Here is a 576,716-nt window from a genome sequence, read left to right on the forward strand (position 1 = left end):
GCTGTGCAGCCCGGCTCCTAACAGGACGTGGACTGGTACCAGTCCACGGGCAGGGGGTTGCGGACCCCCTGCTCTAGCCTGTATGTGAGCTTTGGGCCAAAGGCTCTGTGGTCACTGTTCTAACACCAGCACAGACATAGTAAAAATCAGGCTCCTCTCTGTACAATAATCCAATGCCTGAATACAGTTAAAACTTCATTTTATACATTGTGTAATCAAATAACTACTATGCAGACTGATGATTTTACACCAAGCCACCTTCAATAATTAGATGCTAAAGTGTTATCCTTGTCAGTGCCCTTTCTCATTGATCACCCGTTTCTCTTCATAATGACCCTTTGTGATGTGGAGGGTGATTACTGGTTTCCCTCATAGTCTGTTGGGGAGAGGGAGCCATTAGCGACCTACAGGTGAGCACATGTTTCTTTTAGTTAATACTATGTACTGTTGCCGTGGTCTGTAAGTTAAAGAATCAAAGGAAAATTTCACTGGCATAATGTATTTTAATCAAACAGTCTCCAACTAAACTCCTGTCAAGGATATGGGGCCCTGGGTTAAAAGTAGAAGGAATTGTGTTGGGATCACCCCCTACCCCTACCTCTACCTCCACCACAGAGAAAATTAATGGCACTGCCCTAGATACATTTGAGAAAACCACTTAACTAACTGCTGACTCTGCTATTTCTAGGTATTTACTCCCCTGTTCAATAGAAGTTGAAAAATCACTTGTATTATTAATTTGTGTGATATCTTCCAGTTTCAGAATGTGACTCGAAAGCTGTTTTTACAAAGCAACATTGGAATTCTCAGCTTTTTGCTTTCAAATGACTATAGTCATTCGTCAGTGGTTCTCATAAACGTCAAGCTTACATTTTTTACCTTTCATTTTCTAGATGAGATAAACATGTATAGGTTTACTGAATTTCTCTAACTCTCTCACTGCACAGTCATACACAGAAGTACCAAAACAGCTCTTAATCCCTTTCCTATTTTCAGACAATTACCTCTCCCTTTAGGGAAATCCCCATTCATATTAAATATTTATTATCCACTCTCTTTTCTGTCCATCAAGAAGCATTTTATTCAACTTCTGCTATAAGTTTAGCACTGTAATGAGTAGTGGGTGGCATGGACATATATGCACTACCAAACGTAAAATAGATAGCTAGTGGGAAGCAGCCGCATAGCACAGGGAGATCAACTCAGTGCTTTGTGACCACCTAGAGGGGTGGGATAGGGAGGGTGGGAGGGAGGGAGATGCAAGAGGGAAGAGATATGGGAACATATGTATATGTATAACTGATTCACTTTGTTATAAAGCAGAAACTGACACACCATTGTAAAGCAATTATACTCCAATAAAGATGTTAAAAGCAAGAAAAAGTATTTGGCAGTGGATAATTCTAGAAACAGAAAGTGACTCTTTCATCTGCTGCCAGTGGGGGAACCCAGGAAGAACAAAAGAACACAAAAGGACATTTGGGGTATAATAGGGAGGGGAAAAACATTGATTCAAAGCATTGTAAATGTGGAAGCCATCCTGCAGTTTGTTCGGGATTTCCTTCAGGGATTCTTGACTCCCCAGGATAGCATCCTTTCTCTCCTAAGGCAGCAAGACAAAGACACATACCTTACAACCCCATCTAGGTCACTATTCTTTTCAATGGGGGCCCAGGGCTGGGGGGAGGTGTGCCATGGACTGTAATTTGAAAATAAAAGGTGCCCTTCCTCATGGAAGATGTACACTTCCTGAGTTAGACACTGGACCTCTGGGTTTAAAAAAACCATTCCCCTTGAGGACAACCCACCCTGTTTCAAAAACCACCATTCTAGCCAGCCTCTCCTATAACCTCAGGAGGTGGGCTAGAGACTGGGAGAGGCTTGCTCTGGGATCCTTTCAGTGCCTGGCTACAGTCTCTGCTGCCCACCTCCCCTGACCCCACTGCAGTGTCCGTAAAGAATTTCAGCTCCATGTGGGGCCTCACCAGGACTGAGGTAGGGGCACAGGTAGAAAAGCTTCTGTCTCATCACCTGCTCTGGCATATACATGCTATAGTTTAAACCAAATCCAGGGTCTGTTTTGGATGGATCTTAAAAATGGTTACGTTTTGGGTGGGAAGAGATGGTTATAAGCCCTACTGTCCCTGTCAATCAAATATACCATGTCCGTGGGAGTTGTGGCCTAGGGAAGTACCTGCCCAAAAGACAACCCACCAAGTGTGATGGGTTCTAAGGAGAGCTATCCTTAGTTGGGTTGGGGACTCCACTAAGGGTGGGGGAGGGAGGATGCAATGCAGCAGAAATGGAAGAAAGTTTCCATTCTTTCGTGTTTACAACAAGGAGGATTCTCCCTCCCCTGAGGACACTATTTCACACTTGCTTTTTCTTAGCCATTATTGTCATTAAAGGAAGATAGATGGTAGATAGATAGATAGATAGATAGATGGTTAAAAAATAAAATTAACCCAAATCAGCTTTTTCGGAAGGTGAGTGAATTAGCAGCGATGTAAGAGGCCAGATCTGAAACCATGTCGATCTCTGTTCTGATCCTGGCTGTGCCACTGAGTTTGCCCAGACTGTTTAACCTTTCAGTTACTCAGTTTCCTCATCTGTGAAATGGGAGTACTAACAGTGCCTTCCTCATTTAACCCTAACCCTAATAGTGTTAGGGTTAAATGTGATAAATCATTCCAAAAGCTTAGCAGAGGTGGAGCCAAAACTCCTGATGGGCATCATGGGGAGGTGTCCCAGGTAAATCTATAGGGAGGGTCTGGGCAGGATCCCAAAGGAAGTCTCTGGGTGCATGGCTCCCTGGCTTTTCAGTCATCTCCTGGGGCAGCAGGCATCCTTTTTCCGGGCTGAGATCTGAGTCTTAAACCATGTTTTCTCTTTGTCCCATTTATGATTTTGTGATTACAGACAGTGAGACAGGCAGGCAAGCAGTCCCACTCCCTGCTGAGGAACTTCGTCCTGGTTCAAGCCAGATGTCAAGTGGGCAATTACAGAGAAACAAGGCCATCAGCATCCTGGCAGTGGAAATAGGAAGATGTCAGATTCTGAAGACAGAAGTAAGAAGACAATGGGACTTGGCAATTGAGGATGAGGGCTTTAAATATGACCACAGGCTTGGTGATAACGGGGATGCCGTAGTGAAGAGACCTTGAAGCCAGAAATGGGAAGTGTCTATACTGGGGAGGAAAAACAAGTTCTATAAAATTTGGATAAGAAAGGGTTTAATGAAAGATGGTAGGACAGATGAATGTAAATTTCTAGTGGACAAATAAGAGATACAGTGTGTATATGTATACACACACATCTATACGTTATGAGGATACAGGTGATATTTAAGGCAAGAGAATGGAGGCACTCTTTGAAAGACAGCACTTAGCAACACAGGGAGTGAAAGTTTAAAGCAAAGGGGTTGATGCACACAGTTACATAAATGGAAGATGGATTGATAAAATGGCAGAGTTGAAGGGACCTTTGCAAAAATGTAGCTCAAGTAAATCACTTTAAGGATAAAGAAACTGAGGTTCAGAGAGCATCAGTGATTCATCAAGTGGTCCACAACATCCAGAAAAATGGGAGATCAGGGGCCTGAGACTAAGTTCTCAGACCCCTAGTTTTTGTCCTTTCCCACAGTTCTAGGCAGGAGACCGGGAAATGGCTGTGTGCAAGGTGAATGTTTATTAATACTGACCACCAAAATGAAATTGGCAAGCATGAGCTTCTAAATTGGGGTAAAATAGACTTATGAGTCAAGGAATTAAGAATGTTAAAAAAGTGAATGCCCTTTGTCCTTTAACATAGATCAATGAGAAACAACAACAACAAAAAAGCAAACCCAGAAAAATACCTTAAAATGAAATGGAATCCTTAACTGAGGGCTGATTAATGATTTCAAGGGCTGGAGAATCATTCCCCTACTTTTTTCAGGATAAGGAAGTGGCAGAAAAAATTGGATTCAAATGATTTCATTTCTGCTTGAATTCATCCTGCTTCTTTTCAGCCCAGAGTCGTGCATGAAGTTGACCAGAAGAAAAACTTGATTGCACTGCCAAACTTCTAGGTCATAAGTTGTACTTTCATAATTTGAAATATCTCCATCAACAAACAACTGAATCTGAAGAGCTAGAAATCCATGTTGCATGAAGGATTTCTGATTATAGCACCCACTTTCAGGCTCAGAAAACAAACACTTCTCTGAATGATCCAAACCCCTTCTGAACCGATCATCTCTACTGGTGGCTCAGCTGGTATTTGAACCAAAAATGTCACTTAAACCTACTTCTGTAGTTCACTATACTGACAGCACAAGATGGGAGAGCTAATTATCCACCTCGCATTGTATTTCTCTACCAAATGCAGGAAGATGGCACTTGATGGTGAGTGACTGATGTTATTGAGTTTCTTCATTCTCATTCTACCGTGGGCTCAAAAGAAGAGTAAGATGCACTCACGCTGTGAACTTTCGTGCTTATTTGGTACCCTTCAGTGCGTTCTACAAGATGGAACTGGGACCTGCTTTTCTATCAGATGGATATGCCTCAGGTAATCTTTTTGAAGCAAGAAGGAGGATAGCCAGGTTGCAGAGTAAATGTTTCTCTTGGAGCAGCAGGGGTTCCAGCTCCCTCATTTAGGGAAACTGCTCCCTTGGGGTCCCACTGTGCTGTTCTTAAGATGCATCACAGAGGAACCGATGCTGTTGCAAAGTAGGCATATGGGCTATGGGACAGCAGGAGAGTCCCTAACCGTACCCCAGACTTCTCAAATCTTCAAAAATAGATGAGCTTGTTTCTTCATGAAGTATCTTTAAACCAGTCATGTAACAATGTTAATATGTATCAAAAATTTAAATTTTCCATTTAAACTTCTTCTGCATATGTGAAATAATTATTTCATTGTTCTGAGTGCTAATATTGTGAACTGGAATCTGACTGTTCAGACACTATTTGTGGGGCCTTGGATAAGACACTTAAACTCTGTTCCTCAGTTTCCTCATAATGTAAAAGGAGGATACCAATAGTTCCTACCTCGTAAGGTAGAGCTAATATACATAAAGCACTAAGCCCAGTGCCTAGGATAAGTGCTCAGTAAATGTAAGCTATTATTAGACTCCTTTATTACTCCATTAAGCTAACAAGTAGTATAGCTATGTAATGTTTTCTTCAAAAAACCACCTTTTTGATTTATTGTTTTTGTTTTTGAATTAATTTGTTTCACTTTATCATTTTCTTTCTTGTGCTTTCCTTATGCTTTATTTAAAAATTTATGGCAATGAATATTTAATTCATTTATTTCCATTCTATCTCGTCTAGTACTATGTTTAAAAATATGAATTTTTATCTGAATGTGGTTTTAGCCTTCTTATATGTAGTAATTTGATTCTAGTATAGATATTCTGAAATTTCAATTTTGGTTTCAATTTAGAAAGGAATTTCAAAATTTCCAAGGGCCTGGCTTTTTTCTTTTCTATTTCGGTTATGAAACTAGGGTTTTTGTTTGTTTGTTTGTTTGGTTGGTTTTTTCCCTTTTGCTTTACATAAAAGAATGCAGTCATTGCTATTTCTAATTTTGAACTGCTTGGAGGCTATCTTTGGCAACCCAAATTTGGTCAACTTCAAAATGTTTTAGGGGAACTAGAAGGTGTAATCTCAGTTGTTTGGATATGGAATTAAATATTTATGTATTAGTGATTATACTATTCTCATGCTATCATTATTTGTCTGTAGATTTAATTTGTCTACGTTTTTGTTTCTCCTTGCATTTTCAGACACTTGCTTTATGTATCTTGATACTTACACTGGTTAAACAATTCTTTGTGTTACATTCTTTCTGTCCAAATAACTGGGATAGTTTCTATCTCTGGACAGAACACTGGCTCAGTAGTCAACAACGGCTGTTGTAGTAAGCAGAGTGTGTTGGGGAGGTGGGGACGGGCAGAGACTGCTGCACAGTTAGAAAGAGATTGAAGCAGTTTGGCTGCCACATTCGCTGTAGTCATTGTCATCCCAGCCCACAGGAATGGGGAAGGAGCACGGAGGGGCAAGCAGGGAGGTTTATGGGTCAGGCCTATAAATGGCACTCATTAGTTTTGCTCACATCCCATTGGAGAACATTCCCGTGAAGTCACAAGGCCACACTCAACTGTGAGAGAGAATAGACTGTATGGCAAATCTGAGCAGCCATATGCCAAGCTATAATTGTTACTATGCAAGTGAAGAATAGATTTTGATGGACAGCTAGCAACTTCTACCATGATGCTGTGTTCTGTTTTGTACATTGAATTAGGCCACTCTATTCTAGTTATGGATTTAATGCTTTTGTAAAATTTTAATTCAATGCTGTCTGATAGTAAAGAAGATAGTTGCAGTTATAGTGGATCTATCATTATTCTTTTGTTTTCTATCTTGTGCTATATGGTCAATTTTCTAAACACCACCCCCCCACCTTCTGGTAATTTAAAATTACTTTTGTATTTCAAATGGTAAACTTTAAAAACTTTATTTCTTGATTTATTAACTTTAAAAAAATGAAGTGAATATTGACACCTTACTGTGAAAGACAAGGGAATTAGCTCACTCATACTTCCTTCTCAGCCCCCACTGAGTTTTGTCAGCAAGCTCTAGGATTTTTGTCCCAGTCCATTAGTTATATTATTTTAAATTGTGAAGTTTTTCTTTCAAGTCATCTTTACATTCTCCTCTGTAAATACAAATTGCATTGTTAATTTTATATTTTAATGGATTAATTCTTATGTTTTTAATGTATCAAGTTTTCTCCATTACTATACTCTTCACATTGATCCCCTTGATTGACTGGATTTAGTCAAATATTATTTTCAAGAAAGGTTCATGGTTGTTACGATTCCTGAGTTATTGCCTATTTAAGAATTCTTCATTTGCCTTTATAATTGGCTGGGAAAAAACTTATGTCACACTTTTTGTGTGACATTGAACTGGTGTGGAGAAATTCAGCCCTACCTGATGGGATTTTTTTGATCTGAACTTCTCCAAGATGTTTCAGTGTTGCTCATTCTGTATCAATTTTTTTCTGAAACAAGATGTGTCCTCTTTATCTTTTAGTTATTCCTTATTTAGGGAAAACTTTATCATATCTTTGAATTTTTTTTTTCCTGTGCCAATCATAGCCTTCTCTACCTACAGATACTAATTCTAGGTTGGATCAATCTTGTCTGTTTCTTTGCTTTTCCATTTGCATTCACTGTGGTTATCTCTCTGATTTGCCAATCTCTCAGATGAAAAAATCAAAATGCCCACTCCTAGTAGCTATTCCCTTCCTTGGGGAGCATGACTGTGGCAGTCATGTGGTTTGCACACTGCACAAAGGTGCCCAGTTGAGAGCGTAACAGGGGGCTGAAATCCAGTTTATGCTAGGCTCTCTGAGCTATGTATCCTACGCTAGTATGGGTCTGTATCTACTCAGAGAAAGGATCTTTTTCTTTGCACAAAGGTACTAAACCTTGTGCCCACAGGGCCGAGTGTGCTCAGAAAGGGTGCCTTCTTCTAATTCACACAGCTGTCAAGTGGGCTGGCAATAGTCCTGCTGGAGAATAATGTGGGACAGTGTTATGTGTGGTGGGGGAAGAACTTCCATCCTGGAAGGACATTTTCTGTTTCTTTTCCCGTAGATGCTGATTCAACTCACATCTGATTCCCTCCAAACGCATTAGGTTTTTCATAATTTATCTACTGACCTTGTCTTCACCCTGTACAGCTTCTGGGAGGCCAGAGGATAGGAGCCAGATACAAATTCCTATGGGTCTTTTGTCTTCCTGCTGCTATTCAGAGTTTACGGTATGAGGTTGTACTGCTTCCCTAGTTTGAATGCTGCTGACGTTGTTTTGCCGATCTTTTCTCCCTCGTTTTCCATTCATGTTTTTAGTTTCCGAGATATAGTGCTTTTATGAATCCGGCTGCATACTACCATACTTCCAGACTCCCCTTGATTTAAGGGGAGTCTCTCTGTGCTGTTATAACTATGTTTTCACATTGTGTAGATTCTTCTACTTTTACATACCATGTATTTAATATGCATGCTCATGAAGTACTTTTATCTGAACCTTTATCTTTAGAGTTCTGGTGAAAAGTTAAATTTATTCAGGTATTCTATAAATGTTGTTTGGTATCCGTAAGGCACTGCAAGCTTATCACATATTGGAGATGACATAAAGATGATCCCACACTCTGATTTTTTAAAACTGAAATATGACTTTTTCAGACTTAAATAAAATTGAAGGAAATCTGGAAAACACCATGCTTCTTAAAATGATGTTCTGGAAATGTAGCTGAATTGGACATTCAGTGCGGAGTTTCCTAGACATTGCTTGTACAATAAACTTACACAGTGAATCTGCTGTTGTGATAGAGGAAGCTTTAAATTAGATTTAAGTCTTGTCATGCCTGGATAAATGTGCTAATATTTTCAGTCAGTCTCTAGTACAGCTGTTAAAACATTTTGGCTCTGTAGGCCAAATGAGGCTTCTAAAATTCATGAGTTCTGTGTTCTAATTCTTCTTATTTTTTTCTTTCCTAATTAGAAAACAGACATTGGCTTCTGTAGAGGGAATATCAAGATTTGTTGATCCCAAAATATCTTTCAGAACAACAAATTTTGAATTTCATCAAAACACAAACTCGATACATACGTCACAGATTCTGAATGCCTTCAGTAGTGGAAAACTTCAGAATTCTGCATATGTAACATTTAAGCAGGAAGCTAAAACTCATATATGCATTTGCAAATGATGTTTGATTTCAGCTAAGACAGTGGCCGATTCCTGGCAACTCTGCTCAGCTAATCGGACTTTTTAATTCTTAAAAATATAACATAGTTCCTTTTCCTCCATATTTCAGCAAATATTAAATATTTCAAGTTTTTTTTTTTCTTTATTTCCAGTTCCTAGCTATGAACTGTCAGTCCTCAATTCTCTCCATGGGTCTCATGTTTAAGTTTTTTTCATGCTTGTTTTATAAACTAGCTGCTTCATTATCTTTTCATAAACTCTCTTAATATATCAAGTCAAGTATTATCTCCTTTGTCATCCCTCTCCTTAAGATGTTCTTGACCATCAACAAAATGAAAAGACAACTTACTGAATGGGAGAAAAGTATTTTCAAATCATATATCTGATAAGGGACTAATACCCAAAATATATAAAAACTCATACAAAACAAAATTCAATTAAAAAATGGGCAGAAGATCTGAATAGATATTTTCCCAAGGAAGACATAAAGATGACCAACAGGTACATGAAAAGATGCTGAACATCACCAATCATCAGGAAAATGCAAATCAAAACCACTATGAGAAATTATCTCACACTTGTCAGAATGACTATTATATAAAAAAAGAAATAACAAGTATTGGTGAGTGTGTGGAGAAAAAGGGACCCTAATGCACTGTTGGTGGGAATGTAAATTGGTGCAGCCACTGTGGAAAACAGAATGGAAGTTTCTCAAAAAATTAAAAATAGAACCATCATACAATTCAACAATTCCACTTCCGTGTACTTACCCAAAGAAAATGAAAATACTAACTTGAAAAAATATCTGCACCCTCATATTCACTGCAGCATTATTTTCAGTAGCCAAGATATGCAAACAACTTAAGTGTCTATTGATGGATGAATGGATAAAGAAATATTCCACTATATATTAGCCAGAAAAGAATGAAATCTTGCCATTTGCAACAACATGGATGGAACTCGAGGGCATTATGTTAAGTGAAAAAAGTCGGACAGAGAAAGAAAAAGACAAATACCGTATGACCTCTCTTACAGGTGGAATCTAAAAATAAGCAAGATCATAAATACAGAGAACAGATTGATGGTTGCCAGAGGTAAGGGGCTGGGGGTGAGAGAAATGGGTGAAAGGGGTCAAAAGGTAAAAAGAAAAAAATAAACAAATATGATGCATTACTGAGCAACAACAACAACAAAAACAAAAAAAGAAGAGAAAGCAGCATTTGTTTTTTTTCTGGACACACAAACCTAAAAGCAGGATGGAAGTAACCAAATTATCAATTTCAATTCAAGTTACTTTCCTCTTTAACCATAATATTACAAGAAAACTTACACTGAAATATAAGCCATATTTTAAGTAATGTCCATGCTCATATTTTACCTGTTCTCTGAATTTGCATATGGGGGTGGGGAGAAAAGAAAAGAATACAGTGAAAAAACCATCTATATTACTCTAAGCCATTTTGTGCATAGTGAAATTGTTTTTTCTTCCCAAGAAAATGTAAAGTCATTTCTTTTTCTTAACACACATTCCAGATATTTTAAATGGATATTTCCTCAAAGAGCTGCAAAATTCACAAAGGAGTTCCTTGAAGTATTTTCACTATTGTAAATAAGCAAACAAAGAAAGGCAAATCTATATATGTATGTGTGTGTTTTTGAAGAAAAAATTAAATATATGTATAAATACAAATTCAACATACATACACATATAAATAGGAATTGAATCTATGTAAATACATTTAATATATGCACGTTATGTGCATATTAATTTTCCCCACTGAAATATTATTTATTATTGCTGTTTTTTTAAGGAGTTCAGATTATTTCATGCAAATCTAATTAATCTTCAGTACTTTTTCAAGGTGAATAATAAAGCACCATTAGCTGCATTTTTTTTATGTTAAGGATAAAGAGAATTAAATATAACAACAGAACAAGCTCTTTTTCTGTCACTCAAAAAAGATGCATTTTTATATAGCAAACATACAGAGTTCACAAATAATACAATGTGATAGATACATTTGTTGCGTGTGTGTGTACGTGTAATTGGCTCTCTGTATTCATGGGTTCTGCATCCACAATTTCAACCAATCATGGATCGAAAATATTCAGAGAAATAAATTTCAGAGAGTTCCAAAAAGCAAAGCTTGAATTTGCAGCGCATTGTCAACAATTTACACAGCGTTTACATTGTATTAGGAATTGTAAGTAATCTAGAGATGATTTAACGTGTACAGGAGGATGTATGTAGGTCATGTAAATACTATGCCATTTTATATAAAGACCTTGAGCATCCATGGATTTTGATATCCATGGGGAGTCCCAGAACCAATTTCCTGTGGGCACTGAGAAAAGACTGTACAGTTTGACTGACTTTAGTACTCAAATGCATCCACATTGCCAAATATAAATTGTTCTAGCTCTTTCAAATTATTGATCATTAGAGACAAAGAAATTACTTCAGTGATACCACTTTTATTTCCTATTATTTATGTTACTACTGGAATTTTCTTCAGAGCCAGATTCATGCTCTGAGTCAAAGGGAAAACTCAAATTGACTGACTAGTGAGGAATTCTCAGTGGGCAATGAGCGCTTACAGCATTTATCTGAAGGCTTGCAAAAGTGGTTTGTAATCCAGTAAGATCATGGTTCTGGACAGAAACCAGTGATTGGTTTGGAATCAAAGATAGTGCAATCAGATAAGATAGCATTAGGCCAGAACTCCTGAAGAAGCAAGGAGAACTCCTAAACTAAATCATCCACCATAGCCTGAATCAACTGTTACTGGCTTCTCCCCAGTGGGTTTTACCAGGAAATGTGGCAATCTGAGACTACAATCACATTAGAGGGAAGAAAAATCAGTCTGGGGTAGACTAGTGAGAAGTACACAGATTCTGTAATGACATACAGAAATCTGAATTCTTTTCATATTACAAGTGGAGGAATTCATTACATAATCTGGACCATAGTATTCTTACCTGTAAAACTGGGATAACAATTTCTATTTCATATGATCAGTATGCAAATTTGATATTATAATTCATGTGAAACACTTAATACATAACAGGTTCTGAATAGATGTTATTTTTCTCCTTGATTTCCGAAAAAAAAAAAAAGTTCTATTTGGTCAGATTTTTACCTCATTTTTCTCAGTTTTGCCAACTGCACACATATGATTTCTTATGCAGGATCTAGGCAGTGTACCTCAAAGTTATGAGGAATGTGCCTGACTCTTCAGATTTTTTCATGTGCTCCTGCATCCATTTATTTGATATCAGTTTGACTTGTCACTGAAGCTACTTTGTCCTTTCTTTCTTAGATCCTTTCAAGACTCTACAAATGGGCTGCATTTTCTGTGACAAGTTTGACTTCTCAGGTGAAACTCAATAATAAGACTGGTCAGAAAAATGACTCTCTTTGGGGCCAAGGCTCAAATTAATGGGCTTCACTGTAATATTCAGTAAGGAAATAAATTCATAAAATTTAAATGTTTAATCTACTTTATATTTTTATTAATATTTGCTTAAGTAAATTTGGTAACAAAATATGTGTAATTGTAGGTACCATAGATTCTCTTCCATTTCATCTCCTTATCAATTAAATGAAAATATTCAGGAGTAATAAACTTGATACTGTGAGTAATGGGAACAAAGAATGTGTCCAGATATATTCATTAACTCAGAAATAAAATTTAATGATTTTTAATTTTTTTTTTATGAGTACAAACTAGGTTAACAGTCCACACTTCTGAATAATCTTACTTAAATTCTGTTTTTAGTAAGAGCACAAAGAAAATATTTAATCAGGCATAGATTTATTATTTTAGTTCAACCACTACAGTTAGCACAAATACAAAACCACAATCATGTTTACAAGGCAAAAATTGTATAATAGCTCTGTATACTAAAATATTATCAATAATGCAGTTTGAGAATCAAAATATCAGCTGGCTGATTTTGCTTTTATGATGCATACTGGTATCCTTTTCTAGCATTATAATGCCACTTAAAAAAATTTACCATTCTTTCAATATATTTTCATTCCTAGTACACATAATTAGTTCGAAAATTCATTTAATTGGCAGTAAGGTGGGAATTTAGTCCAAAGTGCAAAGACTCATTTTGATGAGCTGTGTAATCATAAAACATGCAGTGAACTTTCAATTCATAAACAATTACTATTGTTCAGTAAAGATTATTATTGTAGTGGGCATAATCATGGAACTTATTTTCACTTGATTATAAGCAGTTCTTACCATCAGATTGCTTATGGCATGCAAGAGGTCCAATAACTCTGCCAAGGGTGTGGCAACCACTCATCAGCACGATCAGCCCACACATTCATGGTTGCCTTGATTAAGCTTCAACAAAAACTTAACACACTTCTGGAAAACCTGCCTCAACAGAGTCTCTAACACCTTCCTCACTAGCTAACCCGACATGGGTCATCATTGCTTGGCTTGACTTCTCCTTCCAGCAGCAAATTCATCACGACCTTTGTCAAATAGCTGCATGTTCCTCTTTTTCCCAGGGGGGGAGTATTGTAAAAGGAAGTCATGTCATCCTACAAAGGAAAACAATAAGCAAGTTGTTTGATTTTTTTGTTGGTAAAGAGTTGACAGGCAAAGTCAGTGTCAGCCTAGAGGGAAAAATAAATTCACAGAAATATTTCCTCATGGAAAAGATGAGCTTCTTGAGTTTTTCTTTTATTTTCCTGAGGTGTCTTCTCAGCATATAAAACAAAGACAGACATTTTTAGTATTCTCCTCTTTGCTGATAATTTTTATTTACTTAGGGAGCCCTTTTACTGACAAGCATAAAATATTAAACAGAGAGCCTGTAAGGGACTATATTAGGTAGTACACAGCACCAGTGTAGCCTATTACTCATTCCCATCCTCCCCAGAATTTAATTTTATAGCCTTCTGGAACCTATGGCTCTTTTCTGGTAAAACACATTTTAACTGCTAACTATAAAAAGGAAAATTGATCTCTTCTTAGATTTCTTTTTAGTTAGAACTTCATAGCTGAATTGACTAGTAATTAACTAAAAAGTAACACTAATTCCTTAAATAAATCAGACCTCCCTCTGCCTCTCAAGTACTCTATTTAGTACTCCGTAAATCTGTTTCATAAGTTAAGTGATAAGAGATTAGGGATATTTTGAAGAATTGAGACAAAAAAGCAATTCTACAAAAAGCTATTTTGTCTACTTACTTGTTTTTCAACTTCTTTTAGTCGACTCTCATCTTTTTGAAATTCATGAAATGCTTCTTTCACCAGTTTGTCTAGATCTACTTTGTCTTGAAATTCTAGCTCAGGGTTTCTTTCCAGTACAATGGATACAACCATTAGTAACTAGAAAAGACAGACACATTGAAAGCCAATGATATGAACCATAAAAGCAACACAGTCTGGATATGTTTTCATTCTTTACTCAGACTGACGTACGGTCCTCATATTCCACAGTGTGTTCTGTACAATGATAGGCTTTAGGATCATCCAGGATGGAATCTTCCTAATCTTGCAAATTAGTAGCATGAGTTCTGTTTGGAAACCTCACTTTTTTTTTCATTTTATGTATCTCTGTAGCTGTATGGAAATGTTTTTTAGCTACTTAAATAAAACTAATAACTTAGAAAAATGACTTTTCTAATCCTGTCAACAGTACATGGTGCCCTATTCACCCAAAGTGTCTGAACTCTTTCTGATCTTCAGGCCTTAATCCTTGGTGGCAAGACACCAAAACAGTGTCCAGTAGAGCACAGGCTGCCTCGGAAGAGGTGGTAGACAACAAAGCCAGAGAACGCAGTTCAGTGGAGATTCTGGATCTAGGCTCAGGATCAAATGACTTGGGAGTCTAGCACCCCAAAATGAGTATAATTCTGTGACATCATAGTATTTTTCAGGGGACAGTTATGTTTTAAACAATATACTTTGACTCTTTATGACATGAGTATTATTTGGTTTGTATAAGCTATCTTAGTTTAAGGCATCATCCTATTGTTTGGCTACCCTATACATTTATCTAAGTAGTAATGTTCATTTTATATGACAAACTGTAATATGCAAAGATTGTATCTGAGTATACAATGCTTGGTAAAGACTTTCTCATGATGATTATGGCTCCTAAGTTGGACATGGAACAGGAAAAAGACCTCATAATTCCCAACTTGGGAATCTTTCTGAATGTATTTTATTGAAATGCTTCCCAAACAGAACCAGAAAGAACCAAAGGAAACAGAAAAATCCAGGGGTCACAATGTGGGAGACCTTGGGGCAGGGCTTTAGTCAAAAGAATTCGAAGTTTTGCTCAAGTACTAAATGTAGATTTCTTCTGCAAAGAGAATGACTTTATTTAAAGACAACTATGGGCTCAAGATACCAAAAGGTTAACAGCACAAGGAAGGCATTCACCCTTCTAAAAACCCCATCTTTTCTTGACCCAGTCTCTGCCTCACTCCCACATGCTATGACGCTGACTGGCTGATATTCTTTCCCAAATCCTGGCACATCAGAGATAAGGTTGAATCTCACTTAGCTGACCGTAGCTCCAGATATGCTGGATTTTAGGAGGTGCCACATCCAGTTCAGCACTCACTGAGAGCTTCTGTATCAATAAGACATATTACCCACCCTCAAGAAACACAAAGTCTGATGGAGACATTCCCAGAGAAACAGACAAAGTGAGGATGAGCTATACATTATATCATTCATTTGAGGGATTCTCTATGTATTTTTTTCCCTTTTTCTTTACTTATTTATTTATTCTCTATGTATTTGATATAATGTTTTAAAATGGCAAAAAAGCATGTGTACACATGCGCATGCACGTGTGTACATTAGCATTTAACTTTATATGGAGCAATAATGATACACAAAATTACATGACTTCTCTGTTCATGGAGAGATGTCTAAAAAGGTGTCCCTCAAAATAATAGTGGCAATCTATTGTTAGTGGATACAGAGACATTTTTGGCTTTCTTTTCTATAATTTTCTGAACTATTGAAATTTTCTACAATAGTCATGAGTTATTTCTGTAAACAGGAAAAAAAAAAAGACAAATAGAAAAAGGTCACACTTCCTCTCTTTCATGGTATTGTTGATGCACTTACTGTGGGGGTGAGTGTATAGCTGAGAAAGTTGGGCAGTTAGCCTTTCCACCCTGATGGATTTAAGATGTTTGAATTGTTCATGTGCTTCAACTTGGGTCAAGGATGGCCATCTTCTCCAGGACTCAACTGGAGATTTGGGTTAGGTGAGGAGTGGAATTCCTGGTCTCTTGGGCAGTTTCCTTATACTAGTTTTCAGGGAACAGATAGAAAGTACTTCTTCAGCAATCTACATTTTAAAATACAAACCTCCACAACTATCTGTCTGTATTTTGGCTGGTCAATATTTCCCAACATGTCTTCAACAAGGAGAGAGAAATTCATCTCATACATGGTCATATCTGACAGGGTTGGTTGCTGAAAGAAATAACTCAATATTAATATGCTGCATTGTTATATCCTGATTCCCACTTAATAGGAAAATTTCATTTTCTAGTCAATAATCTTTTTCAACTTCTACAAAACCTTAGAGAGCATTTTCAGCTATATGACTGGATTTTATATATGTCAAATTACTGAAGCCAACCAGCTGACTATTGTGATAAATTAAACCTCCTGTTTTTAGTAGTTATCTTCACTATATTAATGTTCTTAGGGAAAAGGGACTATATTAGAAAACCACTTCAATACACAAACGGAACAGCCAAAAATTGAGACAACAAATAAGAGTACATATTGTTTTCAGAATTAACACAAGAAGTTATGCTTGCTGTCAGACTTCAGCATGTAAGTCACCTGCTATTAAATTAATATCATTTCTGTGGCAGGTCCTTTCTGAGCTGGCAGCATGCAAATGCATAAAAATAAGTGAAACAATATTATGTGCAGAGAAAAGCAAAACAAAAAAAATTGTTCTCTACTCTACTCTTTCTATTTCATTTAAGACAAGAGTATTGCAAAATCTTCCATTCACATTCCACAAACCAAATGAAAGCAGAAAATAAACTCAAATCTGAACCATATCTGGACATGGTAGATAATCTTCAAAGGATGGAAGGAAAGGCTCTAAATGTTAGGCTTATATGGTGGAAAGCAGATGGAGTCCCCAGAATTATTACCAGAGATGCAGAGATGATGAGTCATACTTATTTGCTTTTACCTCAGTGATGATTTACAGTGAACTTAATCACAGCCTCAGAACAATGTCTACCTACGTACTACTCAAAATGGGACCCAACAGAAATGTTTCCTTTCAATCAAATGACAGCAGTGTTATCCTGCTTGGTATAATAATGCCTCAGTCCTATATTCAGTATGGCCCATCTATTGTATTCTATATTCAATACAATCCAACATAATGTTAATGTTTACAGGTAGTACCTAATTTGGGGAAAATGAAGCTGGTTGTTCAACAGGGTACAGGCGTACCTTGTTTTATCGTGCTTCACTTTACTGCACTTTGCAGATTTTTTTTTTTTTACAAATTGAAGGTTTGTGGCAACCCTGTGTTGTTATATGACGGTTACCAATTTTTAGCAATAAAGTACTTTTTTTTTTTTTTTGTGGTACGTGGGCCTCTCACTATTGTGTCCTGTACCCCTGCGGGGCACAGGCTCCGGACGCGCAGGCTCAGTGGCCATGGCTCACGGGCCCAGCTGCTCCGCGGCACGTGGGATCTTCCCGGAGCGGGGCACGAACCCGTGTCCCCTGCATCAGCAGGCGGACTCTCAACCATTGCGCCACCAGGGAAGCCCAATAAAGTACTTTTTAATTAAGGTACATACATTGTTTTTTTAGACATAATGCTATTGCACACTTAGTAGACTACAGTATAGTGTAAACATAATTTTTATATGCACTGGAAAACCAGAAAATTTTATATAATTTGCTTTATTGCAATCGTCTGGAACCAAACCTGCAATATTTGAGATATGCCTGTAATTATAACTGTTTAGATGTCTAGCAATGAGACTAATGGGGTTACAGAAGAAAAGGAAGAACTTTTCATGGGTTCACATCAATTTCCTTTTAATATATCTCATTTGAAAAGTCAACCTAGCTAGTATGCAATACAATAGTTAAACCTAGAGAAGAGACATCAAGGCTGCCTTATTTTCCAATCTCTGAAAGAAGTGGCAACTGTAGCAGAGAAGTTAAGAGAAAAGGCTCAGAAGTCAAATTGCCGGGGAAGGGGGTTGCACTCTGGGTCAGCTACTTCCTAGATGTGTGACCTTGGAAAAACCACTTAGCTGTGCTTTAGTTTCCTCATCTGTCAAACAGTAACAATAAAGTACCTACCTCAAAAGCCTGTTGTGAGGATTAAAGGAGCACTTAGAAAAGTGTCTGGCATATAAAAATCCTTAACATGTAGTTGTTGTTAGCAAGGAGAAAGTACTAAATGTAAGTGGCCCAGGGAATTAGACAATTAAAAGAATATCTGGTAGGTATTAGCGGGCATTGGGAAAGAAGCTAACGAAACATTGCCAGAGTCCACTGTACACGGACACAAGGCCTAGCAGAAGAAGCAGGACACGAACAGTAGAGGCCAGTTCCCCACCCAAAGGAGACAGAGCTGCTCCATACAATGGTCACAGAGCATCTGGGAAAGGGCTGGAGCACCTATACTGGCAGCCGACAAGAACCACTCAACAGTTTGTTAATAGCATAAAGAATCCTTTTAAAAAGTTCTTATTCATTTTTGAAAATAAATAATAGATTCACAAAGTTCAAATTCTGAAAGGTTAAAAAGGGTTTTCAGTGAAAAGCTGCTCTGTCCCCCCAGACCACAGTTCCTTTTCCCAAAGGCAAAGACTAGAACGCTACCAATTTCTTGTGGATCCTTTCAGAAGTACCCTATGTACATATAAACAAAATGAATATGGGTGTGTGTATTTAAGAATATTTTATTCTCACAGATATAGAGATCAAACTAGTAGTTGCCAGTGGGGTGAGGGAAGAGGAGAGGGGCAAGATAGGGGTAAGGGACTACGAGGTACAAACTATGTATAAAATAAATAAGCTACAAGTATATACTATATAGCAGTGGTCCCCAACCTTTTTGGCACCAGGGACCGGTTTCATGGAAGACAATTTTTCTACGGAGCGGGGTGGGGGTGGGAGGGGATGGTTTCGGGATGATGCAAGCGCATTACATTTATTGTGAACTTTATTGCTATTATTATTCCATTGTAATATATAATGAAATAATTACACAACTCACCATAATGCAGAATCAGTGGGAGCCCTGAGCTCGTTTTCACTTGCCACTCCCTGTAGGGTTTTGATATGAGTCTGCAAGCAACTGATTTATTATGGTCTCTGTGCAGTCAAACCTCTCCGCTAATGATAATCTGTATTTAGAGCCACTCCCCAGCGCTAGCATCACTGCCTCAGCTCCACCTCAGATCATCAGGCATTAGATTCTCATAGGGGGCACACAACCTAGATCCCTCGCATGCGCAGTTCGCAGCAGGGTTCGCGCTCCTATGAGAATCTAATGCTGCCGCTGATCTGACAAGAGGTGCAGCTCAGGACGTAATGTGAGCGATGGGGAGCGGCTGTAAATACAGATGAAACTTCACTTGCTCACTCGTCCACCGCTCACCTCCTGCTGTGCAGCCCACTTCCTAACAGGCCATGGACCAGTACTGGTCTGTGGCCCAGGGGTTCGAGACCCCTGCTATACAGCACAGGGAATACAGCTAATATTTTATAATAACTTTAAATAGAGTATAATTTATAAAAATATTGAATTACCATGTTGTACACCTGAAACTAATATTGTAAATCAAGTATACTTCAATAAAAAAAGAATACTTTGTATAAAGACCTTCATCAAGAATAATTTGTTTGATGTTTCAACACTATAAACAGATACAGTACTCCATTTCTTGAAGGCCTAATTATTCCCTGACACCTAAATTGTTGTGCATAAGCACAACGATTTAAGTGTCAGGATTAAATAAAATAATTAAATCAAAGAGGCAGGCCAGTTTATATAACTTGGGGAACCATCTAAAGGAGGGAACACTAATTCATTCGGACCAACAGTAAGTTACATCTCAATTAAATGATTGTCTAATGACCTAAAAAGTTACTGTAGTTTTCACATTCAGTGCAGTTCTTAACTAGTAATTTCCTTATCCACAGCATTACTAAGTCACCTTGTTTCTTAAGACTGATTTGGTTCTGTCTTTTGAATGTATGTTTTCCTGTTTGTGAGGTCCCCCAACACTGGCCCATTACAGTTGGTGGTGAAGGAATACCACCACTTAATGTCAATATAAGAAACCCTAAATTCACTAATAAGCAAACAAAGGAAGGACAGATTGCTTGGCAAAAGGTTTGACCATATGGTGTCTTTAAACTGAGAACTTCCTTGAAACATCTGAAATATGATAAAACAAAATTTTTTTTTTATTGAATACAACTTTCAAGCAAAATATCCATTTGTAAAACAAGGCTTTTTTTTTTTTTTTTTTTTTAATAGAGGAACACTAAAATTGAAAAATAAAAGGAACTCAGACTGGGAAAAAATATTTCCAATCCAATTGACCAGACTTATTTTCTCCCGTCAGGTATCTGGATAACCCTACTTTAAATACTCTTAGAAAATGGAATAAGTAGAAAAGTTATTTTCAATGCAGAGAAGGAAAGAACTCTCTGCTCCTTGAGGTCCCTTTAGAAGTCCCTTTACTGACACAAACACAGTGGGGCTGTACCTGGGGCAAATGCCTTCCGGCTACAATGATTCCATTGGGTGTGCGCTCCAGGATCTGCCACACTCGGTCATAGAACTCAGGGGGAGTTCTATTCAAAGACCCATCGATCTGACGCCTGTTCAGCCAACATCTGTAGACCAAAAGAAAATGCCTCAGTGTTGAAAAACAAGCTTGTTCTGGCAGAAAGCAGGGCTTTTATATGGATTAATTGTTCCAATAGAGTGAGCAATAAAAGCCAAATTCCATCAATGATGCTTATCTACCATGTGTTACAGAGGTTACTAAATATTTCAAAGTGAAAACAGAGCTTGCCGGAAAGGAGAAAACCCCCAAGATTTAAAGAAATTTAACAAGCAAAATGTTATTCTCTAGTAAGTTACTTACAACACACTATGTGATTAAATGACTTTCTAACATGTAAAGCAGCTCAATGTAAAAACACAGCAGCAGTCATTTTCAAAATTAGTTCACATGGTCCTCACATACAATAAAATGTAAGCTCCATGAAGGCATGGGCATTGTATTGATATACATAGCGTGATCATTCCTATACACTTCTCCAAGAAAGGTGCTTAATAAACACCTGATAAGTGGGGAAATGCTCAAAAGGGCATGATGTATCTAATGAAATTACCTTATTTTAAACCTTATGTGTCAATTTAAACCTTATATTTAGCTTTAAACCTTAATTTAAATATGGTCAAAGTACCAGTGCTGAAGAATCAGTTACCAAATTTTACATGTCATAATAATCGACATGTAAGAGTCAAAATTCTAGATCTATTATTTTCATGGATTAAGTATTAAATCTTAAAGATATAATAGTTACTTCAATCACAAACTGCTAAAGATGCAGAATTTGCATAATCTGAAAAGAACACACAAATGACATAGTATATTCTTACAGAAGCTGAAGATAGTAACAAATATAAACTTTTTATACTTGGTATTAAAACAGGCTGGAGAGTAAAATGTGTCATCAACCACAAGGTGGGAATGTAATGACCAACAGTATTTCTAGGTGTGAAAATAGCTATGCATGATACAGTAAACAGAAAAAGACATTTTTGTTCTGGTAAAAGAGGACCAATGAAATTACATCACTACATAAGTGAGGAGGCACTTTTTTGGACATACAGCTTCTTTTGGTAGACCCACACTTGTGTGGCTGGGTTCAGTGCTATATTAAAGAGAAAAAGCCAAAGGAGTTCCTTCATGATGTTTTATTTTGGATAATGGGTGTGCAAACTGAATATCCTATAGTCTGCATTTGATTTTTTTCCCCCTATTTCCTTTGTTTGGCAACAACAAAAGAGATGTTTTCCGAGTTCTATGAAGTCATGGTTAATACTATAAAAAGGAGATGTTTGCTTAGAACAACATAAAAGGTAGAAATGTGTGAATACTCACAGAGGAGGAATTATTTTAGAAGAATTCTCTTATTTTTACTTTTTTGGCTTTTTATTTTGAAAAAAATTAGGCTTAGAGAAAAGTAAAAAAAAAAAGATTAATGAAGTTCCTCTTTACTCAGCTTCCTCTACTTCTGTCATCTTACATAACCAATAGCACAACTATTCGAAACCAGGAAATAAACTACTAATCTATGGACCTTATTAAAATTTTGCCAATTTCACCACCAATGTCCTTGTTTGGGTCCTGGATCCCAGCCCGGACCCCACACTACGTTTAGTTTCCGGGTCTCCTTAGGCTCCTCTACTCTGTGACAGTTCCTCAATCTTCATCTTTCACGACTTTGACATTTGAGAAATGTCAGTTATTTTGTAGAATGTACCTCAATTTAGGTTCGTCTGACGTTTTCTCATGATTAGACTTAGGTTATGCATTTTCACAGGAGTACCCAGAAATGGCTGTAACCTTCTCAGCACATCATATCAGGGGGTATGTGATGTTGATGTATCTTATTACTGGTGAGGTTAACCTGGATCATTTGGTTAAGGTGGAGTCTGCTGGGTTTCTGCACTGTCAAGTTACAATTTTTCCTTTTACAATTAAAAAGTATCTTGAATGGAAATACTTTGAAATTATGCCAATTTTCCATTTCTCATCATACTTCTACCCACTAAATTTAGTGGTTCTTGCCTGCAATCGTTATTACTCCTGTATTTGCCTAATGGTGATTTTTTTATTTCTATCATTCCATCTATACTTATCAATTGGAATTCCATTGTAATACAAATCCCTTCTCTCCCATTTATCTATTTATATCAGTATGGACTCATGGATATTTATTCTACCAGATGTAATCCAATAGTACCATTATTTATTTTCTTGCTCAAATTGTTCCAGCTTTGGCCATTGAGCCTTCTTCATGTTGTCTCCAGCATCCTTCTAACATACCTCTATAATTTTTTGGAGCATTTTCTTACTTTCTGGTACCACAAGATGCTCCACGTTCGTCTTGTATTTTTCTTGCCCCAGCCCTGGAATCAACCATTTCTCCAAGGAACTCTGGTTCCTTTATTAGAAAGTGGTATTTGGAAATCAGTATCTGGGCAATAGATTTGCTCATTGCTATTGGGGTTTCATTGCTTCTAGGTTCTCTCAGTGGACAATTAGGAAAGATATGGATGTATGTTTGCATATACACATCCACATTTATTGCCGTATCTATTTCTGTATCTATACATCTGTGTAAAAATCATGAATTCATACTGATACTCCCAATTCCAGCCCAAAACCACAGGATATATTCTAGACACTCCTCTTTCCTTATTTGTAACTACATTTTCCAAAAGTGAAAAAAAATCTGGCTCAAATTAGCCACATTTACTTATTTATTTAGTATCAGTGTGTGTATGTATACACACCATATATATAACACTATGTGTGTAAGTATGTGTGCATATCCATATCTATATCTATATATAAATTCCAGAATTGCTAATTCCTACCTCTGTGAGAAAAAAATTTATTATACAGAGTACAGGATTTGTGTGCAGTTCTTTTTTGTTCAGCTTTACAGTGTCTAGTCAATATTTTCCAAAGGTACTTTGGTTAATTCTTGTCGTCCCCTCCCCCTTCAGTGTGGTAATATTATTCATTTGTAATATGGTTAGGGTCAGTTGTTACTGTTTGTATTCTATTTTGGGTACCTTGCACACATGGATTAATTTTAATTAATTATTTATATTTGGGGAATATAAAACATTACCATAGTTTAAGAGTCAGAGCTATTCAAATGGTATACTCAAATGGAAGGTATATTCAAATGGAAGTATTGCTCAACCCTCAACCCTAATGCACTGTACCTATTTTTTTCATTCTTCCCACCCTGTTCCTCCCCACTCCCTGAAGGTAACCAATTTCATTAGTTTCTGATTTATCCTTCCTGTATTTCTTCTGTAAAAATGAGCAGATATCCCCTTCTTTCTTACATGAAGAGTAGCGTACAATACATACTCGTTTGTACTTTGCTGTTTTTTCTTTAAATTTTTATTTTATTTATTTTACTTATTTATTTTGGTTGCTCCTGGTCTTAGTTGTGGCAGGCGGGTTCCTCAGTTGCAGCTCACAGCCTCCTTAGTTGCGGTTCAGCAGCTCCTTAGCTGCAGCACGTATGCTCCTTAGTTGTGGCACATGTGCTCCTTAGTTGCGGCTGGCGGGCTCCCTAGTTGCAGTTCACGGGCTCCTTGGTTGTGGCATGTGAACTCCCAGCCACAGCATGCATGCGGGATCCAGTTCCCTGACCAGGGATCGAACCTGCATTTCCCCACACTGGAAGGCAGATTCTCAACCACTGTGCCACCAGGGAAGTTCTCTGGTTTCTCTTCAGAGTGTATAAATCTTTTGCCTTTTATGCTGTTTTTATGTAACAATATAGCCTAGAAATTATTCCATATCAGTTCATAGAGACCACACTCATTCTTTTTTCACAACTTCATAGTACTCCACTGTGTAGACATACCACAGTTTATTCAAATAATCCCTCATGCATGGGGACTAAGGTCATAGGCATTCCAAAATTTGCAATTATAAACAGTGATGCAATGAACAACCTTGTGCATACATATAATATCTATTCATGTTGTTGGAGGCAACCTCCAGGGTGGGTCCCTAAAAGTAAGACTGCTGGGTCAAAGGGTAAGTGCAAACGTAGACTTTTTTTTAGATGTTGTCCAATTCCCATATAGAAGAGTTGTAGTCACCAGCTATATATGGGAGTGTCTGTTTCTCCACAGCCTCAGCAAATGTTTGCCATACTGTTTAATTTTGCTAGTCTGATAGATGAGAAATGGTATCTCAATGTGTTTTAATTTACATTTCTCTAATTATGAGTTAGTTTGAACATCTTTCCAAATATTTAAGGTCCATTTTTAAATTTTTTAAATGAACTGATCAATCATATTTTCCCCCATTTTTCTCTTAGGTTTTTGGTTCTTTGTCCTTTAATTTTTAAGATTCTTGGATATTGGCTCTTTGTAACAAATGTTTTGTTCCAGCTTCTCAGTTGTCTTTTGGCATTATCTATTTTTTCACCATGCAAAATGTTGCTTTTAATTTTTATATAGTCTTAATAATCTTTTATTGCCCCTGAGTTTGAAGCATAGTTAGAAAGTCTTTCCCATACCAAGGTTACAAAGGAATTTACCCATGTCTTCTTTTTTTTTAAATTTATTTTTTTATATTTATTCTATCTTATTTTTTTTGGCTGCGTTGGGTCTTTGTTGCTATGCATGGGCTCTCTTATTGCAGTGGCTTCTCTTGTTGCGGAGCACAGGCTCTAGGCATGTGGGCTTCAGTAGTTGCGGCACACATGCTCAGTAGTTGTGGCTTGAAGGCTCTAGAGTGCAGGCTCAGTAGCTGTGGCACACGGGCTTAGTTGCTCCACGGCATGAGGGATCTTCCCGGACCAGGGCTTGAACCTGTGTCTCCTGCATTGGGAGACAGATTTTTAACCACTGTGCCACCAGGGAAGTCCCAACTCATGTCTTCTTTTTTAGCACTAGTATGGTTTCTTTTTCTTTTTTTTTTTTAACGTTTAGATCACTAATCTGTTTGGAGTTTATTCTCAAGTACAGTATAAAGTATGAATTTTATTTTATCTTTTCCAAATGGCTATCCAGTTGTCCTATCACTATTTATTTAAAAAGTCCATCCTTGACCCAATGATTTTGAGATGTCATACATGAAATTATCATACATGAAATTTCCATATGTTCTTGGGGGGTCTATTTCTGGACTTTTTATTCTGTTCAACTGTTCTATTTTTCTGTTCATGTACCAGAATCACGTTATTTTAATTATAAAGGCTTTTAAGTATTTTTACTGTCTCTCTTAGGGCAAGTCTTTGTTTTATGTTTTTCTGGTTAGTCTTGCATGTTTGTTTTTCCACAGGAAGTTTAGTATTAACTGGTCTAACTCCATAAAACAGCTTGTTGACATTTTATTGGAATTTCATTAAATTGTAACAGACATCTTTAAAATGTTGAGTTTTCCTGTCTAAGAACAAGGATGCTCTTCCATTTGTTCAAATATACTTTTGCAGAAGACTTCTTTTCTAGGTATTTCTAGGCATACCTTGGAAAGTACCAGGCACACAGATAGTGCTCAATAAATGCTTGCTTAAATAATTTTATTAAAGCACTTTCTGTAATAAAAATAACTCTTTAATTCAATGCAATCCAAAGTATTTGTTTTGCTTTTATTCTAAGGTTAGCACAAGTTAAGTCTAAGACAAGTTTTACCTGAATAAGTTTACAGTCTACTTAGAGAAACAGAGTTACAGGCAAGATATTTAAGTAACATTACCAAATCCAAACTTTTATGCCAAAATGTTGGGAGGAATGGACCAAAGTGGAATCAAGTGTTACATTCTGCATAGAATAATGAAGATTAAGAAACATTTACAATCTATACCTGAAAAAAATATAAAATTCAAATCAATATAAAATCACAACTGAGGACAATTTTAATTAGTATCTCTAGGTATGCTGCCCATCTATTGGTCTTTGATAAAGGACCCTCATTACCTTCCATTCCGTTGAGGCTGCAGAATATCCAACAGAAGCTGTTTCACTTCACTAGGTGACAACTGATATAAGTCTCTGGCTGGCTTGTTTCCGCCACGGATGTGTAGTTCATACTCCATAGCATGGATGATCCACCTGAAACAAAACAGGGAAAGCATGAATCAATAACTCTTGAAATAAAATCACCCTGTGCTTCTTTTGGCAATGCCCTTAACAGCACTGACCCATCCAAAGAGGAATGAAGAAAAGGCCATTTGAATTTCCTGAGCTGCTGATATAATTACTTCCATCAAGATTATGTGACATGATCAGACTCTTAAAAATGAGCCCTGCTCGTGCATATGTGGTTAGGTAGTAAAACATGAAAATAGACAGGTACTTAGGTTCTTACCAAATGAGACTGATAAGTAGTGGCTGCCTCACTATTTTCTTAATACTAGATATATGAAAAAAACAAATAGGATAAAAATAAATCATTTTAAGAAATGGGCTGAGATATGCTATTATCTAAACATTCCTTTCCCAGGAAGGACAAGTATTTTTTACCTACTTCATTTATTTTGTAGTCATTAATTGGAAGGGACAGAGGAGAAATACCTGCCTTTGAAATACAGGCACACAGTTAGTTATAACTTAATTATACTAGTACATCAGAGAACAGACTTTAATCAGTAGATTTCAGAAGAATCTATTCTTTAATAGATATTTAAATGCTGTTCATAAAACACATTTGTATTACAGAAAGAGCTTTAACGTGATTATTTAGAAAAGCATTTATTGAGCACTATTTGTATGCCTGGTAGTTATGTGCCTAGAAATGCCTAAAATACTTCATTATTTTATGTGTAAATAATTTTATCATTTAACTTGAGAAGCTTTTAGTAAGTATTTTTACAGTTTCATCTCATTTCATTTATTGTATTCTGAGGAAAGAACTCGGATAAATTAGTTATGCAAACCAAAGAAAACTCAGGAAATAATACTATGCCTTAGGGAACCAGAACTCTACAGACAATTAGGAAAAGCTAGGGAATTAGTTTTACACAGCAGATTCCTGTGCTTTATCCTTAAGTCCTTTGGTGAACACTGAATAACAAACAGAGACAGAGAACTGCAAAGAACGTGTCTTCATTCACCCAGGCTTTGTCTCCCAAAGGGGGTACTGTGTAGCCAGCCCACGGGTAGAAACGTCTAGTTACAGCAACAAAGATTTAAAGTGGCGAAGTTACTGTGCCCAAATATTTCAATATCTTTCTCTTATACACTTCTTTGAAAGATTGCCTACAGGTTATTGCAGGTACAGAGATGAAAAAGTTGGGTGGAAATAATCAAAAGATTCAAGTCCTTCTTTCTGCCAAGGTTGGTTTGCAAAACAACAGTGATGCATCCTCATGGAATGACTTTACTGTCTCTCAATGGAAAAAATGGTAAGAAAAATGGTAATCGTTTCCAGTTAAGCAGGAAGTAATATCAACCAAGCATATCACCTTGACCACTGGGCCAGGCCATAAGCCACAAGGCAGTGTGTCTCCTGTGACTGCTCCAATCCCTCTGGATAAGGCAACTCTCAGCTCTTTTTCCTATCCTCTTCACTATTCTTTTTTGTTGCCATTTCTGGAAGTTAGGGATTTAACTAGTCTGCCAGTCAAATGCAGACTATGTTGCATGACACTGAGATAGATTATAAAGGCATGAGAGATACGCAAGGATAGAACATAATAATTTTAAAAATATTTAACATTACTATTACCACTGATAGTACATGACAAATATTTAATACTTGCTCTTTGGTAAGAACACTAAAGATGACAAGGTGTCTACAAACAACAAAATACATGTTTGTGAGTTTTCTGGTATGTGCAACAACACAATATGTAACGGAGTTAAGATGTACAATTTGCACTTCTCTAATCAGCTGAAAAGCAAAACTGGACTAAACCTGTATTATTGCCAAAGACTAGAATTTATTTACTTGTTCATCTTCATTATTATGAACTACATTTAATCAAAATGTTACACAAGTATAAAAGTCACAAGGATATAGTTACTTGTTACTTTGGATGTTTTGATGTTAAAGCTGCTTATGAAATTAGTCCTTTTAAAAATTTGTTTTATTGGAGTATAATTGCTTTACAATGTTGTTTTCATTTCTCCTGTACAATGATACGTGAATCAGCTATATGTGTACCTATATCTCCTCCCTCTCGGGCCTCCCTCCCCCACCCCATCCCACCCATCTAGGTTGTCACAGAGCACTGAGCTGAGCTCCCTGTGCTATACAGCAGGTTCCCACTAGATATCTATTTTACACATGGTAGTGTATTTATGTCAAATCTAATTAGTTGTTACAGCAACATTTCAGTTACAAAAAACTGCTCCATGGACTCTCTTTAAAACATAAAAATTCTACTTTTAATGTTACAGGTTGGACAAAATTGTTTTCTATTTATTATTTTATTTCTTTATTTAACATTTAAAATTTACATTTGAGGCAGCTTAGTATAATATATAGTATAATAGTATACTATATATTATACTACTTAGTATACTACTATACTAAGTATACTACTTAGTATAATAGAAGGAACATCAAATTGAAAATCTAAAGACCAGCCTTTTGGTGTCCCCAAACAACTTAATGTCATGAAAAGAAAAATGGGGTAAGGGGTACTGTTCTAGATTAAAAGTGACTTAAGAGATGTAGCAACTAATGCCATGTGTGGGCCTTCTTTGGGACCCTGGTATTTTTAAAACAAAGTCATTTTGGGGACAACTAGAGAAATATGAATAAAAACAGTGTACCAGGTAATATTAAGGAATTACTGCTAATTTTGTTGGGTTTGATAATGGTACTGTGGTTATTAAGAAAATGTCCTTTTTCTTACTTTAGATATATACTTACTAAAATATTGAGGGGTAAACATCAAAATGTCATTTGGCTGTAAATTTCCTTTATAATTTATAGCCAAAAAAAAAATAAAGTATAGTAAATATAAATTACTAACAATTGCTTATACCCATTTAAATAATGGGTATATAGGAATTTACAAAACTATTCTGTTATTACACATTTAAATATTTTCATAATGAAAAGAAAAAACAATGAAGACAGACTTGAATACCAATTCTGTCAATTACCAACTGGACCCCATTTCCAAGTTATTTTTCAAATGGGAATACTGTATTACTATTACTTGTTCAGCTCATTTTGTGAAATTATTTTGAGGAATAAGTAAGACAATGTTATGTTAAAACTGTTAAAATGATTTTGAAATTATAGAGTTCAATTTTTATGTTTAATTGTTATGTTCAAATTATGTTAGCAAACTCCTTTTATTTGACTTCTCAAACTCAGGTTGGAAGAAGTGCCTCATTGATTTCACTTCAGGAGGTATCCGCTTCTAAAATAAGTAACTAAATTTTTTAAAACACTTACTTTTTAAGGTCCTCCCAAAACTTGAGTTATTAAAACTAAACATTATCTATCACATTTACATTTTAAAACCTTCAGTATCATAAACAAAGATAGCTGGAGATCTAAAAATTTCCCCTCAGGCTTCTATTTACAAAATCTCAGCAGTTCTGTGAGCAAATTATAGAAAACATTGTACTCAGCAGCCACCAAAGAAAGATGACTTTTTAAAAAAAATAAATTTATTTATTTATTTATGGCTGTGTTGGGTCTTCGTTGCTGCATGTGGGCTTTCTCTGGTTGAGGCGAGTGGGGGCTACTCTTTGTTGCAGAGCATGGGCTCTAGGCGCATAGGCTTCAGTAGTTGTGGCACATGGGCTCAGCAGTTGTGGCTGGCGGGCTAGAGTGCAGGCTCAGCAGTTGTGGCGCATGGGCTTAGTTGCTTCGCGGCATGTGGGATCTTCCCGGACCAGGGATCGAACCTGTGTCCCCTGCACTGGCAGGAGGATTCTTAACCACAGAGCCACCAAGGAAGTCCCAGAAGGTTCATTTGAGCACAAATGAATCTAACTTATTTGCCAGATTGTTAAAAATACATTATTCGTTCAAAAATATTGGCCAAGTTAATCTGTTTAGCTTGGAATTCTTCAAAAGACTAAAATAAAAACAGCCAAAGAGCCTTATATATGAACAGAAACTTAGAGAAAGTAAATAACCAAGTGAGTCACACAGTTTAGAAAATCAAAGACATTTTAATCCATTTTTAGAACTACTAATACAAAACAGCATTAATTCCTTTGCATGGGAAAATCTGGCTTCTTACCCTCATTCCTGCTGACAAAGTCACCAAACCTGATTTGACAATTCCAATGTAAAAGCACTTAATGCAAAATGGGGAAAGCAAGCAAGCAAGCAACTGTGGAAGGTCAAAAGAATGAAGGTTATTCTTGGACCAGATCCTTATAAATTCAGTCTGTCTAAAGAACCAGGGACATGCTCTATTTGACAATAAGCAAATGAGAGAGAGGCAGATGCACACTACTGACCAGATGAACCTTCAAATGAAGCATGGTCTGACTTGACAATGAATTCCTCCACAATGCTGGAAAAATGTGAAGAGGAGGCCTAGTATTCCTGCAGTCCTGGGAATAAGTTTATCCTTCTAAAAACTCTTTTAGTGTGAGGTTGGTTAGCATGTTGTGTATGTATTGGCATTTTCCTTTCCAACCTGCCCCAATTAAGGAGTGAAATATAAAATAAGGTACATGGAAATCTGACATCACTGGTAAATCAGAACAGCTGACGTTTTCTGAAAAAAATGTTATAAAGAATAGCACTGATCCATAGTAAGAAACAATTTTTAAAATAATCATTGTGAGGTAATTCCAAGATACTAAGAAGTATTTGCCAAGTTTACTGTTAAACAAGTGAACAAATAACTGTCTGTGCAAACATTTTACTAAGCTATATGACAGGAGATGAAAAGTTGCAAGAAGGGACTGTTCTGCTTGATTCCTATTAATACAAAGAGGGTGACAATTTGATGAGGCAAAGTGAGCTTCCTGTTTGGTAACTGGAGAACAATCACTCACCCACTCTACCTCTGATCTAATCATAACAGAATAGAGGTAGAACTCCATCATCTCACTTCTTTACCTCGTATCAAATGTCAAAAGCAAAGTACTATGAATGAGTATCAGACCATGCTAATGAACTCAGAGCTGCAATTATCTCCTTTTTCCTTTACTGCACAAGCAATGTTATAGTCTGGTACCTATGACACCAAAGGACTTCTCTTAAGCACTGGATGTGTGATCCACAGATGCAGCTGTGGGCATTAGAAGACAAGACATGCATGGATCATAATGGCTTAGAGAGGATGTCCTGGCAGTATGAAAAGCAGGGATGAAAAAGACTTGATAACATATATCCTCAGGGGTTGTCTCCTGAATGACAGACCTAGAGCAGAAAGCAGTTGATTGGAGGTCTTTACAGTAATGGGCCTGTCAGGAACTTGATCTATTTCAACATGAAAGCTGGAGCACAAATCAATAATGAGACAGCAAATCAAATCATTATCACACTAGAATACCATTCCTGTGAGCAGGTTAATTTTGTTCACAGGAGTGCCTGATAGCAGTAATGTTGAAGAAATTGCATTGGCAGGATTAACCTTGGGAAAAAGAGAAAAGAAACATGGTGGTATTGGCTTAAAGCAATTGAGGCAGTGGGTGATGTAAATAAATAAAATTTAAAAATCCAAAAACCTCAGAGGGAGAGTTTAAAACAGAGAGATACAAGCATACATAGTGCAGGAGAATTATGTGTAAGATGTACCATGACTAAGACAAATGTTCTTATTTTTTATGTCCATTCAGCCTCATGAATGTTAGCATTTCAGGAGAAATATGGTGTTAAAAGATGGCTAAACTATCAATCTCTTAAATCATAATCAACATTTAAAAGACAGAAACAACAGTAAAAAGTCAGATATGAATGAGTCTGAAATGCTGTAATTAACCTATAAGGAAATTTAAAAAAAGAATGTTTTCTATAAATCCCTTCCCTTCTTTCTTTTAAAATCATGCTACAGACACAAACGGGTGACTTAGAAGAGCAAGAAATTCAACAATTTATAAGAAATTTGACACTCAAGGACTCTATAAATGAATTATTTGTTCTTAAGCAAGGTTTTAAGCAAAACCTTCCAGGGACTAATTCAAGGTAAATTTTGTAAAGAAACATATAAATAGAGTATGTGTTTGTGTTTGCTGCTAGCAGTAAATGCTGTTCATTTAAGGAGCCGAGGTCTGAGTAAAATTTATTTAGAATAAAGTGCAATAAAAATATATTAAAAAGATACAAAAATATCTTTTTTCTTTTCAGAAGGGCACTATCACAAGCCTCACAGACAGGATAACTGCAATTCTCTGAGGTTGTTAGATATCCCTTGAGTAGAGACAGGGTTCCAAAACCTTTCTGTTAATATGGTGGAGGAGCACCGTTGCAGGCACAGAAGAATTTTTAAAAATTTTTTTAATTTAATTAATTAATTTATTTGGCCATGTTGGGTCTTTGTTGCTGCACGTGGGCTTTCTCTAGTAGCAGTGAGTGGGCACTACTCTTCGTTGTGGTGCGCAGCCTTCTCATTGTGGTGGCTTCTCTTGTGGAGCATAGGCTCTAGGTGCACAGGCTCAGTAATTGTGGCTTGCAGGCTCTAGAGCACAGGCTCAGTAGTTGTGGCACACGGGCTCAGTTGCTCTGTGGCATGTGCGATCCTCCCAGACCAGGGCTCAAACCTGTGTCCCCTGCATTGGCAGGTGGATTCTTAACCACTGCGCCACCAGAGAAGTCCCCACGGGAGAATTTTTCAGTGTCTGCCATGCTTCATGAGGTCTCACCAGATGATGGTGGGGTAAGACCATGTCAGATGGCAGCAGAGGATCCAAAAGGGATTTTGAGTTAAGGTTTCTTTATGAAATGCTTGGGATCATTCCACTGGGCCTTGAAGGAGAATCAAATATGGTGGAAAGGGATACCTCTAGGGTGAACATCTCTTGTGGGAGCAGAGGGTCTTTGCAAACCTAGGACTGGAAGACAAGGGTGAGCATGTGTGTGTTTGCTGGAGGGGGTGGGTGGGGCATGGGATCCTCCTCCTTGGGATTTGTAGTCTGCAGAAAGAAATCCCCAGAGGTACTTGCTCTCCAAATGCCACAAGATAGAGGACCTCAAATTACCAAATGTCACAGCAATACTGTTTAAGTTTTATCCTCTGCAAAAGACCTTCACATTCCTTACCCAGAACCGCCACAAACCAATGAAGAAGCCAAAGCAGGGACAGCCTCCCTATTTTATATACATGAGAGCTGGAAGAGGGATGGGGAAGCATGAACTCTGGAGTCATTCACCCTAGGTCCAAATCATGGTTCTCAGTCTTGTGACCAAGTGCAAGTTACTTAACTTCACTGAATTTTCATACTATCTTAATATATCTCTTGCACTGTACAAGGGGCTAACCTAGAATCAGTTCCAAATCATCCCTATTTTCTTGGTCTCATGATGAATAAAGGGGGCAAGATCTTATTTTTTATGTTTGTTAATTTGTAACTGTTCAGCCTTCTTGGTGTGTCTTGTACTGTACAATGATAAATAGTACTGATCCTAGATTGGAGGACTGACAAACTAGACAAAAACCGTCAGGAGGCAATGCACATCATAACTGCTACATGAATACTTGAATGTAAAATGGGTCATAGGTTGAAATCATGTAGAAGGGACCATAAAGGCCATAAGGTTTTAGAAACAAACAGTAAGGCCTGTTTCCCTTAAAAGAGAGCAACACTATACATAAGTGAAAACATGCACAAAGTATTTAAGATTGAAGAACAAGAACTTTGGCAGTCCTGGGTATAAATCCCAGTTCTTTCACTTACTGATTTAAGTCATCTAAGCTCTCTGAATCTCAGGTTGTTTACTTTAAAATGGGGGTCCTAGTGACTACCTCAAAGTTGTATGGATTAAATCAGATAATATATTTGAAGTATTTTTAGCATATTGTCTAGCATATGATAGGTGTGCAATAAATAACATGTGGTTATGGAGATGGGGGAGGAAAGGAGGATGAAACCGTTCACCAGAGTAAACCTTTGAGTGCAGGAACAACATGTTACTCACATATGTATCCCCTTAGATCCTTACAGGGAATGCTGCTTAGAGAAGTACCATTATCAGGTAATTTGTACCCTACTCTGATATGATTAACTGCACCATTCCATTAATAAGTGGAGAAAGTTCTACATCCTTCTATTCTCTATATGTATGACTAGATTTTCATATAAACAAGGCCCTGTTTAACTTTGTCATTGCCTGAAGGACATGACTTGTACAAACCAAGTGCACTTATCAAAATTAAAAGAGTCCTTTATGTCTCTGAGTAGAGAGCCATGCTTTTGTTTTTCCTAAATTCCCCATCACTAGCTCAAGGCAAACTACCTGAATCTACTTATAACCTATATAATAAACAATCTGCCAAATTTTATTGAACATCTCTTGTGGGCTAGACCACAACACAGATAGGAGGAGAAGATCTGGTTTCTATCCTTGGCAGAAGTAAATTTCTTAAATAAATTACTTCTTATTAAAAAAAAAAAAAAAAAGAAGAAGACTCCGGGACTTCCCCAGCGGCACAGTGGTTAAGAATCCGCCTGCCAATGCAGGGGACATGGGTTTGATCCTGGTCTGGGAAGATCCCACATGCCGCAGAGCAACTAAGCCCACGCGCCACAAATACTGAGCCTGCACTCTAGAGCCCGCAAGTCAAGCTACGGAAGTCCGTGCGCCCAAAGCCCGCACACTGCAACGAAGAGTAGCCCCCGCTCGCCACAAGTAGAGAAAGCCTGCGCACAGCAACAAAGACCCAACGCAGCCAAAAATAAATTTAAAAAATATAAATAAATTTTCAAAATATAAATAAATTAAAAAAAATTAGACTCCTTCCCAACTGACAATGTCCCACTGTTTAGAGCTGACCCTGTGAGTCCAGCATATGGGGGAAATACACATAATAAGTTGGGCAGGGACACTGTTAATACCCAGAATGGGAATATAATGCCTCGATTAATTCCAGGATGAGTTTCAGGACAGTGAATAAAGTTTCCCGGAAAATTTCTTCAGGAGGCTTTTTTCTATCATTAGATTTTTTCTATCATTAGATACTAAGTCAGATGCTCTGTCCTGACATTTTTATTTCGGGTGACAGTTTGAGAAAAAAAGAGTATTTTACTTCTCACGGAAGGCACTGAACATATAGAATAGCAGATACAGAAACAGGAAGAAAACTATTTTTAGAATAAACTAAACATACTTCATTCCCATGCAGAGAAAGAAGCTTCAGGTCAGATGGATTCAAGGAAGAAAATTACATTGGATTTTTGAGAGAACATAAATTAGCCTAAAATGCTGAATAAGCAGTAAAGGAAAAACTACTTAGAGGCTGAAAAACACAGCATTGTAAAATCCTGGGGAACAGTTAACTTTTACTTTAAGCCTTTGCTTAAGTCACGGTAAGGATGACTATCACTTAAAGAGTCCCCTGAATAGAACGTTTACTACAAATAATGTGCTTTGGAAGAGTTATAACCTATACTTCTCAGTCAGCCTCAGAGAAATGCCTGAATCTGTGACAACAGAGTACTTTTAATACCTGTATGGATACGAAGAATCACACCTCTTTTCATTTAGAGACAACTCACATGAAAGACCCATTTCTGCATCCTCATATATAGTCAAGAATTAGAGCTGAAAATTTTAGAGCTAACAGAGACCGAAAAATCAGGATATGATTCAAAGTTCTTATAATTGATTTAGAATACATCCTAATATTTGAAAGGAACTATTTTAAGGGATAAAAATGAAGGTCAAGTTCTATGCAGAGTGAGTTCATTTCTCAATCAAAAGAAAGAGGAGATAAAGAATGGGAAGTGCACCTGAAATATACTCTAACTAAAATCAGGTAAACAGTTTAAAAACTAATAACCTCAACTAAAAAAATTTAAATAAAACTGAAAAACATAACTTACAAAGTAGAAATCTCCCAGAGAAAATAATTGACACCGATTTTATGTATATTTTTCTACGTATACATTATACATATATATATATACAGTATTATTGTTCTTTTATAAAAAATAGAACAATATATTTGCAACTTTTTTTTTCACTTAATTTATCTTGGACATTTATAAATGTCAGTATATTGACTTTATCTTGTTACTTGTAATGGCTGCACAGCATTTTATTGTATGGCTCACTATTTCAAACAAGCATGAAATGAAGACTGCTGTTAAAGTATGTCTAAATTCCTAGAATGAGAATTGTTGAAATGAGAGGCATGCAGATACTTCCAATAAGCAACTAGTTTTTAATGTAATTTTTTGAAGGAAAAAATGGGTAATCATTTTACATAAAGTGCTTCATACTCAAATGCAAAATTAAAACTAAGAAATGAAAGGGAAAATAAAATCAATCCAGCGACAGAAGAAGAAGAAAAAAAAAAAAGAAACAATAAGAAAGCATGGTAACTAGAAAACAAAATATAATGGTAGAAATTAGTCAAAATATAAATGAAATGGCACAAATATCACATATATTTCTATTAAAAGATAATCAGACTGGATTAAAAGTAAATATGGCATGAATGTTAAATATAAAAGGAAAAAAGAACATTGAAGGTAAAGGAATGGAAGACAGTATACCAAGCTAATAAAAACAAAAAAAGAAAGCAGGCATGGCAGTAATATTAGACACAAAGAATTCATTTGTTATATTTCATGCATTGTAATGGGATCATGGTTATGCTTTTAAAAAGTCCTTATGTCTTAGAGATACACACTGAAGTATTTACAGATTAAATGATATGATGGATTTGCTTTAAATCTATACGGGAGTGTGGGTGAGGCAGGTAGTGGGGGGGGTATGAGTGAAATAAGATTGGCCATATGATGATATTGTTGAAGCTGAGTAATACTATGGACTTTATTATACTATTTTCTATACTTCTGTAGATGTTTGAAATTAAAATAATTTTTTAAAAATAATTCAATTACAAAATAAATGACACAAGATACATTGTTAAAACATGGCAACATGGACAAAAACAAAGTTTTAAAATATATAAAGCAAAACGGGTAAAAATGCAAGGAGAAATGGACAAATTCATAATCAGGAGAACGTTTTACAATTTATCAGCAATCGAAAGTCAAGCAGGACAGAAATAGTAAAGATATTGATGATCTAATTATACAACTAGCAAGCTAAACACTTATTCACACTCACACACATTCGCAGGTATTTGCGCCTGACAGGCTACATAGTCTTTTCAAACACTTGAACATCCCCCAAATTGGCCACATATTAGGTGACTCTATATGCTCAAGTATTGTTTTCTGTTGACTTTTTTACAATTAGAACATATTCACATGATACCTGCATTCAATACAATCAAAAATATGTTTAAAAAATGAAAAGAAGCATTTGTACTTTACTTGGTTGTGGCAGGCCTTTTAAACATATTATTTTGTTTCATCTCACACAAAACAATGAGGCTGGTATGAAAGCAGGAGGGAGGTTCAGCCACTGGCCTCAGGCCACTGAGATGATGAGTGGCGGTCTGGACTTGCACTCAGTTCCGCTGGATGCCAGAGCCTGGTCACGTGCTTACTGCACTGCCTCACACAGTGTTTGACTAAGAAGATTCAAGATCACCAGAGCCTTACTTTCAACTTCTCCAAACAGAACACTTACGATTTTAATGACTAAAATTTGGATTTTGGTAGAAAATTCTATAATAGAAGAATATTCTTATAGATAGAATATTCTTAAAAGGACCAAGTTTTTATTTGAGTGTGTCCTCCTGACACCTAATTTTACTAAAAAAAACCCACTTTCTCTTAAGTCTTATCCACTTATTTATAGGATTTTTTACAAGTATTGTGCATAATGGGGTTTTTGTTTGTTTTGTTTTTTAACATGATACACCTGTTTAAACCCCTGGAGTTTGATTTTACCAGAGAACAGTTATTCCCCTACATCTCACGTTGGGAGTTAAATATGTTTACCAGGAGGGTTTTTTTCAGGCCACTAGTATTTATTTCTTCATACCACCAGATGTTGTCTCTATGACTTAGGGCAAGATGCACTTTCCTAAATACCCACCAGATCTGGGGCAGCACTTCACTCAGAGAGGCCGAGGACCACTTGAACAATTCTCTTTATGCAAATGCAAAGTACTTTACTCACCCAATTCGTATTTTCAGCATGCCACGGAATAACTCCGGGTTATTGGAGATGATCCAGCCAATATGAATGACCAGTTCTTGCTGAATGACCGCCTCCCTCTCATCATGGGTATTACACTTGTAATAGATGATGTTCTTAATCACTCTTGGAGACAAAGGATTAGAGATAACCTCTTCTTCATGTCCAAAGGCACCCAGAGTTACCTATAGGTGGCAGAATTTTATTGTAAAAATTTCCTAGCTACTAACAGATAAAAGAAAAAAATTCAAGGCTCAGGATGACTGGCAGGATGAAATTACTCTATGCAAGCTAGGGAATTAGGTAGAATAACTGTTCCTGCTATTTATTAAAATGGCTTTCAAAGGATGACTCCCACTGGAGTTCATGATGGTTCAGTCTGGTCTGAAATACAAGGGCAGGTGAGGGTCCTGGTTAGGACAGTGGAGGTGAGTGGATAAAATCAGGGAAGGAATATAAATAACTAATGAGATAAAATTATTCTGAATGACTTTAGTACTAGAAACTCCCCAGAGAAACCAGAATACACTGACTAGTTTTATTTTAGTGCACAGTCTATGTTTGAGAGTATATCCTTCACCTCTTTTACAGTTTCTCATGTGGACGTGTTTACGCTTTAACAACACTGTAATCTTTTCAAAGGCAGGTGTAAGGACATAAGAGTTGTAGTGTAGCCCCACTTTTCCTGGTGTAGTTCTAGGCACCCAGTGAGTGCTGAAATACTTGTTGATGTATCTCTGGCCTGTGGAGGGGAATAAACAAGACTGCCCACAAGCCCGCGAAATGAGAAAGCACAGAGGGAAATGGCAATGAGAATTCAAAGCCAAGAGTGCTGTTGAGCCTGGGCAAGAGAAATAAATACTCTGCTGCCCCTTTCTCCTCTCGCCTTAGCATTCCGCCTCCCAGAAAAGTCTGCAGCCCCTCCTTCCTCCTCATTACCTCTCTCCCACTCTCTTCCTTGTACAGTGCACGATTATAAGATGCAGGAAAAAAGAAGAGGACATCAAAGGGCCCTTTGTTTTCTGAGATGAGGGGAGAAAGCAGAACAGGGGTCTTCCGCCCCAACTTTGTGATGGAGTGAAAACTGAGAACTGCTAGTTTATTGTAACACAAGTGGTACCAACCAGTTAGTCCACGTGCGATTACTTTTATTAAAATGTCATCTTGTAAAGAAGAAAGCAAACAGAAGGCACATCATTGCCTCTGGAAGCAATGATGACTAAATCACTATGTCATTCCAGGGAGCTTGAGGTGATCTGAAAGTGCTCTGTAGAAACAATATTACTTCAGTTCTCAGGGTGGAATTTCATAAATAAGCAATTGCAAACGTGGAATGCTCCATTCTCATTTCTTTTTTGTAAAAGTATAAGATGCAGTGAATGAATGGACTTCATACATCTGAAGCAGAGCTGTCAGCCTCCCAGGTACCCAGCTCTGTAAGTGACTATTTCCCTGGGAGATGTGCTGGTCTGGTGGGCAATGGTCCAGCCACAGGCTCAGGACAGGCTCCAAGGCCTCCAGGATTCTGCTCTGTGAAGAGAATCTCAGAATCACAGGCTGTAATCCCCCTCTAGATAGTGTATAGAATGGACATGACCAACCCTAACCTACCCTTCCTCCTCTCCAACTGTCAGGTGCCAGTGACCTCAGAGATCGCCAAAACCTTCTCATACATCGTAGAATTAACTATATTTTCAGATATACTACAGGGGCCTAAAATCCAAGGAAAAATAGCTTCCCAAAGCCTGTTTACTTTCTTTAAGGGGTGGCTCAGTCCAAGGCAACAATACAGGACTCTGTGGCTGGATTTGAGGATTACAGTGAGGAAAGGAACCCCATAAATTACTACCTGTGTCTTGGTCTATTTAGCTGACGAATGAGGATGAAAATTCTACCTCTTAATAATTTGGAGAAAATAGAAAATAACGTATGTGAAAAGTGATTTAAATTTTTCTCAGGAGTTTTTTATTAGTACAATACTTTTTTTATTGTTATTAAATATTACAAAATAAAATATTCTTTCAACTTTTCAAAAGCTAGATGTCAAGATGAAATAATTTCAGTTTTAGTGAGTTAAGAGCCCTGAGATATGAACAATGGGTTGATTGCATCAAAGAAGGTTAAAGTTTTTTGTATTATTATATCCCTAGGTTAACTATCAGGAAGACATGACAAAGCACACATACTCCCAAAGAAGAGATAGAAAGCAAACAGGTTTTCATTCCAATCAAATGATTATTCAGCCAGGTAATTAGAGATTATAGAAAATAAAACAAAAAATGAGCAGCCATATTCCACTCCACATAACCACGTGCACAGGCTCAATTCAACCCACATTCACCAAGTGCCTCTCCAAGGCCATGCTGGGCACACTGGGACAGGTGCTGGACAAGACATGGACCATGACCTCTGGGGGTTCACGGCCTACCCTGGGGTGAGAGACACACATTCAAATGAACTGGGATCCAGGGCAGGTTGTGAGGAGTGTCACAGGCCTATTGTGAGAACCCAGAGAAAGGGACTGCTAACTGGAGATGGCTCTGTGAGGAGAAGATGACAAGAGCTGGTCTTGGTGGGAGGGGAGGAGCTGGAAGGAGAGGTGGCCCAGAGGGTTAAGGATCTGGGGAGTCAATGCATTTCTAAGGGGGAGAAGAATCTTAAGTGGAGTAGAAGGGAAAATGCGCCCTTCACTGCTCCCTGTCTTTGTTCTACCTATCCTAAGCCTGTCTGGAGTGCTTTAGTAGGTGTCATACCATTTTCTTTGTCAGTATCTTAACTGATCTCAAGTTAACACAGAAGTTGAAAATCAAAGCTCTGAGGTGCAGCACAAATACTTAGTATCTGTGCATCTTTAAGACTAGATTTTGCTTGGGGAAGGAGCCTTTTGTAGAAATGCCTGAGTCGTGGTTGTGAGAGACCTATGACACTGAGGCTTGCCAGATTTAAAAGCCAGGGTCCTGCCCAGAAACCTTTGTGACTGTGATGAAGAGTCTGAAAATCAGATACTTACCTGTTTGCCCTGCACTAAAACATTAGTAATGGATGGGGCCAGGCTGTCCACTAGTTTACTTAAAAGACTTGCTGTATGGCGCACCACCGACCTGGGGGCGAAGAAGAGAGCAGGCCAGAGGTTGACAAATCTAAATGATGAATGAGTGGGAGTCTGAACAGGGAGACTTAAAAATATGCACAATTAGGCCCTCATGTAATAATGTGGAGGAAACACTGACCCCAAGACACTGGACCTAACAGCTGAAATCTCCCAGATTGTAAGACCAACCAGAATTAGGGAGGGATAACCTCATCCTCACCTCTGCCACCAGCATTATTTGTGCCATTAACAATTTAAAAAGAAAGAAAAGGGAGCCTAACTATCCCTTTGGCAGGGAGTGGCATAGGAGGAAGAATTGATTATTCTGATTTTGCATTAAAAAATTCATTATTAAGACTGTCACTGGTACATGCCCTCTATTCCTATAACCGCTTTAAATCAAGTTTCTTTCGGTGCCTAGATAACCAAATCCCTGGATCAGGGGACTCACTTAGTACTCAATTTTAGGAAGTGATACAATGAAATACCAGCATTTTTTTTCTTGCCAGAATGTTGGAGGAAGGAATTCACACTGCTATTTTTACATTTCTGAAAAAGTCTTAGACTGTAAGGAGAACAGATTTTTAAGCACAGCACCTGCAATACATAAGACATTTTTGACCCCTCAAAAGTAAAAATTCACGTGGGACTTTTAGATGGAGAAAATAAAATAAAAATGTAGGTTTAAAACTGTTTTCTTGTATTTCAGGATATCTATGGGAGCTGACCTATAAAAAACATTGCTTTATCTCAACATAGATGAACTAGTAGAAAATTAAGTCATATCTGATAAAGTTAGTGAAACAAACACTTCCTACTTTTGGAGAAGCTTTCACTCACACATTGTAAGACCAAAAGACATATTTAACCCTCAGAACACAAATAAGCCCACACATTTCAAGCAGCTTGAGTTTCCACATTCTGTGCATGTTACCTGTTTCCCATGTACCAGAAAAGTAGTAATGTGTGGGGCTATAGAGGAAGAAAATTTCTGGGTAAATGCAGCCCCGTAGCGTACCGCCAACCTGGGTATGTCAGTAGAAAGCCATAAAAGGGAAAATACAGTAAATAAAACTTCCAGGAGTTTGTTCTTTTAAACATAACAGTCAGGACTCTAAATGTTTGCTAATGATTTATCTAAAATATTAAAGTATTAAAGTATTAAAATATTAAGTATTAAACATAAAGCAAATACTGGTTTGCTTAACTGAAGATAAGATTATAGACCACATTTGAAATTTACTGACTAAAAAGCAACATCTATTGGTTTGCATGCCTTACTGTGCCGAGAATTTACAGCGAAAATCTGAGACTTAACCACAGGATTATTACATGATTTCTTCTGGGTCGGAATGGTATATTTATTATAAATCATAGAGTTAAAATACTGCTAAGAGACTCTTTTGTCTAATCCCCTTATTTTAGAGATTAGAAAACTGAGGCTCATTAAGGTTAAGGGAGTTTCTTATGACACTGCTTGAAACTTTTTTTTCAAAATTAGATAATAATGGGTTATTTAAAAAAATATATATATATATATTTATATACTCTTAATTTCAAAATGTTAGATTTTGTTAGTAAAACTGTTAGAATTGCTTCAAAAATGTAAATGGCATGCATTTAGACATACCTACCCCATTGTGAAATTAAACAATCTTATCTCAACTTACCTAATTTTTCTTCAGTCTCTGGGAAGAGACTACCTCTGCAGAACGTATCAGTTACTTGTTATGAAGCAACTACAATCACTGGGATTCATTCAACTTAAGTCATGAGAGAACTATTTCCTAAGTATATTATTTTTTGCTTGTGATTAAATGAAACACTGGTCTCTTCATGACCTTCTATAACAGAACAAGTTTCCCAAATACAAATTAGAACCTAAAGCATCTTGCTGGGACAGAGGAGGTACAGGGTAGGAAAGAGTCATTGGAACATCATTCCAGTGCATCCTCTCCAGGTTCTATTCCTATGGGTGTCTTTACTCCCAGACATGTTTTTAATAACTTGGGAGAGCCATGATAAAATGCAATGTAGGCAGATCCTTAGAAAGTAGGCTGAGTCACAGTGCTGTAACCTTGGAGTTTAAAAGTAAAAATTAGGATGAATAACCACCTTAAAGACTGGTCCATTATCTTTAGGATACTGAATATGAAAACATAAAAATAAAACATAATGACAAGGACGCTAATACGAACCAACATTTTTTGCTGCCAGCTCTTCTATAGACTCTCTCAATGTGATCAGAAACGGTACCTAGACATCAGATAATAGGGTCTTTGTTGAAAAATGCTTTTAATTAAATGCATAACATTTATTCTCCTTAAAAAAAAAACTCTTGAATTTTCATTTTGTTCCATTAGAGTCAATACATCCATCCATTAATGTTCTGAACTACCTGACATATTTAAATATGTAACCCAAATATATAGTGTGAATGTCTCCAGCCCTTGTTACTACTTAGTTTGAGTATATGATTTGGAATAAGTACTTTATTTCTTGAAATTCATTGTTTTCTTAATACACAATCTATGTTTTTGATAAATAAAAATAAGTTATTTTAATTTACTATAGAAAATAAAAAACAGAATATAGCAAATTGAACAAATACTATTAGACTGACTATACATAATTCTTCATTTATTTGTTCAAAAAAACTTTATGGTGATTCTGTTATATGCATGATCATATACCAGTGCTCAAAAAAATACCACTGGGTTTCATTCTTTGGGAGCAATTTACATGCGGTCTGGCCTCATGACTGGTTTGTCAGTAAATTAACCATGTGACAGGACAGAGCACAAAAAAGGGTAAACAAGGGTAAAGAACAAGATCTTTATCATTTTACCCTGAACTTATTTTTATAGCTTTATAACAAATTGGATAAAATTATATTCAGATTCTGTAGATGCGTATGATTTTCAATATATAAGGTTTCTCAGATTTAAAACATTTAAAGTCTTTTAAATATCTAAGAAACAGATGAATATTATTCCCAAGTTTATAAAAATGGTTTAAAAAATAATTCTCTCAACACTTTCATTATAAACTATTTTATATAAATTTTGTTTCATTTTAAAGCACTATTAAAATAACCATTCTGAATTCTAGGTTCCTAATGAAATGTCTGCTTTTTAATTATCCTATTGTTTTAAAGTATAAATTATGATAAATGTCCTCAATATAACTAGGATCCTGTTTACACTTTGAGTTTCAAGATTAATTAGAAACATGAAGGATTCTGTTTGAAATTTGCTTAGAGTTCTTCTGCCTTAATAATATTAAGTTAAAAAATTAAGACTATTCAATTCACTGTATAATACTCAAGACAGTTATCTCTTAGCTACAATAATGCAAAAACTAAGTAGACCTTATTTGAATAAACAATTATGTTTAGTTCACTACCAGAACTATAAGTTTTATTAATTACTTTGCTGTTTAGAATATCAACTCAATTTCTAATTCTAACCAAACAATATGCATCTCTGGACAGAGAACTTCCAGATGAGCTAAAAATTTTGAGTAGCTAGACATTAAATACTTGAAATGTATCCTACATTATTCTGTATTATAAAATGCCAGGAGTAGACCATGATGTAGAATTCAAAGATTCCTTAGAGTAGTGACTCAACATACAAGTGCAGATTTCAGGGATAATTGGGTTTCATCCTTAATGCAGAGTGGACATGAACACTATTAGAATGATTTATTTTTGTAAACAGTCTTGAGAGTACAATTCTACTAAATGCCACGTTCCATTTCAAATGGCTGCTGCAGACCATCAAGGAGCTAATTTTTATAGCTATAATGATTGAATATTGTTCTTGAAAACATACAGAAAATAAAACTGGAAACAGAAACTGTCAATAAACAACTATGGAGTTATCAGAGGTTAACAGTCACAGGCAGAATCCAGGTTCCAACAGCATTCAGACAATCAGAGAAGGGGGTATGAATTTTCCTTTCAAAAGTTTTTTTTAAAAAAAGGTTTAATAGAGGAGAAAATAACTTGTAACATTTTAGTGGATATTCATTATGCATATTTGATATAAGTTCAAAAATAGAGAGGTCTTTTTATTTAAAAATGTTCTCTTAGACATGTACTCTTACCTTCCTTTGTGATGAAGTTGGGCCCTTCTCTTTTGAGCAGTATACCCAGCAGGATGGCTTGGCTAGCCAGACAACTACAGTCCTGAAAATATAAATCACTATGAGTAACTGTAATGAAATGGGTACAAGAATTACCACAGTAGGTAACTAATCATGAAACCACATGATGCAAAGAGGAAATATTCTGTTATTCAATTGAGAAAAGATAAAATGTCATTGATATACTACCAAACGTAAAATGACATTATACAACTATTTATTTTAGCTATCTTGGAAACAGTGGGTAGGCAAGCTAGCTTCCTGGAGTAGTAGGATTTAATAATCAAATTTTCCAGGAAACAAGATAAGTAATGAATAGAAAATATGTTGTCGACAAGCATTAATACTGACTCTGCCACTCTCTGAGAGATTTGGCCAAGTCATTTAACCACTCCCTTTTTGACTTTACTTGTTCATAAATGGGAGACCACGTTGCTGTCAACCCACTGTGGAGAGAAGGATGAAAGGAGGGGATGTATGTAGACCACTTATTATATGCATTATGTTTTATGCCTAATATATCATATTCATGCTTATGTCGATCTATAGATAGTATCGGTCAATCACAAGAACTGGTGTCTGACAGGTTATATATTTAGCCTACATGCTCAGATTTGTATGGTCTAATAAAATGTCACTGTGTTTATAGCTCTACCATTAGAATTTCATTTCCTTTGATAGGTACTATACCTTATACCCCCACCCCTCCTCCTTTAAAATGAAAATAACCTCAAGGAAGGTATAATACTAGGTTGCTAACATAATATTCATATGGATGTAGTTATAGGATTCCTTTCCTCGGTAACTGGAGAGACTCAAAGCATTAGACCTAAAAACTGAGACAGGAGAAAAGACCTGGGTTGGGAAAAGGCAACAAAGGGCACTGAAAGAGAAATCTGGAGATCCCAAAGGCAACTATACTTCTTTAATGGGTTACTCAAGACAACACACTCCTTAAGCATCTTTAAGACAGCCACACTAATATCAGACCATGAGAACTACCTCTCATTACTGCCTCAGGTACAGACAGGCATCTACCTCCAGGTTAACTACAACCTTCTCTGGGAGGACAAGAAGAAATATGGTTTGCCCCTGGGAGTTCCTGCTCTGCCAACCTCACTCAGGGCCATGTGGGAATTGCATCTTCCTCACATTCAGTTTTTGAAGAATTTCATGGGTGGGTTTGTTTTTCCATTCAGTAATGGAGACATCTGGCTGCTGTTCTTGTTCAGGAGCATTGGAGGTGCTGCTTTGTCGTTTGACTTTTGAATGTTTGGGAACTTCTAGTTCCTCAAAACTCTTAAATTCTGGAAGCCTAGAATTTAAAAGAAAAAGTTTCAGATTCCCTGCATTCCTAATGTAATCTCAAGAAACACAATAATAACCTAAAAGAACTTACTCTTCTATGCCACTGATTCGTAAGAAGTCAAGTTGTTCTACCACAGCTCCAGATATTAGTGTCTGAAACGTGATTGAGAAAAGGGTCACAGCTCTTAAATTCAGCAAGCTGCAACCTTATGATCTACGTACATACTTTTCTGTAAATACGTAATACTTTTTTAAAAGTTTACTGAAAAAATATACATGATTTTTAAGTAACTTCTTAAATGAGCATTCTACAATCAGACAGATTTTCACAGACAACAAAACCCCCTGAAATAGAACATACACATCAAGCTACAAGTTCATGAGTCATAATAAATAGCAGAATCAACATGAGATGAATTGTTTTTTCTTTCCATCCTCTTATTTATTTTTAAGCTCAATTAAAATTCAGTATTTATTAAAATGTTAGAAAATAAAATTTTGAAATAAAAAAACTCATGAAATACCAATGTTGTCTTCAGAAAAGATAATTATGCTTTGGATTTTGCTACAGTAATGTATTTCAGGGCTATCCAATGATGAGACACTGCCAACCCTCCATTTTTCATGAAGGTGTTGATTATTTACATTCTGGAAACCAATATTTGGTCATTTTATATTCCCTTAGTTCCTGATTATAGCTTGAGCAAACTAAATGAGGCCAAAGTTGAACACAGTTGTTTTCTGTCAGTGGTTCATGGTGAATGTATAAATGAATGATAACCCACAATGATTTTTAGCACTATGTGTCACTTCTAATTATCTGATGAACTGTCAAATAAAAGTGAGAAATGTACTGCCCAGAAAATAAGCCATAAATTATTATTTTAAAAATAAGTTAATTTTTCAGTCTTAAATATATTTCTTTCTCTATTTTCTCACTGTTCATTTCAAATGTGAAGCAACAGGATATAGGGAATGTTGCTCTTGTTGGCTAACCACCCAGAGTTGTGCTGCCTTCTCTTCTAGTGGAAACTCATAAAGTAGCTCATCAACAAATAGCCACTACAAATCGCAGGATGGACATGTTACCAGCAATCATACTAAAGCCTCCATGCAGAGTTTGAGTGAGAAAGGCCAAACATGCAACTGATATGCACATTTTTATGTGGCCCAGCCACAGTCAGGGTCTAAGAGCAGTCTGTGCCTGGGCAGAGAGCAGTGCCAAGCACAATGGAAGACTATAGAGTGATATTTCCTAGGCTGCAGGCTTACACCTACACATACTGCTCTCTAATTAACTAATCTGTTAGACGAATATTTACTGGACACCGATATATGCCAAGCACTACGCTAGGTATTGAGGATATAGCATGAACAAAATTAAGTAGACAATAAACAAACAAAAACCTAAGTATGTAGAAAATATGAACAGACCAATCACAAGCACTGATATTGAAACTGCAATTAAAAATCTTCCAACAGGGCTTCCCTGGTGGCGCAGTGGTTGAGAGCAGCCTGCCGATGCAGGGGACGCGGGTTCGTGCCCCGGTCCAGGAGGATCCCACACACCGCAGAGTGGCTGGGTCCATGAGCCATGGCCGCTGGGCCCGTGCGTGCAGAGCCTGTGCTCCACGATGGGAGAGGCCACAACAGTGAGAGGCCCGCGTACCACAAAAAAAAAAAAAAAAAAAAAAAAACTTCCAACAAACAAAAGCCCAGGACCAGATGGTTCCATAAGCAAATTCTATCAAACATTTAGAGAAGAGCTAACACCTACCCCTCTCAAACTCTTCCAAAATATAGCAGAGGGAGGAATACTCCCAAACTCATTCTATGAGGCCACCATCACCCTGATACCAAAACCAGACAAAGATGTCACAAAGAAAGAAAACAACAGGCCAATATCACTGATGAACATAGATGCAAAAATCCTCAACAAAATACTAGCAAACAGAATCCCAAAGCACATTAAAAGGAGCATACATCATAATCAAGTGGGTTTTATCCCAGGAATGCAAGGATTATTCAATATAGGCAAATCAATCAATGGGATACACCTTATTAAAAAATTGAAGGAGAAAAACCATATGATCATCTCAATAGATGCAGAGAAAGCTTTTGACAAAATTCAATACCCATTTATGACAAAAACCCTACAGAAAGTAGGCACAGAGGGAACTTTCCTCAACATAATAAAGGCCATATATGACAAACCCACAACCAACATCATCCTCAATGGTGAAAAACTGAAACCATTTCCTCTAAGATCAGGAACAAGACAAGGTTGCCCACTCTCACCACTCTTATTCAACACAGTTTTGGAAGTTTTAGCCACAGCAATCAGAGAAGAAAAAGAAATAAAGGGAATCCAAATTGGAAAAGAAGAAGTAAAGTTGTCACTCTTTGCAGATGACATGATACTATACATAGAGAATCCTAAAGATGCTACCAGAAAACTACTAGAGCCAATCAAAAAATTTGGTAAAGTACCAGGATACAAAACTAATGCACAGAAATCTCTTGCATTCCTATACACTAATGATGAAAAATCTGAAAGTGAAATTAAGAAAACACTCCCATTTACCACTGCAACAAAAAGAATAAATTATCTAGGAATAAACCTACTTAAGGAGACAAAAGACCTGTATAAAGAAAATTATAAGACACTGATGAAAGAAATTAAAGATGATACAAATAGATGGAGAGGTATACCATGTTCTTGGATTGGAAGAATCAACATTGTGAAAATGACTCCACTACCCAAAGCAATCTACAGATTCAATGCAATCCTTATCAAACTACCACTGGCATTTTTCACAGAACTAGAACAAAAAATTTCACAATTTGTATGGAAACACCAAAGACCCCGAATAGCCAAAGCAATCTTGGGAAAGAAAAACGGAGCTGGAGGAATCAGGCTCCCTGACTTCAGACTATACTACAAAGCTACAGTAATCAAGACAGTATGGTACTGGCACAAAAACAGAAATATAGATCAATGGAACAGGATAGAAAGCCCAGAGATAAACCCACGCACATATGATCACCTTATCTTTGATAAAGGAGGCAAGAATATACAGTGGAGAAAAGACAGCCTCTTCAATAAGTGGTTCTGGGAAAACTGGACAGCTACATGTAAAAGTATGAGATTAGAACACTCCCTAACACCATACACAAAAATAAACTCAAAATGGATTAAAGACCTAAATGTAAGGCCAGACACTATCAAACTTTTAGAGGAAAACATAGGCAGAACACTCTATGACATAAATCACAGCAAGATCCTTTTGACCCACCTCCTAGAGAAATGGAAAGAAAAAGAAAAATAAACAGATGGGACCTAATGAAATTTCAAAGCTTTTGCACAGCAAAGGAAACCAAAAACAAGATGAAAAAAAAAAAAAAGGGCCTTTGCCACCAGACTACTTTACAAGTAAATTCATCATGACAACGATCCTTGTTCCCAAACACACAGCTTCCAATGAACTTTTATTCTTTCACTCTTAAAAATGAAAGGATAGCTAAAGATTACCAGACATCTGACAAATGTCTCCAACATGAAAGACTGAGCCCCCCAAAACAGAGAAAAAAAACCTGAAAGAGATAATGTAGTAAGGAAAAATTTCCAAAGCTCTCTAGTTAATGTTCTCAGAAGGATAAGACAAAATATAATACCCAGGAAAAAAAGGACAAGATACTATGACAGGGAAAATTAAAAACTTGATAGCCAAAACACAAAACTCAACAGAGGAGCTACATGATAAATAACAAAGAAATTGCCCCACGAAGCATTACAAAAAGACAAAACAATAAAAAATAAGGGGAAAAGATAAAAACTTAGGTAAAAATCAATCAAGTATGCAAAATATTAGGTTGGCCAAAAAGTTCGTTTCTGTAATATCTTATGGAAAAACCCGAATGAACTTTTTGGCCAAGCCAATACAAGCACCAGTGAATGATTATGTAAACATGCCATTTACCACATTACATACACAGGTCCCTCTTTATAAATTTTCCTCTTTCTTACTCAATATTGAGTATCTACTACATAAAAGACTATGGAATGATCACAACTTTTTAAAGGAAATAAGTCGATAATGGACTACAATTTGAATAGTTTATGTTAAAGGTCATAAAGGGATATTAAAAAAGAAAAGTATCATTTCTGGTCTGAGTGATTCTGCAGAACTGGTCTTTAAAGTTTGGTAAGACTTCAAAGCCCAGTGATGTTGAAAGAAGGGAAGCTACTCCAGGCAGAGGAAATGGAGTGAGCAGAAAGAGGCAGAACCTCACAAGGTTGAGAACACAGTAAGTCATCTGTATTGGCTGAAGCAGAAAGAATGTTTAGTAGGAGATAACTGTGGACAGAGAGGCTGCTATGGTTATAGGGAACCACAAAGGGCTTCTGTTATTTAGGCGCTATGAAAATAATGCTGTAAACTTCTGAACGGAACAAGGATTATCTCCAGGTTGGACGTCACTGTGTGGTAGGGAACAGAGCACTGGACCAGGGAGTCAAAGAACCTGAGGTCATACAGCAGGTCACTTCGCCACTCTGGACCCCAGCTTCCTCAGATGCAAAACTGAGGTCAGAGATGATCTCTGAAAGTCTGAAATTCTGGTGGGAAACCACTGCAATCGCTCAAGCGTCAGATTGGAGGGATCAGATAAATGGGGTGATGACAATAGGAACGGGAAGGTAGACAGGGAATAAAACCTTCAGACAGGGCTTCCCTGGTGGCGCAGTGGTTGAGAGTCTGCCTGCCGATGCAGGGGACGCGGGTTCGTGCCCCGGTCCGGGAGGATCCCGCATGCCGCGGAGCGGCTGGGCCCGTGAGCCACGGCCGCTGAGCCAGCGCGTCCGGAGCCTGTGCTCCGCAACGGGAGGGGCCACAACAGTGAGAGGCCCGCGTACCGCAAACAAACAAACAAACAAACAGAAAAAACCTTCAGACAAAAACCTTCCACAGAATATAACTAAGAAACATAGCTGTATCTGTGGATTAATTGTGCTGGAAACAGAAACACTGAAATTCAGAAGACTACCTGTAGACGATCAACATGAACTTTGACTCCTCCAACCACTCCGTTCTTAAAAGCTGCCAGCATATCTAATATGGGATTGAATCGGCTACCTCTGAAAAATATAAACAGATAAACAAAATGTGCATATGAACAACAGAATGAGAAATTAATAATCTAGTACTAAGTACCCTTTACATACGCAAAACACTCTGTCACACGCTGAGATGGATATAAAAATACAAGGAGGCCCTGCTTCCAAAGGATTCACAGTGTTAATGGTGATGAGATGCATGCACCTCAACTCTTTCATCCACCTACCTTATATTGTCTTCCCGGATGAGAACAAGGAAAAGTGGATGTCCATGCATTTTCCAGTATTGCTTAATAAACTGTAGTGCATTCTATTAAAACATAAGAATGAGGCAGGATGTAATGGCACAGTATCTGAGCTGATCAGGATGCTTAACCATTAGTGGCAAAGAACCAACAAAACTCTTCTATATCAAGATAATTCACAATCAAACCCTGGATAAGATAGACTACTTAGGGGTAGAAATGTTCTAATACATACAAGTTAAGCTAGAAACCATTTTGATTTTAAATTTCGTTCTTAAAAATAGTCAGATCACACATGTTTTAAGGCTGCACCCCCCCTTTTTTTGAGGCCTAATAAATACAGTTCGAGAATGGTCCCAGGAAAGGAAAATCAACCCAGAAAATTAATTCTCACTCCACGTTACTGTAGATTTATATTACAGCCGGTAGAAGAGATTGGGGTGAATCTATACAGACCATTGGAAACATGAAGAGTTCTTTATTTGACTCAATTTCTATTATCATTATCATCGTCATCATCACCATCATCCCATCAAAGACATACATAACACTTCACTACGTGCCAGGCACTATGCTGAGGGCTTTGCATATATGAACTCCTAATCCTCAGGACAGCCCTATTCAGTTATAGAGATGAGAAAACAGGGACACAGAGAAGTTAACTAAGTTGCCCAAGATCACAGAGCTGGTAAACAGTAGAGTCAAGATTTTAACAAATGAAATCTGGCTCCAGACTTCATGCTCTGGGCCATGACCCTAAGCTTTTCTACTCTGCAAATGAAAAAGGGAGTGGAGGAGATTTTAATTGAGTGGGTATAATGAGTTAGGTGAGGTTTTACTTGAAATTCTTCATAAATAAAATCATTTTGGTAACTCAACTTTTGTTCAAAAAGGGATAAACTTACTGTTGTATGAACATGGTTTCCAAAACAGTTCCCCCTCTGCTTTTACAACTACAGTATATATCCTTTCGTTCCATTTGTAGAAGGTAGACAAGTCATACAACTTTATACAAAACAGAATACATCTATTATTCTAATGCTACAAGTAATTTAACTCCCCAAAGCTATGCAGATGTTGTTTTACTTTCATATCTGATACTGTATTAACCCAGTATCATAGACCCAGGAGCACTTAATTTAACAACATATGATAGAAATCACTAGAAACAAAGTCATCCTGTTTCAATTAAAAGGTGTTCTGAAGTTACCTTTATGTCATCTATCAGCAGTAAAACATCTTGAGACATGTAGAAATCACTTAGGTCAAAGATGATAGGGTAACAAACCACAGTCTTTCCTAGAATGCGATAAATCTGTAAGGGATAAATTTTTTAAAAAAAGAGAAAAAAAATAAATAAAACAGACCAAAGGCAAAGGTACAGTACTACAAGTCCTAATAAAAATTAAAACTGATGTTTAATTCTGAATAAGCAAACAAAATAATCTTATAAAATCTACATAATATTAAGAAGGTACAGCTTCTTGATTGACTCAGTATGCTAATAAAGTAGTCCACCTCTACTATAAGGGAAAAAGCCTCCGTTTGAGTAAATACTACTATAATCAGGTATCTTACAAGGCTCAGAAACAATAGAGCAGTGAGATGCTTATCTATTTTTAGAAGAGTTAGTGGTATCACACAAAACTAATTATTATTGTTACTATTATTATATATATATATTTTTTGTGGTACGCGGGCCTCTCACTGTTGTGGCCTCTCCCGTTGCGGAGCACAGGCTCAGAGGCCATGGCTCACGGGCCTAGCTGCTCCGCGGCATGTGGGATCTTCCCAGACTGGGACACGAACCCATGTCCCCTGCAGTGGCAGGCGGACTCTCAACCACTGCGCCACCAGGGAAGCCCCAAAACTAATTATTGATATTTACTTGTGGAAAATAATAATTCAGATAATTAGCCCAAGTATATGATGAAATGTGAGAATGGATGCATAGCAGGTCAAACATCATTCCCGTCTGTGGTATTACAATCTGAACACTGCTCTACAAGGAAATTTCATGAGTACCTTTGATGTACCGAGGCAGCCAATGGGCCTATCTGGTCTTCCGCAGAGTCCTAATTTTTCATTGATTCCCAGATGGAAATAAGCCTGTAAGACACAAATGTGTAAATCAGAGCCAGACAAAAATTCATGCTTTTCCTTTTTTGCCCCCTTTTCCCCCCTCGACTAATGCCCTGCTAATTTCTGATTTCTCCAGAGAAAAAGAGGCCAGGGAAACTTTATTCAATGGACTTGTAGGAAAACAAGCCAGCTAATGACATCAACTTAGATTTTGGGGCACTGGGAGATTTGAGAGCAAAAGTTTTGCAGATCCATTTAGCAACATTCTAAAATTTGACATTGTTCTTACACTGTCATGTCATGAATTTATAACTTGCATGGTTCTATCCAATTCATACAAGCACACAGAGAAACAAATGCTTCCTCTGTGATAAAAATTTTGGCTCTTTAAAGTTTTAAAAAACAGGGCCACATAACTTCTACCAGATTCCCACCTTCAAGTATTTCCCAACAACATGGAAATGTCTTTACTGATTTTTCCGATTATATGAATTTTATGAAAAATTTAATACATATGCTACAAGTGAGTGGTCCTGTTACTCTCGTAACCCCTCAGGCAACAACTATTTCACTTTGGTATGTGTTAAAAGGAGTGTAATTTATTGTGTGATCCCTAAGAAACACCAGAAGCATAAGATAGGGTTATAGATTTTTAACAGTGCATAGATAAATACCCATATCACATACATACATATATGTATATATATTTACATAAATGGGTTCATATACTATATAATCTGGTGTTCCATTTTTTTAAATTTAATATTGTTTTTCTACAAAGTAAAAACAGATAAACTTGGAATGAAGTAGGGGTTAATCAGTGCTAGAGCCAAGCACTTAATCCAATCAAGAAGTCTCCTTACCCTATTTAACATGGATCCCCTGATGAAGGTAGCTCCCAATTTTTTGTTATTTCAAAACTAATTCTGTAACCAACTTTGGACAGTATACTATTACTTCTGCAGGATAATTTCTTAGACTTGATGGATCAAAGAGAATATACATTTTCTTTCAAACATACTGCCAGGTTGGTCACCCTCCAGAAATAATGGACCAATTACTTCGACATTAAATGTGCATAGGCCATTTTTGTCATTCTCTTGAGTCACAATGACATTTCATTTTAGTTTTAAACAACTGTATTCAAATATTTTGTGGTGGACCACTTTCCCATATATTTAATAGCTATTTGTATGTTCTATGCACTTTTTCCTTTTTTCCCCTGTCTACTGGGCATTTGTCATTCTTTTTCATTTGTAAAAGATCTTGGTACGTTAAGAATATTGCCGTTTTATCAAATATTTTACTCAATTTACTCATCTTCAATGTTGTTATGAAATGTGAGAATGACTGCATAGCAGTTCAAACATCACTTCAGCATTTGGTATTTCAATCTAAACATTTTTCTGCTAGGAAATTTCACAAGCACCTTTGATGTGCCAGGTTGTTTATGCTACCTTCAATTATATTTAGTTAAATCTGTCAATCACTTTCTTTTTTTTTTTTTTTTGCGGTACGCAGGCCTCTCACTGTTGTGGCCTCTCCCCCTTGCGGAGCACAGGCTCCGGACGCGCAGGCTCAGCGGCCATGGCTCACGAGCCCAGCCGCTCCGCAGCACGTGGGATCTTCCTGGACCGGGGCACGAACCCGTGTCCCCTGCATCGGCAGGCAGACTCTCAACCACTGCGCCACCAGGGAAGCCCATGTCAATCACTTTCTTTATCTCTTTTTGCCACTAGTGTTACTCTAAGAATGGACTTCTCCTCACAACAGTTGTAAACTGTTCTCCTGGGTTTTTTTTAGTGATTTTATATCTAAATCATTAAAAAGATATTTAAATCTTTAACCTGCCTGGAATTTATTTTTGTATCTGATGAGAGGTAGAAATCTAACCTAATGGAAAATCAAACCAACTGTCTCTACACAATCTACTGATTAGCATTTGAACTGATTTCAAATATCAGCCTCAACGTATACAAAATTAATGTCATCACCAGAGCTCTCTGTTCATTCTGCCATGGTGCACACATGTATGTCAGAGTTAGCTCTGTCTCCTTCTCCTTCTGCATTGAATGTTCCTAGAAAATAGCGCCCCCTGAGTTGGCACTGTGCCTGGCATACAGCTGGTGCTCAGGAAATACTTGATGGATGAATGAGGGAGCAAGTGAATGTCCTCCTGAGCCACATGTGCTGTGCATATTAATTCTGGAAGAGCAGTGGTTTTAGACAAAGTCCACTGGCTAGAAAAAGTACTCTGTAAGCATTACATAGCATTGTATAGCTACACTGAAACTACAGTGCACAGCAGTAGATGGAGACCACTTTCCCTTAAATTAATATTTATGTCTAAACTACTTTAGATTTCTTCTTTTAGGCAAATGATTATATTAATCAACCATGCACAAGTTAAAATGTACTGATCTAGGTAGATTTAAAGGAAATCTTTAAATACTACTCTATTACAGTAAAAGCATTTTCCTTAACTTTCTGAACCATGGTAGAGAAGGTCTATGATAATTAAGTAATCAGATACAGAATGCTCCCTGAATTCTAGGGTACAGATAATACTGTCCCTACATTGTACACATTCACACCATTTAACGCACTGAAACACATAGCAGGGACCAAACCACGTGGAAGTACAGAAATACTTCATTCTAGATCTGCACTGTAGTCAGATCTCCCATGAGGCAAATCAAACCACAGTTACCACATTATGAAACATTAACCACACACAGTGAAAGCCTTACCCTCAGCTGTCTGCCCTCACACCCTCTTCAGTGGGCTGAAGGAGGGTGCAACTTCTCAGAAGAGAATAAGCAGCCATTGGCATAAGAATATGTGTATTAACTAAGATTTGAGGGAACATTTTCACTTTTAAAAGGTAGACTATAAGAAGCAATGTAGTCGGCAGTATATCTTAGAGGGTGAATCCCAAAATGCAGCTAGCTTGAAACACAGAGGCTGTAGCCACAGAGAATTTTCCATCCTGACACGTGCACAGAGAAGCTGGGCTCCTGGTCACAAATCTGTCTTTTTAGCCACAACACACACCCAAATTGTAAATCATGCGTTAATGCCATCTTTAAAACAACAAAGTATAAAATAAGTCAGGACCTGTTATAAGTCTTCACTTTGTAACAGAATGCTTCCTATCACCTCTGTGACTCCTCAGCACCTTGTACTAACATCTGTCATAGCATCGATCAAAGTGGATTGTCATTAACTATTTTTTCTGTCATCCCAACAGACCCAGAGGTCACCGACTGAGAACAGGGACAGAGTCATTTTATCTGTGTGCCCCACACAGTACTCTGCACAGAACAGGTGTTACTGATAAATGAATGAATAAAATGCCACAATCAAGTTATTTGGAGCCATGTTGGTCTCTTAAATCTTGATTGCATGTTGTCTGGTAGAGTACAGATGCTACCAGAAAGAGGTGCTAATATACATTAGGCCTGAAGAAACAGATTCAGGTTAATTTGTTTTGAGAGCATATTTATCAAAGAATAATAACATTCGTCACCATTCTCTGGAGCTTTCAGTGAGAGGCCATAGAAGTGTATCAGCAAATATGGCCTGCACCTGAATAAGTGCACAGTGTTACAACCTTAGATTTTCTGCCCTTCCATATAGCCTCCTCTCCTTGCCTTGTGGATCCTTACTTCCCTCTTGGCCTCATTTAGCCTCTTCTACAATGAAACCTAGCTTTCCATCGTTTACTTCTTAATGTGATTTTAAAGTGTTACCTACTCCAGGGTGCCTTGCATTTTTAGCCATGTCTCTTTAATCGAGGAGGAGAAAAGAGCTCTAATTTGTTAAGGACTTTTGAAGAGCTGGTGCTCTGGGTGACCTAACACCCAGGTTCTGGTTTTGTTGCCAATGCATAAAGTCCAGTCTGATTAGCAACAACTCTGGGGCCTTGCATTTTCACTGCAATGTGCACCTCACTTCTCTGAGCTTTTATTCTTTGTTGTAACATCAAGGTTTTAATCAAAAACATTTTTACCAACTTAACTGACTTAATCTTGATCACTTGAGAGAGACTATTCTAAACATTTCCACCAAACACTGCAGACTTTGTTCCTGTACTGTTTTTTGTTTTTTTGTTTTTTTTTTGGCCAGGCGGCATACGGGATCTTAGTTCCCGGACCAGGGATCAAACCTGCGGCCCCTGCATTGGAAGTGCAGAGTCCCAACCACTGGACCACCAGGGAAGTCCCGTTCCTGTACTGTTTTTAATGATTACCAAATAAAAACAGTGGTTTAAAAATAATTAGTGGAGATCAACAATTTCCCATCCCTAATGAGCAGTAATATTCCTAAACTCAGGCATATGCTGCAGGGCAGTGCATACAAAAGGCCTCAGAAGTCATCTTTTAATCCAATCCAATATGTATGTAACTGCATCAAAGATAAATTCAGATGTCACTTTATAATCATTTTGAGACCCAGCAAACCAAAGAGGGTAGGAATTACTTCAGACTCCAAATAGTAAGGCAAGAGAAAAAGGGAAGTAGTTATTACCAATAATATTTAGGTGAGAAGATTTCTTTAATAGTTAATAAAAGGGAAAATAAATCAAATGTAAAGGTTAATTTATACACCACTACTAAAATTAAGGCTGATTTGTTATTTAAGTGGTCAGTCCAGGTTTGTAATAGACTTTCGCAAGGAGCAGAAAGCAACAAGACCTATGAATATAATGCACACACACAATGCAGTTGTGTTTCAGTAACAGTGTCTGATAAAGTGGGTCTCTCAGCTTAATCAGAAAGACTTTGGATCAATAACCCTATCTCAGAATTGGATTTTTAAATATGCTTCTTGACTATAAACTAAGTCTAATCATCATGCTCTAGTACCTACACAAAGGAGACAGTAAAGAAGCAGAATCACTTACTTTCACAAGCTCCTGCTGGGCCCAGATCTGAATGGGTTCTACCTGTTGAGGAGTTTGAGTCTGAATACCATATGTGTTGAGGAAAACTTGAAGGCTAAAAAACACAGGGAAAAAAAGAGACATTTTTCAGTAATGCATTTCTATGGACAATGGTGAAGGAGGAGGAGAAAAGGGGAAAGACTATGCTAGTTTGGAGCACATTATTCATTTGTTAATGTCAGCAATATGTCATCTGCACTGGAATCCAGAGCCCTCTTGGGTTCTTCACAAAGCATCAGCTGTGAGCTTTGGGGGCTGGCAGAGAGGTAAGCACTAACTTGGGGGAGCCCCATAATCTATTTGCATTAATTTCTCAAAACTACACACCAGGCAACACTGGCACTGGTCATAGACTTTAATTAATATTAACACCAACTAAAACAAAATTATTTTTAAACATGAAAAGGATATTATTCTGACACTTAAAGTGACATTAGTGACATCCTTGAAACCCTGTGAAGGGGTCTATGAAGTTAATTTCTACCACCACACTCGATATTATAAGCCTAAAGCAATCAATCCACTTCCCTCCCCCTCAAAAGAACACGCCACCCATCTGGATTTCATACCGTTGGCTTTCTGCTACGAGCGCTACATAAACAACCAAATCATTTTCCAGTGGGCCCTGTAATACAGAATAAGGGAGGGGGGAAACATTTTAAAAGATCTGGTCATCATCAACTATAATGAGAATCAAGGACAATATTAACCATCTCTAAGCAGTTCATTAAGATGACGGACACCAGCTGGCTCTAAGCCGTTGCCTCTCTTTCCTTGCTCTCCACTGCCTACTAATCAATTTGATGGTGTAGACAGAGTAATGGAACACCAAGGAATGGAAAGCCATAAATCTCACCACTACTGGAGGGGCTAGCCTGTCAGGGCTATTTTGAACGATGCATAAGAGTAGTTTGGGGACCGAGAGTCATTTTCCGTCATTTAACTATGAAGGGAAGATTGGAACTAAAAATAAAAACCTAACTTACGTATTCTCTAAAAAAATGACTGTGAGTTAAAACTGTTCATTTGACATCTTCACCACATAAAGCTATTCCCTTTCTTGTTAGCCAGTTTTCCTTTGGCACCTGATACATCAAAATAGCTTTATTCTAATATATAGCTTCTATGGTAGAGAATGAACTACCCAGTTGACTATATAATTACCACCGTGTTAGTTAAATACAAGCTGTTGGGCTTAATAGTTCTAATCAAACATAGTGTTGGATATTTGCTACTTTTTGTGTGTGTGGAAAAGATTCACTATAGCATATATTGTGCATAGCTAAAATGAATCCAATTTTGAGCTTCTATATAACTAACACAGAACATTAAGAAGCACCAATAAATTACAGTATTAGGAAGCTCTGAAAATTGTGATCAAATATAATTTCTTCATAGTAATGAATCCAACATTCCCAATAGTATGCTGTAAAACATTTGATTTACTATCAGTCAGTTCCCCTCTATGGTATTCAATATGTCAGTAGAATTTATGTATGATAGAAGGCAAGAAATACCAGAATACATATATCAGCAGTAAATAACATACAAAGGATGGTTCCCAGAATTATCGTGAAAATGCCATTTCAGGCAGTCTTCAATGTGATTTAAATGAATATATAAGGAAAAATATGATGGAACAACCTCACAGAAATAAACAGACATTAAAAATGCTATAAATTCTATTTTTATTTGATAAAGACTTTAAAAGTTGATGTTACTCAAAAGGATGAGAAAAAGTAATTATTCAGAATCTTGTCGAGATTTCTAAACATTAAGCTTTATTTTTCTTGGATGAAATCTCCCATTCATCAGAAGAAGTAACCTTAGAGTGGACCATTATCTATAATCTTCAGGGCAATTAGAGTTTTTAAATAAAAAGCAAGTGAATACCTATATTAGAATGCAGATGTTATTCCACTAACAATAAATCAGGCAGCTTACAGATCCTAATTGGTAAACTGGTTTCTTCTTTTTGAATCACAGTCCTGTTTAAGACAATGTTGTTTCTATTTGTATGACAGAGCGCTCAGATCTAAAATGCCCACTACACATGCTGAATCATAGTGAGCATCTGATTAGGGGACTATTCAATGGTTGAGGAACTCTTTCATTTGAAAAGTCAGCATTTAGGAAAGTTCCAGTTCACAAACTATCTACCATAATGAGCTCAGGCCTTTAACCCCAGCCCAAGCGGGACGCTTCACCCCATTTCCACCCACAGAAAGAATTGTGCGTGGCCAGTCCCACCCCAACAATTTTCTTCCTTTCACAGACAAAGTTGGAACTATCTTTTCTCTATTTTCATAATTTTCTTCAAATCACCAAAATTACTGTCTAAACCAATGAAGTCTCTCTGAAAACTGCCTAATAATAATGAATACCTTCTATTTCTGAATGGTATTTTCCTTAATAATATTATAATATTTTCTGCTTTTAGGTTCACAAAGTACACACGTGCGCACGCGCGCGCGCACACACACACACACACATATTCAAGCCCAGTGTGGTACTAGTGCTCTCCATTTTATAAGCATGTATGCACTTATTCATTTGATCAATAGTTAAGACATACAAGAATCCACGCTAGACCCTGATATTACAAGATGAATACAACCCAGTGCCCATCCTTGAGTTTAGTCTATTGCAATAGATAGATAAGTTTTCAAATGTGTTTATTATCACAGAAAAGTATCCCACTGATATCTGCCTTTGCCAGTATAGATCTACCTAGCTTAAAAAAAATGGCTGAAAGACATTACATTATATGGATGTGCTATAATTTATTCAAGCCATGTTTATTTTGATAACATTTAGGTGGTTTCCAATATTTCAGAGAATCCTGAGGATTCAGAGAGAACAAAGTGCCAAGTACAGTATTTGAAACATAGTAACAATAAAGGGCACTAATATTTCCTGCAGCTGTACTTACAGTTTTCACAACTATCCTAGGGCAGCTGCTTTCTCTTCCTTGTTGAGATTTGCTGTAACATCTGTGTTGCCCTAGAATGGCTTCCACCATTCTAAGACATTAGGACCATCCATTATCCCATTTTTATGACTAGTTCTTCTCCAAATAATTCCAAACATCTTTTCAAAGAAATCCTCAGATGACTTACCACCTTCCCAGTTTTCCCTCCCTTTATTTCTCAAACATAGACTACCACTATTTCCTTACCTTCCTTGTCTCTGTTAGCTCTGTACTCTGTCATCTATCCTGCTTTGCCTTTGAGATGGAAATCCTTACCCTTTAAGTCCTTGTTCTTGTATTCATCCCACTTCTTTCTCTTTCTCTCTCACCAAACTCATTCACTCTGGTATCTTTCATTATCACTTCTAAGCAGATGATTCCATATCTATATTTCTAGTCTTGAACTTTCTCTTGAGTTCTATCTAGTTCCCACATTTTTAACTGCTTTCTGGACATTTTCTTTTGGCTATTTGCAAAGTTAATAGGTCTAAAACTCAACTCCTTATCAACCCTACCTCTACCTCAAATAGACTCACTCTAGCTCAGAACCTCTGAACCATCTTTGACTCCTCTCTTTTACCCTCAATATCCAATTTGTCACCAAAATCCTGTTAATCCTTCCTTCATAAAATACCTTGCTTGAATCTTCTTCTTATTTCATTTCTACAGCAACATTCAGGATTGAAAAGTAACAAGAGCAACAATCACTTTACAGAGCATCGTACATTCTGTGTGTGAGGAGGCACTGATCTAAGTGCTTTAACAAACCATCATCCCCATTTTACAGGTAACAAAAATGAGGCACAGAAAGTTTAAGTAACTAACCCAAGGTCATAAAGCTAGTAAATAGCAGAGCTAGAATTCAGATCCAGGCAGTCTGACTGCAGAGTCTGTGCTCATAATCACTCACTTACTCTGCCTCTCAAAGAGTGGAAAGAGGGCAAGTTTTAGAAGTGAAATACCCACAAAACAAGTTCCATTCTTGTCACTTCCTCTCCCATGATCCTGGTTATCTAATAGGAGCCTTAAACTTATCATGGACAAAACTGAACTACTGATTTCCATCCTTAAATTCACTCACCCTTAAAGTATGTCTTATCTCTCTTTTTAAAATTTTCTTTCTTTTTTTTTTTTTTTTTTTTTTTGCGGTACGCCGGCCTGTCACTGTTGTGGCCTCTCCCGTTGCAGACCACAGGCTCCGGACGCGCAGGCTCAGCGGCCATGGCTCACGGGCCCAGCCGCTCCACGGCATGTGGGATCCTCCCAGACTGAGGCACAAACCTGTGTCCCCTGCATCGGCAGGCGGACTCTCAACCACTGCGCCACCAGGGAAGCCCTAAATTTTATTTTTTAATCGAAGTATAGTTGATTTACGATATTGTGTTAGTTTCAGGTGTACCACAAAGTGATTCGGTTATACATATATATATATTTTTTGATTATTTTCCATTATAGGTCTTTACAAGATATTGAATATAGTTCCCTGTGCTATACAGTAAATCTTTTTGCTTATCTATTTTATGTATAGTAGTTTGTATCTGTTAATCCCATACTCCTAATTTATCGCTCCACTCCCTCTTCCCCCTTTGGTAACCGTAAGTTTGTTTTCTGTCTGTGAGTCTACTTCTGTTTTGTATATAGAGTCATTTGTATAATTTTTTAGATTCCACATATAAGTGATATCATATAATATTTCTCTTTCTCTGTCTGACGTATGTCACTTAGTATAATATTCTCTAGGTCTATCCATGTTGCTGCAAATTGCAATATTTCAATCTTTTTATGGCTGAGTAATATTCCATTGTATATATGTACCACATCTTCTTTATCCATTTATCTGTCAGTGGACATTTAGGTTGCATCCATGTCTTGGCTACTGTAAATAGTGCTGCAGTGAACACTGGGGCACATGCATCTTTTCTAATTATAATTCTTGTCTTTTCCAAAATATATACCCAGGAATGGGACTGGCTGGATCATATGGTAACTCTATTTTTAGTGTTTTAACGAACCTCCATAGTGTTCTCCATAGTGGCTGTATCAGTTTACATTCCCACCAAGAGCGTAGGAGGGTTCCCTTTTCTCCACACCCTCTCCAGCATTTATTATCTGTAGACTTTTTGATGATGGTTATTCTCTAATAATTAGCAAAGTTGAGCATATTTTCATGTGCCTGTTGGCCACCTGTATATCTCCTTTGGAGAAATGTCTATTTAGTCTTTTGCCCATTTTTTGGTTGGGCTGTTTGTATTTTTTTGTTATTGAGTTGTATCAGCTGTTTATATATTTTGGAAATTAGCCCCTTGTTGGTTGCATTGTTTGCAAATATTTTCTTGCATTCCATAGGTTGTCTTTTTGTTTTGTTTGTGCTTTCCTTTGCTGTGCAAAAGCTTTCAAGTTTGATTAGGTCCCATTTCTTTATTTTTGCTTTTATTTCTTTTGTTTTGTGAGACTGATTTAAGAAAATATTGCTATGATTTATGTCAGAGAATGTTTTGCCTATGTTCTCTTCCAGGAGTTTTATGGTGTAATGTTTTATATTTATGTCTTTAAAACATTTTGAGTTTATTTTTTGTATTTGGTGTGAGGGAGTGTTCTAATTTCATTGATTTACATGAGGCTGTCCAGCTTTCCCAACACCACTATTTCTTATCTCTTTAAGACGCCATACTGTGCACTCATTTGATCTGGCCAAAAATGTGTAAGTTATCCTTGATTCCTCTTTCTCCTTCAAACCTCATAACCAGTAACAGCTAAAACAAACAAAAAAGACAACACTTATTAAACACTGTGTAGCCATATTATTTACTGATCAAAACACCCCTATTAGGTAGGTTACTACAATTATCCTCATTTACTAAGGAGAAAACTGAGGTGCAGAGTGGTTAAAAAACTTATCTAAACATCATATAGCTAGTAGTGGCAAAGTAGGGATCCAAATCTGGGCAATCTCATCTATCTCTTAAACATTACAGTGTACTGTCTGCCTCTCTAATGCACTGTTAGCTCACCAATAAGTCCTACTGGCTCTACCTCCAAAGCACATCTCAAACACACCACTTTTCTCCAACTCCACTGCTACTACCACCCTACTCAAAGTCACCATGATCTTTCACTTGGTCAACTAACTGTTCTACCTACCTCAGTCTTACCTCACCATTCACACAGTCTATCCTGCATACAGCAACAAAGATGGTTTTTTAAAAAAGTGTAAATCAGACCATGTCACCCCCCCCCAACATGCATACACACAAACACCCTGTTTAAAACTCTCCACTGTCTTCCTATTGCCCACAGAATAAGAACCAAACTGTTTACCACAGCCTGCAAGTCCCTACATAATCAAGCTCCAGCCTACCTCTTCTTTTTCTCATTCTCCCTCCTCTCCTTCACCATGTTTTAGCCACACTGGGTTCTCTCCACTGAAAATGACAACTGTGTTTCTATCTCAGGGCCTCTGTACTTACTGCACTCTTGCTTGGAATGTTTTCCCTTCAGATTGTTGCATGAGGCCCTCTTGTTATACAGGTCTCAACCATCATCACTTCCTTAGAAAGGCCTTCATTTTCTACCATGGCCAGCCCCCCTCTATTACTTTACCTTATTTTGTCTACTTCACAGTACTTGTCATCTCCAGAAATTATTTGGTATTATTTACTTATATATTCACTGTTATTCATCCCCACCAGAAAACAATTCCCTGAGGACAAGCACTTGCTCTATCTTGTCTATTGCCTAGAAGAATGCCTGGCACACACTATGTGCTACTGTCTGATGAATGACTGCCTAGGCAAGTTTCTCTATGTTCTTCTGTGCTTATCTATAAAATGAGAATAATGCTATTTAGGAGGCCTAACACATAGGCAGAGGATCAAACAAAAGAGGGCCTATAAAAATATTTACAAACTTTGATCTGCTAAACAAATGATATTTATACTATTCTTTGTTGTGTGACTATATTAATTAACCTCTCTAAGCCTCAGTTTCTTCATTGGTAAATTGGGATAATAAAAGTATCTACTTTATAGGGTTATGAGGATAATACATAACATATATAAGCATTTAACAGTGTCTGGCATATACTCTTTTTTTTCAATGTAATATACATGCTTTTTTATTGAAGTATAGTTGATGTATAATATTATATAAATTACAGGTGTACAATATAGTGTTTCACAATTTTTAACGGTTATACTCCATTTAGAGTATAAAATGATAAAATATCTGGCAAATACTCTTAAGTGTTTAAAAACGTTAGCCCTTTTATCAATCCAGTAACATGACTACAATCCTGGATCACTGTTACAGGCTTTCTGGACTTTCTGCTTCACACTTGCCTTTGCTCATCTTCTGTACTTTATGGTTAGGGAAATTTTCTTGTATCAGTGATTTTTCACAAAGGAGGTGGTGAAAAAATATTTGTTGAATGAATGAAGAAGTGGGAGGAAGGTGGGCAGGTGAGTAACAGGCATATTTCTGTCATGTTTAGGACATCACTTTTATACTCCAAAACCAGTGTTTCCCAAATAAAGCCCCAACTTCCTGAGGACCTTTACAACTTCACTTCTACCTGCAGTTCCCTGTTTGTCTTAGAACATTCCACTAAAAAAAAAAAAAAAGCAGTTCATCATGTCCATCTCAAGTTTCTGTCCTCTGTCCTACACTTGGACTGTTCCTTCTGTTTCTTTCTGCTTATCCAGTTCCTGGCCCACTCTTTCAACCTAGTCTCCTCCATAAAGTCCCCCAAATATCAGGATGCCAAGACGTCTCTGTCTCCTTCAGCAAGAGCAGGTGCTGTCTGCATGAGTCACTTGCCATCTCTTTGCCAGGGCTTTTTTCATGCTTATGAGTGGTCTGTATAATTACAGAGTGCACCCTTGACGGATGCCTCATGCTCTTTTCTCACTTAGCACGTACACAGCACATTATACCAAAAAAAGGCAGTTGGCACTCATTCAGTGGTCTGGAAGAAAAATATTTTTTTGAAGTATTGTTACATTTTTATTAGCAATATACAAATCTTCCCTTGAGCATAAAGGACAAATATTTGCAAATATAAACAAGATATTTTTAACAAAGGGAAAGAATCATAACTAAATGTATACATATTTTTATAAGCTATTAAGGATTGTACAAGTCATTTTAACTACATGATTCAGAACCAACAACGTGTAGTTGAAAATATTCCGATTTAAAACTTTCATTTCTATAAATGAATAAAGTCAGATTGGGTTTTTTAACAGTTTTTAAAATTGAAATAAAAAACCACATAACATAAAACTTACTATTTTAATCATTTTTAAGTGAACAGTGGAAGAGAAACTTTTATTGCGTAACTTGCTGGTGAGCTGGGCACTACCTGTATTAATATTGCAACCCATCTTGCTCAAAATTTAAAACTGTGGTAATTAAAACACTGCATGTACATCTGTCTAGATTCTAGTTTTCAAATTACCCAAATCAGGTCAAAGTAACAAGGCTAGGAGATTTTCAGCTGGGAGCTATAAATAAAACAGTATAGTACAACTTTCAAAGGGTATACAGAGAAATTTAAATGTGAATGTACCCTAGTGGTTTTCCTTCCCCTTGTTCTTTTTTCAATTTAATTTTAATAGACAATTAATTCATAGGGTTCAAAAATTTTTAAATTATGAAAAAGTTTTCAGTGAAGTTTCTCTCCTACCTGTGGCCCATGCATCCACCCCACCACCTACCAACCAGGCAATTACTATGATTACTTATGCCCCTTTCCAGAGTTTCCTTTTGCCTATAAAAGCAAACAAGAATCTATAATCTTACTTTCTCGTATTTTAGACAAAAGGTAGCATACTATCAGCACTTTTTCCCACTTAATCATATATTAGTACACAGAACATGCCCTCATATTTTGTTTTAACTGCTTAGTATACCCTTATTTTGTATATGTACCATAATTATTAATGTCATCTTTTCACATCTTTTATCATTTAAGGCTAGTCAACCTTTTGCAACTGAAATCTCTGAACATGGTTATAGTTAAATCGTGGAACCATTAAACATCAGGTTTTAATTTTGTTTGTAAGAGTAGAACAACCACTCAACCGAAAACACTCAGAGGCATTACTACCACTGGCTTATGTGGGGGCACTAGAAGACTGTTATCAGAAAAGATCAGTAAGATGGGATTTTGGGAGGGGGCAGTGGGAAGCATGTGAGTCTTTTCTAGGAGAATGGCGCACAGAAAGATGTATAGATTCTGTTCATTTATAACTTATTCATAGAAATAACATGACAGCCTAGTAATAAGATTTATATTATTATTTTATTGATTACATTGGTTTTGTTGTCCAGTTTAGAATGTCAGGGAATTAATGTATCTCAAGGGTCTGCCATATGTACTGTCACAAAAACTCCCATTTTTAAAGATCAGGAAACTGAAGTGAAGAGTGGTGAAATAATTTGTCAAAGGTCAGTGGTAGAACTTAAACCTGACTGCAGATATGCCTAAGTCTAAAGTCAATATGGTGCCTGTCATGGTATATATTGCATGAATTATGTGCTGCTTGCTGCTGTGGCTTGTATTAGTTCAGGTTCTCCAGAGAAACAGAGCCAACAGGGTGTGTGTGTGTGTGTGTGTGTGTGTGAGCTTGTGTGTGTCCACACATGCATGCGCACACATATGTGTTTGTGAATGTATAAAGGGAAGAAAGAGATTTACTATAAAGAACTGACTCAGGCAATTACGAAGTCTGGCAAGTCCCACAATCAGCAGGGTGAGCAGGCAAGCTGGAGACCCAGGAGAGCTGATGGTGTAGTTCTAGTCCAAAGGCCAGGAGGCTCAAGACCCAGTTCTAGTCCAAAGGCAGGAAAAAAGCCAATATCCCAGTTTGAAGGCCATCAGGCAGGGAGAATCCTCTCTTACTTGGGGGAGGGTCAGCCTCTTTGTTCTACTCAGGCCTCCTGGGATGAGGCCCACCCACATTAGGGAGGGCAATCTGACCTGCTCACTCTACTGATCTGAATGTTAATGTCATCCAGAAACATCTTAACCCTCATCCAGAATAATGTTTGACCACATATTTGGGCACTCCATGTCCCAGCCAGGTTGACACATAAAATTAACCAACACACAGTTGTAGGGATGTGTTACAGTCACAGGGAGCAGAGTGGTGAGCAAAAGCCTTTGTGTTCTACCAACAGTCACTCTTCATTCACTTGACATCAGGTCTGAAGAAAACTCAACTCCAAGTGGTGTCTACAAAACACCTATTTTCTTATCTCCTTTTTGATAGAATATATTTCTTAAATTCTTGGCAATTAAATTTAAAAATTACCTCTTCTATTAAATAATGAATACAGTATGTAAAACTCATAATTCTTATTTTTGCAATATTGTATTAAGCTCTGGTCTAAGTAGCTTTATTTTTAATATGCCCTATGCTGCATAAAATAATCTACTGTGGCTGGCTTGATAGGTCTTTTACTTAAAGAAGGACATAGGAGGAGGGAGAGAAGGAAAGAAAAAAAGAAGCCAACAAATAAACGGGTCACACCCCACCCAAGGCTGGTCTTGCCTCAAGGGCAATGCATTGAAACATTCTCTGCCTCTGCTTCTGGGGCCTTATAGAAACTCATTTATGCTCATTAGCCTTCATCAGTAGGTCCTGCCAACATCCAGCATTTTTTCATTACACTCTTTTTTCAGCAAAACCTCATTAGCTGAAGAAACCAGGCAGATGCTTTATACATCTCAATTCCAACTGGAGACACCATACCCACAGTATTTTTCCTGCAAGAGCCAAGTAACAGGCTACAGCAGTTTGAACACAGGCACATCCTGACTGGAACACACTGGCATCTTATTCTGACATTTCCAACCAAGCCAAATCAGCTACTTGGAGAAAATGAATAGGGATGCAGAGGAAAGGTAAGTGGAAATACCAACAACAGCATGGTTAAAAAGCTAAACTTGGCTTAAGAGTAGAGAAGGCTAGGGAGAAAATGGCCCTTTAGGATCCCTGTATTTATACATTGCATTAGTGATTATACAAGCTTTCTCTTTAAGAGGAAAACAAATGAATTTTAAAAAGTATTCCCAGACCTCAGACACACAGTTTCAAATGCCTGAATGAATAAATCGGGCAATGGTTTTTGAGAGCAGTCCTTTCAATGACTGCAATTATCTTGGAAGAGAATACTAATCATCCTTTTGTCACAGCAAATTGATTTGTTAAACTGTTTTTACTCCTGTCTAAGCACATGCTGTAACTGAATGTTTCCATATTTTTATCTTAAAGAAATGACTGTGCTAAAGGTCTTGTTTATTTCCTGGAAACAATGCTAAAATGACTATATGGGCCCAGGTGGAGAAACCCTGACTCATGGTGTTCACACAGATTTAATCATAACCAGCAGGAAGAACAAATGATGAGAAACTTATAAAAACACAACAGGGTGGTCAACATAGAGAAAGACTGGTAAAATGAGGGTGAGATAGGGGAGGTAGAGGCAGAAGAAGGGGAGTATAGGTTCCAAAAATCTAGCCATTTCCCTCTCAGGGTTTCCATGTCATTTCAAAGGACCTCAGGTGTTGGGTTACCACCAATGAAAGGTCTCCAGTGGTAGACAAATGGAAACCAGCTATTTAGAATCATGGGGGAAAAGGAAGCAAGTTATAGCAAGACAACTTGTTTTTGGTTTTTCTCCTTTGGATGCCTGCACTGACTAGATCATTTCTCTGGTGTCTGAGTTGAAATGCCAGATGTAGAAGGAGCCATTTTTATCATCTGGGAGTAGGTAATAAAAAAAGGTGTGAGGGAGTCCATGAGAGGACTCCACTTCAGCCAGAGCAGCACAACTTTTAAACTATTTTTTATGCTGAAATTCTGCCTAAGATTTTGTCTGAAAAATGTGTTTCCTTGATAAAAATCAGTAACCCACTTGATGGATGAGGAGACTGAGGTACAGGCAAGGGAAATGGTCCAGGTCATGAGCAAGTTAGTGGCAGACCCAGAAACAGAATCCAGGTCTCTGGACTAACTTGGTCTAGTGTTCTCTCTAGCAAATCAGACTGCCTCATCTTACCAGCTAGACAGTAAACTTTTCAGTACACTAGAGAATTGCCAAGTGCACGACTCCATGTATGAGTGGAAATGAATGGACAGGCCACATGTACAGTTATTACAATGTGAAAGCCACCTAAGAAGAGAGGCTTTGAAGGGGGAAAAGTATAAAAACCTGTGCTACTTTCTCTTTCAGCACTAGATGCTCTTCTCAAGAATAAAAAGACTGGGCTAATGAAAGGGAGAACCTGTGGTAAGATTTATAGCTGCTGGGTTAGAGACCGAACAGTTACAGAGGAACCCAGCAAGCTCTAGAATCCAACGAGCTTTTAACTATATAGAGCCATGTTCACTGGTTGAGGCCAAACTGTTTCTAGTGTAGATTCTCACTGGGGACCTGACTGCGGAGGACACACGCTAGCATCGCTCTTAGCAGAGTAAACCTAAATGTCTTCCATATTGATGAGATCACAATTCAACAAATCTGTGTACCAGAAATGCTCAGGGTTTGTTCACCTGTTCATTCATCCAAACATCATGGTAGGCACCAGGGATGGCAGAAAGATGGATGAAATGTTATTCCTATTCTTCAGGAACTCACCATAGAACAGAGAAGACAAACTATATATGGAGTTGAGTAGGATAGTAAATACAATGCTATTAACCGGTGGGTGCTTTGAGGGCAAGGGAGGGAGCATCTAATTTAGTCTCAGAGAATTGAGGAGGACTTTAAAGAAAAAGGTATATGAGCTGTAAGAATAAAAGGGATAAACGTAAAGGATGATATAATAGAGTAACTAGAGATAGGGCTACTTTAGATTAATGGTCAGAAAATAATTCTCCTGGGGGGTGTCATTAAATCTGAGACTGAATTCAATATCAAGAAGGAACAAGATCTGGTAGCAAACACTCAGGCAGAAGGAATAGCAAAGGCCCTGAGAAGAAAAGGCTTGAAGGGTTTGAGGAACTAAGAGGAGACCAGTGTATGTGAAGTGTAACCGGAAAGCAAAAGCATAAGAGGTGAGGGTGGAGTTAAGGCCCAAAAGTGCCTTCTAAGGTAACAAGGCATTTGGCTTTCATCTAAGTGGAACAAAAAGCTACTTTTTAAAAGGGTTTCAAACAAGGAAAGACTCAATGTAATTTACATTTTTAGAACAATAGTAATAAATACATATATAGTACTTACTATAGGCCAGGTTCTGCCCAGGCATTTTATATATATTAACTTGTAATGGCTGCTATATAGACATGGTTTGCAGAAGGCAGAGTGGACACAAGGAGATTCATTGAGTGCTGCAGTTGAGAGATGATAGTGGCTGGAATGAAGAAGGAGCAAGTGAAAAGATCTCAGGAATATTTAGGAAATAGAATTGACATGACTGGATTGGGAAGGGGAGAAGTAGTGACATATGGAGGAATCAAAGATTACTTCTATGCTTTTACAAAGCTTAAAGGAGAAGGGAGTATTCAATGGTGCTGAATATCTTTGAGAACAAACAGACTAAAATCAGAAAAAAGATCAATGGATTTATCAATTAGGAGGTCAGGAGTAACCTTTTGCATGTGTTTTATAGGTTGGTGGTATAAGCAGTCAGACTGCATAGGGTAAAGAGTGACTGGAAGCTGAAGAAATGAAGATGGTGCAAGTATTTTTCTAAGATGTTTGAAAGGGAAGGAAAGAAGGGAACGTGACAGAGGGGCACACTTGAGGAATTTTTTTCTTACTTTTTTTTTTTAAGGTCAGGGACAATTAAACATCTCTATAGATTGAGGAGAAGAAGTATGTAGAGGGAAAGAGGTTGACATATAGAAGAAAGAATGTACATCAAAATAGAACAGGATAAAGGTGGAGGGAAAAAAGTTGGGTGAGTTAATGCCTGGGATTCAAAAGAAAAGATCCATTCGTTATTAGAGGTATCTCAGCATGTACTAGAATACATTAGTCTAGTTTTTTCTTATTCAAGTATAGCTGATTTACAATATTATATTAGTTTCAGGTTTATAACACAGTGATTCAAAATTTTAATAGATTATACTGCATTTAAAGTTATTATAAAATATTGGCTATATTCCCTGTGCTATACAACATATCCTTATAACTTATTTATTTTATACATAGTAGTTTGTACCTCTTAATCCCCTAACCTCCATTAGCCTAGTTTTAACCTTTATTTTTACGGACACTTCTGAGAACTTAAAACTCTATCTCCCACTTTCAACAATTTGACCCAGTGCAAGGAAGGGCTCATGCTCTGCTACATAAGATTAATTATTATTCACTGCCACCTTTAACTTGTATTCTTGGGCTAACTTTATTAGTTTCTTCAGTCTCTGATTAATGATAGAAGAGTCTTCCTCAACGTAATAAAGGCCATATATGACAAACCCACAGCCAACATCATCCTCAATGGTGAAAAACTGAAACCATTTCCACTAAGATCAGGAACAAGACAAGGCTGCCCACTCTCACCACTCTTATTCAACTTAGTTTTGGAAGTTTTAGCCACAGCAATCAGAGAAGAAAAGGAAACAAAAGGAATCCAAATTGGAAAAGAAGAAGTAAAGCTGTCACTCTTTGCAGATGACATGATACTATACATAGAGAACCCTAAAGATGCTACCAGAAAACTACTAGAGCTAATCAATGAATTTGGTAAAGTAGCAGGATACAAAATTAATGCACAGAAATCTCTGGCATTCCTGTACACTAATAATGAAAAATCTGAAAATGAAATCAAGAAAACACTCCCATTTACCATTGCAACAAAAAGAATAAAATATCTAGGAATAAACCTACCTAAGGAGACAAAAGACCTGTATGCAGAAAATTATAAGACACTGATGAAAGAAATTAAAGATAATACAAATAGATGGAGAGATATACCATGCTCCTGGATTGGAAGAATCAATATTGTGAAAATGACTCTACTACCCAAAGCAATCTACAGAGTCAATGCAATCCCTATCAAACTACCACTGGCATTTTTCACAGAACTAGAACAAAAAATTTCAAAATTTGTTTGGAAAAACAAAAGACCCCGAATAGCCAAAGCAATCTTGAGAACGAAAAACAGAGCTGGAGGAATCAGGCTCCCTGACTTCAGACTATACTACAAAGCTACAGTAATCAAGATAGTGTGGTACTGGCACAAAAACAGAAATATAGATCAATGGAACAGGATAGAAAGCCCAGAGATAAACCCATGCACATATGGTCACCTTATCTTTGATAAAGGAGGCAGGAATATACAGTGGAGAAAGGACAGCCTCTTCAATAAGTGGTGCTGGGAAAACTGGACAGGGACATGTAAAAGTATGAGATTAGATCATTCCCTAACACCATACACAAAAATAAGCTCAAAATGGATTAAAGACCTAAATGTAAGGCCAGACACTATCAAACTCTTAGAGGAAAACATAGGCAGAACACTCTGTGACATAAATCACAGCAAGATTCTTTTTGACCCACCTCCTAGAGAAATGGAAATAAAAACAAAGATAAACAAATGGGACCTAATGAAACTTCAAAGCTTTTGCACAGCAAAGGAAACCATAAACAAGACCAAAAGACAACCCTCAGAATGGGAGAAAATATTTGCAAATGAAGCAACTGACAAAGGATTAATCTCCAAAATTTATAAGCAGCTCATGCAGCTCAATAGCAAAAAAACAAACAACCCAATCCAAAAATGGGCAGAAGACTTAAATAGGCATTTCTCCAAAGAAGATATACAGACTGCCAACAAACACATGAAAGAATGCTCAACATCATTAATCATTAGAGAAATGCAAATCAAAACTACAATGAGATATCATCTCACACCAGTCAGAATGGCCATCATCAAGAAATCTAGAAACAATAAATGATGGATTGGGTGTGGAGAAAAGGGAACCCTCTTGCACTGCTGGTGGGAATGTGAGTTGGTACAGCCGCTATGGAGAACAGTATGGAGGTTCCTTAAAAAACTACAAATAGAACTACCATATGACCCAGCAATCCCACTACTAGGCATATACCCCGAGAAAACCATAATTCAAAAAGAGACATGTACCAAAATGTTCATTGCAGCTCTATTCACAATAGCCTGGAGCTGGAAACAACCTAAGTGTCCATCATCGGATGAATGGATAAAGAAGATGTGGCACATATATACAATGGAATATTACTCAGCCATAAAAAGAAACGAAACTGAGCTATTTGTAATGAGGTGGATAGACCTAGAGTCTGTCATACAGAGTGAAGTAAGTCAGAAAGAAAGACAAATACCGTATGCTAACACATATATATGGAATTAAAAAAATGTCATGAAGAACCTAGGGGTGAAACAGGAATAAAGACACAGACCTACTTGAGAATGGACTTGAGGATATGGGGAGGGGGAAGGGTAAGTTGTGACAAAGCGAAAGAGAGGCATGGACATATATACAGTACCAAAGGTAAGGTAGATAGCTAGTGGGAAGCAGCCGCATAGCACAGGGAGATCAGCTCGGTGCTTTGTGACCGCCTGGAGGGGTGGGATAGGGAGGGTGGGAGGGAGGGAGACGCAGGAGGGAAGGGATGTGGGAACGGATGTATATGTACGACTGATTCACTTTGTTATAAAGCAGAAACTAATAAAAAAAAAACAATGAAAAAAAATGATAGAAGAGTCATAATTGGTGTTCAGTTATCTGACCATGCCACAGTGTCCCTTTTGCTCTCCAAACCACACACTCCCACAACGGAAGACGTGTTAAATAAGACTGAGGAAATAATAAGGTGCTCACAAAAATAATTAAGAATAAAATATGAAGATTTCCTCATGAAAATTCATAAAATTTATGAAATTATATAAAACTGTATGCATTATATGAATATGGCCTTCTCCTAAGCCACTGAAAGTGATTTTCAAAAGAAATATTTCTTAGGCATTATATTCTGACATTTCTAATTTAAATATTCTTAAGAAGTATGGGATACAACAGGATAATGTAATCTGAGAAAATGCAACAGACAGTTAAGTTGTATCTATGCCAAATCAAAACTATCAATACAGGGCTAATTTTTAAAGTGCAACTATTGATATCTTCCAAATTAAAAAAAAAACACTTGTCCAAATTAAAACAGTGGCTTGCATGTGTATAGGGACAGTCTTAATCAGAGACATACAAAGAGATAAGAGAAATTTAACAGGTCAAATACTCAAAATTTAATTTTTTCTAAATTGAATATAATCTAAAAAATATATTCAAATGGCTCCTTACTTAATGAGGCTAATCCTTGCTTTACATTCTTTCCAATTCTTCAAAATTCAAATCTTAACTTACCTTCTGCAAAACAGCCCAACTATAATGTTTAATCAATAGACATTATAAAAGTTTACACAAATATTTTAATATATAATGATTATTAATAAGGTCAAACTCTCTGAGTACTAAAAAAACAAAAATAAATGAAAAACTTTCCAATGTAGGAGAAAACAAAGGAATGACAGATACTAAATAGTGGTTTCACATTCCTACTGGTAAGTGACTGGTTGATAAATGATTATTTGTTGGCCTAGCTATAGAAGCACTATGCTAGTTGCTGTGTGGAAGCTGCAATAATGAAAGATATGCTGCTTAAGACTATCTACCTTAGTCATAATTAAGGGACAATGAGGACACAGGAAAATGACATTAATATTATAAGCCCCACTGGCAATGATTCTTCACTTAAGCAAACTTTAGTCAGGCTCCTGAACCTCCTTGTAGGCTCATCTGTGTGCTTCCTTGTAAAATTCAGTTTTAGCAAGAATCCTGCTTAGTCAGTTTAACCAGAACCCTTACCATCAATATCTATTTGTTCAGCCTCTGTATCTGCTCAGATTCCTCATCCTCTACCATCCTCCAAGTGATATCTGATCACCCTGGCCTGTCTTAAGCAAAGAATCCTTTTGGTTGGTTTAGCCAGAATCCCCCTTACCTGTGATATTTCCTCTTAGTAATTTTTCATCCACTGACCACCACCCTGCTCCTTGGCTATAAATCCCTTCTTGCCCATGCTATATTTGGAGTTGAGTCCAATCTCTCTTCCCCACTGTAAAATCCCACTGCAGTGGTCTGTATACCTATTGTGATGGTCCTGAATAGTCTGCCTTATCATTTTTAATAAGTGTCACTGAATAGTATTTTCTTTAATACCATGGAGTAAATGTGCATTTTCACCATGGTGTATATGGCTCACCAGGCCACACTTCAGGACACCTGGGTTCCAGCATTGGATATGTACCTGTGTGACCTTGGACATGTCACTTCTCTTTGAATCTCAGTCTCCTGCTCTATAAAATGAGGGAATTAAACAAGATGCTCTTGATAATCTTAATAGTCTCTTAATATACTTTTAATATTCTACCATGTATGTGAGGTACAGGTAATAAACATAATGGCATGGCAAATAATTTTGAACTTTATTGATGAAACAAGAAGGAATCAACTCCTCTCTACAGAGCTATGGGTAGTTTTATGGTTTATATAGACACATTTGATTAAAAAATAAAACATTCCCAAATCTAGGCTAAGGTCTATAACAATACATTTGGATCAAGTGTGTCTTAGGGAAGGAAAGTTTCTAGAAAGTGATTTTCATTTTTATGTAAGTGTGAAAAATTGTTTTATCTTATCTCTTGCCTTATTTTCTTTGGCTAATGAACACTATGGAATATAAAATATTTCATTTAGGAACAGATAAGTAAATAGAGACCTTTTAACGAAAAGCTATTTAGCCACAACAGCAGTCTTAAAAACACTATAATGCAGTATACATTAAATCTTAATTGGCTCTTATTATGATAAACTTCTAGAATAGAAATTATTACATTAAAGGGTATTACATTATATGGCACAGGAAACTCGATATAGCCATATATTACATTATATGATACAGGAAACTTGTCATAGCCAAATAAAGAAACATCATATAGACATTTAAAACAACATTTTATAGAAATAATATGAAAAATAACTATGATAGTATAAATAAGTGTTAGCAAGTACAAAACTGAATATCCAGTAAGACTGCATAATAAGAAAGCCTATGCATAGTAATAGCCAAAATGTTGAAAATATAATGTTTTTCTCCAGACTGTTTAGGATTTTTCTCATTCTCATTAATGAGAAAGTAGTATTATTTATAAAATAAGTTATGTGGAATAAAATAAAAATAGCAATAATATTTATTTAGGTCTTATAATGTCAGACATTTTGTTAAGAGCTTTACATACAGTATTACCACTTAATTACATACAACCACAATGAGTTATGAAGTATTACCCCTATTTAATAGATGAAGAAGGTGAGGCATAAAGAGATTAATTAAACTGTCCAAGGTCACTGAGTTAGTAAGTAGAAAAAATGGGTTTTATATAAGCTAGGCCTGTATGATGGAAAGCCACCTTCTTAAAAATAAAAATTACATATATATCTCATATTCTTTAATCCTCAGGAAAATAATTTGTACAAAATTTTATGCAACTGTATTTTCAGAAAACAAAGTATGAAACCCCCTTTTCTTCATTAATTTGAAAAATGAGAGACCAACAAGTGTATATGTTTTTAGCTCAGATCTGTATAAAGATGTACATGATTTAGTAAATACGTACTGACTTTCATCCTAAATTTAGAATCTTTGCAGCTTGGAAAATAAGCTTTTATGACTAAAAAGCATTCCTTTCATATTGACCTTTTCTCCAAAGACTGTCAAAGTAGATCAATCCATTTTAATTGGCATATTAAATGTGCTAGTCTACTTCTCAGATTCAAAGCTTGGGTATCACTGAAAATGATAAATGTGAAACTGAATTCTCTCAAGGGTGCTTCAACACACATGATCTGCTCTATCATGATGATTATGTCATAAACGTAAAATATTGCTTCAAGTAGCTGACCAAAAATCCTCATATTTTATTAGTACAATAGCAAAAACACCTGGAACTCTCTAAGGACCTTGTGAGAGAACACTGCTCCTTGCGGTCAGGGAGTAGAGCTCCCAAAGCCCAGTCCTCTGGTTGACAGCGCCTCATAATATGGATCATTAAATAAGAGAGGGTTAGAATAGAAATAAAGGGTAGGTTTCTCTTCAAAGATCAATAGACCTTTAAAAACTTTTCGTAGATTCAAAAATAAGAAAAAAAAGTGAAATAAGGAAGTCCCAGGTAAATTCATAATTTATGTTTATGAATAAACAGGATTCTGTTCTTAGAGTAAAATGCCAGGAATATAAGTGGGCTCAGTGTGTTGAATCAGAACAGGGGCACAAATTGAGACTTGCAGTAGATTCATTAAAACAATACTAGATCATAATATTCCTTGTACATCTTTATTTTGGACAATAAACCTTGTTTTCTTGCTTCGGTCTATTTTTCCTCTTTTACATTTCAGCCATGAATATAAGAAGTCTTCATCTTGTAGATGAAATATTTCATTATATCTCATGCCTATTATTGGAATTTTAATTTTAGCAAGTTCAGTGGGTTAATCAGCATGACATGTCTCTGGTGGCACAGTGGTCAGGAATCCGCCTGCCAATGCAGGGGACACGGGTTCGATCCCTGGTCTGGGAAGATCCCACATGCTGCGGAGCAACTAAGCCCGCGAGCCACAACTACTGAGCCTGTGCTCTCGAGCCCGTGAGCCACAGCTACTGAAGCCCGTGCATTTAGAGCCCGTGCTCTGCAACAAGAGAAGCCACTGCAATGAGAAGTCCACGCACCGCAATGAAGAGTAGCCCCTGCTCACTGCTCGCGCGCAGCCAACGAAGACCCAATGCAGCCAAAAATTAAAAAAAAAAAAGAATGATGCTATTATATTTGTTTAAGCTCATTTTTTCTTTTTACTTCAAATTTAACTTTTCTAAGTTCTGGATGTTTTTGACCAAGTATTTAATTTTCATTGGCTCTGGTATAAATACTAGTTGATAGGAGACTTTCATTTCCCTTAAAGACTGCAGACAGTATTCCTGAAGAGAACCTTTGTGTACTGTGGCATAGGCAGGCTAGACTTTCAGAAGCATTTCTGATGCCTTGACTATTTTATTCTGTTTCATTATGATAATCATAAGAACTTCTGTTCAGCACTCAAATTCATTCCCATGCTTGTAGATAAATTTGGCTTTTTGGTCCCACACAAGCACTTTCTTTCTTTGTCAAGCTAATGAAGTAGAGTTTTTTTAATCCTTTAAGTAGGAATTATGTCTCAAACTGGTTATACTATTTCAGAGCATTAGAATGAACAAATAAAACTGAGCTTCATGCAAAGTTTCCCTAAATCACCTAAGGCTAAACCTTTAAAAACTGTGAACAGATCTGAAACAAGAATATAAAAACGGGAAGCAGGTATAAATCCATATTCTAGGAGTGCTATATAACAAATCTACTAAATTAGGAGAGGTTTATAACCTGTCTTGGACTGCAGCAAACTCACTTCCTGAACAGATGGTCTCCCACCATTTAATCACTCTTTAACTCCCTACAATCTGGCTTTTGGGCACACTATGTACTAAAATCACTCAAAGGTTACCCGTAACCCAGATCATAGAAGCCAGCAACAAAAGTGCTAGAAGGAGATTCACGAATCAAACCCAGCCAAATAATTTTATAGATTAGAAAACTACGGTCCATAAATGTTAGGAGATCTTCCCCAGATTACACGAGGGGTGAACAATGCAAGATAAAAACACCAGCACTTGAGTTTCTGCCAATGCTGTGCTGTTCTCCCCTGACAATTAGGTAGTCAGCTTTCTTGAACGGCTGTCTCACAGTTAACATTTTTCACACTTTCAATCCAATGACACTGTTTTACCTTCTTGCTGGATTCTTCTGTCATGCCCTTCCTTGAACACCCCTTTACTCCACCATCTGCATTACCTGTACCCTTACAAAGAACTAAGCCTTAAGCCTAGCTTTCCAAAATTGTCTGCTCTCATAGTTTCAATTCCCATCATGAGCCATGTACAACAGCAACACGACTTTGTAACTTTTCTTTTCATTAACTTCTGGGTAACTCAATTAACTACCATGTCTGCATTGAAACTATCAAAATGCAAATAATAATAGCTAACATTTATTGAGTGCTTAACTATAAACTAGGGGCTGCTCTAAGCTCTTTACCTATATTAACTCATTTAAATCTTTAACAAATCAATGAGGTATTATTCTGATTTCACATGTGAGGAAACTAAGGCACAGAGAGTTTAATCAACTTGCCCAAACTTGGATTCAAACCCATACAATGTGCCTCCAGAGGCTGTGCTCTTAATTGTTTTGCTAGGCAGAATGTCTATATAAAATCTCTACTATTTATATTCTTGAATGCTAAAATAGCATTTTCATATCAGAGTGTTTTTACCTGTGACTTTTCCGTTGATATTAGAATGGCTTATTTATGTAAAAATTCTGTTGCATTCAATATCTGTTTCAAGAAACAAGTTCAATTTTTTGCATGTTGATTTAAAAATCAAGAAAAGAAATCCAATTCCTGGCTGGTCTTATTCTATTGCCTGTTAAATGTGTTAGTTTCAGATAGAATCCTGAAACATTTAAAAAGATATTAAGTTTGTTCTCCTATTAAACCAGGAATCTTCTGTACATTGATTAGTATAACACACATTTCAAAATAAAGTCCATTTGTTACAGAACTCCAAAAAGCCCCCAGTTGCTACAAAAGGAGGTCCTTTTTAGGGTCAACTTATCCCCAGTGGAAAACCATAATGCAGAACACAATGAATCTGTGAAATGGACATAGTAAGCTGCTTACAGGTTCTTCCAAATATGAATGGTAGCAAAGGCTCAAAACAAACAGTCTCCAAGTGACCTATCTCACATTAACATGGCAGAGGCTCTGCAGTGTGAACAGTCTAAGTCTCATCCACAGATAACCAGCAGGTAGTCAGCACCAGAATTACCTAGGTGACAGAAAATGATGGACCCCCTAACAGGAACAAGTTAGGGTGAAAGAAGAAGGGGAGTAAACACTCAAATAAAGAATCTTGCTAGCCTCTGGAAAGTATCTTCCTTTGGATAAGGAAGAAGGAACTCCCTAATAAAATTACTAACTGTTAGACTTGTGGACTTGGTCTCATCCCAGTGCTAACAGGGAAGAAGAAAATAACAATTAGATCCTTTTAACATTACAAATGTTATATATAATGTATCCCAGCATACATTTTGCACTGATGTAACATCTTTCCACTTAATTTTTCAGATCATTTCCACAGGCCCCTCAGTCTCCTAAGGCACAGGTGAAACTATTTTTCTGTGATGCGATATTGAGCCAGGCTGTCCAGGAAGCAAAATATTTCCTCTGTTAACTCCTTCATACCATTATGAAAATCATTGCTTCCATGCTTGACATCCCTTCCTTTTCTTCTTCAGTTAACACCTTCATATTGGTTCTGCCACTTGACAACTGTGTGACCTTGGAAAAATTATCAAACCTCTCTGAGACTTGCATTATCTATCTGTAAAGTGGGTATAATAATATTTATTTCAGAAAAGTGTTAAAATCAGACATAATACATATAAAATAGTTCGTACAATGCCTATAATCATCAGAAGCACAATCAATAGTGGTTTTCTATTTTTTTCTCACTTCCTTTCTCTAGTCCTGTCAAATACAAACTAGACTGATAGAAGGCAAAAAAGAATAAGACACATTCCCTACTCTGAGTACCCCTGCCAGAGAGGCAGGCATGTAAACCAACAACTACAATAGCATGACAAGTGTTATAACATGGTGTATGCAAAGGGTTATAGGAAAGCAGCCTTCTAAACCCATAAGACTTGTTTTCAGGGAGTAATTTATAGGATGATTAGATAATATGATCTTTTGTATAATTTATCTTTTCCAAATCAAACGTGACATAGGAAAGTAGGGGTAAGCGGAGCAGGCATTATTACCCTATCTACAAGACTAAAGAACAGATTAAATAACAGTTTGGTATAAATTATTCTCCTTCACATGTTTCTTTACCAATTTTAATAATTCTGGCATTTAATTTACTTGGTTTGCATCTACTTGGAGCTATCACAACTGTTCAGTGAACATCTACCCTGCTCAAATCCCAGTGTTAGGTTCATCAACCAAGATCTGAAAAAGCACAGAGTGTGGCTGGAGAACAAGATATTGTCTGGAGAACAAGATATTTAACAGAAACAATGAGAGAAGACTCAAGCATGGTAAGTGAGGCCTGGGCTTCTAGTTCTAGAGAGTGGCGTTAGCACATACACTCAATTCTCATTCCTCTCCAGACCCCACAGAAATGATGATATAGATGCTAAAAATAAACAAAAAAGACTAAAGCCATAACAAAAAAGAGAAAAAGAAAAAAGGGGCATCAAATCAGATATTTCAGCACATTTCTAGTGTAAAAGATGGCAAATAGAAGTGCATTAATGAAGAAAGCAGAGCAGAGGAAGCCTATATAACCAAACTATACCACTTAAGAGCGTTACCATAATGCTGCCACAGCTATGGGAGTTGATCCACCAAATAGAGGGGCCCCAGAAGGGTACTTGGTTTGCAGAAACACTGGACAGGAGAAGTGGGACGTGACACAGAACTGATAAAGGCCACAGTGGCTGGCCTGAGGCCCCACACAAGGAGCCACAGTCAGCAATAAAACAATAAAACGGGGTTTTTCTCTTAACATACTGAACAAACTGGCTGGGGTGAGTTAATGCTTTTAGTGTTGGCAATAACTTCCTCAAAGTAAAGCCCTTCACATCCTGGCATTTGGCAAGGGTAATGAGGGTCTTGTTTGTTCCCCACTGGATCCTGAAGAGACCAAACTCCCAATCACATCTTCCTCACTCCCTGTTGGGGCTGGGGACAGGGCGGGGGACAGGGGGAGGGGACCACTTAATACACTGAAAATAATCAGACCATCATCTATCACCTAATACACAATTGAACAAATGGGGATCACCAGGTATGTGAAAAATAACCAACAGGAAGAAAGAGAAACACCACATTAGTAAAACACAAAAATTACCTTGGGTATTACGCTTAGTGAAATAAGCCAGACATAGAAAGGCAAATATTGCATGATTCCACTTATATGAGGTACCCTGAATAGACAAATTCATAAAGACAGAAAGTAGAATAGAGGTTACCAGGAGCTGGAGGGAGGGGAGTAGAGGGAGTCACTGTTTAATGGGTACAGAGTTTTTGTTGGGGATGATGAAAACATTTTGGGTATAGATAGCAGTGATGGTTATGCAACATGGCAAATGTATTTAATGCCACTGAATTGTGCACTTATGAATGGTTAAAATGATAAATATCATGTAATGCATATATTACCACAATAATAAAAAAGAAAAAGATCACTCAGGAAATTCAACAAATGGTGCTCTGACAACTGGATATCTGCATACAAAGAATGGAGCTGAATGCCTACCACATACCATGTACAAAAATTAACTCAAAATGGATCAGAGGCCTAAATGTAAGAGCTAAACCTATAAAATTATTAGAAGAAAACACAGGCAGAAATCTTTGTGACCCTGGATTCGACAATGGTTTCTTAGATATGATACCAAAAGCACAGCAAAAAAAATAAATAAATAAAGATAAATCAGACTTCATCAAAATGCAAATTGTCTGTGCTTCAAATGACACCATCAAGAAATTGGAATAATAGTTCACCAAATGGGAGGAAATATTTCAAAATAATAGAAGGAATTCATATGTAGAACACATAAAGAACAATTACAACACAATAATAAAAAAGACAAAGAACCCAATTTTAAAATGACCACAATATCTTAAAAGACATTTGCCCAAAGAGATACATATACATATCCCCCAAAAATACATGAATAGATGCTCAATGACTTTAGTAACTGGAGTAACTAGGGCAATGCAAGTCAAAACCACAATGATATATCACTTCTTATACATTAAAAGGCTATAATCAAAAAGACAGATAAGGGCTTTCCTGGTGGCGCAGTGGTTGGGAGTCCGCCTGCCGATGCAGGGGACACGGGTTCATGTCCCGGTCCAGGAAGATCCCACGTGCCGCGGAGTGGCTGGGCCCGTGAGCCATGGCTGCTGGGCCTGCGCATCCGGAGCCTGTGCTCCGCAACGGGAGAGGCCACAACAGTGAGAGGCCCACATACCGAAAAAAAAAAAAAAGACAGATAATAACAAGTGTTGACAAGAATGTAGAGAAATTGGAACCCTCATACATTGCTGGTAGGGGTTCAAAATGGTGCAATTGCTTTGAAAAACAGCCTGCAGTCCTTCAAAATATTAAACATAAAATTAGCATATGACTCAGCAATTCCATTATATCCAAGAAAAATGAAAACATGTCACACAAAAACTTGTACACAAAACTTCATGGCAGCACTAGACATGATAGCCAAAAAGTGGAAATAACCCAAATGTCCATCACCAGATGGATGGATAAATAAAGTGGTATACACACACAATGAAATGTTATTTCGCCATAAAAGGACTGAAATACGGATACATACTACAACACTGATGAACTTTGAAAACATTATGTGGTGTGAAAAAAATCTAGTCACAAAATACCACACATTATATGATATACCCAGAATAGGAAAATCCATATAGACAGAAAGTAGATTAGTAGTTGCCTAGGGCTGGGGTAGGGAGAGAGAGAAAGGTTGAAGAAAGTGGAGAGTGACTGGGGTCATGAAAATATTCTAAAATTTATTGTGATGAATATACTAAAAACCACTGAATTGTACACTTTAAATTAGTGAATTGTATCGGATGTAAATTATATTTCAATAAAGCTTTTATTAAAAAATAAATGTTCAATAAATTATAGCAAGTATTATTTTTTTTAATTACAGAAAAAAAGACTATTCAAGGAACAGAAGAGATCTTAACTCTTAATTTTTATTCATAGAAAGACTTATGAAGATAAATTATCCATTAAAAAAAGGGGCAAGAAAGAACAAGATAGCCCGGACTCAGTTTTCCCTCCTGCTCTAAATACAATTATTTACCCTGGAAATAATTCAGTGGATAATGAGTCAAGGGCTCTGAGAACTGGAAAGAAGGCAGTAGACTTGGCTGGCTAAGAACCAACCCCAGGACTTGAAGAATGGCAATGTGGTGAGATTCCTAAGATCCCATATACACTGGGCTGAGCACTGTAGAGGCCTGCAGCCTGAAACAACCATTAGGCGTAGACAAAAAAATAAACACAAAAGCAATAATAGTCTGTTCTCTCTGGCCAAAGGACTGGGAAACAAGAACCACAACAGCGACCAAGTGGGGAGATCCGACCCTAGTTCCTCTACTTGAGGTACTAGTTGGCCAATCTGCCTTCAGCAGCACCTTCAAAGCCCTAGTGGGCCCACCCAACCTCTGTTTTACAACAAGGGCACTTGATGGGCCAACACGACTGTAGCATCATCAAAGAAGCCCCAGTGAGCTGTCTTGACCCCTGCTCCACAAATCAGGCTTTAGTGGGTGGTCCAATTCATCTAGGATAGCAGCAGTAAAGCTCCAAGGGCCATCCCAACCCCCACTCCACAACCAGTGCACCAGCATGGAATTCTGAGCAGCCTACAGCAGCAGCTTCTCAGCAGTGCCAAGACTACCCAACCCTTGGGAAACCAGCAAGCGGGCCGATACACCTGCATCAGCTGAGTTTGTTATCTCCTGGCTGTCCACCCAGTGGCATAAGGAGACTCAGGCCAAGAGAAATGGCATATTACCTATAGAAGAACACAAATTTGAATTGGCAAGGGATTTCTCATCTGAAACTATGGAGGCCAGAAGTACACAATCATTCTTAGTGCTGAAAGAAAACAACTGTCAATCAGGAATCCTGCATCTAACGAAAGTAGCCTTCAGGAATGAAAAGGAAATAGACATTATTAGACAAAGGAAAACTAAGAAATTTGTTGCTAGAACACCTACTCATAAATAATGTCTAAAGAAAGCTATGCGAACAGAAAGAAAATGACAACAGAAGAAGGCAGGGACATTCAGAAAGGAAAGAATGATGAAATGGTAGAAGTTGGGATAAACACAATAGACTTTTTTTTTTTTTTTTTTTTACTATACTGCTTGGCATTTTATATTTGAATATTTTGCAATAATTTTAAATGGTCTATTAAAAAAGTAGTAATGCAAACCAGTATATGACAAATCAACAGCATGCACAAAAGATACAAGTGTATATTATATGAATAAAAGTTCAAAAAGTCAGTCTTTATGATCACCTCCTCCCTTTCCCAGAACTAGCCAGTTTTGTATGATAAAACATGTACTCATAAATAGCCTACTTTATACTATATGATTATTCTTAACCCACCATTCTGTGATCTACCCTTTACTTTATGTTTACTGAGCATTTATTATAATCCACTTCTTGTGTCATTTCATGTCAATTTACCACATTCTTTTTAATCCCTGCATAGATTTATAATAATTTATTAGATCTGTCTCCCACTTCTTGATATTAATATTGTTTTTAATATTTAAAGGAGTTTTAAGCACAATTGACTTTTACCTCATGACTTTCTTTAAGGGTTATATTTACATTATTCAAAAATTTAGAAGACAGATCTGGTTTAAAAAAAAAAGAAAGGCTTTTCTGGAAATGGGGAAATTACATAGTTAATACTACCAAATGTAACAATGTAATTGCATTGTAATCTCCTCTATATTATTTCACTTTTTACAAAATGCATCTATGTAACTTTTATATGTAGTTAAAGGAAGAGGAACTGTATAGGTTTTTAAAGGATCCTGTCTGAAAAAGAGGCCAGGGTTTCAGGATGAGGGTTGTACTAAGAGTGGAGGCCTGGGAGTGGGTGAGGGTGAGTTGTGATATTAGATCAGCAAATTGGCTGAGATCATAGCACAGGGATGGTTGGGAGAAATTTAGAGAAATTGCAAGATATAAGTGAAAAACACAGAAATGAGGTGACTGTATGAGGATATGGAATTTAGACTCTACCCTGTAGGCAGTATAGAGTGTCATGGAAGGTTTTCAGGAAACAACATAAATGAATCCATACTTTATAAGATCATGTGTTCTCAAGCACAGAGAATAAACAGGAGGAGAGACTGAAGACAGAGAGAGATTATTAAAACCATGCCATTGAGTAGTAATGAAGTCTGAGTGGTACATGGCAGTGGGGATAAATATGAAGAGACAAATGTAGATGCTACTTTGAAGGTAGAACCCATATGATAACCACCTGAATGTAAGAGTTACTGGCATGAGAAAGGAGTATTGAAGATGGTCTTTATCCAAGGTAGGGACTATGGAGAAAAGAGCTACTTTGAAGCGAGAAGATAAATTTGGCATTAGAAATGTTGGGTTTCATTAAAAAAAATTTTTAAACCACTTTATTGAGATATAATTTACATATAAAAAGCTGTACATATATAATGTATACAACTCAATGAGACAGAGTTACATATACATCCAGAAATGTTGGGTTTTAAAGACTAGATTTGTGGAGAGACGATCACTAGGTAGTTGGAAATTCAAGTTTAAATATTAGGAAAGAGGTCAGAATTAGAGAAATAGATTTAGAGATATTTGCATAAGTCCACGATTTTCCATGACATACCTTCTTCCCACATATACCATCAAGCACACTCAAACATTCAAGTTAAACCCTGAGAACCTCCTATATGACAGGTGTTACAGTACTATGACAGATACTGAAGCTACAAAAGTGAATAAAACATGGTCTCTGGTCTCTAGGAACATACATTCTAAGGTCTGCAAAAGTTTTCTTGTTTTCTTTTGGTCAAAATCTCACAATACTATAAAGTATATCTGCTACTGCTAATAATGCATTTCTTTCTACTCCTCTAAACTTTATTTATAAAAGGGAATTTTATTCTCCAAGTAACATCAAGAGAAAACAGCAGCTCCTGACTAGTGAGAGAGTATTGAGGAGGGTCATCCCAGCTGATACCCTTTTCCAACACCAGCCTTAACCCCGGATACAAAAGTACTTCCCTTTTACAAAAATAAATTTGCTAAGGGTAATGTTAAGAAAATCAACAGCTGCCAATTCAGTCCTCAATGTTTTGGATTTGCAATGTGCCAATAGCCCCATGCACACTTGAAGGAGTGGACCTTCCTACAGTTCTGGCACACTCACAGCTCTCTGGATTCTGGAAGACTTCCTTCTGCCATAACCCTTCTGTGAAGGAATAAGCTGGCCCAACAGGCCTGGGTTGTTTAAATCTTGAAAATTCCCAAGAAAGGCATGCTTTCAGGATGGGCTTTCCGGCTTCTTGGAATGTTCTGTCAGATAGGAGTGTTTTTGCATGCCTAAGGCGCTGGGCCATACTGTTCCAGTTTGTCTAGATGGTTTATGCTAACAATGTGATTTATGGTGAACATCTGCTTTTTCTCTGGGGGCGGTTAGAGCTTCAGTAACTGCAGTCAATCATGCAGGTGCTACACGCTTACACAACTGACCCCCAATAAAAACCCTTGATGCTCAAGCCTGAGCAAGCTTCCCTAGCTGGCAGCACTTTGCATATGTAGTCACACATCATTCCTGAATAACTGTGTCTCACATGACTCCACTGGGTGAGAATATTTGGAAGCTTGTGACTGGTTTCCTCAGGACTTGACCCATGTGCCTTCACTAATTTTATCCTCTCTCCTTTTTTTGTAATAAACTGTAAGTGTTGAGTATAACAGCTTCTGAGTCCTGTGAGTCCTGGGGACCTCGGACACAACTTCCTTCGAAGACAGGGATTTCTCTTGTTTCCAGGAAATGTCTGAACTTTACTATTCTACTTACTTTTTCTGACATTTGACAGGGTCAATCCCCACAGATCAGTTAATTTCAAGATCTGACCTGGTCAATCATGATTGAGAGGGCACTGACACCAGCATTTCAGGCAGAGGGCCCTGTCTGACTTCCGTATTTCACCAAGCCAAGCCATCTAGCCCCAACAATGGATACGGGCATGCCAGGTCTTAGCTACTGCTTAAATGGCTGAGAAAGTGGAAAAGGCACCTCACCATTTTATATACCACCACAACCAAGCTGCCAGTAGGGTGGGGCAATAACACCTCCCGGCAATTTTCTGCTGCCAATCTTTCCTATCATTTCCTTCTCAGAAACTATATACAATGCATGGATGTAATCCCAACATGGCTGCAGGAGAGAAGCCCCTGTCCTAAACCTAGAACAAGGCTCTTAGATAGGATATGACTCTACCTGGGAGGTACATCACATAATTTAGTAGCAACATTAGAAAACAATTTCAATATAAAAAATATACCTAGAGTAAATTCTCTATAAAATTCACTCTCAGTCACTTGTACTCTGCCTTCTTGAGTGGGAGAGAAGGAGTTGCAAGAATACTGTATTTCAAAAATTACATATAACCCACAGCCCTCCTTATATGGGTCAAGCAAGAAGTGTTTAAATGGTTGATTTTGTTAGCTGTGTTCTTTGATGTTCTCTGGTTCCTGCCCCCACACCTCAAACCTGCGACAAATAGGTCACTTTACATTCTAAGAAAAGGCTTTGAGATTTCATCACCCTGGAAGTGCATCACACATGCTATGTAAGTGATACACACTAGTCTTAAAATAGCTCAGACTCACAGCACTAGGTAACATGAAGTTAAATATATTCCACTTTACCGACTGGTAAATATATTCCACTGAGATGAGTGGTAAATAAAGATAAAGGCCAAATCCCTGCCTTATATGGGAACTAATAGGCCGGTGTAAAATTTCTATCACATATTAACATAGACATCTTATGTTCTTGAGAAAATCTTAACATTTATTTACAAATCTCCCAAAAGCTTCTCATCTATGAACCACTCAGAGTAACTAGATGTTTTGTTTGAGGACCAGCAAAAGAAGCAGAGAAACAGTGTGAGAGAACCTATTGATACTAATGATACTAATGAGGCTGGTTGGCTCTCACTTTCCCTCATTAAAAAAAGCATTTATGTGTGTGTTTGTGTGTGTGTGTGTATGTGTTATATTTTTAAAGTAAAAGGAGCATTTCAATTTCGTAAGCATATTTTCTGTAAGTGCTGATGCTATTCTTATTAAATAAATTTAATAAGTGTGTGCTTGGAATCCCAGGCACACACTCAGGTTCATTCCCTTTCTCCTCAGGCAATTTCAACAATCCACACTACATTTTAACAATACTCATTATTGGTATCATTTAATACATGAGGGTTTGCTCAAGTCAACATCAATCTTGCTGATCTTGCAAACACTTATTTTGTTGACACAACACAGTCTGAATCCATAGCTACTAAATGTAAAAAAAATTTTTTTAACTATTTATTCACCTGACATGTTACCAAGTACTAAGAACAACTCTGTCTGTCACTCAGTCCTGTCACAGAGACATAGCACTGGAGAGATATCAAGCGAGGGGCCTTTCATGGAACCCCACTCCCTTCAGTAATAGAGCCATCTCATCTGTCCCCATGCCACCCATACATACTGCATCTTCTCAAAGACATTTGACACCTTAAACGCAACCACTGTGAAGGTGAAAATGTTTACCTGTGAGACATCTCGTGGGACACATCTGACTCATACTTCCTCATTAACAAATAGCCCTTTACCACAGGTAAATCTTAAGTAACCAGAATACAGAAAAGCTTTGCCCTCAGAAGGAACAATAAAAACCCATTCAGAATAAAATTTCTTCTTCAATTAAGTGTTAAATGTCTGGATGAGTCTAAGTTATGAAATAAAATATCTTTATATATCTCTTTACCTGATTGGAAAACCTCATGCTCACATTACGTTGATTCTGTAGTGGGACATAACGCTGAACAGGATCAATGTCTTTAGGACTAATTAATTCATCAGCTGAAAAAAAAAAAAAGGGAAATGACATGATCAAAAATGTATCTATAAACATTGTAAACCAATTAGACCTAATAGATGTTTATAGAACACTCCATCCAACAAGAGCAGAATATACATCCTTCTCAATGCACATGTAATATCTTTCATATGCTAGGCCATAAAATAAGCATCAGTAAATTTAAAAGGATTTAAATCATACAAAGTATATACTTCAACCACAGTAGAATGAAATACCAGAATTTCAAACAGAATTCTATTCAAATAGAATCAATTGAAATTGATTTCAACCACAATAGAAATCAATTAACAGAGAGAAGTTTTAGAAATTCACAAACATACTAAAATTAACAACACACTCCTAAATAACCAATGGGTCAGAAAATAAATGAAAAGGGAAATTAGAAAATACTTTCTAATGAGATGATTGGAAAAGTAGACACAACATACCAAAACTTAGGGGATTTAGGTAAAGCAATGCTCAGAGGGAAACTGACAACTGTAATTGCTTATATTAAAACAGAAAATTCTTGGGACTTCCCTGGTGGCGCAGTGGTTAAGAATCTGCCTGACAATGCAGGGGACATGGGTTTGATCCCCAGTCCAAGAAGATACTACATGACACTGAGCAACTAAGCTCATGCACCACAACTACTGAGCCTGTGCTCTAGAGCCCAGGAACCACAACTACTGAGCCCATGTGCCATAACTACTGAAGCCTGAGCGCCTAGAGCCCACGCTCTGCAACAAGAGAAGCCACTGCAGTGAGAAGCCCGCACACTGCAACGAAGACCCAACGAAGCCATAAATAAATAAATAAATAAATAAATTTAAAAATAAATAAAACAGAAAATTCTCAAGTCTATAATCTATATTCTACATTAAAAGAGCAGATGAAAAAGAGCTAACTAAATCAAAAGAAGCAAGAGGAAGGAAATTAAGAGTGGAAATTTATGAAATAGAGTATAGAAAAACAATACAGAATATAAATGAAACCAAGTAGATTCTTGAAAAACTCAGAAGTTGACAAACTTTTAGCTAGCCTGACCAAGAAATAAAGAAAGAAGGCTCAAATTACTAAATCAGGAATGAAACTAGGAATATTACTACCAACCTTAAGGATTAAAAGAGAATACTCTGAAAAAATGTATGCCAACAATTTAGATAACCTAGATGATATGGGCAAATTCCTAGAAATACATACATTACCAAAACTGACTCAAAAAGGAATAGAAAATATGAACAGATGTGTAACAAGTAGTGACTGAAACTTTCCACACAAAAAATGTTCAGGACCATGGGACTTCATTGATGAATTCTACCAAATGGTTAAAGAAGAATTAAAACCAATCTTTCACAAAATTTTCCAAAAAATAATAGAGGTACACTTCTCAACTCACTTCTAACAGGCCAGTATTACCTTAATACCAAAATCAAAGACACCACAAGGGAAGAAAATCACAAATCAAAATCTTTTCTGAATATAGACACAAAACTACTCAACAAAAATACTAGCAAACCAAATCCAGTAACATATAAAAATGATTACATACCATGACCAAATGGGACTTGCCCCACAAATGCAAGAATGGCTTAACCTCCCCAAATCAGTTACTGTAATACACCATATCAATTGGACAAAGGACATAAAAACTACGTGACCATCTCAGTAGACACAGAAAACACTTGACAAAATTCAGCATCCTTTCATGATAAAAGGCAGTCAACAAATTAGGGATAGACAGGAACTTCCTCATCCTGAAAAAGGGCACCTATGAAAAACCCATGGCTAATGTCACACTCAATGGTAAAAGATGGAATGCTTTGCTCCAAAGATCAGGAGTCAAGACAATGATGTCTACTCTTGCCACTTCTATTCAACATTGTACTGGAGGTTCCAGTCAGAGAAATTTGGCAAGAAAAAGTAATAAAAGGCATCCAGATTGAAAGGAAGAAGCTACAGTAATTAAGACAACGTGGTGCTGGCATAAAGACAGAGATCAGTGGAACAGACTGATCCACTGATCAGTCCAGAAATAAACTGTTACATTATGGTCAACTGATTTTTGACAAGGGTGCCAAAACAATTCAACAGGGAAAAGAATAGTTTCTGAGATAAGTGAATATACAAAGGCAAAAGAATGAAGCTGGACCTCTTCTTCACACCACCTACAAAAATAAATGCAAAATAGATTTAAAAAGTTAAATGTAATAGTTAAAAATATAAAACTGTTAGAAGAAAATATAAGAGTAAATCTTTGTGACTTTGTATTAGACGAAATTACATCAAAACATAAGTAACAAAAGAAAAAATGAGATAAATTGGACTTTGCAAAAGCGATAAGCTTTTGTGTCTTAAAGGACACCATCAAGAAAGCAAAATGACAGCCCACAGAATGGGAGAAAATATTTGCAAATCACATATCTTGTAGGGGACCTGTATCTTGAATATATTAAGAACTCTTGCAACTTTACAACAAAAAGACCCAATAAAAATAACCCAATTTAAAAATGGCCACAGGGCTTCCCTGGTGGCGCAGTGGTTGAGAGTTCGCCTGCAGATACAGGGGACACGGGTTTGTGCCCTGGTCTGGGAAGATGCCACATGCCGCGGAGTGGCTTGGCCCGTGAGCCATGGCTGCTGAGCCTGCACGTCCGGAGCCTGTGCTCGGCAACGGGAGAGGCCACAACAGTGAGAGGTCTGCTTACCGCAAAAAAAAAAAAAAAAAAAAAAAAGGCCACAGTATCTGAATAGACATTTCTCCAAAGAAGATATACCAATAAGCACATGAAAAGATGCTCAACAACATTAGTCATTTGGGCAATGCTTATCAAAACCACAATGAGATAACACCTCATACCCATTAGGATGGTTAATATCAAAAAAGACAAGAATAAGGGTTGGAGAGAATGTAGAGAAATTAGAACCCTCATACACTCCTGGTTGGAAGGTAAAATGGCACAGCTACTTTGGAAAATAGTCTAGAAGCGCTCCAAATGTTAAACACAGAGTTACCATATGACTCAGCAATTTCACCCCTAGGTATATACCCAAGGGAAATGAAAACATATGTCAAACGATAACTTGTTCATGAAAGTTTAGAGCAGCATTATTCATAACAGCCAAAAAGTGGAAACAACCCAAATGTCCATCACATTTGGATAAATCAAAAGTGGTATATCCATACAATGGAATGTTATTTTGCCATAAAAAGGAACGAAGTGAAGGAATTCCCCGGCTGCTCAGTGGTTAGGACTCCACGCTTCCACTGCAGGGGGCACAGGTTCGATCCTGGTAGGGGAACTAAGACTCCACATGCTGCGCGGTGCAGACAAAAAAAAAAAGGGAACAAAGTGCTAATACTTGGATGAAACTTGAAGACAGGCTAAGTGAAAAAAGTGAGTCATAAAGGCCATACATTATATGATTTGAGGTATATAAAATGTCCAGAATAGGTAAATCTATAGAAATAGAAAGTATATTAATGATTGTCTAGTGCTAGGGGGAAGGATGAAGTGACTAGGGGTACGTGGGGAGTGACTGCTAAAGAGTATAGGGTTTTTTTCTGGGGGGGGATTGATGACAATATTCTAAAATTGATTGTGGTTATAGTTGCACAACTCTGTGAATATGCTAAAAAATATTGAACTGTAAACTTTAAGTAGGTGAAATGTATGTAATTTTACCTCAATAAAGTTGTTCTACAATAAAAATAATGTATTTGCAGTTTCAAGGAAGAAAGCTAGTTCAGTGAGGGAAGACAGTGTTTCCTAACACTAAATTCTAAAAGAGATTTCTGAGATGGAGCATTTTTTATGGGGCACTGACCAGAATGAGGGCAATGTCTTCAACTGCTGTTGTACTATAAGCAAGGAAGCCCTTTTCACGTGGTAGTTCCTTGTTTATGATTTATTTACATATTTTATAGCAAACACTGATTTTCTAAAAGTCTAAATTTTCTAAAGAAAAAACATTACTGTAATAATTAACTATTTTCTAAGAACACAATGGGTAGTTCAGGCCTTGGGCCAGAAAACAGCATATTGAGTCTTTTTGCTCTAACATAAAAGTCACATAGTTTTGTTGTGTAATTATTAACTAAGGCATACATAGAGCAAAATATTATTAAATTTCACCAATTAAAAACTGGACTGAATTAGTGAAAGCCATATATTACAGAATTTTTTAAAGATTTACTGTTCTATTATGCTCATGTAATTCCAATTAACTGCCCACAAAATGTTGTTAAGCAGATATCCAACTGAGGCTCCTTTAATGAATAAATAAGACTTTGTTAGTAAACGTCGTGTGTGGAATCTTAATAACATCCATAGAAGTTTGATGGTTCTTGGGGTGGGGGGGACAGTTATACAATAGTCAAGAGCAACTAAATGATTCAATCTTCTGAGACCTTATTCATTTTAACCAGTGAGTCGTTAACCAGATGACACACAGCTAGGTCACAGTGCTAATTAATATGCAGCATTTCTTTTTCTAGCAGGAGATAAGTATGTGGTTTCGTAGTCTGCAATACACCTACTCATGTCCTCTACTGCCTTTTTAGAACTGCAGCAGGCAAAAGAGAAACTGTTTCTTTGAAGGCTCTTTCTTATTCAAAATGGTCATAAAACAGAGATGAAGGCATGACCTGGATTATTTCTGTTCACTCTGGTCTTAACATAAGAAAATGCTATCTACACTCAAAATTTGTCTACATTCAATACATTTATTTTGGAGTAAGGAAGGTCCAATGTTTTGTTACTGACTGATATTGTTTTCAATCTTTGTGTTTTAAAGCTCAATCTGCTTATATAGAATATGGTCAATTCTGCATTCCCAATTCATTAGCCTTGATTTTATCCAGAGGCTTTATTCAAATAGCAATCTTTCTAGCTGTATCAACCCCAAGCTGGATATACAGCAAAAAGCAAGATGAAGAAGGTTTAGATCTCAAATCCCATATCCCAGGTACCAGTTTTCAGTCTCAGACTCACAGAAAAATTTCATCATGCTCATTTGTTTCCAAGTGTAGTATACAGAAACGTAAGATTCTGATGTTAAAATTCTTGTCCTTAGATAGGTTAACCACTCCTCTGCCAAAATATGTTTTATTTAGCTGGTTATCAACAAGGCTTCTTTGTATTCATGCTAATAAGATGGAAATAAAATTCTAACCAGAGATAATCTTACCAACTTGGCTTGATTCTAAGAAAACTACCTTATGTATGTTCTTTTTTTCTTTTGGAAAATCTTAAAGCAAAACCTGCATAAATAATATCAACTCCTTATCAAAGAGCTGTCCCTTTAAAGAAGAAAATTTTCTACAGGTTCTTAAATTAGCATTAAGTATATATGGAGATGCAGAAAATATAGTCAGGAAATGAGCAAACTGAAGACAGCATTAACTTAATTTTCTCTTCTTTGAATAGCTTCTGTCTGCTCTTATATATCATTTGTGTAAAGCTTGAATTGGAAATCTGGACTTTGAAATATTCTTCCTTAATGGAATGTAAAAAGGAACCAAAGATGATTATTCTTACAGCACAAACAAATTTAGCTTTTATGCAGTAATACTAAGAACAACAAAGACAATAACAGTATTTCACACAGTAAGCAGTTCTTTTAGTGCAGGTACAGTATTTACAGTCAGCTTGTTTCATAATCTGTTTGTCATAAAAGAATTCTGACTATTATGATAACCTTTTTGATGGAAATGCTAATAATATTAAACATTTTAGCAAGGAATGGTACAGCAAGATGCATAATGCTTTTTTGTGTGCATTAAATTAATCTTCATTTCAATGTATCCAAAGATACTTCAGCTGAAGTTTTAGGAGAAGCTGAAAAACAATTCTTCAAAGAATTATGAATAATGGCTCCATTATGCCTCCACCGCACTGAGTAAACTGCCAACATGTATTTATTGGAAAGAAGAGAACTTTGAGACACCTGATTCCTTTTGGCAAGTGGTTTACTACAGGTATGACCAAGCATGACTGTTATACTAAATCACAACTGTATTCCATTTATAAAAGAGACTCAAAGTTTCCATAGCCTTCTGCTAGCACCCTATCTACTAAGCTGAATGCAGCCCAAAATGATCATAGTGGTACCCACACCTATTTGACTTTCTTCCCAGAAACATCCATCATCGTTCAGTGCAATAGACATATTAATGTACTTTTCCATGCTAAGAAACTCCCCCAAGACCTCTTAACAGCATGAAACACCACCCAAATCCAAAAAGAATGTCAATGTCAACAAAGACATACTTATTTCTAAAGACTTGATAATAAGAAAAAAAACTGTTCCCGATCTTCTTCACTTACCCAGGAGTTTTGCAATGACATAAAGGGCTTGTCCCCAAAGAAACAGTTTTCCATCACGGCCACAGTTGCTAGGAAATCGCTTCTGGCTGCCAGGTTTTCTTTTTTCATCTTCTACAAAATCAGCTGGCACAGAGTAGTACTTTGGTATGACAGGATAACCTATGGAGTTTAAAAATAAATATTTAAAATATAACAAATCAGTATCCTCCTCAAATTTCCCCTTCAAAAACTACAATGATTACAAAGCAGAAAGAGAAAGTTGCCCAACAGGATAGGAAAATTTGACTCTTTTCAGAAATTCCCAGTGAAAAATGTGGGAAAAGCTTCTTTACTTTAAAACTAATTTGACAGGATACGTTATACGTTAGCCAACAATGTGTACATAATCTCTTTTAACAACATTTAACACCTTTAAATGAATCAATAAATATACAGTATGCAAATATGTAGAGCCATAGAAGAAGCTATTTTTAATAGGATTAGTCTGTGGAAGCTTTACAAATGAGATACTGTGTAATCTTAAATCAAGAATTATAACCCTGAGCAATTGCTTACAGCAAAGAAATCCCCATTTTAAACATTAAGCCCATTATCTACTATTCAATATCACTGAAGAGAAAAAAAAATCCATCTTCTCCCTGTGACCAACTCATTTAAAAATATTTCTTGGTAGAAACTAAAAATTATTTTAAGACTATAATATTTGTGGATGATGTAAAGGAAGAAAAACCAACATTCTAATACAGTGCTACAGAAGACTTCTTGTAATATCATCCCACACTGAACTTAATTTTTCTAATAATACTACACAGATTTCCCTAAAATTTGCTTCTTTCTTCACGCATCAATAAATAGTGATATTTGTGTCTAAAACCAGTGAAAAGGTCTATGATACATAGAGAATAGTCTGAACATCACTCTTTCAACATAACGAAGCCTAAAGTGTGATACACAGACTACCACCTCAATGCATCAATGATCTACCACTGAATACTAAAAGATCTGATTGAAGGGATTTTAAATATATTCATTACAACATTCATTACATTGTTTCTTACATTGGACAAGTGGTTATTTGGAGCATAAAGACAAAAAACTGGTTTTAAACATTAATATTTATTTGAAATTCAATGTTTATCCATAAACATTTTGCTACTTTAACATTACACGGATTTTAAAGGGTGAGCATATAGTATAAAGTATTTACTCTAAGATACTGTGGAAAACCCTAAAGAATATCATAAACTTCGTGTGAGACAGGAATAGGGCCCACTGCTGTGATTGCCAGTTTGTGCATCACGCCTGTAAGACCATCCTTTTTTTCTTTTTTTTTAAATCAACACACCATAATTTTTAACTTTCAGCTAAATAGGTTGTCAAAGCTGTTCACTCATGAGAATATTTTGTTATTTCACTAATACTTCCAAACACCAAAGATATCTGAAACTTCTCCTCTGGAATTCTTTCAAGAATTAGTTTTCTAGTCATACGAAAAAACTCAGTTATGTTCCTTTATGGCCCTTGCTGGCGTTTAACTGAAACCAATATATTATTTATAAGTCTGGACCTTTTGACCATTTCTAAAATTCTAAATCCATCCTCAAAGGATGACATTTTAGAACCATGGCAGACATTCAAATTAATGTGCAAAAAGCCCTGAAAACATCTCCAAAGAGGAGGTCAAAATATTCTTGGCAATGGTAGTACCCTTAGGCTAGGGCAGAGCCTCCCTAAGTGGCCCTCTGAAGGGGGCAGCTGAACAAAGCACCTGAACAAAGCATTTCTGGTGACATGGATAAAAATTAGTCAATTTATATTATTGTCACATTACATCCAGTGAAGGAGTATTACAGTAGGTAATAGATGAAGAACCTCTGCCCACCTGGCAAACTACTGTGTAGTTAACTATAGCCATGACCACTTAAAATTCGTCTCCCTCTCTATCACCTTGCCTAATGAACTCCTTTCATAAAAACAAGTTTATTATAACAAATTAAGAGATCATTCTTTCTAATTCGTTTGCAGTCCCATTCATTTTTTCATTTCAATATAAATTGTTCTGTTTAGAAAGGAATTATTTATATATTTCAAAGGAACATTAAGGGAATACTGGTAGAAAGAATTTCTTGAAAAAGCATTCCTGGGGGTGCTTCAAGATGGCGCAGGACTAAGATATGGAGATCACCTTCCTCCCCACAAATACATCAAAAATACATCTACATGTGGAACAACCCCTACAGAACACCTACTGAACGCTGGCAGAAGACCTCAGACCTCCCAAAAGGCAAGAAACTCCCCACGTACCTGGGTAGGGCAAAAGAAAAAACAGAGACAAAAGAATAGGGATGGAACCTGCACCTCAGGGAGGGAGCTGTGAAGGAGGAAGTTTCCATACACTAGGAAGCCCCTTCACTGGTGGAGACAGAGGTGGTGGGGGTGGGGAAGCTTCGGAGCCACGGAGGAGAGTGCAGCAACAGGGGCACAGAGGGCAAAGCAGAGAGATTCCCGCACAGAGGATCGGTGCCGACCAGCACTCACCAACCTGAGAGGCTTGTCTGCTCACCCCCCAGGGATGGTGGGGGTTGGGAGCTGAGGCTCGGGCTTCAGAGGTCAGATCCCCAGGTAAAGGACTGGGGTTGGCTGCGTGAACACAGCCTGAGGGGGCTAGTGCACTGCAGCTAGACGAGAAGGAGTCTGGGAAAAAGTCTGGAACTGCCTAAGAGTGCATGAGGAGAGGGGATTCAGAGCACCACCTAAACAAGCTTCAGAGATGGGTGAGAGCCATGACTATCAGCGCAGACACCAGAGATGGGCCTGAAACGCTAACACTGCTACTGCAGCCACCAAGAAGCCTGTGTGCAAGCACAGGTCACTATCCACACCTCCCCCCACCGGGAGCCTGTGCAGCCTGCCACAGCCAGGGTCCCATGATCCAGGGACAACTTCCCTGGGAGAACACATGGTACACCCCAGGCTGCTGCAGCATCCCGCTGGCCTCTGCCACCGCAGGCTCACCCCGCACTCCGTACCCCTCCCTCTCCTCAGCCTAAGTGAGCCATGGCCCCCTAATCAGCTGCTACTTTAACCCCCTCCTGTCTGGGAGGGGAAAAGATGCCCTCAGGCAACCTACATGCAGAGGTGGGACCAAAACCAAAGTTGAACCCCAGGAGCTGTGCGAACAAAGAAGAAAAAGGGAAATTTCTCCCTGCAGCCTCAGGAGCAATGGATTAAATGCCTACAGTCAACTTGATGAACCCTGCATCTGTGGAATACCTGAACAGACAACGAATCATCCCAAAATTCAGGTGGTGCACTTTGGGAGCAACTGTACAATTAGGGTTTGCTGTCTGCAACTGACTTGTTTCTGATTTTTATGTTTACCTCAGTATAGTTTTTAGTGCTTCATATCATGGGTGGATTTGTTTACTGGTTTGGTTGCTCTCTTCCTTTTTCTTTTAAATTACTTAAAAATGTTTTTTATTTTAATATTTTAAAATTTTTATTTATTTATTTATTTATTTTAATTTTCTTTCTTTTTTTTCCTCTCTTCTTCTGAGCCGTGAGGCTGACAGGATGTTGGTGCTCCGGCCTGGTGTCAGGCCTGAGCCTCTGAGGTGGGAGAACTGAGTTTAGGACATTGGACCAGCAGAGACCGCCTGACTCCACATAATATCAATAAGCGAGAGCTCTCCCAGAGATCTCCATCTCAAATGCTAAGACTCAGCTCCACTAACAGCCAGAAAGCTCCAGTGCTGGACACCCCATGCCAAACTAGCAAGACAGGAACACAACCCCACCCACTAGCAGAGAGGCTGCCTAAAACCATACTAAGTTCACAGACACCCCAAAACACACCACCAAATGTGGCCCTGCCCACCAGAAACACAAGATCCAGCACCACCCACCAGAACACAGGAACCAGTCCCCTTCACCAGGAAGCCTACACAAGCCCCTGAACCAACCTTACCCACTGGGGGCAGACACCAAAAACAAAGGGAACTAAAAACCTGCAGCCTGCAAAAAGGAGACCCCAAACACAGTAAGTTAAACAAAATGAGAAGACAGAAATATGCAGCAGACGAAGGAGCAAGGCAAAAACCCACCAGACCAAACAAATGAAGAAGAAATACACAGTCTAACTGAAAAAGAATTCAGAGTAATGATAGTAAAGATGATCCCAAATCTTGGAAATAGAATGGAGAAAATACAAGAAACGTTTAACAAGGACCTACAAGAAGTAAAGAGCAAACAAACAACAATGAACAACACAATAAATGAAATTAAAAATTCTCTAGAAGGAATCCATAGCAGAAAAACTGAGGGAGAAGAATGGATAAGAGACCTGGGAAGATAAAATAGTGGAAATAACTACTAGATAAGAATAAAGAAAAAGCAATGAAAAGAATTGAGGACAGTCTCAGAGACCTCTGGGACAACATGAAACGCACCAACATTCAAATTATAGGGGTCCCAGAAGAAGAAGAGAAAAAGAAAGGGACTGAGAAAATATTTGAAGAGATTATAGTTGAAAACTTCCCTAATATGGGAAAGGAAATAGTCAATCAAGTCCAGGAAGCGCAGAGTCCCAAACAGGATAAATCCAAGGAGAAACATGCCAAGACATATTAATCAAACTATCAAAAATTAAATACAAAGAAAAAATATTAAAAGCAACAAATAACATACAAGGGAATCCACATAAGGTTAACAGCTGATCTTTCAGCAGAACCTCTGCAAGCCAGAAAGGAGTAGCAGGACATACTTAAAGTGATGAAAGGGAAAAACCTACAACCAAGATTACTCTACCCAACAAGGATCTCATTCAGATTCGATGGAGAAATTAAAACCTTTACAGACAAGCAAAAGCTAAGAGAATTCAGCACCACCTAACCAGCTTTACAACAAAGGCTAAAGGAACTTCTCTAGGCAGGAAACGAAAGAGAAGGAAAAGACCTACAGTAACACACCCAAAACAATTAAGAAAATGGGAATAGGAACATACATATCGATAACTACCTTAAATGTAAATGGATTAAATGCTCCCACCAAAAGACACAGACTGGCTAAATGGATACAAAAACAAGACCCATATATATGCTGTCTACAAGAGACCCACTTCAGACCTAGAGACACATACAGACTGAAAGTGAGGGATGGAAAAAGATATTCCATGCAAATGGAAATCAAAAGAAAGCTGGAGTAGCAATTCTCATATAGGACAAAATAGACTTTAAAATAAAGACTACTAGAAGAGACAAAGAAGGACACTACATAATGATCAAGGGATCAATCTAAGAAGAAGATATAACAATTGTAAATATTTAGGCAACCAACATAGGAGCACCTCAATACATAAGGCAAATGCTAACAGCCATAAAAGGGGAAATCGACAGTAACACAATCATAGTAGGGGACTTTAACACCCCACTTTCACCAATGGACAGATCATCCAAAATGCAAATAAATAAGGAAACACAAGCCTTAAATGATACATTAAGCAAGATGGACTTAATAGATATTTATAGGACATTCCATCCAAAAACAACAGAATACACTTTCTTCTCAAGTGTTCATGGAACACTCTCCAGGATACATCATATCTTGGGTCACAAATCAAGCCTTGGTAGATGTTAAAAAATTGAAATCATATCAGCAATCTTTTCCGACCACAACGTTATGAGACTAGATATCAATTAAGGGAAAAAAATTGTAAAAAATACAAACACATGGAGGCTAAACAATATGCTAGTAAATAACCATGAGATCAGTGAAGAAATCAAAGAGGAAATCGAAAAATACCTGTAAACAAATGACAATGAAAACACTATGAACCAAAACACATGGGATGCAGCAAAAGCAGTTCTAAGAGGGAAGTTTATAGAAATACAATACTACCTCAAGAAACAAGAAATATCTCAAATAAACAACCTAACCTTACACCAAAGCAATTACAGAAAGAAGAACAAAAAACCCCAAAGTTAGCAGAAAGAAAGAAATCATGAAGATCAGATCAGAAATAAATGCAAAACAAATGAAGGAACGATAGCAAAGATCAATAAAACTAAAAGCTGGTTCTTTTTGACGATAAACAAAACTGATAAACCATTAGCTAGACTCAACAAGAAAAAAAAGGGAGAAGACTCAAATCAACAGAATTAGAAATGAAAAAGGAGAAGTAACAACAGACACTGCAGAAAAACAAAGGATCATGAGAGATTACTACACCCAACTATATGCCAATAAAATGGACAACTTGGAAGAAATGGACAAATTCTTAGAAAAGCACAACCTTCCAAGACTGAACCAGGAAGAAATAGAAAATATAAACAGACCAATCACAAGCACTGAAAGTGAGACTGTGATTAAAAATCTTCCAACAGGGCTTCCCTGGTGGCGCAGTGGTTGAGAGTCCGCCTCCCGATGCAGGGGACATGGGTTCGTTTCCCGGTCCGGTAGGATCCCACATGCCATGGAGAGGCTGGGCCCGTGAGCCATGGCCACTGAGCCTGCATGCCTGGAGCCTGTGATCTGCAACAGGAGAGGCCACAACAGCGAGAGGCCCACATACCGCAAAAAAAAAAAAAAAAAAAAAAAAATCTTCCAACAAACAAAAGCCCAGGACCAGATGGCTTCACAGGCGAATTCTATCAAATATTTAGAAAAGAGCTAACACCTTTCCTTCTCAAACTCTTCCAAAATATAGCAGAGGGAGGACACTCTGAAACTCATTCTACAAGGCCACCATCACCCTGATACCAAAGTGAGACAAAGCTGTCACAAAAAAAGAAAACTACAGGCCAATATCACTGATGAACATAGACAGAAAAATCCTCAACAAAATACTAGCAAACAGAATCCAACAGCACATTAAAAGATCATATACCATGATCAAGTGGGGTTTATCCCAGGAATGCAAGGATTCTTCAATATATGCAAATCAATCAATGTGATACACCATATTAACAAACTGAAGGAGAAAAACCATATGATCATCTCAATAGATGCAGAAAAAGCTTTTGACAAAATTCAACACCCATTTACAAGAAAAACCCTCCAGAAAGTGGGCACAGAGGGAACCTACCTCAACATAATAAAGGCCATATATGACAAACATACAGCCTGCATCGTTCTCAGTGGTGAAAAACTGAAACCATTGCCTCTAAGATCAGGAACAAGACAAGGTTGCCCACTCTCACCACTATTATTCAAAATAGTTTTGGAAGTTTTAGCCACAGCACAACTTCCAGAGAAGAAAAAGAAAAAAAGGAATCCAAATCAGAAAAGAAGAAGTAAAGCTGTCACTGTCTGCAGATGACACGATACTATACAGAGAGAATCCTAAAGACGCTACCAGAAGGCTACTAGAGCTAATCAATGAATTTGGTAAAGTAGCAGGATACAAAATTAATGCACAGAAATCTCTTGCATTCCTATACACTAGTGATGAATAATCTGAAAGAGAAATTAAGGAAACATTCCCATTTACCACTGCAACTAAAAGAATAAAATACCTAGGAATAAACCTACCTAAGGAGACAAAACACCTGTATGCAGAAAACTAGAAGACACTGATTATAGAAATTAAAGATGATACAAATAGATGGAGAGATATACCAGGTTCTTGGATTGGAAGAATCAACATTGTGAAAATGACTATACTACCCAAAGCAATCTACAGATTCAATGCAATCCCTATCAAACTACCAGTGGCATTTTTCACAGAACTAGAACAAAAAATTTCACAATTTGTATGGAAACACAAAAGACCCCAAATAGCCAGAGCAATCCTGAGAAAGAAAAACCGAGCTGGAGGAATCAGGCTCCTTGACTTCAGACTATACTACAAAGCTACAGTAATCAAGACAGTATGGTACTGGCACAAAAACAGAAACATAGATCAATGGAACAGAAAAGAAAGCCCAGAGATAAACCCACGCACATATGGTCACCTTATCTTTGATAAAGGAGGCAAGAATATACAATGGAGAAAAGATAGCCTCTTCAATGAGTGGTGCTGGGGAAACAGGACAGCTACATGTAAAAGAATGAAATTAGAACACTCCCTAACACCATACACAAAAATAAGCTCAAAATGGATCAAAGATCTAAATGTAAGGCCAGACACTTAGAGGAAAACTCTTAGAGGAAAACGTAGGCAGAACACTCTGACATAAAGCACAGCAAGATCCTTTTTGACCCACCTCCTAGAAAATGGAAATATAAACAAAAATAAACAAATGGGACCTAATGAAACTTAAAATCTTTGGCACAGCAAAGGAAACCATAAACAAGACAAAAAGAGAACCCTCAGAATGGGAGAAAATATTTGCAAACTAAGCAACTGACAAAGGATTAATCTCCAAAATATACAAGTAGCTCACGCAGCTTACTATCAAAAAAACAACCTAAATCAAAAATGGGCTGAAGACTAAATAGACATTTCCCCAAAGAAGATATACAGGTTGCCAACAAACACATGAATGTTCAGCATCAGCAGTCATTAGAGAAATGCAAATCAAAACCACAATGAGTTACTACCTCACATCAGTCAGAATGGCCATCATCAAAAAATCTACAAATAATAAATGCTGGAGAGGATGTGGAGAAACAGGAATTTTCTTGCACTGTTGGTGGGAGTATAAATTGATACAGTCACTACGGAAAACAGTATGGAGGTTCCTTAAAAAAACTAAAAACAGAACTGCCCTATGAACGAGCAATCCCACTACTGGGCATATACCCTGAGAAAACTATAGTTCAAAAAGAATCATGTACCACAATTTTCACTGAAGCATTGTTTACAATAGCCAGGACATGGAAGCAACCTAAGTGTCCATCGACAGATGAATGGATAAAGAAGATGTGGCACGTATATACAATGGAATATTACTCAGCCACAAAAAGAAACGAAATTGAGTTATTTGTAGTGAGGTGGAAGGACCTAGAGTCTGTCATACAGAGTGAAGTAAGTGAGAAAAAGATAAACAAATACGGTATGCTAACACATATATATGGAGTGTAAAAAAAAAAAGGTTCTTATGAACCTAGGCGCAGGACAGGAATAAAGATGCAGATGTAGAGAATGGACTTGAGGACATGGGGAGGGGGAATGGTAAGATGGGACGAAGTGAGAGACTTGCATTTACATACATACACTACCAAATGTAAAATAGATAGCTAGTGGGAAGCAGCTGCATAGCACAGGGAGATCAGCTCTGTGCTTTGTGACCACCTAGAGGGGTGGGATAGGGAGGGTGGGAGGGAGATGCAAGAGGGAGGGGATATGGGGATATATGTATGCGTATAGCTGATTCAGTTTGTTATATAGCAGAAATTAACACAACGTTGTAAAGCAATTACATTCCAATAAAGATGCAAAAAAAAAAAAAAAAGAAAGGAAAAGCATTCCAACTACACCTTCTGTTGTGTGATGAAGTACTGGAGTCAGAAGATCCTGATATTCTTTTACTTGCTTGGGATTGCCTCTAAAAACACCTACAATGTAAAATATAAAATCCAATAGCATTTGAGCTCAAAAAGCACCATGGAAATTTTACCTTAGAAAAAAAATTTACCCAATTGTAATTATTCTTGCATTTTTCTATGTAAATAATAAACATAAAATGGAAAAAGGTTATGCAAATAAATGCATATGATAGTTTTCCAGGAAACTGATTTGAGAAATGTTAGCATTTAGAATTGAAAACTGAACTTTAATTGAAATTTCTCTATGCTTAAGTATAAATATTATAGACATTCACAATGTCACAAATTACAGTATTCATAAAAATTCTTCTTTGTAAATATGAAAATATATTTGTATCCTTTTAAAAATACTTCAAAGTATTTTTAAAATTCTTTAAATGATGTAACATTAACTCAGAAAGCAGAAAAGTAGCACATAAAAATACAGAGTAGTTAACATCAATAAGTGCAGTCTATTTTGCTAGCTGAAAAGAGTCATATTTTATTTCTTTTCTTCTTTAAACTAGTTATATCCTACAGTTTAAATTTCAGGAGAAAAGTTCACTCACCATCAATCATCATGTAAATGAAAAATATAGGAAATTCACATTCAATGCCATCAAATAGCTAAAACAGAAAATAAAATATTAAAAATTTCACCAACAATAATTTAGAACATGTATATTAATTATATTAATTAGAACACATATCATTAGAATATACATACATAAAAATTTATTTATTGTAATAACAAAACTGGACTGATTTTAAGTAGTTTCGTTGTTCTTTAAAAAAAATTTTCTCAGCATTCTTATTATTCAAAAGCTCATTCATTTAATCCATCACAGAGTAGTCATTCATTCAATAAATATTTCCTAAGTATTTAGTAATGCCTGGCATCAGCTAGACAGAGGGCTATGAAGACAAAAAGATAGAAAACCTGCTGTAGTGGGGAGACAGGCATGTAAATAAACAACTGCAGTATGTTACAAAATGTCTATACTTTGTATATATATCAAGAACCAAGGGCATGAAGCATCTGAGCCTGCCCAGGGAGTCAGGAAAGGGTTTATAGGAAAGGAGATGCTTCAACTAATGCTTGATGGATTTCTCTGGAGAGATAAGCTAAGGGAACTCCATACAGAGAAGACAACAGTACAAACTAGAAATGCATTAATGAACGAAGTATGTTAAAGAAACTCACAGCAATTCAGTATTCCTGGCACAAGCAAGGAAGAAGCAGTGAAAGGTGAAGTCTAACAGGTGGGTCAGGACAGCCAGATCAGGGAGGGCCTGAGAAGTCAGGCTGACAGACAAAAACTTTGATCTGAAAGTGACAGGGTACCACTGAAGAGGATCAAATTTACTTGCTAGATGAACAGCTGGCAGTACTGAAGAGGGTTTTAGGATAAGAAATAAGGAGACCAACTGGAAGGCTGCTGGGAACAATCCAAAGAGAAAGGATGTTAGCCTAAATCGATGTTTCTCAACTTCAGCACTATTGACATCTTGGGCCAAATAGTTCTTTGTTGTGGGAGTTGTCCTGTGCACTGTGGGACAGTTAGTAGCATCCCTGGATTCTACCTTCCAGATGCCAGTAGCACCCACCGAGGTGTAACAACAAAAAATTTCTTCAAATATTGTCAAATGTCCCCTGGGGAGCAAAATCATTCCCGGCTGTGGATCACTCGCCTAAACGAAGCAGTTAATAGAGACGAAGGGACAGTTTTTAAGATTTAAAGGTAGTTAAATTTGCCAGACTTGGTGAGTGACAAAGAAGGCTGAGTGAGAGGGAAGAGCCTAGGATGAATCTCAGGTTTGGGGCTTGGGCAGAAGGGTGGAAGGTGATCATAGGCAGACTGCAGCGCATTCTAGTGAGGATGTCCAACAGGCAGCTGGATACGTGGTAGGGCACTCAGGGGTGGAAGTATGAGTTAGGGATAGAGACGTGGGATTAACAGTGATTGCTAGAGCTATGACTGCATGAATAGCATGAAAAGAGAATAGGACTGAAGATGGATTCCAGGAGACAAGCAAAGGATAAAGGGAGGCAGAAGAAGAGGAATCTGCAAAGGAGACTAAGAAAGATAGTGAGAGAACTAAGCAGAGACTTAGGAAGAGAATGAAGTCAGAGAAAATGGAGGAGAACCTCCCGAGAGAGGACTTACTTAAGACACTCAAATGCCAATGGCAGGTTCAGTGAAATAAAGTTAGGATGGCATCCACAATGATGCAGTGACATAAACTGACTGAAGCCAACACAGCTACTGGGAAGTGTTGGGGACAGGAGCCAGATTATAAGGTAAAGGAGTAAGTAGGAGGCAAACAAGGAGCCACAACTAGAACACACCATGCTCTTCAGAAGTGTGACAACAAAGAGAGAGGCAATGGGAGGCAGATAGGGAGGGGTTTGGGGTTTTTTAAAATAATTTTCAACCTATCCCATTGAAGCAAAGTCTTCAGCAATGTGGATGGATGCTTACTTTTTTGGGGGGTGTTACAGTTTTCTGGGCAGCTTAGAAACAGCTAGAATAAACCTAGATATAGGATATGTATGTATATTTGAAATATAAAATCTTTAAAACCAAATATTTAGAGGAGTATATTTCAGAGGGAAGTGTCTAAGTGAAACAGAAAAAAGAGCATTTGCTTAAAGATTGAAAATTCAATCACAAATAGATATTTTCTATTATATTACACAAATAGTATATAGTAGGCAGGCAAAATACTGAAAGTGCAATAGAAAAATTAGTCACCCAATGACTCAACATGGCCCAATGTGAGCAAATAGGCCTCAACAGCTAACACTTACCGAGTGCTTACTATGTGCCAAGCACCGTTCTAAGCACTTTTATATATATTAACTGATTTAATTCTCAAAAAAACCTCACTAATAGTAGGTACTAACATTATTTTATCAATGAAGAATATTAAACACAGAGAGCTTAATTAACTTGCCCAAGGTCTGACAGCTAATAAGTGGCAGAGCCAGAATTCAAACCCAAGAAGTCTGCCTCCTGAATCAGTACTTTTGAACATTCTATTATGCTATCTGACATGGGATATTTTTTGATACCTTAATTTCAGCTGGTCTGTAGTAGCGTCTTTTAGGATCTTCCAATGATGTTCTATACCCATCTCTCAAGAAACGCTTAAATCCATATTTTCCTTTTAATTTTCTAACCACTTTATCAAGTGTCTGGCTAAACAGAACTTCATCATCCAAGGCAAATGCAGGATAACTGATGCAGGGGAGCAGGGCAGCATCTGTGTTCTGGGGGCAATAAGAAAAAGAAGGGAAAGTAAGTGTCTGTAATCATATGATCAACACAGCCCAAAGAGAATCACAGAGATGAAAAGCCACTAAGGTTATTTAACTGACAGTGACACTGCTGTGCTCCAAGGGACAGACAGATGTTTATATGGCATGGTTTAGTGAACCTTACAGAGGAGATAAAACTTCATTCAATGATAAGGAGTATTTTCAAGGTTCAACACTGGACTCAAACTTTAGTACATTATTTCAGTCATTGTGTAAAAATTTGACACCACTAATTAGTCATTACAACGAATCTGTCATAACAATTTGTTTATAATAGTGAAAACCAGAAAACAACCTAAAGGTCCAACAATTAGCTGAGTAAATCAGCAGCCATTAAAATTTATATTATAGAAATGTTTACTAATATGGAAACATGTCCATTCAAAGAAACAGGTTATCAAGCATTATGAACAATATTCCTCCAGTTTTGTAAAATAAAAATGTTATATGTGTACATAAAATGCATGGAAACATACAAACCCAAATGATGTCACCCTAAGATTATAACTGAATGGTGGAATAATGAGTGGATATGTTTTTATTATTTGCTTATTTGTGGATTCTGTTTGTCTTTTATCATAATCTTGTATTACTTCTATAAAATAGTTATTTTAAAATAATTAAATTGTTCCATTTGGGGTGTTTTCTAAGAATAGAGCCACAAATAACCCCTAGAAAAATCTGCAATCAGGTATTACATAGTCATTTAAGAGATTATCAGACAAAAGAAAAAGGTGAATCAAATGAGAGAAAAGAAATAAGGAAAGCAGTTTTATTCAAAAGAAATTTAAATTATGAAAAATATTCTTCTACATTTCTAATACAGTAAGTCCCCTACATATGAACGAATTCTGTTCTGTGAGCACGTTTGTTAAGTCCAATTTGTCTGTAAGTCCAACAAAGTTAGCCTAGGTACCTAACTAACACAATCCGCTATATAGTACTGTACTGTAATAGGTTGATAATACTTTTCACACAAATAATACATAAAAAACAAATGAACACGAAAAATAAAGAAAACATTTTTAATCTTACAGTATAGTACCTTGAAAAGTAAAATAGTACAGTACAACAACTGGCATACAGGGGCTGGCATCAAGTGAACAAGCAAGAAGAGTTACTGACTAGAGGAGGGAGAGGAGGTGGGAGATGGTAGAGCTAACGGATCCTCAGCAATAGGAGACAGAGGGCAAGCTGCAATTGCACTCACAGGTTCTGGTTCTTTGCTGGATTAAATTCTATCTACCCTCTTGAAAAAATGGTCCAGTGATATCTGGGTAGTAGCTCTTTTTTTCTTGTCATAGATGACACGGTAGCAAGGGACTGCATTCTGAAAGGCTGCTGCAACCTTTGTGAACCATTCTACATTTGGGTCCTGTGCCTCAAAAACTAACAGTGCCTCCTCAAACAAAGAAAATCCCCCTGCCATTTCCTGTGTCATGAATCTCTTTGGTTCTTCAGTTACTTCTTCTTCCTCTTGTCACTCCACCCTCTCAGTTATTTTCACTTTTGTTTCCATCATTATCGCCTGGTGCTTTTTAGCAGTACCAACTACATCATTGCTGCTTTTAAGCTTGCTTCCAGACATCCTGGGCTTGAAATAAAGATACTGTACTACTGTACTCTATACAGTACTGTACAGTAAAGTACACAAAAGCACAACCACTTGTAGAGGATGCATGCACGTGACAATGTACGCCAGACACGTGAACTAAATTATGTGATTGGACCTGGGAACGCACATTCACATCTTTGAAAGTTCGCAACTTGAAGGTTCGTGTGTAGGGGACTTACTGTATATAATATTCCATGACCAAAAAAAATTAATTTTGGCATAATGTTGCTACTCCCCCAAAGAGAAAAAAATATATCTAGTTCTCTACTGCTCTATGAAAACTCAAAGGACAAAGCAGCTTTCTCCACAGCTCTGCTCACTTCCTAAACATTGACCTCCCCAGGCCAGAGGAGTAAGCGGCAACATTCTCTCTTCTTATCTCTTCTGCCAACTTTTAACACTTTAGAGTACTTTCTTGGAAAAAGAAACAAAACTATGTAACAATCATAAACAACAGTTCATATTAATTTATTATAAAAATATCTCACATGAGATCTTGATTCTCTGGGTAACAGTGAGCACAAAGTTTGCCGGTTGCGATTGTGGGCATCGAGATCCACAAATATAACTGACCAAGAACAGCCCTGGAATGAGAGAGAAAGAAAAATTTCCTAGATTAACATAAAAGAACTTGTAGAATATTGGGCAATTTGACTGAAATAAATTTCACATTATAAATCAGTTACCTCAATTTACAAAAATAATAAAATTTAAAAAAAGACAAGCAAAAAAAATTTCACAAAAATATTAACATTGGTTGCATTTGAGAGTGGCATTACAGAAGATTTCAATTTTTAAAATATTTTCAGTATTTCTCAAATTTCTTGCAATAAACATATTAATTTTATAATCATAAAAAATAAATGTTATTTTTCAATTTTTCCAATTTCTCCTTAGTTTTCTTAAAAATCAAAATGTATAGATTACAAGATAACTAATAAAGGATATTTTAATAAAAGTAAAAAATCATTTAGCTAATACTTCTGACAAGGAAATAACTAATTTGGATCCACAAAATCTGAATTGTACAGTCCTAATAAAGAACAATGAAATTAAATGAATTTAGATATCTAGAATTACAGATATAAAAACTACTTGATTAAAATATGAAGACAGGAGAATCTCAAATAATAGTAATGTACATAAATACTTGCTAATATTCATTATGTGTCAGGCACTGTTTTATGCTTCACATGGATTATCTCATTTAATCCCCTTATGTAGATATTATTATACCCATTTTACAGAAAAGGATGCTAAATCTTAGTATAACAGAGGCAAGGGTTCAAAATCAAGTCCGACACAGAAGACCACACCTTGAACACTATATTATGCAATTTCCCACACTAAAAATTATCTTTCAAGTAAGAACCAAAAACTTGAATAAAAAAAAAGTGTTAACAAAAAATAATTGGTCTGCTAACCAAGTTAAAAAAATTTATCAATACTATTTAGCCATTAGTGCTTTCCATTTTCAATAGCATACTTTTTAAATAAACATGGCTTTGTTCTTTTATTGGGGAGCTAGATATTTTGAAAACACAGAGTATGAAATTGGAATATGACTGCTTCCATTACAAGAGAATACTCAGAAAAACGCATGGGGAAAGGAAGAACACCATCACAAATTTCATGTTGCTTCATTACCTTCTAAATCTCATACCAATTCTCACCAACTTCAAAGATGCATTTGCCCTGAAGATAAAATACATTGACTGAAACTCAAAAGCTAGTAGTACTAGGCCCTAGATCCAAACATCATACTCACTCTGTATATTTTTCCTGTTAACCCATGTTCCTACATGAATATTAGCTCGTAAAATAGAACTTCTCATTCATAATATTATTTCTTAAATTTCTTTTAACTCTGACAATAAGTGAACAAGGAATGAGTGAGGCGGTCTCTCAACCACATCAATTCTAAACAGTCTTTCTATTATTTGAAAGTCCCTACTTCTCATCTGTACTCACAAAATTGAGCCCAACAAACCTTCACGCAGTAGCTGCCAATGTCAGGGTAATGCGCCCTCTGCTTTGAGTAAAACAAGACAGAACAAGACCTCTCCTCTCAAGGAGCTGACCCAGGTGATATACAGTCCTAAATCAGATAAATATTAAACAAAACAAAAAGACTGCACGTGGCAATACAGGACTATGTACCAGGTGAGTGGTTTAGATGAAAGAATAATAATAAGCCTCTAAAGTTAACAGGAGGAAAACAAAATAGGGACCTTGCGGTACTTCATGGAGAAGATGAGGACCAGAACTAGGATCTGAATTTTGGGGGAAGGGGGAGCAAGTAGAGTGGTTGGAACAAGAGAGCAAAGAAATGAATGTGTATGCGATGTTGGGAGCCAATGAATACACAAAATAACAGGACTTATAATTTACCCTTAGGCTGAAAATTAATAAAGTTAATTACATGTCAAATCAGTCTGCCTTGAATTTAATTTTTTAAAAGATACAACAATCTAAGTAGGATAATTTATAAATAATGAAGTGAAATGGCAAATTTGGTAATTCTTGCCATTATTTGATTCATATAAACAGCCAACTTCTATTTTCTACCCACAAATAAATCGTTTATCTAGATTCACCTAAGCATTTGTTGAGGTCCCCTCCTCTGTCAGCCTCTAAGAAATAGGCACAAAAGGAAAAATTAATCTCATAATGCTATCATATTTTAACACTAAGATCAAAGGCTAATAAACTATATTGTCTGACTGTCATCTTAAAAAAATACACCATGCTTTAGGTATATGGCCCGGACTTACAGAAGAATAAAATTCACCCAAGGCCATGGGCAGCTATTCCTATTCAGAAGCAAATTTTTTAAAACGTCATCAAGGAGACCTACATATGGAATTAATTATCACCTGCTTTAAATTATCAGACACGTTAATTTTAGGCCTGCAAATTTCAAAGGAAGCTAGACATGTCTGCATCGCTTTGAACACTGCATAATATGAGAAATCTTTCTAGTCATCACCTTTTAGATTCTGGCCTCAGCTCATTTGTCAGTATCTTGATTTCTCCAATTAAAGGCAGGAATATGGAAAGAAGTTTTATATGTATATGTCACTCCAGAGTATCTTATTAACTTTGGATATTTTATTTTCATCTTTCACTTCCTGAAATTATCATAACTCTGCCATAATATCCTGACTCCATCTAAAGAGCATAGGTAAGACTGACAGTTCAAACTTTACTCCCAAACTGAGTCTCTGTAATTGTTTTCTAGTATACACATTACAAGATGATTCAAACTGACTTGAGTTCCAATGAAGGGAAAGAGCTGCACTGAACCATCTACCCAGGCCTCCATGACCACCATAACAAACACTTTTGAGATGGTATCTATGGCCAAGGGTAACATCTATGACTCAGACAGGCTGGCACCTGGGACCTGGGACCCTTAGCTGCAGTGCTTGCACCTGGACAAATGTCTCCTCCAGCAATAAAATACAAAGAAACTATAAAGGACTAAAAATAACTGTGTGCATGGGCAGCTGGGCAAATTATGGACAAGATATAAAGAGACCAAAAACCCAACAGCCACTTCTGAAGAGCCGGAAGCAAAAGCAAGGTACTGCGCATGCCCCCTGCACACACCACCACCTAAGGGGTGGGCAAACCACCTAAGGCACCTCTCCAGCCTGACCCCCGGACGCACCCCTACCCTCACCCCATATGAAGAACCAGTTCGCCCCCCACCCAGCAAGCAAGCGAGTGAGCAAGGGAACCTGTTACTTGTTCTCTCTCCCCCCTGCTGCAGCAGGGGCCCCAGTAAAACCTTGCCTGAATTTCTTGTCTGGCCTCTGATCAATTCCTATTGATTAAGTTGGCCAAGAACTCTGGTAGGTAACATGACGGTAAGACGATCTCTTTAGTCTCAATTCAAAGTGAAATGATTTGAAGGATTGCCCAGGCCTTTCTTTTCCTCTTTAGACTTTTCTCTGAACCTGAGCTAATGGGTTTACTACCTTCATCTAGCATCAAAGAATAAAACAAGATGAAACTGATCAGTGTATCTATTGTGTCAGTACTATACATGACCTTTTCTGTTCTTCTGGAAACAAAAAAACAGCACCATGATCAGGACACTTTCTTACCTAGTCCAGCATTAGGCTGTCCTATAGCTCTGTGAGCAAGCCTAGAGACGTATTCTGCAGAAATGATACTTGCTAGTGGGAATTACCCCTCTACGCCACGGCTGTAGTGGTGGTGGCCTGTAAATAGCCAACTTTTACTTACTGACCCAACAGCACCTTCCAGTAGCCCTCCCTAGAGGAAATCCTACTCACATATTGTTAAAGGGGTTTCAAACTACAGAGAGAGATGAACCTGAGTGTTAATTCTCAGGGTTTTAGAAGAATAGAGCTGAGACTCAGACCCAGGAATCACAAAACTGTTGCTGATGTCTGTGACATGTACTAACTATAAATTATGATTTAAGTATTATCAAATATTTATATATCACTATATATATTTATGAATCACTACATATATTGTCGAGTATTGCCATACACACACACACACACACACACACACACACAGAGATATATATATATATACACACACACAGAGAAAATATTTGAAACCATGATGAAATAAGTGATTCGCATATTAAGGATTATATGAGTATGTTTCTAAATGCTCCAAATTAGCCTTTATTATAAATTTATTTAAAAAATTAAGCCACTTGATCAAATTTTCTTCTTAGATATTTTCTCCCAAACAAAAATATGTTTTGAAAATAGTTTCGGAGTGAAGATTTAAATCACGAGTCCTTTTCTTTAATAATAAGGCAAGTCTAACAATTTAAAAAAATAAGAAAGGAAGTGCAGGAACACATAATAGCCAAAGCTAAAGGCTTATTCCACCCAACAATTTCCCATAAAAATAAAGATTAACTTTTGTCTTATACACCAAAGCACAAAAAGGGCAAAAGTTCAACAAGTGGAAACCTCTTTCAGAAAGATCAATAATTAAGAAGAAAATGGTGTGGTCAAAAGGTACAAACTTCCAGTAAGTCCCAGGGATGTAATGTATAGCATACTTTTGAAAAGTTGCTAAGAGAGTAGGTCTTAAGAAAAAAAAGTTGTAACTATGTGTGGTAATAGATGTTAACTAGACTTACTGTACTGATCACTTCATAATATATACAAATATCAAATCATTATGTTGTATACCTAAAACTAATACAATGTTGTTTCTTTTAAGTAAAAATAACAAAAACATGTCTATAAATTTTAGCCTTAATATGAATGGATCACTCAAACTAAGACACATTTTTAACTTGTGATATTCACTGAAGAGAATTATATACAATGTTTCTTTTTTAAAACAGAACAGATCAATTCACCCATTTCTCCTACCTCCCACATCCTGCCTCAGGCAACCACCAATCTGTTCCCTGTATCTGAGGTTTTGATTTTTTTTTAAAGATTCCACATACAAGAGAGATAGTACAGTATTTGTCTTTCTCTGTCTGTCTTATTTCACTTAGCATATTTTACTTAGCACCTAGCATAATGCCCTTAAGGTCCACCTGTTGTCATAAATGGTAAGATTTCACTCCTTTTTATGACTGAATAATATTCCATTGTATGTATGCATATACCACAATTTCTTTATCCATTCCTCCATTAATGGGTACTTAGGTTTTTTCCATATTGTGGCTATTATAAATAATGCAGCAATGAATCTGTATATTTTTTTCGGTATTATGGACATTTCAACAACATTAATTCTTCCAACTCATGAGCATGAAACATTTTTCCATTTATTTGTGTCTTCAATTTCTCTCATCAGTTTCTTTTAGTTTTTAGTGTGCAGGGCTTTCACCTCTTTGATTAAATTTATTCCTAGGTATCTTGTTCTTTTTGATGTAATTGTAAATGGGATTGTATTCTTAATTTCTCTTTGATAGGTCATTATTAGTGTACAGAAATGCAACAGATTTTTGTGTATTGATTTGTGTCCTGCAACTTTACTGAATTTGCTTATTAGTTCTTTAACAGTTTTCTGATGGAGTCTTTAGGGTTTTCTATATATAATACGTATATTCATGACATATGCAAATCATGACAGTTTTACTTCTTCCTTTCTAATTTTGGATGCCTTTTGTTTCTTTTTCTTACCTAATTTATCTGGCTAAGACTTCCTATCTGGCTAAGACTGGCTAATACTATGTTAAATAAAAGTGGCAAGGGCTTCCCTGGTGGCGCAGTGGTTGAGAGTCCGCCTGCCGATGCAGGGGACACGGGTTCGTGCCCTGGTCTGGGAAGATCCCACATGTGGCGGAGCGGCTGGGCCCGTGAGCCATGGCCGCTGAGCCTGCGCGTCCGGAGCCTGTGCTCCACCAACAGGAGAGGTCACAACAGTGAGAGGCCCGTGTACCGCAAAAAAAAAAAAAAAAAAAAAGTGGCAAGAGTGGGCATTATATTAGTGAAACTAATATAATGTTATATGTCAACGACATCTCAATAAAAAATTAAACTAAATTAAATTTAATTAAAAAAAGAAGAAAATGGCTTAAGAGTTTTCAAAGATAATACACAGCTTTTACCACTAAAGGTAGAAAGCATTTAAGATCCAAGATTTCCTGTACTAATATCTTATATTCCAGATTCATTATCAAGTGCCTTTGGCTTAATTCCTGGTTCTGCCTCTCTGTTATGTGACCTATGGGAATCCACCTCAACTCTATTCATTTCGAGAGAAGGGCCCTTCCAGCCCTAAAGATCTATGACTCTCTGAGTTGCCACCAACCAGGGATGCACTTTTTTTCGAAGCTCTAAATTAATTAAGTTAAAGATACATGATCAGGTCTTCCAAAACACTGTATCAATACTCTTCAGAAATAATTGAGAATACTCATTAGACCTGAAATCCCTTAAGTCTTGAGGATGTTTCTTTAGGTTTTCACTTGAAAAAAAAAACCTTTCTTTATCTCAGTTCTTTTTCCAGCCACTGACTTTTTATTCTTTTTTTTTTGTGGCTGTGCTGGCTCTTCGTTGCTGCGCTCAGGCTTTCTCTAGTTGCGGTGAGCGGGGGCTACTCTTCGTTGCGGTGCACGGGCTTCTCATTGTGGTGGCTTCTCTTGTTGTGGAGCACGGGCTCTAGTGTGCTGGCTTCAGTAGTTGTGGCTCACAAGCTCTAGAGCGCAGGCTCAGTAGTTGTGGCGTTTGGGCTTAGTTGCTCCGCGGCATGTGGGATCTTCCCAGACCAGGGCTCGAAACCGTGTCCCCTGCATTGGCAGGCGGATTCTTAACCACTGCGCCACCAGGAAGTCCCCGGCCACTGACTTTTAATTAGACCACAGATCTTTTAAGTACACGGAGTGATATTATAAAATGATTAAACACTAAAAACATCACATGCACTTTTAAATGTGCTATCGTTTAGCAAGTACATTTGTAAGTTAACTGCTGTAGAGGTGGGAATTTTAACATTTTCAAAGTCAGGTTTCTGTAATTCTCCACATCAGAAACAAAGATAAAAGGGAATTTGTAAAACTAGGATACTCTGATATCAAAAAAATTGGAAGATGGAGAGGCCCTACTTGCCAAATGTGACATCTGTGTGGCTAAAGGAATAAGACCTTATTTGTCTATATTTCTACCTGAAATAATCAAGAAATAGTCAAGTCAGCAAACATTTGGTGCACAGCTCTGCTGGAAACAGACATGAACTAAACAAGGTCAAATGTTAACTCTGTTGAGAGCAGTTGTTCTCATCCTTGGCTGCACATTAGAATTCCCAGGCAGTTTAGAAAAATCTCAACACCACAGCCTCCCTCTGGACAATTAAGTCACAATCTCTAGGGGTAGAGCCCAGGCATCAGTACTGTTTTTTAAATTCTCAAATCTACCGTGCAGCCAAGATTGAGAATTTATGGCTGGGGAACAATACCAGCAGTATATTTACAACTCAGAATCAGAATGCATAGTAAAGCAATTCAGTACTTTTAGAATTATGGCTAACAAATCTACAGAAGCTTCCTGGGAAAAGTAGGCTGAAGGCAGAACCCTGAAATATAGGTAGTTAAGAAAGGTACCATATGTTTGTGGGTATATATGTAGGTAGAGAGGATGCATGCTAGATATATAAACAGTATACACTAAGACTCAGGTACATCAAAGGAGATGGCATGATCGCAAAAAAAAAAAAAGAGCTGACCACTTTATAGTAGCTGACCTAGACATGCAATGCCATTCAACTCACTACTTGGTTACCATGGAAGGCAGAAGAGCAAGACCTGCATCTTTCCACACTGCTGTTGTAACACTACTAGTTTAGTCTGTGACTCTTCTCAGTCTCCTTCATATACCCCCGAGAAGTTTTGGAGTCCAATGGCTTCATTACCCTTCTTTAGTATTACCAGCACTTCACTAGTAATAACATGAGGTATCACTTATTGAGGGTTTAATCTTTGCCAAGCACTATGCTAAGTTTTTTATTTGCATGACTACCTTCTGAGTTAGGTCCTAGTGTCAATATCTGTATTTGTTTAAATAAGGAAGCTGAGACTTAGGTAAATACCTAGCCAAAGTCACAAATTCACTGGTAGCAGTACAGAGCACACAGTGATTCTACCTCCTGACCCTGAATACAATGGCATTCTTTTATGGCAGATTACACTCCTACTCACACACTCCTTTCTTCCTTCCTTATCTAATATATATATATACATATATTTTGTAAATATTTATATACTCATACACATACATATTCATACATATACACATATTTAAATGAATGTATTGAGAGTGAGGCAGGGGGGAAAAGGAAATGAAAAGTATTGAAGGATACATGTAGGATTTCCATGAGTATGTTGACTCTTCAGAGAGAGAGAAATGTTGATACAAGCCAAGGGATCAGAGTCAGAGACACCAAGAATCTCCAGGAGAAGCATAATATTAATTCTCACGATTTTCAACAAGCTCATATACCCCTGAGCCCCCATGAGCTCCGATTCCTCAATTTCTTCAGCCAGAGGTCTTGAGAGAAAAAGAATGTGGGAAGTGGGTGATTTAGACTCTCCTCTTGGGCACCCAGAATGAGGTGCTACTCCCCTCTTCCCAATCCTTTCATGTCTGTGGTCATTCTTCATCCTTCATCTCCTGGATTTAACCAGAATCCTTCCTCCAGAGGAAGGTGAAGTGAGAAGAGAGTTTACGTATGTAGGGAGATGAAGAGACTCAGTTGTGTCACCATGCCCCCACTTGAAACTTTCTTACATGCAAGACTAGAGGTACATAGTATCAATATTATAATTGCCGTAACAAAATCCATGTCACATTTTACATGTCTGCATAAGTTCCTAAAATGTATCTTCACTGACTTAATTAGCATTTTAATAGCTTAAGGTTAATTATAGTATTAGTTGAACACTTCCTTTGCCCCCTCATCTTTGGAATCTTTACAAAAATTGCTAAGAAAATTAGTCTACTTCTTGATCCAGAGAGGTAACCTGTATTGCTGCATATTATGCCTTCCATTGACAACTCAATCCATGGTCACCTGATTAGGGGCACAAATTGGTCAAAGATCTTTTAAAAATTTAAGGCAACCCTAAGGGTTTCTCTTTTATCCCAAAGAAAATGAGATTTAGACATATGATTACAACCAGTTGAGGGTTAAGCTAGGATCACAATTTCCAATTCTTTGGCTTCACATGTTAAGCAAGTTCCCCTCTGCGTGACATATACATCGATATACATTAAATTGAAACCAAAGAGGGAACTGACATGGAAAATATATAGTATATAATGCCAGAGTATTTTAAAATGTGAAAGCTGAACAAAAGACCAGAGGGAATCCTTCCAAACTCTTCCAGAATATAGCAGAGGGAGGAACACTCCCAAACTCATTCTACGAGGCCACCATCACCTTGATACCAAGACCAGACAAAGATGTCACAAAGAGAGAAAACTACAGGCCAATATCACTGATGAACACAGATGCAAAAATCCTCAACAAAATACTAGCAAACAGAATCCAACAGCACATTAAAAGGATTACACACCATGATCAAGTGGATTTTATCCACTTGAATGGAATGCAAGGATTCTTCAATATATGCAAATCAATCAATGTGATACACGATATTAACAAACTGAAGGATAGAAACCATATGATCATCTCAATAGATGCAGAAAAAGCTTTTGACAAAATTCAACACCAATTTAAGAGAAAAACCCTCCTTTAAAAGAAAGTAGGCATAGAGAGAACTTACCTCGACATAATAAAAGCTATATATGACAAACCCAGAGCCAACATCGCTCTCAATGGTGAAAAACTGAAACCATCTCCACTAAGATCAGGAACAAGACAAGGTTGCCCACTCTCACCAATATTATTCCACATAGTTTTGGAAGTTTTAGCCACAGCAATCAGAGAAGAAAAAGAAATAAAAGGAATCCAAATCGGAAAAGAAGAAGTAAAGCTGTCACTGTTTGCAGATGATATGATACTATACATAGAGAATCCTAAAGATGCTACCAGAAAACTACTAGAGCTAATCAATGAGTTTGGTAAAGTAGCAGGATATGAAATTAATGCACAGAAATCTCTTGCATTCCTATACACTAATGAAAAATCTGAAAGTGAAATTAAGGAAACACTCCCATTTACCACTGCAACTAAAAGAATAAAATACCTAGGAATAAACCTACCTAAAGAGACAAAAGACCTGTATGCAGAAAACTATAAGACACTGATGAAAGAAATTAAAGATGATAAAAAGCAGATGGAGAGATATACCATGTTCTTGCATTGGAAGAATCAACATTGTGAAAATGACTATACTACCCAAAGCAATCTACAGATTCAATGCAATCCCTATCAAACTACCACTGGCATTTTTCACAGAACTAGAACAAAAAATTCACAGTTTGTATGGAAACAGAACAGACCCCAAATAGTCAGAGCAATCTTGAGAAAGAAAAATGGAGCTGGAGGAATCAGGCTCCCTGACTTCAGACTATACTACAAAGCTACAGTAATCAAGACAGCATGGTACTGGCACAAAAACGGAAATATAGATCAATGGAACAGGACAAAAAGCCCAGAGATAAACCCACGCCCATATGGTCACCTTATCTTTGATAAAGGAGGCAAGAATATACAAGGGAGAAAAGATAGCCTCTTCAGTAAGTGCTGCTGGGAAAACTGGACAGCTACATGTAAAAGAATGCACTTAGAACACTCCCTAACACCATACACAAAAATAAGCTCAAAATGGATTAAAGACCTAAATGTAAGGCCAGGCACTATAAAACTTAGAGGAAAACATAGGCAGAACACTCTGACATAAATCACAGCAAGATCCTTTTTGACCCACCTCCTAGAGAAACGCACATTAAAAAAAATATAAACAAATGGGACCTAATGAAACTTAAAAGCTTTTCCATAGCAAAGGAAACCATAAACAAGACGAAAAGACAACCCTCAGAATGGGAGAAAATATTTGCAAATGAAGCAACTCACAAAGGATTAATCTACAAAATTTACAAGCAGCTCATGCAGCTTAATATCAAAAATACAAACAGCTCAATCCAAAAATGGGCAGAAGACCTAAATAGACATTTCTCCAAAGAAGATATACAAATTGCCAACAAACACATGAAAGAATGCTCAGCATCAGTAGTCATTAGAGCAATGTAAATCAAAGCTACAATGAGGTATCATGTGACACCAGAGTGACGTAAGTCAGAAAGAGAAAAACAAATACCGTACGTTAGCACATATATATGGAATCTAAAAAAAAAAAAAAAAAAAAAAAAGACTAGAGGGAAAAGTTACTGAAGAAAGAAAATGAGAATTCTTAATCAAGAGGGTTTTTTAAATTAAGCAATCTTTTTTTAGTTAGAAACCTAAAATTTAAGCAGCAAATCATATTCAAAGGAAAGGTTGTTCAACCATGGGCGGCTACATAAATTACAGACATTCTCTGATCATAACGAATGACTTGGTTAATAAATGGCTAAATTAATTAAACATGCAATTCAAAAAAATAATCAAAGGGATAAATTAATTAAACATGCAATTCAAAAAAATAATCAAAGTCTGTTGGTATTGCTGTTTTTTTACCTGGTTGCCAAAGAGGTTGAATCCATTAATTGCTTCTAGAGCTGCTTTTGCTAAGCCAACAGAGCTACAAGAGAAAAGGAAATACTTTATAACTCTGATGCATCTGGCTACAAAATAAGAACCATTATCTGGTGAATATTCACAGGCAAGTTTCTTTATTAACACTTATAACATCTTCCCTAAGAAGAATGATGTCTAGGAAACTTTAGTCTGACATTTCACTGTTTTAGTTTTCCTTTCTTATAGTTAGTGACCTTCAGGGAAAAATATTTCTAAGTTCACTTTGATCTAGACAAATGGTCATACTATTGATGGGAGTAATCTTAACTCCAGTATCATTTATATTCACTAACTCAAGGGAAAAAAAAAAGATTAAGTTTAGAGGAAGGTGTACTATGATGACATGTGCACAGCAACACCAGGTTGGGCGTCATTAGTTCAGATCCACTAACAGAGCTTTTCTGACGTCAATTCTGAGCCCTAGAAAAGATTTTGCATGCCATACACTTATCACAGAGTGTAGTTTAATATACCCATTCAAATACTCTTTGTTTAGGGTCCAATAAAATAGGCATTATTTTATGCTCACAGAGCAAATGATCATCATACCTCTCATTTTTTGCTATATTCTTCTCTTTGAAATAAAATGTGTACCACTTTGGCCTCTCAAATGCCTCATACAATAGTGCTGGAAAATGGGAAGACCCAAATTTCATTAAAAATATATGACACTGGGCTTCCCTGGTGGCGCAGTGGTTGAGAGTCCGCCTGCCGATGCAAGGGACACGGGTTTGTGCCCCGGTCCGGGAAGATCCCACATGCCGTGGAGCGGCCGGGCCCGTGAGCCATGGCCGCTGAGCCTGTGCGTCCGGAGCCTGTGCTCCGCAACGGGAGAGGCCACAACAGTGAGAGGCCCGCGTACAGCAAAAAAAAAAAAAAAAAAAAACAGTAAATAAATAAATAAAAATAAAAATATATGACACTGTCATCTTATAAATATCAACCTTTAAATATTTTAGATCTAATATCTAGTTTATTTTACTCATTGCAATTTTTTTGTTTTTTCTCAAAGAAACTGCATATTCCATTAATCATTTAAAATTAATGACCTGTCATCATTTCTCTATAGCAGTGATTATCAAAGTGTGGTTCCCAGAGCAGCAGCATTACCTGGAAACTTGCCAGTTCTCACTGCTCTCTGGGACTGGGGTGTTAACAAGCCCTCCACATGCTTGAATGGACTTTAAATTTGAGAACCACTGTTCTAAGCTATTCATGTCATCACGATCTATATTTTCTACGGGTTGTTTTACATGAAATGTTGAGGCAAGTAAGCATTAATTTTACTATAGGATAGTAAATAGGTGGGAAACATTTTAAAATACATGAATGGGAAGGAATATACCCATTATTTTATAACTTTAAGTGAAACAGAACCTTTAAAAATTGTGAATCACTATGTTGTACACCTGCAACTTATATAATGTTGTACATCAACTATACTTCAATTTTAAAAAAGGATAATTAATGTATGGAGATAGTGATCAGGTGGAAGTTAAAGAGAGGAAAACAAAAACTTATAATTCAATGTCCTAATTGGCATACCTGAGAAACTTTTGACACATTAACTCTCAGATGCCTATTTTAAGTTTTAAAATACCTTGGAATTGATAAAGCGATGCAGTTTATAGGAATAAAGTGAAATCCAGGACCTCAAAGATGAGCTAAGAGAAGGAACAGATTTTTTTGTTTTTATTACAAAAGTAAAAGCACAAAGGTGAGTGACTCATACTATAAGATTTTACTCATAGCCAATATGATCACAGATATAGAAAATCCTAAAGAATCTACAAAAATGTGCTACTGGAGCTATTAAGGACATCTGGCAAGGTCCCAGGAGACAAGATCACTTTCAAAATCAATTTTATTTCTACAAACTAGCCATGGACATCTGGAAATTTAAAGTTAAAAATATGGGCTTCCCTGGTGGCGCAGTGGTTGGGAGTCCGCCTGCCAATGCAGGGGATGCGGGTTCGTGCCCCGGTCCGGGAGGATCCCGCATGCCGCGGAGCGGCTGGGCCCGTGAGCCGTGGCCGCTGAGCCTGCGTGTCCGGAGCCTGTGCTCCGCAACGGGAGAGGCCACAGCAGTGAGAGGCTCGCGTACTGCAAAAACAAAAACAAAACAAAAAAAAAATAAAAATAAAAATAAAAAAATAAATACCACTTACTATCACATAAAATAACATGAAATATTTTAGCATAAACTTAACAAAATATATGCAAGACCTGAACACTGAAAAACATTTCTGAAAATATTAAAGAAGACCTAAATAAATAAAGAGCTATCCCATGTTCACAGACTGGAAAACTGAAGATCATTAAGATGTCAGTTCTCTCCAAAATGATCTAGAGATTCAATGCAATCCCAATCAAAATATCAACAGGCATTTTTGTAGAAATTGACTAGCTAATTCTAAAATGTATGTGAAAATGTAAAGCCCTGGGATAGTAAAAAAGTTTTTTTTAAAGGAGAGCAAAGTTGAAGGACTACTTCGGAGGCAGAAGAGCTCCATGACTATGAAGGCAAAAGAAGAAATTTCTGAAAAGATGAGAAGAATCTGTGGTAGAGTAGAATAGTTCTTCTTGGTTTTAAATAAAGCTATTTATTCCTTAAAAAAAAAAGCTGAAGGACTACTTGATTTCATGACTTACCATAAAGCAACAATTATCAGTGCAGTACAGTATGGGTCAGGGCAGACATATAAATCAATAAAATAGTCTAGAAATAAACCCATATGTATATGATCAAAGAGCCAGGTAATTCAATGGGGAAAGAATAGTCTTTAATGGTGTTGGAATAATGAAATATCCATATAGAAAAAAAAAATGAACCTCAATCTTTGCCTCACACTGTACACTAAAGCTAATTCGAAATAGATCATAGACTTAAATTTAAAAGTTAAAACTATAAATCTTTTAGAACAAAACCTAGGAAAAAATCTTCACAATTTTGAAGTGGCAAAGATTTCTTAGACACATAAAACACTAACCATAAAAATTTCTGATAAATTAGACTCCATCAGAATTAATATCTCTGATATTCAAAAGATACCATTAATAAAATGAAAAGGCAAGTTACGCTCTAGAAGAAAATATTTGTAAAACACATATCTCACAAAAGACTTGTATCCAGAATACACAAAGAGCTCTTAAAACTCAGTAAGAATACAATCCATTTTCAAAGTGAGAAAAAGATTTGAACAGACACTTCAAAATGAAGATATATGAAGATACATAAATGCCACATGAAAAGATGCTCAATAAAATTAGTCAACAGGAAAATACAAATTAAAATTACCACATACTCATAAGAATGATTAAAAATAAAAATACTAACAATACCAAGTGCAGACAAAGATGTGGAGCAACTGAAATTCCTACCATACATTATTGGTAGGAATGAAAAATGGTAAATTCCTTTCAAAAAACAGTTTGGCAGCTTCTTAAAAAGTGAAAACACATTACATAACTCAGGAATTCTACTCTTAGGTATTTCCAAGAGATATAAAAGTATATGTTAACAAAAAGATCTGGATCCAAATATTCATGACAGTTTTATTTTTAATAGCCCCAAACTGTCAACAACCCAAATTCCTATCAACAGAAAATGGATAAACCAAACTGTGATTTATCTGTACAATGGGATACTACTTGTCAATAAAAAGGAACAAAAGACTGAAAAAAATTAAATGAAATACATGAACGGGAAGGTGGAGTTGACATAATTTTCCTTATTCATCTAAGTACCATGAAAAACCCTGGACGTTGCATAAACAAAGATAAAAAGGCTCAGAAAAATGGAAAGAAGGCAGACTGCCTAGGAACCTCAGGATTCTAGGAACAGCACTATGGTGAGTCTCCTGAGTATCCTTTTTGCTCCTTTTTGCCTCATATATACCAGACTTAGAGCTGAAGAAACCAACAACTAGGAAATGCAGGTAGGTGCATACAAAAAATCCCCAACAAAAGCCAATGGACCAGGAAAAGGGCAGCCTAGTGAAATAGAAAACTTTTAGACAATAACCACTCAAAAAAACTGTGACCCTAACCCCACCCACCCCTGTAAATGCTGAGTGGGAAATTTAGACTTCTACGCTCCTGAGTCTATAATGAGGAACTGCATCCAACATCCAACCACCTCAGTTGTGGTGGTGTCAGAAAAATCCAAGGAGGAAGTCAAGACTTTCATTCCTCATGGATGACAAAAGTCTCCCCTCTCACACCTCAGTGTCAGTGGAGATCACATAGGGTGCCTAAACTTTCATTCCCACCCATCAGTAATTAGGTGAATCTCCCCTTCCTCTTGGGATGGCACCAGAGGACGTCCAGTGGAGAATTAAAACTTTCACTAATGCCCAGCTGTAAAGCGGCCACACCCTTTCCCTGTCATGTAAGTGGAGGTCAACTGGAAATCAGTAATGAGGTACTTCCATCTTTCCCAGCCAGGTAGGTATTAATGGAAGCCTACTGGGGAACTAGACATAACAACCCAGACCCAGCAGTAATGAAGAGTCTCCATCTTGGGTGCCAACAAAAAAAACCCTGGCCTTACATTCTCACCTGGCAGTAATGGGGTGATGTGCCTACCCCCTTCCCCTGTCAGAGTGGTGGCAAAAAATACAGCTAAAATAAAAAATTAAAGTCCCCAGGGTCTTATAATACCCCAAAAGTCCATGTCTCAATAATAATAATTTAAAAAACCACTCATCATATCTAGAAACAGGACTATCTCAAACTGAATAAAAAAGGGCAATCAATAGATAGTAACACTGAGACAAAAGAGATGTGAGAATTATCTAAGATTTTAAAGCAGCCATGACAAAAAGGCTTCAGTGAGCAATTGTGAATATGACAGAAACAAATGAAAAGAGAAAGTCTCAGCTAAGAAACAGAAAGTCTCAGCAAAGTTTTTAAACTGAAAAATACAATAATCAAAAGCTCAGTGAACAGGATGAAGGAGACAGAAGAAAGAATAGCTAAACTGGAAGATAAAACAATAGAAATGATCAAATCTGAACAAAAGAGAGAAAATAGACTTAAAAAAAACAAACGAAGAGAACCTCAGGGACCCTGTGGGACTTTAACAAAGATTTAACATTCATGTCATTGGACTTCCTGAAGGAGAGGAGAGAAAGGACAGAGTTAAAAAAAAAAAAAAAGCACTTGAAACAATGGCAGAAATTTTCCCAATTAGCAAGAGACAAAAAGCTGAGTGAAACTCAAACAGAATAAAATAAAAATATCCATTCTAGAACACATCATAACCTCTGAAAACTAAAGACAAAGAAAAATCTTGAAAGTAGCCAGAGAAAACAATTTACCTACAGGGGAAAAGCAATTAAATAACAGTGACTTGCTTATAGGAAACAATGAAAGCTAAAAGGATGTGACCCAAGAGTTTTTAAGCATTGAAAGAAAAGAATTGTCAACCTAGAAACTTATACCAATAAATATATTCTATTTATTTATTTATTTAAGCAAGGCATTCTCAGATGAAGGAAAAACAAGAGATCTGTCACAAGCAGATCTACCCTAAAAGTATGACTAAAGTAAGTTCTCAAAACAGAAAGGAAATGCTAGATAGATAGATAGAAAGAATATGGTAAACAAAAATACTGATAAATACAATAGGCTTCTCTTCTCCTCTTGAGTTTTATAAATTATGTTTGACAGTTACACCGAAAGGTATAACACTGTGGTTCTAAATGTATATGGAGGAAATATTTAAGATAATTATATTATAATAAATGGGGGAGGGTAACATGACACAAATGAAGGTAAGGGTTCTATAATCCCTCTAACTGGTAAAATGATGACATCAATACACTGAGTACATATGTATACATAATAATATAGAGCAACCACTAAAAAGCTATAAAAAAGATACATTCAAAACCACTATAGAGAAATCAAAATGTAATTCTAAAAAATGTTTAAGAATCCACAGGAAGGTAGGAAAAAGAAAACAGAGAAATGAAAAACAGAGAGAATAAACACAAAACAAAAATAAAATGGCAAACTTAGGCTCAAACATATCAATAATTACATTAAATTTAAAAGGTCTAAAGATGGCAATTAAAAGAAAGATCGGCAGAGTTGATTTAAAAACATAACCCAACTATATACTGTCTACAAGAAACTCATTTCAAATACAACAATATAGGCAGGTTGAAAGTAAAAGGATTTTATAAAGAAATATCATGCAAAAAAGCAAAAGAAAGCATATAACTGAAGTCCCAAGCCCAAGTATTTGGAGATGGGCCTTTGGGAGGTAATTTGGTTTAGATTAGGTCATGAAGGTGGGGCCCCAATAAATGACGGGATTAGTTATGTCCATGCCACACAGCATGTGGGATCTTAGTTTTCTGACCAGGGATCAAACCCACACCCCTTGCAGTGAAAGCATGGAGTCTTAACCACTGGACCACCAGGGAAGTCCCGGGATTAGTATCCCTTTAAGAAGAGATGCCAGAAATCTTGCTTTCTCTCTCCCTCTCTGCCATGAGAGGACATGGCAAGAAGGTGACCATCTGCAAATCAGAAGAAAGTCCTCACCAGAGAACAGAAATGGCTGGCAAGTTGATACTGGATACTCTAGCCTCCAGAACTATAATAAATAAATTCCTGTTGTTTAAGCTACCCAGTCTATGGTACTTTGTTATAGCAGCACAAATCAACTAATAAAATTCTATATAACAAGAGTATATATATTTTTTCCAGTGCCCACCAACATATACCAAGAGATCATACCTTGGCCATAAACAGAATCTCAAGACTATAATAGAACTGAAATCATACTGTGTTCTCTAACCATAATGGCAACAAACTAGAACCAATAATAGGACAACAACAGGAATATCTCCCAACGCTTGTAAAGAAAACAATACACACCTGTCTACATAATCCACATGAACCAAAGAGGAAGTTTCAAGTGAAATAAAAAAATAGACTGAACTGAATGAAAATGAAAATATAACATCAAAATTTATGTAGTATAACTAAAGTGCTGACAGGGAAATTAACAGCACTAAATGTATATATTAGCAAAGAGAAAAGTCTCAAATCAATTATCTAAGGCCAATGTAATGAAACTAGAAAAAGAGCAAAATAAACCTGAAGCGAACAGAAGGAAATAACATAGATAACAGCAGAAATCAATGACATTCAACACAGAAAACAGAAAAAAATGAATGAAACAAACACCTGATTCTTTAAAGAGCAAAAGAAAATTGACAAACCTCTAGAAAGACTAACAAAGAAATAAGACAAAACACACATGACCAATATTAGGCATAAAACAGGAGTATCACTACAGACACTGCAGACATCAAAAGGATAATGAGAAAATACTCTGAACAATTTGATGCACATAGCTTAGAAGGAATGAATCAATTCCTGGAAAAGCACAAACTATCACTACTCACCTGATATCAAATAATTTGAATAGCCCTGCAACTATTAAGGAAATTGAATCCATAATTTTCAAATGGTCAAAAAAGAAATCTCCATACCTAGATGATTTCTTTGAAGAAATCTACCAAACATTTAAAGAAAAATTGACACCAATTCTACACAATCTCTTACAGAAAATAGAGGGAAAAAAACACTTCAGAGTTCATTTTATGAAGCTAGCATTGAGCTGATACCAAAACAAACCAAAGACAATACACAAAAGGAAAACTATAGACCAGTATCTCTCATGAATACAGATATTAAAATCCTTTTTCAAAAAATTAGCAAATGGAATTTAGCAATATGTGAAATGAATTATCACCATAACTGACCAAGTGAGGTTTATTTTAGGGATGCAAGGCTAGTTTTATAATCAAAAATCAATCAATATAATCCACCATATTAGCAGGCTAAAGAAGAAAATTGACATGATCATATCAGTGGTATTAGCAGAGGAATAGATACATAGAACCCAGAAATAGACCAATACAAATATGTCCACTTTATTTTTAACACGGCACAAAGGCATTTCAATGGAGGAAAGATGGCCTTTTCAACAAGTGCAAATAATGCTGAAGCAATTGGACATTCATATGAAAAAAAGAAAGAACTTCAACCTAAGTCTCATCACACCTTACACAAAGTTAACTCAAAATAGATCATGAACTTAAGTATAAGACATAACACTATATAACTTTTGCAAAACAAACCATCAGAGAAAATCATCAGAATCAAGGGTTAGGCAAAGAGTTGTCAGACTCTACACCAAAAGCCCAATCCATGAAGGGAAAAATTGATAAAATGGATTTCATAAAAGTTGTGCGCTAACAAAAAAACAAGCTACAGACTAGGAGGATATATTTGCAAAACAAAGAACTGACAAAGGACTAGTATCAAGAATTATATAAAGAACTCTCAAAAATCAATAATAAAAAACAATCCAACTAGAAAATGAGCAAAAGACATGAGACATTTTGCTGAAGAGGATATGCAGATGGTATATAAGCATGTGAAAAGATCCAACTTCATTATCCATTAGGAAATGCAAATTAAAACCACAATAAGATATCACTACAAACCAATCAGAGTAACTGAAACAAAAAATAGTGATAACACCAAATGCTGGCAAAGATGCACAGAAATTACATTACTCATACACTGCTGGTAGGAATGTAAAGCAACATAGGAACTCTAAAAAACAGGCTTGCAGTTTTTTAAAAATCTAAACATGCAACTAACCACCAAATGAACTACTGGGCATTTATCCCTGATAAATGAAAACTTTTGTTCACACAAAAACATATTAAAAAAAATTTTTTTTTTTTTGGTTACTTGTGCTTTAGGTGTCATAGCTAAGGTGTGACCTTGTCTAATCCAAGGTCACAATAATCTACAACTACGGTTTCTTCTAAGAGTCTTATACTTTTAGCTCTTACTACCGGTCATTGATCCATTTCCAGTTAATTTTTGTACATGATATGAAGTAGGGATCCAAATCCATTCCTTTACATATGGCTATCCAGTTGTCCTAGCACCATTTGTTGAAAAGACTACTCCTTCTCTATCAATTATCTTTGTACCTTTGTCAAAATCAACTGACCATAGATGGGTTTATTTCTAGATCATTAATTCTACTGCATTGATCTCTATATCTGTTATTATACCAGTACCACACTTTTTAAGTATTGTAACAGATTACTGTAACTACAGTAAGCTCATTATTGTAGTAAATTTTGAAGTTGCAAAGTGTGACTCCTCCAACTTTGTTCTTCAAGGTTGTTTTGGCTATTCTGGGTCCCTTGCACTTCCATATAAATTTTAGGATCAGTTTGTCAATTTCTACAAAAAAGACAGATTTTTGATATAGAGTACATTGAACACAGGATATCTTTCCAGTCTTGTATATCTTCTTTAATTTTTTTCAACAATATTTTACAGTTTTTGATGTACAAGTCTTGCATTTCTTTTGTTTATCCCCTCTACTTTTAAAATGAGGAAACTAAGCCCTGAGAGATGAAGTATAAGTGGCTTTCAAATGCATCCTTACTTTCTCTTTGGTGAAAACTCTCTTCCCTACTAGAATCTATGCAGATCATTTTACCCTGGTCCTCAAGAACAACTGAGCCAATAATCTGGGATTAAGATACTGCCCTACTGCCTCAAATCTGCTGTCTAGCTTTTCACTGCCTGAAGAAGTACCTGATGCTTCCACAGGTTAAACAAATTCCATAACAATTCATGTGGTACTGCTAGTATACTTAAGACAAGGGACACAGTCTCTTTTCATAGCCAAAGTCACTTTAGAGAAATGACAAGAAGGAATAAAGTCCAAATGAAGAACATGTGGTGGCTTAACACACGTCTGCATTGCGGACACGGGGAGGGGGAAGGGTAAGATGGGACGAAGTGAGAGATTAGCATTGACATATATACACTACCAAATGCAAAATGGATGGCTAGTGGGAAGCTGCTGCATAGCACAGGGAGATCAGCTTGGTGCTTTGTGACCACCTAGAGGGGTGGGATAGGGAGGTTGGGAGGGAGGGGATATGGGGATATATATGTATACATATAGCTGATTCACTTTGTTATACAGCAGAAACTAACACGACATTGTAAAGCAATTATACTCCAATAAAGATGTTTAAAAAAAAAACAAAACACATCTTCAAAATCTTTGACATTTCTCCCATCACAAGGTGGAGCCTAATTCCCCTCACTAGAATATGGCCTGGTCTTACTGACTCTAACAAACAGGATGTAGTGAAAGTTATGCTGCATGATTTCCGAGGCTAGGTCATAAAAAGAAATACAGCTCCCACCTGGCCTGTGGGTTTTGAGACACTGAACCTTGGAACCTAGCCACCATGCTGTGAGGAAACTATACGGGAAAACTTCATATAGGTCTTCTGGCAGACAGCTCCTGACAAAGTCCCAGTCAACACTCTGATACCTGAGTGAGGAAGCCTTCAAAGTTGACTCTAGCCCCAGCCACAACTGATGGCAAACACATGAGACCCTAAGCACCCTAGCTTAGCCTAGTCAACCCTCTGAACCATGAGAGTTAACAATAATAAAAGATTGTTGTTGTTTTATGCTTCTAAGTTTGGGGCTGTTTATTTGAAATAATAGGTAACCAGTTAAGAACCTAAGGCAGCTTCCTAACTGCACATGCACGCAGCACAATCATACCTATCGTTGCATACTTCAAATGGAAACCAAACAGTACCTGCATAAGAATTCTAAATTCTCAGAACCTAAGAGTTAGAAGAGCCCATAGGAGTCATATGCTCTGACAATGCATGCAAAAACATTCACTGCCGACTGGTTTTTTTGCTTAAGGAGGTGTCCCCAATGCCCTAGGAGTCTCCATTAGCCCCCAGTGCACCAACGCTTACAGGCATTTAACCTAGTAATACCAGAAAACTTCCACTTACAGTGTGAGGTATATGTGTTATTAAAACTATTCACAGTATTTTGAGAAGTGAGAGAAAATAACTTATTCAAAAGGCAAATACATAAAAATTTCTGTACTGGAGGAGATACATAATATAGCCAGTCCAAGGTTCTATGTTTAAAAATGATGCAAAAAGACAGCTAAGGGATGAATTTGGAAACTGCCTTCTAAATAAAGCATTACAAAAGAAAGAAACACTGTACCTGGACTAGAGAAAAGGTCAAATTCTCAACATTTTAATTTTCTTTCCCAATGCAATTGGTTGAATAATTGGACTTAATTGAAATTCACAAATATGTTAATTTATTATTTACTGGTTATTTAAAACTCTGGCAACAGCAAGCTATTTAGAAACACACTCCTGTTGTGATCTTACATTTATTGGCAAATATAATACGTATGCTGTAAGAATTAAAAGTATTTTACTGGCACAAGACATTATCAGAAAATTATTCCATGATTAGCTAATGCACATATTAATATTAGGTGACTGTAACCAACAGAACGTTCACCAACTTGATTCTTGCAAGGCGTTAACCTCAACACTTACTTACGGGAACTAAAATAAAGTGATGTTTACCTGGGAGATAGGTTGTAATAAAGTTATTTATTGCATAAATGAAAGCTTTCCTAGAAAAGATGATGGGTTTGGACTAGGTGATTTAAAACCCACCATGGAATCCAAAAAATTAACTGCAAGCATGGAAACTAAATTTACAATCTCCTATTCATTAACCTTATGCTTTAACTCCCTAAGCTATCCAATCATACTCTCTGAAAGAAAAAGGACTTTACAGTACTATAGTTTTAATGGGTGTTCATGAATTGCTCAGTACAGAAAAAATACATAAAATGAAGCAGAATGGATGGATAGCTGTTTGTATCATAGCTCAATGACTGGAACATCAAAAATGACTTAAGGAGACTAAGTAGTTACTTTAAATAACAAGCACTGTATGAAATAAAATGGCCACTAAAAGCATCTTAAACTGAGTAAAGTAGAGCTATGTGGTTACTTATCTGATATTTTAATGATAGCTTTCTTTATTGGAAAAGCCTAGAGAACAGAACATAAAACCATAAAACAGAGAAAAAACAGCAACCACACACACAAGAAAACCAATAATCTTTCCATTTGGATATATAACTACAATAATCTTTCCATCTGGGCATATGTTACTAAATTACTACTAAGTTATTACAGCGTTCCTTTTTGTTTCCCAATAGCCAAAAAATTCAAAGTTAGGTTTGGGATTCAATTCACATTTTATAGAAGACTTGTCTCTTCTCCAAAACAGAGTTTTGGTTTAAAGGGTTTAAAGCTAGCCCCAAGGCGTAGAAATATCCTTACATAAATGAGGAAGGGAAAATATTAAAATTAAAAACTTGAATTAAACTTGGAGCAGCTAAGAGGACTACCTGGATATGTAACTCTGGGGATTAAGAATCAGTGTTATAATCAATAGGTACCAAAAGAATATATGAAGGAAAATGCAATTAAATCCAATAATATAAGATTTTTAAATGTAAGGGAATTTATTAAAAGACTTAGAGAATAAACAGAAGAAAAAAGGAGAATTATTTGAAATAGTTCCAGACACCCTAGGAGCAACTAAAAGGAGCATGTTGCATGAGGAAAGTTAAGTCAACAGAAAAATCTGGAGAGCAGCGAATGGTTGGTTACTTAGGAAACATTTAGAGTTACACTGAACTTAGAGCAATGGACTCTTTTACCAAATCCCTGAAAAGGGTGAGGCTGCTGCGAGAATAGTGTTGGTTAAATGTAATGAGATCACTTTTTAGAAAACAATTCTGAAGTTTATCTAAGAAATGCTAAATAATTCAAGAATTTGGACTAAAAGAGATACCAGCAAACCTGGGGCTGAAAAGGGTAGAATCAGGAAGGGACTGACAAAAGCATTATGCTGAATCAAGCTTTACTGATTGCTAAACAAGGATATCCTTGAAACTTAGCAAAATGTCACCAAGATTGTACACCCTGCTGTTCTTTCAAACTTTAGGAAAACTTCTTTCAGACTTTAAATTACAATGTGATACAGTAAAAATAACATTGGATTTGGAGGCCAACCACCTGCATTCAGTTCTAGCTCTACGCCCTTTTGATTTGTATCATTTAAGGAGCGGAGGGGAGGAAATTATAAAACCTTCTAAACTTTAGCTTCCTCTTGTATAAAAGGTGGTAATGTTTCCTGCTTGGCCTAAATAAAAATTATTCTGTAACTGTACAGTGCTACACATTGCAATTATTAGAGGACCACTCAGCATGGATGCTGAAGAGAGAGCCTCTATCCTCAGAATACTATGTGTAGGGACTTCCCTGGTGGCACAGTAGTTAAGAATCCACCTGCCAACACAGAGGACACGGGTTTGATACCTGGTCCGGGAAGATCCCACGTGTCGCGAAGCAACGAAGCGCGTGCGCCACAACTACAGAGCCTGCACTCTAAAGCCCGCACACCTAGAGTCCGTGCTCCACAACAAGAGAAGCCACTGCAGTGAGAAGCCCACGCACCACAACAAAGAGTAGCCCCCGCTCGCCGCAACTAGAAAATGCCCATGTGCAGCAACGAAGACCCAAAACAGCCAAAAATAAATAAATAAAATAAATAAATTTACTAAAAAAAAAAAGGAATACGATGTGTATGTGATTTGGGGGTCCGGGGGCAGTAATCTTCTTTGATCAACATGCAGTTTAGAAGGGATGTGCACACTGTGGCAAAAGAAAAAGGGACATTTACCAAGCCAGTGAGCACAAGGCCATCATGAGCCTCAAGGCGATAGTCAGATTGTGCTCTCTCTGATTCCTGCTAAGGAGGATTGCATGGCAGAGATGGAGAATGGCAAAGAAAGTTAGAGGGAAAGGGCAGCATGAGTACTTACAGCAAGAATTACTATGTTTTATTTCAGGCTTTCTAAAATTATGAGAACAGCTTAAGGATATAACAAGGATATTGCATTAAGCAATCCTTGGATCAGATCCAACTAGGCACAGATAGTTCTGGGATGTCTTACAGCAACAGACTAAGAGGTGCGACTTAATCCCTTACTGGTAGTGGCTCTACATTCTACTCCCTGGGCATAAGCACAGAACAGATTGCCAACAAACACAGGAAAGGATGCTCAACGTCACTAATCATTAGAATATGCAAATGAAAACTACAATGAGGTATCATGTCACATCAGTCAGAATGGCCATCATCAAAAAATCTACAAACAATAAATGCTGGAGTGGGTGTGGAGAAAAGGGAACCTTCTTGCACTGCTGGTGGGAATGTAAATTGATACAGCCACTATGGAGAACAGTATGGAGGTTCCTTCAAAAACTAAAAAGAGGGCTTCCCTGGTGGCGCAGTGGTTGAGAGTCCGCCTGCCGATGCAGCGGACATGGGCTCGTGCCCCGATCCGGGAGGATCCTACATGCCGCGGGGCGGCTAGGCCCGTGAGCCATGGCCGCTGGGCCTGTGCGTCCGGAGCCTGTGCTCCGCAACGGGAGAGGCCAAAACAGTGAGAGGCCTGCGTACCACAAAAAAAAAAAAAAAAAAAAACTAAAAAGAGAATTACCATATGACCCAGCAATCCCACTACTGGGCGTATACCCTGAGAAAACCATAATTCAAAAAGAGTCATGTACCACAATGGTCACTGCAGCTCTATTTACAATAGCCAGGACATGGAAGCAACCTAAGTGTCCATCGACAGATGAATGGATAAAGAAGATGTGGTACGTATATACAATGGAATATTACTCAGCCATAAAAAAAAACGAAATTGAATTATTTGTAGTGAGGTGGATGGTCCTAGAGTCTGTCATACAGAGTGAAGTAAGTCAGAAAGAGAAAAACAAATACCGTATGCTAGCACATATATATGGAATCTAAAAAAAAAAAAAAGACTTGGAAAAATTACTGAAAAAGAAAATGAGAATTCTTAATCAAGAGGTTTTTTTAAAATTAAGCCATCTTTTTTTAGTTAGAAACCTAAAACTTAAGCAGCAAATCATATTCAAAGGAAGGGTTGTTCAACCATGGGATCTAAAAAAAAAAAAATGGTTCTGATGAACCTAGGGGCAGGACAAGAATAAAGATGCAGACATAGAAAATGGGCTTGAGGACACGGGGAGGGGGAAGGGTAAGCTGGGACGAAGTCAGAGAGTGGCAATGACATATGTACACTACCAAATGTAAAATAGATAGTGGGAAGCAGCTGCATAGCACAGGGAGATCAGCTAGGTGCTTTGTGACCACCTAGAGGGGTGGGATAGGGAGGGTGGGAGGGAGATGCAAGAGGGAAGGGATATGGAGATATACGTATACGTATAGCTGATTCACTTTGTTATACAGCAGCAACTAACACAACAATGTAAAGCAATTATACTCCAATAAAGATGTTAAAAAAAAAAAAAAAAAGAAAGATATTGGTCTCCCACCACTGCTGCCATCACTGCGTCCATGAGTGTCTTAGGGCTCAGGTCTCCTGTAGTTTCAAAACAGACCATTTTGGCAGCAGAGGTGACATATCTAAAATAGGCTTGTGGATATCTGAGCTAAGAAGCATTTGGGGGAAAAAAAGGTTTGAAGTTCTTTTAAGTGTTCTACCATGGAAAATTAGAAGATGAATGCTAAATGTATAAAACCCATCACCCAAAGCTAAATGGCAAACTTCATTTCCCATCCATTTGAATAAAACTGGCCTGCTACAATTGAGATTAATTTTGCATGGAAAAGGTAGCAAAGAACATCACTTAATAATCTTCCTAGCCTTGAAATAAAATCCTTAATGATTCAATTTAAAGATAGCACAGTTACAGGAAAACATGTTGGAGCCTCTGTTTTTTTCACTAGGGACCTCTCAATACCCTCACTTTCTAGGGTTAATGGTAACTTTTACCCAAGGTTCTTTCTGAGTTTACTACAATTTTTATAAATAGGAAAAACCCTACTCCAAATATTTTATACTGAAAATAATGTCAGTGGGACCACACTGGCATATATTAAATATTTATTAAAAAGCAGAAAAGGAGCCTGATAAATCATAAATACTGAAAAGGTATATTAAAAAATCACCTTTTCCAATCCTATAAACTTTCTGTCTTGAATTTGACTGATAATCTGGAATGTTGAGAACTTATAACTGAAATATAATGTTATCTTCCTATTTTTAGTATTTGTCAGAATTTGTTTAATGTCTGAATTGCACTTTATCACAAACTATTTCTCTCCTTTACTGTCTTCCTTACATATTGCTATTATTCTACTCTGTATTATAAAAATGCCTCATATGAATCATAAAACTTATAGAAAAGTTTGTATGTTAGCTGTCCAGAGTTAAATGAAAAATCCTTTTTGTTTCGATCTTTGTTATTAAAATATTCTTAAATATGTGAGTATACTTATATTTCAGTGTTTACTTATGCCAGGTGTTCAAATGCTTTATATATACTAACTCAATCATTACAACAACTTTATAAAGTAGAGTATATTACTATCTCCATTTTATAAATCAGGAAACTGAGGCACAGAGACCTTATACAGCTAGTGATCTGGAGCCAGTTTTTTTTTTTTTTTTTTTTTTTTTTTGCGGTACGCGGGCCTCTCACTGCTGTGGCCTCTCCCGTTGCGGAGCACAGGCTCCGGACGCGCAGGCCCAGCAGCCATGGCTCACGGGCCCAGCCACTCCGCGGCATATGGGATCCTCCCGGACCGGGGCACGAACCCGTATCCCCTGCATCGGCAGGCGGACTCTCAACCACTGCGCCACCAGGGAGGCCCTGGAGCCAGTTTTTAGCTTACTAAATATCTTATATCAGCTTAATTTTTTGTGTGTAATTAGTCCTTCTATCCAAAAAAGTAGAGAGCCACAGATTCCTCTTAACCAGTGTTTCCTAAACTGTTTCTTCAAGTCTCAATAAAGAGACTAAACTGACCTATAGCTGATAATCTTTAGGTTCTTAAATCTTTTACTGTGAAATGGATAGGACTAATTGAGCTACATTTTTTAGTTAAACAAAATATAAAGGGTATGAGTATCTCTTGGTACAATAAAAATCAGCTCTATAAGACAAAAGGGAATTTTACATGCAATGCATATACAATTGCTGTTTGGCAATTTTAAGGTACTTGATCTTTCAAACAGTGTTATTTCAAAGAGGAAAAAGAAAATGACTTGGTTGAGCAGAAAGGCCAAGCCTTGGACTGGATACTGATATGCATGTACTGACACCTTGGGAAGCTGGGAAAGACACCCTGCTCTTTCCTGCATCTGTTGATGGGCACTGAGAGCAGACTCTTCCTTTAATTTTAAGTGAATTTCATCTGAATCATATATAGAAAAAAAGGAGATGAAAATTACATAGAAACCAGAGTTCTAATCTAGTTCTTTGATTTTTGTTCATGCTCCACACATTTAAATTAAAACAAACAAACAAACACTCAGAAATCAGCAAATTACCTCGAATGCAGCTCTGTGCTGCCATTATTATATTTGCTTCCTCTTTCCCAGACACCAAAGTCAGGCACACGGTAAACTCTTTCCACACAAAATACAAGGTTCTGAATAAAAGAGACCTAAAAGAAAAGAGATGAAACATAAGGACACGTAAAATAACAGGACCTTTAGATATTGATAAGAACAATCAGATATTTGAAAATTTGGATTTGAAATTCAAAATGTATTTGCCTACCAACCCTTTTTTAACATGCTGAAAATTTTGTGATTATTACATTACTATGAACACACTCTTATATCTGGTTTTTCTAATATAAAGCCTAAAGTGAGAACCTAATATAAACAGTACAGAAATAAAATTTAAATCCTGTCAATGTTCCAACTATAATTCTTCAATGATGTATCTATTAACATTACTGTTCATGAGGGCTGTGCATCTTAAAAATTAAGAAAATATAAAGCACTGTTTTATACTAGATAATAATATTTGGAATCTAAAATGTCAAATGTTAAAGAAGTCTAACACTTTGGAGATAAAAAGGTATTTTTCAGTTCTAAAATGAGTCAGTCTCATTGGTAGATCAACCTAGAGTCTTGAGTTTATTACTCATGGAATCTGATCTTCCTCCTGCCTTTTCTATAGCTACAGGTACCCATTTTTATACACTCAAAGCTTACAGTTGGAGATGGGCCCAACCAATAGGCCAGGAATTACAGCTTTCATGTAAAGATTTCAAACATTTGATTAAATTTATACTTTCAATAGTAACTATGGAAAGCAAAGATTACAGTCAGTTCTTACTTAATAAAAGTTTATTCATCTTAATAAAAACAATATCTTATGTGGGCTACTGGTCCTAATTACAGGTTTTTTAATTTAGTCATCATGTTTGGTTAATATTGCATACTGAATATGTGCATCTTGTCTACCCTTTGTCTCGCTATCCCTCTAAAGTGGCAACACATATTCCCTGACCTCCACCCTACACACCTAATTCATTTAATGTATATATTCTTAAGAATGACACATAATAACACTAAAAAAAAAAAAGGTAAAGTTCCACCAGTAGACTAGAAACTTTGAGAAATTATAGAAAAAGAGAAAGCAGTAGGAAAGAATTGGTTGAGAAATCAGAGCAGAGGAAAACACAGCCTCTTAAAATGATTCTTCCTTGTTCTCTAGGGTCTCTAGAAAGTCTCTAAGCCCAGAGTTAACAAATACATTGATCAAGAGTTGACCAGGAAGCAGTCTACATACGTTCTCTCACAAATGATGAATGGCTGAGGAAGTTGAATCCGTGACCTTTTCATTCTCAATCCCAACATAGAGGTATCTGCCCTCAGAGCCAAGAACAGCTCACACATTTCAATGAAGGAAAAAGCAATTAGGGTGTTGGGGCCTCACAGAAATATAACAGAGCATTCTAGGTTTTCCTAAAACACAAACCTATCCTGTCACTTCTCCACCAAAGAGTGGACCAGTACACACCTACAGTAAACTTTTTTTTACTTCAAATATTGGGGACGGTCTTCCCAGCTTTCCCAATTTCTTGTTACCTATTTCCCTAAGGAAAACCTGTCCATATAAAAATCCAGGTGTAATTTCATAAAACCTGATGTCTTCAGCTTTTCCATGGTCTTCAGAGTTATTTAGATTCTATAAAACATACAGGAAATACTTAATACTTGTCAGGTCTCCAAGTTAAAAGATTTGAAACCATCTAAATCCTTCTTCCTCTTACGACAAACTTCTTAAGTATATATAGTCCATATACTTGCTTCTTCCCCCTCTTAGGAGGACTTTAGGACCAGGGCTGGGCCCAAGTGAGGCAGTCCGCTCAGGCTGCATGAATGGTGTAACAGCTGGCCAAGAAGGCATTTTTGGCTAATAAGCCCCATAAGTAAAACTAAAATACCACTTACATTCCAGTTCCGCAAAAAAGGAGTTTAGAAATTGCCATTCCACTTCATCCTAACAAATAAAAAGCTTTTAAACTCTTCTTGGATCCATGAGAAAGGGGAGGACACAGAGCAAACTGCTGTCCCAAGACTGGAGAGACCCACAGGCAAAAACAGGCAGTTATGGCTCCCTAGTGCATAGACTCATGAGCAGAAACCACCTAGGGAATCACTGCTGGGGTAGTAAAACCTGAACTGTAACTGACAAATTGCTAGAGGCTCACTTAAAAACTCTTGAAAGTTAAAAACTCCAGGGCGACCCAGTCATAACGGGGTCCCGACAATACTGTGAGATTTACCTCCAAGAGCTCTGCCAGGTTCCCACAGAAAATATCCTAGGAAAACCCCCTGTGGCTTCCAGAAAGGAGAGGGGAAAAGTAACCATATTGAAATACATTGAAACATTTTGTTTTTCTTAAGAGGGTCTCCCCTTAGCTGAAACTAGTTAATCAAAGCCAGACCTGCTGGGCTATTTTCAGAGCCTAACTGACTGGGGAAGGGAAATAACCAATTCCAGCCAGCTCTAACCTTCCACAAGGGGAACAGAAATTTTCAATTCCAGCCTACCAGAGCCATCCTGTCCTACCTAAGGGGAGAGAAAAAAACTGAAAACACTTATGAAGTTCATAGCCCAGGGGCACAGGCTAACTAACAGACTGGGGCATAACCGTAGGATTATAGAAGGCTATCTAAAAGACTGCCTGGGTCCATGAGCTGATCATGCCCTCTTTGAACCTTTCCTATAAAACTCCTCACTACCTCCTCCAGGTAGGTACACACAGTTTTGAGGGCATTAGACCGCTGTGGCCCCCTCTGCCTGGCAAAGCAATAAAGCTATTCTTTTCTACTTCACCCAATAAGTAAATACTGCCTAATCATAGCAAAATAATAGCAACAATGTATTGATAGCTGATTATGTGTGTTTATGACTATATCTTATGTGTGTATATGTTTATGTATGCTTATATATAAATAAAATAAATGACAGCAAAGATACAAGGGATAAGAGGAAGGAATTAGGATTATTTTGTTATTATAAAGTACTCACACTATGTGTGAAGTAGTATAGTGTTATTTGAAAGTGGACTTATTTGTTTTAAATGTATATTGCAAACTCCAGGGCAACAAAAAAAAGTAGGAAAAAAATGAAATGTAAATGATATGCTAAAAAAGGAGAGAAAACAGAATCATATAAAAAACTCAATTAGAGCAAAGGGAAAAAAAGAGTGGAAGACAAAAATAGACAAACTATAAGGGCAACAAATAGAAAACAGTAATCAATACAGCAGATAGTAATCCAACCATATCAATAATCACTTTGAATGTCAACATTCCAAATGCACCTATTAAAAGACAGAGATTGTTAGAGTGGATCAAAAACCATGACCTAACTATATATTGTCTATAACAAACCCACTTTCACTATAAAGACACATATAGATTTCAAGTAAATAAATGGAGAAAAATATACTATGCAGACACTAGTCACCAGATGAGAAAGCTGAAATAGCTATTTAATTTCAAACAGAGCAGACTTCAAAGGAAGGAAAGTTATTAGGGATAAAGAAGGGCATTATATAATAATAAATGAGTTGATTCTCTAAGAAGACATACAACCTTTAAAATGTATATGTCTAACAGCATCAAATTGTGAGGGAAAAAAGCAATAGAATTGGAAAGAGAAACAGACGAATTCTCTATCAGAGTTTAAGACTTCAACACCTCTCTATAAGAAACAGATCCAGCAAGCAGAAAATCAGTAAGGATATAGTTGAACTCAATGATAACATCAATCAACTGGATATAAAGGACATTCACAGACTATTTCACTGCAAAACAGCAGAATATATGTTCTTCTCAAGCTTACACGGAACACTCACAAATACAGACCACATTCTGGGTCAAAACCACACCTTAACAAATGTAAAAAGATATAAATCATACAATGTCTGCTCTCTGTCCACAAATGATTAAACTAGAAATCAATAACAGAAAGACAACTGGAAAATCCCCAAACATGAAGATTAAACAACATAATACTAATATTATATGGGTCAAAAAAAAATGAAATGAAACAGCTTTTCAAAATTTTAGGGATGCAGTGAAAGCAGTGTGAGAGGGAAATTTATAGCATTGAATGCATATATTAAAAAAGAAGATATCTAAAATCAATATTCTAAGTTTCTACTTTAGAAAACTAGAGAAAGAGCAAATTAAATCCGAAGTAAGAATAAGTAAAGAAATAATAAGAATTAGTACAGAAACCAATCAAATTGAAAACCAAGGAAATTAAGAAACAAAAATCAATGAAAGCGAAAGCTGGTTCTTTGAAAATAAAATAAATAAGCTTCTAGCTATGCTAACTAAGGAAAAAAGAGAGAGGACACAAATTACTATTAACATAAACAAAAGAGGGGACATCACTACATTTCCCATGGCAATTAAGAGTAAATAAAGGAATACGAAGAGTAACTCTACGTCCATAAATTTGATAACCCAGATGAAACAGACCAATTCCTTGAGAGCCACAATAAAACAAAACCAACAACAACAAAAAAGAAACAGATAATCTGAATAGATCTGTATCTATTAAAGAAATTGAATCAATAATTATGACCTTCCAAAACAGAAAGTATCAGTTCTAGATGGGTTCACTGCTGAATTATACCAAACATTTAAGGAAGAAATTTTTATCAATTCTCTACAATCTCCTTCAAAGGATAAAAGCAGAGGGAATACTTCCTAACCCATTCTGTGAGGCCAGCAATACCTTAACACCCAAACCAGACAAAGACATTATAAGAAAACTACAGACCAATATCTCTCATGAACATAGATATAAAAATCCTCAACAAAATATTTGCAAATTGTGCTTCCTTGGTGGCACCGTGGTTGAGAATCCACCTGCCAATGCAGGGGACACGGGTTCAAGCCCGGGTCTGGGAAGATCCCACATGCTGCAGAGCAACTAAGCCTGTGTGCCACAACTACTGAGCCTGCGCTCTAGAGCCCGCAAGCCACAACTACTGAGCCTGTGTGCCCTAACTACTGAGCCCAGGCTCCACAACAAAAGAAGCCACCACAAGAAGAAGCCCGTGCACCGCAATGAAGAGTAGCCCCCGCTCACCACAACTAGAGAAAGCCCGCACGCAGCAACGAAGACCCTATGCAGCCAAAAATAAATAAATCTATAAAAATATATATTTGCAAATTGAATCCAAAAAAGTATAAAAAAGAATTATACCACACCAAGTAGAATTTATCTCAGGCATGCCAAGCTGATTCAACATTAGAAAATCTATTACTGTAATACATCACAACAAAAGACTAATAAAGAAAAATCACATGATCATTTCAACAGATGAAGAAAAATATTTGACAAAATCCAATACTGATTCATGATCAAAAACTCTTGGTAAACTAGGAATAGAGGGGAACTTTCTCAACTTGAAATGGACTATCTACAAAATATATACAACTAACATCATATTTAATGGTGAGAAACTCAATGCTTTCTCACTAAGATCAGGTACAAGGCAAGCATGTTCCTTCTTGCCACTCCTTTTCAAGATCATACTGGAAGTCCTTGCTAATTTAATGGGGCAAGGAAAGGAAATAAAAGGTATTCAGATTGGGAAGGAAAACATGAAACTGTCTTTGGTGGCAGATGACATGATCATCTATGCAGAAAGTCCAAAACAATCAACAAAAAACCCCTGGAACTAATAACCAAATATAACAAGTTGCAGGATACAAGTTTAATATATAAAAGTCAATTACATTCCTATATATCAACAATGAGAAAGTGGAATGAAATGAAACAGGTATAAATCTAAGGAAATATATATAAGATCTATATGAGGAAAACTACAAAACTGATGAATGTCATCAAAGAAGGACTAAATAAATGGAGAGGTATTTCATGTTCGTGAACAGGAAGACTCAATGTTGTCAAGCTATCAGTTCTTCCCAAATTGATCTATATATTCAATACAATCCCAACCAAAGTACCAGCAATTTATTTTATGGATATTGACAAACTGAGTCTAAAGTTTTTACAGAGAGGCAAAAGACCCAGAATAGTCAACCCAATTTTGAAGAAGAACTAAGTTGGAGATATCAAACTACCCGATTTCAAGATTTACTATAAAGCTATGGTATTCAACACAGTGTGGCACTGGCAAAAAAATAAACAAACAGATCAGAGGAACAGAAAAGAGAGCCCAGAAATAGAACCCCATAAGTATAGTCAACTGATTTTTAACAAAGGAGCAAAGGTAAAACAATGGAGAAAAGACAGTCTCTTCAACAAATGGTGCTGGAACAAATGGACATCCTCATTAAAACAAAAAAACGAATATAGAGACAGAACTTATATCTTTTACAAAAATTAACTCAAAATGGATCATTGACCTAAATGTAAAAGCAAAACTATAACTCCTAGAAGACAACACAGGAGAAAATCTGGATGACCTTGGGTATAGTGATGCCTTTTTAGATAAAACGTCAAGGAAACAATTTATGAAAGAAATAATTGATAATCTGGACTTTAATACAATTAAAAACTTGTGCTCAGTGAAAAATAATGTCAAGAGATTGAGAAAACAAGCCACAGATTGGGAGAACATGTTTACAAAAGACAAACCTGATAAAGCACTGTTATCCAAAATATACAAAGAACACTTAAAACTCAACAAAAGAAAACAATCTGACTAAAAAAATTAATTAACAATCTATGTTTGCAATGCATATTTACAATTCTCCGATTCTGGTATTCTAGCCCTTGCATACTTATAACCCATACCTTTGTTTTATACCCAATTATGAAATATATCCATTTGGATTTTCCATTGAACACCATGTTCTAAATTCTTCCACCATTTGTAAGTACTTCTGAATTCTGTTTTTCACCGTAAGACCACTGGTTTTCTATGCTCTAGGTCTAGAAACACATCTGTGGCTACTGCGTCTTCTTTATCCCCCATATCATTCTGACACCAAGGTCTGCCATTTTTCACAAAATTTTTGTTGTCAGAAAGGTTCTGTGAATCTTGACACAGTATCACAATTCTCATGTCTAACATTCAAACCCTCCATCATCTTCCCACCCTAAGCCTGCGTGCCTATATGTACTCCACAGTCTAACAGGAAGCATAGATTCCAGTTGGGCTTGGTCTTGCTCATTTCAACTGAAACACTTTTCTATGAACCTTCCTTTAGACCCAGTTCAAATCTCCCCTACTTGGTGAAAACTCTGACTTCTTTCTCCTAACTCAAACTGTACTAGACCACAGTTCTTAATTTTTCTTTGTTTAATGTGTTTTTCCCCTCCACCTTTAATTAGTATTCAGGTCTACCATCTCTTATTTACAATATGAAAATCCCACAAACTCTGAAACTCATTTTTTCTTAACTCATTTGTCAGCAAAACCCATAACTGACATCAGATTATCTGCCTTATTTATTGCACTTTATGTGAATATGCATATGTCAATGTAAAAATATTAAGGGGCTATGTATGTGGTTTTGCCCTAAACCCTGCTGGGGTTATAACATAAATAAGATATCTTATCACCTTTTCAAAACACACAGAAAATTTTGGTATCTAAAACTTATTTGGTCCCAAAGGTTTCTTCTTTTTTTAAAAAAATAAATTTATTTATTTATTTTTGGCTGCGTTGGGTCTTCATTGCTGCACACAGGCTCTCTCTACTTGCAGCGAGAAGGGGCTACTTTTTGTTGCGGTGCGTGGGCTTCTCATTGCAGTGGCTTCTCTTGTTGCGGAGCACAGGCTCTAGGTGTGCGTGCTTCAGTAGTTGCGACTCACAGGCTCTAGAGAGCAGGCTCAGTAGTTGTGGCGCACAGGCTCAGTTGCTCTGCGGCATATGGGATCTTCCCGGACAGGGATTGAACCCAGGTCCCCTGCATTGGCAGGCGGATTCTTAACCACTGAGCCAGCAGGAAAGTCCTAATTTCTTCTTATCATTATTGTTTCTTTATTATTTAGCTACACTTCTAAATAGGTTTTACTTACGTGTATTAAAAAGGCACAACTGGATGAATGTATAAGATTATGAACTACTAGAGGGCAGGACTACATGTACGAATTTCACAGCACCCTCAGTGCAGTTCAGTGATGACTTTGGTGTTTAGTATATGATACAACTGTTCTCCTTGCATGGATCACAGGAGAAAAATAATAAGTATATAATATACCTGCTCTTTGATGGAATTCTCATTGTATATACTATCTCAATAATGAAAGCTTTTTGCTCCAACTGTGGCCACATTTCAAAATGTGTTAGCACGTGGGTCTGTCTGTGTGTTTGTTCAAGCATTATTGCCTATGAAAGAAATGTTTCTCAACTTTGTCATATAAATTATTTTCAAATTTCCTAATAAGAATAAGAAAATGGTACTTATCTTTTGGAAAGCATCAAGAACTCTACTGAGGTTGGACAAATAAAAGTAACAAAATATAGTAGACGTATTTTTTTACTTTTAAAAGGATGGGTTACAAAAAGCAATGATATGAAAGAAGACATAATAATTCTAAGAAAATCTGCAAATGCTATTTTATTTTCATTGTTACTAAAATTTCTCAAAGTTACAAGTTTTTATTTCAGATCACTTGAAATATAGCCTTCAGAGGAGTAAAGTTTTATAACCTGTTACATATTTTGTTCATTTTTAAAGTGCTTTGCATTGAAAATATAAAGACTTTTTGCCTGAGTATCAAAAATCTAGTATCTGGCTATATGAATTTAGTAATCCATTTTATACGACTAAAAATAAGTTTGAAAAAGTAAAAGAAGAAAGATATTCTTAGAGATGAAATTTACTACTAGAGAATTTGGGGAAATCATACCTCATCAGTGTTATAGATAATCTGGAGTCCTGAGGAAATCATTTCCACAAGGTAAAGGAGATAGAGTGACACTGCATTTATCTGAAAACAAACATTATAATAGGTTACAGGAAACAACAAAAATACTATCTTATGAAATTAAATGTAAAAGCTAAAATTACAAGTCTTTTGCTCTAGTAGCGGCATATAAAAACTATTTCCTTTCCTATGAAAAATAAAGGAGCTGTGGATTTAGTTCATAATAAAATCTCAGCTTTGTATGTAAAACTCTAAAATCCTCAAATTCATTGTGATGGCTATTAACAGCTGATTAGGGACTATTTTTACAACATTTGCTTTCTAAGATTTATTTTTAAACTCTAGATCTAAGTACTTCTACTTTGAAACAGTTTTGCCCCACAGGCAGCTATGTAATGTCAATCCAACTCAAATGTATGTAAATGAAAAAACTGTTTGGCAATTAAGACATTAGGACTATGCCAGTACACCATAAACAACAGGCAGTGCATCTTGTATTCAGAGAATACAGAACTTATATAAGCAACTGCTGGAACACAGTAATCAATAATTTAAAATCTATTTATGAACAAATGAGTTTTTTCTCTTAGTTTATTAGTTTATTAAAGATAAACATTATATGATCTAAACAAAACAAAGAAAAAGACAATATTATGTCCACTTTAACCAAAAATAAAGATTCTCATAGAATTCTGAATAGGATGTGTAAATTTTCTAGAGAAAACAAGCAGTGAAAGATAAATACTACAACATGGACAAACCTTGAAAACATTAAGCTAAATGAAAGAAATCAGTCACATAAGACCGTATGTTGTATGATTCCATTTATATGAAATGTACAAAATAGGCTTATTCACAGAGACAGAAAGTAGACTGGTAATTGCCTAGGGTTGGGGTCTTTGAAGGAGATGGAGAGTGACTGCTAATAGGTACAGGATTTCTTTATGGGGTGATGGAGATGTTCTGAAACTGACTGTGATGTTGGCTGCACAACTTTGTGAATATGTTAAAAACCACTGAGTTATATACTCAGAACACAGTAGGGAAGAGTTTCATCCCATTGCCAAGGTCACCCAAATATTTTCTTAGAGCACTGACACTGGCCTGTCAGAAATGACCTCAAAGAAATTTCATTACTATTGACAGCCACTTACAACAACACCTCAAAGAGCTCACTGCTCTGACTTTCAGGAGGCTTCTGTGAGAAAATAACAGTAAGTGGTAAATTGTACAGGGACTACCAAATAACAGGTTGGCCAGCATTTATTTGAAAGCTACCGTGTGCCAGGCACTGGGCTTAAATTCTGAGCTACAAAAATAAATAAGCCACTATCTTCTGAAAACCCTATGTCAATAGTAAACATATTTGTCAAAGCAAAAGGTACAGAAAGCCTAATTAGGTGATAATTACAAGGAGAAGGTTGAGCAGCTACATATTCATGTAACACTAAATCTCCAAGGAACAGGTTACAAATAAGTGTAAGAGTTTCTGCTGCCTAGAAATGGGGACACAACTTTCTGTGTTTGGAGGAGTCATACTAAAGTAATACATTTCAGATCTCTAGAGAGAGGAACTATACAAAGGAGATACTCTTATTTTAGTAAGGAATATATGAATAATAAGTATTCTATCCTAAAGACTGCAGAATCAAATGATGAACAGGAAGAAAATCCATTAAAGATAAACAGCATATATAATATTTGTATCCTAGAAACAAGGCAATAGGATGTCCTGCTAAAAGGAGTACACAGATGTGAGAGAAAAAGTGAAAACAAAACAAAGTCTTATGGTGTATTCTTAACATATAACATTTATATACAAAATTTAATATAGTATGTAAGATAAAATTATAGACTCCAGAAATGCCTTTGGAATTACATTTTAGTGGTATGTTTTTAGCTTTATTGAAGGTTGATATATTAAAAAATGAACTGTCATGTAACAAAAACTTCTGATTTGCTGTTATATTACTGCTAACTGTCTTTTATTCCCTAGTTCCTAAATATCGAAATTCCTCTAAATTTGGTAATAAGAACAAGCTTTTGTCACTGAAAGAGCTGTAGGATTCCTTCTTCTAGATAGTAATAATATTATAATCTATCCACCTACCCTTTTTGCTTTTGGACCAAGAACTCAGTCAAATTTAACATTCAATCACAATACCTAATTCAGTCCTGGTGGGATTTCTTCATTTCATGGTTGATTTTTTTTTTATTCATGGTTGATTTTCTACTACTGTTTTGAACAATTTATGAAATCTACTTTTTAAAAATTGTAAATAGCCTCAAATCTTCTATGATGTAGAGTATAAATGGAGAAGAAAATTGTAATCTTCTCTTTTTACCTGAAGATGACCATATTCCTCACAGGAGAGAATCTCATCTCCTGTATGTACGTTGAAAATAGAGTGAAGACATGTTGTCGGGCGTGGATCCTGCTTAAACTGCTGGACCTAGAATCAAATATAAAATTTGAATAATGCTACTAATTCACATTCTCATCCAAGATCAGAGATTATAAATCATTTTTCAAGACATTTTTTAATGGGGAAAGCAACAGCTTATAGACAGAGGATAGAAAAAAGCAGAAATGTTATTACTTTTTCTAAAGAAACAAAACACAGACAACTCATAACTAGTAATTTAACAGTTAACACGATTGTTAAATAATTGATATTTCACAAACATAGCAACTCAAGTGTAATAGGGAGCTTGTTAATGTAGTAACATTGGCTTTTGTAATGTTTTGCATCCTATTTTAGAGTCAAATAACGGTTTACTCTGTGGGACAGGATTTCAGGGATTGTATCCCACTGTACTGCTATTTGGAAATGCTTACATGACACTCAATGAAAGAGTGCTTCAGGCGACATTCTAATTCATTCTAATTTTCATTCTAATTTTCTTTCTCCAAGGATCACAAATTGTAACCCATGCTCTTGTCAACGTGTTTTCATTTCTTTTGCCACACATACTCTCATTACTAAGGCACCAATTCCAAGCGAATATAGGCCACACCTTTACTTATTAACTAAACAAAAAATTTAACCATTTTAGAATACTAAGTAATTACTAAATGACAAAAAGACAAACTCCAAGGACAAACAGATAGTAATTCAATTTGGCAAACATTTACTGACCAGTTATATGCCAAGTATGCCAAGTACTAGTTCCTGGAAGTATGAGATGAATAGGAACAGAGAATGAATAGAATGACACATAGCTCTATGTAAGGCAATGACTTTCTTCTCTCTTTGATGGTATCTGGGTATTCATGATCTTGTCTTGTTTCACTTGGCTAAGGAACCACATAGAAACATATTCTCTTCTCTACCTTCAAATTTCTTCTCCATCCTTAAAGTCTTATCTCAAAAAACCCCACAAAACCTTCTTTTATAAAGTCCCTTCTGAACCCCAACTAAAATTCCTTCCTCTGGACTCCTACATCAGGGTGCTTATCCCTCAGTTGTTTCTCCAGTCTTTTATTTTTATTAGTTGTCTGTATCTCCCACTATCTTACAAGCTTCTAGAAGTCACACTATCCAATATGGTAGCCACTAGCTACATGTGACTAATTAAATTAAATTACAATTATATAAAATTTAGAAATTCAGTCCTTCAGTTACACTGGCCCCACATCAAGTATTCAACAGCCACATGTGACTAGTGACTTCTGTAACTGTTCAACACAGTAACAGAGAATATTTAGACCATCACAGAAAATTTATTTGACAGTACTGTGCTACAGGGCTAACACACCTTTGCACCCCCAAGAGCCCTGCACAAACAAATAAGCTCTCCCTATGGTTGAAATCAACAGAAGTCAGGACCTATCAAAAGATAATCAGAAATGAGAGAGTGAGGGTAAAGGTAGGGATGTACACCCTCTATCTATGTAGTGACCAAGCTATCCAGTGTTAACTCAGAGAAGGTGAGAAGGCTACCCCTTCTCAGTATCTGAAACTGCTGGCAATAGTCTTAGACCAGCAGTCCCCAACCAGGGACTGGTTTCATGGAAGACAATTTTTCCACTGACCCACTGGTGGGGGGGTGGGGGGTTGATGGTTCAGGTGGTAATGAGACTGATGGGGAGCGGCAGATGAAGCTTCAATCGCTCGCCCACTGCTCACCTCCTACTGTACCGCCCAGTTCCTAACAGGCCACAGACCAGTACCCATCCACGGGCCAGGGGCTGGGGACTCCTGTCTTAGACTACACAAATAGAAATCATTGTGGTCACTACTTTCACAGTACCATGACTATTATCTCAAAGTGTGGAACATTATTCTGGGCTCATAGACAAAAATGTGGTTAAATTAAAACAAAATACATTTTGCCCACTTGATAAGGATCTAGATGGATAAGGTTTTCTTAGTTTAATAAAGTGATTGCTGCAGTTGACAAGGCAGTGTTTGTCATTTGTCTTCAAGACACACAAGTACCCAGCATGAGAATTTATATTCATTCAATCACTGTGTCAGGGGAAAAGCAATTACTAAATGATTAAAGATGCTCAAGTGGGGAATTATATAATTATGCTTTGAGTCTTAAAGCTGTTAAAGACAAATAATTTAAAATTTCAGAAAAAAAAAAGACCCAAACTCTATAAGCTTTGACAATTAATGGGGCATACTGTATGTAAAATATAGACAAAAGGTGCTCTTGAAAGCAGTCAAACTCAAGAGGACATCAATTAGTATTGTATGATATCTGGCATTTGGCAAGTAAAAATAAAGAATAATTAAAGTAAAATTTTCTAGATTAAAAAAATCTAGAATAATGTTTTTTCTTCTTGTATTTTATTTAGACTTTTCCTGAAAACTTTAATCATTGTGAATAAGCAGTTTATCATTCAGGAAAAGGTACTGAGTATGCTGTCATCCATTCTTAATTTATAGACTTAAAATATGCACTTAGGTGGGAAAAATCATCTCATAAGGGAATCCTGGAAAAATAAACTTTATAAAAGTTTAATGATTTCTCATGAATTAGAAACTACTTGGTAGCATTTTAAACAAATAAATTTTTGAAGGAGGTAGAGACAGCAACATTCATAGCCTATTGTAAAGCAAATCCCTGCCCGCTGAACTACTAACTGCAGACTGAATCAATTTTGAAATCTGAATGCTTCTCCTTAAGAAGTGTTAATAAAAATAGGTATATGAACATTTAAAGGTAAAAAACAACCTAATGTTAGTAAGTAGAAATTAATACAAGCAGCAAGCCAATAATAGAAATCAGATTGCCCTACATTCTTCAAATCAAGGAAAACTCTATTCACTCAAATTCATAATAAATTAAAATATCTCCTTTAGGTAGTATTATTAGAAAATATGTCAGGAAGCATGCTTTACAATGAGAAGCAACAAAAGTGGAGAGCCTTAGACTTTCGAAGTCATGATTTTACTTCAGAAGATGAGCCTTAAGGTCAAAGAGCACTTGAACACTACAAATATGTTTTACTTTAGTTTTAAGTGAAGGCCAAAAGATATAATTTCATATTTAAAAATATGGTAACTGGGGGTGGGGGTAGTGGGATGAATTGGGAGATTGGGATTGACATATATACACTAATATATATAAAATAGACAACTAGTAAGCACCTGCTGCATAAAAAAAATAAAATTCAAAAAATAAATAAATAAAATGCAATTAAAAAAATAAAAATATGGTAACAGTCTCTACTGCTATGGAGTCATTAAGGAAATGGTGAGCACCAATAAGAGGTGAAGGTATGGTGGGACGCACTGAGCTGGGTGCATGGTTCATTCCAACTGAGTCGTATATGGATTACAGTAATATCCTCCATGCTGACTCTAAAGGTTATGGGACTCAAGAAAGATTATAACAATGAAAATGTTTTAAAATTTGTAAAATCCTACATTTTGTAGTATGCAGAAATACCTAATCCTAATGTGACCTACACCTTCTTACAACTCACACTTATTTTAATGGTCTACCATCATACCTACATAAGGCAAAAAATGATAATCCTTTGTAATTTAAGGAATTCAAGACAGCTGAAGTCACATTCAAGTGTATTCAAAAGAAAACATAATTGTGAATACTGGTTAGGAAAGTTGAATAATATTTAGAAAAGGACATTAACAATTGGTTAAACAAGTCACAAAGAAAAAAATTTATATTACATCATTTTCTTCCTTTTGGTAAACAATTATAATTTAAGTCCGTCAGCCTGGTTAGCAAACATACGAAATTCATGGCTCTCACAATGTTTCCTTGAGAGAAAAGGTGAATTCATAGACATAAAGCATTCACGAAATGATAAATGTGAAATAAACAGTAAACTTCTCACATAAGAAAAAATAACTTAAATCACACTTACTTCAATCTATATGACATACAAGTTTAATTCAAATATGTCAATATGACATAATACTTTATTTCAAGCATTGAAAAACCTTTATAATAATGATTTGCAAAGTCAAATCTCAGAAGACAGATTACAGGTTTTTCATATATCTCTTATTATCAGCTGTGGATAAATTTACTTTCTCTGCAAACTAACATTGTTTGGTTGCCATTTTCTGGTGACAGAATATAAGTGTTTTTTTTTTTTCTCATTTTGACTTCAGATACAGGGCTTAAAAAATGTGCTATCACAAAAACAATATAGTATTCATATGATAGAGATATACAAAACATGAAGTGATCAAAATTGCCTTCATTAATTACTGAAGTGCATCTTTGCTAATGAATCATCAAACCTGGGAGTGGTCTTGGGGAACCATGACACACTGAGGTAAATATTCAATATATGGATGCTTACTATATTAGGACCTGGAAACACAGAGGTGTAGGTAAGTAGGGGGAATATCACATTATATTTGTATAGAGCTTTACAGTTTAAAAAGTTTTATTATGCATATTATTTCTTTAATTTCCAAAATAACCCTATAAAGTTTGCTGTTTTCTAAGCCTATAATTCCTGCCCTCTTTACATGTAAATGAATGAAGTTATTATAGTCTTAAACTAAAGCTCACTTAAGCCAGAGTACTCACATGTCCAAAAGGAATTTTGATAAGGATTTTCTTAAGTAATACAATATTGGTTAGAATTATGGATATCGTGAGGTTCCTGAGAAACTGAGTATTTATCAAACAAACACCAGATGCAAAATACAAACAAATTCAAGCCCAGATAACAGTTCTCAATCAATCTCGCTTAAGGTATTTCTTCAATTTCAGTATTTCAAAACCCTGGACTGGGAAGGCAGAGCTGTTTTAACCTATCTAGACTGCCCTAGGACGTGGCTTTACCTTTTGAAAGTACATTCTTCTTCAGAAAATGCTATTGCTATATTGGTTAAATTAATGCCTCAGAATGATGTGAGAATTTCAGTGCACACTCTAGTGTTTTTACCTTATCGGCCTGACGCATATAGCAGTAGAGAATTCCTCTCATACATTTTATAGCCGAGTGCTCCAGCTCATGGGTCCTTCCCTTGTCATCATCAATGCGCCTGGGTGAGAGAGATAACTCATGAGACAAATTGAAAATGCATTTGAAAAGGAAGCAGAGCTTTTGATAATTAAGTATTTAACTATCTAGCTAGCTAATCCTATGTTCTGGCTACATCTACTAATTCTGTAACAGTGAAACTGCAATTTCCCAGCAGATGTAGAAATGCTGGGAAAAAAAAAATCCCATGATGAAACGCGCAAATTTCTCCTTCTTTTAAGGAAGTAAGCCAATTGCTTTAAAAATAGTATATAATATTTTCAACACTGACTTGGCTGAAACTTTAAAGGATATTTCTATATTGGAAAAATCCACCAAAAGATTTTTTTAATTCACTGTTACATAGTAGAGGCAATTTTAAATATCAATCACTTTAGGTTATGCAATGGCCACTTGGATTCAAGGACGTGTAGATTAAGGTAGGCACATGTCTTCTTTGTTCTGCCATGTGTTTAATAATGCCAGGCCAGGCACTTCAGTCAGGAATGCCTTCAGCTAAAACATGCATCCAGTATGATACATGATGCATTTGGGGCATAAAGTTTTATATTCTTAGGTCTTAGTTTAAAAACAATTGACCACAGTTTATATCTCTTGCTTTTAAAAAGAAAAAAAACAGCTAACACCTAACTGTTAAACTAGGTTGAGATGTCCTTCTGTCTTTAAGTTCCTTTATTATTGATCAGTGGCCTTCAAAAAAGAGGAATGAGAGTTACCCACCAATGAAAAAAATAGAAGCAGTTTATTCATGGTTTTACTAAATCTTAACTAAAACATCTGGCCATCATCCTCACTTGATAAAAAACATCACCTGTCTCCTTATTTTAAAGTATACTATAATTACCTCCTCTTTCAATTACAGATCTCACATACCAGTAATGGAAACAAGGATGATCATTTTAACATAGGACAGTGAATGTCAGTAAAGAGTAAGTTATTTGTCATTAGAACATCATTCCTCCTTTCATATGCAGGCGATAAAGTAAAACTAGTATGATTCTGCTCTGTGATCTATTTTCCCCCTGATGTCAGAGCCAAGTGTTAATAAAAGCAAATTATGGTGCGGATAACAGTGGACGGGGCACTGATAAATGAAGGAAACAGCACATCTGGAGTATAATGAGCTCAAAGAAATGTTCTGTATATAATTCCCACCTCACCTTAAAACAAAGAAATAATTCAGGAAAAAAAAAAGTCAAGTTTTTCTAAAATTGCCTTTAAAATAATTATCTGCCCCTAATTTCCACATACATTAAACCACGACTAAAATATTCCAGAATAATTCAGCTGCAATAAGGAATCCTATTTCAATGAAGCTTTCATGTTTCTCCTTTGTTCTGCAAATAATAGTGGTAACCAGAAGAATATTTCTCTTCTGACTTAGAAAATAAAAGAACAGTTGCATTTGAGTAAAAACATTTAGGCAATTAGTATATATCTATTCCCTTTCCTAAGAGGTAAAATGAACCTAGTGATCCAAAATAACTCCTCTATTTTCTATAAGGAACTGGCAATATTCTACTCTCTTTAGCCAGCTCTGTGGATGCACATTCAAGTTTTAATATGACCTCAATAATACTTTTAATTTTAAAAAACAGATAAATAACTTTAAATTTAACTTTAGTCAATATATTGATCACAAGCTATGTGGAGATGTTGATCAGATATTTCTACCATATGAAGTCTTGAGTTTATATCTGAACCAGAATTCCATACTTATATAACTAGTGAAGAAACTAAACACTTGAATCCTATCATTGGTGCATTATTTCCACACAGCCAAACTTCAAGGAAAAAAAAATAAGAATACTGTTTGGTCATGCGACTTGACTGTTTACTAGCACTAAGCTAGGGCCACCTGTTATATTCAGTTCCTAAAATAGCAATAAATCTGACAAGGGAGGGAACTGGCTAACTTCTTGCATGAAGGCATCCTCTCTCTCCCTTACTGCAAGGGAGTAGCTCCCAAGTACTGCAAGGTATCTTGTCTGCCTTGAGGTTTTTTTTTTATTATTTCTTTTTATTTTTTTTTATTAGTTTCTGCTCTATAACAAAGTGAATCAGTCATACATATACATCTGTTCCCACATCCCTTCCCTCATGCATCTCCCTCCCTCCCACCCTCCCCATCCCGCCCCTCCAGGCGGTCACAAAGCACGAAGCTGATCTCCCTGTGCTCTGCGGCTGCTTCCCACTATCTATCTACCTTACGTTTGGTAGTGTATATATGTCCATGCCTCTCTTTCGCTTTGTCACAGCTTACCCTTCCCCCTCCCCATATGCCTTGAGTTTTTGTATTTCTAATATATGCACATTTAAACAGTCTGAAAGTACTTTTTCAAGTCAATACTCTTTTTAAAAAAATTACTTACTCTTCTCAAATATAAAAAGTAAACTAAATTCCATATTTAAACCCTAATTTAAAGTCATGTTTTTTTCTAGAAGTTATATTAGAAAGAACAAAAAATGTGAAAACCCTACATGATACTATTTAGTATGGCATAAAGTATAGGTTCAACTTTCTTTTAACAGATTTTGTATAATTGGCTAGGTTCAGGAACAGTTTTAACCTAAACCATGTAAATCAATATAATTATTTATAAAATAATTATAATGGTTATAATTATATAAAATATAAAATTTTATTTATATTAATTATAATTATATTCACATACAATTATAATATAATGTAATGTAATATAATTATACATAGTGTAATATAGATATAGTGTAATATAATTATAATTTTAAACAATGGCATATTTAGGACTACAACTTTATATGTAAATGACATTTTAAAAAGTCAAACATTTTAGTAAGTATTTCTTCCCTCCTCTAAAATAAAACAAAATTATAAAGTGAAACTGTAATATTACATTTAAGGAAAACTATTTCAAAGTGTATTTTTGCAAATAAGTTACTTCATTGTCTCTTGACTTTATCCAATTATTTAATTAAATAACATCAAATTATACTCCTAATGTATATGAAATATAAATGTGCATAAAATAATCCTTTTAAGTCCTCAGTACACATGCACACACACGCAAATTCAAACAGAAGTGAGGTTTCAAGGGATTGTTGACAAGACTGATTGAAAACTAATACAATTAGAAAAATTAAATTACTTCCATTTTCAAAAATTAATAACTTTATATTATGCATTCATTACCAATAAGAGATTGATATAAATTCCTGAAGAGAAAATACTGACAGCTTAATTTTTGAGCAATTCTTCCTAATATAATCTATATGATTTCATTAGCATTTACAAGCAGAACTGGAAACAAAATTCTACTAATTTTACAACATGGGGATTCTCTAAACAAACTATCACAACATAATATTGTGAAAGTAAAAAGGGCTTCATAGTAATTTTGTGGTAAGGACCCTTGCATTTCTCCAAATAGAACACATTTTGCTTGCTAGTAAAACAAAAAATCTGCTACTTTAACTACGTAAGAAGATAAATTATCCAGGGAGTTAGTACATAGATAGTGTCGCCAGCAAAGAAAAGATTTTAAATTCTCTATCAGATGTTTGAAGCCTCCTGGGAAAAGGCCTGTACTCTTGTTTTTTTAAAGTGATTTTCCCCCAACATTTTATTTACAAAAATTTCAAATCTATAGAAAAGCTAAAAGAATGCTACAACTACTCTTCACCTGGATTCACCAGTTGTTAAAATTAGCTTGCATTCTCTATTTTCTGCAGTATTTGAAGTACCATTACCCACACATATTTCAGAAGTATCTCCTAAAAACAAGGACATTCTCCTACATAACCATAATATCATTATCATACCCAATGAATTGATACTGTAATGTCTAATATATAGTGTATATCAAATATAATCCAATTATCCCCAAAATATACTTTACACTTTTTTTTTTTTTTTTTTTTTTTTTTTTGCAGTACGCGGGCCTCTCACTGTTGTGGCCTCTCCCGTTGCGGAGCACAGGCTCCGGACGCGCAGGCTCAGCGGCCATGGCTCATGGGCCCAGCCGCTCTGCGGCACATGGGATCTTCCCGGACCGGGGCACGAACCCGTGTCCCCTGCATCAGCAGGCAGGCTCTTAACCACTGCGCCACCAGGGGAGCCCACTTTACACTTTTTTAATGCGTGATTCAATCAAGGTTCACGCATTGCATGTAGTTCTCATAATCTAGCCATCTTCACACCTATTTTCTAATCTTCTATGATTACTACATTTTTTAAGAGCTCAGGCAAGTTGCCTTACAAGTAGTCACAATCTGGCTTTGTCTGATTGTTTATTTACAGATAGAGCCATTTACACATTTTGGTAAGAAGTCGATATGGGTAATGTGCCACATCAGGAGGCACCTAATGTCAGTCTGTCGCATTACTGGTTTGACTACTTGGTTAAGGTGCTACTGGTCCTAAGACTAGTAGTTGCTAGACATTTAATGAAGTTACATTGTGCTTACATAGAATACGGTAAAAAATGCTGGTAGTGACATTAGCAAACAAGTGCTGAAGGTGACTGCCTTTATATTATCTCACTATTTGATTTTCTTTACAAGTGCAACACATCAATGATTTAAGACAGAGGAATCGTGTTCATGTGAAAGATACAATTTTCAAATCAGAAGTACATGCATGTATCACCTTCAGAAAATTAATATTCAGAAACCTCATTTTTGTAACGGTTAAAATGTATCACTATTGACAATGTGTCAGGACCCACAACAGATGCTTTCCATATATAATGAAATAAATGAAGTAAGGAGAACTTTTGTATTGTGAAAAGATTTATTTTTCTTTTACTTTATGAAATAATTATTTGACTTACAACCAGATTATTAAGTGATACCCCAAAGAAGTATAGTAAGAAAAACACTAAACTGGGAGAAGGAAGGAGAAGAGTCCCGGCCCTGGCTCTGTCATTAACTAGTAGTGCAATTTTGAACAAATCTGTTAACTACTCTAGGCCCTAGTTTTATCATCTGTAAAATTCAATCACCATCAATTTCCTCTGTGATTGAAACCAATCAACTCAACGAGAATGGGCAATCCATTCTGTCAAAGACTAATGATGATTTACAAACCTAGAGATGAGAAATTTTGGTCACAAAGTCATAAAATGTTAGAACTTGTCTCATGTAAATCCTTAGGAAAATTGAAGGGTTTAGAGTCCTAAAAGGAGATGTGAGCAGTTGCAGGTAACACAGTGACTCAGCAGCAGAGCCAAAAGATAGCTGCCAATTTGTCTTGGGGTTACAAAACCCTATTACCTAGACTTGGAGTTACTAGTAAAAGACACACCAGCTTACCTGTATGCAAGAGCCAAAGCCCAGGCCCCAGCAGCGCAGTATAGACTGTCATGGATCTTGGCCTTCTGATCATCGCCACATGTTTTTGTGGGAAAGAGACCTGTGGTTGGACTTTGATACAGCAGCAATGTTGACTTGACTGAAATTGAAAACAAGAAAAAGAATGAATTGTAAAGCCATCCATTTCCCTTGAGCTGAAGGTCGTAAACTTCTTTGGTTTCCTCATCCTACAATTTTGTTGTTTCTAAACTTAGCTGTAGTATAAAACTTTTGAAGATGTAGAAACAACTCCGGGTAAGTAACTGCAGCTTAAGTAGGGATCCACCTTGCATGAAGGGGTCTTTCCACTTTTGAAGAAAGAACTCGGCTAACTGGCATTTAAAAAGCCTTCAGCACATCCTTCTTTATGTCAGCAAGTGTTATAAGGCAACATCAGATACAGAAAAAAAAGATTAACCAAAAAACTAAGTATATTTTCAAAAATAAGTTCAATAGGGAAAAATAAAGCAAATATACAACAAAGAGTTGTATACATTTGCTAAATCCAAAGCTAACTCAACCCCAAACAGGCCAGAATCCTGTTTTTCACTGATGACTAATTTGTACCTGAAGAGCAATGTATTCATTTTACATATTATATTAGTGATATGTTTAACATTTTAAAACTGAATCCCATCTTTATATGACATGAAAACGGCAAGCGAATAATTATTTTGTGAACATTCAACTTAAGTCAAAGAAGTCTGAAATCAGTGTTTTCCAGTTGTCCCTCAGTATGCACAGGGATGGTTCCAGGACCCACCATGCATGCGAAAATCCTCAGACACTCAAGTCCCTTATCTAAAATGGCTAATACAGTAGGCCCTCCTTATCTGCAGGTTCTGCATCTGCAGATACAGAAAGCAAACTCTACTACCTTTTATAAAACAGTCCTAAAATAGAAAAATAAACACACTAAAATTACATTTCCTAAAAGCTATTTTATTCCTGTCTAACTATAAATGGATGAGTAATGTTTTTCCACAAAATAAATTAAGTTACTCTAATCTAGATTGGCATATGTCAACTACTTTAGGACAGTTTTTCGAAGGTCTAAAGTACTCTGGTCCATCACAGAGATTAAAGACTTAAATTTCTTTTTCTTTTTTCAGACTAAACTGACATTATCATTTCTTTCAGAATACCAGGGTATTTATTATTTTTCGCAGAGTAAAAAACTGGTCCTCATAGTCCAAAGTAAAGAACAGACATTTCTTTTAAGAGGCAGTTTAATCTCTTTAGCTAGTTATGGCTACAAAGATAATAAGTGGGCAACATAAGAATATATACCAGAATCTTGACCAAAATAAGTTGAAATAAGGTTTACATGATACTGACACAAAAAAATCCTTCTCCTTAGTGAGACAAATAAATCAAATTTTATATTTGACATACTAGGCCACATAAATGGCACAAGAAGCAAACTGACAAAAAAAATTAATAGGCGTTTCCAACTTACGGTCTGATGAACAAAGAGGAGCCTCCTAAATACATACATATCTCAAAGTTGCTTGCTCACATTAAGTAACAAAATTTGTCAGGTTGATCCTGACAAAAACAAAACAGCAACCAAAAAAACAGGGACCTGATATCAGTAACAGTAACCTGAGATTACCTTTTGAACCTCAATGAATTAGAAATTGATAGAAAATGTTCAGGACTACATAGGAACCATGTATAGGTAAATAAGAAAGGAATACTCCTACAAAATCTTTGTGTAAGAATTATTCAAGAGACAGCCTCTAGTTCTCGATTCTGGTAATATTTAGGAAGGCTAAGAGGACACAGAGGACACTGGTGACAGTTTCAAAATGATTCAAGGGACAGATATGACTTGTCAGATTCCTTTTATAGTCCCCATATCTTATGCAATTGGAATATGTGGCTGTCTAAGCACTGAAACTACCCCAACATCCAAATGAGAGAACATCATCCATATAATATATATAACATAACTAAGGCATAGCTACCTAAGGACATGTTTTCCTCAGGTTTTGCTTACCAATTCTGTAATAGTGATCCAATTTATCCCACAGAGTTTCATTATCAGGTCTCGGAAGATTAATGCTTTTAAGAGGTTCATAAACTGAGCCTGAAAGAAAAATGAAAACCCATCAAATTCAATCATTTTCATCCAGATAAACAAAGAAACTTCTAAACAAATGAAGAAGCTCTACTTAGCAATCTAATTTTCATTTTTATAGTGAACTATCACATTTCACTACTTGTCAAATTTTGGGTGGGAAAAGGAAAAAGAAGAAAGCACTTGTAGTATTTCTAAATGTTATGAGCTATCGCCCTCCTCACCCCCAGCAGTCAAGCCAACTAACTCGTGTATACTGGTTCTAACATCTCAAATATCACTAATACTCCTGTGGTAGTCCAGTAGCTCAATGATTTCAGTTCCTTCTGAGAAATATCAATATATCTACTTACATGCCCTGAAATCCAAACCTTATTCCTTATCCTCATGCATTATCAGGCAGTTTTCTGTCAAACAATCATACCCTCAAAACCTCAAGGAAAAAGATACTGTACATGTTCCAAAGTCATCCACTTCATGAATATTCAGATAGTTTTCATACTGAAAGCCTGAAGCCTCCACTTTCTCCTAGGTAGATAATACTTGCCTTATTATCTAGACTATAAGCAGAAACCATTTCTACTTCTCAGCCATGGAAACTGCAGCAAGGTGTTAGCAGAATACACTGCTCAAAAGCTACAAAATTCACGTAATCATGATAATCTGCCACAAAATGGATACAGAAAATTGTTCACTTGACTAGTGCACTTTCTCAACTGCTGACTGAAAGGAAGACATCTGACCCTTCAGCCATCAGAATAAGTACTGACTCTTATTCTTGTTAAAAGCACTCAGAAATTATAAACATCTCAAAGTCACAATTAATCCACCCTGGAACTCAGGTAATCCATGTCATATAGTCTAACAACATAGCACAAGAGTGAACCTATAACTTACCAGGGCCGGGGGTCGTGTTGGCAGGCATTAAGAATCAGTTTTTAAAGAAAATTAAAGCATTTATGTTCGTAAAATTGCTATGGCCAGTATGCTAGTTTAAAGCCAAGTTATTTGAAATCTCTTTATGTTTAGGGGAAGTAAGGTAAAGATCTACACATTCAGGCAATAGTCCCATTATCTTCTGTTAGAAAGAGAGATGACTTACGGATGAAAACAGGGAATATGAAATGACTTACTCTGAGTGAAGAGATTTTTCTAAAACAGTCTTCACAATGACACCAACGAGAATGGACCCCATAGTGAAGTATGGAGAGGACCACCAACACAGAGAGGAAAGCATCAGGACTGCAAAGGAGGCAAGGGTCCACACATGCCCTCTGCCTCTCTGCATTCAATTAGCTCTGGGTAGGTTTAAGTATATTGGCAGTATATGGGTAGCCTGGCAGCTGGGAAGGAATGCTTGCATGTTAGGTGATAAGCTCTGGGGGGTCTACACACTCTCGGTGAAATTCAGCCATAATTAATAAAATAAAATCAGGTACAAATCATCACGTTTTAAATTGTGCATATGGATATACAAAGACTAAAGGGGACATGTTTGCTGGGGTGGAATGATTGTGGAATGATTTGTTTTTACTTAGATTTTATTTAGATTTGTTTTTATTTATTTTGTCGTGAAATGATTTGTTTTTATTTAAAGCACTATTCGTAGAGCTAAGATTTTGCTTTATATGAGAAAAATAAAATCACCAAATGTTGCATATACATTTTCATTACAATTAGATAAATAATACATGTGCATACGGATAAAGATTGAAATAGAATGTGCAAAACTGAAATCTACTTGCATTATAATAGTAGGTGAATTTATTTTGAAAGATTATTTTAATGACATTGTATCAGGGTTTTTAGAGTGAAAAAAATACTTCCTTTAAAAGTACTATTACATTTAAGGTACCCCTTACCTCCCCCAAAAGACTAAAATGATTCTGTCATCTAATGTTTTTCAATAAAATCACCCATGGAATTTCTTAGAAGCAACAATAAATAAACAAACGGGAAACCAGATTTTTCAAGAAAATAAAGACCCATTCAGCAAGAGCTAAAAGAGAAGAGTTCAAGCAAAGCAGAAAAGTGTAAAAGTAAAATCAGCTAATTCACTGAGAATCTATGTTTTCTTATACCTTCCTATATCTTCAAAGAAAGCCCATGGTAAATTAAGAACAGCTTGGCTAGATAAATGTCAACACTTCAGTGATCACCACTATATTGCTTCTGAAGTAACTGCATAAAATTAAATTACTTAGAAAGGAAAAGCAATAATGGAAACATTTTAAACAAGAATTAAACATCTGAAAAGCATCAATACCAATACAAATGTGGAGGAGAAAGAAATCAACAATAGAGTACAAGTTCCCAAAGACAAAGAAAAAGATGAAAAATAACAGAAAACTCTAATAATGTTTAGAGTTCAAAACGAAATGAATTTTTAAAATATAAATTTCTCCTTTCCATGTTTTTCTCATTTGAATTTTGCCTATATCTAAACACCACAAAGTAAAATGAAACTTATCAGTTATCAAGTTTGTAAAATGAGCTTAAACATGTCAACCTGATTTTTTGTATTAGAAAAATACAGTCTACATCTTCATTTCAGAACACGTTATGTCAAACAGATAACAGCGATAAAGAAGAGGAAGCAGAAGTTGTTACTTGAAGAGAAATATTACAGCTTTATCATGAAGGAAGAAAGTGCTATTTACTAACAAAGAGACTAAAGAATGAGCTGCTCTGTGAGACATAAACAGTATTATAGAAAGAGATAAACTTAACAAAGGTATAAGCTTTCTGAATTTTGCACTATAAACCCAGAAGGTTTCTGAGTGTTATGGAGAGGCTCTTAAGAAATCACAAAACAGCACTGATAGTTAAAAGCATGAAATAGATGACCCAAGAGGAAATTCAAGGAGGAAAACTGATCAGCAAACCAAAACATCAGAAGTGTATTATTTGGGCATCTTACTTTATATGATTCAAAGCTCTTTAATACATACAAAAATATTATTAATCAAGACTTTGATGATCCCTAAAGTAGCTTTATCATTTTTCCATGCATGGTGGTGGACTAAGATAAATATCATTATTTATTCATTCAGTTAATATATACAGTGAATGCATAAGAATCTGGACCATACATCTAGCAGGCTACCAAGGCCTACAGATTAGGAAGACAGGTAAGGTTTTGAATAAGATTATATTATATATATAAATGGATAACAAGGTAGAGTGGTGAGTTCCTTAAAAGACAAAGGACAGGAAAATTTAATCCCCGTGGGGCTCAGAGAACAGGGAACTCCTGCATTGCAATCTCTAAACTTACTAGCAATTTCAAATAATGAATTGCCATCTAAATATGAAGGTAACAACTGAACTCCAGGAAGATGTTAAGTCATAAATATATATACACATATGCACACATACTTAATATAGATATTTTTAAAATTTTTTTATTTATTTTATTTTTGGCTGCATTTGGTCTTTGTTGATGCGCGCGGGTTTTCTCTAGTTGTGGCGAGCGGGGACTACTCTTTGTTGCAGCATGCACTTCTCATTGCGGTGTCTTCTTTTGTTGCAAAGCACAGGCTCTAGGCACGTGGGCTTCAGAAGTTGTGGCAAATGGGCTCAGTAGTTGTGGCTCGTGTGCTCTATAGAGCGCAGGCTCAGTAGTTGTGGCGCAGGGGCTTCGTTGTTCTGCAGCATGTGGGACCTTCCCAGACCAGAGCTCGAACCCATGTCCCCTGCATTGGCTGGCGGATTCTTAACCACTGCGTAATCAGGGAAGTTCCTAAAACAGTTCTAAAACTTATATACGTCTCATGAAACAAGATACTATATACTAAGATTTTTTTTGAAGTGATACACATGAAGGTTTAGGTGAAGAAATTATATCAGTAAAGGGTAAATTTTATTGACACACTGACCCTAGTATGCCCTTTCACAGGATAATTTTATTATAAATTTAAATCCTTAGAAAGGACCATAGGATTCTGATTCTCTCCCTCAATTAAAATAATTTCTTTTCATATTAAAAAAAAGATAACATTCTATCACCCTAAAAAAGGTATCATTAACATTTTGGTACGTTTTGGTACATTTGGTACATTAACATTTTGGTGCATTCTTTTCAGGCATTTTTTACTGTGTATTTATTTTTTAATGTACACTTTTTAATGTGTATATATTTTTTAGTGTGTATATATCACATAAACACATAAAATTTACCACATATAGGATAATAACATACATACTGTTTTTCTCATGGACATAAGTCCTTTTTTTCCTTACCTCATCCTCTTGCCCTCTTCTGTACTCATAACCACACATTTTCCATGTTTATATAATCAAACATATAGGTAAGAATGAGAGAAGAGTCTGTCCTTGCTCGTTTTATAAAAATGGGATCATGACACAGACCTGTGCTTGCATTTAGCTCCTCTCATTTAACAACACACAGGGAAATCACTAAAAGTGATGGCTCTTTCTTTTGCTGTATTACAACTTATTCCAGTAGCCCCCCATCAGTGGGTATATAATTTGCTTCCTATTTTTACCATCACAAACAATACTGCAAAACACAGATATACATAGATATAACCAGGAGTGTGCTAGAACCAGTGAGAACTGGCTGGAGAGAGTCAACTGTTAAATTGTCAGGAATTTTGGGACTGGTTGTGAAACACAGCCATAACTGCAAATTAAATTACAACTAATTATTAAAAACAATGGTAATAAATAGTCGAGCCTCATCATTTCCAAATTATTTTACTACATTCTACTATTATATATACTTTTGAGTTTATTTATACCTATATATCTGTACATTGGAAATACTATGTAATAGCATGTTACAATATGTATCTTCCCAACTCTGCATTCAGTAATGTCACGTAAAGAAGTAGTATTGAATTAAATGATAAATGCAGTTTTTACAACAAATGGCAAATTATATTTTTTAAAAAGGCTAAAATAATTCACATTTCTACCAGTAATATAAGGGCTCCATTCTTCTAAAAGCTTTTTCAATCTGATAGGAGTAAAGCAGTAACCCTCTTTCACTTAACGTTCATTTCCCAGACTATTAGTGAGTTTGAGAATCTTTACAAACTGGCCATTTGGATTTGCTCTTCTGTGAACTGCCTACATCTTATTGCCATTTGCTACTGCTTTATCAGTGTTTTTGTCATCAATTTCTAAGAGCTCTTTGTATGTTTTGTGTGCTATTTAACATTTCCATTTCAAATATTTTCCCGAGCTTTCATTAGTATACCAATGTCAAAATTAAAAAAAAAAAAAAGTAATGGTCAATCTATCTCTTTCCTCATTTGGTTCTAGTCTTCCTTTCTGTTTAAAAAGGTTTTCATTAGGGACTTAGTCCGGAAAGATACCACATGCCGCGGAGCAACTAAACCTGTGTGCCACAACTACTGAGCCTGCACTCTAGAGCCCACGTGCCACAACTACTGAAGCCCGCGTGCCTAGAGCCCATGTTCCGCAGCGAGAGGCCACCGCAATGAGAAGCCCACGCACCACAATGAAGAGTGGCCCCTGCTCACTGCAACCAGAGAAAGTCCACGTGCAGCAAAAAAGACCCAAAGCAGCCATAAATAAATAAATAAATAAATTTATTTAAAAATAATAAATAAAAAGGTTTTTGACAACCCCAAGGTTATACATATAGTTACTGCAATTTTCTTCTAAGTTTTTTATAATGTTAAAAAAATAAAGTTTCCCACTTAGCTATTTTATCCATTGAGAATTTGTTTTCTAAACCATTTTTAAAGTAAGTAGTAAATTCCATTCATTTTAAAAAGATCAAAAATTTTTTTTTAGGTTACAAAATATTCAATAGAAAGATCCATTTGTCCTAAATTATAAAGAGACCATCTCAAACTATTGGATTCTAATAGACAATTTCCTCTTGAAATAATACAACTTAATTTTGAAAAGCTATATAAAAACTCTCGTATCTAACAATGTAGCATTTGATCTACTTATATGCAAGATTTCAAACCCATCATGGACATATGGTATTTACAAACAGCTTAAACAATAATCAGCTTCATGTGCAGCTACATTAATGTCTCTAAAAATCGCAATTGCTTGGAGCAACATATATTGATTTTTTTAAGTACTGTATGTAGCACTCAATGATGCATATTGACACAAAGTTAAAACATAAAGTATGCTGCACCCTTTCATTTTTCTATAGGTCTTGGGTTCTATCAGAGAAATACACAAAAAAATGTGAAAGTAGAATCTTAGCCCAAGGAAAGAATCAATCAGTATCTTCTGTCTGCATTTTATTCATGATTCTCTAACTTTGGGAATGGAGCAGGGTGAGATTCACCAGTTCTAAAGACTACAACTTTAGAATCTTCTGCCTGAGCTAATGGTAAACAGCTAATTTTATAGACATAGGACATTAAGAACTGTGATTTTTCAGTCAGGAAAGTCTCTGAAAGCCTTAGTCTCTTAAGCCTAAGTTTTTGAAAACAGTGAAGTGCAGAGGCTAATAAACTATTAAGAAAGTATGTACAAAGAAGCAGTTGAATAACCAAAATCCCTGAGCTAACATATTCTCCAACAAAATAATCAGGAACTAAGAAGAATCTGAAGCCCTTGCATTGTAGAGGGTCAAAAAGCCCCCCAGTTTCATGAGGTTTGGATAGTCCTTATACTTACATGCATATAGAGAAGGTGAGGAGGGCAGGAAGGGTACAGACCAGGAAGGCATGGAAAAGCAAAGAGATAGCCTTGTATATGAACATACAAAATATATGCAAACCACATCTGTGGTTTATCAGTTAATTATTAAAACATTAATTTCTGAGTTAAGATATCAAGGTTTCCCAGAGTATAATAATTATATGTTTATCATCTATATATGATACAATGTATTTTCAAGCAACTTTGAAATTTAAATTAAATCATTAACTTGGGATGATAAGTTCTTCATCTTAAAATTCCCTTTCACTCCTTCACTGATAAAAACTAGAAGGATACTACTATAGAAGGGACAAATTATTCTAATACATTCTCACCTTTGTATCCCTAATGCTTGTACTAGGAGGTTCACAATCCAAATGTTTATTGAACTGCCTGACCCACATGATTAGGGGGAGGCCTTCTTCAATTCCACAGGCAGAGTTAATTGTTCTATATTCTGCATTCTTACAGCACTCTGTAAATACCTTAAGTACAGTTCTTGCTTATGACAATACGTTTTATTTTCACTAGTTGATTAATGTGCTATACTACACTGGAAGCCAATCTACAACAGGGACCATATCTAGTACATAGTAAATGGCAGTGAAAGTTTGGTAAGAAGAGGGAAAACATGGAGAGAAGCTAACAAAAATAGTTTTCCTGAAAAGCTTGTTTTCAGGAAACTTCTGATGACCAGTTTACAATATTTTCACAGGCTATGCTATCTCCTGCTGCTCCCATCCAACTTGATTTAATCATCTAGTCCCCCCTCTTCAGACTTTCATGATTAGACAAGTTGAAAAACTTACCTTACTAACTTTAGAATGGATACCCGTTAACTTTTATAGTTAAAAGGTTCAAATACACTATATATGACTCAGCACTTTGAGCATCTTCAAGATCACCAACATCTCCTTCCAAAACAAAAAAACAAAACTTAAACCATGATTTTCTTTACTGTATAATTTCTTAAAATGAGAAAGGGAAAATTTGCATGCATACTACTTTGCATTGTACCAGATACTTTAAATACATTGTCCCATTTCATCTTCCTGACAAAGGAAGGAGGTTGGCATTAAATTGAAGCACAAAGAAGTTATTAAATGGCAGTCTAAATTGGAACATGGGGTTCTCTAAAGACAAACTATATGTGTGCTCTTTTTTTTTTTTTTTTTGCGGTACGTGGGCCTCTCACTGCTGTGGCCTCCCCCGTTGCGGAGCACAGGCTCCGGACGTGCAGGCTCAGCGGCCATGGCTCACGGGCCCAGCCGCTCCGCGGCATGTGGGATCCTCCCGGAGTGGGGCACGAACCCGTGTCCCCTGCATCTGCAGGCGGACTCTCAACCACTGCGCCACCAGGGAAGCCCCTATATGTGTGCTCTTTGTCCTATACCATGAAACCTCATAAAAATGCTTGGCTAAGAAGAGTTAAGAGCCCTTAATCCCTGTTTTCATTTTCTGCTTTAAACAACAGACTGCTCCAAAATTATATGTACATGTATATATACATATATGTATACTTTTCCTTACTTAACTCCCAATTTATTATCACAGTTCATCTGAACCTTCAACTTTTTAAGTCTATGTTTCTCCATGGCAAGTTGGGTAAGAAACATATTTTAAATGTAAAATATGAAGTGGCAAATATAAAATAGCACAACTTCTTAAAAATGAAGTAAAATTTGCCTCTTCAACTAATCCAAATAAGATGTGAAAAGGCCACTCAACTGTTCCCATTTTATTTTTAATAAAAAGGTATTAAGTTCTTCCAGTGACCTTTAAGGAAGGAGCATGGCCAATAAAATCTATTTAAGGATATTAAATCTGGTTGATGTTTCATGAGTTGACCTTATAAATACCAATCACTCAATTAGTTATTTCATTTTCCTTTCTTATTTATAGTCTAGTAGAGTCCCTTGACATAATATAGCATGAATATATATGATTTCTGTGAGGTCAGAGCTGTATTCTAATAATTCTAGTGTTTCTAAAAAGTTTCTGGAACTCCCTTTTTGAAAAAAAATGCATTCAGAAATGACACAGTTATTTAAATTTCTCAACAGTAGTTGTTATATTCACTGTTATAACCCCAGTGCCAATAGTGCCAGGAAAACAGTGAGCACTCAATAAATATTTATTCAACAAATGGAATTAATATCCTCTGAGATCTAAAATTTGCCAACAATTACTCGAAATCAGCTGCAATGAATAAGGTGATTCATCAGAGCAGATGAAGTTAGGTAAGACTCACTGATCAATACCCTAAGCTGTGACCATGTAGTAATTCAACTTGTTCTATTCTTCTATTTTAATCTGTTCTGTTCTCGTATTCTATTGCTCATAAAGGAGGATCTGAATGAAATCATAAAAGGATATGATTTAAAAATGATTTGATCACTAGAATAAATGTATATAGCTTACAAGTGAGCTACTTTATAAAGGATAATACTAATCTGAACATATAAGATTTCTGAAGAGAAACCCAGTCATTATTTCACACTTATATTACAAGTAAAAATTCTCAATTCCAAACTTCTAAGACTTAAATGATAGCATCTTAGTTAAATATTAATTGAATTACATGGAGGGGAAAAAGAACTTCACTATACACCATTCCCAATCTTTACAAGAAATACTTAATTTTATTATGTCTTGTTATTATAGTGATTAAAAGCATGTGACATGAGGCATTTTACTGTGTCATATGTTATTCAACACAAGTCCTACAGAAATAATACTTTCAGCATTTAGAAAGATGGAAACAAACCATTTTCCTTTATCATTTGCACTTTGATAAATCCTGGTCTGTATTTCTTGTCTTGGCAGAGTTCAGTAATGCATTTAATATGAATGTTAATACTACTAATTATAAATTGCCCTGATAACACTTTATAGGGTAAGCTTGAACAGAGGAAGTCTTGAATGTTAATCGAAAAAAATCACAATAAACTATGAATTAGCAAAGTAAGCTAACACTAAGAATAAAAATATTCTCAACCAGAAAAAAAGTAGAAGTACATCTGACAGTATAGAGTTTGTAGACAAAGAATGCTAGCTAATTTTCTTCTCATCAAAATGCAGTGAAGTTTACATCACTGGCTAAGTAAAACAGGGCAGAGATGTTTTTGCCATTTTCTACACTATACCATCAGACTTTGGGGATTTGCTTCAAAGCTGTCGTGAGAGCCTGTGTCAGTAAACTGCCTTCTGTGAAGACCTACATACAATAAAATCATAACTGGGGCTTCCTTGGTGGCGCAGTGGTTGAGAATCTGCCTGCCAATGCAGGGGACATGGGTTCGAGCCCTGGTCTGGGAAGATCCCACATGCCACGGAGCAACTAGGCCCGTGAGCCACAACTACTGAGCCTGCGCGTCTGGATCCTGTGCTCCGCAACAAGAGAGGCTGCGAGAGTGAGAGGCCTGCGCACCGTGATGAAGAGTGGCCCCCACTTGCCGCAACTAGAGAAAGCCCTCGCACAGAAACGAAGACCCAACACAGCCATAAATAAATAAATAAATAAATAAATAAATAAATAAAAATAAAATAAAATAAAATAAAATCATAACTGACAAAACTTTCTTGTATAGAATCCAATCACATTTTTTAGAAGCCATCTTTTAGTCTAGTGAATAAGGTTAATCCCAAGGTTCAATCAAGTAAAAAAAAGAGGTCTCCCTGCTCTCCATCATCCCTCCTCCTCATCCCCCAGAGTGTAAGGAAGCTCCTGGATAGACACTGTCATAATACCTAGGAGGTTGTGGAAAGAACATGGGCTGTGAAAACAGATAGACCTTGGCTGCAATCACAGCTATGACCTTCACAACACTGTGGATTTGGGCTCTCTCTGAGCTAGGACTTCTAACCTGTAAAGCTGGGGAAAATTTAACCTCACAGGATTGTAGTGAGACTTAAATGAAATATTTTAAGTATAGCACTGGCACACTGTATATTAACTACGTACTGTCTTCCTTTCTCCACCCTTAAATTTTTGAATCTCCTCTTGCACTTAGCCAAAGACTGGTTAGAAAATTAAAAATCAAGGAATTTTGTTTAACTGTTAATCAGAATCCTCCTGATCAATGCAAGGATGGATAAACCCCACATAGTGATTTTAAATCTGTAATTTTAAAAATCAGTAATTAAGAAACAGCAAAAACACTATGTATCTTCCTGGGAGAAATGTCTATTTAGGATTTCTGCCCTTATTTGGATTAGGTTGTTTCTATTTTTGATACTGAGCAGCATGAGCTGCTTGTATATTTTGGAGATTAATCCTTTGTCAGTTGCTTCATTTGCAAATATATTCTCCCATTCTGCACGTTGGCTTTTTGTCTTGTTTATGATTTCCTTTGCTGTGCAAAAGCTTTGAAGTTTCTTTAGGTCCCATTTGTTTATTTTTGGTTGTATTTTCATTTCTTTAGGAGGTGGGTCAAAAAGGATCTTGCTGTGATTTATATCATAGAGTGTTCTGCCTATGTTTTCCTCTAAGAGTTTGATAGTGTCCGGTCTTACATTTAGGTCTTCAATCCATTTTGAGTTTATTTTCGTCTATGGTGTTAGGGAGTGTTCTAATTTCATTCTTTTACATGTAGCTGTCCAGTTTTCCCAACACCACTTATTGAAGAGGCTGTCTTTTCTCCATTGTGTATTCTTGCCTCCTTTATCAAAGATAAGGTGACCATATGTGCGTGGGTTTATCTCTGGGCTTTCTTTCTGTTCCACTGATCTATATTCCTGATTTTGTGTCAGTACCATACTATCTTGATTACTGTAGCTTTGTAGTATAGTCTGAAGTCAGGGAGCATGATTCCTTCAGCTCCGTTTTTCGTTCTCAAGATTGCTTTGGCTATTCGGGCTCTTTTGTGCTTCCATACAAATTGTGAAATTTTTTGTTCTAGTTCAGTGAAATATGCCATTAGTAATTTGACAGGGATTGCACCCAATCTGTAGATTGCTTTGGGTAGTAGAGTCATTTTCACAATGTTGATTCTTCCAATCCAAGAACATGGTACATCTCTCCATCTATTTGTATCATCTTTAATTTCTTTCATCAGTGTCTTACAGTTTTATGCATACAGGTCTTTGTCTCCTTAGGTAGGTTTATTCCTATGTATTTTATTCTTTTAGTTGCAGTGGTAAATGGGAGTGTTTCCTTAATTTCTCTTTCAGATTTTTTTATCATTAGGGTATAGGAATGCAGGAAATTTCTGGGCATGAAGTTTGTATCCTGCTGCGTTACCAAATTCACTGATTAGCTCTAGTAGTTTTCTGGTAGAGTCTTTAGGATTCTCTATGTATAGTATCTTGTCATCTGCAAACAGTGACAGCTTTACCTCTTCTTTTCCAATTTGGATTCCTTTAATTTCTTTTTCTGCTCCGATCGCTGTGGCTAAAACTTCCAAAACTATGTTGAATAATAGTGGTAAGGGTAGGCAACCCTGTCTTGTTCCTGATCTTAGTGGAAATGGTTTCAGTTTTTCACCACTGAGAATGATGTTGGCTGTGGTTTATCATATATGGCCTTTATTATGTTGACATAAGTTGCCTCTATGCCTACTTTCTGCAGGGTTTTTATCATAAATCAGTGTTGAATTTTGTCAAAAGCTTTTACTGCATCTATTGAGATGATCATATGGTTTTTCTCCTACAATTTGTTAATGGTTTATCACATTGATTGACTTGCGTATATTGAAGAATCCCTGTGTTCCTGGGATAAACCCCACTTGATCATGGTGTATGATCCTTTTAATGTGCTGATAGATTCTGTTTGCTAGTATTTTGTTAAGGATTTCTGCATCTATGTTTATCAGTGATACTGGCCTGTAGTTTTCCTTTTTTGTGACATCTTTGTCTGTTTTTTGTATCAGGGAGATGGTAGCCTCGTAGAATGAGTTTGGCAGTGTTCCTCTGCTATATTTTGGAAGAGTCTGAGAAGGACAGGTGTTAGCTCTAGTCTAAATGTGTGATAGAATTCGCCTGTGAAGCCATCTGGTCCTGGGCGTTTGTTTGTTGGAAGATTTTTAATCACAGTTGCAATTTCAGTGCTTGTGATTGGTCTGTTCATATTTTCTACTTCTTCCTGGTTCAGTCTAGGAATGGTGTGCTTTTCTAAGAATCTGTCCATTACTTCCAGGTTGTCCATTTTGTTGGCATAGAGAGATCCTTTAGGATCTCTCATGATCCTTTGCATTTCAGCAGTGTCAATTGTTACTTCTCCTTTTTCATTTCTAATTCTGTTGATTTGAGTCTTCTCCCTTTTTTCTTGATGAGTCTGGCTAATGGTTTATCAATTTTGTTTATGGTCTCAAAGAACCAGCTTTTAGTTTTATTGATCTTTGCCATTCTTTCCTTCATTTCTTTTTCCTTTATTTCTGATCTGATGTTTATGACTTCTTTCTTTCTGCTAACTTTGGGGGTTGTTTGTTCTTCTTTCTCTAATTGCTTTAGGTGTAAGGTTAGGTTGTTTATTTGAGATGTTTCTTGTTTCTTGAGGTAGGATTGTATGTCTATAAACTTCCCTCCTAGAACTGCTTTTTCTGCATCCCATATGTTTTGGGTCATAGTGTTTTCATTGTCATTTGTTTCTAGGTATTTTTTGATTTCCCCTTGGATTTCTTCAGTGATCTCTTGGTTATTTAGTAGCGTATTGTTTAGCCTGCATGTGTTTGTAATTTTTACAAGTTTCTTCCTGTAATTGATATGTAGTCTCATAGCATTGTTGTTGGAAAAGATATCTGATATGATTTCAATTTTTTTTTAATTTACCGAGGCTTGATTTGTGACCCAAGATATGATCTATCCTGGAGAATGTTCCATGAGCACTTGAGAAGAAAGTGTATTCTGCTGTTTTTGGATGGAATGTCCTATAAATATCTATTAAGTCCATCTTGCTTAAAATATCATTTAAAGCTTGTGTTTCCTTACTTATTTTCATTTTGGATGATATGTCCATTGGTGAAAGTGGGGTGTTAAAGTCTCCTACTATGATTGTGTTACTGTCGATTTCCCCTTTTACGGTTATTAGCAGTTGCCTTATGTATTGAGGTGCTCCTATGTTGGGTGCATAAATATTTACAATTGTTATATCTCTTTCTTGGATTGAACCCTTGATCTTTATATAGTCTTCTTCTTTGTCTCCTGTAATAGTCTTTATTTTAAAGTCTATTTTTTCTAAAAGGAGAATTGCTACTCCAGTTTTCTTTTGATTTCCATTTGCATGGAATATACTTTTCCATCTTCTTACTTCCAGTCTTTATGTGTCGCTAGGTCTGAAGTGGGTCTTTTGTAGACAGCATATATACAGGTCTTGTTTTTGTTTCCATTCAGACAGTCTATGTATTTTGGTTGGGGAATGTAATCCATTTACATTTAAGGTAGTTATTGATATGTATGTTCCTATTCCCATTTTCTTAACTGTTTTGGGTTTGTTATTGAAGTTCTCTTCCTTGTCTTGTGTTCCCTGCCTAGAGAAGTTCCTTTAGCATTTGTTGTAAGGCTCGTTTGGTGGTGCTGAATTCTCTTAGTTTTTCTTGTCTGTAAAGGTTTTAATTTCTCCATCAAATCTGAATGAGATCCTTGTTGGGTAATCTTGGTTGTAGGTTTTTCCCTTTCATCACTCTAAATATGTCCTGCCACTCCCTTCTGGCTTGCAGAGTTTCTGCTGAAAGATCAGCTGTTAACCTTATGGGGATTCCCTTGTATGTTATTTGTTCCTTTTCCATTGCTACTTCTAATATTTTTTCTTTGTATTCAATTTTTAATAATTTGATTAATGTGTGTTTGGTGTCTTTCTCCTTCGATTTATCCTGTATGGGACTCTCTGAGCTTCCAGGACTTGACTATTTCCTCTCCCATATTAGGGAAGTTTTCAACTATATTCTCTTCAAATATTTTCTCAGTGCTTTCTTTTTCTCTTCTTCTTCTGGGACCCCTATAAGTTGAATGTTGGCACGTTTAATGTTGTCCCAGAGGTCTCTGAGACTGTCCACAATTCTTTTCATTCTTTTTTCTTTATTCTGCTCTGTGGTAGTTATTTCCACTATTTTATCTTCCAGGTCACTTATCCATTCTTCTGCCTCAGTTATTCTGCTATGGGTTCCTACTAGAGAATGTTTAATTTCATTTATTGTGTTGTTCTTCGTTTGCTATTTAGTTCTTTTAGGGTCCTTGGTTAAACGTTTCTTGTATTTTCTCCATTCTATTTCCAAGGTTTGTATCATCTCTACTATCATTACTCTGAATTCTTTTTCAGTTAGACTGCCTATTTTCTCTTCATTCGTTTGGTCTGGTGGGTTTTTACTTTGCTTCTTCATCTGCTGTGTATTTCTCTGTCTCTCATTTTGGCTGACTTACTGTGTTTGGCATCTCCTTTTCACAGGCTGCAGGTTCGGAGTTCCCGTTGTTTTTGGTGTCTGCCCCCAGTGGCCAAGTTTGGTTCAGTGGGTTATGTAGGCTTCCTGGTGGAGGGCCCTGGTGCCTGTGTTCTGGTGGATGAGGCTGGATCTTTCTTCCTGGTGGATAGGACCGCATCTGGTGGTGTGTTTTGGGGTATCTTGGAACTTATTATGACTTAAGGTTTTTTCTCTACTAATGGGTGGGGTTGTGTTCCTGTCTTGGTAGTTGCTTGGCATAGGGTGTCCATCACTCTAGCTTGCTGCTCATTAAGTGGAACTGTGTCTTAGCATTGAGATGAAGCTCTATGGGAGAGCTTTTGCTATTTGATATTATGTGGGGCTGGGAGGTCTCTGGTGGACTAATGTCCTGAACTCATCTCTCCCACCTCAGGGGCTCAGGCCTGACACCCAGCCGGAGCACCAAGACCCTGTCAGCCACACCGCTCAGAAGAAAAGGCAGAAAAAAAAAAAAGAAAGAAATAAGAAAAATAAAAGTTATTAAAATTAAAAAATTAAAAATTAAAAAATTAAAAAGTATTTAAAAAAAGAAAAGAAGGAAAGAACAGAGCAACCAAAGAACAAATCCACCAATAATAAAGGTGCTAAAAACTATAATTAAAAAAAAAACACAAAATAACGGACAGACAGAACCCTAGGAAAAATGGTAAAAGCAAAGCTATACAGATAAAATTACACAAAGAAGCATACACATACACACTCACAGAAAGAGAAAAAAGGAAAAAAGAAAACTATTATATATATATAAAAAAAGGAAGAGAGCAACCAAACCGTTAAAACAAATCTATAAATGATAATAAGCTGTAAATACTAAACTAAGATAAACATAAAACCAGAAACAAATTAGATGCAGAAAGCAAACCCCAAGCCTTCAGTTGCTCCCAAAATCCACTGCCTCTATTTTGGGATCATTCGTTTTCTATTCAGGTATTCCAGAGATGCAGGGTACATCAAGTTGATTGTGGAGATTTAATCCACTGCTCCTAAGGCTGCTGGGAGAAATTTCCCTTTCTCTTCTTTGTTCGCACAGCTCCTGAGGTTCAGCTTTGGATTTGGCCCCGCCTCTGCGTGTAGGTCGCCTGAGGGCGTCTGTTCCCCACCCAGACAGGACGGGGTTAAAGTAGAAGTTGATTGGGGGCTCTGACTCACTCAGGCTGGGCAGAAGGAGGGGTACATAATGCTGGGCGAGCCTGCGGTGGCAGAGGCCAGCATGACATTGCCAACAGCCTGAGGTGTGCCATGCGTTCTCCTGGGGAAGTCTTCCCTGGATGACAGGACCCTGGCAGTGGCAGGCTGCACAGCCTCCTGGGAGGGGAGGTGTGGACAGTGACTTGTGCTTACCCACAGGCTTATTGGTGGCTGCAACAGCTGCCTTAACGTTTCATGCCTATCTCTGGTGTCTGCACTGATATCCGCGGCTCGCACCCATCTCTGGAACTAGTTTAGGCGATGCTCTGAATCCCCTCTCCTCGCGCACCCCAAAACAATGGTCTCTTGCCTCTTATGCAGTTCCAGACTTTTTCCCGGACTCCCTCCCAGCTAGCTGTGGCGCACTAACCCCCTTCAGGCTATGTTCACACAGCCAACCCCAGTCCTCTCCCTGGGATCTGAACTCCGAAGCCTGAGCCTCAGCTCCCAGACCCCACCTGCCTCAGTGGGTGAGCAGACAAGCTGGTCAGGCTGGTGAGTGCTGGTCAGCAGTGGTCCTCTGTATGGGAATCTCTCTGCTTTGCCCTCTGCACCCCTGTTGCTGCACTCTCCTCCATGGCTCCAAAGCTTCCCCCGTCCACGCTCCTGTCTCCACCAGTGACGGGGCTTCCTAGTGTGTGGAAACATTTCCTCCTTCATAGCTCCCTCCCAGAGGGGCAGGTACTGTCCCTATTCTTTTGTCTCTGTTTTTCCTTTTTTCGTTTGCCCTACCCAGGTATGTGGGGGAGTTTCTTGCCTTTTGGGAAGTTTGAGGTCTTCTGCCAGCATTCAGTAGGTGTTCTGTAGGAGTTGTTCCACATGTAGATGTATTTTTGATGTATTTGTGAGGAGGAAGGTGATCTCCACGTCTTACTCCTCTACCATCTTGAAGGTCCCCCCCACTCTGTGCCATATTTTTTATGGGCTATTAATTTTTTATGTAATACAAAACTGAAAGAATATAACTCTGGGTGAACAGTAACATTATCAAAATTTTGCTGTACTTTAATTTGCATTATAATTTAGTTGTAAGAATTTTATAGTAAAAAAAGCGAAATGAAAACTGGAGTCATCATAATGGATATTTTGGTAACGTATTCAGTTTAAGGTATTTAGGGACTTCCCTGGTGGTGCAGTGGTTAAGAATCTGCCTGCCAATGCAGGGGACATGGGTTCAAGCCCTGGTTCAGGAAGAATTCCACATGCTGTGGAGCAACTTAGCCCATGTGCCACAACTACTGAGCCTGTGCTCTAGAATCCATGAGTCACAACTACTGAAGCCCACTTACCACAACTACTAAAGCCCTTGCGCCTAGAGCCGGTGCTCTGCAACAAGAAAAGCCATGGCAATGAGAAGCCCATGCACTGCAACAAAGAGTAGCCCCCACTCACCGCAACTAGAGAAGCCCACATGCAGCAGTGAGGACCCAACACAGTCAAAAATAAATAAATTTAAAAAAAAAGAATATACAAAAACAAGTATTAGGTATTCAGCTTATACTATTGCAAATTAAACTATACTGTAACATGAAACCATAATAGAAATCAGCCTGGAACTTGCTAGTTTTTTGTAGTTAATTTAAAGACCTTTTACTGTTTCCTCTCCTTTTCAAACAATTATATCTATTACTTGAAGCACCTACCCTCATTTTTATGTTCACTGTGTGAGACTGTTGAATCCTATCTTACAACGATGCCTAGAAAAAAAAATACTTTTCTAAAGGCAGTGTCTAATGGCATCATTCTGCCTGAACTGATAAGCTACATGAGACATGAAAGAGGCCAGATCCTCCTCACATCACCACCACCACCACCATCAGGGGCCTCCAACAAAGATCTTCAAGCAATCAGCACTTCAGTTTCTCGAAGAAATACTTGTGGAAAATAAACTGGACAAGGGGGATAAATAAGCTTAACTTCTAGTGCTGACCAAATATGCCTCTCATTTCCATTTAATTGGCTAGGGAACTCCTTGAAAACGGAGTCAGTCATTACATCCTGAAGCAGAGCTGCCTACTGAGGTGGAGACTACAAGATCTTCTGGACATAGAAAGGATCACCAAATATAATTAAAGAAACAATGTACGATAAAGACATTAGAAGGAAATGTAAATAATACCCAGTAATTTCCAATAACATTTGTTGGAAAATTAACTTTTGTTATTAACGTATAGCAGTGGGCTCAAACAAGAGTCCTGAATTAGCAACCCAAATGCCCTAGGTCAGCTGAGTAAAAGGATTTAGTCCAGGTCAATCCAGGTCAGAAGTCAGAACCTGGAGTAGACCTGCAAACTGGTAAAAGCAGAAAGCCACACTAGTAAAAGGAAGCTGTAGAAACAGTCATGGTCAAACATAGGAATGTGGGGTCATGCCTAACAGGAATCAGCGACGCCAATAATGACATATTTATCTGAAGACTAAGTTCAAGATTGGGAACATGAGAATACTTAATTCAGAGCCAAAGATCTAAGACATGAGGATGTTACACAGGACTGCTGCTCAGCAAGTATGGTGCTATGGATAGACTTTTGATCCCCAAAGTGTAGGCGATCCACTAGCAGCAGGGCCTTGTCTGGGAGCTTGCTAGAACTGCAGACTCACAGGCCATATCCCAGACCTGCTGTATCAGAATCTGCATTTTAACGAGATCCAAGGCTCTACAGAGGAAGTTATTCCATCTTGTAAAAAACAAGAGAGGGGAGGGGAAAAACGAGAAGAAGAAGGGATCAAAATCACATAGCAGCTTTGTTATCTTAGGAAAATCCAACTCCACAACCCCTAGACAATAAGGCTGTGAACTAACCAAAATAGCTTAATATCAAGACGAACATTTGTTCATAAAAGCTTGCTTCAAGAACCCAAATTGCTATACAACCAATCCAAAGCTATCAGGTCATCAAGTTGCTCAATTCCAACCAGTTCCCCATCTTGTAAGATCTGCCTTAAAATCACCCAATCTAAGTTCTAAAACCCTATAAATATTCTCCCCTGACTGCCCTGACAGTCAATGATTAAGAGCCATAACATTTTGGAAGTAGAAAGGAACATAAACAAGCATCTGGTCTAAGTCCTTTGTTTTATGGAAGAAATTTCACAATTTGCTCAAGAAGGCAGAACTAGTTAAAAATAGAACTAACATCAGAAATAAAATCTCTTGACTCCCTCTTCGGGGGTCTGTTTTTTTTTAATGTTTGTTTTCATTTACATTGATTATTTTGGCCTTTATGTCCTAAAGCAGGAGTCCCCAACCCCTGGGCCACAGACCGGTACCAGTCCGAGGCTTGTTAGGAACCAGGCCACACAGCAGGAGGTGAGTGTCAGGCAAGTGAGCAAAGCTTCATCTCCCATTCCCCATCACTCCCCAAGCTGGCATTACTGCCTGAACCACACCCACCCCAGGGAAAAATTGTCTTCCACAAGAACAGTCCCCTGGCGCCCAAAAGGTTGGGGACTGCTGTCTTAGAGGATGACACTGCTTAACTCTAACATAATTTACCAATATACCCAAAACATTACACTTAGTGGGAGGTGTCAATATGCATCACGCCACACTGAATATAAATACAAAAATTCACTTTTAACCAAAGAGATAAAAAAAGGTAAAAAATAATATAATAATCTTATTACCAGCATCATAATAAAAACAGCTAACATTACCATGTGCAAATATGCATGCTTTCATTTATTTCTCACAACCCTATTATGTAGGTATTGTTATTATTTTCATTTTACAGATTTAAGAAAATGAGGTTGTGACTTATCCAAAGTCACATTGCTATCAAGTGGAAGAGCTAAAACTTAAACACTGAAGTATGCTTTGTTTTTTTGTTTGTTTCACATAAAACAAGCAAAGAAGTTGAGTATATAGTTATTTCAGCTGTTCTCTTGAAATTTCCATTTATTATGAAAATAATACAGATTCCCAGCAATATATAACCTGCTTCCAAAGGAACATTTAAATAAGAAATAGCGCTTTAATAACAATTTTCCCCAAAATACTAAGTTGTTTTCCAAGCAATTCTAGTATTGATCACTGCACTTTCTCCATGTTAGTTGTATAAGTGAACTATTTCAGCCACTATATACTTGGTGCACCTGTTCTTAACATAGACTTCATTTCCTTTTATTTCTATTAGTTCAAGGCAATTGCAATGAGGAAGAACTAAAAAGAGCTCTCTTTTGTAAGTGCTATGCTGTGACCTGATGAGGTCTAACATGAAAACATACATTTTTCTCTAGTGTGTTATTTAGCCCTGTGTTTAATAGTTTTATAAAAAAAAGATTTTATATCATTTCTTATTCTGAAAAATGTTGAACTTACTCTAGGTGGCAAAATTTAAAAAGTTAGGGGGTGAGATAGGGAGGGTGGGAGGGAGGGAGGTGCAAGAGGAAAGAGATATGGGAACATATGTATATGTATAACTGATTCACTTTGTTATAAAGCAGAAACTAACACACCATTGTAAAGCAATTATACTCCAATAAGGATGTTAAAAAAAAAGATTTAAGAAGTTAGTATCTTCCCACTTCATTTAAAAGTATATCATTTCACTCTCCTTCAATAACGATATTCCTGAAATTTAAATGCCAAGTTCAAATTTCTTGGTATCTTATGTGAAGTCTAAAGTGTGATAGACAAGACCTATTACATATCGTTGATCTTCTCTATGTGTAAAAAAAAATAAATACACTACTGATGACTTACATTTTTATAAAAATGTAGATGAATAATCTATGTGATTTCCTCCATTTTCCCTGCAAGGGAAGCAAAAATCAGTACACAGAGACTGCTCAAGCTTTTTAAGCAAGGGGCAAAGGAAGTCAGAGCCATGAAGTTTGGCCCTGGAGATGCTGTCCAGAGCTAAAAAATAATCAAGAATGCCCTCATCAAGTCATAAATTTATTACACACTAGGATCACTATTTTGCTTCATTTATTATACCTCTTTTTTGAATTTGAACTTTGAACCTTTTTGGACTTGACAGTGGGGGAAATATATTTAGTATGAAAATGTTATTATTTAAAAACAAATGGAAAATAAAGCACTGTAGCAGAGAATGTAAGTAGGAAGGGAAGGTGGAAAGGTAACCAGAAGACTAACAGCAAAAGATGCTGAACAGCAGACTCCAGGTTTGCATTTTATCCTTTGGATAATGGAGAGCCGTTGGGGAGGTTTATGTAAGGGCATCATATGATCCAAACTTTAAAAAGATAACTGTTGGCAGTGTGAAAGATTACAGTAAAGTGGTGAGCCCTAGGCACAAGAGTCCACTTTTGGTTAAACAGTCATCCTAGGGCCTTGAATTAAGATAGCGACAGCAGGGATACAGAGGAGAGGAAACATTCAAGAAATATTTAAAAGGTAGAAAAATTAGACTGAGGAAAAGGCTTAAATTTGGTACAGGTCTTAGGTACAAATATCAGCATCACGTAGAGTAATACAGAAGGAGAGTCTAGTGATAATTTCTAATCCTCAAATAGTTTTTTATTCCTTTAAATAATAATAATTAACTTTATATCCTGCTAGCATTTTCTTTTTTTATCCTTGCAGTCATTGAGCAAATGATTATTATCAAAGCTACAAGCCTATAGAGAATTGGGATTAGGTGGGTATAACAAATTAATTGTGCTTCATTGCATATTTCCATTAAAACAAGATAACATATCCAAACACAAGGATCTCAGAACTGACAGAAACAACAGATAAAAACTCATAAAAAGATTCGACAAAGATAATTACTGTCAGAAATATGTAAATTAAGAAAGCAAGCAAGTATTTTAAATACCTCTTTATTAAAGATATTTAACATGGACAATTCATTGTTATCAGGAGACCATTTAAAAGATGTTTAACACAAACAAAAGGTAAAGGTCTAAAATCAACTAGCTTATATGAGCCACATTTAAAAGAGGCTCAATTTGACTGGAAAAAAATCCCATCAAAGCAGAAAGAATATCAATAGAAATAATTAATGCTCTCTACCAAAGCCTAGCATAATACCAAATGACATTATGTTTAAAAAATAAGACTTTTAAAAAATTATTTTTAAATAAGATATATTTTAAAAATGTATTTAGAAGTATGAAAATTTGAAATGGCACCCAACGGAGCATGGCTCTATATACTACACTACATCATGAGCAAAGCCTAATGATTAATGATGCAGAGTGCATGTACTTTAGAGCTCCAGGTTTCTTACTACAAATTTCCAGGTGAAGTGACCTAACAAATCCACAGCTCCAAACTGGTTAAAACCTAACAGTGTTGCCCACTTTGGAATCACTTAGCCACAGGCTGCTCTGTTGTTCAAAACTTATTTAATATATTGTTTTTGCTTAAGGAGAGAGGCCACCTACATTAAGATAACATTGCCTATGGTCAAATTACATACATATGAACACACACACAGACATATACCTGCACGGAGGCTACTTGAGACCTGAGCCAAAATGTCCATCCTTGAAATAGATCAGTAAATGCTTCTATCAAAACATTTAAAATCAAACATCATAGTAAGTTTAGATGTTTGGTCCACTGCCCTTAACTTTTAAAGCGTTAGATTTGCACAACTGCCATTTGGTTACAGATGAAAATTCATGACAGAAACATACTCAGAATACAGGAAAAAAAAAAAAAGATGAAACTGAAGTCATCCTAAATCACAAGCTGTTAAAAGTTTAGATGTAAATTATATTTTTTAAAATTTAAATAATAATAATAAAGAATAAGCTCCCCTACAGGCTGAAAGTTCCATGAAAAGAAGAGTCCACTGACTGAAGCTGCAGCAAGCCAAGGTCATCTTTTTGGCATACTAATGATTTATAACTATAATTAACCATCAGGTATTTATGATCAAACACATATATAAAGGACTGTCCAAAGCTCAACTGCCCAATCCTAAACCCTGTGCTTGTCCTTGCCAGTCTACATTCACAGCTTTAGCCACAAGACTCCACCTATCATACAAATAATAACATGACGGTTCATTCCATGACCAGGGCCTACATATTTGCAAAAATTCAAGTCCCATAAGACTTGAATCTTAAATGATTAAAAAGGAAGGCCATGGAAATGGTGTGAAGTTATTGATAATAAAGGGAGTATAACAAAACAATAAGCTTTAAAAATTTTTATATAATGAATTAAAAACTAATGATGTATATTTTGAAAGACAACAAAGAACACATGAGACATAATATATCAGAACCCATAAAAATGGGCAATTTCAATTATACATTTAAAAAGATTCTCACTGGTTCTAGAAGTCACTTAATGTACCATATCTGTTCACCTATAAAAAGCAACCTCCTCAAGAAATTTGTGAAATATGAACTGAAAGAGAAGCTATGAAATCAAGAAATTAAAAATAAAGAATAGTTCTTTTTAAGGAACTATTAACATATCATTGTTGGTAAAAGAAACTAATAAAATCTATAGGGAAAAAAGGAACAAATACTAAAATAAAAAACAGCAACAATTTTTTCACCTTTTTAAAACCACTTCTAATCAAGGCAGCCAAGGCTTATTGTGACAAAAATGAGAAAAAGTATGAATTTATTAAAAACACATCATAGAAAACTACAATGCACAATAACGAAGCATTTATCAAATTTTCAAGAACAAGTATATAACATGTGCAGTTACAATTTTCTTTCATGTGTTTTCTAGTCAGGGATTATTTTCAAATCTCTTTTGGGTCTATTTTCATGACTCAGGAAAAAAAAAAAAAGACATGTCCTAACTGTATGTTTACCAATAAAAACAAAACAAAACAAAAAACCTTTACATCTCCCACAAACCCCATATCTTTTAATAGGTAAATCAAATGTCTATGTCTCTTTCAGCCTGAACCAAGAAAAGATATGGCAGCTCCTTGTGTGGTTTTGCAGATTATTCCTCAGAAATAGAATGATTAATCTCTGCTTTAAAATATGGACAGAAATTATCATAATGATATAAATATAAGACATAGATTTATAAGAATTTGCTACATATGCACACAGAAAATTTTCCTGTGTTAAATTTGGCCACATTCCAAAAGTTACTCTGTGGAGTCAAAGATACTGTACAAATGGTAGATAATCAAGGTGGCCAGAGTTTCTGAATCTAGGCTGACGACAGAGTCAATATTTGTGCTTTCACAGCCCTTCATTATCAAAGATGGACTGAATGCCCCATATGCCCAGCACTGTGCATTATGCTAGTTATTAAACATAGAGATAGAGACATATAGCACATGGCTTCGGCCATTAGGCTGCTCCCTGCCTTCTCACCAATTTCCAATTTATTTGTATAATAGCCAGAGGATCTTCATAAAGTATTACTCAGGTCTTATCACCCTATTATTTCGAATTTTCTATAGTTTTCCCTTCCAATTACAATAAATCCAAGTATCTTCAAGCCTCCCAGCACGCTGCCCCACCCAGCCATCCTCTCTTTCCTATTATTGTCATTCACAATGCTTTGCCCTTTGAGGTTACTGTTCTCAAATACCCAGCTCTATCTATCCTCAAGATCCTATCCTAGGACACTCTTCAACCCAACTTCTCATTTGACTCCTATATCCTCCTTCAGCACAAATGTCATTTTCACAGATGCCTTCTGTGAAGTGCCATGCTAATCCTGCAGGAAATACGTAGCTCACAAGTGGTGCTAAGCAGAGGAATAATAGGATGAATTCTTTATCTTAGAAAAATCACCCAGATAAGAACTTGTAGAACAGACTAGCTAGAGAGGTGGTACAATGGGAGGTGATGGCTATAGGTAGCAAAGTTAAGTAGGAAACAACTAGAAGAGGCCAGGAGAGAGTTAGAGACTGCATGTATGCAAAAGCACTGAAGTCATCTTTAGCTTTGCAAAAAGTTCCATCAGGCTATGAGCTCTCTAAGACCAGTATCATATAGAGTCACCCCTTGGAATCCATGGGGGATTGGTTCCAGGACCACACCACTGCTGCCAAGAACAACAAAATCTGTGGGTGCTCAAGTCCCTTATATAAAATGGCATGGTAAAACTGATATAGCCACTATGGCGAACAGTATGGCGGTTCCTTAAAAAATTAAAAACAGAACTACCATACGACCCAGCAATCCCACTACTGGGCATATACTCTGAGAAAACCATAATTCAAAAAGAATCATGTACCACAACATTCATCACAGCACTATTTACAATAGCCAGGACATGGAAGCAACCTAAGTGTCCATTGACAGATGAATGGATAAAGAAGATGTGGCACGTGTATACAATGGAATATTACTCAGCCATAAAAAGAAATGAAACTGAGTTATTTGTAGTGAGGTGAATGGACCTAGAGTCTGTCACACAGAGTAAAATAAGTCAGAAAGAGAAAAACAAATACCGTATGCTAACACATATATAGGGAATCTGAAAAAAAAAAAAGGTTCTGAAGAACCTAGAGGCAGGACAGGAATAAAGACGCAGATGTAGAGAATGGACTTGAGGACACAGGGACGGGGAAGGGTAACCTGGGACGAAGTCAGAGAGTGGCACTGACATGTATATACTACCAAATGTAAAATAGATAGCTAGTGGGAAGCAGCCGCATAGAACAGGGAGATCAGCTCGGTGCTTTGTGACCACCTAGAGGGGTGGGATAGGGAGGGTGGGAGGGAGATGCAAGAGGGTGGGGATATGGGGATACATGTATACGTACAGCTGATTCACTTTGTTATACAGCAGAAACACAACATTGTAAAGCAATTATACTCCAGTAAAGATGTTAAAAAAAAAAAAAAAGGCATGCTACAGTCAGCCTTCCGCAACCTCAAACTGTAGAACCCTCAGATACAGAGGGCCAACTGTATTACACACTTCCCACAACATCTGAGAGGTCCAGTAAACAGTAGCTAATTTGACATGAGTGACAGAAGAGCAGTGAATATCACCAAGATGCAAACAGTAATCATCGGCATTCATTTATGGAATACTAGGCACTATGCATGTTGAAGAAGGGGAAGGCAACAATGGTTGGGAGCTCTGGCTGAGTTTGTATCCTAGCTGTTTGACTTTATGTAAGTTACTTTGCTTCTCTGTGTTTTGATTTTTCAACAGAGATAGTTAGCAGTCCTACAGCACAGGATTGTTGTGAGATTTAAATGTAAAGCACTTAGAACACTATTTGTCACATATTAAGTACTCAACAAAAATTAGCTACTGAAATTGTCACTGTTGTCATCATCAACATTATAATCACTGTTGTTATTATTACTACCCTTACAACCACTAGATACTTCATAAACATTATTTCATCTTCACAAAAGAACTTATGAAGATTATACTATTATCTCCACTGTATAATTACGGAAAGTAGGTGAAAAAGCAGTTCACACAGTTTATAAGTTTCATACTGAGACATGAGCCTAGTTTTATGAGTTGATACACTAACCACATTACATTATATCTCAAAAGGGGCAGGAGGGACTAAGATGTGATAAGTAATATGATTTTCTAAGCAATATGATTTACTGAGCATTTATTATCCTCCAAGCACTCTTCTGGGCTCTATGGATACGGAGTGAAAAAAAACAGATGAAGTCTCTTCTCTCATATGATAAAGAGAAGCTAAGAGAAAAATATCAAATAGTGAGAGGTATACTAGAGTACCAAATTAAGAGTGATATGTCTGGGCGCCACTTCGATTGAGTAGGTAAAAAGGCCTTTCTAAGAAGGTTAAGTTTAAGATGTGAACCGAAAAGATGAACAAAAGGGAGAAGCTGCCCAACCAGCAAGATAAGAGATTATTCCTGGAAGAGGAAACAGCTATAACAGAGAGCCTAAGTGAAAACAAACTGTGTCTTAAGGAACCAAAGCATGCATGGCTGAAGAGCAGTGGGGGAGAGAAGAGTATTCCATGAGGAGATTAGAGAAGCAGGCAAGAGGCAGGTGATTAGGGTCACCCAAGAGTAGGACTGTGGATTTACTGCTAAAGGTAATGAAGGATTTCAGGAAGGTGATGTGATCTGACTTACATATTTAAAAGATTCTTCTCACTGCTGGGTAGAGAACAGATTGCAGTGAGGCAAGAATATGAAGACAGGTAACCAGGCTATTTCAGTAGCTTAGAACAGAGATGAACGTGGCTTAGACTATGGAGCTAGGAGCACAGCTGGAGAAAAATAGGCAGATTTCTGTATATGTTTTTGAAACTGGAATAGAAAAAATTTACAAACAAACTGAATAAAAAGAGTAAAGGAATGAGGAATGACCTCCATATTGTTAGCTTGAGCAACTGGAAGAATATGCTTTAGTTTACTGAGATGGAAAAGATTTACGGAGGCATATATTTAGGGTAGGAATAGATTAGAAAATAAGAGTTCTGTTTGGGCCAGGTTACATTTGAGATGCTCAAAATATATACCCATATGAAAATTTTCAGCAGGCAACTACATCAGAATCAGGAATACTGGGGAGTTCCTCTCACCCTTTCTCTGGCTTCACAGAAGACCGAAGATCAAGAAAACAGTAAGAAGAAAATAGCTTTTATAATGCACAATGTGGTATTCTGTAACAGTCTAAAGCAGTGAGACAAGCCATTGTACTCTTGATGAAATCATTTCACTTATAAACTCTGAAGCATCATCTTTGCTGAGAGGAATGACAGAAAGAGAGTAACTTTAAGGTCAGTAAGATTCATACCAAGGGAGATAAGCCATATCATAGGGCTTCTACTTCCTCAATTGTATAAGATTTCAGGGCAGGACACAGTAAGAAGACATCAGAGCTCCCAGTAGGATACAATTTACATAGTGCTCCTGAAAATTCCATCCTACATGAAGGGAACCAATAGCATACCCAATATAAGTCAAAAATCTCTTCTAACTATATGCAAAATAATGACCGTTCTCCTTGTCTACCAAGAGTTTCCATGGAAACTGTCAAAAACCATTTCTTTAGACTTGTAATGATTACTGACAAAAATGAAAAAGATATAGATTAAAACGAGAGGTAGATTCTGGTTAATCTGACTCCATCAAATTGTATTTTAGCATGACTGGTTTTATTTTCTTTTTTTTTTAACATCTCTATTGGAGTATAATTGCTTTAAAATGGTATGTTAGTTTCTGCTTTATAACAAAGTGAATCAGTTATACATATATATATGTTCCCATATCTCTTCCCTCTTGCATCTCCTTCCCTCTTATCCTCCCTAACCCACCCCTCTAGGTGGTCACGAAGCACCTAGCTGATCTCCCTGTGCTATGCGGCTGCTTCCCACTAGCTATCTATTTTACGTTTGGTAGTGTATATAAGTCCATGCCACTCTCACATGGTCACAGCTTACCCTTCCACCTCCCCATGTCCTCAAGTCCATTTTCTAGTATATCTGTGTCTTTATTCCTGTCTTACACCTAGGTTCTTCATGGCCTTTTTTTTTTTCTTAGGTTCCATATATATGTGTTAGCATACGGTATTTGTTTTTCTCTTTCTGACTTACTTCACTCTGTATGTCAGAACCTAGGTCCATCAACCTCACTACAAATAACGCAATTTCAATTCTTTTTATGGCTGAGAAATATTCCATTGTATATATGTGCCACATCTTCTTTATCCATTCAACTGTTGATGGTCACTTAGGTTACTTCCACGTCCTGGCTATTGTAAATAGAGCCGCAATGAACATTTTGGTACATGACACTTTTTGAATTATGGTTTTCTCAGGGATATGCACAGTCGTGGGATTGCTGGGTCGTGTGGTAGTTATATTTGTACTTTTTTAAGGAACGCCCATACTGTTCTCCATAGTGGTTGTACCAATTTACATTCCAACCAACAGTGCAAGAGTGTTCCCTTTTCTCCACACTCTCTCCAGCGTTTACTGTTTCTAGACTTTTTAATGATGGCCATTCTGACTGGTGTGAGATGATACATCATTGCAGGTTTGATATGCATTTCTCTAGTGATTAATGATGTTGAGCATTCTTTCATGTGTTTGTTGGCAATCTGTATATCTTCTTTGGAGAAATGTCTATTTAGGTCTTCTGCCCATTTTTGGATTGGGTTGTTTTTTTGTTATTCAGGTGCATGAGTTGCTTGAAAATTTTGGAGATTAATGCTCTGTCACTTGCTTCATTTGCAAATATTTTCTCCCACTCTGAGGGTTGTCTTTTGGTCTTGTTTATGGTTTCCTTTGCTGGGCAAAAGCTCTGAAGTTTCATTAGGTCCCATTTCTTTATTTTTGTTTTTATTTCCATTTCTCTAGGACGTGGGTCAAAAAGGATCGTGCTGTGATTTATGTCATAGAGTGTTCTGCCTATGTTTTCCTCTAAGAGTTTGAGAGTTTCTGGCCTTACATTTAAGTCTTTAATCCATTTTGAGTTTATTTTTGTGTATGGTGTTAGGGAGTGTTCTAATCTCATACTTTCACATGTACCTGCCCAGTTTTCCCAGCACCACTTATTGAAGAGGCTGTCTTTTTTCCACTGTATATTCTTGCCTCCTTTATCAAAGAAAAGGTGACCATATGTGTATGGGTTTCTCTCTGGGCTTTCCATCCTATTCCATTGATCTATATTTCTGTTTTTGCGCCAGTATCATACTGTCTTAATTACTGTAGCTTTGTAGTATAGTGTGAAGTCAGGGAGCCTGATTCCTCCAGCTCCATTTTTTGTTCTCAAGATTGCTTTGGCTATTCGGGGTCTTTTGTGTTTCCATACAAATTGTGAAATTTTTTGTCCTAGTTCTGTGAAAAATGCCAGTGGTTGTTTGTTAGGGATTACATTGAATCTGTAGATTGCTTTGGGTAGTAGAGTCATTTTCACAATGTTGATTCTTCAAACCCAAGAACATGGTATATCTCTCCATCTATTTGTATCATCTTTAATTTCTTTCATCAGTGTCTTATAATTTTCTGCATACAGGTCTTTTATCTCCTTACGTAGGTTTATTCCTAGATATTTTATTCTTTATGTTGCAATGGTAAATGGGAGTGTTTTCTTAATTTCACTTTCGGACTTTTCAACATTAGTGTATAGGAATGCCAGAGATTTCTGTGCACTAATTTTGTATCCTGCTACTTTACCAAATTCATTGATTACCTCTAGTAGTTTTCTGGTAGCATCTTTAGGATTCTCTATGCATAGTATCATATCATCTGCAAAGAGTGACACCTTTACTTCTTCTTTTCTGATTTCGATTCCTTTTATTTCTTTTTCTTCTCTGCTGTGGCTAAAACTTCCAAAACTATGTTGAATATGAGTGGTGAGGAGAGTTGAGGAAGATGGCAGAAGAGTAAGATGAGGAGATCACCTTCCTCCCCACGGATACATCAGAAATACATCTACATGTGGAACTGCTCCTATAGAACACCCACTGAAAGCTGGCAGAAGACCTCAGACCTCCCAAAAGGCAAGAAACTCCCCACGTACCTGGGTAGGGCAAAAAAAGAAAAAAACAGAGAGAAAAGAATAGGGATGGGACTGGCACCAGTGGGAGGGAGCTGTGAAGGAGAAAATGTTTCCACACACTAGGAATCCCATTTGCGGGCGAAGACTGCGGGTGGCGGAGGGGGGAAGCTTCGGAGCTGCGGAGGAGAACGCAGCAACAGGGGTGCAGAGGACAAAGCAGAGAGGTTCCCACACAAGGATCGATGCCGAACGGAACTCAGCAGCCCGAGAGGCTTCTCTGTTCACCTGCCGGGGTGGGTGGGGGCTGGGAGCTGAGGCTCGGGCTTCAGTCGGGTCGCATTGCAGGGAGAGGACTGGGGGCGTGAAAACAGCCTGAAGGGGTTAGTGCACCACGGGTAGCTGGGAGGGAGTCCGGGAAAAAGTCTGGACCTGCTGAAGAGGCAAGAGACTTTTTCTTCCCTTTCATTCCTGGTGCGCGAGGAGAGGGGATTAAGAGCGCTGCTTAAAGGAGCACCAGAGACGGGCGCGAGCTGCGGCTATCAGTGCGGACCCCAGAGACGGGCATGAAATGCTAAGGCTGCTGCTCCCTCCACCAGGAAGTCTGTGTGCAAGCAGAGGTCACTATCCACACCGACCCTTCTGGGAGCCTGTGCAGCCCGCCACTGTCAGGGACTTGTGATCCAGGGACAACTTCCCCAGGAGAATGCACGGCGCGCCTCAGGCTGGTGCAACGTCAGCTGGCCTCTGCCGCCGCAGGCTTGCCCCGCATCTGTACCCCTCCCTCCCCCTGGCCTGAGTGAGCCAGAGCCCCCAAATCAGCTCCTCCTTTAACCCCATCCTGTCTGAGCGAAGAACAGATGCGCTCAGGCGACCTACATACAGAGGCGGGGCCAAATCGAAAGCTGAACCCCGGGAGCTGTGCGAACAAACAAAAGAAAGGGAAATCTCTCCCAGCAGCCTCAGAAGCAGAGGATTAAAGCTCCACAATCAACTCGATGTACCCTACATCTGTGAAAAACCTGAATAGACAACGAAACATCCCAAATTGAGGAGGTGGTCTTTGAGAGCAAGATATATTATTTTTTCCACTGTTCCTCTTTTTTTTTTTTGCTGTACGCAGGCCTCTCACTGTTTTGGCCTCTCCCATTGCAGAGCACAGGCTCCAGACGTGCAGGCTCAGCAGCCATGGCTCAGTGGCCCAGCCTCTAGGCGGCATGTGGGATCTTCCCGGACCGGGGCAAGAACCCGTGTCCCCCTGCATTGGCAGGCGGACTCTCAACCACTGCACCACCAGGGAAGTCCCCCGTTCCTCTTTTTGTGAGTGTGTATGTGTATACTTTTATGTGAGATTTTGCCTGTATAGCTTTGCTTTCACCATTTGACCTAGGGTTCTGTTCATCCATGTTTTGTTTTTTTTCTGTTTTATTTTACTTAAAAAAAATTTTTTTTCTTAGTAATTATTGCTTACTTTGTATTTTAATAATCTTATTATATCTTATTTTATTTTATTTGTTCTTTCTTCCTTCTTCCCTCGCTCACTCCCTCCCTCCCTCACTCTCTCTCTTTCTCTCTTTCTTTCTTCTTTTTTGCACTTTTATTCGGAGCAGTGAGGATGAAAGGCTCTTGGTGCTCCAACCAGGAGTCAGGGCTCAACCTCTTAGGTGGGAGACCAAATTCAAGACACTGGTCCAAAAGAGACCTCCCAGCTGCACGCAATATCAACGGCAAAAATCTCCCAGATATCTCCATCTCAACACCAAGACCCAGCTTCACTCAACAACCAGCAAGCTACAGTGCTGGACACCTTATGCCAAACAACTAGCAAGACAGGAACATAACCCCATCCATTAGCAGAGATGCTGCCTAAATCATAATAAGGCCACAGACAGCCCAAAACACACCACCAGATGTGCACATGCCACCAGAAAGACAAGATCCAGCCTCATCCACCAGAACACAGGCACTAGTCCACTCCACCAGGAAACCTACACAACCCACCGAACCAACCTTAGCCACTGGGGACAGACACCAAAAACAACGGGAACTACGAACCTGCAGCCTGTGAAAAGGAGACGCCAAACAGTAAGTCAGCCAAAATGAGAGACAGAGAAATACACAGCAGATGAAGGAGCAAGGTAAAAACCCACCAGAGCAAACAAATGAAGAGGTAATACGGACTGTACCTGAAAAAGAATTCAGAATAATGATAGTAAAGATGATCCACAATCTTGGAAATAGAATAGACAAAATACAATAAACATTTAACAAGGACCTAGAAGAACTAAAGAGGAAACAAACAATGATGAAAAACACAATAAATGAAATTAAAAATATTCTAGAAGGGAACAATAGCAGAATAACTGACGCAGAAGAACGAATAAGTGACCTGGAAGATAAAATACTGAAAATAACTACTGCACAGCAGAATAAAGAAAAAAGAATGAAAAGAACTGAGGACAGTCCCAGAGACCTCTGGGACAACATTTAATGCACCAACATTCGAATTACAGGGGTCCTAGAAGAGGAAGAGAAAAAGAAAGGGACTGAGAAAATATTTGAAGAGATTATAGTAAAAACTTCCTTAATATCGTAAAGGAAATAGTTAATCAAGTCCAGGAAGCACAGAGCCCCATATAGGATAAATCCAAGGAGAAACATGGCAAGATACATATTAATAAAACTATCAAAAATTAAATCCAAAGAAAGAATATTAAAAGAAGCAAGGGATAAACAACAAATAACACACAAGGGAATCCCCATAAGGTTAACAGCTGATCATTCAGCAGAAACTCTGCATGCCAGAAGGGAGTGGCAGGACATATTTAAAGTGATGAAGGAGCAAAATTTACAACCAAGATTACTCTACCCAGCAAGGATCTCATTCAGATTTCATGGAGAAATAAAAACCTTTACAGACAAGCAAAAGCTGAGAGAATTCAGCACCACCAAACCAGCTTTCCAACAAATGCTAAAGGAACTTCTCTAGGCAAGAAACACAAGACAAGGAAAAGACCTACAATAACAAACCCAAAACAATTAAGAAAATGGGAATAGGAACATACATATCGATAACTATCTTAAATGTAAATGGGTTAAATGTTCCCACCAAAAGACACAGACTGGCTGAATGGAAACAAAAACAAGACACGTATATATGCTGTCTACAAGAGACCCACTTCAGACCTAGGGACGCATACAGACTGAAAGTGAGGGGACGGAAAAAGATATTCCATGCAAATGGAAATCAGAAGAAAGCTGGGGTAGCAATTCTCATATCACACAAAATAGACTTTAAAATAAAGACTATTACAAGACACAAAGAAGGACACTACATAATGATCAAGGGATCAATCCAAGAAGAAGATATAACAATTGTAAATATTTATGTACCCATCATAGGAGCACATAAGGCAAATACTAACAGCCATAAAAGGGGAAATCAACAATAACACAATCATAGTAGGCGACTTTAACACCCCACTTTCACCAATGAACAGATCATCCAAATGAAAATAAATAAGGAAACACAAGCTTTAAATGATACATTAAACAAGATGGACTTAACTGATATTTATAGGACATTCCATCCAAAAACAACAGAATACACATTTTTCTCAAATGCTCATGGAAGACTCTCCAGGATAGATCATATCTTGGGTCACAAATCAAGCCTTGGTCAATTTAAGAAAATTGAAATCATATCAAGTATCTCTTCCGACCACAACGCTATGAGACTAGATATCAATTACAGGAAAAGACCTGTAAAAAATACAAACACAAGGAGGCCAAACAATACACTACTTAATAACGAAGTGATCACTGAAGAAATCAAAGAGGAAATCAAAAAATACCTAGAAACAAATGACAATGGAGACACGACGACCCAAAACCTTTGGGATGCAGCAAAAGCAGTTCTAAGAGGGAAGTTTATAGCAATACAATCCTACCTTAAGAAACAGGAAACATCTCGAATAAACAACCTACCCTTGCACCTAAAGCAATTAGAGAAAGAAGAACAAAAACTCCCCAAGGTTGGCAGAAGGAAAGAAATCATAAAGATCAGATCAGAAATAAATGAAAAAGAAATGAAGGAAATGATAGCAAAGATCAATAAAACTAAAAGCTGGTTCTTTGAGAAGATAAACAAAATTGATAAACCATTAGCCACACTCATCAAGAAAAAAAGGGAGAAGACTCAAATCAATAGAATTAGAAATGCAAAAGGAGAAGTAACAACTGACACTGCAGAAATACAAAGGATCACGAGAGATTACTACAAGCAACTCTATGCCAACAAATGGACAACCTGGAAGAAATGGACAAATTCTTGGAAATGCACAACCTGCTGCGAATGAACGAAGAAGAAATAGAAAATATGCACAGACCAATCACAGTCACTGAAATTGAAACTGTGATTAAAAGGCTTCCAACAAACAAAACCCCAGGGCCAGAAGGCTTCACCGGCAAATTATATCAAACATTTAGAGAAGAGCTAACAACTATGCTTCTCAAACTCTTCCACAATATACCAGTGGGAGGAACACTCCCCAACTCATTCTACGAGGCCACCATCACCCTGATACCAAACCAGACAAGGATGTCACAAAGAAAGAAAACTACACGCCAATATCACGGATGAACATAGATGCAAAAATCCTCAACAAAATACGAGCAAACAGAATCCAACAGCACATTAAAAGGATCATACACCATGATCAAGTGGGGTTTATTCCAGGAATGCAAGGATTCTTCAATATACGCAAATCAATCAACGTGATACACCACATTGAGAAATTGAAGGAGAAAAACCATATGATCATCTCAATAGATGCAGAGAAAGCTTTCGACAAAATTCAACACCCATTTATGATAAAAACCCTGCAGAAAGTAGGCATAGAAGGAACTTTCCTCAACATAATGAAGGCCATATATGACAAACCCACAGTCAACAATGTCCTTAATGGTGAAAAACTGAAACCATCTCCACTAAGATCAGGAACAAGACAAAAGCTGCCCACTCTCCGACTATTATTCAACATAGTTTTGGAAGTTTTAGCCACAGCAATCAGAGAAGAAAAAGAAATAAAAGGAATCGAAATCAGAAAAGAAGAAGTAAAGCTGTCATTATTGCCAGATGACATGATACTATACATAGAGAATCCTAAAGATGCTACCAGAAAACTACTAGAGCTAATCAACGAATTTGGTAAGGTAGCAGGATACAAAATTAATGCACAGAAATCTCTGGCATTCCTATACACTAATGTTGAAAAATCCGAAAGTGAAATTAAGAGAACACTCCCATTTACCATTGCAACATAAAGAATAAAATATCTAGGAATAAACCTACGTAAGGAGATAAAAGACCTGTATGCAGAAAATTATAAGACACTGATGAAAGAAATTAAAGATGATACAAATAGATGGAGAGATATACCATGTTCTTGGGTTTGAAGAATCAACATTGTGAAAATGACTCTACTACCCAAAGCAATCTACAGATTCAATGTAATCCCTAACAAACAACCACTGGCATTTTTCACAGAACTAGGACAAAAAATTTCACAATTTGTATGGAAACACAAAAGACCCCGAATAGCCAAAGCAATCTTGAGAACAAAAAATGGAGCTGGAGGAATCAGGCTCCCTGACTTCACACTATACTACAAAGCTACAGTAATTAAGACAGTATGATACTGGCGCAAAAACAGAAATATAGATCAATGGAATAGGATGGAAAGCCCAGAGAGAAACCCATACACATATGGTCACCTTTTCTTTGATAAAGGAGGCAAGAATATACAGTGGAAAAAAGACAGCCTCTTCAATAAGTGGTGCTGGGAAAACTGGGCAGGTACATGTGAAAGTATGAGATTAGAACACTCCCTAACACCATACACAAAAATAAGCTCAAAATGGATTAAAGACTTAAATGTAAGGCCAGAAACTCTCAAACTCTTAGAGGAAAACATAGACAGAACATTCTATGACATATATCACAACAAGATACTTCTTGACCCACTTACTAGAGAAATGGAAATAAAAACAAAAATAAAGAAATGGGACCTAATGAAACTTCAGAGCTTTTGCCCAGCAAAGGAAACCATAAACAAGACCAAAAGATAACCCTCAGATTGGGAGAAAATATTTGCAAATGAAGCCACTGAATGTGAGAAAATATTTGCAAATGAAGCAACTGACAAAGGATTAATCTCCAAAACTTACAAGCAGTTCATGCAGATGAATAACAACAACAACAAAAAAACCCTATCCAAAAATGGGCAGAAGACCTAAATAGACATTTCTCCAAAGAAGATAAACAGATTGCCAACAAACACATGAAAGAATGCTCAAAATCATTAATCATTAGAGAAATGCAAATCCAAACTACAATCAGGTATCATCTCACACCGGTGAGAATGGCCATCATCAAAAAATCTAGAAACAATACATGCTGGAGAGATTTTGGAGAAAAGGGAACACGCTTGCACTGCTGGTGGGTATGTAAATTGATACAGCCACTATGCAGAACAGTATATAGGTTTCTTAAAAACACTACAAATAGAACTACCATACGACCCGGCAAATCCACTACTGGGCATGTACCCTGAGAAAACCATAATTCAAAAAGAGTCATGTACCAAAATGTTCACTGCAGCTCTATTTACAATAGCCAGGAGATGAAAGCAACCTAAGTGTCCATCAACAGATGAATGGATAAAGAAGATGTGACACATGTATGGAATCAAATATTACTCAGCCATAAAAATAAATAAAATTGAGTTATTTGTAGTGAGGTGGATGGACCTAGAGTCTGTCATACAGAGTGAAATAAGTGAGAAAGAGAAAAACAAATACCGTATTCTAACACATATAAGAAAAAAAAAAAAGTCATGAAGAACCTATGGGTATGACGGGAATAAAGACACAGACCTACTAGAGAATGGACGTGAGGATACAGGGAGGGGGAAGAGTAAGGTGTCACAAAGTGAGAGAGTGGCATGGACATATATACACTACCAAACATAAAATAGATAGCTAGTGAGAAGCAGCCCCATAGCCCAGGGAGATCAGCTCGGTGCTCTGTGACCACCTAGAGGGGTGGGTTAGGGTGGGTGAGAGGGAGGGAGACGCAAGAGTGAAGAGGTATGGGAACATATGTATATGTATAGCTGATTCACTTTGGTATAAAGCAGAAACTAACACACCACTATAAAGCAATAGCAATTATACTCCAATAAAGATGTTAAAAAAAAAAAAGAAAGAGTGGTGAGAGTGGCCAACCTTGTCTTGTTCCTGATCTTTGTGGAAATGGTTTCACTTTTTCACCATTGAGGACGATGTTGGCTGTGGGTTTGTCATATATGGCCTTTATTATGTTGAGGAAAGTTCCCTTTATGCCTACTTTCTGCAGGGTTTTTATCATAAATGGGTGTTGAACTTTGTCGAAAGCTTTCTCTGCATCTATTGAGATGATCATATGGTTTTTCTCCTTCAATTTGTTAATATGGTGTACCACGTTGATTGATTTGCGTATATTGAAGAATCCTTGCATTCCTGGAATAAATCCCACTTGCTCATGGTGTATGATCCTTTTAATGTGCTGTTGGATTCTGTTTGCTCGTATTTTGCTGAGGATTTTTGCATCTATGTTCATCCGTGATATTGGCGTGTAGTTTTCTTTCTTTGTGACATCCTTGTCTGGTTTGGTATCAGGGTGATGGTGGCCTCGTAGAATGAGTTGGGGAGTGTTCCTCCCTCTGCTGTATTTTGGAAGAGTTTGAGAAGGATATGTATTAGCTCTTCTCTAACTGTTTGATAGAATTCGCCTGTGAAGCCATCTGGCCCTGGGGTTTTGTTTGTTGGAAGCCTTTTAATCACAGTTTCAATTTCAGTGACTGTGATTGGTCTGTGCATATTTTATATTACTTCCTCGTTCACTCTCAGCAGGTTGTGCATTTCTAACAATTTGTCCATTTCTTCTAGGTTGTCCATTTTGTTGGCATAGAGTTGCTTGTAGTAATCTCTCATGATCTTTTGTATTTCTGCAGTGTCAGTTGTTACTTCTCCTTTTTCATTTCTAATTCTATTGAGTCTTCTCCCTTTTTTTCTTGATGAGTGTGGCTAACGGTTTATCAATTTTGTTTATCTTCTCATAGAACCAGCTTTTAGTTTTACTGATCTTTGCTATTGTTTCCTTCATCTCTTTTTCATTTATTTCTGATCTGATCTTTATGATTTCTTTCCTTCTGCTAACCTTGGGGGTTTTTTGTTCTTCTTTCTCTAATTGCTTTAGGTGCAAGGGTATGTTGTTTATTTCAGATGTTTCCTGTTTCTTAAAGTAGGATTGTATTGCTATAAACTTCCCTCTTAGAACTGCTTTTGCTGCATCCCAAAGGTTTTGGGTCATCGTGTCTCCATTGTCATTTGTTTCTAGGTATTTTTTGATTTCCTCTTTGATTTCTTCAGTGATCACTTCGTTATTAAGTAGTGTATTGTTTGGCCTCCTTGTGTTTGTATTTTTTACAGGTCTTTTCCTGTAATTGATATCTAGTCTCATAGCGTTGTGGTCGGAAGAGATACTTGATATGATTTCAATTTTCTTAAATTGACCAAGGCTTGATTTGTGACCCAAGATATGATCTATCCTGGAGAGTCTTCCATGAGCATTTGAGAAAAATGTGTATTCTGTTGTTTTTGGATGGAATGTCCTATAAATATCAGTTAAGTCCATCTTGTTTAATGTATCATTTAAAGCTTGTGTTTCCTTATTTATTTTCATTTGGATGATCTGTTCATTGGTGAAAGTGGGGTGTTAAAGTCGCCTACTATGATTGTGTTATTGTTGATTTCCCCTTTTATGGCTGTTAGTATTTGCCTTATGTGCTCCTATGATGGGTACATAAATATTTACAATTGTTATATCTTCTTCTTGGATTGATCCCTTGATCATTATGTAGTGTCCTTCTTTGTGTCTTGTAATAGTCTTTATTTTAAAGTCTATTTTGTGTGATATGAGAATTGCTACCCCAGCTTTCTTCTGATTTCCATTTGCATGGAATATCTTTTTCCGTCCCCTCACTTTCAGTCTGTATGCGTCCCTAGGTCTGAAGTGGGTCTCTTGTAGACAGCATATATACGTGTCTTGTTTTTGTTTCCATTCAGCCAGTCTGTGTCTTTTGGTGGGAACATTTAACCCATTTACATTTAAGATAGTTATCGATATGTATGTTCCTATTCCCATTTTCTTAATTGTTTTGGGTTCGTTATTTTAGGTCTTTTCCTTGTCTTGTGTTTCCTGCCTAGAGAAGTTCCTTTAGCATTTGTTGGAAAGCTGGTTTGGTGGTGCTGAACTCTCTCAGCTTTTGCTTGTCTGTAAAGGTTTTTATTTCTCCATGAAATCTGAATGAGATCCTTGCTGGGTAGTCACCTTGGTTGTAAATTTTGCTCCTTCATCACTTTAAATATGTCCTGCCACTCCCTTCTGGCTTGCAGAGTTTCTGCTGAAAGAGCAGCTGTTAACCTTATGGGGATTCCCTTGTGTGTTATTTTTTGTTTTTTCTTTGCTGATTTAATATGTTTTCTTTGTATTTAATTTTTTTTTTTTTTTTCCGGTACGTGGGCCTCTCACTGCCGCGGCCTCTCCCGCTGCGGAGCACAGGCTCCGGACACGCAGGCCCAGCGGCCACGGCCCACAGGCCCAGCCGCTCCGCGGCACATGGGATCCTCCCGGACCAGGGCACGAACCCGCGTCCCCCGCACCGGCAGGCGAACTCCCAACCACTGCGCCACCCGGGAAGCCCTGTATTTAATTTTTGACAGTCCGATTAATATGTGTCTTGGCATGTTTCTCCTTGGATCTATCTTGTATGGGACTCTCTGTGCTTCCTGGACTTGATTAACTATTTCCTTTACCATATTAGGGAAGTTTTCAACTATAATCTCTTCAAATATTTTCTCAGTCCCTTTCTTTTTCTTTTCGTCTTCTGGGACCCCTATAATTCGAATGCTGCCGCATTTAATGCTGTCCCAAAAGTCTCTGAGACTGTCATTTCTTTCCATTCTTTTTTCTTTATTCTGCTGTGCAGTAGTTATTTTCAGTATTTTATCTTCCAGGTCACTTATCCGTCCTTCTGCCTCAGTTATTCTGCTATTTATCCCTTCTAGAGTATTTTTAATTTCATTTATTGTGTTGTTCATCATTGTTTGTTTCCTCTTTAGTTCTTCTAGGTCCTTGTTAAATGTTTACTGCATTTTGTCTATTCTATTTCCAAGGTTTTGGATCATCTTTACTATCATTATTCTGAATTCTTTTTCAGGTAGACTGCCTATTTCCTCTACATTTGTTTGGCCTGGTGGGTTTTTACCTTCATCTGCTGTGTGTTTTTCTGTGTTTTTATTTTGTTTATCTTAGTGTGTTTGAGGTCTCATTTTCGCAGGCTGCAGGTTCGTAGTTCCTGTTGTTTTTGGTGTCTGTCCCCGTGGCTAAGGTTGGTTCAATGGGTTGTGTATGTTTCCTGGTGGAGGGGACTAGTGCCTGTGTTCTGGTGGATGAGGCTGGATCTTGTCTTTCTGGTGGGCAGGTCCACATCTGGTAGTGTGCTTTGGGGTGTCTGTGGCGTTACTATGATCTTAGGCAGCCTCTCTGCTAATGGATGGGGCTTTGTTCCTGTCTTGCTAGTTGTTTGGCATAGGGTGTCCAGCACTGTAGCTTGGTTGTCATTGAGTGAAGCTGGGTCTTGGTGTTGAGATGGAGATATCTGGGAGATTTTTGCCATTTGATATTACATGGAGCTGGGAGGTCTCTTGTGGACCAGTGTCCTGAAGTTGGCTCTCCCACCTCAGTGGCACAGCCCTGACGCCTGGCTGGAGCACCAAGAGCCTGTCCTCCACATGGCTCAGAATTTAAGAAAAAAAATAGAGAGAAAGAAAGAAAGAGGACAAAATAAAATAAATTAAGATAAAATAAAATAAAGTTATTAAAATAAAAAATTTAAGAAATTATTGAGAAAAAAAAATTTTAAGTTAAAAGACAAAAAAAGAATGAGAAAAAAACCGGACGGACAGAACCCTAGGACAAATGGTGAAAGTAAATCTATACAGACAAAATCTCACACAGAAGCATAAACATACAGACTCACAAAAAGAGGAAAAGGGGATAAAATAATATATATTGCTCTCCAAGTCCAGCTCCTCAATTTGGTATGATTCGTTGTCTATTCAGGTATTCCACAGATCCAGGGTACATCAAGTTGATTGTGGCGATTTAATCCACTGCTCCTGAGGCTGCTGGGAGAGATTTCCCTTCCTCTTCTTTGTTCACACAGCTCCGGGCTTTCAGCTTTGGATTTGGATCTGCCTCTGCCTGTAGGTTGCCTGAGGGCATCTGTTCTTTGCTCAGACAGGACAGGGTTAAAGGAGCAGCTGAATCGGGGGCTCTGGCTCACTCAGGCCGGGGGGAGAGAGAGGAACAGATGCGGGGCGAGCCTGCAGCGGCAGAGGCCGGCATGACGTTGCAGCAGCCTGAGGCGCACCGTACGTTCTCCTGGGGACGCTGTCCCTGGGTCACGGGACCCTGGTAGTGGTGGGCTGCACAGGCTCCCGGGAGGGGCGGTAGAGTGATCTGTGCTTGCACACAGGTTTTTTGCTAGTGGCAGCAGCAGCCTTAGCGTCTCATGCCCGTCTCTGGGGTCCGTGCTGATAGACGCGGCTCACACCTGTCTCTGGAGCTCCTTTCAGCAGCACTCTTAATCCTCTCTCCTTGTGCCCCAGGAATCAAAGAGGGAAGAAAAAGTCTTGTCTCTTCGGCAGCTCCAGACTTTTCCCGGACTCCCTCCCGGCTCGACATGGCACACTAACCCCTTCAGGCTTTGTTCACGCCGCCAACCCCAGTCCTCTCCCTGCATCCGACTGAAGCCAGAGCCTCAGCTCCCAGCCCCTGCCCACCCCAGAGAGGAGACAAGCCTGTCAGGCTGGTGAGTGCTGGTCGGCACTGATCCTCTGTGCGGGAATCTCTCCGCTTTGCCCTCCGCACCCCTGTTGCTGCGCTCTCCTCCGTGGCTCTAAAGCTTCCCCCTCCGCCACTCACAGTCTCCGCCCGCGATGGGGCTTCTAGTGTGTGGAAACAGTTCTTCCTTCACAGCTCCCTCCCACTGGTGCAGGTCCCATCCTTATTCTTTTATCTCTGTTTTTTCTTTTTTCTTTTACCCTACCCAGGTACGTGGGGAGTTTCTTGCCTTTTGGGAGGTCTGAGGTCTTCTGCCAGCATTCAGTGGGTGTTCTATAGGAGCAGTTCCACATGTAGATGTATTTCTGATGTATCCGTGGGGAGGAAGGTGATCTCCATGTCTTACTCTTCTGCCATCTTCTCAAATCCCCTCATGACTAGTTTTCTTAATCAAATGGCTACCATGCAGGTAGATACCGAAATGAGGTAAAGAGATAAGCAACTATGTCTGCTTTTGTAAAATCCTACCCTTAAATACATACCAGCAATATTGTAAAAGACATTTTTTAGGAAAGATAAAGAATAAAATTTATTGGGCAACTACTAAATATCAAGTGTTTTGCATATAACATCTTGTTTAATCCTCAGAATAATATCTTCAGGTAGGTTTTATTACTCCTACTTTTACAGAGAAGGAAACCAAGTCTCAAAGATGTAAAGTTACTTGCTCAAGATCAAACAAGTATTAAACAAGAGTGAGGATGAGATTCAGGTATAGCTGAACACAAAATGTGTACGCTTTCCTTAGGCTCTTAATGGGGGCCACAACACATAACAGTCCAGGAGCCTCAGGCCTATGGTCTCTTTAAGCCAAAAGAACTTTATTAATTGGCTGACTATTAAATTAGGCTGAAACGAGGCTGCTATATAAGTGCCTAAAAAGAAGAGAGTGTCAGACACACAAAATAAAAAGTTGAGTTTTGCCCAGAATATACAATAAAAATTTACCAGGTATTGATATGCCCATCAAATCAAATTAATCAAAAAACCTAAAAAGAAATAAATAAAGAAAAAAACTCAGGTCACATGCTGATAAACTCACTGAGATACTGATAAACTTACAGAGCCAAGCTAGAGATAAGCCAATGATTCATTTTAAGGAATAATTTTAAAAATTATCATCTAAGAATAAAAGTAAAAATGCCATGACATTTCTTACCTCATCACAAAATGCCATAGCAATTACTACAAATAACTGAACTTGTAATGCCAATGTAAGTGCTCTAGCTGATCAACTCTGCTAATCTAAAATATAACTGTAGTAGTCAAATGAGAAATGGAAGCCATCTAAGATACTGGATGCTACACTCCTTCCCTAATAATTAGTTAATTCATTTTGGTTGTGGAATTGGCCTATAAATTCATTGTCCAGTATGTTTTACCACAAGGCTCTTTAAAGAAAAACCTGGACATCCAGATCTCTTTTTGGATTTAAGCAGTCAAAACAAAAGAAAGTATATTCAACCACAGCACATACTGACATGTTAGCATTCAGAGCACACCTCAAGCATGAACGCACGCAAATGCAGGACACACTAAATTCAATAAAGAGTAGAAATAAAGAAAAACATAGCAGAAACAAATCCAGGAGGAATAAAGAGGGTTAAAATGCATAAAACAATCTGGGTATATTAGAAACTAATTTTCCAAAATGAAGATACTGGCTTTCACTTTTGGTAATATTAAATAGTTTCTAGCCAAAGTTATCAAGGAAAAGCTCAGCTATAAACCCAGGACATTCTTTAAAGATTGCTAAATGAAATCACACCATTATACACTGTCCCACAATGATAACGTCCAAGGAACTACAATAGCAGAAAATAAATCATTTCCAACATAAATGAAGTATTTCTAAATTAGTAAATAAACTATAAATGCAAACCACTCTATTTAACAGATATAAGTTTTATTTCTTTATAGTTATCACTAAGTTTTGGTTAGATGAACCCCAAGTGTCTATACTGAAAGTAATTTATAAGGAATCCATCTTTTAAATGGCTTATAACGATTAAGTTTGGTATTTTCCTATTTAGTTTCTTGGTGCATTCTATTTTGATTTAATAATATGGTACTGGAAAAACTTTTTGTGTATGGTTTTAAACACTCTGTGTAATGTTAAGCACAGTTCTTAGGTTTTGAAATTTTCGGGACTATTGATGCATAAAAGCATACCTTTAGCATTCTATTTCCCAGTAACTGCTGAAGGACTTTGTCAGTGCTGAAAACCCATCAAGCCCTTATTAAGAAAGCCAAGATGAAAATGAAAGCCTGATGCTTAAAAGAAAGCACAGTTCAAAGATATATGTCCTCTTGTTCTCTTAGTTCAAAGGTTAAATCAAAAATCAATTGGCAATGTTACATATACTATTTTGTCATTTGGCAGATGACAACTAAAGACATGGATCATTATTGTTCCTTAAAGTATAAGCTTTGTTTTCTCCTGTTTGTGACTCTTCCGTAAGCTATTTCTTATTTCTTTTCTTCAAGATTTTCCCCCTCCATCTTGCCAAAACAGGGCTTGAAATACAAATGGAAATAAACGGTGGGGGAACCACCTCTGAAAGGCTATGGTGAAACCAAAAAGAAAGAATTTTTCACCGTCACTGTTTTGATTGGGTCATCTCACATTTATCTGTTAATGAGTCCTGAGGCTTGAATATTCTGCTTAAGGCACACTAAAGACAAAGCAGCCTCTTGCCAACAGGCTTTTCCCAGTGTTCACACACAAAACAGGTTTTAAATGGCCCAAGGTGGGTCACAACCCACAGAAAAAAGCCACAAAGACTTCAGTCTTCATTTCAGCTCTACGGCCACTTAACAAAGCCCTTCTCTTCCAGATACATTCAAAGGCCTGTGTTCCTAATGGGAATCCATATATGGTCTTTCCTGGATACATAGACCTCTTCCAAATTGTTTTCAAGACCCAGGGCACTCATCTGGAGAGCAATTCCACAGCTTTCATCCAGCTTGCAAAGGGTCTCATCACCCTGACAGTCTAAGAGCCACTGCACCAACACCTCCTCCAGCCCTTACACCAGGAAGCCATGGGATAAAAGGCAAAGCACATGGCCTTGAAACATAATAGTCTCAGAACCTGGGGCAACTTGCTTCATTTCTGTGGGCTTCCCTTTCCTGTCTATGAAAATGCATATAAAAATACCTACTTCACAGGGAGTTGATGAAGAGAAAATAATTGGGACGCTGACCAAATTTTTCTACTTTATAAAAGTTACTTTGTTATGCAAAAAGACAAAAATTATTGAAGAAGCTTTTTATCTACCCAGGTGATAATTAAGGCTCCCAGATACTGAGGAATTGCCCCTGGTCAAACAGAGGGGCTCCACTCTGCACTTCTCATGCTTCTCACACCACAGACCACATTCACCATACAGTGCAAACTTGAGCCCAACAATAACAGAAATGGTGCTCAGGCTTGGGCCCACCAAAGAGGAAATAAAACCAAAATAATATCATATGGTGACATCAACCTTCAGAAACAAAGATATTTAAAATTACCAAGTGACCCTTTTGGGTCTACACACTTACCAGACCTTAAGAAAGCTGGTGGAGAAGAGACGACTGCATCAGGTGAGCTGGCCATTTCAAATTGTTGTCTCTAATCATAAGCATCGCAGGCTAAACTATAGCAATTTTCAAAACTGTTAGTGAAGGTTAGAAGCAATCAGCATTAGATTAATTGAAAGCAGTGTAAGCAGTTATTAACATGAGGCAGTGTGCAACAAAGGCAATAATTGAGGTTCATTATAATTTTATTTTCTCTTTTATGACTTGAAAATTTGATTTTCTTTGCTTTGATAAATTACATTTGCTTATATGGATGAGGCAGGAAATATATAATGGCCACTTATTAAACATTACATAAGAGTAGCATCGAGTAGCTCTATTGAGCAGTGAAGTGATTATGCTACTATGTAACAATGCTCAGAACTCTGCAGTGGCATCTATATCATAGTCAGGTTAGTCCAAGTTTCAAACAAAACTCACTTTATATACTCCTCTAAAAGTAACAAACAGAATCAGGGTGATTGCTTTTAATGACACAGGAAGTTAATGATTCACTGAAGAAAGTTTATAGTCTACACGTCACAGCTATCAGAAGAATCTAAAACCTCAACTAATTTGGAGGGATGACTTCAAATGGTATCTCTTTTATTGTTATGATGTAAACATATAGGAACATCCCTCATTTATACAATACACTCAACTACGTTGTACATGAAACTGGATTTAAGTGACTGCATTCAACAATAGTTAAATAAAATTTGATTTTTTTTCCTCAGTAAAGAAAGAGAAGGTAGGTTTTCAAAGCTTACTGTTATGACATGCAGTTCAGAGGAAATTAAGACTGGAGAAGAAAATAAACCCTATACGTTTATTAGAGGAAAAGAGAAATGCTGGAAAATATATGTTGAGGGTAGAGCTCAGTTTCCTGTAAGAAAACTCCAGTTACTCTCTTTGACCGGAAATTATCAACTCAATAACCCCTTTTATAGCCCAGATAGACTCACTGTTAGTGGTCAACTCAATACTTCAGTATGACACAAAAAGTTTGAGAAAAAGTGTGAAACAGAAATATACGTGACTATTCTAAGTAACTGTACTAACACTAAAATGTACTAAGGACTAGTTTTTGAAAAATTCTCTCATACGTATGGTAGTTTTGCTATAACCCTAAGTAAATAAGTGCACAACTATTTTTAAGGTTTAAAAATAGAATGGAATAAGCAACAAAGATTGGGTGGATTTCTCCTGTACGATTTATGAAATTACTTTCTTCAAAAAAAAAAAAAAAAAAAAAAGACAGCTAAGATCTCCGTTGTCTGCACAACAACTCAGAACTTCATGAATGGGAAAAGCCAAAAGATAATGGGGTAGTATTAGCTGAGAGAAAAAAAACAAAACCCTTAATACCAATGCAAATGCATAATTAGCTTTCCTAGGGCTATGTCTTTCAATGTTATCAGATTATCGACTTTGACATTATCATCTCCCAACACTAATTTATATCGTAACAACAAGCCTTCAAAAGGGAAGATTCTTTGATGAATACTTGTCATTCCACCATCTTTCCTGTTTATAGGAACACTTTTTAGCTCGAGATTACATCCAGCCAGCCAGGAATAAGAGACGTTTCAATCCTGGTTGTCAGATGAGTTATCAGCCACAAGTGCTAACTTCAAAGTGTGACTCTGCAATTTGAACAAGTCAGTTCAGGACACTGTAACTGCTATAACTGCCTGCGCAGCGTGTTCTGACCTAGGTGGCCTCGGGTTTGGGAGCCACAACTGGGAACTAGGCGTCCTGGGGCCACTTGCCCAGGGAAGGGGCCCACTTCCTTCTGAGTCCTAACTATGCTCACCGTGACCCCCTTCGTGGCCTGAGGCCCGGTCTCCCTCAATTTCTGCCACATAGATAACTGGCTAGATCTCAGAACTTGTAATGTTAAAAGGAGATACGAAATAAGGCAACAAGCAGCCGCCAGTTTTCTAGGACCAGACCCTACTCATATGTAAAAATGAAGCTATCTGACTTTCGGGGAGGAATACAGACAGGAAGGGAATACACCGCGTGATTTCTAAGAAGACTCCAGGAGAAGTCGGCACCACCACCTACTTTTCGAGAGGGAACACACATGAAGTATAGTCGGGGAAGAAAAACGGAGCAAAGGTGGGACCACCACCTAATGGGGAAAGACATCAACAGGAAGTCAGGGACCACCGTCTGCTTTCTAAGGGGAAACAAGCGGGCACAGGTTCATTCCAGGACCCCCATCTGCCTCCTGCCCAAGATTCTTGAGGGGGAGTACCCTCTACGGTGCGGGGGGGAAGGGGTGGCGCCCCAGCCAGCCAAACCTGAGCGCTTTATCCGGGCTCTTCGCTCCAAGACCTTCCAGCTCACTTCGGCCACGAGCCCAGCCATCGCGCTCGGGCCGCCGTCTTGGCCACCGCCCCCGGGGCCGCCTGTCAGCTCCTCCCGGCTGGCCCCGCCCCCCCCGCGCGACACTGTCGGGAGGCGCACCGGCCGGAAGTGAGCGCGAGGGCGAGCTTCAACCTAGCTTCGCGGCCTCCCGAGCGTCAGAGGGGCAGCCCTACGGGAGAGTGAGACGGGCCTGACCGCGGTCGTGCGGGCGTGTGGGCTACGCTCTTTCTCTCTCGGCCGGCCGCACGGTGCTTTCCGGCTGCCGTCAAGCGCAGCAGTGGGCCGGCGGGCGGGGGCCGAGGGGCTGCCATGGCGGCGGCAGGCCGGCTGCTGGGCTCCTGGGTGTTGCTGGCGCCGCTGCTTGGGGGCCTCGCACTGCTGGGAGTCGGGCCGGTCCCGGCGCGGGCGCTGCACAACGTCACGGCCGAGCTCTTTGGGGCCGAGGCCTGGGGCACCCTGGCGGCCTTCGGAGACCTCAACTCTGACAAGCAGACGGACCTCTTCGTGCTGCGGGAAAGTCAGTGCTTGCCCGGCCCTCCCTCTGTTCGCGTGCCCCTCCCGGTGTTGCCCACACCCCTTGTCCGGATTCCCGGTCCTCCTGCATTTCCCGGCCCTTCTCTCCCAGCCCGGTCTCTCCCCTTTTATTTCCAGCATCCTTGCAGCTTGCCTGTTTTCTCCATCTTTTCCAAACCCAGGTCCTGGCCTGACCACTCCACAATTTGATCCACCCCCGCAAGCACTGGAAACACCCCGTTTTTGGGGGTTTTTTTCCTGAGACGACCGCGGTCGTCACTCACGCACCCCGCCCTTCTCATGGAATCACCTTCCAAAGTCCTTCCTGATTCCCAGTAGTCTTTGTAGCTTGCCTTCACGTTCCCTCCCAAGGTCCCTTCATTCCTGTCTGCTGTATTTCCTCCAGTCTCCCTTCCCCTTTGATGAACTGGAAAAGGTGCGACTTGATAATTTCCTCTCGTAGAGGACCTCTTCCTCCCTCTTCATTTACTCTGTTCACCCTCCCCTCCCTTTGTCAGGGTCCCAGCTTTCTTAGAAACTACTGTTCCTTCCCAAGGGCCTAAACACTCCACAGTTCTCACAAGTATTTTGCAGGCACTACTAATAAGCCCAGTGTCTCCTTGGAAAAGGATTCTCAAACTGCAGGTTTTTCTCCCTTCTGGGCTGCCCTAGTCTTTTGTGTGCAAAAGACTTCCTTGCTTTGGCCACCACCCTAGTCTTCCAAATCTCTGTTTTCTTTTCCAGCTTGAGGTTCTTGGGAGTTCTTTGCTTTAACCATCACTAAACAGACTTTTTTTTTTGTAAATCTTGATGCTGACAATGGGCATTAGAGGCTCTTAGTATCCTCTAGTACCCACAAAGCAGGTACTGTTTAAGGTCATGGCTGTGAGAGAAGGAAGTGAAGCACTTATAGAGTTTGACTGACAAGATCTTGGCCCAGATCTCTTGGAGTCCTTGTCAGGACTCCAGAGCCTCTTGTGGACCTTGGGTATTTCCCCTATCTTTGTATGACTCCATGTACTGCAAGAAGGGTGCATACTGCCTAACCTATAGCCACTCCACCCAAACTGGAGACAGAGATTCTCCCCTTTAAAGATACCCTGTGTTTGACTAAACAATTTCAGAAATCTGTTCCAATGAGTGCTTACTGAGCTCCAAAAATGCATCAACCTGGGGGATGGTTCTGTAGGAGCCACAAGAGCATAGTCTTGGAGGATTCAGCTTTGTCTGCTTAAATATGACATCATGTCCTAGTTACTAGTCAGATACCTACAGTAGGAGTTTCTGCGTCCTTGGTGTGATGCATCTGTGCAATGGACTAAACAGCCTTATAAGAGGCTGAGTTGTTAGGTTTGGGGAAGACAAGACTTAACACATAGTATAGTTATAAGGCATATTCTTTATATGCTTCCTTTAAGTCAATCAGTCTGACTCCTGGCAGAAGCCATTGGCTTCAATTTGCCTTGACCAACTACATTTTTCCTTGTTCGTCCTTCTGGTTTCCCTGCTGCTTTGAATATTGAATTTGTGATATACTGTTAGGAATCTCCATTCCACTAGTCTAATAGGACCAACCTTGAGAGGGCAGACGAACTGGAGTAAAATAAAAGTTTTCTTGTTGAAAACAGTGCCCAGAAAGCTTCTTGTAACCACTAATTGTACGTCTCACTGGGAAGCATTTTTCTAATGTATACTCGCTTCTTTTAGGAAATGATTTAATCGTCTTTTTGGCAGACCAGAACGCACCCTATTTTAAACCCAAAGTAAAGGTATCCTTGAAGTAAGTACAAATGTATTTGTTTCTGTAAAACAGTCGTTAGTGTAATAATAGATATGCAATAACTAGTTGGATTGTCTTTGAAATCAATTTTACGCTGAAGTGGTGTTGTGATACAAAACCACTAGTTATGAGGTATGAAGCAAGTAATTTGTTAGGAAAATTAGCATACCAAAGTTTAAAAATGATTTGCTTTAAAAAATAAATAAATAATTTTGAGTGGAACTGTTATGTAGGTCTGTTCCTACATAAACACCTTTCAGTCCCTTGCAATCTGATATGCTTTCTTGAATGTCTTGGGGATTGTCCCTCATCCTGAGTGTGCCTGTGGGAGCAGCTCAGTCACAGGCTCATCAGGTCAACTTTGTGCTTGGTGGTCTGAGGGAGGAGTTTGCACTGGGGTCAGTGAACTCTGTTCTAATTTTTCATTTATTGACTGATAGGTGGTGACTGCTAGGTGACTCATAGGTTGATTTTGAGGAAATTCAAATCAAACTGAATTTTTTAAATGTTCAAATAATAGTTCTTTTTTTTTTTTTTTAATATGACTGGCGTTGCATGAAACGCAGTGACCCTCATTGATAGTGAGCCAACACAGTTTTGAAACTATAAGAAGCAAGAATTGATCACTGTCTGGAGGAAGAGATGAGTCAGTGCAGGCTGAAGTGGCAGCTTCTAGAAAGTTATAGGACTTGTGCTTGACCTTAAGATAAGTAAAATTTAGGTGAGGGCTTTCAAGTTTCAGGACACAGAATTAACAAGAGATGGTAGTAAAAACAGCAGGTTGTGAAGAGGAGGTGGAAAGATTTGCCTGACAGAAGTGGAGGGTATACTTTGGAAAGTTATGGACTAGGAAGATGAGATCAGGGCAGACTAGGAACCTTCATAAATATCAGAAAGAATTGACCTCAATCCTGAGAAAAATGGGGAATCATTACAGGTTCTTGTTTAAAGGAGAGGTGGTGAAAACGGTATTTTAAGTTGATTTGATTTACTCGTTAACCATGTGCAGGATGAATTGGTATGTAGAAAGATCAGAGATTACTTGGAAACTGTTCCAAAAATTTAAGAAGTCCCCGTATGGGGTAATGAGTGCTCAGATTCTACAATATTTAACTTAAGCTCAGACATATGTAAAAAAAAAATTGGCCTTGAGTTAGAACATTGAGGCATTGAGGGTAAAGTTATAGATGTTATCCATCTATTAAACAGGAGATTATCCCTCTTGAGAAATGTTCCTTGATACTGGATGTCAGCATGCTTGGAGTGGGGAGGGAACAGAAGTTGATAAATATTACATCCAAGAAATGAACTGCCTAGAAGTGGTTTTTCATGGAAGATTAAAAGTTAAGGAATTTGTGGGCTATTAAAGACTTGGGTTCCACTGAGTTTTTAAAAAATCCCAATTAATTTTTCTTTGATTAATGTAATGTTTTATATACTTATAAAATTTAGAAACTCTTGTATTTAGTATAGTTTTCAAAAACTAACTGTCCTTCACTGTTTTCTTCCCCCCTCCCCTGTTCCTCTCTCAAATGCAACCACTTTTAAAACTTTGAGCTGTTTCTTCTGATGTTTATTTCCATATTCTAAAATAAGTTTTTATACTGTAATTTCTTAAGTTACCATCTTCATCTCTTGGATTTTTTGTTAGCATAGACAAAGATTTAGCATCTTTAAGTTGGCTGCATCTCCGTATAGTTATATCATATTTTAGCTTGGTCAGTAATCCTTGTATAAATTCTGGCCATGTAGATTATGTGTACTTCAGAGCCAAGCAGTATACAGTATTTCATTTCTCTATGGTTTTTCCCTCCAAGAGTAAATGATTGTTTTTTAAAAAATAAATTGCACAGTTTTCTGCGTACCTATCCTTAATTTCGTTGCAGATGTTCCATCATACCTGCCATATACCTGTTGTGCTTTTTCTTTTTTCCCCCATTGAGTTCTCTGCACTCCTCCCCAATCTGAATTCATTCTCTAGGCCTTCTGCAGAGTTACTATTTGGAGACTTTCCCTTTGTCATTCTTTGTTTGATCCCTATCTCTTGGATCCTGTGCCATTTTGTTCTTTGCGTGCTTCTTCATTTACTTCACTGGAGTGTATCCTTCAAGAAATTCCTGAGAAAGGATGCATGGGTATGTCCCTCCCTTTCCAAAACCTTTTTCTACTCACTCTTTGATTGGCCTGTAGTCTTCTAGCTTCATCAGTTGCTGGTTTTAAATCCATTGCTATTCTTTTTCCTAATCCTTCAAATATGGCTTATTTTTAATTTTTGAAGCTATTAGGGTCTCTTCTTTATCCATTTTCTCTGAAATTTCATAATATGTCTTAGTGTAGACTATTTTTCATTCATTACTCGAGCCTCTCTTCAAACTGGAGGCTTCTATACTTGGGACCTTTTTGAAATGTTCTTACATTATTTCTCTGATTATTTTCTTGTTTTTGCTTTCAGGAATTCCTACTAGTTGGTTATTGGACTGCCTAACTCCATCCTTTATTTCTTTATTTCATTTGTGTTTTTGTCATTTTGTGTCTTTTTCCCCGTGGGAAGTTTTCTTAATTTTATCTTTGGTCTTCTATTGAATATTTTTATGTTAGCTGTCATATTTTCTTTTTATCTTCAAGAAGTTTTCTTTGTTCTCTTATTGTTTTTTTCTCTTAGCATGCTGTTCTTTTTTTTTTTTTTTAATGGATGTATTTTCTTATGTCTTCAAGTGTGGTTTTGAAGTTTTCTTTTGTTTCCTCTGTTATCTCTGTTTTTTTTCAGATTCCTTATTAGTATTTGTTTTGGCTCTCTTTAATACTCATAGTTTTCTTTAAAAGGCAGGTAACTCTTTATTATACTATATTAAGAATAAGGTACTAAAGAGCTAATTGGAAACTCTGTGTGATGGGACTTACCTCCTGTCTCCTTCCCTGTGGATATGTTCCTGGCTGACTGTCATCCTAGGAATTTGGCAGAATTGGGGGCAAGGACCAAACTGTTACTTTGTAGACTTTCCATTAACTCCCTGTTTTTAGTGTAAGGCCAATATCTTACCCTCTCCTGTAACTTACATCTCTAATGCCTGAAACTTCCCAGAAGTAAACTACTTGGTTGTTGGCACGCTGAGCAAGAGGGAGAAGGGACCATCACAGAAAAGGTGTTTTCAGCCTTACACCTTATTTTTGTCTTCTGCTATTTTGGATGACGCCAAATTCTGAGCCTTTCAGAGGTTCTTCAGGGCAAAAAGCTTCTTGAGCCTTTTCTCCAAGCACTTCAGCTTATACAGTTGACCATTGAACGACATGGGTCTGAACTGCATAGGTCCACTTACATACAGATTTTTTTTCACTAAATACATACTTCAGTACTACACTGTCCTCAGTTGGTTGAATCTGTGAATGTAGAACCAAGGATGTGGAGGACCAAGTATAAAGTTATGAAAATCCAGCTATGGATTTTCAACTGCAAGTGGTCAGTGCCCCTAACACCACGTGTTCTTCAAGGGTCAACTGTAGTTTCCTTGCCCTGCTAAGGCAGATCCTTTCATGATCTCTTTGTCTTTGAGGGTTATACTTTAAAAAAAAAAAAATTCCTTATCATTTTAGTAGGTTCTTTGAAAGAAGAAGAGATAAATTTGTGTGTCAGTCTGTTATTTTGTGAAGTTCTAATTCCTATTTTTACAACCATAAAGAAGGGCAATTTTAGGAATAAAACCTGATCAGGTTAAGTTCCCATCTAGTCCTTTGTAATATATTACTGTCTATTTCAGGGTTCTTTTTGACCCCAAATCATTAATTTATTTGAACAAGTATTACTGCCAGGTATGTGCAGCATATGTATGACTGCACATGCATACATACGCAGGTACACATACAGAGGTATACACTTAGATGCAGCTTGCTACATAGTAGCACGTGCAGTTGCTATATCATCATTTTTAAAGACCAGCTATTTTTCATGGAAAGGTTAAAGCATTGTTAGAATTCTTTGAGGAAACTGGCATTACAAAAAATATTTTATCATAATGAGGATCAATTTTAGAGGCCGACACAACTGAATTTGAATTCCAGCTATTCTATTTAACTAGCTGTTTAACAATGAAAGCTACTTCAACCTCAGTTTCCTGGTCTGTTCAGTGAGAATTACGATACCTATTTCAGGTGATGGAGATGATCAGATAATAGCTATTAAGTACTTGATGTAATATCTGAGACATAGTAAGTAGCTGAATTAAAATAAAGCTATTATTATGTTGTTTTTCTTAATTATTCTTACCCTTGTCAGTATTTTCCTCATTTTCACTTTAGGTAAAACCTATTATATGTATTTTTATATTCTTGATGCCGTTTAGAAAATAATTATCCATAGGCTGTTTGGAAACTTACTGTCTTGCTGTTTGTTCTTAAGTAGAATTAAATGTAAATTGAATTTAAGGCCTATTTTTTGATTGGGTCGCTCAGACAACATTATGACAAGACTCCAGAATGTTTTATTACGTTTTCAAGGTTAATATAAACCATTTTAGAATATTTTATTATTAAAAATGTAGAATTAGGTATGTATGTTTTGATAGTGTATTGCCAGGTTTGGTCAAAAAGAACTTATTTTTCATTGTGAATCTTGAAATAAAATGACTAGTTTTCACTGTAAATTTCAAATCTGCATTAAAATCTAAAATTAATTAATCTATAGATAATATCTTTTATAAAATGATAGTGATACCCTCAGTGCTTTAGCAATTAATAATGAGCCTCCATTTATGTTGGTTTTTTTTTTTTTTTTTTGGTCACACTGTGCTACTACATTTCCCCGACCAGGGACCTAACCCCCACCCCCTCATTGGAAGCCCGGAGTCTTAACCACTAAACCGCTAGGGAAGTCCTTTGAGCCTCCATTCATATAAACACCATCCATATGTCCTGGTGTCTTTGACAAAAGAACTAGGTGAAAGGATTAAGCCAATGCTTGAACATAAAACTGTGCTTCCTCTTAATAAATATTTCAGCTTTTTCTTGTTTCTTAAAACCCCCTGCATTCATCCTGAATTCTTTCATAGACCAAAGAGGCCTACATACATGAAGGATGATAAGCTATTAAAGAAGAGAATGTAATTAACCAGTTCTGTGCAGTTTTAAATTTTGCATTGAAAATATTTTGGTATGGTGTAAATATAGAAGTGTACTTTTCTATTATAGCTCTACTGGAATGTTTGTTTATTAAAATGTTTGTTTCTTTTAGGAATCATAGTACATTGATAACAAGTGTAGTCCCGGGGGATTATGATGGAGATTCACAAATGGATGTTCTTCTGACATATCTTCCCAAAAATCATGCCAACGGCGAATTAGGAGCTATTATCTTCTGGGGACAGAATCAAACCTTAGGTGAATTTGTTTTAAGAGTTTTTAATATTTATCACTGGATATTAAAGGAGAAATATGCCTGATATTCTTAGGTCAATGTAACAAAAATAAGGTTCAGAAATCAGTTCAAAAATGCAGTTCTTGAGTGTCAGTAATTGTCTCTAAAAACTTCTTTAAAAGTCTGTTTTCTGGTTCTTCTTTTTCAACCTAGAACTGGTCTGCAGTCAACTCCAGGGAACAAAATCTACTCTGTTAGCTTAAGGAAGAGAGAATTTATTAAAGGGTTTTTATGCTTTACAGAGTTAACGTGATAGCTAAAGAACACACACGAGGTTGAACTTTCAGGGACAATCCTCAAAGCCTTCAAAGAAGCTACTGCCTTTTTACCATCAGAAAGTGGCAAGTTGCACAACAGGTGCTAGAATGACACTCACTCACCAGCAAAATGGATGCCATGCACCCTCCCTCTTAGTACTTACAATTCAGTGATCAGACATTAAGACAGAAATGGCAGAAACACAGCCTTTACCTCATTCCTGCCTTGCAAAACTCACCATATCTAATTAGCAAGGCTTACATTTTATTTAGAATCTTAAATGCAAGGATATCTGAGAAATGCTATTTTTGGTTTCTAGTCTCCCCAGTACAGGAAAGCACAAAAAGTTTAGAGTAAAGGCTGAGAGTCAGTCTACCATATCTACCCACAAATCTTCAATTCTTATCTGAAAAGCCAATTAATTATACCTAAATGGACAACTTTGTTCATGGAGCCAGACTGAAGAAAGGAGGAGGAGAGGAGGGTATGGACGTTTTAGAGTCTAGTAGTTTTGCATGTACTGGGTTCTTTATATCAAAACCTTAATTGTCAACTGCTCTACTGCTACATTGTATAAAAAGGAGACTCATCTAAGAGATTTTCAGAATGAAGACTCAAAAGGAAGTTATTGTAATGCTGGTCTTCACTGTAGAATAAACTCTCCCAATAGTTTATCTTTACAAACTTGGTGTCCATTTAAGTTAGATTTATAGTGTCTCATTAATGCTAATAGTTGGAGTTATTTAGAGATGAACTTTGAAAAGAAAGTATTTTTCCCTAAGTGCAAATATCAAAAATAATGTGTTATAAAATGCCTTTTCATTTATATATATATATATTTTTTAACAGATCCTTGCAATATGACCATACTCAATAGGACTTTTCAGGATGAACCATTAATTATGGAGTAAGTATGTGCTTGCTTCCCTTTGAATGATTTTAAACTTACAAACATAAAATCTTTCACATAGGAAACTACTTTGCTAAGTTGTATTGACTCTAAATTCATTCTCCCTTTAAAGCTGATAGGGACCTGTCCTCTGAATTATATATTTATTTGCCATGATGGAAGAAAGAGAAAGGTGAAATTCATTATTTTGCAAAGAGGGAGAGATTTGTCTTTTTGGTTTTGTTTTAAAAGCTTTGAATGTGTCCATGATGGATCTTTGTTGATCCTAGCTGTGTCGTTACTCAAAGAACTAAGATAACTGTTTTGGATAAAACTGTTAGTGCTTGATTGACAGATACAAAGGGTAGAGGATTTCCTCTAGAGACCTAGGAAGATTTCTATATTAAGGAGAAACTTTGTCCTTTTCACAACTCTTCCTTAGTATTATCATTTATCTCCTCAAAGTAGACTCATGTACCAGGATAAAGTTAATCCAAATTTCTGTTAGGATTCTGATAATGATGTAGATATCATTTCGGGGAGTAAGCAATGTATAGCCACATTCTTGTTTCCAGTGCTGCCTTTTGTACAGTTATTAAAATCAATAGGTCAGTAACCATTAGAAGTCTGAACTTTAATTCACGGATTAATCTTTTTAAAGGTGCTCAGCTTGATTTCTTTTATAATTGGGTGTTTTTCATTGTTGTTACAATATTCAGTGGCTAGTATAAATTTTTATACCAACTAGGGATTACTTTTTTGGGTTATTTCTCCTAAGCCCATCTGACTAAATAAGGAGGATCATGATTCTGAAATAACGGTCTCCTTATCATTCAGAGACAGGCTAGGCTATGAAGAGGTTACAGACAACACCAAAATCTCACAACAAAAGTTTATTTCTTGCTCACACTGCAGGTCAGTGTGGGTCAGTGATAGGCTCTTTTGCCAGCTCTCAGAGTGTCTTACAGGCCTCATCGTCTGTGGAGCTGTACCGTCATGTTCTTCTCATTGCCAAGATGACTGGAGGGTCCAGTAACGAAAATTAAACACTTTGGCCTCAGAGTGAAACATGTCACTTCTGACATTCCATTGATTGCAACAAATACTGACTGTTGTATGTCTACCACACCTCCCCAAAGTTTTTGTTTTTTTTAAACTAAATTAGAAGTGAGAATTTAATAAAATAGCTGCTTAATGTTTTTAATGTTTTCTTTTTAGCTTCAATGCCGATTTAATTCCTGATATATTTGGTATCACAAATGAATCCAACCAGCCACAAATACTATTAGGAGGGTGAGTAAATATTATTACATCCATGTAATTAATTGTACATGTTGCTGCTGGAGGGACTGTGTATCTATGTGAACAGTTTGCTTTAACCATTGGGGGAAAAACCCCAGCTCATTGGAAATCCTTGTTTAAGATTTTTAAAAGAACATTTGGTCAACATATAAGCTTTCTCAAACACTATGGATTTGATCTGCAACTGGTTTCTGTGTAGAGCCAGTTTAATCCTTTTATCCCTCTGGAAATTAGAGATACAAACTTTGCAAGTCCCCATTTAAATATTGGTTCATTGGATGTTTTTAGAAATGGAAAGATTTAATTTAAATAGTATGGATAGCTGCCGTCTTGATTGAATTCTCTACCTTAGTCATGTTAGCTCCCAGATGTTCACTGATAAGCCTTGTTCCTTCTTTGTTCAATGAGCAATTAATAATTGCCTGAAAATGTAAACATTCCTTCTCTAAGCTCTGGAGACTTTTCCACGTATACTCTATCCTTGACCAGTTTGTATGCTAGGATTCTCTTATTATCCAAGAATGCCATTCTTAGGGAAAACTGCCTGGAATCTTGCAATTCAAAGATCTCCATTATAATTCCTCTAGATTTAAATAGAACTGTCTTCCTAACACAGGAATTCATGATAGCAAGATACTTTTCATGAGATACCTTCAACTTGGTTAATTTTTTCTGTATTTGATAAGGCAAACATTTAAAGAGTACAGAACACATTTATTTATCTTTTTGACTTTCCAGCAAGCACAGAGAACCACCTTTATCAATCTGTCTTCCCAGGCACTATAAATCTAATGAATTTTCCCTCTGTGTTTTGGAGAAGTAATGTATTTTTATGATTAGTTTCTGAAATGTGATGCACAGGCACATAGACAAGTAAATTATCAAAATATGAGCTATTCTGAGGTGAAACTGTTACATTTCCTATCACTTTCTCTTAAAAGTTTTCCATAAAGAATATGAGTGTTTTTATGCTAGTCATAGTGACCTTTGAAAGACTTGCTGTGAATCTTTAATGAGAAACCTGTTTTTTCCTCAAACTTTGAAAAAATACCTGGAAGAGAACCCTGCTTTAGAGACCAGCTGGATGGAGATCTTGCTTTGCCTTTGCGGCCATGTCTGGGAGGAACTGAGTGTGGGTGGGCTAGGGGAAGGCACAGGTGACTCCTACCATAGCAAGCCCTGCTTGTTTGTCTTGGGTAGACATGTGATTGAGAATGTGATGATGACTTCTGGCCTGGTTTATTTCATGGTAATCTCCATTTTAGTGAAAGAAATACTTGGAATATTTTTAATATGATGTGGTTTGACTTTTGGAAATTTAAACTTATGAAACAGCTATTGTAGATAATTGAAAAAGTAAAAAGTACTAGATATTGTGTGATAATGTCATAGTTTATTTATTTGTTCTGAATTCTATGTCAGATATTTTTTCCTCTGCTGCTTCTTTAAAAACTTATTCTGCCTAAGGATATATTCACTTCTATTTTTTATACATTATTCTCTGGCATACTGCAGTATACTGGAGTAATTCTCTACTATTTTATGATATTTCTCATTTAAACTCCAGTTACAGATTAAACAATAGTGGCTAACCATATTATAGGTAACAAGTTTGTATCCAAGATTTGTCCTGTTACCTTTGTCCTGATAACTTTTTAAATGAAGTTATAAAAATTGACAGAAAAGAATTTTTGTCAAGAGCATTGTTAGGATGACTATTGCTAGTGTTATCATTATTCAGACAACAGAAAGCTGAATATGTCTCTATGGGGGCAAGCATTAATATGTTACTAAAATAAGAAAAATGTATTTCGCCATATCAATTTTATGTTACAGACATATGATTAGGTGTGTAAGTGAAAAAGCCATTAGTATTGACATTTTGGACCATTTGCATGACTTCTGATTGGCAGCCCAGTCTTATCTATTAAGGAATCTAACCAACTTTTGCAACTTAGATATTATGCTTATTTATGCCAGACCCAAGATTATCTTCAATTTAATTAAATTTGGCTAGCACCTTAATTTTATGGGAAATTTTGCAATGATCTTTAACTAGAATGCTAAATGCTCCCATGGGATTATGCTGGAAAGCCCCTGGCTGTAAGTGGCCCAGTACAGGCATGGAAACAGGAGATTGCCCACAGGTAAAACTAGCATGATCAGTTCGGCTGGAGTAAGGGTGCAGATGGTCAGCCTAAGCTGGAGACAGTGATAGGTAGAAGAATCCCTTTTAATTGGTACTGCGGGGGTTATCTGATAGGGACAGGAAGGGTGCTAAACCTCTGCTGAGGTGCCAGAGATAATTGAAGTGTGTTAAATGTACAAAGGTGAGGACTCAGTTTGCGCCTCCAGCTCACTTTATAATGACTTGAAATAATGTAATAATGTGCCACATTACTTAGAAATAACACCTAGCTATTAAGTGTTAGAGCAGCTTTTGCAGTGATGAGGTTATTGTTAATGAGCATTTTCTGTAAAAGGGTATTTGAAACTGATGTTGCATAAGCATTCAGGATATTGTTTTTAGTATTGACGTGAAAACACTTGTACCTGTAATTTTAATCAAAGCCAAATGTAATGTTGGTCTGTTCATATTTTCTGTGACTCATATACTGAGTTCAAACACATTACTGGGTCAGCCCCAAGTTGTATACCTGGGAATATTAATCCAGGTACGTGACAAACAAGCACTTTTGCCATACTCCATTTACTTCACAAGCATTTGCATGAATATTTTGAATGGAATATTAATGGCACTGAAAGCAGCCATTTTTAACTTATTTATGTGAGTGAATATTTTTCCTCCATTAGCAGAAAAAACTACCTTCTATTTAAATGTAGGTATTTAATCTCAATTCAGAAGGAATAAATCCCTGTTTTTCCATGTAATCTTCTTACATTATAACCAATGACTGATTTATTAAATCACCCTTCATTTTTACTGCTGATTTGTTTGTTTGCTGGTGCATTACAGAAAATAATGCAAATATTTATCATAATGAAATAATGATATTTGTCATTTAAATCTATTGTTTAGAAAAAAATATGAAAATTAAGAGATTTATAAAAGAAAACCAAATAATCATCAGGACAGCTTTTAACTTTATAATCAGCATTAGTACTCATAGTCTTAACAGAAAAAGGTAGCTTTGAGATGATTCATATTTTCTTCGAATTCCCCTAGCAAGCCCCTCCCTTACCTTATACACCATTTGTATTTTGAACATTATTGTTTAAAGGAATCTATTAGGACTTAAGAAATAAGTTTTTTATTGGTATTTCCATAGAAACAGAGCATCAGTTTTATAACTTTTCTTTTTTCCTAAAGAAACTTTGCTATTGGAGATAAATTCATTGATTCTCTCGTTTCTCGCCTAAACCTTTTTCTTTTCAAAATTAAGCCACAGAAATAGTGAAAGCTTTAGCAGATAACTTAGAATTGTATATGCTGTGATTATTTCAAGTGGCTTGTTACTCAAGGATCCATAATTTTATTTCCTGGAGTCCCACCAGAAGCTTTTGGGGAGTCAATTAAATGACCCATGATTCCCTGGTGATTTATCATACTGCTTTGTTTTCTGTTCTGGTTGGCAGTGTTGTATGTAAGTGAACTTTTGATAGTTTCTAAGTGAATTTAAGAGGTTATTCTCAAAATTTACTCATTTTGCTTTTAGTTAAATCTTACAATTTTTTAGATATGTTTTCTTTGTAGTAATCATTCAGAAAGAGAGCTTCTTTTGAGTTTCTGTGCAAGTAAATTCATCATTAATATTGATGATATTTAAAGGTGTTTTGAATTCAACATATTTCTATTAGCATATATCAAAATTTTGTTTCCTTCTTTGAGAGGAAACCATTTTGTTTTATTTTATTACGATTTGCATGTATTGAAAAAAGTCCATTTTAAAACAAGCATAGAGGGCTTCCCTGGTGGCACAGTGGTTGAGAGTCCGCCTGCCGATGCAGGGGACACGGGTTTGTGCCCCGGTCCGGGAAGATCCCACATGCCGCGGAGCTGCTAGGCCCGTGAGCCACGGCTGCTGAGCCTGCACGTCTGGAGCCTGTGCTCCACAACGGGAGAGGCCACAACAGTGAGAGGCCCACGTACCGCAAAAAAAAAAAAAAAAAAAAAGCGTAGAATAGCAATGAACTGTACACTTAAAAATGGTTAAGATGGTAACTTCTATGTTATATATATTTTACCACAATAAAAATTAGAAAAAGAAAAACAAACAAGCACAGTTAGAGAAGCTATGTGTATAGAGCAGACTTTGAGTAAGCTTGGTCTATATTATCATTTCAATTTAGGGTAAAATGAATCAAAATAATTTATAATTCCTGAAACTACAGGTTAAGTTCTCTTTCATTAGAGTCCTATTGTATGTTTTAAAAATGTATATGCTGTTGAAAATGCCCTACAAGTACTTGTTTTTTTTTGTTTTTTTTTTTTTTTTGCGGTACGCGGGCCTCTCACTGTTGTGGCCTCTCCCATTGTGGAGCATAGGCTCCGGACACGCAGCCTCAGCGGCCATGGCTCACGGGCCTAGCAGCTCCGCGGCATGTGGGATCTTCCCGGACCGGGGCACGAACCCGTGTCCCCTGCATCGGCAGGCGGACTCTCAACCACTGTGCCACCAGGGAAGCCCCAAATACTTGATTTTTAACAGTCTGGAGGCCTAGGCTCCGAGCTGCGTGAGTTCCTGAGTTCCATAGTAGTCCTGAGTAGAGATGGGGGCCTATGCTTCTCCTCAGACTGCCTACTCTTCTGTTTGCCTGCCCTAGAAGCCAGTGCTGCTAGGGCTGTCTCTCAGGTGTAATATCACTGTTGCATACCCTGCAGAGGTAGGAACATTTGGACAAAGTAAGGATATGGCTGGAAGAAATCACCACATTTTCTCTTACGAACATAAGGTGCTATTTCTAAGAGGTCCTTAAGATTTATCTGGTCTGACCCATATCTTTGAATTCTAATAGAGGCCCAAGAGTGAGGGAATAGCCCATCAAGTATTTACCAGTGTAACTCTGTTCTTCAGCCATGCTTCTTTTCCCACTCTTCTCTCATGTGTTGTACTCCTCTCCTTGCCCCTCCTGAAGAGGCATAAGTCAGGGTTGCACAGCTTATTGTCCTCTGTGAGGCTCAGTGTTGGATGGGGAAGGATGAGAACAAAGAGAATCTTAAACAAGCCTATTTACTTTTTAAAATATCTACTTAGTAACTCTGGGGTTGGCAGTTTCCATCAGTTGTCTCATATTTTTCCCACAACAGGTAGCTGTGTAGCTCAAGAGGCGCTGTCAAGGAGCCGGCTAATTCAAAGGTTAAGTGACCACTGTAAGCTTACAATGTAAATAAATGGTAGATCTGGGATTTGAATCTTGGTCTTCCAAATTGTAAAGCCTTTGCTCCTGCCTTCAACTCTGTATAGCCATTACCATTGTTATAGTCACAGAGGGCCTTTGGTGGTGCTCCAACATGGTTAACTTAGACTTCCTCATAGCATAGTGGTTGATTTCCAAGAAGAAGCAATACAAGAGTATAGACAGAAGCTGGAGATCTCTTTAAGGCTCGGTCTTGGCAGTTAAACAGCATCACTTCTGTGGCATTCTAATCAAAGAATTAGCTAATATTCTAGGGAATTTGAGGATTATGTACTCTACCTCTTGTTGTAAGCATGGCTTAACTGAAATGTAAAAGAGCGTGTGGGATGGGAAATAATGTGGCCATCTTTGGATACACAGCATAGTAGGCTGTGTTTATTTACTTTACCATAAGTAAAGACTTGCAAAGGAATATGCAAACACAGATCATTTAAGCAACTAGATCCTCAGGTTTCATAGGTTCTCCTATCTAAAATTGATGAGCCTGAAAACATACCTATTTTCACTATAACTTTCTCCTCCTTCATATAAGAATGCCATATTCTTTACCCTTCCTGCATCTCACTAATTATACATTTCCTGGGGAGTAAAAACCCGTACAGCACAAAACACAGGTATACTAAACTAATAGAATTTCCAGTTCTTCCTCTTCTATTTCTTCTTCCTATTTCTCTTCAGATGAAGCTTGGTAGCAAAAAGCATTTTGATTCACATTGATATGTTCTGAATTCAGATGTGCTAGAGTGGAATTGTGGGAGTAATGACAGTTTTTGTTTAATGACTTTGCCTCCTGCATTCCCTGACTACTGTCAAAGAATCTGTAATTATTGAGAGAGGGTCCTGGGAGAGCACAGCAGAGAGCATCCGTAAGAAACACCAAATTCAGCAAAGCAGACCTTTCACCTCTTCTTAGTACTGTATCCCTAAGACACGTAATTAAATGGAAGAAAGGTACTATTCATGCCTATGTAGTTTTGGATCATGCCAGTGATTGTTTCAGATGTGACCAGAACGTTCTCAAGGACTACCAAACCTATGGATAAAACTTTTACATAATTTGTTTCATATTTGGTATGCATTTTTCTATAATGTAGCTAATACCTACTTTATCAAATCATATCAAGAAAATTCCATTTAAAGTCAAATATCTTGTCTTATGAAATGTTTACTATTTTCTTTCTCCTATTAATAGGAAATAAATTTACATGCTGGTTCCTGAGCCAAATAATTTTTTGTAGTATATACCTTTCTCATTTATTAAAGTCATAGGGAAAAATTTGGTAAGTCTAAAGAAATAAGAAAGAAATTGTGTGATTTCTCATTTTTATAATCTGTTTTTATTTACTCCGAAAGCCAGATACCAGAGTCAGTATTCACATATATTTAATGACCTGTAATGGACTGTTATGCCTTTTATCATACTTATTGTATTATAAATTATTTTAGCTGTAATTTACATTGCAATGCTTTAAGTTCACTAAAGATAAACAGCATGTTGCTTTACTATCTTGTTTTTATAACTTATATTATGAAAATAGATAAATCAGTTTTATCAAAATTACCTTAATTTTGACTGCTTTTAGTAATCTTTCCTACAATATATAATCTGTACTTTTCTCAGTAGTTTTTGTAATATTCCTTGAAACACATGTTAACACATTTATTTGAATGGAAAAAATGAGGTCAAACTCTTTCTGACAGAAAATAACTTTCATTTGGAGATTGGTTTGACAGTGAGGACTGGCTTTGCTAATTGGATTATATACCAGGCATTTTACATAAATTGAATGAGCTAAAACAGCAGCTCTAAATTTTTTTTTTTACTTTCATTATGGAAAAATTTAAACATATGCAAAGGTAGAGTAAATAGGACAGTGAATTTGCATATAATACACCTGTCATTCAGCTACAGTTAGCAACTCTTGGCCAGTCTTATTTCATTCACAACTTTTCCTTCATTTCTCTCTTAACTCCCTCCCCAGACATTTTTAATCCATAAATATTTAAGTATATGTCTCTAAAAAATAAGGATGTTTCTAAAATACATAATTACAATGTATTTATCATACCTAAAAAATTAAGATTAATTTAATATTAATATTAAATTTCCATGGAGATTTTAATGAACATATATGAACAAGATTTCTTATCATCTGTATGTATAAAGATGAAGAAAAGGAGTAGACTTTATGCTGAATCCTGTTTTATTCTAGCAGTGTCATGCTAGTCTAAAGATAAGTAAACTAATATATTTTAAAACTCCATTCATTTCTTCAAAAAAATGCATTTCCAATGAAATTTTACCTTTGATTTAATAAGCTATCAAAGCTTTTTCATCAGTTGTACAGTAATAGTTAAAATAACTCAACCTCAAATAGATTTTTTTTTAAAACACCTGGATGCATAAAGCCAATTTAAATGCCAATTTGAAGATGTACATTTCTTTGGAGAGATATGATAGCGTGATCACTAAAAAGACCAGATATAAAAACATTTTACATCATGATAAAGTTCTATAGCAGAAATAGAATAGAAGTACAAGTCCAAGGATAAAGAGAAAAAGAGCTTTTTAATGTGGTTTGTGGGTGTATGTGGATGATGGTGGATAATAATCAGTATGGTATCTATATTCTACTGAATACATTTTTAAGAGTAATCATTTTTATTTTTTTATTGAAGTATAGTTGCTATAAAATATTATAAAGGTGACAGATGTACAATATAGTGATTTACAGCTTTTAAGGTTTATATGCCATTTATAGTTATTGTAAAATATTGGCTCTATTCCCTGTGTTGTACAATATATCCTTGTTTTATACTTAATAGTTTGTACCTCTTACTCCCCTGCCCCTGTATTGCCCCTCCTCCTTCCCTCTCCCACTGGTAACCACTAGTTTGTTCTGTATTATATCTTTGAGCCTGCTTCCTTTATGTTATATTCACTAGTTTGTTGTTTTTTTTAGATTCCACATACAAGTGATATCATATAGTTTTTACCTTTCTCTGTCTGACTTATTTCACCTAGCATAATGCCCTTCAAGTCCATCCATGTTGCTGCAGATGGCAAAATTTCATTCTTTTTTATGGCCGAGTAGCATTCCATTGTGTGTATGTATATGTGTGTGTGTATGTGTGTGTATGTTACACACAAACATATATATATCACATCTTCTTTATTCATCTGTTGTTAGATACTTAGGTTGCTTGCATATCTTGGCTTTCATAAATAATGCTGCTATGAACATATCTTTTTGAATTAGTGTTTTTGTTTTAGATATATATACCTAGGAGTGCAATTGCTGGATCATATGGTAGCTCCGTTTTTATTATATGAGAAACCTCCATACTGTTTTCCACAGTGGCTGTACCAATTTACTTTCCTACCAACAGTGTACGAGGGTCCCCTTTTCTCTACATCCTCACCAACATTTGTTATTTGTGTTGTCTTTGATGATAGCCATTCTGACAGGTATGAGGTCGTATCTCATTATGGTTTTGATTTACATTTCCCTGATAATTAGCCAGGTTGAGCATCTTTCCATGTGCTTGTTGGCCATCTGCATTTTCTCTTTAGAAAAATGTCTATTCAGTTCTTCTGCCCATTTTTTAATTGGGTTGGTTGTTTTTTTGATGTTGAGTTATTTATATGAGCTGTTTATATATGTTGGATATTAATCCCTTATCAGTCATACCATTTGCAGATATTTTCTTCAATTCAGTAGGTTGTCTTTTCATTTTGTCATTGGTTTCCTTTGCTGTGCAAAAACTCTTTAAGTTTTAATTACGTCTCATTTGTTTATTTTTTGCTTTTATTTCCTTTGCTTTAGGAGATGGATCCAAAAGAATATTGCTGTGATTTATGTCAAAGAGTGTTCTGCCTATGTTTTCCTCTAGGAGTTTTATAGTATCTAGTCTTACATTTAGGTCTGTAATCCATTTAGAGTTTATTTTTGTATATGGTATTAGAGTATGTTCTGATTTCATTGTTTTACATGAGGCTGTCCAGTTTTCCCAGCACCACTTATTGAGGAGACTGTCTTTTCTCCATTGTATATTGTTGCCTCCACTGTCATAGATTGACTATAAGTGTGTGGGTTTATTTCTGGGCTTCCTATTCTGTTCCATTAATTAGAGTAATCATTTTATTTTAAAATATCAGTAATTCTAATAGGTTTAAAGATTACATGCTTTTGTAGCTATTTAAAACGTTGAAAATATTTATACTACTTTCTTAGAAATTAACTTCAAGGTATTAAGGGATATAGTTTTTGTGAATTCTTTTAAGAGTCTACTGGAGCAAAAGTTTTCAAGACCACTGGACTAGGTGGCTTAGAGAAGCATGCTAGACCCATCTTCACGCTAGACCCATCTCCTAGTAACTGCTTTTACCTGGGTATCTTTTTTTTTTTTTTAGTAGTTCAGTCGTATTACATGAATGTTGTTGTTGTTGTTTAAATTAATTAATTATTTATTTACTTTTGGCTGTGTTGGGTCTTCGTTGTCGTGCGCGGGCTTCCTCTAGTTGTGTCGAGAAGGGGCTACTCTTCATTGCAGTGTGCGGGCTTCTCAATGTGGTGGCTTCTCTTATCACGAAGCACAGGCTCTAGGTACCTGGGCTTCAGTAGTTGTGGCACACAGGCTCAATAGTTGTGGCTCACGGGCTCTAGAGCACAGGCTCAGTGGTTGTGGTGCACGGGTTTAGTTGGTCCATGGCATGTGGGATCTTCCCGGACCAGGGATTGAACCCGTGTCCCCAGCATTGGCAGGCAGATTATTAACCACTGTGCCACCAGGGGAGTCCCTTACCTGGGTATCTTAAATAATGACAACTCATTGTAGGCTGATCATTGAAAAGTGAGTGGATTAGCAGTCATTTCCAAGAGCAGTTACCGTAATAGGCAACTAGAAGCTACAGTTGACATTAATTACATTTAAATTCATCCTTCAATAAATGCTATTCTTTGAGATTAAAGGTGATGATGCCTACAAATTACAACACCTTGACATAATTATGTTTCCTGTTGGGGACAAACTAGTAATTGGAATTTTCTACAGAGGTCAAGAAATGTCAACAGATATATTCAGCATGACTCAGAACTGCCCACTTTTTCATCTCTGCTGTTTCTTCCTTTGTCATCAGAGCAGTTTACATCTGTGACCTTGGCATTCAAATGGAGCTAAGGAAATTATAGTTTATATGGGCATAGTTGCTTGAAAAATATGGTGTCTGCTTCTTACTGAAAAACTGTTGTGTATAAAGAGCAACATTAAAGGCAGAAGGAGAAATGAATTTTATTTTCACCTATTTAAATTTTTAAACAATTTGATTATCTTAGGCAACTTCAGTTTTCAGTCATCTTAACATGCACCATGAAAGAATCAAAAGCTCTTTCTCCCCCAACCTTTGGTAGTCATCAGAATGGTAAATAGACACTATGTAAAATAAACTACAAGAATCTACTAACTGCCTTTTAACAGATGTTAATGTAAAATATCAGAGTATAGGCAACAAGTGTAAAACTTAAAATACTGTGAAGAGCTTGAATATTGATTTGAAGTGTTCAAGATAGCAATATTGCAATTAATATTTTGTTAGGAGTTGCAAACTCAAGTGTCTGATGAGGCCCAGAAGGAAAACAAAGTGAGTGAACAGTTTGGGAAGCTTCAGACTTGACCTGCCTACAGGCTCTAGCTCTGTGTGAAAAGGGCCAGTTGCTTGCCAGACCTTCTGATATTTCAAGAGAAGTTAGAAATCCTGATTTTTATTTGAAATCTGATTTTTAATTTGTTTTACCTCTGAATTCAAACTTTTTTAAACAATGTGTAGGTCAAATAAAACACATTTTATGCTGAATTTGGCCCATAGTCTGCCACTTTATGACTTTTGCTTTATTGCTGTTCTAGATTCTTCATTTAAAATGTACGTTTTGTTAAATAGTTCCTAAGACAGAATGTCACAAGTTAGTTGAGGTTTTCCAAAATTCTAGCTATAACTTGTTTCAAAGCAAACCTGTAAAAAAATCTATGGGAAATTAGATCAATAACTACTAGCAAAGTAATTAAAGACAGCCACATGATTAACCTCAGGGAGCTCAACTGTGTAAAAGTTTGTGTTTTTTAAATTCATTTTCAGCATATAATTACAAATTTGTTGGGAACATGAGAAACTCTTCTGAAATGACTTTATGTCAAACTAGTCATAGAATCTCTAGCCTGAGTCTGATTATTTTGTATGTAATTAAAAATACTTTAATGCTTAGAATTTAAAGAACTGATGAATAAATGGCATATCTTAAAGAGAAGTGAACCAATGATTATTAAATTGGACTTAATTGAAATTGTTTTAAGCATTTCTAACCTTGTGTAGTATGAAAGAAAAACATGACATGAATGCTTGGTATTGAATTACCATACAACAAATGCTAAATATAACTTTTCAATGTATATTAATATTTTCTTATTATCATAACCCTATATTATGGGGTTTTAGTTAAAGTAATACAATCAAGTTGTAGGAATACTGCTTGGTTTGGTTTTTAGTGTCTTGTTTAGGTTATAGATGAGGCCCAGTATGTGCTAAAAAGAATGTAGAAGAAGGTTACTGGGAAGAAGTTACTGTTTGTAGAACCCTTTGCATAGAGAAAATTTTCTCCTGTTGAATGCTTATTCTTTTTTCCAGAATCCACCTACCAATAACAAATTAGTCAATTGTTTCTTTACACTTTCCAAACACTTCAAAACTAAATTCACAGATGAACCTTGTTTGCTGTCTACTCATTGGATACTGTGTTGACAATTAACTTAGACTTAATTAGCCTTTAATTGCTCTTCGGAAATGACATATCTATGCTTTCATATTGGACTGGAACATAGTACTGTGAAAAAAATAGCAAATTCTAACTAGAAGTAGAGAAGAATAGGAGATGCTACTTGAGACTACAATTCAGTTCAGCCAGTATTTGGGAGCCAGGTCCTGGTTAGGCATTGTAGATACAAATATCTATGAGTCAGGGTACCTAGGATACACTCTCAGAGAAATAGTTCCTCAAGTAACTATAATGCAAACTAAAGTGCTATTAGTAGAGAAAAGTATAATAGTGAAACAGTGAGAGAAGAATAAAGGCCTTTTGGAGGAAGCTGATTTAAGTAGGGCCTTGATAAATAGGAATGCCTTTGACACTGGAGTGGTCTTCACTGGTGAGGAATTGTGGGGAAATGATTTTATTTAAACTTGCTCTTCTTTCTGTAGTTCCTAATAGTTTACCAGTATGACCTTCCTGATTTTGACAAATGCACTATGGTTATATTAGATGTTAACATTAGGAGTAACTAAATGAAGGATATGTGAAAACTTAGTACTATTGGTTTTTTTAATGAGATAAAATTTGCATAACATTATTAAAATTAACCATCATTGTCTACACTTTAGTGAGATTTAGAACATTTACAACATTGTGCAACCATCACCTAGTTCCAATGACTTTTCATCTCTCCGAAAGGAAACCCTGTACCCATTAAGCAGTCACTCTCCCTTTCCCCTCTACCCCTGCACTTGGTAACCACTAATCTTCTTTCTGTCTCTAGGATTTTCCTATTACGGATATTTCATACAAATGAAATCATACAAGATGTGACTTTTTGAGTCTGGCTTCTTTCACATAGCATAATGTTTTAAAGATTCATATGTATTGTATCATGTATCGGTACTCCGGTTATTTTTATGACTGAATAATATTTTCATTGTATGGGTATATGACATTTTGTTTATTCATTCGTCCATTGGTAGATATTTGGGTTATTGTGAATAGTGCTGCTAAGAGCATTCATGTACCAGTATTTGTTTGAATACCTGTTTTCAATTCTTTTTTTTTTTTTAAGATCTTTGTTGGAGTATAATTGCTTTACAATGTTGTATTAGTTTCTGCTGTATAACAAAGTGCATCAGCTATACATATACATATATCCCCATATCCCCTCCCTTTTGCGTCTCCCTCCCACCCTCCCTATCCCACCCCTCTAGGTGGTCACAAAGCACCCAGCTGATCTCCCCGTGCAATGCAGCTGCTTCCCACTAGCTATCTATTTTACATTTGGTAGTGTATATATATGTCAGTGCTACTGTCTCATTTTGTCCCAGCTTACCCTTCCCCCTCCCCATGTCCTCAAGTCCATTCTCTATGTCTGTGTCTTTATTCCTGTCCTGCCCCTGGATTCATTAGAACCATTTTTTTTTTTTTTTTAGATTTCATATATATGCATTGGCATATGGTATTTGTTTTTCTCTTTCTGACTTAGTTCACTCTGTATGACAGAATCTAGGTCCATCCACCTCACTACAAACAACTCAATTTCTTTTCTTTTTATGGCTGAGTAATATTCCATTGCATATATGTGCCACATCTTCTTTATCCATTCATCTGTCAGAGGACACTTAGGTTGCTTCCATGTCCTGGCTACTGTAAATAGTGCAGCAGTGAATGTTGTGGTACCTGTCTCTTTTTGAATTATGTTTTTCTCAGGGTATATGCCCAGTAGTGGGATTGCTGGGTCATATGGTAGTTCTATTTTTAGTTTTATAAGGGGCCTCCAAACTGTTCTCCATAGTGGCTGTATCAATTTACATTCACACCAACAGTGCAAGAGGGTTCCCTTTTCTCCACAGCCTCTCCAGCATTTATTGTTTGTGGATTATTTGATAATGGCTATTCTGACCGGTGTGAGGTGGTACTGCATTGTAGTTTTGATTTCCATTTCTCTAATGATTAGTGATGTTGAGCATCCTTTCATGTGTTTGTTGGTAGTCTGTATATCTTCTTTGGAGAAATGTCTATATAGGTCCTCTGACCATTTTTGGATTGGGTTCTTTGGTTTTTTGATACTGAGATGCATGAGCTGCTTGTATGTTTTGGAGATTAATCCTTTGTCAGTTGCTTCGTTTGCAAATATTTTCTCCCATTCTGAGGGTTGTGTTTACATCTTGTTTATGGTTTTCTTTGCTGTGCAAAAGCTTATAAGTTTCATTATAAGCTTTTGTTTATTTTTGTTTTTATTTCCATTACTCTAAGAGGTGGGTCAAAAAAGATCTTGCTATGATTTATGCCAAAGAGTGTTCTTTCTATGTTTTCCTACAAGAGTTTTTGTTTGTTTGTTTGTTTGTTTTTGTGGTACGCGGGCCCCTCCCGTTGCGGAGCACAGGCTCCGGACACGCAGGCTCAGCGGCCATGGCTCACGGGCCCAACCGCTCCACGGCACGTGGGATCTTCCCGGACCGGGGCATGAACCTGTGTCCCCTGCATCGGCAGGCGGGCTCTCAACCACTGTGCCACCAGGGAGGCCCCCTTCCAAGACTTTCATAGTGTCCGGTCTTACATTTAGTTCTCTAATCCATTTTGAGTTTATTTTTGTGTATGGTGTTAGAGAGGGTTCTAATTTCATTCTTTTACATGTAGCTGTCCAGTTTTCCCAGCACCACTTACTGAAGAGCCTGTCTTTTCTCCATTGTATATTCTTGCCTCCTTTATCAAAGATAAGGTGACCATATGTGTGTGGGTTTATCTCCTGTGAAATTTTCTGTTCTAGTTCTGTGAAAAATGCCATTGGTAGTTTGATAGGGATTGCACTGAATCTGTAGATTGCTTTGGGTAGTAGAGTCATTTTCACAATGTTGATTCTTCCAATCCAAGAACATGGTATATCTCTCCATCTGTTTGTATCATCTTTAATTTCTTTCATCAGTGTCTTATAGTTTTCTGCATACAGGTCTTTTGTCTCCTAAGGTAGGTTTATTCCTAGGTATTTTATTCTTTTTGTTGTAATGGGAAATGGGAGTATTTCCTTAATTTCTCTTTCAGGTTTTTCATCATTAGTGTATATCAATGCAAGAGACTTCTGTGCATTAATTTTGTATCCTGCTACTTTACCAAATTCATTGATTAGCTCTAGTAGTTTTCTGGTAGTTTTTAGGATTCTCTATGTATGGTATCATGTCATCTGCAAACAGTGTGTTTTTCAATTCTTATTGGTATACACCTAGGTATAGAAATGCAGGGTCATATGGCAATTCATTGTTTGGCTTTTGGAAGAATTAACAAACTGTCTTCCATAGCTAATACACCATTTTATATTCCCATCAGCAATATACAAGAGTTCTATTTCTTTTAGCAGTTTGAGACATCTGAGTTAATTTTTGGTATATGGTATGAGGTAGGGGTCTAAATTCATTCTTTTGCATGGCTGAAAACTTTGGAATTAATATTTATAAAAGATAATCATTCTCCACAGTCTCGGGAAAATATCACCCATGATAATATTAAGTTATTTTTCTTACGCTTAAAGAATTAAAGATATAAATATAAGAGCTAAAACATAAAACTTTTAGAAGAAAGCATAGAGGTAAATTTTCATATCCTTGGATTTGGAAATGGATTCTTAGATCTGACACCAAAAGAAAAAAGCAACACAAAAAAAATTAGAACTGGATTTATCAAATTAAAAGCTTCTACACAGCACAGGACACTATCCAGAAACTGAGAAGACTGTACAGAATGGGAGAAAATATTGGTAAATCATGCATCAGTTAAAGATCTGGGATCTAGTCTATATAAAGAACTCTTACTACTCAAAGCAATAAATAACCCAATTTAAAAACAGGCAAAGGGGGCTTCCCTGGTGGCGCAGTGGTTGAGAGTCCACCTACCGATGCAGGGGACACGGGTTCGTGCCCCGGTCCGGGAAGATCCCACATGCCACAGAGTGGCTAGGCCCTTGAGCCATGGCCACTGAACCTGCGCATCCGGAGCCTGTGCTCCGCAACGGGAGAGGCCACAACAGTAAGAGGCCCGTGTACCGCCAAAAAAATAAATAAATAAATAAGCAAAGAATTTGAGTAGACATTTCTCCAAAGATATACAGGTAGCCAACAAGCACGTGAAAACATGCTCAACATCATTAGACATCAGGAAAATATAAATCAAAACCACAAGAACCCTTCAGGAAGTAGCTATAATAAAACAAAGGGACAGTAATAAGTGTTCATAATGGAATTAAGGTATTGAAATACCCATACATTGCTAGTAAGAATGTCTGATGATGAAACCACTTTGGAAAACAGTTTGACAGTTCTTCAGAAAGTCAAGTATAGAGTTACCATGTGACCCAGCAATTCTGCTCCTAGGTATATACCCAGAAGAATCAAAAACATATGTAGGGGCTTCCCTGGTGGCGCAGTGGTTGAAAGTCCGCCTGCCGATGAAGGGGACACGGGTTCATACCCTGGTCCGGGAAGATCCCACATACCGCAGGGCGGCTTGGCTTGTGAGCCATGGCCACTGAGCCTGCGTGTCCGGACCCTGTGCTCCACAACAGGAGAGGCCACAACAGTGAGAGGCCCACATACTGCAAAAAAAACAAAACAAAACAAAAAACATATGTATATGTCCACATAAAAACTTGTACATGAATATTCATAATAGCATTTAATTGTAATAGCCAAAAGTGGAAACAAGTCAAATGTCCATCAACAGTTGAACAGATTAACAAAAAATATAGCCATGTAATTAAATATTATTCAGGGATAAAAAAGACTGAAGTAGTGACGCATGCTACAACATGGATGAACCTGAAAATATTATTCCAATTGAAAGAAATCAAGCACAAAAGGCCACATGTTATATGATTCCTTATATATGAAACGTCCAAAATAGGGAAATCCATAGAGCCAGAAAGCAAATTAGTGATTGCCAGAGGCTTGATGGCGGGGAGAATGAGAAGTTACTAATGAATACAGAGTTTCATTTTGAGGTGATGAAAATGTTGTGAAATTAGATAGTGGTGATGGCTGCACACTGTGAAGATACAAAAACCACTAAATTGTACACTGTGAAAGAGTGAATTTTAGAGTATGTGACACAGCTAAGAATAAATGAGTTTTTATAATATCTTGCATGCAGATATTTTTGTTTTAAAGCAGTGCTCGTTTGATGTTTGCCTTAAGAAAAAAATTTTTCTTTTAGGAATTTATCATGGCATCCTGCATTGACCATTAAAAGTAAAATGCGAATTCCACATTCTCATGCATTCATTGATCTAACTGAAGATTTTACAGCAGGTGAGTTGCACATAAATGTAAAGTATTTCTTTTAGGCTGCCAAAGAATGATGAGATTTTTACTGTTTTCCTAGTAGTCATTTGCTATTGAATTGAACATTAAGACCAAAATGTTAAAAGGTTATAAGGAAGTTAGTGATATCGGAAAAATGTAAAAAGTACTGGATGCAATAAATAAGTCTTTAGTTATTGTTTTTGCTGTTTGTTAACCACACCAAAATTTGGATTATTGACTAATAAATGCTGTAAATTTAATTATAAGAAAAATATTTAGCTTATGTATTAAAGAATTTCAAAGACTTTAAAAAATTTTATTATGGAAAATTTTAAATATAGAAAAGTAGGCAGAATAGTATGATATATGCACATTTAATCATCACCCAGCTTCAACAATAAGCAGTATATGGCCAATCTTGTTTCATCTGTATAACCACCCATGAGCCCTCCTCCCACCCTGATAATTTTATAGGAATTCCCAAGCATTGTATCATTTCACTTATAAATATTTCAATCTGTATCTCTAAATGATACAGACTTTTTTATTTTTAACAATCTCACGATCATTTTCAAACATTAAAAAATTTAACAATATTCTCTTAATAGCAAATACTTATTCACTATTCAAAATGCCCCAATTCTCTCCTAAGTGTTTCTATCAAATTAGGAGCTAAATGAGATACATACATACGAAGAAAAAACACCTGTCTTACAGAATTTCTCAAAGTGTGGATTTTGCTGATAGTGTCCCCATGATGTTAATATGTGACTCTGTCCCCTGTATTTCCTCTAAGCCAGTGATTAGATTTAAGTAGCTATTGATGATCATTGTCAAGTCCACTATTTCAAAAGGATTTATAAAATCATAGCACCCTAAATCTATCACTCTTTAGCATATATTATCAGCTGGAATTTTCTGTTTAAAACAAACAAAAAAAAGGAACATCTATTACTATCTTTTTAGTCACCCAAAGTACAGTTGAGACAGGCAGGTTAAATGCTTAAATTTTCTTCCTTCTCATTTTTTTCCAGTTTTTTTTAATGTGGTAAAATATACGTAATGTAAAATTTCCATTGTGACCATTTTTAAGTATGTGGTTCAGTAGTATTAAATACATCCATAGTATTGACCATCCAGCTCTTTTCATCTTGTAAAACTGAAACTCTACACCCATTAAACAGTAACTCATTCATCCCTTTCCCCCAGCTTGTGGCAACAACCACTGTTCTACTTTGCTTTTTGACCACTGAAAGTATTTTGAATAAGTGAAATCATACAGCGTGTGTTATTTTTAACTGGCTTATTTCACTTAGCATAATATCCTTAAAATTCATCCATGTTGTAGCATATGTCATTATTTTCTTCCTTTTTAAAGTTGAATTGTATATAACCACAGTTTGCTCAGCTTCCACATTTTAGCTATTGTGAATAATGTTGCTGTGAACTTTTATGTACAAACATCTCTTAGAGATGCTGCTTTCAGTTCTTTTGGGTATATATCCAGAAGTGAAATTGCTGGATCATATGATAATGTTGTGTTTAATTTTTTGAGGAATGGCCATCACAGAAACTTTATCATTTTACATTCCCACCAACAGTATACAAGGGTTCCAGTTTCTCCACATACTTGCCAATATTTGTTATTTTCTTTTTTTTTTCATAGTAGTTATTCTAATAGGTATAATTTGGTATCTCATTGTAGTGTGAGTTTGTTCTGTTTCTTTGGTTTTTTGCCACTCCACGTGGCTTGCGGGATCTTAGTTCCCAAACAGGGATTGAGGGATTGAACCCGGCCCCAGCAGTGAAAGCACTGAGTCCTAACCACTGGACTGCCAGGGAATTCCCTCATTGTAGTTCTGATTTGCATTTTTCCTAGTGATTAGTGATGTCGAGCACCTTTTCATGTCCTTATTGGCTATTTGCATATCTTTTTTGGAGAAGTGTATACTTAAGTCCTATGCCCATTTTTCAATTGGGTTGTTTCTTTGGTGTTGTTGAGTTTTAGTTAGTCTCTGTTCAGAATATTGCTCCCTCATCAGATACATGATTTACAAATATTTTCTCTCATTCTGTGAGATACCTTTTTACTCTCTTGATACTGTCTTTGTATGCAAAAAAAATTTTAATTTCATGAAGTCCAGTTTTTCTGTTGTTTCTTTATTGCCTTGTGCCTTTGGTGTCCTACCGAAAAGATCATTGCCAGGTGCACTGTCATTAAGCTTTTGCCCTATATTTTCTCTTGAGAGTTTTATACTTTTATCCCTTATATTTAGAGCTTTGATCCATTTTGAGTTAATCTATATATATGGTGTTAGATAAGGGTCCAACTTCATTACCTGCATGTATATCCAGTTTTCCTAGCACCATTTATTTTTTTTTAATATTTATTTATTTAATTTACTTTTTTGGCTATGTCGGGTCTTTGTTGCGGCGCGCAGGCTTCTCTCTAGTTGTGGCATGCGGATTTTCTCTCTGTAGTTGTGGTGCGCAGTCTGCAGAGCGTGTGGGCTCTGTAGTCTGCGGCACTTGGGCTCTCTTGTTGAGGCGCTCAAGCTCAGTAGTTGTGGCGTGCAGGCTTAGTTGCCCTGCGGCATGTGGGATCTTAGTTCCCTGACCAGGGATTGAACCCATATCCTCTGCACTGAAAGGCAGATTCTTTACCACTGGACCACCAGGGAAGTCCCATAGCACCATTTATTAAAAGGACTTGTCTCTTACCCACTGAATGGTCTTACCACCCTTGTCAAAATTCATTTGACTGTACACTCAAGGGTTTATTTCTGGGTTCTCTGTTATTTCACTGACCTGTATGTCTGTCTTTATGCTAGTACCTCACTGGGGATTTTTGGGTTTTTTTTTAAACTTTTTATTTTATATTGGAATATAGCCAATTATGTTGTGATAGTTGCAGGTGCACAGCAAAGCGACTCAGCCATACATATACATGTATCCATTCTCCCCCAGACTCCCCTCGCATCCAGGTTGCCACATAACATTGAGGAGAGTTCCCTGTAGTACGATACTGGTTTGATTACTATAGCTTTGGAATATGTTTAGTAATTGGGAAGTGTGAGTCCTCCAACTTTGTTCTTTTTCAACATTGTTTTGACTGTTTTAGGAGGACCCTTGAGATTCTATATGAATTTTAGGACAGGTTTTTCTGTATCTATAAAAAGTACCATTGAGATTTTGGTAAGGATTGTTCTGAATCTATAGGTCACTTTGGGTAGTGTAGACATCTTAACAATATTGTCTTTCAGTCCATGAACATGCAATGTGTTTTCCTTTATTTGTCTTCTTAATGATTTCTTTCAACAATGTTTTATAGTTTTTAATTATATAAGTCTTTAACCTCCTTGGTTAAGTTAATTCCTAAGTATTTTATTCATTTTGATTCTATTGTAAATGAAATGTTTTCTTAATTTCCTTTGTGGATTTTTCATTGTAAGTGTTTAGAAATGCAGCTGATTTTTGCATGTTAATTTGGATCCTGCTACTTTTCTCAATTCACTTATTAGTCTGAACAGATTTTTTTTTTTTGGTAGAATCTTTAGGGTTTTCTACATACAAGATCATATCATCTGTGAACAGAGATAATTTTACTTTTTTCTTTCTAACTTTGATGCCTTTTATTTCTTTTTCTTATTCCTCCCCCCTTTTTTTTTTTACCAGTTTTCAAACACTTCTAATCAGCTTTTGCAATTACATTTTTATATAATATACTAATTGCAAATGAGAAAAGCATGCCTGGTGGTTGTTAAAAGTAATAAAACTTCCTTCCTTTAAAAGAATTTTATGAATTTACATTCCCACCAATGTGCAAGAGGGTTCCCTTTTCTCCACACCCTCTCCAGCATTTATTGTTTGTAGATGTTTTGATGATGGCCATTCTGACCAGCGTGAGATGATATCTCATTGTTGTTTTGATTTGCATTTCTCTAATGATTAATGATGTTGAGCATTCTTTCATGTGTTTGTTGGCAATCTGTATATCTTCTTTGGAGAAATGTCTGTTTAGGTCTTCTGCCCATTTTTGGATTGGGTTGTTTGTTTTTTTGTTATTGAGCTGCATGAGCTGCTTGTAAATTTTGGAGATTAATCCTTTGTCAGTTGCTTCATTTGCAAATATATTCTCCCATTCTGAGGGATGGCTTTTGGTCTTGTTTATGGTTTCCTTTGCTGTGCAAAAGCTTTGAAGTTTCATTAGGTCCCATTTGTTTATTTTTGTTTTGCTTTCCATTTCTCTAGGAGGTGGGTCAAAAAGAATCTTGCTGTGATTTATGTCATAGAGTGTTCTGCCTATGTTTTCCTCTAAGAGTTTGATAGTTTTTGCCCTTACATTTAGGTCTTTAATCCATTTTGAGTTTATTTTTGTGTATGGTGTTAGGGAGTGTTCTAATTTTATACTTTTACATGTAGCTGTCCAGTTTTCCCAGCACCACTTATTGAAGAGGCTGTCTTTTCCCCACTGTATATTCTTGCCTTCCTTATCAAAGATAAGGTGACCATATGTGCATGGGTTTCTCTCTGGGCTTTCTATCATGTTCCATTGATCTATATTTCTGTTATTGTGCCAGTACCATACTGTTTTGATTACTGTAGCTTTGTAGTATAGTGTGAAGTCAGGGAGTCTGATTCCTCCAGCTCCATTTTTTGTTCTCAAGATTGCTTTGGCTATGGAGAACAGTATGGAGGTTCCTTAAAAAACTAAAAATAGAACTACCATATGACCCAGCAATCCCACTACTGGGCATATTCCCTGAGAAAACCATAATTCAAAAATTGTCATGTACCAAACTGTTCATTGCAGCTTTATTTACAATAGCCAGGACATGGAAGCAACCTAAGTGCCCATCAACAGATGAATGGATAAAGAAGATGTGGCACATATATGCAATGGAATATTACTCAGCCGTAAAAAAAAAACGAAATTGAGTTATTTGTAATGAGGTGGATGGACCTAGAGCCTGTCATACAGAGTGAAAGAAGTCAGAAAGAGAAAAACAAATACTGTATGCTAACACATATATATGGAATCTAAGAACAACAACAAAAAAGGTCCTGAAGAACCTAGGGGCAAGACGGGAATAAAGACACAGACCTACTAGAGAATGGACTTGAGGATATGGGGAGGGGGAAGGGTAAGCTGTGACAAAGTGAGAGAGTGGCATGGACATATATACACTACCAAATGTAAAATAGCTAGCTAGTGGGAAGCAGCTGCATAGCAGAGGGAGATCATCTGGGTGCTTTGTGACCACCTAGAGGGGTGGGATATGGAGGGTGGGAGGGAGGGAGACGCAAGAGGGAAGAGATATGGGAACATATGTATATGTATAACTGATTCACTTTGTTATAAAGCAGAAACTAACACACCATTGTAAAGCAATTATACTCCAATAAAGATGTTAAAAAATAAATTAATTAAATTAAATTAAAATTAAATGTTTTTAAAGTATTTTATACTTTAACTCCTAAACTTTTTTGAAAAACAGGTAGCAAATAATATTTTATAATTCAAACTTTTTATTAATTCTAGATAATTATGAGTTTTATTACTAAAGCATTTTCATTATTAAGATACAATTTGCAAAGTTAAGAAAATTTTAGTGTTGAAATTTACTTTGGATTTTACTGATTTAAAACAAACTAGACCACAAATTGAGCCTTTTACCCAGTGAGTTTTTTATGTTTCTGAGAGTTTATGTTTCTGAGTGTGGATTCAGATTGGAAAGAGGAGAGTTTAAGAAAAGAGCAGTTACTTTTAGTGTGGCATACCAGTATGGTAAATCATGTGAAAACACAAAAATAAAGTTTTTAGTACGTTGTCCTGGAAGTTGTCTTAAAACCTTGTTTTTCAAGATAAGGGTATTCTGTAGTTACAGGCTCATTTTCTGTTATTTCATTCCATTTATTTTATTTATTTATCTTTAACTTCTTTATTGGAGTTATTTATAATTGCTTATTTATATTTGCTTTACAATGTTATTTATAATTGCTTTACAATGGTGTGTTAGTTTCTGCTTTATAACAAAGTGAATCAGTTATACATATATATATGTTCCCATATCTCTTCCCTCTTGCAACTCCCTCCCTCTTACCCTCCCTAACCCACACCTCTAGGTGGTCATGAACCACCTAGCTGATCTCCCTGTGCTATGCGGCTGCTTCCCACTAGCTATCTATTTTACGTTTGGTAGTGTATATAAGTCCATGCCACTTTCTCACTTTGTCCCAGCTTACCCTTCCCCCTCGCCATATCCTCAAGTCCATTCTCTAGTAAGTCTGTGTCTTTATTCCCGTCTTGCCCTTAGGTTCTTCATGACCTTTTTTTTTTCTTAGATTCCATATATATGTGTTAGCATACAGTATTTGCTTTTCTCTTTTTGACTTACTTCACTCTGAATGACAGACTCTATGTCCCTCCATCTCACTACGAATAACTCAATTTCGTTTCTCTTTATGGTTGAGTAATATTCCATTGTATATATGTGCCACATCTTCTTTATCCATTCATCTGTCGATGGACATCATTCCATTTATATTCACACACATACACACATCACAGACAGACTTTTGTTTTTTACAGTTCCTTTCTGAAGAAGGGTTTATTTTACATGTGAGGTTTTAGAAACTTAGTTTCTTTCAGTTCAGTAATATTAGATTTCCTTAATCAACACCAACTCTGCCTTTAAGGAATTTTTTTTTATGAAAGAGGAAGTGATTATTGTCAGATGTTGGAAAATATATCCAAAGAGATATCTCAGTAGATTTTATGTTTTATTTAAAAATGACATGAATACAAGTCATCCATTACAACAATTGGAAAATCCAAAAGTAAATATGTATAAATTCTTTAAAGCATACTTATACTTATTGAAGTACTGTTGAACTTCACTAATTTATTTTAAAAAGCTGTGGCTAGACAGGGGATGTGAACATAGATATGTGATTTCAGGATGTATTCTTCAAAGAAGTGACACCAAAACATTTTCATTTCTGTTTTACTCTCCCATCCTAAAGTCAACATCCAAGAGTGAGGAATGAAAGGGAATACTGGTGGAAACATAACCTCTTTGTTTTCTAAAATCAGGGCTCTGTGCCTTGGGCAGATATTGGAGAAATGGAATTTAAACTTCTCAATTAAAATTATGTATCTTGGTCTCTTGAGGGTTTTAACTTATTGGTTAAATTTTCAGTTTTTCTGGATATTAACCCATTTCTCTTCTCCTAGCAAAAATGGCAACTGGGTGAGCCTAAGGATAGGCTTATATGTCCTCAGGGAATTGGAAGAAGAGGTCTTTCTTTGTATCTGCTCTGAGGTTCTTACACAACCATATTGATGGCCCTTGTGTATTAAGTGCCCTGCCAGTATTTGGCAGCTGGAGACCTCCTGATCTCTACTCCTTGCTCAGTCAGAGCCTCACAGTCTTCCCTGGCTGACTTGATCCTGCCTTGAATCTCATCCTGTTTTAATGGATTCCCCTGAAGCTCCACGTCTTCCATTCAGCCCTCTGACTTGGATTGTCCACTGTTCATCATCTACCATGGAATTCATTTGCCTTCTACCATAGTAGTAGCCCTTGGAAGATCCATTGGCCCTCAGCTTGGCTATTGTTGATATTCCACAGGGGGTCTTAAGTCCCTTTGCCACACATGAAAATGAAGGGAAGTTTGAGAATACTAGGTTACACCCTCCATGCTCTGTTTTTGTTCTGTGAGGATAACCCCTGTACATCGCTATCATCTCAAAAGATAGGCTCCTCCCTGAATTCCAGTAGCAGGGTCCTGGTCTTCCTTTGTACTCTGCTTTCCTTTCAACTTCATCATTGTTATCCCCCTCGAGGTCAAACCCTCACATTGAGGGTGGTCAGGGAAACTGGCCTTGACTCTACTCTGTCTTCCTGCAATCTCCGACTCCTCTTTACCCCAAGCCTTCTCATTGCTTCCCTAGGTAGCTAACATCCAGACTTGAGTTCTTTCTACCTGTGACTTAAAGTAAAATTTGTTCAGATCCTTAGGTTTTTCTTTTGATATGTAAACAGAATTCTGGGGATTTAGATATCTGTTTTCATTCTTAGCGAAGTCTGACTTTAAATACTTTTTTCTGGATAGAGACTCAAAAACTGCCATTTTTGGAAATCAAAAGCTGAATATTATCTCTTTTTTTCCAGTCCTGCTGTAATAACCCTAATCTTTTCCTAGGCCAACAGTTCTCTAAGTGTGATCTGGGTATCCCTGAGGATCCCAAAGACCCCTTTGGAGGGTCCATGAGGGCAAAATAATTTTCATAAAAACCATAAGACATTATTTGCCTTTTCACTCTTTTCACTGTCTTTCTTGCTCTCATTCTCTTACAAGTGTACAATAGAGTTGTCCAGAAATTTAAAAACATATAATGACCTCATCGTTCTGACGTCTTGTATGTGTGCTTATGTATCCTTATGTTTTAAAAATGTTTCAGTTTTAAGTTTTACAGTAAATTATATCAATAGATATAGCTCACATAGACAAAACCTCTTTGGGGTCCTCAGTAATTTTTAAGAATTTAAAGAGATCCTGACACCACAAAGCTTGAGAACTGCTGCCCGAAGTAAATGGATGCTTCTAGCTAACTGGGGTCACTGTACAAAGTAATGAGAAAGAGTAATGTAATATCCTTCATACATACATACATTTATCAAGCAAAGATAAGATCTTGGCTCTGACAACTCAGATAGATTATAACGATTTCTCTAAGCATTCCCCCACCCCCTCTTTCTTGTTCCTGCCAAATAATTATCATAGTCCTAGCATCTGACACACAGCCAAATGTGGGAACTTAGAGGCTGATCTATTGGTGAGGTGTTCAGTTCCTTTAGATGGGTTCTCAGAAGAAGAATTGATGAATCATATGGTAGTTGTATTTTTAATTTTTGAGGAACCTCCGTATTGTTTTCCATGGTGGCTATACCAATTTATAACCTTACCAGGAGTGCCCAAGGGTTCCCTTTTCTCCACATCCCCAATAGCATTTGCTATCTGTCTTTTTTTTAATATATAAATTTATTTTATTTTTTATTTATTTCTGGCTGTGTTGGGTCTTCGTAGCTGCGCGAGGGCTTTCTCTAGTTGCAGAGAGCAGGGGCTACTCTTCGTTGCAGTGTGCGGACTTCCTATTGTGGTGGCTTCTCTTGTTGCAGAGCATGGGCTCTAGGCACGCAGGCTTCAGTAGTTGTGGCTCTTGGGCTTCAGTAGTTGTGGCTCAAGGGCTCTAGAGTGCAGGCTCAGTAGTTGTGGCACACGGGCTTAGTTGCTCCACGACATGTGGGATCTTCCCGCACCAGGTATCGAACCCGTGTCCCCTGCATTGGCAGGCAGATTCTTAACCACTGCACCACCAGGGTAGTCCCTTTTTGATGCTACCCCTTCTAACAGGTGTGAGGTGACATCTCGTAATTTTGATTTGCATTTCAATGTGACCTGGAAATTTCTTTAATATCACAAATCCTTTTTCACTAATTCATCAATTTCAATAATTATTTACTGAGCCTGTACTCTGCAAGGCATTATACTAGAAACCAAGGGATCAAAGATGAAAAACAAGATCTCCATACTCAAGAGCTACAATGGTATGAATCTCAAGGATGTCATTATAGCAAGACATCACTCTATTCTGCTGTATTCAGAAGTTTAAACTTGATTTTTGAGCATACTAATTTGTGTCTTAAATGTTTTAAAATTCAGCAGAATTTCAGACCCAGATGCACTTTAATACTCAAGAGTATCATTTGTTCATGGTACATTTGATGGAGCTACAGTAGATTCTTATATTTTTTTCCTTGCACACCCCTGCTGATCTTGTGGCTTTAAGCATCATCTATATTCTAATGACTCCCAAATTTATATAATCTCCAGGCTGGACCTCCCTCCGAGCTCTGAACTATAGCTCCAATTATTTACCAGCCATAACTACACCCAGGTTTATGTCTGATAAGACATTTCAGACCTTGTTTCCCAAACTGCAACCTCCTCAACCCATAATGTTCCCATCTCACTCAGTGGCAGTCCCATCCTTCCAGTTCTTGTGTCAGAAATGTTGGAATCATCCTTGCCACCTCTTTCTAGCACACACAGTATCGAGTCTGTTATGAAATACTGTTCATTCTGCTTTCAAAATATATCCACAACCTGACAACTTTCACCACCTCCACTCTAACCATCCTGGTCCTGGAAAAGGTCATTTCTCACCTGAATTAGTCCAGTTGCTGTTCCCCTGCTTCCAGCCTGTTTTCAACATGTGAGCTGCTATGATCCTTTAAAAATGAAAATCAGGTCATGTCACTCTTCCTAAGGTTTTCCAGTGATTTCTTTATTACATTTAGAGAACTAGTCGAAGTGCACAAAATGGCCTACTAGACCCCACATACTTTGACCCGCCGTCACCTCTCTGACTTTGTATTTTATTTTCCCACTTGATGCCTTGCACTGAACATGCTAAACTCCTTGCTGTTTCTTAAACACTGCAAAGCAAGGTCCAATCTCAGGGCTTCGGTCAAGTAGCTATTTTCTCTGCCTGGAATATTATTCCTTCAGATATCCATATCACCTCTGTTTTGCTGAAAGCTTTACTTTCGGTTTCAAGGTTCATAGGATTTGCTGTCAAAATAACCACTCTTCGCTCAGTTAAACAAGAATTTAGAGAGACTTTATTGAATTAACAAAGATTACAGTATACTGATTAAGAAAAGATTAGTATAACTAAGCAAGAAAAGACAGAGGTTTATACGTCACTGAATTGGGGAAGCACCTACATCCAGATCCAAGCAGTGCTGGGAAGTCCCTTGAACAGCAGTCTCTGGAGTCCCAGTTGGGAAGGTCCCAGGCAGTGCGTCCACCCCACGGGTAAGACTTTAGTTTACCACTCGATGGAGCCCAGCTTTTAGCAACAGGCCGTAGGCTGATAGCAGTCAGCAAGTTTGCAGCTCTGGTTGTTGTCATAAATGCCTTGGTCTTAACTCGTAAGTCTTGGATTGTTCTTGATCCCCGGGGGCTGGCCAGACCCTCAAGGTGCAAGAAATCCCATGACTTACTCTCTATCTTATCTAATGGATTACGCTGTGTGCTGGCACCACCCCTGCTGTCCTGGGTGTAGCTCAGCAGTTTGGCATGCAGCCAGCTGTAGAGTCATTAGTGCTGCCTCTGAAGCCTGAACAAGACTACTTTACCAGCTTCCCCAACAACCTCTTTCAAGTTATTTCTCCAAATAAACTTTACTTCCTTCACATCTTCACTCACATGTCATCTTATTTGTCAGTGAGGCCTGCTGTATCTGAAATTGCAACTTTCACGCACTTCCCTGTGCTCTTTCTCTGCTTTCGTTTTTCTCCAAAGCCCTTTCACCTGCTGAAATAATATAAACTTATTTTTATTATGTCTTCTCATACTGTATCATAAATTCCATGAGGGCAGGGATTTTTTGCTATTCTGTTCACTGTTGTTTCTTCAGTGCCTAGAACAGGGCCTGGCACCAAATAGGGACTTGATGGATATCTGTTGAATAGTAACAATTTTGACAGCAGAACAGAATCTGAAGACAGCTAGCATATTTTTAGGTGCTCAAACTGTCCCTAATTGGTAGGCCTCTTTCAGCTAAAGATTTAACAGCTAACCAAGGAAGCTCTCGATAAAAATGGTGTTTCTTTCCAGAAGTTCAAACACATGATTAAATGGGTTTTCTTTTAAAACACCACAAGGGATTTTTCAGAACTATATGCAAAACTTAAGAACTTTGGCAGTGGGAATTTCATCTAAGCAGATGTAGAAAATAATGGAGACATTTCTCAAGAGTTCCGTCCATTTTTCTAAAAATACAAATTAAGCCATTCCAACCCTTAAGATAACATAAGGTTATCTTATAAATCCCTTCTAAATGGATTCAGTTTGAACTGATTCAGATTCTCTTCTGAGTAATAGCTGATCTTTATCAGCAGAGATGAAGAGACCTGTTTACTAAAAACTGCAGTTGTTTTTGATGTTATCTGATAAGGATAAGGAACCAGGGAGACAAAGTATTAGGAAATATCTTTCTGTAAGCATCCTATAGCTTCTCTGATACTTTCACACGTTTATACCTAAACACTTCTGAGAGAAACTTTTCAGAGATATTAGTCTTTTGTAGCAATTTACACTTGCTTATCTTATACCTATTAGTACCTATTATTAGTACCTGGTCTTAATCCAGAGATGCCCACCTCTTCCTCACCCCTCCCCCAAAAGTCTTATCACAGTATCAAATCTGCCATAATTTTTTTAGTTTTTACCTGAGAGTCAAGAATTAATAATAAAAATAACCACTACCATTTATTGAGCACTTAGAATGAGCCTGGCCCTCTTCTAAGCAGTCTATATGTATTCAATTATTTAATCATCATGACAACATTATGGAACAAGTTCTGTTATTAACCCCATTATGTATATTGTGAAACCAACATAGAGAGGTTAAATAATTTCCCCAGAAATCACACCATGAAATCCCAAAGCCTTTCTGCCTCTAAACTTTCAGTTTATTATACATTTTACATAACTGTAGAGCTGTACTCTTAATATTGTTTTGGTCCTAAACCCTTCTGAGAATCTGGGGAAAGTTATAGAACCTCTCCCAAGAAAAAATGCCCATAAAAATAAAATTTTATGTTCATGAATACCCTAAGAACTATCCATAAATTCTCTCAAAGGATTCCCTGTTAAGAATGAAGTAATACAGCTCACTTTAAATGTTCGAACATTACAGACATATATGATGCAGAAAACAAAAGTCCCACATTACCTGAAACCCTAGATATTAACGTTGTTATTGCTTTGATTTGTGTTTACCAGATTGTTTTTTTAAGCATGTGATTTTATTTTGGGTTTTTTTTTTAATGATTTAAGGACTATATTAAAATGTAAAGCTTCTACTCATCAAAAGATATCATTAAAATAAATTGGGAAGACAGCCACAAGTTGGGAGAAGATATTTGCAACATATGTAACCAAGCATGAATTGAGTTCCAAAATAATTATAAATAAGAAATAAAATAGTTATAAATAAGAAATAAAAATCATCACCTTATATACATGATCAATTAGGTCATTTAAATCACTTACCTATAAACTCAGTCTATAAAAACTGTTGAGATCAAACAAAATAGTTCAAGTCAATTGGGCATTTGGTAACAAGTGGAAATATATTCCAGATATTTATCACAGAACGGTAAGTGAACAGTTTGTTAACAACCACACACACTGCCTCCAGGTGGCCTGAGCCAAGCTCCTGTAGGGAGTGGTGGCCGTGGCATCCAGCCAGGATGGGCTTTGGGTTCGTCTCACAGCCTAGGTTTTGCGCAAGTCCCTTTTGTCCTTTGAGACTTTGTCTCCTCATTTGTAAAAATAGCTTGATACAGTAGTTTTAGTGTGTTTGTTACCAAGAACTGTAATAAGAAAATATTTTATTTCATAACCTATACACAGAGTTATACCATGTATGTTTACAGATACATACCTATACGTGTATAAACACTTTTATATTTCAACACCCATACTATGTGTGTTATACTTTATTTTAAATTGTTGACAAAATTCATTTCATGACCCATAAAGAGTTTCGAACCCTTGGTTTGAAAAAACGATTCAGTTAGTTTCAGATTCTACTACCAAAATGATTCTGCCACTTTGGTCATTCAGTCAGCAAACATTTATTGAGCAGTTATCATGTGCCTATGTGAACAAAACAAATCTCCAAAAAAACCTGTCTAGTGGCTACAGAGTGGGGCTTCAGGCAGAAGCTCTGATGCCACAGGGACTCCTGAAAGGCTGCTGGACTTTGGAGACTCCTGTTCATGCTCTAGGGTGAGCCTTTCAAAGAGATACTCGCCCAGCACAGCCTGCGGACCAGCCAGCCTGTGGAGGTTGGTCAGGTGGTCGCCATCTTCTTGATTAATTTCACCTGCTCCTCCAGGAAGCAGTTCCTCAGGAAGTCACAAAGGTGGGAGTCTGCACGGGCAGAACCCAGGGCACGCAGATCCAATAGTGCCAGGTTCAGGTTCTGCTCCCTAAGAATAGCGGCTTCCACAGTGTCCTGGGTTTTACCCCACTCATCTTGAGAAGGCTTCCGTGCATCCTGGAAGAGGGTGCGGCCGCAGCACTGGTTCTGCATCTTCAAGAGATGCTGGGCACCCTCACACTTCTCCTTGGCCAATTGGCGAAAAAAGTGGCCCAAACTGTCCAGAGTAACTTTGTTGCTATCGAAATAGAAGCCCAGAGAGAGCCGTGTGGCTGACAGGGTCTTGGTGCTCTGGCCAGGTGTCAGGCCTGTGCCTCTGAGGTGACAGAGCTGAGTTCAGGACATTGGTCCACCACAGATCTCCCGGCTCCACATAATATCAAACAGCAAAAGCTCTCCTAGAGAGCTCCATATCAATGCTAAGACCCAGCTCCACTCAATGACCAGCAAGCTACAGTGCTGGACACCCTATGGCAAACAACTACCAAGACAGGAACATAACCCCACCAATAGCAGAGAGGCTGCCTAAAATCATAATACGGTCACAGACACCCCAAAACACACCACTGGACGCACTCCTGCCCACCAGAAAGACAAGATCCAGACTCATCCACCAGGACACAGGCACCATTCCCCTCCACCAGGAAGCCTACACAACCCACTGAACCAACCTTAGCCACTGGGGGCAGACACCAAAAACAATGGGAACTACAAACCTCGCAGCCTGTGAAAAGGAGACCCCAAACACAGTAAGTTAAGCAAAATGAGAAGACAGACAAACACACAGCAGATAAGAAGCAAGGTGGAAACCCACCAGGCCAAACAAATGAAGAGGAAATAGGCAGTCTACCTGAAAAAGAATACAGAGTAATGATAGTAAAGATGATCCAAAATATTGGAAATACAAAGGAGAAAATACAAGAAACATTTAACAAGGACCTACAAAAACTAAAGAGCAACAAACAATGATGAACAACACAATACATGAAATTAAAAATTCTCTAGAAGGAATCAATAGCAGAATAACTGAGGCAGAAGAATGGATAACTGACCTGGAAGATAAAATAGTGGAAATAACTACTGCAGAGCAGAATAAAGAAAAAAGAAGGAAAACAATTGACGACATTCTGAGAGACATCTGGGACAACACTAAATGCACCAACATTTGGATTATAGGGGTCCCAGAAGAAGAGAAAAAGAAAGGGACTGAGAAAATATTTGAAGAGATTATAGTTGAAAACATCACTAATATGGGAAAGAAAATAGTTAAGTCCAGGAAGCACAGAGAGTCCCATAGAGGATAAATCCAAGGAGAAACACACATATTAATCAAACTATCAAAAAGTAAATAAAAAGAAAAAATATTAAAAGCAGCAAGGGATCCCCATAAGGTTAACAGCTGATCTTTCAGCAGAAACTCTGCAAGCCAGAAGGGAGTTGCAGGACATATTTAAAGTGATGAAAGGGAACAACCTACAACCAAGATTACTCTACCTAGCAAGGATCTCATTCAGATTCGATGGAGAAATGAAAACCTTTACAGACAAGCAAAAGCTAAAAGAATTCAGCACCATAAAACCAGCTTTACAACAAATGCTGAAGGAACTTCTCTAGGCAGGAAACACAAGACAAGGAAAAGACCTACAATAACAAACCCAAAACAATTAAGAAAATGGTGATAGGAACATACATCTCAATAATTACCTTAATTGTAAATGAATTACATGCTCCCAGCAAAAGATGCAGACTGGCTGAATGGATACAAAAACAGGACCTGTATATATGCTGTCTACAAGAGACCCACTTCAGACCTATGGAGACATACAGACTGAAAGTGAGGGGATGGAAAAAGATATTCCATGCAAATAGAAATCAAAAGAAACCTGGAGTAGCAATTCTCACATCAGACAAAATACACTTTAAAATAAAGACTATTACAAGAGACAAAGAAGGACACTACATAATGATAAGGGGATCCATTCAAGAATAAGATATAACAATTGTAAATATTTAGGCAACCAACATAGGAGCACCTCAATACATAAGGCAAATGGTAACGGCCATAGAAGGGGAAATTGACAGTAACACAATCATAGTAGGGGACTTTAACACCCCACTTTCACCAATGGACAGGTCATCCAAAATGAAAACAAATAAGGAAACACAACCTTTAAATGATACATTAAGGAAGGTGGACTTAATAGATATTAATAGGACATTCCATTCAAAAACAAAAACAGAATACACTTTCTTCTCAAGTACTCCTGGAACATTCTTCAGGATAGATCATATCTTGGGTCACAAATCAAGCCTTGGTAAATTTAAGAAAATTGAAATCGTTACAAGTATCTGTTCTGACCACAACGCTATGAGACTAGATATCAATTACAGGAAAAAAATTGGAAAAAAAACACATGGAGGCTAAGCAATACAATGCTTAATAACCAAGAGATCACTGAAGAAATCAAAGAGGAAATCAAAAATACCTAGAAACAAATGACAATGAAAACATGATGACCCATAACCTATGGGATGCAGCAAAAGCAGTTCTAAGAGGGAAGTTTATAGCAGTACAATCCTATCTCAAGAAACAAGAAACATCTCAAATAAACAACCTAACCTTACACCTAAAGCAATTAGAGAAAGAAGAACAAAAACCCCCCAAAGTTAGCAGAAGGAAAGAAGTCATAAAGGTCAGATCAGAAATAAAGGAAAAAGAAATGAAGGAAACGATAGCAAAGATCAATAAAACTAAAAGCTGGTTCTTTGAGAAGATAACCAAAATTGGTAAATCTTTAGCCAAACTCATCAAGAAAAAAAGGGAGAAGACTCAAATCAATAGAAATAGAAAAGAAAAAGAAGTAATAACTGACACTGCAGAAATACAAAGGATCATAAGAGATTACCACAAACAGCTATATGCCAACAAAATTGACAACCTGGAAGAAATGGACAAATTCTTAGAAAAGCCCAACCTTCCAGGACTGAACCAGGAAGAAATAGAAAATATAAACAGACCAATCACAGTCACTGAAATTGAAACTGTGATTAAAAATCTTCCAACAAACAAAAGCCCAGGACCAGATGGCTTCACAGATGAATTCTATCAAACATTTAGAGAAGAGCTAACACCTATCCTTCTCAAACTCTTCCAAAATATAGCAGAGGAAGGAACACTCCCCAACTCATTCTATGAGATCACCCTCACGCTAATACCAAAACCAGACAAAGATGTCACAAAGAAAGAAAACTACAAGCCAGTATCACTGATGAACATAGATGCAAAAATCCTCAACAAAATACTAGCAAACAGAATCCAAGAGCACATTAAAAGGATCATACAGCATGATCAAATGGGGATTATCCCAGGAATGCAAGGATTCTTCAATATATGCAAGTTAATCAATGTGATAAACCATATTGACAAATTTAAGTACTAAAACCATATGATTATCTCAATAGATGCAGAAAAAACTTTCCAATACGTTCAACACCGATTTATGATGAAAATCCTCCAGAAAGTAGTCATAGAGGGCACTTACCTCAACATAACAGAGGCCATATATGACAAACCCACAGCCAACATCGTCCTCCGTAGTGAAAAACTGAAACCATTTCCACTAAGATCAGGAACAAGACAAGGTTGCTCACTCTCACCACCATTCAGCATAGTTTTGGACGTTTTAGCCACAGCAATCAGAGAAAAATGAAATAAAAGGAATCCAAATCAGAAAAGAAGAAGTAAAGCTGTCACTGTTTGCAGATGACATGATACTGTACACAGAGAATCCTAAAGACTCTACCAGAAAACTACTAGAGCTAATCAATGAATTTGGTAAAGTAGCAGGATACAAAATTAATGCACAGAAATCTCTTGCATTCCTATACACTGATGATGAAAAATTTGAAAGAGAAATTAAGGAAACACTGCCATTTACCACTGCAACAAAAAGAATAAAATACCTAGGAATAAACCTACCTAAGGAGACAAAAGACCTGTATGCAGAAAACTATAAGACACTGATGAAAGAAATTAAAGATGATACAAACAGATGGAGAGATATATCATGTTCTTGGATTGGAAGAATCAACATTGTGAAAATGACTCCACTACCCAAAGCAATCTACAGATTCAATGCAATCCCTATCAAACTACCAATGGTATTTTTCACAGAACTAGAACAAAAATTTTCACAATTTGTATGGAAACACAAAAGACCCCGAATAGCCAAAGCAATCTTAAGAAAGAAATATGGAGCTGGGGGAATCAGGCTTCCTGACTTCAGACTATACTACAAAGCTACAGTAATCAAAACAGTATGGTACTGGCACAAAAGCAGAAATATAGATCAATGGAACAGGGTAGAATGCCCAGAGATAAACCCACCCACATGTGGTCACCTTATCTTTGAAAAAGAAGGCATGAATATGCAATGGAGAAAAGACAGTATTTTCAATAAGTGGTGCTGGGAAAACTGGACAGCTACATGAAAAAGAATGATATTAGAACACTCCCTTACACCATACACAAAAATAAACTCAAAATGGATTGAAGACCTAAATGTAAGGCCAGACACTATAAAACTCTTAGAGGAAAACATAAGCAGAACGCTATATGACATAAGTCACAGCAAGATCCTTTTGACCCACCACATAGAGAAATGGAAATAAAAACAAAAATAAACAAATGGGACCTAATGAAACTTCAAAGCTTTTGCACAGCAAAGGAAACCATAAACAAGATGTAAACACAACCCTCAGAATGGGAGAAGATATTTACAAATGAAGCAACTGACAAAGGATTAATCTCCAACATTTATAAGCAGCTCATGCAGCTCAGTATCAAAAAAAACAAACAACCCAATCCAAAAATGGGCAGAAGACCTAAATAGACATTTCTCCAAAGAAGATAAGGAGATTGCCAACAAACATGTGAAAGAATCCTCAACATCATTAATCATTAGAGAAATGCAAATCAAAACTACAATGAGATATCATCTCACACTGGTCAGAATGGCCATCATCAAGAAATCTACAAACAGTAAGTGCTGGAGAGGGTGTGGAGAAAAGGGAACCCTCTTTCACTGTTGGTGGGAATGTAAATTGATACAGCCACTATGGAGAACAGTATGGAGGTTCCATAAAAAACTAAAAATAGAACTACCATACATCCCAGCAGTCCCACTACTGGGCATATACCTTGAGAAAACCATAATTCAAAAAGGGTCATGTACCAAAATGTTCATTGCTGCTCTATTTATAATATCCAGGACATGGAAGCAACCTAAATGTCCATCAACAGATGAATGGATAACGATGTGGCACATATATACAATGGAATATTACTCAGCCATTAAAAGAAATGAAATTGAGTTATTTGTAGTGAGGTGGATGGACCTAGAGTCTGTCATACAGAGTGAAGTAAGTCAGAAAGAGAAAAACAAATACCGTATGCTAACACATATATATGGAATCTAAAAAAAAAAGAACAAAGAACAGAGGTCCTGAAGAACCTAGGGGCAAGACGGGAATAAAGCCACAGACCTCCTAGAGAATAGACTTGAGCATACGGGGAGGGGAAAGGGTAAGCTGGGGCCAAGTGAGAGAGTGGCATTGACATATATACACCACCAAACGTAAAATAGATAGCTAGTGGGAAACAGCCGCATAGCACAGGGAGGTCGGCTCGGTGCTTTGTGACCACCTAGAGGGGTGTGATAGGGACGGTGGGAGGGAGGGAGATGTAAGAGGGAAGAGATATGGGGTTATCTGTATATGTATAACTCATTCACTTTGTTATAAAGCAGAAACTAACACACCATTGTAAAGCAATTATACTCCAATAAAGATGTTTAAAAAAAAAAACAGAAATATAGATTAATTGAACAGGATAGAAAGCCCAGAGATAAACCCTCGCACATATGGACACCTTGTCTTTGATAAAGGAGGGAAGCATATACAATGGAGAAAAGACAGCCTCTTCAGTACTTGGTGCTGGGAAAACTGGACAGCTACATGTAAAGGAATGAAATTAGAACACTCTCTAACACCATACTCAAAAATAAACTCAAAATGGATTAAAGACCTAAATGTAAGGCCAGACACTATCAAACTCTTAGAGGAAAACATAGGCTGAACATTCTACGAGATAAATCACAGCAAGATCCTTTTTCACCCACCTCGTAGAGAAATGGAAATAAAAACAAAAATAAACAAATGGGACCTAATGAAACTTGAAAGCTTTTGCACAGCAGAGGAAACCATATACAAGACAAAAAGCCATCCCTCAGAATGGGAGAAAATATCTGCAAATGAAGCAACTCACAAAGGACTAATCTCCAAAATTTACAAGTAGCTCATGCAGCTCAGTATCAAAAAACCAAACAACCCAATCCAAAAATGGGCAGAAGACCTAAATAGACATTTCTCCAAAGAAGATACACAGGTTGCCAACAAACACATGAAAGAATGCTCAACATCATTAATCATTAGAGAAATGCAAATCAAAACTACAATGAGGTATCACCTCACACCAGTCAGAATGGCCATCATCAAAAAGCCTACAAATAATAAATGCTGAAGGAAGGTGTGGAGAAAAGGGAACCCTCCTGCACTGTTGGTGGGAATATAAATTGATACAGCCAGTATGGAGAACAGTATGGAGGTTCCTTTAAAAACTAAAAATAGAACTACCGTATGACCCAGCAATCCCACTACTGGGCATATACCCTACGATAATCATAATTCAAAAAGAGTCATGTACCACAGTGGTCATTACAGCACTATTTACAATAGCCAGGACATGGAAGCAACCTAAGTGTCCATTGAAAGATGAATGGATAAAGAAGATGTGGTATATATATACAGTGGAATATTACTACACCATAAAAAGAAACAAAATTGAGTTATTTGTAGTGAAGTGGATAGACCTAGAATCTGTCATACAGAGTGAAGTAAGTCAGAAAAAGAAAAAGAAATACCATATGCTAACGCATATATATGAAATATATTTTTTAAAATGGTATTGATGAACCTAATGGCAGGGCAGGAATAAAGACGTAGACATAGAGAATGATCTTGAGGACGTGGGGGGCTGCGGGGAGGCCGGGGCAAAATCAGAGTAGCAGTGACATATATATACTACCGAATGTAAAATAGTTAGGTAGTGGAAAGCAGCAGCATAGCACAGGGAGATCAGCTTTGTGCTTTGTGACCACCTAGAGGGGTGGGATGGAGGAGATATGGGGGTATATGTATATGTATAGCTGATGCACTCTGTTATAAAGCAGAAACTAACACACCATTGTAAAGCAATTATACTCCAATAAAGATGTTTAAAAATAAATTAAAAAAAATAAATCTCCATTTAATAATAATCTTCATGATCCATCACCCACACCTCATTTCAGGCACCAGTCCATGGACATACCTAGTCCTTATCTCCCAGAACTCCTGACCACAACCTCCTATCCTTTTTGCTCTTACTTAACTTCTAGGCAGCATCTTACATAAATTTTTTGTCCTTGTAATACTTCCTCTCATTGACCATGATGAATCCTGGTTTTCTTTCTTCTCAGAACCTTCCATGGGCTTCTCTTCCTCTCTCTGATCCATAAATGTGGGTAAAGTTCAGAATTTTGTCCTCAACCCTCTTCCTTTTTTAACACTAAACACTCTCCTTGGGCACTTCCATCAATTTGTCCGCTTCCATGGCTTACATCAGTTACATTAGTTTTGCTGCCAACTCCCAAATATGTATCTCCTATCCCAGGTCTCTCATGGATTTTACCACTCCTGTAACCCATAGACATTTCAAAGTCAACATGTCCAAAAGAGAATGTGTTATCTTTCCCTCAAAACCTGCTTATCCTGCTTTGCTTTCTATCGCAGTGGTGGCAGCATCTCCTCAGTTGTCAAGCCATTTACAGGAGTCATTCTTGTTCCCCTTCTTTCTCACTCCTCACATCCAGTCAGTTCCCAGATCTTCATGATTTTACCTTCTAACAAACTAACCACTATTTCAGCTACCGATTTATCTTGCTTACTTTATCTTGCTTACATTACCGTGACAGTCTTCTGATTGGTCTCAGCCACCAGTTTCCTTCTCTTGAAGTCCAGTCTTTAGGTGGCATTCTAACATCTACAGTAGAGATTTGATCTTATCACATGCTTATTGAAATGTCTTAGTGGCATTTCATTATCCACAGGAAGAATTCCATGCTCCTTATCATGGCACACAAGGACCTTCCTGGTCTGGTTTCTGCCCAGTGCTCCAGCCTTAGCTGTCACTAACCCCCATCTCCTTATGCTTCATGCACAAAATAAATACTCTGAACTCCCCCTACCCTCCTTTCTCCTAGCTGACTTTTATATATCCTTTAGCTCTCAACTGAGACCTCTGTTTTTTCTGGGAAGCTTTCTCTGACCCCCAGTGTAATGGCTACTACTCTATTATAATTGCTTGTTCACTTGTCTTTTTCTTCTTAAAGAGTGTCAGCTCTTAAGCCCCTGCTCCTGACACAATCCTGGTTCCTTGTGATACCTATTTGAATGACTAAGGAAGAATGAAAATGAAAGAAAGCCAGTTGCTAAGGAAGACAGTGCACCATGGTTGTTAAGAATGCAGGGTTTGTATCCAGTGAATCTAGATTCCAGTCTGGCTCTACCACTGACCAGCTGAGCAAATTATTTTGCCTACTTTTCAAACTCATCTGTAAAAATGAGAATGTTAATAGTTCCTACCTTGTATGGTAAGGAATAAAATTAGAGAACACATGCAAAGTATCCAGCACAGTGCCTGTAGTATAATACAATAAGGTTATTTCATTCCATTCTAATATATGAACAGGTAGAACTAGAAAGCTGTCTATCACTGCATTCTTTTTGACAATAAAAGCACATATATGTACGTAGAGAACTACATGACCCACTGACAGATTGCTTACTTAATATCAAGAGACGCAAGGCATACTGTTATGTGTGGCCTTCAACCCCTGAAAATGTTAGAAAAATTTACTGACTTGCCAATTGGATAAAAAGACAACTGTCGTGAGGTAAAACAAAATCTGTACTTGTTATAAGAAACTGTGAGCCTAACTACAGTGTATTAAAAATGTACTTTATAAGTGTATGCTTCATGAAATAGAGGGGGACTTTATTGTAGCTGATAACAGACGGAAAGAACGTGAGGTTTCTGAACTTTTTCTGTTGGAAACATGTCTACGGAGGTATGTCTCAAAAGTGTTTTTTCTTAAAGAAGGAAAATAAAATTTATCGCCTGTTAAAATTCACTTAATAGTATTACTCCATTTACCCTTTATCTCATTTTCTCTGAATCTATTATCTATTAATAGATGATACCAATTAGTTTACTAGTACCTTGGTATAATTTCTTACTCTCTCTGTAATCTGTCAGAGTAGCCCTAGCCCTCAAAATTTGATCTGTGAAGCAAGGGAAACACTTAGCTGATTAAAAGTACAGGGGGAGACGCTCTCTTCTTCTTGATGTGGAAAGTTCTTCCCATTGTGGGTTTTATCTAGTCTGATCCATGCATGTGGTTTGATTTATTTTTTTTATTGAAGTAGAGTTATAGTGCTGTGCCAATCTCTGCTGTACAGCAAAGGGACTCAGTTATACATGTATAGACTTTCTTTTTTTTATATATATTCTCATGCATGTGGTTTGGAGAATTGAGCTTCTCTCTCTGATTAATGTTCACTAAAACATTGTCTGGTAAATAAGCTTTCCATGAGTATAGAAAGAGCACCAATGAAATCACCATATTAGCTCTTTAATGTCACTAGGGCTCCATTTGATACACTGGAGAGGGAATAAGTGACACTTTGGTATTATGGTTATTATTCTGAACAGAATGCCTGCCAGCAGATTAAATTCTTTACCTGTCAGAGTCCTATTTATTTGGGGGCATTATTGCCTTGGTGACCTTGTTTGGTGTCTAATTTATTTTCAGGGACAGGAACAGGAAAGGCAACCTGAATCAAGATAGTATTTTCTTCTTCGAAATAGATTGACTTGGTTATATTCAGGCTTTTATAAATTACCATCATTATAGAAAGTAACTGCTAACTGAAATGAGACGAACAAACTTATAGGACAGCTAAAAAAAAAAAAAGTGGTACAAATTTGTAAGCTTGAGTTATTAATGATTTCCTTCTTGAAGAGGAGGGGTTAAAATGATTGAAGAAGTTTAGTGACCTATGTTTTGCTTTCATGAGTATTTCCAAAATTGAGCTGTACAGTTTGCACTCTGTTTTTTCAGGAAGTATTTAGATACTTCTTATATTATTGATTCAGGCTTTTTTTTCTTTACCTGCCTCATGCTTCCTGCCATTTCTTTGTTCCTCAGCACCTCCAGAGAGACACTGGAAATGAAGAGAGAGGAAATTAAATTTTTTCATGTTTTCTCTATTTTTAGTAATTGAAGGGTGTGTGTGGTAATGCTGTTAAAAGCACTGTAGCTAAAAGTCTGAATTTCAGGCTAGCCAGCTGTGTGTGCTTTGTTAACTATAGGACCTGAAGTCTCTTACCCAGGGACTTACTGTTGTTAAGGAGATGAGACATCAATGAAGCATTAAAGAGTGATGAAACTTTTGCTTAAAAGCGCCTGTAAACTGAAAAGACAAATTATTGATAAGACTGCAATCATACATAAAGCCTCCCAACTCAATGATGTGTCATTTCTTTGCTCAGAGATCTTCAGTGTCTTCTCTTTATCCTCTTCTGTTTATCCTCTAAGTTAGTTGCTGGTTTCTTAGCCTGCATACAGGGTGACCCTAGCCTCCTTTCCAACTTTATCTTCTGACTTCTTCTGCTGGTAACCTATGCTTCAGCTGAACTAAAGTCAGCTTTTTCCTGAATGGGCTCTAGTTTTCCTCATTGCAATGCCTTTTCTTATGCTGTTTCCTCTATCTGAGAGTTTCTCAGTCATGGCAGTATTATTTTGAGCTGGATAATTCTTTGTTGTGGGGAGTTGTCGTGTGCTTTGTAGGATGTTTAGCAGTAGCCCCAGCCTCTACCCTCTAAATACCAGTAGTAACCAAAAATGTCTCACACATCACCAAATGTCCCCTGGGAGGCAAATCACTCTTACAAATTATTTCTGCCCTGTGTTTCTGCAATCTCCTACTCCTTTGAGGCTTTTGCCACCTAGCTGCAGCAACCATCTTCCATTTTTCCTTGCTGACATGTACCAGTCTCCTAGCTTACTGGAGATATAATGCCTCCCAGGCAGTTGTCTAAATCCTGCCATCATTTTAGATGATTTCATTGACCACAGAGATGACCTAGCCCAGCACCATGACCTCCCCACCTCAGCCACCTCAGTGCATTCTCTGTACCTTGTAGGTACCAGAAAGTAAACTGTCCCGCAAATCACTAAGCAGGTATCCCACTCTCCTACCACACCTCCTATCCTTCTAGGCCGCCTGTTCAAGGGCCTCCCCTGCAACACTTCTTGGACCTCGCTGAGACCTCCAGGCCACTAACTGACCCTGCTATTTTATATCCACCCATCCCCCCTCCAGCATGGGCTTCCCTCCCTATCTATGGTACATCATTACAGTCTCCTGGAAATAACACTTAACTTCTCTCATGCTGTCACACTCAGACAGTAATCCTAGGTAAACCCAGTCATCTACAGTCTTTCTCCAAGAAAAACACACTATAATCACTGAGTCAGGAGACTGTCCCTGATCTCACTCTCAACATTCTGAAGTCAAACCCTCTTCAGAGGGTTTTATTTTATTTTATTCTGTCTCGTAGTTCCTGAACTTTTTCTTCACTTTGTCACACTTTGAAATTAGTCTCCTTTCTCATCCTGATACATGCCAAACAAACACACCTTTTTTTTCCTTAAAAGCAGCACAGAATATATCAGTAAGTTACCTCTGTTAGATCTAATTTTAAGTTTTTCTGTCCTCTTAGGTCAGAGATAATTGTTTATGATCATTAAAAATATAATGCTGATGAAAGAAATAAATGGGTTCTCTTACAAAAACATTTAGAGTATGAACTACTAAAAGTAAAATAGTTCTTAAAGCCTCCTGTGCTATTCAGTAAATCCTTTCCCATTGCTTACAGAAACATTTCTAGTATTAATCCTGGAACAAATGTTAAATATATACTGAAATATGTAAAATGTTTAATATCTCAAAGTATGAGTCCTAGTCAATTTTCATAAGCAAGAGAGCTCAGTTTACCTTGGAGTCAATTTAAGAGACTTAAATTAAAAGCTATATATTTTAAATGACACTGACCTGTTAATGTGTTATGGTTACCTCTAGCTTTATTAATCCCCCAAACATAAAACAGCCAGATTTTTGATGAAGCTTGTTATAATTCCATGGTCTTATATTTAATGACTAACTTTACATTTACAGTAAACATAAAGTCACTTTTTCTGAATAAGAATTTTTAAAGTTTTATTTATTCATTTTTTATTTCTATATATAACAAAATATACAACATAACCATTTTTAAGTGTACACTTCAGTTGTATTAAATTCATTCATAATGTTGTCTTACTGTCACCACCGTCTTTCTCCATAACTTTTATCCTCTTATAAAACTGAAACTCTACCATCTTAAACAATAACTTCCCCATCTCCTCTTCCCCCAAGCCCTTGGCAACCGCCATTCTACTTTACAACTCTATGATTTTGACTACTCTACATACCTCATGTAAGTGGAATCATTAAGTATTTACCTTTTTTGTGATTGACTTATTTCACTTATTATAATATCCTCAAGGTTTATCCATGTTGCAGCATATGTCAGATTCAGTTTTTAAGGCTGAATAATATTCCATTGTATGTATATACTGCATTTTGCTTACCCACTCATACCTCGATGGACACTTGGTTGCTCTGCATTTTACCTATTGTGAATAATGCTACTATGAAAATGGGTGTACAAACATCTCTTAGGGATCCTACTTTTGATTGTTTTGGATATACACCCAAAAGTGGAATTGCTGGATCATATGATAATTCTATTTTTAATTTTTTGACGAGCCACCATCACAGTAGCTTTACCATGTTTTATTCCCACCAACAATGCACAAGGGTTCCAATTTCTCCACATACTTGCCAATATTTGTTATTTTCTGTTTTTTTCATAGTAGCCTTCCTAATGAGTGTAATGTGGTATCTCATAGTTTTGATTTGCATTTACCTATTATTTAGTGATGTTGAACATCTTTTATTCCTATTTGCATGGAATATCTTTTTCCATTCTTTTACTTTCAGTCTTGTTGTAGCTTTGGATTTAAAGTGAGTCTCTTGTAGACAGCATGTAGTTGGGTCATGTGTTTTTATCTCTTCAGCCAATTTCTGCCTTTTCATTGGAGAATTTAATCCATTTACATGTAAATTAATTACTAATAAAGAGGGAATTTTATCATTTTGCTATTTGTTTCCTATATGAGCTGTAGCTTTTTTGTCATTTCCTGAATTACTGTCATCTTTTTTGTTTAGTTGATTTTTTTTGTAGTGAAATGTTTAAATTCCTTTCTCATTTCCTTTTGTGTATATTCTGTATCTGTTTTCTTTGTGGTTACCACAGGGATGACACTTAATATTCTAAAGTTAAGACACTCTAATTTGAATTTATACCAGCTTAACTTCAAAACATAGACGTCATAAACTCTTCTCCTTTACTACTCCATCCCCAGTCCTTGAAGTTGTTGATGTCACAAGATTCATTATGTGACAAAAAACATAAATTAATAAGTCTTTTAAATGCATTAGTCTCTTAAATTATGTTGTAAACAAAATATGTTGTCACAGACCAAAGTTATGATAATGCTGGTTTTTAGAGTAATGATTTTTTAAAACAATTTATGTATTATTATGTAGAAAACAAAAAGTGGAGCTATAAACTATCGTTACAGTAAGACTAGCTTTTATAATTGCCCATGTATTTACCTTTATTGAGATCTTTATTTCAACATGTAACTTCAGGTTACTGTCTAGTGCCCCTTCGCTCCACCCTGAAGGATTCCATTGAGCATTTCTCTCAGAGGAGATCTAGTGGTCACAGACTCCCTCAGCTTTTGTTTATCTGGGAATGTCTTAATTCCTCCCGTACTGTTGAAGGACAGTTTTGCTGGATATAAGATTCTTGGTTGATTTCTTTTTTCTTTTAGCATTTTGAATATATTGGCCCACTACATTCTGGCCTCCAGTGTTTCTGATGAAAACTATTTATAATATTACTGAGGATTCTTTATATGTGATGAATCACTTTCAAGATTCTCTCTTTGTCTTTTGAAAGTTTTGATTATAATGTCTTGTTATAGGTCTTTTTGAATGCATCTTTTTTCGAGTTTATTGATCTTCTTGGATGTTTATATTCACGTCTTTCATCAAATTTGGGAAGTTTTTGCCATTTGTTTTTCAGATATTCTCTCTGCTCCTTTCTCTCTGCTCCTTGTGAAACTCCCACAGTGTCCCATAGGTCCCTTAGGCTCTGTTCACTTTTCTTCAGTCTTTTTTTCTCTGTTCTTCAGATTCAGTAATGTTCATTGCCCTATCTTCAAGTTCACTGCTTTTTCTTCTTCTGCCTGCTCAAATCTCCCTTTGAATCCCTGTAGTGAATTTTTCATTTCAGTAATTGTACTTTTTAGCTCTGAAATTTCTATGTGGTTTCTTTTTAGGTTGTCTCTTTGTTGGTATTTCATGTACTGTTTGAAATACACCGTTTCATTCATATACTGTTTTTGTGACTTTCTGCACATCTTCCTTTAACACTTTGAGCCTCTTTAAGAGCATTGTTTTAAAGTCTTTGTGTAATAGATCTGTCATTAGGTCTTTTTCAGTGATAGTTTGTGTTGATTTTTTTTTCCTTTGAATGGGCTGTTCTTTCCTTTTTCTTTGTATGCATTGTGATTTCTCATTGAACATTGGACATTTGAATCTTATATAATGTGGTAACTCTTGAAATCATATCCTCCCCTTCCCCAGGTCTTGCTGGTTTTTGTTTATTGTTTTTGATTGTTGTAGGCTCTCTCAGTGCCAAGGATCAGCCTGATGGGTAAACGTAAGGTCTTCTCATGTCTTTTCTGGGCCTGCATCTTTCCCTGGACATGCACAGTTACTTTCTAATTTTTCCCATATATGCATTTGCTTTTTAATGTCAAATATTTAATGTCTGGCTTCTGAACAGGGAAAAAGAGAAAAATGAAGTAGGGTGGGTGCGTGAGTGGAGAAGGGCCCTAGCCTTTTAAATCCCCCTGGTAGTCGCTTAAGCTGGAAGGGAGGTAGGTTGCAACAGTGTAACAACAATGGCTGCGCCCTTGCCCTTTTTCTCTGCACCTCTGTAATCAGAAGCAGCAATCAGTGATCAGAGAACAGATCTCTGATATTTGGAGGTCAGGGTCCTTTTTGCCCACCATAACTGCTCCAGGAACATGTGCACAGCTGCCTTCCATGGAGCTGGAGGTGCAGTATGAGTGGCTGATACTGTGCTAGGAGCTGAAATAGACCAAAATTAACTGCAATTTATCATGCAGGCCTTCCCCTTAGAAGTTGCAAGCCTTTCATAGACTATAGTGTTCCAAAATGAGTACATCAGATAGATTCTGCAAGTGCAGTTGTTTTCTTGATGAGGAGACAGAGTCTTGGTGCTTCCTATTCCTACATCTCCCCAGAATTTTTTCTCTAATGTCACTCCTAACTCTGAAAAAAAAACTCAAGAAGATCAATCCCATAAGCACTATAGAAAAGCCAAATTTGCCCGTTATTTCTTTGCTACTTGTTCTTATAGAATCTCTCCAATCTACCAAGGATCCTATCTTGAACTCCCAGAATACTTCATCACCAGTACAGCCCTTTGGATAGTGTATTGTGCATGCTGTATATCCTTAAGCTACTGGTTATCTAATTATGCTAGAGGAATAGAGCCTCAGGCACCCTTAAGAATGATGGGGTCAGAAAAAGAGCAGATACATTAGGTGGACATGTCCTTGGCCGGTGTTACAGATTGGGGAAACTCTGGGGGCCAGGTGACCTTCCTTATTTCTTCTGGAGCATTTAAGCTCCAATCGTCCTAAAATGGAAATGCCACCACTTTTCTAGCTCTTTTTCTCTTTATTATATTGTTTTGTTTCTTTTCCCTCTACTGTTTCATTGATGTTGCTCCTCAGAGGCTACAGCTTTTGACATGTGCACAGTCACCTTGGGATGACAGTAGTAGCAGGGCTCTCTGTCTCTTTCCCTGATCATACTCACCTGTTAGGCTCCACTAACTGCCAGCTGATTGCTCTATTATTTTTAACAACACCTTGGAGCATAAATTGCTTCGTAGTCTGGTACAGTTAAATTTGGACTGCTTTGCAGGTTAGTTTTTTAGGTCAGTGTTTTAGGTTGTTCAGACCCCCAGGAAGGTTCTTCATATTTATTCTTCCCCTAGTTCTCTCTGGTAAACTATCTGGTCTGTGGTTTAGATTTTTTTTTTTTTATTGGAGTATACTTGCTTTACAATGTTGTGTTAGTTTCTACTGTACAGCAAAGTGAATCAACTATACGTATACATATATCCCCTCTTTTTTTGGTTTCCTTCCCATTTAGGTCACCACAGAGCATTGAGTAGAGTTCCCTGTGCTCCACAGCAAGCTTCCATTAGTTATCTATTTTACACATAGTATCAGTAGTGTATATATGTCAATCCCCATCTCCCAATTCATCCCACCCCCTCTTCCCCCCTTGGTATCCATAGGTTTGTTCTCTATGTCTGTGTCTCTATTTCTGCTGTGTGAATAACATCATCTATACCATTTTTCTAGATTCCATATATATGTGTTAATATACAATATTTGTTTCTCCCTTTCTGACTTACTTCACTCTGTATGACAGACTGGGTTCATCCACCTCTCTACAAATGACCCAATTTCGTTCCTTTTCATGGCTGAGTAATATTCCATTCTATGTATGTACCACATCTTTTTTATCCATTCCTCTGTTGATGGACATTTAGGTTGCTTCCATGTCCTGGCTGTTGTAAATAGTGCTGCAATGAACATTGGGGTATATGTGTCTTTTTGAATTATGGTTTTCTCAGGGTATATGCCCAGTAGTGGGATTGCTGGGTCATATGGTAGCTCTATTTTTAGTTTTTAAAGGAACTTCCATACTGTTCTCCATAGTGGCTTTATCAATTTACATTCCCACCAACAGTGCAAGAGGGTTCCCTTTTCTCCACACCCTCCCCAGCATTTATTGTTTGTAGCTTTTTGATGATGGCCATTGTGACCAGTGTGAGGTGATACCTCATGGTAGCTTTGATTTGCATTTGTCTAATAATTAGTGATGTAGGTTATTTGTTTCATGAAGCTGGCAGCCTCCTCTTAATTGATTTCCTGCCATTGGTTTTGAGTATGCCCTTAGGCTTGAACTTCCCCTCTTTCTGTTGTCATTTCCTTAGACAAGAACCTTGGTGTTCTCTATGTTACAGCCTGCCTTTCCTCCTGGCCAGAATCTCTGATCCATGACTCCAGAGATGGAAGTATAGCCAATGATGTACTTCCCTCCCAGTGACACCCATGCTTTAGGAGCAGAGTGCAGGGTGAGGGTGGTAGTTTCTGATCTTCTTGGTTTGTCTCTCCAGCATGGAACCAACAGCCTACAAATGAGCTGGGATGTAGGTTATCAGAGCCCTGCTGTTTTGAATGTGCTGTGCCTGAGGTAGATCCTCCACCCCATCAGTGGGGGCTGAGTTGAAGAAGGGATTCTCTGACATCTTGGCTACACTTGCTTGGAATTTAGCCTCTGCAGCATGTTGCTGGGAGAGATGAGAAATGCTGGTACCTGCTCGCACATCAGGAACATACCGTAACCCTCGATTACACTAGAGGAATAGATCGGTATAGAGGAATAGTTTGATTGGTACCTGGGGAGAAAGGGTGCCCTATGGTTTTCTCTGCACCTGCCTGAAGCAAAGCTTCTATCACACTGAGCTAGGAGGGAAAGGGAGAGGCGAGTCGTGGTTCAAATGCCACAGACTCACTATTCTTACCGAGTTTTATTTTCTTGAATGACTGTTTATTCATCTAAAACAATTTTCAGAGACTTTAAAAGGTTGGGTTTTTTAAATGATTTTCCCCAGTTATGCTTGTTTTGCTAGGGAGCAGGTTTGCAGAACTAGCTCCTCACAATGCCATTGCAGAGATGGAAATTTCACATTTCTGCCAACCTAAAAGTAGTCCATCATAATGCCAAATGGTGGGTTTTGTCTAAACCTATGGCATTGAATTTTGTTGCTCATACTTTTGGGGAGGGGGGCTGTTTCAGGATGAAGGTTTATAGTGGATATGGGATTATTATAACATGGGATTATTCTCCTCTGTTAGAGATTATTGTATAAATTAAATATGATACATTTACAAAGCATCAATAGAACTTTCCTATCTGGCTTAACAAGCCATTCCTTCTTATTTTTGGTACAGTGTTTTAATTAGGTTTTTAGTTTTAAATGATGAAGTTCCAATTCTTATATAAAGCCCTTTGACATTAAAAAAGAAAGGTTAAATCTCTTCTTATTGAAGTGAGCACTCTTAACATGACCTATAAATAGCATTCTACACTACATTACAAAAGGCAGAGAAGACAGTTTTAAAATTAGAGTTTTATTAGTAACTATAAGCCTTACTATTTGCATTACAATTGTGTGTTTTCCATATTGTTAAAGATATACTTTTGGAGTTAACATTAAATTTCTTAAATTATTTTATGTAGCTATTTGAAAGGAAGTTTTAATGCATTTAATATACACTTACTTTTCATGTTTAATCAATACTGTACTTACTGTACTTATTTCTGCTTTAATAGAAATATATTTTTAATTTCACATGTGAAGTTTAGGGACTACTTTAATTCCATAATCTTGAGGAAATTATTTAATTCTCAGAATTATCATTAACTTCAGATTTCATATGGCTGGAATGAGTATATGAGCAATTTTTGTAATTGTCAATTGTACTTAGTATATTACATTAATAAGCTTTACCTAACATTTGTTTTTGAATGAGTTAGAGGCCATGAGTATGTCTCATTATTTTAACAAGTTGCTTTAACTTAAAGTTTCTTAATGATCTGATTGTTTGGTTTTAACTTATTCCTATAAAAAGTGCCTTATATGCTGTAAAATGACATGTGTTGGTAGCATTAGCATTTCACTGATGTATCATTGCTTCTAAAACTAATTACCTGTTAAGTTTCTGACCAGCAGAATTGTTACCTTCTAAGTAAAGCCCTCCCCAAATTCACCCCAACAGTACCTCTGTTAACTCAGTCCCCACCTTATATGTTCATAATTCTAGCTGAGCCATTGCCATGTGCTATTTCCAGATCTGTTTCCTCCAAGGAGACAGATGTTCTCAAAGGCAAGGAGCATGCCTCATTTGTGTTTATCCAATACCTAACTGAGTGCCAAGCACATAGGATATGCTTAAAAGATGTTGAATGGGGCTCCCATGGTGGCGCAGTGGTTGAGAGTCCGCCTGCCAATGCAGGGGACACGGGTTCGTGCTCCGGTCCGGGAAGATCCCACATGCCGCGGAGCGACTGGGCCCGTGAGCCATGGCCGCTGAGCCTGCGCGTCCGGAGCCTGTGCTCCGCAACGGGAGAGGCCACAACAGTGAGAGGCCCACGTACCGCAAAAAAAAAAAAAAAAAAAAAAAAAAGATGTTGAATGAGCAGGTAGATAGATATAAAAGAAATCTTAAAGATCATTTAGTCTTATCACACCATTTCAAAGGCAGGGAAATGAAGCCCAGGGAGGTTAATGCTTTGCTTTACTTTTAACAATTTATTGGAATTTATTACACATCAAGCATTTTATTACTACACTGCTCTAGATTCAGCAAAAATATTCCCTTCTAGTATGTTCCAAAAATGATGCACAGAAATCATATAGATAGATTATCTCATTAAGTCCCCTATTATTCTAGTCTGCAGAAAGTTCCTCTCTGGTGTTCAGAAAAACAAGTTAAGAATAGAAGACATTACAGAAATCAAGAGTTTCTAGAGGATGGGACGTAACTGCCTACTGTCAGAGATTTGCTTTTGAGTAACTATGAGTTTGAATCATTTTAAATAACTCATTTTGTATGTTTAACTCTTCTTCTCTTGGATTTATAAGAGGAATAATCTGCTAAACTCTGCTGACCCATATGTATTGTGTCTTGCAGTTCAGTCTGACATAGCAGTTATCAGAGACCGACAGCTTCTACTCATAAATTTTAGAGCATTTATCACAGTGATTGAATCATGCCACTTAAATAAATTATTTTTAGGTTGAATTTGGTTTAAATGTCTAGCCACTCCTTTTGTGTGCAAAGTTGAGGTTTCTTCTCTAACCCTAGCCCCTGAGTAGGAGCCCATCATGTAGTGAAAACTAAGAATTCTGTTAAAAATCAAACAACTCATTAGACAGAAATGCATAAAAAATAAATTTGGTAGAAAGGTCCTTTAACATCAGTATAGGTACTCAAATCCTAGATGCCATGTTTCACCTGCCTGAAGAACTGGTTTTGGATAGTCGTGCTCGTGAAGGTGGCTTCTAAACAATTAGCAAGTATGACATCTTTATATGTTTGTATAAATTTGTAATATACACTTAGCACGTATATTACATTAATAAGATAAGCTTTACCTAACATTTGTTTTTGAATGAGTGGACCTGATAAGAAAGCATCAGGAATGAAAGGGACTAATGGAAGTAGGTAGCTTTATTGTACAAACCAAATGTATGAAGACTGACTTCATTGCCCTAAGAAAAATCATCAGGCCAAATGCAGTTCTAAAATTTGTATTATAAAACCTTCATTCAAGAAAATTAACTTTAATGAGAGTTAATGAAAATCTGAAAATCTTAGTGATGATTAATGCCAAGTTCCTGTACTCCAGTTCTTTCCATCATTAAGTATTATAATCTCTAATGAATTCTTTACCTTCTGGAACATAGAGGATTCTTCTAGGAGATGAAGTGTGTTCTCATATTGGAATTTTAAATTAATATGTGTTAACCCATAGAAACATTACAAGATTGGAAAAATTAAAACTGTGGACTCAGGGGACTTCCCTTGTGGTCCAGTGGGTAAGACTCTGCACTCCCAATGCAGGGGTCCTGGGTTCAATTCGTGGTCAGGGAACTAGATCCTGCGTGCATGCCACAGCTTAGAGTTCACATGCCGCAGCTGAATCCACATGCCACAGCTAAGAAGTCATCCACATGCCATGGTGAAGATCCTGCGTGCTGCAACTAAGACCCAGCACAGCCTAAACAAACCAAAAAAAACAAATAAATAATTGCAAACTCCCCCAGATTCCTTAAGACCCTGACCTCATAAGAGTAGAGGAGATAAATGACTTCAACTGAGATTCATCTAACACTATAGAATTCAAAATATTAATAAGTCTTTGAAGATCACTAATTTACCATAATTACCTTGATTACATTTCTCTTAAAAATCTAACATCCAAGTTATAGAAAATAAATTCCCTATAATAAAAATGTAGTAATTAGAATATATCCAGTTCTCACTTGTTAATAATCTTCCTCAAATGAAAATTATAACCCCCTTAAACATTCAATTTCAGGACACTTAACAGGCTCCCATCAATCTAACCTTTTTTTTTTCTTACAACAAAAGTACTTCTGATAATGATTTGACCGATAAGGGAAGGCAGGGCGGGAGTAGGTTTATTGTTTACCCAGCGTTAAGGGCCTTTAGTCTTATAATAATGTGTGCCTGTGTTCCAGAGTATTGTGTCTAAGTGTCTAGTCAGAGCTCTCTGCTAAGCATAGAGAATCTTCATTTGGGCCCCTTTCAGGATAGGAAAGAGAAAGAAAGGGAAAGGAAGTCTAGATAGAAGTTTATGAACTTAAAATTGAAATTTTAAAATGATTTTTAGAAATTTGGACTTCTTCCTTAGAATAGTATCTTGTGAATGGGGACCCATTCAAATAGGTTCCTCATACCATCTACTAAATTAGTGCATTTGTACAGAATATTATCTGGCAGTGTTTGGTATAGGGAATATAGAAAGTAGGGTTGGTTCTCTGTGAACAAATATGTAACCAAAGCAATAATCTATCAGGTTTTAATCTAGTACCTCAAATTGACTTTGCAGAGATGTTTTTAATTTTTTCCTATACTGCTTAAAATATTTTGAATTATATTTCAATATTTTTCAAATATGATTTTCCATATTTAAAAATTATATTTCTGTAGCAACAACAATTGGCTGGAGCTAACTAGTTGTCATCCTCTTTGGTCGGTGATGGACTCTTTTTAGTTCCTCTCAGTCCCCTACTTCCTACTGTCTCCCCCATCCTGAGATCTTTAGTCAGTTTGTATGCCCTGTGCCTTTTTACTATTTGATCATCTTGGTTGTACCAGGACCTCTTAACTTCTTTAAGTTAGAGCCTCATGCCTTACAGTGTTTGAGTTGATGACCTCTGAGCTTCAGAATGCAGTTAAACTGCTGCTGCGTAAGGGAAGAGTTGTTGGCATTAGCTGATTTATCTTAATGATTTCAGCAGTCATATAGCCTTCAGTGTACTGTTTTATGAACAAGTAGAAACAGAAGAAAGAATATTTTATTCTACACTCTCATGCTGCCCTTTCACTAGTGTTAACTGGGACTAAGAAAGACTGGACAGTACTACAGAACAGATGTAAACATGAACTTGGCAAATCCTCCTGGCTCAAGCATAGAAACAGTACAGAATACTGCTTTGAACCATTCTTTGTGAAAATGTCTGATGCTTCTAGAAAATACCAAAAATGTTTTATTAGCTATGTTTTTTCCAAATGAACCATGAACTCCTTTGGAAATACAGTGACTGTCAATATCCAAGGAGAATTTCTTCATGCAGGAACTATAAATGACATTATGAATACTACTTTTTAAAAATTTCCATTGGAATATTTTTCTTAAAAAGTTGAGATGTCACACTGAGGGGATACAGTGCCAGAAATCACAATTTTTAATCTCTTCCTTTATACCGTAGTATATCAAAAGGATGTTAGGTGTCCATTATTAATGAGTAACCTTTGTTTTGATTTTTCCTAACATGGTTTAGTTCACATAGTCCAACTTCCAATTTAAGTTTCTAAAACTCCTACGGCTTCCTTTTGATGCCAACATTAACCAAAGGGTTCTTCATTTGAAAGGAAGGCTGTGCTGCACTTGGCAAGGATTAAAATGCAGTCGTTTAATCCTTTCAAGCTATGAATGGAGATAATTGAAGCATAAACCATTTAAAGTTTTTGTACACACTTACTTGACTATGTGTCTATATTTTGAGGAGAAGAGACTGCATGAACATAGACTATTTTCACTATTTTACTTGTTAAAAGAATCTAATGAACAAGGATTTAATTGAGTTTGGGGTTTATATCTTGAATTTTTCACTAACTTATAATGCACTCTTTTGATAAGGATTATTTCTTCAAATGAATACCAGTGATGTCAGCTATCATCATATTGTTTCTATTAGCATTTTTAAATTAGTTTTCAAGACAAGAAGGGCAAACGCATATCCAGAATATGTATCTACTCTTATAAAATGAATTGCTGCCACTTCTAGAGTAGATGAGGTCCAATGTAATCACCATACCCCCAACTCCTTATTGTGCCTCATCTTGCACCCCATCTTCCCTACCCCACCCCTTAACCCCTACCTTGATCAAGTACTCTCAGAATGCCAGTACATGTTAGCTAGGTCCTGCACTTAATTCAGGCTGTAGTCCCTTTCTCCCTCAAATGTGCACACATTCCTGGTTAGGTTATCTTCTAACTTAACCCCACTTTTTGGCCTAGTGGCAGCAGAGAAGGTGGGACAGACTGTAGGAAGTGGGAAGAATGTTGCCTAATGGTGTTAGAAACTTCTCCATCATCTTCCAATAAGAGAGGACTCTAGCCTTTAGGGGAAACTTCTCCATCATCTTCAAACAAGAGGGAATGTCAACCTTTAACAGTCCACTCCTGCAGGCTCTGAAAATCCATTCAAGTGAATCTCAGGATTCATGATTTCCAGGTTATCACTTAAGTGTTCCTATCCCATGGGTCAAATATCATTTTTTCCCATCCAGGGCTCTAACCTTAACATAGCAGACCTGCTTAGGTTGAGAATTCAACCTTTTTGGAAGCTCTTCTACTCTTACCATGAAGTCCTGGTCTTAGTCGTCAGCTTTCCTTGCCCTCCTGCTACTGGAGGTGAGAACCTCTTGTTTTGCTCCCCAAGAGGCCCTCTGGTTTTCACACTTAGCTTTTAATTTCTCATTAATCACGCTCAACCTTTGTGTCTTTCCTTTATTTCCTCAATTGAGCTTAGCAATAGCCATCAAACTCTGCTGTCCTTATAGTTAGTGTTTATCTCATATTTCTCAAAAAGCCTCAAGTATCACACACAGTGGTACATTCCCTTCCACCAGAATACTACCCAAGACAGCATCAGTAAAAGATAGTGTGGCTGTCTGTGTACTGCTTACCCCCAGTGAAGGAATCTTTATTGCCAGTACCATGATAGGTGATCCAACTCCAAAATCTTAGTGTCTGCTTTCTCAGATCACTTTTGCTATTAACTGTTGTAGATTGGGTTCCCTGCAAAGAAAATTCTGGGGTGGAGATTAGTGTACAAGAAGTTTGTTTTAGGGAGTGCTCTAGTCAGTACGAGTGGAAGGGAAAAGTTGGACTATGATTCAGTGTCAGTAGAAACCTCAGCTGACCTTGGGACCTCTGAATGTGGAATGGCCCTGCAGAGTTGTCCTGAGTTGTGGTGAGGGGGTCTAGTCTTTATTCCTCTGAACTGACTAGTTATTGAATGCAGGCTAGCACCGAAAAGGTCACAACCTTTGGCAAGGTAGTACTCTTCAGCCAAAATTGTCCTCCAAAGGGCTGGTTTCTTAGGGCTGTCTGCCAGCAGCATTTTCAGCAGCTGAGGGAATAAGTCCTTCATTTCCATGAGGGATCTCAGTGGCATGTCACAGCATCCATTAGTTTTATTGAGTACATTTCCTTTCATTTTATTGTGTAAATTGCTCTTTTTTAAAAATATTTATTTGCTTTTGGCTGTGTTGGGTCTTAGTTGCAGCACGTGGGATCTTTCGTTGTGATGCATGGGCTCTTCGTTGTGGCACGTGGGCTTCTCTCTCTAGTTGTGGTGCAGGGGCTCAGTAGTTGCAGCACGTGGGCTCTCTAGTTGCGACGCACAGGTTCCAGAGCGAGCGGGCTCTGTAGTTGTGATGTGCTGGCTCCAGAGCACACAGGCTCTGTAGTTGTGGCACGCGGGCTCTCTAGTTGTGGCTCACATGCTCAATAGTTGCGGCACATGAGCCCAGTTGCCCTGTGGCATGTGGGAGGGTAAGAACTTTATCGCTTTGTTGACTAAAATTTTTTTCTAGCTGTTGTTTCATTCTCATTTCATTCAAAGTCTGAGGCATGATTCTTCATATTGAATTGTTAATAATTAATTGTCTCTATTTTTATTTCTCCACATAATGAATTATTTATTTTTCTATAACCTCTTTATATAATTGAATGATGAAATGAAATTTTTTTTAAATCTGTTTTATAAGGTACTTCCAATCCCTCATGTCACTTGACTGTTTTTCAAAGTCTTAATAAATAGCCAGTGAAGCTGCGAAAATAGAATCAACAAACGTCATGGCAGTGGCAAAAAAATGAGCCTGGAAATGTAGGTAGGTAGGCTTTCACCTGACAGATGATGAGATTATTCCTATATCCTGGAAGAGAAGAAATGAGATCAAATTTGCACTTTTGTTTTTTAATCATGCTGATGGCAGCGTGAAGGACACATGGGCGAAGGAAGGAAGATCGGTTGTAGGTATATCATCACATAAATCGCAGATATTGTTTGGGAGTTTTCCTAGAGGAGTATGGAAATAAATACTTCATTGGGAGTATATGTTTGACAGATAAAGAAATTATCTTAGTAAAAGACTACATTTCTATATCCATAGGCAAAGCATCCTTACTGTGGTGAAAATAAATTCAGAGATATTTGATACATTGACAGAGACAATTGTTCCACTTAGTCAGTTTTGAGTTCAACTAATAATAAAAGCGAACAGGTTACTTAGTTTTCCGAGGATTGTATGAAAATCTTTCTTATTGTAATTATTACATAAATTAGCTTCATTAAATTAATATGAAGCCTTTACAGAGAACATTAACATATCAATGATAGTTTTCTAAACACATTTAATGGGATTAAAAAAAAACTTTTCTTAAAGATAGTTGTGGTCTTTATACCACGTTCATCTTTTTAAAGCGCAAAAGAGTAATGTCATTTTAATATTCCTGTGAGTCAACTCATCATTTTAAAACTTCTCTATTTATTAAGTAAAATTGCCATTATCAAACGTAGTAAATGCTGCTACTAGAATAGACTTGCAGATTACCTGGCTTTTGGATTAATAGGTTGTTTGATTTGACTCTCAACCTACTGTTTTTCAAAAAATTTTATTAAAATTCTTGCACTTTTTAATAAAACTTTTTTAGTTGGAATATATGAAGACAATTCTATTAAAATTTGAAATACAATTTATTGTTCACTTAACATGAGTGCCAAAGATTGTGGATGCTGTAATACTGTTATTTAAAATCATGCTGAAACCTGACTATGATATATAGTTAAGTGTTGCTTTTAGGGTGAGAAAGCAAAATGTGATTATGATTAGAATATCTTTTTTAAAAATATAGCCTACCTTAGAATTAAAATGTGTAAGATAAAAAAGTAGTACACATAATTGTTCTTAAAAATAAAAAATGCTTTTGAAGGACTAATACTAAATGCTTCCTTTAAATACATTTTCCTTAATTGTACTAATACAGGGTCATCTGCTTTCTTTTCTTTGATGGATCAAGCCCGTTAAAATGTAATTTAGGGACTTCCCTGGTGGTCCAGTGGTTAATTATGACTCTACACTTTCACTGCAGGGGGCACAGGTTTAATCCCTGGTCAGGGAACTAAGATCCCACATGCCACATGGTGCAGCCAAAAAAAAAAAAAAAAAAACAGTAGCATTCATCCTTGATCTTGTAAGAGGGTCACATGACCCACCATTGATGACGCTTAGATCTGGATCATGTAAACTATCAATAAACATCATTTGATGTACAAAAAAGTATATATATATGATATATATATATAAAATTTAAAACACATTTAAGTACAACTGTATTAAAACTATTTTTATGTATTGTATTTCTTCCTATTTTTAAATGTACACATCAGTAACAGAACTTACAAATCTCTTATTTTCCTCCTAGATTTATTCCTCACAACATTGTCTGCCTCTAGTACCTTCCAGTTTGAGATATGGGAAAATTTGGTAAGAAATCTTTTCTTTGAAGCATTTTTAAATGATGGCTTTCAGCAAAAAAAAAGCACACAGTCTTAGAAAGTAAAATGAAAGTAATCACTTGGTCGGTTGGTTTCAACAATAAATAGAACAACCTTAAGAGCTTTTGGTTGCATTGCTGCATTCAAACTGCTGAATATTGCTGAAGGAAATGTTTCTTTCAGCATCCATTCCTCTGCAGGTTTTTAGGCATGACCCGCCAATTAAACCAATCAGTCTTCCCTAATGCGCATGTTAACAGGGCCCCTGCTAGGCTGTCAGCTGTTGAGAGAGATGCCTGTCATTTAAGTTGTCAGCATGATGATTTGTTGAAGAAAACCCCTTTTAAAAGACTAATTTTTCCTCCTTGCCTTCAGGCTTATATACAAAAATAAGAACAATAGATACTAAATTTACTGGCAAGTTGATGAGGATTAAGGAACCTTTCCCAATATACTTTTTTAATTGCAAGTAGAATATTCCCAAACTGATGTCATGGTTTTACTTTATTTTTAGCTTGATGTAGATTATATGAAATATTAATTAATGAAGAATAGACTACACAGATTTTTTAAATTGAATTATAGGTACATAATGGAGGATAGGATTTGAGGACAAGCCAAATTGGCCAACTGAGTGACATTCGTCAAATAATGGTGGAGTATTAAACCTCACTTTCCTCATATGGAAAACAGGTATAAGAGTGTCATGTCGGCTTCATAGACTGTGAAGATGAAATGCAACAATGTGTGTAAAATACCTGGCGCACAATAGACACCAAGTTTTAGTTCGAGATCACTTGGTTTCCCACCTATTTACTCCAGATTGTCTTTTATTCAATCCAAATTAAACACATAACATTTTATAGGTTTTTGTTAAAATACTTGTGAAAAATAAACAGATTTTTAAAAATGTAAAATGTAGGCTCATGGAAGAAGACTCATTATCAGCCATCTCTTATAGAAGAGTCATGACTCAGATTTCTTCAAGGAAGGAAACTAGGATCGGGGAAGAGCTTTGTTTAGACAAGATTAGGGCTTTTAAATACTACTAACTACTTCCAAACTAAGCAATTTGATCCTTTTTTCTTTTTTTTTTATGAGGCAAGGAAAAAGAAAGACATCTAAACCAGAAAGATTTATCTTTGTTTAATGTACTATATTTTTTAATGTAGTTGTATTTGTTTTTCTGATGATAGAAATACAGTTATATTTTTAATGATTACCATAAATGAAAATTTCCACTAGTGAGGGATACTCGTTTTCAGGTGGCCTTGAAAACAATACTTCAAGTGAATCTTGAGGTATTAGAAAATGAGAAAATCAGTCATTTTGATTAACAAACTAGTATCCATCAGGGAGAGAAAAGCCTCATTACAAATAAATATAATATATATATATATATATATATATAATTACAGACTACTTTTGAGTATATTATTTCCTCTCAACCTAGGCTGATATAAAGGTAATAAAGCAACTCCATAGGAGAAAAATCTTCATGAAGAGACTAGATTTTGATTGGGCTCTTTTTTCCCTTTCTTGTTTTCTTTAAAGAAAATAAATAAATTATCTATTTGACAGTAGAGACTAAGGGTTTTTCTTGTGGTAAAACAGCTAGGTCAATAAGGTACTCATGTTAACAATAATATAAAAGTCATTAGTACAAATTAAGGCGAATGTAGACTCAAAACTTGTTCAGATAAAGTGTAGGTTTTGTAAAATGGGAGGATCATTTTTAATTAGAAGTTGGGCAAACAATTCACAGTAACACACTAACTGACAAAAAAAAAAACCCTCAAACCCTATAAAACCATATTAGCTAATAGAAGAATATGCGCTGCAACAAATCTTTTTAGGTAGTTTGGGCACAGCCCCATGGTAGGTGCTCTGGGAGATCAGAAGTCGACAGAAGATGAGGAGGAGGGCTAAGATGTGAGTGTAGGTAACTCTGACTGGTATGATGAGAGGTACAAACCTCATGCTGCAAGGAGTTAAAAGACAAAGCAGTTGCTTCCATTTGGTCCACCCAGGATCATCAGGGAAGGCTTCAAGGAAGATGTGGTATTTGAAATGGCTGGTACAGATGAGCAGGATTTTAGTGGTTGAAAGTGAGAAAAAGGAAGAGGGCAGGGACATGCATGGGAAACACAGGACATAGTCAGAGTAGAAAGTGGCTGGTTTGGGCCAGAATATGAAAAGATACTGGAAGGTTAGATTAGAAGAATTGGTTTAGATAAGATCAGCAAAGGCCTTGACCCCTAAACTAAGTAATTTGATCTTTTAAAAATTTATTGAGAAGCTTAAGTCCTAAAGGTTTTATGACTGAGCATGAGATAAATAGAGCTTTCATTATTGCAGTTAGTCTGGCTATTGCATATCAGATAGGTTAGCATGGAAACCTGGAGGTGGGGGGATGACTTAGGTAGAATTTACTATATCCTGGGAAAGAGGTGGATGATTAAAGGAGTAGAATGTTGGGAATAGACAAGAAGCGATAGGTATGAGAAGACAGAATGACCATTAATGCAAGGGTAACAGAAAAGACAAAGGAAGATCTAATTTGGGACAGGAAAAAAAAATTATTTTAGATAAGAGACATATCAATGAAATGGTTAGAAATGTAGGACTGAAACTCAAGGAAGAGAATAGATAAGTATCATGAAGGGAAAGAGTTAAGAGGGGAATGGCAAAGCCAGACCCATGGACAACACCCACCACCCTTAGAAACTCTCACTCTTGGCACTTACTGCCATTTTAGGCCAGATGATTCTTTGTTTTTTTTTGTTTGTTTCTGTTTTTTGGAGTTTTTTTTTTGAAGTATAGTTGATTTACCATGTTGTGCCAATATCAGCTGTACAGCAGAGTGACTCAGTATACATATATATACATTTTTTATGTTCTTTTGCATTATGGTTTATCCCAGGAGATTGGATATAGTTCCCTGTGCTATACAGTAGGACCTTATTGTTTATCTCTTCTAAGTGTAATAGTTTGCATCTACCAACCTCAAACTCCCCCAGTCCATCCCTCTCCCTCCCCCACTCCCCGTTGGCAACCACAAGTCTGATCTCTACGTCTGAGAGTCTGTTTCTGTTTTGTAGATAGGTTCATTTGTGCCATGTTTTAGATTCCACACATAAGTGCTATCTCATGGTATTTGTCTCTCTTTTTGACTCTGCTTCATTTAGTATGAGAATCTCTAGTTTCATCCACGTTGCTGCAAATGGCATTATTTCTTTTTTATGGCTGAGTAATATTCCATTGTATATATGTACCACATCTTCTTTATCCATTCATCTATCGATGGACATTTAGGTTGTTTCCGTGTTTTGGCTATTGTGAATAGTGGTGCTATGAATATAGGGGTGCATATATCTTTTTGAATTATAGTTTTGTCCAGGTATATGCCCAGGAGTGTGATTGCTAGATCATATGGTAATTCTATTTTTAGTTTTCTGAGAAACCTCCATACTGTTTTCCATAACGGCTGTACCAACTTACATTCCCACCAACAGTGCAAGAGGGTTCCCTTTTCTCCACACCCTCTCCAGCATTTGTTATTTGTAGACTTTTTAATGATGGCCATTCTGACCAGTGTGAGGTGGTACCTCATTGTAGTTTTGATTTGCATTTCTCTAATAATAGTGATGTTGAGCATCTTTTCATGTGTCTACTGGCCATAGGCCAGATGATTCTTTAATGTGGAGATCCGTCCTGTGCATTGTATGTTGTTTAGCAGTATCCCCCCTGGCCTCTACTCACTTAGATGCTAGAAGCCGCCTCTCAGTTGTAACAATGAAAATGTCTCCATATATTACCCAGTGTCCTCTGGCAAACAAAATCACCTCTGGTCAAGAACCATTGCTTTATGCGAATAAAGATGTAGACACATGGTAGTCATCCTATGTTGCTTCCTGATCATTTTTTAACATTATAAATATGGCAGTTTTAATAGTAAATATTAAAACCTGCAGGCCAAAGCATAGGTGGTCCTCCATGTAAAGATACTTGTTACAACATAGCACCTGTGGCTGGAATTCAAGCAGAAAATGGCAAATCCCTTGTCAATGGCAGTGTGTTAGCTGCTTCAGTGGTGGGTAGCAGAAATAATAGTATTACTACTAGCGTTCCTACTACCAGTTACAATGTTAACTACGTACATATTTGTGCATATGCTGAGCTAATAAGCACTTTATATGGATTATCTTACTAATCCTCACAAAAACCTTGTAAAAATTCATTTTAGAGATAAGTAAACAGATGCTTACATTAGAACTAACTTGTTCAGACCTCAAAGCTAGGAAACAGTGGAGCTGGCAGTTGAACTAGGAAATCTGTTTCTAAAACTTGGACCCTTAAGTCATTGCATAGTCATTCCAGAAACCAAGTCGGTGGAAGAAAAGGTAAAAGACATAGTTATGATTGTAGCAGTGTGTTAGCCCAATTTTGGATTGCAGGACTACAATGAAGGCAAGTAAGAACAGCATGGTAATGAATGGGACAGAGTGGAGTGGTCTCAAATAGCAGCCCATGAAAAAAGTACTTGCAGCTCAGAAGCACAGGACTGACATTATAAAAATACCTTAAAAGTGCCTGATAACTTTACATTTTGTAGAACTCTTCCTAATGTTTCATTCCATTGATCCTGTCTAGAACCCTGCAAGTACACAGTACATTTATCCCCTTCAAACAGTTGAAGAACGGAGACCCAGAGCAGTAAGTGGCTGTTCCAAAGTGATACAGCTTATCAGTGAAAGGAGGACTAGAACTATGTCATCTAACTACGTCTATCTACTTCCCTTTCTACCAGACTGTTCTGCTCTCTCAGTTTAAAAGAGTATTGATCACATTTGTCTTTCCTACATTAAATAGGTACAAAGCAGCTTCATCTTTGAAAATAAGTGTAGGCATGCATCACTTTAAAATATGTCATCTAATAAGAGTAATAACAGTGATGATTAAGTTTATTGAATCATTTAAATCAAATCCTAAATATGTACATGACACTGAAATTAAGTCCTGTAGGTTTGTACTGCCAAATGGAGTAAAGAATAAGCAATGATAATGATGGAAAGATAAATTCAGTAAAGTGTTATCTTTTCCCCCAATTATGTTATATATATAATGTATTCTGCATGCTCTCACTATAGCAAGAATATATGATTCTCTTTTTCTTACAGTTAGAAGAGGGTTTTGTTCTTCTTATACTGAGGTTCATGGTGAATGTGGCATCTTAGAAATGGGAGGCTGTCACCTGGGGAGTATTCAGTGTTTCTTGGTGGAGATGCATTATGAAGTTATACAGGCATACCTGTTTTATTGTGCTGCACTTTATTACACTTCGCAGATAGAGCTTTTTTTTTCCAAATTGAAGGTTTGTGGCTGCCCTGTGTCAAGCAAGTATATCAGCACCATTTTTCCAGCAGTATTTGGTCACTTCTTTTCTGTGTCACTTTTCGTAATTCTGACAATATTTCAAACTTTTTCCTTAGTATTATATTTATTATGGTGATCTGTGATTATTGATCTTTGATGTTACTATTGCAAAAAGATTACAACTTGCTGAAGGCTTAGGATGACAGCACTTTTTTCAGCAATAAAGTATTTTTTAATTAAGGTATGTACATTTTTTTAGGCATGATGCTTTTGCACACTTGATAGACTACAGTATAGTATAAAAATAACTTTTTATATGCACTGGGAAACCAGAATATTCCTGTGACTTGCTTTATTGCAATACTCACTTTATTGTGGTGTTCTGGACTGCAGTATCTCTAAAGTATGCCTGTATCTGGAAACATTTCTAAATATATTTTATTAAGTTTAACAGAACTTCACTGGGGTAATTCATTCACTTGAGTCATTTAATAGGTTGATGTTCAGCTTTATGTTAGATGAGGCTGATGTATTTTAAGAGAGGTTTTTCCATTCATTCAAGAATAATTATGTCCACTTTGTACCCGATGCTGTAATCTTTCTAGAATGCAAATTCACTTGACACTTCAGTCAGAAATTTGGCAATTTTGATGCATCTCTAGTGTAATTTCAGGTACTAAGTAAGACTGAAGGGGAATCCTAAGTTTTAAGACAAGTAAATAAGATTTCCATAGAAAAATCGTTCAGAAATATATCAGATACTTTAATAATGGTAGGTAGGAGAAACATGTTTCTGCATGTGGATGATGGTGTATTAAAATGGTTGGAAAACTGCCTGTCACAAGGCAAATTTTACTTATTCATGTTCCTCAAGCATTTAGTCTTCATGCTTTCAGTGTAGCAATGCCTTTCTCTGTAAATGTTAGAAATGATTTTTAAGAAACTAACTTGCAGATATGCAGTATCCTTAGAGGAACAAAGAAGAAAAATATTTTAAAATTGTATAATAATTTAAAATATATAGGTATCCTATATAAAGTATGTAGGAATCAGGGTCAGTATGTCGAATAGTGAATAGAGAAATCAGTGATAAGAAGAGAGCTCTAAAGCTGATAGCTCAAAACCCAAATGCAGAGGTTTTTTTTTTTTTTCTCTTGTGTAGTAATCTAAAATTATGGAAAAGAAAGACAATAATTTAAAGAAATGCATATTATTTTTGTAAGCCAGACATTCCATTTTGGTAAGAGTAACTGAAACAAATGATCTCTAATGGGTTCTCCTTTTTTGTTTAGCTTATCCACCTCTGGTTAGTACATGGCAGCTGTTGTACTCCTTTGCTCCCTTTCTGATTGATACATAAACTTGGGTTGATAATGAATGGGCCATTTAAGGATGAATGTAATTCTCATCTCATTTGAATATCTGTTCCAAATTAACTCCCAACAGAATCTGCTTCCTTGAAATCTGTAAAACATAGTGTCTTTCCTACTTATACCACTTATATGTTACCTTCAGAAATTCTGTTTTCCTGACTTATGTTTTATCTCCCAACTGGACTGTAAGCTCTTTGAAGGTAGGAACTATGTTTTGGGCTTCTTTATATTCCCCAAACCTTCCACAGTACTTGAAAATAGAAGACACTCATTCTGTCTGAAATTATGATGATGATTTAGTAAAACATACCATAACTGAATTGACAGCAAGGAAAGCACTCCAGATGCACATCGTCAACTCACAGCAGTTTCTTTCATTTTATGAGAAAAGTGGAACAGAAAATTGGGATAATTTTTTGCAGTACAACAAAAGTCTTAAATTATTTATTTCTCTGCTTTAGTTAAAATGCTTTGTTTCACACTTGACAAATGAATGGATTATGATGGTCTAATCCAAAACTTTCTTCCTTTAACAGGATGGAAATTTCTCTCTCAGTTCTGTATTTGAAAAACCTCAAAATATGATGGTAGTTGGACAGTCAGCATTTGCCGACTTTGGTAAGATTGTTTTTGTCTTTGAAAGTCTCCCCATCTCTCTGACCTAGTAATATTAATCCCCCATATCTAAAAGTAACTTTAGTGTCTTCAGAGCTATTATAGATTTAAAAGATGCCTGTTCTAGTATTATACATGGCATGTGGTCAGTTCTTTAATACAATAAGGAGCAATTTTTGACATGTGTTTAAATTATAGTTTGAATTTAAGGGACTCCTGTTTGCAGGAGTAACATGCAAAACAAGGATGTCTACTGAGGCTTTTCTAGAGAATACCAAATAGTAATTATCATGACATTTTTATGTATATCCACACAGTAGAACAAAAATATTGAAGAAATTAACCTGATCTCTTCAAACTACTTGAATATTAAAAACATTTTTGTTTACATCTTAATTCCAAAGAGTAGCATCTGTTATGAATCTCTGTTTTCCATATGATTCTACACAATAAATCAAGTTCAGAACTTCCAAAGCATATATGGCTCTTTCATCATTTGTCAGGGTTATTATTAAAAGGATTTTGGTGTCAGATGGAAAAGTGGTCTAGATGACCACTACCTGAGTCCAAAGTTCACTCCCATCCTGCTTTTCCTTCATTCTACCAACAAACACCTCAGCCTGTTCCTCAAAATGCAGGTGACATATTACCACCTCCAGAGGCCTCAGTTTCTTCATTTGTAAAATGAGGATGATGATTATAACCACCTCACAAGGCTATTGTGAATAACACAATGTGAGTAAAGCACAGTGCCAAGCACAGAGTAAGTGCACAGGAAATTGTATAATCTCAGTCTTTTCACTGGACTTATTTGGTCTTGTTGTTGCTGCTTTTTGCTCTGCTGACTAAATCAACTCATTGTTCAGTGTCGTAGAGACGTGTCCCATGGCAACTAAAGCAGGAGGTTTGATAGTGTTATTTGATGAAAATTTCAACATGAATCTCTGTTGTACTGTATTTTAGTTTTATTACATTGAATATTACTTTAATTTTGAGCAAATTTCTGGGGCTGATTTATAGTCTTTAATGCAAATAGTCAAGTGTTAGGATACATGAATTTTTCTTTTAATTTGCTTATGGACTTGATTAGCTGGATTAATGACAAATCCCTTTGCAAGTCTCTCTCTAGGGAAAGAAGTATATATGCAATATGTAATTCTCAGGAGGCTCACAGACCTCCCTTAACCCCTGGTTAGGATCCTCCAAATTGAAGATATTTGTTTTATGATTGTGTGTTTTGTATGAAGTGCTTTGCTTGTAACAAAGTTATTAGTAGCTTTACTTAAAGATTTTTTTAAATTGTGCTAACCATAAACATAGACATTTAATTTACATGTTTGTATTTTTTCAATGTGCAGAATATAGGATATAGTCAATTAAACATAACTATTTCTCCCCTATTTTTAATAACTTTAGGTGAGTATATCAGTAAACTTTTTTAATGGATCAGTAAATTTTAAATAAATAGCCCACACTGTCTTCTTAAAACTTGATATATTTTTAGCTGGGTATTATCAAAAAACAAGACTGCTTATGAGTCCAAACAGATGGCATTAAATAAGGTTATGAATATTAATATATAAAAATATGCATTTTCCTATACATTTGAATATGTCTGTGAATTGCATCCTGCCCTCCATCCGCCACCCCTCCCACTCCTTTTGAACCAAGGCAAGGGAAGTGACTGACAGCCAGGAAGTCAGAGTGATATCAGAAATTCACCATTTGTTTGGTTAAAAAAAAGCACATGCTTGAAGCACATGCATGAATAAATGATATAGCTCACAGGAAGACTCCTGCACCAAAAAGGAATGTTTAAATGGCTCCCAGCTCACCTACGTTGTCTAGGAACAGAAGTTTTTTTACCTATGATGAAGTTTTTAGTTTCTAACGTAAAATATTTTTTAAAAGATATCAAAAAAACCTATTCTAAAAGAAGGCTGTGCTGGTATAGTGAAAGGGAGGTAGGGTGGTTTGAAATCAAACAAATCAGGAACTTCAAGCAAATAAAACAAGGAAATAATTATTCAGACTTATGATAACATTATTTATTCCCTTTATAAGACAAAGAAATACTTTCCCAGAAATCACCTAAATAAAACTCTATGAAATGTTACACAGCCAATAAAAATGGGAGTTATGAAGATTCTGTTAGGAGAAAAAAGCAGAACAGTATGTTGTACAGTATGATCATTTAAAAAAAATAAGACTAGAGCAAAATATATCAAAATGATGATAATGGTTGCATTAAAGTCAGAAAATAGGTTATCTTATTACCTATTTTCCAAATTTTCTGCTATGTGGTTAGATTGATTTAGTAATGAAAAAGTAAAATATAGAAGGATAATAGTCAACTATGGCAAGAAAGAAACCAAAGTATGTACTTAAAGTGTTTAGATTTTTTTGTCATAGTACCTCTGAGTTCATATATAATTTATCCTATCCTCTGAGTTGCATGAACAACTCCTTCAGAGAAGGTCATGTACTTCCACACAGTCTTTAACTCCTACAGCTTTGTAGATACAGTAATAGTCCCTAGGTATCCACGGGGGATTGGTTCTAGGACCACCCCACCATCACCAGTTCCCACCAGCTACTGCCAGATACCCAAATCCAAGGATATTCAAGTCCCTTATAGTGTAGAAAATTACATGGTACCGTCAGCCCTCCATTTCTGTGGCTTCTGCAGTTGGTTGAATGGATGCAGAACCCATGGATATGTAGGGCCAACTGTACCTTTTTAAATTAACTTCAGAAAGTAAAACAAAATCTTCTGGGCTGATGGGATATGCAGAAGGTAATGCTTCTGGGACATGGAATAGGAAGTCAGGGGAAGTTTATTAGAATCTCTGAGATGCCTGAGATTTTCATATCAAAAGAGTGGTAGATTTCAGAAGATGTGGTTCATATATACAATGGAATATTACTCAGCCATAAAAAGGAACAAAATTGGGTCATTTGTAGAGGTGGATGGACCAGAGTCTGTCATACAGAGTGAAGTAAATCAGAAAGAGAAAAAAAATATTAACACATGTAGGTGGAATCTAGAAAAACGGTACAGCTGAACCAATTTGCAGGGCAGGAATAGAGACACAGACGTAGGAAACGTACCTGTAGACACGGGGGTGGGATGAATTGGGAAATTGGGATTCACGTATGTGCACTGCCATGTGTAAAACAGATAGCTAGTGAGAACCTGCTGTATAGCACAGGGAGCTCAGCTTGGTGCTCTGTGGTGACCTAGATGGGATGGGATGGGGGGTGGTGGGAGGGAGGTCCAAGAGGGAAGGGATATATGTATACATATAGCTGATTTACTTCATCGTACAGCAGAAACTAACACAACATTGTAAAGCAACTATACCCCAATTAAAAAAAAAAAAAGACAGAGGGTAGATTTAAACAGTTTTGAAATACTCGACCTTCTAAGGATGGAAACCAGGCAGGAGACAGGTCGGGCATGAAGTGTGAGCATGAGCTAACTACATCAATAATTGCAGGGACAGTTGGGAGAAACTTTGCAAAGAAAGAATCAGTAAATGTACTGGTTGGTTTGACAATAGAAGGATTAAAAGAAAAAAAAAAACTTGCCTCTGAATAATTAGAAGAACCATTCTTTTCTCTACCATTTTTCATAGAGATAGGTAATCAGGAGAGTTAGCTGGTTTGGATATTAAGATACTTTAGAGTCATTACTTTAATAATGCTAGTAAGACAACAAGGTGGAACATTTATGAAACATAAGTTTAGTAATAAAACCAAAGCAAGTTTGAAAGTCCTCCAAGAGCTAAGAGATCAAGAACTGAATGAGCCCTCCAAGAAGGAGAGTGTGAATAGAGTTTGACAGGGATAAGGAGGGAGAAAAAAGAGTGCTAAAATGTGGTCAGAAAATATTGATGATATTAAAATGTGATGTACGAGAATGACCACGAAAAGGCCTTTGGATTTACAGTTTAGCAGGGCACTAGTGGCCCAAAAAGGTATCATTTACAGAGCTCTTTAGCATTTCCTGAGCCTTAGAAATCAGCTAATAAGTAGTAGCTGCTGTTGGTTATTAGCTGGGCCCTGGCCTCACACTTGGGAGATCTGCAACCCATAAATGCCTCTAATACTTAAGCAGTCATCTTCTAGAAAACATGTTGTGCCTTACCCTATTATATCACCCTTTTAAACTGTATGTTAAAGTTGAGTGTTTTTCTAGGTAGGCTTAGAATATCAAGGTGTCTAGAATTTCTGCAAATAAGGTATCTGTTAAACTACATAGGACATAAAAGTCAAGAAAAATAAGGTACATTTTTTCTATCAAAAAAAATTATATACAACCACACTTAGAGAAAACATTAATTTTGTATGCAATGCTAGATGTAATAGAAATCAATAAAAAGCTACAAAACTGAAGAGGGAACACAAACCTTAACAGAATGTCAGCATTTTCTATACACTGAATCATATTTTAAATCTCATAAAACACATAAATTTATATATCCAAATCTAAATCTTGTGTGTCAGATCATCATAAAGAGATCACACTTTATTCTTTAAGTGAAGAAAGAATACTGGCATGTTACTGAAACCTGGGAATTGTAAATCAGGCCTAAATAATCCTATAAGTGATAAAGGAGTTAATGAAAATAGAAAACTTTATCATCCGTGAAAGTTACTAACATATCGGTAAATATTGAACCCCATAAATAGTATCATTTATGATTGAAACCAAATCTTATTCAGTTGAGTATCCCAATGGCCTAGTACAGTAGATAATAAATGATGTTTAAAGGGAGAAAAACCCCACAATCAAGTTATTTTATGAAGTTTTTATGCTGCTTGATAAAAATTCAGATTTTAATTCCAAATTAACCATGGTACAGCTGAAATAGTTCAAAATAACAGCAGTTTTCCTTCCTCTTGTTTTACAGTTGGGTGTATTCAGTAACAATTTGATGAATTAAAATTGTTTCTTGTTAGTTTTGATCTGGAAATAAAAGAAAATCATGTGAGCCATGTATGCAAATTTAAAACTTATATTTAGCCTAAACGCTAATGGGTAATTAAATGTTCATAGTCTCTTTTATTGTTTTTTTTTTAATTTTTATTGGAGTATAGTTGATTTACAGTGTTGTGTTAGATTCAAGTATACAGAAAAGTGAATCAGTTTTACATATACATATATCCACTCTTTTTCTAGATTCTTTTCCCATATAGGCCATTACAGAGTATTGGGTACAGTTCCTTGTGCTGTACAGTAGGTTCTTATTAGTTATCTATTTTATATAGAGTAGTGTGTATATGTCAATCCCAGTCTCCCAATTTATCCTTCCCCCCTTATCTGCTAACCATAAGTTTGTTTTCTACATGTGTGACTCTACTTCTGTTCCGTAAAGAAGTTCATTTGTACTGTTTTTCTAGATTACACATATAAGTGATATCACATGATATTTGTCTTTCTGTGTCTGACTTTCTTCACTCAGTGTGACAGTCTCTAGGTCCATCCATGTTGTTGCAAATGGCATTATTTCCTTCCTTTTTATGGCTCAGTAGTATTCCATTTTATATATGTACCACATCTTCTTTATCCATTCCTCTGTCGACAGACATTTAGGTTGCTTCCATGTCTTGGCTATTGTAAACAGTGCTGCAGTGAACATTGGGGTGCATGTCCTTTCGGACCATGTTTTTCTCCAGATATATATCAGGAGTAGGATTGCAGGGTCATATGGTAGCTCTATTTTTAGTTTTTTAAGGAACCTCTGTACTGTTCTCCATAGTGGCTGTACCAATTTACATTCCGACCAACACTGTAGAAGGGTTCCCTTTTCTCCACACCCTCTCCAACATTTATTATTTGTAGATTTTTTAATGATGGCCATTCTGACCAGTGTGAGGTGATACTTCACTGTAGTTTTGATTTGAATTTCTCTAATAATTAGTGATGTTGACCATCTTTTCATGTGCTTTTTGGCCATCTGTATGTCTTCTTTGGAGAAATGTCTATTTAGATCTTCTGCCCATTTTTGGATTGGGTTGTTTGTTTCTTTGATATTGAGCTGAACGAGCATTTTGTATATTTTGGAGATTAATCCCTTTTTCGTTGCTTCGTTTGCAAATATTTTCTCTCATTCTGAGGGTTGTCTTTTTGTTTTGTTTATGGTTTCCTTTGCTGTGGAAAAAGAAATTAGATCCATTTTTAAATTTTTAATTAGATCCATTTTTAATTTTTTTAATTAGATCCATTTTTTAATTTTTGTTTTTATTTTCATTACTCTAGAAGGTGGATCAATAGAGATCTTTCTGTGATTTATGTCAGAGTGTTCTGCCTATGTTTTCCTTTAAAGGTTTCATAGTGTCTGGCCTTACATTTAGGTCTTTAATCCATTTTGAGTTTATTTTTGTGTATGGTGTAAGGGAGTATTCTAATTTCATTCTTTTACATGTAGATGTCCAGATTTCCCAACACCACTTATTGAAGAGACTGTCTTTTCTCCATTGTATATTCTTGCCTCTTTTTTCATAGATTAGGTGACCATAGGTGCGTGGGTTTATTTCTGGGGTTTCTATCCTGTTCCATTGATCTATATTTCTGTTTTTGTGCCAGTACCATACTGTTTTGATGACTGTAGCTTTGTAGTATATAATCTGAAGTCGGGGAGCCTGATTCCTCCAGCTCCATTTTTCTTTCTCAAGATTGCTGTGGCTGTTTGGTGTCTTTTGTGTTTCCATACAAGTTGTAAAAATTTTTGTTCTAATTCTGTGGAAAGTGATATTGGTAATTTGATAGGGATTGCATTGAATCTGTAGATTGCTTTGGGTAGTACAGTCATTTTCACAGTATTCAATCCTCCAATCCAAGAACATGGTATATCTCTCCATCTGATTGTGTCATCTTTTATTTCTTTCATTGGTATCTTATAGTTTTCTGAGTACAGGTCTTTTGCCTCCTAGGTAGGTTTATTCCTAGGTACTTTATTCTTTTAATGTGATGGTAAATGGGATTGTTTCCTTAATTTCTCTTTCTGATCTTTTGTTGTTAGTCTATAGGAATGCAACATATTTCTGTGTATTAATTTTATATCCTGAAACTTTACCAGATTCATTGATTAGCTCTAGCAGTTTTCTGGTAGCAACTTTAGGATTCTCTATGCATAGTATCATGTCATCTGCCAACAGCGATAGTTTTACTTCTTCTTTTCCAATTTGTATTCCTTTTATTTCTTTTTCTTCTCTGATTGCCGTCGCTAGGACTTCCAAAATTATGTTGAATAATAGTGGTTAGAGTGGACATCCTTGTCTTCTTCCTGGCCTTAGAGGAAGTGCTTTCAGTTTTTCACCATTGAGAATGATGTTTACTGTTGATTTGTCATATATGGCCTTTATTATGTTGAGGTAGGTTCCCTCTGTGCCCACTTTCTGGAGAGGTTTTATCATAAATGGGTGTTGAATTTTGTCAGAAGCTTTTTCATCATCTATTGAGATGATCATATGGTTCTTATTGTTTAATTTGTTAACATGGTGTATCACATTGATTGGTTTGTGTATATTGAAGAATCCTTGCATCCCTGGGATAAAATCCCACTTGATCATGGTGTATGATCCTTTTAATATGTTGTTGGATTCTGTTTGCTAGTATATTGTTGAGGATATTTGCGTCTGTGTACATCAGTGATATTGGTCTGTAATTTTCTTTTTTTGTTATATCTTTGTCTGGTTTTGGTATCATGGTGATGGTGGATTCATAGAATGAGCTTGGGAGTATTCCTTCCTCTGCAATTTTCTGGAAGAGTTTGAGAAGGATAGGTGTTAACTCTTCTCTAAATGTTTGATAGAATTCATCTGTGAAGCCATCTAGTCCTGGACTTTTGTTTGTTAGAAGATTTTTAATTGCAGTTTCAATTTCAGTACTTCTGATTGCTCTGTTTGTATTTTCTATTTCTTCCTGGTTCAGTCTTGGAAGGTTATACCTTTTAAGAATTTGTCCATTTCTTGGAGGTTGTCCATTTTATTGGCATACAGTTGCTTGTAGTAGTCTCTTATGATCCTTTGTATTTCTGCGATGTCAATTGTTTTTTCCCCTTTTTCATTTCTGATTTTATTGATTTGAATCCTCTCCCTTTTTTTCTTCATGAGTCTGGCTAAAGATTTATCAATTTTGTTTCTCTTCTCAAAGAACCAGCTTTTAGTTTCATTGATTTTTGCTCTTGTTTTCTTCATTTCTATTTCATTTATTTCTGCTCTGATTTTTATGGTTTCTTTCCATCTACTAACTTTGGGTTTGTTTTGTTCTCCTTTCTCTAGTTGCTTTAGGTGTAAGCTTAGGTTGTTTATTTGAGATTTTTCTTGTTTCTTGAGGCAAGATTATATTGCTTTAAACTTCGCTATTAGAACTGCTTTTGCTGCATCCCATAGCTTTTGGATCATCGTGTTTTTGTTGTCATTTGTCTCTAGGTTTGTTTTTTATTTCTTCTTTGATTTCGTCAGTGAACCATTGGTTATTTATTTATTTATATTGTTTAACCTCCATGTGTTTGTGATTTTTAGTTTTTTTCCTGTAATTGATTTCTCATCCAGTAGTGTGGTCAGAAAAGATGCTTGATATGATTTCAATTTTCTTAAATTTACCAAGGCTTCATTTGTGACCCAAGATGTGATCTATCCTGAAGAATGTTCTGTGTGCACTTGAGAAGAAAGTGTATTCTGCTGCTTTTGGATGGAATGTCCTATAACTATCAATTAAGTCTATCTGGTCTAATGTGTCATTTAAGGCTTGTGTTTCCTTATTAATTTTCTGTCTGGATGATCTGTCCATTGGTGTAAATGGGGTGTGAAAGTACCCTACTCACATTCTCTTATATGTAAGTATTTTAAAGATCAAATGCCTTCAAATAGACAGTTGATTATATTACAAAAGAGGCTGTATAGGGGAGAGTTCTAAGTATTATGCTTTCTGGGCTTGGTCTCATTTTTTTGAGTCATTTAAGACTGCTTTTCATTCCAAAGACTTAATAATGGACTTTTGTTTGTTCATTTGTTTCCTATAGTTGAAAATTGGCTGTTCTCTTAAGTAGCCTTATTTATTTTTTCATTAAAAGGGACACTGAATTCCAGTTGACATTAGTCAATAAGATAAAATTTTTCAGATAGTCTCTCCTAAGTGTACTAATATAGCACCTTCATCACCAGTCAGAAATTATTAAGTAACTATAAATACAATATACTTTAATATATGGAATATGGACAACTAGATGTAAGTGCTGGATTCAAGGAATTTGAAATATGATACTTTGAAATATAATTCATAAAATACCATGAATTTTATGGTACAGACATATCAGTTCAAATAGTTTATTCTATTCTTTAAAATTGTGGAGTGATCAGTTTTTCTCCCATTCAGTTTTCTTCCTCTGTTGTACTGGAAGATGTACAAGATGTTCATTAACCTATTCAAGAAATACTTGTTTTCAGTGCCTACTATTTAGACTATTCTGGATGCTTGGCATGTAGCCATGAACGAAGCATACAAGAACCTTGCTCTCTTGGAGTTTAAACTCTGTTGAGGAAGGGAAAACAACAAGAAGTAAATTAGTGAGGTATTTTTAGAAAGTGTTAAGAGCTTTGAGCAGATAAAAGTACTGTAAGAGGAAGTGAGAAGGCCTATTTTCTGTAGCTGATTGGAGGTCATATTTCACCTTCGAGTTGAATAAAGTCACAGGAAGATCTTGGAAGAGTGTTTCAAGCAGAGATAACACCTAAATGAATGTTCAAAGTACAAAAAGAAGGATGGCACTTGGCCAAGTCTTCAGGGCCTTGAGAACCAAGGTAAGGAGTTTGGGGTTTTTTCTAGATATAATTGGGAGCTTCAAGGAGGCTTAAGAGGATATGTTATTAATCCCACAATATTTTGGACATATTAAGTTTGAGATGTCTATTGGACACTAAAATGTTATACAAGTGGAAGATACAAACTCTGAAGAGACATAGAGTTGGATATCAGCATATCCTTGTTTAAATACCTTTTAGAAAAATGGATAATGGATAAATAAAGGAGTAGCTGCTCAAAGTATTCCACCTTTCTTCCTAACACTGCAAATGTAAGTTATTCCAGCCACAGTGGTCTCTTTGCTATTCTTCAAACAGGCCAGGCACTGTCCCCCTAAGGGCTTTTTCTTCTGCATGGAATGCTCTTACTCCAGGTATTCTCATGGCTCACTCTCTCACCACCTTATAGTCTTGCTAAAATGTCACCTTCTCCAAGAGGCCCTCCTTGACCACTCTATTTAAAATTGTAACCCCTGACCCCAGCACTCCTGACCCCTTTCCCTCTTTACTTTTCTCCATAGCATTTGTCACTATCTGATATACTGTGTTTCTACTCATGTACTCCATTGGTGTGTTTTCTTCACTGCTATATCTCATGCCTTGAAGCAGTGCCAGTCACATTGTAAATAATGAATAATTTTGAATGAATACTTTAATTTAAAAATATATTAATTGATTAAACCAATTGGTTTTTAAGAATTGAGCCCAAATTTAGGAAGTCTTAAATATCTTCAGCCATTATCCTAAACCCAAGCTTCTTAGTGTCATTCACATGATGAGAACTGATCTAACATAACTTTTGCCCATTTTGATTAAAGTTAAGTGATTGAACTAAAAATTGTTCTTAATCTCTAAAATAGATGGTTGCTGATTTCAGTAGGAGACATCTTAGGTCCTTATAAATTTTAATTGTTAGTTTTCATATTTCCATTTTTCTAATTCCTGAATTCTGACAGCATACGTTATCTATAGTATTTATATTGTTTAACATTTAAACAGACCATTGTATTTCCACAGATTCTGAATATCCTTTTGGATCTTTCTAGTGTCAGTTTGTACTGAAAGATCAAAGAAACAGCAACCAATTTAAATAGTTTTTTCTAACCTGGCAGGCTGACCCTGCCCCTGTCCCACCAAAGAAAGACCATACTATTCTAAATTTGGGGTAAATCCGAAATATTTTATATGCACACATTGCCATAATTCACGGGAAGTAAGTAGACAGTCTTAGAATATTCTTCTAATATATGTCTAGTTTGTTAGTATTTTCTTTCCATTCCATGTCACTTTGGCGATCACACTGCAACGGTTGCCATAGCAAAAGTGATTAGTCCCTGAGTTTTACTTCTAGCAAAGACTGTGAGGCATCTCTCTTGGTGAGTCACAGATGCCAGATGTGATTTTGATAAATATTTTGAATGCTTTTTGATGGGAAATGGTAATTTGTATACAAATTATAAAATTGCTACTTCAGAGTCTTGATTTTATACATACTCAGCATTTAAAGAATATCAGGCTGTACTCCTTTTGTTTAAGATTACAAATATGAGGAAAAACTAGGATCCTAAATCCATGAAGTCTTTATGTTTAAGTTTGTATATGGTAGAGTCTTGCCTTTCTAGGTAAGAGAGTTTTTTTTAGTACAGCTATCTCTCTGACTTACTGTATTCTCAAGGCTACATTGTTCTTTTAATTTTTTTAAGGTGCATGGTATTATGAGTATATAATTGTTTTTTTGAATATTAAACTTAAAGTACTTAAAGAGTTTATAGGATAATGTTATATTTTACATTATCACATTGCTGTTTTGTAATTTAACAGGTGATATTTTTAATACTTTATCTAATACAACCTGCAGCTAATTGGGACACTTGTCTCTCTAAGCCTGCCCTAATTAATAGAATGGATCTATGATAACTGGAGCAATCCATGTAACTGACCTGTGAACTTCACCATACATTTATCTCTTTGTTGGTTGATTGCCACAGTACTAGGAAAGTGATTATTGCAGGATCTTGCCTATTCTTAGACCTTCCAGTTACATGCAGCCTGGGAAAGACTAAAAGACAGTGAAATTTATTCCTCTCTACTGTATTAGACCTGAGGGGAATTCCCTGCTATCAGTCAGAGCAGTATTAGAATAATATACTCTCAGAGCCTGAGAATAAATTATGAAGATCCCCTTTCTAAATGTCCTACACCGTTTTCAAGTAACTCAGTCTTCCATTTCAACCCCATTTTCTTTGCAACTCTGCATTTTCATTCAGTTTAAATGCCCCATCCATTGTTAAGCAAAAGCAGAGGTGTGCTTCTGGATATAGGTATGTATACAGCTCTCTGTGCTTATCCTTCACCCACTAAAGAGTTGAGTGATGGGTTGGACGGATAGATAGGTAGTGGATGGATGGATGAAAGTACCCTTTGCTATATCCCTTGTCCACAGCAATCCATTCCCTTAGTGGCTCTCACAAAGCAATTCCATTTTCCTGTTCTGTTCCACATTAGCAAGTCAGTACCCTTTTATTCTCTGTTACACCTCGAGACAAATGGACATTATCTGTACCTAACCTGCCCCTGCCTATCATTATACCCCAAATAACTAATATATTCTTAATTTAATCAATAGAAGAGTTTCAAAGTTTTGTAATCAGTGACAAAGGATTTAAGAGTTTAAGGATTTAGGAGTTTGGTATTTTTCTTTTTTTGTTTTCTTTATTTTATTTTATTATTATTATTATTATCACTTTTTGGCTCTGTTGGGTCTTTGTTGCTGCACGCAGGCTTTCTCTAGTTGAGGCAAACAGGAGCTACTCTTCGTTGCGGTACACGGGCTTCTCATTGCAGTGGCTTCTCTTGTTGCACGGGCTGTAGGCACGCGGGCTTCAGTAAGTTGCAGCATGCAGGCTCAGTAGTTGTGGCACGTGGGCTCTAGGGTGCTCAGTCTTTCAGTAGTTGTGGCGCACAGGCTCAGTAGTTGTGGCTTGCGGGCTCTAGAGCACAAGCTCAGTAGTTGTGGTGCATGGGCTTAGTTGCTCCACAGCATGTGGGATCTTCGAAGACCAAGGATCGAACCCGTGCAGGCAGATTCTTAACCACTGCACCACCAGGGAAGTCCAGGAGTTTGGTATTTTTCAAATATTTGTTTACTTCTTTTTCATAATACTTGACAGTTCTTACTATTTGGCAGGAACTCTTTTACAGAATGTGTTTTACATTTATCTCAGGTAATCCTCCCAAACCTCTCTGAGGTGAGCAGTATTATTTATCCTCGTTATACAGATGTGGTAACAGGGGTTCAGATGTTAAGAAACTTGCCCAAGGGCACAAAACTAAGAAGTAATAGAGCTAGGAAGTGATCCTTGGCTCTGTCTCACAAGCTGTGAGACACCCCTTCTGCATTAGTTCTTAAACTGTGTGAGCATCCTTGTTAATGGTCTCCAACAGTGACCTCCTGGTAAGCATTGTTTTGTTTTTTTAAAACCAAATAATATGTTGATGGTGAATCTTTTCTTTCTGCTCCCTGCATTTTATGATGGCATTTCCCTAATTGTTTTTAGAATTTTTATACTATCTGACCATTTTCTAATTCATTATCCATGTCAAAAATTTGATTATATATATCAATAATTCTAGAATATATAATGCTTATGGATTCCAGAAAAAATCAAAACCAAGCATTGGTCATTTCGATACAAAATTCACTATATAATAATATCTCTTGCATTAAGACAGCTTTTCAGAAAAGCTCTTTAACAAGTAAAAATAAATTATAGTTTTTATTAGGATGAAGTCATTCTATTGTAAAGTTTCTGAATACTTTGGGAGGTCATTTCCTAGGAATAAGCTCCTTGATTTCTCTTTGATTTTGATTTTTCCCCTTACTCCAGATGTTTACCGTTTTGCAGCCACATATCTGTATTTTTCAGTCAGTTTTTAAAACTCTAACTTAATTCTAAATTGTGACTCATCATTTAAGACCAGGATCTCTCTAAAGTTATTTAAACAAATTTTTTATTAAACATTCATTAATAAATGTATAAAAATTCTTTATGTCCTCTCCTAGTTCATATTTTTTAAATCAAGATTTTTTTGCCTCATACAAATGATTTCTAGTGTCCTTTGAAGTAGTAGAAAGATCTGCTTATAGCTGGCATGGGTTAAGGATGTCAGTTAAGTCTCCTACTTCTCATATTTCTTATAATCTTTTCAAAATAAGCTGCCAGTTTTAAAAGTGGAATATTTCATGATGAAAAATTAAGGCAGCAGAGAAAAGGAATTTAATAGATGGTTAAAAAACAACAACACTGTTTGAAATCAATCACCAACTCAGTAAAAACAGTTGAGGGCTTATAGAGTAAGTATATTTTTTATTTTAAATCTATTACAAATTCCTATAGCAGTTAGTACTGTTTTGTTATTAAAGATTTGTCATAGGCTTTAGATCCACATAGACCTAGATTCAAATTTCAGTTCTGGGTAAGTCATTCAAACTCTTTATCCATCTATTTCCTCATGTATAATATGAGGTTATAATGAGGTTGTGGTAAACATAAAATAAAATGGTATTGTAGGTGCTTTAGTGCCTTCACATTACATGCTGAATAAATGTGCAATAATAATAACAATATTTTAGACCATTTACTTATAGTTTAATATCCTCTTTATTCAATACATTCTTCAAAAGATAAAAGAGAGAGGAGTTCAGAATCCTCCTTTAAAGTTTCTTCTTTCCCCTCTGCTGCTCCCAGAACATCTACCTAAAATTCTTCTTCCTCTGCACTGCCTTGTACTCCTCAAACCACCAGAACCCATGGAGTCTTAATCTCATTCATATCTCTTTAAACTGTCCTTTCCCAGGGGCTTCCCTGGTGGCACAGTGGTTGAGAATCTGCCTGCCAATGCAGGGGACACGGGTTTGAGCCCTCGTCTGGGAAGATCCCACGTGCCACGGAACAACTGGGCCCGTGAGCCACAGTTACTGAGCCTGCGCGTCTGGAGCCTGTGCTCCGCAACAAGAGAGGCCGCGATAGTGAGAGGCCCGCGCACCGCGATGAAGAGTGGCCCCCGCTTGCCACAACTAGAGAAAACCCTTGCACAGAAACGAAGACCCAACACAGCCATAAATAAATAAATAAATAAATAAAATTTAAACTGTCCTTTCCCAGGGTTGCTTCTTTAACTCATCTCTTTCCTAGCTTACTGAGCGATTACTGACCTTCTGACTATTCATATGCCTCTCCAAACCATTCTTCACTCCGTAGTGCTGCTTCTACACAAAATGAATCTGCAATACTAAAATCCTTTAATAGCTGTCCTTATGATAAGGTCCAGTCTTTGCTGTGGTACACAGGCCCTTTTAGATCTGGCCTCTTTTTACTTATCTATAACAAGACTTCACAGACAAACTGATCTATGTACAGTTCTCTAAATATATCATACTCCTTTTTCTGTTTCACTTCCAGGCCTTAGTATGTGAGATTCCCTTTGCCTGGAATCCCCTTCCACCTCTTTTCACCCACCTAATGCATAATCATCTTTCAGGCTTTAATTAATAGTTATTTTTAAAAACATTAATCACAGTACTTCATGCATAGTAGTCTTCCTGAAAGTGTTTACCGGATGGATAAATAAACTGTTTATATGATTGATTAGATGATTATGTCAGATGGAGTGTCAAGTTAGAGTGACTTGCTCCTGCTGCGCCTACTGTATTTTAGCATTTGCCATACTCTGGTGCAACTATATATTTTTTAACTTCTATTTCCCTCCTTACCTAGGGGTTCCTTGGAGACAGAGAGCATGATGTTCCACATTTATATTTTAGTGTCTAGAATATTGGTTAGCACATAGTAAGTGCTTGATAAATGTTTAATGAATAATTCCTTTGAAAGGAGTCTGCTTAAATACTTTAAAATTTTTAACAATTTTATCAAGGTATAATTTGCATAATGAAAGGCTCCCATTTTAAGAGTAGAGTGCAAGCTTTAATAGACTGTGATAGTTGTGTAACCATGACCACAGTCCCAGTTTTAGAATACTCATTAACCCACAAAGTTCCCTCATGCCCATGTGTATTCTCCTAGACAACCCTGCACCACACAACCACTAATAGGCTTTTTTTTTAATTGTGGTAAAATCTATATAAACATACAATTTGCCACGTTAACCAGTTTTAAATGTACAGTTCAGTCGTGTAAATTACATTCACACTGTTGTGGTGCCATCTCCACTATTTATTTGCAAAACTTCTGATAACCCCAAACAGAAACTCTGTAATTATTAAGCAGTTATTCCTCATTCCTCCCTCCCCCCAGCCCTTGGTAACCTCTAATCTGATTTCTGTCTCAATGAATTTGCATATTCTAGATACTTCCTGTAAGTGGAGTCATACAATATTTGTCCCTTTTTGTCTCATTTATTTCGCTTAGTGTAATGTTTTCAAGGTTCATCCAGGTTCTAGCAGGTATCAAAATAAATTAATTTCCTTTTTGATTATCCATTCATCTGTTGATAAACTCTAGTTTTTTTTTCACCTTTTAGCTATCCTGAATAATGCCAAAATGAAGATTGGCATACAAGTATCTGTTTTGAGTCCCTGCTTTCCATTCTTTTAAGTGTATACCTGAAACTGAAATTGCTGGGTCAACTTTTTGGGGAACCATAAACTTTTCCATAGCAGTGGCACCATTTTACATTCCTATCAGCAATGCACAGAGCTTCCAATTTCTCCACATCATCACCAACATTTATTTTTCTTTTTTTATCATTATTATTATTACTATTACTACATTCCTAGGTTATGTGAAGTAGTATTTCATTGTGATTTTAATTGGCATTTCTCTAATGACTGATGATGTTGAGCATTTTTTCATGTGCTTTTAGGCCATTTGTGTACCTCCTTTGGAGAAATGTCTCTTCAAGTCCTTTGCTCATTTTTTAATTGGGCTGTCTCTCTTTATTGTTGAATTGTTGGGGTTCATTATGTATTCTGGATGTTAAACCCTTGACATGGATATTTAAACACGTATATTTATATATATATGATTTGCAAATATTTTCTCCCATTCTGTAGGTTGACTTCACTTCTTGATAATGTCTTTTGATGCATAAGACATTTTAATTTTGATAAAGTCCAATTTGCCTGTTTTTTCTTTGCTTCCTTCTGTTTTTATTTTCATATGTAAAAATCTGTTACCAAATCCAAAGTCATAAAGATTTTCCCTTATGTTTTCTACTAAGAGTTTTATAATTTTAGCTCTTATATTTATTTTTTTAAAATAATCATCTAGTTTATATTCATTTTTCCACTTTGGTAAACAATATGTGAGGCACAAACTAACAAATATAGAGAGTTCAACAACATGGGATACCTTCTGTGACCATGAAAAAGATGTCACTTTTTGAAGTGTTAGTGTAGTTAACTCTTTTTCACCGTATCTCTTATTACCAAATACAAAGGAGTCTTAAAATTGAATGCTACCCAATATTACAGAAAAAACTGTCTCATAACTTAAAGGAATCTTTTAGAAGTTGAATAGTTGGTCCTTCTATCTATAGAGAGAAGCATTTTTAAATAGTAAAGTTACAAAAAAGAAACACCAAATTGATAAACTTTTTAGACCATGAGTGAAAAAAAGGTTAAAATCTTCTTCCATTTTTATGGTCAGAAAGCCTTTTCTCTATATCGCATAGGGAAATTTAACTCATTGTTCATTAACTTGTTATTTTCTCTTTGGGGATATGCTGTAAATTCCAACACAAATAAGGCAGGAACTGTAACTTTTCTTACTTGCTTTAAAACATCTCAGGGGCTTCCCTGGTGGTGCAGTGGTTGAGAGTTCGCCTGCCGATGCAGGGTACACGGGTTCGTGCCCCGGTCCGGGAAGATCCCATATGCGGCAGAGCGGCTGGGCCCATGAGCCATGGCTGCTGAGCCTGCACGTCCGGAGCCTGTGCTCCGCAACGGGAGAGGCCACAACAGTGAGAAGCCCACATACCACAAAAAAAAAAAAACAAAAAAAAAAATCTCAAAATAATGATGACCTTGAGGTTTGTATGGATAGATTTTTAACAAATGCAAGCTCTCCCTCATGCATTACTTTATTCAGTTCTAACTAAAACTGAGGAGTAGCTACAGTGGTGTTCTAGAACCAGCCTGTCCCAGCTCCTGAGAGCTGATTGCTAAATTTTCAGAAATAAGTTTAATAGGATTAAATATTAAGTTATATAACTTATAATCACATAAATTATATTTGAAACAAAGGTAATAAAAACTTGACTCATCATATCGTAATTCCTTTACCACAAATTCTATAAATCAGATTTTTTTCCTCTACTAAGTAGCTATTATTAGCCTAACTTTATTTCTTTTTAATTTTAATTTTATATTATAGTTGATTAACAATGTTTTCTTAGTTTCAGTTGTACAGCACATTGCTTCAGTTATACATATACATCTATCTATTCTTTTTCAAATTCTTTTCCCATTTAGGTTATTACAGAGTATTGAGCAGAGTTCCCTGTGCTATAGAGCAGGTCCTTGTTGGTTATCTGTTTTAAATATAACACTGTGTTCATGTCAATCCCAAACTCCCAATCTGTCCCTCCTCCCCACCCTTCCCTCCGGTAACCATAGGTTTGTCCTCCATGTCTGTGAGTCTGCTTCTGTTTTGTAAATAAGTTCATTTATATCTTTTTTTTTTTTAGATTCTGCATATACATGATATCATATATTTGTCTTTCTCTGTCTGACTTACTTCACTCGGTGTGATAATCTCCAGGTCCATCCATGTTGCCACAAATGGCATTATTTCACTCTTTTTAATGGCTGAGTAATATTCCATTATATATGTACCATATCTTTTTTATCCATTCCTCTGTCGATGGACATTTAGGTTTCTTCCATGTCTTGGCTATTGTAAACAGCGCTGCAGTGAACTTTGGGATGCATGTATACTTTCAAACCATGTTTTTCTCTGGATATATGCCCAGGCGTGGGATTGCTGGATCATATGGTAGCTCTAATTTTAGTTTTTTAAGGAACATTCATACTGTTCTCCATAGTGGCTATACCAGTTTACATTCCCACCAACAGTGTGGGAGGGTTCCCTTTTCTCCACACCCTGTCCAACATTTATTGTTTGTAGATTTTTTTTGTTAATGGCCATTCTGACTGGTGTGAGGTAGTATCTCATTGTAGTTTTGATTTGCATTTCTCTAATAATTAACGATGTTGAGCATCTTTTCATGTGCCTCTTGGCCATCTGTATGTCTTGTTTGATGTCTACTTAACTCTTCTGCCCATTTTTTATTGGGTTGTTTGCTTTTTGATATTGAGCCGTGTGAGCTGTTTGTAAATTTTGGAGATTAATCCCTTGTTGATCACATTGATTGCAAATATTTTCTGCCATTCTGTGGGTTGTCTTTTCATTTTGTTTATGGTTTCCTTTGCTGTGCTGAAGCTTTTCAGTTTAATTAGGTCCCAATTGTTTATTTTTGTTTTTATTTCTATTACCCTATGAGACAGATCAAAAAATACATTGCTGCAACTTCTTTGAAAGAGGGTTCTGCCTATGTTTTTCTCTAAGAATTTTATAGTATCTGATGTTAAATTTAGGACTTTAATCCATTTTGAGTTTATTTTTGTGTATGGTGTTAAAGAATATTCTAATTATATTCTTTCACATGTAGCTGTCCAGTTTTCCAGAACCATCTACTGAAGAGACTGTCTTTCCCCCACTGTATAGTTTTGCCTCCTTTGTCATACATCAATTGACCATAGGTGTGTGGGTTTATTTCTGGGGTTTCTCTCCTGTTCCACTGAAGTACATTTCTGTTTTTGTGCCAGTACCATACTGTTTTGATGACTGTAGCTTTGTAGTATAGTCCAAACACAAGGAGCATGATTCCTCCAGCTCCATTTTTCTTTCCCAAGATTGCTTTGGCTATTCAGGGTCTTTTGTGTCTCCACACATATTTTAAGATTTTTTATTCTAGTTCTATGAAAAATGACATTGGTAATTTGATAGAGGTTGCATTGAATATATAGATTGCCTTGGGTAGTATAGTCATTTTAACAATGTTGATTCTTCCAATTCAAGAACATGGTGGATCTCTCCATCTGTTTGTCATGTTCAGTTTCTTTCATCAGCGTCTTATAGTTTTCAGAGTATAGGTCCTTTGTCTCCTTAGGTGGGTTTATTCCTAGGTTGCTTTTTTTTTTTTTTGATGTGTTGGGAAATAAGATTGCTTCTTTAATTTCTCTTTCTGACCTTTCATTGTTAGTATATAGAAATGCAACAGATTTATGTATATTAATTTTATATCCTGCAACTTTATCAAATTCATTGATGAACTCTAGTAGTTTTCTGGTAGCATATTTAGGATTTTCTGTGTATAGTAGCATGTCATCTGCAAACAGTGACAGTTTTATATTATTCTTCTTTTCCAATTTGGATTCCTTTTATTTCTTTTTTTTCTCTGATTGCCATGGCTAGGCCTTACAAAACTATATTGAATAAAAGTGGTGACAGTGGACATCTTTGTCTTGTTCCTGATCTTAGAGGAAATGCTTTCAGCTTTTCACCATTGAGCATGAGGTTTGCTGTAGGTTTGTCGTATATGGCCTTTATTATGTTGAGGTAGGTTCCCTCTGTGCCCACTTTCTGAAGAGTTTTTATCATAAATGGGTGTTGAATTTTGTCAGAAGCTTTTTCTGCCTCTATTGAGATGATCTTATGATTTTTATTCTTCACTTTGTTAATATGGTGTATCACATTGATTGATTTTTTGCCTATATTTAATAATCCTTGCATCCCTGAGGTAAATCCCACTTGATCATGGTATATGATCCTTTTCATGTATTGTTGGATTCTGTTTGCTAGTATTTTTTTGAGGATTTTGCATCAGTGTTCATCAGTGATATTGGCCTGTAATTTTCTTTTTTTGTGATATCTTTGTCTGGTTTTGGTATCATGATGATGGTGGCCTCATACAATGAGTTTGGGAGTGTTCCTTCCTCTGCAATTTTTTGGAAGAGTTTGAGAAGGATAGGTGTTAAGTCTTCTCTAAATGTTTGATAGGATTTGTCTGTGAAGCCATCTGGTCCTGGACTTTTGCTTGTTGGGAGTTTTTTAATCACAGTTTCAGTTTCAGTACTTGTGATTGGTCTGTTCATGTTTTATGTTTCTTCCTGGTTCGGTCTTGGGAGAATGTACCTTTCTAAGAATTTGTCCATTTCTTCAAGGTTGTCCATTTTATTGGCATATAGTCTCTTACGCTCCTTTGTATTTCTGTGGTGTCCATTGTAACTTCTCCTTATTCATTTCTAATTTTATTGATTTGAGTCCTCTCCCTTTTTTTCTTGATGAGTCTGGCTAAAGTTTTATCAATTTTGTTTATCTTCTCAAAGAACCAGCTTTTAGTTTCATTGATCTTTTCTATTGTTTTCTTCATTTCTATTTCATTTATTTCCACTCTGATTTTTATGATTTCTTTCGTTTTGCTAGCTTTGGATTTTGTTCTTGTTTCTCTAGTTGCTTTAGGTGTAAAGTTAGGTTGTTAATTTGTGATTTTTCTTGTTTCCTGAGGTAAGATTGTATTCTTATGAAGTTCCCTCTTAGAACTGCTTTTGCTGCATCCCACAGGTTTTGTATCGTTGTGCTTTCATTTTCACTTGTCTCGAGATTTTTTTTATTTCCTCTCTGATTTCTTGAGTGATGCATTGGTTGTTTAGTAGCATATTGTTTAACTTCCACGTGTTTGTGTTTTTTTACCATTTTTTTCTTGTAGTTGATTTCTAATCTCATAGCTTTGAGGTCAAGAAAGATGCTTGATATGATTTCAGTTTCTTAAATTTACCAAGGCTCACTTTGTGGCCCAGCATGTGTTAAATCCTGGAGAACGTTCCATGTGCACTTGAGAAGAATGTGTATTCTGCTACTTTTGGATGGAATGCTCTATAAATATCTATTAAGTCCATCTGCTCTAATGTGTCATTTAAGGCCCATGTTTCCTTATTGATTTTCTGTCTGGATTATCTGTCCATTGATGAAAGTGGGGTGTTATATTACCTTACTATTACTGTGTTACTGTCAATTTCTCCTTTATCTGTTAGTATTTGCCTTATGTATTGAGATGTTCCTGTGTTGGGTGCATAAATATTTACAATTGTTATATCTTCTTCTAGGATTGATCCCTTAATCATTATGTAGTGTCCTTCTTTGTCTCTTGTAGCAGTCTTTATTTTAACATCCATGTTGTCTGATATGAGTATTGCTACTCCATCTTCCTTTTGATTTCCATTACAGTGGAATACCTTTTTTGCATCCCCTCAATTTCAGTCTGTCTCTGTCCCTAGATCTGATGTGGGTCTCTTATAGACAGTATGTCTCCAGGTCTTATTTTGTATTCATTCAGCCAGTCTATGTCTTTTGGTTGGAGAATTTAACCCATTTACATTTAAGGTAATAATCAATATGTATGTTCCTGTTATCATTTTCTTAATTGTTTTGGATTTGTTCTTGTATGTCTTTTTTCTTCCCTTCCTCCTTTGTTCTCTTCTCTTGGGATTTGATGACTAACTTTATTTAGTGTTGTGTTTGGATTCCTTTCTTTGTTGTGTGTATCTATTGTAGATTTTCAGTTTGCATTTACCAAGAGATTTTGATATAGCAGTCTATATATAAACAAGATTGTTTTAAATTGCTAGTCTTTTAATTTCCAATGCAATTCCAACATCCTGCATTTGTGCTCTCCTCATAGTTGCTGATTTTGGTATCATATTTGTATGTAGATGATTCCTGCCTTTACTTTATATTTGCCTTTACCGGTGCTCTTTTCCATTCCTAATTTTCTTGTTTCTAGTAGTAACCTTTTGGTTTCCACTTAGAGAATTAACTTCAGCATTTGTTGCAAAACTTGTCTGGTGGTGCTGAATCCTCTTAGCTTTTGCTTGTCTGCAAAGCTTTTGACTTCTCCATCCAATCTAAATGAGAGCCTTGCTGGGTAGAGTGTTCTTGGTTGTAAGTTCTTACCTTTCATCACTTTAAATATATCATGCCACTCCCTTCTGGCCTGCAGAGTTTCTGCTGAGAAATCATCCAATAACCTTATGGGAGTTCCTTGTAAGTTATTTGTTACTTTTCCCTTGTTGCTTTTAATATTTTTTCTATCTTTAATTTTTGTCAGTTTGATTACTATGTGTCTCGGTTTGTTTCTCCTTGGGTTTATCCTGCCTGGCACTTTCTGTGCTTCCTGGACTTGGGTGACTGTTTCCTTTCCCATGTTAGGGAAGTTTTCAGCTATTATGTCTTCAAATATTTTCTCAGATTCTTTTTCTCTCTCTTTTCCTTCTGGGACCCATATAATGCGAATGTTGGTGCATTTAATGTCCCAGAGGTCTCTTAGACTGTCTTCATTTCTTTTAATTCTTTTTTTTTTTAGTTGGGGTATAGTTGTTTTACAGTGTTGTGTTAGTTTCTAATGTACGGCGAAGTGGAGTTCTCTGTGCTCTACAGTGGGTTCTTATTAGTTATCTATTTTATACATATTAGTGTATATATTTCAATCCCAATCTCCCAATTCATCCCATCCCGAACCCCTCACCCCCCACTTTCCCCCCTTGGTGTCCATACATTAGTTCTCTACATCTGTGTCTCAATTTCTGCCCTGCAAACTGGTTCATCTGTACCATTTTTCTAGATTCCACATATATGTGTTAATATTACAATATTTTTCCCTTTCTGACTTACTTCATTCTGTATAACATCTTTTTTCTTTATTCTGTTCTGTGACAGTGATTTTGTGATTTTGGTTTTTTCATAAGAAGGGGTGAGCTCACATTCTTCTACTCCACCACCTGAGGCCTTTCATTAGCACCGTATATTTAGGTCAATTCATTTTTAGTTAATTTTTGTACATGATGTGAGTTAGAGATCCAGTTGATTTCTTTGCATGTGGAAACCCAGTTGCCCCAGCACCATCTGTTGAAGAGACTATTATTCCCCCATCCAATGGACTTAGCATCCTTGTCAGTTGTCCATGGATATTTGTGTTTATTTCTGTACTCTCAATGCTGTTCCATTGGTCTGTGTATCTGTCCTTATGCCAGTACCATATTGTGGTGTTTTTTGTTTTAATTGATATATAATTGACATATGACATTGTATTAGTTTTAGGTGTACAATATAATGATTTGATATATATATATAAATATATATACACATTGTGAAATGATTACAGCAATAAATTAATTTACATTTATCACCACACATAGTTACAATTTTTCCTCCTGTGATAAGAGCTTTTAATATCTACTCTCTAAGCAACTTTCAAGTAAACAATACAATATTGTTAACTATAGTCACCATGCTGCACATTACATTCCCAGGACTTATTCATAACTGCAAGTTTATACCTTTTGAGCACCTTCATCCATTTCGCACATCCCCCACCTCTTGGAACCACCAAACTGTTCTCTGTATCTCTGAGTTCAGCTTTCTTTTAGATTCCACATGTAAGTGAGATCATATGGTATTTGTCTTTCTCCGTCTGACTTATTTCACTTAGCATAATGCCTTCCAGGTCCAACCATGTTGTTGGAAATGGCAGAAATTCCTTCTTTTTATAGCTGAAAAGTGTTTTATTGTATATACAGTAAGTCCGCTACATATGAACCTTCAAGTTGCAAACTTTCAAAGATGCGAACGTGTATTTGCATGTCCAGTCATGTAAGTTGGTTCATGTGTTTGGCATACATTGTCATGTGCATGCATCCTCTACAAGTGGTTGTGCTTTTGTGTACTCTACTGTACAGTACTGTATAGAGTACAGTAAGTAGTACAGTACCTTTATTTCAAGCCCAGGATGTCTGGAAGCAAGCATAAAAGCAATGGTGATGTAGCTGGTACTGCTAAGAAGCACCAAACGATAACGATGGAAACAAAAGTGAAAATAATTAAGAGAGTGGAGCAAGGCAAAAAGATGGTAGACATCACTCGTTCTCATAACATGTATTGTTCAACCATTGGCATGATTCTAAAGAACAAGAACAAGATCATAGAACATATGACGTCTGCTGTGCCGATGATGTCAACAGTAATATCAAAGAAACACGGAAAAGTGATGGAGGTAATGGAGATACTTCTCAGTATATGGATGCAGGATCAGCATCAGTGTCGAGTCCTGCTCAGCTTAATGCTGATTCAAGAGAAAGCTAAAAGCTTTTGTGAAGACTTGAAGAAGAAACACAGTGAGGAATCAGAGGACGCATCTTTTAATGCCAGCCATGGCTGGTTTCATCGGTTCAAAGCTAGAGACAACCTTCACAACATAAAAGTAAGTGGTGAAGCAGCAAAAGCATGTATTTACCCAAGCAGGTTTTTAATGTTGATGAGACAGCACTGTACTGGAAGAGGATGCCAGATTGAAGTTACATCAGTAAGGAGGAAAAGTTGATGCAAGGCTATAAAGCAGCAAAGAATAGGCTAACTCTGTTGTTTGGTGGCAGTGCTTCTGGTGATATGAAGATGAAGCCTCTCTTAGTTTATCATTCAGAGAACTCAAGAGCCCTTTAAAACATAGCCAAGGGCTCTCTTCCTGTTGTGTGGAAGAGTATCCCCAAAGCCTGGCCTACACAGGCCATTTTCCAGGACTGGTTTTTCCACTACTTCATCCTGGAGGTAGAGAAATATTGCTTAGAGAAGGATGTCCCATTCAACATTCTTTTGCTGCTCAACAGTTCTCCAGGCCACCCCCCATTCATGGACTACTTTCATCCCAACATCAAAGTTGTGCATCTGCCACTGAATACTACGTCGCTCATCCAGCCTACGGACCAGGGAGTTAATAGTGACTTTCAAGAAATACTATTTATGTCACACTTTTAGTCAGGCAGTAAAGGCGAGTGATGAATCAGGAACAACCTTGCGACAGTTTTGGAAGGACTATAACATCTACAAGGCCATAAAAAACACTGACTTTTCTTGGCATGAGGTTAAGGCCATCACCATGAATGGGCTTTGGAAGAACCTTTGCCGGCAGTTTGTTCACGATTTTTGTGCATTTGAGAAGGTGGATGAGGAGTCCGAAGAGGTCTTCAGCAACTTAGTGAATGTCAGCAAGAAGCTGGAGCTAGATCTGCGAGAGGACAACTTCCCTGAACTCCTTGCTGTGCAACACAAGAAGCTTACTAATGAAGACCTGATAGAATTGGAGGCTCAGAGAAAGGACAAAGAGAGACAAGTGGAAGAAGAAGTAACTGAAGAACTGACGAGACTCACGAGGGAGGAAACAGCAAGGGGATTTTCTTTATTTGAGGAGGCACTGTTAGTTTTTGAGGCACAGGACCCGAATGCAGAATGGTACACAATAGTTGTGCAGCCATTTAGAATGCAATCCAGTGCTACCATGTCATCTATGAGGAGAAAAAAGAGCTACTACTCAGACATCACTGGATCGTTTTTTCAAGAGGATAGATCGAATTGAATCCAGCATGGAACCAGAACCTGTGCCATCAACATCAGGTGTGACTGAAATTGCAGCTTGCCCTCCATCTCCTTTTGCTGACGATCCTTCAGCTCTCCTATCTCCCACATCCTCTCCCTCCTCCAGTCAGTAACTCTTCTTGCCTGTTCACTCAATACCAGCCTCTGTGTACCAGCTGTTGTACTGTGCTACTGTACTTTTCAAGGTACTGTACTGTAAGATTAAAAATGTTTTCTTTGTTTTTCTGTGTTTCTTTGTTTTTTATGTATTATTGTGTGAAAATTACTATAAACCTGTTACAGTACAGTACTGTTTAGCTGATTGTGTTAGTTGGGTACCTAGGCTAACTTTGTTGGACTTACAGTCGTGCTCTCAGATGAAACTCATTTGTATATAGGGGACTTACTGTAATAAATATCGGTGTGTAATTATTTTCCTGTTTTGTCTTTATCTGACTTTCGTATCAGGATAATTTTGGCCTCATAGAATGAATTATAAAGTGTTCCCTCATCTTCTGTTTTTTGAAAGAGTTTGAGAATATGGTGCTAATTCTTCTTTAAATACTAATTTAAATCCAGAGAAGCTATCTGCTTGGATTTCTTAGTTGTGAAATTTTTGATTAATGATTCAATCTTTTTACTTGTTATAGGTCTGTTGAGATTTCCTACCTCTTCTTGAGCCAGATTGGTAATTTGTGTGTTTCTAAGAATTTGTCCATTTCATCTAGGTTATCTGATTTCTTGGCATTACAGTTTTTTAAACTATTCTCTTATACTGCTTTTTATTTCTTTAAAGGAAGCAATTATGTACCCAGTTTCATTCCTGATGTTAGTGATTTGCATCTTTGCTCTTTTTCCTTTGTCAGTCTAGCTACAGGTTTGTAAATTCTTTTGATGTTTTCAAAATAGCAACTTTTAGTGTTATTGATTCTCTTTTCTATCCTCTCTTTTCTTTATCTACACTGTAGTCATTACTATTTTCTTTTTCTTGGTTTAGGTTTAGCTCACTTTTTTTCTAATTCCTCAAGGTATATACTTAATTCATTGATTTCATATCTTTCTTACTTTTTAATGTAGGCATTAAATTTACAGCTATATCAAGCTATTAAAAGCCATGGAGGAACCTTAAATGCATATTACTAAGTGAAGGAAGCCAATCAGAAAAGGCTACATATTGTACAGTTCCAATTATATGGCATTCTGGAAAAGGCAAAACTATAGGAGACAGTAAAAAAGATCAGTGATTGCCAGGATTGGGAGATGGAGGGATGAATTGGCAGAGCACCAAGGATTATTAGGACAGTGAAAATACGCTGTATGATATCATAATGATGGCTACATGTCATTATACATTTGTCCAAACTCATAGAATGTACACCAAGACTGAACCCTAATGTAAACTATGGGCTTTGGATAATTATGATGTATAGGATCATCAAGTGTCACAAATGTACCACTGTAAAGGGAGATGTTGATAATGGGAGAGGCTATGAACGTGTGAGGGCAAGAGATATATTAGCTATATCTTCCCCTCAATTTTGCTGTGAACCTGAAACTACTCTTTTTTAAAAAGTCTCAATTTAAACAAACAAACCAATAAATAAATAACTTACAGCTATAATTACCTCTGAGCCCTGCTTTCACTGTATCCCATAACTTTGAATATGTTGTCTTTTTTTTTCATTCATCTCATTAACTGTTTTCTAATTTCCCTTTCGGTTCTTCTTTGACCCATTAATTATTTGCAAGTATGTCATTTAATTTTCATGTATTTGTGAATATTTCTGTTTCATTCTGGTATTGAATTCTAGCTTCATTTCATTGTAGTCAGAGAATATACTATGTATGATTTCAGTTTTTTTAGAACCTGAGGGGAATGTACATTCTGCTGTTGTTGATCAGTGTTTTATACATGTCAATTAGGTCTAGTCGGCTTTTTAGTGTTGTTTAAGTACTCTATTTTCTTTTTAATCTTCTGTCTAGATGTTCTGCATTGCAGAAAGTGGGGTATTGAAATCTCCAACTATTGTTGTAGAACTCTGTTTCTCCTTTCAGTTCTGTGAATAATTGATTCATATACTTTGAGGCTCTGCTTTTTGGTGTATATATGCTTACATTTGTTATATCTTCTTGATGAATTGACCCTTTTGTCAATATATAATGTCCTTTTTTGTCTCTTGCCAGTTGTTTTTACTGAAAGTTTATTTTCTCTGATACTAAGGTAGCCTCCCCAGCTCACTTTGGTTACTATTTGCATGGAATATCTTTTTCAGTTCTTTCACTTTCAACCTATTTGTGGCTTTGGATCTACATTGTGTCTCTTGTAAATAGCATATAAATAGACCTCTTTTTTTTTAATCCATTCTGCCAATCTCTGCCTTTTGATTGGAAAGTTTAATCCATGAAGAAATGTCCTCATTTCTTTCTTTTTTGTATGTTGACTTGTAGTGAACTATTTTGCTTCCCTTCTCATATTCTTCTGCATATATTTTGTAGATTTTGTGTGTTTGTGTTACCATGGGGATTACATTTAAGAACCTAAGACTTCCCTGGAGGTCCATTGGTTAAGACTTTGCCTTCCAAAGCAGGAGGTGTGGGTTTGATCCCTGGTCAAGGAGTTAAGATCCCACATGCCTTGCAGCCAAAAAAACAAAAACATAAAACAGGAACAATATTGTAACATATTCAATAAAGACTTTAAAAGACTTTAAGACTTAACCTCTTGGTACCTGTTTCTTCTTCTGTTAAACGGGGGAAATAGTATAGGCTAATAATACAATAGGGGTTTTATGAAGTTTAAAGGAGATAATACAAGTATAAAACTTATAACAATGTTTTGAACATAGTAAACACTCAATTCTACCATTCAGAATGGCCATTATCAAAAAATCTAGAAACAATAAATGCTGGAAAGAGTGTGGTAAAAAGGGAACCCTCCTGCACTGTTGGTGGGAATGTAAACTGATAGAACCACTATGGAGAACAGTATGGAGGTTCCTTAAAAAACTAAAAACAGAACTACCCTATGACCCAGCAATCCCACTACTGGGCATATACCCTAAGAAAATCATAATACAAAAAGAGACATGTACCACAGTGGTCATTGCAGCACTGTTTACAATAGCCAGGACATGGAAGCAACCTAAGCGTCCATCGAAAGATGAATGGATAAAGAAGATGTGGTATATATGTACAGTGGAATATTACTCCACCATAAAAAGAAACAAAATTGAGTTACTTGTAGTGAAGTGGATGGACCTAGAGTCTGTCGTACAGAGTGAAATAAGTCAGGAAAAGAAAAACAGATACAGTATGCTAACGCATATATATGAAATCTAAAAAAAAAAAAAAAGGTACTGATGAACCTAATGGCAGGGCAGGAATAAAGACGTAGATGTAGAGAATGGACTTGAGGGCACGGGTGCTGTTGTGGGGGGGAGGCTGGGGCAAAGTGAGAGTAGCAGTGACATATATACACTACCGAATGTAAAACAGTTAGCTAGTGGGAAGCAGCAGCATAGCACAGGGAGATCAGCTCTGTGCTTTGCTAAGACCTAGAGGGGTGGGATAGGGAGAGTGGGAGGGAGGCTCAAAAGGGAGGGGATATGGGGACATATGTATGCATATGGCTGATTCACTTTGTTGTACAACAGAAACTAACACAGTATTGTGAAGCAATAATGCTCCAATAAAGATCTATTAAAAATAAATAAACAAATAATTAAAATCTTTTTTAAAAAAACACTCAATTCTTACTAATATCATCATGATTTAATATTTACAAGAAAATGTTGGGGTAATGTGTGCATTTTACAGTTAAAGAAACTAAGGCTAAAAAATGGTAACTTGCCCATGGTCACACTGCTATCAAGTGATAGCTGAGATTTGAGCCAAGGTCCTTCTAACACCTAAGCCCATGCTCTTAAAAACTATACTCTGCCCTTAGTGGAAGCGATCTCATGTTAGCATTTTAGAATGTCATATGTGGAATCTAGCCTTTTCAGTTTATGGATGGAAAAACTGAATTGGCCAAGCACCTTAGTAACTGAACAGTCTTAAAAGCAAAATCTTTCCCATTCCTAATCTGTTGTCCTTTCTACTACCTCCAGACATGTCTATGTCAAATGAAAAAAATACACAACATAAGAGTTGAGAATTATGTTTTATTTGGCAGACAAAACTAAGGACTTAAGCCTGGGACACAGAATCTCAGATAGCTCTGAGGGACTGCTGGAGAGGTAAGGGAGGAGCCAGGATATATAGGAGTTTTTGCAACAAAGATCAGGTAATCAGAACTTCAAAAGATTACTGTTAATTAGAGAAAACCAGATATCCCAAGTTAGAGAATTTAGAACTTTTCTCTGTATGGGAAGATGCAAGAGTCTGGGGTCACTGAAATCATTCCTTTGCTATGCCCCTCAGCTATCTGGGGCCAGTATCCTGTGCTTTCTCATCCTGAGTCTCCTCAGGGCTCGGCCATGGGAGGCAGCTGCTGCTGCTGACTGCTAGATGGCAGGCATCTTGTTTCTTTCCTGAGTTCCCTCAGGGCTCACCATCCAGGCGACTGTAATGTGATGGCTTGGTGGCTGCAACATCCTTTGTTGACTGATATGGCAGGCAATATTTTTTTTTTATTGATATCTACATATTCTGAGAATTCTTTAGAACAGATTTCATCATGTGCATTTTGATTCTGATATCTGCCCAAATTTAAAATACTGGATTGTTAGCATTTAAATAAAGCTTTTGAGTATAAAGATTTCATTCTTAAATAATGAAAGTAATTTTATTTGTACTGTCATTTTATGCTTCCTTATTCTTATCAAAATTAGAGTTTGAGCCATTTTGCTGCACTTTTTGCTTAAGTATGGATTTTCATGTTTAAATACATTTCTGTTTTTTTATGTTAAGGCCTTATTTCAGAGGCAGGATTATATTGATGGAAAGAGACTAGCAGCTACCTTCCCTAATGTATGGGATGGACGTTAATAAATATATAAAGAAAAAAATAGGATTTTGTTTCAGCTTCTTGTTTATTTTTGGAATTCAAATTATAGGTTTGACTTAATAAGTTAATTTGTCTTTTTCTGCTCTTTTACCAACGTGGTGTCAAATAATGTATGGTTTGATTTTTAAAGATACATTCAAAAGTTTTACAGCATTATTCATAGGAATATTTATTCATTTTATATGATACATAAACATAATAGAAAAATTATACTATATCCATATATAGTTAAATAACCACACAGTGTCAGACTCACAGACATACAAAAGAAACTTATGGTTACCAGAGAGTGGGTGTTGAGGGAGGGATAAATTAGGAGCTTGGGATTAACAGATACACACTTTATATAAAAATACCTTGTACAAAAAAGATAAACAGAAAGGTCCTACTGTAGCACAGGTACAAGATATTCAATATCTTGTAGTAACCTATAGTGGAAAAAAATCTGAGCAAGGATATAATATATATATTATATATATATATTATATCCTTGCTCAGATTTATGTCTATATATATATATATATATATATATATATATATATATATATATATATATCTGAATCACTTTGCTGTACACCAGAAACTAATACAACATTGTAGATCCACTATACTTCAATTTAAAAAAAGGAAAAAGGAAGGAAGGAGTTTTGGGTAAGGAAAATTAAAAGAATTATAATTTTAGAGCACATTTGATAATTAATATATAATAATATTCATAGAGCTTAGATTCAATCATAAGAATCTTGAGAATAATCTAATCCAACCTTCTCTTCACCCTCTTCCCAGCTTCCGAAAGTAAAATAAACAAGGCATTGCCATATAGAATATTTAGGAGACATTTCTACCATCATTTACCCACTGATGAGTGGGCTAATTTGGGCCTCTTCACCTGTTACCTCTTCACTCACTAAAACAGTTGACTTTTACCTCTATCCACATGATAGAGCAGGAGGATCTCAGAACAGGAAGTTGAATAAATACATCATTAGTCTGCTTTATATCCTTAATTAGGAAAAGAATTATTAAAACATAGTAGTCAAAGAATCAATATATTCAACAAAGCAGAAAAGCATCAGTAGATGGTATCCTGGAGACATTATTGAAACCTGATGGATATTTAGGTGCTAAAATGACAAGGAAAAATATTTTATTATTTCAAAAAGAACAGTTATTAGACTTGCAAGAGAAAAAGAAGTCATCATGAAAGTTCTATTTCATGACCAGTTACTCACAAAGCCTAAACCTATGTTAAAGCAAATTCAGTTAACTTTCTATATCCTTGACCCCACCTCAGAATTTCCAGCATTACCAGGTCTGTTAGGAACCAGCAGCATCTTATTAAAGAATTATAATATTTCTGTTCTGATCATGTTCATATTCCTTCACAATATGTGTTTCTCACCACTGAATTCTGTTAAGGCCCTGGCACTCTGTAGACTCGTCTTTAATCACCTAAGTATATTAATATATATTTATATGAGCACAACTTGAAAGTCAACCTGGATGCTATTTAAAATCTGAAGAAAAATAAGCAAACTTATGTCTGTATTCATGTATTCATAAATCTGCAGTTTACTTTCTTCAAAATATTCATTTTTAAATAACATAAATATTTAAAAATGAATATTTTGAAGAAAGTAAATTTGTACTTTCCAGATGATAAGGTGACATGTTCTTCTTTTCCTGTGTGTGTATATGTGTGTTTTACAGCACCTGTCACAGTTTGGTTCATGAGAATTTTTTTAAAAAAAGAAATCAAACATTTCCATGCATGCCCTCTATTTTTTAATACTATTCATCATTTATTTTAAAAGTCTGAATTTTATTTCCCCGAAGAATCTAATCTGGCTGCTATAATGTAATCGTTTTTGTATCATATTCAATGTATTTCTGTGCCAGTAATGTCTCTTACATTAAGGATGTGTTCTTCTGAAAAACAGTAGGTGATATACTTCATATACAGTAAGTCCCCTACATACGAACGAGTTCCATTCCAAGAAGGCATTATTCATAAGTCTAATATGTTCGTAAGTCCAACAAAGTTAGCCTAGGTACCCAGCTAACACAATCGGCTATATACTACTGTACTGTAATAGGTTTATAATACTTTTCACACCAATAATTATATAAAAACAAAAAATAAACATGTTTAATCTTACAGTACAGTACCTTGAAAAGTACAGTAGTACAGTACAACAGCTGACATACAGGGGCTGGCATTGAGTGAACAGGCAAGAAGAGTTACTGACTGGAGGAGGGAGAGGAGGTGGGAGATGGTAGAGCTGAAGGATCCTCAGCAAAAGGAGACAGACGGCAAGCTGCAATTTCACTCACGCCTGACGTTGATAGAATGCATGTTCGCATCTTTGAAAGTTCACAACTTAAAGGTTCGTGAAGGGACTTACTGTATTATAGTGGAAGTGAACAGGAATTTTTTTTTTTTTTAGTATGTGTATTTCCAGTTTTGTATTAATGAATAACAAAAATACAGAATATATGAATACATTTTCTGTCATATGTCTCACATGTCTCTTGACAAATGTAATGGAAAAGCTGTTACTTCTACCTATATTCTGGGTCCATTTTGGCAAGAAATGCAGTTTTAGAAACTCTGTATAGAAATCTTTCAGCATTGGGTCTCACATTTTAAAAGTTAAAGAAAGCCTTGAATTCTGTTTAGAACCTTCTGCCATTAATTAGTTGTGTGACTTGTAATATTTATATCTTGTGTATGCTATAGCCATCCATGAGTAAATTTTCCAGATGGTGGAAGGAGTCATTTTGACTTATTCCCCATTTGAGCTGTCATGATGTGTTCTACTCTATAATTCAGAAATCACTGATTTATTTTTATTATTGAACTCAGAGTTCCAGGTTATAGATCAAAATATTTAGCCATCTACTTAACAGTTTTTTTCCCCCATCTGTGGAGTAACATTCGTCAAATCCTAAATTATTGCTTTCATTTTTCATGATCAAATGTTTCAGTGTTTCCTGCTGGAAGTGTTACAGTGAGTCCTGGAAGTGAGCACTCTGAAGAAAAAGCCCTCTATTCTTCTGGGAGTTACGCTTTTTTACTCTCTTGCCCACCTGCCTACACAGAGTATACCACTGTCCTAAGTACACACAGCATACCACAAGTGATAGAAGGAGTATATAGAGATAATATACTCCTTTATGATTGTTTACTGCTGTGTCATTTTCCCCAGGTTATTTCCCCCACATTTCATTCTCACAGTGACCCCTTTCTGTGGCCAAATTATGTTCCTATTGATCATTTTACAGATAAAGATTAATATAAGAGAAATTGAGTTTCTTTTCTGAAAATGATGGATCATTCAGTAAGTGGTGTGAGACAACTGAATATATCCATCTGTTAAAAAGTCATAACTCATATCATATGCTAAAATAAATTCCAGGTGAATCTAAGACTTCAAAGTAAATGTCCCAAAGTACTGTGAATTGGAAAAGCCTTACTAAGTTGTTAGCAATACCTAGAAGCTGTAAAGGAAAGTGTTAGTAAATCACAGACAAAATAATAATTTTCTTAATGTTAAAAGGATTCCTACAAATTAGCAGCAGGACAAAAAAAAGACAAACAAAGAGTATTCTTCCCATGTTCTCTTCCAGGAGTTTTTTGGTATCAGGTCTTACATTTAGGTCTTTAATCCATTTTGAGTTTGTTTTTATAAATGGTGTGAGGAAATATTCTAATCTTGTTCTTTTAAATGTAGCTGTCCAGTTTTCCCATTACCACTTACTGGAGAGACTTTTTTTTTCCCATTGCATATTCTTACATCCTTTGTCGTAGATTAATTGACCATAGATAGGTGGGTTTATTTCTGCGTTCTCTATTCTGTTCCGTTGATCTGTGTGTCTTTTTATTGTGCACTATCATGCTATTTTGATTACTGTAGCTTTATAGTATAATCTGAAGTCAGGGAGCATGATGCCTCCACCTTTCTTCTTTTTTCTCAAGATTGCTTTGGTAATTCAGGGTCTTTTGTGGTTCCATATGAATTTTAGGATTATTTGTTCTAGTTCTGTGAAAAATGTCATGGGTATTTTGATAGGGATTGTGTTAACTCTGTAGATTGCTTTGGGTAGTATGGACATCTTAATATTAATTCTTCTACTCCAAGTGCACGAGAGATCTTTCCATTTCTTTGCATCACTTTCAGATTCCTTCATCAGTGTTTTATAGTTTTAAGAGTATAGGTCTCTCACCTTCTTGGTTAAGTTATTCCTAGGTGTTTTATTCTTTTTGACATGATTGTAAATGGGATTGTTTCCTTAACTTCTCTTTCTGATAGTTCATTATTAGTGTATAGAAAAGCAACTGATTTCTGTATATTAATCCTATATTCTTCAACTTTACTGAATTCATTTCTTAATTCTAATAGTTCTTTGGTGGAGGCTTTAGGGGTTTCTATACATAGTATCATGTCTCCTGCGAATGGTGACAGTTTTACTTATTCACTTCCAATTTGAATGCCTTTTATTTCTTTTACTTATCCGATTGCTGTGGCTGGGTCTTACATTACTATGTTAAATAGAAGTGGCAAGAGTGGGCATCGTTGTCTTGTTCCTGATTTTAGAAAGCTTTCAGCTTTTCACGTTGAGTATGATGTTAGCTTTGTGCTTGTCATAAATGACCTTTATTATGTTGAGATATGTTCCCTTTATGCCAACTTTGATAAGAGTTTTTATCATGAATGGATATGGAATTCTGTCAAATGCTTTTTTCTGTATCTGTTGAGATGATCATGGGATTTTTATCCTTCCTTTCCTTAATGTGGTGTATCACATTGATTGATTTGCAAAAATGAACTATCTTTGCATACCTGGAATGAGTCCCACTTGATCATGGTATGTGATTCTTTTTATATATTGTTGAGTTTTATTTGCTTATTTTTGTTAAGGATTTTTACATCTATATTCATCAGAGATACTGGCCTATAATTTTTTTGTAGTGTCTTTGATTTTGATATCGTGGTAATGGTGGCCTCATGAAATGAATTTGGGAGTGTTCCCCTCTCTTCAGTTTTTTGGAATAGTTTGAGAAGGGTACGTATTAGCTCTTCCTTATATGTTTTGTAGAATTCCCATGAAGCCATCCAGTCCTGGACTTTTGTTTGCTGGGAGTTCTTTTTAATTACAAATTATATTTCAGTACTAGTGATTGATCTGTTCAGATTATATTTTTTTTCCTGGTTTAGTTTTGGAAGGTTGTATGTTTCTAGAAGTTTGTTCATTTTTTCTAGGTTGTCCAATTTGTTGGCATGTAACTGTTCATACTGTTCTCTTACGATTCTTGTATCTCTGTGTTATCAGTTGTTATTTCTCCTCTTTCATTTCTTATTTTGTTTATTTGGGTCCTCTCTCTTTTCTTCTTGATGAGCTTGGCTAAAAGATTTTTAATTTTGTTTATCCTTTCAAAAAACCAGCTCTTGATTTCATTGATGTTTTATTTTCCTTTTGATGACTTTGGACTTTGTTGTTCTTGAGGCAAGGCATGATAGGGATATGGAATTAAGAGACACAAAACTACTATGTGTAAAATAATTAATCAACAAAGATATATTGTACAGCACAGGAAAATAGAGCCTTTTTTGGCAATAACTTTAAATGGAGTAAAATCTATAAAAATACTCAATCACTGTTGTACACCTGAAATTAATATAATATTGTAAATCCACCATGCTTCAATTTTAAAAAGACAAACACCATAATTAGTAAGAAAACTAAAACCACAATGAAATACCATTTTCATTGATCAGAGTGGCAAAAATCAAAATATTTGATAATTTGCTTATTGGTGCAAACCTTTCTGGCAAAGGTTTTCAAAGTGTGGTCCAAAGTATGGATCCCAAGGGGTGGGGAGAGGTTTTCCTGCAACTCTTTCAGGGGGTCCACAAGATCAAAATTACCTTCATAAGAACACTGAGATATTATTTGCGTTTTTCACCCTGTTGACTCTGATGATATGAAAGCAGTGATGTGTAAAGCTTCTGCCATTTGGCACAAATCAAAACAGTGGCACCAAACTTTATTACCATTCATTGTATTCTTCACCACCATATACTCACAGTATTAAAATAAAGAAGAAAGAGAAAGAAAAAGGAAATAAGAAAAATAGTTTCTCTTAAGAGTGTTTATTGATGAAGCAAAAAATATTAATTTTATTAGATCCCAACCCTTGACTACACACCTTTTTAATACTCTGTCAGGAAACAAGACCTATGCATAAAACACTTCTGCACAGAGTATGGTGGTTGTCTTAATGAAAAACACTGGTGTGATTGAGTTGCAAACTGAACTAACTACTTTTTTTTTTAATATAATACCATTTTCACCATTTTTTGCTCGAAGAACAACTGACAGACAAACTATGGTTTTTCAGACTTGGGGATTTGGTAGCCATTTTCTCTACAATGAACAACGTGAGCTTGAGACTTCAAGAAAAAACTGATGGGAAGGTGCCAATGATAAAATTTGATCTTTCAAGCAAAAATTGGAATTTGGGAAAACTTTTTATCTGCTACCATGAGCTGACAGCTTTTCAGTACCTAAAGACTTTTTTGATGAGATTGGTGGTGATATTAATTAATCTGAATTTTTTATATTGTGTAATGAAATGTTTCAGCATTTGCAAAATCTACATAACTCAATGAAACACTGTCTTCTAAATGTTTGATGCATGATTTTACAAAATTATGCATTGGTTAAACACCCATTCAAAGTGCAAGATGGACTACTGGATTTTAATTAACAGAGTAAGAAATGTTCATTGAAACAGGTTTAGATTCTTCATTGCAAAAAGTTTTTAAGAAATTGTCACTTGTTGAGTTTTGATCGTAGCATGGAAGAATATTAGAGTTATCTGAAAAGGCTGTTAAAATACTTCCTCCAACTACATATTTTCATATTTGTCAACCAAAACAACAGATTGAATACAAAAGCAGTATGAAAATCCAGGTTTTCTCTGCTAGGCCAGATAATCCCATTCTTCTCACAAAATGTCTTTGTTTTGGAAAACAGTTATTTTTCATGAAAATATTAGTTATGTTTATATGTGATATATTTATGGTTTGTATTTTCACTTAAATATATAAATATTTCTTAGTCTTAATTTCAAGTTAATCCCCATAGAAATACCCATAGATATTACCCACATAAACAAAGCTTATTGGGGTCCTCAGTCTTTAAGAGTATAAAGGATTCTTGAGACTAGTTTGAAAACTGCTCCTGTATGTAGATTAAAATAAAAATTTTAATTACATATAATCATTGAATTAGTAATTTCCATTTTAGGAATTTATACTATAATCTCTCAAATATGAGATATTATATGTGCAAAGTTATTCATTGTTGGATTGTTTTGATTACCAGAAGATTGGAAACAACTCAGTGTTTGTACATCAATAGAGAATTGGCTATATTGAGATATACCCATAAAATGTAATACTGTATACTATATATGAGACAGATATAAATTTATCACTGTGGAATGCTCTCAAAGATATATTAAATCAAAAGTTGAAGGTACCAAAAAGTGTGTTGTGTACACTACAGTTGTACAAAATTGTATATAGTATATGTATATGCATAGACTATGTGGTGAAGGATACACAAGAAAAACTGCTATGGTGGTTGCCACTGTGGAGGGGAGCTGGGGACAAGAGTAGGAAAACAACATTTCTGAAAACCTGAATACTTCTTGAGCAGTCCTAAAAAATACAGAAGTACCTGTTCCCCAAATCCTAATATTTTAAAAATATTTTTCAGTACTTTTTTCCCCAAAAGTACATGTCTAATTACTTGTTAGGAGTTTAGCCAGGTTAAAAATCTAAATCTAACTGATCTTAGTCCTACCTCTTACCATTACATTAAAATCTCCATACACTTTCATGGAGTGGCAAGACGTTCACCAAAAACAATTATTTTATGTAGTAGTACTTGTTTCGCTGCCATAATGAGTTGGCCTGCCCAAGAGGTACAAAAATTTGCAAAAGGTGACTTGGATTCAGTCTCAAGAGGCTGGAGCAAGATACATACTGAGTCCTAAATGAATAGTGGAATTTGATTAGCAAAAGAAGTTTGTCGTTAATGGAGGAGCATGATTAAGACAGAAATAGGGTACGTGTAGCACCCCCTGGTGTCAGTGGAAGACCAGCGTTTCAACCAGAGGGCTTCAACCAGAGTGCTTATGAAAATATACATTGCTGTGCCCTACCCTTAGAGGTTCTGATTCATTAGATCTGGACAGAGGCATAAGAATCGACATTTCTAACAAGTTCCCAGGTGATGCTGAGGCTGTGGGACTGGGAACCACACTTTGAGAATCACTGCATTAGAGAAATTGTGGTTTACAAAGTTGATGGGTAATCTGGGGCCAGAACAATGAGCTGTAATTTGCTTAAACAATACCACAGGTCATTTAATTTCATGAGACTGAAAATGTTATGAATATTTAAGAGGAAACATAATATAAATATGACCCTTTCTCATGTATATCTTCTTTGTCCTCTGCTTAATTAAAAACAGAAAAATTATTATACCAAAATTCATTATAATCCATTTTTGTGAAGACAACTTTATTTTAGTGTTCTCTTGATTTTAAAATTAAAATTTTTCAGAAAATCAGTTTGACTCATTAAATCTATCTCATTAAAATTATCTGTTTTAGAAGAGAATTTCTTTTGAAATTTGGCTAAGGTTAACATCAGATGGAAATTAACATGTGTTTAGTGTGTACTTTAGTCTCTCCTGGTCTGCCATTCAAAAGGCCAAATTTTATACTGCATTATATGAAATGAGTTAATCAAAATGCCATTCCTTCTGTTACAGTTTCTGCTGAGCCTTTGAGAAGGAATTTTAGCCTTTAAAAAAACTCGAGATATATAATGTGCTGAAGTCCTGAGGAGAAGGCAGTCCGAAGTTAATAATTCCTGGGACTTCTTTAAGGAATGTGTGCCAAGTTCACAGACTGGTACCTCTGTCAGCGTGACATTTCTCTTAGTCACATTGTTTTTCAGAGAATTTGCTTATTACTAGTTCCTAGCCTTGTGCCTCTGACTCATGTGAAACTGATTTTTCTGAAACTACTTCCTTCCCTAGGTGTAATAACTTATTGGAAAAGTAAAAGATTCCTGTAGTCTGAGGTTAAAAAAAAAAAAAAAAGATACACAGATTGTAAAAGACAAAGGCTATGAAAATATTCTAGGGACTTTCCTGGTGGCACAGTGGTTAAGATTCCACCTGCCAATGCTGGGGACCACCGGTTCGAGCCCTGGTCTGGGAAGATCCCACATGCCACAGAGCAACTAAGCCCGTGTGCCACAACTGCTGATCCTGCTCTCTAGAGCCCATGAGCCACAACTACTGGTCCTGCAAGCCACAACTACTGAGCCTGCTTGCCACAACTACTGAAGTCCGTGCGCCTAGAGCCCGTGCTCCACAACAAGAGAAGCCACCACAATGAGAAGCCCGTGCACTGCTACTAAGAGTAGCCCCAATCACTGCAACTAGAGAAAGCCTGCGCACAGCAACAAAGACCCAATGCAGCCAAAAATAAAGAAAAATAAATAAATAAATTTATTTATTTATTTAAAAGAAAAAACCTATAAAAATTTTTTTTAAAAAAGAAAATATTCTAGATTAAAGAAGACTAAAAATAACGACTAAATGTAATTCCTACTCCTAGACTGGATCCTGTGTTAGAGGGGCAAAAATGCTACAAATGACATTATTACATCAATGGACAAAATTAGAATATAGATATAGTACAATAGATAAAAGTATCTGTGTGAATTGATAGTTGTACTGTGGTTAAGAGAATATCTCTATTCCTAGGAAATACACACAAGTATTTAGGGGTAAAGGGCTATAATGTATATAATTATGGTTCAGAAAAAAACTGATTTCACAGATCAGATAAATGGGGTAAAATGTTAATAGGTCAATCTGGTTAAAGCATTTACAGGAATTCTTTTACTATGTTTATTATTGCAATTTTAAGTTTATCTACAAATAAGTTTTTTTAAAAAACATGCAGAAAAGTGAAACATGTAAGATTTAAAAATTTGTTGCCTTCAAGAGAGAATATTTCCTTTGCGCGTGAAGTTGGGCTCTCAGACAGCTTTTCTGTCACTTACCCTAAACATCAAAAAACTAGCACTTAGAGTCAGCACAAGGAGCACATTCTCTGATAGAGTTCTAGATTTCTGTGACCATATCTATAAAATATTACTGATAATTCCTACTAAAAGGCATGATTATGATGTTGTGACGTGAGTTAGTTATATGTTTAACAGAAGGTTATTTGCCAGCGTTAAATATCAGCCAAGTCATGGTCCAAATAATTGTGGGAAATAGGAAACTACTCGGAAGAAAGATAAACTAGGGAAAAGAAAAGTATCAATCAAAATCTAATCTGAGTATTTTGCCATTGGGGTAAAAATGAAGGGCAGAGACTTAGTAATTGCTCTTCTGATTAGTCCCACATTAACTGCAGTAAAATGGTTTGGCTTTTAATGAAGTCTATGATATTACGAGAGTCTGTTTAAAAATCACATTTTGCATTTAATTCTTACTTGGCTAGCTCCTTTTTTTTTTTTTTAAACTATGATATATGTTTATGCCCTTGGAAAGCCTTCTCCTTTCCAAGTATTCCTGCCTAGAGTTGCCTGTTTCTCTCTCTCTCAACTTTTTACAGTAGTCCAAATGTATATATTGTCATATTACATGTATTCTCTGTACTTTGCATTATTAATTCAACTATTTTATTTAATGTTATACTCCTCTAACTAAGCGTTCGTCATCACAAAGAATATTAACCGTGAGGATCATAAGTAATTAAACTATGAAATTAAATGAAAGAAATTCATTTTTCACTGTGCTGTGCCTTATACTTTTCCATGCTGAGGTCACCTTCCATTGGCTAGATTTTCATCCCACACAGCCTGAAATTTTTTTTTCCTTGTGCATACATTATTGGAGACTTGATAGGCTTGTTATAGTTATATATCTCTCTTAATATTTAAACGTATGCAAGGAAGGACTTTTTTTACTGTTAAACCTTATATATCCTTCCAAGTGAAGGTACTACCTCAGGCACACATTAAATGATACATTAAGCCATTGCAAATACATCAGTGATTAAAGCAACACAAAATTAGGCCCTAAATTTAAAAGCTTCATGACTACTCCATTGTGTGAATGTCCCCATAGAGATTTAGCTCTAGGACATCAAAATCTGTAAACTTCATCAGGTAGGGGACAGTAGATAGGAAGGAGCACTAGAGGAAATGACTCCAAGTTCATCAGTAACCTCATCTCTAGAAGTCTTTGCAGAACATTGTGCAGCTGTTTAAAAACCAGTCAGTTGGAAATGACATCTGTATTCCCTTCATTTGCCTCTTTATTGATAAAAATGTATTGGTGCTTTTTAGAATCTAAGTTGCTGAAAGCTTTATAACTCTTGAATTGACGTTTATGCTGTATAAAAGAGACTTAAAAGTATGTGTAAAGATAAATTATCTGTAAAGACACTTAAAATAAACCACATAATAATGGGTTACTATTGCATGCTTATTTTTCTCCTGTGGCAGTGATGATAATTATGTAAATAGGTCAAAAGCTACATTTTTTAATTGATGATTTTAACATCAAAGCCTGAAATGAGGAGTTTTTCCACCATTGGATAAATATTTAACCACAGAAGAGTGAGCAATTTAAAACAAAACATGCTCCAGGTAATAGACAGTAAGGGCCAGAATAATTGTTTTAATTGAATCACATTCACTCCAAAGCCATGCATCAGATTCCTCAGTTTATCTAGATTGATGCAGAGTTTAAACAAATAGGAAATGTAATCTGCCATACAAGAACACTGTTTTGTGGCTGTTTCTTTTGGCAGATGGAGATGGAAACATGGATCACTTATTGCCAGGCTGTGAAGATAAAAACTGCCAGAAAAGTACCATTTATTTAGCAAGATCCAGAACAAAGCAGGTATATCTACTTGTTTCTTAATGTAAATAGAGTTATGTTCTTGGAAAAAAATTTCAGAGGTTAGAAAAAGTATCTGAAGAATAAGAAAAGAGAAAAACCAAAAATAAATTTACTTCCTTATTTTAACTTAATGAAATGCATTTAAATCTATTTTTATTGGTTTATTGAGAGAAAAAAGTAGTGACATAATCATTTCTGGTTAAGAAAACCCACTTTTGGTCCTGTAATTAAATGATCTGTTAGCCTTTTATATGCTGGGAATATGGTAAGACACACTATAGCTATAATTAAGGGTTATGTAGAAGAACATCATACGTATTTTCAAGGCTAATCTTGTTTTTATTTGTGATATCTAAATCTGTTTCATTCTCTCGTGCTGACTTTATACCTGTAGCTTGTAGGTAAATAATTTAGAATCTGTTAATCATAGCAGAGGATTAATGTGGGAATGATAGGTTATGACATTGAGATTTTTTCCATATTGAGAGCACCTGAATGGAAACCAGTAATATAGTAGTAGAATTAATGAGTTATATTTTCTGTTTGGGGGTAATAAATGATAGAATTACATTTTGATTTTTTTAGCCCTTATGGGTAGGAAGTATCATTTCTTATACTAAGACACTAAAGAAAACAAATCTTCCTCCAGTCAGCATTCTAAAAGCATTTAACTCTTACACCCATAACCTTTATTACCTTGAACTTTTTTAAAGTTTTGAATCACTGAAAGTATTAGGTCAAGTAACACTTCATCGTTGGTTCATAGCTGTAAGCAAACCTAGTAATTATTAGCCTGTCTTCAAGTGACAGACTACTGTAAGAATATTTTCAAATTACACAGTCAGCTCTCTCTGGGCAGATAAATGTCACAGTTCTTTTTTGACTGTTAAGAACATCACATTAATGAAAAATCTTTTACTTCTTAGACCTTAATACATTTACCTTAACAGAAATACTTTATCCTCATTAATAAACTATCAACCTCTTCAGAAACTTGTGAAAACTTGGCATTTTGTGAAATATCTCATCCTCTTCCAAAACAAGACCAGCAATTTTTTTCAAAGTCACGTGAAACATTAAAACATTTTGATGCTATATAATACTCTTTTGCTTTAAGAAAGATTGAAAAATTTATTAAAGATGCAGACCAGTTTTTTAAAACAGCTCGTTTTCTGTAAATTTGTCTTTGTAGTTAAGCCACTTTTTTTTCTTTTTCCTTGGCAAGCTATGCTTTCTTTGGATAACATAGAAAATGTTTGGGATATCCTATGTCCTAAACCTTTTTCAAGAGGCCACTTTTTATGTAGTCTGGCTTAGAGCTATATATATGAGTCACCTGCTTATAAGGAAAAAAAACATCTGTAGGCATGTTTGGCCTCCTGTCATTTCAAGCCAGCTGCACCTGCTTCTGTTTGGACATCTCCAGGTTATGTGCCAGTATCCGTGCTCTTAGCTAATTATGGGCACATCTATAATTTTAATGTGATGATTTCCACTCTTCAGATTTTTAGTTTGCATTAGGTTATTAAAAGTAAAGATTGGGGCATTCACAAGAAAAAGGGATTTCCAGAAGCTCATTTTGAAATGATCCTATTCTCTGTGTTCTCCTCATTTTAATCAATATAGAGATAAAGAATTTATTTAAAATGTAGCTTCCAGCTCTTTTGGTGACAGAGCTCATTCTCTGGGGCAGGCGGAGCTTGTCAGGGCTAGTATTGTTTGGTAAGCCTCAGAGCTGCTTGGCTCTGAGAATGATGACTAAAGTCATCATCATGTATAGGACGCAAAGCAAGAGAACAAGGGAGACTGTCATGTTCTAATTCTTCCTGAGCTGGTCCTCCAAAAGGACATCAGTTATTACATGATATTATAATTTTTTAAATATTCATTTGAGGTTGTATTTCCACTCAACACATTTAAAAATGGCAATTCAAGTATATGATTATCAACATCAGTTCAATCCTAAGATTTTGTGGTTCTGTGAAAAACCTTCTAAGGCTCTATGAGCTAGTTCAAGGAAAGATGACTAGTGATAAATTTTAAGGGAGACGGTTTTTTTCCAGAGTGTAAGTTACCTGTTTATCAAAGTAAATTATAGTACCCTACCATTTTGTAGTGATAAAGAACTTAAATAAGGTGATGCTTACCTTGGGACTTTTCGTGGATCATTTGTTTTACAAATGGTGAATTTTTTTCTAAAATAACTATAAAATCTGATTTTTTTTTCTCTTAATCCACAGTGGGTTCCTGTCCTACAGGATTTTAGCAATAAGGGCACACTGTGGGGCTTTGTGCCATTTGTGCATGAACAACGACCAACTGAAATACCAATTCCAATTACCCTTCATATTGGAGACTACAACATGGATGGTTATCCAGATGCTCTTGCCATACTGAAGAATACATCTGGAAGGTATGGAAATTAAGTCAAATGAGAAATAGTTGTGAAATATTTTCACTGTGATACTTTGTAGCTGAATAACACCTAAATATGGTACAGTTCCTTAAATAAGGAACACTGTGAGCTCTGAACTTCTCCCAACTGCTTAGAATGCCTGTTCTTTTTCTGTTGTATAGAACAATAAAAGGCTTATTTTTCATTCAACAAAAGTTGAACTTTAAAAGGTCAAAATTTTTGTAAGTAAATGACTCAGTTACATTTTGAGTCTGAAGACCATGGAGGTTAAGAGTTGAGCCTAGGCTTTGCTCTCAGTCCAGCCACTTAGCACCTGTGTGACCTTGAGCAGATTACCCCAACTCCCCATCTGTAAACTGAGAGTAGTAACTGCACCTCTGTCATGGAGTTGTAGTGGAAATTACATGAGGTAAAAATTAAAAATGAGGCAATTAGCAAGATACTTAGCACATGCTGACTTTACTATCAGTGAATGTTGCCTTACTGTTGCTTGTTTTGTAATGGTGTTGAGAATTTCAACATGACAATTGATAATATTTGTAAATACAAAATTTTTGAGGATATTTATTGCATTATCAATGATTTTTAATGTTGTTGCTACTTTTTTTTCCTTAGGTAGAGGTACCAGTAGCTAAACCAATATAGTTAAATTCACAATTACCCTGATCTTGACAGATTCCATAAATATGACTCTTCCCAAATTTTAATGCTTTATTATATTCTTCATATTACAATTAGTTGTATTTCTTGCCCCTTATTCTTTCTTGCCTCCTACATTGTATCTATCCATAATTTTTCGTCTGAGCATTAATTCATTTGTTGGCTCTGGAATTAGTGATGATTCAGCTCCACATTTACTACCAGGCTCATGATGCAATATAACTTTCCTGGAAAAAAAATCAGACTATGGTTGATTTTAACATCAAACACTGTTATCTAGAAATGTGATTTTTAGAAAACCATACATTATTAGTGACTGTCCCTAAATATTTATAGAAATTATAAAATGTCTGTACTTAAACTTTTCTAAGGACCTTGATTTGAAATTATAATCACTCTTGAGTTGTGTTTACAAAATTTTCTAGGGATATGAGCCTCATGATCCATAATGCAGAGTAGTATCTACACTCATAACTTATGTGTATGAAGCAGATCTTGTGTAACCAAAAGAAACCTCTGAGTTGAATGTGATTTTTATTCCTTTTAAAGTGTCACATAAAAACATAGAAATATAAAAATTGCTTTAATTTAAACATTTACCCTATTCAAAAGAATACGAAATTACATCTTAAATTCATTTAAGTGCGATTACTTATTCTTAGAAAAACATACAAACAATTTATAATTTTGTCATAAAAATTCTTTATCAACATATTCTTCTTCAAACCATCAGATATTTAACTTACCTTTACCATTCAGTAATAACGATGATATCAACAGCTAATTCAGCAGTGAACAAACACTATGGCTCTATAGGAAACATAAGGTAAAAGACAGTCATAGACTCTTGATGCTTTAATAAAAGCAACTGTTTAAAACCCAGGGTTTCTTTTTTGTTCTTTTGGGATAGATGAGAATTGAAGGATAGATTTCAGTGCATTTCAGTGTTCATTAAATCACTAGATGAGAAATAGCCCTATACTTGAGAGATGTCTGTCTAGGAGAATTCAGCATAATATTTTCTTTGAAACATAGAAGAAGGAAAATAAGACATCGTGTACATTATAATCCTTTTCTACTGTTCACTTTTGTTGAAAAGCATTTTATAATTTTTAACTGATTTCAAGACTGCTGTATTGTTAAGAAGTAGTACAGAGTTGCAGTTTATAATTTCAAGGGTTGCTACCTGGAGAATTCTGTCTCCTTTTTTTCTTCAGGTTTTGAAAATCAGGTAGAGATTAACTACGCAGTTAAGAATAAAATCCATAGTGTGTGTTTCATGAAAAGAAGTTCTGAAACCGTGGCTTGTTAACTTGTGTTTTTTTGTTTTCAGAGGAGAGTTGCTGTTTGGCTTTCTGTTTGTTTTTTATTTTATGCTAAAGGTCTAATTGTTGAAAGTTAACCTTTAAAATCATGTTACATGAAAAAGATCTCTATTAATGACATTTATAGAGGCAGCGAGTGACTCTAAACAAAATAACATGGTCTGAGGTCAGCTATTTTACATCTGTGCCACCACTGACTGAAAGCCATGTTTTTTTCCCTTGGCTGTCCCATTACTACTCAGTTGCCCTATGTTTACTGTCATCTTCTGTGTGTAATCATGTTGTCTTAATTGTCTGAATTTTCATTTTTTTGAAAGAAGAAAGGCAAACTTAGAATGACATTATTCCAATAGTGTGCTCTTAAGCTAATAATAATTCTGTTTTTAGAATTTTTTAATTTCATGTGTAAAATAACACTGAAATGATGTTTTATGTCCTAAGTCTTTAGTATAGAACTGAAAAACTTTTTTAAAAGGAACTGGAGGATACATTATAACAAAGAATAGTTGAGAACCATTTTTCTAATTAAACTCTTGTCCTTATGGATTTCTAATCACTATTATTTCTTAATTAGCCAGAGTTACTAGAAAAACTAGTACACAAAAATGAAAAGTTTAATTTTATTTTTGCCCAATATGTGGTATATTAGAAATTGTATTTTATGCATATGTTAGAAAAAAATTCCTCTAAATATAGAAATATTAATGTCATAGGTAAAATTAATTACTAATTTAGAGTGACTTTTAGGTTTCTATAGGAAAATTTGATAAACCATATTTAAATTAATATTCTAAACCATATTTTATGATTTTTTAAAATTCAAAACTAACATAGATTGTAATTTGCTCAGAATAAATGCATGTTTGTTTAACACTGGTACTGTAGTCCAGAAGTTGTGTTAATGATTTACTTATCATTTTGTCAAGTACATACAGTGCATATTTATTCCTTATTTTAAGCATTTAACTGAAGATATAAGAGAGTGACTTTTAGTCTTTGTTCTGACTATTGCATATTAATCAGAATGTTAATATATTTTTAAAAAGTTGTATTGTTATTAATAAATTGAAAGTGGATGAAATTGTAAGCAAAACCTCAGCTTCCAGCAGGGATTTATAGAGAATCCAAATCTAAAAGTACTAAAAGAAAAAAAAATTTTTTTAAACAAAGGGTTTTAGCAGCAAAGGAGCAGATTCTGGGTATCAGCTGTGAGAGCTCCCAAAATCTGTTAAATGGCAAGTAAATCAATAAATGGCCAAATGCAATATATTCCTTGTCAGTTAATGCCAGGAAGCAAAGGGCTTTAGTTTATAAAGTGATTATCATGCATATTGCTTCACAGTAATTTCTATGGGGTGATATTATCTTTACTTTGTAAATATGGAAACAGTCTCAGATAAGTCAGACTACTTGTCCAGGATCACACAGTTTCAGTCAGCGCTCTAAGTTCACAGAATCTGAATCCTTTTTCTTTCCCTGTAAGAAAAAAATTTAGAAGGAAGTAGTATATAACCAAAAATAACACATTTTTAGCAGAGGTTAGAAATGATGATTTGGGCAGATAGTAAAAGTCTCTCTGACAAGAGAAAGAAGGAGCAAGCTAAGGACAAATGAATAAAGTCCATAAGTTTTCTGAGTCTTGCTGTCAGAGGAGATTGATTATATGCAAGCACGTGGCCTCTTATGTTAGTAATTTGGAAACCAGAGGTATAATTTGGATGTGTTGGTGGTATACATTCAGGCTACCAATATGAAATGATGGAAGATGACCAGAAGCAAGTCGGGATCTGGAACTTTGTCAAAAAAGAATTACTGGGGACTTCTGCAGCTATTAGCTAATACCCATTCAGTATAATCTGCATTTTCATCTTCACCCTCAGCTTTATAAAATAATTTATGTTTACACTGATACCCTGAGTCACCAAGGAAGGGTTACGTTATGTTTCAGATGTTCTGCTTTAGTGGGCAAGGAGATTGATAGTACAGATGCCTGTATCCACTTGTACATTTCAAGCCACTGTTGTTTTTCATTTTTATTATGAACTGTAACAAAGGGTTTCATATCATTTTAAATTAGATCAAATATCTTACTAATTTTATGTTTTATACTTCAAATAATTCACCATAATCTTTTTTAAATGAAGTTAATCACCATCTTTTCCATGAATGTGAAAATATAACAGACTTCCTAATTTACAATAAAAGAAAACATTCCATGCCTATTCTGCTGGGGAATGTTTAGTGGTAGTTTGCAAAATAAATCTTGGTAGGCTGTGTCACATAATTTCCATCTGTTCAAATGTTACTAGGGAGAATAGCCTGTTTCTGACATTACAACCTACATCACTAAGTCTTATGCTCTAAATCATTAACTAATCCTTAGTTAAAGGGTAATAACTCTGGGTAGGGAAGTTATCTGCATTCACAGCTTATTGAAGACTGAAGAATATTTTAGTATTTTTGTTTAGGGTATTTTATAGAATTATACATAGGGGTAGAGTAAGGTTTTTGTAAAATGTTTGTTTTTCAAAATTAATAAGGGTACTGAATTCAAGAATCATATTCACATCACTTCTGGGTTTAATAAAATGTATTACTTCCTCCTAAGCAAATTATTATAAAGCCTCCAGAAGCTTTCAATATGTGATTTTTAAAATCAGTTTTTACAGTATAGAATATCTTAATCAGGCTTTACTTTCATTTTAAACTATTTCTGATTGTACTGTCTTATTCAGTAGCTTCTATACATCAAATGAGGGAGAATACTAAATTAGCCCAGTATTATGTGACCGAGTAAAAAATGATAAAAATGTGTTTGAATCTTATCCTGGATGACTCATCATGGAAGAATTCATACTGTTTCATCATGGAAGAACTCATACTGCTATGTTGACTAACCTTCACTCACAAACCAACTTCAGCTTCAGTAGTTGGAATTTGTAAAGCCCATGTTTTCTCTACAATATGGTTGCCTACTCTTCTGCCCTAACGAATCCCATATTAAAATTTTTCGTCCTATAATAAAATGAAAAAGGATCCACTAATTAGTTGTGAGGGAAAAAATTATGTAGATGGTAAGTTAAAACACTGGCAGTCTCTGTTAATTCCAAAAGGATATATATTAAGTATTATTTACTCTATTAGCAATCAATTTTAATCAATCTATTAATAATTACTCCTGCACTCTGAGTTTATTGGATGTTGCATTTTTCTGTAATTTTTACATTTCCTTTGAATCCATAGGTGTTTGTAATGTTATTTGCCTTTTGTATTTAATTCATCAGTCTTAGGGCTGGTCTGTTTTATTATTTCATTAATGTCTGTGTTTTTGTTGTTATATTTGTTTAAAAAATTACTTTTATTTTCAGTAAGATGGATTTTTTCACAAATATTTTATTTCTGATTCTGTATTTAACTGCTTCTCTTTTTTGCTTTCTTTAGATTTATTTTTGGTTTTGTTTTTATTTCATTGAATACTTAATAGAATTTTCCCATTTTCTTAGTTTCTAATAAGTGTTTTTAAGACTCTTTTCTATGTACTTGATTTCAGACCACACATTTTGATAGGTACTTATTTTGATAGAAATTTGCAGTGCAACAACCTTAAGAATGAACCATAAAATTATAGACTCAAACCCTAAGACAGCAATGCAACAAGGACTCACAACACTGCATGGCACAGCATAAGTTCTATGTAGTGTCTACTATTATTTTAATTATTAGTAATATTATTACGTGGTCACACATGCTTTGATTTATTCTTGCCATTTTATGTCTGTATTCATCCTTTTTTTCTCATTTTTCTGCCTTCTGTTTGATCATTCAAATTTTTCTTCCTTTTGTAGTTCCTAAGATGGTTTGTATATCATAAATTTCATTTCTGTTGTAGTTGTTACAGTTAAATGTTTAGTACATATATTTAAACTTCATTTTTTTAGTGAACTACTAGAGACAAAACAGTCCTTAAGACAAGATTTTTTTTTTTCAGTACGCGGGCCCCTCACTGTTGTGGCCTCTCCCGTTGCGGAGCACAGGCTCCGGACGGACGCACAGGCTCAGCAGCCACGGCTCACGGGCCCAGCCGCTCTGTGGCATGTGGGATCTTCCCAGACCAGGGCACGAACTCGTGTCCCCTGCATCGGCAGGCGGACTCTCAACCACTGTGCCACCAGGGAAACCCAAGACAAAAGTTTTAGCATACGTTAAAATTCTCTTTCCCCTACCCATCCTCCTCATTCAGTGATATCATCACCATGTTGATATCATCTAGGATTTATCTATTTATGAATTTATTTTCACATTTTGTTGTGGCAATTATTTGCACTTGGCTACAAAGTTTACTAGTTGCTTTGATCACCATTGAACACTCCTGTCTTCCATTCATTCTTTGATTCATCTATTATTTTTCCGGATAGAGTCAAGTAATTCTATCAGGGAGAGTCTGCAGCCTCTTTCTAATACGTTGCAGGTCTGAAAATTTCTTTATTTTCCTCCAGCCTACCTGCTAATTTGCAGAGAATAGGATTCTAAGTTTATATATAGAGTGTATGCTAGTCTTTCCAGACAAACTATGTTGATAAATTTCATTACTTTATACACTATGGCTACCAAGATAAATTCCAATAAGCATTGTCTATATAATTGATGAGTACCTTGCTAACTTTGACTTTATATAAAATTATACTAATATAAAGCAAAGTTAGCTTTTTAACTTTTGAATCATCAGCATATACAGTTAACTTTTATAATTGGTGGGGAGGTGCTGGAACAGGAAAAAGCATTCTGGAATATATACTTAATCCATTTTATTTCATTTTAATCCTTCCTTCCTAGAATAATAGCCACAAAGTTTTATCACCTCTAAGTAGCAGTAACAGAGTTCCTTCAGAAGAGCAGTAACATGGAAGATTTTGAACTTCAGTTTTTGTAATTCTTACCAGCTGTATAAATTAAACTACTGGTGGTATAAACTGGGAATATGGAATCAATTTCCCAGGCTGACAGAGTTGAAAATGCCTCTCCATGAATAGGGTAAAACTTAGATTCAGACCTCTCTGTTATGTATGTACTTGCAATCAGGTATATTAATGAAAAGAGAAATAAAACACAAGTGAGTTTTCTTTTTCAAATTTTTTTATTGAGGTACCATTGGTTTATAACATTGTACAAGGTTCTTGTGTACAACATTAAATTTCTGTTTCTGTGTATACTACAGTGTACTCACTACCAAAAATTTAGTTTCCATTTGTCACCATACACTTGATCCCCTTTACCCATGTCACCTTCCTCCCTCCTCGCTCCTTCCCCTTTGGTAACCACTACTCTATTCTTTGTAGCTACATTTTTGTTTGGTTTGGTTTGACCATTTATTTGGGTCTTTTGTTTATTTTTTATATATTCCATATGTGGTGGGTGCTTTTTTGCCTCTATCTTGTCTGGGATCTCTTGAGTCACGAGCTCCATCACCACAGGGAGAGGGAAAGGGTAGGAGGGAGCCAGGGTCATGGGCATCCCTTCTGTGTCCATTGTTTTCTGGTTTGTGGGCTCCAGCCCTGCAGGCAGGGGGTGGGGGGCCAGAGTCATGGGCACTTCTGCAGGTGGGAGGACGGGATCCTAGACCTTTTGCCACTGCTGCCCAGTCACCTCTGGGTGCTGGCACCACAGTAGCCAGGAGGCCAGGCCAGAGTCATATGTGCTACCTCCCCTGCTGCTACTGAGCTTTCTGGGGCTATGGGCTCAGCTGCTGCGGCCAGGGGTCCAGGGCACTAGGGTTGTAGCTCCTCCCTTCACTGTCCCCCTGTCTCGCCGCCTCTGTGTCCTAGTCCACCCACCTTTAGATGTACAGATGTGCAGAATTCTCTGGAGTCCTGGTGTGTTGGGCAGAGGCACCTTTGTTGAATTGTGGATGTTTTACTGGTTTTAAGTTGAAGGGTAGAACAAAGGGAGCATCTCAATCCACCATAATGCTGACGGCCTTTTTTATTTCTTTCTTAATTTTTTTCAATTTTTGACAGCATTTATCCCAAAAGGTATTTGAGTTAGGATGCATTGCAAAACACATGTTTCTTCCACTACATTGTATATCACATGAGGTTAAAAGAAAAGTTTATTTCTAAGTGCAGCTTAGGATAGGAAAAAGAAAAAGAGAGAGAGAGAGAGCATGGACTTTAGTCTTCAGTTCAAATGCCAGTGCTGCCACTTAGTAGCTCTGTTTCCTTCAGCAAGGTATTTAGCCTGTCTATATATATATAAATCTGTAAAATAAGGATGAGTATACCTACCTGCAAGTTTCTTGTGTGATTAAATGAAATACTGTTCCTTCTCCTTCCCTCCAAAGCTTACCTTATTAAGAAACATTTAAACTACACTATCAACAACATGAATGTCAACTTTAGTTCCAAAAGACCTATGACAGCTAAGTGATCTCCTACCACTAATAGACCACACAGATTGTCAGAGAAAGGACTGATGGCTATTTTATTCCTGTTAATTTTGTACCACAACAGCTTCCAAAGGAAAAGGAAAAAGGAAAATTAAAGGTATCAGCAAAGAGTTTTCTTCTGTTGATTTCAGGAAGTGACTTAAAATATCCCAAGTCTTTCCTGATACTCAGTTTGCAGCCTTTTCTCCCTAAAGCTGAGAGATCATATGCTACAATGGGTCACTATTTTCAATGTCGTTACACATGAATTAAAAGAAACAAAACAAAACAAAAAATATAATAGGTCTGTGGTAGCAAGATCTATCTTTTTATAGATAAATGGAATTATATAATTTTTGGTCCTTAATGACTGATTTCTTTCACTTAACATAGTGTTTTCAAGGTTTACCTGTGAGGTAGCATGTATAAATACCTCGTTTTACTAAATAATCCTCCAAGTATGGATATACCACATTTTATTTATTCAAGCTTCAAGTGGTGACTAGCACAATATTGTAGAGTATCAAGAATGACAGTGGACTGTGTATTAGTGTATTACCACAGACATAGTATCTCATAAAAAACAAATTTATTCTGTCACAATTCTGGAGGTCAGAAGTCTGAAATCAGTTTCACTGGGCTAAAATCAAAGTACTAGCAGTGCTGGTTCTTCCTGGAGGCTGTAGCTAAAAATCTCTTCCCTTGCCTTTTCTGACTTCTCAAGGCTGCCAGCCTCCATTGTCAAAGCCAACAGTGTAGCATCACTGTATTATTCAGGGTTCTCCAGAGAAACAGAACCAATAGGAGATAGACAGATAGAAATTGAGAGAGGGGAGGAGGAGGGATTGGGATTTTTTTAAGGAATTTGCTCACATGATTATGGAGACTAAGAAGTCCTGTGATCTGCAGTTAGCAGGCTGAAGACCCAGGAGAGCCAGTGTGTAGTTCCAGTCCACCTCTGAACCAGGAAAGTCGATAGTATAAGTTCCAGTCCAAATTCTAGCAGGCTCAAAACCCAAGAAAAGTCAGTGTTTCAGTCTGAGTTCCAAAGCCAAAAAAGAACATGTCGCAACTCAATGACAGAGTTCCCTCTTACTTAGCCTTTTTGTTCTATTCATGTCTTTAATTGATGGGATGAGACCCACCCACATTAGGGAAGGTAATCTGCTTTAGGAATTCTACCAATTTGAATGTTAGTCTCACCCAGAAACACCCTCAAAGACACCCCCAGAATAATGTTTAACCAAATGTTTGGGCACCCCATGGCCTAGTGAAGTTGACAGATAAAATTAACCATCACAATCTTTTCTCTTTTCTGATCTCTGCTTCCATTGTTACATCTTCTCCCTTGCTACCATTCTTCTACCTCCCTTTTATAGGGAATATTGTGGTCTTCTTTATGGGGCGATCACTAAGCTTACCATGATCGGAGACCCTCTTGAGTTCCTAAAGATTCAGCCTCATGCTGCATGCAAGATACACTCAGTCCATCTCAACATCCCTGAAAGTCTCAATCTGTTAGTGCATCAGCTCAAGTCCAGAATGTCATTTAAGTCTCATCAGCTCAAAAGCCCCATAATCTCATCGTGTAAATTATCTAAATTAGGTACATGTAAGGCTATCAGAATAATTGATATTAGGGCAAAATTACTCTTCGTTTATGTATCTGTGAAACTAGAAAAAAAGTTATTTGCTTCCAGATACAATGGTGGGACAAGCATGGGATAATAATTATAGATATTGCCATTCAAAAAGGGAGAAAACTAAAGGAAAAAAGGAGTTATTGGTCTCAAGCAATTATAGAATCCAACCTGACATACCACTTCTGGTTTCAAGGCCTGAGTCTAACCCTCTGTGGCCCTCAGCTCCATCCAGTGGCCCGTGGCTCATCCTTTTTTCCTAAAGGATAGTATATGTTTGCAACTGAGTAATTCCTCTTTCCTGCCTCTAGAATTTTGAGAGTCTAACAGCCTTCTTTCATTTCATTCTCTCTCTGTTCCTTTCCACCCAAGCTGGCAGTATTTATGCTAATATAGCATTCTGAAAATCTTGGTGAGTCTCCTGCATGTGTCTGAGGAATTGTCTGCATCAGACAAGAGGCTTCTCTAGAAATCTTTCTTGGATAAACCCATCTCCATTTTTGGCTTCTGAGATGGCTAAAGGGATACATGAGTCACAGACCTAATCTCTTCAGGGGGATTTGTGATGGAGTACTTTGATTTTTTGATCCTTTCAAGACATTAACAAAATATTGTCCATGCATGTCCTTGACATTTTCTCCTGAACATGTTTTCCTGACTGAATCTCTTAATTTTTGTATCTTTTTTCAACCTGCATAGGCTGATAATTTCCCAAATCATCAAGTTCTGGTTTCTTTTTGATTACCAGTCCTTCCCTCAATGTATTTCCTACCTGTCACACTTTTTATAAACAGTGAAACCAAGTTTTACCTTCAAAAGTTTTCTACAGAATCTCTTCAGTTGAAGGTCTACATTCATCACTTACAATTCTGTTTTCAATATAATTGTTGGACACAAGTCAGATAAGCTTTCTGCCACTTTATAACAAGGATCCTCTTTCCACCAGTTTCCAATAATAAGTTCCTCCTTTTTTGAGCCCTTACCAGCAGAGCTTTTTTTTTTTTTTTTTTTTTTTGCAGTACGCGGGCCTCTCACTGTTGTGGCCTCTCCCATTGCGGAGCACACGCTCCGGACACGCAGGCTCAGCGGCCATGGCTCACAGGCCCAGCTGCTCTGCAGCATGTGAGATCTTCCCAGACCAGGGCATGAACCCATGTCCCCTGCATCGGCAGGCGGACTCTCAACCACTGCGCCACCAGGGAAGCCACCAGCAGAGCTTTTAACATCCAGTTTTCCACCAACAATCTGTTTATGATGATTTAGGTATACTCTGTGAAGGTATAGATTTTTTTGATCATTCTTCTGAGCCTTCAGTCTTTAACATCCATATTTCTACAAACAGCAGTCTGTTCAAAGCAGTTTAGGCTTTCTCTATCATGCTTCTCAAAATTGTTCCAGCCTCCACTGGTTACCTAACTTCAAAGTCACTTCCATATACTTAGATATTTGTTACAGCACTACACCACTTCCTGCACCAAAATATGTATTAGTTTCCTATTGCTACTGTAACAAATTATCACAAATTTAAGGGCTGAACAATGCACATTTATTTTGCAACAGTTCTAGATGTCAGAATTTCTGTAGGAGTCTTATGAAGCTAAAACCAAGCTGTTGGCAGGGTTTGTTCCTTCTGGAGGCTCCAGTAGAGAATTTCTTTAACTCTTCAGCTTCTAGAAGCTATCCTTGCTCTGCTGAGGCCCACATCAGCAGATCTGCTGGCTCTGTGCCCATCGCCTTTTTTCCCCTCTGCTTCTGTCCTCACATCACCTTCTGACACTAACTTTGACCTCCTTCCTCCCTCTCATAAGGACCCTTGTGGATTACATTGGGCCCACCCAGATAATCACATAAAACACAGGATAATCTCCATACCTCAAGATCCTTCAGTTGATCACTTTTGAAAAGTTCCTTTTGCTTATAAGCTAAGATATTCGTAAGTCCTATGGATTAGGATGTGGGCATTATTCTGTCTGTCACAGGTTGTGTATTGGTACATTATAATTGCTGATATTTACTGAGCACTGCTATTGTATCCTGGTGTTTTGCTCAGAGTTTTAAATATGATATTTCGTATTTAATCCTCACTAGTATCCCAGTAAGCTGTTACACAGTTTTACAGATGAGCAACTGAGGTTGCCACAGAATGAACTGAACACAAAAGACGACATATCAGAGATGATAGATGAGCTTTAAATGCTGTGTTTTTATAACCTAGTGTAATAGCTAAAACAATCTTGAAAAAACAGTGTTGGAGGTCTCACACTTCCTGATTTCAAAATTTACTAAGAACTATAGTAATCAAAACAGTGTGGTACTGGTATAAAGACAGACAATACAATAGAATAGAAAGCTTAAAAATAAACCCTGGCATATATGGTCAAATGATTTTTGGCAGAGGTGCCAAGACTATTCAATAGGGAAAGGACCCTTTTTTCAATAAATGGTGTTGGGAAAACAATATCAGCATACAAAAAAATGAAATTGGCCCTTTGCCTCACACTATATACAAAAATTAACTCAAAATGTATGAAAGACCTAAACATAAGATCTAAAACTATAAAACACTTAGAAGAAAACATAGGGGGAAATTTTCACAACATGGGATTTGGCAGTGATTTCTTGGTTATGACACCAAAAGCACAGGCAACAAAAGCAAAAATAGACAAATGAAACTACATCAAAATGAAAAAATTTTATGCTTTAAAGGATGCTATCAACAGAGTGAGAAGGCAGCCCACAGAACGGGAGTAAATATTTATTTGCAAGTCATGTATCTGTTAAGGGGTTAATATCCACAGTATATAAAGAATCCCTACAAGTCAGCAACAGCCACCACCCTCACCCGTCCAAAAAAAAAACAAACAAAAATTTGGACTTGGATATACATTCCTCCAAGGAAGATATACAAATGGCCAATAAGCACCTGAAAAGGTGCATTAAGGGAATGCAAATCAAAATCATAATAAGATGCCTCTTCTCACCAGTTAGAACACCTATTTTTTTAGTACAAGAAATTAACAGGGCTTCCCTGGTGGCGCAGTGGTTTAGAGTCCACCTGCCAGTGTGGGGGACACAGGTTCGTGCCCCAGTCTGGGAGGGTCCCACATGCCACGGAGTGGCTGGGACCGTGGGCCATGGCCGCTGAGCCTGCGCGTCCAGAGCCTGTGCTCCGCAATGGGAGAGGCCACGGCAGTGAGAGGCCCACGTACCGCAAAAAAAAGAAATTAACAAATTTTGGTGAGGATGCAGAGAAATTGAAACTCTTGTGTGTTTCTGGTGGGAATGTAAAATGGTGCAACTGCTAAAGAAAACAGTATGGTGGTTCCTCAGAAAATAAAAAATAGCGTTACCATATGATCCGGTAATTCCACTTCTGGATATATAACCAAAAGAATTGAAATCTGGGACTCCTACAGATATTTGTTCACCATGTTCATAGCAGCTTTATGCATAGTAGCCAAGAAGGAAGCAACCCATGTGCTCATCAACAGACGAAAGGAGTTTAAAATGCGATTTATACATACAATGGAATATTATTCAGCCTTAAAAAGGAAGGAAATTTTGACACATTACCATATGAATGAACCTTGAGGACACTATGCTAAGTGAAATAAGCCAGTCACAAAAGGAAAAATACTATATGATTCCACTTAGATGAAGTACCTAGAGTAGTCAAATTCATAAAGACTAAAATTAGAATGGTGATTACCAGGAGCTGGGGGAAGAGGGAAATGAGGAGATAGTGTTAAATGAGTACAGAGTTTTAGTTTCTGAAGATGAAAAGTGTTCTGAAGCTAGATAGTGGTGATGATTGTACAACAATGTGAATATACATAATGCCACTGAACTGTATACTTTTAAATTGTTAAAATTATAAATTAGGTATATTTTCCACAATTAAAAAAAATATGGAATGTTAAAAGTGTTTTCTTCATCTGCGAAAATGGAAGCAATATAATGTTACCTAAGAAAAAAAACTATCTTTTCTTACCATAATAACCTTGAAAATACCTAAAATATTCCTTTAATCAACTAAACTGATTATCTGTTTTCTTTTCCTTCTATCCTAATCTTCGTGTTATTTCAGTTTGTCAAGGTATTTTTTTTTCTCCTAAGCAAATTATTCTTGTTCATGTATTCATTCACTCAGAAACTAAATAGTGCTGGGCATTTTTTTCAGATGCTAGAGATACAACAGGAGCAAGAAGAGATAAAGCCCTTGCTTCTCATTGACCTTTATATTCAGTGTTTAGGGCTGAGACCAAGATGTCTACTTTAACATGTTTGTCAAATAAAGCATTGCCAAAGTAATAACATTTGAGATTAAGCTAAAATGATGAGAAGGAGGTAGCCACATGAGAACTAGTGACTGCCTTATAAAACTTGGTCATTAATTTACTCGTTGCACAAATTTTATTGAGGGTATAACATGTTCCTGGCTTAACATGTTATTTGGAAATAACATCAGTCTAGAGCTGATGTTGTAGTGGGAAAAAAATAGACCACAGACAATTACATGTAAATATATTATAAAATATAAGAAATAAGTGCCAGGAAAAAAAGCAAGCACTTGTGTAACAGGATGGGAGTAGAGGACAGGAGAGAGGTGGTAGACAATTTTGGATAGAGAAATCAGGTGAGACTTTTATATGGCCATGATATTTAGCTGCTCACAGTGATCAGGAAGCCATGGTAATATCTGTTAAAGAACATTCTTAGTAGAGGGAAAAGGTCCTGAAAGATCATGTTCAAGTGTTCCAAGGAAGTGACTGTGGCTGGAGTGAGCGATCCAAAAAAATGTTAATAGGAAATGAGTCCAGAGAAGTATCCAGGGGCCAGATCATTTACAGCTTTATGGGCCATAGTAAAGGCTTTGGATTTTACTTGAAGTATCATGGGAAAACACTAGAGGGTTTGAACAGAGGCAGAATTTGAATTTTAAAAGAATCATTCCTAATTATTCTTACTAGTCTTTGGAGAATGCATTTGAGGTGAAGTTGGGGAAGATTTGAATAAGGGAAACCAATTAGGAAGCTGCTGCAGAATTCTAGGCAAGAGATAATGGTGGATTAAGGAGGTAATACTGAAGTTGTGGGAAAGTGATAAGTTTTGCTATATATTTAAAGGTAGAACCAACAGGCTTTCCTTATGAATTCAGTGCAGAGTCTAAGAGAATGAGAGGAGTCAAGGAGGACTCCATGGTTCTTTTCCTGACTGGCTGAGTGAGTGGGAGTACCATTTCCTGAGATGGGGAGCAGCAGAGGAAAAAGCAGTTTGGGCACTGGAGAAAAGAATGTGTAGAAACTGTCTTGACTGTGTTTGGGTGGGGATGCTCATTACTCATCCCAGAGGAGTTCTTGCATAGGTAGTTGAATATGTAAATATGTAGTTCAGAAGAGAAAATAAAGTTGAAGTGAAAAAAAAATTGAGGAAGAGTCAGCTTATATATAGTGTTTAAAACCTTAATGCTGAATGAGATAATTTAGGGAATTTGTATAGATAGAGAAGCAGACTGATGACTGAGCAGAAGGGCCCTCCCACATTTATAAGTCAGGAACAAAAAGTAGCCAGCAAAGGAGACTGAGGAGGTGTGGCCAGTGAGGAAAACCATCACAGTGTGGCTGCCAAAAGAAAGAGTGTCAAGGAGTAGGAAGTGATCATCTACATTAAATGTTGCTTAGAGTCTGGATAAAATAAAGCTTGAGAATTCACCGTTAGATTTAGCAATGCAAAGCTCTTAGTGATTTGGGCAAGATTGTTTTTAAAGGATTAAAGTCCAGTGGAAGTGGATTCAAAAGTAAATGGCGGGGGGGGCTTCACTGGTGGCACAGTGGTTGAGAGTCCGCCTGCCGATGCAGGGGACACGGATTCGTGCCCCAGTCTGGGAAGATCCCACGTGCCGCGGAGCAGCTGGGCCCGTGAGCCATGGCCGCTGAGCCTGCGCGTCCGGAGTCTGTGCTCCGCAATGGGAGAGGCCACAACAGTGAGAGGCCCGCGTACCGCAGGGAAAAAAAAAAAAAAAAGTAAATGGGGGTTTCCAATTTCAGAGAAGTAAGAATATTCAAAATGCACCTATACCTCCTACTAATTATACCTAAAAATACATAAAATACATAAAACAATTACTATAAGACTCTGAAAGGTGGACAAAAAGACATAAAGTAGCTAGGGACCTCAGGACTGGAGGGATAATCCAGTGATGAATTCTCTAGTTTTTGTTTTTGTAACATTTTTATTGTTAATTGGGGATTCTGGTTGTTTGTTCACTTGTTTTTTGTTTCTTAAATATCCTGGCCTGACACTAGAGTAGCCTACAGCTCAGAAATGCCATTGAGCAAAGGCAGAACAAAAAGCCCTAAGACTCTCAAGCCAGAGGACTGGGAAGATGGAGGACTTGTACAATAGAAGTCCTCTTGACCAAATGTGTTAGGTTAGGAGGCTAGGAGTACAACATTCAAAGTGCCATCTGGGTTGGTTTCTGGTGAGACCTCTCTTCATTACTTACAGACAACCACCTTCCTGTTGTGCTCTCACATGAACTTTCCTCTGTTTCTAGTGTTTCTTTCTCCTCTTATAAGGATACCAGTCTCCTGTAGGATTAGGGCGCCATCACAAGACCTCATTTTACCTTAATTACCCTAAAGGCTCAATCTCCAAATTCAGTTATATTGGGGATTAGGGCTTCAACATACGAATTTAGCGGGAGGGGGGGACATGATTCAGTCCAAAGCACCTGCTGTACTCCAAATGAACACCATGACAGAAGCCACCACCCTCCTTACTGGGTGTCATGGAGACTGGGGAGTGGAACACCTATATCGACTTTGCATTAACAGAGGCAATCTTCTGCTTCTCCTCATCTGGTAAACAGACTGAGGCAAAGCCCTGTTGACCATTCCCACCCTCCATTAATAAAGTGGTGTACCAACCTTTCCCTCTTAAGTGCTTTGGAGACTATGAATGGATGGTTGTTGACCATCCCCACCCTACTGTAAGCAAATGTCATCAAAGAACCAGTGCCTTATTACCTACTAACAATAGAGTGCAGAAAGGATTAAGGAGAGGAGAGAGCTGGAGAGATTCTTTAAATCTGTGTTTGAAGTCCTGGGTATGCCTGTAGGTAGCCATGCATGAAAATGACAAGGGTCAACACAGGGAAATTTCTGATAATTGAACTATGGTGTGGAACACTGCCTAGGTTCAAAATGGCCTCTGAGGGGGGCTTCCCTGGTGGCGCAGTGGTTGAGAATCCGCCTGCCGGTGCAGGGGACACGGGTTCGTGCCCCGGTCTGGGAAGATCCCACATGCCGTGGAGCGGCTGGGCCCGTGAGCCATGGCTGCTGAGCCTGCGCATCCGGAGCCTGTGCTCCGCAACGGGAGAGGCCACAACAGTGAGAGGCCCACGTACCACAAAAAAAAAAAAAAAAAAAGGCCTCTGGTAGCAAACAAGCAACACAGACCAGTAGAACAATGCAGTAGCTTCAAAAATCTAAATTGACATTCAAATTGAATTCCACAAAAGTGAATTGAGACATGCATTCTGATTGACTCCTCTAAAAAAAGATTTAAAAAGAAACGAGTCTAGTAACATAAAATGTCAAAGGTACAAGTCCACAGTTGCTCGTTATTATACCATTGAATGAGGAAAATCTTGAATAAGAATAAAACAATTGACAGATGCCAACACCAAGATAACACAGATACTGGAATTATCTAAAAAGTTTAACCAATTACCATAAAAATGCTTCAAGCAATTACAAACCCTATTGAAATAAATAGGAAAAAAAGAAAGAGAAGTGATAAAGTAGACCAAAATGGAAATTTTAGAATTAAAAATTACAATAACTGGGGCTTCCCTGGTAGTGCAGTGGTTGAGAATCTGCCTGCCAATGCAGGGGACACAGGTTTGAGCCCTGGTCTGGGAAGATCCCACGTGCTGTGAAGTAACTAGGCCCGTGAGCCACAACTACTGAGCCTGCACGTCTGGAGCCTGTGCTCCGCAACAAGAGAGGCCGCGATAGGGAGAGGCCCGCGCACCGAGATGAAGAGTGGTCCTGCTCACCGCAACAAGAGAAAGCCCTCGCACAGAAATGAAGACCCAACACAGCCATAAATAAATAAATAAATAAATAAATAAATAAATTTAAAAAAAATTACAATAACTGAAGTTTAAAACTCACTGAATGCCTCAATAGCAGAATGGAGATTACAACATAAATATTAATAGATGTTAATAATTATTAATAGACATTATCCAGCCTGATAACAGAGAAAATATGGATTGAAGACAAGATGAACAGAGCCTTAGAATTCTGTGGGACAATAATAAAATATCTAGCATTCATGTCACTGAAGATCCAGAAAGCAACAGAAAAGAATGCAGGACTGAAAAATACTTGAAGAAATAATGGCTGAAAACAACCCAAATTTAGTGCAAGATATAAACCTACAGATTGAAGAAAGTGAGCAAACTTCAAACAGATTACACCCAAAGAAATCCACTCATCATAATCAAATTTATGAAAACCAAAGATGAAGAAAAAATGAAAATGATCAAAGAAAAAGGAAGCCTTGCCTTTAAAGGAATAGTAATTCAACTGACTACATGTTTCTTATCAGGAACCATAGAGACTAGGAGTAGTTGGCACAACATTTTTGAAGGGCTGAAGAAAAGAATAGTAAACCCAGAATTCTGTGCCTAGCAAAAAATATCCATCAGGGATCAAGGTGACATAGATACATTCTCAATGGAAGAAAGTCTGAAAATTCAAAGTTAGCACACCTGCTGTAAAATCATTGTTAAAAGAAATTTTTCAGACAGAAAGAAAATGACACCAGAAGAAAATTTGGAATATAAATAATGAAGAAAGAACAATATTTGGGTAAATACAATAGATTATTCTTTTCCTCTGGTATTATTTAAACTATGTTTGATGGTTGAAAGCAAATAATTTAACATTTTCTGATATGGCTCTCAACATATGAAGAGGTAATGTTTATGTCGTAAAGTGTAAACAGAGCTAATTGGTAAGTTTTCTACATTCCAGTTGAAGTGGTAAAACAGTGATGTATGTTATACATAAATGTATTCCCTAGAGCAACCAACCTTAAAAAATTTTTTTATAAAAAACCATACAGTACGTCGGAAAAAGGGATAAGAATGAAAACAGTGAAGACAACAGAGGAATTAATACCATAGCCAACATAAACCTTATCAATACTTATATTAAATGTAGGGACTTACCTGGTGATGTGGTGGATAAGAATCCGCCTGCCAATGCAGGGGACTCAAGATCAAGCCCTGGTCCAGGAAGATCCCACATGCTGCAGAGCAACTAAGCCCGTGTGCCACAACTACTGACCCTGCACTCTAAAGCCCATGATCCGTAACTACTGAGCTTATGTGCCACAACTACTGACCTTGCGATCTAAAGCCCACAGTCCATAACTACTGAGCCTATGTGCCACAACTACTGAAGTCCGCACGCCTAGAGCCTGTGTTCCGCAACAAGAGAAGCCACCCTAATGAGAAGCCCATGCACCACAACAAAGAGTAGCCCCCTCTCTCCGCAACTAGAGAAAACCCGCGCACAGCAACAAAGACCCAAGCCAAAAATAAATTAATTGATTAATAAAAATACTTATATTAAATGTAAACGTGTGAAACGCACTAAACAGAGAATGTCAAAATAGATTTAAAAATTATGACCCTGTGTTATACTATCTACCAGAAAATCACTCCAAATATAATGATATAAGTAAGTTAAAAGTAAAAGTGTGGGAAAACATACTATGCCAACAATAATCAAATGAAAAGTGGAGTAGCTATTTTAACACAGTAAAGTAGACTTCAGAGCAAAGAAAATTACCAGGATAAAGTGTGATGTTACCTGATTATACAAGGGTTAATTCACCAAGGAAAGTAGTAATCATAAATGTGTATGCATCAAACAACAGAGCTGCAAGTATGTGAAGGAAAAAACTGATAGAACAAATAATAGAAACAGGTAAATCCACAAACATAGCTGGGGACATCATACCCCTCCCTCAGTAATCAGTAGAACTACTAAAAAGAAAAACAGCCAGATAGAGGAAAACTAAGCAACACTGTTAACCAGAAGATCTAATTCACATTTACAGAGCACTCACGGGACAACAGAAAAATACACTTTTTCATTATACGTTTAATTGACCTACAACACTGTGTTCTGAGTACCTGACATAGTGATTACAAAATGATTACCATGAAAAGTCAAGTACCATCTGTCACCGTACAAAGTTAGTACAATATTATTGACTATATTACCTATCGTGTGCTTTTCATCCCCGTAACACTTTTATTTTCTCACTGGAAGTTTGTCCCTCTTAATTACCCTTAGCTATTTCATTCATACCCCCACACCCTTCCCCTATGGCAACCACCTGTTTGTTCTCTGCATCTGAGAGTCTTTTCTGTTTTGTTATGTTTGTTCATTTGTTTTGTTTTTGAGATTCCAAGTGTAACTGGATATACAATATTTGTCTTTCTCTGATTTATTTCACTTAGCATAAAGCCCTCTAGGTCCATTCATGTTGTGACAAAGATTTCATTCCTCTATATCTGATTAATATTGCATTGTATAAATGTCATATCTTCTTTATTCTTTTATTTATCTGTGGCTACATAGGTTGCTGCCATATCTTGGCTATTGTAAGTAATGCTGAAATGAGCATAGGGTTGCATTTATGTCTTCAAATCAGTGTTTTTGTTTTCTTCCAAAAAATACCCAAAAATGGAATTACTGGACCATATGATAGTTCTATTTTTAATTTTTTGAGGAACCTCCATATTCTTTTCCATAGTGGCTATACCAGTTTACATTCCCACCATCAGTGCATGTGGGTTCCCTTTTCTTCACATCATTGCCAACACTTGTTACTTATTGTCTATTTGATAATAAAAGCCATTCTCACAGGTGTGAAGTGATGTCTCATTTTAGGATAGATTTGCATTTTCCTGATGATTTGCACATCTTTTCATGTTTCTGCTACCATCTGTATGTCTTCTTTGGATAAATGTCTATTGAAATCCTTTGCCCATTTTTTAATAAGGTTGTTTTTTTGATGTTGAGTTTTTTGTTTATTTTGGATATTAACCCCTTATCAGATATATCATTTGCAGGTATCTTCTTTCATTCAATATGCTGCATTTTCATTTGTTGATAGCTTCCTTTGCTATGCAAAAGCTTTTTAGTTTGATGCAGTACCATTTGTTTACTTTGACGTTTGTTTCCTCGCCTGAGCAGACAGATCCAAAAACTTACTGCTAAGACCAGTGTCAACGAACATACTGCCTATATTTTCTTCTAGGAGTTTTATGGTTTCACATCTTACATTTAAGTCTTTAATCCATTTTGAGTTTATTTTTGTATATGTTTTTAGAAAGTAGTCCAGTTTGATTCTTTTCCATGTAGATGTCCAGTTTTCCCAGCACCACTTACTGAAGAGGTTATCTTTTCATGATTGTATGTTCTTGCTTATATAATTGACTACATATATGGGTTCATTTCTGGGCTTTCTGTTATGTTCCATTGATCTGTGTATCTGTTTTTGTACTAGTACAATACTGTTTTTATTACTGTAGCTTTGTAGTATAGTTTGCAGTCAGAGTATGATATTTTTATCGTTGTCCTTCCTTCTCAAGATTGCTTGGGCTATTCAGGGTTATTTGTGTTTCCAGACAGATTTTAGAATTGTTTGTTCTAGTTTTGTGAAAAATGCCATTGGTATTTTGATAAGGATTGCATTCAATCTTTAGGTTGCCTTTGGGAGTATGGTCCTTTTAATAATATTAATTCTTCCAGTCCATGAGCACTGTATATCTTTCCATTTATTGTGCCATCTTCAGTTTCTTTCAACAGATTCTAATAGTTTTCTTAATACAGGTCTTTTACCACCTTGGTTAGATTTATTCCTAGGTATTTTATTCTTTTTTGATGTGATTATAAATGGGATTGTTTTCTTAATTTGTCTTTCTGATAGTCTGTTGTTAATGTATAGAAACAACATATTTTTGTATATTTTATGTCCTGCACCTCTACTGAATTCATTAATTCTAATAGTTTTGTGCCATCTTTAGGATTTTCTATATGTAGTATCATTTCATCTACAAATAGTGACAGTTTTACCTCATCCTTTCCAATTTAGGTGCCTTTTGTTTATTTTCCTTTTCTGATTCCTGTGGCTAGGACTTCCAATCCTGTGTTGAATAAAAGTGGCAAGAGTTGGCATCCTTGGTCCTGATCTTAGAGGAAGTGCTTTTAGGTTTTCACAACTGAGTATGATGTTAGCTGTGGACTTCTCATTTGTAGCCTTTATTGTTTTGAGGTACGTTCCTTCTGTACCCACTTTGTTGAGATTTTTTATCATAAATGGATTCTGAAATTTGTCAAAAGCTTTTTCTGCATCTACTGAGATGATCATTTGATTTTTATTCTTCAATTTGTTGATGTGGAATATCACATTGATTGATTTATGGATATTGAACCATCCTTACATCCCTGGGATAAATCCCACTTAATCATGGTGTATGATCCTTTTAGTTATTGTTAAATTTGGTTTGCTAATATTTTGTTCAGGTTTTTTGCATCTGTGTTCATCAGTGATACTGACCTGTAATTTTAGTTGTCTGGTTTTGGTATCACTGTAATGCTGGCCTCATAGAATGAGTTCAGAAGTGTTCCTTCCTCTACAATTTTTTGGAATATTATGAGAAGAGTAGGTGTTAACTCCTCTTAATTGTTTGGTAAAATTCACCTGTGAAGCCTTCTGATCCTTGGCTTTTGTTTGTTGGGAGTTTTTTAAATTACTGGTTTGATTTAATTACTAGTAATTGGTCTGTTCATATTTTCAGTTTCTTCCAATTCAGTCTTGTGATTGTATGTTTCTAGGAATTTATCCATTTCTTCCATATTGTCCATTTTTTCTATAATGTTCATAGCAATCTCTTATGATCCTTTGTATTTCTGTGGTGTCAGTTGTAACTTCACCCTTTTCATTTCTTATTTTTTGTGTGTGTTCCCTCTCTTTTTTTCATATTGAGTTTGACTAAAGTTTATCTGGCTATCTATACTTCATTTATTTCTGCTCTGATCTTTATTATTTCTTTCTCTCTACTAACTTTGGATTTTTTTTTTTTTTTTTTTTTTTTTTTTTTGCGGTACATGGGCCTCTCACTGTTGCGGCCTCTCCCGTTGCAGAGCACAGGCTCCGGACGTGCAGGCTCAGTGGCCATGGCTCACGGGCCTAGCTGCTCCGCGGCACGTGGGATCTTCCCAGACCAGGGCATGAACCCGTGTCCCCTGAATCAGCAGGCAGACTCTCAACCACTGCGCCACCAGGGAAGCCCTAACTTTGGATTTTGTTTATTCTTCCTTTTCCAGTTCCTTTAGGTATAAGATTAAGTTTATTATTTGAAAATTGTCTTATTTCCTGAGGTAGGTTTGTATCGCTATAAACTTCCCTCTTAGAACTGCTTTTGCTGCATCCCATAGATTTTAGATCATCGTATTTTCATTTTAATCTGTCTCCAGGTATTTTTTGTTTCCTCTTTGATTTCTTCAGTGACCCATGGGTTGTTTAGTAGCATTTTGTTTATTTTCCATGAGTTTTTGTTTTTTGCAGTTTTTTTTTCCTTGAAGTTGTTTTCTAGTCTCATAAGATTGTGGTCCCAAAAGATGCTTGATATGATTTCAGTCTTCTTAAATTTATTGTGATTTGTTTTGTGGCCTAGTGTGTGCTCTGCCCTGGAGAATGTTCCATATGCAGTTAAAAAGAATGTGTATTCTGCTGTTTTGGGTTGTAAAGTTCTGTAGACGTCTGTTAGGTCCATATGGTCCAATGTGTTGATTAAGGCCATTGTTTCCTTGTTGATTTTCTGTCATGATGATCTGTCCTGTCAGGATGATGTGTCAACCAAAATTTCAGGAACAGAGACCTGATGGGAATAATGGGACATTTTCGGGGTTTTGTTAGGACTGCAACCTGGGAGACACAGATTGAAGAAACACTTGAACTCCATTCTGTCAGACTACAAAATGGAAGAAATTGTAAGGCCACAGTTATGTGGCAAGAAGTAAGGGTGCTTATTAAGCAAGGATTTATGGGGTCTGAAACCATTGCATAGTTACAAGGGGGGACCTTGAGACTATAAAGTTGTCACTGGTGGATGTTCCAAATATGGCTCATGGTGTCCTTGGTTTTGATACAGTTCAGAGAAAATTTAAGTTCTCAGTGGTGCAGGGATTTGTCTGAGACCAGATCCTTCATGGCCACATGACTTCGTTTTTGTAAGCTTGAACTATGATTATTTCATTATTATTTCAGTTTGTCATCAGATGTAAGTGGGGTGTTAATGTCCTCTACTGTTATTGTTACTTTCAGTTTCTTCCTTTATGTTTGTTAGTATTTGCTTTGTGTATTTAGGTGCTCCTATGTTAGGTGCATATATATTTATAATTGTTATGTCTTCTTGTTGGATTGATCCCAAGATCGTTATGTAATGTCCCTCTTTATCTCTTGATACAGTGTTTGTTTTAAAAAATCTTTTTTGTCTGATACGAGTTCTGGTACCCACTGGTACCCAGCTTTCTTTTCATTTCCATTTCCACAGAATACCTTTTTCCATCCCCTCAACTTCCGTCTGTGTCTTTAGATCTAAAGTAAGTCTCTTACAGGCAGCATATATGCAGGTCTTGTTTTTTTTTTTAACCCATTCAGCCACTCTGTGTCTTTTGATTGCAGCACTTAGTCCATTTACATTTCAAGTAATTATTGATAGCTGTGTATTTATTGGCATTCTGTTCATTGTTTTCGGTGGGGGCGGGAGAGTGTTGTAGTTCTTTTTGTTCCTATCTTCTTCTTTTGTTCCCTTCCCTTGAGATTTGGTGACTATCTTTAATGTTATGTTTGGATTCCTTTCTTTTTGTGTGTGTGTATCTATTGTAGATTTTTAGTTTGTGGTTACCATGAGGTTTATATATAGCAGTCTATAAATAGTGATTATTTTATATTGCTGATCTCTTAAGTTCAAACACATTTTAACAACCCTACATTTTTACTGCCCCCACCATGTTTACTGTTTTTAACATCATATTTTACATCTTTTTTTTTTTTTTTTTTTTTTTTTGCGGTACGCGGGCCTCTCACTGTTGTGGCCTCTCCCGTTGCGGAGCACAGGCTCCGGACGCGCAGGCTCAGCGGCCATGGCTCACGGGCCCAGCCGCTCCGCGGCATATGGGACCCTCCCGGACCGGGGCACGAACCCGTATCCCCTGGCATCGGCAGGCGGACTCTCAACCACTGCGCCACCAGGGAGGCCCGGTATTTTACATCTTTTAGTATGTCTATCCCTTAACTATTTATTGTATATATAAATGATTTTACTTCTTTTGTCTTTTAACCTTCCTGCTATCTTATATATGGTTGACTTACTACCTTTACTGTACATTTGCCTTTCCCAATGAGATTTTTCCTTTCATAATTCTTCATACTTCTAGTTGTGGTCGTTTATTTCCACTTAGTGAAATCCCTTTAACTTTTCTTGTGAAGTCAGTTTAGTAGTGCCGAACTCTTTTAGCTTTTGCTTGTCTGTAAAACTCTTTATCTTACCTTCAAGTCAATGATAGCCTTGCGTTATGAAGTATTCTTGGTTTTAGGTTTTTTCCTTTTATCACTTTCAGTGTATTGTGCCATTCCCTCTGGCCTTCAAAGTTTCTGCTGAAAAGTCAGTTGATACTCTTTGGGAGTTCTGTTATATGTAATTAGTCGTTTTTCCCTTGTTGCTTTTAATATTCTCTCTTTAATTTTTGTCATTTTAATTACAGTGTGCCTTGGTGTGGATCTCTTTGGGTTAATCTTGTACGGGACTCTCTGTGCTTCCTAGACCTGATGTCTGTTTTTTTCCCAGGTTAGAGAAGTTTTCAGCTACTATTTCTCCAAATCAGTTCTCCAGCCCTTTCTCTCTTTTTCTGCAGTCCCTATAATGTAAATTTTAATGTGCTTGATGTTGTCCTAGAAGTGTAGGAGCCCCAGCAGCACACATCCCTCTGGTCACCAGAGATATATGCTCTAGGGGTGCTCCATTTGTGGGCTGCATGGGCCCTTCTGTTGTGGCTGGGCTGACTATTATAGGCATACTGGTAGGCAGAGCTGGCCCCTAGCTCAGTTAGCTGTCAGACCCCACCTCATTGTGAGGCTGCCATCCATTGGTGTGCGGGTCCAGGTTCCAGAACGTCTGGCTCTACAGCCTGGGGAGTCATGGGGCTAGTGCCAGTCTGCTTGTTTGTGGGGCCACGTCCCTGGGTGGCTGGCTTCAGGGCCTGTGTTCCCATGGTTGGTGCCAGCCCACTGGTGGGTGGGTCTGGGTTCTGGGATAGCTGGCTGCAGGGCCTGCTGTTCCCAGATCTGGTACCAGCCTGCTGGTGAGCAGGACCAGGTGCCATGGCAGCTGTTCTGGGACTGGAGTCATCTGATGGTTGGTGTGGCTAAGTCCCTGGTACCTGTCTTCAGTGTCTGGGTCGTCCCATGGCTGCTACTGGCCTGCTGTTGGGCGGGGCCTGTTTCTGGGGTGGCTGGCTGAGGGGTTGTTGGTACTCAGAGAGACCTACAGCTGGTGCCAACCTGCTAGTGAGTGGGGCTGTGTCCCCACATGGCTGGCTGCTTGACCTGGGCATTCTTGAGACTGGTGCTCACCAGCTGGTATGCATGTAAGCCACCAGCACTAATACATTAAAGGGAGTACTCTAAAATGATGCTTGTCAGCACCAGTGTTATCATGGTAGTACAAGCTTCCAAAAATGGCTGCCACCAGCATCCGTATCCCCAGGACTAGTCCCAGTTGCCTCCTGCTTCTCTGGGAGGCTCTCTAGGGTCAGCAAGTGTGTCTGACCCAAGCTCTTTTCAAATTACCGCCCCTGCGCTGGATCTTGGAGCATATGGGATTTTACGTGCACCCAAGAGTGAAATCTCTGTTTTCTAGAGCTATCCAGCCCTCCAGTATGCAAGCTCTGCTGACCTTCGGTGCCACATGTTCTAGAGGCTTGTCTTCCCAGTGCTTAGTTACTCCGCGGCATGTGGGATCTTCCTGGACCGGGGCACGAACCCACGTCCCCTGCATCGGCAGGCGGACTCTCAACCACTGTGCTACCAGGGAAGCCCTAAATACCTATTATTGTGTATTCACTTGCTAGCATTTTTGTCAGGCCCATATTTAGCATTTCAAAAATGTTGCCCTTTGTAATACAAAAAATAGCAATTAAAGAAATATAATAGTAAGGGAGAGGCCTAGGATTCTCACATTCCAAGAAAATATATTGTTCATATATTGTCCTTTCAGGAGTTGGACAACCAATGTCAACTAAAAAGAGTAGAATAACAGATTGATACATGCTCAGATATTTGTGGGAAATTTAGCAAAATACTTATGAACATGAATCCAGTCAAGGGAAACAAATAGGATATATAAAATCCATGTTAGCCAAGCTTTTAAAAAGCTATTGTTCATAGGTCTTAGAAACTCCTTCCCTCCTTTCCACATAAGTAAACATCAGAAACCAAGTAGAATACCAAAATGAGAGTGATACGTAATGATCATTTTTCGTATACTCTACAATGTGAAATAGAGTTCTAAAGAGTGAAAGAGAATTGTGGATTGCCTGAATTCAAACTCCTTTTGCATTATAGCCATTATAGCTAGGATGTTTAAACAGACTTACTCAGGTTTTTTTCCCACAGAACTAAAGTTGAACTCATGGTCTTTCCCACTGACTTACAGTCTCTACATCTTCAACAACTTACTTTTTGTTAGCACGAACATGAGAATCACAGTTTATTAGTGATATTTTCTATAAATTTTCATTATCGTAGTATGCCATTACTTAGAAGTTTTAAAGCCATCATTACCCCCAAAACAGAATTTTGTCTCTCCTTCAAGTAATGGTAAAAACTAAGTTTGAATGATGAGCTTAAACCTTAAATTGGGTCACTTGAGGTCACTGAGGGCCAAGAAAGACCTGACAAGAGAGAGGGTTTTAGCTTTATAGAAGCACTAATTGTGTTACATCTGCTTTTTCTTTCAGAGTTTTAGTTAATTATCTAAATTTTTTGTCCTCTGCTTAATAAAGGATTTAATAGATGATCATATATACATTCCTGGTTTAATCTTATTTTAATGCATTTTCATTGATGGGATAATGCCCTTTTTCTAAGGTATGTAATTATCTTAAGTCAGCATGTTGTCAAGTTTTTCCACAAAAGGTAAAATTTAAGTTAAATGTGGTTAGTTCTTTCATCTCACTGGTATTCAAGTACAGAGGATTTCTTACCTTTCATGAACCAATGAATATTTCATAGAAGTTGATTTTAGAATATGGTGTAAACACGAAATATGGCTGGTGACAGAACAATTTGTTTTCTTGATTGAATTTCATTGGTATCCCCAACCCTAAATGAATCTGACTGATATTTATCTAAAACACAGATAAATCAGTTGTCCAGAGGAGTCACCTTGGTAGAATAAACATTTATTTAATAATGTTTAAAACACTTTAGAAGTTCTTCTGTAAGAATTGCCTGTATGGGGAGTGATTGCTAATAGGGATGGGATTCTGCATGTGGGTGATGAAAATAATCTGAAATTTAATAGAGTTGGTGGTTGTACAACCTTGTGAATATACCAAAGACTGCTAAATTGTACACTTTAAAATGGTGAATTTTTTGGTAAATTAGTTGTCTCAATAAAAGTAAGTCAGTTAAAGAATCAGATTCACGTAAGTCTCACTGCTTTATGTATACTTCGATTTTTTATAAATATTGTACTAACCAACCTATTTACTGACCTTAACCATAACACTTAAGTTCGCATTTACTGCTCACACTGAAGACTTAACCATCACTGGGAACGTTAGAAGACTCAGCATCTTCCAAAGGCATCCTCAAAGAGGAATCACAAAAACGTCCTCAGCAATGACATTGAAATAAGTATAGAGCATCACAGCGAGCTTGCTTGGAGGACACACGATTTGTGTGTGTTGTGAGATTATTCTTTTATAAAAATTGGTCATATTAGCGTGTTACATTCAGTTTTTCTTGTGCAGCAATCCCAGGCTACCCTGGGCCTTGTGAGGTATCTCACAGGGCAGCCCAGAGAGGTATTTGGCCATCCTCAGGGGTACAAGTAGACTACATCTCCATTTTCCTTTGCTTCTAACATATTTGATCACTTCAAAAATAGAGTAGCTGAGGAGAAAGATGGCAGTGCTTAACAATAAATTAAGCTTTTAGTGTTTATTTTTCTTATTAAAAACCTGTTATCTTTTACTTTAAAAAGTATTTACTGAGTGCCTGTTCTACTGAAGCAAATTCTGGGTGCCGAGGATATAAGAGTGAATAAGAGAGATAAATTTAGGAAAAGTAGACAATAAACAAGCAAATCATAAGTAAGAAAAATATAAAGTGTGCTAAGGCTATGCAGTGAATTAAAATAGGTGATGTGAGAGTGGCTGGTGACTACAAGGAAGCAGTGTTTTCTTCCTGCTACAAAAAACTACATACATATCAAAAGAAATAAAATAAAACATACTTAAAACCCTGCACACCAAGAGATAACCACCATTAGTCTTGGGTGTATGTCCTTCCAAACCCTGCTCTATCTCTGTGTGCTCAAGAGTGTGTACATGTGTGTGATGTTTTGTTTGTATTGTAAAATAAGATCATACTATTAATACTGTGTTGTGACCTGCTTTTTTCATTTAACATATTATGAACAATTTTATATGTCAGTAATATTACTTTTATAATGCCATTTTAACAATTATAAAATATTCCATTTGGTTGATTTAATCAGTCTTCAGTTATTGGATGCTTGGACTGTCTATTGCATAACTCAAAACAATCACATGAAAGGGTGTCATATTTAGCTAAAGTTTACATGGTCAAAAAAATTATTCATTTCTAATGTTGAATGATACAAGTTTCTCTCCATCACTGTAAGATATATACTTTTCATTCTTCTGGTTTGGCTTGTTGTTTTGGGTGGTTTTGTTTCTGCACCACGAGGCATGTGGGATCTTAGTTCCCCAAACAGGGATCAAATTCTTGCCCCATGCAGTGGAAGCGCAGAGTCTTAACCATTGGACCGCCAGGGAAGTCCTGGGTTTTTTTTAAATCTTCTATCTGCCCCCCGGGGACATTCCACAAGGCAGAATCTTCAGCTATTGACTTTTTCCTGTATTTCTTTCCTCAGTTATTTCATTCAGATTTACAACACAAATTGTCTTAACTTCTAGGTGAAAAACCCCCAGATCTTTATCTCAAACCCTGTGTTCTCTGCCATGTGGCTGTCCGACCACTTGCCTTCTCTAAAACCTGCCTTGTCTAAAACCTCAAGACTTGCCTTTTCTAAAACCAAACTATCTTGCCTTGTCTAAAACCAAACAATCCTCAAACTTGCCTTGTCTAAAACCTTGTCTAAAACCAAACTTGCCTTGTCTAAAACCAATCACACCTCTCTGTCTCTTGCTTTGTCTAAAACATGCCTTGTCTAAAACCAAACAATCACACCTCCCTGTCTCTTCAATTCCAACTCTTCCTCATAATTTCCCTGTTTACTACAAAGATATCATCATGGCCCCAATCATTTTAGCCTAGAAAAGTTAAATTACCTTTGACTCCTCCACAAAGCAGATACGATCCTCTTTCATAATGTGATTTTCAGACTTCTTTTCTTTTCCGTCATCACTGCCTCCTCCCTAGTGGCAAGACACTTTCTGCTTAGCCCGAATTATTGTTTTAACAGTCTCCTCATTGATTTTTTTACTTGGTAACCCCTCCCTTTCAATTCTGCCTATATCCTCTGGATCTTACTGCATCAGTTATCCCCCCTTTGCCTTCAGAATCATCTCATTCCACCCTCTTTTCCTCCCAATCTTTATTTAAATATGCGCAAGTCTCCCCAGACTTAAAAATGTTTTTGTGACTCTAGACAGCTTTCTCTACTTTATGACCTCAAACTCACCTTGCCACAGTCTGGCTTCAGGCCATTTCACTCTACTAAACCTCTCATTCAATCCCAGTGGCTTCTAATTGACAAATCCAGTGGATTCTTCACAGCCTTATGTCACCAGATTTTTGTCTACATTGGGCTGTTGATAACTTACTCGTAAACTTTTCTGGTTCTCTCTATATTCTCTCTCATTGTTCCTATACCATCTCTTCAGAAAACTCTTCTCACCTTGACCTCTTAAATACTGGTATTTCTGAGGGTTCCATCCTCAGCCCTTGGTTCTCTGCATGTTCTTCATCTACTTTGGCTATTTTAATTACGATTTAGAAGCTTAGGACTTTTAAATCCCTGTATCTGGGCCTCACACTTGTGGGTATAACTGCCTGATGGATCTTACCCTGAATGCTCTACCAAAGGCACCACAAACCTGAAACTATCTTCTCTCCCCTAAAACCGTTCTTAGTTTTCTGTTTATCTCAGGTGGTGGTACTATCATTCACCTAATCATTCAAACCAGAAATGTGGAAGTCATCTTTCATTTCCCTTTCTCTTTCGTTTCATCTCTCCCTTTCCCCTCATCCAACTCGTCATTGCATTCTACAGTATTCACAACTAAACAAGAATTAGTATAATCTCCTAACCAATCTTTGTTTCCTCTGTGTGTATACTTCATAAGTTGCAGTGTGTCCATGAATTTCTCACTCTGAAAGTCTCAATATTCTGTTTATACCATTACCCAACTAACAAATAAAATGACCATTCTATTTCATTTTACATAATTTAAAACAAATATTATAATACATAGAAAAAATGTTGCAGTGGCCGCCAAATTAACTAATATAAGGAATGCCTTCAAATAAAGATAAATTAAAACATTGCGAAATCTCTTCTCACCACTTATTTGACAGGAGCTTAGCATTCAGTCTTTCATCCTATTAAGTTTTGCCTTTCAATTGGCATTGCTCTACAAAAGATGCTTGTTTCCTCTCTTCATTCAAGAAACATTTACCTTCTGCCCACTGACTCTCCTAGCCTAGCTGCTATCTGGGGAATAAAGGTATTGCTTTTGCCCAGAGCTCAAGTGAACTTTATTCTGGACATCAAGTTTGTCATCTCTTTTGAATATTTCTAATTGTCAGTAGTCTGTATTACAGGAACACTTGAATAATTTTAGTAATTTCAAAGTGGAAGTTATATATATAAACTTAGCTGAGAATTCTGCATTTACCAATAGCTGGGCAGCATGGATTTCAGAGCAACAACTCAAAAACAATTGTTTCCTTTTTTTAGAGAATTCCTAATGGGCTTATTTGTGTTTCTTCTTAATTTGTTTTTCTTCTGCGTGTAAAACTGCCTTTCTTAAGGTTTACACAGAAAGATATATCCCCAAATTGAAGCTCTTTTCCTTCCATGTGAGCCTAGGTTGATAATGAAATTGGGGAATTAAGAGGAAGAGAGTTAAGGACAATCTAGAAGAGCAGAACTCACTAGATAGAAATGACTGAACTGAACCCACAAGCTCTAAGAGCAGCCAGGGAGAAAATCAAACTTAAAGTTAAATGATCCATCAGCTACCTTCCTTTTTTAATGAGAAATAAGACAGATGCACATAGAGTATTAACAATAACAATTTAAAATACCCCGAACTTTGTCACGTGGTAGCTTATCAAGAAATAACAACGATTTTATAGCCTTGAAGAGAAATGAAAACCAGCCTCAAAAGGCTGCACACTAGATGTGTAAATATTGGCCTATTCAGAGAAGTGGCATCTGATATATGCATTTTACCTGTTATGTCACTTAAACATTTCCCACAGGTATTTTCTGTGGGTTAAAATTTTCTGCACACATTGTGTGAAATGGAGAAGACAAGTGTCAAAACCATAGAATTGTACTTTTTTTTTTTTTGGCCTTGCCACGCAGCATGTGGGATCTTAGTTCCCTGACCAGGGATCGAACCCGTGCTCCCTGCAGTGGAAGCGTGGAGTCCTAATCACTGGACCACCAGGGAATTCCCTTTTTTTTTTTAACAGCTTTACTGAGGTATAATTCACTTGCCATACAATTCACCCACTTACTATATACAATTCAGTGGCTTTTAGTATATTCACGGAGTTGTGCATCCATTACCACAATCACCTTTGCAACATTTTCTTTACCCTAAAAATAAGCACACCTGCCTTAAGCCATCACTCTCCAATCTCACCATCCCTAAGAAACGACTCATTTTCTATCAGTTTTGCCTATTCCTAACATTTCATATTAATGCAATCATACAATACATGGTAATCTATGACTGACTTGTTTGACTTAGCATAATGTTTTCAGTGTTCATCCATGTGGTAGCATGTATCAGTACTTCATTTCTTTTTGTTGTTGAATAATATTCCATTGTATGGATACACCACGTTTCATTTAGTTCAGTTGGTATATATTTGGGTTGTTTCTACTTTTTCGGCTGTTATGAATAACAGACCTATGAACATTCATATACAGATTTTTCTGTGGACATGTTTTCGTTTCTCTTGAAATATACCTAGAAGTGGAATGTACTTAGAAATGGAACTCTTTGTTGAACCATTTGAGGAACTACCAGATTATTTGTGAAAGCATCTACACTATTTTATATTACCATCAGCTATGTATGAGAGTTCCAATTTTTGCATAAACTCACCAGTATTTGTTATTACCTGTCTTTTTTATTGTTGCCATCCTAATAGGTGTAAAGTGTTATCTCATTGTGGTTTGCAGTTTCCTGATGACTCATGATGTTGAGCTTTTTCTGTGCTTAATGGCCATTTGTGTATCTTGCTTGGATAGTTGTCCATTTTGATCCTTTGCCCATTTTATTTTTAATATTTATTTATTTATAAATTGTTATAAATAGTTTTAGTTGCAGCACATGGGCTTTTCACTTCATTGCAGTGCACGGGCTTCTCTCTAGTTGTAGCACGTGGGCTCTGTAGTTGCGGCACATGGGCTTAGTTGCCCCTTGGCATGTAGGATCTTAGTTCCCCAACCAGAGATCGAACCTGCGTCCCCTGCATTGCAAGACAGATTCTTAACCATTGGACCACCAGGGATCTTAACCACTGGACCATCAGGGAAGCCCCCTTTGCCCCTTTTTTTTTTTTTTTTTTTTTTTGCGGTACATGGGCCTCTCACTGCTGTGGCCTCTCCCGCTGTGGAGCACAGGCTCCGGACGTGCAGGCTCAGTGGCCATGGCTCACGGGCCCAGCTGTTCCGTGGCATGTGGGATCCTCCTGGACCGGGGCACGAACCCATGTCCCCCACATCGGCAGGCGGACTCTCAACCACTGCGCCACCAGGGAAGCCCCCCTTTTTAAAATTGAGTTATTTTTCTTTTTATTGTTGAGTTATAATAACTCTTTATATATCCTAGATACAAGGCTCTTGTCAGATACATGATTTACAAAATTTTCTCCCATTCTGTGGGTTGTCTTTTCATTTTCTTGATGGTGTCCATTGAACCACAAATGTTTTCATCTTGACAATGTCAAGCTTATATTTTCTTTTATTGCTTGTGTTTCTAGTGTTTTCTCATGAAGGAGTACCGTATATTTTTAATGGCTTTATTGAGCCTTGATTGACAGACAGTAAACTTCACATATTTAAAGTGTGTACATTGACAAGTTTTGACATATACATATACCTGTCAAAGTCTGTTGCCCACATATTATTTGGGATATTTGTTTTTTATGATTGCATTTTGGAAGTTCTTTATATACAAATCCTCTTATTACAAATATTTCCTCTCATCTCTGGCTTGTCTTTTCATTCTGTGAACACTGTCTTTCAAAGGGCAGAAGTGCTTAATTTTGAAAAAGTCCAATTTATTGATTTTTTCTTTAATGGATTATGATTTTTAGTGTCACATCTAAGAAATTTTCACCTAATTCAGTCACAAAGATTGCCTCCTATGCTTTCCCCTCGAATTTTTATAGTTCTACATTTTACTTGTAGGTCTTTGATCCATTTTGAGTTAATTATTCTATATGGTGCAAGATATGGATCCAAGTTCCTTTTTTGGTAAATTGTTCCAGCACCATTTGTTGAAAAGACATCTTCTTTCCACGTAATTGCCTTTGATCTTTGCTGAAAATCAATTAACCATATGTGTGTTGTTGAGTATATTTCTTCACTCTCTATTCTGTTCCAATGATCTACTGTCCATCTTCGCAGCAGTACCACATGCTTTAATTACTGTTGGTTTACAATGAATAGTGAATTCAGGTAATGTAAATCCTTAAACTTTATTCTTCTCTACCAACATCATTTTGGCCATTCTAGGTCCTTGACATTTTCTGTGAATTTTAGGATCAGTTCATCAATTTCTGGAAAAAAAAAATGTCTCCTGAGATTTTGATTGATATTACATTGAATCTGTAAGTCAATATGGAGATAACTGACATATTAACAATATCGAATCTTCTGCCCAATATCGAGTCTTCTGCCCATGACCACTGTATGTGTGGGTGTGTGTGTGTCCTTTTATTTTATTTAGGTCTTTAATTTTCTCAGGAGTGTGTTACAGCTTTCAGTGTACAGGTCTTGTTCATCTTTTGTCAGTATGCAAGTATTGCATTTTTTATTGCTTTTGTCACTTGTACATTTTTATTGAAACTCCTGATTGTTGTTTGCTAGCATACAGAAATACAACTGACTTTTGTATATTGATCTTGTATTCTGCCACCTAGCTCTATGTACTTATTAGTTATACTAGGTTTTTTAATAGATATTATAGGATTTTCTAAATAGGTGGTCAGATAATTTATGAATAAAGACTGTTTTTCTTCTTCCTTTCCAATCTTGTTCCCTTTTCTTTGTTTTTTTTTTTTTTTTGCCATTTACAATGGCTACAACCTGTAATTCAATGTTGAATGGATATGGTGAGAGCAGACATCATTGTCTTGGAGGAACAGTGATCTTAGGAAGACAACATTCAGTCTTTCAGTATTAGTATGATGTTCAGTGTACGTTTTCTGTGGACACCCTGTATCATGTTGAGAAAGTTCCTTCTATTCCTAGTTTGCTACAATTTTGGATCAGGAATGGATATTGGATTTTGTCAGATATTTTTCTGCCTCTATTGAGATGATCATATGGTGTTCCTTTTTGAATTTATTAATCTAGTGAATTGAACTGATTTATTTTAAAATATTAAAGCAACTTTGCATTCCTGCAATAAACCCAAGTTGATCATGATTTTTTATCTTTTTATTCTATCTGTAGTCTTCAATTTTCAAGGTACTTAGTTCACTGAAACATGTCCATATCAGAATCATGTCGTATCTTTGCATGGTTCTCTGGTTATCATGAAGCAAGATATGTATATGAGTTTGAGTGAACACTGTACCATGCAAAGCAAGATCTGACTCTACTGTTGGATTTGATTTTCTAGAGTGTTGTTAAAAATTTTCACATCTGTGTTCGTGAAGAATATTGGTCTGTAGTTTTCTTATAATATCTTTGTCTAATTTGATGTGTAATGTGGCTTCTTAGATGAGTTGGGAGGCATGTCTCTCTCAACAATTTTCTAAAGAGTTTCTGTAGAATGGGTATTATATATTCTGTAAAAATTTGGTAGAATTCATCAGTGAAGCCATCTGGACCTGGGGTTTTGAAGAAGGCTTAAAACTGCAATTTGAATTTCTTTCTTTATCTTATGAATGAGCTTTGATCATTTTTGACTTCTAAGGATTTTGTTCGTTTCATCTAACCTGTCAATTATATTGGCACAAAAATTTTTATAACATTACTTTATTATCCTTTTAATATCAGTAAAATCTGTTGTGCTGTTACCTGTCTCATTCCTGTTATTTGTACTTTGTATCTTCTCACTTTTTAGTTTTTTTAAATGGCCATTCTCATTGGAAGTTTATCAGTTTTAAAATTGTTCTTCCTGAAGAACTGGCTTTTGGTTTCATTGATTTTTCTCTATTGTTTTCCTGTTTTCTACTTCTTTGCTTTCCTCTATGTTATTATTTCATTTCTTCTGCTTATTTTAAATTTTATTTCCTCTTATACTTCAGTTTCTTAAGGAAGAAAGTGAGATCATTGATTTGAGATCTTTCCTCTTTTCTAATAAAGTGTTTAGTGCTATAAATTTCCATCTAAATACTGCTTTAGTGACATACTGCAAATCTTGATATGCTGTGTCTTTATTTTCATTCAGTTCAAAGTATTTTGTCATTTCCCTGTGCTACACTGAACATTGTGGTACATGTCTCTTTTTGGATTATGGTTTTCTCAGGGTATATGCCCAGTAGTGGGATTGCTGAGTCATATGGTAGTCCTGTTTTTAGTTTTTTAAGGAACCTTCATACTGTTCTCCATAGTGGCTGTATCAATTTACATTCCCACCAACAGTACAAGAGGGTTCCCTTTTCTACACACCCTCTCCAGCATTTATTGTTTGTGGATTTTTTTGATGATGGCCATTCTGACCAGTATGAGGTGATACCTCATTGTAGTTTTGATTTGCATTTCTCTAATGATTAGTGATGATATTGATCATCCTTTCATGTATTTGTTGGCAATCTGTATATCTTCTTTGGAGAAATGTCTGTTTAGGTCTCCTACCTATTTTTGAATTGGGTTGTTTGTTTTTTTTTATACTGAGCTGCATGAGCTCCTTGTATATTTTGGAGACTAATCCTTTGTCAGTTGGTTTGTTGGCAAATATTTTCTCCCATTCTGAGGGTTGTCTTTTCATCTTGTTTATGGTTTCCTTTGCTGTGCAGAAGCTTTCACGTTTCATTAGGTCCCATTTGTTTATTTTTGTTTTTATTTCCATTTCTCTACGAGGTGGGTCAAAAAGGATCTTGCTGTGATTTATGTCATAGAGTGTTCTGCCTATGTTTTCCTCTAAGAGTTTTATAGTGTCTGGCCTTACATGTAGGTCTTTAATCCATTTTGAGTTTATTTTTGTGTATGGTGTTAGGGAGTCTTATAATTTCATTCTTTTCCATGTAGCTGTCGAGTTTTCCCAGCACCACTTACTGAACAGGCTGTCTTTTCTCCATTGTATATTCTTGCCTCCTTTATCAAAGATAAAGTGACCGTATGTGTGTGGGTTTATCTCTGGGCTTTCTATCCTGTTTCATTGCTCTGTATTTCTGTTTTTGTGCCATACCATACTTTCTTGATTACTGTACCTTTGTAGTATACTCGGAAGTCAGGGAGCCTGATTCCCCCAACTCCATTTTTCTTTATCAAGATTGCTTTGGCTATTTGGGATCTTTTGTGTTTCCATACAAATTGTGAAATTTTTTGCTCTAGTTCTGTGGAAAATGCCATTGGTAGTTTGATAAGGATTGCATTGAATCTGTAGATTGCTTTGGGTAGTTTAGTCATTTTCACAATATTGTTTCTTCCAATCCAAGAACATGGTATATCTCTCCAGCTGTTTGTATCATCTTTAATTTCTTTCATCAGTGTCTTATAGTTTTCTGCACACAGGTCTTTTGTCTCCTTAGGTAGGTTTATTCCTAGATATTTTATTCTTTTTGTGGCGATGGTAAATTGCAGTGTTTCCTTAATTTCTCTTTCAAATTTTTGTCATTACTGTGTAGGAATGCAGTAGATATCTGTGCATTAATTTTGTATCCTGCTGCTTTACCAAATTCATTGATTAGCTCTAGTAGTTTTCTGGTAGCTTCTTTAGGATTCTGTATGTATAGTATCATGTCATCTGCAAAGAGTGACAGTTTTACTTCTTCTTTTCCGATTTGGATTCCTTTTATTTCTTTTTCTTCGCTGATTGCTATGGCTAAGACTTCCAAAACTATGTTGAATAATAGTGGTGAGAGTGGGCAACCTTGTCTTGTTCCTGATCTTAGAGGAAATACTTTCAGTTTTTCACCATTAAGACTGATGTTTGCTCTGGGTTTGTCATATATGGCCTTTATTATGTTGAGGTAGGTTCCCTCTCTGCCTACTTTCTGGAGAGGTTTTATCATAAATTGTTGTTGAATTTTGTCAGAAGCTTTTTCTACATCTACTGAGATTGTCATATGGTTTTTATCCTTCAGTTTGTTAATATGGTGTATCACATTGATTGATTTGCATATGTTGAAGAATCCTTGCATTCCTGGGATAAACCCCAATTGATCATGGTGTATGATCCTTTTAATGTGCTGTGGGATTCTGTTTGCTAGTATTGTGTTAAGGATTTTTGCATCTATATTCATCAGTGATATTGGCCTGTAGTTTTCTTTCTTTGTGACATCTTTGTCTGATTTTGGTAGCAGGGTGATGGTGGCCTCATAGAATGAGTTTGGGAGTGTTCCTCCCTCTTTTATATTTTGGAAAAGTTTGAAAAGGAGAGGTGTTAGCTCTTCTCCAAATGTTTGATAGAATTCGCCTGTGAAGCCATCTGGTCCTGGGCTTCTGTTTGTTGGAACGTTTTTAAATCACATTTTCAATTTCAGTGCTTGTGATTGGTCTGTTTACATTTTTCTTCCTGGTTCAGCCTCAGAAGGTTATGCTTTTCTAAGAATGTGTCCATTGCTTCCAGGTTGTCCATTTTATTGGCATATAGTTGCTAGTAGTAATTTCTCATGATCCTTTGTATTTCTATAGTGTCAGTTGTTACTTCTCTTTCATTTCTAATTCTGTTGATTTGAGTCTTCTCCCTTTTTTTCTTAATGAGTCTGGCTAATGTTTTATCAATTTTATTTATCTAATCAAAGAACCAGCTTTTAGTTTTATTGATCTTTGCTATTGTTTTCTTCATTTGTTTTTCCTTTATTTCTAATCTCATCTTTATGATTTCTTTGCTTCTGCTAACTTTGGGGGTTTTTTTTGTTCTTCTTTCTCTAATTGCTTTAGGTGTAAGGTTAGGTTGTTTATTTGACATTTTTCTTGTTTCTTGAGGAAGGATTGTATTACTATAAACTTCTGTCTTAGAACTTCTTTTGCTGCATCCCATAGGTTTTGGGTCATCGTGTTTTCATCGTCATTCATTTCTAGGTATTTTTTGATTTCCTCTTTGATTCTTTCAGTGATCTCTTGGTCATTTAGTAGTGTATTGTTTAGCTCCATGTGTTTGTATTTTTTACACATTTCTTCCTGTAATTGATATCTAGTCTCATAGCATTGTGGTCGAAAAAGATACTTGATACAATTTCAATTTTCTTAAATTTACCAAGGCTTGATTTGTGACCCAAGATATGATCTATCCTGGAGAATGTTCCATGAGCACTTGAGAAGAAAGTGTATTCTGTTGTTTTTGGATGGAATGTCCTATAAATATCAATTAAGTCCATCTTGTTTAATGTATCACTGAAAGCTTGTGTTTCCTTATTTACTTTCATTTTGGATGATCTGTCCATTGGTGAAAGTGGGGTGTTAAAATCCCCTACTATGATTGTGTTGCTGTCGATTTCCCCTTTTATGGCTGTTAGCATTCTCCTTATGTATTGAGGTGCTCCTGTGTTGGGTGCAGAAATATTTACAATTGTTATATCTTCTTCTTGGATGGATCCCTTGATCATTATGTAGTGTTCTTCCTTGTCTCTTGTAACATTCTTTATTTTAAAGTCTATTTTATCTGATATGAGTATTGCTACTCCGGCTTTCTTTTGATTTCCATTTGCATGGAATATCTTTTTCCATCCCCTTGCTTTCAGTCTGTATGTGTCCCGATGTCTGAAGTGGGTGTCTTGTAGACAGCATATATACAGGTCTTTTTGTATCCATTCAGCCAGTCTGTGTCTTTTGGTTGAAGCATGTAATCCATTTATATTTGAGGTAGTTATTGATATGTATGTTCCTATTACCATTTTCTTAATTGTTTTGGATTTGTTATTTTAGGTCTTTTCCTTCTCTTATGTTTCCTCCGTAGAGCAGTTCCTTTAGCATTTGTTGTAAAGCTGGTTTGGTGGTGCTGAATTCTCTTAACCTTTTCTTGTCTGTAAATGTTTTAATTTCTCCATTGAATCTGAATGAGTTCCTTGCTGGGTAGAGTAATCTTGGTTGTAGGTTTTTCTCCTTCATCACTTTAAATGTGTCCTGCTACTCCCTTCTGGCTTGCAGAGTTTGTGCTGAATGGTCAGCTGTTAACCTTATGGAGATTCCCTTGTATGTTATGTGTTGCTTTTCCCTTGCTGCTTTTAATATTTTTTCTTTGTATTTAATATTTGATACTTTGATTAATATATGTCTTGGCATGTTTCTCCTTCGATTTATGCTGTATGGGACTCTCTGTGTTTCCTGGACTTGACTCTTTCCTTTCCCATGTTAGGGGAGTTTTCAACTCAGACCCTTTTTCTTTTCTTCTTCTGGGACTTCTATCATTAGAACGTTGGTGTGTTTAATGTTGTCCCCAAGGTCTCTGAGACTGTCCTCAATTCTTTTCATTCTTTTTTCTTTATTCTGCTCTATGGTAGTTATTTCCACTATTTTATCTTCCAGGTCACTTATCCATTCTTCTTCCTCAGTTATTCTGCTATTGATTCCTTCTAGAGAGTTTCTAATCTCATGTATTGTGTTGTTCATCACTGTTTGTTTGCTCTTTAGTTCTTCTCGGTACTAGTTAAATGTTTGTTTTATTTTCTCCATTCTATTTCCAAGATTTTGGATCATCTTTACTGTCATTACTCTGAATTCATTTTCAGGTAGACTGCCTATTTCCTCTTTATTTGTTTGGTCTGGTGGATTCTTACCTTGCTTCTTCATCTGCTGCATATTTCTCTGTTGTCTCATTTTGTTTAACTTACTGTGTTTGGGGTCTCATTTTCACAGGCTGCAGGTTTGTAGTTCCCGTTGTTTTTGATGTCTGTCCCTAGTAGGTGAGCTTGGTTCAGTGGCTTGTGTAGGCTTCCTGGTGGAGGGGACTGGTGCCTGTGTTCTGGTGGGTGGGGCTGGGTCTTGTCTTTCTCGTGGTCAGGGCCACGTCTGGTGGTGTGTTTGGGAATATCTGTGAACTTAGTATGATTTTAGGCAGCCTCTCTGCTAATGAGTGGGGTTGTGTTCCTGTCTTGCTTGTTGTTTCGCATGGGGCATCCAGCACTGGACCTTGCTGGCCGTTGGGTGGAGCTGGGTGTTAGCGTTGAGATGGAGATCTCTGGGAGAACTCTTGCTGATATTACATGGGGCCGGGAGGTCTCTAGTGGTCCAGTGTCCTGAACTCGGCTGTCCCACCTCAGAGGCTCAGGTCTGACACCAGGCCGGAGCACCAAGACTCTTTCAGCCACATGGCTCAGAAGAAAGGGGAGAAGAAAAGAAAAAATTTAAAACTTTTTTAAATTATTAAAATTAAAAAAATACTAAAATAGAGAGCAACCAAACCCATAAACAAATACACCAATGATAACAAGCACTAAAAAGTAAACTAAGATAAACATAGAAATCAGAAACAAATCAGCCTCAGACAGCAAACCCCAAGTGTACAGTTGCTCCCAAAGTCCACCGCCTCAATTTTAGGATGATTCGTTGTCTATTCAGGTATTCCACCGATGCAGGGTACATCAAGTTGACTGTGGAGGTGTAATCCACTGCTCCTGAGGCTGCACGGAGAAATTTCCCTTTCCCTTCTTTGTTCGCACAGCTCCTGGGGTTCAGCTTTGATTTGGGCCCCACCTCTGCGTGTAGGCACTCTCAGGCATCTGTTCCCCACCCAGACAGGAGGGAGTTAAAGCAGCGGCTGATTAGATCCCTCTTGCTCACTCAGTCCGGGGAGAGGGAGGGGTACGGTAGTCATAATTGGAATGCAGGGCGAGCCTGTGGCTGCAGAGGCCACCGTGACGTTGTAACAGCCTGAGATGCACCTGTGTTCTCCTGGGGACGTTGTCCCTGGATCACGGGACCCTGACAGTGGCAGGCTGCACAGGCTCCTGGTGGGGGGCGGTGGATAGTGACCTGTGCTTGCATACAGGATACTTGGTGGCGGCAGCAGCAGTGTTAGCATTTCATGCCCATCTCTGGGGTCCGAGCCAATAGCCACAGCTCGTGCCCATCTCTGGACCTCACTTAAGCAGTGCCCTGCCTTCTGTGGGCACACAGGGAAGGAATCCCCTCTCCTCACACACCCTGAAACAATGGTCTCTTGCCTCTTCAGCATGTCTGAATTTCTATAAGTTCAATGTTTTTATATTCCACATACAAGCGATATCATACAGTATTTGTCTTTCTGTTTCTGATTTACTTCACTTAGCATAATGTCCTCTAGGTTCATTCATGGTGACACAAATGGTAGGATTTTCTTCTTTATTTAAGGCTGAATATTCCAGTGTATGTATATATCACATTTTCTTTATTCATTCACCCATTGATGGACACTTAGATTGTTTCCGTATCTTGACTATTGTGAATATTACTGCAACAAACATGAGAGTTCAGATATCTCTTTGAGATGTTGGTTTCACTTCTTTTCAATATGTACCCAGAAGTGGGATTGCTGTATTATATGGTAGTTCAAATTTTAGTTTTTTGAGGAAACCTTACATTTTACATCTGCTTATGTCATTAACACCATGCTGTGTTGTTTAATTATCAGTTATCTTTAAAGATTTAAATAACAAGAAAATCTTTTCTGTTTGCCTACGTATTTCACATTTTCACTGCTCTTCATTCCTTTGTGTAAGTGCAGATACTCATCTGGTGTTATTTCCATCTGCCTGATGGACATTAACATTTCTTATAGAGCAGGAGAAAAATATTGACATAAATGAGTATATAAGTATTATTAACCTTTTAGTGAAAGAAACCATAAATTTTAAAAACAATAAAAGGCTGGGGTGAAATGTTTATAACATATCAGAGTAATAATAACAGCACATATAATAATAACAGCAGATATTGCAAGTGTGTTGTGCTATGTACTGGGCACTATATTAAACCATTTACCATGTATTTTCTCATTTAACCCTTACAACAGCCATTTGAGGTAATGTACTGTTGGGTTTTTTAAAAATTTTTATTGGAGTATAGTTGCTTTACAATGTTGTGTCAGTTTCTGCTGTACAGCAAAAGTGAATCAGTTATACATATACATATATCCCCTCTTTTTTTGATTTCCTTCCCATTTAGGTCACCACAGAGCATTGAGTAGAGTTCCCTGGGCTATACAGTAGATTCTCATTAGTTATCTGTTTTATACATAGTAGTGTATATATGTCAATCCCAATCTCCCAGTTCATCCCACCCCCCACCTTGGTATCCATAAGTTTGTTCTCTACATCTATGTATCTATTTCTGTACTGTTTTAACACTCATTTTGCAAATAAGAATATGAGAATAACAGATAGGGGCTAATGTCCTTAACAATCAGAGATCTAAAATCCAATTATTTAAAAAATTTAAGTGCCAATTCTTAGAAGAAATATCAATAGATAATAAACATTAAAGTAATACTCAGCTTTTCTCATGTAATCAGGAGAATGAGGTAATTTTTAAGCTACCCAATTGGCAAAAATAAGAAGCAGTGTTACTAATATTGGCAAGATATGAAGAAGGATATACTTGTACACTACTAGAGGTATAAATTGGTACATTTTTTTAGAAGGCCATTTAGCTTTACTATCCACATTTAAAATACACATATCCTTTGACCAGATGACTTAATTTGGAAATCCTTATACAAATTCTCAAGGAAAAATAACGTGTGTGTGTGTGTGTGTGTGTGTGTGTGTGTGTAGGGAACAATTGAAGACAACCTGATTATCAATAGCAGGGTGTTAAAACGAATGATGGCATAGCTGTATAATGGAGTAAGCATTGAAAGGAATGAGCATGTAGGGAAACAGGCAGTTTGATGGGCTGCTGCTGGGGGGTATAAATTGGTACAACTTCTCTGGTGGGAGTTTTCAAAATAGATTTCAGAAGTCCTCATTCAGGTTGTATCCCTTTTCCCCATGTGTATGCTATGTTATTGAGTGGAAAGAAAAAAGTTGCAGAATAATATGTATAGTAGAACCCAACTGGGTTTTTTTTTTTTTTGAAGGATATATGTACTTAAATATTTGTATGTTCCCAGAAGAAGGTTTGGAAAGATGCACACCAAGTTGTTAACAGTGATTTTCCCTGGAAAGGAGTAGTTCAACTTTTTAAATGTCTCTATTACTTGAATTTTATAATAACTTTTGCAATAGTTTTGAAAAAAAAAAGTTTTAAAAGTTATATCAGTTGTAATTGCCAAAAACACATAGAGCAGTTGACTCAAAAGAAGCAAGACTGTTTCTCCCCAAGGGTTTCCAAACCAAATGAATCAGAATTCTTTCTTCCTGGGCTTAAATGGAATTTTTTTTCTATAGTTAAGATGTTGGGCTCTACCTGTAGGGCTCAGTGGAGTTTAAAAGAACTGAAATTTTATAGACCCCATGTTCCAGAGTATAAGACCAACCTGTTTCGTGAGCATTCAGACAAAAACCGTGGTGCATGGCATTTATAATCTTTACAAACTCATATCAAAAATTAAAATGACAAATTATGCAACTGCAGTTAGAGTTTTTGTTGTAGCTTATGTTGTGTATTTGAAATTGTGCCCAGAGTTATAATACAATAATGAAATCCTTTCATCCCTGTTGTGAAAAGGGAAACCAGTGGCAAATGATCACTCAAAACGTTGCCAGTGTGATGCATTGGTTATAAAAGATTATAGAGAGCTGCCTTGGGAATTCCCTGGCGGTCCAGTGGTTAAGACTCAGTGCTTTCACCGCCGTGGGCCCAGGTTTGATTCCTGGTCAGGGAACTAAGATCTCACAAGCTGCATGGCATAGCCAAAAAAAAAAAAAGGCCACCTTTATCACTGGTTCTCATGTTTTACTATAATCTAACAACAAAATACAGTGTTCTTCATTTCTGTGAAATATCTAGTAAAATTGTTTAGCTACAAAGGTAGGATGGGTAAATTACCTGGAAAAAGTATTACAAATTAGAATTTTAAAATCAGTTATTAGACAGGAGACAAAGAAGAAATCATTATTCCTTCTAGTGGAATAACACTATTATATGTTAGGCCTTGATCAAAGCCACCTCAAAGTTTTCCATGTAAATGTTATAATCTGGGAGTTTAAACTATTTGTGCTGGAATTTTTTATCTAGAAAAATAATGTGAAGCTAATCATATATCAAGTACATCAAGGAAATTGAATATTTTGCATATGTTTCCTTACCTCTATTGAACACTGAAAAATTTACCTTTCTTATAATAGAACTTTTTTTTCTTTTCCAAATTGCCCAGACCTAAAGTAATATCCAAAGTAATATTTTCATATGGAAAAAAAGAAATCTGTCTTTATAGTTTTATTTAAAATAATTATTAGAGAAAACTGAGCAGTAATAAAATTTAAGCTTTTTAGCTTATTATTTTTCTATGTAAAATAGAGGGACCTGAAGGAATGCAAATATTAGAAAATGCCTATAAATAGGAGCCATTACATCAAATCACACCATTTACAAAAGTTACTTCTGTATTTAAAGAAAATATTTTTACGTGGCATGGTGTTGCACTACATAAGAGTGATGATAATACAAACACTTTTACTAAGATCTAAGTGGATGACAGGAATTGTTCTAAGTATTTTGCACGCAGTATTTCATTTCTTTTTTACAACAATTCTTTAAGTACTCATGTTACTCAGTTTACAAATAAGGATCTGAGTCTTCAGGAGGTTAAATAACTTGTTTAAGGTCACATAACTGCTAAATGACAGAGCCAGAATTTGAATCCAGGTAATCTGGTTCCAAAATCTAAACTCATCACCACTTTGCCTATAGAGTAGGATTCAAAAGGGAGGACTTCATAGCTATGCAAAGTACAACACTTTTTTTTTTTCTATCTTTTATCTGAGAGGTGCTCAGCAATACTACTGTCTGTTTAGGAAGCTCAAATTTTATCATTGTAGATTTACTGCTTTGGGTTTACAAGACTTGGGGATGTCAGGAATCTCTATTTAAAATTCAGACTTTTACCTAAGGAGTTACACAAATCTAAAGGGATGATGACAGTGTCCAGGAACTCAGTAATGAAACACAGGGTCGATGGCTGTGGAGCAGCAAGGAAGGGCGGAGAGATGGACTTGGAAATCACAAAAGAGGAGAGAGAGGCCAACAACTGACTAACCTCAGGATTTTTGCCAAAGGCTGAAAAACGATAGCCAACAATTTACGTTTTTTATGACTCAGGACAATAATTAGTAAGATGTAGGGATTTTTTTCACATTACTTAAGTGTATACCATTTACCATCTCTTTGATTCTAGTAAATACAGCATAGCTGATGCTACTCAGCATTGATATGTTATATTAACTAAATGCCATTACCTTTGTCTCACAGCAATCAGCAGGCCTTTTTACTGGAGAATGTCCCTTGTAATAATGCAAGCTGTGAGGGGGCACGTCGTATGTTTAAAGTCTACTGGGAACTGATGGACCTAAACCAAATCAGAGATGCAGTGGTTGCCACCTTCTTTGATATTTACGAAGATGTGAGTTCAGAGCTCTTCTGTGTGTTTGGAATCTAACTGCCGTCCACCTTATCTCACTTTCACCCTATTTGACCAGAAAATGTAGATGAGATTATGAAAGCAAATGAGTTAATTAAAGAAAGCTCCCTTTAATGTTAAATGACAGAGGGAACACATTTATTGATACCACTGACTGATCAGTACAGTGAAATATGAAAATGCTTTTATCTAATTTTATGCTTGTTTAGATTAAACCACTAGAGAATCATGCTCACAGCAACTGTGCATGTGCACGAGTAGAGAAAAGGACAGCCAACATATAACAGACCCTTAAACCTGCACAAGATCACAGAAGAATGGGGTCAGTGTGTACTCTCTCTTAACCTAGTGAACTAGAGTTGGCATCTATTGCCACAGATTCTTGTGACTGTCTTCAGTTGCCAGGTGGCCTGGGAAAGGCGCTCAGGGCCCTGGTTTTCTTCTTTCTAATGTCAAAAGCCAGTTTATCAAGTGCTTCTGGGCATTGTTGAGGGAAAATAGAATCTCCCAAGCTGTTTTGTTCTTTAAAAGAAAGCCAGTTTATCACTCAGAAAAATAATAAATTATGATAAAAATGTGTTAAATTCCAGAGTTAATATGTCACAGTATATCCTTGTAAAACAATTTGATTATTTTAAAACGTTAAATCTCCATCAAGACATTATGTCCAACCCTAGGCCCAGTAGGTTGGTTTTTTTTTTTTATAAGAGGCTAATTCTCAATTATATGAATTATCCAAGTCCTTATTTTCCTCTGTCTCTCTGCTACCAAATCTTGTGTTCGTTCACTTTTCAGAAGCAATTTCCAAGCATAAAAGTAATTGGTAAAAATATCACAAGAGGGAAAATCAAGAGAATTAACTACAAATCAATTAATTTCTGTACACAAAAATATCATAAATGAAATTTAAAATGTGTTTAAATCTGGGAAATAAATTAGCTATGAAAGAATTAAATAATTAATATCCTTAACATAGAAAGGGTTTATTCAAACTGATACAAGTCACCAAAAACTCCCACTGGAAAAACAGAACATGATTAAGGCAATTTACAGAAAAAACACAAGTAGCTAACATATGAAAAGATATGATAAATGATCAATCTCATTAAGAGTCAGCAGAATGGAAATTTAAATGAACACACCTTTTTTACCCCCAGTAAAATTAACAAAGCTTCCCACTTTTTTAGGAAAAAAAAATAATGGGGGCCAGGGCAGATGAAAAGGTACCTTCTTTCTCTGATGATTGGAAACACTTTGGTACTCCATATCACAGACCTTTAAAACTTCATGCAGATATGACTGGAAGGAAGTACAAAATGCTAACAGTTATTTTCAGAGATTAAAATTATAGGTGTTTTTCATTTTATTTATATTTTAATATTCAAGTTTTTTTATTTTTAATATTATTTTTATTTTAAACATCAAGTTGAATAAATAAGGTTTATATTTACATGGTAAACATATCATGCATTTTCATCATTTTTTTCATTCAGTCTAGTAGTTTGTTCTTACCATTTTTATCTTTTTTCCAGGGAATCTTGGACATTGTAGTACTAAGTAAAGGATATACAAAGAATGATTTTGCCATCCATACACTAAAAAATAACTTTGAAGCAGATGCTTATTTTGTTAAAGTCATTGGTGAGTATTTGTTTTGTATGTTTTATTATTACTATTAAGTATTAACATTTAATTTTTTTAACATCCTTATTGGAGTATAATTGCTTTACAATGGTGTGTTAGTTTCTGCTTTATAACAAAGTGAATCAGCTATACATATACATATATCCCCATATCTCTTCCCTCTTGCATCTCCCTGCCTTCCACCCTCTCTATCCCACCCCTCTAGGTGATCACAAAGTACCGAGCTGATCTCCCTGTGCTATGCGGCTGCTTCCCACTAGCTATCGGTTTTACATTTGGTAGTGTATATATGTCCATGCCACTCTCTCACTTTGTCACAGCTTACCCTTCCCCCTCCCCATGTCCTCTAGTCCATTCTCTTGTAGGTCTGCGTCTTTATTCCCATCCTGCCCCTAGGTTCTTCATGACCTTTTTTTTTTTTTTAGATTCCATATATATGTGTTAGCATACGGTATTTGTCTTTCTCTTTCTGACTTACTTCACTCTGTATGACAGACTCTAGGTCCATCCACCTCACTACAAATAACTCAATTTCGTTTCTTTTTATGGCTGAGTAATATTCCATTGTATATACATGCCACATCTTCTTTATCCATTTATCTGTTGATGGACAGTTAGGTTGCTTCCATGTCCTGGCTGTTGTAAATAGAGATACAGTGAACACTGTGGTACATGACTCTTTTTGAATTATGATTTTCTCAGGTTATATGCCCAGTAGTGGGATTTCTGGGTCATATGGTAGTTCTATTTTTAGTTTTATAAGGAACCTCCATACTGTTCTCCATAGTGGCTTTATCAATTTACATTCCCACCAACAGTGCAAGAGGGTTCCCTTTTCTCCACACACTCTCCAGTATTTATTGTTTGTAGATTTTTTGATGATGGCCATTCTGACTAGTATGAGGTGATATCTCATTGTAGTTTTGATTTGCATTTCTGTAATTATTAATGATGTTGAGCATTCTTTCATGTGTTTGTTGGCAATCTGTATATCTTCTCTGGAGAAATGTCTATTTAGGTCTTCTGCCCATTTTTGGATTGGGTTGTCTGTTTTTTTGATATTGAGCTGCATGAGCTGATTGTAAATTTTGGAGATTAATCCTTTGTCAGTGCTTCATTTGGAAATATTTTCTCCCTTTCTGAGGGTTGTCTTTGCATCTTGTTTATGGTTTCCTTTGCTGTGCAAAGGCTTTTAAGTTTCATTAAGTCCCATTTGTTTATTTTTGTTTCTATTTCCATTTCTCTGGGAGGTGGGTCAAAAAGGATCTTTCTGTGATTTATAACATTTAATTTTGTATCCTCTCTGTCAACACACATTTTCCAAAGAGTAAAACATGCTCCTGCATAACGTATGTACAACTCTCCAAAGCAGATTATCAGCTTCAGTACAACAGTACCACCCTGTTCAAATTTTGCCAGCTGTCCCAACAATGGCTTCTTTCTTTCTGACCCAGAAGTCTGTCAAGGAATACCTACTGTCACATCTTCTCCAATCTGGAACAGTTCCTTTTCATGTCCTTATCAGTTTTAAAGAATACAGGCCTTACATTCTGTAGGATAATCCTGTTTCTTCTTTACCCAGCTCAGGATACACATTCTTTGCAGAAACTCCACTACATGGAATTTAGTGGAACCAATGCTGTGGCCTCTCAGTACATCAAATCAGTAAGCATGTGATGTTGACCTGTCCAACCACCCTGGTGATAACCTTGATTATCTGGTCATCTTGATCACTACTACTAGGTTTCCCCACCTTAAATTCACTATTTCCCCCTTTGTAATTGATTAGTATTTTGTGGAGGGGTATTCTGATATTACCTTAATAGACTTTTCCATATCAAATTTCTACCTACCAGCCTTAGAGTCCATTGACAGCTCCTGCCTGAATCAACCATCTATTTGATAGGTGTCAAAGAGTGATTCTATTTCCAACACCCCTGCATTTTTTAGTTGGCATTCTAATCTAAGGAAGATCTTTCACTTATCTCATTTATCAGTATAGATCTGTGTATTTGTATCTTATTCAATAAATAATATCATTTCTTTTAATGTTAAAATTGATCCCGGTGAGGGCAGTAGGAGCTCCTTCAGACTGGCTCCTTTATCTTTTTGACATGTGCTCTGGCAAAACAAGATATTCCAGGTGCATCATTTACCTCCCTTGTCCTAAGTCTAGAATCTGATCTCTTTCTTCAAGGAGCCCTGGTTCCTTTGAGTAGAGGATGGTATTTTAAAACACAGTTCTGGGTGCTCATTGTGCTCATTGCTACTGGGCTGTTATTTCTTCTAGGTTTCCTCAATGGACAGAACTAAGAAATACAAGTAATGTCTCACACATATACAACACATATATACGTATATTTGTATATTTATATATGTGTATACAACACGTGTATTTGTATACACAAATATACATACCTAAATATGTGTTATATACAACACATATATGTGTATATGTGTTGTATACAACACATATATGTGTATACAACACATATATTTGTATACACAAATATACATACCTAAAACTATTTTATATATATAACAATGAATTCATACCATTACTTCCATTTCTAATCCAACACAGCATTTCAAGAGTTCCTTCCAATCTTTTCTGTTTGTAGACATCTTCTCTAACTCCCATTTTCCTCAGTATAGTTACTTATTTGTTCACTGTTACCTGTTCCCAACCATGCAAGCCATCTACCATCTCCTCCACCTAACACTTATGTTCATCGTAGAGATCCTGTACATGTTTTGTCAAGTGTATGCCTAAGTATTTTATTTTCTTTGATGTGATTATAAATGTTATTGTGTTTTTAAGTTTAGTTTCCGCATGTTTGTTTTTAGTGTGTTGAAATACAATTGATTTTTGTTTCTTGATCTTGTATAATGCACCCTTGCTCAACTCACTTATTAGTTCCAGGAGGGTTTTTTTAGATTCCATGGGATTTTCTACATACAAAATCTTGTCATTTGCAAAGAGGGACAGTTCTATTTCTTCCTTTCCAATCTGTGCCCTTTTTTTTCTTTTTCTTCTTCTAGGTAGACTTTCCATTGCTATTGGTATGTTGAATAAGATTGGTGAGAGTGGACATCCGTGCCTTGTTTCTGATTTTAGGGAGAAAGCATTCCATCTTTCACCATTAAGAATGATACTAGCTTTTTAGCTCCGTATTGTATTAAGGAAGTTTCCCCTATTTCTAGTTTGCTGAGAGTTTTATCATGAATTGATGTTGAAAGGTAACTGTTTTTGTGTCACTGTTATTATAGTTGACATCAAGACAGCCATATCTGTTCATTTGTGAATGAAATGACACAGTATTTCGTATAAATATTTATTACAGTTTTGAAGCCGTCATAAATAGCTGAACACAGAAAAGCGACAGAATAATGAATGAGTGTTGAGAGATTTATTTTGAGAAATGAAAATGACAGAAAATGTAATTTTCTTTTCTAACCAGCAAATTCACTCTTATTTGAATGAACTAAGAGTATCTCCCCATCTTCATTACTACTGCAGCCACAGAATACTGGTATTATGAGTCTAACCATTTCTGTACTTTTTATCCATATGACTGTCTCCTGTTCTTTATGATTTTGAAGGGGGTATTATTTGGCTATTTCAGAGCTGCTCAAGAAAAAGTAAGCTTCTTTAAAGAATTAAGTAATGATACAACAAACTACTTGAAAATGAAATGACATATCTGAGGTTTTTCTTTAATACAGGCAAGTGGGAAATGGAGTATAGGTGAAATGACTTTGGCCATGTGTTGCTGACAGTTGAAGTTGTGTGAAGTATGAGTGGGATTCCTGATACTATTCTTTCTAATTTTGTTTATGTTTGAAAAATTACACGTAAAAATTTTTAAAACCCAAGAGTCTCTTGAGAGTCTGTGGCCTGTAACTTCCTAACCTAAGTCAAGGATGGGTATCACTGGTAGCACTGCCGTCACCTTAACAGTATCACAAGGAAAGTTTTCTCCAAACATCACCAAACTCAGACCCAGAGATAGCCAATTTGGTGCAGGAAGTTTTAGTTTTAGAAAGCAAGATAACTTTGCACTTATAGATATTAACATAAATATTAATAACATGCTTTATAGAAAGGTCATGGGTAATGAGATAATTTAGAGCAATCATTTGTGAAAAATAACCTTCTAGTTGTCTTGAGATGCTCTTCCACTCTTTCCTTTGTTACTTGTTTTCCTTAAGCAGACAGTTACTAGTATATAATTACCCTTTCAAAGCCATCTACAATGTCCAGAGTTGATTTTGCTCTAAAGTAACTGTTACTCTAATGCTCAAACCAGCCTATGTTAAATGTCACTGTCTTAGTTAAGGAAATTCGGGTACTTAAGCTTCTGTATGTGGCTAGGGAAAGGTAATACTATCCTTCTGCCTGTTCCCTCACTGATGCCCGCAACACCACAGATCTACAGAATGCTCTCCACACAGGGGACTCTGTATGTTGCAGAATTGGAGGGGTTCCCTAGCTCCCCTGAATCAGAACTAGCTCCTAGCTCTAATTTTTTTCTCTTATTCCTGTCAGATACATTAGAGGTTCTGCATTCTGATTCTACTAGTACTTAACGCAAATTTCTAACAAGCATATGTGGACCCGTATTTCCTTGGATTTTTAAAATTGTAACAGTATCTTCACCTTTCACTACCCAAATAAGATGAGATCTTTCAAAAGCTTTTATTTTCCTGCTTTCTTCCAGATTTTGTTGAAATAATGTGGAAGTTTATTTCTGGATGACTGATTTGGTAACAGTTACAACCGTGTTATCAATGATTGTTTAAACTTAACAAGTTTTACTGGCTTTATTGTCACCATTTACATATATACCACATCTTTACCTTTCTTCACTTGAATTCCTATTTCTTTTTTTTTTTTTAATTAGTTTCTGCTTTATAACAAAGTGAATCAGTCATACATATACATCTGTTCCCACATCCCTTCCCTCATGCATCTCCCTCCCTCCAACCCTCCCCATCCCACCCCTCCAGGCGGCCACAAAGCACCGAGCTGATCTCCCTGTGCTCTGCGGCTGCTTCCCACTATCTATCTACTTTACGTTTGGTAGTGTATATATGTCCATGCCTCTCTTTCGCTTTGTCACAGCTTACCCTTCCCCCTCCCCATATCCTCAAGTCCATTCTCAAGTAGGTCTGTGTCTTTATTCCCATTTTACCCCTAGGTTCTTCATGACATTTTTTTTTTTAATTCCATATATATGTGTTAGCATACGGTATTTGTCTTTCTCTTTCTGACTTACTTCACTCTGTATGACAGACTCTAGGTCTATCCACCTCATTACAAATAGCTCAGTTTCGTTTCTTTTTATGGCTGAGTAATATTCCATTGTATATATGTGCCACATCTTCTTTATCCATTCATCCGATGATGGACACTTAGGTTGTTTCCAGCTCCGGGCTATTGTGAATAGAGCTGCAGTGAACATTTTGGTACATGTCTCTTTTTGAATTATGGTTTTCTCAGGGTATATGCCTAGTAGTGGGATTGCTGGGTCATATGGTAGTTCTATTTGTAGTTTTTTAAGGAACCTCCATACTGTTCTCCATAGTGGCTGTACCAATTCACATTCCCACCAGCAGTGCAAGAGTGTTCCCTTTTCTCCACACCCTCTCCAGCATTTATTGTTTCTAGATTTCTTGATGATGGCCATTCTGACAGGTGTGAGATGATAGCTCATTGTAGTTTTGATTTGCATTTCTCTAATGATTAATGATGTTGAGCATTCTTTCATGTGTTTGTTGGCAGTCTGTATATCTTCTTTGGAGAAATGCCTATTTAAGTCTTCTGCCCATTTTTGGATTGGGTTGTTTGTTTTTTTGCTATTGAGCTGCATGAGCTGTTTATAAATTTTGGAGATTAATCCTTATTTCTTTTGATGGAATGCTTCCTCAAGAGATTTTCAGAAAGTTGTACGTAGGCTAATATATTTTCTGAGTACTGTTGTGTCTTAAAATATCTTTTATTAAGCATAGGATTTTTTAATTTAAAAAATAATGAATGAAAGGTAGGTAATCAATAACAGGCAAAAGAAGTTTTCCATATAGAGTCTAAAATAATGTCTAAATGACAAGAATGGGTGGGATGGGGGTCTTTATTTCACATGTGATACTTGATTATGATATTTGCTTAGGATTCATGTGTCTTAAACAAAAACTAAAGACATTTTCAGAGACTGAATGTGAACAGTCACCCATAATCCAGGCAAGGATTTTTCATTTTAAATGCTACTAAAACCATTATACAACATTGACCTTTATAGCTTTGACTTTATTCTAGTCATCCTTGTCCCAACCTGCATATTGGTTTGGTGTTACAGTATTTATGCACAATTATTGCAGTTTTTTGGTTTTGGCATTTGTGTAAAGTAGCTAATGTAAACTGAATCACAAAGCTAGAAGCCAAGGTTTATACTTTAAATATCTTTAAGAATACGTGGGCTAAAAAAATTGCAGAGAAAGGAAGACTCCCAAACTCATTCTGTGAGGCCACCATCACCCTGATACCAAAACCAGACAAAGATACCACTAAAAAAAGATAATTACAGGCCAATATCACTGATGAACATAGACGCAAAAATCCTCAGCAAAATACTAGCAATTCGAATCCAACAATACATTAAAAGGATCATACACCATGATCAAGTGGGATTTATCCCAAGGATGCAAGGATTTTTCAGTATCTGCAAATCAATCATTGTGATACACCACATCAACAAATGGAAAAATAAAAATCATATGATCGGGTTTCCCTGGTGGCGCAGTGGTTGAGAGTCCGCCTGCCGATGCAGGGGACACAGGTTTGTGCCCCAGTCCGGGAAGATCCCACATGCTGCGGAGCAGCTAGGCCCGTGATCCATGTCTGCTGAGCCTGCGCGTCTAGAGCCTGTGCTCTGAAACGGGAGAGGCCACAACAGTGAGAGGCCCGTGTACCACCAAAAAAAAAAAATCATATGATCATCTCAATATATTCAGAAAAGCTTTTGACAAAATTTAACACCTATTTATGATTTAAAACTCTCCAGAAAGTGGGCACAGAGGGAACCTACCTCAAAATAATAAAGGCCATATATGACAAACCTACAGCTAGCATCATACTTAATGGTGAAAAGCTGAAAGCATTTCCTCTAAGATTAGGAACAAGACAGGGATGCCCACTCTCACCACTTTTATTCAACATAGTTTTGGAAGTCTTAGCCACGGCAATCAGAGAACAAAAAACAAATAAAAGGAATCCAGTTGGAAAAGAAGAAGTTAAACTGTCACTGTTTGCAGATGGCATGATTATATACATAGAAAATCCTAAAAATGCTACCAGGAAACTACCAGAGCTAATCAATGAATTTGGTAAAGTTGCAGGCTACAAAATTAATAAACAGAAATTTGTTGCATTTCTATACACTAACAATGAAAGATCAGAAAGAGAAATTCAAGAAACAATCCCATTTACCATTGCATCAAAAAGAATAAAATACCTAGGAATAAACCTACATAAGGGGACAAAAGACCTGTACTCCGAAAACTATAAGACGCTGATGCAAGAAATCAAAGAAGAAACAAACAGATGGAAAGATATACCATGTTCTTGGATTAGAAGAATCAGTATTGTGAAAATGACTGTAATACCCAAGGCAATCTACAGATTCAGTGCAGTTCTTATCAAATTACCAATGGTATATTTCACAGAACTAGAACAGTAATCTTAAAATATGTATGGAGACACAAAAGACCCCGAATAGCCAAAGCAATCTTGAGAAAGAAAAATGGAGCTGGAGGAATCAGGCTCCCTGGCTTCAGACTATACTACAGAGCTATAGTCATCAGAACAGTATGGTACTGGCACAAAAATAGAACTGTAGATCAATGGAACAGAATAGAAAGCCCAGAAATAAACCCACCCACCTATGGTCAATTAATCTATGACAAAGGAGGCAAGACTATACAGTGGTGAAAAAACAGTCTCTTCAACAAATGGTGCTGGGAAAACTGGACAGCTACATGTAAAAAATTGAAATTAGATCATTCTTTAACACCATACACAAAAATAAACTCAAAATGGATTAAAGACCTAAAGGTAAAACTCCTAGAGTAAAACATAGGCAGAACACTCTCTGACATAAATCGCAGCAATATCTTTTCCAATCCATCTCCCAGAGTAATGGAAATAAAAACAAAAATAAACAAATGGGACCTAATTAAGCTCAAAAGCTTGTGCACAGCAAAGGAAACCATAAACAAAATGAAAAGGAACCCACAGATTGGGAGAAAATATTTGCAAATGATGTGACCTACAAGGGATTAGTCTCCAAAACTTACAAACAGCTCATGAGGCTTAATATCATCAAAACAAACAGCCCAGGGCTTCCCTGGTGGCACAATGGTTGAGAGTCCACCTGCCGATGCAGGGGACGTGGGTTCGTGCCCTGGTCCGGGAAGATCCCACATGCCGCAGAGCGACTGGGCCCATGAGCCATGGATGCTGAGCCTGCACGTCCGGAGCCTGTGCTCCACAACAGGAGAGGCCACAACAGTGAGAGGCCTGTGTACCGCAAAAAAAAAAAAAAAAAAAAAAAATGGGCAGAAGACATAAATAGACATTTTTCCAAGGAAGACATATGGATGGCCAAGAGGCACATGAAAAGATGTTTAACATTGCTAATGATTAGAGAAATGCAAATCAAAACTACAATGAGATATTACCTCATAGTCAAAATGGCTATCATCAAAAAATCCACAAACAATCAATGCTGGAGAGGGTGTGGAGACAAGGGAACACTCCTACACTGTTGGTGGGAATGTAAATTGATACAGTCACTATGGAGAACAGTATGGAGGTTCCTTAAAAAACTAAAAATAGAACTACCATATGACCCTGCGTTCCTACTCCTGGACATATATCCAGAGAAAAACATGGTCCAAAAGGATACATGCACCCCAATGTTCATTGCCGCACTGTTTACGATAGCCAAGATATGGAAGCAACCTAAATGTCCATTGACAGAGGAGTGGATAAAGAAGATATGGTACAAATATACAATGGAATATTACTCAGCCATAAAAAATGAAATAATGCCATTTGCAGTAACATGGATAGGCCTAGAGATTGTCATACTGAGTGAAGTAAGTCAGACAGAGAAACAGAAATATACAACATCACTTATATGCGGAATCTAAAAAGAAATGCTACAAATGAACGTATTTACAAAACAGAAATGGACTCACAGGCTTAGAGAATTAACTTTTGGTTACAGGACAGGGAAAGGTGGAGGGAAGGGATAGTTAGTGAGTTTGGGTTTGACATGCACACACTGCCATATTTTAAAAGGATAATTGACAAGGACCTACAGTATAACACAGGGAACTCTCCTCGATGTTACGTGGCAGCCTGGAGGGGAGTTGGGGGGAGAATGGATACATATATATGTATGCCTGAGTCGCTTTGCTGTGCACCTAAAACTATCACAACATTTTTAATCGGTCATACTCCAAAATAAAATGAAAAGTTAAAAAAGTATAAAATAAAAATTGCTCATTAAAAATAACAAATTTATTCCATCCATCCTTTCTTGTGGATTTTTACCTAGACATGATAAGCATCAGATAATATTAAAAATTAAAGCTAATATTTTAAAAATTAACATATTATTATAGCATAAATTTTTAAACCACTGATTTATTTTTTAGTGTGGTTTCATGGAGTTGTATTATGTACACAAGTTGTGTGTGTGTTTGTATATATGCATGCACATATGTGTGAAATTCACTACAGGACACATAAGACAGGAGTGCAGTGTGATACACCAAAATAGAGCCAGATTAGAATTTGGATAGCATGGTCACTAATATTACATTTACCTCTCTGGCCCAGAAATCCTTATCACTAAAATGAATGATTCATACCAGTTGATTACAAGATTCCTCTCAGCCCTAGACACTTAAAATAAGACTATAATACATTCATGTACTGCAAAGGGGAATAAAAAAAACCAATGACAATGTATCAATTAAAAAGTTATTTAGAGCATATTAATAAAGCAAATACTTAATATAAAAAAAGAATACATGGGCTATGATATACAGTGTTTTTTTCACATGAAATGTTAAGATCCTAAGCATTGTCATTTTAAAGAAAACTTATGAATTGCACATCCCATGAGTCATGTTTTAAACTAATTAGTCTAGTAACCAGTAGTTCACATAGCTTATTAAGTATTTTAATTGCAGTTTTTTATTTAACTCTGTGAATAGGCTGTCTTCTTAAATTTCGTTAATCTTTTTTAAACAACTTTGGTTTTTAAAGTCTAGGGGTATTAGAAATTACTTTTTAGAGCAGTTTATTTTAAAAGACATTATAAAATGCTATAAGTCTTATATAGACCTTTATAATATGGTTACAGATACTAATTACAAAAGTTTATGAAATGGTTAGAATCCTTAAACCTCTAAAAATTAGTCTGTGGATCAGTCGATATCACCTAGTTAGTAGGAAAACATTTATTGACACTTGAAATGAGAAACAGAGAGATACTTAAAAACCAAACAATGGAAAACAGTACTTGCCCTCAAGAAGCTCACAATGGCGGAAAACACAAATAGTAGGAGGCTGAAAATGTATACCAGTATCTGTCCTGTTAAATTTCCCTTTCCCATAACGGGCTGTTTATGTGTTTTAGCCCTTCCCAGTTTTTGTTATAGTTGCTTAAGAAAAATGTTTTACTGCACTTATAGCCATATGCTTTTAAGCAAAAAATAAACTGTCCACTTCTAGGAAGTAAGCTTTTGCTGTAATAATAAATTCTGCCTTGGAGCACTTAGGGTTTTTTTTTTTCCTAACTTAAGCACAAAGGTTGGAATTTTTATTTCGATGTCACTGGGGAAATTACATTCTTGCACTGATTTACGAGACTACTGATACTTTTTACTTGTTCATAAGCTTGACATTATGGAGTCTTAAAATAGTAATTTCAGGGTGACATTTGTAAAAGCATATTTCTTTTTTGATTACGCAAGAGAATTTTAAGGCATTATTCCTTTTTTATTTGTAAATTTTTGATTTGGTATTTTGTTTTCTCATTACAAAAATAATGCAGCCTATTGTAAAACATTTGGAAAGTCTGGAAAAGTATTTTTTAAAAGCTGTGCTCTTTGCCACAGACCTTCAATTGGTAAAAAAAAAAAAACACAGTATCTGAGAAGGATAATTATGCAGAGTGCAATAAAACAAGGTATATATACCTGTATAATACATATGACATATATGTATGATATGTATGATACATTTAAACCTTATCATTTTGATCCTATTATACACTGTAATATGAAACTTGAAATTTAATAGAAGAAGTCGTAAAAAACAAAATAGATGCAGGAACCCAATTTTTAGCTTGCTGTATACAGAATGAAAGAGACTATTATGTAATTTTGAGTAAATACTCTCAACTATGCTAAATAAACTACAGACATTCAATCTTGTAAGAAAATAAAATAATCCAGTGTTTCACTGATTTCCCATCTACAAATGTAGTATAATGTGTTTTTTAAATGAATTACTGTCTAGTGACCACGTGGTCTTTCAAAAGAGTGCCATTCCCTTTGTGACCTTCAGTAATGTACTGACCCAAGCTTCAGTTTCTTTTTTTTTTTTAATATTTATTTATTTATCTGGTTGGTTGGTTGGTTGCACCGGGTCTTAGTTGTGGTAGGCAGGCTCCTTAGTTGTGGCTCACGGACTCCTTAGTTGTGGCTCAGTGGTTCCTTAGTTGTGGCAGCCAGGCTCCTTAGTTGCATCTCGCCAGCTCCTTAGTTGTGGCATGCATGTGGGATCTAGTTCCCTGACCAGGGATCAAACCTGGGCCCCCTGCATTGGGAGCATGGAGTCTCATCCACTGCTCCACCAGGGAAGTCCCCCAAGCTTCAGTTTCTGCTTCTGAAAAAAAAGGGTGGTGGGGGGGAGGGTAAATAGACTTACCTCGCAGCCTTGCTGTGAGGATTAAGGAAGAGCATATATGAAAGCAAATTCGTGTTCAGAGTTTGGCATTTATCAAAACATCAATGTTTTCTAAAAGGATACTTGATAACCTTTCTGGAGGATAGTTTTACTATACATGCCGACAGCTTTAAGATTAAACCCAGAAATAATTATATTCTGTGAATTTATCCCAAGGAAATTATCAGAGATGTGCCAAAGATTTGTGTATGATGCACCATGTCTATAAAGGTGATCTTCCTAGTGATGTTTTTAAGAGGAAATAAGTTTGGATTATAGGGTGGTGGAGAACCTAAATATCCTAATGAGGAGAATGGTGTGTGTACATATATGTATATATCCATCCACACATACAATGGAATACCATACAGTTATGTGGTAGAAGTACATTTAATGACATGGGGAAAGTTTGTGTTACATAACCAAAAAGAAGATTACAAAATTGTATTTAGAATGATTTCATTTATGTAAAAACAAAATTTTTTTTTAAGTATTTATATGTTAGTTTACTCAGACTGCCCTGACAAAGTACCACAGGCTGGGCAGCTTAAATGACAGAAATTTATTTCTCACAATTCTGGAGAATGGGAATTCCAAGATCAAGGTGCCAACAAGGCAGGTTTCATTCTGTGGCCCCTTCTCGTGGCTTGTAGACCCCCACCATCTTGCTGTGTGCTCACATGACCTCTTCTTTGTGCCTGTCAGGGAGAGAGCAAGAGAGCAAGCTTTCTCATGCCTCTTCTTCTAAAGATACTAATACTGCCAGGTCAGGACTCCACCCTTATGACCTCACTTAACCTTAATTTCTTCCTAAGAGGCCCCCATCTCCAAATACAGTCACACTGGGGATTAGAACTTCAACATATGAACTTTGGCGGGGGGTGAGGAGGGCAGAGGGCGGGAGACTTGCAAACATTTAATCCATGACAGTGTAATACCTTACACCTAGTTGGTAACAGTATCTGGATGGTTGGGTTAAAGTGATTTTTTTTCTTCTTTTTATTCCTTTATATTTTTAAGTTTTTTCTATAACATATACTCAGAACATTCACAAATATATATAGTAAGTGATTGGTAGATTAGTGGTTGCTTTGGGCCGGGGTTGGGAATTGGGCATGATAGCTAAAGGGCCCAGGGTTTTTTTTATTGTGGTGATGAAAATTGATTGTGTTGATGGTTGCACAATTCTGGGAATTTACTAAAAACCATTGAATAGGACACTTTAAATGGGTGAATGCTATGGTGTGTGAATTACATCTCACTAGAGTTGCTACAAAAATGTGTGTGTGAAGGGAGTTTGGGAGATACTGTAGATCTGTTCATTAGCACTTATAGTCACTACATCCAGTATATTCTCCCACATTTCACATTATTATCTTCACTTTTGACTACTACTTAGTTTTTCTCAGTGAGGATCTATCCATTTATGTAGTAAGCATTGCTATCAACAGGAATCTGTATACTTGGAAGAGGAAGATGTATGCATGTAAAACAGCTAAAGGACAGTGAAACGAACTGTATACTAGAATGTTGAATGGAATTTTATGTGCTAAAAAATTATTAAGATCAAAGAAGGCTTCTGTGAAGATGATGGGTGAGAACGTAGATCCTTAAAAGATGGTTAAGGGCTTCCCTGGTGGCGCAGTGGTTGAGAGTCCGCCTGCCGATGCAGGGGACATGGGTTCGTGCCCCGGTCTGGGAAGATCCCACATGCCGCGGAGCGGCTGGGCCCGTGAGCCATGGCCGCTGGGCCTGTGCGTCCGGAGCCTGTGCTCTGCAACGGGAGAGGCCACAACAGTGAGAGGCCCACATAACGCAAAAAATAAAATAAATAAATAAATAAATAAATAAATAAATAAATAAATAAAGATGGTTAAGATTTGGACAAACCAAAATGAATAGTGGTATAACATTCCAGGAGGGGGAGGCCATGATCACAGTAATAAAGAATGAGCAGATAGTAAGAAGTAGAAACTAACTCATCTTCTGATACTGTTTTGAAGATTAATAAGAGAGAATATTGAGAGTATCCATTGTTAAATGGGCATCTATGGCAAAGAAAAGATTTTGTCAGTGACCCAATAACTGAAGATACTTACTGAATTAGTCAGGATTCTCCAGAGAAGCAGTACCAATAGAATACAGAGAAAAAGAGAGAGAGAGATTTATTACAAGGAATTAATTCATGCAGTTACAGAGGCTGGCAAGTCCAAAATCTGCAGAGCCAATGTCCAAGTTTGTGTCAAAAGGCCAGCAGGCAGTTGTAGAACCAGGAAGAACTGATGTCCAGTTCATCAGGCAGGAAAAGCTGATGTTCTAGTTTGAGGGCCATCAGGCAGGAGAATTCTTACTCAAGAGAGGGTCTGGCTTTTGTTCTCTTCAGGCCTTCTACTGGTTAGATGAGGCCCACACACATTATGAAGAGCAATCTGTTTTACTCAGTTTACTGATTAAATGTTAATCTTATCCAAAAACACCCTTACAGAAACACCTAGAATAATATTTAACCAAATATCTGGGCACCTCATGACCCAGTCAAGTTGACAAATAAAATTTACCATCACACTTACTGTTTACTCTCTTCATCAAAGAGAGTCTATGATCAAATGTATAGTTTAAGAAGATGGATTTTGCAGCAGTGTTCAGAAGAAAAAAATAGACGTTCATCAAAAGAAATAGATGTTCTGACCTGAGAGGTCAGGCTGAGGGTAACCACTGGAATACACCAGTCATCCAGGTGTGAGCTGATAAGACAGTAGAAAGAAAGTTGTAGCAGTGGGTGTACAGAGGAAATAAGGTTAAAGCGTATAGCTTGGTGAGATTTTACATAGATATACTCCCTTGTAGCCACACTCCAATCAAGATAAAATATTTCCAGTACCCCAGAAAGGTCCTTCATATTCCCCTGCAAAAATATAACCACTGTTCTGATCTATGTCACCATAGATTAGTTTTTCCTTTTCTAACTGTCATATAAATGTAATCAGATGGTATGTACTCTTTGTGTCTGACTTCTTTGTTCAGTAGTATGTCTATGAAATTCATCTAACACATACATTTGTAAATAGAATCTTACTGAACATATTTGCCTTTGTCTTATTTTTTTACCTTAGCAAGAGAGTATAAACACCCTCTCCTGTCAGCACTTAACAGGTCTCTCTCATTGTTTAATAGCTCCATGTCATTCCATAGTACTGTAGATGTTCCATAATTTATTTAGCATTTTCTCTCTTAGTGGACACATAGATAGTTTCCAATATTTCATAGACATGAAATTGATGAGTTGAGGGGCTATGTTTTTAGTGTTAATAGATAATGCCAAATTACCTTTCCCAACAGTCATAGACATTTATATCCCACCAGCATAACACTGTCCAGTTTACCACATATTCATCTGAGAGCTCTAAATTTTTATTTCTGTAACAAATTTGTTTTTAAAATAAGTAGTACATGCAAATGGTGAAAAAATACAGAAGAGTCTAATAGTGAAAAGTAAGTCCCTTTTTTACCCATGTTTCCCAGTGGTCCAATTCTTTTCCCCAAAAGCAACCTCTTCTTTGTGTCTGTCTAAGATATCTTAAACACATACAAGCACATATGTTTATATGCTTTTATTTTACATAAATGGTAGTTCTAGACTTTGTTTTCTCCACTTAACAATATATCTTGGAGATTATACCATAACAATATAATCTAGAGCTACCTCATTTTAACTACTGAATAGTATCATGTAGTATGGATACAACATAATTTAATGAGTTTCTTATTGACAGATACCAGCTTATTTTCACTCTCTTGTTATTATAATTAACGCCACAGTGAATATCCTATAGAATAAATTCTTAAAAACGGAATTACTAAAAAATAATATATGTACACTTTTTAAATATGCTCTATTGAAATATACTTACGGAAAAGTGTACATAAGTACACAAGTGTATAAATTTTGACAAAGTAAATGCACACATGTAAGTACACCCAGATCAGGAAAAACATGATACCAGCAACCAGAAGCTTCCTCATGCCCACCCTTTTCATTACTAACCCAGTTCACCTACAGGTAACCACTAATTTAATTTCCAACACCTTAGATTAATTCTGCCTGGTTTTGAACTTTTTAACAGGTGTCCCTTCATAGAAATCATATCAGTTTAAACTTCCACTTACAGTGTAGGAGAATGCACATTTCCTAACACCTTCACCAACCCAATGGATTATTAAACTTTTTAAGTTTTGCCAGTTGTAAAGTGAAAGTATTGTCTTATTTCGCATTTTTCTTATACTGAGTAAAGTTCAGCATCTCTCCATATGTTCAAGAGCCATTTGTATTTTTATTTCTATGAATGGTCCTTGTCCTTTTTCATTTACTTATTGATTTATAAATATACCATAGTATATATTAGGGAAATTAATCGTTTGTGATATATGTTGTAAATATTCTTCATAGTTAGTCATTTATCTTTTTTTTTTCTTTTTTTTTTTCTTTTTTATTAGTTTCTGCTTTATAACAAAGTGAATCAGTCATACATATACATCTGTTCCCACATCCCCTCCCTCATGCATCTCCCTCCCTCCCACCCTCCCCATCCCACCCCTCCAGGCGGTCACAAAGCACCGAGCTGATCTCCCTGTGCTCTGCGGCTGCTTCCCACTATCTATCTACCTTACGTTTGGTAGTGTATATATGTCCATGCCTCTCTTTCCCTTTGTCACAGCTTCCCCTTCCCCTTCCCCATATCCTCAAGTCCATTCTCAAGTAGGTCTGTGTCTTTATTCCCGTTTTACCCCTAGGTTCTTCATGACATTTTTTTTTTTAATTCCATATATATGTGTTAGCATACGGTATTTGTCTTTCTCTTTCTGACTTACTTCACTCTGTATGACAGACTCTAGGTCTATCCACCTCATTACAAATAGCTCAGTTTCGTTTCTTTTTATGGCTGAGTAATATTCCATTGTATATATGTGCCACATCTTCTTTATCCATTCATCCGATGATGGACACTTAGGTTGTTTCCAGCTCCGGGCTATTGTGAATAGAGCTGCAATGAACATTTTGGTACATGTCTCTTTTTGAATTATGGTTTTCTCAGGGTATATGCCTAGTAGTGGGATTGCTGGGTCATATGGTAGTTCTATTTTTAGTTTTTTAAGGAACCTCCATACTGTTCTCCATAGTGGCTGTACCAATTCACATTCCCACCAGCAGTGCAAGAGTGTTCCCTTTTCTCCACACCCTCTCCAGCATTTATTGTTTCTAGATTTCTTGATGATGGCCATTCTGACTGGTGTGAGATGATATCTCATTGTAGTTTTGATTTGCATTTCTCTAATGATTAATGATGTTGAGCATTCTTTCATGTGTTTGTTGGCAGTCTGTATATCTTCTTTGGAGAAATGCCTATTTAAGTCTTCTGCCCATTTTTGGATTGGGTTGTTTGTTTTTTTGCTATTGAGCTGCATGAGCTGTTTATAAATTTTGGAGATTAATCCTTTGTCAGTTGCTTCATTTGCAAATATTTTCTCCCATTCTGAGGGTTGTCTTTTGGTCTTGTTTATGGTTTCCTTTGCTGTGCAAAAGCTTTGAAGTTTCATTAGGTCCCATTTGTTTATCTTTGTTTTTATTTCCATTTCTCTAGGAGGTGGGTCCAAAAGGATCTTGCTGTGATTTATGTCATAGAGTGTTCTACCTATGTTTTCCTCTAAGAGTTTGATAGTTTCTGGCCTTACATTTAGGTCTTTAATCCATTTTGAGCTTATTTTTGTGTATGGTGTTAGGGAATGATCTAATCTCATACTTTTACATGTCCCTGTCCAGTTTTCCCAGCACCACTTATTGAAGAGGCTGTCCTTTCTCCACTGTACATTCCTGCCTCCTTTATCAAAGATAAGTTGGCCATATGTGCGTGGGTTTATCTCTGGGCTTTCTATCCTGATCCACTGATCTATCTTTCTGTTTTTATGCCAGTACCACACTGTCTTAATTACTGTAGCTTTGTAGTATAGTCTGAAGTCAGGCAGCCTGATTCCTCCAGCTCCGTTTTTCGTTCTCAAGATTGCTTTGGCTATTCGGGGTCTTTTGTTTTTCCAAACAAATTTTGAAATTTTTTGTTCTACTTCTGTGAAAAATGCCAGTGGTAGTTTGATAGGGATTGCATTGAATCTGTAGATTGCTTTGGGTAGTAGAGTCATTTTCACAATATTGATTCTTCCAATCCAGGAGCATGGTATATCTCTCCATCTATTTATATCATCTTTAATTTCTTTCATCAGTGTCTTATAATTTTCTGCATACAGGTCTTTTGTCTCCTTAGGTAGGTTTATTCCTAGATATTTTATTCTTTTTGTTGCAATGGTAAATGGGAGTGTTTTCTTGATTTCATTTTCAGATTTTTCATCATTAGTGTACAGGAGTGCCAGAGATTTCTGTGCATTAATTTTGTATCCTGCTACTTTACCAAATTCATTGATTAGCTCTAGTAGTTTTTCGGTAGCATCTTTAGGATTCTCTATGTATAGTATCATGTCATCTGCAAACAGTGACAGCTTTACTTCTTCTTTTCCAATTTGGATTCCTTTTATTTCCTTTTCTTCTCTGATTGCTGTGGCTAAAACTTCCAAAACTATGTTGAATAAGAGTGGTGAGAGTGGGCAGCCTTGTCTTGTTCCTGATCTTAGTGGAAATAGTTTCAGTTTTTCACCACTGAGGACAATGTTGGCTGTGGGTTTGTCATATATGGCCTTTATTATGTTGAGGAAAGTTCCCTCTATGCCTACTTTCTGCAGGGTTTTTATCATAAATGGGTGTTGAATTTTGTCGAAAGCTTTCTCTGCATCTATTGAGATGATCATATGGTTTTTCTCCTTCAACTTGTTAATATGGTGTATCGCATTGATTGATTTGCATATACTGAAGAATCCTTGCATTCCTGGAATAAACCCCACCTGATCATGGTGTATGATCCTTTTAATGTGCTGTTGGATTCTGTTTGCTAGTATTTTGTTGAGGATTTTTGCATCTATGTTCATCAGTGATATTGGCCTGTAGTTTTCTTTCTTTGTGACATCCTTGCCTGGTTTTGGTATCAAGGTGATGGTGGCCTCGTAGAATGAGTTTGGGAGTGTTCCTTCCTCTGATATTGTTTGGAAGAGTTTGAGAAGGATGGGTGTTAGCTCTTCTCTAAATGTTTGATAGAATTCGCCTGTGAAGCCATCTGGTCCTGGGCTTTTGTTTGATGGAAGATTTTTAATCACAGTTTCAATTTCAGTGCTTGTGATTGGTCTATTCATATTTTCTATTTCTTCCTGAGTCAGTCTTGGTAGGTTGTGCATTTCTAAGAATTTGTCCATTTCTTCCAGGTTGTCCATTTTATTGGCATAGAGTTGCTTATAGTAATCTCTCATGATCTTTTGTATTTCTGCAGTGTCAGTTGTTACTTCTCCTTTTTCATTTCTAATTCTACTGATTTGAGTCTTCTCCCTTCTTTTCTTGATGAGTCTGGCTAATGGTTTGTCAATTTTGTTTATCTTCTCAAAGAACCAGCTTTTAGTTTGGTTGATCTTTGCTATCGTTTCCTTCATTTCTTTTTCATTTATTTCTGATCTGATCTTTATGATTTCTTTCCTTCTGCTAACTTTGGGGGTTTTTTGTTCTTCTTTCTCTAATTGCTTTAGGTGCAGGGTCAGGTTGTTTACTTGAAATGTTTCCTGTTTCTTAAGGTGGGATTGTATTGCTATAAACTTCCCCCTTAGAACTGCTTTTGCTGCGTCCCATAGGTTTTGGGTCGTCGTGTCTCCATTGTCATTTGTTTCTAAGTATTTCTTAATTTCCTCTTTGATTTCTTCAGTGATCACTTCATTATTGAGTAGTGTATTGTTTAGCCTCCATGTGTTTGTATTTTTTACAGCTCTTTTCCTGTAATTGATGTCTAGTCTCATAGCATTGTGGTCGGAAAAGATACTTGATACAATTTCAATTTTCTTAAATTTACCAAGGCTTGATTTGTGACCCAAGATATGATCTATCCTGGAGAATGTTCCATGAGCACTTGAGAAAAATGTGTATTCTGTTGTTTTTGGGTGGAATGTCCTATAAATATCAATTAAGTCCATCTTGTTTAATGTATCATTTAAAGCTTGTGTTTCCTTATTTATTTTCATTTTGGATGATCTGTCCATTGGTGAAAGTGGGGTGTTAAAGTCCCCTACTATGATTGTGTTACTGTCGATTTCCCCTTTTATGGCTGTTAGTATTTGCCTTATGTATTGAGGTGCTCCTATGTTGGGTGCATAAATATTTACAATTGTTATATCTTCTTCTTGGATCGATCCCTTTATCGTTATGTAGTGTCCTTCTTTGTCTCTTCTAATAGTCTTTATTTTAAAGTCTATTTTGTCTGATATAAGAATTGCTACTCCAGCTTTCTTTTGATTTCCATTTGCATGGAATATCTTTTTCCATCCCCTTACTTTCAATCTGTATGTGTCTCTAGGTCTGAAGTGGGTCTCTTGTAGACAGCATATATATGGGTCTTGTTTTTGTATCCATTCAGCCACTCTGTGTCTTTTGGTGGGAGCATTTAGTCCATTTACATTTAAGGTAATTATTGATATGTATGTTCCTATTCCCATTTCCTTAATGGTTTTGGGTTCGTTATTGTAGGTATAGTCCTTCTGTTGTGTTTCTTGCCTAGAGAAGTTCCTTTAGCATTTGTTGTAAAGCTGGTTTGGTGGTGCTGAACTCTCTCAGCTTTTGCTTGTCTGTAAAGGTTTTAATTTCTCCATCAAATCTGAATGAGATCCTTGCTGGGTAGAGTAATCTTGGTTGCAGGTTTCTCTCCTTCATCACTTTAATTATGTCCTGCCACTCCCTTCTGGCTTGTAGAGTTTCTGCTGAGAGATCAGCTGTTAACCTGATGGGGATTCCCTTGTGTGTTATTTGTTGTTTTTCCCTTGCTGCTTTTAATATGATTTCTTTGTGTTTAATTTTTGACAGTTTGATTAATATGTGTCTTGGCGTATTTCTTCTTGGATTTATTCTGTATGGGACTCTCTGTGCCTCCTGGACTTGATTAACTATTTCCTTTCCCATATTAGGGAAGTTTTCAACTATAATCTCTTCAAATATTTTCTCAGTCCCTTTCTTTTTCTCTTCTTCTTCTGGAACCCCTATAATTCGAATGTTGGTGCGTTTCATGTTGTCCCAGAGGTCTCTGAGACTGTCCTCTATTCTTTTCATTCTTTTTTCTTTATTTTGCTCTGCATCAGTTATTTCCACTATTTTATCTTCCACCTCACTTATCCGTTCTTCTGCCTCAGTTATTCTGCTATTGATCCCATCTAGAGTATTTTTCATTTCATTTATTTTGTTTTTAATCGATGCTTGATTCATCTTTAGTTCTTCTAGGTCCTTGTTAACTGTTTCTTGCATTTTGTCTATTCTATTTCCAAGATTTTGGATCTGGGAAATAGAATCTTGGATCATCTTTACTATCATTATTCTGAATTCTTTTTCAGGTAGACTGCCTATTACCTCTTCATTTGTTAGGTCTGGTAGGTTTTTATCTTGCTCCTTCACCTGCTGTGTGTTTTTCTGCTTTCTCATTTTGCTTATGTTACTGTGTTTGGGGTCTCCTTTTTGCAGGCTGCAGATTCGTAGTTCCCGTTGTTTTTGGTGTCTGTCCCCCGTGGCTAAGGTTGTTTCAGTAGGTTGTGTAGGCTTCCTGGTGGGGGGGACTAATGCCTGTGTTCTGGTGGTTGAAGCTCGATCTTGTCTTTCTGGTGGAGAGGTCCACGTCTGGTGGTGTGTTTTGGGGTGCCTGTGGCCTTATTATGTTTTTAGGTATCCTCTCTGCTAATGGGTGGGGTTGTGTTCCTGCCTTGCTATTTGCTTGGCATAGGGTGACCAGCACTGTAGCTTGCTGGTCGTTGACTGAAGCTGGGTGCTGGTGTTGAGATGGAGATCCCTGGGAGATTTTCGCTGCTTGATATTATGTGGAGCTGGGAGGTCTCTTGTGGACCCGTGTCCTGAAGTTGGCTCTCCCACTTCAGAGGCACAGCACTAACTCCTGGCTGCAGCACCAAGAGCCTTTCATCCACCCGGCTCAGAATAACAGTGAGAAAAAGTAGAAAGAAATAATTAGTAGAAGAAAGAAAGAGAGATTGAAAGAAAGGAAGAAGGGAAGTAAGGAAGGAAGGAAGAAAGAAAGAAAGGAGGGAGGGAGGAAGGATGGAAAGAAAGGAAAGAAAGGAGGGAGGGAGGGAGGAATGAAAGCAAAAGGAAGAGTGAATGGAAGAAGAGAGGGAGGGAGGGAGGAAGGAAAGAAAGAAAGAAAGAAAGAAAGAAAGACAGGAGGGAGGGAGGGAGGGAGGAAGGAAAGAAAAAGAAAGTGGAAAGAAGAAGGGTGGGAGGGAGGGAGGGATGGAGGAAAGAAAAAGAAAGAAGGAAAGGAGGAGCGGAGGGAGGGAGGGAGGAAGGGAAGGGAGGAAAAAAAGAAAGAGCAGGTAAAGTAAAATAGAATAAAGTATGAAATATAGTAGCGTTATTAAAATTAAAAAGTAATTATTGAAAAAAAACACGGACCGAAAGAACCCTGGGACATATGGTGGAAGCAAAGCTATACAGAGAGAATCTTACACAGAAGATTACACATACACATTCACAAAAAGAGAGCAGGGGGAAAAATCAAAAATCTTGCTCTCCAAGTCCACCTCCTCGATTTGGGATAATTCGTTGTAAAAAGAGGAAAAGGGCGAAAAGTCTGAAATCTTGCTAAGTCCACCTCCTTAATTTGAGATAATTCGTTGTAAAAAGAGGGGAAAAAAGGGGGGGGAAAGTCTTAAATCTTGTCCTCAAGGTCCACTTCCTCAATTTGGGATGATTCGCTGTCCATTCATGCACTCCACAGACGCAGGGCACATCAAATGGACTGTGGAGCTTTAATCCGCTGCCTCGGAGGCTGCACAGAGAGATTTCCCTGTCTCTGCTCTCACAGCTCCCGGGTCTCAGCCTTGGACCTGGCCCCGCCTCTGCGCGTAGGTCGCCGGAGGGCGTCCGTACTTCGCTCAGACAGGACGGGTTTAAAGGAGCCGCTGATTCGGGGGCTCTGGCTCACTCAGGCAGAGGGGAGGGAGGGGAATGCCCTCTCCTCGCGCACCAGGCAACAAAAGGGAAAAAAGTCTCTTGCCTCTCCGGTAGCTCCAGACCCTTTCCCCGGACTCCCTCCGGGCTAGCACTAACCCCTTCAGGGTCTCTTCCTGCCGCCAGCCCCAGACCTCTCCCTGCGCTCCGACTGAAAGCCGATACCCGAGCCTCAGCTCCCAGCCCCGCCCGCCCTGGCGGCCGAGCAGACAAGTCTCTCGGGCTGGTGTGTGCCTGAGGGCACCGATCCTCTGTGCCAAAATCTCTCTGCTTTGCCCTCCACACCCCTGTTGCTGTGCTCTCCTCCGCTACTCCGAAGCTTTCCCCCTCCGCCACCTGCAGTCTCTGCCCTCGAAGGGGCTTGTAGTGTGTAGAAACCTTCCCTCCTTCACGGCTCCCTCCCACTGGTGCAGGTCCCGTCCATATCCTATTGTCTCTGTTTATTCTTTTTTTCTTTTGACCTACCCAGGTATGTGGGGAGTTTCTTGCCTTTTGGGGGGTCTGAGGTCTTCTGTCAGCGTTCAGTAGGTGTTCTGTTGGAGTTGTTCCACGTGTAGATGAATTTCTGATGTATCTGTGGGGAGGAAGGTGATCGCGTCTTACTCTTCCGCCATCTTCCTCCGGCTCCTTCAGTCATTTATCTTTGATTCTGTTTTTCCTACAGACATTTTTATTGGTCTTTCATTTTTTGCCTTTCTGTTAGGTATAAAATTGATTTTTTTCCTGCCTAGTGAGGTTGAGTGTCTTTCTTCCTGGTTTTTTTGATTATTGGTACTTTCTCTTCTGGATATTGCTTCTTGATATCCTTTGTTTTTATTGGATTATCATCTTCTAACCCATATCTGGAAGCTCTTTGTATATTGGCAGTAATATCTCTTTGTAATGTATTTTTTTAAGTTCACAGCCCCTTGTTATTAGTTTTTTTTAAATTTTATGTTATTTTTTTAAATTTTATAACAGCTTTATTGAGATATAATTTACATACCATACCATTTCCCTGTTTCAAGTATACAATTCAATGGCTTTTAGTATATTTACAGAATTGTACCAACATGACCACAATCAGTTGTAGAACGTTTTCATCACCACAGAAGAAACCCTGTACCCTTTTTTATTTTTTATTTTTTTAACTTTTTATTTTATATTGGAGTGTAGTTGATTAACAATGTTGTGCTAGTTTCAGGTGTACAGCAGAGTGACTCAGTTATACATGTATCTATTCTTTTTCAAATTCTTTCCCCATTTAGGTTGTTACATAATATTAAGCAGAGTTCCCTGTGTTACACAGTATGTTCTTGTTGGCTATCCATTTTAAATATAGCAGTGTGTACATGTCAATCCCACACTCCCTAACTATCCCTTCCCCTCACCCTCCCCACCCCACCCCATATAACCCTAAGTTATTCTCTAAGTCTGTGAGTCTGTTTCTGTTTTGTAAATAAGTTCGTTTGTATCATTTCTTTTTAGATTCCTCATGTAAGCAATATCATACGATATTTCTCTGACTTAATTCACTCAGTATGACAAAAGTAAAAATAGAGCTACCGATGATCCTGAAACCCTGTACCCTTTAGCTACCACCCTCAATCCCCATCCCCAGGCAACCACTACTTTCTGAATCCATAGATTTGTCTATTCTGAATATTTCATATAAATGGGTTCATATAATATGTGATCTTTTGTGACTGACTTCTTCCACTTAGCATAATGTTTTCAAGATCCATCTGTGTTGTAGCATCGGTACTTTATTCCTTTTAATTGTCATATATCCCACTATATGAATATACCTGCCACATTTTGTTTATCCATCAGTTGATGGACATTTGGATGGTTTCTACTTTTTGGCTATCATGAATAATACTGTTGGTGAACACTCATGTACGAGTTTTTGTGTGGACATATATTTTAATTCCTCTTGATATATACCTAAGAATGGAATTGCTGGGTTAAATAGGAACTCTTTGTTTATCTTTTTAAGGAATTGCCAGACTGTTTTCCAAAGCAGCTGGACCATTTTACATTCCCACCAGAAATGTATGAGGGCCTGGTTTCTCCACATCTTCACCCAAATTTGTTTTTATCTGACTTTCTGATTATACCCATCCTAATGGGTGTGAAATGGTGTCTCATTGTGGGTTTGTTTTTTTTTTTACAATCTTAACCATTTTTGTGTGTGTGGTAAAAAAACATGTAACATAAAATTTACTATCTTAACCATTTTTAAGTGTACAGTTCAGTGGTGTTAAGTATATTCACATTGTTGTGAAACAGATCTCCAGAACTTTTTCATCTTGCAGACCTGAAACTCTGTACCCATTTAACAACTGCCCTTTTTCCCTCCCCGTCAACCCCTGGTAACCACCATTCTACTTTGTTTCTCTGAATTTGACAAGTTTAGATACCTCATATAGGTGATATCATAGAGTATTTGTCTTTTTATTACTGACTTGCTTAGCATAATGTCCTCAAAGTTCATCCATGTTGTAACATGTGACAGGATTTCTTCCCTTTTTAAAGTTGAATAATATTCCACTGTGAGTGTGTACCACATTTTGTTTATTCATTCATCTGCCAATGGACATTGATTTGGGTTGCTTTCACCTCTTGGATATTGTGAATTGTGTACATTTCATTGTGGTTTTGGTTAGCATTTCCATGATAACTAACGATGCTGAGCATCTTTTCATGAGCTTTTTGTATGTCTGCATCATCTTTGGAGAAATGCCTGTTCAGGTCCTTTGGCCATTTTTTAATTGGGTTGTCTTTTTATCATTGTAGTGTAAGAGTTCTTTATATTAGTAGTGTCTTTGCCAAATGTAATTTTCATGTTATGAATCAAAATCTAACTTTACTTTCCTCCAAGTAGCCAATTATCCAGTACCATTTATTGAATAATCCATCTTTTCCCTCCTTTAACAAGTATTTATTGAGCAAATACATTTGGCTAGGCCCTGAAAAAATGATAAAAACTATGCAGAGCTTACATACTGGTACAAAGACAGACTTTTGAGTAAATAATATACTGTTTAGCAAGATAATGTTTTAATGAAGGTTTAGGAAAATCATTTGGGGACAAGTGAAAAAGAAGTACCAGTGTCTGCCCAGAGTTGAGGGAAGAGGAACAAAGGAGAGGAAGAAGTAAGGTCATGGAGTGTTTGAGAATAAAAGAGTGATAACTAGGCACTATGCTGGGGTAAGGAACTTAAACATTGAAAACTGATTTGCAAGTATGAAACATTTATTTCACTGTTTCCTCAGGTCGAATTTAATATAAACGTACTATAGTAAATAAGCAAGTATCTCCTTTTGTGATGAAATATGTCATGCTCATTTCTTGATGCCTTTGCAGTTTATGTACCCTGCCTAAGTATAATATTTGTATTAGAATGATTATCATTTCACATTTGTAAAATATAAATAAACATAAGGAACCATTTTCCTATGGATATATTTGAACTAACCAATAATCACAATTATTATTGGTACAGTTCATGCTTACTGAACAGTATTATCAGCTGTCTTCCTTAAATTTATAACATATAGCATATTTAATAGCACATAAAGTCTGCCTTCTTATAAAGGAATTACTTCACATGAGGTGGTAGTAGTGTAGTTATGTTTCAAAATTCATGTTAGTTACAGAAAGAATGTTCAGATATCCTAACCTTTTCTTTTTTGGTAATTATAGAATAAATATGTCATTAAATTATTTTTGTATATTTGTTATAGACCCATCAATTATTTTATAGTTATGTTCTCCATAAGTTATCAAGGGAGCCCAAACTCTTTTACCCGGAAAATTTGACTAGATAAATTGAAATAGTCTAGTTTGATATGAAGTGTTAAATGTTCTATTTTGTTTTTTTCAGTATAAATTTTAATTGGTTTGCATTTGGCAATTCTCTGTCAGATTCTAAGTCATCCTTGGAATGTAGCTAACCAATTGGAAAATAGGACCAACAGTAGGTATGATATTATAACCATAATTAATTATATCACCTGTATATTTCACAAAAGGGCAGCAGCTTGACTGCTTAATAAAGGCTTTTGAAATATTGGCCTAAAGTGAACAAAAGAAATTTAATTTACTCAGATCTAAAGAAATTGAATTGGTTTTTGCTTGACCATGAATCAATAGGGCATATTAATATTATAACAGTAATAATAGGCTTTTTTTAATTTTTCCACAGTTCTTAGTGGTCTCTGTCCTAATGAATGTCCTCGTAAGATAACAGTAAGTAACCTTAACTTTCAGTTGTAAATATTTCTGTGAAAGTTCTCTGCATGATAGATACACACAAAATAGTTGTTATAGGTTAAATCAAATTGATGTTACTTTTAGAAGTGATTAAAGTATCCTTCAGTGCTCAAGTAAAGTTTACTGGGAATAAAGTACCTTTCCTAAAAACTGTCTCACCTCAAGGTTCACTTCCTTAATGAAGTCTTTTCTGATACTCTTGGAAAAATTAACACACCTCCCACTATTTCTGGGCATACTGCTGCCATTTTGGCATTATATAATACTTTTTAAATTATTTATTTATTATTTGGCTGCATCAGGTCTTAGTTGCGGCCACGGGATCTTTCTAAAGCATGCAGGCGTAGTTGCCCCGTGGCATGTGTTATCTTAGTTCCCCAACCAGGGGTCGAACCCACATCCCCTACATTGGAAGGCAGATTCTTAACCACTGGACCACCAGGGAGTCCCTTGGCATATGTAATACTTGATCACACTTCATCTGTTTGTATTTAATGCCTCTCCCCAGGCTGTAATCCTTTGAGGTCAAGAACCATGCCATCTTTGTATACCTCGTTCATAGCACAGGGTCAAGCATATAGTAGACAATTAGTGAATTTTTTTGGTTTAATCTTAATATTGGCTAGCTGTCTAGTGGAATGTTTCCATGAAATAACAGAATGTGAAAATAATTAGGCTTAGGTTTTGAAATTGCCAGTTCATGTAAATTATAATAAGAATATTACATTATATTTAAAAGCATGAGCATGTGTGTGTGTGTGTTTGTGTTTGTGTTGGTATATCCCAATTTGAGCCCTCATAGTAACCCTTGTTACATAAGGAATTATCCCCCATTTAAAGATGAGGAAACTTGAGGCTCATTGAAATAAATTATCCAAAGTCATAGAGCCATTAAGTAGTGGAACTAGAACACAGAACTAGGTGTTCTGATTATATTGTCATATTTTTACTACACCTTTAAAGCACTGCTTCATTATCAATGTTTTATGTATGGTTGGGAAACTTCCCATATTTAAGACACATGGAAGCAGACCCTGACCCAGAGATTTGCACGCAAAGATTTAATCTAGACTCTTCTTGAGAGCAAGACTTCTGGAGTAGTGAGCAAAGCAGGTCTGTGAAATGTGAAGCAAGGTTGGTTTTTCAAAGATGGCCCAGATTGAAGCAAAAAGGCCATGCCTTTGTGTTCTGCATTAGACACTGCATGCAGGCAGTCCCCAGGAAGGGGTTATAATGTGTACAAACCAGCTCCCTTTGGCTGAGAACAGTTTTTAGGTAAGAACCTAGCTGTGAGCTATCAGCAACCAACACTTGGAGCAGCTCGGTGAATATTGCCTCAGTCCTGAAGGGAAGGTCTGGACTGTGTCACCACATCCACTGTGAACTATATGAGTGCCTGGTCAAACCTATCTGCTTTCATATCATTATAAAAATGTAGATATAGTAGGGGAGGGTCTGAGGAGGAGAGATGCAGAGGGTATGTCAGAACTCTTTGTACCTTCCGCTTAATTTTGCTTGAATCTAAAACTGCTATAAAAATAAAGCCTATTTTTTTTAATCAAGTGCAAGTCTGATTAATTGGAGGCCAAAGATTAACTTGGTTATTCAGGTATTGTCTACCCAGTTTGTGAAATATTCAGACCCTTTGTTCCTTTCCTTTTCTCTGATTGACCATATTCCCATCATGTGGCTCTTTCATTACCTCGTCAAGCAAAGAACTTTTAAAAAGTTGAAATTGAACCCATTCATTTTACCCACAAGCTCTAGCAGAAAATTTGATAGGAAAGGCTGTTTGCTTAAGGCAGGTTTTACTTCTAAGATCACTAATGCTCCCCTTCTCCTTGTCTTAAACTAAAAGTCACTTCTATCATATGGAGAACAGAGTCATTTAGAAAGTCATGTAAGTAAAGTGCAGCATGCACATTCTTACAATGATTACCCTAACAGTCCAGCACCTTTGGGCTTTTCTGCAGCTGATACATCTGCCTTCCATTCATCCATTTATTACTTTCTTTGAAGTTCAGATCCTGTCGAACTGCCCTTCACATCTATCATTTTTCTTCCCCACTGATGTCATAGATCACAGTTTTATGACAACCTAAAAGAAACAAATGCACACTATACTCCCCCAGTTTTCCATATATCAAATGTATTCCCACTTGTAAAATTATTTCATGATAAAGTGAGCCTTCTTCATATTGTTTTGACATCAGATCCACTTGATCATAGTCTGTTATGTAAGATATGACCCAGTGTGAGACTAAGAGGAAAAATGTGTGCACCATATGATATTCTTTATCACTTGAGTTAAATTATGAATTGAATAAATGCTCTTCTGTTACCTATATATTCCGACCTGCTACAGGCAACCTGTCTCATATATGGAGAGAGGAAATAATATTCAAATCAGCAACTAATCTCACCCAAATTCCTTCATTTCCATGCTGAAAACCCCAGAGTCTTCATTTTCATTCAACTATGGCTACTCACTCCCGTGGCCATACGGTGGACCTTATCTGCCAGAAATGTTTTACTTTTGAAATCTCAGTACCATCCATCAACTCTCTGATCAAAAACTATTTTTCCAGCCCTCTCACTCTTGTTATTATAACTATACCTATTCAACTTTAAGTCTATTAGTTTCTTGACCTGTATCAACCTGTTTTCTTTACCTCCTTATTTAGCTACCATATATCAACCATCACTTTTGCCACTACCTTTAACTCCCATAAAGCACTCTCCTTTTACTCTACCTGCCTGGCGAAATTACAACCCTGGGTTGTTAATCCAGCTATCTTTCTTGTTCACTCCTAGATCTAAGCTACTGGGCATTTCTAAAGAAAAATATACAGCCCTGAATATTGTCACCACCAGTGATTCATAGTCATCAACCTCAAATGAGCATTCCTAATTGTATCATAATCTTATATGGACCCCTAGGCACCCTTTTCTCCCATTCATTTTCCCAGGTTACTTTCAGAATTTTCTCTGTGTCTTAGATTTTCTGCTGATTGAGTATGAAATGCATAGTTATAGGTTTTTAGGTATTTTTGCTGTTTGGTGTTCTCTAAGCTTCCTGGATCTGTAGTTTGATGTCTGTCACTAATTTTGGAAAATTCTTATATTATTTCTTCAAATATTTCTTCTGTTCTTTTCTCTCCTTTTCCTTTTTTTTTTATAAATTTATTTATTTTTGGCTGTGTTGGGTCTTCGTTGCTGCACGTGGGCTTTCTCTAGTTGCAGCAAGTGGGGGCTACTCTTCGTTGCAGTGTGCAGGCTTCTCATTATGGTGGTTTCTCTTGTTGTGGAGCACAGGCTCTAGGCATGCAGGCTTCAGTAGTTGCGGCTCACGGGCTGTAGAACACAGGCTCAGTAGTTGTGGCTCATAGGCTTAGTTGCTCTGTAGCATGTAGGATCTTCCTGCACCAGGGCTTGAACCCATGTCCCCTGCATTGGCTGGTGGATTCTTAACCACCACACCACCAGTGAAGTCCCTTCTTCTTTTCCTTTTGGTAGTCCCACAACACATATGTTACACCTTTGTGTATGTAACCTTTGTGTAATTGTTCATGGATATTCTTTTCCAAATTTTCATGAGTTTTTCTCTTTGCAATTCAGTTTTGGAGGTTTCTATTGATATATCTTCAAGTTTACTGATCCTTTCGTCTTTTGTGTCCAGTCTACTGATGAGCACATCAAAGGCATTCTTCATTTTTATTGCGGTATTTTTTATTTCTGCCATTTCCTTTTGATTCTTTCTTAGAGTTTCCATCTCTCTGCCTACATTAACAGTCTTTTCTTGCATGTTCTCTACTTTTTTCCATTAGAGCCTTTATCATATTAAATATTAAATTTCTGGTCTGATAATTCCAACATCCCTGCCATGTCTGAGTCTGGTTCTGATGCTTGCTTTTTCTATTCAAAATTTGTTTTCTGCATTTTAGCATGGCTTAAAATTTTTTTCTTGAGAGCCAGACATGATGCATTGGGTGAAAGGAACTGTGGTAGATAAGCCTTCACTATGAGGATTTATGTTTATCTGCTAGGAGTTAGACTGTGTTACTGTTTGCAGTAGCTATGCTGTCAAGAGGCAAAATTTTCCTCTAGTGTCTTTCTTTTGTCTCTTCTGTTGTCTTTGTGTCACCCTACAGACTTCCTCTTAAATGGGTCTGAGGTTTGCAGTTCTTTTAACTGTAATCTCATTATTAGACAGGAGCCCAGTTGATGTGGTGGTAAGGTATAAGACTGTGGTAGGAGAAGCATCCTATCATCCTGTGTCTCAGTTTTTTAGTGAGCCTGTGTGGGCTGTGACTTGAACAAGTGCTTCTCAGCTTGCCCTCCTCTATAGGTTAAACAAGGAGGCTAGAGGGGGCTGAAGTTAGGTATTTCCTTTCCCCCAGGTTGATTAGTTTTTGGTAAATCCCAAGTTACTTAAGCTCTAGTAAAAGAGTTTTCCTTAAGGGCAAGCTGTTGTGAAGGAGAACAGAGAGCTCTGGGCATATTTTTAACTGGTTACTTTACTCTCTGTGCTAGAAGCATGAGGGTTTTTTCCCCCAATCTTCCTCTTGAGAATTTGATGGAACTCCTGGAGGTAAAACTTGCAAAAGTGTGGCTCCCCTAAGACTGCCTCACTTTCTCCCCCAGAGTTTTGAACTCTCAAACTAGTTCACACTGGTTCTCCACTAATGTCACAATCACAGTTTAAGTGTTCCTGCCAGTACTGGCTCTAGTTGCAGTCTTCTGGTTCTGGGCTTCTGCTCCCAGTAAGCTGTGATCCTCTGTATCCACCTCTCCAGTTTTCAGGGTAGCAGTTTGCTCTATGACCTTAGTTCTCTGATGGATCAAAGCAGAGTTGATTTTCAGTTTCTTCAGCTTTTTTTGTTGTGAGTACAGCAATGATGACTTCCAAACTCTACATGTCGGGCCAGAAAGAAGCTCTCCTTGCATTTTTATCAGTATTGCTTTATTTTGTTTGTTAATTTCTTACAGTTTTATTGCAGTATAATTGACATGCAATAAACTGCACATATTTAATATATTCAATTTGATGTTAAGACATATATAGTGTATATGTATATATACACTATACCTTCTTAATGGAGATATGTAAATGATTGATAGGTAGATAATTAATGTCAAAATAATGAATATATCATATCTGAAAGTTTTTTTGTGCCCCTTGGCTATCCCTCCTTCCCACCTTCCTTGACCCTCCTTCCCTATCCCACTCTTCCTCAGGCACCACTGATAGGCTCTCTGTCAGTGTAGATTTATTTTAAAAGTTGTTTTTGTTTTCTTACTTCATGACATTTTCAAGATATTTTCCTCTGTGACATTTATTGCTCTTTACTGTGAATTCATTTTTAACTTTTTTTGGAAAATTTTTGAATACATATAAAAATATACACTAGTATAATAAAACTCCTTGTGCCCATTACTACCATCCAGCTTTTAACACTGTCCTCATATACCCAGTCTTATTTCACCTATGCCCCCACCTACTACTTATCCCCCTTATGGCCCCTCTTAGATTATTTTAAGGCAAATTCATCATATCTTATATTCTGTAAATACCTCACTGTGAGGTAAGGACTTTACATATGAAGCTGGAAATTCTTATTCTTCATAAGAACTATTTTATGTTCTTCTCAATTTTCCCTTACAGCCAATCCCAACTTCCAGTTCTTAGAAATTCACCTTGCCTCCTACCTCAAAGAGAAAATAAGAATGTAAAATGGGAATTTCTTCAACTATCTGCAGTAACTTTGGGGAAATTATTTAACCCTTATTAAGTCTCTTTCTCCACATCAGTATAATGGGGAAAGTCATAGTACCCACTTATATTAGTTTCCTATTGCTGCTAACAAAGTAACCATAAAATTAGTGGCTTAAAGCAACACAGATTTATTCTTACACATTTGAGGTCAGAACACTGAATGTGCTTCATGAGCTAAAATCAAGGTGTCTGCAGGGCTCCATTCCTTCTGGTGGCTTTGGGGAGAATCCATTCCCTTGCCTTTCACGTCTTAAAGCCACCTACATTCCTTGGCTCATGGCCCCTTCCTCCATCTCCAAACCCAACAGTGCAGCATCTTCCAGTCACTGACCCTAACCCATCTCACCTTCCTCTTTCACTTATAAGGACCCTTGTGATTACATTGAGCCCACACACCTTGATAATCCAAGATAATCTCCCCATCTCAAGATCCTTAATCACGATGCTTGCTTCAGCAGCACATATACTAAAATTGGAAGGATACAGAGAAGATTAGCATGGCCTCTGTGCAAGGATGACATGTAAATTCATGAAGTGTTCCATGTTCTTAAGAGAAAAAAGATCCTTAATCACATCTGCAAAGTCCATTTGTAACATAAGGAAATACATTTAGCAGGTTCTGGGAATTAGGATGTGAACCTCTTTAGGGCATGATTTTTCTGCTTACCACACTCCCACCTAAATTTTTTATTAAGATTAGAGGAGTTAATGTAGGTAAATCACAGTGGAGGCCTAATACACAATAAATATTCAAAAAGTGTATCTGCTGTTATTTGTCAACGTTAATGTTTCTTCCCTGCCTCTATAACATCCCTTTATTAGTAAGGATAGTGAGTTCCAAATATTTGAGAAATGTTGGTGTTCTGTCTGCCTTCAGAATAGGACTAGAGGTCTACTTGACTTCTTGATTTTTTCCTGTCTTATTTTCTTATCTAATATGTATTAAATCTTTTTTAATACATATCACAGAATTTATGAAATCTGAATATGGAGGATATCAATATTTTCAGTGAAAGCTACCATAAACATCCGTGAATCAGAAGAATATATTCCTATTTCCTAATTTTTTCTTTAAATACTCAACTAATTTTTTGAATTTTTTATCCTCAGCATAAGGCATATTTTGGCCTTCCTCTGTGTTAGTGGAGATTATAGCTTCTTTCCCTGTCACTTGTTAATTCTTTTTACCAAAGCCTGGTGCATTTTCCCACTTTATAAATTATGAGTTTAGAAGCAAGCAGATGAGTACTTTTCCGTTTGAACACCAGAAGAGTTTAGAAGTAGTCCTCTCATACTCTATGTACAAAAAGAGTCTGTGCACATTCCTTTTAAATACCTCCATGAGGGCAGAGATAGTATCGGTTTTGCTTGCCAGTGTATTATAGAACCTAGCACAGGACCTTGTGCTTAACAGTTTGTCAGTTGCCTTCTGTAGCACTAAAATGTAATCTGTTCATCCACACCCATCTCTTTTCCTTTTTCCCTTGACTAAAAATTAATGCACCAGTTATGCTGTGGGTCCTACATACCTCTCAGGGACCTCATTCCATTGCTTATTCTATCTGGCCAGTGTATTCAACTCCACTTCCCTGTCGGTGCCTTCTCTTCAACATTTAAGAATACACAACTCTCTCCTATATATAAATGAATATACAAGTACCTTGCAAAACCCCACGTCCCCTCTGGCCACTGCCTAATCCCTGATTGCTCTTCCAGCCAAACTTCTTGAGTTGTGTACAGTAGGATCTCTCCAGTTTACTTCCATATCCTTAACCCACTGTTGTAATCAAGCCTTTGGCGTCACACCACTGAAAACTGCCCTTAGATTCTGCTGACCAATTTTAGGAACACTCCCTTTCCTTGGCTTCCTTTACGCTCTCCTTTCCTTGATCCCCTTTTACTTCTCTGGCCATTCTCCCAGGTTCCTTTATGGACTTTTCCTCTGACCATCCTTTAAATGTTGCTGTGTCTCAGGGTTCCACCCTAAGTTCTCTTCTCACTCTATGTGTACTCTTGAAGTATTTCAGTCTCTCTCCTGACTTTTTTTTTCTAGTTGTAATACTGATTACTCCCAAATCTATTTACCAGCTGTCTCTCCTGAGCTTCAGACCTTTATATCTGAGTGTCTTACAGGGACCTCTAAAACTGAAATCTAGTGTGTCCCCACAAAAACCCACTCCTCTTCTCATGTTCCCTATCTCAGTAACCTTTTCCTTTCCCTCACCCCTCAAATCTACTAGATTATTATTCTCTCCCTTTAACTGTCCCTTCTCTCTATCCTGTTACTTTAGTTGAGCTATCATTATTTTTGGCCTGACTGGAGTCATCTGAGCAATCCTTCAAAAAGCAACCAGAGGGCTTCCCTGGTGACGCGGTGGTTGAGAGTCTGCCTGCCGATGCAGGGGACACGGGTTCGTGCCCCAGTCCGGGAAGATCCCACATGCTGTAGAGCGGCTGGGCCCGTGAGCCATGGCCGCTGAGCCTGTGCGTCCGGAGCCTGTGCTCCGCAATGGGAGAGGCCACAACAGTGAGAGGCCCGCATACCTAAAAAAAAAAAAAAAAAAAAAAAAAGCAACCAGAGTGATCTTTCTAAAATACAAACCTTCAGTGGCTTCCCTTTGCCCTTAAGAAATGGTTCTAATTTAGTTTATTGAGTTAGAGCCTCTGTTTATCTCTTCAGCCTTATCCCTCGCTGTTACTCCTCACACCCTCTCCCAGCTCTCTGTCAGCCACACTGCACTCTACTTGTTCTGTGTGCTCTCTCACTTGCATATTATTCCTCTACCCTGAAGCCTCTTCTTCTCATCTTCTCCAGAGTCTTTCCTGTGATCTTCAGGTGAGCTTTTAGATGATATTTCCTGTGAGAATCATTCCCTGGCTCCCCTTTGACATAGGACTAGACACATGTTCTATTGTTTCTTAGCACTCTGTGCTTAGTTAGTCCTACTACTTACCACTTCTGTTATGTAGTTGGTGAGTTATCTGTATTAAGTCCTTGAAGAGGAGAGGCTGTGCTTGTTTATTATTATTCTGTCCTTACTCCCTAATGTAGTGCGTTACACATAATATAATAAATATTTGATGTATTAATAAATGAGCTTTCCCTAAAATTTGGGGGGTTTTTAATGGTCCTTCATTGATAAATTTACCATACCATCTCTTACCAAAATCACATATTCACTGTTAAGTGTGAACACTTGCAAAATAAATTACAACTTATTCACAAGAGAAATGCACTCTGCAAAGCCCTGATATAAAGGGAAAACATCCCTTATTTATGTTCCCTGAGATATGTCTTTTTACAGACCTTTACAAAGGAAAATTATCTTACAATTTTAACAGGAAAATAACCAAAATTAAAGAAAATAATATATTGAATTTAATGTCTTGAAGAAATGAATAAGAAACAATATAAATATTTCAGCATTGAACTAAATTGAGCAATGCAACTAACACTAATGAAGATAAGGAAAAATATCAGTGGGTGTTTATGAAAAACATGATTACCTTTGAGAAAAATAAAGTCCACACTATAAGTCAGCTATTTTTCTAATATTTTAGAATCATAAATTTATGTTGCTTAATTAAACCTGACACTGATTTTATATATAATATGTATAATATCATGTAAGACATATTAAGATAATATGTCTTGTAAGTTCTTCCAGTTTTGTTTTACCTTCCAGAGCCAGTGATGTAGAATATACTTGGTGTTCATTGTAGGAGCCCAAGTCCTTAAAACAAATCCTTAGATAATCAGGTACTTGAGACAGACGTAGAAACCACCAAGATTTCTCCAGGCTACTGAAAAAGATGCTTTCTGAATAAAATAGAGGCATTCCAACCCTAATTTTTTTTTAACATTTTTCCTTTATTTTTGAATTGTAGCCAGCAGTAAAAGAAAATAAAGACTCCCCGCCAGCCCTACCCCCACCCCCCGCTTCCCCTTTCTTATCTTCCCGTTTCCCAATATGTGGAAGTTACTACTGTATCCAGGTTGTAGAATATTGTTTCTGAAAAATTTAGGAACTTAATTTCAGGTTGACTGTTGTATATTTATTATACATTGTTTGTGTGCTAGGCTCTGCCTTAGGCTGTGAAGATAGGATATTTAGAATATAAGTCAACCCTAATTTTATAATAAGTCAACATGCATATAGAGGACAGCTAGTTTTAAAAAAGCTATGTAATACAACAACTAAACTACATTACATCAGTATGACACATCCTAGAATAAGAAAAAAGGAACCAAACAGTTCTTTTTTACTTATAGTATGGAAAAGTTGAGAGATCAGTAATGTTTTTTAATTTAACTTCCTGAATTCTTTCAAATATCAGACATGACATTTTAAAGGAAAGGTAGGATAATCTGTGGGAGATTTGTACTAAGATTTTCACAAAGAAAGTGAACTTGCTAGATGATGGGGTACAGAGCTCAGCATTCCATAGGAATAGCTTATTCTTAATCCTTTCTTACCAAAATTTATTAAGTCAATTTACTAAATATTTTCAATGAAAATATGTTTCTGCTTTTTTAAAAAAATTTTTGAGAAAACAGTTCATTTTATAGAAATCCTGGTATGCATTCTTTTCATTAAGCAAGAACTCTTTGCACTTAGACAACAAAGATTATCATACCACTTGCCATAGGTTGCATCCTCAAAAATGTGTCTGGAAAATTCTCATGAAACTAAGGATGTGCAAAAGCAGGACCAGGTCCATTCCTAGACACCCTGACTCATAGCCTGCTCCCACCATTTACAAACCTTTATCTGTTCAACTATGGAACTGATATGTCTCACTATATAATGGAAGAAACTGTCTCATGGAATTTTGAAGAACTCCATAATTATTCACTCAATACAGGAAGTTAAAAGTGATTGCTTATTTTGTATATCATTAAAAGTATGACCGTGTATATTAAGTACGTTTTCCTTACCCCATGTATATGGAAAACATTTATAAACCTTAAAACATAAGATTGGCATGTAACCTCCTGTTAGAGTGATAAGTCTATACCAGGCAAACTACTTCTTAGAAGTTTGTAATTTCTGCATTATTACTTCTCCTGTTGGATGGAACAGGGTGAGAAATTCCACCCAGTGGACCAAATCCAGCTTGCTGCCTGTTTTTGTGAATAAAATGTTAGTGGAACATAACCACACTCATTTATTTATATACTGTCTATGGCTGCTTTCATGCTACAACATCAGAGTTAAGTAGTTGCAACACAAGACCTTATGGCTCACAAAGCCTACAATATTTACTATCTGTCTTTTTAAAGAAAAAGTTTGCCAACTCCTGGGCGAGAATAACAACTACAATAGAAAGTAAGTTACTCTCATCTTTCTCTGATTTGCTGTGTGTTCTGACCAGTACACCTAAACTTTTTTAAGCCAGCATCCTAATTATCCATTTAATCAGATATTTTCCTTTTCTGAGATGTTCCCTCCAAATCATTTTTAAACTCTCTTGTGACACTGCATAAAATACAGGAATCTTTTATTTGAAATGCTCTACTTATTGTTGAAGGTAAGACTACTCCTCTCCATGGTTATGCTCTCTCTCTGAATTTGTCACGTGCAAATTAAAATTTGCTTCTACATTTTAATAAAGGTTACTTAATGCTAAAATATCTATATTTTCTGCTGTATTCCATGTGCCTCTTTGCTTGTCAAGGCAATTCTGCTCCCACACACATTCCAGCAAGATTCTGCACTTCACTGTACCTAGCTAATAGATAGCATAAAGTTTGCCTTTAAGAGGAGAAGGTCGTGCTGTTTTATTTTATAGTTATGCATGAAAAATGAGTATGCTGATGTCATAATAGTATGGGTCATGAGTAAACAGCTACACAATAAGTACTTTAAGATCATACCTTTTACAGCTAAATAAATTAAAATAAATGTAAACATTGCAGATTATATCACACAATTCGGAAAGCTTCTTAATGATCCCAATACAAATCTTTCTCTAACTAGCTTTCAGTTCTGTGAAATTTCAATTCTGTGGGCCCTCATTTAATTTCTTTGCCTTTGTACTGGTTGAGAAAGGAGCACTGCTACTAGAGAAACAATTTTCTGCACCACTAAAAGCAGCTGAAAAGAATGAGAAGTGTTTCAAACATTGTTTTTTATGCACTCAACTATATTAATGGTTTTATTGTCTTGTATTCAGTCAAAATCCAATCAGTATACAAAGGTGTAGGTTGCACTTAATACTCTCATAAACTGCTAATTTTTATAATGTATACAAAGTGTAGTCCCAATAGATCAATGGCTCTTAAAGAGGGGTCCCCAAACCACCAGCATCAGTGCATCTCCTGGGAACTTGTAAGAAATGCACACCCCTAGGCCTTACCAAGACCTACCAAATAGGAACACCTTGGGATGCAGCCAGTGAATCTATAATTTAATAACCCCCCCCAGGAGATTCTGATATATGCTAAAGTCTGAAAACCACAGCACTGGACTTTTAGAAAAGGGATTACTGTAAGCTAACAACCTTGTCTTCTTACACAGCAATTATATATACTCAGAAGTGGAATTTCATCCAAACATACATTCTTGCAAATAAATTATTCCTGTAGTTTTAGAATCCTACAGTACACTAAAGAAAATGAATGTTAACTTGATAAATGTTTCTGGTTTTGATCAAAATAATTTTATTCACTTGGTAGTTCAACATAATTGAAAATGAGATATCACTACCAAAAAAGACATTAATTTATTTGGCCAAAGTAAAAAGATAATAGTGCATACATATTGAGCACTTACTGTGTGCCAGGCACTGTTCTAATTATTTTACACATACTTACTCAATCTTTACTTCAATTCGATGAGATAGGTACTATGATTATCCCTAATTTAAGTTGAGGGAACTGAAAGTTAAATAATTTGTCCAAGGTTATACAGAAGATAAGGGGAAGAGCAAAAATTTGAACCCAGATTCTCTGACTCTAAAAACTACATTCTTAGTTTCAAAATTTGGAAAGCTGATATCTAAAATATTCTCATGACATGAAATATTTGGAATAACTCACAGGCCTTTAAATTTTTGTTTTAATCACCTCAAACTGCCTTTACAAAATACAGTCGGAATTTATTTTCTCACAGTTCTGGAAGCTGGAAGTCCAAGATCACGAGATCAGAGTGCTAGTATGGTCAGGTTCTGTTGAAGGCCCTCTTCCTGACTTGCTTCTTCTCACTGTGTGCTCACATGGCCTTTCCTAGCTTTGTGCACAGGGGGAGACAGAGAGAGAGATCAAGTTCTCTGGTGTCTCTTCTTATCAGGACACTAGTGCCCTCATGAGGACCCTGCCCTCATGACTCTAACCCTAACTACCTTCCACATATCATCACATTAGGGATTGGAGCTTCAACATATTAATTTTGGGGAGGCACAAACATTCAATCTATAAGAATTAAGAAAAGTATTTCAGAGAAGTAAGAAAGAAGTTACGTGAAATTTTCACAGATGTGTTGTCATTATTGCTGATTGATATTCCCATAGTTTGCATTCCCAGCATATTAGCTTTTCAGGTTTTCATAAAGGAATTCAAGGTACGTGTACAAATACTTAAACTAGAGGAATTAATTGTTTCAGAAATCCCTAATCCTTTTAAATTGAAAATTCCTTAATGATACAATCACTTCCCAAATAATAAATTTATAAAAATTGAAATTCTTTGGACCACCACTAATATAACCTAGGTATGTAAAAGGTATTAAAAGATACAGCAATACTCCTAGCATCTCTACTATATTAGAAGAGACACAAAGTAAAAGTTATCCAAGTTTTTGCACTTGCTGAAGATATAACTCTATTTACTACATTTTGTACTAAACATTCATATGGAGGTAAATCGCACTATTTAAGGGGGAAAAAAATCCTGAAACATGTTTAATGCTATGACATAAGGGTTAAGAAACCAAAACACATAGGCACATGTATCAGTCATATCATTTCCATTGGGAAAGGCAGAGTAGGGATTGAATTACTCATTATGTACATGGTACAGAGTAGCAATTCTCAAACTTCTTGTTCTGAAGACTACAAATAGTTTTTCTTAAGTGAGTTTTGTTATCAATATTACTCTATTTGAAATTAAAACTGAAACAACTTTAAATGTTTTTATTAAATCATTTTAAAACAATAGACCCATTACATGTTGACCTAAAATAAATAGTTGTTTTTATGGAAAAATAACTATTTTCCAAAATACAAAATTAATGAAGAGTAACATTCCTTTGTATTTTTTTCAAATCTCCTTAGTACCTGTCATTTAAAAAAAAAAAAAAAAAACAAGATTCTCATATCTCCTTTTGCATTGTTTATTATTGTTTTGGTTGAAATATTAAAAAAAAATTTAGCCTTACACAGCTGTATAGTAGAAAAAGAGAATGTTTCATATCCTGTTCAGATAACTGATAGTATACCAAAACTCAACAGTGGCAGTTACTTAAAGGTTAGTTGTAATGTGGAATTTGAAACTATGTCAGTGAACATTTCCAACTCTGTCACATTACCCATTGGTTATTTAGAAGCCTGTTGTTTAATTTCCACACATTTGTGAATTTCTCAAATTTCTTTCTGTTGTTGGTTTCTAATTTAATTCCACTGTGATCAGAAAACATACTTTATACAATTTCAGTACTTTTACATTTATTGGGACTTGTTTTATGGTCTCGTATATGGTTCCCCTTAGAGAATGTTTCATGTGTGCTTGAGAAGATGTATTCTGCTAAAGTTGGGTACAGTGTTCTATACATGTCTACTAGATCTAGTTGATCTCTAGTGCTGTTCAAGTCTTCTTTTTCCTTGTTGATCTTATGCTTCATTGGTCTATCCGTTAATGACACTGCTGTATTATTAATAATTATAATAGTATCCAACAACCATTATTGTTGAATTACCTGTTTCACCCATCAATTCCTTATGTATTTAGGGCCTGTGTTATTAGGTGTATTTATGGTTATAATTGTTATGTCTTCTTGATGGATTGATGAAACTGTCCTTTTTTATCTCTACTAACATTTTTATCATAAAGTCTGTTTGTGTCTGTTATTAGTATGGCTACTCCAGCTCTCATTTGGTTACTATTTCCATGGTATATCTTTTCCATGCTCTTACTTTCAACCTATTTGTTGTTTTTGAATTTAAAGTGTGTCTTTTATAGACAGCATATACTTGGATCATGTTCTTTTATCTATCCTGCTAATCTCTGCCTTTTGGTAACAGTGTTTAATCCATTTACATTTAATATAATTACTAATAAGGTAGATTTATCTGCCATTTTGCTATTTTGTTCCTTATATATCTTATGTCTTATTTCTTTCTCTGTTCCACCATTACTGCTCTCTTTTGTGTTACATATTTTCTAGAATTTGATTTTAATTCCCTTGTTTTTTGTACTCTATATTTGAAGTTATTTTTTTAGTGTTTCCTCTCAGAATTAGTTTCCATTGTAACTTAGAAAACAATCTACTTCATATTAATACCAACTTAGTTTCAGTAGCATAAGCAGACTTTGCTCCAATATGCCTCAGTTTACTCCCCCCTCCTTTGTGCTTGTATTTTCATGCATATTACATCTTCATGCATTGTGAGCCCAACATGGTTTTTTCATTATTACTTTATGCAGTAGTGTTTTAAATTAGATAGGAGAAAAGAGCTACAAACATACATTTATAGCATCTAGTAAATTTACCTATTGTTACCTTTACTGATACTTTTTATTTATTTCTGTGGATTTGAGTTCCTGTCTAGTGTACTTTCAATTCAGCCAGAAGAACTCCCTTAGTATTTCCTGTTAGTTAGGTGTATTAATGACAAATTTTCTCAGTTTTTATCTCACAATGTGTTAATTTTCCCTTCATTCTTAAAGGATAATTTTGCTACATTTTAGACTTCTTGGTTGACTATCTTTTCCTTTCAACACTTTAAATATTCATCTTAACTGTCTTCTGGACTCCTGGGTTTCTGATGAGAAATCAGCTTTAATCTTATTCAGAATCACTTGTACATAACAAGTTGCTTATCTCTTGTTGCATTTAAAATTCTCTCTTTGGCTTTCAACAGTTTGACTATGATGTACCTTGGTGTGGATCTCTTCAAGTTTATCCTACTTGGTGTTCATTGAGCTTTTAGATGTGCAGTTTCATGTATTTAATTAAATTTGGGCAGTTTCAGACATTTTCACATCACATATTCTTTCTGCCTCTCCTCCCCTCCTTTCCTCTGGGACTCCTATTATTGTTGATATTCTTGATGGTGCCCCACAGGTCTCTGAGGCTCTGTTCATTTTCTTTATGTTTCTCATTTTACTTTCTGTTCCTCACACTAGATAATCTGAATTGACATATCTTCAATTTTATTGATTCCTTCTTCTGCTAATTTAAATCTGCTATTGAGCCTCTCTAGTGAATTTTTTATTTCAGTTATTGTACACTAGAATTAGTGTGGGATTTTTTGTGTGTATGACTTATATCTCTTAATTGATACTCCATTTGGGAGAGATATTGTTCTCATAATTTCCTTAAATTCTTTACATCATTTCCTTTACTTTCTTTGAACATATTTATAATAGCTGATTTAAAGTCTCTACCTAGTAAGTCAAACATCTATGCTTCCTTGGGGGAAATTTCTATTGACAGCTTTTTTTTTCCCTTTGTATGAAACATACTTTCCTGTTTGTGTGTGTCATAATTTTTTGTTTTGAAAACTGGACATTATAAATAATGTGTTCACCCTGAAAATCCCCCCCTTAAGTTTGTTGTTATTGCTACTGTTTGTCCAGTGACTTTCCTAGATTATTACTGGGAAGTCTTTATTCTTTATTGTATATAACCATGAAGTCCTTATTCAGTAAGTTTTAATTGTCAGCTGCGAATGGACACAGTTTTTCTTAAATAAAAGATTGAGAGATTAGGGCCTTCTCAGTTCTTTTGTCTGAAAACAGGTTACACATATGTGTGGACTTCTAGATTCCCAGGAATATGTCAGAGCTTTTCAAAGTCCCCTTTGAACATCTCATTCACATTTTTCCTTTTAAGATTTGGTCAACCGCTCATTAGCCCAAATTGATATCTCTGTCTCAGGCAGCATCAATAAAAACAATTGCTAATGATTGTTTTTAATAAACTTCCAGTTTGATAGAGCTGTTCACACTGAGCAAGCTCTCAGTCTGGCCAAATAAAGACAAATATTGAGAATGGAGCTTTTCAGGGAACCGCCAGACAGGTCAAATAGTGATAATTCTCTGACGATGGAACATTAGGGAGATCCGCCCCTCCCTTTGCTGCTAAGCTGTTCATTTTCAAAGCTACCTTAGTAGCAAAGCTACTGGTCTTCAGGACTACTTCAGAGCTGGGGAGGGGTTATGGGAATAGGGCAGATTAAAAAACAATAAACACTGTTTTAATGAGATTCAGTTGTTTTTCTTAGATACTCCTTGATTCTTGCAAAAAAAATTTATTTTAACAATTTTTGACAGTGTTCTTATTTCTTTTATGGAGATTTTTTTTGGTCCTTACTAGATCTAGAAGTGATTCTCCCCTACTCTGTTACTTCAAAATCCATTGGTCTGTCTTGTACTTTGAATGATCTTTCATGTATGCATGGTTTTGTAACATCATGCATTGGCCATTTGAAAAATATTGGTTTACTGAGTTATGCATATCTTCCCAATTTTAACACGCTTCATTACATACTATTTTAAAATCACATTTGTTGATATCACTGCTGATCCCATAAGTAAAGTTTTTAGGTTTTAATGTGTCAGGCTCATGGTGGTGGATACAAGTCTTCCAAAACTCAAATTTCATTTATAAGCTCAAATTTTATCAGTAGCAACAAATACTATCAATTATCATCCCAAAAGTGACTTTCAATTTGTCATTTTCAAGAGAATGTTGGCTAATACCCAAGTCTGAATAACCATAGTTTAGTGCCACTGCTAATTACCAACCCTTTTACCAATGGGATTTTTGGACTCCAGGGGTCCTTGCACCACATTTTGAGAACCACTTTGTAGAGGAATCAAGTCTGGATTTCTGGACCTTGTCTTTCAATATCAGAGTGACTGGTGCATGGTGAGAAGTTAATTTCAGCTTTAGGACTCATAACAGACACTTGCTTACCTGATTTTTTTAATTGACTATAGGACAAAAGAGAAAAGCCTATATAAATCTGTAAAGTAAGATACTATGAATAGGAGTATGAAAATTTCCAAATGTGAATTAGAAAGAAATATTCAAGAATATAATTGGGAAGTTTCACAAAAAACAATACTTATACCCCAAGATACCAATCTTCCAGTACATAGACTAGACTATGGGTAATAAAATAAATTTGAGGTTATAACACTGTGATAAATATAGCCTCATAAGTATTATCTCCAAGCCTTATTGCAATGAGACAGGTTTAAAGTATTAAAAGCATACCCTATTACAAAGAAACAAACCTAGGAGAGATGAAATAATTTATGTTAAGAAGTGTATACCACATTAGCAATGTTTGTTGCTAAGCATGTGAAGCAACTTACAGCTGGTGGGAGTATAAACTGGTAATACCACCTCAGTAAGAAAAAGAGTAGGCACCACCTGGTACAGTTGAAGATGCATATATCATATGACTTTACAGTTCTGCCTCTGGGTACATAACCCCTGATAAATGTTTTCACTTGTACATCAGGTGACATACATAAGAATGCTGTGTTTATCATGGCAAAAAAAAAAAAATGGGAACAAGCATTGATCAACAAAAGAATGAAAAACGTGTATGCTATAATCATGCAGTGGAATACTTTACAGCCATGAAAGTGAACTACAGCTACTCATCCTTAATCATGGATGAGTCTCAAATTAATGTATTTTTTAAACAGTCACCGAAGGATACATACAGTATGATTCCATTTACATAAAAACTTAAAATAGGTATAACCAAATATATTTTAACATTTATGTATATGATAAAACTTATAAAGAAAAAAAGGAATAATTGCATGAAGAAGATAGTTGAATAGAAGTTAAACTATGAAGTTAACTGTGATTTGCTTTAAAACTGCATATATATGCAGGAATCAAGATGGCAGAGTAGAACTTGGAGCTCACCTGTCCCCACAAACACATCAAAATTACATCTGCCTGTGGAACAGTTCTCACAGGAAACTAACTGGAAACTAGCAGAAGAACTCCTAGAAAACCAAAGCTGCAAGACAGATCTCCATGTAACCGGATAGGATGGGGAAAAAAAGGCATTGGGTTAGGACCTGCACCCCTGGGAGGGATCTGTAAAGAAGAGAAGGTCCACACAGGCTGACCCTTGCCCTGAGGAGCAAGCTAGTTGAGCCACAATCTCGGCATTCCAGTCCTGGGATCCTGCATGGAGGAGACAAACCCCCTTACCTGCTGGGAAGTCTGCTGAGATGGACAAAAGGGCTGGAGAAGCCTAGACTCTAATCACAAGGAGTGCACATGTGCTGGCTTGCCAACTGTCAGGGCAGAGAGAACCTTGCACTGGTGGCTGCCACCTTGCTGCCCTTTCCAACTGAAAGGGGCAAAAACACCCCAGCCCCACTCACTCCACACCACAGTTTGGCATGAAATCTGGGAAAAGACTCAATCTAGCTATGCAGAGACAGACTGGGGCACAGAAATATTAAAAATCATAGAAGAATACTATGAACAGTTATATGCCAACAAGTTGAACAACCTTCCAAAAAATGGACAAGTTTCCAGAAACATACAGCCTGCCAAAATGAGTCAAGAAGAAACATAATTTGGAACAGACCAATCACTGGAAGTGGAATAGATTCTGTAATTAAAAGAAAAAACTCCCAGCAAACAAAAGTCCAGGACCAGACAGCTTCACTGGGGAATTCTATCAAGTATACAAAGAGATTACACCTATCCTCCTCAAACTATTCCAAAAACTGAAGAGAAAGGAACACTCCGAAATTCATTCTATGAGTTCACCATCACCCTGATACCTAAACCAGACAAAGACATTACAAAAAAGAAATTTACAGGCCAATATCTTTAATGAATATATATGCAAAATATATATGCAATATATATGCAAAAATCGTCAACAAAATATTAGCAAACCAAATCCAACAATACAGAAAAAGGATCATACACCATTATCAAGTTGGATTCATTCCAGGGTCACAAGGATGATTCAACATACACAAATCAATCAATATGGTCCACCACATTAATAAAAGGAAAGACAGAAATATATGATCATCTCAATAGAGGCAGAAAAAGCATCTGACAATATTGAAAATCCATTCATGATAAAAAACTCTCACCAAAGTGGGAGGGAACATATTTCAACATAATAAAAGCCATTTATCACAAACCCAGAGCCAACATAATACTCAGTGGTGAAAAGTTAAAAGCCTTCCCACTAAATTCAGGAACAAAACATGGATGCCCACTATCACCACTTCTATTCAACATAGTATTAGAAGTCCAAGCCATAGCAATCAGACAAGAAAAAGAAATAAAAGCTATCCACATTAGAAGGGAAGAGGTAAAACTGTCACTATTTGAGAGGACATTATACTCTATGTAGAGAACCCTAGTTTCTCCACAGAAAAACCAGAACAAATGAATGAATTCAGCAAGTTAGCAGGATACAGGATTAATATATAGAAATCTGTTGCATTTCTTTTTAGTAATAATGAAATATCAGAAAGAGAAAGTAATAAAAAAAAATCAGGCTTCCCTGGTGGCGCAGTGGTTGAGAGTCCGCCTGCCGATGCAGGGGACACAGGTTCGTGCCTCGATCCGGGAGGATCCCACATGCCACGGAGCGGCTGGGCCCGTGAGCCATGGCCGCTGAGCCTGTGCGTCCGGAGCCTGTGCTCCACAGCGGGAGAGGCCACAGCAGTGAGAGGCCCATGTACCACACACACACAAAAAAAAATCCCATTTAAAATTACATCAAGGGCTTCCCTGGTGGTGCAGTGGTTGGGAGTCTGCCTGCCGGTGCAGGGGACGCGGGTTTGTTTCCTGGTCCGGGAGGATCCCACATGCCGCGGAGTGGCTGGGCCCATGAGCCATGGCCGCTGAGCCTGCGCATCTGGAGCCTGTGCTCCCCAGCGGGAGAGGCTGCAGCAGTGAGAGGCCCGCGTATGGCAAAAAAAAATAAAATAAAATTACATCAAAAAAGTAAAGTATTTAGGAATAAACTTAACCAAGGTGGTGAAAAACCTATATGCTGAAGACTATAGAACACTGATAAAGAAACTGAAGATGATTCAAACAAATGGAAAGATATCCCATGCTCTTGGATTGGAAGAATTAATATTGTTAAAACAGCCATACTGTCCAAAGCAATCTGCAGATTTAATGTGATCCCTATCAAAATACCCATGACATTTTTCACAGAACTAGGACAAATAATCCTAAAATTTATATGGAAGCACAAAAGACCCAGAATTGCCAAAGCAATCCTGAGAAAGGACAATAAAGCTGGAGGTATAACCCCCGCCAGACTTCAGACCATACTACAAAGCCAAAATAATCATAACAGCCTGGTATTGGCACAAAAACAGACACACAGATTAATGGAATGGAACAGAGTCCAGAAATGAACCCACCCACCTATGGTCAGTTAATCTACTACAGAGGAGGCAAGAATATACAATGGAAGCTGGAGGGACCAAAAGCTAGTACAGTAGCCTTTGCCTCCCTCCTCAACTTCTAAACTTACCAGACGCAGGTGAAGAGAGGAAGAAAGAAAACCAGAATATTCCTGGACTGCAAGAACCTGACCAATCACTGACAGCCGCAAGCCTGCTGCCTCCACTGCATCCTGTCTGCGTGTGATGGGTGTGCTCCTGATTAACTCCTCTCTCTCTCTCTCTCTCTCTCTCTCTCTCTCCCCTCCCCCCTTCTTCTTCCTCTTCCCCTTCCTCCTCCTCCTCCTCCCCCGCCCCCTCCCCCCTTCCTCCTCCTTTTCCTCTTCTTCTTCCTCTTCTTCTTCCCCCCCCCCCCACTCTTTCTCTCATTCTACAGCGTGCTGTGGGTTTGTTCTAGTAAATTTGAGAATGTTTGGGTCCTGTCATCTCAGAGTGACAACCGGACAGAGGAGGAATCACAGAGAGGTTTCATATCAACTAAGACCTGTGTTGAGTATCTCTAAAGAACAGTCCAAAGTGAGCAGTTCTTAAAGACTCGTTCCTGGGGACAACAATGGGTTACGGTCCATCCTGTCTCAAGAACTCCTGATTAGGGCTTCCCTGGTGGCGCAGTGGTTGAGAGTCCGCCTGCCGATGCAGGGGACACGGGTTCGTGCCCCGGTGCGGGAAGATCCCACATACCGCGGAGCGGCTGGGCCCGTGAGCCATGGCCGCTGAGCCTGCACGTCCAGAGCCTGTGCTCCGCAACGGGAGAGACCACAACAGTGAGAGGCCTGCGTACCGCACAAAAAAAAAGGAGAAAAAAAAAAAAAACTCCTGATTAATAAATGAATCCAGGCTCCCACCCCACCCCAGAAACCGGGTGGGCTTTTTTTTTTGCTTCCTGCAGCTCCCACCAGTCCATTGGCTTCAGGGAGTGCGTGTGCTGTGGGAGGTCTCCATCCCATCTGAAGCAAGGAAAGTAATGGCCCAACACAAATTCTTCCAACAGGACTCTTTACTGAACATACACACTACCCCAGGAAGAAGTACCAGCATGGAAAACTACTTTACTCTAAGTCACAGAAGCCGAAGGAGCTAAAATTTAGCATCGCACAGTTTTCTGTGAGATGTATATGCATGATCAGCAAGCATGGGAAATTCGAACCAACCCCTGCAGGGATTGCCTTGGGCTACAATCCAATTGTCTTGGATTCTATAAGAAAAATCCCTTTGAGAGAGCGTCCCATTCAAAATTTATTCATATGTAGCTTGAAAGCCACCCGGGTTGTCCTATCACCTGCAGCAATTATTCACATGCAAGGGAACCAAGAGAGCATGTCCTACTTTGAAGGTCAAAGAATACCAAAAATACAGGAAAGGTGTGTTTTGGGGGACAGTGAGAATAGTGTTCAATTTGTGGGATAAGACCAAATTACAAAGTTGTTATTTTAAAGGGCTTTTAAATGCTACACAGGATGAACTGCCAGCATCCTGAAGAATTATAAATAGAGCTTCATGTTTTTGTGAAAATGCCATATATTCATTTCAAAAAGTGCTTGGTTCCAGTCTTATTATCAGTGCCTGTCAGTACAGCACGATGTTTAAGAGTGTGGACCCTGCAGCCAGACTACCTACGTTTGATTCCTGACTGCTACTTACTAGACATGGGGCCCTGTGCAAAGCCCTCATTTTTCTCATCTCGAAAATGGATATAACAGACTGTTGAGCCAATGCATATAAAGTTATTACTACTGTATCTGGCATATTGTAGATGTTCAATGAACTTTGGCTATTATTATGATTGTTTCTAGGAATCTAAAATTCTCAGCATATTCACTGAGATTAGGGTAATACTAAAGACAGTTCAGTGAGACCTGGTAAATGGTATAAATGCACAGTGAATTCTTCACTTAAAGCTCTACCAATATTCAGTGCCTGAACACAATCCTCACTTCTCTAGCTGGGACACTGCATTTTGATATTTGATCATGACATCAGAAGAGACTAAATTCACAGAAAGACTTAGAAATTCCACTTGCTCGTAAAATAGGATAACTGAATAAAAAAATGAAAAGTATAAAATTTGTTTAGACTTCCTCACCAACTCTATTTTATCCTCCAAAAGGAGTGTTTTAGGGTCAATCTCACTAAAAATTAAATTTATTAAGGGAGATAATACAAGCAGTTATGCTAATTAACAAGTGTTAGAGCCATAAGATTAGACAGTTAGCTTAACACTGTCTATGTTGTCCAGATAATTAGATGAAAACTTTCCTTTTATTTATTCCATTAGCCCAGCTAATTTATGGTAATTCCCTATAGCCTTCTTGCCTATAGATTTTATGGATCTAAGAGACCTAGATTCTATATAAAAATTAAACAACTGGGGATTTCAGAAGCAACATGAAAAATATATATATATGTATACAGTAGAGAAAAGACAGTCTATTCAACAAGTGGTGTTGAGAAAGCTGAACAGCTGCATACAAATCAATTACAGCACTCCTCAAACCATACACAAAAATAAACTCAAAATAGCTTAAAGACTTAAATATAAGACATGACACCATAAAACTAGAAGAGAACATAGGCAAAACATTCTTTGACATAAATCATAGCAACATTTTCTTAGATCAGTCTCTCAAAGCAAAAGAAATAAAAGGAAAAATAAATGGAAACTAAGCAAACTTAAAAGCTTTTGCACAGCAAAGGAAACCATCAACAAAATAAAAAGACAACTTATATAATGGGAGAAAATATTTGCAAATGATGTGACCAACCAGGGCTTAATTTCCGAAATATACAAACAGCTCATACAGCTCAATAGCAAAAAAAAAAAAAAAAACCCAATTAAAAAATGGGCAGAAGACCTAAGTAGACATTTCTCCAAAGAAGACCTACAGATGGCCAACAGGCACGTGAAAAGATGCTCAACATCACTAATTATTAGAGAAATATAAATCAAAACTACAATGAGGTATCACCTCACACCAGTCAAAATGACCATCATCAAAAAGTCTACAAATAGTATATGCTGGAGAGGGTGTGGAGAAAAGGGAACTCTCCTACACTGTTGGTGGGAATGTAAATTGGTGCAGACACTGTGGAAAACAATATGGAGGGTTCTTAAAAAACTAAAAATAGAGTTACCATATAATCCAGCAATTCCACTCCTGGGTATATATCTGGAAAAAAAACTTTAATTCAAAAAGATACATGCACCCCAATGTTCATAGCAGTACAATTTACAATAGCCAAAACATGTACAATAAATAACCCAATCAACAGACAGTTGGCTTAAGAAAATGTGGTGTATATACATACAATGGAATATTACTCAGCAATAAGAAAGAACGAAATATTGCCATTTACGGTAACATGGATGGTCCTAGAGAATATTATACTTAGTGAAGTAAGTCAGACAGAGAAAGACAAGATATCATTTCTATGTGGAATCTAAAAAATAATACAAATGAATCTATATAAAAAACAGAAACAGATTCATAGATGTAGAAAACAAACTTAAGGTTACCAGAGGAGAGAGGAAGCAGGGAATTTTATTCAATATCTTGTTTTTAATAACCTTTAAAGGGATATATGGGAAAAATAACTGAATTACTATGCTGTACTCCTGAAACTAACACAATATACTTCACTTTTTCAACTGTACTTTAATTTTTTAAAAAACATGCATATCTAAAGAAAAATGCTTTCTTTTGCCTATCTACAAACAGCAATATAGATATAGAATTTTGGTAATTCTTTCATGGAAGTAGTATGTTGTACAAAGCATAATATTCTTCTTTCTACATAAAAATACTTCATTAACAAGTTTGTTTTTATTTTTTGTGTGATAGTCTATTATGAAACTTATTCAATTAGTAATGTCATATGAGTAATTCCATTCTTGTAGCAACCTGTTTTCTCATGGTCATTGAAACAAATGAATTTCTAAAGTTCTTAAAATATCAATCAGGCTATTGTAGCATCAATGAAATTAATAATTTCTTGCCTGTCATCTTAAAGGAAAATCATTTGTAGTGCATAATTAAACTATCTAAACTTCTTTATTAAGTTTTCCCTACTTTATTGGGAAGCACAGTAGAATTTTTAATTCTGCGAAGTGTTCAAAGCATTTCTTGATCATTTTCTCATCTCTTCTTAGGATACCCATTGCAGACATTGGTTTCTTTGTACCCCATTTAATTAACTTTGATTTCTAAAGGGAATAAATCATTGTATCAAGGTGTGAGGAATGTTCCAGAAATAGAGAACAATACACAAGTTGGAGATAAACCTCACCATTGTAACTAGGCTCTGCCAGTGATGTTTTCCTTGAGTGGAAAATAATGTATTCTCTAAGTCTAGTGCAGGAGATAAAAATGTTTTGGAACTACTCAGCAATATTTTTTATTCTATTATGATTATTATGGATGGATTTTATTTATTTTTGAGAAATTTTATTTATTGAGAAAATGTAAACTATGCCCAGTTTGTTCCAGAAGGGAAAAGCAATGCTCTATGTTCAACAGAAATGTCATAATAAAACTATTCCAGGTGGGAGCAAAAGTAGTAAAGAAAATTTTGCCTAAAATACTCATCCTTATGTAATAAGAAAATACATGATTAGATCTTAGAAATATCTAATAAAATTAATGAACTATATAAATACAACTATCAAATCATTTAAAGTGTTAAGAATTTTCTACTAATACAGGGTTTTTTAAATAGATAACACTGGTTATCTATTTATGAACATGTTCTCTAAGTAACTGCCATCTATGTAAGAATTTTATGGAGGAGTATTTACTTTTTATGATAGATTTGCCAGAAACTTCAAATGATGCACTTACTTTCCAAGGCTTAACTATTTCTTTTTTATTGCAGCCCTTTGGAGTGAATCAGCCTGGACCTTATATCATGTATACAACTGTAGATGCAAATGGATATCTGAAAAATGGTTCAGGTAAGACTTGATATGCATAATAGCACCTTTAATCAATATATTAACAAAGTAAACTGGATGACAAAAATTATCATCATGTTTTCACATTCTTTATAAAATCTTCACTTTTTATATTATACTTTGTCTTTCTGTATACTTACATCAGTAGATTACAAAAGGTCCTCATGACAAATATATTAACATTAAATTCTTCATATATCCCTGTTGTATGGAGCCACATAATTATCCTTATTTTTCAGTTGAAGTAACAGAGAGATTGGGAGCATTTACTTCAGTTATCTTGATCAAAGTATGAAATAGTAAATTAGTTAACAGAGCTCATCTTAGAAGTAAAAATTAGGACTCCAATCTACTCCTAGATTAATCCTAGTTTTTTCATATGTGGACTAGAAAATCCTAGTTTTTTCATATGTGGAATATTATACAAATTTATATAATATTATGTAATCATATATTTTGATATATGATTATAAAGAAAAATCTTGTTTTACATTTGAATAAAGGGAAATGCAATCAGTCAAGACAAAAGGGAAATAAGACTAAGCAAAGGATGTCTGATCTTGACAGATGACTAGCTGACTGAGATACGATCCAAATCACCATAAATACAACTGTGAACATTTCAATTCTCTAAGGAGGAAAAGGAATCCTAACATATTCATATGCTTCTTTCAGAGTGCTAGAGTCCTAACCATGAAGAAGTACATGTAAACAGAGTTACTGTTACTCCTCCATTTTTAAATGTACTAAAAAAAGGGAAGAACTCATTATATAGCCATTTTCATTTTATATAATGGCATAACATAATATACCAGAGTGCATTTCCTTTTAAGCTAATTGTACACATTTAATACTGTCATCATGCTACTGCATCAGCACAGAAACATTCCATGAAACAAAAACTGTATGAAAAATTCAAGGAGAAATTTACAGACTCAATTACAGTTTACCCTTGAACAACATGGGAGGTTAGGTGCGCCAACCCTCTGTGCAGTTAAAAATCTGCCTATAACTTATAGTTGGCCCTCATTCCTCCGTATCCTCCAATTCAACCAAGTGTGAATTGTATAGTACTGTAGTATTTACTATTGAGAAAAATCTGCATATGAGTGGAACTGCGCAGTTCAAACCTGTGTTATGCAAGGGTCAACTGTATAGTCAAATATGTTAATGTACCATTGTCAGTCAAGGAAACTTAAAATAAATCTGGATATAGTTGATTTGAACAAATTACTTATTTACATTTTAATTCATATATATATTAAACTGTATATAAAAGATTCCAGGACCAGCTGGTTTTATTTTTTATCATTTAACTCTTTGAGACTTTCAAGATGCACATAATTTTAGTTCTAGATTAGATGTTTCAGAATGCAGGGGGAAAAAATGATGAAGTTACTTATTTCATTTTATGAAGCTAGTATAACTTCATAAAGCTAGTATAACTTTATGGCTAGTATACAAAGCCGTTATACCCAAAAGCAAAAACTTAGCTGACTGGTGAATTATCAATCAAAAATGCTATCTAAAATACTAACAATTTAAATTCATCTGTATTTTGAAAGAATTACTTACTTAAGACCATCAAGTAGGTGATTACCTCAGGAATGCACTGATGGTTAAAATGGGGAAAATTTCTTTATTATCATAACAGTAAATCAATCTTTTAAAGATTTGTCTCCCTCTTTTATTTTTTCATATAATGTATATTGTGTAAATCTTTCCATGTCTGTTCATCTAGCTAGTCCTAATTTTTTTTTAATTGAAGTATAGTTGACTTATAGTGTTATATTAATTTCAGGTGTACAACATAATGAGTCAATATTTTTATAGATTATATTCCATTTAAAGTCATTAAAAAATATTGGTTACATTTCCTGTGCTGAACATTATATTCTTGTATCTTATTTATTTTATATCTAGTAGTTTTTAACTCTTAATTCCCATCCCCTATCTTGCCCCTCTCCCCACCACTCTTCCCTCTGGTAACCACTAGTTTGTTCTCTATCTATGAGTCTGTTTCTATTTTGTTGTATTCATTTGTTTGTTTTATTTTTTAGATTCCATATATGTAAAAACATACAGTATTTGTCTTTCTCTGTCTGACTTACTTCACTAAGCATAATATGCTCAAAGTCCATCCATGTCGTTTCAAATGGTAAAATTTCATTCTTCTTAGTTCTAGTTTCTTTTGGAATTGTTTTGTATGTGGATACAGTAACTGGATAATTTGCTGGTTTGTTTTTTTTTCAATATAACAATACAACAGTAAAGATCTATGTGATATATTTTTGTGCAGTTAAATGAATAATTCTCACTTCATAGAAAAGTACTCATCAAACTGTTAACATGTATCTTGGGAGAGCAAGATTTCAAGAGATTCACTTCCTATTTGGTACATTTCTATAACTATTTACTACTTTTAGTCCTTTTTTTTTTTTGCGGTACACGGGCGTCTCACTGTTGTGCCCTCTCCCATTGCGGAGCACAGGCTCCGGACGTGCAGGCTCAGCGGCCATGGCTCATGGGCCCAGCCGCTCTGCGGCATGTGGGATCCTCCCGGACCGGGGCACGAACCCGTGTCCCCTGCATCGGCAGGCGGACTCTCAACCACTGCGCCACCAGGGGAGCCCCCTTTTTATTTTTAAAAGATAAATTTTACAGCAAATTGAAACCTACCAAAAATTAGATATAGAAGATATTTTCTAATCAGTGATTGTTGTTCACAATATATATTTATTGAACCTCTACTACAAACTAGGCATTGGTACCTAGTAGGATATCTTATTAGATGCTAAAAACCCATTCAATAATATTCACTACACATTGCTGTTTTTTTAAGTAAATGGAAAAATATTTCCTTAGCATGATTGCTTTTTAATCTACTCCAAAACAATAATGGAACATTGAGTTTATTCTCACTCAATTATATATTTACTTCTTCCCTGGATTAGGAAGGAATTTGTAAGCATAAACGCAAAGGAGAAAATATCTATAGAAAAGATAAATGCATAAATCAAATGAACGCATACATTTTCATTGCAAAAAATCATAAACAAAGATAAAAGACTATAACAAACTGGGAAAATCTAAATGTCCAACAATTGAGAAATAATAAATTATGATATAATAATTTCCAGCCTACAAAATATTTTAGAATAATTTTTGATGAAATGAACAGATGTTTATGGTATAACACTTGGGAAGGAGGCACATCTGTGTGCATAATCCAAATTGTGTGGGTGTGGGTGTGGAGTTTTTAAGTGAGCCCATGTATAGGAAAAATATAAAAACAAAATGACATACAAACGTTACCAGGAATACCTCTTGGTTGTGGGATTTTGTTCTTTATTTTTTGCATTTTAGTTTATACACTGATCATATATTGCTTTTAATTTGAGAACTATGTTAATAATAAGTAATTATAAATATTTTAAAAATATTTCACGCATATGCTATATTTCATGTATAAATATATGTTCTAAACAGGGAAGTGGCACTTAATTTAATTGATTTAGGAAGTGCTATTATGAAAACCTGCCCCAAATTTTAAAGGATGAAATTTCTAGTTTAAATGTTAATTAAGCATGTTGAAGTCTAAAGAAAAATTACTTGGTTAAACTATACCTTCCAACCCATACAGCCCCACTAGTAGAGAACTTTCCACTCTAGGAAGAGAATGACCACATATGAATACTTCAGAAGCTGCAACCCTGGTTTTCTTATAGAGCAGCTAAGGGTCACTGCTCATTAGTGGATCATGAAATGAATTTAATGGGTTCTGTTAAGGGCTTTTTATTTAAAAGAATAAAAGTTAGAAAATATCAAGTGTATCCTACATTTAGTATTGTTTCATGAAAGTTTTATTTTAGGGTTTGTGTGTCTGTGTTCTTACTGGGTGGTGACATAAAATGTAGTTTTTACTGTGGGCTGTGATCAAAAAAGTTTGAAAGCCACTGCCAGACACAATAACATGCCTTAGTGTTATTCAAAAAAGGCCTGGCCTAATTATCCTTTCTGCTTGTAGACAGATCTTATTGTTACCAAATACTCTGTGGTCTTACTCCACTTCCTAGCAAAGCGTGAGTAGCCAAATGTTATTAGACAATTATATTACAGAGGAGTCATTAATTTTCTAAATAACCATTTACTATTCTTGTAAATTAGCCAGAGACCTGCAATAAGTACCCGAATTTCCTAAATAATATTTAATAAGAACTTAGTAGACAGGAACATGTAGGCCAAATTGTATGGATTGGGGAGTTGTTGGTCATTTCTAAATAATAACACTAATAGACCAAGAATTGTTTTCTACCTCTTAAATTGCTTATTTGGCCCTGCTGTTATAAAATCATTTCCCTTTAGCCCTCTAACATTACTATTTGTTAACATATCTGAGAAAAGCATAAGTAACCTTTACCTACTATGCACTCTTCATCATATGCTTCAAATATAAGAGCAGTTAAAATGTATGGTAGACTGATATGAAAGGGCAAAAAAGCATTTGGATTAGGTATAACAAAATTCATATTGATGGTAAACATTAGATTATTGAGAAAAAATGATTTGTTGTAACATAAGCACATTGTCTTTCTATAATTTTAACCTTTCAGGTTTCTCCATTTTAATCAGTAATTGTCAATTACATCTTTCAGTGTCAAAACACATTTTATTCTTTATGTTCATTTCTCACCTGCATATTTTCTGAAATTATCTTCAAAGTATAGTCATGTTCCATTTATCCACACGTAATTATCCGTAAAAGAATTTTTTGTCTTGAGTCATTTTATTTTAATTACTCATCACATTTTAAATTCTCATACCCAAAAATTTTAGCTTTAGCAATACTTAATCAGGCATATTTTTGTGTCAAAAATCATAATTCATAACAAGATAATGGAAAGAGTTGTTATGCCCTGCTGGATTATCCATGATATTCTTCTTATCTGAAAGAATGAATTCTTGCAAGAAGAATCATTCCCTTTCCTTACCTCACACCAAGTAAAGACCTCACAGGAATAGTCAAGTCCACAGAGATAAAGATGAGGGCATGGCGAATAATGATTTTTTTTTCCACTGAAATGAAAGAGAGAAAGGGAAGGAGGAAAAATATGGAATAGCTCTAAGCAGTACTGATACATCCTCTTCATTTAATTATAAATTGAATTAATTAATTACAAGAAATACAGAGAGTCTGAGAAACTGTAAGGAAGTTTACAAATTATTCAGCTCTTCAGCAATTAGAAATCCCATCTACACAGATGCAAGTGGGTCACAGTCATATTCTGGAAAACCAAAAGAAAGAAAATAAGAAGCTGTAGTGCCGGGCTTCCCTGGTGGCACAGTGGTTAAGAATCCGCCTGCCAATGCAAGGGACACGGGTTCAAGACCTAGTCCGGGAAGATCCCACATGCCGTGGAGCAACTAAGTCCGTGCACCACAACTACTGAGCCTGCACTCTAGAGCCCATAAGCCACAACTATTGAGCCCACGTACTACAACTGCTGAAGCCTGTGCGCCTAGAGCCTGTGCTCTTCAACAAAAGAAGCCACTGCAATGAGAAGCCCACACACTGCAACAAAGAGTAGCGCCTGCTCACCACAACTAGAGAAAGCCCACGCACAACAGTGAAGACCCAACACAGGCAAAAATATAATTAATTAATTTAAAAAAAAGAGAGAGAGAGTGAAATATTTGAAGTGTTGAAAGAAGAAGTCACCAACCTAGAATTCTATATACAGCAGAATTATCTTTTAAACACAAAGGAGAAATAGACTTTATCAGACCAACAAAAACTGAGGGAAGCATCACCAGCAGATCTACTCCCCAAAAGAAGTTAAAGGAAGTTCTTTAGGGATAAGGAGTATGATAGGTCAGAAACACATACCTATATAAGAAAGGAATAAATAAATGAAGATAAAATAAGACCTTTTATTTCTTAGTTGATCTAAAAAATAACTTTCAGATTGTTTAAAGTAATAATAATAACAGTGTACTGGGTGATGATAGTATATGAATAAGTGATATGAATGACAGCAATGTCATAAGAGATGGGAGGGGAACCAGGATTATGCTGTTATTTATCTAAATTGGTCCTTTACTGGAAATGACAATCAGGAATTCCTTACCACCAGCTTTGCATGATAACCTCCTTCAGTGAAACAGTAATGGGTTATAAAACCACTTTATCTTCAAAGATGAGTGACTTTGCAACACTTACCCCTAATTTATAGAGAACTAAAGAAGACATGAGATTAAATAAGCGTAAGGAATTGTAAGAATAAGTCAAAAAGAAACTTATAAGGACAAATCGATAAATATGAGCAAGTAAAAAAGCCACAAGAGTAAGAGAATAAAAATTACAAGAGAGTGATTGTATTTGACAAGTGAAAACTTCAGGAGCATGAGAGTCATTTGTAATATGTATGTTGTCTGAGAGTGGGGGCTATGCATATAGACAGTAAATTCCACAGTGTAGTGGTTTGCTCTGTGAAGATTTTTTTATTTTATTATTCAAAAAATATTTATTGAACATACCAGTATGAGCTGTGATCCTAGGTACTTTTAGAAGTATAAAATAGGGTTTTCACTGGTGGTCCAGTGGTAAAGAATCTGCCTTCCAATGCAGGGAATGTGGGTTTGATCCCTGGTTGTGGAACCGAGTTGCCACATGCTGTGGGGCAGCTAAGCCCACATGCCACAAACTACAGAGCCCACGTGCCCTGGAGCCTGCACACCAAAACAAGAGAAGAGAAAAAACCTGCACACCGCAACTAGAGAGAGGTCCGCGCGCCTCAATGAAAGCTCCCACATGCCTCAACAGAGTCGCAGGTGCCGTAACTGTTACCCGACGCAGCCAAAAAAATGGAAAAAAAAATACTCATAGGAGCCAAAAACCATTTTAAAAAAAGTATAAAATAATATTCATCATCCTCAAAAAGTCTGTAGTTTATTTGGAGAGTAAAAACAAGAAAAAATAAGATGATAAGCCACTAATGAAAGATTTTTAAAAGACTAGTAACTTCCTGGAAGATGACTGACTTCACTATTTACAGGTCCCTTCTATAAGACTTAGGTGTCTAGAGTGTGGCGTCTTAAGAAAAGACTAGGATTCCATATCATTACCTATAAGACTTCGTAAAAATTTGATACCCTTCTCCTTATTTGCCTGGATAACTGAACATGACACTTTGCCAGGTGCTGTGAATGTGCAAAAATATTAAGACGTTACTTTATATTTCAAATATCAAGAACTTTATATTTCAGGAGCTAGACATAGATATGTCTATTGAAGTGTCTTCTTAAATAGTAATTACAAAGCAATAAGTATCAAGTTAATGGCAACAATAAGTACAACAGGAACTCAAAGAAGAGGCCTGACTGACATGTTACATGTAACTGACATGTTACATTTTTGTGAAGGAAGTCTTCCTTTGAAGGATTGGTGTATAATATGGATCGGAAATGAACAAGAAGTAATACAGATTTAGCATTAGCAAAGTCAAAACATGAAAAATGTAACTTTATTAGGAGCAACACAAAAAGGAAATAATTTGACAGTCAATAAAGAAAATCTTGTTCTGTTTTTTAAAATCAACACACAGAAGCTATAATATCTTTGAATATTTTCTTTTTATTTTCATAAGTGCATTGAGGAAAAACTCTAGTATCCTAGACAGATATCCCCATTGGTTTTATTTAGTTGCTTTAGTGTTTTTGTATAGCTTGACAAATGGCCTGGAATTTAGTATAGATTGGTCTTTACACAAAATATTTCTTATTTTAAAATTTAATTCAGTGAGCAGTTTACTAATCATTATAATACATTTTTACTTAATTGTGTACATTTATAAAAAGTAACAATTTAAAATATGAATGCTACTTAATTTATTTCAAGATTTTATATTTTTTTAAATCAGTAAACAATGTAAAATAGGCCTGGTTGCCCATTTCTTGAAATATATGTTTAAATAAAGAAAAGAAAGAAAAAACAAATGAATGAAAAATCTCTGCTTAACAAGTACAGTATTGGTGACTTCTGGTTTCTGGTCCAACATGTAAAGAGCTTGGAAATCATACTCCCATCCTCCCTTCCATTCCCACCCCTGCCCCAGCCAAATGATGACCAAAATGAAAATCAAAAACTCTTCTTAGATCCATTAGAGAATTGAAGACACTGGGCAAACTGCTGCCCCCCAAACTGGAAAGACAGAGAAATGTATAAAATGGCAGCTTACCAGAGCAGAAGCCACAGCTGGGGCCAGCCACTGGCAGGAACACTTAAAGGGTAATTCTGGGGACTCAGTTTGAGACTGGTTTAAGAGATTAAAAACTCCTACCTTTGGGGACCCAAACTTTCATGATTTTTACCTCTGTGAGCCACACAGGTTCTCAGGGACAAGATTTAAGAAAAATCCTCTTGTGCTTCTCTCAGGAGAAAGGGGGAAAATAAACTTTTTCAAATACTCCCAGAGCTACAGTTCTTCTTAACAAAGGCCTGCCCTCAAGGGAAATTATTTTATGAAAACCTAATCAACTTTGCTTTTTTACCAGAGCCTAACTGACTTGGTGGTAATGGTGGTAATGAAATATCCAGCTCTAACCCCCCTCTAGTCTTCCTGTCTCACCTTCATAGGTGAGAGGGGAAAGGACCTGGGAAGCACTTATGAAAGTCACAGCCCAGGGTCATAGGCTTACTAAAAAACTGAGACCTAATCACAGGACTAGAGAACACTTACCTGCCCCCTACATCTTACCACCACATCAATCAGGCTCCTATACAACAACAGGGGAGCAAGGTTCAAACCCTATTTAAAAAGGAAACCCAAAGATAACGGAAGAGACAAAAACAAGGACACTACAGGAAATGTTAGCCTCCGACACCTACAGCTACAGCAACCAGTAAATGCAATCTAATTCATAGCCAGATAAACATAAAACCTCACACTAAAGACCTGTTTACCTCAGTTCTTTTTGCTTGATACATCATGTCCAGCTTTCAACAAAAAATTACAAGGCATGCTAAAAGACAAAAAAAACAAGACAAAAAACCCCCACATTTTGAATAGATAAAGTAGGCATCAGAACCAGACTCAGTTATGACAGAGATTTTGGAATTATAAGACTAAGAATTTACGGTAACTATGATTAATATCCTAAGGGCTCAAATGGAAAAAAAAGGAAATGCTAGAAAACAAAAACACTGCAACAGAAATGAAGAATGCCTTTGAGTGGCTCAGCAGCAGCTTGAACATGGCTGAGGAAAGAATCAGTGAGCTCGAAGATGTCAATAGAAACTTCCCAAACTAAAGAGCAAAGAGAAAAAGGAATAAAAAATATAGTTTATCTTAATGAATATTGAAGTGCAAACTGCTACACTAGTGGCCCCAATGACTCATAATATAGTCTCCTTCCACATTCACTCTGCCTAACCAAGGGGACATCAGCAAACATGACACAAGTATAGCCTTGATAAGCTCTTAGACTTTGAGACTTACCCTCTTGGGATAATGCCCTGAGATCTGCCCAGTCTAGTCACCTTAAGAATGAACGATTGTAAGGACAGATGCCTACTCAGGCCTCCCAGCTGATCTGCCAGCTGAATGCAGCCATGTGAGTCAGCCCAGCCAACCCACAGAATCATGAGAAAGAAAATGGTATGGTTGTAAGCCACTAAGCTTTGAGCTGGTTTGTTATACAACAATAAATAATCACTAGAAGGAATGTATTCTGTTTGCTTAAGAGCCAAATATGAAAGAATTTACAGAGATGGACCTGTCAACAGTATTTAAAAGGTATGTTTGAGAAGTGCAGACTTGAGTAGACAGTAAAGGGAAAGAAGTGTGGAGAAGGAGAAGTTGAAAGCTTAAGAGTTTAAGAGAATGTGCTTACTGACATTTCACAACTTTAATCACGTCCTCTAGGAAAAAGGTACATGTGAAATAAGTGACTTTAGTAAAGGAAAAATTCAAGGTATATTTATGTTTTGTGTCTGTTGATAGCCAAGAATTGCATCTAGGTCTCTCCAAGTTGACTAACATGTGACAGATACCTAGTCTAATAAACATTTATTTTTAATGTTTCACTAAAAATAAACTATCTTGCAATCTGTAACTAAAAACACTGCCTCTTCGATTTATAAAGTAGCTATGTGTCTTTTATCCCTATTTCAGAACTAAACAGTTTTACCCCCTTGTGGTTTTTGTCACCACCAAAAAACACAGCTTATAGCAAAATGCTGTGGCCTATGGGTTTGCCTCTCAAAGAGGTATAGATCTCCAACTTGAAAAATAAAGTGCACTAAAGCACAAGCCAAGCTTTCCCATTTAGCTAATTTATACCACACTGTCCACTTTGGAAAACAGAGTTTATCTTTTTAATCCAGAGAATGACAGCTGGAACATAATTGCACATAACTTCAGAAAAGTTTACGTCCTTAATACAACTCTGTACAGGAGCACTGACCATTAAATTAGACCTCCACAGGCAATAGCACCCAATGCAGTTTGGCTTTATGAGAGTTGTAGATTTATTTTATTGTTTCCCTTTGCATTATTTTTTCATGCATTGGCAATGGGTTTTATCATTCCTTCATTAGGTGCAATGTGCATTAAGCTCTAGAAAAGCAATTATCAAAATCAAACTACTCAGTTTCTCAAAAAGTTAAGCATAGAGTTACCGTATGAACCATTAATTCTACTCCTACATATATTCCCAAGAGAATCTAAAATATATGTCACACAAAAACTTGTACATCGATGTTCATAGCATAATATTCATACTCATAATAGCCAAAAAGTGTAATAAACAAACCAAATGTCCATCAACTAATAAATGGATAAACCGACTGTGGCATATCAATACAATAGAATATTATCCCATTAAAAACATGAAATATGCTATAACATGGATGAACCTTGTAAAACATTATTCTAAGTGAAAGAAACGAGATACAAAAGGCTGCATATTACATGATTCCATTTATATGAAATGTCTAGAATAAGCAAATACATAGAAATAGAAAGGAACTTGCAGGTGAGGGTTACCAGGAACTGGGCCAGAGAAGAAATGGGAAGTGAATGCTAATGGGTCCAGGGTTCCTTTTTGCGGTGATGAAAATGTTCTGGAATTAGTGGTGACAGTTGTACAACCTTGTGACTATACTAAAAACCACTGAATTGTACACTTTAAATTGGTGGACTTTGTGGCATGTGAATTATATATCAATTTAACAAAAGGAAGAAAACTACTCACATTCTAAATTTATAGCTGGGAAGTAGGTTGACAGGTAAAGCTTGAACCAGTGTTCTAAGCTTCCTGATTTATTCCAAAAGAGAAATCAGAAAAACTTCTATGAAAAAATGATGTTATACTGTTTTTCAGGAACTAATATCAAGTTGAAATTCAACGTAAGAAAAAAACAGAAAATATGAGGAATGATTATATAATAATAAAAATAACAAATAACATTTGTAGTTTTGCAGTTTTTTGTTTTTGCGGTACGCGGGCCTCTCACCGCCGCGGCCTCTCCCGTTGCGGAGCACAGGCTCCGGATGCGCAGGCTCCGGATGCGCAGGCCCAGCGGCCATGGCTCACGGGCCCAGCCGCTCCGCGGCATGTGGGATCCCCCCGGACCGGGGCACGAACCCGCATCCCCTGCATCGGCAGGTCAGACTCCCAACCACTGCGCCACCAGGGAAGCCCCAGTTTTGCAGCTTTAAAAGCACTTTTATATACATTAAAAGTTAAGTACTGTTGTTGTAATTGTCTCATAAAACCCATTCAGTAGGTGGTATTGTAATTCTGATTTTATAGATGAGGAAACATTCAAGTTGTATTTTTCTGTTGTTGTATGTTTAAGCATCCCCAGGTCAAGATTTGTCTTTTTCATCTCTGTGTAAAAGGCATACAGTGTGCATTCAGCAAATGTTAAGGTGAATGAATAAACAAATTAAGGCTTAGGGAGGGCAAGGGACTTTCTAAAGATCAAACAAAGCAGTGTGGAATACTGTCTTTGGCATTCAAATCCTGTGTACTTCCCATAATATCACATCATAATATCACATCACAGGTCTCCTGTGTTAAGGAACACATTTGTTCAAGTTCCAGCCTTTAAGCTGATATCAAAGTTATTTTAATTCAAAGCCAAAATGGAGGTCTTCAACAGCAGTCATTGATATGGCATATTATTAGACCTCAAAGAAAACTAAAGTTAAGCAACTGTACAAACTTTACTTTGTTGTTTACTACCAAACCTTCAGGTTAGTAGAGCAGACATTTACCAAGTGCCTGATATGTGTCAGCCACTATGCTGGGCCCTAGAAATGGGGCATAGAAATGATTAAGTCACTAGGTTGGAAGCACCTAAGCACCTCTTCTTATGGAACTGTTTTCAGTCTAGTAAGAGGTTCTTCCACATACTTCATCACTTTATCCTTGTCAGTTATCTAGAAGCTGAGTTCAGAAATAAGTCAGAATACTCCAAAGGATTAGGTCAGACATCAGTGGATTCCTTTACTCACCATTATAAGCCACCATTGACTACCAGGAAAAGAAGCCAACCATTGTTTTAAGAAAATTTCCATAAGTTGCTACAATCCTAACTTCTGAAATACAGGAATTTAGCATTTAGGCATGTAGCTTCATGAACTCCCTATATAGTATTCACTTACTATAATACAGGCTCTTTCTTCTGGATCCACATTCTATAGCACCTGGTAACACCACATATTTTTAAAGGTATTAAATACTTTCTGTACATGGATTATGCCTTTCTATGAAGACAGCCTATTTCTTGTTCTTAAGCTGATTACTAAGTAGGACTGTTAAAAACCAAGGTGTAGGAGCTTCCTTGGTGGCGCAGTGGTTAAGAATCCGCCTGCCAATGTGGGGTACGTGTGTTCAATCCCTGGCCTGGGAAGATCCTACATGCCATGGAGCAACTAAGCCCGTGTGCCACAACTACTGAGCCTGCGCTCTAGAGCCTGTGAGCCACAACTACTGAAGCCCGCGCGCCTAGAGCCTGTGCTCCACGACAAGAGAAGCCACTGCAATGAGAAGCCCGCGCACCGCAAAGAAGAGTAGCCCCTACTTGCCGCAACTAGAGAAAGCCCACGTGCAGCAATGAAGACCCAATGCAGCCAAAAATAAATTAAAAAATAAAAAAAATTATTTAAAAAAAACCAAGGTGTATTTATATAGCGACGTTGAATTAACATGTCTTAGATTTATAATTTGATCACAGATTAAGGTGCTTCTCCAGTCAACAGGGTGCCTGATATATAGCATGGTGCTTAATATCTATAGAATAAACAAACTAATTAATCACAGACTTAGTAAGTGATTAGTGAGAATCCACTTACACTGGAAACTAGCTTTTCTCAAAGTCCAAAAAAAATGATGTGCCTTAGTCATATAAGCCAATAGAAGATTTTACCATCAAGCAGAGAATAACTGCTTCATTTCTTTTTTCTATGTGGGTTGCCATCCATTTAATTTAAATCAGTGAATTTTAAGACAAAAATAAGAAGAAGCTATGATTTAGTAAATGTTTTAACTATCAAGTGTCTATAGCCAAATTTTAAAATTAAATTCCAATATTTTTATTATACTCAGTCAAAATTTCTTTTGGCTTCTCCTCACCTTCCAAATCTATTTTGTCCTCTTTTTTTCCCCACTTCTGAATTCTGGTGTGACATTACAATATGATGTTGAGAAGTGCAGGTAAGTTTAGCCTGTTGACAATAAGGAGCCTTTTTGCAATTACCATGTTCTAAATATAGGAATTAGCTGTCCCTCCCTAAAAGTGGCTAAACACTTCAGCAATGAATTTAAATGTTGAACATCATCACTGTTTTAATACATTTTATCACTTGTTTTCTTTGACTACTATTCTATCTTAGTTGATAATTTGTTGTTTAAAAAGTGGTCACTGGTATATATTACCAGAAATCATCCTACTGTAACAGCTATGATATTCTATATTATCTAGAATATTTGGGACAGTGTAGTCTCAGATCAACTCAATATTTTAGTAAGAAGCCACAAAGGTCACCTTAGACTTTTTTAAGTAACTTCCACAGACTTAGAATACATATATGTAGCATGTGACATAGAGATTCTTTTCTATAAGTTCACATGTAAGTTCTTTGAAACTTTAAAAATTATTTTAAAATATCAGGAAAAGGATTATATGATCAGGGTAGATCATAAACACCAATTTCACTGCTAGACTTTTTCTGGCTAGGATATCTGATTTGATAAACATTTACAATGAGCCTTATCACATTAGATAACACAAATTATTACCCCAGGGTGGCATTCAAGAGCAAACAACCATGATAATTGTTATAGCTAGGAAGATTTTATTAGCTATATCAGAAACTTACTCTGTTGGCAATTAAATTAGAATAGCAGCAAATGAAAGTATTTTTAAACTTTTAATTTTATCATTTGTCAATACCTTTTTTATCCATTGATTTTAATAGAATCCTAATCACTCTTGATAATGCAATAACAAAATATGAAAACATATTTTCCTTTCAAAGTCTTAGCTTAATTTTTCTTGACTTTAGTCTACCATTTGTTATTATCCAGCTTGCCATTCTCACAATTATAAATTCTCCTCATAGAGAAACATTTTCCCCTACCTGATATTCTAACCGTTTTCTTACAGGAAAATATAATTTAAGACACACACCACAGGGGACAAATACATGACGATGTTTCTTTAACATCCCCCCTACAAGCAGTGAGAGTAGTCCTAAATTTTTCACTCTACCGATTATAACTTTTTAAACTATCTGGAATGAGCCAGAGAACCTGAGCTTATTCTAGTGTCAGTTAAGGGCTAGTCCATAGCCAGAGGATTGTCATGTTCATAATTGTATCCCCTGTGAACATAATAGTATTAAAGTTGGTGTCTGTAATAGAAGATGAACAAGATAAACCAGGCTCATCTCACAGAAGAATTGCTTAAATACCTCGGGCTTTAGGTATAGAATGGGAACATCACAAAGCCTAAGGTATGCTCATTGGGCTCAAATGCCCTACAGTCTAGATTTACAAACTAAACAAATGCCATGTTAACTGGAATGGCTATGTACAAAATGTTTCAGGTTACCATATCATATCCTAGGACCCCACAAATACAGAGATCCAAACAGTAAAGGAAATGAACAACTGACATTGGTGGGGAGGGGAGGGGATGGTATTCTGTCATTAGAAGTCCTTTTTATAGAGTGATAAGACAAATATCACACTTCTTTTTTCTTTGGTTTTTTTTTTTTTTTTTTTTTTTTTTTTGCGGTACACGGGCCTCTCACTGTCGTGGCCTCTCCCGTTGTGGAGCACAGGCTCTGGACGTGCAGGCTCAGCGGCCATGGCTCACGGGCCCAGCCGCTCCATGGCATGTGGGATCTTCCCAGACCGGGGCACGAACCCGCGTCCCGTGCATCAGCAGGCAGACTCTCAACGACTGCGCCACCAGGGAAGCCCCACACTTCTTTTTCAGCTGAAAAAAGGATCACAGGTAATGATGAAGGATGTGGCATTTGGAATTAACCTGCCAAAATGAAAATCCCAGGGCTTCCCTGGTGGTGCAGTGGTTGAGAGTCCGCCTGCCGACGCAGAGGACGCAGGTTCATGCCCCGGTACGGGAAGATCCCACATGCCACGGAGCGGCTGGGCCCGTGAGCCATGGCCGCTGAGCCTGCGCGTCCGGAGCCTGTGCTCCGCAACGGGAGAGGCCACGACAGTGAGAGGTCCGCGTACCGCAAAAAAAAAAAAAAGAAGAAGAAGAAAATCCCAGCTCTACCATTTAGTAGCTATGTGGTTTTGGTCAAATTGTTTGACCTCTTGATTTCCTCATAATAAAGTGAAGATAATTGATGTCACAAATGCCTTTTATGTATGTATTTATAAATTGTTCAGAATTCTTATATATAACTGATACTTTACCTTTGGGTAGACTGTCTTTCTGTACTGGTATCTATGTGGTATAAATTGATATAGTATTTTTGAATTGGAATATGTTACAAGTCTCAGGTCTGACACATTTGGAGGATAGAAGTTCTTTCATTTATTCATTCATTCATTGGACAAATATGTACTGAGTGCCTAATATATGACAGGCCTGTTCTAGGCTCTTATGATATAGAGGTGAATAAAACAGACCAATTTCTCAGCCCTCATAGAGATTACATTCTAGTAGGTGAAAAGAGGTAATAAACATAATAAGTGAGTTGTTTAATATTATGTCATGGTTAGGAGGTGATATCTACTGTGGGGGTGGGGAATAAAGCAGGGTAAGAAGGATACAGAAGGACTTATCAGTTTTATGTAGGGTGGTCAGAGTGACCCTCTCTGAGAAAATGTCATTTGAACAAAGATTTGAAGGATATAAGGGAGTCATACATATGGTTAACTTCTGAAGAATACTCCAGGTAGAGGAGAAAGCCAGAGCAGAAGCCTTAAGGTATAAGCATTCCTGGAATTTCCAAGGAACAGTGGAGAGCAATGTCTTGGAGTAGAATGAAAGAAGGGGGTTAAGGAGTAGAAGATGAAATCTGAGTTAAATGAGGGCATGGAGTGTAAACTGAGTGAAACAGTAGACTATAGGAAGAGCAAGAGCTAAAGCAGGGAAACTAATTAGAGAGCTAGTAAAATAATTCTGGCTAGAAATGATGGTGGCTTTAACCAAGGTAACAGTCATGCAGGTAGAAATGGTGGGATTCTGGATATTTTGGGATTGTAGATATATATTTGATTTTTTGGCGGACTGGGTAGAGGATATGAGAAAAAAAAAGTACTGTAAATATAGGGTTACTGGCCAGAGCAAGTAGAAAGTTGGAGTTGCCATAACTGAAATGGAGCAGGTATTGGAAGAAAAATCAGGAGCTCTGGGTTTATTTTGTTGTTGTTAATTTTTTTCTTTTTTCTCATTAGTCATCCATTTTATACACATCAGTGAATACATGTCAATCCCAATCTCCCAATTCATCACACCACCACCACCACCACCCGCCACTTTCCCCCCGTTGGTGTCCATACGTTTGTTCTCTACTCCTGTGTCTCAACTTCTGCTCTGCAAACCGGTTCATCTGTACCATTTCCTAGGTTCCACATATATGCGTTAATATACAGTATTTGTTTTTCTCTTTCTGACTTCACTCTGTATGACAGTCTCTAGATCCATCCACGTCTCTACAAATGACCCAATTTCATTCCTTTTTATGGCTGAGTAATATTCCATCATACATATGTACCACATCTTCTTTATCCATTCGTCTGTCGATGAGCATTTAGGTTGCTTCCATGACCGGGCAATTGTAAACATTGCTGCAATGAACATTGGGGTGCATGTGTCTTTTTGAATTATGGTTTTCTCTGGGTGTATGCCCAGTAGTGGGATTGCTGGGTCATATGGTAATTCTATTTTTAGTTCTTTAAGGAACCTCCATACTGTTCTGCATAATGGCTGTATCAATTTACATTCCCACCAACAGTGAAAGAGGGTTCCCTCTTCTCCACACCCTCTCCAGCATTTGTTGTTTGTAGATTGTCTGATGATGCCCATACTTACTGGTGTGAGGTGATACCTCATTGTAGTTTTGATTTGCATTTCTCTAATAATTAGTGATGTTGAACAGCTTTTCATGTGCTTCTTGGCCATCTGTATGTCATCTTCGGAGAAAAGTCTATTTAGGTCTTCTGCCCATCTTTGGATTGGGTTGTTTGCTTTTTTAATATTGAGCTGCATGAACTGTTTATATATTTTGGAGATTAATCCTTTGTCCAATGATTCATTTGCAAATATTTTCTCCCATTCTGAGGGTTGTCTTTTTGTCTTGTTTATGGTTTCCTTTGCTGTGCAAAAGCTTTTAAGTTTCATTAGGTCCCATTTGTTTATTTTTGGTTTTACTTCCATTACTCTAGGAGGGGGATCAAAAAATATCTTGCTGTGATTTATGCCAAAGAGTATTCTTCCTATGTTTTCCTCTAAGAGTTTTATAGTGCCCCGTTTTACATTTAGGTCTCTAATCCTTTTTTTTTTGTGTGTGTGTGTTGTACGCGGGCCTCTCACTGCTGTGGCCTCTCCAATTGCGAAGCACAGGCTCCGGACGCGCAGGCTCAGCGGCCACGGCTCACGGGCCCAGCCGCTCCGCGGCATATGGGATCCCCCCAGACCGGGGCACGAACCCGCGTCCCCTGCATCGGCAGGCGGGCTCCCAACCACTGCGCCACCAGGGAAGCCCTCTAATCCATTTTGAGTTTATTTTTGTGCATGGTGTTAGGGAATGTTCTAATTTCATTCTTTTACAAGAAGCTGTCCAGTTTTCTCAGCACCACTTATTGAAGAGACTGTCTTTTCTCCATTGTGTATCCTTGCCTCCTTTGTCATAGATTAGTTGACCACAGGTGCGTGGGTTTATCTCTGGGCTTTCTATCCTGTTCCATTGATCTATATTTATGTTTCTGTGCCAGTACGATACTGTCTTGATTACTGTAGCTTTGTAGTATAGTCTGAAGTCAGGGAGTCTGATTCCTCCAGCTCCGTTTTTTTCCCTCAGCACTGCTTTGGCTATTCGGGGTCTTTTGTGTCTCCATACAAATTTTAAGACTTTTTGTTCTAGTTCTGTTAAAAATGCCATTGGTGGGCTTCCCTGGTGGGGCAGTGGTTGAGAGTCCGCCTGCCGATGCAGGGGACACGGGTTTGTGCCCCAGTCCAGGAGGACCCCACATGCCGCAGGGCAGCTGGGCCCGTGAGCCATGGCTGCTGAGCCTGCGTGTCAGGAGCCTATGCTCCGCAACGAGAGAGGCCACAACAGTGAGAGGCCCACGTACCGCAAAAAAAAAAAAAGATGCCATTGGTAATTTGATAGGGATTGCATTGAATCTGTACGTTGCTTTGGGTAGTATAGTCATTTTCACAATATTGATTCTTCCAATCCAAGAACATGGTATATCTCTCCATCTGTTGGTATCATCTTTAATTTCTTTCATCAGCATCTTATAGTTTTCTGAATACAGCTCTTTTGTCTCCCTAGGTAGGTTTATTCCTAGGTATTTTATTCTTTTTGTTGCAATGGTAAATGGGAGTATTTCCTTAATTTCTCTTTCAGACTTTTCATCATTAGTGTATAGGAATGCAAAAGATTCCTGTGCATTAATTTTGTATCCTGCAACTTTACCAGATTCATTGATTAGCTCTAGTACTTTTCTGGTGGCATCTTTAGGATTCTCTATATATAGTATCATGTCATCTGCAAACAGTGACGGTTTTACTTCTTCTTTTCCAATTTGTATTCTTTTATTTCTTTTTCTTCTCTGATTGCCGTGTCTAGGACTTCCAAAACTATGTTGAATAATAGTGGTGAGAGTGGACATCCTTGTCTCATTCCTGATCTTAGAGGAAATGCTTTCAGTTTTTCACCATTGAGAATGATGTTTGCTGTGGGTTTGTCATATATGACCTTTATTATGTTGAGGTAGGTTCCCTCTATGCCCACTTTCTGGAGAGTTTTTATCATAAATGGGTGTTGAATTTTGTTGAAAGCTCTCTGCATCTATTGAGATGATCATATGGTTTTTCTCCTTCAATTTGTCAATATGGTGTATCACGTTGATTGATTTGCATATATTGAAGAATCCTTGCATTCCTGGAATAAATCCCACTTGATCATAGTGTATGATCCTTTTAATGTGCTGTTGGATTCTGTTTGCTAGTATTTTATTGAGGATTTTTGCATCTATATTCATCAGTGATATTGTTCTGTAATTTTCTATTTTTGTAGTATCTTTGTCTGGTTTTGGTATCAGGGTGATGGTGGCCTTGTAGAATGAGTTTTGGAGTGTTCCTTCCTCTGCAATTTTTTGGAAGAGTTTGAGAAGGATGGGTGTTAGCTCTTCTCTAAATGTTTGATATAATTTGCCTGTGAAGCCTTCTGGTCCTGGACTTTTGTTTGTTGGAAGATTTTAATCACAGTTTCAATTTCATTACTTGTGATTGTTCTGTTCATATTTTCTATTTCTTCCTGGTTCAGTCTTGGAAGATTATACCTTTCTAAGAATTTGTCCATTTCTTCCAGGTTATCCATTTTATTGGCATAGAGTTGCTTGTAGTAGTCTCTTAGGATGCTTTGTATTTCTGCCATGTCTGTTGTAACTTCCCCTTTTGCATTTCTAATTTTATTGATTTAAGTCCTCTCCCTCTTTTTCTTGATGAGTCTGGCTAATGGTTTATCAATTTTGTTTATCTTCTCAAAGAACCAGCTTTTAGTTTTATTAATCTTTGCTATTGTTTTCTTTGTTTCTATTTCATTTATTTCTGCTCTGATCTTTATGATTTCTTTTCTTCTCTTAACTTTGGGTTTTGTTTGTTCTTCTTTCTCTAGTTCCTTTAGGTGTAAGGATAGATTGTTTATTTGAGATTTTTCTTGTTTCTTGAGGTAGGCTTGTATAGCTATAAACTTCCCTCTTAGAACTCCTTTTGCTGCATCCCATAGATTTTGGATCGTCGTGTTTTCATTGTCATTTGTCTCTAGGTATTTTTTGATTTCCTCTTTGATTTCTTCAGTGATCTCTTGGTTATTTAGTAACGTATTGTTTAGCCTCCATGTGTTTGTGTTTTTTACATTTTTTTCCTTGTAATTCATTTCTAATCTGATAGCATTGTGGTCAGAAAAGATGCTTGATATGATTTCAATTTCCTTAAATTTACTGAGGCTTGATTTGTGACCCAAGATGCGATCTATCCTGGAGAATGTTCCATGTGCACTTGAGAAGAAAGTGTAATCTGCTGTTTTTGGATGGAATGTCCTATAAATATTAAATCTATCTGGTCTGTTGTGTCATTTAAAGCTTCTGTTTCCTTATTTATTTTCATTTTGGATGATCTGTCCATTGGTGAAAGTGAGGTGTTAAAGTCCCCCACTATTATTGTGTTACTGTCGATTTCCTCTTTTATAGCTGTTAGCAGTTGCCTTATGTATTGAGGTGCTCCTATGTTGGGTGCATATATATTTATAATTGTTATATCTTCTTCTTGGATTGATCCCTTGATCATTATGTAGTGTCCTTTCTTGTCTGGTGTAACATTCTTTATTTTAAAGTCTGTTTTGCCGATATGAGTATTGCTACTCCAACTTTCTTTTGATTTCCATTTGCATGGAATATCTTTTTCCATCCACTCACTTTCAGTCTGTATGTGTCCCTAGGTCTGAAGTGGGTCTCTTGTAGACAGCATATATATGGGTCTTGTTTTTGTATCCATTCAGCGAGCCTGTGTTTTTTCATTGGATGATTTAATCCATTCACATTTAAGGTAATTATCTATATGTATGTTCCTATTACCATTTTCTTGTTATGGGTTTTGTTTTTGTAGGTCCTTTTCTTCTCTTGTGTTTCCCACTTAGAGAAGTTCCTTTAGCATTTGTTGTAGAGCTGGTTTGGTGGTGCTGAATTCTCTTAACTTTTGCTTGTCTGTAAATCTTTTGATTTCTCCATCGAATCTGAATGAGATCCTTGCCGGGTAGAGTAATCTTGATTGTAGTTTCTTCCCTTTCATCACTTTAAGTATATCATGCCACTCCCTTCTGGCTTGTAGAGTTTCTGCTGAGAAATCAGCTGTTAACCTTATGGGAGTTCCCTTGTATGTTATTTGTTGTTTTTCCCTTGCTGCTTTCAATAATTTTTCTCTGTCTTTAATTTTTGCCAATTTGATTACTACGTGTCTCGGCGTGTTTCTCCTTAGGTTTATCCTGTATGGGACTTGCTGCGCTTCCGGGACTTGGGTGGCTCTTTCCTTTCCAATGTTAGGGAAGTTTTCGACTATAATCTCTTCAAATATTTTCTCGGGCCCTTTCTCTCTCTCTTCTCCTTCTGGGACCCCTATAATGCAAGTGTTGTTGCGTTTAATGTTGTCCCAGAGGTCTCTTAGACTGTCTTGATTTCTTTTCATTCTTTGCTCTGTTCCGCAGCAGTGAATTCCACCATTCTGTCTTCCAGGTCCCTTATCCATTCTTCTGCCTCAGTTATTCTGCTATTGATTCCTTCTAGTGTAGTTTTCATTTCAGTTATTGCATTGTTCCTCTCTGTTTGTTTGTTCTTTAATTCTTCTAGGTCTTTGTTAAACATTTCTTGCATCTTTTTGATCTTTGCCTCCGTTGTTTTTCCGACGTCCTGGATCACCTTCACTATCATTCTTCTGAATTCTTTTTCTGGAAGGTTGCCTATCTCCACTTCATTTAGTTGTTTTTCTGGGGTTTTATCTTGTTCCTTCATCTGGTACATAGCCCTCTGCCTTTTCGTCTTGTCTATCTTTCTGTGAATGTGGTTTTTGTTCCACAGGCTGCAGGATTGTAGTCCTTCTTGCTTCTGCCATATTTAACATTTAGTTTAACAACATTTACTGTATCTTAGGCACTCTTTTAAGCATTATCATTCAATCAGCATAAGTCTATGAGACAAACTAATTCTGTAGCCCATGCAGCTTTACAGTTTTACATACATAGTTTAACTTTATTAAAAATGCCTCTCCCTAAATTCACTGTTCCTTTTCATTATACCTTTCTCTTACTAATGTAAGAATTGTATAAAAAATCAGGTATGTATACTTTCCAATGATTTCATATATCTGGGTAACATTAGTAGATGTTTAGCAGAGTCCCACTGAATATTAAAATGTGTAGATATTAACTAACCCTGTCATTTTTTTTTTTTAATTTGGCTGTGCCAGATCTCAGTTGCGGCACGTGGGATCCTTGTCGCCATGGGCATGACCTTTTAGTTGCGGCATGCAGTATCTTTAGTTGCAGCACGTGAACTCTTAGTTGCAGCATGTGGGATCTAGTTCCCTGACCAGGGATTTGAACCTGGGCCCCCCGTGCTGGGAGTGCAGAGTCCCAGCCACTGGACCTCCAGGGAAGTCCCTAACCCTGTTAATATTTAAATATTCTGTTTAATCATGTAGCAAATATCTAGCAAATAAATACAGTCTTTTAAAGTGAACCATAATAGGGAGAGATTGATTTTTGGAATGCCAGTTTGAGGACTTCATGAACCTGCTGTCCCCTCCCTCCCCATAAAACAAACAGACAAACAAACAAAAAGTACTGGCCTAACAACTAACATTAACCATTTCAGAACTCTGGAAATTAACCAAAGCCACAGAATGTTCTGAGCATTGTCTATCCAAGAGGAACTCCTGATACTTAAGACAACAGGGTCTGTGGCATTTTAACCTGGGGCTGTTTACATCCCACCTCCGCTCTCTACTGAATGGTGCAGCAGCCATGAATAGCTAGTAGCCTCACAGTCAGTGGACGGGATGGAACTTTGGAGTCCATTAAAATTCCCATCCCTCTAGCACTGTCAATATGCGTCTAAACTAGCAACTCCTTGGAAACTCCCTTCTCAGGATGTTGAGGCTATTTGATTTGACTCAGAGTTCAACCCAGCAGGAAAAAAAAAAAGGCCTATTCCTCTAAGACATTACCCAAAACAGCAGTCTGCTGGAAAAATCCAAGGTATAGTGAACAAGAGCCTGGCCAAAACATAAAAGGAAGCCCTGAGGCACCAGACAACCACAGACAACTTTGAAAGGCTAGATTATATTCTTGTACATCTTAGATGTCTAAGAACATGCGTAGAAAGGAAAATACCTCATTCAAATACTTAGCTTGGGTATGCTACCTCGAGGCTCTGCTCAAGCAAGAAATGAAAGGTAAGGCTATCTTGTAAACTGCCTGAAGTTTGAAGGCATATCTTCACACACAAATCCCACTGACAAAGGTTGGAAGATATACAGACAAGATATTTAAGGAAATCTAATGGCCAGTCATTAGCTGACCACTGAGTTATACTGAGTCATATATGCCTCCTGGGAAACCAGGCTTAGAACAAGAACTTTAAAAATAAGAAAATAAAAGAACTTTGTGGCAGGCACTGTAAGGAATACAGAATCTATAGAATCCATCTAGGAAAGTCACTAAACAAATGAGCAACAACAATAACAAAAAGAAAAACCAACAAACCCTTAGAGGGAGATACCATAGCTGTTATATTATCTAAAAAGTCCACTTTCCAACAACAACCAAAAAACACTATAAAACATGCAAAGAAACAGGAAAGTATGCCACATACACATTTTTTTTAAAAAAGCAAATAAAAGAAAATGTGCCCAGTGGTGTTATACTTAGTTAACAGAACCTATAAATTGGCTATTATAAACATGTTCAAAGACCTAAAGGAAACTAGGATTAAAAAACTAAAGGTAAGTATTACAACCATGTCCCACTAATAGAAGATATAAATAAAGAAGTAAAGATCATTTTCAAAATCAAATAGAAATTCTGGAGTTGAAAGTACAGTAACTGAAATGAAAAATTCTGTAGAGTGCTCAACAACAGATTTGAGCTGGCAAAAGAATCAGCAAACTTGAATATAGGTCAATTGAGAGTATACAGAAAGAAAAATGAACAACCTCAGAACCTGTGGAGCCACCATCAATCATACCATCATATGCATAAAGTGAGTCTTAGAAGAAAAAGAGATAAAGGGGCAGAATGTATATCTGAAGAAATAATAGCTGAAACCATCCAAATATGATGAAAAACACTAATCTGCACATAGAAACTCAAAGTAACTCAAAGAGTCCACACTGAGACACATAAACTGTCAAAAAAAGAAAGACAAAGTGAGACTCTTCACAACAGCAGGAGGAATGCAACTCGTGACATATAAGAGAACCTCAACAAGAGTAACAGCTGATTTCTCATCAGAAACCACAGAGGCCAGAAAGGGATGATACATTCTAAGTGCTGAAAGAAAAAAACCTGTCAATCAAGAATTCTATATGTGGCAATGCTATCCTTCAAAAATGAAGAATTTTAGATATTCCCAGATAAACAAAAACAGAATTCATCACTAAAAGAACACACTTCAAGAATACTAAAGGGAGCCCTTAAGGCTGAACTGAGAGGACAACTAGACAATAACTTGAATCCACCCAAACAAGTAAAAAACACCTGTAAAACTATAGATAAGTATAAAATATGGTTTATCTATTTCTGTCAAATAGAACCTCTTATTTCCTAGGTGATTTACAGAACAACTACATAAAGTAATAATTATAAATTTGTGTTAATGGGCTGATATATAAAAATATAATTTGTATAATAACAGTATTACAAGGGAGGGAGGATTTTGTAGGAAAGTTGTTGTATGTGCTAGGTATTGTTATTTTGTTAAGTTAATATGCTAACTGCAATCCCCAGGCAACCACTAAGAAAATAGCTCAGAAAATATATAATAAAAGAAACTATGGAATTAAAGCAGCAATGGAGGAATAGAACAATTAAAAAGACATATAGAAAAACCAATAACAAATGGCAGGCAAAAGTCCTACCTTATCAGTAATTACATTGAATGTAAATGGAGTAAACACTCCTATCAAAAGGCAGGGATTGGCAGAATGGCTAATATAATATGACTCAACTAGGTGCTATCTGCAAGAGAAACACTTTAGATTCAATGATACAAATAACTTGAAAGTAAAAAAAGGGGGTGTAAATTATACCATGCAAAGAGTAACCAAAGGAGAGCTGGAGTGACCATTCTAATATATAAAACTAGGGCTTTAGGACAAAAATTGTTACTAGAGACAAAGAAGGACATTTTAATAATGATAATAAAAAGGTCAATCCATATGGAAGATGTAACAACTACAAAGACATACACACCTAACAACAGAGCCCCCAAGATACATGAAGAGAGAAATTGATAATTCAGCAATAAATAATTGGAGGCTTTATTACCCCAATTTTAATACTTTCAGTAATGTATTAAACAACTTGGCAAAAAATCAATAAAGAAGAGAAAATGACACTATAAACCAACTAAACCTAACAGACTTGTATAGAACACTCCACCCAACAGCAGCAGAATATGCATTCTTCTCAAGCACACATGGAACATTCTCCAGGACAGACTGTATGCTAGGTCATAAAACAAGCCTCAATAAATTAAAAATATTGAAATCATCCCAAGTATGTTCCCCAACTACAACAGGATGATAATTAGAAATCAATAACAATTTGGAAATTCAAAAATATCTGGAAGTGAAACAACACAGTCCTAAAAACCCAATGGGTCAAAGAAGAAATCACAAGAGAAACTAGAAAATACTTTAGGTGAATGAAAACAGAAACACAACCTACCAAAATATATGGAGTTCTTAGAGGGAAAAACAGTTCTTAGAGGAAAATTTATTGTTGTAAATGCCTACATTAAGGAATAAGAACAATCTGAAATCAATAACCTAACTTTCTACCTCAAGAAGCTAGAAAAAGAACAACAAACTAAACCCAAAGCAAGCAGAAGACAGGACATAGTGAGAGGAAACAAGTAGGGAGTAGAAAATCATAGAGTAAAACCAGTTGAACCAAAAGTTGGGTTTTTTAAAGATTAACAAAATTTACAAGCCTTTAGCTAGACTGATCAAGAAAAAGAGAAGACTCAAATTACTAAAATCCAGAATGAAAGAAGAGACCACTCACTAGCCAACCTCAAGACCTAAAAAGGAAACTACAAAAATGGCCAATAAGCACATGAAAAGAAAGCTCAACATCATTAGTTATTAGGTAAATGTAAATGAAAGCCACAATGACAAACTTGTAACATTTATCATTTTAATGTTTGATGAGAGCAATGTCTCCAAAGATGTATTGTTCTTTTTTCTTTTTTTTAATAAATTTAGCTGGACAACTTAGCCAGTCGGCACATTTAGCTCTCCAACTGCCATACAATGTACTTGGTTTAGGTCGAAGTGCAAATTTTCTTGATCTAGTTCATAACCACTAGAATGGCTATGATCAAAAAGATAGACAAAGTGTTAGAATTTAGAAAAATTGGAACCCTCAACTATTAATGTTGGGAATGTAGAATGATACAGCCATTTCGGAAAATATAAGTTGACACAGAAACTTGTATGTGAATGTTCACAGCAGCATTATTCATAAAAAGAGCACACATTGCTTGATTGCATTTATATGAATCTCCAGGATAGGCAAATCTATAAAGAAAGTAGATTAGTGGTTACCTATATCTGGAAGTGTAGGGCTTAGAAATAGGAATAACTGCTAATGAGTATGGAGTTTCTTTTTTGGGTGATGAAAATGTTTTAAAATTTGATAGTGCTTACAGCTCAACACCTTTTTGAATATACTCAAAACCACTTAACTGTATACTTTAAATAGGTAATGTTTATGAGATGTGAATTATCTCTCTTACTGTTTAAAAAAGGAATCATTAATATAATGAACTGGGCATTTCATTTCACATTTTTATCCTTAAAGATAAGTTCTAGCACCTAAACTTGTAACATTTATCATTTTAATGTTTGATGAGAGCAATGTCTCCAGAGATGTATTGTTCTTTTTTCTTTTTTTTAATAAATTTAGCTGGACAACTTAGCCAGTCAGCACATTTAGCTCTCCAACTGCCATACAATGTACTTGGTTTAGGTCGAAGTGCAAATTTTCTTGATCATCTTTATGTTGGTATTCCCCGTCCATCTGGAGAGAAGGTGAGTAAAAAATTTATAATTAATCTATTTTTTAATATTTACTATTCAAATATTTAAAGTAAAATATTTTTATTCCCTTTAAAGAATTTTTAAAATTCATTGGTAGTGACCAGTCAAAGCTTGTCTTCCATAGAGCACATTATAATTTGAAGAAATAAAGCTTAAGACTTCCTGCCCCTCCTTTTCCCTGCTTTTTCTCCTTATCATTCTCACCATCTAACGTACCAAATATTTTTATTTTGTTTATTGTCAGACTCTACCTCAACTTGAATTTTAGCTCCAAAGCAGCATTTGTTCATAGCACTTTGAACAGTGCCTGCTACATAAGTGTGTTCAATAAATTAATGAATCCATGAGACAGAAATTTAATCCTTCCCTGAAAAGATGGAGAAACTTTTGCCGATAGGAGCCCTATTTGGGACCTAGTATATGTAAATTCAGCTTAATCCATACCTAGGATTTCAGTTAATCAAAGAGTACTTAAGCTTTTTCTTATTTATTTAGAATAATTATTGTGTTTTTAAAGTGTACTGAATGTGAAATGTTCTTAAATTCTTTTTCCAGTCTATACGGAAACAAGAATGGACCGCAATCATTCCAAATTCTCAGCTAATTGTCATTCCATATCCTCACAATGTTCCTCGAAGGTAATGTCCTTGCTTGAACTGAATTTGGTAAAAATACTGTCAACTCTGAATCATAGTTACATCTTTTAAAAACTTTCTCTATTCCTGCTGTGTTCCCATGAGTGTCATGACTTAATTTGCTTACAGCAAACTTTAAATGCCTAAACATACCTACACAAAAGGTCCCTGACATTTTTCACCAAGAACAAACTAAACCTTATTAGAAAAACAGCAGGTTAACTAACTAGGGATTTATACATATTCTGCTTAAATAAGCTGGTCTTCAGTTTACTCGCCATAAATTCTAAAATTTAAGGCTGCTGAACTTTATAAGCAATGATCTTTTTTAGCAAATGCTTTGAGAAGTGGTATATATCCCACAGTTGTTAGGCGCAAATTTTGAAGTTCAGCAGACCCAGGCTAGAAACTCGGATCCACTGCTAGCTGACTGAGATTGGAAGCTAGTCCTTTGTTCTCTCTGAGGGTCAATTTCTGCACTGTAGAAATTGGGAGATAAAATACCTACCTTACAAGAATGAGGATGAAATATGCTTAACGCAGTACCCAGCATATAGTAAGTTTTCAGTGAACGGTAGGTATTTTTATCCTTATTAGCAAAACATGTTCCTTGTATAATATAGCATTTAATTCTAAATCTTTATCTCTGTTTGTTTTTCTTTAAATTATTAGGTTGATTCCATTATTTCAAAAAGTAGGTGGTGAAGGTATTCATTAACATTTAAATTTCATTGGGAAAAATATAACTTGTTCTTAAGGCTACTCTGATGTCAATATGAAAAAATAACCTATTAAAATGTAACTAATGGCTTATTACATTTCTTCTCAAAATACAGCCTGTACTGTTCTTTTTTCTTCTTCTAGTTTTATTGCGATATAATTGACATACAGCACTGTGTAAGTTTAAGGTGTACAGCATAATGATTTAACTTACATACATCAAAAAATGATTATCACAATAAGTTTAGTAAACATCCATTTTCTCACATAGATACAAAATTAAAGAAACAGAAAAAAATACGTTTTTCCTTGTGATGAGAACTCTTAGGATTTACTCTCTTAACAAATTTCATATATAACATATGGCAGTGTTAATTCTATTTATCATGTTGTGCATTACATCCCTAGTACTTATTTATCTTATCATTCGAAGTTTGTACCTTTTGACTGTTTTCATCCAATTCCCCCTCCACCTCCCACCTCCCACCTCTGGTAACCACAAATCTGATCTCTTTTTCTATGACTTCTTTTTGGAAATATAACTGCCCTATAATACTATGTTCGTTCCTGTTACACAACATAGTGATTTGATGTTTCTAAACACTTCAAAATGATCACCACGGTTAAGTCTGGTTACAGTCTGTCGCCAAAGATATTACATAATTATTGACTGTATTCCCCACACTGTACATTTCATACCTGTGACTCATTTACTTTGCATCTGGAAGTTTGTACCTCTCAATCGCCCTCACCCATTCCTCTCCTCCCCTCATCCCTCTCCCCCCTGGCAACCACCTATTTATTTTCTGTATCTATAACTCTGTTTCTGTTTTGTTATGTTTGTTCATTTGTCTTGTTTTCCAGATTCCACATATAAGTGAAACCATACAGTATTTGTCTTTCTCTGTTTGACTTTTTTCACTTAGCATGATACCCTCTAGGTCCATCCATGTTGTTGCAAATGGCAAATGGCAAGATTTCATTCTTTTTTATAGCCAAGTAATATTCCATTGTGTGTATGTGTATATGTATAAATGTGTGTGTGTGTGTGTGTGTGTGTGTGTGTAGAGAGAGGGGGAGAGAGAGGGAGAGCACTCACATCTTCTTTATCCCTTCATCTATTACTGGGCACTTAGGTTGCTTCCATTACCTTGACTATTGTAAATAATGCCACAGTGAACATAGGGGTGCGTGTACCTTTTCTAATTGATGTTTTCATTTTCTTTGGGCAAATACTCAGGAGTAGAATTGCTGGATAATATGGTAGTTCTATTTTTAATTTTCTGAAGAATCCCCATACTGTATCTATTAAAAAATGGGCAGAGGATCTGAATAGACATTTTTTCCAAAGAAGACATACAGGTAGCCAAAAGGCACATGAAAAGATGCTCAACATCACTGATCATCAGGGAAATGCAAATCGAAACCACAATAAGATATCACCTCACACCTGTCAGAATGGCCATCATCAAAAAGACAACAAATAACAAGTGCAGGTTGTATTGTCCTTTATTAAATTTTTAGATGGTTTGCTAGAACCAGCTCACGCCACCTCATGAGCTGATTGTGTGCATCTCTTTCCACTTCTGTTCAGGGAGGTCACGTTAAAATCAGCTATGATGGGACTGTTTACACCATGAAAATTGGCAAGTGCCACTCAGGGGTTTTTTTCCCCCCAGAGAGCCAGTTTACCAGCACACCTCTGGAGGTATTTTATGGTGGATTTATGGGCTTTAGAACCAAACTACTTAAGAAAACAACTTTATTACAGCATTATGCTTGAAATAAGATATCAATAAAAACAGTTATGGTCTGAGTTCAGACTTTTTTAATGAGCTATTAAAATTTTGAAATTTATAACAAAATGAATCTGTACAAGAAACTATATGAATTATAGTACTTCTATATCATGCAATATCATGATAATCTTTTAAAATAGAGTGGTAAAGCAAAAGATAATAAAAGGAAAATGCACTTATGAATAATAAGCAATGATTTGTGATTTATAAAGAAGATATCTATGCATATATGTTTATATATGTATAGAATACTTCTGGAAGGATATGTAAGAAACTGAGAAGAATGACTGCTTCTGAGTAAGAAACTGAGTATTGGCCTTTTGTTCGATGTTTTTCTTACCAAAATTCCTTTATTCATGGGTTTTTTAAATTAGAACTTCCGGGACTTCCCTGGCGGCCCAGTGGTTAAGACTTCGCCTTCCAATGCAGGGGGTGCGGGTTTGATCCCTGGTTGGGGAGCTAAGATCCCACATGCCTTGGGGCCAAAAAACCAAAACATAAAACAGAAGCAATATTGTAACAAATTCAATAAAGACTTATAGATAGATAGATAGATAGATAAATTGGAACTACCCAAAAAAATCTCCTGAAAGGACCTTTTCTTAAATATGAGGTAAGGTGCTGAGAATATCTAACCTCAACTAATTAACAGTATTTGTTTCTTAAGGTTTTCTTACTCTTGAATTTCTGGGAAATTCTGTTATAGCCTTTCTTCCATAAGCTCAACATTTTTCACGTTTCTCTTGATCTTTCTGGAAAAAAAATGTTCTTTGCAAATTTGTGTACATAATAAAAACCAAATTGATTTTAGTTTGAGGTGTATTTTGAGATTTATTGACTAGAGGCTAACTTATGGATCAGTAAATTTTGATTATCCCAAAATAAGTCAGTTGGTGCTTGCCATTTATCAGAATAATCTTACCTTTATTAAACTTTTAAAATGAAAATATATCCATTATCTATTTTCAGAGAGAACAAAAAGTTCTTTATATATAACCACCTACAGTGTTGGTAATATAGACCTCAGTTTTAGGCTTTTCAGTGTTTGCAAGTGCTGTATTATGTGGACTGTTTTAGAAGAAAGAGCTAGTTGTATTTATGCTAAAGTTTGTATATTGCCATTAACACTGAGGAACTAAAAGTGATTTTGTAAGAAGTCTCAGTGTCATTGTAATAATGTAAACCCTCCAACATGACATTTTGTACAAGCATCTATCTACACCTACTTGGACATATGGTTCTTTTACTTAGTCTTAGTACATATGTGAACAGGGGTCAAAAAATAAATATAGAAATCTTATCAAAAATCATGTGAATATGTAGCCTTAAAGTTCAAGGTTTCTAATTCAGTAAGTCAAACAAGACATAAAAACAATGTCTAAGATTGCCCAAAGTACCCTTGATAAGTTTACCTAAGAATAATTCTCACAGGAGCAAAGAAAAATAGCAAAGCATCTCATCAAAAATTCTACTCTATTTCAGTTCTTGGAGTAAAAATCTGAACTCTGCTGGATCATCAGTATTCTTAACCCTATCTTAATTTTAATTGCTTTTGTTTTATTTATGATGAATGGGTAGATAGGTGAATGAATTAATGAATGAACGGACTGATTCATTAATTAATAAGCTCTTTTGCTTTTTGGTCTCAATAGTATTTTGTTATTTTTAAGTTAAAATGTATAATTTTAACTCTTCTCTTTTCATCTACAGCTGGAGTGCCAAACTGTATCTTACACCAAGTAACATTGTTCTACTTACTGCTATAGCTCTCATCGGAGTCTGTGTTTTCATCTTGGCAATAATTGGCATTTTACATTGGCAGGAAAAGGTTTGTTCATTTAAATGGAACATTAACTTTATAATAGTAATATGTTACTCTTTAAAAACACTATATTTTAAACTTTTTCACATGACTAAGATTTTCTGATTTTTCAAGTTCTGTCCATAATATCATCTTATTAATGATAATTTCTTTCATCCCCCTGAGTTACTAATGTCTCTTAGCAATTCCTACAAATCAGACTATGTATTTTAAAACTTTGATACTGTACAAAAGTAATAAAGTGAACACCCCCAAATCAACAGGCATATCGAAATTAGAAGTAACTAGAAGTGATTTCATAATGACCTGGAAAATAATAATCATTTCTTAAATGAGCCTGTGTCCATTATTTACTGATTGGGCCATGGACATTTTTTTCTGGAAATAACAGCTATCTCTTTATAAAAAATTAGAGCAGAGAGTAGGTGGGAAGTAGCAAAGTGATAAACATCTTTTCCATCTATCAAGTATTCTTCGCACTAAACTAAACTGATTTCTGTTCTTTAGTATAACACCCTAAATAATAATTAAAAACAAAACTCCAAAAATGTAGTTTTTATATAATGTTTATGAGGAGAGAAAAAGGCTATCACATAAATTTATTCATAGTTTAGATATAAATTTAAAAAGCTAATTTCTACTTGTATATGGATATATATTTAGTACATAACTAGTGGGTTCCAATAATGTTCTCCAAAAAGGGCTCTATGTGTCACAAAAGTGTTTTCCTTTTTGTACCTATTCTCTTTAGATTGTGATGCTCATGATAATCATTTTTGTTAACTAAAATTACCATCTGTTTTATGTTACCTGTTTTAACTTATGAAAAAGAGAACATGTTAATTGTTCTAATAAATGTTCATAGGTTTGTCTCTCAAAAAAACACTCCGTTCATACAAAAAATGATAACATAAAGTTACATATTCAGTTGATTTTTAAATTGCAACTTAAGAGGTAATATCAAAGGTGACACTATTTACTTTTGTCTAGAAATGTCAGAACATAGTATGAAATATTACACAACTCTAGACCTATGAAGGAAAGGAAATTAATTTTATTGATTTCACAAGAGATCTAATTACAGTATAAACATTGTAGACTTACAATAATGATACAGTGGCTAAAAACTGAAGTTTTAAATACAAATACGGATTGAAATACATATCTGTATACTGCCTCCGTCTGTGATACTGTGGTTTGTCTCCTACCTCTTGGACCACTTGTCTTTCACCTACGCTGGCTGCTCTTTCTGCCACGGTGTCTGCCCTAGGCCCTGTTTATATACTTTCCCTGCCGGTTTTATCTAAAATCGTGGCTTGAGCTATTACCTCAGAGATGCCCAGCCCTCATCTCTCTCTAAAGGTCTCTCCCCCACTTCCAACTGTCACCGTGACACCTCTACCTAGATCGCTTGCAAGCAACTTAAAACCAGTTTCCTAAAGCTGTCTCTCTTCTTTCTTACTCACTACAGGATTTAATCAGTTGCCCTCCTCATTGTGCCTCCCTGCAATCTCTGCAGCTGACTCCACTTCTGAATTCCTTACACCAGTGCTTTTATTTTAGTTCAGCTCCTTGTTAAATACCCCCTGTCCTCCCAAATTCCATTCTCTCCCCCTCACTCCATTTAGCACTTTGCTGCTGGATTACTCATCATTAAGTTTAGTCTTAATCATGTCACTCCTCTGCTCAAAAACCTCTGGTGACCACCCCCTGCCTAAAATGTGTAACTCCCTTAGCCTATAGCCTACATAGTACTTCCATGTGACTCTACCATACACCTTTCCAGTCTTTCTCTTATCAGTTACTTTCACATATCCCATGCTCCTGCCAGACTTCTCAGGATTGTTCCTGTTCTTCCCCCATCTTGTAGTGAATGTCCCTCCTCTTCATTTCCATAAATACTATCTTTTCAAAGCTTTGCCTTTCATCATGCCAACCCAGAAGTAATCTCAGAATATTGGTAACATTTTTCACTTTTTATACTGAAATAGTTATTTAGTATGTTTTGCTTTTTTCTTTTTAGGCTTTAATAAGTTCCTTGAGAACAAGATACAAAAGTGAGGGGTTTTCTAATCCCTCATAATTCCAAGCACATGGGACTTCCCTGGTGGTCCAGTGGTTAAGAATCCACGCTTCCACTGCAGGGGGCGCGGGTTCGATCCCTGGTTGGGGAACTAAGGTCCCACATGCCGCACAGCACAGCCAAAGAAAAAAATTCCAAGCACAGTACTTTGCTGGGAACAGAGGATCAATAAATATATGCAAAATCAATAGGTTAACCCCAAAATAATTAATGTACTTTAATATAATTAGATTCAGCAGTGTTAAGAATGGGAAAAATGTAACAGTTGATTCCATTCTTACAAAGTCTAATGTTTACTCCTACTTTCAAGTAAATAATAAATAACAAACTAAGCTTTTAAGGAACATTTCTTGTTGGTTTTTTAAATTCAATTTAGAGGATCGTTAATTATAAGATAGCTACTGTAAACTATAAAAATATTTCATAAGATTATTACATAATAAAATCACACCTTTTACCTACTAATTGCTCAGGGCTTTTATTTTTTTAATTAACCACTTTTTAAATTAATCTTTTCTTGACATTTTCCTATCATTTATAAACTAGTCTAAATTTCTTTTTCAGAAAGCAGATGATAGAGAAAAACGACAAGAAGCCCATCGGTTTCATTTTGATGCTATGTGACTTGCCTTTAGTAGTGCATAATGGAACAGCTATTCACTTGATTAACTGAAATACTAAACTTGGCTTATAGAAAAAAACAGGCGATTTTATTATTTATAAATGATACATCCCTTGGTAATTATTGGAAAGTATTCAAATAAATATGGTCTGAATGTGTTACAAGGTCTTTTTTTAAAGCATTTTATATACAATAATTTGGGTTCTTTTTTCAATTGTGCTGTACATTTTTGTTCCTTCGTGGAATGTGTTGCATGTACTAAGGTGTTTACGTATTTATAATCTTATTATAATAATGATAATGGAAAAAGACACGTGTAAATAAAAATATTTAAATGAGCAGGGTTTTTTGTTTTCCACTTGAATCCATCTTGTTTATTATTCTAGCAATGCAAATTATACTTCTGTGAATGTATCAGAGATAAAGTTATTAACCATTCACCCTCATTATAGCATGTCAGGGGGTCTTTCACTGATGGTATACAATATAGTGATTGGGTACTCTGGCTTTGGAATCGCAGTCAGACTTGCCTTAAACTCCTGGTTACATGACTTACAAGCTGTTTGAACTTGGCTAATTGCTTAAGCCTTAGTTTTCTTGTTTATAAACAGAGCTAATACACTACTCACTTGAGGTGTTGTATACATTAAATGGGATGATGTACACAAAGTACCCAGCTTGGTGCCTAGCATAGAGTAAATTTTCAATAAGTGGTAGTTGTCATTATTTATTATTATTAAATAATTTTTTACAGACTTCTACAACTAATTATCAAAATATATTTAGACTTGATAGGATTTTATTTTCAGGCATGTAGAAAGCATAGTCTTTGGACAACCTAAATTCCTGGTGTTGACACTCTATATAAAGATTTATTGCTTGTTTATATTAACTGAAAATTATATCATAATACCCTCCAAGAATTAATATGCCCTAATAATTTTCATTTGAACACTGATTCTTACCATGTGGTAATGAAAAGCATTTGATTTCTTGAAAGGAAACTGCTGTAGATAGCATCTGGGAATGCAAATCTCAATCACATTTCTATTCTCAAAAGCTTGTAAGAGTCTATAATTTACATTCAGACTTCAATGCAAATTTTTGTGAACTTCCCCTTGCCAAAAAGTTACATGTAAGATTGGGAAAAAGTTTATATATCAGTGCTAATAACTTCCTAATATGCAAATGGACATATGATAGCTATAAAACATAAATACTTATCTGAAAGCAACTAATTTTGTTCTTCATGGTTTTTTTCCTTACAGTTCACTGAGAATGGCATGTGTATAAGTGGTTTACTTTGTGTATCTAAGCATGTTAATATGTCTTCTTAATAAATATTCTGTATTGAAACAAAGAATTTTGGTGAGTGTGTAAATAATTACTTTGGACCATGATAAACCTTAGAGGTTATGAAGTCTAAATCACAGATTTGGACAGAAGTGACTTGCCTATCAGGGCAAGATAGGCATCTCCTGACTATGGTATCCAGTTAAATTCATTTATCAACCTACAATGCTGTGCCAGGCACTATTCTACACTGTCCCTAAAGACAGGTAGGTTTAGTGTCGATCAACTGATAATAGCATGAGTTGTAAAACTCGCTTGTAGTCAGAGTCTACAAGGAATAGTGTTATAGGCAAATAAAATGTTAATGAGGACCAAAAATATTGGGTTAGCCAAAAAGTTCGTTCCGGTTTTCCCTTAAGATGTTACAGAAAAATCTGAACGAAGTTTTTGGCTAACCCAATACAATCAGTGACTTTATACTGTGTTCCTATATCTTGATACTAAACTTCAATGCAACATGAATGTCATTCATTAAGGGGCAGCAGGTGAAAAATGTGTCACAACATTGAGAATCAAATACAGTTGACCCTTGAACAAAATGGGTTTGAACTGCACAAGTCCACTTATAAATGGGTTTTTTCAATAAATATGTACTATAGTAGTACACGGTTGGTTGAGTCCACAGATGCAGAATCTCGGATACAGAGGTCCAACAGGAAAGTTATACTCAGATTTTCGACTGCGCAGAAGGTCAGCACCCGCATTGTTCAAGGGCCAGCTGTACAAAGATCCTTATATTAATTTTGAATACTGTAGTGGAAAAAAGCACAAGACTTCGAGGTCAAACTAATCAGGATTCAGGGCCTAACTCTCCCATTTTGTGACTTTTTAGTCAGTCACTTTGCCTCTTTGAGCTCTGGTTTCTTCATCTGTAAAACAAGGATACTGAGTGATACCCTAAAAAACTATTTTGAGTCTTAAGTAGCAATATGTGCATAGAAAGTACTTGATAAATGCTGGTTCTTTTCTTCCCTCCCGTTCCCATTGCAGTGACAACAACATTTTGACTCTCTTCCACTGATCTTTACTTCTATAATCCTTCTCCTTTTGGTAACAAGGAGGAGTAATTAAGACTTAGTAACCATTTTGAAGATAATAATCACAGGCAAACCTCGTTTTATTGTGCTTCGCTTTACTGCATTTCACAAATATTGCGTTTTTTACAAATTGAATGTTTGTGGCAACCCTGCATCTAGTAAGTCTATTGGTGCCATTTTTCTAACAGCATTTGCTCACTTCATGTCTCTATGTCACATTTTGGTAATTCTTGTAATATTTCAAATTTTTAAATTATTATTATATTTGTTATAGTGACCTGTGATCAGTGATTTTTGATATTACTGTTGTAATTGGTTTTTTGTTTTGTGTTTTTTAATGTGTGTACATTGTCTTTAAAAAGACATAATGCTATTGCATAATGCTGTATTGTATAGACTACAATATAGTGTAAACATAACTTTTATATACAGTGGGAAACCAAAAAAATTTGTGAGACTCACTTTTTACCATGATATTTGCTTTATTTTGGTGGTCTGGAACCAAACCCACAATATCTCCAAGATATACCTATACTTGTAAACACAATAAATACATTGTTGTTAACACACCATTTACCTAGACTAGCCCTTTATATTTCTCCATCTACCAGCCAAAAAACTATGTATTTTCAGAAACTTAATTCTCAAAATAGTTTCTCCTAGAAGGCCTCAGGTTCAAAGGTAACAACTTATAAACATACTTTTTATACCCTTCCCACCCTTGATAAGGAAAGGTAGGGACCTATTACAAGTAGCTATACCTAGAGATTCACCCTCAGATTAAGTATCAGTATAAATTTGTGAAGTGCTTCTCTACTAAAGGCGGTGGTTACTAAACCATCAAAGGTAAAAACAATCTTGGCATCATAGATGCAGCCTTTTCAAGCAGAGAAATCCTATTGCAAAATGTTTTGAGATATAGGAAAAATAAGATCACCAAGATTACTAAGATTAAGTAATCTTATAAAAACTAAAATAAATTTTAGTTATGACTAAAAATAAGATCACCAAGGTAAATTAAGATACCTTAGATTTATACAAGGGTCCAGTGAATTCATATGGTAATTGCAAAAAAATGAGCTTTATTCCATGTTTTAAAAAATAATTTTCCTCAACTTCCTTGGTGGTGCAGTGGTTAAGAATCCACCTGCCAATGCAGGGAACACTGGTTCGAGCCCTGGTCTGGGAAGATCACACATGCCATGGAGCAACTAAGCCCGTGCGCCACAACTACTGAGCCTGTGCTCTAGAGCCCACGAGCCACAACTACTGAGCCTGCGTGCCACAACTACTGAAGCCCACGGACCTAGAGCCCATGCTCCGCAGCAAGAGAAGCCACCACAATGAGAAGCCCATGCACCGCGACAAAGAGCAGCCCCCACTTCCTGCAACTAGAGAAAGCCTGCACATAACAACAAAGACCCAATGCAGCCATCAATAAATAAATAAATACATTTTTTTATTTTAAAAAATAATTTTCCTTTTGTTCTTTAGAAAATCTCTAAGAAAGGATAAAAGTCAGGAAATATTAATCTTTACACATAGCTAGAACTACTACTTAAGATTCTCAAAAATTTGGACTGTGTCCAAGAGACCTTACTGAGGATTAAGCTAGGATACTTAAGGCCAACTCCTCAGTATAAAAGTGAACTAAAGTTAACCAGCCCTTGTGATGACTTGCAGCCTAGCTTTACATCACCTAGCCAGTTATTTTAAAAGACTAATAAAATAGATAATAGATTAGGGGGTGCTCTTGATCAACACCTGTACGGAAGAAAGGAAGGAAGCAAGACTGGGCAGAGGCAGAAATCAAGTTGTGATGCATTCTTAACAGAATGCCTCTTACAACCCTACAGTGAGTTTTGAGATAGGATGACCTTTTCTATCTCCTAACCTGTCCTAAGTTAGGGTAAGAAGGCTGGGCCTTTACACCCCCACTTCATCAGTTATTGGCTATAGGCTGCCCCAAGAGCCTCTATCAAGAAAAACAAAACAGGCACAAATAACCAGTATCAGAAGTGAAAAAGGAGATATAACTACAGATAAAGTATACATTAAAACAAAAATAGGGGGCTTCCCTGGTGGCGCAGTGGTTGAGAGTCCGCCTGCCGATGCAGGGGATACGGGTTCGTGCCCCAGTCCGGGAAGATCCCACATGCCGCGGAGCGGCTGGGCCTGTGAGCCATGGCTGCTGAGCCTGCGCGTCCGGAGCCTGTGCTCCGCAATGGGAGAGGCCACAACAGTGAGAGGCCCACGTACCAAAAAAAAAAAAAAAAGATGTTAAGAACAATTTTATACCAAGGAATTTGAAAGTTTAACAAAATAGACCAATTCCTATGAAGACATCACTAAAACAGATTCAAACAGAAAACCTCATTACTTCTCTGGTAGATGCTATAATGTCCAGATCCTCCTTCAAAAATAAAGGATTTATTATCCTAATTTCTGGGAGTGCCTTCAATAGTTGACTGTCAGCCCCCTTTGGGGACTGCCTCAGCTAAAGAGAGCAGACTCAACTAAGTTCATTCCACTCCTCGACATAAAAATCCTAAATGTGTATAAACTAAATACATAAGGCAAAACAGACCTGTAAGGAGAAAGAGACACACTATGATTTAGGTTGGAAATGTCAACACTCTTCTACAGTGATATTGATAGAAAAAGTAGAAAATCAGAAAACTTAGAGATGACCTGAAAAGCACTACCAATCAACTTAACCTAATGGATACTTAAAAAACACTTCAACCAACAACAGCAAAACACAGAGTTGTCTTAAGTGCACGTGGAACATTCAGTAAAAGAGACATTTATCTGGGCTATAAAACAAACCTCACCAAATTTAAAAGAATAGAAATTATACAAAGATCCTCAGACTAAAACTGAACTAAACTTGAGAAAACACCCAAATATCTAGAAATTAATGCACTTTAAAATAACCATGGGACTAACGAGGAAGTCTCAAAGGAAATTTTAAAATACTTTTAACCAAATAAAAATAAAAATACAACATAAGTCTTCAGACTAAGATTGAACTAAACTAGAAACATACCTGGAAAGTACCAAAATATTTGGAAATTAATTCACTTTAAAATAACTGTGGAGTCAATGAGGAAGTCTCAGAGGAAACTTAAAAAATTTTTAACCAAATAAAAATAAAATACAACATAAAATTTGTAGGAGACAGAGAAAGCAGTGCTTAAAGGGAAATGTATAGCATTAAATGCATATATTAACGAAGAAAAAAGATCTAAAATTAGTAACCTAAGTTTCCACCTTAATAAACTAGAAAAAAAAGATTAAATTAAATCTAAAGCAAACAGAAGATAGAAGGAAATGATTAGAGCAGAAATCAATGAAATAAAAAGGTGGTTGTTTGAAAAGATCAATAATATTGCTACACCTCTGACCAGGAGAAAAAAGGAATAGACATAAATAACCAATATAATGAACGAAAGAGAAGACATCACTACTGACCCCACAGACATTAAAGACATAATAATAAAAAAAAATACTAGGAACTAGTATGCCCATGAATTCAATAAAGTAGATTAAATGGATCAATTCTTTAAAAGATATAAACTACCAAAACACACCCAAGCGGAAATCAATAAACACCATATCTATTTTTAAAAGTTAAATTTTTATATTAAAAAACAAACCTTTCACAAAAGAAAACTCAGTGGAACACATGGTTTCACTGGCAAATTTTACAAATATCTAAGAAATAATACCTATTCTACACAGTATCTTGAAGAAAAGGAAGAGGAAGGAATATCTCACAACTCCTTTTATAAGGTCAATATTTCCCTAATGCCAAAAACAAAGACATTGCAAGAAAATAAAACTACAGGCCAATATCCCTCATGACACAGATACAAAAATCCTCAACAAAACATTAGCAAATTGTATGCAAAAATATATAAAAAGATAATATACCATTACCAAGTGTGTTTCATCCCAGAATGCAAAACTAGTTCACTATTTGAGGGGGGGAAAAAAGCAATATAATTTATCATACTATTAAGTCAGAAAAACCATCTTATCCTTTCAATAGACACAGAAAAATAATTTGACGAAATCTAACATCCGCTCCTAATTTTAAAACAAAAACAACACCACCAAAAAAAACTAAGCAAACTATAAATAGAACTTCCTTAACCTAATAAAGGGCATTAATAAAAATAAAAAACTACAGCTAATATTGATACATACTTAATGATGAGAGACTGAATGATTTCCCCCACTGATAATTTTCAACATAGTACTGGAAAAATTTTTTTAGATCTGGTTTTTTTAAATTAATTAATTAATTAATTTTGGCTGCATTGGGTCTTTGTTGCTGCGTGTGGGCTTTCTCTATAGTTGCGGCGAGCAAGGGCTACTCTTCATTGTGGTGCATGGGCTTCTCATTGCGGTGGCTTCTCTTCTTGCAGAGCACGGGCTCTAGGCATAGGGGCTTCAGTAGTTGTGGCTCGCGGGCTCTGGAGTGCAGGCTCAGTAGTTGTGGTGCATGGGCTTTGTTGCTCTGTGGCATGTGGGATCTTCCCGGCCCCAGGCTCCAACCCGTGTCCCCTGCATTCAGGACAGGCGGATTCTTAACCACTGCACCACCAGGGAAACCCCTAGATCTGTTTTAATACAGGATCTTTTTTTAATTAAAAAATTTTTTTTAAATTTATTTTGGCTGCGTTGGTCTTCGTTGCTGCACGCAGGCTTTCTCTAGTTGCAGCGAGCAAGGGCTACTCTTTGTTGTGGTGCACAGGCTTCTCATTGCGGTGGTTTCTCTTGTGGCAGAGCACAGGCTCTAGGCACATGGGTTTCAGTAGTAGCAGCATGTGGGCTCAGTAGTTGTGGCACATGGGCCCTAGAGCACATGGGCTTCAGTAGTTGTGGCGCGTGGGCTCAGTAGTTGTGGCTCACGGGCTCTAGAGCGCAGGTTCAGTAGCTGTGGTGCACTGGCTTAGTTGCTCTGCAGCATGTGGGATCTTCCTGGACCGGGGATCAAACCCGTGTCCCCTGTATTGGCAGGCGGATTCTTAACCACTGCGCCACCAGGGAAATCCCTTTTTTAAATTTTTTTATTGAAATATAGTTGATTTACAATGTTGTGCTGGAAATCTTAATTAAAGTAATAACCCAAGAAAAGGAAATAAAAGGCATACAGATTAGAAAGGAAGAAATAAAACTATCCCTATTAGTACATGACATAATAGTCTAGAAAATCTATACACACACACAAAACTTCCTAGAACTAAGTGAATTCAGCAAGTTCAGCAGGATAAAAGGTGAACACAAAAAAATCAATCATATTTCTATATAAATGCAATGAGCAATTAGAAATTGAAATTTTTTTAAATACCACTTAAAATAGACCCCAAAAATGAAATTCTTACATATAAATACAGCAAAGCATGCATAGGATCTGTATGCCAAAAACTATAAAATAGCGATGAAAGAAATAAAGGAAGACTCAAAAGTAAAGACACTGTGTTCATGGATTGGAAGATCCAATCTAGTAAAGATGTCAACACTCCCCAAAATGACCTATAGATTTAATAACATCCCTATCAAAATCCCAGCAGTATCTTTTGTGGACATAGACAAGATTATTAGAAAATTCATATGAAAGAGTAAAGGAACTAGAATAGCTTAAAATAATTTTGGAAAAGGTGGCAAAGTTGGAGGTCAAACTACCTGATTTTAAGACTTATTATAAAGCTATAATAATCAGGATAATGTGGTACTGGAAAAAGATAGACACATAGATCAATGGAACAAAATAGAAAGTCCAAAAATTATCCCACACAAATATAGCTATTTGATCTTTGACAAAAGTGTAAAAGTGATTCAGTGGAAGGTGGTCTTTGAGATAAATAGTGTTAAACTATTTGGTCATCCCTATGCAAAGAAAAAAATGAACCTTGACCTAAACCTCACACCTCATACAATAATTAATTCAAAATGGATCATAACCTTAAATGTAAAACATAAAACTATCAAATTTTTAGAAGGAAACATGAGAATATACTCATGAACTGGGGTAAGGCAAAGAGTTCTTAGAAATAATATCAAAAAATCTAAAAAAGATTTTAGATAAAAGAAAAAAATCTAAATTTAAAAACATTTTCTTTGCCAAAAACACTTTCAAGAGAATGAACAGACAAGCTACATATGCAATGGAAATCTTTGCAAATCACATATTCAACAATGGACTTATATCCAGAATGTATAAAGAACTCTCAAAACTAAACAATAACCCAATTTAAAAGCGAGCAAGAACTTGGACACTTCACTAAAGAAGATATATGAATAGCAACTAAGCTCATGAAAAGTTCTCAACATCATTTGCCATTAGGGAAATGAATATTAAAACCATGAAAATATATCACTACACACCTATTACTGTTCCAATAAACTTGCATTTGTTTCGGTTTTAGTAAACAGGTTTAAACATAAACAGATCCCTCAAAATGGGATTTGGGCTTTTAAGAGAAAGATACCATATATGTTAGCAACATTATTCTAAAATATATAATTAGGACCTTTCTCAGTTTTTCACATTGAAATGAAAGTAACTGGATGACTAGAAATTTTCCTGATAAAGTTGAAATACTTAAGTACTGGTAGAAGGTAATATTTCTTAAAATTTTTCTTGCTTTGGCATTATACTAGGCAGAAATTTGGAAACAAGTTTAGGTGACATTGTTATTGAAAGAACCAGTTTTGACTCCCTGGAGACAAGTCTTCTTCAATATCATTAGCACAGGGATAATTTTGGTTCATGAGTGTATGGACTGAACTGTGTCCCCCCCCGCAAATCCATACGTTGAAGCTCTAACCCACAATGTGACTGTGTTTGGAGATAGAGCCTTTAAGGATGTAATTAAGGTTAAATGAGATTGTAAGAGTAGGATCTTAACACAATCTGACTAGTGTCCTTATAAGAAGAGGAAGAGACATGAGGAGTTTTTGGTGCACAGAGGAAGGGCCATGTGAAGACACAGCAAGAAGCTTGCCATCTGCAAGCCAGGAAGAGAGGTCTCGCCAGAAACCAATCCTATTGGCACCCTGATTTTGGACTTCTAGCCTCCAGAACTGTGAGAAAATAAATTTCTATTGTTTAAGCCATCCAGTCTGTGATATCTAGTTATGAGAACCCAGGCCAACTAATTCAATGAACTAATAAAAAATTTTAAAGTTTCCTGTTTTCCTTCCCTAAAAAAATCCCCACAGTTGTATGACACTGAAATCTTCATACACTGAGATCCTGTATGATTTTGCTTTTCACTAAACTTCGCCATCATTGTAGCCATATCTGCGCACTGTAAGAAAAGCAGAATGAGACCCCTATTTTTTTTTTACTACAAATAGATTTTCTAATATCAGTTTGGTTATGTGTCAATTCCTATATTTTCCTTAGTTATGTTATATCTCTGTATTAGTCTGCTCAAACTGCCATAACAAAATGTCATGGACTGGGTGACTGAAGCAACATTTATTTTCTCACAGTTCTAGAGGCTGGAAGTCCCTGATTAAGGCTTCAGCCAATTTGGTTTCTAGTGAGAGCACTCTTCCTAGCTTGCAGGCAGGTGCCTTCTCATCAGGTCCTCACACGGCATTTCCTTCATGCTTGTGCTTTCTGCTGTCTCTTGTTATAAGAAACTAATCAGGTCAGGGTCCCACCCTTATGACTTCATTTAACTTTAGAGGCCTCATCTCCAATACAGGCACACTAGGGGTTAAAACTTCAACACATGAATTTTGAGGGAAACATTCAGTCCGTAACAATCTCTAAACATAACCTGCCTTTCTAGGCTATCATTTAATAAAATGTTAGAACTCCCAAACTCCAGCAAAAAAGAGAGACAACAAAAATCTGTTTGGTACATAAACACTGAGATAAAATTCAGCATTTTTTAAGTAAGTCAATGCTCCACAACACCATTCAAGTGCTACAGAAGACTTGGTCAGAGAAAATGAAATGTAAACTACAGGAATGATCTGTGAGGAGTTGGAGAGGCTATACCTATGCCTGGAAGATCAGGCAGGGAACAATGAAAGCAGTCCTCAATCACCTGGGCACTGGCAGGTAATCTGGGAACAGACTGGATACTACTGGGTGGTCTTCCAGGGAAATAATATTTCAAATACAGAACTCCCCAGCTGAGAGAGATGCAAACTGCTTTTCTTTTGATTTAGTCAGCATATGGCCACACAGTAGTCTCAGCTATTATCTGTGCTTTACCACATTCCTTGGAAAATCTACTACAATTACACTAGTACATCCAAAAGATAGGTGTCTTAAAAGGGAGCCACAGAATGAACAGTCCCAATCCACTCCTTGGGAATCTACTCCCCAGCCAACATACTAGAGAAAAGACTTCTTAGGTTTCACCAAAATGATACTACCATAAGAGGTACTAGGCTAAATGAAACAGTTCTTTGCATATACTTTGTCAGTATGGTTGCTCTAATCTCTCCCCTTTTACTGTATGAACTCAAGTGCCAGATTAATGTTTCCAGAACTCCATTGCTCCACTATTAAAAACTGCCTCTAGGGCTTCCCTGATGGCGCAGTGGTTGAGAGTCCGCCTGCCGATGCAGGGGATGCGGGTTCGTGACCCGGTCCGGGAAGATACCACATGCCGCGGAGCGGCTGGGCCCGTGAGCCATGGCCGCTGAACCTGCACGTCCGGAGCCTGTGCTCCACAACGGGAGAGGCCACAACAGTGAGAGGCCTGCGTACCGCAAAAAAAAAAAAAAACTGCCTCTAGCCTCCTGAGTCAAGTACAAACTCCTTCGCCTAGCAAGCAAGCAAGAATCTCCATAGTCAAAACCCACCATATTCAACTTTATCTTCACTACCAGTCACAACACTTGCCCCAAATGTGAGGCTCACCCCTGCTCCTTGCCTATGTGAAAGCTCTTCTGCTCTCTCTCCTCTCCACTTGGCATCCACAGCCTTTTTATTCTTTGTGTGTCACCTCCTTCATGAAGCATTCTCCGATGACATCATATACACATGGATTCTTCCTTCAGTCAACAATTATGCATTAAGAACCATTATTCCAGAAGCTGAGAGGGCTCCTTCCTCCCAATTCTTTTTGTCCACCATTGTCTGTGACTTAGATTTAATAATGATAATACTGTCCTGGTCTCCCAATAAGTCACTTTATTATATCTGTGGAAAAGCCTCTTAAACGTTTTATTTACTAGTTGGTTCTCGTGTTCAATCTCAATTTAACTGTAGGTTATTTTCCTCCTACACATCTCGTATACCTTCCACAGCACATGGTAAAGGGCTAAATACCTTAATATTATTTGATGTTAAATATGTTTTCACTTGCAAACCTTGTTAATACTTACTTTTGGAGGGATAGAAGGAAAGAGATATTTTCAGTTGCTGCAAATTGTCCTTAACTTTTTTAGACAAATATTTATGGAGTTCCTAGTATGTGTCAGATACAGGCATAAATATTCTGTTATGATAGGGCCTTAATCACGGATATTTCCCCAGCACCTATCACTGTTTTCTGCACATCATTAATGCTCAATAAGTATGTGTTGAGGGGATATATGAATGTAGCCTCCTTGCCCTCAAGCAACTTATATTTTAATAGAGTGGGGGTAAATGAGATACAGGTGATGAACAAATAAACAAGTAGATAGGCAAGGTAATTTCAGAGCGTGATAATCACTATGGAGAAAATAAAACAGAATACCACATACTATGCAGTTGTTTGCAAATTTGGAGATTTGCTATCAGCGGAGTCAGGCGACCCAATCAGCATGGCTTGGTGGTAAAGAGGGCAGTCTCTGGAGGCAGATTTCTTGGGTTTACAGCCCTGCCTCCCTCTTTCACTGTGTGGCTCTGGACAAATGACTTAACCTTCCTGGCCTCCTTTTTCCCATCCTCCAACAGTACCTATCCCGCAGGAAGTGAATCGGGGATTACAGAATTGATATGGAAAGTGTTTGTTGCTGTGCCTGGCAATCTGGGAAGCGGCGTAAATGTTAGTAATCATTACCGTTAGGTTAACTCCCTTGGCGCTAAACAGACTCGCTCTGTCCTGAGCCCCGCCCAGATCCGCGCCCCCTGCCGAGGCAGGTAGTAAAGAAGGGCTGAGCAGGGCAGAGTTTTGACCTTGAATTGAGGTCTTAAGAGGCTATGGGATCGGTGCCCCCCTTCCGTCTGCGAGGGCGGACGGAGGTGGGCAGGCGGACTGGGGCCGCCGAACCGGGTGGGCGGCGGGCCCCAGCCCTCCCTCAGGCGGCAGGCCTCGAGGGCTCGGACCCGCTCACCCCGCGGCCCGGGGCTGCGGGGCGTAGACCGGTCCCTCCCTCTGCGCCGGCCTCTCGGAGCGCGGGCGAGAGGGTGGTGCCCCGAACCTTCTCGCCCCGCCCCCAACACAACGGTCGCCAGAGGGGAGCACCGCCCACCCAGGGTGCGAGGCCGCGGGCGGGCTCGCCAGGCGATTGGCCGTGAGGGTTGCGAGGGGCACGCGGGCGGGGGCGGGGGGCGGGCACATACGCGCCGGCGGTGCGGCCGGCACGCGGCGCTAACGCTCTCTGCTTAAATGAGCGTGGGCTCGCCGCGCCCGCCACTTCAGCGGGGCCTGCGCCGCGGCCGCAGGCGGACGGGCCCGCGCAGGTCCGGTCCCTTGCGTCCGCGCTCCCCGGCAGCGAGGCGGTCAATGGGACGGAGTGCCGCGGAGCAGGAGGCGGCGCCCGTCGGGGGGCTGGGGCAGCGCGAGAGCCCGCCAGGAGGCTCGGGCATGGCGGGCCGCAGGACCTGAGTCCTACCCTGCGGGTAGCAACCTAGTGGCGGGCGATGGGGACGGAGCGGGGCTGCTGCCGCGCTGAGCCGTAAGCGCCGCGCTTCCTCCGCCGCCGCCTCTTCGTCGCCGCCTCGGCCCCTCGCGAAGAGCCGGGCAGCTCGGGAACATGGCCCTGGAGCAGCTCTGCTCGGTCCTCAAAGGTAAGCGCCCAGAGCTGCGGACGGCGCCCCCTGCGGGCGAAGCCGGCGTCTTCATGTCCCTGCCCGGCGCCGGGCGTCCGACGCGCCCCTTTGTCTGGCGCGAGCGGATCGCGGAGCCCCCGCTCCAGCCGGGATCGACTCGCTCCCCGAGCGCTTCTCCCCAGCCTTCTGCGTGCCGTGGCGGGGGAACCGGGGAGCTCAACGGGACGCGGCGGCTCGGCCGGCCCTCCGAGCTGTGCCCTCGCGCCTCTTCCTCGGAATTCCGCACATCGCTTTGCAAAGTTGTGGGGTTTGTGTGAGTGGAGCGTAGGCCGCTCTTTTCAGCATTAGTAACAAAGTCATTCCGAGCAAACAATAAAAACCCCAGCTGAGGCGTCGCGGAGCTGTTCTTGAAAAGCCCCGCGGTGGCCCGCCGGCCGGGTCCCACCTGCTGCGGCCGCGGAGGCTGCGGCACCACTGCGGGCGCCGCTGCTCGGGGCTGTGCCTTGGCGCTTCCCGGGACCTCAGGATACCCTGCCGCCGGTGTCTAGTTCTTTATGATTTGTTGTACCGGGAATTAAAACAGTCGGCTTGCCAAGTACACAAAGCTCCAAAACATACTACAGCTGCTTTGCATTTTCCAGGAGGTGTTAATTTTAGATTAAAATTTATATACATAGATAATTAAGATGGTGATACAAAGTTGTTTCTGAAAATCGGACTGAATAAATCCTGTTTTCGGTCCTCGGAGGAAAATCACCACACCAGTAAAGGGCTTCCCTTTTCCGCTACTGACTTCGATTGAAAACTGAATAGCTGTGTATTTGTAATGTTATGAAATATTCCCGTTTTTAAATATTGGGTAAGGAGTTAAGGCATTGATTAGCGCTTTTCATTGCATCTTGATATTTGTACAGTGAAAAATGTTGGGTTTTTTCCCACTCCATATTAACACTTTTCAAATTTGTTTTACTGGAAAATTCTGTATAATTTTGCTTTAAATTTTACTTGCACAAATTATCTACTGTTCAGATATTCCTAAATTCATAATTGAGATTTCAGCAGTTTAACTACCCACTGTATACTTATATGTACAGTTTGTACTAAGGTAACCTAAGACTTTCTATCTGGTGATTGTTTTGCAGTCACCCCATAAATTATTAATGATTTCCTCATTGTATTAAAATTTTATATCTCTGAAATCAATTTCTGTAGTCTTTCCTTTCTGTAACTCTCAATTTATATCGCCATTCCTTGGAAATTAAGATTTTGTTTTACTTTTTCAAAATAAATTCTATGCATAGCAGGGTTTCTGATAGTGCTCCTTATCTGAATTGCTTCGTTGTCCTCTTTGCCTTAGGGTGTTCAATAATAATGACATTCCATCTGAGTAGCCCCCTCTGGGGAGAAATCACGTAGATCTATTATACAGCTTTACCTGCAGAACTTGAAACTGAGCTGGATAGGACGGAATCTCTGATACTCCTGGAACGGTGAAGGGTTTTGCAGCTTTTCTGCCTTTGCCTTTGTCGTTGGTACACACTGCCCTCTCTGGCCACCGTGGTGAAGCATTTAGTTGTTGCACCTTTCAGGAAAGGATTCTGTGGTTGATGGCAGAGCTACAGTGAAAACAATGTAGTATCTGGCTTTTCTTTTTTTAATTTTACCCAACCTACACTATTTTTACATGCTGGTGTATTTTTAAAGCTCAAGCGAACTTGTTGCTGTTAAGCTTACTAGAGAGAAAGCCAGCTATTTTTAAGTCTTCTAAAGTTTATGTATATGTGCTTATAAATATGGGGAATTGGTCTGGAAAGATTCAAGAAATTAACAAAAGTTGATTCTGAGAAAGGGATCTGGGAGACTGAGAAACAAGAGTAAAGGGAAGACTTCTGTTTCACTGCACACCCATTTATATCACTTGATTTTTTTTTAAAACCAAATGCATTTGTTAGTATATAAACATTGGTATCTTTAATTTTTTAAAATTACCTTTTAAAAAATATTGGCTTTTCCCAGTGCTACCATTCATTGTGTCCACCAATGCATGAAAAAGTAGCCCTTAAATATCCTGTAAGGTGTAAATTGTTTCAACATTGAAGAGGTTCTTATCAGAAGCAGTTATTTAACATTTAGATAATTATGGATATTACCTACCAAAAGCCTTCTTTGGAATATTATGGTCAGTTTCTACTAAAACAAATCAACTATAATGACTGTGTGAAATTTTAAGTAGAAGGTAACTTTAAGATGCCATTGATTCTTTGTTTTACTTCCAGCAGTGAGAACAAAAGGATAACTCTGCTGGGCTTTTAAACTTTTCATATATTGTTAAATCTGAATAATTCACTTTTAACTGTTTATGATCACTCCAGGTCTTATAAAATTTGATTTGCCTTCTATCAAAGTTAAGTATCATAGACACATGAAAATATTACATTAGTTTTATAAACCCGTTTTTCACTGTTCGTATTCATTCTGCACACTTGCTTCAGGAGAATCCTATTAGACGCAGTTACATTTAAATCTGTATAAACTGTGGTTAAATTTATGGTGTTACAGTGCATAACTATCCTTTGGCACTATATTTTAAAAATCTTATCTGAGACTGTGACAAATATTAACTCCTGTCCTTCATCCTTAAGCCTCTTACAAGAAATTAAACCATACAGAAATAAGTACCATAATGAGAAGTTATCCCTTTAATAGGGAAGTTTTTAAACATAGCCTTGGGAAAAATTAACTTTTTGACTTTTTCCCCCGAGCTGGAGAAAATATTTTAATACTGACAGTTGGAAAGTTATTTGTGTTTTGAAACTAAACTCACGTTTTAGGAAAAACATGCAGCCCTGTAATACACGTACATGTGCATTACAAAACAAGTTCAAATCAAAGCCATTTTCAGTCCTTTTAGGAATAAGATAGAAAAAATAAACTAGAAGTAAAGTTCATATCTAAAATTCTAAAAAGTAATCCAAGTTCTGCTCTTGGTTACTACCCATTCAGCACAATCTCCTGTCATTTTAAAATTTATGATCCTGCAGAGTAATTTTTTTTTCTTTTTTTTTTTTTTGCCTGCGGCATGTGGGATCTTAGTTCCCTGACCAGGGATCGAACCCATGCCCCCTGCATTGGGAGCGTGGAGTCTTAACCACTGGACCTCCAGGGAAGTCCCTGTTGGTTTTGGGTTTTTTTTTTAATGTGTCCCTGGGGCCCTTTGAGATCCTAGTTATTGTGGTGTTTGAGCTAGAAAGGGGGATCCTAAAAGGTGATCTAATCCAGTGGGTTTCCAAACTTCCCTTAACAGAACTCCCTCAGAGGAACTCTTATGAGTGGGTACTTAAAAACTAAACAAAGAACAGATAAGAACAAGGTTGCTCTGATTGCTGAGGGCCCTCACCCTCTCAGTTGCTCATCAGAGTGGCCCCCAAAGAACTAACACTTTTTAGCATCTTTGTTCACAAAATTACAGGGTGTACTAATCTGAAAGTTCAATTCGTCCTAGTCAAAATGACATTAAAACATGTTGGTTTAAATATGCCTAGAGTAATATATTGGAAATTATAGCCTTAGTGGGTGAGAAGATATCAAATACTCTTCAAAATGTGACCTGGTTGTGTTAAAGTCTGATGGTAGTTGTTGTGGATGTCTGAGGATTCCTGTATAATTAGAGCATACAAAACTGCCATCTCAAGAGCATTTGACTAACAAGAAGGTTGTCACATTCTGCAGGAAAGAGAAAGCGCTTCTGCAGTTACTCTTTCTTATAAGTGATTGGCAATGTGATTAGCACGTGGAGGGTGGAGTGATCCCAAAGTTCACCAAGATCCATCTTCTTTCTTAACTACAAAGTAAAATTGAGTTTGATTAAGTTAGGGTACTTTTCTGTTCTTTGGAACATAGCTAATGGAAAACAGTTACTACTACCTCAAGTAGTATATGGACTCTAATTGAACTCCATTTTGCTTTCATTATAGAAAATAGGAGCAGGGAGACCAGTTAGGAGGTTCTTAAATTATGGAGGCTCATGATAGGTTTACCAAACCTTATGTTTACTGCTTAGATGCTAAAAATAGGAAAGCTTAGAAAGAGGTACATTGAATTACTAACAAAGGTAAATTGAGTCAGCTTGAGAAAAGTAAGAGTAGTAGCATATCTGAAAAGGAAAAAAAAATCAATTCTTTTTCTGTCCCCTGATTTATGCTCAAATAAGCTGGGTCATCTCTGTGCCTGCTGTTAACCAAGATGTGTGCTTGTTAATTGGTTAGTGGGGCTCTGTACTATACGTTATAGTTACAAAGAAAATATAATCAGGATTTTGCTTAGTCACTTCATGTATTCATCTAATTTTTGTTGAGTGCTATTATGGACCAGCCAGTCTTCTAGTCGCTAGAGATGCATCAGTGGATCAGAGAGACAAGTCCCTCTTTCTAGTAGGAAGAGACAGATAATAAGCAAGAAAATAGCAGGTAATGTAAGTAATAATTAAAATATTATTTGTATAATAAAACAGGATGAAGAAGAAAATGTAGAGCTTCTTTAGCAGTCAGAGAGGCTTCAGAAGGCCTGAATAACAGGAAGGAACCAGCCATTCAGAGAGAGTCTAGGCAGAAGGAATAACTAGTCCCTACGGCTAGAATTAGCTTGGTGTGTTGAAGTAATGGGAAGAAGACCTGTGTAGCCATAGATGGTCAGGTGCCACATCACATAGGAACTCTGAAGTCAGAATAAGGAGTATGGATTTATTCTAGATGTAATGGGACTCTGTTGGAAGATTTTATGAAAGGCTGTGATGTGATCTGATTTATGTTTTGAAAGGATCTCTGGCTGCCGGAGACAGAGTAGGCTATAGGGGACTGCGGCAGAAATAGCCAGTTTCCTTCCAGTATCCATTTTACCTTTCAGTGATTCTCTGAATTTTAACTAAGCACCAATCACCCAAAATAAATACTAGATTTTCCAGCTTTCCTTAGGATTAAGTGTGGCCATGTGACTAAATAAGTCTGACCAGTTAGATGTGGGTTCAACTTTGGGGAATTGATGGTGTATCTGTTTGTTCAGTTAAAATTTTTATTTTGAGATCATTGTGGATTCTGGGCAAATGTTTTTAAAGGAAGGAGGAATGCCCTGTGTCATTCTTGCTGACTGTAATGCAGACATGGTAGCTGTAAAGAAGATATGCAACCTGGCACTCTAGCATCTATATTGGACCATAAGATGACCCTGGAAATGAAAGTCATGCACAACTGAGCAATAAGACAGAAGTAGCTTAGGTCCCTAGTAATGGTATAGCCTCCACTCTAGCCCTTGACTACTTACCTGCACAGTTTGTTTACTTGACAGAGAAATATACTCTATCTTGTTTAAACTACTAGTTTGGGTTTTTTATTACTCATGCCAAACCTTATGCTAACATAATAGGAGTGTGCAAAATCAGTGAAAGAAACAAAACCATACAGAGATAGAGAGCTAGTGAATAGTTACAGAAGTGAAAAGTATGAATGCTGTCTAATAAAATTAATCTTGGGAGAGTTCCTAGAAAAAGCAGGTTTTTAACAGTGTGAACGTTATTTTGTAGAAGCAGCGGGAGGTCCGTGGCAAGTGCAGATGTTCAGAAACAAGAGGTATTTGTAGGGACATTATGAGAATACACACACTTATACATACATATATGTAGTAGAGCATTCACCAACATTTCCAAAATCAACTCATCAACTCCTTGTGCCCACCCTCTGCCCCGCCCCATCCATCTTGGCCCACACTTGCTCCTACTGTCACCAAAGGAGAAAACAGGCAACTTCTTTCTATTTCTTTCAGTGTACTGTCACTCTCCTGTTGCAGTGGTCTTCAAAGTGTTGTGCCAGGGCCAACAGCTTCAGCATCACTAGGGAATTTGTTAAAATGCAAGTTTTAAAGCCCCACCCCAGACCTACTGGATCAAAATCTCTGGAAGCAACTCCCCGCTCCAAGTCTATTTTAATAAGCCCTCCAGATGAATATGATGCACACTAAAGTTTGAGAACTACTGTCCCAATGATTCATTTCTCAAATCTGGAAGAACTGCTGAGTAGGATTTGTACATTTTTAAGCCTTGATATATATTACCAGATTAACCTCCCAAAAGCTGTGCCAGTTTACAATTCAGTGGCAGAATAAGTCAGTTTCCTATATCCTGACCAACACTAGAATCTACATTTTTTTTAATATTAGTAAGGCAGAATTTCTGCATTTTTTGGGCACATTTTCCTGGTGGCATAATCTTTTATCCCATCTGTTTGTAGTTTTTATTTATGTTCCTGTCTTTTGTAAACGAAGGTGTTCTCCCAAAAGTATAAATATAATTCATCTTTTTTTCAATCTGCTATTTATTTTCCTACTTATTGATAGCTTGAAGTAGGGACCTACTTTTTTTTTCTAAATAATTAACAAGTTATCCCAGAACCATTTATTAAAACTGTCTTCTCACCAAGTGTTTCAAATATCACATATATTTTAATAAATTCTGTTATATGTATGTCTGTTTCTGAGCTTTTCCTCTTCTTCCATTTTCTTATCTAAAGGCCCCTTGAGAATAAGGACCATGTCTTCTTGGTTCATTGTAGTTCCAGGGACTGACTCACTGCCTGAAATACAGTGGATGCTAGTAATGTTTGTTGACAGATCATCTATTTCTTCCTCTACCGTGGCTATATTTTATAATTACTGTAGCTTTATAGTAAGTATATTATTTTTATGTATTTTAGTCTTTTATTTTTATATTTTCCTTGGCCAATATAAAAAAGTATTTAAGATGACCATCAGAAGCATTTTAAGTACCAAAAAAACACACTAAGATTTTTATTAAAACATCATTAAATATTGTATGACTTACTGGGAAGAAATGTTACTTTTACATTGTTTTATTATCCAAAACATATTACTTCTCCATTGTATTAAATTTATTTACTTAGTTTGTTTAATTTATTTTGGTCTTACTCTCTTCCTTTAATAGGTGTGATCATTTTCCAAGTAATTCTCTTGGGACTTCTAGGTTTTAAAATAACATTGTCTGTAAATAATAATTTTGTCTCCTTTCCAGTATTTATTGCATTGGCCAGAGTTGCCACTATTAAGCAACAGTGGAAAGAATAAACCTGACCTTGATTTTTAGTTGATTGGAAAGTACAGCCTTAAACTGGAAGGTCTGGGGACAGGATTGCGGTAGAGAACTCTGATAACAGTGATTCAGGGTTAAAAGGAGTAACTTGGAGGATTTGTATTTAATACCTTGAATAGCACCTGTCTTTATCATTTAAGCCTTCATTTTTAAGTCAGATCTGTACACTGGTTATTAAACTACACTACATTAAACTCCAGAACCAGAGGTGAGGTCATAAGTGGTGGACAGTACCTTTTTCAAGCATCAGATCACAAGCAGTTCTCTGCATAACCAAACTCTGTGGTTGTGGAGTTTAGAATTTTTATTTTGGCATGGATTTCTGCCTTAAAGAATTAGTGCCTTCCTGGGTACATTGTCTTTGAATTCAAATTGTGAGGTATTTCTGGATTTGAGAAATTATTGACCCTTTTGGTAAGAGAAAGAAGGGAACAAGTGGCACATAGATTGGGATTAAGGACAAAACAGAGCACGACAGCACTGCTTCATGTACTAGATAATTCCAATGTTTGGCATCAATAGAGTTTGTTTTACTGTCTCAGCCTGATTATAGCAAGGAACTTACAAAGATCCTGTTATACAACTAAGCGAAAACTGTTTCTTATGATACCGAATTTAGAATGATTAATAGTCACCACTATACCACCACATTTATCACTAAATATTTCTGTCCCTAATTGTGCAAATTTGCCTTATTTATATATCATTTTTTTAATTCAGTGGCAACAGTTCATTTGGTTGATAAGAGTTGTGAATAGCTTTTTTAAACATTTGGCAGGGGGAAATTGTGAGCAACACCCTAAATAAAGTAGAAAAGATTAATAGGGTTATTTGGTCTTGTTATTTTATTTTTAATGTGATTTTTCTACCTCAGTTGTATATTCTGTGCAAATTCCATAAATCAAGTGTTTTACAAAGCCAAATTTTTATTAGTCATTATGTAGAATAATTTTCTAGGCACAATTCATCTTTTTACCATAGTTTTACTGTTGCCCTCCTGGTTTCAGTTTGTTGATTTCTTACTTTCCCTTTCTGCCTGGTTTTGTATTACTTGCTTAGATACTGTGAATTATAAATTTAAAAACTGGTAAATTGTTATGCCTGTGAATCAGGAGGAAAGGTATAATCACAAAATTTTGACCAGTTCTGTATCATCTGAGTGGGATAATATGCCTTGGGGAATAGAAACATTGGTATAGATGGTTGTTATGTTTGCTGAATTGTCAAATATCTAACGTTACCCTAGTTTTTTTGTTTTGTTTTGTTTTTGCGGTACGCGGGCCTCTCACTGTTGTGGCCTCTCCCGTTGCGGAGCACAGGCTCCGGACGCGCAGGCTCAGCGGCCATGGCTCACGGGCCTAGCCGCTCCGCAGCATGTGGGATCTTCCCAGACCGGGGCACGAACCCGTGTCCCCTGCATCAGCATGCAGACTCTCAACTACTGCGCCACCAGGGGAGCCCTTTTTTTTTTTGGCTGTGCCTCGTGGCTTGCAGAATCTTAGTTCCCCAACCAGGGATTGAACCCAGGCCCTTGGCAGTGAAAGCACAGAGTCCTAACCATTGGACTGCCAGGGAATTCCCTAGTTTTTCTTCTTTTTTTTTTAATGTATTTTATTTATTTTTATTTTTGGCTGTGTTGGGTCTTCATTGCTGCGGGCGGACTTTCTCTAGTTGTGATGGGCGGGGGCTACTCTTTGTTGTGGTGCACGGGCTTCTCATTGCCGTGGCTTCTCTTGTTTTGGAGCATGGGCTCTAGGCGCGCGGGCTTCGGTAGTTGTGGCTCGCAGGTTCAGTAGTTGTGGCTCGCAGGCTCTAGAGCGCAGGCTCAGTAGTTGTGGCACACGGGCTTAGTTGCTCCATGTCATGTGGGATCTTCCTGGACCAGGGCTCAAACCCGTGTCCCCTGTACTGGCAGGTGGATTCCCAACCACTGCGCCACCAGAGAAGTCCCTAGTTTTTCTTTTTGATCAGAAATCTTCTGGGGTTTTTTTGTTTTTTAAAAACGGTTCAAAATCCATTCCTCTAACTCTGATCCAGTGCCAAGATGTTAAGAGTTTGAAGGAAGGATTGTTCCTACATAGCATGAGATCTTCAACACTGCTAGCAACCAAAGAAAGGGAGGAGAAATTAAAGTTGTTGAGAGAAGACAGAGGAAACAAAGGTCAACAAGGATACAGGAAACCAAAGATGAAGATGTATGATTATATTATAAGATGTAAACAGCGTAAGATGACAAAAACTCTTTGTACGTTGGTGACTTTGGGTAGTAGATGCTGGGTACATGCTGCTGAGTGAACAATGGCTTGACCATCTACCAGTCACTTAACTAGCAATCTCTTCAGTGCCTCCATCTCCCTCACCCCTAGACATCCTTTAAGTCACCAATTGCAGTTGACTCTATATCTGAATCATGTTATAAATATCTCCTCCTTCCCATTTGCACTACCACTGCTCTGCTTCAAGACCATGTCATCTTTGCTTCCTAAATGACCTCTCTTTTTAAAAATTTAGACTCCACACAATCATCAAGATTAGTGATCTGAAACACAGATGTGATAATGTCACTCTCTAGTTTAAAAGCTCACAGTGATTTCTCCTTGTAGTCGGAGGTCCAAACTCTTTAGCGTGGTATTCAAGGCTTTTTACAGTCGGATCTCATCCTACTATTTCTAACCTGATGTACCACTTTCCCCTCCACATGCTAACTGTACTGTCGTACTCAGAATTTCACTAATATCACCTATAGATAAGTGCTCATGGCTCCATGTTTTTCTCTAAGCTGTTTCTTTCTCCCTCTCCTGGGTAGAAGTTCTATCCAGTCCCACTAGAATATACCTTTTTTTTCTAAAGCTTTCCTCTATTCCTCTTAACCCCCAGCTGAATGAATGGTTCCCTTTTCTGCTTCAATTGTGCTTTCTGTTATGACCCCTGTTAAACTCCTTTCACCTTGTATTGTAGATTGTCTTTGACAGTAGGTTGACTCCTTAAGGACAGCAGTTTGTCCTAAAATCTATCATTTATTTAACAGAATGCCTGGCACGTATAAAGGGCTTTGTGCAATGTGCATCACCTCACTTAATATTCGCAACAACCTTGTGATGTTGGTGTTATTAGCACAACATCCCCGTTTTACAAATAAGTAAACTGAGCTGAAAAGGCCTCACAGCTGGTACAGAGCAAAACTTGAACCCCAACCTGGATCCACCCAACTCCTGAAGTCCATCCACTTTTAACTGTTTTGCTGTATTTCTCCCCTGACTCAATCTGTATATCCTCAGTGCCTGGTATCCACTAGGTACTCTGTATGTGCTTGCTGACCGAATGAATAATAAAAACTCCAGTTTGCACAGGAGGCTGATAGTGTGGTTTCCATTGAAAAGGAGAGTAAAAGATATCAGTGCATCATTCTTAAAACTAACATGTTATCTTCAAAACACAAGCATATACAAAACAATATATTGTTCATTGGGTATCAGAAATGTTAAACTTGTGGGCGGGGGGTGGGGAGAAGCTCCATTTTCTAAATAATGCTAGCTTTCGTAATGCAGGACACAGCGTTGTACCGCACAGCTATAGAGTGTCTTAAATTGATTTCTAGAAAACTGCTGCCCCCTTACTTCTGTCTTTATTATGAGTGTTCTCACAAGTCAAATAATCTAATTGAACTTTTACTGGCATAATACATTGCAGAGCTAGCCATTATGCATGTAAAGTCTTTGAGGAGACAGAGTAAAATAAATGCAGGATAATTGGGGTCAGCTCAGTTTGTTGTTAAAAAAAAAGTATGTGTTTTTTAATCCATCATAAATTGAAAATGTACTATTAGTTCTTGTATAAATGAGTATAATATCAATTACATTTTTTCTTGGGTTGTCTTAAGTGTCAAATGGTAACTCAACATAACATTTAACACTTAAAAATCTTGAGAGTGAATGTTAGTAAGAAATAGGGAGTTTTAGTTCATCCTTTTTTGTCACCTGATTTTTCTTATAAACTTGGTAAAATCTAGTTCAACTTTTTAACTTCTCTTCTCTTTTATTTCTCTAGTGTTGTTAATAACAATACTTGTAGTGGAAGGGATTGCTGTGGCCCAAAAGACCCAAGGTAAAGACCTTACAGTGCTAATTTACTGCATGTTCAGGACAGTGGGATGGCTTATTTGGAAGGATTTCAACTTTTGAGTACTATTTCCATAATCCCTCTGGGGCGTTCCAGTGACCTAAGGCTTTCTATCAACCTGTCAGCCTCAGTTCGGCTAGGTTCAGCTGCAGTTAACTAGAGTAAATTGTTAACATAAAGTCTTGCACAGATAAATTTTAAAAATTGGCATAACTAGTGACTCCTAGAACACTATGGATTATGTCCAAAAATCAAATGAGATTCATGCTTTATCACTAAGCAAAAATAAAAATCCCTTTTTCCAGTGTAGACAAATGAAACGTTTCCATCAATAGCTATTCAAAGCCCTGGGGACCTGTTCTAATTGTCCTTGTTTATGAAAGAGGATTAGCTAGTGTGAGTTTTGAGCCAGATATTCATGTCAGAGTTTAGTACATTTCCTAAATAACCTGACTTATTTTATTTTCATCAAAGTTATACATACACATGATGAAAGTCAAAGCATTTTAAAAAGTTAATTAGGAAAAATCAGTACCCCAGCCTACCTTACCCCATTTCTCCATGGAGATAGCCACTCTTTTGGTATTTTCCTGCATATTTCTAAATAACATACTATACAGCTCTCCTTGGTTATTTCAGTTTCGGGTAGTAGAAAATACTTTTCCCACCACGCAGGATGAGAATTGAGCTGTTTCATGCACCTCCTCTTCACCACCTACCACATACAAGTGTTCTTTTAACTTTGCACCACAGCAGCCACATCAGTATTGTTATAATTCTGGTTACATCTCTTCGGGGTTTATGTCAAGTCACCCATTGGGCTTTTTCAATATGAAAATTTTGTCTTTGGGTGTAGGAAATTTTTCTTTCCCTTTTTTCTTGTTTAATTTTTAAAATTCCCTTTTCTCCATTTTCCTCTCTTCTGTCTTCAAGGAACTCTTATTATTAAGTTACTTTTTTAAAAAATCTTTTCTGTTTTCCATTTCTCTTTTAACTGTTTTCTTCTCAGTAGTCTACACTGAGACTTCCTCAACTTTATCTGCTAAACCAAGAATTGGAAAACTTTTTTCTATAAAGGGCCAGATAGTAATCATTTAAGGTTTTGAAGGCCTTTGTAGTCGAAGGAGCACCTATTCAGATCTGCAGTTGCAGGGTGAAAACAGCCATAGATAGTACAGTACTCACATGAATGGGCATGGATATATTCCAGTGAACTTGATTTACAGTAACAGGCAGCAGGCCAGATTTGGTCCAGGGCCATAGTTTATGGATCTCTGCTCCAAACTTGATATTTTTTTCATTTCTTCTATTTTTAAAAACTTTCATTTGTTTTCTAAATATTCTGTTTTTTAGAGTATGCCTTGTTCTTGTCTTATCGATATACATTTGACCCTTGAACAGTGCAGGGGTGGGCGGTGTTGATCCCCACATAGTCAAAACCTGCCTCTGTATTTGCGGTTCCACATCCTCACATTCAGCTGACTGCAGACCAAGTAGTGAGCGCACCCACGTGGTTCAATCCCATGTTGTTCAAGGGTCAACTGTACTCTCTTGTTCTCTGAGGAGATTAAATGATCGTTTTGTTTAGTGTTTTTTTTTAATATTCTATAATCTTTGTATCCTCAGAGTTGCTTTTTTGTTTGTTTTTAATCTGTTTTTCATATTAGAGGCTTTCCTCAAATGTCTGGTGCTCCTTGAATGCCTTTCATAGTTATGAGAGGGGCATGCAGATCTGCTCATTATTAACTGTCTGCAGGTGTAGACAGGGCTTCTTACTGCCACCCTCCCTGGTGAGTGACCAAGTCCACATCCTTGAGTCTTTTTCTATGGGCTCATTAGATTCCCCAAAAAAGATTAAGATTCCATTTCCTGCTTAGAGGCTCTACGTCTGATCAAGAGGCCTTTGGGAGGTTGAGTGGGGGAAGAGACTGGAGGTGTGGTTCAGCATGTTAACATTCACCTCATCTCCCTGTTTTCAGGTTGGTATTTTTACCCTCAGCTGTGCCTGGTGTCCCCTGGTCCAGCAACCCTCTTGTACCTTCTCCAAAGAAATGGTCTCATTTTTTGATATGGTGATAGAGCAGCAGCTACCTAGATTTGTGGAGTAGGGGAGGGTATTAGAAATCAAATTGATTCCAAAGAGACTTTTAACCAAGCCTCATGTTTTTAAAAAGCCCAGCTTCCCCACCTCCTCGCCCACTGCCAGAGATACCTAGTGCTGCCAGTTGTTATTATTGCATCCACCTGTTTGTACTTATGAGTTTACGCCCTTAAAAAACTTGTTTACTGTCGTTTAAGTGGACTTTGAAAAAGGAGCAGAGCTAAATGCGTGTGTTCCATCTGCAACCTTTAACTAAAATCGAATCCCTTGGTAATCTTTGAATCTTATTTGACTTTGCGTTAAACTAAATATAGAGGTACCACACCAGAGATAAACTCCTGGGGTCCTTTTATTTTTATGTCAGAATTGAATTTTATAGAGTTTTACTGATGTATCAGATTCTCCCACATGGTTTTGCCCTTGTAAAATCTACGTATCTTATTTCCCTGTTCTTATACATGGCAAACTTGTCCTCTAGAGCAAATGCTTCTCGCCAGCACAGCATACCATCTTCACCTTCATTTCACTCCTGCTATATTCAATTTGTTATGCTGAGTTTGTCAGTGGTTCTTAAAAATTATATATATGTGTGTGTAACAGAGTGGGCAGTTGTTTGGGGAAGTTGTGGGGGGAACTATAAGTGATGTTTTACATGTTTCCCTAAGATGGACAAAATATTGGAATCAAGCACATTCCTGCAACCCAGTGTGGCATTTGGGTTCGAACCAGCAATGGAGGTCATTTTGCTTCACCAAATTATCCTGACTCATATCCACCAAACAAGGAATGTATCTACATTTTGGAAGGTATTTGACCAATTTCTGTCTTTCACTGGATGAATTTTTACTTATTGTAAAACTAAATATATTGGTTAAATGCCCTGGTTAAACCAGTTTGAACAAAATTTAAATATGTATTTTAATTAAACTGTAGGCATTATAAATATTTCCTAATACTGACATTAAAAAAATAATTGTTGAAATTTTATAGGAATTTTGGATCTCCTAAAATATAATTTAACTAGATGCATCAGTATATATGAGAAACTTCTCTGATAAGAAACCTAAGCTTACTGGTATCTCTTATTAGGCTTTCTGCAAATTTATGTCCATAGTTACATTATATGTTTCTTGCATTTCTTCTGTTTTTCTATTCATCATGGTACATTGTATCTCATGAACTAAGCATTCGCTTCTCAACTCTAATTTTAATCAACTAAGTACATTCAATTTAATAAATAACATATGCCAAAGGGAAAGATTACTATCGTTCTATGGAATAGCATTATTATTATATTATTAATATACAATGTAACATTTATCATGAATTTTATATATAACGGTTCTCATTATGATCCTCATCTATGAAACAGTAACAGAGCAGTTGTTGTGCTTTTCTCACTTGTGTCAGGCCATTTTTACTTTTTCTTGTTTGCGTTGCCCTAATTTGCTTACTCTTATTTTCTAGCTGCTCCACGTCAAAGAATAGAGTTGACCTTTGATGAACATTATTATATAGAACCATCATTTGAATGTCGGTTTGATCACTTGGAAGTTCGAGATGGGCCGTTTGGTTTCTCTCCACTTGTAGATCGTTACTGTGGTGTGAAAAGCCCTCCATTAATTAGATCAACAGGGAGATTCATGTGGATTAAGTTCAGTTCTGATGAAGAACTTGAAGGACTGGGATTTCGAGCAAAATATTCGTTTATTCCAGGTAAAGAAGTTATTGTTTCAGTGGCTAGGTCTCACTCTGGTTTTAGAATCTTAAGGCTAGAAAAGAGATAATTCAGTCAAGGTAATCAAATCAAGGCTTTAAAGAAGTTAGCAAGGTCAAAGGGAAATCAGTCCATGAATAAATAAAAACTTAACAAAAAATTAGAAATGAAACTATGTCACTTGAATTTTGAAGCATATCATAGATGGTATCACATTATTTCTTAGATTTCTGTATGTTTTATAGCATATATCAAATGCCAAAGACATCACAATAAATACATTTAAAAAATAATTCAACAAATAGTCTTATTTTCATGATCTATACCAAAAATTATTTTGGCAGGTTTTGTCCATTGGAATGACTCAATTACTCATTTGAATAAACAGTCTCTAGAAAATACTGAGCAATAGAAAGAATAGCGCTCTGCACTTGGAGGCAAAAGATCTGGTTGTGAATCCTTTCTCTGCCACCTACTAACTATAAAATTTACTATTAAGCACAGAGCTGTGCCTAAGAGTTGCTGTTGCTAAGATGGGAATGTCTTCCTGAGGGCACCATAACTAATTCCCAGAAACTTGGCAGCTGAAGACAACAGTAGTTTATTTTCTCAGAGTTCTGGAGGCCAGAATCCAGCAGGGTCATGTTCCCTGTGGAAACTCCAGGAGAGAATCCATTCCTAGCCTCTTCCAGCTTCTTGTGTCTGCCCCAGCATTCCTGGACGTGTGGCCTCATCACTCCAATCTCTGCCTCCATCTTCATATCCCCTGTCTTCTCAGAATCCTTAGCTTAATCACATCCTTTGCCTTAAAATGTAATATTCACTTTTTTTAACCTTATAAGGTAGTATTCATAGGTTATGATGATTAGGATGTGTAAATATATTTGGGTGGTGGGAGAGCAAACCCACCTATCAGCATACTCTATCTTACCTACCACACGGTTATGTGGGAACACTTTATAGTCCTCAAAGCCTGTCTACTGTAAAGATATGCATATCCCTAATGTGGCAGCACAAAGATACACTAGTTATTGCTCCTGTCTTCCAAGAGTTTACAAACTTAATAAGATGAAAAAGTAACTTAATGTAACAATTATATAATTATAAAATTGTATAATCTTTTTGCTTTTATTTATGTAAAGATTATATAATTATATAATCTTTTGCTTTTATTTATGTTTTCATGCAAGAAATTTGCTAACTTAAAAAAATTAAATCATATTCAAATGAAAATATCTATAACCTTATCACCCTATAAATAAAAAACCAGTATTAACAATATGATGTGTATTCCTTCAGATGTTTTTCTGTATCTGTTTATTTTGTTTATTTTATATAACAGAGATCATGCTATTCTTTCAGCTAGATTACCAGCTTTTTTGCCTGAACAGTGTAGTCAACTTTTTCTCCCTGTTAGTAAATGTGTTAATAGTATTTTTAAGTGTCACTTTAGTATTTATGTTCTCAATGTCAAAACGATAACATTTTCAAAAAGTAAAATTTATTCTTTTTTTTTTTTAGAGCAGTTTTTAGGCTCACAGCAAAACTGAGCAGAAAGTACAGAGTTACCATATACCTTCTAACCACTCCCCCACACACACAGCTACCTCCAAAACCTAAAATGAACATCCTGCACCAGGGGTACATTTGTTACACCTGATGAACCCGCATTGACACATCATCACCAAAGTCCACATTTTACATTAGGGTTCACTGTTTTTTTTTCAGCCATCCGTATACATATATCCCCTCCTTTTTGGATTTCCTTCGCATTTGGGTCACCACAGAGCATTGAGTAGAGTTCCCTGTACTATACAGCAGGCTCTCATTAGTTATCTATTTTACACATAGTATCAATAATGTATATATGTCAATCCCCATCTCCCAGTTCATCCCACCACCCTCCCCCCCTTGGTATCCATACCTCTGTTCTCTAGGGTTCACTCTTAGTGTCGTACATTCTATGGGTTTGGACAGATGTATAGTGACATATGTCTGCCATTACAGTATTATACAGAGTATTCCCACTGCTTTAAAAATCCTGTGGGCTCCACCTATTCATCCCTCCCACCCCAACCCCTGACAACCACTGATCTTTTTACTGTCACCATAGTTTTGCCCTTTCTAGAACGTCATACGGTTGGAATCATACAGTATGTAGGCTTTTCAGATTGGCTTCTTTCACTTAGTAAAATTTACTTAATGTTCCCCCATGTTTTTTCATGGCTTGGTAGCTTGTTTCTTTTTAGTGCAGAATAATATTTCATTGTATGGATGTACTACAGTTTGTTTATCCATTCTGTTGAACGATATCTTGGCTGCTTCCAGGTTTTAGCAACCACAGATAAACCTGCTGTAGACATCCATATGCAGGTATTTGTGTGGACAAGTTTTTAACTCATTTGGCTAAGCACCATGGAGTGCAATTGCTGGATCATATTAAAATTTGTCTTTAGTTTTTACTTAAATGGATTGTGGTGGTGGTGGCACAACATTGTGAATGTACTTAATGCCACTGAATTGTACACTTAAAAATGAGTAAAAGAATAAATATTATGTTATATGTTTTACTACAGTAAAAATAAATCTAAAAAATTACAAACAAGTGTCTAAAAAAAGCTTAATTTGAAAATTCAGATAGAAGACATATATATCAACCCACCAGAATGAAAAAATTGCTAGTCTAAAAGATCTCAGAATTTTTAATTAGCCTGTTTAAACCTATTTTAATTCACAGTTTATTGTATGTAACTGGTTGCTCAATTCTTTGTAAAATTGTTTTTTGTTGTTGTTGTTGTTTTGGCCACGCCATGTGGCATGCGGGATCTTCCCAACCAGGGATCGAACCTGTGTCCCCTGAAGTGGAAGTGCAGAATCTTAACCACTGACTTTCTGCATGGTTATCAAAGTACATGTTGAAAAAAAGTAAGAGGAAAATTTTTAGCTTAATCTAGCATACATCACAGAGACTGTTCTTTTTTAACTTAATAATCTAAACCCAACCTCCCTAAATAAAAGGGAGTGATGACACTTCAGCAATTTTGCAGAGAAATGTCAAAGAGAAATCTAAATTTAAACAGCATTAGAGTAGAAAGTCATAGCAACTATCTGGCAGGTGAATCAGAATTTCTTCACATATAGGAAAGAATTCTAGGACATTGTCATTATTGCACTAAAATTTCCAGAATTATCCCAGTTACTTCCAGGATGTAGCAATCCATTAAGAGCCTCTGCCTCAACAAATATCACCAGTAGCTGAGAGAATTTCATTTATTTAGAAGATACTAATTTCTCATCATCGTTAGTAAGTTTCATCCGTATTTACAAATCCCTAGACAAAATTTACTTTATATGACTTTAAGTAACTAGACAGCCATGATTTAGCTATTTATGAATTGTCTATTTATTTTGACATTGTTTTTTTTTCTTCTAGTGGTAAAATTATGGTATCGTCACCCACACTATAAAGGCAAGAAAGAGTAAGAAAGAAAAATGTTACAGTAAGAAAAGCTGTCTAGAGAATTAGAATCTAGTCCTGACGTTGCCATTATATGGTCTAAAAAAGTCATAATCTCTGATTGTTTCCTCATCTATAAAACAGAATAGTACATGATCTTCTTGATGTTATTGTCATTAGCATAATATTAAACATAAGGTCTGTAGAAACTCTGAAGTGCTATAAAATGCAAATATAAGGTAATATAGTCTAGAAATCCTTAGCATTTTATTATAATTTATATTTTAACCATAAGCCATATGAAGGTGCTCTCATGATACATAAAACTAATAGAAGAAAAAGAACTGCATTTCTTCAAAGAATCTTTACATATAAAGTTGCCTGGCTTTGCTTTTTAATATTTTTAAAAGCATTATTCAAATGATTAAGATGTTTGTTTTTTCTTTCAGGCACTCTAAACTTATCTGCAAAAATCTGACTCTATATAGGACTTTGTAATGTCTTTTGATACTAAAGTGTCAATTCAGTTAATTGATTTGGTTCATAAAAATCAAATACCTGGCCAATTTAATTAAATCAGTTATTTTGATATAAACTATTGGTTGTCAGTTTTCTATGAACTATTTCATAGGGCAGAATATCCTATATATCATCTAGTCATCTCTCTTTTTCCTGCCATTGTGAAAAAAACAACTTACTTGCTGCTGCTGTGGTGGGATAAATTATATGTAACATAAAATTCACTATCTTAAACCTTTTAAGTGTACAAGTCAGTGGCATTAAGTACACTTACAATGTTGTGCAACCATCACACTGTGCATTTCCAGAACTTTTTTGTCATCCCAAGCTGAAACTCTGTCCCCATTAAACACTTAACTCCCTATCCCTCCCTCCCTACAGCCCTGTGAACGTCTCTGAATTCGACTAATCTAGGGACCTCAATAAAGGAAATCATATAGTGTCCTTAACTGTCTGGCTTATTTTACTTAGCATAATGTTTCCATACACATCCATGTTGTAGCGTGTGTCAGAATTTTATTCCTTTTTAAGGTTGGATAATATTCCATTGTATTATTTATACTACATTTTGTTTACTCATTCATCCATCAGTGGACTAGCTACTGCAGTTGACATAGAGTTGTGAGTTTTCAGATAGCATAAATAAGTTTTTAGTTCATAATTGGATCAAAAGTATAAACGTTATCATTTTTAAAATATCGATCCTATAAGTGAGCACCTCAATATGCTCATAAATAACCAGTGGTCTGTAGTTTACACAAATGAAAGCTTTCTCTTGCTTTGTTATTAAGTATAACATTAGACATAACGTAAGACATTAAGCCTTAAAGTAGCTCTAAACTACCTCAATGCCAATGACTTTCTTCTTTTCTCTGTTACAGATCCAGACTTTACTTACCTAGGAGGTATTTTAAATCCCATCCCAGGTTTAGTATATTACCTCTTTTTCCTCATGGCATCTTTGATCAGTCTTATTTTTCTTTGAACATCATTCATCTCTTCTTTCTAGATTGCCAGTTTGAGCTGTCAGGAGCTGACGGAATAATACGTTCTAGTCAGGTAGAACAAGAGGAAAAAACAAAACCCGGCCAAGCAGTTGATTGCATCTGGACGATTAAAGCTACTCCAAAAGCTAAGGTAGTATTAAGTATGCAGTCACTTCTAAGAAGAACATAATAAGATGTGATTTGTATAATGTATTATTTTGGTTCATGCAGATACTTGTTATTTAAACTGACGTTACAACTTTTTAAAAATTTTATTTCAGTCACATTATTGAACACCTAGCATCTCAGCATCGTTGTAGTTAAATAAACTACAACATAAACTTCAGGAATGTCACACATACATTAATATTCTTATTTTAAGATTCTTAAAATCTGTGTGTTCCTAATTGGAGAGTATAGGTATTGATCAGTGTGATCATAGATTCATAAACACCACTATGAGGAGGTAAAATAGGCCATAGACGTTAAAGTATCTTGTCAGAGGTCTCAGAGTTGGTTATAACAGTGTCAAAACCAAAACACAAATGTATCATCTTAGTTGTGTGTTCTTACCATGCTGTCCTCTGCTAATCATGTAGAGTTTTTATTGGAAAGTACCACAGGGAAGGATGTTTTTAAATAACTGACAGGTTGAGACTGGTTGCTAACTACTTCTGCTTTTTGCTTTTAATTTGTACTTCTAGGAATAGTAATAGTTAAAATTATATTTATTGTTTATATGTGTAAACAGAAAAGAAAGAGGGTAGGAGAATTTAAAGAATTAGGAAAATCAAATTTAAAGTTGCTGGTAATATGATGGATGAGATAACCTGAAAACCTACCTATTACAAAACACTTAGAAATATTGGATAAAATATAACAGATATCCTTTTAAAACCATAGATAAGCTCCAGAAAAGAAGATAATTCTTATGAACTAGAAATGAAAGAGCTATAAATCAGAGCAGTAAACTGAAAACTGAAATTGATGGTACAAATGCCCCTTGCTGATTTCAGTAACCTATGACAACTCAAGGGTAGATATTGCAGGAGCTTGGCCTCACCCACACTGAGACAAATAAAAGGCCTACGGTTCATGTGGCCTTATAGAGGACTGCCACATGAAGCTGGAACCCTCAAAGGGAGATGATTGCCATGAAATGGTAGATCAGAAAAGCTCTTCCACTAGTGAAAATTGGTAAAAAAGAAGCTTATCCTGGGCTCAGTCTTAAGATGTGGGTGAGGCTGAGGTCTCCCCTGACCGTTTATACCTATATCTTTATTACAGTTTGGGATGTGAATTTACATTCCATGCTCAGCCCAGGAACCACTTAGCCCCAAAATGAACAAAATGGTCCTGGGCTTATTAAACCTTTTGAGGCACCTGAAAAGATAAATACAAAATAACCATGTAGGCTACAGGATTGCTATAGCTAAAACACTGCTGAAGTAAGCTTACAACCCAAAATTAGAAAACATAGGTGAACAACCCGCCATGAGTGAGTTAACAGGCATAACAACAAGAAGTTTCTTAGATCCCCAAGAACTGAAGTGTCTTAAATATCCTACAAGTAGTAATCAAAAGAATGAGAAAGAAAAATACCAAGTATGCTTTAAAAATAACCAAATGGAACTTACTCAAGTAAAAATTATAGTGTTGAAAGACAGATTTGAGAAAATTACCCAGAAAGTAGCTTGAGGATGGGAGACAGTGGCAATTTATTAAGAAACTTGGAAGAAATTACAATAGAATAACGTTTTCAAAGTGCTTAGGAAAAAAAATTAACTGGCAATCTAAAATTTGAAAATTCCATGTCCAACTAATCTGTCTTTCAAGAATGAGGGCAAGGGTTCAAAATGGCGGAGTAGAAGGACATGCTCTCACTCCCTCTTGTGAGAGCACCAGAATCACAACTAACTGCTGAACACTCATCGACAGGAAGACACTGGAACTCACCAAAAAAGATACCCCACATCCAAAGACAAAGGAGAAACTGCGCTGAGATGATAGGAGGGGTGCAATCACAATAAAATCAAATCCCATAACTGCTGGGTGGGTGACTCAGAAACTGGAGAACACTTACACCACAGATGTCCACCCACTGGAGTGAAGGTTCTGAGCCCCAGGTCAGGCTTCCCAACCTGGGGGTCCGGCAACGGGAGGAGGAATTCCTAGAGAATCAGACTTTGAAGGCTCACAGGATTTGATTGCAGTACTTCGACAGGAGTGGGGGAAACAGATACTCCACTCTTGGAGGGCACACACAAAATAGTGTACATGTCGGGACCCAGGGGAAGGAGCAGTGACCCCATAGGAGACTGAACCACACCTACCTGCTAGTGTTGGAGGGTCTCCTGCAGAGGCGGGGGGTAGCAGTGTCTCACCGTGAGGACAAGGACACTGGCAGCAGAAGTTCTGGGAAGTATTCCATGGCGTAAGCCCACCAGAGTCCACCATTAGCCCCACCAAAGAGCCCAGGTAGGCTCCAGTGTTGGGTTGCCTCAGGCAAAACAACCAACAGGGAAGGAGCCCAGACCAAACCATCAGCAGACAAGTGGATTAAAGTTTTACTGAGTTCTGCCCACCAGAGCAACAGCCAGCTCTACCTACCACCAGTCCCTCCCAGCAGGAAACTTGCACAAGGCTCTTAGATAGCCTCATCCACCAGAGGGCAGATAGCAGAAGCAAGAAGAACTACAATCCTGCAGCCTGTGGAACAGAAACCACATTCACAGAAAAATAGACGAGATGAAAACGCAGAGGGCTATTTACCAGATGAAGGAACAAAATAAAACCCTAGAAAAACAACTAAATGAAGTGGAGGTACGCAACCTTCCAGAAAAAGAATGATGGTAGTGAAGATGATCCAGGACCTCGGAAAAAGAATGGAGGCAAAGATAGAGAAGGTGCAAGAAATGTTTAACAAAGACCTAGAAGAATTAAAGAACAAACACCTAGAAAAATTAAAGAACAAACCAACAGAGATGAACAATACAATAACTGAAATGAAAAATACACTAGAAGGAATCAATACCAGAATAACTGAGGCAGAAGAACAGATAAGTGACCTGGAAGACAGAATGGTGGCATTCACTGCTGCAGAACAAAATAAAAAAGAATGAAAAAAAAAATGAAGACAGCCTAAGAGACCTTTGGGACAACATTAAATGCAACAACATTCACATCATAGGGGTCCCAGAAGGAGAAGAGAGAGAGAAAGGACCCGATAAAGTATTTGAAGAGATTATAGTTGAAAACTTCCCTAACATGGGAAGGGAAATAGCCACCCAAGTCCACAAAATGCAGAGAGTCCCAGGCAGGATAAACCCAAGGAGAAACACGCTGAGACACATAGTAATCAAATTGGGAAAAATTAAAGACAAAGAAAAATTATTGAAAGCAGCAAGGGAAAAAGGACAAATAACATACAAGGGAACTCCCATAAGGTTAACAGCTGATTTCTCAGCAGAAACTCTGCAAGCCAGAAGGGAGTAGCATGACATTTAAAGCAATGAAAGGGAACAACCTCCAACCAGGATTACCCAGCAAGGATATCATTCAGATTCGATGGAGAACTCAGAAGCTTTACAGACAAGCAAAAGATAAGAGAATTCAGCACCACCAAACCAGCTCTACAACAAATGCTAAAGGAACTTCTCTAAGTGGGAAACACAAGAGAAGAAAAGGACCTACAAAAACAAACCCAAAACAAGAAAATGGTAATAGGAACATACATATCGATAATTACCTTAAACATGAGTGGATTAAATGATCCAACGAAAAGACAGTCTCGCTGAATGGATACAAAAACAACACCCATATATATTCTGTCTACAAGAGACCCACTTCAGACCTAGGGACACATACAGACTGAAAGTGAGTGAATGGAAAAAGATACTCCATGCAAATGGAAATCAAAAGAAAGCTGGAGTAACAATACTCATATCAGATAAAATAGACTTAAAAATAAAGAATGTTACAAGAGACAAGGAAGGACACTACATAATGATCAAGGGATCAATCCAAGAAGAAGATATAACAATTATAAATATATATGCACCCAACATAGGAGCACCACAATGCATAAGGCAAATGCTAACAACTATAAAACAGGAAGTTGACAGTAACACAATAATAGTGAAGGACTTTAACACTTTACTTACACCAATGGACAGATCAGCCAAACAGAAAATAAGGAAACCCAAGCTTTAAATGACACAATAAACCAAATAGATTTAATTGATATTTATAGGACATTCCATCCAAAAACAGCAGATTACACTTCTCAAGTGCAGATGGAACATTCTCCAGGAAAGGTCACATCTTGCATCAAATCAAGCCTCAGTAAATGTAAGAAAGTTGAAATCGTATCATCTTTTCTGACCACACCACTATGAGATTAGAAATCAATTAAAGGGAAAAAAAACTTAAAAAACACAAACACTTGGAGGCTAAACAATACGTTACTACATAACCAAGAGATCACTGAAGAAATCAAAGAGGAAATCAAAAAATACCTAGAGACAAATGACAACGAAAACACGATGATCCAATGCCTATGGGATGCAGCAAAAGCAGTTCTAAGAGGGAGGTTTATAGCAATACAGTCCTACCTCAAGAAACAAGAAAAATCGCAAATCTAACCTTACACCTAAAGGAACTAGAGAAAGAAGAAACAAAACCCAAAGTTGGTAGAAGGAAAGAAGTCATAAAGATCAGAGTAGAAATAAATGAAATAGAAAAAAAACAATAAAACTAAAAGGTCAATAAAACTAAAAGCTGGTTCTTTGAGAAGATAAACAAAATTGATAAACCATTAACCAGACTCATCAAGAAAAAGAGGGAGAGGACTCAAATCAATAAAATTAGAAATGAAAAAGGAGAAGTTACAACAGACACCATCAAAATACAAAGCATCCTAAGAGACTAATACAAGCAACTCTATGCCAATAAAATGGACAACTGGAACAAATGGAAAAATCCTTAGAAATGTATAACCTTCCAAGACAGAACCAGGAAGAAATAGAAAATATGAACAGTCCAATCACAAGTAATGAAATTAAAACTGTGATTAAAAATCTCCCAACAAACAAAAGTCTAGGACCAGATGGCTTCAGAGGTGAATTCTATCAAACATTTAGAGAAGAGCTAATACCCATCCTTCTCAAACTCATCCAAAAAAATTGCAGAGGAAGGAACACTCCCAAACTCATTCTATGAGGCCACCATCACCCTGATACCAAAACCAGACAAAGATGTCACAAAGAAAGAAAACTACAGGCCAATATCACTGATGAACATAGATGCAAAAATGTTCAACAAAATACTAGCAAACAGAATCCAACAACACATTAAAAGGATCATACACAATGATCAAGTGAGATTTATCCCAGGGATTCAAGGACTCTTCAATATACACAAATCAATCAGTGTGATACACCATATTAACAAATTGAAGAATAAGAACCATATGATCATCTCAATAGATGCAGAAAAAGCTTTTGACAAAATTCACCCATTTATGATAAAAACTCTCCTGGAAGTGGGCATAGAGGGAACCTACCACAACATAATAAAGGCCATATATGACAAACCTACAGCAAACATCATTCTCAAGGGTGAAAAACTGAAAGCATTTCCTCTAAGATCACAAACAAGAGAAGGTTGTCCACTCTCGCCACTGTTACTCAACATAGTTTTGGAAGTCCTAGCTGTGGCAATCAGAGAAGAAAAACAAATAAAAGGAATACAAATTGAAGAAGAAGTAAAACTGTCACTGTTTGCAGATGATATGATACTATACATAGAGAATCCTAAAGATGCCACCAGAAAAGTACTACAGCTAATCAATGAATTTGGTGAAGTTGCAAGGTACAAAATTAATGCACAGAAATCTCTTGCATTCCTGTACACTAATGATGAAAAATCTGAAAGAAATTAAAGAAATATTCCCATTTACCATTGCAACAAAAAGAATAAAATACCTAGGAATAAACCTACCTAGGGAGACAAAAGACCAGTATGCAGAAAACTATAATACACTGATGAAAGAAATTAAAGATAATACAAACAGATGGAGCGATGTACCATGTTCTTGGGTTGGAAGAATCAGTATTGTGAAAATGACTACTACCCAAAACAATCTACAGATTCAGTGCAATCCCTATCAAATTACCAATGGCATTTTTTACAAAACTAGAACAAAAAAATCTTAAAATTTGTATGGAGACACAAAAGACCCCAAATAGTCACAGCAGTCTTGAGGGAAAAAAATGGAGCTGAAGAAATCAGACTCCCTGACCTCAGACTATACTACAAAGCTATAGTAATCAAGACAGTATGGTATTGGCACAAAAACAGAAATATAGATCAGTGGAACAGGATAGAAAGCCCAGAGATAAATCCATACACCTATGGTCATCTGATCTATGACAAAGAATGCAAGGATATACAATGGAGAAAAGACAGTCTCTTCAGTAAGTGGTGCTGGGAGAACTGGACAGCTACATGTAAAGGAATGAAATTAGAACACTCCCTAACACGATACACAAAAATAAACTCATGCATTAGAGAACTAAATGTAAGACTGGAAACTATAAAACTCTTAGAAGAAAATGTAGGAAGAACACTCTTTGACATAAATCACTGCAAGATCTTTGTTGACCCACCTCTTAGAGTAATGGAAATAAAAACAAAAATAAACAAATGGAACCTAATGAAAGTTAAAAGCTTTTGCACAGCAAAGGAAACTACAAACAAGATGAAAAGACAACCCTCAGAATGGGAGAAAATATTTGCAAATGAATCAATGGACAAAGGATTAATCTCCGAAATATGTAAACAGCCCATGCAGCTCAATATTAAAAAGCAAACAAGGCAATCAAAAAATGGGCAGAAGGCCTAAATAGACATTTCTCCAAAGAAGACATACAGATGGCAAAGAAGCACATGAAAAGCTGCTCAACATCACTAATTATTAGAGAAATGCAAATCAAAACTATAATGAGGTATCACCTCACACCAGTTAGAATGGGCATCATCAGAAAATCTACAAACAACAAATGCTGGAGAGGGTGTGGAGAAAATGGAACCCTCTTTCACTGTTGGTAGGAATATAAATTCATACAGCCACTATGGAGAACAGTTTGGAGGTTCCTTAAAGAACTAAAAATAGAATTACCATATGACCCAGCAATCCCACTACTGGGCATACACCCAGAGAAAACCATAATTCAAAAAGACATATGCACCCTAATGTTCATTGCAGCACTATTTACAATAGCCAGGTCATGGAAGCAACCTAAATGCCGATCGACACGAATGGATCAAGAAGTTGTGGTACGTATATACAACACAATATTCCTCAGCCATAAAAAGGAATGAAATTGGGTCATTTGTAGAGACGTGGATGGATCTAGAGACTGTCATACAGAGTGAAGTAAGTCAGAAAGAGAAAAACAAATATTGTATATTAACGCATATTATGTGGAACCTAGAAAAATGGTACAGATGAACCGGTTTGCAGCGCAGAAATTGAGACACAGATGTAGAGAACAAACGTATGGACACCAATGGTGGAAAGTGGGGTGGAGGGGGGTGGTGTGATGAATTGGGAATTGGGATTGACATATATACACTAATATGTGTAAAATTGATGACTAAGAAGAACCTGCTGTATAAAAAAATAAAATTCAAAAAAAATGAATAAAATAAAATTCAAAAGTTAAAAAAAAACTAAACTAAAATGCTTCAACAATGATAGTGTAATATTCAAAAGGTCATTTACATATATCCAAATATGTATCACAGAATTATGTTAAAATTCGAGGAGTTATGGTTGCCTCACAGAAAAGCATTAATACAGCCATAAAACATAATTTATTCCAAAATAAATGTTTCAAATGGTAAAATTGAAATAAAAACTGGAAACAGTGTGTGAATAAAAAAAGAACTATAAGGGCAAAATTAAGGTATTTGTGGGCAAAAATAATAATTGGACCAAGTGCTATATTTAAAATCCAAGTATATCCTGTTTTAGGTTAAGTAAAGGAAATTTTGAAAATACACAAACAGGAATGAAATAGATACTAAAAGAGCTGATACAGCTATTAGAATTGAAATCAAGATGGTCACGAATTCACAAGGAAGATATATTTTAAATTTTATGTATTAATATAGCCTCAAAATGTACAAAACATGAATTGACAGTTTCTGAGGAAAACTGACCAATCCACAATTATAGCGTGTAATTTTTTTGCCTCTCAGTAATTAATCAAGCATGTAAAAAAAAAATGTCAAGGCTTAGAAGATTTGAACAACACAGTTTGCCTAATGGAACATGATATCTTGACTTGCAACATCCAGAGAATTTTCATTCCCTACAAGCATGCCTGAAACATTTATGGAAACTGATCCATACACTGAATGGAAAAAGGAAGTCTGCCATACATACCAGTGCTTGGTATCATGCAGAGCATCCTCTGACAAAAATGCAATCAAATTAGGAACCAGCAACCAAACAATAACTTTAAAACCCCATATGGTGCTAGGAAAGTTGGACAGCTGCTTGTAAATCATTGAAGTTAGAACACACCCTCACACCATACATACACACAAAAAAGCTCAAAATGGCTTAAAGACTTAAACATAAGACATGACACCATGAAACTCCTAGAAGAGATCATAGGCAAAACGTTGTCTGACATAAATCATATGAATGTGTTCTTAGGTCAGTCTCCCAAGGCAATAGAAATAAAAACAAAGATAAACAAATGGGACCTAATCAAACTTACAAGCTTTTGCACAGCAAAGGAAACCATAAACAAAATGAAAAGACAACCTACAGAATTGGAGAAAATCTGTGCAAACGAAGCAACTGACAAGGGCTTAATTTGCAAAATATACAAACCGCTCATACAACTCCACAAAAAAACAACCCAATTGAAAAATGGGCAGAACACCTAAATAGACATTTCTCCAAAGAAAAAATACAGATGGCCAATAGGCATATGAAAAGATGCTCAACATTGCTAATTATTGGAGAAATGCCAATCAAAACTACAATGAGGTACCACCTCACACTGGTCAGAATGGCCAACAAAAAGTCTACAAATAACAAATGCTGAATACGGTGTGGAGGAAATGGAACCCTCTTACACTGTTGGTGGGAATGTAAGTTGGTGCAGCCACTATGGAGAACAGTATGGAGATTCCTCAAAAAACTAAGAATTACCATATGATCCAGCAGCCCCACTCCTGGGCATATATCCAGGCAAAGCTGTAGTCCAAAAAGATACATGCACTCCTATGTTCATAGCAGCACTATTTACAATAGCGAAGACATGGAAATAACCTAAATGTCAATCGACAGATGAATGGTTAAAGAATATGTGGTACATATATACAGTGGACTACTACTCAGCCATAAAGAACAGGATAATGCCATTTGCAGCAACATGAATGGAACTAGAGATTATCATACTAAGGGAAGTAAGAAAAAGACAAGTACCATATGATATCACTTTTATGTGGAATCTAAAAGACACAATAAACCTATCTACGAAACAGAAACAGACTCAGACATAGAGAAAGACTTGTGGTTGCCAAGGGGGAGGTAGGGTGGGGGAGGGATGGATTGGGAGTTTGGGATTAACAGATGCAAACTATTACATATAGAATGGATAAACAACAAGGTCCTACTCTATAGCACAGGGAACTATATTCAGTGTCCTGAGATAACCCATAATGGAAAAGAATATATTTTTCTTTATTTAATATTTTAGGTTTATTTAGATTTTCAATCTCTTTTTGAGTTTAAAGTTATTTTTCTAGAATATTGCTCATGCTTTCTGGTTCCACATTTATTGGTATAATACTTTACTCGGTATTCTTTTACAATTTTTAAAACCTCAATTCTATTTGCCATTTTAAATTTGTGCCTTTGCTCTTTTTTTCTTTATCAGTTTGCCAGAAGTGTGTTTTCAAGAACTGTTGTTTTAAAAAAATCAACTCTTGTTTCTTTGCTTCCCATTTTCTCAGTTTGTGCTTTTATTTCTTCTGCTTTCTTCAGATTTACCTTGTGATTCTTTTTGCAGCTTCTTGTATTGAATTCTTTGGTAATTTTTCAAATGTTCTTTCTCTAACAGGTATTTAGGGCTATCAGTATGCTACTAAGTATTTCCTTAGATGTTTCATGAGTTTTGATATGTAGTGTCTTCATTGTTGTTGATATCTAAATATTTTACAATTTAAAACTGTTTTAAACATTTTATTTTTTATTTAAAAAAATTTTTTAGCATCTTTTTGGACTATAATTGCTTTACAATGGTGTGTTAGTTTCTGCTATATAACAAAGTGAATCAGCTGTACATATACATATATCCCCATATCTCTTCCCTCTTGCATCTCCCTCCCACCCTCCCTATCCCACCCCTCTAGGTGGACACAAAGCACTGAGGTGATCTCCCTGTGCTATGCATCTGCTTCCCACTAGCTAGCTGTTTTACATTTGGTAGTGTATATATGTCCATGCCACTCTCTCACTTTGTCCCAGCTTACCCTCCCCCATTCCGTGTCCTCACGTCCGTTCTCTACTTCTATGTCTTTATTCTTGTCCTGCTCCTAGGTTCTTCAGAACCACTGGAAAAGAATATTTTTAAATGTGTGTGTGTGTATGTGTATACACACACACACATATAACTGAATTACTTTGCTCTACAGCAGAAATTAACATTATAAATCAACTAAACTTCAACTTTAAAAAACCCATATGTTTAGAAATTTAGTAATATACCACCTTGTAATTGATAGGTCACATAAAAAAATCAGGGTGGAAATTTGTACACATTTATAAAAAACTTAGCAACAGTGAAAATACTACATATCAAAACTTGTGGGATACTCCTAAAAGTACTTTAGGGAATTTATGATCATAAATGCTTCTTTTAGGAAAAGAAAAATATTTAAACTTAATGAGCTAAAATTCAACTCAAGAAGCTAAAAGAATGACCAAAAAATCCAAAGAACGGGTAATAATAAAACAGCAGAAATAAGTGAAATTAAAAATTCACGAAAAGAAAGAGTCAACAAAAGCTAAAGCTGGCCCTTTGTTTAAAAAAAATAATAACAATAGACATACCTCTGGCAAGATTGACCTAGGAAAAAAAGACATAAATTATGTTAGAAGTGGAAACAGTCATAAATCAACTACAGCTGATATTAGAAACCATTATAAGACAAACTATGAAGAAGACCTGCAAATCAAATGATTAAAAAATGTAAGTCAAATGAGTGACTTTGGACTCAAACTACAAAAGAGTGGGAACATTAAGAGACAATTAGAAGTCTGAACACTGGTATTTTATATTAGGAAATTATTCATTTGTTTGGTGTGATAATATGAGGTTATTTTTTAAAGTCGTCTTTAACAATACATATGGAACTATTTACATGTGAAATGAGATCTCTGGGATTTGTCTCAAAATAATACATGAGAGGCAGAAGTTGGGAGAGGTATAGATAAAGCTAAAGTTAAGAGATGGGAAATGGGTTTATGATACTCTTTTTTCTGCTTATACATGTTTGAAATTTTTCATAATCAAAGTGCTTCAGACTGTTCTTTGTTAATACATTTGTAAACAGTCTAAGTGGACAATTTCCTGAAATATATAATGTATGTGTATATATATACATATATACAATTTATCAAAATTAAATCAAAGAAATAGAAAACCTAAATAAACTCTTACCAAATTGATGAAATTGATTTTGTACTTAAAGTGTGTTAACAGAAAAACTGGCCAAATTAGATTTTACCAGATACTCAAGGAACATGTTATATAAACTGTTTTAGAAAACTGAAGAAGAAAGAACTTTCCCCAGTCTGTTTTGTCAAAACTAAATAAATAGCATGAGAGAATTTTAAGCCAGAGAATTATTTATAAAATGAAGGACGGGAAAAAAAAGACCCAAAAGACTAAACAGTAACAAACTAAACCTAACAAATTTTTTTTAGAAATCATAACCAAAGATGGGCTTATCTTAGAAATTTTTGGACAGTTTAATATGAGAAAATCAAATGATGTAGTTTACCACATATGTAATTCCAACATAGGATGTATCTTCAGCATGATGAGGAATATCTACTAAAATCCTTAAAGCAAACATCATAATTGATGGTGAAACCTTAAAATCATTTTCTTTAAACTTATGTCTATTGCTAGTATTTTATTGGTGGTGGTCAATGCAACAAGATGAGAGAAAGAAAAAATGTTCATGAATTATAAAAATAAATTGGTTTTTTGTACTATAGCCAAAAGCAGTTTGAAAGTAAAACTTAAAAAAAAAAAAAAAAAAAAACGTTGCAAAGAACAAATCATAAGGTACCAGGAAGTAAATTTTTAAATTATATTGAAATACACAAAAGAAGGCCTACAGAAATGGGGGAAGAGGGAGACATGCACCACTTTCATGGATGGGAAGATGGAAATGTTTATTGTTCCCTAATTAATCTATCAATTTAAAATTCCAGTCCAGATCCCAGCACGGCTTTCTGGGGAATGTGGCAAGCTAATTCTAAAATTCACAAAGAAGAGGAAAGGATCCAGAAGAACCATGACAATTTTGAATAAAAACAAAGTGGAGTACTTACTCTTCGAGATAAAGTTGGGGTAGTTGGACAGATGCATTTATCACTGGGGTATGCAAACTGATAAAACTGAGTAAGATTTCTAAAAGTAGGACTACACATGTATGGAAGCTTGGTATATAATGTATAGCATGCCAGATCAAAAGGAGACACTTGATAATTGATGTTACAACCAGTTGACTATTGATGTGAGATCCCTGTCTTGCACTTGACATAAAATTCATTCCTAAATGTTAAAACTAAAACTTTCAGAAGAAAATACAGGAGTATAGTTCTAAATATAACCTTTGGTTAGGAAACGTTTTATTAAAAACAAAGAAGACACAAAGTGCAAACCATAAAGATAAAATTTATCAATTATACTACATTAAAATAAATGACTTCCAGAACCAGCCAAGATAGAGTAAGCCCACTACAGCTTATTGCTCTTAACTTATTATAACTGAGAACTCTGGATAGAACACAAAAAGCAAGTGCATAAGGATTCTGAAAAGTAACCATTAGAAGGTGGGTTTGGGAAGGAAGTCAAAACTTGAATAATGACCCCAAATCACCACAAACCTGTGATTCTTAAATCACAGGTTTTTTTCCTTCTCCTTTGTCTTTTGGGCTGGTTTGTGGAACTGAAAGCAGGTACAGACAGAAGAAAGTGCTCTAGCCAGAAGACTGAGAAAGGGGCCCTTACAAACTGAAGGCAGAGGGGCATCCCTGGTTTGTTTTTTCCCCTTTACTAGCTCTGCCCAAGGTCAGCACCAGTCACAGCAGCTACAGCAGCAACTGAAACCCCATCTCCTTAACCGGTAGAACTTGGAAAAGGATATGGTGATGTCTGGAGAGTATGGAGGGAATCCCCATTGTTTTTTTTTCTCTTTGTTCTTAGTCACTCAAAACTCATAACAGGTTAGGAGACTAAAAACTCAGAGGAAAACTTATCTTTCTGGCCACCAGAGGAACTGAGAAGAGGAAACCGTGTTACCCAGAGAATGAGAAGTCTTGGAGAACAGGGAGCTAGAGACAGGTGCTAATTCTGGCTTACTCCTGAGCTGCATACGCATGGAACAGGCCCACAGAAACATGGCCAAGGTGTTGAGGACCAAATTACATTATAAACACTGTCCAAGTGCCTGAGTAGGGCATGCCCTAGGCAAGTCTACATAGCACGGCAAAGGCCTTGAAAACTGAACCAACACTGGAACCCACACCCACAAAAAGAGGCAGTACATGCAATCTGAACGTTTCTGGGTAGGTTGCCTGATAAAACAAGCAACAGAACTCAACATTTTCCACAGATTTTTAAGAGGACCCAGAGTTTCAGTGTTATATCCAAAATGTGCAGGATATAATTTTAAAATTACTCGCAATATAAAGAACTAGGGAAATGTGATTAATTCTGAAAGGAGGAAGTAGCAGATCCCAACCCTAACAGGACTCAGATGAATTGTAGATTTTAAAGCAACAATATAACCATGTTCCATGAGGTAAAGATAAACATTCCTGAAATGAGTGAAGAGATAGATCTTAGTGGAGAAATAGAAACTATAAAAACGAACCAAGAGAAAATTTTAGAATGGAAAAAATATATCTTAAACTTCTAAAAGATATTCACTGTATGGGCCAATAGGAGAGTGGAGATTATAGAGGAAAGTCAGTAAACTTGAAGGTGACTCAGTAGAAACTACCTAATCTGAAGTACTGAGAAAAAAAGATTGAAAACAAATTATACTAAAGCCTCAGGGACCTGCGGAACAGTTTCTAAAGGCCTAAAATTTATGTCACTTAAGTACCAGAAAGAGAAAAGATTGTTGTAGAAAATATATTTGAAGAAATAACTGCAAAAAAAATTGAAAGACAAATTTACAGATTCAAAAAGCATAGCAAACACCAAACAGGATAAAAACAAACATAAAACAAAGCCTACTCATATCAAATCAAGCTACTTGAAACCTAAGATTGAAAGCTTTGAGCTGTGACACAGAAAAATGATGTATTTTGTATAAAGGAATGACAATTTTTTTTTTCGGTACGCGGGCCTCTCACTGTTGTGGCCTCTCCCGTTGCGGAGCACAGGCTCCAGACGCGCAGGCTCAGCAGCCATGGCTCACGGGCCCAGCAGCTCTGTGGTATGTGGGATCCTCCCGGACCAGGGCACAAACCCGTGTCCCCTGCATCGGCAGGCGGACTCTTAACCACTGCACCACCAGGGAAGCCCAGGAATGACAATTTGAATGACTTTGGATTTCTCTTCAGAAATCATAAAAGCCAAGCATCAAAACCTTTAAGTACTGAAAAAAGGAACTGTGAACTTAAGAATTTTATATCCAGCAAAAATATCCTTTCAGGAATGAGGGCAAAGTAAGTACATACCCTAATGAAGACAAACTTAAAGAATTCATTGCCTGGAGACCTGCTATAAAAGAAATGCTAAAGGAAGTTCTTTAGATAAAAGAGAAATTGCACTAGAAAGAATCTTGGAATTTCATGAAAGGGTACAGAAATGGTAAATATCTGGATGAATATAAACCATTTTACCAACATCAGGGACAAAAGAGAGGACCTCGCTATAGACCCTCCAGTAAAACAATGGACCTTTCTGTGCCCCAAAATCAGATGACTCAAACGAAATGGACAAATTCCTTAAAACCACAAGCTGCCCAAACACATCTAAGAAGAAATATGTAACCTGAATGGCCATATATTTATGAAATAAATTGAATTCATAGTTCAAAACCTTCTTACAAAGAAAGCTCCTAAATGGTTACACTGACAAATTATAACACATTTAAAGGGGAAATAATGCCAGTTCTTTGCAATCTCTTCCAGGAAGTACAAGGGGAGGAATGCTTCTAAACTCAAGACAAGCATCACCCTGATACCACCGAACACATTATAAGGGAACTACTGATCAATATTCCCCCTGTGAGGTTTTGCTCTGTAATAAGAAATATATATATTTGGTCTTCATGCACATTTCTGGCTCAGAGCTCACAAAACCCTTGGAATTTCCTGAGTGATAAGAGCAATGAGAGCATCTATTGTTACAATATTTGGTCTCTTGTCCCCAGTTCCTAAAAATGTTTCAGAGCCATAAAGTTGAAATGGGTGTCTTGTTATTCATAACAAGCCCTTTTCAACCACAAGTGAGTTTATGTTAATGAGGTGACTTCTGGAAATCCACAAGAGATGGAGGCTTATTACCAGGGTAACAAATAATCTAGTAAGTAAACTGGTTTTCTGAGTCCTGTAAGCCACCCTAGCAAATTAAAGGAACCCAAGAATGAGATCTTAGGAATGTCAGATTTATAGCCAGTCAGTCAGAATCATGTGACAACCTGGACTCATGTTTGGCATCTGAAGTGGAGGCCAGTCCTCTGGGAGTAAGCCCTCAACCTTCAGAATCGGATGCTGTCTCTGGGTAGATAGTGTCATAATTGAGTTGAATTGTAGGACACCCAGCTGATGTTTGAGAATTGCTGGTGGTGGCGGGGGTGGGTGGGGAAGACCCACGTGTTGGAATTGGTATCATAATTGTTATTCCAGAAAATAGATGCAGGGGACTTCCCTGGTGGTCCAGTGGTTAAGACTTTGCCTTCCAATGCAGGGGGTGCGGGTTTGATCCCTGGTCGGGGAGCTAAGATCCCATGTGTCTTGCAGCCAAAAAAAACAAAACATAATGCAGAAGCAATATTGTAACAAATTCAATAAAGACTTTAAAAATGGTCCACGTCAAAAAATTTTTTTGATTAAAAGAAACTAGATGCAAAAATCCTTAAAGTATTAGCCAATCTAATCCAGCAATATATAAAAAGTATAATACACTTAAATAGTCACAGCCAAGTGTGGTTTATCCCAGGAATGCAAGACCAATTCAACATTTGAAAAATCAGTGTAATTCATTATATAAATTAAGAAAGAAAACTACATGATTATCTCAATCTGTTAAAAAAATCAACACCCATTCATGATAAAAAATCAGAGAAATAAAAATAGAGTGGAACTTCTGTAACCTGATAAAGGGTGTCTACCAAAATCTACAGATGACACCATACTTAATGGTGAAAAGCTGAATGCTTTCTCCCTCAAAATCAACAACGAGGTAACTCCCATTTAACACCATATTGGAAGTTGTAGACAGTGCAAAGTGGCATACAGATTGAAAACTATTTTTGCAGATGACATAATTACGTAAAAAAATTAACATGAAATATACCCTCAAAAAACTCCTGGAACAAATCAGTTTAGCAAGGTTGTAGGATAAAAGACCAAAAGACAAATATCAATTGTATTTTTTATATATACAGTTGATCCTTGAACAACACGAGTTTGAAGTGCACAGCTCCACTTATACATGGATTTTTTTTTTAGGGTAAATACCTACTACTACACCATCCACGGTCGGTTGAATCCACAGGTGCAGAACCAAGGATATGGTGGGCTGACTATAAAGTTATACGTGGATTTTTGACTGCAAGGAGGGTCAGCACCCTTAACTCCCATGTTGTTCAAGGGTCAACCATACTTTGTTGTTCAAGGGTCAACTCCCTTGTTGTTCAGGGGTCAACTATACTTTGTTGTTGGTAACTCCCATGTTGTTGAAGGGTCAACTATACTTTGAGCTATAAATGTTCAAAGGTTCAACATTTGAAGAATGAGCAATTGGAGTTCAAAATTAAGAAATCAGCAATACCATTTAAAGTAGCACTTCCCCCACCCACCCAAAAAAAAAAAGTGCAACATCTGTAAACTGAAAACCTGCAGAACCCTGATGAAAGAATTCAAAGAAGACCTAAATGAATGGAGATATACACTGTGTATACCTGTTGATGGACTCAGTACTGTTAACATCCATTCTTCTAAAATAGATCTATATAAATGAACAGTTGAAATTAAAACCCCCACTATATTTTTGCAAATGTTGACAGAGTGTTTCTAGAGTATAATGAAAAGGCAAGGAATTATAAGAGCCAAAACAATTTTGAAAAAGTACAAAGATGGGAGACTCCCTACCTGATTTCAGGAGTTTAAATCTTCAGTAATCAAGACAGTGTGGTACTAACAAAAGCTCAAACACATAGATCAGTGGAACAGAATAGAGCCCAGAAAAGGATTCATACAAATACAGTTAATTGATCTTTTTTACAGAGATACAAAGTCAGTTCAATGGAGAAAGCATAATCTAGTCTTTAACAAATGGTGCTAGAACAATTGGATACCCATATTTCAAAAAGAAAAAAAAATTGACCTATACCTATATCTTAATATCTTATATAAAAACAAGTATATTGCAAAACTTTTAGAAGAAAACATAGGCAAAATCTCTGGGTTAGGGAAAGAGTTCTTAGATATGACATCAAAGGAGAATCCATAAAAGAAAATCTTATAAATTGGACTTCATTAAAATTAAAGCTTTTTCTCTGTGAAGGACATTGTTGAGTGAAAAGAAAAGGCACTAAGAGAAAATATATGTAAATCATTTGTCAAAAGACTTCTTTAACCCAGAACTCAAAACGCAACAATAAGAAAAGTACCCAATTTAAAAATGGGCAGAAAATTGGAACAGACACCTCACCAGAGAAGATTTAGACATTTCAAAACTGCAAATTAACACCACAATGGGATAGCTCTATACCTCTATTAAAATAACTAATTTTTAAAAATGACAACGCCAGGTGCTGGGAACTATGTAGAGCAACTGGGAATCTAATAACACTCCTGGTAGGAATGCAAAATGATAACAGCCATTTTGGAAAACAGCTTGATGGTTTCCTATAAAGTTACCATGTGATTCAGCAGTCTCCTGGCTGGGTACCCAAGAGAAAGAAAAATATGTTTACACACAGAACATGAATGTGAATGTTTATGGTAGCTTTATCCATAATGAACAAAAACTGGGAACAGTTTTAAGTGTTCCTCAGTTGTTAATAAAGTTTGGTACATCTATGTAGTGAAATGTATTCAGGAATAAAGAGACTAACTATTGGTGATGCAGTAGCATAGAAGAATCTCAAATGCATTGTGCTAATCAAAGAATCCAGACTCAGAATACTGTGATTTTATTTGTATAAAATTTTTACTTAGGACTTCCCTGGTGGTCCAGTGGTTAAGAATCCACCTGCCAATGCAGGGGACACAGGTTTGATCCCTCATCCGGGAAGATTCCACATGCCGTAGGGCAACTAAGCGTGTGTGCCACAACTACTGAGCCTGTGCTCTAGAGCCCACGAGCCACAACTACTGAGCCCACATACCACAACTACTGAAGCCTGTGCACTCGGGCCCACAAGAGAAGCCATCACAATGGGAAGCCCACGCATCACAACGAAGAGTAGCCCCTGCTCACTGCAACTAGAGAAAAGCCCATGTGCAGCAATGAAGACCCAGCACAGCCAAAAAAAAAAATTTTTTTTTATTTATATGGGAAAGGTGGAACGACAGCAAAAGGTCATTGGTCGCCAGGAAACAAGATTGAAGATGGATTTCGCCTGCTGAGGAGCAGCAGGAGGGAATTTGGGGGAGGGGGTGATGGAACTTCTTGATTATGGTGGCTGTCGCTTGACTCTGCATTTGTCAGAGGATTTTATTATATATTACTTGAGACGTGACTGAATGTCTTGTGACCAAGTGTCAGCAAGGATTGAGGAACTGAAATTCTCTTAACTTACTTTGGAAGAATAAATTGCTACAGCCACTTTGGAAAGTCATTTGGCATGCTCTGGTAAAGCTGAAAATTGTTATGTCCTACAATACAGCAACCCTGCTTCTAGATAAATACCCAGATACTCATCGTATGAGAGCATAACGAGAATACAAGAATGTTTACAGCAGTATTTAATATTTTAAAAAGTGGAAGCAAGCTAAATGTCCACAAGGAAAATGGATAGTGACTCATTTCTACAGTTGATCCAAGATTTTAAAATATACAAAAAAGAAAATATACAAAAAATACTATATATTTTTTATAGATATATAAGTTTAAAAATCTAAAGCTGTACATAGGAATTATAAAAATTATACTTAGGATGGGTTGTGTAGGAAAGATAATGGGGACATAGAAGGCTTTAGCTGTACAGTTGACACTTGAACAACACAGGGGATAGGGCTACCAACCTGCTTGCAGTTGAAATTTTGAGTATAACTTTATAGTCAGCCCTCTGTATCTGAGGTTCCGCATCTTCAGATTCAACCAACTACAGACTGTAGTACTGTAGTATATATTTATTGAGTAAAATCCATATAAGTGGACCTGCACAGTTCAAATCCACGTTGTTCGAGGGTCAGTTGTACACAGAATTGAACTGCACAGGTTCACTTATATACAGATTCTTTTCAATAAATATTACAGTACTACACAATACAGAAGCACAAATACAGAGGGCTGACTATGGGACTTGAGCATCTGCAGATTTTGGTATCCAGATCAGGTCCTTTCTAGGACCAGTTCCCCATGGATACTGAGGGATGAATGTACAGAGGTGGGGTTTTTTGACCATATTTAATAGTTAAGTATTTAAATGCTTAAGTGAAATTAATACTTTAGATCTTGCTCTTTCTTGAAATACTTTGTGAAGAAATGATTCTATATTTGTAAGTTTTTTAGGAGTGTGACCTAGAATGTTGAATAGTGGAGAATGTTACTTTTTATTAATAAAAGTCGATTTTTTTAAGTTAACATAAAAAATACTGTTCACAGTTGACATGGAAAGTGGATCAAGGGACTTCCCCAGTGGCGCAGTGGTTAAGAATCTGCCTGCCAGTGCAGGGGACACGGGTTTGAGCCCTGGTCTGGGAAGATCCCACATGCCATGGAGCAACTAAGCCCGTGTGCCACAACTACTGAGCCTGCGCTCTAGAGCCCACAAGCCACAACTACTGAGCCCACATGCTCTAGGGCCCGTGAGCCACAACTGCTGAGCCTGAGTGCCACAACTACTGAAGCCCACACGCCTAGAGCCTGTGCTCCGCAACAAGAGAAGCCACTGCAGTGAGAAGCCCTCGCACCGCAACGAAGAGTAGCCCCCGCTCACTGCAACTGGAGGATGCACGTGGGCGTGCCACAACGAAGACCCAACACAGCCAAAATAAATAAATAAATTTATTTTGTAAAAAGTGGGTCAAAATTTTTAAATTGTGTTAAATAAGAAAGTAAGCAGATGATTTTATTTAAGTACTTTAAAAGAAAAAATATGAAAGACCACCATAACCCTTGAGTACTCAAAATGGGGTAAACTAGTTAATGGATGATGTTGAAGAAATATTCACTTATATATACAAAAGAAGTCATTGGTGTTTGAGTATGTAAGTAGTGTTTTAGTCTATTTTTATCAGTGGCCTTTCCATAAAAATAACAGCTTTCTGAGGATTTCATTGCATTTCTTTGGGGGCCTTTGGGGGCTCTAGTAAAAAGCATTTTTTCCCCACTGGAGTTATGAACCAATTGAGAACATGGAGATTCAGACTAGCCCCTTTATTACACTAAAGGCTAGGAGAAGCAGCTTAGTGAGAGAATCAAACTAGACTTGCTAATTCCCTACCCACTAGGTCCACCTCCTACCTCAGTCTAGACTGGACCATCCCATCCAGGGAAAGTGCATCTGCAGAAGAGACCCACTTACCCAGGTCACTGTTTCTCATACTCGCTGGTCCAGGGAAAGAGGGAAGGAAAAAGGGACCAAATTCCCCCCCCATCCAAGTGACTCTCTTCACTTCCCTGGGGAGGGTATAGGAGTGGGTAAGAGGCCAAGAGTGTTTATGTGTAGTAAAAGATGTTGTCTTCTGCAATTTAGGTGAGAGAAGAGTAGTTTGTGTCCCCCTCTACCCATTGCAATTTGTCAGCCTCATATTGTTAGAAATATTTTCTGAAGATCAGTTGAATTAAACTATTAACCAGTATTTAAATGTATTCACAATAGAAAAGAATGTCATTCTTGTCATATGACTTGCCTTAAAACCTTGACTTTTAAAAGTTATATATTTAAAGAGCATTTACTATGGCCTTATACAAGTACCATGTTTCTTCAGTTTAAAAAAAAAAAGTAAATACTTCAGACTTCTTGATTATTTTCCTGGTATTTAGCTCTACCAAACTAGGTTTTATAAACCTACTCACTTTTTCTTTAATTGCTCTCAGCAAGAATTGTATTGGATAGAATTAGCATGTGATACGCTCATTAGAAGACCATACAATCTAATGGAGAAGACAAATAATTACAGTAGTAGTGATACTGCCAGAGAACCATGGGCAGTATGTTTTGGTTATATGAATGATGAAGAAAGTAATGAAAACAAATATATTTTAAGCAAACATATTGCTTCTGTGTTAAAATATATTTTTGGAGGTTTTATGAAATTTTGAAATGGAAATCCATTACTGGTGATTTTCCACCAGTCTCCTGAAAGTGGCTAATTGGTCATTTCAAATAAGCCAAAGTTACTAGTCAAAATTTAACTCTGAGCTGTATTTTTGAGTTTTTGTTCTTAGTTTTATGTCCTTAAAGTATTTTAGGGGGAAAAATATCTGACATTTTTGTTTTATGAAGCCCTTTAAAATAAAGAACGGGTGTGGCATCATACTGCTACCTCCAAGATAGCAACCAGCAGGTGAATACCCACTAGATGTCTCCAGTGGCAATCAAAGAAGTCTTTATTCTTCATTCACTAAAATATTATTTTAATTGTAGAGTTACCTATGAACAAGTAGAGCCAAAAGGTGAACTGTGTATGAGAGAGTATGTATGTGTGTGTGTGTGTGTGTGTGTGTGTGTGTGTGTGTGCAGGCATGCCAGGGAATGGGAAGAACGTACAGTTTAAGAGTCAGAGCAACCTAGGTTCAAATTCTCGCCCTAAGTAACCTTGGGCAAGTTCCTTAATCCCTGTGAGCCTTAGTTTCCTCCCAGCCCATAAAGAATAATACCTATTTCATTCTGTTCTTACGGAGATTTCGCTCAAGGTCTTTCTAAGCCTACAATCTAATGGAACTCTTCAAATAAGAATGGGTCAGGCACATTTTAAGAATAGCTTAGTGCCAGGTAGCAAGCTGCCTATAAAATTTGAGGAAGGGGGATACTAAGCAAAATAGAAAACTATAATAGTGCTTATTTTGAAACTCCAGTTTAAATCTTTCTGACTGAAAATGTAGAAAGTGTTAATTTATGGAGTAAAATCTTAAAACCACTTAAATGTGCAACAGTGAGATAGTGGGTAAATAAATGACAAGACGTCATGGGAATGATTACAGTTATGAAGAGTATAGATAAGTTTTGATGTGTTACAGCAAAAGCAGAATGTATGTATCTTACAATTAAACTTAGGTTTTGAAAATGTGAAGAGCGACTTCCCTGGTGGTGCAGTGGTTAAGAATCCACCTGCCAATGCAGGGGACATGGGTTCAATCCCTGGTGCGGGAAGATCCCACATGCCGCGGAACAACTAAGCCCGTGCACCATAACTGCTGAAGCCCACATGCCTAGAGCCTATGCTCTGCAACAAGAGAAACCACCATAATGAGAAGCACGGGCCCTGCAACGAGAGTAGCCCCCACTCGCTGCAACTAGAGAAAGCGCGCGCAGCAACGAAGACCCAACACAGCCAAAAATAAATAAATAAAATAATTTTTTTTAATGTGAAGAAAAAAAGGTTTATCACAATAATTGTTAGAGTAATAGAATTCTTCATTTTCCCAGTTTCTCAGTACCAAGAGTTTGCTTTTATAACAAGGAAAATATGTAAGATACTCATGCTTTCATGGAGCAAAAAATTTCTCTTTACAGACACAGCACAAACTTTAGGTTCCTTAATGCTTGATTTCATTATTAAGACAACCAAAGAAACAGACCATTAGTCTTAGTTCTTTTACCTACTTAGGCATCATCCTTTTAGCTATTGTTTTTCTGTCAGGTGTTATAACTCAATGCAGTCAACTTACATATTGATTTGATAATAGAACTAGAAAATTTAATGTATCTTTTTAAAAGCACTGTTTTTCTTTGTTTTCATGTTACAGATTTATTTGAGGTTCCTAGATTATCAAATGGAGCACTCAAATGAATGCAAGAGAAACTTCGTTGCAGTCTACGATGGGAGCAGTTCTATTGAAAATCTGAAGGCCAAGTTTTGCAGCACTGTGGCCAATGATGTAATGCTTAAAACAGGAGTTGGGGTGATACGGATGTGGGCTGATGAAGGTAGTCGGCTTAGCAGGTTCAGAATGCTCTTTACTTCCTTTGTGGAGCGTAAGTAAATAATTCCTATAGCATTGGGATCTTTTACTTAATCATTTATTCAGAATACAATTATGGAGCATTTCCTTTAGACAAAGACTGCTAGTCACAGAATGTAGAAGTAACTAGGTCTTAGTATGTATTCTTAAGGAACTGACTGTCATGTGTGAAAAAAGACATGGTAATGCATAAGTTGAAACACTACCTATTATAAAGATATAAACATATGATAGGGAGTGCAAAAAGTGGAGACTTCTCTCAAGATTTTCAAAATTAAAAATAATTATCAGTAGTATGACTTCAGCTTGGTGAATAATGTGAATCCATCAAACCATGTTCCCCAAAGATTTAGATTGACTGTTTTTTTTAAAACTTTTAAAGTAATTTTAAGCTTATAGAAAGTTGTAAAAATAGTAGAGTTCTCCTGTGCCCTTCGCTCAGATTCCCTTAATGTTAACATCTTACAAAACCGTAGGAAAACTGAATATTAACACTGATGGAATATTATTAACCAGTTTAGAGATCTTACTGAGAAGTCAGTAGTTTTCCCATTAATGTCCTTTTCTTTTATTTATTTATTTATTTATTTATTTATTTATTTATTTTATTACTTTCTGCTTTATAACAAAGTGAATCAGTCATACATATACATCTGTTCCCACATCCCTTCCCTCATGCATCTCCCTCCCTCCCACCCTCCCCATCCCACCCCTCCAGGCGGTCACAAAGCACCGAGCTGATCTCCCTGTGCTCTGCGGCTGCTTCCCACTAGCTATCTACCTTACGTTTGGTAGTGTATATATGTCCATGCCTCTCTTTCGCTTTGTCACAGCTTACCCTTCCCCCTCCCCATATCCTCAAGTCCATTCTCAAGTAGGTCTGTGTCTTTATTCCCGTTTTACCCCTAGGTTCTTCATGACATTTTTTTTTTAATTCCATATATATGTGTTAGCATACGGTATTTGTCTTTCTCTTTCTGACTTACTTCACTCTGTATGACAGACTCTAGGTCTATCCACCTCATTACAAATAGCTCAGTTTCGTTTCTTTTTATGGCTGAGTAATATTCCATTGTATATATGTGCCACATCTTCTTTATCCATTCATCCGATGATGGACACTTAGGTTGTTTCCAGCTCCAGGCTATTGTGAATAGAGCTGCAATGAACATTTTGGTACATGTCTCTTTTTGAATTATGGTTGTCTCAGGGTATATGCCTAGTAGTGGGATTGCTGGGTCATATGGTAGTTCTATCTTTAGTTTTTTAAGGAACCTCCATACTGTTCTCCATAGTGGCTGTACCAATTCACATTCCCACCAGCAGTGCAAGAGTGTTCCCTTTTTTCCACACCCTCTCCAGCATTTATTGTTTCTAGATTTCTTGATGATGGCCATTCTGACTGGTGTGAGATGATATCTCATTGTAGTTTTGATTTGCATTTCTCTAATAATTAATGATGTTGAGCATTCTTTCATGTGTTTGTTGGCAGTCTGAATATCTTCTTTGGAGAAATGCCTATTTAAGTCTTTTGCCCATTTTTGGATTGGGTTGTTTGTTTTTTTGCTATTGAGCTGCATGAGCTGTTTATAAATTTTGGAGATTAATCCTTTGTCAGTTGCTTCATTTGCAAATATTTTCTCCCATTCTGAGGGTTGTCTTTTGGTCTTGTTTATCGTTTCCTTTGCTGTGCAAAAGCTTTGAAGTTTCATTAGGTCCCATTTGTTTATCTTTGTTTTTAGTTCCATTTCTCTAGGAGGTGGGTCCAAAAGGATCTTGCTGTGATTTATGTCATAGAGTATTCTACCTATGTTTTCCTCTAAGAGTTTGATAGTTTCCGGCCTTACATTTAGCTCTTTAATCCATTTTGAGCTTATTTTTGTGTATGGTGTTAGGGAATGATCTAATCTCATACTTTTACATGTCCCTGTCCAGTTTTCCCAGCACCACTTATTGAAGAGGCTGTCCTTTCTCCACTGTACATTCCTGCCTCCTTTGTCAAAGATAAGTTGGCCATATGTGCGTGGGTTTATCTCTGGGCTTTCTATCTTGCTCCACTGATCTATCTTTCTGTTTTTATGCCAGTACCACACTGTCTTAATTACTGTAGCTTTGTAGTATAGTCTGAAGTCAGGGAGCCTGATTCCTCCGGCTCCGTTTTTCGTTCTCAAGATTGCTTTGGCTATTCGGGGTCTTTTGTTTTTCCAAACAAATTGTGAAATTTTTTGTTCTAGTTCTGTGAAAAATGCCAGTGGTAGTTTGATAGGGATTGCATTGAATCTGTAGATTGCTTTGGGTAGTAGAGTCATTCTCACAATATTGATTCTTCCAATCCAGGAGCATGGTATATCTCTCCATCTATTTGTATCATCTTTAATTTCTTTCATCAGTGTCTTATAATTTTCTGCATACAGGTCTTTTGTCTCCTTAGGTAGGTTTATTCCTAGATATTTTATTCTTTTTGTTGCAATGGTAAATGGGAGTGTTTTCTTGATTTCATTTTCAGAGTTTTCATCATTAGTGTACAGGAATGCCAGAGATTTCTGTGCATTAATTTTGTATCCTGCTACTTTACCAAATTCATTGATTAGCTCTAGTAGTTTTTCGGTAGCATCTTTAGGATTCTCTATGTATAGTATCATGTCATCTGCAAACAGTGACAGCTTTACTTCTTCTTTTCCAATTTGGATTCCTTTTATTTCCTTTTCTTCTCTGATTGCTGTGGCTAAAACTTCCAAAACTATGTTGAATAAGAGTGGTGAGAGTGGGCAGCCTTGTCTTGTTCCTGATCTTAGTGGAAATGGTTTCAGTTTTTCACCATAATGTCCTTTTCTGATCCAGGATCCCACACTGCCTTTAATTGTCATGTCTCCTTTAGTCTCTTCCATTTGTGACACTTCCTCAGTCTTTAATGACCTGGATGGCTTTGAAGAGCACTGGCCAGCTACTTAGTAGAATGCCCATTGGTTTAGGTTTGTCTGATGTTCTCTCATGGATTCAATTGAGGTTATGCATTTCTGTCGAGAATACCATAGAAATCACATTCCACCTTTCTCAGTACATCATACCAGTGAGGTAGGGTACATAATGTGGTTTGCCTTACACTAACTTGGGTCACTTCCTTAAGGTATTGTTTGCCACATTTCTCTGCTATAAACAATAATTTTTCCTTTCTAATAAGTTTCTTTGAGAGTATGCAAATATCCTTTTGCTCACTAGTTTTAGCCTCTGTTAATGACTTCTGCCTGTAATAGTTATTGCTGCAGTATTTACCTAATGGTGGTTTTCTGTTTCCATCATTCCTTCTACACTTAATTATAATTCTGTGAAGAAGAGTTGTTCTTTTTCCTTCATTGATTTATTCAGTTACTTGTGTCAGTATGAGCTCATTTGACTCTATTATTTTATATATAATATATATATATATACATTACTCTATAATAAAAGTTACTTTATTGCTCAGAGTCCCAGCTTTGGCCATTGGGAGCTCCTTTAGGTTGCCTCCTGTACTCTTTGGATAAGCCCATTATTTTTTTTAATCACTTCCTTACTTTCTGTTCCATAGGCTGAACCAGGCTCAGCTTGTGTTTTCCTTGCCCAAGCCTTAGAACCAAGCATGTTTCCAAAAATCCCTTTCCTTCTCTTCTAGTGAGAAATCTGGCTCTAAATATCCATGGTATATTTATTTGTTCAATCCTAGGATACACATAAAGTAATTTTTGGATTGCTAACCCATATCCCTGTTAGAAACTTCCTAACAGAGTACACTATTTGTGTGCAGTTCTTTTTATCTTGAGCCATGCTCTCAAAATATGGTGTTCCATTTACTTAGGTTAGTTATCTTCCTCTCTCCTTTGCGTGTGGTTCATCTGTAGTACTCTTAGGTTCATTTGTGACTGTTGTGACTGTTTATATTTTGTTTTGTGTCCCCCCGCCCTCATCATGGTTACTTTAAATTATTTTTATTTTCAGAGTACCTGGAATATTGCCATTATTCAAAGAGAGCTCTACAAAAAGATACACTCAAATATTGTTCCTTTCTCACCTCTCCTGTGCCAGTCCCACCCCCCAATTCTTTGCACTCCATTCCTACCAACTCTCTGCTGGTAACTAATCACATTAGTCCCTGGTGTATCCATCATGCATTTCTTTTTACACAAAAGAGCTGATACACGTGTATTTTCTCATAGCTTCTTTTTTCTTACATGGGAAGCATATTATACTCTTTGCACTTTGCTTCTTTCACTTAACAGTATATCCTGGAAATCACTCCATATCAGTTCATAGAGATCATCTTTATTATTTACAACTCCATAGTTATTGGGTTGGCCAAAAAGTGCCTTTGGTTTTTAAGTAAAAATAAAAGACATATTTTTCATTTTCACCAAGAACTTTATTGAACAACATATTCATCCTTTTGTTCCACTACCTTCTGCCATTTTTCAGGCAACTTCATAATTCCATCTTCCCAAAACTTTTTATCTTTTTGAACAAAGAACTGTTCTGGTGCCTTTTACAGTCTTCCAGGGAATTGAAAGTTTTTCTATTAAGAGAATTTTGTAAAGACCTAAATAAATGGAAATCTGAAGGTGCAATGTCTGATGAATGCGGTGGATGAATCAGAACTTCCCAGCCAGGCTGTAACAGTTTTTGCCTGGTCATCAAAGAAACACGTGGTCTTGCGTTATCCTGATGGAAGATTATGCATTTTCTGTTGACTAATTCTGGATGCTTTTTGTCGAGTGCCGCTTTCATTTGGTCTAATTGGGAGCAGTACTTGTTGGAATTAATCGTTTGGTTTTCTGGAAGGAGCTCATAATAGAGGACTCCCTTCCAATCCTACCGTATACACAACATCACATTCTTTGGATGAAGACCAGCCTTTGCTGTGGTTGGTAGTGTTTCATTTCGCTTGCCCCACGATCTCTTCTGTTCCACATTATTGTACAGTATCCACTTTTCATCGCCCATTACAATTTGTTTTAGAAATGGAACATTTTCATTACATTCAAGTACAGAATCACATGTGGAAATACAGTCAAGAAGGTTTTTTTCGCTCAGCTTATGTAGAACCCAAATGTCAAAGCAATTAACATAACCAGGCTGGTGCAAATGATTTTCAGTGCTTGATTTGGATATTTTGAGTATGTTGGCTATCTCCCGCATTGTATAACATTGATTGTTCTCAATCTCTCAATTTGATCACTACAACTGGTCTACCGACTGTGGAGCATCGTCCAGCGAGAAATCTCCAGCACAAAACTTCACAAACCACTTTTGACATGTTTGATTAGTCACAGCACCTTCTCCATATACTGGCAAAAATCTTTTTTTGCGTTTCAGTTGCGTTTTTACCTTTCTTGAAATAATAAAGCATAATATGCTGAAAATGTTGCTTTTTTTCTTTCATCTTCAATATTAAAATGGCTACACAAAAATTCACCAATTTTGTTAAGTCTTTTTTTAAATGCACACTGATACGACAGCTGTCACAATCTAACAAAATTGTTTCAAATGAAGTTAAAGACAACTAAGTGCTACTAGAGCCACCTTACAGAAAAAAATGAACCTTTTGGCCAACCCTGTAGTACATTGTGTGTACATACTTTATTCAGTCATTCAGTTTATGGGCATATGGGTTATTTACAGTATTTTGCAATTACAAGCATACTGTTGCAATGAATAATGTTATGCATATGTATTTTCATATTCTTGGAGGTATATCCTCTGGATAGATTCCTAGAAGTGGGATTACTGATGTAAAAGGATGTAAATCTTTCATAGTTTGCCAAATACCCTTCCAGAATGGTTGTATATATTTTTTAATTATGATAAAATGCACCCTCAGCCATTTTTAAGTGTACAATTCAGTGGCGCTAAGTACATTCACAACATCGTACAACCATCACCACTATCCATTTCTGGAACTTATGTAACATCCCAAATTGAAACTCCATACCCATTTAATAATAACTCCCATGCCCCTATTCCCCCACCCCCAGGTAACCTCTATTCTGCTTTCTATCTCCATGAATTTCCCTATTCTGGCTACCTCATATAAATGGAATATTTGTCCTTTTGCATCTGACTTATTTTACTTAGCATAACGTTTCTAAGAATTTCAGTCCTTTTTAAGGCTGAATAATATTCCATATGCGTATAATACCACATTTTTGTTTATCCTTTCATCTGTTGATGAACAATTGAGTTGTTTCTACTTGTAGGCTATTATGAATAAAGCTGCTATGAACATTAGTATACAGTTATCTCTTTGAGTCTCTGCTTTCAGTTCTTTGCAGTATATACTATGCCTAGAAGTAGAATTGCTAGATCAGGGGCTTCCCTGGTGGCGCAGTGGTTGAGAGTCCGCCTGCCGATGCAGGGGACCACGGCTTCGTGCCCCAGTCTGGGAAGATCCCACATGCAGTGGAGTGGCTGGACCCATGAGCCATGGCCGCTGAGCCTGTGTGTCCGGAGCCTGTGCTCCGCAATGGGAGAGGCCACAAGAGTGAGAGGCCCACGTACTGCAAAAAAAAAAAAAAAAAAAAAAAAAATTTATAGATCATATGGATATTCTATATTTAAATTTTAAAGGACCACCAACTGTTTTCACAGCTGTGCCATTTTACATTCCCTCCAGCAATGCAGCAGGGTTGGTCCCCATCCTCACCAAAACTTTATTTTTTGTTTTTTTGATAATAGCCATTTGACTTGGCTTTTGTTTTTTTGTTAAGTTGTAGAAGTTCTTTATGTATTCTGAATATTAATCTCTCATCAAATACATGATTAGCAAGTATTTTTTCACATTCTGTGCATTATCTTTTCACTGTCTTGATTGTGTACTTTGAGATACAAAAGTTTGATATAGTTCAATTTGTCTATTTTTTCTTTTTTTGTCTGTGCTTTGGGTGTCATAATCCAGAAATCATTGCCAAAGACAACATTATGAAGCTTTTCCTCTATGTTTTTAAATTTGGTAACAAGTTTTTTTATTAATTTATAACATGTTTCATGTGTACAGTATTATATTTTGATTTCTGTATACCCTACAGCATGCTCACCACCAAAGTTTAGTTTCCATCTGTCACCATACAGTTGACCCCCTTTACCCATTTGCCCTCCCCACCCTCCATAACTACTACTCTGTTCTCTGTATCTGTGGTTTTGGTTTGGATTGGTTTGATCTGTTCTTTGTTTGTTTGTCTCTTTGTTTATAATCCACATATGAGTGAAATCATATGGTATTTGTCTTTCTTCATCTGACTTATCTCACTTAGCGTAATACCCTCAAGGTCTATCCATGTTGCAAATGGTAAGATTTCATCTTTTCTTATGGTTGAGTAGTATTCAATTGAATATATATATATATATATATATACCACATATTCTTTATCCATTCCTCCATCAGTAGGGCTTTGGTTCTTTCCATATCTTGGCTATTGTAAATAATGACGTGATGAACACAGGTGCATAAATCTTTTCAAATTAGTCTTATTCTTTGGATAAATACCCAGAAGTGGAATAGCTGGATCATATGGTAGTTCTGGTTCTTAATTTTTTGACAAATCTCCATACTTTTTTCCATAATGGCTACAACAATTTACATTTCTTCCAACACTGTATGAGGGTTCCCTTTTCTTCACATCCTCTCTAACATTTATTATCTCTTGTCTTTTTGATAATAGCCATTCTGATTGGTGTGAGTGATATCTCATTGTTTTGATTTACATTTCCCTAATAATTAGTAATGTTGAGCATTTTTGCATGTGCCTGTTGGCCATTTGTATATCTTCTTTGGGAAAATGTCTGTTCAATACCTCTGCCCATTTTTTTAATCCAGTTGTTTGTTTTTTCTTGTTGAGTTGTATGAGTTATTTCTATTATTTTGGATATTAACCCCTTCTTGGATATATGATTTGCAAATATCTTCTATTCAGTAGGTTGTATTTTCATGTTGTTGTTGGTTTTCTCTCCTGTACAAAAGCTTTTTAGTTGGATTTAGTCTCACTTTATATTTTTGCTTTTATTTCCCTTGCCTGAGGAGACATATCCAGAAAAACGTTGCTAAGACCAAGATCAAAGAGTGTACTGCTTATTTTCATCAAGGAGTTTTATGGTTTCAGGTCTTACATTCAAGTATTTAATCCATTTGGAGTTGATTTGGGTGTGGGTTGTGAGGTAGTGGTCTAGTTTCATTCTTTTTCATGTGGCTGCCCAGTTTTCCCAGTGCCATTTATTGAAGAGACTATTCTTTCTACATTGTGTGTTCTTTGCTTCTTTGTTGTAAATTACTTGTTCATATATGTGTGGGTTTATTTCTGGGCTCTCAGTTCTGTTCCATTAATCTCTGTGTCTGTTTTCTACAAATAACATGTTACTTTGAATACTGTAGCTTTGTAATATAATTTGAAATCAGGGAGTGTGATACCTCCAGCTTTGTTCTTTTTTCTCAGCATAGCTTTGACTATTCGGGGTCTTCTATGTTTCCATATAAATTTTACAATTTTTTGTTCTGTTTCTGTGAAAATGTCCTTGGGACATTTGATAGGGATTGCATTGAATCTGTAGTTTGCTTTATGTAGTATGGACATTTTAACAATATTAATTCTTCCAGTCCATGAGCACAGAATATATTTCCATTAATTTGTGTCTTCAGTTTCTTTTAACAGGTCTTATGGTTTTCAGTGTAGAGGTCTTACACCTCCTTAGTTAAGTTTACGCTAAAGTATTATATTCTCTTTGTTGTGATTGTAAATGGGATTCTTTTCTTAACTGCTCTTTCTGTTAGTTTGTTATTAGTGTATAGAAATGCACCAGATTGTTGAATTTATACCCTGCAACTTTACTATATTCATTTATTATTTCCAAAAGGTTTTGGTGAGGTTTTTTTTAAATATTTAACATTTTTTATTTGGTTGCGCTGGGTCTTAGTTGTGGCTTGCCAGCTCCTTAGTTGCAGCATGCATGTGGGACCTAGTTCCCTGACCAGGGATTGAACCCAGGCCCCATGCTTGGGAGTGTGGAGTCTTAACCCCTGTGCCACCAGGGAAGTCCCTGAATTTTATTTATTTATTTATTTAATTTATTTATTTGGCTGCATTGGGTCTTCATTGCTGTATGTGAGCTTTCTCTAGTTGCGGCGAGTGGCAGCTACTCTTCGGTGAGGTGCGTGGACTTATTGCAGTGGCTTCCCTTGTTGTGGAGCATGGACTCTAGGCACACAGACTTCAGTAGTTGCAGCACGCGGGCTCAGTAGTTGTGGCATATGGGCCCTAGAGCATGCGGGCTTCATTAGTTGTGGCGTGCAGGCTCTAGGGCTTGCGGGCTTTAGTAGTTGTGGCACACGGGCTCAGTAGTTGTGACTCATGGACTCTAGAGTGCACAGGCCTCAGTAGTTGCAGTGTGTGGGCTCTAGGGCATGTGGGTTTCAGCAGTTGTGGCACGTGGGCTCAGTAGTTGTGGCTCGTAGGCTCTAGAGTGCAGGCTCAGTAGTTGTGGTGCACAGGCATAGTTGCTCCACGGCATGTAGGATCTTCCCAGACCAGGGCTCGAACCCATGTCCGCTACATTGGCAGGTGGATTCTTAACCACTTTGCCACCAGGGAAGTCCCTGGTGAATTTTTTAGAGTATTCTGTATATAAAATCATGTCATCCACAAATAGTTACAGTTTTACCTCTTCTTTTCCAATATGGATACCTTTTATTCTTCTTGATTAATTGCTCTGGCTAGGACTTCCAATACTATGTTGAATAAGAGTAGCGAGATTGAGTATCCTTGCCTTGTTCCTGATATTAGAGGAATAGCTTTAAGTTTTCATTGTTGAGTATGATGTTAGATGTGCATTTGTCATATATGGCCTTTATTATGTTTTTGGTACATGCCTTCTATACCTATTTTATTGAGAGTTTTTTGTCATAAATGGGTATTAAATCTTGTCAGATGCTTCTTCATCTGTTGAGATAATCATATGGTTTTTATCCTTCATTTTGTTCGTGAGGTGTATCACATTGATTAATTTATGGATGTTGAACCACCCTTGCCTCCCTAGGGTAAATCCCACTTGATCATGGTATATGATCCTTTTAATGTATGGTTTGCTAATATTTTATTGAGTATTTTTGCATCTGTGTTCATCAGAGATGAACCTATAATTTTTTTTGTGGTGTCCTTGCTGGTTTTGATATCAGGGTAATGCTGATCTAGTAGAATGAGTAGGAAGTATTCCCTCTTCTTTAATTTGTTAGAAGAGATTGAGAGATAGGTATTAAATCATTGAATGGTTGGTAGAATTCACATTGTAAAGCCGTCTGGTCCTGGACTTCTGTTTGGGTGGGAATTTTTGTTTACTGTTTCAACCACTTTACTAGAGATGAGTCTATTAAAATTTTCTATTTCTTTATGGTTCAGTCTTGGAAGATTGGATATTCTAAGAATTTGTCCATTTCTTCTAGGTTGTCCAATTTGTTGTCATAGAACTATTCATAATATTCTCTTATAATCCTTTATATTTCTGTGGTATCCTTGTTATTTCTCCTTTTATCAGAGCCTTCTCTCTTTTTTTCATAGTCTAGCAAACAGTTTGTCAATTTTATCTTTTCAAAGGACAAGCTGTTAGTTTCATTGATCTTTTCTATTGTCTTTTTGGTCTCTGTTTCACTTATTTCTGCTTTGATCTTCATTAGTTCTTTCCTTCTACTGACTTTGGGCTTCAGTCATTCTTCTTTTTCTAGTTCCTTTAGATGTAAGTTTAGATTTATTTGAGATTTTTCATGTTTCTCAGGGTAGGCCTGTATCACTATAACCTTCCCTCTTAGTATTGCTTTTGCTGCAGCCCTATAGGTTTGGTATGTCATATTTTCATTTTCATTTATTTTCAGGTATTTTTAAATTTTTCCTTTGAGTTTTTTGCTGATCTAATTCTTGTTCAGTAGCATTTGTTTAGTCTTCACAAATTTATGATTTTTCCAGCTTTCTTCTTCTAGTTGATATCTAATTTCATAGTGTTGTGCTCAGAAAAGATACTTGATATGATTTCATTCTTAAATTTGCTGAGATTTGTTTGCGTCCCAACATATGGTCTATCCTTGAGAGTATTTCATGTGCACTTGAGGAGTATGCATTTGGATAGAATGTTTTGTACAAATCTATCAAGTCCTCTGGTCTAACTTTTCATTTAGGTGTACTTTTCCTTGTTGACTTTTTGTCTGGATGACCTATCCTTTGATGTATGTGGGGTGTTAAAATCCCCTATTATGGTGTTGCTGTCAATTTCTCCCTTTAGGTCTGTTAATAATTGCTTTATATAATTTGGTGCCCCTATGTTAGCATATATATGAATAACTTACATCTTCTTGATGAATTGTCCCCTTTATCATTATATAATGTCCATCTTTGTCTCTTGTTACCTTTTTTGGCTTGACGTCTGTTTTATCTGATATGAGTATGGCTACACCTGATTTCCATGGCTGTCATTTGCTTGGAGTATCATCTTCTATCCCTTCACTTTGAGCCTACGTTTGTCTTTAAAGCTGAGTGAGTCTCCTGGAGGCAGCATATAGTTGGGTCTTGCTTTTTAATTCGTCCAGCCACTCTGTGCCTTTGGATTGGTGAATTCAGTCCGTTTACATTTAGGGTGATTATTGATAAATGAGGACATAGTACTGCCATTTTATTTTTTGTTTTCTGGTTGGTCTATATCTCCATTGTGGTTTTTTTCCTTGTGTTTCTGTCTGCCATTTTAGTTTGTTGATTTTCTAGTATGTTTTCTCAGTTTCCTCTATTTTTATGTTTTGTTGTTCCCATAAGGTTTGTATAAAATATCTCATAGTTAAAATACTCTTTGTTTCTGTTGATAACATCTTGTTTTTATTTGCCTATATGAGTCCTGACCTTTTCCTTCTCCCCTTTTGTGTTTTAGATGTCCCAGTTATTCAGTTATTTCTCTTTATGTTGTGAGTTTGTTACCAAATTGATTCTTTTTTTTTTTTTTTTTTTTTGGCTTAAACAATAGACATTTATTTCTCACAGTTCTGGAGGCTGGGAAGTCCAAGATCAAGGCACCAGCAGAACTGTTGTCTGGAGATGGCCCTCTTCCTGGTTCATAGAGGGCCAAATTCTTCCATGTCCTCCCTGTGTCCTCACAGAGGGAGCTCTCTGGGGGTTTCTTTTATTTTATTTTATTTTTTTATTTTATTTTTTTATAACAAATTTAATCAGTTACACATATACATTATGTTCCCATATCCCCTCCCTTTTGCGTCTCCCTCCCACCCTCCCTATTGCACCCCTCCAGGCGGTCACAAAGCACCGAGCTGATCTCCCTGTGCTATGCGGCTGCTTCCCACTAGCTATCTACCTTACGTTTGGTAGTGTATATATGTCCATGCCGCTCTTCCGCTTTGTCACAGCTTACCCTTCCCCCTCCCATATCCTCAAGTCCATTCTCTAGTAGGTCTGTGTCTTTATTCCTGTCTTGCCCTTAGGTTCTTCATGACATTTTTTTTCTTAAATTCCATATATATGTGTCAGCATACAGTATTTGTCTTTCTCTTTCTGACTTACTTCACTCTGTATGACAGACTCTAGGTCCATCCACCTCATTACAAATAGCTCAATTTCGTTTCTTTTTATGGCTGAGTAATATTCCATTGTATATATGTGCCACATCTTCTTTACCCATTCATCCGATGATGGACACTTAGGTTGTTTCCATCTCCGGGCTATTGTAAATAGGGCTGCTATGAACATTTTGGTACATGACTCTTTTTGACTTATGGTTTTCTCAGGGTATATGCCCAGTAGTGGGATTGCTGGGTCATATGGTAGTTCTATTTGTAGTTTTTTAAGGAACCTCCATACCATTCTCCATAGTGGCTGTACCAATTCACATTCCCAGCAGCAGTGCAAGAGTGATCCCTTTTTTCCACACCCTCTCCAGCATTTATTGTTTCTAGATTTTTTGATGATGGCCATTCTGACTGGTGTGAGATGATATCTCATTGTAGTTTTGATTTGCATTTCTCTAATGAGTAAAGACGTTGAGCATCTTTTCATGTGTTTGTTGGCAGTCTATATATCTTCTCTGGAGAAATGTCTATTTAGGTCTTCTGCCCATTTTTGGATTAGGTTGTTTGTTTTTTTGTTATTGAGCTGCATGAGCTGCTTATAAATTTTGGAGATTAATCCTTTGTCAGTTGCTTCATTTGCAAATATTTTCTCCCATTCTGAGGGTTGTCTTTTGGTCTTGTTTATGGTTTCCTTTGCTGGGCAAAAGCTTTTAAGTTTCATTAGGTCCCATGTGTTTATTTTTGTCTTTATTTCCATTTCTCTAGGAGGTGGGTCAAAAAGGATCTTGCTGTGATTTATGTCATAGAGTGTTCTGCCTATGTTTTCCTCTAAGAGTTTGATAGTGTCTGGCCTTACATTTAGGTCTTTAATCCATTTTGAGCTTATTCTTGTGTATGGTGTTAGGGAGTGATCTAGTCTCATACTTTTACATGTCCCTGTCCAGTTTTCCCAGAACCACTTATTGAAGAGACTGTCCTTTCTCCACTGTACATTCCTGCCTCCTTTGTCAAAGATAAGGTGACCATATGTGCGTGGGTTTATCTCTGGGCTTTCTATCCTGTTCCATTGATCTATCTTTCTGTTTTTGTGCCAGTACCACACTGTCTTAATTACTGTAGCTTTGTAGTATAGTCTGAAGTCAGGGAGCCTGATTCCTCCAGCTCCATTTTTCGTTCTCAAGATTGCTTTGGCTATTCAGGGTCTTTTGTGTTTCCATACAAATTGTGAAATTTTTTGTTCTAGTTCTGTGAAAAATGCCAGTGGTAGTTTGATAGGGATTGCATTGAATCTGTAGATTGCTTTGGGTAGTAGAGTCATTTTCACAATGTTGATTCTTCCAATCCAAGAACATGGTACATCTCTCCATCTATTTGTATCATCTTTAATTTCTTTCATCAGTGTCTTATAATTTTCTGCATACAGGTCTTTTGTCTCCTTAGGTAAGTTTATTCCTAGATATTTTATTCTTTTTGTTGCAATGGTAAATGGGAGTGTTTCCTTGATTTCACTTTCAGGTTTTTCATCATTAGTATATAGGAATGCCAGAGATTTCTGTGCATTAATTTTGTATCCTGCTACTTTACCAACTTCATTGATTAGCTCTAGTAGTTTTCTGGTAGCATCTTTAGGATTCTCTATGTATAGTATCATGTCATCTGCAAACAGTGACAGCTTTACTTCTTCTTTTCCGATTTGGATTCCTTTTATTTCCTTTTCTTCTCTGATTGCTGTGGCTAAAACTTCCAAAACTATGTTGAATAAGAGTGGTGAGAGTGGGCAACCTTGTCTTGTTCCTGATCTTAGTGGAAATGGTTTCAGTTTTTCACCATTGAGGACGATGCTGGCTGTGGGTTTGTCATATATGGCCTTTATTATGTTGAGGAAAGTTCCCTCTATGCCTACTTTCTGCAGGGTTTTTATCATAAATGGGTGTTGAATTTTGTCGAAAGCTTTCTCTGCATCTATTGAGATGATCATATGGTTTTTCTCCTTCAACTTGTTAATATGGTGTATCGCATTGATTGATTTGCATATACTGAAGAATCCTTGCATTCCTGGAATAAACCCCACTTGATCATGGTGTATGATCCTTTTAATGTGCTGTTGGATTCTGTTTGCTAGTATTTTGTTGAGGATTTTTGCATCTATGTTCATCAGTGATATTGGCCTGTAGTTTTCTTTCTTTTTGACATCCTTGCCTGGTTTTGGTATCAAGGTGATGGTGGCCTCGTAGAATGAGTTTGGGAGTGTTCCTTCCTCTGATATTGTTTGGAAGAGTTTGAGAAGGATGGGTGTTAGCTCTTCTCTAAATGTTTGATAGAATTCGCCTGTGAAGCCATCTGGTCCTGGGCTTTTGTTTGTTGGAAGATTTTTAATCACAGTTTCAATTTCAGTGCTTGTGATTGGTCTATTCATATTTTCTATTTCTTCCTGATTCAGTCTTGGCAGGTTGTGCATTTCTAAGAATTTGTCCATTTCTTCCAGGTTGTCCATTTTATTGGCATAGAGTTGCTTGTAGTAATCTCTCATGATCTTTTGTATTTCTGCAGTGTCAGTTGTTACTTCTACTTTTTCATTTCTAATTCTATTGATTTGAGTCTTCTCCCTTTTTTTCTTGATGAGTCTGGCTAATGGTTTGTTAATTTTGTTTATCTTCTCAAAGAACCAGCTTTTAGTTTTATTGATCTTTGCTATCGTTTCCTTCATTTCTTTTTCATTTATTTCTGATCTGATCTTTATGATTTCTTTCCTTCTGCTAGCTTTGGGGGTTTTTTGTTCTTCTTTCTCTAATTGCTTTAGGTGCAGGGTCAGGTTGTTTGCTCGAGATGTTTCCTGTTTCTTAAGGTGGGATTGTATTGCTATAAGCTTCCCCCTTAGAACTGCTTTTGCTGCGTCCCATAGGTTTTGGGTCATCGTGTCTCCATTGTCATTTGTTTCTAGGTATTTTTTAATTTCCTCTTTGATTTCTTCAGTGATCACTTCGTTATTGAGTAGTGTATTGTTTAGCCTCCATGTGTTTGTATTTTTTACAGCTCTTTTCCTGTAATTGATGTCTAGTCTCATAGCATTGTGGTCGGAAAAGATACTTGATACAATTTCAATTTTCTTAAATTTACCAAGGCTTGATTTGTGACCCAAGATATGATCTATCCTGGAGAATGTTCCATGAGCACTTGAGAAAAATGTGTATTCTGTTGTTTTTGGATGGAATGTCCTATAAATATCAATTAAGTCCATCTTGTTTAATGTATCATTTAAAGCTTGTGTTTCCTTATTTATTTTCATTTTGGATGATCTGTCCATTGGTGAAAGTGGGGTGTTAAAGTCCCCTACTATGATTGTGTTACTGTCGATTTCCCCTTTTATGGCTGTTAGTATTTGCCTTATGTATTGAGGTGCTCCTATGTTGGGTGCATAAATATTTACAATTGTTATATCTTCTTCTTGGATCGATCCCTTTATCGTTATGTAGTGTCCTTCTTTGTCTCTTCTAATAGTCTTTATTTTAAAGTCTATTTTGTCTGATATAAGAATTGCTACTCCAGCTTTCTTTTGATTTCCATTTGCATGGAATATCTTTTTCCATCCCCTCACTTTCAATCTGTATGTGTCTCTAGGTCTGAAGTGAGTCTCTTGTAGACAGCATATATATGGGTCTTGTTTTTGTATCCATTCAGCCACTCTGTGTCTTTTGGTGGGAGCATTTAGTCCATTTACATTTAAGGTAATTATTGATATGTATGTTCCTATTCCCATTTCCTTAATTGCTTTGGGTTCGTTATTGTAGGTATAATCCTTCTGTTGTGTTTCTTGCCTAGAGAAGTTCCTTTAGCATTTGTTGTAAAGCTGGTTTGGTGGTGATGAACTCTCTCAGCTTTTGCTTGTCTGTAAAGGTTTTAATTTCTCCATCAAATCTGAATGAGATCCTTGCTGGGTAGAGTAATCTTGGTTGCAGGTTTCTCTCCTTCATCACTTTAATTATGTCCTGCCGCTCCCTTCTGGCTTGTAGAGTTTCTGCTGAGAGATCAGCTGTTATCCTGATGGGGATTCCCTTGTGTGTTATTTGTTGTTTTTCCCTTGCTGCTTTTAATATGATTTCTTTGTGTTTAATTTTTGACAGTTTGATTAATATGTGTCTTGGTGTATTTCTCCTTGGATTTATTCTGTATGAGACTCTCTGTGCCTCCTGGACTTGATTAACTATTTCCTTTCCCATATTAGGGAAGTTTTCAACTATAATCTCTTCAAATATTTTCTCAGTCCCTTTCTTTTTCTCTTCTTCTTCTGGAACCCCTATAATTCGAATGTTGGTGCATTTAATGTTGTCCCAGAGGTCTCTGAGACTGTCCTCTGTTCTTTTCATTCTTTTTTCTTTATTTTGCTCTGCATCAGTTATTTCCACTATTTTATCTTCCACCTCACTTATCCGTTCTTCTGCCTCAGTTATTCTGCTATTGATCCCATCTAGAGTATTTTTTATTTCATTTATTGTGTTTTTCATCGATGCTTGATTCGTCTTTAGTTCTTCTAGGTCCTTATTAACTGTTTCTTGCATTTTGTCTATTCTATTTCCAAGATTTTGGATCTTGGAAATAGAATCTTGGATCAGCTTTACTATCATTATTCTGAATTCTTTTTCAGGTAGACTGCCTATTACCTCTTCATTTGTTAGGTCTGGTGGGTTTTTATCTTGCTCCTTCTCCTGCTGTGTGTTTTTCTGTCTTCTCATTTTGCTTATGTTACTGTGTTTGGGGTCTCCTTTTTGCAGGCTGCAGGTTCGTAGTTCCCATTGTTTTTGGTGTCTGTCCCCAGTGGCTAAAGTTGTTTTAGTGGGTTGTGTAGGCTTCCTGGTGGAGGGGACTAGTGCCTGTGTTCTGGTGGATGAGGCTGGATCTTGTCTTTCTGGTGGGCAGGTCCACGTCTGGTGGTGTGTTTTGGGGTGTCTGTGGACTTTTTATGATTTTAGGCAGCCTCTCTGCTAATGGGTGGCGTTGTGTTCCTGTCTTGCTAGTTGTTTGGCATAGGGTGTCCAGCACTGTAGCTTGCTGGTCGTTGAGTGAAGCTGGGTGTTGGTGTTGAGATGGAGATCTCTGGAAGATTTTCGCCTTTTGATATTATGTGGAGCTGGGCGGTCTCTTGTGGACCAGTGTCCTGAAGTTGGCTGTCCCACCTCAGAGGCACAGCACTGACTCCTGGCTCCTCAATTTGGGATGATTTGTTGTCTATTCATGTATTCCACAGATGCAGGGTACATCAAGTTGATTGTGGAGCTTTAATCCGCTTCTTCTGAGGCTGCTGGGAGAGATTTCCCTTTCTCTTCTTTGTTCTCACAGCTCCCGGGTCTCAGCTTTGGATTTGGCCCCGCCTCTGTGTGTAGGTCGCCGGAGGGAGTCTGTTCTTCACTCAGACAGGACAGGGTTAAAGGAGCAGCCGCTTCGGGTACTCTGGCTCACTCAGGCCGGGGGGGAGGGAGGGGCACGGAGTGCGGGGCGAGCCTGCAGCGGCAGAGGCCGGCGTGACGTTGCACCAGCCCGAGGTGCGCCGTGCATTCTCCCAGGGAAGCCGTCCCTGGATCCCGGGACCCTGGCAGTGACAGGTGCACAGGCTCCCGGAAGGGCAGCGTGGACAGTGACCTGCGCTCGCACACAGGCCTCTTGGTAGCGGCAGCAGCAGCCCCAGCGTCCCACGCCCGTCTCTGGGCTCCGCACTTTCAGCCGCGGCTCGCGCCCGTCTCTGGGCTCCGCACTTTCAGCCGCGGCTCGCGCCCGTCTCTGGAGCTCCTTTAAGCAGCGCTCTTAATCCCCTCTCCTCGCGCACCAGGAAACCAAGAGGGAAGAAAAAGTCTCTTGCCTCTTCTGCAGCTCCAGAGTTTTCCCGGACTCCCTCCCGGCTAGCTGTGGCGCATTAGCCCCCTACAGGCTTAGTTCTCGCCACCAGCCCCAGTCCTCTCCCTGCGCTCTGACTGAATCCCGAGCCTCAGCTTCCAGCGCCGCCCGCCCCGGCGGGCGAGCAGACAAGCCTCTCGGGCTGGTGAGTGCCGGTCGGCACCGATCCTCTGTGCGGGAATCTCTCCGCTTTGCCCTACCCAGGTACGTGGGGAGTTTCTTGCCTTTTGGGAGGTCTGAGGTCTTCTGCCAGCGTTCAGTAGGTGTTCAGTAGGAGTTGTTCCACGTGTAGCTGTATTTCTGGTGTATCTGTGGGGAGGAAGGTGATCTCCGCATCTTACTCTTCCGCCATCTTGATTCCTTTTTTAAAAATATTTATTTATTTAGGCTGCACCGAGTCTTAGTTGCAGCAGGCAGGACCCTCGTTGCTGCATGTGGGATCTTTTAGTTGCAGCATGCAGGCTTTTTTGCGGGCTTCTTAGTTGAGGCATGCGGACTCCTAGTTGCAGCGTGCATGCAGGATCCAGCTCCCTGACCAGGGATCAAACCCGGGCTTCCTGCATTGGGAGTGCGGAGCCTTACCCACTGGACCCCGCTCCCCGCCACCACCGCCACTTGATTCTAAGGATTCAACAGGTTAGTAATTTGAGGCCTGTCTTTAGTTTTCCAGTAGGTGGCACTATAGCACAAGTTTTTGATTTCTCTTACTGGAGCTGCCTCTGGTTATACAACATTTGAGGATCGGCACTTTGTTCGTTGTCATCTTCTTTATTGTCATCGCTTGTGCCTCCAGGGTTGTTGGTGCCTTGCTGATGTTGACATCGCCACCTGGGGCACTGGGACTGCGGGCACCTCCACCACGTCCAGGGTCTACTGAGTTGCAGGCTCTGCTACCATGGGAGTAGGGGGAGGGGAAGAGGGGAGCTGGGGTTGCAGGTCCCAGTAACGTTGCTTCCCTGTGGCTGCAGGTGCCACTGCAGCCAGGAGGCTGGTGTTGTATGGCCGCCTCCCCTGCCACTACCAGGTTCTTTGGGGTTTCAGGCTCAGCCGTAGAAACAAAGTGGCAGAGATCACAGGCAGTGACTCTGCTGTTCCCTGAGTGCTGCCTCCTATTTGTGTTCCAGTCCACCCACCTTTAGATATACAGATGTCTGCAATTCTCCAGCATCCTGGTCTATTGGGCAGAGTTGAGTTATGGATATTTTACTGGTTTTAGACTGAAGGGGAGAGACAAAGGGAGCACTTGCACCATCATCTTGCTGATGTCACTCCTTTTCTCTATGTTTTCTTTTAAAAGCTTTATAGTTTTCACTCTTACGTTTAGGACTTTGATCCATTTCATGTTAATTTTTTAATATGGTATAAGATAAGGGCCCAGCTTCATTCTTTTGCATGTGAATATACAGTTTTCCCAGGACCATTTCTTGAAAAGACTGTTCTTTCCCCTTTTAATAGTCTTGTTATCCTTGTCAAAAATTAATTGACCGTATATATGTGAGGGTTTATTTGAGGGGCTCTTTACTCTATTCCATTGGTCTATTTGTCTCTTCTAATGCCAATACCACCTGTTTTGATTACTGTAGCTTTGTAGTAAGTTTTGAAATTAGGAAGAGTCTTCCAAATTTGTTCTTCTTATTTAAGATTGTTTTGACTATTCAGGGTCCCTTGAGATTCCATGAATCTTAGAATAAGTTTTTCTATTCTGCAAAAAATACTTTTGGAATTTTGATGGGAATCAAAATGAATCTGTGGATTGCTTTGAGTAGTACTGTTGTCTTAACAATATTAAGTCTTCAATCCATGAACCCAGGATGTCTTCCCATTTATTTGTCTTCTTTAATATCTTTTAGCAACATTTTGTACTTTTCATTGTACATCTTATATCTCCCTGGTTATATTTATTCCTAAGAATTTTTTTCTTTTCAATGTGTTGTAAATGTTCCATTTGTTCCTTGTTAGTGTGTAGAGATATAACTAATTTTTGTTGATTTTGTATCCTACAACTTTGCTAAATTAGTTTATGTGCTCTGAATCTGTGTATGTGTGTGTGTGGTCTTTTAGGGTTTTCTACTTGTAAGATCATATCATCTGCAAATGGAGATAACTTTGTCATATCCCTTCCAATTTGGATGCTTTTTATTTCCTTTTCTTGCCTAATTGTTCTGGCTAGCACTTCTAGTACACTATATTGAATAGAAGTGAAAGTGGACATTTTTGTCTTGTTCCTAATCTTAGGGAGAAAGCTTTCAACCTTTCACCATTGAGTATGATACTAGCTGTGGGGTTTTCATATATAGCCTTTATCATGTTGAAGAAGTGTTCTTCTATTCCTACTTTATTGAGTGTTTTTATCATGAAATGGTGTTCAGTTTTGTCAAATGCTTTTTCTGATTCACTTGAGATGATCATGTGGATTTTTCCCCTTCATTCTGTTATTGTGGTGTATTACATTGATTGATTTTCGTATGTTGAGCCATCCTTATGTCCCACTTGTTTATCATATGAAAATGTTGCTGAATTCAGCACCAGTATTTTGTTGGGTATTTTTGCATTGATATTCATAAGGGATATTGGTCTATAGTTTTTATTTTCCTCTAGTATCTTTGTCTGGCTTTGATATCAGAGTAATGCTGGCCAATAAATGAGTAAGAAGTGATCTCTCCTCTTCAACTTTTTGGAAGAGTTTGAGGATTGGTGTTAATTTTTCTTATGTGTTTGGTAGAATTCACCAGAGAAGCCATCTGGTCCAGGGCTTTTCTTTGTTGAAAGGTTTTTGATTACTGATTCAGTGTCCTTGCTAGTTAGAGATCTATTGAGATTTTTTTCTTTTTGTTCAGTTTCGGTAGTTTGTGTGTTTCTAGGAATTTGTTTCATCTAGGTTAGCCTTTTTTTTTGGTATACAAATTGTTCTTAGTATTCTTTTCTAATCCTTTGTATATGTGTAAAATGTACACTAATGTCCCAACTTACATATCTGATTTTAGTAATTTGAGTCATTGTTTCTAAAAGTCTGCCTATTTTGTTGATCTTTTCAAAGAACCAAGTTTGGTGGTTTTTATTTTCCCTAGTGTCTTTTTCCTCTGTTTTATTTATCTCTGCTCTAATCTTTATTATTTTAATGCTTCTGACAAAGGCATGGAACTTTTAATTTAGTTTGCTCTTCTTTTTCTACTTCTTTAAGTTATTGATTTGAGGTCTTTCTCCCTTTTTTGCCTCGTTTTTTTAATGTAGGCATTTATAGCTATAAATTTCCTTCTTAGCACTGCTTTCACTGCTTCCTGTAAGTTTTGGTATGTTGTGTTTTCATTTTCATTTGTCTCAAGGTGTTTTCTAATTTCCCTTGTGATATATTCTTTGACCTATTGGTTGGTTAAGAGTGTGTAGTTTATTTTCCACTTATTTTCCAGTTTTCCTTGTTATTGATTTCTAGTTTCATTTCATTGTTATTGGAAAAGACATTTTGTATTATGTCCACCTTTTACAATTAAGATTTTTTTTTTTTGGCCTAACATATGGTCTGTCCTGGAGAATGTTTGATGCGCACTTGAGAAAAATATATTCTGTTGTTGTTGGGTGGGGTTTTCTATACATGTCTGTTAGGTCCAATTGGTTTATAGTATTGTTCAAGTCCTTTATTTCCTTACTGGTCTTTTTCTTCTTTGCCATCCTGCTCGGCTTGTGGGATCTTAGTTCCCCAACCAGGGATTGAACCCAGGCCCTTGGCAGTGAGAGTGCAGAGTCCTAACCACTGGACCGCCAGGGAATTCCATCTTATTGATCTTCTATGTGGTTTTATTCATTATTGAAAGTGGAGTATTGATGTCTCCAACTGTTATCATAGAACTGTCTAATTTTCCCTTAAATTCTAACAATGTTTGCTTCTTATATTCTGGGACTCTGATTTCTGGTCCATATACATTTATAATTATTATATCTTCTTGGTGAATTGACCCTTTTATCAATGTACAGTGTCTTTTGTCACTTGTAACAGTTTTGACTTAAAGTCTGTTTTTGTCTGATAATAGGCATACCTTGTTTTATTGCACTGCACTTTATTGCACTTTATAGATACTGCATTTTTCACAAATCGAAGGTTTGTGGCAACCCTGTGTTGAACAATTCTATTGGCACCATTTTTCTAATATTTGCTCACTTTGTTTCTCTCTGTCATGTTTTGATAATTCTCACAATATTTCAAACATTTTCATTATTATTACATTTGTTATGGTCATCAGTGATCTTTGATGTTACTATTGCAAAAAGACTTGCTCAGATGGTGGTTAGCATTTTTTAGCAATAAAGTGTTTTTAATTAAGGTATGTACATTGTGTTTTTTAGATATAATGCTACTTGCACACTTAACAGACTACAGTAAAATGTAAATGTAACTTTTATATGCACTGGGAAACCAAAAAATTCATGTGAGTACTTGAATACCCACTTCATTGTAGTAGCCTGTAGCCAAACGAACAATATCTCCAACATGCGCCTGTATTTGTATCACCAGCCCAGCTCTCTTTTCATAACTATATGTATGGAATATCTTTCTCCATCCTTTTACTTTCAACTTAATTATGTCTCTGGATCTAAAGTGAATCTCTTATAGAATATCATACAGTTGGATCTTGGGTTTTTGTGGGGTTTTTTGCCGTAGACGGGCCTCTCACTGCTGTGGCCTCTCCCGTTGCAGAGCACAGGCTCTGGACGCGCAGGCCCAGCAGCCATGGCACACTGGCCCAGCTGCTCCGCGGCATGTGGGATCCTCCCGGACCGGGGCACGAACCCGTGTCCCCTGCATCAGCAGGCGGACTCCCAACCACTGTGCCACCAGGGAAGCCCTGGATCTTGGTTTTTATAATCTTTTCTTTTAATCTCTGCCTTTTGAATAGAGAGTTTAATCCATTTACATTTAAAGTAATTACTAATAAGGAAGGACTTCTGCAATTTTGCTGTTTGATTTCTATATGTCTTAACAGCTTTGTTATCCCTTATTTCCTTCATCACAGCCTTCTTTTGTTCTTGGTTGATTTTTGTAGTGACACATTTAGATTTCCTTCTGTGCATATCCTTTAGACATCTTCCTTGTGGTTACAGTGGGGATTTTGTCTTTTTCTGATTGCCTAAGTCTTTAAAGGTATCTTTAACTGTTTTATGAGCATGTGGGAACTTTTTCATATTAAAGGCTGTTGTAGCTCATGTGTAGACACACTGATCCAGCTTATAAGTGGAGAAACTTTGAGAACAGATTTTAGAATTCTTCCCTTAAACTCTTGGTAACTCAAGTGAACAGATCCTCACAAAGCAAAATGGTTTGCTGCTTTTGTATCTCCTATAAAAGTACAAGTGACTTGTCAGTATTTCCTAATAATATTTTGTTGATTTTGCTTATTGTAAGTGCAGATCATATTTCATTAGCTTGACAAAAAACTGCTTTTACACCATCATGTTTTTGACTTGGTTTTGAATGGCCCTTAACTTTAATCTGCATTTGGGTAGGGCTGATTAACCTGTTTAATGGGTTCCTTTCCTCACAGTCATCTCCTATATGAAGAAAACTACCATTTAAAGACTCACCCAGACTTCCTGGATACACTTGCATGTGTATGTTCCCATCACGTATATTTTAAAAAATAAGTGGTATATATTATCTACTGTCCTCAGGAGACAAATGTTTTAGCTTTTATGTCCTGACTGATGAGTATGGTATAATAGTAAGCTATATGATTTTTCAAATCCGAAGTTAGTAAATATTTCAGTGTAACAGTAAGATATTATCAGGTATTTTTCTTGAGAAATTTGGGAATTACTAATTTTACCCTTTACTTACAATTTCAAAGTATTATATTATTATTCCTTGGATTCTATATTAAAATCATGGTTGTATGTGACCATATACAGTCTTTATTGTAGCTGAACTCTTCTATTTTTAATTTTAAAGATCTTTTTGAATTGCCAGATGGTCAGTTGGGTTATGAAGTTAATTTTAGCCAACCAGTCTTCCTACCTGCCTTCCATTCATTTATTTAACTTTTACAATATGAAGTGTTTGCTATGAAGATACAAAAATGGATGATACAGGCCCTGTCCTAAAGGATCTTACAGTCACTTAAGTGAGGTGATATATATGCAAATGAAGTAAATACAGGATTGACTATGACAAAGACCATTTAAGACAGAAAACAATGTGCTGTCTTATTAAATATCAAAGTTACTTCTAGTGGGCAGCATTGTTTATGAAGCAAGTAGTCCTTGAAGGAAGGTCCTTTGGGTTTATCCTTGAGGGTAGGTAGATTTTAGAAGGTAGAACAGAGGTACTATAATGAAAAAGGTATAGAATCAGAGCTAATTTGGCCCACAAGAAGTAGTGGAAAGGTAGAACAGAGTTACTAGAATGAAAAAGGTATAGAATCAGAGCTAATTTGGCCCACAAGAAGTAGTGGAAAGGAGAACAGAGAGAAATGAACTAGGAAAGGTAGATTAAAGCTAGAACTTGAAGACCTTTAAACTAAAGGCTTCATTTAGACAGGCACTGAGGAGTTTTGAAGCATGTTATACTACAAAAAGATATAATCAGAGCTGTACTTTTATTGGGGCATGGAGGCTACTTAGGAGGTTACTTCCATGATTGAGGTGGGAAACCAGGAAGGTCTGAACCAAAGAAGTGACAGTGAGGAGAAAGAAGAGTTGTGGAGACAGACTCCACAAGGTTGCAAAGTGACAGTCACTTTTTGGGGCCTGACTGACTTGGAAAATAAAAACTGAATGGATAAAAGAAAGTGTTGAGTTATTTTGGGTGTAGTGAATTCCTCAAGTATTGGGAAATGTCAAGAGTTCAGCAGTGGTATTTGCCACAAGTAGAATCTGCTGTTGCTTTTTATGGATCTATAGATATAACCTCAGTTTGTTTCTAAAAATTGTTTTATTTCGAAAACTTTTCAAACTTGAAAAATGAAAAACAACCCTACAAAGGCTGTTTTACTGTTTCAAATAATTCAGATCAGCACTTGATGCAAAGATGCAGTTAGCAAGAAAGCCTTTTAGCCTTCTTACTTTTTCCTCTGTACATTTACTCCCAACATCTGTACTACCCATGCTGTCCAGTACAGGGTCCATCAGCCACATGTAGCTGGTGAGCACTTACAATGCAGCCAGTCTACACTGAAATGTGCTATAATTACAAAAATAGATCCCAGATTTCAAAGACTTAGTATGAAATAAAGAATGTAAAATATCTCATTAGTAATGTTTTATATTGATTACATGTTAAAATGATAACATTTTGGATATTGTTTCAGGGCTCCCCAACACCACCCACATGATGGGTGATTTGCTAGGACCAACATACATTCATCCTAACAGCTAAGATTATTACAGTGAAAGGATCAGTAAGGGAAAAAGATTGTCTGAATCTGGAGAAGTCCTTTCACAGGCTTCATTATGCTCTCTCCTTCCCAAGTGGGGCACACTGAGTATGTTCATTTCTCCAGCAACCAGAAAATGCAGTAATATGTACAATGTTTCTGCCCAGAAAAGCCCATTTAGAGAGTCAGCACCCAAGGTTTTATATTGGGGGCTGTTCACATCGGCACTGTCTGCCTTGTGTATACCGAAATTCTAGATTCACAGAAGGAAAGCAAGTAATTCGCATAGATGACATTGTTAACAAAACTCTAGGCACTGTGAACCACCTTATCAGTCAGGGAATGGAGGAAAGCCAAGTTCCCAGATGCCAGCTAAGGGCCAACCTTGCACACAGACCCTTCTAAAGGTAGCAGCCTTGGTCCTGCTGCATTAACTTTTTGCACAGATATATTAGGTTAAATAAACTATCAGAATTAATTCCACCAGTTTATTTTTAAAGACTTTTAAATATGGCTACTTGTTCACATTCTTGACTCACATTATATTTATTTTGGCAGTGGTCTAAACTTATATGTAAAATTCTTCTCTGACATGTTTAGGCTGTTTTCTCTATAAACACTAATGATTTCTCTTTAATACAAATCTGATAATTAAACAGGTGACAAGCCTCCTTCAGGTGATATCTTTACACTAATCACTAAAGGTCAGACTAATTGAAGGCTGCAGTAGACTTAGCTCCATATTCTAAATGTAGCTTTATTACCCAACAAGAAAAAGAAAACCTCCCCTCCAAAAAAAGTGTGTGATCAAAATAAAGGATTTTGTGAATTTTTATAAAACAAAAGTCCCAGTTTAAGAATGTCCATTTGATAAGCACATTTGAGAGCTCCAAACAGTACATTTTTACATGCTTATCATTAATTCAAATTGTTAAACTCTTTTGTTCTCTAAAATGTTAATGATTTGTAATTATTATTAATCCATCCATGAAAATATTTCTGAGGAGGTTTATATAAATGGACTAATTCTGCATGAGAGATTCACTTCATTTCTACTCATTGTAGATTGCAGATGTAACTAAAATAGTATAACTTGGCTAAAATGAATGATATAGAATAGCAACCAGCATATGTTTGACTTCTTCCCAAGCACTGAATACTAATATATACCTCACCCTTTAAGAAAGGGAATGGTTTTAGGAAAGTAATTTCCAGGACTAGAACTGTGAAAGCAGCAGAAGATATTTTTGTTAGAATAAATCCATAGTGTGATTTTCAGTGACACACTGCCCTACGGGTCCCCTGCAGGCCTAATTGAAGGAGAGAACCATCTTTCACCATCATTGCCACATCTCATCAGAAGTAGAGGGAAGCTAAAATCCTAACCCCCTTTTCTCTCCCACACCATGACCCATAGTGAGTAAAGGGGAAAGGAGAAAGTCCTCAGGCTGTAAGTAGAGAGTAGTTCATAGCTGGCAGTATTTTTGCTGTTATCTTTGTCCCTTATTTATAAAGACTTATAATTCAGCCATTTTATATAGTTTTGAATTGAAGCATGTCATTAGCAACCCATGTCAATAACTGATACTTTGATTCTCATTATAAACAGCTATGCTTGTCCTTTGAAAATCCATAAAGCTTAATACATTTGTAATTTTAAATATACTTCACATTTCTACAAAACGAAATCTGACAATATCAGTGCTGCTTTCTAATTGCTTTAAATAATGTGGAGAACAGTTATAAAGAACTCTATGATAAAAAACTAAGGGTATTTTCCACTCACTGTTCAATCAATAAGAAACACTGCAGAAAACCTCTTTTTTGCCACTTTTGGAACTATGAAGAGCCATCAAAGTACAGTCACGTAATGTTCTGTGGATAAACTTTGAGAGCTGATGATAGTTTCACTCAGAAAATCAGAATACCTGGAAGCCACAGTGCTGTTTATAACTTCACTCACCCTGTCTTGAAAATAGCTTCTCTTCCCTGTATCCCCATGTGTGAACTGGATAAAATAGGTAAAATAAGAATTCAACATGTAATATGATATAGTAGTAACAGAATTATGGTATGATGTATAAACAGAAAACGCCAGTTTTTAGAAATGAGCAGTTCAAAAATGCTATATGTTCTCTAGGACACTTGTTATATTTTAAAGTACACACATTTGTGTAATATGATTTTATGATATATATGACACAACAGAAGTGGGTACACTAGCTAATTTTGTACTTGAATAAAATACTACCCTACATCTTCATTGGCTTTTCTATCCTTAATCTAACAGCTTATGTATGTAACTAATACTTATTGTCCATATGATGAGCTTTGAGACCATTAAGGTTTTTTTAAGAATTATATCAAATATGAAATTCAATGGCATATATTCCATATATCTTTACTGTTTAAAACATTTTTTTGGAAATTCCGAAGAGTGCTTTTTTTCCTTTTTGTCTGTGGTAATCCATTCATCCATCAACAGACATTTGGGTTGCTTTCACCTTTTGGCTCTTGTGCATAATGCTGCTATGAACAACAAGTATCTGTTCGAGTCTCTGCCTTCAATTCTTAAGAGTATATACCTAGAATGAGAATTGCTGGAGCTTATGGTAACCTATATGAATTTTCGAGGAACTGCCATACTATTTACCACAGCAGCTGCACCATTTTACATTTCTACCAGCAATGCACAAGGGTTCAGTGTCCCCACGTCTTTGCTAACATTTTCTTTTAACATTTTGAAAAAATGTACCAGGCTATGGCGTAGTGGTTGAGAATCCACCTGCCAGTACAGGGGACACGGGTTCGAGCCCTGGTCCGGGGAGATCCCACATGCCATGGAGCAACTAAGCCCGTGTCCCACAACTACTGAGCCTGTGCTCTAGAGCCCGCAAGCCACAACTACTGAGCCCACGTGCCGCAACTACTGAAGCCTGAGCACCTAGAGCCCGTGCTCCACAAGAGAAGCCACCACAATGAGAAGCCCGCACACCGCAAAGAAGAGTAGCCCCTGCTCACCGCAACTAGAGAAAGCCCGTGCACAGCAAAAAAGACCCAACGCAGCCAAAAAATATATATATATATATATATATATATATATATATATATATATATATATATACATATATACCAGGCTATATACTAGTTTCATAAGAACCATGGGAAATACAGTTGACCCCTGAGTAACAGAGGTTTGAACTGTGCAGGTCCACTTATACATGGATTTTTTTCAGTAGCAAATACTACAGTACTACATGATCCATGGTTGGTTGAATCCACAGATGAGGAACTGGATATGGAGAGGCCTACTATGGGACATGAGCATCTGCACGTTTTGGTGTCTGCAGCAGGTCCTGGAACCAATCCCCCTCAGATACCAAGGGATGACCGTATATTCATATTGTCATTACACTAAAAACAGTCTTTTGGTGCCCAAACTAAGTACAAGTTTACATGAGTCAGCAACAGAGAATATTGGCCTTTGTCTTATTGTTTGTGTAGTACAGAGTGTGTTCACAAAAAAGCCTTTGAGGTAAGATACTGACTTTATAAGAGTAAATGTAAAATAAATCAGGATGAGTTGTAATCTGTTTGCTTTCAGTTCTTAGCAACAAAGTTTCCTTTTTTCCTACAGCTCCCTGCACAGGCAGCACTTTCTTTTGCCATAGCAACATGTGCATCAATAATTCTTTAGTCTGTAATGGGGTTCAAAACTGTGCATACCCTTGGGATGAAAATCATTGTAAAGGTGAGTCTACTGGCAAAGGCCAGCCTTTTTGAGAGAGGAGTGTACATTGCCTTTCATTAAGAAAAAATTAAAATGTCTTTTTCTACAACTGTGCTTGGCATAACTGCTTTGGCTGGAATAAACACATATAAAATAAATGTTCTCCTTAATGGATCATAGACCTCTGGGATGTGGTAAAAGTGAAGAAAAATATTTATTCTCAACAAAAGCATTTTTTTTAATAGACTATGTTTTTTAACTTAAAGTTGTTCAAAAGTCAATCATGGTATTTCCTGCCCTTGTTTTCTTGGTCATTTCTATTGTAAAGATATCTTATTCTCATAATAATTTAGATTGTAACCTAGAGTATTCTTATTTTTTAAATTAAATGGAAATACTATTTAATAAAAATCAACTGATGGACTCAGTCTTACAGTGTAAAAACAGACTCATTATAAGGACTGCTTTTTTTATTCCATGAATTTCCTACGCTATATTTCCAGTATATACTCCCTGGAAGATAAATATGGCTTGTGGTAATACTAGTTGAATGTCTACAAACTGGTTATCAAATCATTGTTTCAGTACTAAGGTTTATCTCCCTTTTATTCTCCCAAGAGTTCAATAAATATCTTACTATGGAAGGTTAATGTAATCTGATATGGCTATCTTAAGTACTTGAGAGAAAGTATTTTCAGGTAATCATTCAAAAACAGTAGACCATGATAACATACCTGAGTGGGTTAGTCAGATCATTTTGGTTCTCTCTTGCTTATGGCCATCAGTAGAAATACTATGGGTATACTCAAAACTACCATAGAGCAGAAAGCTAAACTTGATAGAACAAGGGTATTTTGTTTTGGCGTTTTCTGTATTCATGTATTACTTTGATTTGCAAGCTATGTATTCACCTACCTTCTGATTAAAGAACCAAGGTCCTTTTCCTTTTTCGTAGTCTGTCTAGCTGCGTTATGATTGGTTAGTTTAACCAGAAGTCGTAATGGGATTATTTTGTTTAAAAAACCTAAAAACCTAATTTTAAATTGCATTTTCTGTGTTGTATTTGAAAAAAAATACAGAAGTGTTCTGCTTTACTTAAAAATACTTTACCAGTGTGTGACAGGACTCATGAATGAATTTTAAAATCCTCATCGTTTTTCTTTCTCTTTTATGCAGAAAAGAAAAAAGCAGGACTGTTTGAACAAATCACTAAAACTCATGGAACGATTATTGGCATTACATCAGGGATTGTCTTGGTCCTTCTCATTATTTCTATTTTAGTACAAGTGAAACAGCCTCGAAAAAAGGTCATGGCTTGCAAAACTGCTTTTAATAAAACTGGATTCCAAGAAGTGTTTGATCCTCCTCATTATGAACTGTTTTCACTGAGAGACAAGGAGATATCTGCGGACCTGGCCGACCTGTCGGAGGAACTGGACAGCTACCAGAAGGCGCGGTGCTCCTCCACGGCGTCGCGGTGCATCCACGACCATCACTGTGGATCGCAGGCACCCAACATCAAACAAAGCAGGACCAACCTCAGTTCCATGGAACTTCCCTTCCGAAATGACTTTGCACAACCGCAGCCAATGAAAACATTTAATAGCACCTTCAAAAAGAGTAGCTACACTTTCAAGCAGGCACATGAGTGCCCTGAACAGGCCCTAGAAGACAGAGTAATGGAAGAGATTCCCTGTGAAATTTATGTCAGAGGGCGGGAAGATTCTGCACAAGCATCCATATCCATCGATTTTTAATCTTCTACTGAAGGTGACATTAATTATTAAGTATGTACGTATGTAGCCTACAGAGCACCCATACTGTGTTCAGCAGCCAACCCTTTTCTCCTGTCAGAGCCAGGAAGATCTTCATTTCCCATTAACCTAATGTAATGGTGAAGTTTTTATTATCTCAGGCAGTCTATATATGTTAACCCAACCTGGGAACTTATTCCATTCAGTAAAAAAAAATAAGCCTCTATTGCTCAGTGTCCTACAAACAAAGCACCAGTTACATAGCATTTGAAGAGATGAGGGGTGGTGGTGCGCCAGGCTCAGCTGCCTGCGGGTCTTAGCAGCAGGAAGACCGCTCCTGATTGATACAGCTCTGTCAATGTTCTGATCCCACAATAAGTTTAAAAGTAAGATTTTTCTTCACATTCCTTTTATTTTTTTCTTTTCTCCAAATTTAATTTCTTTTATAAGCCAGTAATTTTACGCTTTCAGTTTCTTATATAAGTGGTTCATGTATCACACGTATTTCAATATAGGCATTTGTTCTAGAATTTGTCAAAATATAACTAGTTACTGTGATAAGTGCCAATTAAGACACAGAGTTGTGTTTTGTCCATCTGTTTCTTCTTGACTAGTTTCTATACTGCTGCCTTTTAATTACTAGATCCTTAGTCTTTATTTTCTGTGATATGATTTAGCACCTTTAAATAAGTCATATTTTGTCTTAGTTGTATTATACGAAAGAGTTTCATAATCCTGGGATGTATGCACCATTGCCAGTTATACCTAAAAACTTGACAAAGATTAAAATTTTTAGAAATGCTTTGAAATTTCCCAAGTTTTATCATATTCAGTGATAGCCCATTCATTTCTGTGAGCAAAAAGTAATTTAATGCATTTTGGGGGAGGCCTATCATTATATTTATTTCCAGCGTTTCTCATTACTAGATCTGTGTTTTTTATTATTTTTATAAAAAGATTATTTCACTCCCTTTGTATTGGTTTATCTTGTAGGATATGGTAACCAAGGTTGTATGAGAGTTAAAGGAAAATGCCTAAGAAACTGTATAAGCCTTTAGATTGCTTATTACTTGGGACAATACGTTTTTCTAGTTCTTACCAAGAATAACAATTTCCACTTTTTTTTAAACTGCACTTTTGACCTTATTTTTTTTTAATGGTATATAAACAATAATTTATAAACATGATATAAAAACTCATTGTGTTTTTTTAGACTTTTGATATTATTTGATACTGTACAAACTTTATTAAATCAAAATTAAAGAGCTACATGACAGATTTCTTTCAGTGTTTGCATTAGCGACTTTGTATACAAATATGCTGTGATGGAACTGTACACTATAATTTATTGTAAAGACCTTGGTAATATGTACATAAGCGTTTGTTTCCTCTTGTTATTGCATTTAGTTTATGATCAATTTTTCACTGTGTGATATTTATTGTTCTAAATCACTATACAAATCTGATATTAAAATATACATTGTTACATGATTCTTCAATCATGTTATTTATGGCACTGAGATTTTTGATCTTAAGATACCTATGGAAAGGAATCCATTTATTGAATTATAACTAAAAGATAAATTCTCATTTTTGATATTTTTTGTAGTTAAATTCTCAATGAAATGAGAAATTAAAGTTTCACTGGATTTCATTGATTTTTTAAAAATATCACATCTGTATGTTTTCTCAGATTAATGAAAACTGTGACCTTAAACATGATACATATATAATACTCCTTCAAAATGCTTATTATATCACATTTTTATTTTTTAAAAAGTATATACTATCCAGAAGATAGGAAAGCCTACAAATAGTATTGTCTTGATTTAAGTTTTTTTAAAGTCAGCATAATTTCCTGTTTTAAAAATATAATTTGGGAAGGTAAAAAGACTTAACGAATGTAGTATTCAATGAACTAATGAACCAGAGCCAGATTAGGTAGCTAAATTCTTTCAGTAGCTGAAAAGGCATTTTAGTAGGTAACATACCAGACAGTATTTAGTAAATCCTTAATAAAATAATAACTGTGATCTCATTCTTAATGAAAGGAAAATTATCATATTTTCTATGTAAAATTATATCCATTAAAAAAACTATTAAATCGTCTTTAACATCTATAGTAGAAAATAATACAATATGCTTAACTAGTCACTTGTAACTGTATTTTTGTGTGTGTGTGTGTGTGTGTGGTACGTGGGCCTCTCACTGTTGTGTCCCCTCCCACTGTGGAGCACAGGCTCCAGACGCGCAGGCCCAGCGGCCACGGCTCACAGGCCCAGCCGCTCCGCGGCATGCGGGATCCTCCTGGACTGGGGCACGAACCCACGTCCCCTGCATCGGCAGGTGGACCCTCAACCACTGAGCCACCAGGGAAGCCCCTGTATCTTTATTTTTGAAATTTGTATCTTGCTGTCTCTTAAAAGGGTATGAAGAGGCCTACAAAATACAGAGCCTTTAAAGAAGACATTTAACATTAAAAAAGCACAGAAGTACATGATTTCAGGCAACTCGGCAAAGCTTGGACAAAAAATTTGATTCTAAATTTTCTTGCTGCTAAAACAAATGAAATCTTTGTTTTTCATGGTAGAAAACTCAAACTTATCTGCAAGAGGCTAGTTTTCTCTTAAACTAAAGAAAGGAGGGTCTTCATATTGAACGACATTTCCTCATAATTTAAAGAAAATGCAAAATACAGAGAGAGGCCATAATGGTAAATCTTAACCCAGTGAAGGCACATCTCAGTGTGGTCTAGGAACTAAAGAACCTGACGATCAATAGCTAAGCTAGCCTGAGACTGGCTTATTATTTTATTTTATTTTGAATTTTATTTTATTTTTTTATATAGCAAGTTCTTATCAGTTATTTATTTTATGCACATCAGTGCATACATGTCAATCCCAATCTCCCAGTTCATCACACCACCACCACCACCCCCTCCACTTTCCCCCTTTGGTGTCCATATGTTAGTTCTCTACATCTGTGAGACTGGCCTATTATTATTATTCATTGAACTATGGGTGGGTATTAGATCTCATTTATTTCTTAGTTAAACATTTGGCAGTATATGATATGAAGAGAAGAGAATGAAACTAATAAATTTTAGGCATTATTACCAGAATAATGTTAATTGCTGTATATATAGTCTTTCATCTTTGAGGTCAATGAGAAAACTTTGCAAATTGTTGACTAATGTGAAAGCCATAAATTTTAGTAATTTAAGAAGAAATTTAGCCATCTTGTGGAAGTTATTACACCCTTCACAGAGAATATAATACCCAGTGTTAAACTTAGAAGAAAAAAGGCAAATCTGGAGGAGAGAATATCTTCAATTCAGAAGCAGCATTAGGTGCACTTGTACAGCACTGTCATTTGTGACACCATTGATCCCAAATTTAACACAAGGTGTCAATCCCCAAGTGCCCTCAAATTTCAGGAAACCTACTAATCCCAACATCTGAAGTATGAGGAATAAAGTATAATGTACCTTTTGTGAGGGGAGATGTTCACCCCAAAGGTTTAACAAAAAGCAAAGGATTTTCCGCATTTCAAATCACAAAAGAGATCAAAAACACTCCTTTTATTTTGTCAACTGATGAACAGGATAGGAAAAGCCTAGTTGTGACTACAGGAATAATTCTCAATCAGAGAAGAGTATGCTCTCTTACAAACTGGTGTCTGCTGTATTCATGATCAGAAGGAACCTTGAGATTTTGTTTTTTTTAAGATCCAAGAAAGATTACCTGCTCCAACTTTATTAATGAGAAGACTGAAGCACAGAGAAGAGAAGGCAACGCCCACATCTCAGAGCTAGTCCAGCGCCCTTTCCTTGCTTTCTGCTCTCTCCCTGCTTTAGCTGGCTATATGTTTTAAAAGCCACTCTAAACAGCAGCCCAGATGTTTCATGTAAGGTTGTCAATTACTCTGATTTAAAATGTAATTTATTATACAACAATTTCTCTCAAAGCATTATATTTTACTTTTTTTTTCCTGATGTAACACTTTGTTATTCTACAATTTTGTTGCCATGATTTCTTGGCACCTGCAAATTCTACAAGACAATTACTGTGAATTCTTAATAAACAATGTTTGTTAACAATTTATACCCTTGACACTGGACAGAAAGAGCTTTCGGTGTTTTGCTTTCGTGATCTTTTTTAAATCTAAAGGAAAAAACATATACTCTAGAAATTAAAACACTTGTGTGTGCTGTATCTCTTGAGTTTGGAGAATGATTTGAGTTCTGAGCCAAATAATACGACAGGTTGACCTCGGATATCTTTTTTTTAGCTTTCTGCAAAATCAGTTGTCCATGTTTTATATACCTCTACTAATAACAAACTCATAATTCTGAATTTGCTTTTTTTTTAAGCAACTCTTCCATATATTTCTGTGATTGGTTTAATGACTACAAAAGCCCAGGAAGCTAATAACTGGGGTGCATGTTTAGTATGTACTGTCTTGAGTATATTCTTTTGAAGCAATGATTTTTCTTTTAGAGGTGAACTTCCAGACCATATAAGACTTCTCATATGCTTAATGCTTAATTTGATACATCACAGTAAAGAATTTGACCCTTGAACTGGGAATAAAACTTGTGTTTTGATTTCCTTGCTTGCCTCAATTTCCAAAGTCTCTAGACGTCGCAATCCTCAGGCTATTAAACCATTTTAAGTTTTCAAATAAATCTTCAAGTGAGGAACTTAAAAAAAAAAAAAGAACAAGATGGTCTTAGGTTGCCTGCAGGATCCAGGCTGCTGCCTCTGGTGACTGAAGTGGCCCTGAGATCTTCCACAGAGTGGGCTGTCAGAACACATTGTCCTTTTGAGGTACACAGCCAAGCTTAGTCAGGGTGGGTGAGTAGACCTCATGAAAGGTGTACCCTGAGGAGAAAGCAAAGGAAGCCAAAAACTCTTGAGTCTTTCAGTCACACAGATCAAGGAGCAAAAGGAGAAGAAAAGAAAGGTAGCTACCACTGGTCTGGCTCCACAAATAGTTACAGAGCAATTTTACTTTTTGTGTTATTTAGGATCAAGAAATAGCTTTTATCTAAAAGTGGTCTCACCCTCCAAGCTTTGTCATACTCTGTAACATCTGGTGCTAGCAGGCCACTGGAGCTGGTACCTTCTTTATTGAAACATTTTGAGTACCTGCTGATTGCTAGAAGGAATTTCCATCAAAAATCTAGGTTTTGAACATGCTTTTCAAATCTTGTTCTAATCTTCCATTGATGACATTGTCTAGGATTTCTATTAAGCTTTGTATTAAGTGGTGTTTCAGAGAAGCAATCACAAATTTTGAACCCAAAAATAGTCATGTGAATCGTAGGGGAGTTTTCTCTACCTTTGAGTAACTCTATCAGTCTGTTACGTGTAACGCCTCAGAAGACAATTTAGCTCTGAAAATGTGCACAAGTAACTTGCTGCAACTGACTCAAATATGTGACCTCTGCCTTTCACATTCATAGTCTGAAGGTAACCTTACTTTCTCAGTCATTAGTTTTTAATATAAAAAAGAAAGAATAAAGCTTTAAATAAGTGGTAGGAGTCTTCCAAGATGGCTCCCAGCAATTCCTACCTCCCAGTATTCACAATGCTCTATCATCCCCTGTCCTTGAATGTGAGCTGGACCTAGTGACCTGCTTCTAATGAACAGAATACGGCAAAAAGGACATGTCTCTCCTGAGATTAGGTGACAGAAAGACTCTGTCTTCTATCTTGCTCACTATTACTCTTGTGCTTTCCTGCTCTGATGGAAGCCAGTTGCCATGTTCTGAGATGCCCTATGGAGAGGCCTATGTGACAAGAAACCAGGGTTTCCAGGCAACAGCACAGAGGCCCCCAGTACAACCACCTGCAAAGCACTGAATCCTGCCAGCAACACGTGACTGGGTCTGGAAGAGGTTCCTCCCACTACTGGAGCCTTGAGATGACCACAGACAGCACCTTGATTATAGCTTGTGAGGGACCTTGAGCCACACCCAGATTACTGACACAGAAGCCCAAGATAGTATATGTTGTATTAAGCTGCTAAACTTAGGGGTAATTTGTTATGCAGGCATAGATAATACGAAGCTAGAAAAGACAACGGCATGTCCCAATTTCACTCCTGGGGTAAACGTATTGATGGAATCTAACATGATGTTTTATGTTTGCAGAACTATCAGTGCAGTATGCACATCTTGAACCTGGCAGCATGGAATGAGGAGAGCTAATCTTCCCCTTACATGAGTACCTGTCAGCTATTTTAGCCTCCCCAGCCACAAATAAAAACACTTAACTAAATCCATTCTCTCTCGAGTATGGCAAAAGATACTGAAATTTGATTCTGCATTTGAAATGTAAATAAGATTACAATTAAATCCTAACTCTCGAATAGTGCCCCTTTTAAATCACTTATCAAGTCTCCTTTGAGTAAGATAAAATTATAAATGAATAAAGGATAAAATTCTATTCAAATTCTATATAGTATTCCCATAATTCAGTCAAAATCTTTCATATTTCCAGTCACACTAGCACTCAGTTTCCTAGACTGCAGAGCTAGTTATACCTCTATCATTACTCCACTTGAAAAGGTGATTCTTGGGAAAACTGATTAAGAAAGCAATGGCGCACACCCCCACCCACAAAAAAAAGAAGGTTGAAGGGACTGCACTGAGAAATACAAATCTTTCATGTCCAGAGCCACTCTACCCCAAAATGAGAAATGTAGCCAAAACATTTAAATATAGAGATTTTTCTGTTGTGATGAAAAATAATAGATTTCCTGGAAGAGAATGCTCTTTTTTCCTTTTTTTTTTTTTTGCCGTACACTGCCCTCTCACTGTTGTGGCCTCTCCCTGTTGTGGCCTCTCCCGTTGCGAAGCACGGGCTCCGGAAGCGCAGGCTCAGCGGCCATGGCTCACAGGCCCAGCCGCTCGCAGCACGTGGGATCCTCCCGGACCGGGGCATGAACCCGTGTCCCCTGCATCGGCAGGCGGACTGTCAACCACTGCGCCACCAGGGAAGCCCTATCCTGCCATTTTTAATTGCTAGATGGCAGGCAGTGACTATACTGCTTGAAGCTTTACATTGTTTTCCTGCGGGATTGGGAGAAGTGCCTGCCTTTCCACTAGGAGCCTTGTGGATATCCTCTCTGTCATTTAAAATAAGCATACCCACACATGCACTGTCCAAAAACTGTCCTCTCGTGCTATCACTACCTTCTTTCATGAGGATCCAGTGTTTTGTTTTGTTTTCCCATTACCCACAAATACTCACACATTTTTAAAAGAAATTCTACAACACCAAACCAGGTTCTCTGAAGAAACTCCCAAAGTTTGTGAAAATGAGGGACCTTCCCTGACCGGTGCAGGTTAGTGCTAGGCTGAGAGGTGTACAGAAAAACTGTCTTTATCAAAAGCTATGTCTTAAAGGATGTGCCAGGGAATGCTTCTGTTTTAAGCTGACACTTTCACCTCTCCACCCTAGAAGTTTTTAGCTCACTGTTTAGCTCGTTTCTCTTCCCCTCATCAGATAGGCAAAGAAAATGACTGCCCACTTTTTAATTGTAGGTTTACATAAACGCACAATTCTAGAGCATTGATTTTTGGGGCTGTAATCTACACTTTAACGCACTGAGCTGCATTTGGTGGCATGCCAGATGTGTAAAGTTGGAATTTAATGACATTTCAGTAGCAGCCCCAGAATTCAGTACAGTACCACTGTCGAATACTAATGTGCCAGTAGCAAGAAAACAAGAACAGAAACAGCTTCTTTCTCAGGTACCTTTTTTGCCTTTCTTAGAGATGGGGAAACTGAAAGCAATGAACAGTTTGGGGGAAACTTCAATCTCATAAAGAAACTCCAGTCAAAAGCAACCCATGGGGCTTCCCTGGTGGCGCAGTGGTTGAGAGTCCGCCTGCCGATGCAGGGGACGTGGGTTCGTGCCCCGGTCCGGGAAGATCCCACATGCCGCGGAGCAGCTGGACCCGTGAGCCATGGCCGCTGGGCCTGCGCGTCCGGAGCCTGTGCTCCGCAAGGGGAGAGGCCACAACAGTGTGAGGCCTGCGTACCGCAAAAAAAAAAAAAAAAAAAAAAAAAAGCAACCCATGGTAGTTGCTATGTTCGGGGAACTTTATTAACGAACCAAAGGTAAGTTCATTTTTAATACTTTACAATGTTAATTATACTGCCTATATATGAAGTTTGTGTTTTTCCTGAAGATGTTTTCAAGCACTTTTACTTTCTGAAAATAATTATGGACATCAGAAGTATTGTGAATGGCATCACCATGTGATAACATCATTTCTGCTTCTCATGACTTACAAAATGGAGTTCCATTTCCTTTTAATTAGAGGGGAGAGTGAGAAAATCTAATTTTGAAGAAATGAATTTTCTTATCCTAAAGAATGGGATTTCTCGAACTCAGCACTGTTAACATTTTGGGTCACATGATACTTCATTAGAGGGAGACCACTTTGTGTATTGTAGGATGTTTAGCAGTGTCCCTGACCTATACTCCAGTAGCACCGCCCCCATTTGTGACAACCAAAAGTGTCTCCAGATATGGCCAAATGTCCCCTGGAGGGAGGGGTCAGAATCAGCCCAGGTGAGAACTACTGCTATAACGAGATTAAAGGGTTTCCAAAAAAAAAACAACCAAAAGCTGTTGAATTCTATTTTAAAGAAATACTTCAGCTACTCAGCCATAAAAAAGAATGAAATTTTGCCATTTGCAATGACATGGATGGATCTGGAAGGTATTATGATTAGTGAAATAAGTCATACAGAGAAAGACAAATACTCTGTGTTATCACTTATATGTGGAATCTGAAAAATAAAGCTACTGAATAGGGACTTCCCTAGTGACACAGTGGTTAGGAATCCGCCTGCCAATGCAGGGGACATGGGTTTGATCCCTGGTCTGGGAATATCCCACATGCCGCAGAACAACTAAGCCCATGCTCCACAACTACTGAGCCCATGCGCCACAACTACTGAAGCCTGCACACCTGGAGCTCATGCTCCGCAACAAGAGAAGCCACCACAATGAGAAGACTGTGCACCCCAACGAAGAGTAACCCCAGCTCGCCACAATTAGAGAAAGTCCATGTACAGCAATGAAGACCCAACGCAGCCATAAATAAATAAATAAATAAAAACTACTGAATATAACAAAACAGAAACAGACCCACAGATATAGAGATCAAACTAGTGGTTACCTGTGGGAAGAGGGATGAGGGAGGGGCATAATAGGGGTAGGGGATTAAGAGGTACAAACTACTATGTATAAAATAAATAAGCTACAAGAATATATTGTAGGGCTTCCCTGGTGGCGCAGTGGTTGAGAGTCCGCCTGCCGATGCAGGGGACACGGGTTCGTGCCCCAATCCGGGAAGATCCCACATGCCGCAGAGCGTCTGGGCCCGTGAGCCATGGCCGCTGAGCCTGTGCGTCCGGAGCCTGTGCTCCCCAACGGGAGAGGCCACAACAGTGAGGGGCCCGCGTAAAGCAAAAAAAAAAAAAAAAAGAATATATTGTACAGTATAGGGAATATAGCCAATATTTTATAATAACTTTAAATGGAATATAATCTATAAAAATTTTGGATCACTATGTTGTACACATGAAACTAATATAATATTGTAAATCCACTGTGCTTCAATTCTAAATAAAGAGGGACTTCCCTGGTTGCACAGTGGTGAAGACTCTGCACTCCCAAAGTAGGGGGCGCAGGTTCAATCCCTGGTCAGGGAACTAGATCCCACATACATGCTGCAACTAAGGAGCCCCCCTGCCACAACTAAGGAGCCAGCGAGCCACAACTAAGGAGCCTGGCTGCTGCAACTAAGTAAATGAAGTTGATTTTTGTGTATTAACTTTATACGCAAACATTCTAAACTCACTTATTCTAGTGGCATTTTATAGATTCCTCTAGATTTTTTTTTTTTTTTTTTTTTTTTTTGCAGTACGCGGGCCTCTCAGCACTGTGGCCTCTCCCATTGCAGAGCACAGGCTCTGGACGCGCAGGCTCAGCAGCCATGGCTCACGGGCCCAACCACTCCGTGGCATGTGGGATCCTCCCGGACTGGGGCACGAACCCGCGTCCCCTGCATCAGCAGGCGGACCCTCAACAACTGTGCCACCAGAGAAGTCCTAGATTTTTTATATATGCAAACATAACATCTGTGAATAAAAGCAGTTTTACATTATGTATGCATTTTATTTCTTTTTCTTGTCTTGTTACACTGGCTAGGACCATCAGTATGATGTTAAATAGAAATGGTGAGAGTGGATATCCTTTTATTTTTTTTGTTGTTGTTATTTTATTGTTTTTCATCTCAGAGGAGAAAGCATTTAGTCTTTCACCATTTAGTATTATTTAAGTACACATTTTTCATAGATGCTTTTTATCAAGTTGAGGAAATTCCCTGTTATACCTAGTTTGCTAAGAGATTTTATTTTATATAGGTGTTGAATTTTATCAAGTACTCTCTCAGCATCTGTTGAGGTAATCATATGGCTTTCCTCTTTTATATATGATAAATGACATTGACTGATTTTTCAAATGTTAAATCAACCTTGCATCCCTGGGATAAATTTACTTGGTTGCAATGTATTATACTTTGTGTATACTGCTAGATTTAATTTCTAATACTTGCTAAGAATCTTTTGCATCTACACTTATGAGGAATATTTGTTTGTAAGCCTCATGATATGAGTTGGGAGGTAATTTACTTTCTCCTGCATTTTCTAATTCTGCATAGAATTGGTATTTCATCCTTAAATGTTTGATAGAATTCACCAGTGGAGCCATCTAAGCCTGATATCTTATTTGTCTGAAGATTTTTAATGGGAAATTTATTTTTTTAAATTGAGATAAGGCTGTTTAGTTTTTTGTTTCTTCTTGAGTCCTTTCTGGAATGCAAGGAATTTGGGCACTTCATTTAGGTTGTTGAATATTTTTTTAATTTAATTAATTAATTATTTTTTAAATTTTTGGCTGCATTGGGTCTTCGTGGCTGTGCACGGGCTTTCTCTAGTTGCGGCGAGTGGGGGCTACTCTTCGTTGTGGTGCACAGGCTTCTTATTGTGGTGGCTTCTCTTGTTGCTGAACACGGGCTCTAGGCACATGGGCTCAGTGGTTGTGGCACACGGGCTTAGTTGCTCCATGGCATGTGGGATCTTCCTGGACCAGGGATCGAACCCGTGTCCCCTGCGTTGGCAGGTGGATTCTTAACCACTGCACCACCAGGGAAGCCCTAGGTTGTTGATTCTATTGACTTAATATTTTCTTATTATTCTTTAAATATCTGTAGAATCTGCTGTGATGTCTTTGCCTTCATTCTTGATAATAGTAATCTGCATCTTTTCTCCTTTTTTTAAAATCAGTCCAGCTAAAATTTACAACTTTACTGATCTTTACCAAGGCCCAGCCTTTGGTTTATTTGATTTTCTCTATTATTTGTCCATTTAAAAAATTTTTTTGATTTCTACTTCTGTCATTTTTTTCTTCTTTCTACTTAATTTGGGTTTATTGTTCTTTATAGCTTCTTAAGGTAGAAGATTTGTCATTGACTTTAGACTTTTCTGTTATTAGCAATGTTTCTATTACTGATTTCTAATTTAATTCTTTTGTGGTTAAAAAACACATCCTATATGATCTCTGTCATTTTAATTTATTAAAACTCATTTTATGACCCAGCATATGGTCTCTCTTGGTAAACATTTCATGTGATATTTAAAAGAATATATGTTCTGAAGTTGTGTGTAGTATTTTAAATCTTAAAAACAATCAGAAAAAGAGGCAGATTTTATACATATATGTGTAATGTTCTAAACAAATATCATTAAATGGTTATAATCTTCATTACATTATTTAAGTCTTCTACATATCTGTTGCTTTTCAGTCAATTATTAAGACAAGTGTTTTGAAATCTCAAACTATAACTTTAGACTTACCTATTTCTCCATTCACTTCTGTCAGTTTTTGCTTCATGTAGTTTGAAGTTCTGTAAACATACTCATTTAAGATTGTCTTCTTGTTGAATCATTATAAAACTACCCAGTTTGTGCCTGACAGCAAAACCATGATAGACCTGTACATTGTAACCCTGACAATGTAGACCATTTACATTTAATATAATTATTTTTGTGGTTAGGTTTTAATTTACCATCTTGCTAGTTTCCTCTGTGGCCCATCTGTCCCATATGCTCTTTATTACTTTTCTCTTTTCCTGACTTTTCTGTATTAGGCTTTTTTCCCCCATCATTCCATTTTTATCTTGACTTAATGGCTTATTAACTATTACAACTTTGCTTCTTTTTTAAGTGGTTTGCTCTAAGGTTTTCAATATACATCCTTAACTTATACAGTCTATCTTCATATAATTTTATTTCACTTCAGATGTAATGTCAGAACCTTACACCAGTAGGTTTCATCTTGTCTACTATTATTGTTATACATTTTAACTCTATTTAGGCCATAAAGCCCACAATACCTTGTTATCACTTTCACTTTAAGAAATCAATTATCTTTTTTTTTTTTTTTTTTTTTTTTTTTTTGCAGTACACAGGCCTCTCACTGTTGTGGCCTCTCCGGTTGCGGAGCACAGGCTCCGGATGCACAGGCTCAGCAG

At 36.8% G+C, this 576,716-nt stretch overlaps 3 protein-coding genes across 5 annotated transcripts; 2 read left to right on the plus strand and 1 right to left on the minus strand.

Annotated features, from left to right (window-relative positions):
* Nucleotides 1-12,565: 12,565 nt before the first annotated feature.
* On the minus strand, nt 12,566-215,129 carry PHKB (phosphorylase kinase regulatory subunit beta; the record flags this gene model as incomplete). 2 transcript variants are annotated; one of them, XM_079724408.1, is made up of 31 exons in its annotated part: nt 12,566-13,331; nt 13,984-14,124; nt 16,129-16,236; nt 20,541-20,670; nt 26,531-26,665; nt 38,739-38,941; nt 41,767-41,857; nt 44,046-44,103; nt 45,958-46,039; nt 47,149-47,311; nt 47,396-47,457; nt 52,351-52,441; nt 52,648-52,730; nt 53,876-53,980; nt 54,691-54,774; nt 59,654-59,747; nt 60,262-60,317; nt 92,452-92,546; nt 98,874-99,032; nt 108,291-108,368; nt 108,908-108,965; nt 111,415-111,612; nt 113,764-113,859; nt 125,375-125,438; nt 142,812-142,927; nt 151,636-151,716; nt 153,999-154,106; nt 159,038-159,137; nt 164,429-164,567; nt 166,470-166,559; nt 215,063-215,129. In XM_079724408.1, 31 exons carry the CDS (start codon nt 215,127-215,129, stop codon nt 13,194-13,196), a joined length of 3,273 nt encoding a protein of 1,090 aa, XP_079580534.1. In that variant the 3' UTR covers nt 12,566-13,193. The 2 variants fall into 2 exon arrangements, with proteins under 2 accessions (XP_079580534.1, XP_079580535.1); XM_079724409.1 differs by lacking the exon at nt 215,063-215,129 and adding an exon at nt 212,736-212,790.
* Nucleotides 215,130-215,438: 309 nt separating this feature from the next.
* Nucleotides 215,439-475,640, plus strand: ITFG1 (integrin alpha FG-GAP repeat containing 1; the record flags this gene model as incomplete). The annotated part of the gene is made up of 18 exons (XM_079722990.1): nt 215,439-215,646; nt 217,350-217,422; nt 222,647-222,792; nt 223,937-223,994; nt 225,195-225,269; nt 242,669-242,763; nt 284,102-284,163; nt 291,460-291,541; nt 334,761-334,855; nt 337,096-337,268; nt 384,657-384,807; nt 386,358-386,466; nt 413,822-413,865; nt 440,187-440,265; nt 467,724-467,848; nt 468,413-468,495; nt 472,722-472,839; nt 475,481-475,640. 18 exons carry the CDS (start codon nt 215,439-215,441, stop codon nt 475,538-475,540), a joined length of 1,836 nt encoding a protein of 611 aa, XP_079579116.1. The 3' UTR covers nt 475,541-475,640.
* Nucleotides 475,641-488,872: 13,232 nt separating this feature from the next.
* On the plus strand, nt 488,873-564,100 carry NETO2 (neuropilin and tolloid like 2; the record flags this gene model as incomplete). 2 transcript variants are annotated; one of them, XM_079723358.1, is made up of 9 exons in its annotated part: nt 488,873-488,906; nt 500,089-500,145; nt 502,927-503,067; nt 503,729-503,977; nt 508,836-508,880; nt 508,964-509,091; nt 532,583-532,811; nt 562,251-562,364; nt 563,520-564,100. In XM_079723358.1, the coding sequence occupies 9 exons, from the start codon at nt 488,873-488,875 to the stop codon at nt 564,098-564,100; spliced, it is 1,578 nt and encodes a 525-aa protein (XP_079579484.1). The 2 variants fall into 2 exon arrangements, with proteins under 2 accessions (XP_079579484.1, XP_079579485.1); XM_079723359.1 differs by having other exon boundaries at nt 508,836-508,859.
* Nucleotides 564,101-576,716: the final 12,616 nt, after the last annotated feature.

The sequence above is a fragment of the Hyperoodon ampullatus genome, assembly GCF_949752795.1.
Source record: "Hyperoodon ampullatus genome assembly, chromosome: 18".
Classification (NCBI taxonomy): domain Eukaryota; kingdom Metazoa; phylum Chordata; class Mammalia; order Artiodactyla; family Ziphiidae; genus Hyperoodon; species Hyperoodon ampullatus.